General features: G+C 44.8%; 2 protein-coding genes and 1 non-coding gene across 4 annotated transcripts; 1 reads left to right on the top strand and 2 right to left on the bottom strand.

Moving 5' to 3' along the window:
- The first annotated feature begins 6,217 nt into the window (after positions 1 to 6,217).
- CCDC3 (coiled-coil domain containing 3) lies at positions 6,218 to 105,310 on the top strand. The gene is made up of 3 exons (XM_057733821.1): positions 6,218 to 6,857; positions 10,862 to 11,036; positions 103,279 to 105,310. Exons 1-3 carry the CDS (start codon positions 6,484 to 6,486, stop codon positions 103,552 to 103,554), a joined length of 825 nt encoding a protein of 274 aa, XP_057589804.1. The 5' UTR covers positions 6,218 to 6,483; the 3' UTR covers positions 103,555 to 105,310.
- Positions 105,311 to 163,611: 58,301 nt separating this feature from the next.
- Positions 163,612 to 549,787, bottom strand: CAMK1D (calcium/calmodulin dependent protein kinase ID). Of its 2 annotated transcripts, none has more exons than XM_057730252.1 (11): positions 549,276 to 549,787; positions 390,246 to 390,377; positions 302,836 to 302,910; positions 220,165 to 220,303; positions 216,604 to 216,730; positions 197,326 to 197,401; positions 175,175 to 175,287; positions 173,583 to 173,661; positions 167,126 to 167,213; positions 166,074 to 166,191; positions 163,612 to 164,450 (listed from the first exon to the last, which is right to left on the bottom strand). In XM_057730252.1, the coding sequence occupies exons 1-11, from the start codon at positions 549,365 to 549,367 to the stop codon at positions 164,332 to 164,334; spliced, it is 1,158 nt and encodes a 385-aa protein (XP_057586235.1). In that variant the 5' UTR covers positions 549,368 to 549,787; the 3' UTR covers positions 163,612 to 164,331. The 2 variants fall into 2 exon arrangements, with proteins under 2 accessions (XP_057586235.1, XP_057586237.1); XM_057730254.1 differs by having other exon boundaries at positions 166,117 to 166,191.
- LOC130852884 (U6atac minor spliceosomal RNA) lies at positions 467,557 to 467,687 on the bottom strand. Its single transcript, XR_009053585.1, has one exon. It is a non-coding gene; the product is annotated as a U6atac minor spliceosomal RNA (small nuclear RNA).
- Positions 549,788 to 576,716: the final 26,929 nt, after the last annotated feature.

The raw sequence follows: 576,716 nt of genomic DNA, 5'->3' as shown, positions 1-576,716 counted from the left end.
AGGGGCAGAATCCCCACATTTGATCTTTGACCCATGGTTGATGTCCACTATGACAGGAAGGGCTAAGTAGAGGCCCCTGGGGCTTCCATTCATCTCAGGAGAATAAATCAGAAATAGTACTGCATCCCTGGGAGGATTGCAAATATTAATGCTGCCACCAAAGACTTGAAAGAAGTACAAGTGCAGTGTAGGCCCTGACAGGTTTTTGTTGTTGTTATTGTTGTTTGTTGCAATGAAAGTGCCTGATTTAAGCTTTGATTGCGAAGGTATCCACTTCAAATTCAGCTATCTTGAATAAACACAGTGCCAGCCACAAGACTAGACAAAGAGATAAAGAGCCAGGCTGTCCCCCCTCCAACCCCTCAGCTCCTTTGTTAGAGATCTTCATTGATTTTGGTAACTGCCCATTTGGGTTCCTGGTTTTCCTCTTCTTGTGCTTTATTTTGTTTTAAAAGATATTTATTTATTTATTTACATGTTTGGCTGGTCTGGGGCTTAGTTGTGGCACGCAGGATCTTCACTGCCATGTGCAGGATCTTTAGTTGTGCCATGTGGGTTTTAGTTCCCTGATCAGGTATAGAACCCAGGCCCCCTGCATTGGGAGCATGAAGTCTTAACCATTGGACCACCAGGAAAGTCACTCTTCTTGTGCTTTAAATTCCTGCTCTTACATTTTAAATTTGTCAATAAATAGCGAGTCTGCAAAACCCTAGGCACCCCACCCTCAATCCCAATAAAAGCAGAACTCCAGGCCTGTGCTCTCTCTCTCTCTCTCTACCTGTGCCCTTGCTGTATGAACCCAGGTGTACTATGTAATTTCTAGGACTTGTAAGTAATAAAATTTTCTTTTTTTCAAAGTTTCCTGAAAGTTATTGCTGAGGGCATCTTGCAATCATAATAAGAACCACAAGGGCTGGTCCAGCCACAATACTGGTTATTGATAGACTGAGACCTGCACAAAACATGACACTTATCACATCTCCATTGAACTCACCAGTTTGGCCTGTGCAAAAGGCATCCTTCACACTGATCTTGAAGAATGAGTGATGCCTACTACAGACTTAATGAAATGATGACTAAAACTGCAGCTGCTGCCCCAGATGTAGTATCTTTCCTGGAGCAAATCGACATGTTCCTGGGGACTTGCTTTGCAGCTACTGACCGATGTATGCCTTTTTCTCCATACCAAGTTGTAAAGAAGAGCAGAAACAGTTTGCTTTTACTTGTTAGGGCTAACGGTGCACTTTCATAGGCTTGCCTCAGGGCTATACCAATTCTACCTTCTGTCATATTATTCTGGACAGATCTTGATTATCTTGACATTCCACAAAATGCCATACTCTAAGTTCACTGATGACATTATGATGATTAGATCTGATGTTCATAAAATAGCAGATACTGTAGAGGCCTTAGTAATTGTGTATGTGACTTAGAAGGTAGGAGATAGGTCCCACAAAACTGTAATACATATTCATTTAAAAAAATCCACTAAGTGGACTGTTGCTGTTCAAACCCCTGTTGTTCAGGGGTCAACTGCATATACCACATTTGAGTGTCTTACTTGGATCCACCTACAGAATCAACTATAAGCCTGGTTTACAGATCGTTCTGTATGGTGAGTATCACTCTGCCACTCAGGGTTGATCCTGAAGGACATTGGCGAGGGAAAATACTCCCATTGGTAGAACTTTGAGCAACACATTTAGTTGTACACACTGTCCAGACAGAGATGACCAGTCTAGACAGATGGACACCCACTCCTCGGCAGCTGATAGTGGTTTGATTGGATACGTGTTACTCAGGCATCACCAGAAAAACAGATGAATGTATATATATTATATGTATCACCAATACAAGATATATGTGTATATTACTATATATATATATAATATGTTAGGATATATCTACATTTATATATATTTAGGATACAGGCATATATTGTTTTTTTATGCTTTGCTTTATTGTGCTTTACAGATATCATGCGGGTTTTTTTTTTGTTTTTTTACAAATTGAAGGTTTGTGGCAACCCTGTGTTGATCACGTCTATTAGTGCCATTTTTCTAAGTCTTTGCTCGCTTCGTGTTTCTGAGCTTACCTTACTAAGGCCGACCCTGCTAACACCACGGCTGAGGGCTTACTGTGTCAGGACCAGAGACCAACACTGATGCCCTGGTGGCAGGTTGACTACACTGGATCTCTTCCATCTTGGAGGGAGCAGAGACTTGTCCTCACGGGCATGTACACATTCTGGGTGTGAATGTGCCTTTCCTGCCCCACAGCGCTTCTTCCAGGAGCACTGTCTACGGACCCACAGAACACCTTATCCATCATCGTGGTATTTCCCGTAGCATTGCTTCTTATCAGTGCTCAGCATCTCCTCTCAATGACGTAGCATGTCTTCTCTCACAGCAAAAGGAACACAGCGGTGGGCTCTTGGCCATGGAATTAACTGGTCTTACCATGTACTACATCACTTAGAAGCAATGGGGCAAATTTTGAAAGCTTACTGACATAATGTAATGGCTTATGAGGACTCCATTCATGTGTCAGATGGGAGTCAGCATCCTGAATGGATGGGGTGCTTTCTTAAAGGGTGTTGTACATGCTGTAAAGGACATTGTACATGTTTGAAACAGAACATATATGCTGCTATCTCCCCCACAGCCAGAGCATACAGGTCTTGGAGTCAAGGGGTGGAAGTGGCTTGTTTCACCACTGAATCCATGAATTCAGTCGTAGAGTTTTTCCTTGCCATCTTGGCTACCTTGAGCTTTTCTTGTTTGGAGTTCTTAGTCCCCAAAGAGGAGCTGCTCACCAGGGGACACTCACACCCAGGGTCCAGGTGAAGAACCCCAATCAGCGAGGCCCTCTGCCAGACCTTACAGAGAAGAAAAGCATGACTGATGTGTCTGTGAAGAATCCAGGAGAAGGACAACCTCTCAAAGGCTCTCGCATCTGGAAAATACATTCTGGGCACTATTGGAAGAGTTTTGATGCTGTCAAGTTTATACAAGAGAGACATCAGCCGTGCATACTCATTTTTCTTTGTTTGTCTAAATGGAAAGAAAAGTCGGGATTTTAAGGTCTGTGGAAATAGACAAACCTTTTCCAGGCCTCTGAAGCACTTGAAGATACAATTAAAAAGAAAAACTTCCTTACTCTCTTGGCTGTGTAAGTTATAGCACTAAGTTAAAATAAACTTAATAACTTAAAATAGAGCAGGGCTGCTGGTTAAAACAAAATTAATGTTAGTCCAATTATACTCTCATTTAGCCATTGCTGGTGATTCTGCAAAGGTTATTACTATTCATATATGCTTACTTCTTGATAAAGGACCCACTCATGCCTTTAAAACATTGCTTATTTTGTCCATATTTTAATGCTGTAATCAAGCACATGGACTCTGGAATCTGATGCTGGGGTTTGAATCCTGGCTTAGTCACTTTCTAGCTTTGTGATCTTGGGTAAGTCAATTAACCTCTCTGTACCTAAGTCTCTTATCTCTAAAATGAGGATGCCTTGCAGGCCAGGACAGGGAGGGTGGGGGGGAGTTGCGGGAGGGAGAGGATATGGGGATATGTGTATAAATACAGCTGATTCACTTTGGTGTACCTCATAAGCTGGTACAAGAGTGTAAAGCAATTATATTCCAATAAAGAGCTAAAAAAATAAAATGAGGATGACAGCAGTACCTACTTACTTTAAAAATTAATTTTTAAAAAATTGGAGTATAGTTGATTTACAATGTTGTGTTAGTTTCTGCCGTACAGCAAAGTGAGTCAGTTATACATACACATATCTCCCCCTTTTCAGATTCTGTTCCCATATAGGTCATTACAGAGTAGTGAATAGAGTTCCCTGCGTTATTCAGTAGGTGCTTATTAGTTATCTACTTTATATAAGCAGACCTACTTTGAAGTGTTGTTTGGAGCCTTACAATATGCAAAGTCCTTACAACAGTGCTTGGCCCATAGTAAGCAATGAATAAATGTTAGCAGTTGTTACTATTATAATTAGGCAGTGCTTGCCCCAAGTTGGCTTGCCAGGAATATAAGCCATTTTATATCCTCTGTCTCTTTTTCTCTAGCAAACCTGCAGGACACCTGCTAAATAACTGGTATGTATTGCATTGTGTCCGCTGTTCCCGCCCTCTCCTCCCTGCCCTGAATTCAGTGTTAAAGCCTTAACCCCCAATGAGACGGTATTTGGAGACAGGACCTTTAGGGAAGTAATTAACGTTAAATGAGGTCACAAGGGTGGGGATCTAAACTGATAGGACTGACGTCCTTGTCAGAGGAGGACGAGACACCAGAGAGTTCTCTCTACACGTACACAGAACAAAGGCCATGTAGGGATGCAGAGGGAAGGTGGCTGTATACAGCCTGGAAGAGCAACCACACCAGAAACCAATCCTGCTGATACTTTGATCTTTGACTTCCAGTCTCCAGAACTGTGAGAAATAAATGTCTGTTGTTTAAGCCCCTCAGGCTATGGTATTTTGCTATGGCAGCCTGAACAGACTAAGACAGCCACGTTATGAAATGTTTTAACTCATATATTCAATGAGAGACAAATGAGCAGTTCTGACGTACAAAGTCTGATGCCCTCCTCCAATACCATTGCCCTGCTGTGGGAAAGTCTGTTATCTACCATGGTGGGGGGGAGATGTGTCACCATGAGGAGTCATATACCATTGGGACTACTGTCCACTTGCTTCCCTCAATATAACTATTTTTTCTACAAAATGAATTGAGGCCCCAGGCTGACTGTGCAGGGGTTAGTTATTATCTGTGATGAGCTCTTACTCTTATTTCTTCCTTCTTTTAGGCCCACCACAGATGATTTTGTAGGAATAAGAATTCGGTCCATCACTGATCAGATTCTGAATTAGTGTGACCTCATGTTGGCTGCAGCCTTCCACTCCCTCAGGAGCTGGGCAACATTGGCTGGAGTCCTGGTTATTCCACGTCTTGAGATGCCCAAAGCCCTCCCTAGGATGTCTTCCGGTTCCCTGAGGCTGCCCTTCTCATGGCCACTTCCTCCCGGGTCCCTGTCCCACACTGGCTAGGTCTGTGCCCCAGAGTTGCCTTTCAAAAACTTCAAGAAGCACTCATGAATGTATGTGTCCTAACTGAAGATTCGGGAAACAGGAGGAAGATTTGGGGGTCATGGGAGGTTAGGGTCAGCCTTAGAATTTTCTCTCCTGTTTCTCTATCCTCTTTTCTCCTTACCATTCCTTACAAAACTCCCTAAGAACTCTTTTCCCTTCAGTACTCAGAAGAACTCATCTGGGTTCTAAGACTTAAACTTGCAGATACCTGGTTAATAAGATGCTTGCAGAACAAAGAGCCTGCAATTTTAAGGCAGTTATGCTTATACATTTTTTATAAATATATATTATATAATATGTATGACACGTATGATGACGTATATTGCATGCATGATAGTGTGTATGGTGTATTGACTACATAAACTATATATTTATAAATAATATCCTCTTTTTTCTTCTTACTACATTAGGAACGCTCAAGGCAATTTGGAGATAGAAGTTAGAAATAAAGATTTAACTGTGGAGTTCGGGTCTCCTCAGAGTCACTCATTGACTTGTGAAAAGTTGTTTGGAATTTATTTCTGAATTTATTTCTCAGGTGTAGGGTATTCAGAATCTGCAAGTAGGAATTACGTAAATCATGAAATCATGTAACTGTAGGAAAATGAGAGCAATCTAGCTTTGGCTTTTCAAATCTTTAAGGCTTTCCTAAGAGCATCATGAAAAAATAAGGGGAGAGAAGAGAGAATAACTCCAGAAAAGTTGATGAGATCACACTGAATTTCCTAGTTAACCTCTGCGAAGGTAAAGTTCGATTTCTATGTATTCGACTGTCAGTGAACTACACAGAAAATGCAAAAACGTATAGAGCATAATCACGGCAACTGACAGCGTTCGTGCTAAGGATGCCACGTCTGGACCAGGCTTTGCGCCTGGGAAGCTGGACACAGTGGGTCCGCGGGGCGCTGGGAGAGGGCTGGGCCGCCGCTCCCAGCACTGACTTTTCCGCGGAGCCGGGCGCTCCCGCAAGCACCGCGCCCGGCCCGGGACGACGGGCGCAGCGCTGCGCGTCTCCCGAGCCTCGCGCGGCCCTGGCCGGCGTCCCGCCCCCGCCCTTCCCGCCGCCGCCGCCCACGCCCCAGCCGCGGGGGGCAGGAGGAGGCTGCGGCCGGCCCGCCCCGCGCCCTTTTTAAAGCGTCACGGGCGAGGGCCGGCCGGGTGATCCTGGCCGCCGAGAGAGCCGCGCGCCGAGCTCCGGGAGCCGCGCGCGGAGCCGAGCGCCCAGGGCTGCGCTTCCCGGGCCGGCGGGCTGGGGCTCCCCGACGCCGCCGGCGCCCCAGCTCCGCCCCGGGCCTCCCCGCCATGCGCCCCGGCTAGTGCGCCCCGGGCGCAGCGCCCACCCGGCCGGTCCCGCCGCCCGCCCCGCCGCCGGCATGCTGCGCCCGCTGCTGCTCGCCGCGCTCTGCCTGGCCGGCCGGCTCGGGGCCGCCCGCGGCTGCCAGCTGCCCTCCGAGTGGAGACCCCTGAGCGAGGGCTGCCGCGCAGAGCTGGCCGAGATCATCGTGTACGCCAAGGTGCTGGCGCTGCACCAGGAGGTGCACGGCCTGTACAACTACCTGCCCTGGCAGTACGAGGCCAGCGACGCGGGGCTCTTCTACTCGGCGGAGATTGAGATGCTGTGCGACCAGGCGTGGGGCAGCATGCTCGAGGTGCCCGCGGGCTCCAGACTCAACCTCACCGGCCTGGGCTACTTCTCCTGTCACTCCCACACCGTGGTACAGGATTACTCCTATTTCTTCTTCCTCAGGTGAGCCCGCCACCTCCCGCCCACGCCACCCTCTCGGCCCATGTGCGTGACCAACCAGGGTCACCTTTATCCCGAGCCGGCTCAGGAACTCCCAGGGGATCCTGTCCTTGCGATGTTAGTTGATACCTTGGGCTACTTCCCGTACTCCACTCTATCCTGCTCCTCCCGAAGTGTCTACAAAGATCCTGGGTACCTCTGGCTAAGACTGTTGGAAAAACAGGGATGATTCCTGTGGTTAAAGGACAGAAGAGTGTTTCAGGCAAAACTCCAGGTAGTTTCCAGCAACAAATAGCCAGGCTACTCCAGATAGCAAAGGTGTATGCGGGCGCTGCTGCGGAGGGGAGACCCTGGTCGCAGTGCTGTGAGGAATGTAAAGGTGAATCAGGCAGGAGCCCTCCCTGATTGAGTCCATGAAAGGTAGTTTGTGGTCCAGATGAAATGCTTCTGGGTAAGAATTCAGGCGATGGCTTTGACTGATGTTTGAAACAAAGAACAGGTGGAACCCTAATTGAGGTGGAATTCTAATATAGGTCAGACCCTATATTTTAAGCTGGATTCGATGGGAGTAGTTTGGCATGAGCAGTGGTCAAAACAAAACCAAACCCCTTTGAAATCAGGCTGTTGTTGGAATTCTGGCTCCGCTCTCCCTGTGATTTGGAGCAAGTTACTGACCTTGTCGAGAACCTCAATAGCCTCACCTTCATAATGTAAGAAACAGGGTTGGTTGAGACTAAAACCCAGTAACTCATGCAGAACACCTGGTGCAGGTTAGATGGGGAACGAATAGTTACTCTATTCTGCGCACCTGCTTAAATGCCAAGATGGGACTGGTGTGGAATGCAGCCCAGCTGTCCTCTTGTTTTACTCGTATTAGCTCATATCAGCTGCCAGCAGACCTCAATGCCAGGCTCTTCCAGATAGCAAAGGTTTATGGAGGAGGGGCCTGGGAGGTGCGGTAAGGGCTTGGGGGGGGGGGGTGGTATCAAAGGGCTTTGAAGAATATAGAGGTGAATTAGGTAGGAGGCCCTATCTGATTGGAGACTCCTGGAATCTCGTGAAGTTCCATGAAAGTTGGTCTTGTGGTCATGATGAAATGTGTATGGATAAGAATTCTGGTGATGGGTTCAACTAACGTTTGAAATAAAAAACAGCAGGTGGAACCCTAAATGCACTGGTAGTCTCCACTTGAAGGAGGAGACTGAAGGAAAGTGATGGAGAAGAACCTCAATGTGGAATCTAACGTATCTATCAAGATAGCGAGTGAAGGCGTCCACAGTTGTGAGTGGTCGTTTTCCCAGCCAGTGGAGTAGCATTAATGATACTTGCAATGACCATGACCTTGGCCTGCAGACTCACTTTTAGCTCTCGAGATTTCATGTCACTGAGAAAGAAAACAGTAAATTCCACAGAGGGTCGCTCATAAGCTTATAGCAACACATGTTTTCCATATTGAAGCCAGAATATCTAAGTTTAGAATACATGGCGTGCTTTGTGTTGGCTTGGGTGGTTTAGCTAGATTAAGCTGAATTTTTTTTTTAATTGCTACAGAAGTACAATTTCTAAATAAAGTCAGCAGGGAGTGAGACAGTACCTTCTTGATACAGAGAAACTTAGACTTTTCATGTCTTTTTACTTAGGGAAAACCTTGGGAACCTAGCTATAAAACTATCGAACGATAAAACATTTTCCCAAGAAAAAAGAGCTGGAGTACTTGAGAAGACATTATTTTCTTTTCCGATTTTATAATGAAATACAGTTTTGTTTGCTGGCTCTGTGGTGGTCAGCCAACTCTTTCATCTTTTGCTCTGACATATTTATAAAACGTTAGGGCAGAAATACAGAGTCGAATGGTAGTCTGACAGATTTCTGTTTCGCAGGGCTGTGTTGCCCTGACGTGTGTTAACAACCGCATACAAATCATTCCTCCTCTGTTATTCTGGGACCCAGTGAGAAGAGAATAAACATTCTGGTCAATGTCACAGGAGAGAGTGGCAGTGGAGACTCCCTGGTGAGCCCCAAATACCCTCTTTGGGCTGCAGTGTAATCCCCATCTCTCTTTTTCCTTTTCTTGACTTCTTTATCTTGCCAACAGGTACTTTACGCGAGGCTCTGTAAGAATGTTAACTTTTCATATGGCACTCCCTCTGTGCCAGATACTTTACTTACTTTTTAAGCTGCAATCCTTACACCACCATCCAAAAATAAGGTGCTTTTGTCACCCTGTTTTTATAGATTGTAAATGGAAGCTTAGAGAAGTTAAAAAATTCGCTTTGTGTCAGACAGGAGAGAAGTAGCAATGGTAGGACTTGAATCCCAGGTCGTTACAACTGGCTTTCCTCTCACCAAGAAACAAGGAACACTCTGAGAAGGAAGGCCACTTGGGAGACCCACAAATAGCATACACAGACACATGCACACACTCCCCCATCCCTCAACTCACGTTTTTTGAAAACCTTAAGAACACTCGTGCAGCGTGAGGCAGAGAAGCAAAGATAGTCACTCCTCTAATGAGAGCTGTGTAAGTAAGACATTGTCATGTAATTTTCAGCTGCATGTAAATCAATGACGTTAGAACAGACACACACCGTGCACAAAAATAAACTCAAAATGGCTTAAAGACTTAAACATAAGACATAACATCATAAAACTCCTAGAAGAGAGCATAGGCAAAACATTCTCTAACATAAATTGTACCAATGTTTTCTTAGGTCAGTCTCAATAGAAATAAAAACAATAGAAAGGCAATAGAAATAGAAATAAAAGGCAATAGAAATAAAAACAAATATAAACAAATGGGACCTAATCAAACTTACAAGCTTTTGCACAACAAAGGAAACCATAAAAACAATCACAAAAAAATCAAAAAGACAGCCTATGGAATGGGAGAAAATATTTGCAAATGATGCAGCAGACAAGGGCTTAATCTCCAAAATATACACGCAGCTCATACAACTCAACAACAGAAAGATCCAATCGAGAAATGGGCTTAGAGAAAAGAAGACCTTCATAGACATTTCTCCAAAGAAGACATACAGGTGGCCGGTAGGCACATGAAAAGATGCTGAACATCGCTAATTATTAGAGAAATGCAAATCAAAACTACAATGAGGTACCACCTCATGCCAGTCAGAATGGCCATTATTAAAAACTCTACAAATAACAAATGCTGAAGAGGGTGTGGAGAAAAGGGAACCCTTCTACGCTGTTGGTGGGAATGTAAGTTGGAACAGCCGCTATGAAAAACAGTATGAAAGTTTCTCAGAAAACTGAAAATAGAAATACCATATGATCCAGCAATCCCACTCCCGGGCATACACCTGGACAAAACTATAATTCAAAAAGATACATGCACCCCTATGCTCAGAGAAGCACTGTTCACAATAGCCAAGACATGGAAACAGCCTAAATGTCCATCAGCAGATGAATGGATAAAGAAGATGTGGGGTGTGTGTGTAATGAAATACTACTCAGCCATTAAAAAGGAAATGATGCCATTTACAGCAACATGGGTGTAACTAGAGATGGTCATACTAAGTGAAGTCAGTCAGAAGGACAAATACCATATGATATCACTTACATGAGGAATCTAAAATACGGCACAAATGAACCTATCTACGAAATAGAAATCGACTCACAGAGAACAGACTTGTGGTTGCTGAAGGGGAGGGAGAGGGATGAACTGGGAGTTTGGGGTTAGTGGATGAAAACTATTACATTTAGAATAAACAACAAGGTCCTACTGTATAGCACAGGGAACTATGTCCAATCTCCTGGGATAAACCATAATGGAAAAGATATAAAAAAAAGAATGTGTATATGTGTATACCTGAGTCACTTTGCTGTACAGCAGAAATTAGCACATTGTAAATCAACTATACTTCAAAAAAAAAAGACATTGTTGTATAGTTGATAACACTGTCACAGTCTTCTGTTGACTCAATTCAGGATGGTACACCCCCTGGGTATCTGGTCTACAGCTCTGCTTTTTTTCTCTTTTCCATTAGGATGGATGAGAATTATAATCTCTTGCCTCATGGAGTCAATTTCCAAGATGCCATCTTTCCAGACACTCAAGAGAACAGAAGAATGTTTTCCAGCCTTTTCCAGTTTTCAAACTGTTCCCAAGGACAGCAACTGGCGACTATCTCCAGTGACTGGGAGATCCAAGAAGACACTAGGGTAAGAACTGGCTGTACCCTGTGCTACAGCAAAGTAATAGAATAGCTACATCTTGTATGAATTTCGTGACCAAGGGAGTCACGAGTACTATTCCAAAAGCTCAGACCAAAGAGTATTTTCCTCCCTTCCCCGCTCCCTCCCAGTAGTTAACAAACACTGCTCGGAAGCTGTGGGTTCTGGAGGCTTTACTGTTTGGCATGGGGTTCCTCACACAGTGAGGGGACAAGATAGGATGAAGGTTGGCACACTGTGCCTCAGTTTCCTCTTCTGTAAAATGGAAACAATAGCCGCATCTATGCCGTAGGGCTGATGCAGCATGAGTTAAATATGTAGGAAATGTACATGTATAAAGCCCTTAGCATAGCGCTTGACAGAGCAAGAGCTCAATACACGTGGGCTATTATGACTACTGCCGTTGTTGTTGTTATTATTGATAGCATAGGGCTCTAAGGACTTTTCTAAGAGGAAAGAAAAAGTCCTCAAGGAAATGAAATTAGAGAACTATCGTAGCTAACACTTTTATGATTCTTATCTATAGTTGTTAAGACAGAGAGGTACAGGGTGACCAAGGTAATTGTGGCATGTAAGGGTCAGGTAGTTTTAGGCACGAAAATATAAAACAAATCTCAATCTGAGGCAGTTGCCAGAGTTGTGGGGACATTTTGAGGACTGTCACTTTCCCAGAGCAGTGGCATTGCCACAGTAGACTGGAGGTGATTGTGGGACCAGGCCCAGGGAGGTGGTGGCCCATCGCTACCAGTCTCCCATCTGAGATGCTTTTAGGACCATGTGACAGACCGCTGGAGAGAGTTCTGGGGATGTGGGTGTCCCCTGAAACAAGGACTTTTTTTTTGTGGGTTAAGGAACTAATTTGCATATGTGAGGTGCTTCCTTCTTGTCCCCCGTCTGTGGTGGCTTTGGGGGGATGTGATTTTCTCTTGTCTGGCGGCTTGGCCCAGGGGAGCAGCCTTGTTTCCCCAAACCTCCTTACCACCTGCCCAGGGCGCCCTGGCACCTGGAGGCCTTCTTCATGTTCTTTGCAGAGAAACTGTTCTCATGATGGTCAGGTGTGTCCGACTAAGGAAGAATGTTGATTCTTACGTCCTCAACCTGACCAAGGGTTCCTTCCTTAGGTCTACTCTACTAACAGAGATCTAGACTCCTCTGACACTTCCTCCATGGTTTGCCAGAATTTTCTGAGTGGTTCTCCCAACATGGGTGCAAGCATCTGTTTGTGTGTTTTTCTGCTCTTAATCTGTGCCCCCACTCCACATTGAACTGGACCTACCAAGTGTCAGCCTGAGTATCCACAGCCTGGGTCAGGCCTTAGCATGTTCCAAATGAAATCTTCTTAGTCTTAGTCCTTTGGGTCCCCATTTTGTGGGAGTTTTGCTTAACCTACTAAGCCCTTGGTAACAATAGATTTATATCAGGAAATCAGATTTTGTTCCAAAAATACCTTGTAGCTGAGCCTCCAAACTCTAGCTATATAACTGATTAGCCCTGTGGTCACATAATGAAGCTATTAACATTTCCTTGGAATTAGACTTTTCCATCATTAGAAAAAAAATAGAATAGGACCATGGAGAATTGTTTCAATGTGAAGACAGTCCTATTTCTGGTAGTCAGATGTTGATCTTGGGGAGAATTCCTTTTCCCTTTCATCACCCTGGTCTCTCATATAACAAAGGGTGGGCGTGTTCGTTTGCTCTAAGAGTCAGAAGCTTTTGGGGGAGGAAAATTAATCGTTGGAGGTTGCTGAGCTGCTGTGTAGCCGAACTTGAGGCGTTGAGGGAGCTTGTATTCTTCAACACCTTGGCTCTTTCCATTTTTATCCCTGGTCTGCTTTGAAAGGTACCACATCAGAGCTCAGTTAGTTCCTTTGGGAACTAAATTAGCTAGTTCATTTGAGAATTTAGGTTTAAACTAAAACTAAGTTGGCTTTCTGATAAATGTTAGCATTTACATATTACGATACTCCTTGAGACATTTTTATGGCCTCCGGAATGATTAAAGTAGCTATGAATTGAGGATCTCAGAATTAGATGAAGATTTATTGACAATTATTTGCTGCTTTCTTCAAAAAAAAAAAAAAAAAAAAAAAGGCTAAAAGTTCTCTGCCTTTTCTTTCTGAAGGTGAGCATGCTGTTTTCTCTCCTATGCAGGATAAACACATCATGTTACATCAGAAGCTGTCTGTGTTTTTCCTAAGGTGGTGGGTCCTCCGTCTTAGGAGGGATCAGGGGAGCTGTTCACCTCACCTTTTTTTCCAGTTAGACTCTTGCTTATCAGAACACGTGAATCCTACATTTGTTCTGAGAGCTTTATGAAAGGCCTTGGGTGCTGCATGTTAACATGGCTTTCTGGAATTACGTGCTGCGTCTTAGACGATGCTAAATCCTGGAGGAACACTGTTGAGTTCTTGTCCTTAACACTGTTGCTGCTGCTGTTTCCTAAGCCCCTAGTCAGCTTGAACGGTGGACGTAGGCTGCGGTTGTGAAGGGTGCAGCACATTCTTTTCACTGACAGCTCTCATTTTCTTGAAGCATCATGTGAATCTGGGACCCTAGGGTCGATCCGGGGGTTAAGAAATGGAACCAGGGGAGGATCTTCTGTAGGGAAGCTTTTTGTGGTGCATACCCAGAGCGACCCGCAACTGCGTCCTCAGCAGCCAAATCCTCCCGTTCTCTAGTTCCATCCTCAAGCATCCCACCCACATCTCAGTCGGTAGAAACACAATCTTGCTTTCAAAAGTTGCCAGGAAATCAGGAGCATCCCTAAGTGTTCAGCGTCTCACGGTTCAGTATCATGGTGTTAATGGGACCTCGGGGGATGTCTTTGGCAAGTTAGCGCATCCATCCCAGTTTCTGGCAGGGTTTTCTCCACACCAGCCAAGAACATTTTCCTTCCTCTTTTCTTCCCTGCTGGGTGAGTGTAACAATCAAAACAGAAGCTGGCTGTTTTCCCCTCTCAGCAAGTCCTGTCCTCTAGGACCGAGACCCAGACTGACCCACACTTACATCAGTCTGTCCTAGAATGTCATGGGATTGAAGTAAAATCTGTGAAATATCTGCTGCCATCTTTCTTCCCTTTTTGGAGTCAGGAAGTATGGACGGGGGAGTTTCCCTCCAGCTGCATCCGAAGGAACGTCGACTTTTCATCAGGCGACTGAGATTGGCTTTGCCATTTCCAGAGGTGTGACCTCAGGCAGGACCCTTAATTTCTCACCACCTCAGTTTTCTCATCTATAAAATGGGGCTAAAAACATACATGGGTGAGTCAGAAATGATCTGCACTCTGGCCGTATGGCCAACAGAAGTTTTAATATAACCGGAATGGGAATAATTTTTTAAAAATATTTATTTATTAGGTTGCTCCCGGTCTTAGTTGCGGCCAGGTCTTAGTTGCAGCTGCAGGGCTCCTTAATTGCAGCATGTGAATTCCTAGTTGCAGCATGCATGTGGGATCTAATTCCCTGACGAGGGATCGAACCCTGGCCCCCTGCATTGGGAGCTCAGAGTCTTATCCACTGCACCACCAGGGAAGTCCTGGGAATTATTTTTGACTCACCCGCATATAAACTGTCTCAGGTTGTTTTAAGGACCTAATTAGAGCATATGTTTGAAAGCACTTTGTCAACTGTAAAGAGTGATTCAAGAGTTTATAACTGTAAATTGATCATTAGAAAGCTACGTATTTAAAGAATACGTAGCTTTTAAAAAGTTTCCTGCTTCTTCCCAGGGCACTGGCAGAGTGGTGGCAGTAGTGATTTCAGGGATATGTGTTGGAGATGGGAACAGTGATGGGGAAGCTCTTGTGTGTACTGTAATTCATTTGACAGAATTGATTGGGTTCTGGCCAGGGAGCACTTAAAAAAATTCATTTACTGAATTATAAACAGATAACATGTTCATGTAGGTTCCCAAATCTACGAGAATAAAATGGTAGTCAGTAGAGTTTTTTTTTTCTCCCACCTCTGACACCCATCTACCCAGCTCCCACCTACCCTCCAAACAAGTAACCGCTGTTAATAGTTTCTTGTAAACATTCGAAGAGTATTTTCATGCAGCAAGCAATTCAAACATGATTTACTGTCCTTGACACCGGTGGTTCTGCACTGTGCACACTTTGCTGTGCCCTGCTTTATAAACAAGTAGGTCTTTTTTTTTTAAAGCAGGTGGAACACATTGTCATTTTATTTTGCATTTCTTTGATCTCTAATTGGGTTAAAGTTTTTCATGTTTATTTGTTGCTTTCATTTCTCTTATTTCTGCCTCGTTTTGTGATTTATTTTTCTCTTGAGTTGTACAATCTTTAAAATTATTTTTAAGAGTTTTTAAGTATTGAAAACTTTAATCATGTGTCATAAATATTGCAAAATATTTACCCAGATTTGCTAACACCTTTTAATTGTATTGCTGATTTGTCTACTTTTTTTTTTTCTGGGCATGGAGACGGTTGAAATTTTGAAGCTTAAAGATCAACCTGTTTTTCCCGTTATGGTTTTTGTCTTTCTGACAAGCTAAGAAAGCCCCTGGCCCACTGTAATTTTACATAATAATTGACTAAAATTTTATTTTAGTGCTTTACACTTTTTTTGTATTAAAGCCTTTAAGTTTTCTTTTCAGAAGTAGATCTTGAAGATCTTTCCATATCAATACATGTAAGTTGCTTTAAATGACTGCATAGTATTCCATTGTATGAGTGCCTCACAGTATATTTAATCAAGCCCCCTATTGGTAGGAGGTAGGTTGTTTCCAATCCACTGCTGTTACAAAGAGTGTATGACATGATACATACCTCATTTTGTGGGATTGTTGAGTCCAATCTTTAGCAAATATTGAGCGCCTGCTGTGAGGCAGCTGCTGTGTTAGATACTAGAGTTTCAGTGCTGAGCAAAACACAAAGTCCCTGATCTCATGAAGTTTATAGTCCTAGTGCTGGTGGTGAACACAATCAAAAGACCACAGTAATGACTTTATAATTTAAGATGGAAATAAATGCTTCAAGGAAAAGAAAAGAAATAATCAGGGAGTCTGACCTAGACTTAGGGGTAAAGAAAGCCTTTTCTGCTGAATTGATACTGGAGCTAAAATCTGATGGAAGAGGAGATATCCTATTTAATGTTGGGGTAACGGGGAAGTGAGAGCAATCCAGAGAGGGAGAAGAGTCTGTGCAAAGGCCCTGTGGTAGCAGGGTCTGTGGTGCCTTTGAGCAAATCAAAGAAGGCCCCTGTGGCTGGAGGAAAGGGAGTGAGTGAGAAGGATGTGGCCAGAGCACTAGGTGCGGCCAGACCACACAGGGATTGATAGATCGTGGCGAGGATTGGGCTTTGTTCTAACAGTAGTGGGAAATCTTTGATGTTTTGAAAGCAAGGGGTGATGGGAGCAAATTCACATTAAAAAAAAAAAAGTGGCAGGAGTGGGGAACTGCATTGGAGGAGATTCAGGTGATATGGTAGGAACAGGTAGTGGTGGTTAGAAAGCTACCAGATAGATGTAGGACCAGGGTGGAGGCCGTGGGGATGGAGCGATGTAGGCAAACTTGAGAAGTATTTAGGAAATAAAATCAGTAGATATTAATGATGGTTTGGATTTGGGTGGTACAGGAGGTGGGAGGGTCAAAGATACCTCCTGTGTTCCTGGCTGACTGCATGCCAGGGCCAACACTAATAAATGGGGATAGGACGGGTTTGGTAGGGAATCTGTGAGTCCAGTGTTGGACTGTTGAGTTGAGGTGCCCTTGAGCCGTCCGTGTGAGATCTTGAGTAGGTGGTTGGATCTATAACTTTGGAGCTTTGAGAAGAGCTCTAAGTAGAAGATATACCTTTGGGTCTGAGCTGACTAGGTGTCAGCTGAAACTGGATGTGGATGAGATTTCCCAGGGAGAGGCTTAGAGTAAGAGTAGAAGCCCTAGGGTAGGACTGAGTGGTGTAGAACACTGACACTCGTGGAGAAGGAGCAGTCAGAGAGGTGCGAGGAAAACTAGGAGAATCAATGGCACAGAATGTCTCCAGAAAGATGTGTGACTGGCAGGACCAAAAGCTGTTGAGAAGTCAAGTAGGATGAGGACTAAAAAGTAACCACTTGCTTTGATGGCAGAGATGAGGACAGTTGCATAGAGTGAGGGAGGAGGATGTAGGCTGCGGGGTGTGAGGAGAGAGTGGGACAAGAGGATATGGAGATAGTGGGGGTGGGCAACTCTTCCAGGACATTTGGCTGTGGAGGGTTGAACACAGAAGAGGCTGTAGGTGAAGGGGGCAGGACGGTTGAGGGACGGGCTTTTTTTTGTTGTATTTAAAGATGGCAGCCATCCTGATCAAACCATCTTTGACCCCTGCTTTCCTAGTCATCAGATGCTGTCTTCCCAGTAGACAAAACTACTTGAAGGCAGGGGTATCTGTTTTATTCATTGCTATATATTTGGTGCACTTTTATGGTGTCTTACACATTTGTTGAATGAATTCTCTCTCATCCAGAGAGCTGTGAGGCCTCAGTAAGCAGAAGCCTCCTCTTTCTCCCTATTTCTATTTTCTAAAATAATATTTAAAATCCACATGTAGCAAAATGCACTTTTTCATGTACAGTTATAAGTTTTGACAAATACGCGTGGTTGTATAATCACAACTACAACCACAATATAGAAAAGTTCCATCATTGACAAAACCCTCGCCTGTGCTGCCGCTATATATTCAGACCCTTCCCCAGCCTCAACCCCTGGGAATCTCTGATTGGTTCTCCAACTACGAGGGTGAGTCAGAAACTATCCACGCTTTGGTTATATTAAAACTTCTGTTGGCTGCACTGACTTATCAGCGCTTTCCATTCAAGGCTACTGTCTCCCCGGCCACTGCTGTGCAGGTGTGAACGTGTTACATCAGTTCATTTGTAACTGCAGTGTGAGCAAAAGTGGATGCCCCACTTGTGATTTGAACGAAAGAAGAGCAGTGTGCACTGATTTGCTTTTTGTGGTCTGAGGGTGTGCACGTCTACACACATACGTCCATGCTGTCGCCACTCTGCAGAAACTTCGTTTTGAGGTGTTAAAGCATCCTCCCTATAGTCCTGATCTTGCTCCATTGGATGTTCACTTGTTTGATCCCCTGAAAGCAGCCCTACAAGGATGAAAATTCACTTCTGTTGAAGAAGTGAAGACAGCGGTGCATTTGTGGCTCACAGCTGAGCCTAAAACATTTTTAAATGAGGAAATATGAAAGCTTGTTGACAGATGGACAAAGTGTATTGAAAAACAAGGAGATTATGTCAAAAATTGATGTATTTGTCTTTCCCACAAGGTAATTAAAATAAATTCTACAGCCAGAGTGCAGATAATTTTTGACTCACCCTAGTAGTTTTGCATTTTCCAGAATGTCATAAGAATAGAATCATGTATGTGCTTTTTTTTTTTTTTAGTTTTGGCTTTTTTAAAGAGTATATAATACTTTTAAATTAATTTTTATTGGAGTGTAGTTGCTTTACAATGTTGTGTTAGTTTCTACTGTACAGGAAAGTGAATCAGCTATACGAACACATATATCCCCTCTTTTTTGATTTCCTTCCCATTTAGGTCACCACAGAGCATTACAGTAGATTCTTACTAGTTATCTATTTTATATTTTGTATATCTGTCGTATACATTGCAGTTCATCCCACCACCCCCTTCCCCATTGGTGTCCATATATTTGTTCTCTATGTCTGTGTCTCTGTTTCTGCTTTGCAAATAAGATCATCTATATCATTGTTCTATATTCCACATATATGCATTAATATATGATATTTGTTTTTTTCTTTCTGACTCACTTTACTCTGTATGACAGTCTCTGGGTCCATCCATGTTTATACAAATGACCTAATTTTGTTCCTTTTTATGGCTGAGTAATATTCCATTGTACATATGTACCACATCTTTTTTTTTAGTTATGTCACAAGTCATTTTTAATCTAAGATCTTCTTCAGTTCATTTTTTTTCTTTTTTTTCTTTTTTCTTTTTTTAGTTTGGCTTCTTTTATTCAGCAGAAAGCACTTGAGATTTGTCTGTGTTATATGTATCTAGAGTTCACTCCTTTTTTTCTTGCTTAGTAATATTCCTCCATAAGGCTGTACCACAGTTTCATTTATCCATCAGCCGTTAGAGATGCTTAGGTTGTTTCCAGTTTTAGGCTACTGGAGCTGCTCTAAATAGAGATGTATGGTTTTTGTGTGAAAATAAATTTTTGTTTCTCTTGGGTAAATACCTCAGGTGGGTTTGCTGGATCATAAGGTAAGTGTATGTTTAACTTTATCAGAAAATGCGAAACTGTTTTCCAGGGTGAGTGTACCATTTTGCATTTGCCTTAGCCCTATGTGAGATTTCCAGTTGTTCTGCATTCTCATCAGTACTAGGTATTTTCAGTTAAAAAAAAAAAAAAAGGGATATTCTAATAGGAGTGTGGTGCTATCCCATTGTGGACTGTAAAAAATATTCCACACATAAGTGAGACCAAACAGTTTGTCTTTTTCTGACTTACCTCACTAAACATGATGCTCTCAGGGTCCATCTGTATTGTCACAAATGGCAGGATTTCCTTCTTTCTCATGGCTGAGTAATATTCTGTTGTATGTATATATATCACATTTTTCTTAATTCACTTGTTGATGGACACAGGTTGTTTCCATGTCTTGGCTATTGTGCGTAATGATTCAATGAACATGGTACTGATTTCTTAAAGTACTGATTTCATTTTCTTTGTGCATATACTCAGAAGAGGATTTGCTGGATGGTAGTTCTATTTTTAATTTTTTGAGGACCCTCCATTTGGACTGCTGCCCGTAATGACTGTGCAGGTTACATTCCCACCAACAATGTACAGGGCTTCCCTTTTCTCCACATCCTTGCTAACACATGTTACCTTTCATTTTTTGAATAATAGCCATGGTAACAGGCATGAGCTGATATCCCATTATGGCTTTGGTTTCTATTTCCCTGATGATTAGTTGCCCATTTGTATGTCTGTTCAGGAGCTTCATCCATTTTTAAATCAGGTTGTTTGTTTTGCTATTTACTTATATGAGTTCCTTATATATTTTGGACCAGAGAGATGGTTTGCAAATTATTTCCCTCCAATTCATTCTATTGATTGTTTCCTTTGCTGTACAGAAGCTTTTTATCTTGATGCAATCCAGTTTATCAATTTTTGCTTTTGCTGCCTGTGCTTTTGGGATCCTATCTAGAAAATTATTGTCCACACCAATGTCAAGAAGTGTGTTTTTCTGTTTTCTAGTTTCAGGTCTTACTTTTAAGTCTTTATTTTGAGTTAATTTTTGTATATGGTGTGAGATAAGGGTCCAATTTCATTCATCTGCATGTGAATCCAGTTTTCTCAACATAATTTATTAAAGAAATTATTCTTCCCCATTGTGTGTTCTTGGCATCTTTACTGAATATTAGTTGACTATAAATGTGTGGATTTATTTCTGGGCTCTTGATTCTATTCCACTGGTCTGTTTTTATGCCTGTATCATGCTGTTTTAATTACTGTAGCTTTGTAATATGATTTGAAATCAGGAACCATGATGCCTCCAGCTTTGTTGTTTTTTCAAGATTGCTTTGGCTATTCGGGATCTTTTGTAGGTCCACACAAATTTTAGAATTGTTTTTTCCATTTCTGTGAGAAATGCCATTGAAATTTTGATAGTGATTGCTTTGAATCTCTAAATCACTTTGGGTAATATGGGCATTTTAACAATATTCTTTCAATCCATGAATATGGGATAGCTCTGCATTGATTTTTTTTTTTTTTTGTCTTTCATCAATCTTATATAAAGTTTTCAGTGCACAGATCTTTCACTTGCTTGGTTAAATTTATTCCTAGGTATTTTGTTCTTTTTGATGCTATCATAGGATTGATTTCCTCATTTCCTTTTCAGATAGATATTTTTGGCTTAAAGAGATACAACTGCTTTTTTTAATTTTTATTTTTTTGTCGTGTTGATTTGGTATCCTGCAACTTTACTGGATTCATATATTCTAATTTTTTTGGTGTATGAAGTCTTCAGGGTTTTCTACACATAGAATCATGACATCTGCAAACAGAGATGATTTTACTCCCTTTGTTCCAATTTAGATATATTTTATGTTTTTTTCTTGCTAGTACTTCCTGTATTATGTTTAATAGAATTGGCAAAAATAGGAAAAGCTTTTGTTTTTCCTCATTGATTATGAGGTTAGCCGTGGGCTTTTCATAAATGGCCTTTATTGTGTTGAGGAAATTTCTTTTATATTTATTTTATTTAGAGTTTTTCTCATGAATGGATGTTGAACTTTGTCAAGTGCTTTTTCTGCAAATTGAGATGATCATGTGGTTCAACTTGTTCATTTTGCTAATGTGCTATATTACACTGATTTGCATATGTGAAACCAACCTTCCATCCCAGGGATAAATACCATTTGGTCATGGTGTATAATCTTTTTGATACATTGTTGAATTCAGTGTGCTAGTATGTTTTTGAGGATTTTTGCATCTACGTTCATCAGAGATATCGGTCAGTAGTTTTCTATTCTTGCAATGTCTTTGTCTAGCTGTGATATCAGGTGAGACTGCTGTCATAAAATGAGTTTGGAAGTATTCCCTCTCTTGCTATTTTTTGAATGAGTTTAAGAAGGATTGGTGTTAATTCTTCTTTGAATGTTGGTAGAATTCTGCATTGAATCCATTTGGTCATAGGCTTTTGGCTTTGGGGAGTTTTTTAAATTACTATTTGAATCTCCCTGTTTGTCGTTGGTGTGTTTTAGTTTTTCTGTTTCTTCTTGTTTCAGTCTTGACAGGTTGCATGTTTCTCAGAATTTATCTATTTCTTCTAGGTTTTCCAATTTGTTCACGTAATTGTTAATAAATAGTCCCTTATGATCATTCTTACTTCTGAAGTATCTATTGTAATGTCTCTTTCATTCCTGTATTTATTTCAGTCTCCTCTCTTTCCTTCTTAGTTTAGGTAAGGGTTTATTGATTTTGTTTATTTCTTTCAAAAAATCAGTTCTTATTTTCTGTTTTTTTTTTTTGAATACAGTTTATTTTTTTCTTTTTTAGCTCTTTATTGGAATATAATTGCTTTACACTCTTGTATCAGTTTTTTGAGGTACACCAAAGTGAATCAGCTGTATTTATACCTATATCCCCATATCCCCTCCCTCCCGCGATGCCCTCCCACCCTCCCTGTCCTGGACCTCTAAGGCATCACCCATCATCGAGTTGATCTCCCTTTGTTATACAGCAACTTCCCACTAGCTATCTATTTAACAGTTGGTAGTGTATGTCTGTTGGTATATGTCTGTGCTCCTCCTAGTTGTTTAGTTTTCAGAGTCTTCAGGTAGTTTCTTTGTGTGTTAGGTGCAGAGATTTCAACATAATCAGGAGGAATTATAGGCTATGTTCAGTTTCCTTCATCTTGATTGGCACTGGAAGTTGATGTTTCTATTTGATTGGCCCCATTAAGAACATCTGGTCCATCTTGCATAGGACATAATGTAGGGAGAGGAAGCACAGTATTTATTTTCTGATGATCAAAAGCAAATAGGAATGGGAAAGAGGATCTGTAGTTTTTAAAGTGAAATTTGAGCCCAAATGGGTCAAGAAAATCATTATTCAGTTCATCCATATCTTCCATAAAGCCCTAGAAGGATTTGGTTTAAAATATCCCTGGAACTTTGCCTAGACAGTCTAGTTTACCACATTATTTGTTCAAGAATGAAGATATTCCTTAGGGATGGAGAAGTATAACGTCAGTTTAACAAGTATTTGTGCACTTATTAAGTGTAAGCTAAGTACTTTTTCTGTATTTATTCATCTTTGATACTGCATCAAAACTCAAAAAGTGATAGTTTCTTAAAAGTTAGTTACAGTGCAGAATCAGAAGCCTTACCAGTGCACTTTTTGTGTTCCTACATGAAAATTCAATAGTCTTTCTTGCACTTTAAAAGGATTGTTTTAATCCATGTGTGATTTTGTAACATGATGAATTGACCATATGAAAAACACTCACTCAAGTATACAGATGTTGAAAATGTTGAGACTTTTAATGATAAAACATTAAAAAATCCTTTTCATCTGGATCACCATGAATCTCATCAGGAAAGTCTTGAAGCAATGGAAAAATGTCAAGCACACAGTGGCGAGTTTTCTAAAATTCTAATTTTTGCTTGAAAGCTTGAGTTTTATCAGTGGCAACAAATACTACAAGTATTCCTTGAAGTGACAGGCTTGCTTTATTCATTTTCATAAAAATGTCTGTCCAATACTCAAGTCTATAGTTTGTCTGTCATTCATTCTTTCAAGTAAAAATAGTCTTTCACAAAGGAAGCCATTAGTTCAGCTCGGAACTCAATCACCTAATGCTTTTCCTTGCACACCATTGTACTTTGATAAAGCAGCAGAAGTGCTTTGTGTGAGCTTGTGATTTCTTCAGAATATTGCAGATGTGTGTACTCAAGGGTCAGGATTTAATTAATGATTTATCCTGCTTCATCAGGACATTCTTAAACTGCCTTTTTCTTTTCTGGCCACACAAGGCACTGAAAAATGTAATGACTGTTGGTATCATTTGGTCTGCTGCCTTGATGTGCACTAGGGTCCGGCAGTTTTACTCACCTTTGCTTCTGCACCAGCAGTGCAAATGTCAGCCCTGTGAACAAGACATCTTAGTATTGTTCTGAAAATAGTTTTGATCTCATGGGCTCCCCTGAAAGGATCTCGAGATCCCCCAAGAATCTGCAGACTCTGAGAACCACTGCTCTAGACCAGCTCAGTGATGGGAGAATGGCAGATGAGGAGGTGTTACCTGAGCTGAGTGCGGATGGGGGACATTTCACAGTCGGAGCTGAGGAGGGGGGGCTGTGTGGCCTCACAGAGGGGCCCAGAATTTCAGAAGGCCTGGAGTCAACACTGATCTGGGAATGATTTCAGCAGTTGGGCATCTAGCAGTGAGAGTAGCGGGGAGTTGTACAGGTAGGGTTGGGCCAGATTGTGGAAGATGGAGGATACCTTTGAGAAGAATCCCGGGCCTGGGGTTCAGCAGATGTGGGTTCTCATCTGGTCTGTGCCCATTAACTAGTGTTAGTCTTGGGCAAATCCATTCACCTCGATGGGTCTTTATGCTCAACTCATAATTAACATGTGCTCAATAAATATCTTGTTCATTGAAATTAAATAATTTCATCTTTGGAAAATGAAGGGGTTATATTTGATTTCTCTCAGGGTTCTATAAACACTGGACATGATTCTGTTCTAATTATCACAGTTGAGTCAACTGAAACCCAGACAAGTCAAGGAATGTAGATGAACAGTGATGGAGCCGAATGTGAGACCAGGGTCGTGTTCATGGGTCAGGCTTCAAGTTCTGGTGTTTATGTTATTCATCCTGCCTGGTCTCCTGCCTCCCAAAGCTGAGAGATTTTCTGCTTACAGACTGTTACTTCCCTGACCTACGTCCTACCTGCTTTCCTTCCTTTATGCAGCTGGCCTGGATTTATCCTTTGATTACGCTGTTAGTACACACTTTTTTTTTTAATAACACTTATCACAGATACAATGATTTATGAAAATACTGGTTTACTCTTCATGTCCCCCAACTGGGATATAAACTCCTTCTCTTACTGGTTGCTCTATTCCCAGGACCTAGTATGGTTCCCTCACATACTAGGCATGGGTACCAGTATACGGAAGGGGGTTGTAAAGTATCACATGAGTGGTGTAGGCAATAAAAGCTTTAGGAAGTCAGAGAAAGGAGGGATCAATGAGGCCTTGAGTATGCTGGGAAGATTTCAGAGAAGAGAGGGGGCCTTGTGAGATGATCTGTAATACAGTTGACCCTTGAACAGCACAGGTTTGAACTGCATGGGTTCATTTACATGCCGACATTCTTCAATAGTAAATACAGTACTACACAGTCCGTGGTTGGTTGAGTCTGGGGATGCAGAGGGCTAACTATGTTATATGTGGATTAACGCCTGTGCTGTTCAACAGTCAGTAGCTTACTGTTTTCAAAGTACTTTCAAGATAGCAAGAGTCATGCTGTTTTCTTACCCTCTAGTTGAATGTTAGTCACTTTTACATTGTCATTAATAGGTCATTCATTTGGCCAGGTAGAGCCAGAACTGTGAAGTAGGTAGGGTGGTGGTCTTTTTCATTCATTCATTTATTCAGACCTTCGCTATACATATGTTTATTGAATACCTGCTATATGTCAGGCACTGGGAATACAAAAGAAAAAGAAAAGAGCACCCTGCCCTCCTAGAGCTTACACTGTAGTGGGATGAGGGAGAGAGTCAATATATCAATCAGTACATCAGTCAATAAGAAACGTGTCAGATGATGTTTGGCAAAGAATTAAAAGAGGGTGGTAATTGACAAGAGGAATTAGTAATTACTTTAGGTTGAAAGGGTGACATTTACACTGAAGTCTGAATGACACAGGGCCAGCTTACAAAGATCAGGCAGCAGAGCATTCCAGGGAGGAGAAACAGCCAGCACCCTTGTGCAAGACAGACCCTGCTTGGCATGCTTGAGGGATGGGAAGGTGTGAAGGGAGCATGGCTGGTGGGATGACCTGAACGAGATGAATTTGGAGAGGTGAGCAGGAGCCAGGCCGTTTAGAGCTTTCTAAGCAAGAAAGATCTAAGAAGTTTAGATCTTTGTGCTTTGGGGAGCCGTGGAGGGGAGTGATGTGCGCTGAGTGATGGAGGCTGGGACTAGGGGACAGCGGTGGGGCTGGAGAGGAATGGCTGAGTTCAGGGTGCATTTGGAAGTGGGGCTTTTCTTGTGTTCCTCCAGTTGTTCCCTGATCACAGTCTACTCTTCTATCCCCACTTTTTAAGGTGTTTCCTCTTTTTCCTCCTCCTATGGGGCCTTGGCCACCCCCAAGGTGTTGGCTAAGTACAATATTTTGGGTTGCAGAAGTTACACCCCATTTTGGGAATATTTGCATCTTGATTTACTAACAGTTCGCCCTTTTAAAAATAAAGTGGCGGTTTGCATCTTGATAAGGTTTTAGGATGAGTCTTGGTTTCTAACCCTGACAATACCAATCGTGATTTTGTATATCACGTAACCACTCTGAACTATGTTTCCTTATCTGTAAAATGGATTATACAGATTATATCTCTTATGCATCATTCAAAGCCCTGTAATAAAAAGCAACTGAGATGATTTAAAAGTACACAGTTGTGATTACGTGTGAAACGTTGTCTTGGCTTTCATGCCCCTGTGTGTACCCATTCTCCATCACGTAGCTCAGGGGTCCCCAGCCCCTGGACTGCGAATGAGTGCGTGAAGCTTCATCTGCCGCTCCCCATCGCTCCCCATCGCTTACATTACTGCTTGAACCACCCCCTCCCCGCCCCTCCCCACCCCAGAAAAATTGTCTTCCTCGAAACTGGTCCCCAGTGCCTCAAAGGTTGGAGACTGCTGACGTGTCTCACAAGAGTGAGAATAAAGGATCTTGAGGCAGGCAGGCCTTTATTCCATCAACAGACTTTTTTTTGTTTGTTTTTTAAGAACTTTTACTGAGATACAGTTAACAGACAATAAACTGCATATATTTAGAGTGTACAATTTGGTATCCCAATCTCCCAATACATTCCCCCCCAACCCTCCCTGCTTTCCCCACTTGGTGTCCATATGTTTGTTCTCTACATCTGTGTCTCTATTTCCGCCTTGCAAACTGGTTGATTTGTACCATTTTTCTATATTCCGCATGTATGTGTTAATATACAATATTTGTTTCTTCTGACTCACTTCACTCTGTATGACAGTCTCTAGGTCCATCCATGTCTCTACAAATGTCCTAGTTTCATTGCTTTTTACAGCTGAGTAATATTCCATTGTATATCTGTACCACATCTTTTTTATCCATTCATCCATCAACAGAGGTTTGTGATACTCCCTGCATTCTCAGCACTGTGTGGTGTATTATGGAGAATATAGTAGAGGAAGACGACCTAGTGTCTGAACTCAAGCGTCTAGTTAGAGAGCTACAGTTAACCCGCGTGGAAAGATGGGTATAGCTGCTGGGCCTCATGACCCACTGGGAAGGACTTGGAGAAGTGGAGAGAAGATGCAGTCAGACAGGAAAGAGCATGAATGGAAGCCCAGAGATGAGGACGAGGGTGTGTGGGGACAGCAGAGCTGCACGCAGGGGATTAGAGGGCCAGTGAGGACACGCTAGTTAGTGGGTCCACACCGGAAGTTCTTAACTTGTTATCAAGTACACAAAGTTCACACCAAAAGGAGGACTCCCCTGACATATTGTAGAGGTGATGGTTTGTGGCCGTACTGTGCAGGCTGTCATTTCTTCTTGACTTCTGCCTTCAACTCTGAGCTTTATTGAAACACAGTTATTCCTTTTAAACATTGACTAATACCCTACGTAGTTACTTTATAAAAAAAACCCCACAGACTTCTTATTTTGGAATAAATATTGATTCACTGGCAGTTACAAAGTGATGAAGAGAAGTCTTTGGTACTCTTCACCCACTCTTCCCAACGGAACATCTTGTGTAACTAGTGCAATAGCAAAACTGGGTAAGGACGTTGGTAAAATGCAGAATTGAGTCAGATGCTACCAGTAACATGTGATGCGTGTGTGTGTGTGTGTGTGTGTGTGTGTGTGTGTGTGTGGCTTCCTGATCAACACAGTGAAGATACAGAACTGCGCCATCACCCCAGGCTCCCTGCTGGTGCTCCTTACAGCTACACCTCCACTGCCCGTTCCCAAACCCTGGTGGCCACTCATCTGTTCTCTCTCTCCAGAATTTTGTTATTTCAGGTGTTATATAGGTAGAACCATACATTTTAAGGAACTTTCTGAGACTGTCTTCCTTCACTCAGCATCATTTCCCTGAGGTTCATCCCAGTTGTTGTATTTCTTTTGACTGCTGAGGAATACTCATGTTACGGTGGACCCTCATTTGGCTAACCATTCACTCGTTGAAGGACATTAGTTGGTTTTAAGTTATTGGCTATAATCAAAGAAACTATGCCGAACATTCATGCATAGGCTTTTGTGCGGACAGAAGTTATCATTTCTCTGCAGCAAATGGCCAAGAGTGTCATATGCTGGGTCATATGATGAGTCTATTTGTCATTTTAAAAGAAAGTTGCAAACTGTTTTCCAAAGTGGCTGAATCATGTACATTCCCACCAACAATGTGTGAGTGATCCAGTTTTCTGCATCGTTGTTGTTGGCTATTATCACTTTTTTTAAGCTCTTTATTGGAGTATAATTGCTTTACACTGTTGTGCTAGTTTTTGCTGTACACCAAAGTGAATCAGCTGTATGTATACGTATATCCCCATATCCCCTCCCTCCCGCAACTCCTTCCCACCCTCCCTATCCCAGCCCTCTAGGTCATCAGCCATCATCGCATTGATTTAGCATTTGCTACTGTCACTGTTTTTTTATTTTAGCCGTTCTGATAGATGTGTTCTCTTCGTGTTTAAATTTTTGTGAGACATAATTCACACACAATAAAACTCACCCTTTTAAAGTATATAATATTAAGTATATATGGTTTTTAGTATATTCTCAGATAGGTAAAACCATCATCATTATCTGTGTTTCCAAAGCATTTTCATCCCTCCAAAAAGAACCCAGTACCTGAACTGTGGTTAAGAACCCGCCTGCCAATGCAGGCAACACGGGTTCAATCCCTGGTCCAGGAAGATCCCACATGCCGTGGAGCAACTAAGCCTGTGCGCTGTAACTCCTGAGTCTGCACTCGAGAGCCAGTGAGCCACAACTACTGAGCCTGCGTGCTGCAACTACTAAAGCCCACACGCCTAGAGCCCGTGCTCTGAAACAAGAGAAGCCACTGCACTGAGAAGCATTGCGCACTGCAACAAAGTGTAGCCCTCCGTTTGCCACAGTTACAAAAAACCCGTGTGCAGCAACAAAGACCCAATGCAGTCAAAATAATAAATAACTTTTTTAAAAAAAGAACAAGTTCAAAAAAAAAAAAAAACCCCAGAAAACAATCCAGTACCCATTACCAGTCACTCCCAATTCAGCCCTTTGCCCAACCCCTGGCAACCACTAATCTTCTGTCTCTGGATTTGCCCATAGACATGAAATCTGATAACATACAACCCTTTGTGACTGGCTTCTTTCACTAAGCATGTTGTTTTGAGGGTTCATGCATGTTGTAATATGAATCGGTACTTGATTGCTTTGTGTGGCTGAGTAATATTCTCTGTGTGAATACCACATTTTGTTTATCCATCAGTTGATGGACATTTGGGTTGTTCCCCCTTTTGCTTGTTATGAATAATGTTTCTAACATTTTTGTACATGTTTTTGTACATACATATATGTGTTTTCTTTTGGGTATTTTCCTAGGAGTTGAATTGCTGGGTCAGCTGGTAATTCTTTGTTTAGCCTTCTGACTGTTTTCCAAAGCAGCTGCACCATTGTACATTCTCACCAGCAGTGTATGAGGGTTCCAGTTTCTCTACATCTTTGTCAACACCTGTTATTATCTGTCTTATTGATTCTAGCCATCCTGCTGGAAGTGAAGTGGTCTCTCATCGTGGTTTTGATTTTTCATTTCCCTGACGAGTAATAATGATTTGAGCATCTTCTCATGTGTTTATTAGCCATTTGCATAGCTTCTTTGAAGAAATGTCTATTCAAGACTTTGCCCAGTTTGTAACTGGGTTGTCTTTTGATTGTTGAGTTGTAATAGTGCTTTACATATTTTAGATACTAGACCCTTATTAGATATAGGATTTGCAAACACTTTCTCCCATTCTGTGGGCTGTCTTGTCACTGTGGTTTAAATTTGTTTCCCTAATGACTGGTCATCTTTTCCTCTGCAGGTTTACCATCTGTATGGCCTCTTTGGTGAAATGTCTGTTCATATCTTTTGCCCATTTTGTCGTTTCTTCTTACTAGAGCTTTGGCTGTAGACATTGTCCTTTACAGTATGTATGCCTTCCAACTCTTCTTCGTACCACTGGGACGGATCAGAGACACAGCTGTTAAGCTGCTCATAGCTATAGATTTTTTAAATTGTGATTAACACAAACATAGTATGGACTCCGCCCTCAACCATGAGGTGTACAGTGCAGATATTAACTATGTGCGTGTTGTTGTGAGCAGATTTCTAAGACTTTTTCATTTTGCACAAACTGAAACTCTAGACCCATTGAATGGTAAGTCCCCGTTCCCCACCCTCCCCCCACTTCCCTGCCCCAGCAACTACCATTCTATTTTTTGCTTCTATGAGATGGACTACTTTAGATAGCTTAAATGAGTGGAATCATGCATTATTTGTCATTCTGTGACTGCCTTGTTTCACTTAGCATAGTGTCCTCAAGGTTCATCTTTGTTACAGTATGTGACCGTAGCTGTAGATTTTTTAAAAATTTCATTGGAATATAGTTGATTTACAATGTTGTGTTCATTTCTCCTGTACAGTAAAGTGATTCAGTCACCCGTGTATATACATTTTTTTTCTTATTCTTTTCTACGATGGTTTATCATAGGATACTGAATATAGTTCCCTGTGCTATACAGTAGGACCTTGTTGTTTATACATTCTATGTATAATAGTTTTCATCTGCTAATCCCAAACTCCCAATCCATCTTTCTACCCCACCCCTTGGCAACCACAAGTCTGTTCTCTATGTCTGTGAGTTTGTTTCTGTTTCATAGATAAGTTCATTTGTGTCATATTTTTATTATTATTATGTTTTGGCCGTACTGCACGGCCTGTGGTATCTTAGTTCCCTGACCAGGGATTGAACCTGGGCCATTGGCAGTGAGAGCATGGTGTCTTAACCACTGGACTGCCAGGGAATTCCCCATTTGTGTCATATTTTAGATTCCACATATAAATGATATCATATGGTATTTGTCTTTCTCTTTCTGACTTACTTCACTTGGTATAATAATCTCTAGGTCCATCCATGTTGTTGTAAATGGCATTATTTCATTCTTTTTTATGGCTGAGTAGTATTCCATTGTGTATATATACCACATCTTCTTTATCCGTTTATCTGTTGATAGACATTTAGGTTGTTTCCACGTCTTGGCTGTTGTGAATAGTGCTGCAAAGTTGTAGATTTTGATCCATGCTAAGCCAGTACTCATTTTTATCTCACCATGACTCAGTTTCTCCATCAGCAAAATGGGTAACAGTAGGTCATAGTGGTATGGAACTTGGTAACTAAATTCAGACCTTTGTGAATAATTATACTCTCATCCTTGGACTGCCTTATAGATTGCAGTTATGCGCCTTTCCAGAAAGTCAGAAATCAGCAGGAGAAAGTTCTCATCCTGGTTTGTTGAAGAGGCTTCACTGAGTGGCCTCATTTCTTCATTAATTTTTAATTTCTTTTCTTGCATCGTTTTCGCTCTTTAATCCCCAGACCATTCCAGAGTACCTCAGCACACATCCTCAAATGGAAAGGGGAGGGAACCAACAATGGATCTGGTTCTCGGTAAAGGGTCTTCTGTGCCCCGCAAGAGGAGGCTCCTGAAGTTGGTCTCCACCTGGCCCTTTGAGGCTCCAGATTCTTGGGGAGTTGCTATGGAAACGTGCTCCAGAACTAGGAGGAAGTGAAATGAAGCATTCCGAGGGTCTTGCAGGCTAGGAAATGGACGTGCTGACATCTGTTCCCACAGTCTCCTGCAGTTGCTTTCTTCATTAAATTCTTGATGTTTCGTTGTTCCCATGTGGACATGGAGGCTGAATGTGTTGACTGTCCTTGTGCCTTACAAAGCGGCGTGAGAGATTTGGAAGAGACATCTCTGGCTATCGAGCTGTGGTTTTAAATAAGACGAGATGATCATTTATCCCCCTTCTTCTCTTGGAAGCAAAAAATCTGCCACCATCTGAGCTCTCCCTGTGGACGTCTTAGCTCATGCAGACTTCTCTTGGGAAGGGAAATGCATCTGTCTTTATCCTTTTTCTTCCCCACACCCCCTCCCCCCTATGGGCCTTTTGCTTCTGCATCATCCCATCCTGGGAGTTGACCGGCAGCTTCGCTCCCACCTGTCTCAGCATGCACTGTGGTTTGGTACACAGGCGGGGGCGTTTCTGGGGGTGGATCTCAATGGTTAGAACAAACACCACCTGTGAGTCTTGGGCCAGAGGAGATTCCTCCAGTCTTCTCCATCCTGCTCTGGTCCTCACTCGCCAGACCCTCAGGGATGCTGTCAGGCTTCAGTTCCCATGGCTGGTTTTCATCTTTCTTTTAGTTAAATCATCTGTGACACGTGGCAGAGCCACGCTTCCCCTCGGGGCCCGGGCAAACCCAGGTGCTGCCAGCATGTTCTGCTGGGGGTCGGTGTCCCCGGAGTGCACTCAAGGCCAGTCCATTTCCTCTGCACAGACACAGGCAGAAGAATATCAGTGCTGGAAGGGAGCTGAAAGTCATCTAGTCAACCCTTTAATGCAACATCAAGGAAGAATTTTACAGGAAAACCAAGACCCACCTCACAGCCACAGCTCGTAGCATGTGGCCGAGTGATGCTGGTTTGATTTTAAATACAGTAACTGTAATTTCAATGATAAAACCATAAAATATTAGCGGAAGCTAGCATAGGGTTCCAACAGTGTGAAGCCTCTGTTGCAGCTTTGTAGTAAAGCAAACTGGTTCTAAATACAGGTCAAAGGAAGTAAACCAATGCATGCACGCATACATACATACATACATACATAAAAAGCAAAGGAAGGACATTTGTGCACAGTGTCAGGTGGCAACCCTGTAGGTGCTTTAGGAATCATTTCTATTTGTTTGCTTCAAGAAGAGGGACCTTTTTTCCATTTCCTTATTCCGTGGCTAGAGAGAAGGGTCGATTTCTCAGTTTTCTGGGAAGTGGTTGTAGCTGCATCTGGAGACCAGGGTTAGTCTCTATGTGCTGTTTGTCTTTTTGTTTTCCTCTCTGGGCCCTCCCTGCAGACCCAGGTTGGCCATGTGTCTGGTGCCCACGGCTCCCACCTTGTCTCTTTCTCAGGATCCCATTCTGCAGGCCTCAGAGATTTCTTCTGCCCCACCTGTCCTTTGCTGACCTATGTTTATGTAACCCCAAGGCTCTGCTAGACAGTTGAAGCTGACCTCATAGACTAATTCCAGGTGAAGTGGTAAAGGAGATTAGTGGCATTATTTATTGCCGTTCCATAAACGTTTACATTTTAAAGCTTTAGATCACGATAGTAGAAGGGGATTAAGAGGTATAAACTACTAGGTATAAAATAAGACACGAGGATGTAATGTACACCATAGGGAATATAGCCAGTATTTTATAATAACTTTAAATGGAGTATATGCTATAAAAATATTGAATCACTACATTGTAAACCTGAAACTAATATAATGTTATAAATCAGCTATATTTCAGTTGAAAAAAAAATGCGTGGAACAGGTCACCCAAGCAAGAGTGGAAAGTAGCTTTTCTTTTCCAGACGATACATTGGGTCACTCAAACCACATAGTTGATACCATCCAGACACCAGCCATGTACAAGCCCGGGCCTTAGTTCATTGCTCTGTCCAGTTCCTAAGGAGGATTAAACCGCTTTATTCCAGATGTGTATTTAATAAGTTTTTATCTGTCTATAATCTGGTGTAAGCTACTAGTGAAAAGGAATCCTCTCTTTTAAATCCAGTTCTTTTCACGAACAATAGGAACTTAATATGTATCTGTTAACGATGAAATATTAATATGCCTGAAGGAGTCAGTAGCAAGTCTTTCCTAGGGTTAGAAAACCACTTACAAGGCCTTATTGGAAAGACCCTGTGAAGGCTTGGATTTTGTTATGAGAAACACTAAATAATTGAAAGCCTCAAGTGAAGGTCATTTCTTCTCCCTTTAGCCAATCCATGTTGCAAATATGTTGCTCTCACAGCCGGGATTGAATGCTTTCTGGAGAGACCTATCCGAGGAAATTAGCTTGAGATGCTGTCATTGTCAGCATCGTGATCAGCTTGCTAACTCTGCAGGGGCGGTGGGTGTGCTCTTTTCCCTTCAAAAGCTCCGTGAACGCTGGTATCTACAGGCATTGAGGGGCACCAGGAAATATGTCAAAGGCACTGCTTACTCTCCCATGGACACTTAAAAGTGGTGGATACCGTCTTGAGTGTTGGCCTGGGGCAGACCTGGGGGCTGATTCCTGGTACTGCTGCAAACACACTCTGTGACTTTAGGTAAGTCATTCAACCTCTCTCAGCCTCAGGTGCTTTATCTGTAAAACTGGAATAATGATCTCTTTAAAACAGGGCTGTTTTGAGTTTTATTTGTTTTATTTTTTTTTTCAGTCTTTTTTTTTTTAATCTCTTTATTGGAATATAATTGCTTTACACTCTTGTGCCAATTTTTGAGGTACACCAAAGTGAATCAGCTGTATTTATACATATATCCCCATATCCCCTCCCTCATGCAGCTCCCTCCCACGCTCCCTATCCTGGCCCTCTAAGTCATACTTTTTTTTTTGGGGGGGGGTACACCAAGTTCAATCAACTGTTTTTATACACATATCCCTGTATTCCCTCCCTTTCTTGACTCCCCCCCTCTCGAGTCCCCCCCACCCTCCCCGCCCCAGTCCTCTAAGGCATCTTCCATCCTCGAGTTGGACTCCCTTTGTTATACAACAACTTCCCACTGACTATCTATTTTACAGTTGGTAGTATATATATGTCTGTGCTACTCTCTCGCTTCGTCTCAGTTTCCCCTTCACCCCCCGCCCCCTCCCATACCTCGAGTTCTCCAGTCCATTCTCTGTATCTGCATCCTTGTTCTTGTCACTGAGTTCATCAGTACCATTTTTAGATTCCGTATATGTGAGTTAGCATACAATATTTGTCCTTCTCTTTCTGACTTACTTCACTCTGTATGACAGATTGTAGTTCTATCCACCTCATTACATATAGCTCCATTTCATCCCTTTTTATAGCTGAGTAATATTCCATTGTGTATATATGCCACATCTTTATCCATTCATTTGTTGATGGGCATTTAGGTTGCTTCCATGTCCTGGCTATTGTACATAGTGCTGCAATAAACATTATGGTACAAGTTTCTTTTGGGATTATGGTTTTCTTTGGGTATATGCCCAGGAGTGGGATTACTGGATCATATGGTAGTTCTATTTGTAGTTTTTTAAGGAACCTCCAAATTGTTTTCCATAGTGGCTGTACCAACTTACAGTCCCACCAACAGTGCAGGAGAGTTCCCTTTTCTCCACACCCTCTCCAACATTTGTGGTTTCCAGACTTTGTGATGATGGCCATTCTGATTGGTGTGAGGTGATACCTCATTGTGGCTTTGACTTGCATTTCTCTGATGATGAGTGATGTGGAGCATCTTTTCATGTGTTTGTTGGCCATCTGCATGTCTTCTTTGGAGAAATGTCTATTTAGGTCTTCCGCCCATTTGTGGATTGGGTTATTTGCTTTTTTGGTATTAAGCTTCATGAGCTGCTTGTATATTTTGGAGGTTAATCCTTTGTCCGTTGTTTCATAGGCAACTATTTTTTCCCATTCTGAGGGTTGCCTTTTAGTCTTGTTTATGGTTTCTTTCGCTGTGCAAAAGCTTTTAAGTTTCATGAGGTCCCATTTGTTTATTCTTGATTTTATTTCCATGATTCTAGGAGGTGGGTCCAAAAGGATCTTGCTTTGATGGATGTCATAGAGTGTTCTGCCTATGTTTTCCTCTAGGAGTTTGATAGTGTCTGGCCTTACATGTAGGTCTTTAATCCATTTGGAGTTTATTTTTGTGTATAGTGTTAGGAAGTGTTCTAATTTCATTCTTTGACATGTTGCTGTCCAATTTTCCCAACACCACTTATGGAAGAGGCTGTCTTTTTTCCATTGTATACTCGTGCCTCCTTTGTCAAAGATAAGGTGCCCATATGTGTTTGGGCTTACTTCTGAGTTCTCTATTCTATTCCGTTGATCTTCCTTTCTATTTTTGTGCCAGTACCATACTGTCTTGATCACTATGGCCTTGTAGTATAGTTTGAAGTCAGGAAGCCTGATTCCACCAACTCCATTTTTCCTTCTCAAGATTGCTTTGGCTATTCGGGGTCTTTTGCGTTTCCATACAAATCGTAAGATTTCTTGCTCTAGTTCTGTGAAAAATGCCATTGGTAATTTGATTGGGATTGCATTGAATCTGTAAATTGCTTTGGGTAGTACAGACATTTTCACGATGTTGATTCTTCCAATCCAGGAACATGGTATGTCCCTCCATCTGTTTGTGTCGTCTTTGATTTCTTTCATCAGTGTCTTAAAGTTTTCTGCATACAGATCTTTTGCCTCCTTAGGCAGGTTTATTCCTAGGTATTTTATTCTTTTGGTTGCAATGGTGAATGGGAGAGTTTCCTTAATTTCTCTTTCTGCTCTTCCGTTGTTAGTGTATAGGAATGCGAGAGATTTCTGTGCATTAATTTTGTATCCTGCTACTTTACTAAACTCATCAATTAGTGCTAGCAGTTTTCTGGTAGAGTCTTTAGGGTTCTCTATATATAATATCATGTCATCTGCAAAGAGTGACAATTTTACTTCTTCTTTTCCAATTTGGATTCCTTTAATTTCTTTTTCTTCTCTGATTGCTGTGGCTAAAACTTCCAAAACTATGTTGAATAATGGTGAGAGTGGACACCCTTGTCTTGTTCCTGTTCTTAGAGGGAATTCTTCCAGTTTTTCCCCATTGAGAATGATGTTGGCTTTTGGTTTTTCATATATGGCTTTGATTATGTTGAGGTAATTTCCTTCTATGCCCATTTTCTGGGGAGCTTTTATCATAAATGGATGTTGAACTTTGTCAAAAGCTTTTTCTGCATCTATTGAGATGATCATATGGTTTTTATCCTTCAGTTTGTTGATATGATGCATCACGTGGATTGATTTTCATATATTGAAGAATCCTTGCATCCCAGGGATAAACCTCACTTGATCATGGTGTATGATTTTTTTAATGTGCTGTTGGAGTCTGTTAGCTAGTATTTTGTTGAGGATTTTTGCATCTATATTCATCAGTGATATTGGTCTGTAGTTTTCTTTTTTTGTGACATCTTTGCCTGGTTTTGGTATCGGGGTGATGGTAGCCTCGTAGAATGAGTTTGGGAGTGTTCCTCCTTCTGCAATATTTTGGAAGAGTTTGAGAAGGATAGGTGTTAGCTCTTCTCGAAATGTTTGATAGAATTCGCCCGTGAACCCATCTGGCCCTGGGCTTTTGTGTTTTGGGAGATTTTTAATCACTGCCTCAATTTCCGTACTTGTGATTGGTCTGTTCATGGTTTCTATTTCTTCCTGGTTCAGTCTTGGCAGATTGTATTTTTCTAAGAATGTATCCATTTCTTGCAGGTTATCCAATTGATTGGCATATAGTTGCTTGTAGTAGTCTCTCATGATCTTTTGTATTTCTGAGGTGTCCATTGTGACTTCTCCTTTTTCATTTCTAATTCTGTTGATTTGCATCTTCTCCCTTTTTTTCTTGATGAGTCTGGCTAATGGTTTATCAATTTTGTTAGTCTTCTCAAAGAACCAGCTTTTAGCTTTATTTATTTTTGCTATGGTTTCTTTCCTTTCTTTTTCATTTATTTCTGCTCTGATCTTTATGATTTCTTTCCTTCTGCTCACTTTAGGGTTTCTTTGTTCTTCTTTCTCTAGTTGTTTTAGGTGTAAGGTTAGGTTGTTTATTCGATCATTTTCTTGTTTCTTAAGGTAGGACTGTATTGCTATAAACTTCCCTCTTAGAACTGCTTTTGCTGCGTCCCATAGGTTTTGGGTTGTTGTGTTTTCATTGTCATTTGTTTCTAGATATTTTTTGATTTCCTCTTTGATTTCTTTAGTGATTTCTTGGTTGTTTAAGAGTGAATTGTTTAGCCTCCATGTGTTTGTCTTTTTTGCAGTTTTTTTCCTGTAATTGCTATCTAGTCTCATGGCGTTGTGGTCTGAGAAGATGCTTGATATGATTTCAATTTTCTTGAATTTGCTGAGGTTTGATTTGTGACCCAAGATGTGATCTATCCTGGAAAATGTTCCGTGTGCACTTGAGAAGAAGGTGTATTCTGTCGTTTTTGGATGGAATGTCCTATAAATATCAATGAAGTCGAGATGGTCTAATGTGTCATTTAAAGCTTGTGTGTCTTTATTTTCTGTTTGGATGATCTGTCCACTGATGTAAGTGGGGTGTTCAAGTCTCCCACTATTATTGTGTTACTGTCGATGTCCCCTTTTATAGCTGTTAGCATTTGCCTTATGTATTGAGGTGCTCCTATATTGGGGGCATAGATATTTACCATTGTGATATGTTCTTCTTGAATGGATCCCTTGATCATTATGTAGTGTCCTTCCTTGTCTCTTGTAATAGTCTTTACTTTCAAGTCTAATTTGTCTGATATGAGTATTGCTACTCCAGCTTTCTTTTGACTTCCATTTGCATGGAATATCTTTTTCCATCCCTTTACTTTCAGTCTATATGTATCCCTTGGTCTGAAGTGGGTTTCTTGTAGGCAGCATATAGAAGGGTCTTGTTTTTGTATCCATTCAGCCAGTCTGTGTCTTTTGGTTGGAGCATTGAATCCATTTCCATTTAAAGTGATTATTGATATGTGTGTTCCAATTACCATTTTCTTAATTGTTTTGGGTTTGTATTTGTAGGTGTTTTCCTTTTCTTGTGTTTCCTACTTAGAGAAGTTCCTTTAGCACTTGTTGTAAGGCTGGTTTGGTGGTGCTGAATTCTCTTAACTTGTGCTTGTCTGGAAAGCTTTTGATTTCTCCCTCAAATCTGAATGAGATTCTTGCTGGGTAGAGTATTCTTGGCTGTAGGTTTCTCTCTTTCAGGACTTTCAGGATATCCTGCCATTCCCTTCTGGCCTGCAGAGTTTCTATAGAAAGGTCAGCTGTTATCCTTATGGGTTTTCCCTTATATGTTGTTTGTTGCTTTTCTCTTGCTGCTTTTAATATTTTTTCTTTGTGTTTAATTGTCATTAGTTTGATTAATATGTGTCTTGGTGTATTTCTCCTTGGGTTTATTCTGTATGGGACTCTCTGTGCTTCTTGGACTTGGTTAATTATTTCCTTTCCCATGTTGGGGAAGTTTTCCACTATAACCTCTTCAAATATTTTCTCAGACCCTTTCTTGTTTTCTTCTTCTTCTGGAATGCCTATAATTCGAATGTTGGTACGCTTAATGTTATCCCTGAGGTCTCTGAGACTGTCTTCTATTCTTTTTATTCTTTTTTCTTTTTCCTGCTCTGTGGCGTTTATTTCCCCCATTCTATCTTCCAAATCCCTTATTCGTTCTTCTGCCTCAGTCATTCTGCTGGTTATAGCATCTAGAGTATTTTTAATTTCAGTTATTTTGTTATCCATTGCTGTTTGTTTTTCTGGGTTCTTACGAACTGTTTCTTATACTTTCTCTATTTTGTTATCGAGATTTTGTATCATTTTTACTATCATTACTCTAAATTCTTTTTCAGGCATTTTTCCTATTTCCTCCTCATTTATTTGGTCTTGTGGGTTTTTTTCCTGCTCCTTTGCCTGCATGGTGTTTCTTTGTTTCCTCATGGTTGTGCAAACTTTTGTGGTTGCTTGTCCTGGCGATAGAGTTGTTTGTAGAAGACTGTCCAAGCCTCAGACTAATGTCCAAGTATTGGATTAAACAAATATTAAGTCTAGGAAACACATACATGTATAAGACACACGATTACTGAATCCATTAGGACATAAGGCTCTTGAAAGACCTGACAGAACCCCAGTGTGCTATCAGATATTCAAAGAGAAACCCAACAGAAATTGACAACTGAAACAGAACAAATCAGAGACAAAAGCAAAAGCAAACAAACAAACAAATAACACCTTACACATACAGACATTAATCCAGGGAGATTTTGTAAGCTAGGATCAAATATAGAAAAGAGCCAGAGTACCACCAGAGAGAATGGAGATTCTCAGAATGTAATTAGACAACGGTACTAAGAACTAAGATAAAGACAAAAACCTAATATTAAATACCAAGGCGGTGCATCATCTGGAGAATAGAGCAAGGAGTCTGAGCAGACCGATAGTGTTGCTTATAAGTATGTTAAGATAAAATAAACTTAAAAAGGCTGGAAGAAAGGGGAACAGAAGAGCATAATGTGGTTGGAAATATGCAAATAAAAAGAAAGGAATAGAAATGTATAAAAGATAGGGATGAAAGGAAAATATGAGAGATATTTTGTCCATACTACCAAAAACTTAGCTAGATATAGAAGTATATAAAAAAGGCAAAAAAAAAAATTAAAGAAAAAATATCATTAAAAAATTGTTATAAAACTTGTAGATCCCTTAGGGCTAAGATCGTATTTAATAAAGAAAAAAAAAAAAAAGAGAGAGAGAAAAAGAAAAAAATTAAAAAAAGAAAAAATAAAAAAAAATCCAGAACTGATCCCAGAATGGATCAGTTCAATAGGAATTGATACTACTATTTCTGTTTCCTTAGCATCTCAACTGTAAGTGTCCTTCTCCTTGCCTTGGGTTTTTTTGCATTATTCTGTGACCAGCAGAGGTTCCTTTATTGTTCGTCTGTAAGCGTTGGTGTGTGGGGAGGGAGAGGGTACAATAGTGGCTCCTTCTCCTGGGAGTGAGTGAGCAGTGGCGCACTGCTGTTTCTGTCGGGCTTGGAGGTGCCTGTTGCAGAGGGACGCCGGTGGCTCAGGCATAAACAGAAAGTCTTAGAGTTGGGCCTCTCTCGGGGTTTTTTTCTTTTTGATGCTGTTGTTGTTGTTGTTGTTGTTTTTTCTCTCCGGCAGCCTCCCTGCTGCTGGCGTTGCAAGGGGTTTTAATCTAGCCCCGCCCAAGTGCCTGAGGGTGCTTGTTATCCCTGAGTGCCTTAGGTGGCCCGCAGGGCATCTCTCCACTGCCTGTTGCAGAGGCACCGAAAGAGAGGGAGAGGCTACGCGTGAGGCTCCTTCCCCCCGCCCGGGAGCCTGCAGCCTCCAGCCGCCATCATGGCCAGGCAGCTCTCAGGGACGGGTACTCCTCTCCGTGGACCTCCTCCCTCCTGTCCTCTCGGTCTGTCACCCTACCGGCAACAATGTTTCTCACCCTGAACCAGCTCTCCTGCTCCCACACTCCCGCTCTGGGACCCTCCGTTCAGCCGCGGATCGATGTCTCGGTCCGGGAACGCTGAGCTGCGCTGCGGACCCTCCGTATGTTTCTCGCTCCCTCCTGTCTGCCACAGCTCCGCCGCTTCACCCTCTTTGAGCCTTCGTAGATGCCTCTCTACCGGCTATGTCGGGCTCCCCGCAGCCCTTTCTGGTGTCCGAGGCCGTCTGCTGGTGTTCAGCTGGTTCTCCGTGGGAATTACTGCGTCCTTCCGTCCATTCCCAATGCATCTGTGGAGAGGGATGCACTCCACGTCTCTCTACTTCGCCGCCATCTTTTCTCCCCCTCTGTTTTGAGTTTTAAATGAGCTATGTGTGTAAAGAGTTGGCACAGGTTAAGAAGTGGCTAGCTGCTTAATGGAAGTGCTGTAATTTGGTAAATCCCCCAATGGTTTGCATTTTGGCCCATTGAACCTCCATCTCAGGGTGGTATGTGAAAGCAGAGCTTGCAGATTGAGAAATCCGGGCTTCCAAGCAGATGTCTCTTTAAATCTCAGACCCTAGAGGGTGACCACGGAGGCTCAAATGCCTGGGATGCTGTGTAATGTCTCATTTTGGCTTGGTTGCTGCCACGGAGAGGGCTCTGAGCAGAGAGAGGGCTCAGGGTGGGTAGGCTGGCTGGATGTTCCCCCTCCCCCATTCATATGTTGAAACCCTAACCCCTGATGTGCTGGGGTGGGGAGGTGATGAAGTCCTGAGGGTGGAGCCTTATGAATGGGATTAGTGCCCTTTTAGAGGAGACCTCAGTGAGCTCCCTGTCCCTTCCTCCATGTGAGGACACAGAGAGAAAGTGGTCATCTGTGGACCAGGAAGCTGCGTTCACCTGATGCCAAATTTGCCAATGTCTCAATCTTGGACTTCTTAGCCTCTAGAACTGTAAGGAGTAAATTTGTGTGGTTTACAAAACACCCAGTCTATAACAAAGTACTAGTCAATAGTACTTTGTTTTAGCAGCTGGACTGGACTAAGATACCTGTATATATTATGTTCCAGTGGTCTTACAGCATTTTTTAAAAAATACTTTATTTTTTGGAGTAGTCTCATGTTCACAGAAAAATTGAGGGGACGGTAGAGAGATTTCCCATATACCCCTGCCTCAATGCTGTGCACAGCCTCCACCATTATCAGCATCCTTCTCCAGATGCTACATTTGTTGCAACTGACAAACCTACATTTACACGTCATAATCACGCAGAGTCCATGGCTCACCTTCGGGTCCGCTCTTGGTGTTGTACGTACCGTGTGCTTGCACAGAGACATCATGACAGGTGTCCACCATTAGAGTGGCATACAGGGTAGTTTCACAGCCCTGAGATTCCCCCTTGCTCTGCCAATTCACCCTTCCCTCTATGCTAGTCTCACTGGATTCTCAGCGAGAATTACGTGATTTTGCATGTGGGCAGAGCATATTTAGAGGTGCATGCACCTGTTTTTATCTACTTGCATCATAAGACCCTGAGTTAAAAGTAGGTTAGAGGACTGGGGCAGGGAGGGGGGGGGACTCGAGGAGGGGGGAGTCAAGGAAGGGAGGGAATACGGGGATATGTGTGTAAAAACAGATGATTGAACTTGGTGTACCCCCCAAAAATAATAAATAAATTTAAAAAATAGTAGGTTAGAATCACATGTAGAAAAATAAATTCTATAGCATACATTTCTTTGTGGCCGTGGATTCTTGTCTTGACAGTTCAACCTTGTGTGGTGGAACCCACTTAGAATTCGTGGCTACTCTTGCCACTCCTCACCCTGTGCTTCTCCATCACACCTGCTACTCTGAGGGCAGGACCATGTCTTCTTCATCCTTGTAGCTTAACACACAGAAATTGCTCAGTGAATGGGGGAATGAATGCTCAAGTACCAGCTTTAAAAGCCCCACTTCCTTTCATCCATGCTGTTCCCTGAGCATCTACTGACCACCCTTCCCTCACTTCTGCTGCTGCTTCTGCTCATCTTTCTACCCATCCATCCAAGGGAAATTGGGCAGAGAGCCCAGTCTCCAGAGACATGTGGAAGTTGCTTCTCAGCGAGCCTGCACCTGTGGCTGGTTGAGGTGGCCTTGCTCCAATGTCTGGACCCCATCTGGGGAGACCTGGGGACTTAGATGCAAATAACAGCCATCTTACCCCTGCAGGGATTCTCATCTCTTGTCTTCAAGACAGTAGCATGCAGTGTGGCAGGGTGTGTCTTGGGGCCCAGGGGCCCACGACTGTGCTGTGTCCTGAATTTCTAGCTTGACTCATTTCAACTCATTGAAACCTGGGGAAAGGAAGCTTAGCACCTGCAAACCAGGGTTGGGGTAACTCTACCACCCTTGGTAACATGGTTAAAGGGTGATAAGAGTGAAATGCTTCGAGGCTGTTGTATAAGAGTTGCTGGTTAGATGCACAGTGTGTTCATCTCTTGTCACCTGCCAGGAGCCCCCCCTTGTGTGACCAGGGGTGCTGGCAACAGGAGGACTGTTGGCAGGTTTTGTCCCCCTAATACTTAGCAGGTGGACAGTTGCTTGTTGAGAGCCCTCGACTGCAGGCCTGGCCTGGTGCACAAAGAGAGGCTTGAGTCCTGAAGACCACGGGAGGGGTTGTTGAGGATTGATGTGTTCCTCTTTCTTCTAGTTGGAAAAACAGCTAGGGGGTAGGTTGACTTGGGGGATTTTTTTTACTTGTAGCCTTTCTCGTGAAAGGCTGCTGAAACTCAACTTCTTCTCTTACAAGACTGACCTGTGTCCAGTAGGTGGGGATGGAATTGAGCAGAACATGGGAAGGTTCCTGTTGTTCAGAACTTGGGCTGGGGGCTAGGCCCCAAAAGGAGCCTTGGGCCTTGGTTTTTTCCCATTGGAGGGTATTGGGAGGCCTAGAGAGAGAGAATGTGTGTGCACACGCGGGCACGCGTGCAGGGGTAGGTGGGAGGGGCAGTGAGCACATTCCTCTGAGATGAGGTGGGCAGAGGCCTGGAAGACCCCGGGTGGAGGACATTTACGAGGGACAGATGCCTCTGCTCCCTGCTGGGTCAGGGGCTTGGGAAAAGAGTGTGGACGGCGGGGTCGAATTCCATGGCGTTAAAACAATTTAAACCTAAGAATGAAGACCAGAGAAGCCCTCATGATGACCTGGGCACAGTCAGTCAGGCGTGGACTTGACTCCTGGCCTTGCTGGACATTTGAGCTTCAGGAATCCCTTCATCACAGGGGGCAAGGAGCCCTCAGATTGATTCTTTGTTTGTCACGGCGATACTTACCTTGAAGAGGTTAGGGTTTCAGGAGAAATGTGTGTAAAACGCCAGCTGCTACAAGTCTCTGACACACAGTGGATACTCAAAAAATGATAACTGTCAACTGTTAAACTCGGGGAGCGCATTATTGGGGCTCTCCCGAGGAGACCCAGATCTGGTCACGCACCTTCATCCCTGGGTGCGATTCAGGAATCCGGTTGTGCCGTGCACTAAATGACACCCGTCGGAGACTCCGAGGTGTTGAAGGGGTAACGCCTGCAGAACCCCCATCCCACCCCCCCCCCAGTCAGGCAGTGACCTAGGAGGATGGGAGCCCACGGGGAGCCGGCAGCAAGGGCCCAGCTGCTCAGAAAGGCGGGCGCCTCTGCTGGTGGGTCAGCATCAAGGGCCCTGAGAGCTGCGTCTGTTTCTCTTCCCTACGCACTCACAGGAGCGCTCGGCAACGGGACGCCTGGCTCCTGTTTTGCCACGTGGAATGGCATTTCCCAGACATGCTGTCCTTTTCTGCTTGGCTACTCAAAGTGACAATTAATTAGATCTGTCTTAAAGACCTTGGGGACATTTTTTAAGCACCTGGCATGAAAGGGAACTTCAGTATCAGCTGTGGGATCAGTTTCCTCATCAAAAAAAATAGGATAATAATAGACTCTACTTCACAGGGTTGTTAGGAGTTAAATGTATTAACTTGTGTTGATATACTTAATACACTTAGAGTAAAGGCCCAATAAATATCGGTTCTGTTGTTCTTACTGTGATTATTCTGTCTTCCATCTTCTCTTCCTACGCCTCCATCCTCTCCTTCCATCCCCTGTCTTTGATGTGGGTTCCAAGAAGTTTCCAAGAAGGTCAGGGGATTGTTGGGGCTATCTTGAGAAGCGGGGTTCATCCTGCCCCCTCCTCCCACCCACTTCCATCCTGATGGGTTGAAGTCAGCCCAGTTTTCTTCCCGTGCACCTGGCAGAAATCAGGTCTTGCTCTGCGTAAGGTTGGTTCCTGCCATTGCAGGAGCTGGTGAGAGAGTGTCCTCATCCGACCTTGAAGGATGGGCCTCCGGGCAGAGCGGAAGTGAGCAGAACATGGGGCTTCTCTGGGCTGCAGGGAGAACTCTCATAAAACACCCTCCTGATTCCTTTTTTGGGATTAAGGATGGAGATGATATCACTGGGAAAAACCAGGCCTCGTCTTGACCTCTCACCCACCCTTCCTTTCTTCTAGAAAGATGGGGGTGTCCTGTTGGCCCGGGGGTACAGCCCAGCTTGGGTCTTGCTGACAGCTGAGCTCAGCTCCCGGCTCCACTGTGACTCACAGTCAGAGCTGCCTCAGCCTTCAGCCCCGGGCCCTCCGCTTCCCAGCACCTCATGTTCTGGCTGTGCCGTAATTCCCTTTCTGCCCCAGACCTCCCTTCCCTTCTGCAGGGTGTCCTGAGGCTGTGTGTAGGTGGATAAAATGGCCACACGCACAATTTCCAAATTCGGTATAATTGCTATCACTTCGACATATCAATCTACCATCAGGCAGCTCCATCCCCTCTGCTGATGAAGATAACAGCTATAAAAACACACTTTGGGAGGAAAACAGGAGGAGAGGCCCGTGGCCAGTCCCTGCCAGCGGGATCGTCGTTTTGGTGGCAGTGGAGACCTCTGGCCTGCACCGAACCGCCCTGTTCCTGGGCTCCGTTGATGACGCTGTGTATGGAACAGGCTGGCCGGCTTGGCCAGGTTCTGAAAGCAGCCTGTCTCATAAATGGAAACTCCAGACAGGAAATTTGAAAAGCTGGCCATGGTTTCTGCATGGGGTGAGGTTTTTCTCACTGTACCCGGCAGGTCTTTCTTATCCAGAGCGTTTCATTATGGAGGCCCAGGTTATCTCAGATTTGGGATGCTCTGTCCATCGCCCTGTAAATCTGTTACCACTAAAGGGGCTGTTGTCTATGTCCTTGACCATCTTGGACCTTGCTGCAGGGCTGCCTGGTTTCGGGGTGCTTTTATCTCTCATTTCAAATTCCCAACCACAGATGTCATTACAGGTGAGAGCGTGGAGGTAAGTGACCACCTGGAAGTCGCCGAGGTTGTTAACGGATAGGAAAATGGTTCAGGTCCCCAGATGTCTGGTGTAGTGACTTTTTTTTTTCCTGTATCATGTTCTTGGGGGAAAAGCTGGGCTTATGTGCAAGAGGCCTGGGGGGGGCGGTGCGGGACTGGGGTCAGGTTTACCTGGAAGCCCTAAGTGCAGGGGAAATTGGGTAACCTGCGATGAGTGAGAGGGGAACTCACCCCTTCTCACTGACTCGGAGGCCGCAGTGGCCTTCAGGTGGCACTGCGAACCCAGCCTCTGACCTCTTGGAGGAGACTTCCGTATTGGAAGAGCATAGTTACCTCCTCCCACTCTTCCCAGAGCCCGGCAGTGCGGGTCCAGACAGGCTGAACCAGCGGCATCCCCCTAGGGCTCCAGGTGAGGCCAGGTTTCCTCCCTGCCTTCTTCCATCGCTCAGGGCCCCCGCCTTGGATGGACTCTCTGCAGGGCCTCCTCCCTCTTCCCTTCAGCCTGGTGTCTTAGCCTGTATGGTGAGTGGCTGTAGTGGCCCCATATCAGGCAGGACTCCTAACCAGGGGTGGGGCTTGCACTGTGCTAGGATGTTCTGTTCCTTGCATCCCTAAGGGCTGGTCTCATCTGGTCTCCTTCCCCTGTGATCCATCTGACTGTTGATGAGCAAGAGACACCTCAGGTCTGTAAGAAATGAAACAAGCTGTGGGCTCGGCTGTCCGTCTCCTCCCATCCCAGGCAGGGCACCCGACACAGAGTAAGGGCTGTAAGTGATAGCTCCTGTCATCGTTCTTCTGATCTTCTTTATTCCTCAGAGCTATTCCAAAATCCAGGTGTTGTGGTCCCCACCTCACAGTGAAGGGACCAGGTTAGAGGAGAAGCCTTCCTAGGCACAGTCAGCGCGTTTGTGGGATTTGAACCCAGGCCTGTCCACACCCAAAGTTGGGGTTCTTTCTGCTACACCACCCTGCTTCCCTCTGCTGTGCTGTTCGCCCCAAACCAAGCTGATTTCTGGAATTCCTCATTTTTATTTTTTAAAAATTTAAAAATTTTAATTGTATTGGCATATAGTTGATTTACAATGTTGTTAGTTTGAAGTATAGAGCAAAGTGATTCAGTTATACATACATATATTCACTCTTTTTCAGATTCTTTTCTCATATAGATTATCACAGAGTACTGAGTAGAGTTCCCTGCGCTCTACGGTAGGTAGAGTTATTTATCTCACATATAGTAGTGTGTGTGTTCATCCCAAGCTCCTGGTTTATCCCATCCCCCACCCTGCCCCCCCCTCGCCCCACGTTTCCCCTTTGGTAACCATAAGTTTGTTTTTGATATCTGTAAGCCTGTTTCTGTTTTGTAGATAAGTTCACTTGTTTCATTTTTTTAAAAAATTAGATTCCACATGTGAGTAGTATCATGTGAAATTTCTTTGTCTGATTTACTTCGCTTAGTATGATCATCTCTAGGTCCATCCATGTTGCTGCACATGGCATCATTTCATTCTTTTTTATGGCTAGCATTCCATTGTCTATATGTGCCACATCTTCTTTATCCATTCCTCTGTCGATGGACATTTAGGTTGTTCCATGTCTTGGTTATTCAGAATAGTGCTTAAGTGAACATTGGGGTGCATGTATCCTTTAGGATTATGGTTTTCTCTAGATATATGCCCGGGAGTGGGATTGCTGGATCATATGGTAGTTCTATTTTTAGTTTTTTAAGGAACCTCTATGTTGGAATTGCTCATTTTTAAAGGCGTCTGGAATGTGATCTAGAGACACCAGGTGGCTATGCAATAGGCTTCTTCCCCAGCTCTGGAGGACGGGGACTTGGCAAGAACTAGGAACATATCAGGACACCAGCTTAGAATGGGACATGGCTTAGGGTAGACAGTCTGGTCCAAGGTGCCAGGCTGGAAACACAGCAGACACCAGCTGTATGGCCTGGACCTGTGGCTGAGATTAGGGGATGCTTGCCTCTGGCTGGCTTTAGAAATTAGGGCTGAGGTGCCACTGAGGTCCAAGGATGCTGTGAATTCTTAGAGGTGAACCTCCTTGACTACAAATATGACAAAAATAGAACAACAAAGACAAAACAAAACCACAAGTGAAGTTGGGGAGAGGGGTTGGTTTGGAGGCCTTGGGTAGGAACAGTGAGCTTGGTCTGGGTTGCGGATGGAGTGAGGTGATGTTTTGCCAGTGAGGGTCCTTATCCTGTAGGCAGTGGCATGAGAGGCAGAGAGAAGATGATGTTCCTGGCCTGGGAGGTGATGGTTGAGGCCATGAGGCAGGATGCGCCCATCTTGCAGGAGACAGGAGAGAAATGAAGTTGAAAATCAAGCCTTGGGGCCTTGGCTGCAGTGGAGGGAGGGCAGAGGGACAAGACTCAGCCTGGTGGACAGATAGACAGCCCTGGGGAATGTGGGCGGATGAGCAGGAGACCGCAGTGTCGGGGGACCATCTTGCAGAGACAGCCAGGGAGGGCAGCGATGCCAAGAGCTGAAGTTCAAGGCACCTAAAGATGCTGGATTTGGCAAGAAAGAGGTCCTCTAGGGCCACGGGGTGCACATTCCCGCCCGTCCACATCTCGGCCTGCCGTGGTGGACGCTGGGAAGTTGTGCTCTGAGTGGCAGATCTGAGGTCCTCAGAGAGTCACTTGTGTTCGCTGTGTAGGACCACTTAAGTCAAGAAAACATCCTCTGTCATGTGAGAAGCGGTAACAGCCGCTTGTGTTTTCTGCTCAGGCCTTGGTTCAGCTGACCACTGTGGCTCCTCTCCTGCCCATTTCAGTGAGTCAGAGTTTTACTGCACGGTGTAAATATAGTCTGCGAGGCCCCAGGGACATTGGGGAGGGAGGGAGGCTTCTGAGAGCAGTGGACGGTTCGGGCTCTGATTCTGCATCATGTCTACATCATGACATCTTCCCTTCAAAATACTATTCAATACCACTTCATAGATGTATGTGTTCAAGTCATTACCGGCCTTGCTGCTGCCCCTGTAAGTAGACAGGGGGATCTTTAGAGTGTGGACCCTGAAGCAGAGGGTTAGATGACACGCTTGCCTTTGCCAAGTGCTTTCTAATTGCTTAGTTTATTAGTCAGTTTGTGGAGTGGCTTTTAAAGAACTTTTTAGGAGTCTCTAATTTGGGTAGATACACACTGCTTCAGAATGAAAAATAGGTCATTGAAATAACAAAAGAATTAATCTAATTATCGTCTTTGCCAGGTAGAAGCCTCCAAAGCTAGGAAAAATCAAAGCTGGGGCTTCCAGTAAATTAGGCTCTCTATTAAACGGAACCAAAATCAATAAATGGTGGTGTACTACAGCAGCCTTAAAAGGTGGGACTGCCATGCTGGGGGAGGTGGAGAGAGGCCTGGTCCCCGTCCTGCCCCATCACAGCTCAGTCAGTCAGCTCATTGATTCTTAGAGCCTTGGAGGAAGCTGGGAGGGAAAGGTATTCCCCAGAGAACGGAAGCTTGGAGCCAGCGATCTGGGACATTGTGCAGGGCTGTGGACTCTGGACAGATCCTTTACAATTTTGGGTCCCATTTTCCACACTGGAGTCCATTTGGGATAATAAACGCTGTCTTCCTCCCAGGTTTGTGGAGAAGGCCCAGAGAGGTAGGATATGGAAGAGTACTTGCAATGCCATCAGGCACTAGACACGGGAAAGGGTGGTGAAGCCTCTCTGCTTTTGGAAGATGTCAGGGTTTGAGCGAGCTCCGTTAATAGCCTCCAGCTTCCTCACTCGTGTTCTGGATTGAGTTGAAGATTGCTTTTTGTTTAACTGACCAAGATGGTATTGGGGGGCTTCTCTGGTGGTGCAGTGGTTAAGAATCTGCCTGCCAGTGCAGGGGACATGGGTTCGATCCCTGGTCTGGGAAGATCCCACAAGATCAACGAAGCCTGAGCGCCACAGCTACTGAGCCTGTGTGCCGCAACTACTGAAACCAGCTCTGGGTTCCTTTTCACATGATGCCTCCTAGCTGAAACCCTCACACTGCTAGCACCCAGGAGTCAATGACTCAGGATCACAGGAGAAAAGAAGCATTAACAATGCACAACAGATCACTGCCTTGTTTTTAGACTTAGACTATGGTGCCTGATCACTCGATTTTACTAAGATGAACCGTTAGAGTCGAAACAATTGGAGTTTAATAAAAAAGAATGTGTGTGCCTTTTCATGTATCCTTATGACACTTGCAGTGACTTATAATCTCTCTCTCTCTCTCTCTCACACAAACACACACACACACACACACACACACACAACATCAAAATCAAACAATCTTTGGGGATAGGAGTCAGAAATATATATTGAGCTCTAGTTGATGAACTTGCTGACCATTATTTCAGGATTAGTTCTGATGTGTGCGTGTGTTAGAGAGACTGTGTGTGTGTGTGTGTATGAATGATTATGAAACTATATGTACATAAAATTTATAAAACATTGGTATTTGGAAGTCTTTCTCTTAGCACTTTTTTTTTTTTTTTAGGTTCTGTATATAAACTGTAGTCCCTTTGTGCCTGCATGTTCTTAGGGCATTTACTAGCAGTGTGGTTTTAGATAAGTCACTTGCCCTCTCACTCTTAATTCTTTCTTCATCTCTTAATTTACAATTAAGGATGCCTTTGGTTGCAAGTAAGAGAGAACTCTGGACTCAGCTAATTTAAAACAATGAGGAAATGTCTTGTCACATGAGGCAAGAAATCAAAAGTTATGACAGCTGCAGAAACAGTATAGTTGGGGCTCTTGGTCCCCTCTGGGTGACTCTCTTGGCTTGGCAATCTCCCTGTGGTGCCTTTGTCCTCAGGCTAGCTTCCCTCATGGTTGCAAGAAGGCTGCAGCAGTTCAAGGCATCAACTCCAGGCCCAACAAGATCCAGAAGAGGGAGACATTCTCTCTTCCTGTATAGCTTTTATTAAGAAAAAAAATGATTCTCATGAACAACTTCTCCCTCCCCACAACCCGGCAGACTTTCTCTCACATGTCATTGGCTAGAAGTGTGCCACATACCTGTACCCAATGGGCCACCTTAACTTAGACCAGAAGGCCCCACCTCCTAGGACAGCCCCTCCTGAAGTAATGGCCATATGAAAAAGGGTGGAACTTTAACAGAGTTGGGATTTAACAGGAAGGAATGAAGGATTTGGGCAGCCAACACCTTAAAGCCTATAGGATTATTGTGAGGAATGATGATGTGACGTGGTTTAATGAGTGAATACATACGAGACTCTTCGAACAGTGCTTAGGACATGAGCACCACGATGTGTGTTAGCTTATTGTGCTGAATGTGAGTATTTGAGGAGTCTGAGTGCCATCCTGATAAAACAAAGTATTATGAATGGTATTGTTAGAGATGAAAGAAGAGAGAGAGATGCTAAAGGTAAATAATAGAGGAAATCTAGTTGGTGCTCAGAGCCAAAGAGGAGACAGAGTGAGCACTTGGCCTATATTTGGTCATCGTCTTTACCTTGGGAGGAGTTAAAGCAGCTTTCTAAATAAAGGAAAAGTACTATTGTCCAACGTGTTAATGAATTCCAGTCTCAGAAGTCTTCTCTTTCCCACAGCTATTTTCTTTCACTGGTTGAAAGTGGTATTTAACTGCAGAAGTATTCTTAACACAGCTGGAGGTCTCTTAACCAAATAAAAACTTAGACTCCATTACTCTTGATGGGGGGTGAGGTGGGGAGAATGGAGTTGGAAAGTAATGTGTTGTGTATCTCTGTGTGTAGATTTAAATATCTCTTGATGAAAAGCACACGCATACACTTGTAAGAAACCATATAAAAGCTATGGCAATCTCAGCCAAGAAAAAGGAAAAGAAAAAACTTGGCTTCTCGAAGCTTTTAGCTAGAACTAAAAATAATCTTCCTGGTCCATGTTTGATACGTTACTCAAGAAAAAATTTACTCTGTGTATCCCGAATAACTCTCAAGTTCATTTTCACGCTGTGTGACTTAAGAAGGTCCCTGTTATGTCTGATGGTGTTTTATGTCATTTGGGACTTAGGCTTTTGTGCTGGCCACTTGATAAGGCATTTTAATGTAACAGGTGACAACTGCAAAACTATATGTCTTTAGAAGAAGAAAGGGAGAAACAGTTCTACATGGGAAAGCCCGTTCATGTTAATGCATCTTTTCATTCTTTCAGCTTGAAGAGATTTGGGGGGTTGCTGATTGTTAGGTATTTTTTCTTAGATCGAAAGCAAATCACTTTAGAGGGAGGGTGTCCATTTGACAGTAGAACTTGTCATATCAAATCCTTCCACTTCAGGGAAGCTGAAGAAGGCAGGGAGAAATTTTGGAGCTCTTATTCTGGCGTGAAAACAGCAGTTTCTGTTTTCATTCTTCTTGGCCTTTTATCAAATTTGACTTTGAATCTCAGAAAGCTTCATTCCATTGTTTATCACAACCTCGTAAAGTCTGATGTTTGCCAATCTATCTGGTCTGACACGTAGCATCCACAAATCCAAATAGTCATTTCTTCCTTTCTCAGAGACTGACGTTTCCTCTCACTCGTACCTCTCCAAGAGGGATCGGAGGGAGGGGTCTTCCTCTGCATGACTGGAATATTTTCTTTGAAGTTGAAACCGCAGGTAACTGTTTGGAAACCTCATAAAGGGGTCTTTGGTGCAAACCTGGATCACCGAGGTTGAAATGGAAACTGTGTTGATTTCTTGGGGATGGAAGATTTTCTCCAGCCCTGTGAGCCTAAGTGCTTCCATCAACTTCCTAATGCAAAGCCTCCTCTGTCTTGAGTTGCTCCAGGCTTCAGAGCAAGCACGGAGAGGGGAGCTAGGCTACATGGAAACAGTAGTCCCAGAGCCTTGAGGAAGAAGCAACAGGAAAAAACCCCCCGATTATGTATGCCAGCGCCTTTTGCAAGGCTCACAAGGACCATTTCTAAGAACAGATTCGCTACATAGACTGGAACTCGGATAATTTAAGACTGATGGAAGCGTCTTCCCTCTCTGCATGTTCTCTGCTCTCTGGCTTCATGGTTCTTCTTTGGTTTTGAAGGAAATACGGGTCTCCAGCAAGGAGTCCACCCACCTGCCATTTCCTTTCCTGACACATTTTTGGGGAGGGCCGGTGAAGTGGGTAGCAGTCACTCTGCAGGCTCTGGTGACACTGGGTTTTCACAACAGCCCTGTGATGTGTGTGCTGTGAGGACCGTCACGTCACAGACGTGGAAACTGAGATGCGGTGGGGTGAAGCCGCTTGCCGACGTCACCGAGCTGCTGAGGGCAGAGTCTGGGCTGGGGCACCGGGGAGATCCCAGGCCCGTGCTTATCGGCAACCCCCAGAGCTGTTTCAGGATGGTGGCGCTGTCTGCCAGCACCTTAGTGGGTACCCGTATTGCTAAGCGGGTGGTGGTGCTATTTCTAGGCTCTGTTAGCACTTCTGTTCCCTCTCCTGCCTCCTTTCTCCCGCTGAGGTATATCACATTCTAAGCAGACCAACCCAAACTGTAAGGGTAAAATAGTCTGAAGGCCAGCAGAAGCTCCCTTGTGTTTGCGCACAGAGCTTTATACCCCATAGAAAACTTTTTTTTTTTAGTAAATAAATATTTTTTATTGCACAGGGAAGGGAGAGGACAGAAGGAAGCTAATACTGTCTAAGGACATACTTACCATCCTGCTTGGTTTGGGCAGTAGGGCTGGTTCTGGGCGTCAGGACAGAAATCCCAAGCTTGGGACGTGGCGGGTGGAGTTTGGGCGGCAGAGTTACTCTGGAAAGGTGTGGGCTGCGCCAAGCCCTTGGGTCTAGGGAGGGCAGTGCAGCCTCACTCCCTCCAGGGGCCTCGGGGTCCGTCCCACCGTTCTCGCCTCTCCCCACCGTCGATCCCTCCCCTCCACCCACTGCCCTGCCCTACCTTGTGTTCAATGCTGCATCGTTTGCCATTGTGGTGGGAAGGATGTTGAGCTGGTACAAAAGCGCTGGACGCACACTGAGTATTGTGGGCTTTCGCCTATTTATTCCGCAGAGATCAGGGCTGGGATGTCATGTTATAAATCTCCCGTGCCTGGAAGATGACTTCTCTGGGCCAATAAGCAGATAAGCCTTGAACCCAGAGATGGGGAATTTCCATCCTCTGAGGCACCAGGACCCAGACACATCTTTTTGGCTCCCTGTGATCTTTCTTGCCCCAGTCTTTCTTTATTCTGGCTCTTTTCCCTGCTGTTTCCAAACACATGCAAAGAAAACAGTAAAAAACAACACAGTAACCCCAAAGGTCTGTGGAGTTGGAGGATAAAAACACAACAGATATTCAAAAATCTTATGTCTATTCTTCTCATTGCTTTTCCCCCTCAAGGACAGTACAGTTATGCTGAGAAAACCCTTAAGAAAGGAGGGAACGTTTTCATTTTCTTTGTCTCACCTGCAAGTGTTCTGTGTGCCACCTGGTACAGTGGTAAACACTGGGCTGGGAAGAGGTCCCAGCCCTGACCTTGACCCTGACTGGCCTTGAGATCTGGGCCACACCACCAACCCTGCCTGGGGCTCAGGTTTTTTGACTGTAACCTGAAGGGTTTGGACTAGATGATTTATAAGGTGTCTTTCAGCTCTGACATCGTATTGTTTGAGTGGAGGAGATACCGAGTCCATAAAGATGGTTTCCTGTGGGCTGGTCCTTGGCTCACCCTGACATCTGTATATGCAGACGATGGAATGCTTGGGTGACTAGTATTTGAGTGTCTATTACAAGCCAGGCACTGCACTAAGGAATAAAAAAGCACAGCTCTACTTTTTGTAGCCTGTATACTGCTACTGCTACTACGACTACTGCTACTACTGATACTGCTACTACTAATAAAGTGGGTGAGTTGACAGTGGTGGCCTCCCCAGGTTACAGTGAATTAGGGCAGTTGTAGTAGTTGTAGGGCAGTTACCAGAATCTAAGATGTAAGAGTCTCGTGCTCTACTGACTAAGCGGGCCGGGCAGGTCAGAGTCTAAGGTTTCATTCTCATTCCTGCTGTTTTTGGACATCTGCTGCTTTGGCCTGCCTCTTGCTTTGGGCAGTGGCACTCTGACTTCCCAGGGTCTGCCCTTTCTCAGTGAACTGATTGCATCCCTGTGATGTAGGCCTGGCCCAGTAGATCTCATATCTCCTGGCCGTAGTTGGTGTTTAAGAAATGGGCAGCCACTTAAGCCAGGCCAGTGAGACTCTTGCTGGAACTATAGGGACAGAGGCTCCCCATTCCCTTTGGGGTTGCCAGTTGGAGGAATGTCTGCCTGACGCTGTTGGCATCTTCACCACGACGTGGGGTGGACCTGCCAAGGGTGAGTTTGACGCCAGGGAACGCAGGGCAGAGGAGAAGGGAAAGGCCTCCGATGGCCTCATCAGCACACCTGAGTTCAGCTCTGCCAGACCCTAAAGCGAGGCCTGGACCTGTCAGTTTCATAGACCAAAGACTCCCTTCTCCCTCTTGGAGTTTTGGGTTGCATTTGTGTTACCTACAATTATCATGATCACTGCTGCTCTTTGGGCGCTACTGCGTTTCTGCCGCATCCTCTGGGCAGCTCTTCACCCTGTGGGTTGAATCAGTTAGGATGTGTTTGACTTCGAGGTGGTACCCAAAGCGGCCTACCCACTAGGGTGTTTATCAGTCTCCTATAACAAGAAGCCCAGGGCCATGCAGGGCCAGGGTTGGTATCTAGTGTCATCAGAGACTCAGGCTGTCAGGGTCCTGGCACCTGTGGGTCTCAGCCTGATCTTTGAATTTGTCCCCTTGTAGTGCAAGGTTGCAGCCTTAGAAATCACCTCCTCACACAGCTGCTTTATCCCAAATGGAAATTTCTCTCCAAATTCCTTCATAGTCTTGGGTGGCTGGGTTTTTCTTTTCTTTTTTCCTCAGTTTGTTTTTTTGGTTTCATTTTGTTTTAGGTCAAAGAGAAGTTCCACTAGCAGCCCTTTTAGCAGACTTTCCTTATGTTTCTGGTAAAGAAAAACAAAGCCTGACACTAGGTAAAGGTGGTAAAGGCAGATTTCACTCAGTACTATGGCAGTAGGAGAAAGAGACTTGAATGTATGTAGAACTGGGCTCAACTCTGACCCTGGTAGAGCTGGCTGGGGGTTTTAAGGGGAGAATGAGCAGGGGCTCAAGCACAGACAGAGACGTAGAAAAAAATCACAAAAAGCAGGCTGGTTTTAGTCAGTGTGATGAGGCCACGTGGGTTTACTAAATGGTGCTAGTGGAAGTTAGGCTCCTAGGCTCCCGCAGAGCCTGGGAGACCCAGGTGCTATCTTTCTTGATGATTACGTTTCAGAGGAGTGGCTCTCAGGTCCTTGAGAAAGACACTCCTTGGTTGTAGGAAACACATATACATCTCAAAGGGACAGAGGAGGATTGTAATTTTTTTTTTTTTTAAATACATGCTTTAAGAAAAGGGAGGTCAGGAATCTATCAGGCTGTTGGCTGGAACAAATGGTAAATTCTTTTGGCAGCTTTGAGTTTTTCCTGGTGGGAACTCATGGGACACTGGGTCACCCCAGGGACATGACCACAGGCTGCTAGAAGCCGTGTTAGAATTTGTTCGAGTCCTTTAATGAGGTGTAGTGGGTAAGACCGTTTGTGCTGAAAGCTGTAGTCCTTTCAGCACAAAGTTGAGGCCTCGTGGAGAAGAGGCAAGAGGAGCTTGACTAAAGCTCCGTGAAGAAGAGGTATTTTTCATTTCCTTGGCCAGCACTGCATTATTAACAGCCCACGATAACCAAGCTCCAGGCTTCTATTGTGGCAAAAGAAGTGTAATTTCCACCAGCAGTATAGAGTCCAACCTTAGACTCATCAAGATGCATCTCCTGGAAGTGGGAAAGGCCTTTTCTCTGAGTCTGGGACCAAGAGGAAGGTGAACAAAATCAGGGGTCCACGGGCAGGAAGAAGGGGGTGAGGGGTGGCTTTCGGGTCTGCCGCTATGCTGCGTGGAGGGTCCGTTACTGTCCAGCTTAGCCACACTCCTGCTCCCCAGACGTGCTTGGTGGAGGAAGACTGGTCTGGCCAGTGGAACACTGAGCTGTAGGGGCAGCTCAGTATATCCTGAGAGGCACAGAACGAGGGATGAGGACGTCGTCTTTCTGACCGGGGGGGATGGTGGTTTGGTAGAACAGCAGCACGTGGCGGTCACACGTCACGGAAACAAGGATGAAGTGACTGAATCTTCATCTTGGTTACAAACCCGATGATCCACAGGGCTCCCTCGGAACTTTTCTCCCTCTTCTCACTCCCAACATCTCGCCCTGTAATAATTGTGGACTGGCCTAGAAATAACTGGACTTTGCCTTAGAGAGGTGGTGTTTTCAGACAGGAATCAAGTGATGGATGGAGTAGGATGGGCGGAGGGGGTGGAATCCCAATCAGGGGGCAGGTAGTAGGATTTTCTTAAGTGAAATTCTACAGGTTGCCTAACAGGTCCTTGAAAAGTGAATTAGGTTATATTTTATTTATTTTTTGGCTGCACGGGTCTTTGTTGCTGTGCACAGGTTTTCTCTAATTGTGGTGAGCGGGGGCTACTCTTCCTTGTGGTGCTCGGACTTCTCATTGCAGTGGCTTCTCTTGTTGCAGAGCACCGGCTCTAGGCCCATGGGCTTCAGTAGTTGTGGCACGCAGGCTCAGTAGTTGTGGCATGTGGGCCCTAGAGTGTGCAGGCTTCAGTAGTTGTGACACATGGGCTTAGTGGCTCCGTGGCATGTGGGATCTTCTAGGACCAGGGATCAAACCCGTGTCCCCTGCATTGGCAGGCGAATTCTTAACCACTGTGCCACCAGGGATGTCCCAAGTTATATTTTATTTGAATTAGGAGAGCTTAATATTTAACAGACTCTTATTGGGACTCTTGAGGGAAATGGAAGTAAACAGTTTTGGGGACTTACAACTCCGTTTGGTATACCAGCCGAGGAGTCGAAATACCAGATGTGTCTGAACAATAATAGACTTCTAAGTGTTTTAAAAATAAATGATGAGTCATCAGAAAAATCGAAGCACCGTTGGCTGTAGTGGGTGGTGTGTGGTGGTTGTGTGAAGTGCTGGGCTGTGAGTGCCAGCTGGTGATGTCTAGGTGGGCTGATCCACACACTGAAGACAGGGAGGCAGATGGCGTTGGACGTTTGCAGGGCTCTCCTGGGAGTCTCTCAGGTCACACATGCCTTGTGACTCTGGGTCCCTGATTTGTTTTCACGGATGATATTCATTTTTTGGAGTGTTGGATTATAAGGGGCAAATATCTATTAAATATCCCACTCAATAATCTGTATCGTGGAAGGAAACATAAGATCATTCAAAATCAAAAACATTTGAGTTGGATGAAGTCTTTTATGAACATCATGTTTGGACTTAAAATATCCAGATCCTGGAAATACTGATAATTTAGCATAGGTCAGATCATGGGCATTCTGGGTAAGCGACCCAGAATGTGTTTGCTTTCTGAGTGAAGATTTTCAGATGTTAGGGACTTCCCTGGCGGTCCAGTGGTTAAGACCCCATGCTTCCACTGCAAGGGGCGAGGGTTCGATCCCTGGTCATGCAACTATGATCCCACATGCAGGAAGGCACGGCCAAAAAAAAAAAATTAAGACATTATTACATAGCATGATCTCTCCACACTAGGCCAGAGGCCGGCAAGCTTTGGCCCTCAGGCCACATCTGGTCAGCTGGTCACCTCCAGCCCACTGCCTATTTTTTAAATTTAATTAATTGTATTAGCATTGTTGGGGGGGTCTTCGTTGCTGCTCAAGGGCTTTCTCTAGTTGCGGCAAGTGGGGGCTACTCTTCGTTGTGGTACATGGGCTCTTCATTGCCATGGCTTCTCTTGTTGCATAGCACGGGCTCTAGATGCGTGGGCTTCAGTAGATGCAGCAGCACACGGGCTCAGTAGTTGTGGCGCATGGGCTTAGTTGCTCCGCTGCACGTGGGATCTTCCTGGAGCAGGGATCGAACCCCTGTTCCCTGCGTTGGAAGGCGGATTCTTAACCACTCCACCACCTAGGAAGTCCCTCACTGCCTATTTGTGTATGGCTTTGAGCTAAGTATTGTTTTTATATTTTTAAATGTAAAAAAAAAAGAATATTTTGCAACATGAGAATGGTACGAAATTGAGCTGTCAGTGTGTGTAAATAAAGTTTGATTGGCTCTCAGCCTCTGTTGCCATTAGGGATTCTGTGTGGTTGCTTCTGGGCTACAATGGCCAGGACGAGTAGTGTCCCAGGCTGAGGGGCTCATGAAACCAAAAATATCTATTCACTGGCCTTTTACCCCAAAAGATTGCCGTCCCCTGCCCTGGACCCTTTCATGACTTCCCTTATTTTCCTCTTCCCTCAAGACAGATCCTTCCTCTAGGGGTCAGCATGCCCTGAGCTGAGTGCCCACGAGCCCCCCGGACTCTTTCTAAGTCACAATTCCACAGGGTTAAAGCTGAGAGAGCCACCCTCTCCGCTGGTCCCTCAGCGAGTGAGCAGAGGGACCCAGGGAGAATGTCCCCTGCACACATCCAGACAGGCAGTGCCAGGGTCACGGACCAATGACTTCTCTGTGAAAACACCGTCAGCCATTGACATCCTCTCTTCCTTTAGGCTGTATCAGTATTTTATTTGCATGTGTATATTTTAATCTTTTTAATCTTCCCATAATTTCTGGGGATAGAATGAGGCTAATGGTGGGGGCTCTGGGAGAACTGACTGGTTTACTCGTCCACTGGTGTATTCATTTATACCTCCAATAAGCACTTACTGAATAAGAGCCACTGTAGACCTCAGGGAGCTTAAAGTCCAGTCGGGGAGAAAAACACATCACCAGGTCAATTGCAACAGGATGTGAGCCAAATAACAACTGTACTGGATTTGTATGTAGTACAGAGGTAGCGTGGATGAGAGCTTGGTTTATTCTGCAGAGGCTGGAGTTAAGGGAATGGGATCAGGGCAGGCTCTGAGGAGGTCATACCTGACCTGGGACTTAAAGGAGGATGGGACACTTTGGCTGGGCTCTCAAAGAAGATGAGCATCTCCGGCAGAGGACACTGAACATGCAGTGGCACCAGATCGGAAAACAGTCCCACGCATTGGAGAATTTCAGTTAGTTCATTATTGCTAAGGAAGAAGTTTCAAGGTGGGCTGAGAGGGAAGAAGAAGGTGTAGCTAGAGAGGTAGGAGGGAACTCTGAGATGAAGCGATGCCCAGGCCAGGTTAGTGTTCAGTCCAGAGGATGCCATCAAGGCATTTCAAGCTGGAGATAAATCACCTTGGTTCTAACTCAGCTAGTTCTCTAAGTTTAGCTGGGTATATCTTTTTTTAAATTAATTAATTAATTTATTAGTTTATTTATTTATTGGCTGTACTGGGTCTTCGATGTTGAGCATGGGCGTTCTCTAGTTGCGGCGAGCAGGGGCTACTCTTCGTTGAGGTGCATGGGCATCTCATTGGGTAGCTTCTCTTGTTGTGGAGCACAGGCTTTAGGTGCACAGGCTTCAGTTGTTGCAGCACTCAGGCTCAGTAGTTGTGGCTTGTGGGCTCTAGACCGCAGGCTCAGTAGTTGTGGTGCACAGGCTTAGTTGCTCCACCGCTTATGGGATCTTCCCCGACCAGGGCTCGAACCCATGTTTCCTGCATTGGCAGGTGGATTCTTAACCAGCGCGCCACCAGGGAAGACCCTAGCTGAGTATCTTTGTTGCATCTCAGTGAAACGTGATTTCTTTGTAGGCTTAAGTAAATGTCCATGTTGGTACATCATGATTTTTAAGTTTGAGGGATTGTCCTAATTCATCCCTTCATTGAATTATTCATTCAACTAATATTAATTGAGGGCCAACTTTGTGCCGGAGACTGTTTCCAGGACTGAGGACAGAGCCGTGAGCCATGGAAAACCTTTGCCTCGTGGAGCGCCCGTCCTAGCTGGTGCCCGCTAGCTATTTGTGGCCGTTCATTGTTCAGCTCCAGAGGAGATTTGGGGAGAACCGCACAAGCCTGCCTTTTGGTCTTACCCGATTTGGACACAACCATTTTGGTCATGTCCTCTGTGTGGCCACCAGAAGTCATTTTCTATTTTGTACCTGCATCCATTATCTGTCAAAAGGGTATATAATCGTGGCCATCTTTGAACACACCCAAAGAATGGTATCAGACTTCGTGCAGACGGGGTTGAATTCCGTGGAAGGCGAGTGCACGGGACGTAGGAGAGGAGTTCCCATGAGAACCTGATCTCCCCATCATGTATTCAGGCAGTAGCTCCCACACATTTTCGGCTGGAGCTCCCACAAAGAAGAACATTTTAGAACCAAAACAAAAGATTCACCAAGGTGTAAGAGCAATGCCCCGATACTTTCTATTCCATCCTGATTTATTTACGAATGCAAGCAGAGATCCGCTGAATTGATTTCACAACCCATCGTGACCGGGTCATGGCCTCCAGGCTGGGGGTCAGTGCATCAAGGTGAACACACCTTGCTGGCCGACACAGGGTTTTCAGCTTCATTTCTCCCAGTTCTCACTAAGTGCTTGTTGATAGATTGTTTCAGCTTGTCCTTGGCCTTTGCTATCCAAGCAGCTGTGCACAAACTGAACCATAGATCCCTCAGTCTTTGTGCTGCCAAGCAAGCCCAGCCATTCGTGCCCCACCCCCCCGTATGCCCCACCCCTCCCGAGGTGACCCAGGCTGCCCGGTCATCATGACTCCAGCTGGGAGTGAAATGGAGTCGGACCCTTACTTACAGAGGGGCTCGCTGCCAGCTCTGAAGAAACGGTCATGACCTGACACCTGCCCTGGGTGGGACTGCAGGTCTGAGCTTGTGCCGTTGGCTCTGCTTGGGGTGCGTGGATTCTTGTAAGGGTTTCAGATGTGGGTGAGGAGGTAGAAAGTTGAGAAATGTTTGTCTTCTTTATTCTCATGGCACAGGGGAGATTTAGCCAGAAAATCCAGGATAAGGGTAAAAAATGGCAATCCAATGAACATTTCTCTAGGGTTCACCAACACCAGTGTGTTAAAGCATTTCATGTTATTTACTTCAATAGAGAACCAATTGACCTCGTTCTGCAGTTTGCTCCAGAGCTGATCCTGGGCTCCACGGCTAGCACCTGAAAGGGTGATGGATGAATTCCTTCCTTTAGAGTTTTCCTTAGCATTCCAGCAGGCAGTGTCCCCTCTTTTTTTCAATCCTGTGGACAGAGCAGCCTAATGACGACTCAGGCTGATTCTCTTCCTTTTAAATACACGCTGCTTTCTGGCTTCTGGGAGCTGCTTTAGAGAGAGATTCCTGATAGCTTGAACTCTCAGTCCTGAGGCCTTATTGATCACATTTAGTTTGTTTATTCATTCGCTAAGTATGTTTTGAGGTCTGGCCTGTTGGAGCCCTTCGGTTAATCAGTGCAGAGGTGAGAGCTGGAGGAAGAAAGGACCAGCTTCCAGGAGGAGATGGAGCTGGATCTGTGTCTTAAGGAGAATCGTGGATGTGGGAAGAGGGCTGCCCTGGAGAGGAGACAGCCAGGGGAGCGCAGGACGTGATGGTGCACGAGGGTGAAGGATGGCAGTAGATGGGAGAGCGAACAGGTGTGTGCACCTAAAACACGCTCAGAAACAGGGATGGTCTGATGCCCCGCCCACTGTGCCACCATTCTGATGCGCCTGTGCGATCACCACGTGTGTACAACCTCAGTCTAACGTCAGCACCTGATTGCCTGACAGGCTGCACTCACAGTGATCTACAGCCAGAGAAGTCCAAGGTTATACTTTCCTCTGGTCAGAAAACTGAGATATATTGGTATTAAAGGAAGAGTCTTTTGTCGAAGAATCTGATGTGACCTCAAAGAGTTGCGCTAGGTTATTGCTTCCACTGAGTTAGAACCATGAGGCTGTTTTTACAACGTCTCTCCGAGTGAACAAGGCAGCCAGTCCTGCTGTTGTGCCATTATATGAATAGATGTGTACCCCTTAGGGTCCAATTCAGGTCAAGAATTGGAAAGCCCAAGAGGCTTAGGTAGAAGTTTGTGTCTCACTCATAGGAAAGTCAGGTAGGCAGGCTAGGCTGGAACAGAATACCCTGCAGTCTGGTCCTTCCATCTGATTATTCCACTGTGCATGGCCTTCGTGACTTACTTCAACTCCTGGCCCAGCGTGCCCACGCCAGCTCTGGCCATCACATCTGCACTCCAGCCAGTGGGAAGGAAAAAAAAAGGATAAAAGAACATCCCTTTTCCTGTTACGAAGTACTTCCCATACATTGTACATTGTACTACTCTACCTACCACTTTTACCCACATCCCGTGGTCAGAACTTGTTCACAGGGCTGCACTTGGCTCAAGGCAGCCTGGGATGGTTGGATTCTCACCTGGGCAGCCCTCTGCCCAGTTACATGGTTCTCATGGGGCTCTGTTACTGAGGAAAAGAGAGAACCAGTATTGAAGGGCCGCGGGCAGTGGTGTTTGGCTTTTCTGCTATTTCAATAACCAAAAGAGTCTTCCCTCCCAGGGGCCCCGAATATCAAATGTGATGTTGCAGCCCACTTACAGCCCCTCTGCTTCCCGGGTATCCTCATAATGTTACAAGAAATAAATGAACGGGCCTAAGGACAAAGGCTTCCGTCCTGACCAGACCTGCTGGTCTTCAGTTGGTCACCAGATGTGTATGTAGTGCTCCCGGTGATGGAAGGCATTGGACCTAGGGTCTAAGAAGGGCACACCCTGTCTGCCAATGACCTTCATATCATTAGGGTTGAGGAGCGAGATCTGCTACTCTAGGAGAAGTCCTGCAAGTAGAGAGAGAGGGGGGGAAACAGAGAAGGAGGGGGTGTGGGGGGAGCGTGGCGCCTCCCCCCATCATGTATGTGTATTCCCTTCCTTCCTTCAGCCACGTCTGGGTCTCTTCCCTTCCTTCCTTCAGCCACGTCTGAGTCTCTTCCCATCCTTCCTTCAGCCACGTCTGGTTCTCTTCCCTTCCTTCCTTCAGCCACGTCTGAGTCTCTTCCCGTCCTTCCTTCAGCCACGTCTGGTTCTCTTCCCTTCCTTCCTTCAGCCACGTCTGGTTCTCTTCCCTGCCATCCTTTTTTTTTTTTTTTTTTTTTAAAGATTTATTATTTGTTTGTTTATGTTTGGCTGCATTGGGTCTTCATTGCTGTGAACAGGCCTTCTCTAGTAGTGGAGAGTGGGGGCGACTCTTCATTGCCGTGCGCGGGCTTCTTATTGCGGTGGCTTCTCTTGTTGTGGAGCACGGGCTCTAGGTGTGTGGCCTTCAGTCGTTGTGGCGCACGGGCTTATTTGGTCTGCGGCATGTGGGATCTTCCCAGCCCAGGGTTCAAACCCATGTCCCCTGCATTGGCAGGAGGATTCTTAACCACTGTGCCACCAGGGAAGCCCCCTGTCATCCTTTGACTAGAGAGCCACCCTGACCCTAATGTGACGTCTGCAGACATCTCAGCTCATTTGTAATGTGGATGTTATCAGTTTAACGTGCAAAGGGTTAGACGATTTTGAAGTCCTTGCAGACCATTTCATTGCAGTCTTCTGTGTACCAGTCATATATTTGAAATGTGGCATTTATCCCTACATCATGTTTCCCAACTGTAAAATCTCATTCCCAGGAGAAACAGTGTACTGGGGCTAGGCTTAAGGGAAAAAATTTCTTTCATTTACTCTTTTTCCAGATGCCTTGTTTTTTCTTTTTGTGTCATTGCTTCGTTAACTGAAATAGTCTGATGTATTTTAAGCTATTTTCTTTTCTCTGTAAAACATCTGCCAGCGGGGTCCTGTGGTTTGTCGGAAAAATCAGCCTGTTTTCAGACATTTAGGTCTGATACTGTTAACACAGAAGTAAAATTGGAGACAGGGAAGGCCCTGGAATGGGCTTTAAAGGCTTCCAATCTGACTTTGATGAAATATGCTGGTACCTAACAGTCTTTATTTTCAGGAAATTCTTTGGGTTTGCCAGTTAAAGATTTTTATCACAATCATTGGTTGTAAAAAGTTATTTTGGTCACTTTTTTTTAACTTTTTATTTCATATTGGAGCACAGTTGATTAACAATGTTGTGTTAGTTTCAGATGTACAACAAAGTGATTCAGTTATACATGTTTTGGTCACTCTAAATGAGATTGACCAAGCTTTAATTTAATCTTTCTTTTAGGTAATTATCATGATTTGGTTAGAATCCCTAGTGTGTCTCTGTATGGCCCCCATGTGAGACAGCTGACCTTCCCAGAGTGTCTAATTTACTCTTAGAGGCCAGCTGACATCTGAACAGAATTGAGCCACTTCTACCATTTATTACATAGTAGTGATCTTCGTTATAAAATATAAAGCTTCCTTCTCGGGCAGCTGAAAAACTACAGTTGGATGAGTTGGATGGAAGCTGAGCACTGGGGTAGGAATTTACCTCACTCCAGAGAAGGACAGCTTTTCTCTTGGAATGGGGAGATTAGACGATGCAGATGTGTTTAAGGAACGGGGAAGAAAGCTGAGGAGCCTTTATTCTGCCCCACTTTGTTTTTCTTCGTTTCTGTCTCATACATGCATGCGCGCACACACACCGCTGGAGCCTTTATTTCTCTATAAAACAGGAAGCAAAGTCATCTGCCAGGAGTGAAGAAAGAGGTGGTAGGAGAGGAGGGCTTTGAGTCCTGAAGGCTGGCATCACTGTTGTGAGCAATCAGAAAGAGTTGACTTGAGACACACAGAGGAAGAGCTGGGCAGGGTTGAAGTCGCAGATGCTGAGTTTGTAGTGGAAACAGTCAACATCTGGGGGGTAGAAGGAGAGAAGATAGATCTTTGGTTAGATCTGGGGCTGGTGTATTGTTGGGGACAAGAAGGTAGAGGGGTTGAGGGTATGGATGGGAACATAGTTGAAGTTACGATTCATTCACCCATTGAGCAAATATTTAAGAAGCAACCATGGGAGACAGGGTGGCTGAATAGGGGAGGAGGTGAAGACAGGAGTAAATGGGTACTGTTGGAGAAAACGAAGAGGTCAGGAGATGAGAAGCCTCAGGAAGTCAAGGACCAACAGAGGAGGTGAGGGCATGAGCAATCTGGAAGGATGATAGTGGAAGCCGGTGTGTAAATAGCTCTGTATGTGGGCCAGGCATCATTCTAGATCCTTGGTGCAAATTAACTCATTTAACTCTCACAGCACCTGTATGAGAGAGGACAGTTATTATTAACATTTTATAGGAATGGAAGGGTTAAGTAACTTGTCCAAAGTCTCCCCACTAGTACAGAGCTGGAATTCGAACCCAGATAGCCCAGCATCAAAGCGCTGGCTTTCCACACTTTGCTTATACTGCCTCTAGGAAGGTGTGGTCTGAATGGGTGCCGAATGTTAAAGGTGGGGTGGTTCCAGGTGATCTCCCAATACTGGAGACATCCATAGGAGAAAGTGGCTAAAGTCCAGTGTGGACGACGGTCCCTGGAGGCAAGATATCAGGTGCATTATCCACGTGATTCCTAGGGGAGAGAAGACTGGGCTTAAAGCATTCACGAGTGTAGGCTGGTGATGAGACGCCCAGTGGATGACAAATGAAGAGGTGGAGATGGTCATACAATCAGATGGCCTGAGTCCCAAAGCTCCAGGGTTATTATATGTGAGTGGAGGAGGAATAGTTTGGAAATGCCATTGTTGGGGGAGGAAAAAGTAAATCCCTCCTCCCAGCCCTGCAGCCTGGGGAACTGGGAAGCTGTGTTCTTGGGGAAGAGCCAGGCTTCAGCTCAGCAGGCAGATGGAAGGAGGATTCTCCCTGTGAGATGACGATGTCTGAGGATTTATTTTCTATACCGCAGAGTTCTAGGGATTTGGGAGGGAGGAGGGTATGGGGAGCCTGGATCAAAGCATAAGGACACAGAGAAAGTTGGAGTTGGAGCAGGGCCGAGGATGGGAGATGGAAGGGTCCAACATTTGGGTGATGACAGACCTGGGCGAACTGTTTGCCTTCAGGGGTCCAGGTGGGGCCCTGGTGTGAAGCTGCATGGGCCTCCAGCAGGCAAAGGCCCAGGTTGTGACCACTGTCCAAAGGGCCCAGGGTGGCCTTCCATCAGAGCCAGGCCCGTGAACATGCTTTCCTCTAGCCATGGCAACAAGCTGTGAAGGGACTTATTCTTTTTTTTTTTTTTTTTTTTGGGGGGGGGGCTTATTCTGAGTCATACTCTCTCCCTGTCCAACAGAGATTTTTTTTTTTAAATAAATAAATATTTAGTTAGTTGGTTGGTGGCGCCAGGTCTTAGTTGTGGCAGATGGTCTCCTTAGCTGTGGCTTGCTGGCTCCTTAGTTGCAGCACGTGGGCTTCTCAGTTGTGGCTCCAGGGCTCCTTAGTTGCAGCACACAGTTTCCTTAGTTGTGGCACACAAACTTTTAGTTGTGGCATGCATGTGGAGTCTAGTTCTCTGACCAGGGATTGAACCTGGGCCCCCTGCATTGGGAGCACGTAGTCTTATCCACTGTGCCACCAGGGAAGTTACCAACAGGGATTCTTAAACTTTTCTGTGCCATAGAGCTCTATGACAGGCTGGTGAAGCTTATGGACCCCTTTACAGAATAATATTTTTATTTTAAAAATATATATTTACTTACTTACTTACTTACTTATTGGCCATGCCACGTGGCTTGTGGGCTCTTAGTTCCCCGACTGGGGATCAGACTTGGGGCCCTGGCAATGAGAGTGCTGAGTCCTAACCACTGGACTTCCAGGGAATTCCCCAGAGGAATATATATATATATATATATATATATATATATATATATATATACACACACATATATATATGTGTGTGTGTGTGTATAAAATGTAATATATATAAAATATATATTTTTTTACATTTATTTATTTAGCAGTACGTCCTTGTTGCTTGTCTGTTTTAAATATAGCCGTGTGTACATGTCAATCCCAAACTCCCAATCTATCCCTCCCCTCTGCCCTTCCCCAGTGGTAACTATAAGTTCATTCTGTAAGTCTCTGTGTCTGTTTCTGTTTTGTAACTAAGTTCATTTGTATTGTTTTTTTAAGATTCCTCGTATAAGCAATATCATATGATATTTGTCTTTGGCTTCACTTAGTATGATAATCTTCAGGTCCATCCATGTTGCTGCAAATGGCATTATTTCATTCTTTTTAATGGCTGAGTAATATTCCATTGTATACGTACCACATTTTCTTTATCCATTCCTCTGTTGATGGACATTTAGGTTGTTTAGATGTCTTGGCTGTTGTGAGTAGTGCTGCTGTGAACATTGGGGTGCATGTATCCTTTCAAACCGTGTTTTCCTCTCAATGTATGTCCAGGAGTAGGATTGCAGGATCCTACGGTAGCTCTGTTTTTAGTTTTTTAGGAACCTCCGTACCGTTCTCCAGGGTGGCTGCATCAGCTTACGTTCCCCAGAGTAATATTGTTAAATGCATAAAATAAGATGCCCAGGATTACACAGGCAACCAATGTTATGTACATAGCTTATCAGAATATAAAAGCCAAATCTGTGATATCGAAATACACCTGCTCTGTTATTAACACCTTACAGAATAAGAACTAGCTGCAGGTCTCATAACATTTATAATTTCAAAATAATGGTGTGCATCAGTAACTTGTCGAGCTATAAGGTGAGATGAAGACGTCTGATTTCCACCAGTGACAGAACGTCAGGTGTTGCGACCACTGCTGTGGCTTGTTGACCGCAGGCAGAATAGAGCAAAATGCTATATTTCAGTTGGAAATTAGTGGAAGGAAATATGTAATACTTTCCCACCCACATCCACAGAGCCTCTGAATTCTACTCACAGACCCTTTGAGGGGTGGGGACCCCAGAGTAAGAACCCCCATAGAGGAGGCATGCACATAGGACCTAATTTTGAAATGCAGACAGTTTAGGCCTTCTGGCTTTTCCCATCCCACCATATCTGCCTAAAAAATTGGATAATTGTTGCACTCATGGGTGGACCTCATTCATAGAGGTCTGTGAACACGGTACACTTGTCAGAGCTTTAATTGCATGTATGCCCCTCACTGTGTAGAGTCAGGTCTGGACCGGAGCCCGGGACAGACACACATCATTGGAGTTCCCACTGAAGCCGCATCCTTACAAGCCTCCTTTGCTCTGTGCTCCAGATCTCCTTCTAGAGCGGACTTTCTCAGCCTCGGCGCTATGACATTTGGGGACGGATGCTTCTCTGTTGAGGGGGGCTGTCCTGTGCGTTGTGGGATGTTTGGCAGCATCCCTGGCCTCATTCACTGCTGGCAGTAGCATTATCCCCTAAGTCACGACAAACAAACACGTCTCCAAACACTGTCAAACGTCTGCTGGTGGGTAAGGTCACCCCTATTTGAGAACCGTTGCTCTAGAACATGGTTTCAGCTATTAACCTAATAGTAGCAGCCACTGTCTCATGTGGCCGTTGTCAATGGCACAGGAAGACAATTCTACACACATCAAGACGGCATCCCATGCCTTAACGTGAGAGTAATCTCTTACTAATAATACAGAGAAACGTTCACAGACTGAGGGGAACGCTCATCTCCCTCACGGGAAGAGAACAAATTCCCATCATTCACGATACTTGTCACCAGAAACTGGGTAAAGCTTTCCCTCAAAATAATATATGATGGCACTCATCACTCTGCTAAATGTCTGCAAGTGGCTTTTGTGACACACACGCTTTCTGAGGGCACATTGCAAACAGATGACCCATTATCACTGAATAGAAAAGAAAGGGAAAAATGTTAAACCATTCGCAGGGAAACTTCACAATCTCTTCCCCTGGGAAGCTTTTTTTGAAAAGATTAGAGACCTATTTTATGAAAATGATTCGGCTGAGGTTCTGCCTGCGGCTTGAGCTTGATGAGATCTGGAACTCTGTTCCAACTGTGCAAATATGAAAGGGAAAAATGAAGAACATCATCATCGTAACTTGTTCCCATTATAACATACGGATGCGTGAACAGTGCTTTTGTTTTAAAACAATACACAGCTGTCCATCATCACGTCTTTCCCACTTGACGTTTGCGGACTACCTTATAATACCCTTCCCCAGTCCTCACTACAAAAAGAAATTTCAGTGGCCAAAGCAAGCCCAGAAAACTCTTTCTCATCCTAGCTTGTCTGTTATTGCGCCCTGCAGAGTAGGACCGTACCCTCCTCCCACTTTGACTGCTAAGCTTGCTTTCGTACAGCATTTTATAGCTTACGAAGACCTGCCTTATACGTGTTTGTGCATGATGGGATCCCCAGTTCTATCAGACTGGCATCAAGACTTTCATTTTAAACATGAAGAAACAGCCTCAAGAGGTGAAGGTTTCCAGCCCAGGATCCAACGGTATTGGATTGTCTCAGCGGGGTCAGTCTTGAGGCATGCTGGTCTTTGGACCAGTGGAGAAGGGTGAACGCCAGTCCCGGGGCACCGTGATGCGTGAGGGTGCCACTGGGATATTCAGTGGCGGGTGGTTGGCAGTGGTGGAGAAGACCAGTGGCAGAGTGGACAGCATTCCCCATGGCTCTAAGCAGCACGTGGGTGTGTGGCTGTCACCTGTCAGTGCAAGGACGCGAGGACTGGGCTTCCCAGTGAGAACGACGGAGCCGTTGCAGAGGGAGTGTCGTCTCACCCCGCGCTCACAAGCTCTGTTTCTGTGACAGTCCTTCATCAGAGTCCCTCTCAGCCTTTGCACCTCGATTTTAGTGACCTTAAGAGGCGGAGGCAGGCCCAGTATTTTTTCTAACATATCAGGGCGCAAAAATAAAACTCACAGTTGGTCAGGGGCGCTGTTTAGGCGGCATCCTCCTCTTGTACTTCTGAGTCCTCTTTTAGCTCGATGGTCCCGGGTGGCCTGGATCGTCACTGCATCAGTCAGAGAAACAGAATCAAGAGGATAAATGTAGAAAAACAGAAAGACTTCTTCTGAGGGATTGGCTCGCACCATCTGGCATCTAGAGGTCCAGGAAAGACAGTGGTATGGTTCCAGTCCAAACCCAGAGGTCCGAGAACCAGGGTCCAATGGTGTAAGCCCAGCTCTGAGTCTGAAGGCCCAAGAATCAGGAGTGCTGATGTCTGGGGACAAGGGAAGATGGACGTCCCAGTTGAAGCAGAGAGTGAGAATTCACCCTTCCTCCACCTTCCTGTTCTGTTCCTACCCTCGAGGGCTCCCACATTGGGGAAGAGGATCTTTGTTACTCAGGCTTCCAACTAAATGCTAATCTCTTCCAGAAACACCCTCAGGGTTGCACCCAGAAATGTTTTACCAGCTCTCTGGGCATCCTTTAGCCTGGTCAGGTTGACACACAAGATTAACCATCACACTGACCTCCACTTGAGGTCAGCCGGCTGCCTGCAAAGCTGCTCTTGCCAGGGGTCCTGTCATAGAGGCCTGTCTGTCTCCTCACTTTGGATGTTGGGGGACTAGGCACGTCTTCAGTGGAACCAGAGCCTTTTGCCACATGAGAACCTGCTACACAGGGAGGATTGATGCTTCACAGTTGCTGCCCCAGGGAAGGAATGGTGGTCAGAGGACAGAATTCCTGGATACTTCACATTCCTCCCCATCAGGGGCTCCTGTGTGCCGAACCCCTTCCTGTGGGGAGGCTGATGGGCGGGCCGGCCACTTAGGTGACTTGGATGAGGGTTAAGACTCAGCTGTCGGTGTAAGTTACACACCCAGAAAAGCAGCTCCAGGGGGATGTTACTCTGGTGATTCCACCCCCTCTATGGAAGAGACGACTCTCCTTTAGGTGCTGAGTGCAGTCCTGCCCAGGGGCAGGAGGATGGATCCCTAGTGATAAAGTGGTACCAGCTCACTGCTTCAGCTCCTCAGTATGTCCTACTGAGGATATCGATTGTAATTTTCAAGAGGACTGGAGGGAGCCTTAGCAGAAAACTGCCGAGAGAAGGCAGTCACTTCGTGCTTTCTCTTTCTTTCCTGTGGATGCATACTTTACTGCGTTCTTCGCCTCTGTGCCTGTGGCTTTTTGAAGTTTTTCTTCCCAAGGTTGTGGCTTTCCAGGCTCTCTAAGAGAGAACAAAGTTTGGGTTTGCTGGGGGCAAGAGTTGGAAATGCTTCCCTCTAGTACCGGCTGAGGAACCTCATAAGCCTTGAGCCACAGCTGTCATAAGCACCTCCTCTGAGCTCTGAGTGTGTCTGTAGTAAGTTTTATTTGAACAGTGGCGTAATGTCATTTGCTTGGCTGTGTCTGAACATGCTGAGGGCCTGGGTGTGTACACCTGCATTCCTGGACATCTTCCATATGCCCCAGCAAGCCTTGAGGTTAGAAAAAATTCAGATAGTTGCTTATGACTTGGTCGTGTTCACCGCCTTCAGAGCCCTCTGAAGTTTTTCTCCATTTTAGTTACTTTTCTGGGTGTGCCTGTAGTTTGAGATTGATGGAACTTATAAGCCTCATTGGTGCTTTTGAAATGCAAATTGAATTTCACTTGAGAAGTCTGTGGTCCTGATGATTCTAATAGGGTCTGTGGGTTTCTAATGGGGTTCAAATTGGCTTAAAAAAAGGTTGAGCGAATTCCATGGGGAATGAGAAGCCATCTCTTCGGAGCGTTTTGGAACAGAGAGTATGTATTAGAGAATTCACTGCTAAACTCCTATATTATTTTTTATTTCTGTGGTGGTAATAATCATCTCTAGAAGAGATCTTTGTTTACATAAAAAATTGCTCTTTCTGTCATTCAGTTCTATAAACCACCAGTTTCTCTTAAGAAATCAGTGGCTTAAAAAAAAAAAGGGGGAAGAGGATTATTATAGCACAAGAGACTCAGGAGGTATAAAAACCACATGAAATGTAAGGACTTTATTTGGGTATGATTTGAATAAACCCCATACACAGAAGACATCTGTGAGGCAATCGTACTGGGTATTAGCTAATATTAAGGAATTATTGTGTGATAAGGGCATGGTGGGTATGCGTTCAACAATGTTCTTAGCTATTAGAGAATCCTACAAAAGGATTTATGGGTTAGATGATGTGATATCTGGAATTTCCTTTAAAATACTCTCTTAAAAAATAGTTGGGGAAGAAAGGCAAAATGCCGGGAATTGTGGAAGGTGGGTGTGATGGGTGTGTGGAAATTTACTGTGCTCACCTCTACTTTGATCTGTGTTTGGAAATTTCCATAATAAAAAGATCTTTTTAAAAAGATTGCTTTTCTGGGCGGAGATGGAAAATTGGAGCTGGAAAACATCACATCAGCTGATAGGAAGACCAGGATGTTGGAGTGTCTTTCTCTGCTGCTAATACTCTACTCAGAAAATCTTTTAACTGCTTGTTTATTTACAAGATGGAAGTTGTTTGAGGGCAGTGACTATATCTTATTTATCTTTCTAATGCCCACAGCATTAAAGAAGTGTTCCCTGAGTTTACTTCCTACATTTTTTGTTTTTAGGGGTAAAAATATATATCATTATAATGTTTTCATGATGACTTGACCCTTGGTGAAGTGTCCTCTGTTGTCTCGAGTAATAGACTCCTTGTGCTGAAGTCTACTTTGCCTGAAACCAATGTAGCCACACCAGCTTTCTTCTGCTGCATGTTTGTATGATATATCTTTGTGTATTTAAAGTCCATTTCTTATAAAGAGCATGTAGTTGGGTCCTGCTTCTCTATCCAGTTAGATCATCTCTGTCCTTTTAATTAGTGTTAGTCCATTCATACTTAAAGGTTGATTTTAAGTGCGCCGCCTTGCTATTTATTGTTTTCTACTTGTCTTACCGGTCATTTGATCTTTGTTTCCGCCTTAATAGAAAAACAGAATGCAGAGCAAAGAAAGCAGGCCCTCTCTGTATGGGTAGATGCAAAATTCAAGGAGGCATCATTTACATCCAAATCGTGAAAAGAGTGTTCCTGGATCACAATTACAGTATACCATGAATGAGGCACCCTGGAGCAGGGCATCCTTTCACTGGACCTCATAGCTAAGGCCACCATTGCCTGCCATCCTTAGGTTCTGCTCAGCCACAGTTCTTGGCATATGTGAGACATATATTAGTGGCTTTAAGCGCATGGCTTTGGTACCCCACCCAGTGGATCTTAGGGTTATGTCAGTGTCTTAGGCTCAGAATCTGACGATCACTCCTGGTTACACACGGCCCACTGTGTGGAGTAGAGTCCAGCCTGCTGTCACTAAGTCATAGCTGTCTTCATGCTCCACCTGTGCTCCCCAGGCCATAGGAAGGACTGATACGGATTGAGGTTTTAGTTTCTGCTCCTGACTGTCCAACTGTTTCCACCCTGCCCAGTGTCCTCCGCCCAGGACTGGAATGCTATCCAGCACTCCAGATGCATCACCACGTGCCCAGCTGTCCTCCTCTACTCCTGCTCGACCTCTCTCTCGGGCACAGCACCCCAAATACCCCATTGCACCTGCAGATTCTCCTTCCACAGCCCGGTAAGGCCTCCTCAGGCCTATCCCACCCTAGTGAGCTGGCCTTATGGGAGTTCCAGCTCTTCCCCTCCCTGCTCCTTCTTGCCTCATACATAATGTTTGGGCTTTAACAGCCCTGGTCCGACCATCCCTTAGGCACAGTGCTCAGCTCTGGACACCACATTAGGATGGATGGATGGATGGATGGATGGATGGATGGATGGATTGGAAGGTTTCTTGAGATGTAGAATTCAGACTATGAGGGGTCTTGAAAAATCTAATGTGAGAAATGGTCCAGGGAGCTGTTGATGTTTACCCTGGGATGGAGAGGACTTAAAGAAGGCATACTTCTGTTAGTACAAACCTTTGGCATGCTACCTTGGAGAAGAAGAAGTGGTTTTATTCTGTGTGACACCAGGAGCAAGAGTTGAAACCATTTCTGTTATTTTTTGCTATAAGGTATGTAAGTATGTTTACCTTTGGGATAGGTAGTTGTGCTAAAAATAAAAAGCGATCTGGATGCCAGGCAAGGTCGGAGTGTCTTTCCCCAGAGGCCACTTGCCAGAGGCGTTTGCCTTCACTGGGTGAGAGGTTGCCTGCAGGACCTCGAAACATGTGATTCAATGAATCTGAATTTTGAAATTATTCTCTTTACTTTTTATTTATTTTTAATTTATAAATTTATTTATTTATTTATTGGCTGTGTTGGTTCTTCGTTGCTGCGTGTGGGCTTTTCTCTAGTTGCAGTGAGCAGGGGCTACTCTTCATTGTGGTGCATGGGCTTCTCATTGTGGTGGCTTCTTTTGTTGCAGAACACAGGCTCTAGGCGCATGGGCTTCAGTAGTTACAGCATGTGGGCTCAGTAGTTGTGGCACACGGGCTTGGTCGCTCCACGGCATGTGGGATCTTCCCGGACCAGGGATCAAACTGGTGTCCCCTGCATTGGCAGGCAGATTCTTAACCCCTGTGCCACCAGGGAAGTCCTTGAAATTATTCTTGATTACTGGTGGACCACCGAGGATTCTCAAGAGGGGAAAGGCAATCTGGATGACTTTCTGACTAGGACCAGTCACCTATTGAATATAAGCCAGATAGGCAAAGAGGACATCCCAGTCTGGTGATCTTAACAGCCCTCCCACTGGCAGGATGTCTTGGCACCTCGAGACGTCTCTTGCTGTTTATCCCCCTCTCCAGAATCCCCTTCCCACTACCTGCTTCCTGATGGAGACCCGCTGGCCTGACTGAGGTCTGTTGCTCCCCAGTTGGGCTCTGCTGGGACCCTGTGTTTCATTCGGATCATCTCTGCTTCCCAAACCTGCCTTCACCCCTGGACAGTATGGGTGGTGCCCTCTCCTTCAGCACACAGAAGCTCCTAGAACTTCAGGCTTACTGCATCCTCTCCACCTGTGCTCAGTGATACCCGGGGCCTGCTCACCACATCACATCCGGTTCCCACGCTGGGGAACTGCAGTCTCCGTTGAAAATGTCTAGCTCCTCTCTGTCCTCACCCACTCTTCTCCATGGCCCCCCGCACTCTGGAGACCCACAGTGACCATGTATTTTGGGGAGTCTCACACTCACATACACACACAGAATGTGATGGAGAAGCAGGAGCTGCAGCCTGGATCCCCCAGTTTAAGAGCCTGTGTTCCCACAACGATACTCAGAGGAAGAAGTCAGGGTGTTTAGAGAGCCACACAGAGGCACAGTGGGTTAAGAGCAGAAAGATGGATCTTACCCCAGGCCCCTGTGGAGAGCGCACCTGGCTGTTCCACTTAGCCTGTTCTCAGAACCATCAGGGTTTAGATATTCTTAGGCTGAGTGAAACGTGACAGGTTGGCTGCCATGGCAACACAGTTATAAATTCCCTTTTGGCAACAAATTTTCAGTTCAGAAGGCATTCTAGGATTTCTACTTCAACCCACAGGCATAGAATTTCCTGAAACAGAGCAGAAGAACCTAACAAGTGCATTCGTGTTCGAAAGTCTGCAGCCTAACGCAGTGCTTTTTGTGTCTTAAACCACACTGTGTGGCAAGGTGGTTTCAAGACCAGCTTGAAAGTAGGGGATATCCAGCTCTTTGACTGCTTTACAGCTTTCCAGGAGATTGGAAAGGGCTCTAAAAACTCAGAGCTTCGTCTGGAAATTCTCATAGCCTAAGCTAATCCCACCACATGCTTCAAACAGAAATTGGGGTGATGATCGTTCTGTAGCATCTGAGACCTGTCTCCTTCAAGGTGCAGAACTGAGCTCACAGCTGCATCTCAGAGCAGGCCTAGTGTGTCATCGACCTAACAAAGGGAGGGAATTGCTCCTTCCCTTGGTTTCATTGCAAAGTGCAGCTGTTCTGTGAGGGGGGGCGGGTGTGCATTGCCGAGTTCAGGCTCCTTATCAACATTTGCAGAGATCCACATGGCAGAAGAGGTGTCCATAGGCTGTGTGCCTAGGGAAGTGTTATCAACTTGTAAAGCTTAATAGACTAATATTTAGCGAGTACCCAGAAAGTTCCAGGCGTGGAGCGGGGGTGCTGAGTGATGGAGACCAGGAGGCAGACACAGGTGTTGCCTTCAGAGATTCATCATCCAGCGTAGAGGTGAAGACAAGTAGGTACATGACCATGATGTATCCCTGGGGTGAACCCACGTGTGTACCATATAATAAGATATCATGCAATTGGTTTTAATTCGTGCCTCTGCAAGATAAATGCAAAAAGGGAGGTTCCGAGCACCAGGGGAGGCCACAGGGGGGTGGATTACATGCAGCCGAGGGACCCAGGAAAGGCTTTGTGAAGGTGGCAGCAGAGATTGGCCTTGGAGAGGGTGCCTTTTAAGTGGGTGGGGGTGGGGAGACAGACCAGGTGGAGAAAGCATAGGGAATAAAGACTCTAGAAGTGATGGTTGGGCTATGTTTAGGGAACAGCGAGACTGTTCAGGGTGCTTGCAAGTTAGTGCTTGTGAAAGAGTACTGATGTCAAATCGGGAAGCTAAGTGAGGACCACCTCCTGGTGGGCTCTGGCTGCCTTTGAAGGTTTCTGAGCAGAGAAGTGATGTAATACAAGTGTCCTGGTGCGTATTTCCCAAGCAGGGGAACAACCAAGTTACTTTCTCTTCTAGGAGATTAAAGTTACAGACGGACTCAGGGGATGTCTGTAGAAGCCCATTCCAATCTGGTTTTGTCTACTTGGTTTCTTTCCTGTGTTTAAGGCTTTCAAAGCCTCCAGTTGGTCTCTTTCCCCGCCTCAGTGACATTTAGAAATAAGTGATTTATTCTTCAAATCTATCAAGGGATTGTCTTTCTTATCTCAAAGGGGGAAGGGAAGGAGAGGATGTCCTATGCTTGTATATGGAACATTTGGCAAGTATCAGAACAAGAGTGTTTTCCGAGCCCAGGAGGCTCCGGGCTCCTTTTCCAGGCTGTAAATTGACATTTGGGGAATCGTCTCTTTCTGTACATCCCCTGCTATGAGATGAGACATGTAAGTGGGCATTTTTTCTGCCAGACTGGGCCAGGGGAAGAGGTTAGAAACAGAAGCTTCTTGGGGTTCGGACAGCAGAGGGCCAGGCTCTCTCTTTGTACAGTTGCTGGGATAATATAAACTTTCCGGGTTCCCACTGAAGGCAGAGAGTGAGGGGTGGGTACACGTCAGTGTTACGGGAAGATGGAAGTGAGAACGAGGAGAGTGATGGAGAGAGAGGGCACTGCAGTAGGACGCATAGGAGTTAGTACCATCTTATGGAAGGAGCACGACAGTTAGCACCTAACAGAGCTTTCCAGATACCGGGCTCTTGACAAGGCTCTTTTTCAGTCCTCACATCCACCCTAGCGGTTAGATACAGGGGTCCCTTTTATAGAGGGGTGTTTTGGCTCCTTGAGATTCGGCTACCTGCCCAGGACCACCTAGCTGCTCAAGGAGGTGCCAGGTTGTAACCCGGGTTCCAAAGCATCTCTTGATACAGAGAGGCCTGGCGGGAGGCAGGGGGTGGATGCAGGCCTGTCTAGGGAGTCGGCTCAGGGGGGCAGATCCCCAGCCTTCTGGGCAGGGAGGTCCAGCCCGGATCTGGAAGGAGGCCCCAGAGGCCGTCAGAACAGGGCTGCTCTGGAACCTGTGCTGTGTGGGCTGGTCACGGCGCGGGCGTCATTCCCCAGCTGGCACCTCTGCAGAAAGCAAAGGACCATCTGGAGAAGTGGAGGCCAGTTTGTAAGGGCAGAAGCGGAACAGATGACAGGGGAAGGTAGGGTGAGGCAGAAACGCTTCGGGAGTCCAGAGGTGAGGCCTGGAGATGGAGGGCAGTGGGGGCTGCCCAGCAGTGGGAATGCACTTGATGCCACGGAACTGTGCACGTAAACATGGACGCATTGATGGTGATTTCGTGTTCTGTGTATTTTCCCACAATAAAAGAATTACTTGAAAAAAATAAGGCCTGGCCTTTCCAATGGTCAGTCAAGTCTATCAGTGGGTGAGGCTTCCTGGCTTCCAGCTCCGTGAGGGGGTGAATGGGGCGCCGGCCTCGCAGCAGACGTGCACGCCCAGCCTTGGGGACAGGATCCCAAGCACCGAGCGGCTCTGGCCACAGAGGATGTATAAAGTTTACGAGTCAAAAGGTCACCTTCTCAGGGACTAGAGTGGAATGTGATGTTCATTAACTGTGAGTTTTTAAAAGCCGAGCTGACATCCTTCTTCACTAAGGTTGCCTCCTTAATTCATTTTAAATTGAATATTCGGACGGCTTGCAAGCGGGATTAGGGACACGGATGAGGACGCAGGCAGTTGGAACGCTGGTTTTCAGTTTTGGTAACTGAAACCAGTATGTCACAGGCAAATACTATCCTGTGTAGTTTGCCCATGGGTTTTTTTTTTTTGGCGGGGGGTTGGGGTGGGCTGCGAAGGAAGGGGGAGTAGTTGGAAGGTTGTGGTGCTGGGAGGAGAAGGGCCTTGTGTGCACTGCTGAGGGTCAGGGAGGGCCAGGGAGGAAAGCCAGGCCCCTGGAAACCTCCACTTGAGTTACTGGTTTGCAAACGAAATCTCCTTATTTGAAGACCTCTGTCACAGAGCTTAAGAGCAAAGGGCACAGCCTTTGAAGAGAGATGGTCTGATTCCAAGTTCAAGTTCCATCACGTACCATGGAGCTTTAGGCAAGTTGCTTCCGCTGTCTGAGTTTTGTGTTGCTAATTTCTGAAATGGGACAAACAGTGCAACCTACCTTGTGGATCGAATGTCAGCATTTAGTAAGAGAATGTGTCCAAAACAGGTAGTATGGTGCCTGGTAAATGGATGCTGGATAAGTGGTAGTTATTCTTCTTTCTCCAATGCCAGAATTTAGGGATGATACAGTCCCAAGTGAGGGGAATCTTGGTGCGTTGGGTCAATAACAGCCCCCTCCCACAGCCGTGAACGAGTTCTGATGGGTCGTGTGTGATGTCCCCAGCCGGTGATATGCTTGGCAACTGCTCCTTCACGACTGTGGTTGGGAAGTGTCACCCGTGACCCGGCTGCTCGTCTAACCCTGATCAAGCTCTCCCCACCCTTTCCCGAGCGTGGCTTTTCTTAGCTAAAATGGCATCTGCAGAGTCTTTGTGGTTCCTGCAGGGTGAGGACCAAGTCATAGTGCATCTCCCCGTGGGCCGATGCCTTGGGTGCTCTGTGGCGCTAAGTCGTGCCAAGCACCTATGGAAGGAACCTCATGGCACCAAGGCACGTGCGAGAGAAATGCACCCGAAGAGCGGATCACCCTTCGAAGAGTATGCCCTTAAAAACATGTACTCGTTTCTAATCGCACAAGTGAAACACGCGTGATTATGGTAGTCGTATAAAAATGTAAGCACTACAGATAAAAGCACAGCTTCCTTTATGCTCTGAGTCCCAGGCCTCTCCCTGGTGTCCTTATTAACAGTCAAGATCCTTTCAGACCCTGGACCAGGGTTTTACGTGCGTATATGTGGACCCTGAAAAGAATAGTTTGGTGGGCTTTTTTTTCTTTTCATAAACGGTATAATACTATTTGAATGGGTCTGCAACTGGGGGTGGGGGGGAGTTCCCACTTGATAAATACACGGGGGAGATTTTCCCCTCTTCGTCCCTTTAGTTTTGCATAGTATTTCATCCAGTGGACAGGCTGTCGTATATTTAGCCCTACCCTTACTGCTGGGCATGAAAGTTGTTCCTACTTTTACAGTCCTATAAACAACCCTGTTAGGAACATGTGTGCGTGTTTTTCTAGATGGGTAATGAGAAGAGGGGAACATTCAACTTTTACAGGTTAAGTCCAGAACAAAACATAAACTTTCGTGGCTTTATTCCCTGAGTAGGAATAAGACAGACGAGTCAAAGGGTATATTTAAGAAAAAATAATGGGCAGGGAGACGGATCAGAAAAGCATATACTTTGAAGCAATTTTTAAACTTAGATAATAAGTGTTAGTCTGTAGTTTTTGATACATGCAAAATATATATAGAACTGCATGGGTTCATACTATATTTTAAGATCCTTATAGAATCCGTCTGGACTTTAAAAGTTTGGCCAAGGACTTTTTGAAAAAGAGGAATATCCTATCATATAATATAGTGTAAAAGCCCCATGAGACTGGTGTACTAACCCACAGCTAAACAGGACAAAATCAGTCCAATCAGACCTTAGTATAAGTCAGAATCCTGAGGAAGAAGATAATATCTGTGGGAAGGGAGGAGTATTTAATAAAATGTGGGAGAATAATTGACTTGCTATTTGGAAAAAATGTATTCATGTACTCACATCGTAGTGTATACCCAAATAAGTTCTAGGTAAATCAAAGAAAGAAATGTGAAACATTAAACCTTAAATCAGTATAATACTTTTAGAAAACAATTTGGCAACATAGAGCAAAATTCTTAGGAATGTTCATTACTTCCAATCTAATAACCTAACAATTTCACTTTCAAGTGGCAACCCTAAAGAAATAATCCTGATAAAGAAAAACGTGGTGTGTTATTTTCTTGAACATTATTTAAAATAGTACAGTGCTTAGAAAGTCTGCATGCCCAACCAAAGAAATATATCTAAATAAAGAGTAATCTTATAATGAAACAGATTCAGCTATCAGAGTAATGAAACTCTTGGATTGTAAGGTTTTTATGAAATGAAAGCTTGAGGAAGCCAAATTCAAAACTGAAAATACAGGGTAGTTGCTAACCAGGTTAAAAAAAAATCACAGCAGTAAAAAAGTTGTCTTTGAGTGGGGACTTTGCTTTTTTCTGTTTTTCAGTAGTTTCCAATTTTTAAAATAATTAGCATGTAATAGTTTTGTAATGCATTACTTCAGTCAACACTCTTTTGAGCACTTACTGTATGCCAGGCACTGTATTAGGCAGTAGGGTAATAGCAGTAAAAATGTTTTGCAGGGTAATGGAAGCAAGAGATAATTAACCGTTATATAGTCAACTGATCATGCTATTAGCGGTGCGGGCAGGGTGCTGAGGTAGTCATTAGGGGAGGTTACTTACAAGGTGGTGAGGAAAGCCATCTGAGGAGGTGACCCAGGAAAACGAGCCTGCTGTGCAGAGTCATGGAACAGCATTCCAGGAAGAGGGAACAGCAGATTGTTAAAGAGGTGGCTGGGAATAACTTCGGCTGTTTGTATAATGGAACAATAATTAAGGCATATTTAAATTTTCGTCTCATAGCTAATACTCCTTTTTCCTTTGTCATAGTCTGGCCATAACCAGGCAGTGGGTAGGATTTTGTAATCAAATGCCTTTCACATGTGAAATCTGCCCTGACCATGTTATTGAAACTTTCAAGTTTGTGAAGACGTGTGCCAGAAACCAAGCCAGGAAGGGCGGCCCTTGAAAGTTGGCAGAAACACCTCACTGTGCTTGAGTATCTGTGTGTCATCTGTGGTTTAAGGATTTTCCAATAATATTTTTACCTATTAAAATATTAGCTGAGAACTGCTTCTGGTACATGAGGTTATGGACTGAGTCTGTATGTAATTGTAACAGTCAACATTTAGTGGGTGGACAACTTCCCAAATATCTCCACGCACAGGCTCGCCATCGTCCGTATCTCCACTTCCCGGAAGAAGGAAAAACAGCTGCGTAGCTAGAGCCAAATCCCACCCCCAGCTCTTTCTCCTCTAAGCCGAGGCGGCCCCAAGGCTACCTGTCTTGATTCTGTAGCAGCAAAGCCTGTATCTGGATTTGATACACTGCCTTCGGCCTGAGGCGGGCCCTGGATGTGGCTGTGTGGACAAGTCATCAGTCTCTGGGAAATAAACAGGAGTGCGCTCACAGCTCCTGACTCTTTGCCGCATTCCCCAGCTGGGCTGGGCGGGTGGCGGGAACCCTTGGCGTTTTGCAGCCAGTACTGATGACGCCAGGAAAACACACCAGGCATCAGGAGGAAACGTAGAGCCTGATCCTTAGCTGCCCTTTGCAGGAGAAGGGCCGGAGACCGAATCCTGAATGTTTGTAACCTGTGAGTGTGAAAGGCCCCAGGGAAATAAGTCTCGGACCCAGATGGGTCAGGCCGATGGAGAGAGAGCAGGGCAGAGCAGGCTGGCTAGCCTGAGGCCAGTGTCTGCTCTAGGCTTCCCCGCTCTGGTGAGCCCTGGTGGTCCATGGTCCAGCCTTCGCACTCAGCAGACTTACCCAGGTGCCCTGAGATCAGAGGGGCTGGCTTTAGGTCACCCTGGACAGAGTTCAGAGGTCCACAGGGCGAGGGGGGGAGCTTCTACATGGCCTGCTGTTCCCTTGGGCAACAGGAGGGACCCGAGGCCTGGAGCTTAAGGGGCCAGTCAGTGGCTCCGTGCGCCCCACTTGGCAGTGGTCGGCACACCCAGGGCTGGGGCGGGACTGAGCTTGGCCCCCGTCCCCAGAGGCCACACATCTGTCAACTGCTGGGTTTGGGGGGAGACGCCCACACCATCAGGCCCTTTCGTTCCTCCTCTCCCATCGCCTGAGATGCCACGGAGGCTGAGCACACATCAGACGGCCAGTGGTCAGGTCTTTAAATAAAACCCTGAGATCCCAGTGACCATGAATAGTGCCCATGCCTCCCCAGGGAATTCCTGCATTGGCAAGTCTACCGTGGGTCTGTGTCCCTCCCGCTGTTTTCATGGGAGAGAATCCCAGCCCTGGCCAGGATGGGCCAACTAGGGACTGAAATGCCCTAGAAGGCTTTGACCAAACATTCAGAGGCATTGGACGTTGGAAGATGTCTTTGAGGCTGTAACTGAGGTTCAGGGAGGACTGTGACTAGCCACAGTCACCAACTCATCAGTGGCAGGATTGGGACTAGATGCAGGTGCCCATCCTTCTACGGTGACGTCAATTGTCTGGAGTGAATGTCTGTGAACCTAAAAAATCACACCCTCTTTCCCACGTTACCTGGGAGTCTTTTCTCCGGTGCACCATGGAAAGTGCTCGGACCTGAGTAAGAGCTGCTGGTATCCTTCTCACCCAAGCATCTGTGGTTTCAGTTTTACCTCCCTTGGTGGGTCTAGAAAAGCCTTGGGGGGTTGGAATCAGTGTTCCGTGATCTAGTGCTTCCCAGTCATCCTCCCATCATAGACCATGGAAAATGATGTTTGAAGAACTCCCTGGGGAGGTACAGATTCCCCCATGAGAAGCTGAGAACCTAGATCAAAGTGTCGCAGAATGGAACAAGTTCAGTTCCCCATCAGCGAGGTCCACATGTGTACAACTGAGTGATTAATTTCTTTTCTCTTTATAGAGATATGTCTATACCGCTATATAGATATATAGAGAGAGAATGTGTACTGTGGGATGCAGTGAGGACGTTTATTCATTTATGAGTGGTCATTAACATGTCACTAATTACCTTCAAAATTTATTTTAAAAGTTACTGAATTCCTAGACCCATGATGCCTCTTCCAACCATAACAATAAAGGATTTTTGTAACGGATATTGATTTAAAAAAAAAACAGCCCTGAGGACAAAGCAGTAGGTTGCTCATAGCTGCGCCGACTGGCCACCTCCAGGCCTAAGAAGGTGGAAATCCCACCCCCCGACCCCCCACTTGATCAGTTCTTGTCACCTGTTGGAGGGCTGTGCCAGAGTTGGATGAGAATGGGTGTAAAGCAGTTACGGAGGTCGATTTAATGCAGTGTGCGTGGTTGATACAGGTTAATGTGATCACATCAAAGAGGGAGACGTAATATGCAGTTTTTGAACTTTGACCAAAAAAAATCCCTTTTGTCCCCATGCGAGCATCTCATGAGATTAGCATTCTGTAGACCTCACTTTGGCAGTGCTTTCTAGTACATTTATCTGAAGATCTAACTTTATTTCTCCGTAACTGAACTTAACCAGTCAACTTCCCTGTCTGTGACGGCAAGGAATGGGCCCAAAGCAGCGCAGTCTCTCCTGGTTTTAATTACGGCCGATTCAGGAGTTAAGTCCTAGCCTTTTTAAGACCCTGTCCTCGTCTTCTGCCATCTCTGGAGTCTTTCTGAAATGTGATCTTTCTCCTGAAGTCTGTTTGTTTGTTTGTTTGTTTTATAAATTTATTTATTGGCTGTGTTGGGTCTTCGTTGCTGTGTGCAGGGGCTCCTCTTCGTTGCGATGCACGGGCTCCTCATTGCAGTGGCTTCTCTTGCTGCGGAGCACGGGCTCTAGGCGCACAGGCTCAATAGTTGCGGCTCGCAGGCTCTAGAGTGCAGCCTCAGTAGTTGTGGTGCACTGGCTTAGTTGCTTCGAGGCATGTGGGATCTTCCAGGACCAGGGCTGGAACCCGTTTCCCCTGCACTGGCAGGCAGATTCTTAACCACTGCACCACCAGGGAAGTCCCCGTCTCCTAAGTTTACCTGGGTTTCTTGTAACCCAGCATCTCCCCTTGAAAATTCAGTCTGTTCTCATCTCCATCATGTCCTGCAGCTCTTGTGGATTTGCTCTGGGATATGTTAATACAAAATAACCTAGTCAGCTGGGCCTGGGAGAGAATCAGAAAAGAAAATGCACTAACTTCAGGGATCCTTAAAGCCAGTTCCAGATCTTACCAGAACAGGGAGTCAGAACGGACCTGCAACAGGACTTCACAAGGATCACACTGAACCCAGCACCCGCCTTCTGAAGGTGGCACCTGATTCTCTGTCTGTTGCCCGCTTTTAAGTCGCTGAACTTGTTTCTATTTCAGCCTGCATCCCTTCCTTCGCTAAGTGCTTTACTCCGTGCCAGGTGCTGGATACAAAGATGAAAAGATGGAACCCTTGCGTGTGAGGGGCTTTGTCCAGGAGAGAGTCAGACTCACAGGGTGATAAACTTGACAGTGGAATTGGGGAAAGATTACATGGCTCTTTCTGGAGGAATCAGGGAAGGTTTCACAGAGGAGGTGACCCTTGAATCCAGGCTTGGAGAACAAGTAAAATTTCGTCAGTTGGATGAGGGTGTGCGGAGTAGTTGGTGGAGATTTTCTAAGCAGGAGGAACTACACATGCAAAGGCATAGATACTTGAGGGAGCCCAGTGTTGAGGAGTAGTTCACTCAGAAAGCTCAAGTTCAGGTGGGTGACAGTCACAAAGGTTCATATTTGCTGTATGTCAGGGGCTATGTCAGATGCTTTACATCTGTCATCTGATGTTGATCTTCAAAGCACGTCTGTGGTGGAAGATTCTTACCCGTTGTGTAAATGAGGAGAGTGAACCAAGGCAGCTTCACTGACGTAGGTGAGGCCCCGCTGTCCGACGATGAGGCGGCCAGGATGCAGTCCCAGTTTCGCCTGGTTCTGAAGCCCGGGCTGCTACCCAGGATGCCAGGCAGCCTCGGCCTGTCTGCGGAGAGTGGGGGGAGCCCTGGAACCAGTGCTGCCCAGTGGGAAGGGCGCTCCTGCCCCAGCTCTGTCCCCTGACCCCCTGCCTGCCCACGCCCACCTCCACTCGCCCACCCTCCACGCCCCTCATCTTTAGCCACAGCCTGTCTGGGGCATCCACTCTCCCTTCCGTTGGGCTCCTGGCACAGGGAGACAACTCTTTTGCCTTTGGGTGGAGCAGAGGACCAGATGCCAAGTCAAATACCGTCATAGGAACCTCAGGTCGTTTCTCCACAGAGTCCGCAGAAGAACGGCCCTGTCATCCCTTCTGTGGTTTGGGAGTTTTCTCAGTAGCGCTGGGTGTCATCCAAACTGTTACTGTCGAATCATTTAGGAAACCATTCTGCTTTGACTTGGCTCTGCTGCCCGTCTCCTCACCCCTCTCTCTCTAAGAGGTTTAAAACAATGGTGGAATGAAGAGACAGGGCCTCAGGTTGAGGCCCGTGGGCTCGCCATCCACCCCCCAGGACCCCCTGCATCACACGGAGAATGGAGAAGTCACTGGTCTCTGACCTGGACCGGGTCAGAAGACACGATGCAGTGTAAGCTTTTCAGAGCTGACAATGTGTGACCCGCGGCCCACTTCACAATACTTCTCACCCCGAGAGCGCGTGCTCCTGGGCAGTGCATGTGCGTGGGCTCCAGAAAGCTTATCTTTCCAGTGTCGCTGGGGAAGCACTTTAGGAACAGAGGGATGACCGATTTGGAAAGAGCAGTTCTGTGAACTTCCATCTGGAGGTTTGACGTTGGCAGCAGTCTGTTGAGACTCAAAGGCTCCTTGACAAGGATCACTGAGAACCTGAGCTGTGACCTGGTAGCCCAAAGCAGTGATCTCGCACATGGGTGTCTGAAAGTGGTGTGAAAAGGGTGAGGGGTGGGCAGTGAGGGTCTTGGGAGACTCTGGGACCTAATGCTTTTCCCATCCTTTGCCGGCCTCCATTTTTGGTCTGCTGGCTGTTTTCCCTCCAAATTCATCCACTTGTCAGCTGTTGCCTTTGCATCTCCATTTGCTTTGAGTCCCTCTCAAGATGAGGATTCCAGAATTTTCTCCCACAGAGGGCCAGTTACTAAATATTTTAGGCTTTTTGGACCACACAGGCTGTGTCGCAACTACTCAGCTCTGCCACTGTAGCAGGAAAGGTGCCACAGACCATATGTAAACAAAGGGATGTGGCTGTGTTCCAATAAAACTTTATTCGCAAAAATAGGTGGTGGGCCAGGTGGGGTCCGCGAGCCATAGTTTGCTGGCCTCTGTTCTTAGATTTTAATTCTCTTTTTTTCCTTTCTCTTTTTTTGAATCTCTAGAACAGGAGTGAAGTGTTAAAGAGGCAACTGTTGGTCAGTGTTGCCACTTTGGGACTTGCCTCATTTTTGACATTTCAGAAAGTACACTTTGTCTTGTCTGTATAGGTGGTTATTTAAACTGAAAGCAGCTGTGAAGGCAAGAATCCTCTCAGGGAGCCTTTGGTATGTCTGCTACCATGAAATAGTAATTTTTAATGCACTGCCTTCTTGTTAAGTAGATATGGAGCTTAGGGGTATATTGTGGAAAAATTCAGGGGGAACTTTCTGCACCGTACAGTGCCAGGCATGGTATAATAAATGCTTCTTGCTGGAATGAATGAACATATGGAAGTGGAAGCCATTTAGAGATGATTTCTTTACTCATTTAGAGGTGATTCTCTACTGTACATGGATTCTATATGGTAACATGGATTCAGTTCCTTAACCTTTCAAGATCTCGATTGTGAAACTTTTGCACAGCACGTGAGACTCCTAGGGACAGCAGAGAATACACTGGAAGGTTTTAGGTAGAGCACAGGTGAGAAACTCTCATGGGTTTGTCCTGTCATTGGAGGCCAGTGACCACCCAAAAGGCCAGCCTAAGATCGCTCAGCCTTACAGATGCAAAAACACCCATCTTGGCATCCTTCTCTGTTGGACCATGTTTTTAAGGATGGAGAAGGATGAACAACTAGTGATCAGTCTTGCAGTTCATGGCAACTGGGCAGAACCACCTGACTCCCCCTCCCCCAGCTTCCGTTGAAATGCTCAATGGAAGCGTACAAACAGATGTCTGGAAAATAAACATGATAAAATAGCAAAGGGAAAAAATTAGATCAGAAAGTCTAATAATGGCATGAGTCAAACTTCATTTAAATATTTATGTACACCAATAGAAACAATCCTAGGAAGAGATGTATTGAAATGTCAACAGTGGCTATCTCAACGCAACAGAATTACAGATGATTTTTAACTGTCTTTTTTTGGTCCCATAATTTGAAAAAGTTTTTCTACAATAAAACATGCTGCTCTTATACTTTAAAAAGAAGGTAAAGAAGGGGTATCTCAGCTACCTTTGTCTTACTGAGAATAAAAGGGCAGACTCCCCTATGACAGCCTTCCCATCTATCCTGAAGCAGTGGCGCTTTCTAGAGAAAAGCGATTCAGCCACAGGTGGATGCTGGGGGCTTAGACATCGGCAGGCAAGTGCTTTCTCCACTGTAGCCAGTCAGAGCTGGTGTGATGCAGTCCGGAGGATGGGGCTGCCCGTTAGGAATCAGTTTCTTGGGGTTGCCCGATATGATCATTTGCTTCTCTTTGGTGGTTCTTCAGAGAACATATAGCCTTTCCCTCTCCTCTTCTCAGCCTGTTATAAAGCACCACAAAGTTAAATGAGCAAGCGTGTTGACCTTTTATATGTGTATTCTAAAAGCAGTTTCTAAAGAGATGGATTTCATTTGGAAAGCACTGCAGAGAAAGGATAATTTCTTAAACATATTTGAAAGCACAGCTCTTATGTAGAAATTCTTGCTTTCTTAAGACGTGATGGCTAGGATTCAGGAGGTTTCTTGGAGATACTGATGACAATGGCTGCATCATTTTATGGGGTCAGCCTCTTATTCCTAGGGTCCAAGCCCTCCCTATTTGCAAGCAGAGCCCACTTTCCACAGAGAAAAAGACCTTCTGCTTGGTAAGGGGTCCTGGGTCACAGCTTTGCTATTGGTGACACTGGACAAGTTCTAAGAGTCCTCCTATGTCTTTCTGCTCCAACTCAAACCCTACGCGTGTCAAAGAGATGCAGCGGGATGGAGAGTGACATAGTCACCAAGGAACTCCAGCCATCCCATTCGTCCCTTCTTAGTAACTGTCCCCCCTCCCCACCCCCCCACTTCCAGCTGTCCCTTTTCTCCATCTTGGTTTCTTCAGGCCATTGTCAAGGTGGCTTCCTCTTGCCCTAGCTCCCTAGAGTAGGGAACAGCTGGCCCCTGGGTCTGAAGGCTGCCTATGAAGATGTTCCACCAAGAGCACAGAGCTTGTTACATCCCTCCATGTTTGTCCTTATTTATTATTTTAAAATGCAGCGTGTGAAGGACATCATAAAATGTAACTCAGCCTTTTCTTCGATGTTATGTTCCAACCCACTCCTGGATTCTGTCCTTTCGAAATGAACAGCCAGCCATGTAAAAATCCAGTCCTTTTTTAAAAAAAACTTATTTTATATTGGTGTATAGTTGATTACCAATGTTGTATTAGTTTCAGGTGTACAGCAAAGTGACTTGGTTACACACAGACATATATCTCTTCTTTTTCAGATTCTTTTCCCGTTTAGGTTATTATGCAATACTGAGCAGAGTTTCCTGCTGTACCTTGCTGGTTATCCATTTTCTGTGTAGCAGTGTGTACATGTCAGTCCCCCCCAAAGACCCAGTCCTATTGTTTTAATAGACTTCGCTTGGATTCTTTTATTTTGTTCTTGGTTCAAGAATCTGTTATAACTTAGAGAAAGACCATGACTTCGTGAGAGTGGATATAAAGTGCTGAGCCTCGTATGTGGCCATGGTAAAGCGTTAGGAGGTTATATAGGTGATATCTGGTCATATACAATATAAATAACGAGCTCTCCAGAGTCTCCTGTGGCCCCTTCTCTTCTTTTCAAGGGGCTCATTTTGGCCAGAAGGGGGCAGTGTGGCACATGTGACCTCCCCCGTAACAGTGGCAGAAGCTCTTTCTTAAATGATAGGTATTTTTGGAACACTTAACTTGATTCATATTTTTTAGTGTATACCTAAAATGTCCAGGGCAACAAGGCTACAAAGACCACGGTGAAATAGGCCTTTGGTTGTCTGCAATGTGACAAGGGCAGTGCGCGAACCCCTGGGGCTGTGTGGCGTGTGCTGTATGCATAGCGCTGGGTGCTGTGGGGACGGGGGTCTAGGAGACGTTACGTGTAACTGGAGAGACACCTATGGAAGGTGTCATGGAGGTGGACCTGCCGAATGGTTCTAGGACTGCCAGACTGCCAGACAGGGTCGACCAGCCCTCCAGGAGGAAGGACAACCACGCAGAGGCCCAGAGATGGAAAAGGACAAGACATGCCGGGGAGCAGCTAGAGCCAGGTTGCTTTGGGCATAAAGTATGTGAACAAAAGGATGATAAGTAAGGCCAGAGATGCAGGCTGGGTCCAGTCACAAAGGTTAATAAGGGTTTTAAGAGATCGAACTCTATCCCATAGTAATGACCAACATTTAGTGGGCATTTACTAGGTACCAGGGGGTTAAGACCTTAGTCTGTTCGGGCTGCCGTAACAAGATTCCACAGACTGGGTGACTTATAAATGACAGGATTTTTTTCTCAAGCTTCTAGAGGCTGGAAATCCAAGGTCAGGGAGCAGTCATGGACAGGAGAGGGCCCTCTTCCAGGTCACAGACTTCTTGTATCTTCCCATGGCAGAGGGGCAAGGGCGCTCTCAGGCCTCTTTTATAAGGACGTTAGTCCCATTCATGAGGGCTCTGCCCTCAAGACTGAATCCCCCACCAAAGTTTCTATCATAAATGGATGTTGTATTTTGTCAAATGCTTTTCCTGCATTTACTGATGGGATTTCTATCCTTCATTTGGTTAATGTGGTGTGTCACATTAACTGATTTGCAGGTGTGGAATCATCCTTGCACCTCTGGAATAATGCCACTTGATCATGGTGCATGGTCTTATTGGTGAAAATAGTTTGCCAATGTTTTATTGAGGATCTTTGCATCTGTATTCATCGGGGACACTGGCTTGTGATTTCTGTGATGTCCTTGTCTGGTTTTTGTACCAAGGTAATACTGGCCTTCTAAAATGAGTTTGAAAGTGTTCTATTTTTTGGAAGAGTTTGGGAAGGACTGGTCTTTTTCTTTAAATGTTTGGTAGAATTCACCTCTGAAGCCATCTGGTCCTGGACTTCTGTTGCTTAGGAAGTTTTTGATTACTGATTCAATCTCTTTACATGTACTTTGTTCAGATTTTCTATTTTATGATTTAGTGTGGGTATGTTTCTAGGAATTTATCCATTTCTTCTAGCTGTTCAATTTGGTGTATAATTGTTCATGGCAGTCTCTTATCCTTTGTATTTACTGTAATAGGTGTAATATCTCCTTTCATTTCTGATTTTGTGTCTCTTCTTGCTGAATCTAGCTAAAGATTTACAATTTTATTTTTTCAGAAAACTAGCTTTTAGTCCCACTAAATTTGGACTTCATTTTTTTCTTTTTCTGGTTCTTTGAGGTGTATAAAGTTAGGTTGTTTATTTGAGATCTTTCTTGTTTTATCAAGAAGGCATTTATCACTATGAACTTCCCTCTTACAACTGATGTTATTGCATCCCGTAAGTTACGGTATGTTAGATTTCTTGATTTTCTCTTTTGAGCCCTTGGTTGTTCAGGAGCATGTGTTTAAATATCCACATATTTTTGAATTTTCTATTCTGTAATTGTTTTATTCTATAATTGATTTCTACTTTTATGCCATTGTGGTCAGAAAAGCTGCTTGATAAGATTTCAGTTTTCTAATTTATTAAGACTTGTTCCCTGGTGGTCCAGTGGTTAAGACTTCACCTTCCAATGCAGGGGGTGCAGGTTTGATCTCTGGTTGGGGAGCTAAGATCCCACGTGCCTCGTGGCCAAAAAACTCAAACATAAAACAGAAACAATATTGTAACAAATTCAATAAAGATGTTAAAAATGGTCCACATCAAAAAAAACAAAAAAAAACAAAAAACTTGTGACCGAACATACTATCTATCCTGGAAAATGTTTCCTGTGCATTTGAGAAGAATCTGTATTCTTTTGCTTTTAGATGGAATGTTCTGTAAATGTTAAGTCTGTCTGGTCTAACGTAGTTTAAGCCCAGTGTTCCTTATTTTTCTGTCTGTATGATCTATTTATTGTTGATGGGGAGGTACTGAAGTCCCCCACTATGATTGTATTGCTATTTCTCCCTTTAGGTCTGTTAATATTTGCTTTATAGACTTAGATGCTCCTATGTTGAGTGCATAAATATTTACAAATGTTAAATCCTCTTGATGAATTGATCCCTTTATCATTATATAATGACCTTTGTTTCTTATTATAGTTTGTCTTAAAGTATAAGTACAGCTACCCCAGCTTGCTTTCAGTTTCCATTTGCACGGGATATCTTTTTCCATCCCTTTCAGTCTTTGTGTGTCCTTAAAGCTGAAGTGAGCCTCTTTTAGGGAGCATATAGATGGGTCATATTTTATATCCATTCAGCCACTCTGTCTTTTGATTGGAGATGGTTCATTTAATGTAATTATTGATAGGTATGTACTTGTTACCATTTTGTTCATTTCTTTCTCGTTGTTTCGTAATTCCTTTGTTCCTTCTCTTGCTCTCTTTGTTGTTTGATGACTTTCTGTAGTGGTATGTTTAGTCCTTTATATCTTGCTCATCTACTATAGGTTTTTGCTTTGTAGTAACCATGACGTTTATATAAAACAACTTATAACAGTCCATTTTAACTCAGCACCTAGATTCAGGCTAGTTGGAAGCCAAGCCCTCAGGTAGACGCTTTTACAGTTCGCAAAGATCTCTTTCAGGAGGAGACTGGGAGATGGGCATTTCCGTCTGCTCCCTCTGCATTGAGCCCGTGGTGACAGCCAGTTAAGAACCATTTCTTTGTTTGCTACCCTCCTGATGAACCCACGAACACGAGCCCCACTGGCCACCAGAGCCACACTATCAAGGGACGTGTTCTCTGGGTGGCAGACACAAGAGCTGGGGTGTCAGGTGTGTCCACAAGCCCCTTTCTTGGAGACACCATGACCTGGCGTGGGACAGAGGGAAAGCATGATGGTGGCACTGCTGGCCGTAGTGTTGGGAGAACATTTCAGTCGGCCTTCGGTTGTGTGTTCAGTTAGAAGCCTGCCCCCCAGGCCAAAGCGTTCCGGAAAGCCGATCGGGTGCTTTTCAGTCGGCTGCCTCTGCGCTGGGCCCCGGTGCAGGGTAGCCAGGTGAGTGTGTGTGAGCCCTTTAAGAACAGTTTCTCAGCTCACTCATTGCCTGTGGGTCTCATGGATGCAAGCCCTGGTGGCTTCAAATCTGGCAGTCTCAGGGGCTCGACTCTCAGGTGCAGGTCCTAAAAGTTAGGGTGCCGGATGTGGGGTTCAGCCCTTTGGTCCTCAGGGATAACCCAGAGTTGTCAGTTCCCTCTTGGTTGCAGTTGCTGCACCGGGTTTATGATGAGATGCTCTCAGCCTCTCCTACCTGCGCGTTTTTCCCCTGGTTGCCTGATGTGCAGGAGTCACTCAGGCAGTTCTGGAGTTTCTTTCAGGGAAAGATTTTCTGTATGTAGCTGCAGATTCAGTGTGTCCATGGCAGGAGGTGAGCTCAGAATCCTCGTATGGTTCCAGTTCAAGATGGTGACATATCTCTTTGTCTTTTTGATGACAGGTGTGAGTGAGGTCTCGTGGGTTTTGTTGTTGTTGTTGTTTTTCAGGCCAGGCTTTATGGAGGCCCCTGCTGCAGTGGGGGGGGGGCGGGGTGGAGAGCAAAAACAAACAGCAGGTTCCCTTGCTTGCCTGCTTCCCAAGGGGAGCAAGCTTGTTTCTTACATGGGGTGAGGGTAGAGGTGTGTCCAGGTGTCGGGCCGGAGGGGCGGCTTAGGTGTTTTGCCTGCCCCTTAGGTGGTGGTGTGTGCAGGGGGCATGCGGGTACCCTGCTTTTGCTCCAGCTCCTCAAAATGGCAGTTGGATTTTTTTTTTTTGGTCTCTTTGATTCTTTTGTCCAGAATTTTCCCCAACTGAGCACCCACGCAGTTTATTTTTAGTCCCATACTTAAAGGGTAAGAGGCCAAAGGTCTCTTCTCCTGAAACTTCTTCCTGCTGGACAGGGGCCGCACAGCCAGACTACCCTAGAGGTGTAGGAGTCCCTCGCTGACTGTTCCAAGGACCTGTAGGGACCTGGGCCATTCTCCACCGGAATGGGCTGGATTTCTCGAACTATCACGAGTCTTACTTCAACCGTTGGAGCCTAAAAGACACAAACTTAACCAAAAGGTTAAACAAACAAGGGCTGAAAAGGAGAACAACAACAAAAGCCATTAAAGGGCCTAGAAAGGGAAGGAACCAGATTAATTGTTGACCAGACAAGGAAGGCGATGTCGCCCCTGCAAAAATTATGAAGCCACCCTGCCTGGGCGTATGCTGCCTCCCTGTTAACTTTTCCCTGTCCTGTCGCATTGATCCAAGTGCAGCAGGAAGTATAGTTATCGCACAAAAACTCTGCCTTGTTATGCCAGAAGGTACTCAAGGGCCACACGATTGTTGAGAATCACATCAGCCAAGGAAATAAGAGAGGCCCCTAGACCCCATTTAAGGCTTCAGATAGGAGCCAACCCACTACATCATTTTACTTACCTGTTGATGGTGCCTGTCTTCTGAACAGGTATCTCAGATCTTCCAGGGGCTCACAGGGGCGTTGTTCTTCTGTTGTGACCCGCGGGGTTTCTGGAGGTAAAAGCTTTGGTCTGGACAACTGTACCCAACTAGATACCCCTTGCAGTTTGACAGCAGTGGGGATGGTGGTTACAATTACTTTATAGGGGCCCATCTATTTTGGCAATAGTTGGTCTTGGGTGACCCCTCTTTCCAGGTGTTAAGAAGAACTTGGTCCCCGGGGTTTATTTGTGAGGGAACTGCCCCTTCCTCTGTAGTTTTAGCAGGGGCGGCAGTGCTTTGCAGGCATAGTCCTGGACTGCCTTCTGAACTTGTCCTAGGTTAATAATATCTCTAAGGGTCTGGTTCATGTCCTCATCCAGTAGACTGTCAGTAGTAAGAAAAGGCCTGCCATAGGTGATTTCAAATGGGCTAAGTCAGACCCCTCCTAGGGGCACCTGGACCCTGAGGAGGGCAACAGGGAACAAGTTGGTCCAGGGTTCATGAGTCTCTGGGCAGACCTTTGCTAATGTTTTCTTTAAAGGATGGTTCATTTTCTCTACCTTCCCTGAAGACTGGGGGTGCCAGGAGGTGTGTAGCTTGGAGTCTTATCCCTAGGGCTGTTGTGAGCTCCTGTGTGATTTTGGCAATAAAAAAGGGCCCGTTATCACTCTGCAAGGACTTTGGAAGTCCAAATTGAGGAATTATTTCTTTTAAAAGGGACTTAGAGACGTCCATAGCCTTTTCAGGTCAGATGGGGAAGGCTGCTGACACTTCCACAGGATGGGTTGAAAACACCAGAAGGTATTTATTTCCTGATCATGGGGCATATGGGTGAAAGTAAGCCAGTCTTCCCCTGGATATGTCCTTCGGCCTTGAACTGGCCTGAGTAACGAAGGGGGGGATTGGATGGCTCTGTGGGTCATTACGGGCCCATAAATCACAGGCAAGCGTTACCTGTTCTACTGTTCTTTTAAGCCCCTTTCCTGAAAAAAGCCTTTTGCATCAAGTCCCGTAGGGCATCCCTCCCATAGTGGGTGGCATCACGTAAGCTCTTAGTTTCCATTGTTGGGCCTCAGGGATTAGAACCTTATCCTCCTTCTTATATCGGCCTGTGCTTCCCTTCTCAAAGCTCCACTTCTCAGCATTTTCCTGCTCCTGTGGGGAATGCTGGGGAGGGCTAGGGAATCCCGGGGGGCTGATCGCTAGGGCTATAACTTGTTCAGGTTCCTGCAGTCGAGCTGTCTGTTTCGCAATTTAATTTGATCAGCGTTGCTGTTCCCTTGGCTCACAAGGGATCCATCCCTCTGAGGAGGACTGCTACCTGGGTCGGAAGCTGCACCGCTTCTAACAGAGACATCCCTCTTTCCTTCCAAATGGCAGCATGAGCATATAGCACGTGGAACCTATATTTAGAGTCAGTAAAAACATTTAATTTCTTATCCTTCCCTAATTGCAGAGCTCTCATTAATGCAGTTAGTTCAGCCTTCGGGGCTGCTGTCTGGGGTGGCAGGGCCTTGGCTTCTATGACTTCATCTAGACTAACTACGGTGTACCCCACCTGCCGGGTCCCCGTCTCTAAATCTGCTTGCATCAGGAAACTGTACGACCTCAGGGCTGTCAAGAGGCTCATCTAAAAATCAGACCTGCTAGAGTAAGTTTGTTCTATGGTCTCTATACACTGATGCAATAAGTCTCCACTCTGGACTGCTGGAAGCAGAGCTGCTGGGTTCAGGGTTTGGCACACCTTTAAGTTAACGTCGGGGGTGTCCATTAAGAGGGCCTGATATCTTGTTAACCTTCCTCCAGTCAACTAATGATGTCCTTTGACCTCCAGCACACACTGTACCTGATGCGGGGTTAGCACATCTAAGTGTTGTCCTGGGGTGAGCTTGGAAGCCTCCTTAACCAGCAGGGCTGTGGCCGCAGGCAGCTTGACTGTCCTAGGGCCACTGAGCCCAGTTGTTTTGAAGAGGAAGCCACTGGTCTCTGATCCAGTCCCAGATTTGGGGTCAGGACTCCTAGTGCTGTCCCTGACCTCTCGTGAACATATCAGGTAAAGGGCTTGTCCAAATGTGGAAGCCCCAGTGCTGGTGCCCTACTCAACTCAGTCTTTAGCATCTCAAAGGCCCGCTGGTGGTCCTTATTCCATTGAAGGGGTTCCCTTTCTCCTCCCTTCAGAGCCTCATATAGGGGTTCTGGTGTAAGGCCATAATTTGGAGTCCAGATACGACAAAACCCAGCCATCCTGAGAAAGCCTTGGAATTGCCTCTTTGTGGTTGGAGATGGTAATGCACTAATAGCTGTTTTTCGATTTACAGCCAGGGCTCGAGCCCCTGGGGTCAGAACAAATCCTCAATATTGAAGCTGGTCCTGTGAGATTTAAGCCTTGGTTGGAGAGACTTTATAGCCCCTTTTTTGCCAGAAAAATTAGGACCCTAACAGTATTTTGATCTGAATCCTGTTTGGTCTCACTACTTACCAGTAAATCATCAACATATTGTAGCAGAGTTCCCTTCTCAAGGCTCAGTTCTCTCAGTCCCCTTGCTAACGCATTTCCAAAGGGATGGGGGCTGTCCTGAAACACCCTGCGGAAGCGCTGTCCATGCAGAATGGGTGGCCTCCAGGACGTCAGGGTCCCTCCATCAAAGGGAAAAGGGTGTTGAGAGTCTGGATGGAGGGGAATACAGAAAAATGCATCTCTCAGGTCCAAAACAGAAGTACTGAGCACTCCTGGCACTTGGGAGAGGAGGGTGTAGGGCTTGGCACCAGTGGGTGGATAGGGATGATGGCCTCATTCACTGCTCGTAAGTCTGGCACAGACCACTACTTCCCTTCAGGCTTCTGAACAGGGAGGTCGGGGTGTTGCCAGGGGCTTGGCAGGGCCTAGTGGGGCCAAGTTTTAGGCATCTGCTGAGCAGCAGTTGGATTCTCTTCAGGGCCTCGGGCTTTAAAGGATATTGTCTCTTCCACGGGTATTTTTCCCCCGGCCTTAACCTTGTGTTTATTGGGAGAACACATTTTACCCTTCCTGGCACCGAGCTATCCTGAACTGCATGATCTACCTGTTCTGGGGGAGCCCTGGGGAGTATTTTTGATGCCCAACGGGTGGGTCATCTGGGGTCACTCATAGCTGCGTCCTCTATTTGGGTTCTTTACCTCCCTGGACCTCACCCTGTCCTAAGAATATACTAGCTCCTAACTCATTTAGCAGACATCTCCGGAGGAGGGGGACAGGGCATTCTGGCACGTACAAAAAGGAGTGAGCAATAATAATGGACCTGATTCCACAGGTAAGAGGAGATGTAATTGCCTCCCCTTGGCTGTCCATACAGTCCTGGCTGGGGAGGGGGCCGGCTGGCCGAGTCAGAACAGAGCCGGCGGCTCCAGTGTCTACAGGAGGTCCAGTTCTCCCACGTGCCACGTGCAGGGTGACCCGAGGCTCCGCCAGAGTCACGCGGACGGATCGAGTGGGATGTGGAGCCGGGCGGGCGCTCGGGCCCCGTCCGTCAGTGTGCGGGAACCTCTCATCCGAGAGATTCGTAAGGAACTGGGGCCGGGCGGGTCGGGGATGCCCCTCGGGCGTCCCACAGGAGGGTGCTCAGGACATTTCCAGTGTCCGGCCTCATTGGCCGTCCAGGGGCCCCTTGAGGTGGCAGGTGGATCGGAGCAGCCAAGAGCTGCGTCTTCTCTATCAGCCTCTTATCCTCGTTGGCCTCCTCCGTCAACGTCTCGGTTGTTTCAGACCTTGAAGGCCTCCTCCACCAAGGCTGCGCGTGGGGTTTGGGGCCCAGCCTCAAGCCTTTGTCACTTTCTCCGGATATCAGGAGCGGCTGGACTCCCCTCTGTGGACTCAGGGACTGTATGGGTGTCCTTCCTGAATGCCTGCCACCCGGCTCAGGAAGACTGCGGGGTTTCCACCTTTTTCCTGTGTAGCCTCTCGGATCTTATCATACTTTACAGGCTTTACCACACACCTTTTCATTCCTTCTGAGAGACAAGTAATATAATGTCTCATCCTAGCCTGGCCCACACCATCTCACAGTCTCAGCGTGGGTCATGTTCTGGGACTGCATCTCCCCACCTGCCTGATAGACGTGGTGGTGTGGACTGGTGGCCAGTAGCCATCTGCGTGTTCCGTGGCTTTTCTCAGTATACGCTCCTCTTCACCCGGGGTGCAGCAGCGGGCCAGAACAACCACAATGTCCTGCCAGGTGAGAGAGGATGTCAACCCGAGCCTGATAAATTCATCCCTAAACGCGTCAGGCTTCTCTGAGAACCTGCCAAACTTCTCCTTTCAGTTTCCTAATTGTATTCCTCCCACTGCACTCCAGTCATCCCTCCATTCCCTTCAGCTGCTTCTCGAAGACGGCGGGGGTAAAGGCCTTGTGGGCAGAGGTGGGGGCTAACCTTGAACCTGATCCTGGGAAAACTTTGTTCTCTTAAGAAAGAGAAACCAAATCTAGTCTCACATCAACTTACTCTTAATAAGATCTATTTACTTAATTAAATTTCATCTAATCTTAGAAAATCCTGGCCACATACAAAATTCTTTTCTCAATGTTTCTCTTCTGCAAACCTGCAGCTTCCTGTAGCCATACTTTGTCCCTTATTCTTTCCCCATTCACAAATAGCCAGCTCTAGGACAAAATCACCCTTTTTCCTTTCAACAGAATCTATTTCCATTCCTCATACCTTCTTTTTTTACGCATCCTACTTTCCTTAGGCAACCATGAACTGTCTTTTACATTAGCATTCCGTAAATTGGTAAAGAACATCTCAAAGGGGCACCAAACAGCTTAATTTCTCTCTCACAAGACAAAGGTAGGTAAATTTAGCCCTATTTAGCAATTAGTGTTCCAATATTTTATCTTATTTGAAATGGCCTGTTTATTCAATTAATTCCCATCATTTAACTTAATTTAGCTTCAAACTTACCAAAATTTGGAGAGACTGTTTTAGATGGACATTTCCAAAACATAATTATTCCTATGTAGTTTACCAAAAAGTTCTTATCCCAGTTACATTTACTTAAAGATTTTAATCATATCAGGTTATTTTCCATGTCGACAGATTTTATAACAGGAACAATATCTACTTGTTAACGTCAAGTAACCCTGGATACAATGAAAGTATTGTACTTAATACTGATGACTCTAAAGATGGGTCTATATTAATTAAACCCACAGCTTAAGCTACGCAAGTTAATTTCTACAGAACCAGAGATCTCATAGTTTTCCCACTTAAATTTAAAATGGCCCTTTTTTTCTCCCCTAGTCTGGAGGACCACAGATGATTCAGGCAGTTCCTGAGGGCCCAGGCAGAAGAGTTACATTGCAAAGGCGGAGGAGAGAGATGCAAAGGCGGAGGAGAGAGATGCAAACTCCTGTCTTTTCTTTTTGTTCTTTAAAATCCCACTAAGTAACCCAAGGCTGGAGTCTCAGGCGGTGTGGGCTGCGTGTATGTGCTCCCAATGTCGGCAGAGACTTGCAGGAGCGGTTGGACAGACAAAACTACATCACAAAAATACGAATCACAAAACTTAAAGACACACACAAGAAGTTTTCAGGATAAAGAGGACGGGAGGGGTGAGGACCAAGAGAGAGGTAAAGGAGGAGGGATGGAAAAGACTGAAAAAGAGATTGCCGTTTCAACCCACCCTCTGCAGGTGTCTATGCAGGCCCCAACCTGCACGCTTCCAGAAAGGGCCAGTGAAGGGGGGGAGCACCCTGTCCACTGCCTACCAGGATGATCAAGCCTGGAAACCAGCCAGTTGTACGTCATCTGTGGGTCCCCAGCCCACAGGTGGGACTCTCACCCACGTGTACACCAGTATATAGAAATCTGCCACTTTAGCCTGTTCCCAGTGGGAATTCTCCTGGCGGCGGGAAAATAAAGCTGAGGATATTGGGACGATCAGACTTCCAGCCACTACACGATGTGAGGTCTGAACCACTCTCAGAAAGCTCCAGTCAGGGAGAGCCCGCTGGACCACGGTGTGAGGCGGGCCTCTCCCGCCTTTGCCCTGTCACCCGTCAAAGTGAGCTGCTGCCGGCCAGAGGGAGCTGTAGCTGCCCGATGTCCATTCTCTCGGGAGGACAGGACAGAAGGAGGAGAGGACAGAGGGAGAAGCAGAGATTTCAGGAGAGGGAAAGGGACAAAGGGGACGGGGAAAGCATTGCCTTAATGAGGGTCCTGAGGCCCTCGGGGGCAAGAAGGCAGACTTACCAAATGTGGTGACACTGAAAGAAGAGGTTCAGGTGGCCGCTTGTCACCCACAGGGAAGCTGCATTCAGTGGTCCCGGAGGTGCCCAGATCCTCTCCCCAGAGGGGGACGAGCCCCACGTTGGGCGCCACAAAATATGTTACTGACCAGGGTTCTTGGCTTCCTTGATCAATAGAAATGGGTCAGAGGCCTGACAAGATCCAGGCCCGGCTTTACGGGGGCCCTGCTGCAGCGGGGAGACAGAACCAACACCAGGGTCCCCTGTGTGCCCGCTCCTCACTGTGGTTTTGAGTTGTATTTTCCTGATGATTAGCGATGTCTAGCACCTTCTCAGTTACTATACCTTCTCTGGAGAAATACCTGTTGAGGTTCTTTGCCTGAGAGGGGCTGGAGGACACCCACGGACCACTGCAGAGTCCACAGCCAGGACTGATGTTTATTAATCTTATAGCATAAAAGAAAAAAAAATCATTTAATGCATTAACATTTTCACCTATACAATTTGCATATACAGGGAAAAATAGGTTCTGTGGACACAACACATTACTAGATAGGCAAGCAGTCAGAAAGCCAGGCTTGCACAGGTGCGTGGAGGTGCAGGACTCCTGCTGGGGTCCCTTGATTGATCCCACAGTTCTCTTAAAGGCACTTTTGTTCATGGATAGATGCTGATTTTTTATTGGGCAGGGGAAGAGGGATGTCTTATATGGCCATGATGCTAATAACAGTGTTAGTTGCTTTATGTGTGTGTGTGTGTGTGTATATATATAAAATAATAATATAATTATACTATATATAATATATAAATATTTATTTGCACATGTGGGAATGTTGCTATCAGATGAAGTCCCAGAATGGCTAGATCAAAGGGAATATGCAGTTTTCACTTTGATAGTCAGACTGCTCTTTATAGAAGTTTACACTTTACCCACAGTAGAGGAGAATGTCTATCTGAGAATGCCTATTTCCCCAAATGCTGACTCTGATTTTACCAAAGGGTAAAATCAAAATTTCATTTTGTTAAGAGTAGGGCTAAGTTTTCCTTTTTCCATATGTTTGAGATATTTGATATTATCTTTCCTGTAGACTGTCCATATCTTTGTGCATTTTTCTGTTTCAGGTTTTGGTCGTTTACTTCTTGGGTCACTAGAGCTCTGTCCTTTTTGCTAGAGTGACAGATATTTAGAATATCTTTTTTTTTCCCCTGTAAGAAACCAAGGTGGCTTAGGTAAGACATAAAAACCCAATTTTTCAAAAGAGATGCTCGAGCCCATCCCACGATGACTAGAAAGGTTCCCAGAAGGAGAGTAATTGCAGCTCAGTGCAGGCAAGACCCTTTCGTGGAAATACGCTTAAGGCCCTCTGTGGACCCAGGTTCCTGTCCAACTGGGTGATCTCAAGCTTTGGGTTTACTGGAAAATGTTCTAGACCCAGATTGGAGTTGAACAGGCAAAATTGCTGAATGAGAGCAAAAAGCGAAGAGGGACCTGCTCCAACAGGAAATCAATAGGGTGCAAAATGATAAGTGGGTAAGAAGACACACCAGGGAGTATCTTTTAAAAACAAAATTATCTAGGGTACCCAAACACAGAAAGCAAAAGGGGGGTGGGGGCTCTCCATGTGGGGTCCACAGGCGGAAAGCAAGAAGGGGGCATGAGGGCTGTCCTCGTCCCGGGGCTGGGGCCATCGGTGACATCGGGGTCAGTGCTACCAGGCTGGCAGCACCAGGCAGCGCCCCTGGGGAGGTTTTCTGCATCTCACCTGCCCCGCCTGGCGTTTCCTCCCCAGCTCATGTGTTCCTCGGTGCAGAAGGCCCTGTTTGAGGAGGAGGACCACGTCAAGAAGCTGCAGCAGAAGGTGGCCACCCTGGAGAAGCGGAACAAGCAGCTGCGGGAGCGGGTGAAGAAGGTCAAGAGGTCCCTGCGGCAGGCGCGGAAGCACGGCCGCCACCTGGAGCTGCTGAACCGCAAGCTGAGCGGGAAGCTGGCGGCGGCTGCGGGCGCGCTCCCGCACATCAACGCGCTGGGCCGCGAGCCCGCGGGCGCCCCCTACCTGCGGGGCTAGAGGGCTGCAGCCGCGGCCCTGCCCGGTACCCTGCGGCGGGGCCTCTCACAGGGAGGAGAAAGGGATGCTGTGTGTACACACAGCTCAGGAACTCTTGTAGACGATATTTTCCTATGCATTTGGTAGTGGCTAGTGGGTTTACAGCGCAAGTCTCCTATCTCTTTGACTGCTGGCCTCCTGCCCTTCTCTGGCCTGGTCCCAGACCCAGTGCGCTGATGCTGGCAGTGCCATGTGCTTGCCTGGGGCCTGTTCCTGGCTTCCAGGAGCAGCTTGGAAAAGGTGCACTTACTAGGGAAAGAATATTTTAGAATCTCTAGAGGTACACGAACTCGAGGGGTGCAGCCTCCATTTCCAAAGGCAGTGTGAGCCCAGATCTGAGCACCAGGACAACCATTAGTTTGGAGGCGTGACGGGAAGCAAGTCGTGGAAGCTTCTGGTGTCATTAAGACTTAATGAGCTCATCACAGGTCAGGGAATGGAGTCGGGTGGCAGGCAATTAAGTAAGATGAATGAGACCTGATTTCCAACATCAGTTGCCCAGAGTTACCGAGGATTCCCATAGGTCACTTTAAAGGGGAATTGCCTTTGTGGGCCTGTCATGTTTCATCGAAGCACATTTCTAAGTTGGAAGAGCCTGAACAGTATCTCAGCTCCTGCTAAATTCTAAGTTACTGTTTGCTCAGTGAGTGTTTTCAATTTCTCCAAATTCGAGGTGAGCTGACCCAACGCGCTGTGAACTTCTGTTATGCAAAGACACCTCCTTACCTACTGGGGTCAGGGGAACTTGCCTTGTTGCTGTCCAGGCTCTGCTCCCAACAGGGCTTCTTGCAAGTATTCCGACCTTGGCCTCTTTATGCAGATGCTTTCCACCCACGGGGACTGTCCAGACAGACCTCAGGAGTAGTGTTCACACCACTGCATTAGATCCTGTGTACAATGGCTTCACCTTCTTTGGGAAGAAACCTTTGGAGAGAATATTGCAAGTAAAAGATATTCACAATACCTAACACTTGAGCCCTTCACTTAGCCACATGTGATCGAGTCCCAGTTGTGTGATTAAGAAGTGCCCATCCCTTAGTTAACTTCTGCTGATGGCTCTCCAAACCGACCAGTTTTCCTTCCCTGCTGTTTTAGGTAGAAGCTGCCCCTTTACCACCCCAGACACAGCAGGGCCTGACAATGCTGTCCTCTCCAGGGGAAATGGCCGTTAGTGTCAGATTTCTAACCACTGCCTTAGAAAAACCACATCCTTCTTGCTCTGGCAGCCTGTCTGGGGCATGAGCCTTGTGTCACTTGGGTCTTGGTGGCAGGTGACGGCCACAGGGGAGAAGTCATCGCCCTGGACTGCACAGCATGGGGGCTTCTGCTCAAGGGCTCTTCACTGCCAAGCTTCCGCCAGCACTTTACCCCCTGCAGTCTTCATCGTCTGCTACAACAGGAGGCGCATTCTTCTGGTTTATTTTTCCCAGGGACGTTTCACGACAGCAGTTTCGCTGCCACCCAAGGGAATGACAAGCCTAACGGTGATTTACAGCCAGCGTTTGGAGAACTGTGGAAGCTGGACCTCTCCGGCTGCATTATGTTCTGTCTTCTCAATAAATATGAGCACTAGTTCAGCCACAGCAGTAAAGCAATGTGTGTTTCTTTTGGAGCAGGGGGACTGCAGTATTTCCAGCTTTGGCCTGGAAAGGCCATTTAGATCCTCTGGGGGAAACATCTGCGGGTCACAGGTGGGGCATTTAGGAGACAGAGCTCAAGCCTGCTCTGCTTCCCCTGTTGGGATGAAGCTGACCCTCTCTCTCCCTGAGTTCCCATCTATCAACACACCTGCACACAAGCAGTGTTATCCTGGCCTCGCCTCACAAGGGACACGCAGCTTCATTAATCAGTGTCTCCAAAAGTGCACTGGGGTCTGTGCCAGCAGGAACGCCCCAGGTCCCCATTATCTGCTTTGCTGTCATCTTACCGCAGCCCTCACCACCTGCTCATTGTACTAGTAGGAGGTATTCATGCAAGAAAAACCCAAGAATTGCTCAGAACTTGACACACTTTCGCTGCCCTGTCGTAGCACCATCTCTGAGCTGTAGGCCATGGTTAGTTCCACTTGGTGGATTAAGGAGGCTAAGTGACTTTACCAAAGTCACACAATAAGCAAGAGGCTGATAGAATCTAGCGTCTTTAAACCAGGGTCCCCAGGAGTCACAAATTGGTGGCATGTGGGCCACATCTTGTGTGGGGATGAGGTTTCTGTGTTGAATGTCAGTCTTCACTGGACTAAATGTTTCAGGCCACTGTCTCTGCTACTATCGCACCCACCCCGTTTTGTTTTTTGTTTTTTAATACACATCATGCATTTGTGGTACCTACCCGGGCAGCAGAAGTTAACAGTGGTTCCTGCTCCTGTGGTGCAAGCCCTCATCTTCCTCTGGGGGGACAACACACACTGATCACAGCGACTGTGGATCAGTTTTTGGCTCAGCAACGTCCACATCCTGTGATGATTTAAACAGCAAAACCAAAACCAAAACAAAGTACCCAGCATGTTTTAGCCTCTTGTACATACATTTAATATTCCCAGTCATTTCATAAATAGTGATTCTGGTCACCGTTTTCCAAGAGGACTCTAGGGCTTCAAGAGATGAACTTGCCCAGTATACACAACTAGGACAGTCAGGCTCCAACCCTGTCTTCTTTGCCCTTTGCACGTGCTCACCCATAGAATGGGGAAAACCACACCTACTGTAAAGGCTGTTAGGAGGATTGAAATTACTTGCATAGATGCTTAGTGTATATGCCTGACACCGCACATGCATTCAATAGATATTACTCACAAGAACAATCTGTATTATATTGAAAAATACCAGAAAGACTCAATGCATGTCAGAAATGAGTGTTTGGTGGGATTCCATGTAATTTTCTTGTCACCTTTCCAATTGCCGTGTAATATTCCAGCTCTTTTCCATTTTCCTTGTTTCTGCACCACCTCCTTTTCCTTCACATTCAGTAGTTAGTTGTTCCTTCAAATTTACCAATAAAATGTAGTCCATCAGAGATGTGTTTCCTTACCTTCCTAGGGTCGACTTAAAAAATGTTCAACCTAAAAGTTGAGAATTACGTTTTATCTGGTGGACATACTGAGGACTTAAGTCCAGGAGGCACCTCTCAGATAGCTCTGAGGGACTGTTCTGAAGAGGTAAGGGAGGAGACAGGTTATATAGGAGTTTTTGCAAAAACAAAGCAAAACAAAACCAGATAGAACGTCGAAAGATTACTGTTAAAGAAAAAAACCCAGACAATGCAAGTTAATGAACTGAGTGCTTTTCTACATATGGGGAGATGCAAGAGTCTGGGCTCACTGAAATCACTCCTTTTTATTTAAGCATCTTAAATATCTAGGGCCAGGGTCCTGTTTTTCTCCATCCCAAATCCCTTCAGGGTGCACAGTCAGGGACACTGCAGTGGCTGCTAGCCTGCGGGCTGCAACATCCTTTGTTTACGGATACGGCAGGGGACATTCTTCATCCACACTAGCTTGTCACTGTCTAGCTGGCCCCCCTTCTCTCCTCCCTTCCAACTCCAAGGAAAGCACATCCCTCTGGGCCACATCCAGGGGCAAACCCTTGCCCTGTTATCCTGAGTTCCTATTGCTCCTCTCAAAACCTGGCTCCACCAATGTTCCCACTTTCATCATAAATCTTTTCTTTGTTGGGATTCCTTCCCTTATCCTCCAGCCATGCTCAGATCTATCCATCCCAGGAAAAAAAATGAAACAAAACAGTTTAGAAAGTATTGAGGCTGTCCTTCCAGGTGGTGACATAGACGGCTCCTGGACTCCCCTCCTCCCACAGACTCACCTAATGAATAGCTACACACAGAGCAACTCCCTCTGAAAGAAACTCAGAAACTGGCCAAGCACCTCTCATACAATGAGGGGCCAAGAAAATACCTACGTCAAATGAGCAGGAAAGGCGAAGACACATTCTTGCCGTAAACCCCAACCACAGCACAGAGCCGTGCAACTGGAAGGAAATCCCCAAATGCCAGTTTCTCCTGGAGGGGTGAAGGGTTTGGACCCCACATCTACAGCCGCAGGTTTTAAGACTCCCACCGGAGGGGTGGGCCTCCAAACACCTGTCTCTGAAAGCACCGGGGTTTGCGTCCAGGAGATCCACAGACTCTAGCAAACAAAGAAGCAGCTGTTAAAGGAATGAGCTCGCACTTCAGCTGCCACCTCAGGGTCGGCCAGAGGGAGCAGGGGTCTGCTTGGATACTTTAAAAGCTGCTGCCTGAGGGTCAGGCTTCTAACTGAGCACATATCTAGGGGCTGCCTGCGATCCTCCCCAAAGACCAGGACACCACCCCTGTCCTCTCTCTTTGACCTGCTCCACGTTGCCAGTATCTCCCTGAAAGAAACTTGTACACACGTCTGCACCCCAGCCTTGTGGCTGCTGGTAGCTGATGGGTCCCCAAATCACCTGGCTCTGACAGTCACCAGCGCTTCCGTTCACAAGTCCCACAGCACTAAAGAAAACAGAGGCAGTTTTAAATGGGCCATCCCCCCAGGGCTCAGCAGAGAAGGAACATGCAGAAATGCCTGTCCCCCACAGTTCCCCAGAAAGGGGTCTATTTGCATACTTCAAAAGCTTCCGCCTGAGGGTCAGCCTTGTAAAGTATCAACCACCTAGGGGCTGACTGCAATCCTCCCTGAAGACCAGGGAAGCCTGCAGACGCAGACGCCTATTCCTTCCTCTCCCTCTGGGCTACCCTAGGTTGCTAGTTATCTCCTTGGAAGGAGCTTGTACACATATCTGTGCCCCAGCAATTGTGGCCATCACCTGAGGGACAGGCACCCAAATTGCTTGGTTCTGGTACAGGACTTACACTCATGTCGCAAACAAAGACGTTCTTAACTGACTTAGGAGCACACCCCTCTCCCTGGCCACACAGCTACACACCTGGGCCCAGTGCAGAGGAAGCAGGTAAAAACACCCACCTCCCATTTCTCCGGGGAAGATGCCTATCTACATACTTTCCCAGCTGCTGCCTGAGGGCCCAGCTGCCAATCAGCCTGCATGTAGGTGCTGACTGTGATCCTTTCCTCTGGAACCCTGCCAAGTTGGCACACCTTCAACGACTGGGAGGCACTGGGAACAAAGAAGGCGGCTCAGACAATCACAAAAGTTACAGGAGCATAAGCCAGCCTGATAGATAAAGTTCATCTATACAAGACCACTCCAGCAAGACTGGGACAGGAGGCTGCTTTATCTAATGCACAGAAACAAACACAGAGTCAAGGAAAGTGAAGAAACAGAGGAATATGTTCCAAACTAGAGAACAAGATAAAACTTCAGAAACATCTTAATAAAACAGAGATTAGTAAGGTATCTAACAGTTCAATCAAGAGACACAAAGATGCTCGATGCTCACTGTGGTCAGGAGCATCTTTGCTCCACCATCACTTCATGAACAAAGTGAGAATTTCAACAAAGAGATAGAAAATATTAAGAAGTACCAATCAGATCACAAGGCTGAAGAATATAAAAGTCAACTGAAAAATTCAGTAGAGGGTTTCAACAGCAGACTTGATCAATTATAAGAAAAGATCCATGAACTTGAGTTAGGGCAGTAGAATCCACCTAATCATAGAAGCAAAAGACAAAAGTTGAAGAGAACTTCAGGGACTTCTGGGACACTATCAAACAGACCAGTATTCACATTTATAGGGGCACCAGAAGGAGAAGAAAGGGAAAAAGGGGCAGAAAGCTAGTTCAAAGAAATAATGGCTGAAACTTTCCTAACCTGGAGAAAGAAACAGGAGTCTAGATCCAGGAAGCCCACATTTTCAAAAAGGATGAAAACAAAGAGACTCATACTGAGACACATTATAATTAAAGTGTCAAAAGTTAAAGACAAGGAGAATCGTAAAAGCAACAAGAGAAAAACAGCTTGTTACATACAAGGGACCTCACATGAAATTATCAGCAAAAATTTTTTAGCAGAAACTTTGCAGGCCAGAAGAGACTGGGATGTGTATTCAAACTCCTGAAAGAAAAAAATCTACCAACCAAGAATAATCTACCCAGCAAAGCTGTCCTTCAGAATTGAAGGAGAACATGTTACACGTACAAAACCGTAAAGACTCCACCAGGAAAAGCTGTGAGAACTAATAAACAAATTCAGTAAAGTTGCAGGATACAAAATCTATATACAAAAATCAGAATTGAAGGAGAGAGTTTTCCAGACAGACAAAAACTGAAGGAGTTCAGCACCAACAGACTAACCCTACAAAGAATGTTAAAAAGACTTCTTAAGCTGGAATAAAAGGGCACTAATTAGTAACAGGAAACATATAAAAGTGTAAATCTTGCTGATAAAAGTGAATATGTAGTCAAATTCAGAATCACCTAATGCTGTAATGGTGGTGGATTAATCACTTATAATGCTAGTATAAAGGTCAAAAGGCAAAATGGTAAAAATATAACTACAATAATTTGTTATAGGATACTAAAGATAAAAATATGCAAATTGACATCAGAAACATAAAGTGTGGTGGGAGGGGAGAGTAAAAATGTAGAGTTTTAGAATCATTCAAACTTAAGTTATCAGCTTAAAATAAACTATTATAACTCTTAGATGTTTTATGTAAGCCTCATGGTAATCACAAAGCAAAAACCTACAGAGAACACACAAAAGATAAAGAAAAAGAAATCTAAACATACCTCTTAGAAAACTCATCAAATCTCAAAGGAAGAGAACAAGAAAAGAAGAAAGGAATAGAGGGGTTACAAAACATCCAGAAAACAATTAACAAAATGTCAATAAGTCCATATCTACTAATAATTACATTAAATGTTGGAGAACTAAATTCTCCAACAAAAAGATGTAGAGTAGCTGAATGGATTAAAATAAACAAAAAAATAAAACCAAGACCCATCTATTTGCTGCCTATAAGACTCACTTTGGCTTTAAGAACACACACAAACTAAAAGTGAAGGAATGAAAAAAAGATCTTTCATACAAACAGAAATGCCCAAAAAGCCGAGGTAGCTGTATTTATATTAGACAAAATAGTCCTTAAGACAAAGACTGTAGTAAGAGACAAAGAAGGTCATTATATAACAATAAAGGGGCCAATCCAATAATAAGATATAACATTTGTGAATACTTATACACCCAACATAGAAGAAACTAAATATATAAAACAAATATTAACAGACCTAAAGGGAGAAACAGACAGCAACACAATAATAGTAGGGACTTCTCTTTTTCTATGGACTCTACTTTCATCAATGGATAGATCATCTAGAGGGAAAAATCAATAAGAAAACACTGGACTTAACTGACAATGTTAGACGAGATAAACTTGACAGACATTTAAGAACATTCCATCCAACAGCAGCAGAATACACATTCTTCTCAAGTGCATATGAAACATTATTCAGGATAGATCATTCATTAGGTCACAGAACAAGTCAATAAATTTAAGAGGACTGAAATTATATGAAGCATCTTTTCCAACCATAATGGTATGAAACTAGAAGTCAATTACAAGAAAAAAACTGGAAAATTCACAGATATGTGGAGATGAAACAACATGCTACTGAACAATCAATGGGTCAAAGAAGAAATTTTAGGAAAAATTTTTAAAAAGTCACAAGACAAATGAAAATGGCAACACAACATACCAAAACTTAAGGGGTTTAGCAAAGGCAGTTATAGGAGAGATGTTCAAGTGATAAATGCTTACATTAAGAAACAAGAAGTATCTCAAATAAGGACTTGCCTGGTGGTGCAGTGGTTAAGAATCCACCTGCCAATGCAGGGGACACGCGTTTGAGTCCTGGTCCGGGAGGATCCCACATGCCGTGGAGCAACTAAGCCCAAGTGCCACAACTACTGAGCCTGTGCTCTAAAGCCTGTGAGCCACAACTACTGAGCCCATGTGCTGTAACTACTAAAGCCCTTGCACCTAGAAGCCCATGCTCCACAACAATAGAAACCACCTCAATAAGAAGCCCACGCACTGCAATGAAGAGTAGCCCCCGCTCAGTACAACTAGAGAAAGCCCACAACTAGAGGAAGCCTGCAGCTAGAGAAAGCCTGTGCAGTAACAAAGAGCCAACACAGCCAATAAATGCATATATACATACATATATAAAATAATTTAAAAAAGAGAAATATCTCAAACAACTTTCCATTTCAAGGAATTAGAAAAGGAACTAAGCCCAAAGTTAGTAAAAGGAAGTAAATAACAAAGATTAGAGCAGAAATAAATGAAACAGAGACTAAAATGACAAAAGATCAATGAAACGAAGAGCTGGTTTTTGAAAAGATAAACAAAATAAACAAATCTTTAACTATACCCACCAAGAGAAAAAGAGAAGACTCAAATATATAAAATCAGAAATGAAAGATGAAATTTTACAACAGAAATTTACAACAGATATCACAGAAATACAAAGGATCACAAGAGACTATTACATACAATTATATGCCAACAAATTGCACAATTTTGAATAAATGCATATATTTCTAGAAACATAAATCCTACCAAGACTGAATCATGAAGAAATAAAAAATCTGGCAAAGCAGTTATTAGTAAGGAGATTGCATCAGTAATCAAAAATCTCCCAACAAGTAAAAGTCCAGGACCAGATGGCTTTGCTGGTGTATTCTTCCAAAGATTTAAGAAGACCTCATACCAATTCTTCTCACACTCTTCCAAAAAAAGAAAGGAAGAGGAGCGAGTACTTATAAACACATTTTACTAGGCCAAAATTACCCTGATACCAAAACCAGACAAGGACACTACAAGAAAAGAAAATTATAGGCCAATATCCCAGATGAAAATATATGCAATAATCCTCAAAAATTCAACAACATTCAATGTTCAACCAAAGACAACAATACATTAACGGATCATATAGCATGATCAGGTGGGATTTATTTCAGGGATACGAGCATGGTTCAACACCCACAAATCAAAGTGATACACCACATTCACAAAATCAAAGATAAATATGACCGTTTCAGTAACGCAAACAGTACTGGACAAAATTCAACATCCATTCACGATAGACCCTTTCAATGAAGTGGATATAGAGTGACTGAAACTGAACATAATAAAAGCCATATGTGACCAGCCCACAGCAAAGATCACACTCAATGGTGAAAAGCTGAAAGCTTATCTTCCAAGATCAAGAACAAGATGAGGACACCCACTCTGATAACTTTAATTCAACTGAGTACTGGAAATCTTAACCTGAAAATGAAATAAAAGGTGTCTAAATTAGCTTGGAAGAAGTAAAACTGTCTCTATTTGCAGATGACATGCTATTATGTATAGAAAACCCTAAAGACCACACCAAAAAAATGTTAGAATAGACAAGCAAAGTTGTAGGATACAAAAATCAATATACAAAAATCTAGTTGTATACACACACACACACAACCACAAGCAAATGAAATAAATCATTTATTCAACATTCAAAGTATAGAAGATAGAAATTTAAAACAACCTTTGGCACTATAGAGAAAGTACTACAAGGAAGGGATGATCAAAGAAGCATTAAAAGTAATAAAAAGCAAAGTTTGCCCCTTTTGCCTGTTGCATAAGGATTTAACTAGTAAACATTTAACAGAAAGAACTTAAGTTAAATACCCCTAAACCAGACGAGCTACTTAGGAACAGTTTATTAGAACAAGCTCATCTATGTAGCAAAATGGTGAGGTTTATCAGCAGAGGTGACAAGCCTAGTGAGCCTGGTGATAGCTGGTTGTCCAAGAAAAGAAGCTTAGTTCAACTTTAAGAATTGCCAAAAATTATAAATTTTAATGTAGTTTTACAACGGTACAGCTTTTTAGAAATGGGTACAACCTTATCTAGAGAGTAAAAATAAACAACACAATAGCTGACTTAATAGCAGCCACCAATTAAGAAAGCATTCCAACTCAACAATAACTTTATCTTAATATCAACAATAAGCAAATCAACTCCTAGTTTTAACTGGACTAACCTATTAACCAATAGAAGCAATAATGTCAATATGAGTAACAAGAACTGTTTCTCCTTGCATGTGCTTACATCAGTTATTGATAGCTAACAACAAATAAACACAATTCAACATTGAATTACTTATTAAGCACACTGTTAACCCAACACAGGCGTGCACTCAAGGAAAGATTTAAAAAAAGTAAAAGGAACCCAGCAAACACAAACCCTTCCTGTTTACCAAAAGCATCACCTCTAGCATAACTAGCATTAGAGGCACTGCCTGCCCAGTAACAACTGTTAAATGGCCGTGGTATCCTGGCCGTCGTATCCTGACCATGCAAAGGCAGCATAATCATTTGTTCTCTAAATAAGGACCTGTATGAATGGCCACAAGAGGGTTTTACTATCTCTTACTTTTAATCAGTGAAATTGACCTTCCCATTCGAGAGGTGGGAATAACAAAATACGAGAAGACCCTATGGAGCTTTAATTAATTAACCCCAAAAAACTAACAAAACCCCCAAGGGATAACAAAATTTTCATATGGGTTGACAAATTTGGTTGGGGTGACCTCAGAGAACCAAAAAGCCTCTGAGTGATTAAAGTCTAGACTTACTAGTCAAAATATGCTTATCACTTATTGATCCAAAAATTGATCAACAGAGCAAGTTACCCTAGAGATAACAGCACAACCCTATTCTAGAGTTCATATTGACAGTGTATTTGTCTAAAAGATTTACCATCTCAATGTTGGATCAGGACACCTCAATGGTGTAACTACTATTAAAGGTTCGTTTGTTCAACGATTAAAGTCCTATGTGATCTGAGCTCAGACCGGAGTGATCCAGGTTGATTTCTATTTATTGTATATTTATCCCAGTATGAAAGGGCAAGAGAAATGAGGCCCACTTTAAAAAAGTGTCTTATAACCAATTAATTATATAATCTTAATTTAATTAATATATCCAAAGTCTTACCCAAGAACAGGGTTTGTTAGAGTGGCAGAACCCGGTAATTGCATAAAACTTAAACCTTTATAACCAGAGGTTCAAATCCCCTCCCTAACAAAATGTTTATAATTTACACCTTAATATTCATTGTCCCTATTCTTCTAGCTGTGGCATTCCTCACATTAACTGAATGAAAAGTTCTAGGCTACAGGCAACTTGGAAAAGGACCAAATATCATTGGATCATATGACCTATTACAACCTATCGCCAACCCAGTCAAATTATTCATTAAAGAACCGCTACGGGGGAGGGGGGGTTGGGGTGGGATGAACTGGGAGACTGGGATTGCCATATATACATTATTAATAAGAAAAAAATATCAAAGTGTACACTTTAAATATATGCAGTTTATATTGTGTGTCAATTATATCTCAATAAAAGTTCTTAAAAAAACACTACAATAAGCTACACCTTCCATTTCCATATTTATCATTGCACACTTTCTAGCTCTAACTTTAGCCCTAACCATATGAACTTCTCTACCTGTACCGTACCCCCTCATTAATATAAACTTAGGAGTATTATGTACTAGCTGTGTCAAGCCCAGCTGTCATCTGGATGAGCTTCCAATGCCAACAGAAGGAGAATCTGAACTCAGACTTCAACGCAGAATATGCAGCAGGCCCACCTGCTATGTTTTTCTTGGCAGAACATGTCAACATCATCATAACAAATATTTTCACAACAATCCTTTTTCTAGGAGTATTCCACAACCCCCACACACCAGAACTATATACAACCAACTCTATTATCAAAACACTATTATTAACAGTTTCTTATGAATTCAAGCATCCTAGCCTCCATTACGATACAATCAACTTATACATCTGCTTTGAAAAAATTTCCTACCTCTAACACTAGCCCTATGCATATGACACGTCTCACTACCTATCATAACATCAAGCATCCCCCCACAAACATAAGAAATATGTCTGATAAAATAGTTACTTTGATAGAGTAAATAATAGAGGTTTAAACTCTCCTACCTGTAGAGTCACAGGAATTGAACCTACCCTTAATAATTCAGAATTCTTTGTGCTACCACATTACACTACATTCTAGAGTATGTTCAGCTCAATAAGCTATCTGGCTCATACCCTGTAGATGCTGGTTTATATCCTTCTCGTACTAATAAATCCTATCATCTATATCATTATCTTAACAACCATTATCTCAGGAACCATAATTGTAATAACCAGCTCACACTGATTGCTTATCTGAATTGGATTTGAAATAAATATACTTGTCATTATCCCGTCATGATAAAAAAGTTTAATCCACGAGCTTTGGAAGCGTCCACTAAATACTTTCTGACATAAGCCACCACATCAATATTACTTATAATAGCCGTTATCATTAATCTATTACATTCTGGCCAAAGAACTATGGCAAACATCTTTAACCCAATAGCATCAGTAGTCATAACAGTAGCCCTAATCATAAAATTACGACTATCTCCGTTTCAACTTCTGAATTCTCATGAATAGCAGGCTTAATTTTATTAACATGACAAAAGTCACACCCGTATCAGTATTATACCAAATTTCACCATCCATTAACCTAAATTTAATACTATCTACATCTAGTTTAATACTATCTACACCTACTATCAATTATAATTGGGGGATGAGGCAGACTAAACCAAACCCAATTACGAAAAATCATAGCTCACCCATCAATTGCCCATATAGGATGAATAACAGTCATTATATTGTATAATCCAACTATAACAATCCTAAACCTACTAATTTATATCATAAAACACCGTATTACTCATTCATAGCTCAGCCACCCCCACACTATCACCATCACATACATGAAATAAAATACCCATTATTACGGCCCTCGTTCTTATCACCCTACTATATACGTGTGTGTGCATCTCAAACAGAGGCCTCCTTGAGTCTCTACTTAAGGGTTAGTAATGGTCCTTCAACTGATTCCAAGACCTGAGACAGTTTATAGAGCCTCTTGATTAAAGGGGGGCAGTCAGAAGCCCTGAAGAAAACTCTGTGGTAACATTACCGGATGCTATAAACCTTCCTAGTTGTCTACAGGTGCTCACTCGTGTAAATGTGCACCAGAGAAAGGGAAATCCTAAATCCTTTATAGGGCTGGATAGTGGCACTGAGCTATCCCTGAGCTAAGAGTCAGAGGGGATGCTTATGGGGGTGGGGGTCCCATAGCAAATGGTGTTCTGGCCCAAATCCATGTCTCAGTAAGTCTCATGGGTCTGTGAACCCATTCTGAAATTATTTTTCCCAGATCCCAAGTATGCAGTTGGAATAGACATTCTTGGTGCCTGACAGATGCCCACAGTGGATCCCTGAACCATGCAGTTAAGGCTGCTATGGCAAAGAAGGTCAAGGGGAAACCTTGAAGCGTCTCCTCTTAAGTAATGGAAAGGATATAAATAGTAAACAAAACAGAATCCATGAGAACAATATCTTACCAAACAGGGAATATCAGTAAAAGAAATTATAAAAAGGAACCAAAGGGAGATGCTGGAATTGAAAAGCACAATAACTGAAATGAAACTGTCACTGGAGGGGCTCAACGGCAGATCTGAACACACAGAATAAATAACAAGTGAATTTAAAATGGTTCAATTGAGATTATCCAGTCGAAGAAACAGAAATAAAAAGGAATGAAGAAAAATGAACAGAGCCTAAGAGGCCTGCAGGATACCACCAAGCGTACCAATATACACATAACAAGAATCCCAGAAGGAGAGATTAAAAGGGCAGAAATTAAATCAGTGGTTGCCAGGGGCTGGGGTGAATGGGAAATGGATTTCTTTTGGAGTGGTAAAATGTTTTGGGATTAGATAATGGTGTTGCTTGCACAAAATTATAAATATACTAAAAACCATCTACTTATACACCTTAAAATGGTTAAAATAGTGTATTTTTTGTCATATAAACTTTACTTCAGTAAAAAGAAGCCATCACCTCAGTGCCTCCTGTCTTCCCACACTCATTATATGCCCTCATCCTAAGCCACACTGAATCCAACTCACTTAGCACCCAATGTCTTTGCTTATACTATTCCCATGCCTTTTGCCTTGGTCTCTCTTTGTTCCCCGTCTCAAAAAATCTTATTCAAGTTTTGAAATCCGCTCAAAGTTTGTCATGATTCTCATTCCCCATAGCAACTGTTGTCATTCTTCAAAATTTTATAGTGTAGAAGTGGGTAGCAATTGAGAAGCCTTGGGTTCTCCCATCTAATCTCAACTGGAAAGTTTTGTGAAGCATTATTTTTAAAAATTCGGTAAAAACACATATAACATTTACCATCTCAGCCATTTTTAAGCATACATTTCAGTAGTGTTAGCTATATGCACACTGCATAGCAGCTAAGCATCAGTAAACCCTGATCTGTGAAGCCTCTGCTAACCCCTAATTGGAATCAATCACTCCTCCCTCTGTGATCCTATAGCATTGGGGCACACCCCCACTCTAGGGTTTGACCACATTTCTTTCTGATTAGCTCTTATTTCTGTCCCCCTCACTAATTTGTGAGCTCCCTGAGGGCAGGGCTTATGGTGACGTCACCTCTGAATTCTGAGTGACACTAACTGAATGCTTGTCGAGGGGAAGAGGTGAAGAAGACAGAATCATGTACCCAGAATGGTAACGATCAGAGACATGAAGGGAGAGAAGCAAAGGATGACTGTCTTAATCACCCAGGCTTCCTCCTCGTCCTCTGCATCCTGGTCTAACATCTTGCTCAGCCTTGGCCGACAACAGGGACCAGGAGGATTACACCCTGGGTTCCAGGGTCCTGTCAGCTGCTGGCCTCAAGGAAACTCTTTACCTCCAGAACAGTTTCGTCCATGCTAATGTCCTACAGCAGCTGAACTGCCATTATCCAAAGCTATCTGTTCTGTGTATGAAGATGCAGTGTCCTCCCAGCTTCCAACTCTCCTGGATTCTAGGACCACAGCAACCATCCTTGAGTATGTTTCTTGCCATCTTACATCTGCTCGCCACCTTATACAACCAACACACAAGAAAAGAACTACTTGGAAAAATCCTTTTTTGGTTACCCATTCACTATTTCTCCAGGGAGGGGATTAAGAAGCCCCTGGCTTCTCTCCTGCCTCTTCACCCCTGCTGCCACCCCCTTGGTGTCTACGGAACTTGTTGTCTTTGTCAGGAGAGCCTGAACATAGTGAAGGCGTAAAGCCCTATGAGTCTGCTGCTTTCTTCAGCTTTTGCTAAAGGCTCAGAGAGGAGGCTGAACAAAGAAACTGAAATGAAAGTTTTTGATTATCTGTGTTTTTCCAATTAATTCCGCTCCCCACTAAGGGATCAGGAGTTGGCTGCCTCACTCTGTCCCTAAGTGATGAATCTCCATCTGCCAGATGGCCGGGCACGAACCGGATGGCCTGGCATTTCATTTCTTCCTGTCCAGTAACAGGAGAAAATTCAAACCAGACACTGAAATGTCCCTTTTCTTAAAAACATTGCTTAATCGTGTAGCTGGGCACTCTGAGAGTGAACGTCAATATTTCTAAACCTCTGAATGCTGGAAACAGGGATAAAACTGCCACTCTAAAAGTGCCAGACAATTACATAATGTGACTCCAAACTAGTGGTTCCCAACCCTGGCGGCCCACTTAGGAACAACTGGGGAGCTATAAATAAAAGGATGCCCGCCAGTCTGCCCTCCTCTTACCCGAATGGGGTGCCAGCATCAATGTGAAAAACAAAACGTCAAATCAAGCCAAAAAAACACCTTCCATATGATGATAATATGCAGCAAGAATTGAGAATTCACTGCTCAGAGGGTAAAATAGGTTATTTATCTTCAGAATAAACACGTTACACTAGGAGTAATTAATTTGGGGAGCCCCCTGGGTAAGAAGGTATACATTGAGGTACTTGGAGCACCTCTGAATATCGATAAACTGACCCAAAGGCAAATAAGTTGAGATGGATATGTTAGCTATCGACTGCTGTGTAACAAAGTACCACATGCTTAGTAATAACTGTGTAATTACTAATGACTTAGTAAAACTGTGAGATGATACATGTGTATTGTTTTATTGCCTCAAAGCAAGCCACCTTTATTATCTTGTAGTTTCCATGCGTCAGGAGTCTGGGCATGGCTTAGCTGGCTTCCCTGCTTCAGGAACTGTCACGAGGCTGCAGTTGAGGAGGGTGGCTGGGGCTGGGGTCTCATCTGAAGGCTCAACCTTATTTGCAAGCTCACATGGGTTATTGGTAAGATCGGTTCCCTGCAGGCTGTTGAACTGAGGCCCTTCATTCCTAGCTGACTGTGGACTGTTGGCTGGAGGCTGCCCTCAATTCCTTGCCACGTGGGCTGCTCCAGCGTGGCTGTTTCCTTCATCAAAGCATATAAGTCCAGAGGGCAACAGAGAAAGTCCCCAAGTAAGACGTAAGTTACAGTCTTGTGTAACCTAATCAAGAAAGTGATATCCCCAACTACACTACAATTAAGAATTGACTGAAAAAAATTTATAAAATGAAATGGGAAGTGACAAAAAACAATACGAAAAAGAAAAGAAAGTGATATCTCATCCCTTTACACTATTTCATTGGTTAGAATTACGTCATAGGTCCTACACACACCCAAAGGGAAGACAACACCGAGGACAGAGATAGCAGGAGCTGGGGATCTGTGGGGACCGTCTTAGAGTTTTCCTGTCTCAACTTGGCTTTCATGGTTCAATTTAATGGTATAAAATCATGTCCTATCGGTGAGGAGGGTGCAGCCCTATGGACACATTTTCCCCCAGGTTTACTGAGGTGTAATTAAAAAATAAAAGTTTGTATATATTTAAAGTGTACAACATGATGTTTTGATATATGTATACATACCTTGTGAAATGCTTACCACAAGCTAATTAACATAGCCATCACCTCATATAGTTACTTTGTTTTGTTGAGAATAATTAAGATCCACTCTCTCAGCAAATTTCAAGTACTGTTAACTGTAGTCCCCATGCTGTGCGTTAGATCCCCAGAGCTTATTCATTCTGCATCTCTGAAGCTTTGTACCCTTTGACCAACATTTTCCTATTTCCCCTACCCTCCAGCCCCTGATAAATACCGTTCTACTCTCTGCTTCTAAGGGTTTGACTATTTTAGATGATTATATATAGGTGACACCATGCAGTATTTAACTTTCTGTGTCTGGCTTATTTCTCTTTTTTTCTGATCTTAGAGGAAAACCTTTTGGCTCTCACTGTTGAGTACAGTATTAGCTGTCACATAATACTTAGTTTGTCATATATGGCCTTTATTATGTCCTATTGACACACTTCTATCATTGTCTCTGCCATTTCCATGGCTGGCTATTTTTACGAAAGAACAACTGGTAAACCTTGAAAGTAGCTGAAAGTCACAGAAGCACTGATACGTCATTTACTGACTCCTTGATGCAGTCCGACATCCGACAAAGAATCTATGAGATTCAACTAAAAGCACACAGAAATCCAAGGTAAAAGGGAACTAAAGACTCTGGAGGCCAACTCCATGTTCAAAATCTTTCTTTAGCCCTCTCTTAGTTGGAGCTAGCCGAATACTGGCAGACTAGGGGGCTTAAACAACAAATTCTTTTTTTCACAGTTCTAAGAAGCTCAGAAGTCCAAGATCAAAGCTCTGGCAGATCTTGTGTCTGGTGGGGGCCCTCTTCCTGAATTGCAGATGGCTTTCTTCTCATGTCCTCAAATGACAGTGGGCAGAGAGAGAGGAAGTAAGCTCTCTGTAGTTTTTTATAAGGGTACTAATTCCCTCATGTGGGCTCCACCCTCATGATCTAATCATCCCTCCAAGACCTCATCTTCAAATACCATCACACGGGGGATCAGAGTTTCAACAGGTGAACTTGGGGGGGGTGGGGAGGGGGACACACAAGCGTTCAGCCTGTCGCATCCTCCACTGCTGTCCAGGGTCCATGGGAAAATTTCCAGGGATGGAGAGGATGCTTCCCAAACAGAAGGCCATCATTGTGAGGGGCTAACCCACAGTGCTGAGGTTTATTCTTGTTCCTTTGTAAACGTTGTGGAGGTGATTCAGCGTCCCTGTACTAGTTTCCCCATGAGTAAACTTAAAAATCAATCTACCTAATATTTTTATATCTATATTTGCTTTCCAACATAGCCCTGGAGAACACATCAAGAAGACTGATTCCGTACACTTGCTCAAGGACGTGGATCCCTTCCAAAGAGCAATTCTACCTACACGCCACCTTGCTGTTTGCAGGCAGCACTTAAAACTGGCTTTCTTCATTAAGTGTGACTTTGCTATGGGTCCCCCAGGGCGGTTTTTACTTGGAGTTAATAACTCAGAACCAAGTGTCTATTTTGGAAGGCGGAGGTTATTGTAAGTCTCTGGGTTACCCACGCCAAGGCCAAGTGGAAAGTTTTCCTAAGCATCAAATGGAGGGATGGGCCCGCCAAGCCCTTCCACGGCTCTCCTCCAGGTAACACTTGTCGATGTCCCGGAGGCATAAGCCGTTCACGCCCACCCAGTCTGCCTGCTTGCCAAGAACTGTACACCCCGGGGACTTCTGAGAAGAAAACAACACATTGGTTTGAGAGCCATGATTTTTTTTTTAAATCCCCATAAATTTTTTCTTGTTTTGATCACGCGCATCGGTGATAATAAGTGGAATATTTGTCCTGCCACCACTAGAGTGTCCATCCGTCCGTCAGCCACCCTAGCCAGCAACCCTCCCTCATCCGCACCTGGTGATGGATGCCTCACCAGTGGCTCGCCGCGGGCTCACTGCAGGGGGCGGGGCGGGGAGGCCTCCGGGGTGGGGGCGTAGCTACAACTGGCTTTCAGCAAAGAAAGAACGGGAATTCTCTCACAGTCCTAACTCCCATCGCATAGAACCTGTTTCTACTTTTAAAATCATGTCAGTCATCAGGACTTCCCTGCTGGTGCAGTGGTTAAGACTCCGTGCTCCCAATGCAGGGCGCCTGGTTTGATCCCTGGTCAGGAAACTAAATTCCACATACATGCTGCAACTAACAGTTCGCATGGCACAACTAAGGAACTGGCAAGCTGCAACTAAGGAGCCTGCTTGCCGCAACGAAGACCTGGCATGCATAAATAAATAAATTAATTAAATATACTTAAAAAATCATGTTAGTCATGCTTATACATGTTTTCAACCCATGCTATTGGTCATTTTTTAATTTCACATTTTCACTGGGACTTTCAAGGATTGGACTACTGTCCCCCTCCTTTTTTTTTTTGGAGGGTGGTAGTGGGTAAAAAGGGAACATTACAACCCCCAAAGCACACAAACAAAAAGTAACCACACAGTATTTCATAAACAACTATTCTTACATCACCGAGAAAAAGGCTGTACTCTCAACTCATTTTTACCATTTTGGGGTCTGACACCAAGTGCCAACAAGCCAACAGGTTGTACACATCAAGTGCTTCCCATTTTCTGGCTCTCAAATAATCAAATATCTGCAAAGTTTTGACTGGGAGGGTCACCAGCTCCTCTTCCCTGGAAAACTCAGGCTGCAAAGATTTAAGCCCTCCCTTTTCTGATTTTTCCCTTCCAAAATACTGTGATTGATGTATGCAGATGTTTCCTGCACTTTATCACACTAACTGTTTAGGGAGAAAGGGACAGTTTTTCATCAGACTAAAAATAGGCATAAATGATATTTCAAAAGAAGAACAAATTCTAACAGCTCCCTGCATGGATCATGATTTTTCTCACCCTATGAACTCTGACCTCCTCTAGAATAATGGACAACTTGACAGGTTTTCCCTTTGCCTTCATGCCTCCCTATTGGCTCATTAACATGCATAATCAATACGCTTTTAAGAATACCCTTTAGGAACCCTCGTACACTGTTGCTGGGAATGTTTGGTGCAGCCACTGTGGAAAACAGTATGGAGGTTCCTTAAAAAACTAAAAATAGAACTACCATATGACCCAGCAATCCCACTCCTGGGCACATATCCACAGAAAATTCTAATTTGAAAAGATACATGCACCCCAATGTTCATAGTGGCACTATTCACAATAGCCAAGACATGGAAGCAAACCAAGTGTCCACTGGCAGAGGAGTGGATAGATATGTGGTACATGTATACAATGGAATATTACCCAGCCATGAAAAAGAATGAAATAATGCCATCTGCAGCAACGTGGATGGACCTTGAGATTATCATACTCAGTGAAGTCAGACAGAGAAAGTACCATATATCATTTATATGTGGAATCTAAAATATGACAGACTCACTCACAGACATAGAGAACCAAGTTAAGTTTACCAAAGGGGGTAGGGGAGGGATAAATTAGGAATTTAGGGTTAGCAGACATGAACTATTATATATCAAATAGGTAAACAATAAGGTCCTACAGTATAGCACAGGGAACTGTATTCAATAACTTGCAATAAATCATAATGGAAAAGAATATGAATCTATATCTATATCTCTGAATTATTTTGTTGTACACCAGAAACTAACACAACATTGTAAATCAACTATACTTCAATTTAAAAAAACAAATACTCTTTAGTTCAGATTAACAGAAGTCTTTACCATTTCAACTTCCCTTTATAATTTTTTTGCCACTTCACTGTGTATTTTCTTTCCTGGACCCACTGTCCCTTCTTTCCATCTCTCAATAGGTTTGCAGGACAGACGTTGCTGGGAAACAGTGAGCTCTGGGATATCTTCAGCTTCCTCCTTAGGAGGAGAGCTGGCACTTAGCTTCTCATTCTGGTCCCTCTCATAGAAGCTGGATACATGCTGCATTCCCCAAACTCTCCAGTGTGTTGGGATGGAACATAAATACAGCCTTCTCCCCTGAAGGGGACAGATCTTGATTAGAAATCTTGAAATATGTTCTCAGTTTCATTTTCCAAGGAAGGGACTAGATTTTAAACCGGGCAGCTGACAAATAGCCACATGGGTTTTCAGCTTGCTGGCCCTGACATCTCACGAGAACGACTCAAAATGCTTACAAAAATCTTTCATTTCAGGAGCTTAGCAGGGAGTTGGAGAGGACCCACTCATCTCTGGGCCATGATCCTGCTAATAAGGGCGTGAATGCCATCGTGCTCAGTGATTGATGCAAACAGCGCCCAGCGCCTGAAGGTCTTGAAATCCCGCCATGTTGTTTGCCTCTACATTCTCTGGTAATTATTCTCTGCCCCAACTTTAAAATCCAGTTCCTTAGATCTGGTTCATCTTGCATAACGGAAAGTTTATATCCATTGAATAGCAACTGCCCGTATCCGTTTCACCTTGCCCCTGGCTAATACCATTCTACTCTCTGCCTCTATGAGTTTGACTATTTTGTTAAGAGGGTAGATCTCATGTTAAATGTTCTTATCATAATAAAACAAAACCCAGGACTTCCCTGGTGGCGCAGTGGTTAAGAATCCACCTGCCAGTGCAGGGGACATGAGTTTGAGCCCTGCTCTGGGAAGACCCCACATGCTGCAGAGCAACTAAGCCCATGTGCCACAACTACTGAGCCTGAACTCTAGAGCCCGTGAGCCACAACTACTGAGCCCTCATGCTACAACTACTGAAGCACCTAGAACCCATGCTCCACGGGTAATGAGAAGCCCGTGCACCGCAATGAAGAGAAGAGTAGCCTCTGCCCGCCAAAACCAGAGGAAGCCCGCGCATAGCAGTGAAGAAAGACCAACATAGCCAATAAAAGATAAATAAATAAATAAAATTAAAAAATAAAATAAAACAAAACCCATTCCTTATCTTGGGCAGAGGGCTTGGTGATCTGGAGTAAGGCTACTCTAGCCCATGCTTAGAGCATCAGTTAATCCACTCATGGTATCTCAGGCAAGGGCAGCTCATTCACTCTGTTAACAAGTATTTACTGAGCACCTACTATGTGCCAGGCACAGTGCTAGTTCTGGCTGACAGTGATGACCACGCAGGCAAGTCTCCTTCTATCATAGAGTCTAATTCTCTCTCCAGTGCAGGGGAGAAATGGAAAACATAAACTAATAATTATAAATGAATGATATGAATGAAATTAACAGTGTGCTGGATGAGGAAATGCAGCAGTAGGGGTGGAAACCAAAAGAGGAGACCTATTTTAGATGGGGAGGCTAGACAAGATCTTCCTATGAAGGTGACATTTAACATGAGACATGAAAAACAGGGAGTTAGATGGAGTCCGAAAATACATATGATCCCACTGGAAAGGGAATTATTCATTAGAATATGGTGATTGGCTATCAGGATCTATTGAGAACCATCTCTGTGCTTGCCTCCCTTCCTGGCCCCTAGACTCTGCTCCCTGTAGGCATCTAGAGACACTGAACTAGACTGTAGAGCAAGACAAGAGAGATGGTGGCCAGTTCAATTTCAAGGAGACATAATAACAACACGCTTTACATTGCTATGGAGTTTCCTTATACCTTTAGCCTCTACTTGGCCCTGAGCTCCAGGCTCTCAGATCCAGCTGTGTGCATACCATTTCATTACAGTTGTCCAATGTACATCTCCAGTTTATCAGGTCTAAAACAGAACTCTTAATTTTCTGCTTGAGATTCTCTTACCTTGTAAATGATACCAACTCAGTAACACAAGTAAAAACAGTCATTCTCAATTCTTTTTCTCATCCCCTTCATGCAATACATTAGCGAGACCCTATCACCAGTAATATATTCAGAACCATCCACTTCTCTCCTTCTCAAGGCCACCACCATGGTCCAAGCCCCCATGCCTGTACTGCTGCAACAGCCTCCTACAAGCGTCTTTGCTTCTATAATTGTTTCCTCTACAACTAATTTTCTACAGCATAGAGTGATTGTTGGAATGTTAAATCAGGTCTTCTCAATCCCCTTTGTAAACATTCCAAGGGCTTCTCGTGGCCTTCATAATCCCTGAAAAGTCACTGATCCACGCCGTCCTCAGACCTATCTTAGACCATTCTCCTTGTTCCTGACCCTCAGCGCTGCTCAGTGCTCTCCAGTCACACTGAGCTTTTTATTCTTTACTACTCAAGCTCATTCCAGCCTCAGGGCCTTTGCACATATTATCCCTTCTGCCTGGAGCCCTCACCCTTCAGATCTTTGCATGGCCTCCTCCTCCTCCTCATTTTCCCACTTCTCCTGCTTTAAAACTTGGTTCAGTCAGGAGGCCCTTCCTTGGGTAAACACTCTAATATATTCCCCAGCTAATTGCATTACCCTGTTTAATTCATACCATATATTTCCAACTGCAGTTATTTTTTTACTTGTCAATGTTCTCTACCCATCCCATTAGAAAATTAGCTCCAAGCATACTGGTGCCTGTGCTTGTATACTGCTATTTTGTATACTGCCACACCACCCATAAGGCCGGGTCCATCCTTCCTACCTAGACCAGTGCCTGACACACAGCAGGTGTTCATTATACGTTTGCTGGATGAACGCACAAATGAATAAAATATAGTGGAAAATACTTTCATGACAGTCTTAAAACATATATTAAGAAAATATTTTTATCCCCATTTTACAGATGAGGAAGTGCAGGCTGAGAGACCCAGAAAGATTAAGTAACTTGATCAAAATCACACAATGAATCTGTAATGAAGCTGGGATTCAAACTCAAGTGGTCTGACTCTAGTTATTTTTTTTCTTTTTAACAGCAAGAATCGTTTATTTTTCTTAAACATTTCTCAATCATCTTTATTGATTTATAAATTACATACAGTAAAATGTACTCATTTTAAGTATATAGTTCATGAGTTTTGACACATATAACATATAAAACCATGGAACCACCACTACAATATACAGCAAGACATAGCCTGTTTTCTATCACCAGCCCCCCTCACCCGCAAAGTTTCCCTGTGCCCCTTTGCAGTCATTCTCCATTGTCCTGGCATTAGGTAACTACCGATCTTCTTTCTATTGCTATGTGTACTTTTTTTTTTCCTGGTGCAGAACTATTCTTCATCACTAAGGTATATGGCCTCTCTAAGCCTCAGGCTTCTCATTTGTATTATGTAGATGATGATAATGCCGTATCTTCCTCAAAGGTATACATCAGAAGAGCTGATGTGTGTAAAGTGCTTATAATGGTGTTAGCTATTGTATTAGTCTGCTTCGAATAACATAACAAAATACCACAGACTGGGTGGCTTAAAGAACTGAAATTTATTCTCTCACAGTTATGGACACTGGAAAGTGCCAAAAGATTCATTTTTCTGGCAAGAGCTCTCTTATTTACTCATGTGATAGAAGGCTGCCTCCTCACTGTGTCCTCATGTGGCCTCTTCTCTGTGCATGCTTGGAGCAAGAGACAGCTCTCTGGTGTCTCCTCCTCTTCTTAAAAGGACACCAATCCCATCAGATTAAGGCATCCATCCTTGACCTTATTTGGCCCTAATTACCTCCCAAAGGCCCCATCTTCAATACTATCAGAGCTTCAACGTGTGAATTTGCAAAATGGGGGTGAGGGACATAATTCAGTCTATGGCAGCTATTATTATCATAGAGTCATAAACTAGTGAATTTCAGAGCGAGGACTTTCCTCCAGGGCCCCAGGGACTTGCTCACTCCATTACTCTAGTCTTTCCCTTTTTACCAAAACTATCAGAATAATATTAATAGTGACAATGGGAGATGTGCAATCTTTACTTGCAGAAGTGGTGACTTTCCTAGTAGCCCTTCACAGTGTAGTAGTTTCACCTTAATTCTAGAGGAAGGCACACTAGAATAACAGAAAGGGCAAGGCTTTGGGGACATCCAGACAGTTCTGGAATGGGATCCATGAAATGGGAATAATAATAGCTGCCCATAGCATTGCATCAAGAGCCCACGAGGTCATGTATGTAAAGACCCTCCCACATGCCTGACTTTTAGTAGGTGCTCAGCCAATGGTTTTAACACTTTCAACAAACTACTTTAAAATGATCATACACCATGATCAAGTGGGATTTATTTCAGAGATGCAAGGATGGTTTAATATCTGCAAACCAGTCAGTGTGATACACCACATTAACAAACTGAAGAATAAAAATCGTATGATCATCTCAATAGATGCAGGAAAAGCTTTTGACAAAATTCAACACCCATATATGTTAAAAACTCTCAACAAGGTAAGAGGGAACATACCTCAACATAATAAAGGCCATATAAGACAAATCTACAGCCAAAAACATAATGGTGAAACGCTGAAATCATTTCCTCTGAGATCAGGAACAAGGATGCCCACTCTTGCAACTTTTATTCAATGTAGTATTGGAAGTCTTTGCCACAGCAATCAGACAAGGAATAAAATGAATCCAAATTGGCAAGGAAGAAATGAAATTGGAACTGTTTGCAGATAACATGGTACTATATATAGAAAATCCTAAAGATGCCATTAAAAACTCTTAGAACTTCTAAATCAATTCAATAAAGTTGTAGAATACAAAATTAATATACAGAAATCTGTTGTGTTTCTGTACATTAGCAATGAACTGTCAGAAAGAGAAATTAAGAAAACAATCCCAAGTGCAATTGCATCAAAAGGATACAATACCTAGGAATAAATTTAGCCAAGGGTGTGAAAGACCTGTACACTGTAATATGTAAGATACTGATGAAAGAAAATAAAGAAGACATAAATAAATGGAAAGATATTCTGTGCTCCTGTGTTGAAAGAATATTGATAAAATGTCCAACTATCCAGAGCAATCTACAGATTCAATGCAATCCCTACAATGACATTTTTCACAGAAATACAGCAAACAATCCTAACATTTGTATGGAATCACAAAGACCTCGAATAGCCAAAGCAATCTTGAGAAGGAACAAAGCTGGAGGCATCATGGTTCCTGATTTCAAACTATATTACAAAGCTATAGTAATCAAAACAGTATGGTATTGGCATAAAAACAGACACATACATCAACGGAACAAAAAAGAGACTCCAGAAAATAAATACATGCATATTTAGTCAATTAATTCATGCCAAAGGCGCCCCACATATACAGTGAGGAGAGGATGGTCTCTTCAAAATATGGTGTTGGGAATACTGGATAGCCAACATGCAAAACAGTGAAACAGGATCACTGTCTTATACCATACACAAAACTCAAAATGGATTAAAGAGTTGAATGTAAGACCTGAAGTCATAAAACTCTTAAAAGAAATCATAGGGGGTAAGTTCCTTGACATTGGTCTTGGCAATAGTTTTCTGGATTTGGCACTGAAAGCAAATGCACCAAAAGCAAAAATAAAAAAGTGGGACTACATTAAACTAAAAAGCTTCTTCACAGCAAAGAAAACCATCAACAAAATGAAAGGCTACCTACTGAATGGTAGAAAATATTTGCAAATAGTATATCTGATAAGGGGTTAATATCCAAAAAAATACAAAGAATGCACACAATTCAGTAAGAAACTGTCTCCCCACCCAACACAAATATCCAATTAAAAGTGGGCAGAGGATAAGACGTTGCTAAAAAAAAAAAAAAAAAAAAAGTGGGCAGAGGAACTGAGGACATTTTTCCAAAGAATATATACAAATGATCAATGGGTACATGAAAAAGTGCTCAACATCACTTATCATCAGGGAAATGCAAATCAAACCCACAAGATATCACCGCATATGTTATAATGGCTATTGTCTAAAAGATGAGAAATAATATTGGAGAGGATATGGAGGAAGGGGAATCCTTGTACACTGCTGGTGGGAATGTAAACTGATGTAGCTGCTATGGAAGTTCCTCCAAAAATAAAAAATAGAACTACCATATGATCCAGCAGTCCCTCTTATGGGTGTTTATCCAAAGGAAACAAAATCACTATCTTGAAAAGCTAGCTGCACCCCCATGTTCACTGCAACATTATTTATAATAGCCAAGATATGGAAACAACCTAAGTGACTATCAACAGATGAATGGATAAAGTAGGTGTGGTGTGTGTTTATGTATGTGTGTGTATATATATACACACATACATTATATATATAATTTTGTGTGTATACACACACACACACACATATAATCATTCAGCCATAAAAAAGAAGGAAATCCTGCCATTTGGGACAACATGGATGGACCTTGAGGACTTTATGCTAAGTGAAATAAGTCAGACAGAGAAAGACAAATAGTGTATCATCTCACTTATAGGTAGAATCTAAAAAGAAACTGAATTATAGATACAGAGAACAGATTGCTGGTTGCCAGAGGCAGGGGGTGGGGGTGGGTAAGACGGGTGATAGTGGTCAAAAAGTACAAACCCCTAGTTATGAAATAAGTCCTGGGGATGTAACGTACAGCGTGGTGACAACAGTTAATGACGAAGTATTGTACATTTGAAAATTGCTAAGACAGCAAACCTTAAAAGTTCTTATCACAAGAAAAAAATTGTAACTGTGTGGTGGTGAATGTTAACTAAATTTACTGAGGTAATCATTTCACAATCTATACCTGTATAGAATCATTATATTGTACACCCAAAACTAAAACAGTTGACCCTTGTATAGCACAGATTTGAACAGTGCAGGTCTACTTATAAGCAAATATTTTTCATTAAATATATGCTATATGATCTGCAGACGCAAAACCCATGGATGCAGAACCCATGGATGCGGAACCGAACCCACGAGCAGGAAGGGCCACTGTGAAGTTACGTGCAGATTTTCGACTTCAAGGAGGTTGGTGCCCCTAGTCCCCATGTTGTCCAAGGGTCAGCTGTACAACATTTTATGTCAATTATATCTCCATAAAAAACAAAGGAGAAAAGGTGTAGGAAGTTCTTTTTTACCACTGAAATAGAGCCTGGGTTTCCATCATTGAACCAAAAAAAAAGCAAGGTCTCATGAATAGCCAACCTCAGGGCATTCAGAGGACAAAATGATGCACTTTCAAAACACAAAACGAAAACTTCTCCATGTATCGGAGAGCTATTTGGAGACATTTTGTCTTTTTTAGTACAGAACCAAATTAAACATTTAAAATTTCAATTTAGGGGGGAAGGAGACATGGGATGAATTGGGAGATTGGGATTGACATATATACACTACTATATATAAAGCAGATAACTAATGACAACCTACTGTATAGCACAGAGAATGCTACTGTGCTCTGTGGTGACCTCAATGGGAAGGAAATCTAAAAAAAGAGGGGATATATGTATATGTATAACTGATTCACTTTGCTGTACAGCAGAAACTAACACAACACTGTAAAACAACAACACTCCAATAAAAATTAATTAAAAAAAAAAAAAGAAAATCTGGGCCCTAGCCCTGCTGGCTTCTAATATTAAATAGATTTTTATTACTGGAAAGCAAGGTAGTCATCATTTTTAAAAAACTGTAAGCGAATAAGTGATCATTTATAGGAGCTATAAAAATTCCCAAGAATGTTAAAAAATAAAACCACTTATTTAACCTAACAACCCTGAGATAACCATTGTGAACATTATTCTAAATTGCCTTCCATTCTTATGACTCTTCAAAAAATGTTTAAGAAAATAAAATTGCAATTTAGGACAGCTGGCCTCATTTGATACTGCCGAGTAGTTCTTTCCTTAAAAGGTTATTGTGAGATGGAGAAAACAAAGGCTAGGCTATGGGGAGCACGGTTATACATCCTACGTTATTAAAAAGAAGATGTTCAGCACCACTGAGGAGTTGCACTGAGCGGCAGACAACTGTCCTGTGGATGCAGAAATAGACCTACTGGCTTGTGACCCACATGGAGAGGCCTCGCCAGTGTGACGTCTTGGGCTGTTATTTACTCTGCACCAGGCTCTGGGTTAAGTGTTTCTCTACATTGTCTCGTTGAATCCACACAACCACCCTGGAGCAAGTATTTTACAATATAAAATGGAACCTTATTTTACAGATGAGAAAAATAAAGGTCAGAAAGGCTAACTTCCTTCCACTCACATAGGTAGTAAATGATGAAGCTAGGCTTGTGAACTTTGAGATCTCTGATTTCCAGCGATTCTCTTAGCCATCAAGTGAGTTGCAGAGTAGGAAAACTAATAAGAGCTTCTATTTCAGGACCCTCACACATGCTAAGGCATTGCAATACACAGCCTAGGTGGGTGGAGGTGCCCACATGTTGGAAGATTGTGGAGATGAAACATCTCCCTTTGGGAAATAGGCAGGAATAGGAATATGCATTGAGGGGGTCCCCTGGGAAGGCTTTACTTCTTAACTACTTTCCTCTTGAACTCTGAAGAAAGTCATACTCAGCACATAATTATAAGGTCCCCCCCACTGCAACCCCCAGGATGAACCTAAACCCTTTAGTAAAAGGTACCAGGGGAGCAGGAGGAAACATAGAGAAATCCATACAGAACTCACAAAGGAATTGAAAAGAAATAACATTGAGTATTTCATATGTGAGAAACAGATATGGGCCTTCTGGGTAGAAACAAATTATATATAGCAGTAAAGGTAGCTCAGTCAAGTTTCTTTGGTTGCAAATGATAGAAAATTCAACTCAAGTTATGTTAAACAAAAGCTGAGAGCTTTAGTCTTAATTTTTAAATTAGTAATAGTCACATGATCCCAAATTCAAAAGGTGGCAAAGATGTCTATTGAAAAGTCCTACCCAAATCCCCCAGCCATCTGGTTTCCTCTCCATAACAAACCTAAACTGTTTCTTATGTATCTTTCTCTCTCTCACACACACATACAAACACACACATTACTAGTCTGCACTTTACTTATTTAAAAATACATATTGAAGATTTCTCCATTTCAGTACATAAAGAAATTCCTTATTCTTAACGCAGGTAATCATTATAGTTCATGGAGGGTCAAGTTTTGAGGTGTTTTTTTCCATCAGCTTCGAGGGAAATTTTATTTAGTGATCCTCTCCCATGTTGTTATTGATTCATCAAGTCTAATGAGATGTTTTGTGAAGACTTCAGTCTTGCGTGGTGCTGGTGTGGACCCTAATGTGATAGGGCAGGGAGGGGAACTGTGACTCACTCCACATCCCTCCTTCCACTGGTACCCAGGGGACAAGGAATGGCATCCTATAAAAAGGGTGCATCCATGCATGGCCAGCAGGAAAGTGGAATCCCTGAGGGATGGGAGGGCTCTCAGACTCCAGAGGTATGACCAAGACCCCCCTCGGGTGAGACTGAAACCAACACCTACACCTTTGCCATATACACTGGAAGGAGGGGAGCCTTGACAAGGGGGGAAGCTGATGCTTAAGTTCAACATGTAAATAGGACCTGGTTTTCCAACAGCTCTATTCTCTACTTGAGATTGTAAAACAATGCAAGACATTTCCACATGAGAAAGCCAGCATCACTCCACTATAGTCCACCGCAACAGTCACACGTGAGCCCACACAGCCCACAGAGGGTCTCTAGCTCCTCACTGCAAGATTCTCAGGACAGTCCACAAGTATGAACTCCATCCCTGGGAGCTGATCAGGGCTAAGCTGAGTGACTAGGGGTGAGAAATGGTTGCTTTTCAGAAGAGCCTCTGTAAAGGGCAAGGATACTGCTGGTCTTTTCAAGAACGGGAGAAAAAAGGTGAGTTGGAGGGCCATGGGGAGGCTATCCTGACTAAGACAATTTAGTGGCCATCTTTGATAATGCTAGCCATCCCAAATCCACTACCACCTTCCTTAGCATTCTGAGAAAATGCAGAGGAGAAAAATCACCTCAAAGTCCACAGTTTTAAACAACAGCCATTTGTCACGTCTCATCCTTCAGTTCTTTTGTACTTTGGCTCAAAACCAACTACCGGGGATATTTTTTCCAGGTGTTCTTTTTTGCTTTAAGCTCTTTATTGGAATATATTTGCTTTCCACTCTTGTACCAGCTTTTGAGGTACACCAAAGTGAATCAGCTGTATTTATACATATATCCCCACATCCCTTCCCTCCCGCGACTCCCTCCCACCCTCCCTGCCCCGGCCCTCTAAGGCATCACCCATCATCGAGTTGATCTCCCTTTGTTATACAGCAACTTCCCACTAGCTATCTATTTTACATTTGGTAGTGTATCTATGTCTATGCTACTCTCTCATTTCATCCCAGCTTCCCCTCCGCCCCCCACCCCAGTCCCGTGTCCTCCAGTCCATTCTCTACACCTGCATCTCCACTCTTGCCCTGTCACTGGGTCCATCAGTACCTTTTCTTCAGATTCCACATATATGAGTTAGCATACAGCTCGCCGAGGAGACCTGTGTGGTCTCAGGTGTGTGCTCCCGACCCAGGGTGTGTGGGAGGCCGATCATACAGGTGTGTCAGCGTCGACTTCATGCTTATTTTCCCAACTGAGTGACTTGCCGGTGGTTTAAAATTGGTCATAGCAGGAACAGTTACATCATAGACATCAGTAAATGATACAAACTAGGGCTTATTTTTTTCTTACAGGGAGCTGGTTTACCAGCACACGTCATCTCCCAATACATTACTCACTGTGATGGTTAATTTTCTATATCAGTTTGACTGGGACATGGGTGACCAGGTAGCTGGTTAAACACTAGATCTCGGTGTGTGTGTAAAGGTGTTTCCGGAAGAGATGAGCATTTGAATTGGTGAATTGAGTAAAGCAGATGGCCTCCCCCAATGTGGATGGGCCTCATCTAATAGAAGAAAAAGGCAGAGGGAGGCTGAATTCCCTCTCTGCCTGACTGAATGAGCTGGGACATTGATGTTCTCCTGCCCTCAGCATTCCTGGTTCTCTGGGCTTCTGATCTGGACTGGAATCTTCACTATTACTCTCTTGCCATTGAACTACACCACCGGCTTTTCTGGACCTCCAGCTTGCAGATGGCAGGTCATGGGACTTTTCTGCCTCTGTAATTACTTAAGCCAAGACCTTATAATAAATCCCTTTCTAAAGAGATCAATCTAGAGCTATATAGAAAACTATACACAATAGCCAAGACATGGAAGCAACCTAAATGTCCATCAACAGAGGAATGGATAAAGAAAATGTGGTACACATATACAATGGAATATTACTCAGCCATAAAAATGAACAAAATAATGCCATTTGCAGCAACATGGATGGACTTAGAGATTATCATACTAAGTGAAGTAAGTCAGACAGAGAAAGACAAATATATGATATCACTCATATGTGGAATCTAATTTAAAAAGATAATACAAATGAACTTATTTACAAAACAGAAACAGACTTACAGATATCAAAAACAAACTTATGGTTACCAAAGGGGAAATGTGGGGGTGGGGGGGACAAATCAGGAGCTTGGGTTTAACATACACACTACTGTATATAAGATAACCAACAAGGACCTACTGTAGAGCACAGGGAACTCTACTCAGTATTCTGAGATAACCTATATAAGAAAAGAATGTGAAAAAGAATGAATATATGTATAACTGTATCACTGCTGTACACCTGAAACTAACACAACACTGTAAATCAACTCTACTCCAATAAATTGTTTTTGAAAATTAAAAAAATTTAAAAATGCTTTAAAAATATATAGATATATATCTATATAGTGTGCGCTCGCTCTCTCTCTCTCTCTCTCTCTCTCTCTCTCTCTCTCTCTCTCTCTCCCCCCTGCATCCATCCATCCATCCTACTGGTCCTGTTTCTCCAAGGAACCCTGAGTAATACATTCACAAAACCCACAAGGCCCACTTCTTAGTCATCCTCGTCTCCTAGTAGAACCTGTATTGCTACGTTAAGAGAAAGAGGAATTTGCATATTTGTAAGTCTCCTTCTACCAAATATAGTTTATTTAAGTAAAACACGAAAGAAAAAAAATCAGGAAAAAAAGTGCAAAGAATCCCAAAATCCTAGGCCTGTGGCTTAACTCTGAGTCAACCCTGGTTTCTCTAAAACTCTGGCCATAAAATGCTCTCTCCTGGGATCACTTGTCCAGAAATGAAACCAGGTTTCACCCCAGATGCAAATTTCTGCCTCAGATTCACAAGAGCTTCACCAGCCTTAAGTTCCATTGGACCATCTTTGTGTCTCCCTCTAACTGCAAGATTTAGACTGAGAGTCATGGCACTCTTCCACCACAAAGCTTATCTGATGCTTTGTTCCTCTGGGTAAGCAGATTTCCAGCTGGGCCTGCCAGCAGCACGGAGCACCGGCCAAGGTCAGCAGACATTAAGGGCTTTAGGTTCTTTTCCCTGTTCTCAGCTCCAACATGGCCGTGAAATACCCCTACTCCCCTAAGCCCACCAGGCACTCAGCCATTCCTGCCATGTGTCTGGCCTGCTGAGCCAGCCATCTCCCCTGCAATAAGCCCTGCGTTCCCCTCAATCCTGACGGCCCTGTTTGGGACCAGGGTATGGCTTGCACCCGCCCTCTGAATGGCCTCACAGCTCATTTCAGCCCTGTTTCTCTTACTTTCTTAAGTGGGAAAAGATCTGATACCCCAGTTCAGTTACTGGAACCAGGGCAATTTGCAGGGAAAGGATCAGGGTCAAGAAATGTTGATGGAGATGTCCTCTGCCCACGAATCTCAGTTAAAGGCTAAATATGGGAGGAAAAACAAAAAGCTGTGCTAGGTACCCTTCGTACTAAGGTGAGCCCTCCACAGTTAGGTACCACACATTGGGACCAGCCACTCTTCGGCTCAATTATGACATGTGCTTCCTGGAAGATGAGCCCAAGTGGAAAACAGAAATTCTGGTCTTCCTTTCTTGCTGGTACCCCAATCTTTGCTCCTTGGCCTCTGCCAAGGCAGGGCACCCCCTTCACCCCTACAGACAGTCCACCCCCGTGAGCATGCCATCTCTCACCAAGTGAACCACAACTTCCATTTCCTCCTCTTCATTTCTCTTTTCATGAGACAGAGGTGAAGGGGGTGGAGGGGTACTTTGTATTAAAGCCTCAAGCACTGGAGGCTTTCTTTGTTTTAACTCTGGACCTCAGCTAAACTTCTGAGAGATAAGAAAAGTCCCACTCTGCTTTTTGTTACACACGGGGACCTCAGGCCAGTGATACACTCAATTATGGAGTAGAGAGGACACTTCCTCGCCTAAGGTCTCCCATCGCACCATCACCCGTGTCTGGGCACCCAGGTCCTGCCTGCCTCCATGAGTGTTCTAGTGTCCCGTTTGTTGACTCACATCCCTCTAAAAACATCCTGTATCCCTGGTATTTGCACTTTAACAGAGATCTGGTCCTAAGTTTAACAGAAAGAGTAGCTCTGAAGGTAAGAATTTTAGATGTAGTACCAGTTAAGGGCATGTATTTGTAGACAAGTTGGACTTTCAGTGTCTTCCCAATGGGGGACCACATAGGCAGTAACTACAGGTTGGGACAAACCCATTGGTCATTCACAGAGACCATCAGTCAACTCAGAGTGAGAAGAAAGCATCGCCCTTGTCCCTCTCCTTGTACACGGTGGCTCCTGACTCCTGTGACATCTCATTGCAGAAACTTGCTTATTGAACAAGGCTCACTCCTCCCACTGGGGGGCTTTCTCAGTGATGACTGGTGTATAACTCGCAAGGCACCAAGAGCATATAAAGAAAATAAATCCTAGGATTAGATCCCTGAACTAGAAACATACTTGACTTGGCTGGAAGGTTTCTCTGGCCTTCTTTGAAATCACTGTAGCTGTTTATTACGGATTTGGGGTCATGAGCTGGGATGAACACAGAGGCCGTGCACTGAGGATGGGGATCAAGTAGACGGACCATGTGTTTATCGTCCAGACTGGGACACTTCTGAGAGTGAAAAGGGACAACAGCTATCAGCTGGGGCCATCCCAGGCGAACCAAGACATAGGTCACCCTGCTCCCTACATGTTGCAACCATGATGCAGTAAGAACCCGCACGGCTCAGGGGTCAGCACCCTCACCACACCCCTTGAGCTACTCCGGGGCCCGTCTTAACCACTGGAAGGGGGCTGGCAACTGGGAATAGCACGTAAAGTTCAAAATCACCCACTTGGATGGTTAGAGCGATGTCAGCTTGCTGAAAACTTTCTAGATGCTTACACTTACTTTCCGTGTTTTTCTCTCACCTCAGACCACACTTTGAGTAGCACTGAAAGCTACTCATGTCATAGATTTGAGCGTCCTTATTATGCAACGGACAGCCCAAAGCTCTTTCTAGCAGGGATTGTAGCTGGGAGAAGAGGCATGAGAAGTGAGCTGAGTGCCGGGCTCTCGGGAGTGAAGTGACTGTAACGGGGCAGACACGTTGCTTTCAGAATGATGGAAGGGTAAATAATAGTAAAATCACAGAAGCCAAAAGTTGAGACAATTTTTAGTGGCCCCAGCAGACCAATGGGACCTGGAGTTGGCATGTAAGGACCACACGGGAATATCCAAAATCAAAGGGGAGAAAAGCCCTGGGGCTCGAGAGCACGGGTGTCCAGTGGAGGCGCGTCTGTGGACGTTCTGCTCTTCTCAACACGCCCATCACTCCCCAGAGATGGTCACGCCCCTCGCACACGACTGTCCACCTCATGAAACGATTCCCTTCAAGATCTGTGTCTCCCACACTACAGGTTTTTTTTTATAATGTAGTTTTATTCTATTTAGGAGCAGATCTATAATTTGAATAGCTCTAAGTCATCAGAGATGTTTTTCAATGGAAATAAAATTGTATATGCCCCGCCCCCCCCCATGAAATTGCCAGAAGTGGAAAACCCTGTGAAAAATCTGTGAATCGACACCCATTTTTCTCAGAATTCCCGGAGGAAGATCACACTCCTGAGTCACTCTCAGCTTCTGCTTCAGGCCTTGGTGCCCCGGGAAGCTCGGCCGTGCTCCTGCAGGCAGGCCCAGCCCCGAGGTTCATGTCACCCCACACTGTCAACCCAGAGCTGCTCCTCTGTCGCACAAGGTGGGGCTGGGGCAGGACTGGGTTCCCTGCCTCCTTTACCTGCTCTCTCCTTTTTGCGTCCCTCCCCAGATCCCACCCTGTCTCTGGGGTTCTTTCAGCACAATAGCGCCCAGCACGATGCGACGAGAAGGAATCTACCTTGGTAGGTGAAAGGCCTGGGTCTTGAGGCTGCTGGTGGCTGAGGGGGCTCGTGATGGAGGACCAGTCACGACCCATCCAAGATGGAACCAGGCGTAGTCTCCCCAGATTTGGACACAACCACAGAGGTGGACTGGGTCCAGGACCAGGCCAGGAGCACAGCAGAGTGTAAGGGAAGGAGGAGGAGCAAGAGACCAGGAAGACACGGTTTCCGGAGGCCCATCTACGAGGACACTGTGAGTACAGAAGGTCACCTGAAGGGGGTGGTGATGGGGAGCCCTGAACCCCCTGTGTGCCCACCATCAGCCCATTCTCTTCCTGGTGGGGATTCAGCCACCGGATTACAGCAACCAGCTCAGATTCGAGTGGATTTTAAAATAGCAACTTTCTGCCCTTCTACCTGTTTATTTCACAAGAAGAGGGAACAAGGCACACAAGAGATGGGACCCACGCCAGCGTGTTCCCATGTCCCTCGGTAAACCAGCCCCACTTCTCCATCTGTCCTCTCGTCCCTTTCTCTTGGCAGCAGTATCGGGGCATTAGATCTGGCCCTGGGACAAGAGAGACTGCTCAGAAGAGGGAACAGAGGGGACACTGGGACAGATGTGGCACCTGAAACAGGAAGCAGATTCACGGGTGTGCTTTTACCCCCAAGTGGCTGGACTGTTTCAGAGGATCCTGGTTTCTAGCTCACACCCTAAATGGTCTTTTAGGATGCACAAGCATTTCTAGAAGGCTCCCAGGGCGGGGTGACATAGTTCTGAGTGGTCAGAGTTGAGACATAGTCACTGATGGGTCACAGTGATCCTTGTCACCCCATCTATGAGCTTGTGCAGTTGGGTTTGCAAAACGTGGGGTGTGTGTCCTCCACAATCTACACCAGTGGTTCTCAGTCTCGGCAGCTCCTTGAAGCTCCCTGGGTGATCGTAACGTTGAGAACCGGTGTTCTGTGCCTTCTCTTGTAGGTGGGCGGCCCCATTCTCTAGTCTCCCTTACTTTCCCCTAAGCATTTTCATGTCCCCAGGCCAAAACTCAAATATCAGAAAAATTAAAACTAGAGTTCTGGTGGCTCGCCATGCAGCCAAAGGATGAAGGCCACAGAACATGATGGGTATAACCTGCCTCCAGAGGTCCTGAGGTTTTTCATGGCTCCTGCTTTATAGAGCCTTGGGGGCTCTGATAGAACTCACCTGAGCTACTTCTGGGGGCATGGTATCCCCAAAGGGCTAGCAGAACCTGAGGAGGAGGTACGAGCAGGTACAGGAAGGGAAGAGGAAAACTTACAGGGGAAAGTGAGACCAGAGGTAGAGGCAGGATGCAGGCACTTTCCTGGTGATCTCTGAATGTCATCACCAGGCAGCTGGCCTGAGGACCTGTGGATAGACTGTTACTTGACAGACCTTCCCCCCTTCTTCCTTGCAATACTAGAACCCCTCAAGTTTTAGCTCCCCAACTAAAGACTAAAATTCCCAGCCTCCCTCGTAAGTAGGTGTGACCATATGTATAAGTTCTGCCCAATGGGATGAGGGCAAGTGATGTATGCATTTCTGGTTGGGCACTTAGATGAGAGCTGTATACCCATCACTCCTTTTCCCCGCTTCTCATTGGCTGAGGGTGGTGGTATTGAGCTCTTCCTGGCCATGAAGGTAGACAGAGCATTAGCGGGATGGGGAAGCAATAGAGTAAGCTTAGTGCTCTGATAAACGAGACCCCAGAGAGCTCTCCTGCCCCTTCTGCCATGTGAAGACACAGTGAGAAGACAGCTGTCTATGGAGTGGGCCCTCACCAGACACTGAATCTGCCAGCGCCTTGACCTTGGACTTTGCAGCCTCCAGAACCGTAAGAAATAAGTGTTGTTTAAGACACCCAGTCAATAATAGTTTACTATGGCAGTTGAAGTGGACTAAGACATATGTCTTTTATATGATAATATTTTGCTTCCTTCTCTCTCTGTACCACTAGCCTTCAATGGGACCTAGCAGATGGAGAAAGGGTATTCAAGACGTGCCATCTTCCAGTGCACTGTGTTGGGTTACAGGAAGTTTCCAGCATCCAAGAGAAGGCAATACACTGGCTAGAAAGAGTGGGCCCAGGACATTTACAAGTATTTGAGGCTGGAGAGGAGAGTACAGGACCCTATACACAACCCAGGCAGAATTTCCCCTCTTCTTCCTGCCTCTTTAAGCCTCAGAGAAATGGAAAGAATCTCTACATTCCATCTTTAAATTAGACCGCAGGATGAAGAGAAAAAAAGTGATCAAGAGAGGGTTAAAGGATGTGAAGCAAACTTAATGAGCAGATCACAGTAAACAGAAAGTCTGTACTAAGTGCCCAGATTAACCGTAAGCAAGATTTTTTGTTAATGGCATAGCAATGATGCTAATAAGCTTCAAGGAAGAGATAAAAAAGAAACAGAGGGAAGTTTATAGCCTTACATGATTATATTGGAATATCCAGAATATATAAAGAAATCTAAAAATCAACAACAAAAATTTTTTAAAAATGGCAAAGGACTTAAACAAGTACTTTCTAAAGAAAAAAAAATTCAAGTGGGCCAAATAACATAAGGAAAGGTGCTCAAGCTCACTAGTAACCAGGAAACTGCAACTTAAATCAGAATGTTTAGGGATATACACTTAGGTGGTACAAGCATAAAGAATAGCCTGGGAGAGAGCACCATAAAAAGGAGGATGTGGTTAACTCTCGTGGGGAAGAAAAGATTATCAATGGGAAAGGGCATGTGGAGGACTCCTGGGCTTCCGACAACGTTCTATTTCCTGACCTTGGTGGACTTACACGGCTATTCTCTAAAAGAATTTGTTTAATGACACATATAAGTTGTGTGCATCTTTATGTGTGTAGGTCAGCATCACTGCTGTGCTACAGTCTTCTGGTCCTGCCTCCTCATACCAACTTGTGCTCTTGGGCAATTTCTTCCCAGCTTCACATTAAGTGATGCGTATTGGTAGCTAGAAATCAGCCATTTCTGATTTCTGTGACTATTTATACCACTGTAATTGGCAAACGGCAAGTCAGGGTTGGTTTTGTTTGTTTGTTTGTTTGTTTTTAGAACTGATTTAACAGTGCACCACTAGTTAAATATAATAATAAATGTAAAAAAAAATTATCTCAAAATTGGCTTATTTAAGCAGATATTTATTTTTCCAAGGCTGAATACCCTCGACACTCTCAAGGCAAAACTGCATTAAAAATAAAAACTAAACATGACAAGATCTCTACAGTGAAAAAAGGCTTGAGGGTTAGAGAATGAACTAAGAGAACTATAAAGCGTTTGGGACTCAATTATTCGATGTGTAATAAAAATCATCACACTGATGGTAATATTAAGGACCCTATCTAAAGACCTGCCATCTTTCCTTACAGAAAATGTTCTTGATGAAACTTTGGAAGATGGTGAAAGATACAGTGGATCAGGAACTATTTCAGTCTACCATTCAACTTCACTGTCTCAGTAAATTTACACCAATAGTGGCCCCAAATGTTATACTATACCAATTCTCTGACACTATTATAGGCAGTTCTCCTTAGTAATTACCAGTCATAACTTGCAGTGAGAAAAGAACACTATTATTTTCTACATATTTATGTGAGTCTGTGTTCTTAAAATTTTATAGCCCTAATATAGAGTTATATATCACTTATTGTTTATTCCAGCTTTCCTGATAGTTAATGATTTAAAATCTTATGTTACAGTAAAACAAGCCCAGATCTATTATGATGTAGAATAAGAAAAATTTCAGTGGTTTTCAAGGTAAATCATAGGTCTGCAGAGAAATGTAAGGCTTGTGAATGTCTTCTTTAGACAATGACTTCAAACCCCTTGGTAGGGTGGGGCACAGAAATCCTATAGTTGTATTTCAGTGGAAAGGTTTCCATTGTTAGAGAAGGAATCCAATGGTAATTTTTTAAAATTATAAATTATTATCATTTCAGTTCAAGTATGAATCTGAGAATAATCAACTTGGTTACTTGTTAATATCCTCATGTATAAACCTGCAATGTGGAAACTTAGCTTGACTGGAAAATACTGTTGTTATTTGCGGGAGGGGGTGTCAGGAGCAGGGATGGGAGAGGCCCCTGAATTCTTGAATGACTCTGACTCATTTGTTGTCATTGAAGTCCTAAGAACTGGGACCAGATAACCACAGAGTTTAGCTTTGTTCCCACTGGTTCTGGAGAGGAGTGGTTTACCCTGAGCTGAGTGTGATGGGGATGGAGGTGTGGGAAAACTCTTCTGTGGCTGCTGAGAGCTGGGGCACTGGAATCAGTTCAGGGTCAACAGGTGGAAACTACATCACAGGTGAGTCAGAGTCCTGGGTGGTAGGTGTCGCTCACCCACGAGCCCGTACTCACCACTCCCCTTTCCTATTCTGCCAGCCCGGCAACCCCACACTGAGCCCATCTCACTGTTATTGTTTGACTTTATGCTTCCCAGCTCGCTCCCACTTCTTTTTGACTTTATTGGGCAGAATTTGGTTCTTATTCTTTGTAACGTGAAGTAAAACAAACAGAGCATTCACTCGTCCGCATATTTAATATCCATGTTGCCAGTGGTAGTTCCATCCCCAGACATCATGGGGATGACTGTCACAACACGTTTTTCAGGAGGAAAAAGAACTTTGAGCTCCACCCTCAAGCTCTGTCAGAACTAAGCCTAAGTTATCATAAGAAGGGGAACTTCTCCCAATGAAGGAATCTCTTTTTCTAGAAATCTTCTTTTTGTACTTGCCTGAAAGTACTTCTAAATATGAGACTAGAATTGGGTAGTGACATGCAACTCTACTTGGCTGACATTTCTAAAAAATTTCCAGCACCATGGTGGTATATTGTAGTGTGAAGATGTGTTAACATCAAACCACAGGCCTTGTTGCTCCAGACTTAGTTTTGATATTCTAAGCCACAGAACAGAATTATATCAGGACTATTTTCAGTAGAAGGTGGTTTGTGGGAAGAAGAGAACAGTTGATCAGAATTATTGGTGGAATTCTTCAAAAACCAAAATGTACATGCCAATCCAACCCAACATCACCATCTCCTCAATCAGAGTTTCTTGAAGCATGAGATAGGCAATTTTGTTTGAAGATGTTGATTCTGATATGCACTCCTTGAAGGAGAGATAGGTTAAATGGGAATGCTGGTTTATGAGAACTGGGGGCAAGAGGATAACGGGGCCTTCTTATCCACCCTTTTAGTAACAATACATCCAACAAAGCCCCATGCTGGACCCAAGGAAAGAAGAGATGGAAGAGTGCCTGCCTATAAGAAGCTTATGCTCGAGCGGGACAGCTAAGAACTCGAACGTGAGTCCCATGAACAGAGAGGTCACAACACAAAGCAGAAGGGGGCAACTCTGCCCTCCTGCTCCCTCTGGAGCATAACTAACCAGCACCTACAGGGCCAGAGAATTCTCAGGCGTCACCTTGCTGAGGTGACCAGGACCCAGTGCAGTCAGAATGTTGCGGATGAGCCACTCGGACATCAGGAGTGGGTGTCTTCACCACAGCAGATCAAAAGGCTGCCCACTTTCACAGCCACTGGGGTGCCCAGAGCTGGAAGAATGATGCCGCCAGCAAGGGCAGCACCGGCCCTCTAGCCCCCACCCCAAATGACATAGGATCCAGCAATCTCCCTTCTGGGCATATATCTGGAGAAAACCATACTTTGAAAAGACACATGCACCCCAGTGTTCACTGCAGCACTATTCACAATAGCCAAGACATGGAAGCAATCTAAGTGTCCATCAACAGATGAATGGAGAAGATGTGGTACATATATACAATGGAATATCACTCAGCCATTAAAAAGGAATGAAATTGGGACATGTGTAGATACATGGATGGACCCAGAGACTGTCATACAGAGTGAAGTAAGTCAGAAAGAGAAAAACAAATATCATATATTAACGCATATATGTGGAATCTAGAAAAATGATACAGATCAACCAGTTTGCAAGGCAGAAATAGAGACACAGATATAGAGAACAAAGATATAGACACCAAGGAGGGGAAAGCGGGGGCTGGGGGTTGGGGGGATAGGATGAATTGGGATATTGGGATTGCCATATATACATTACTAATAAGAAGAAAAATATCAAATTGTACACTTTAAATATATGCAGTTTATTGTATGTCTTATATCTCAATAAAAGTCCTTAAAAAATAAATTTTCTCTTTAAAAAAAAAAAAGAAAAAAGAAAAGATACATGCACTCCAATGTTCACTGCAGCACTATTCACAATACCCAAGACATGGAAGCAATCTAAATGCCCATTGACAGATGAATGGATGAAGAAGATGTGGTACATATATACAATGGAATATTACTCAGCCATAAAAAAGTATGAAATAATGCCATTTGCAGCAACATGGATGGACCTAGAGATTATCATACTAAGTGAAGTAAGTCAGACAGAGAAAGACAAATATCATATGATATTATTTATATGTGGATCTAAAACATGATACAAATGAACCTATTAACAAAACAGAAACAGACTCACAGACTTAGAAAACAAACTTATGGCTACCAAAGAGGAAAGTGGGGGATGGGTATAAATTAGGAGTTTGTGATTAACATATACACACTACATAAAATAATCAATAAGGCCCTACTGTATAGGATAGAGAACTCAATACTCTGTAATAACCTATATGGGAAAAGGATCTGTAAAGAAATAAACATATGTATAACTGAATCACTTTGCTATACACCTCAGACTAAACAACACTGTAAATCAACTCTACCTCCAATATATTGGGTTGGCCCAAATTTGTCTGGGTTTTTCTGTAGTAAGATGTTACAGAAAAACTCAAATGGACTTTTTGGGTAACCCAATAAAATTAAAAAAGACCTTGGTCTCTCCTAAATGTAAGGCCAGACACTATAAAATTCCTAGAGGAAAACAGAGGAAGGACACTCTTTGACATAAATCACAGCAAGATCTTTTTTGACCCACCCCCTAGTGTAATGGAAATAAAAACAAAAATAAGTGGGTTATAAGCTTCTGCACAGCAAAGGAAATTATAAGCAAAACGAAAAGACAACCCTCAGAATGGGAGAAAATATTTGCAAATGAATCAACAGACAAAGGATTAATCTCCAAAATATATAAACAATTCATCCAGCTCAATATCAAAAAAACAAACAACCCAATCAAAAAATGGGCAGAAGACCTAAATAGGCATTTCTCCAAAGAAGACATACGGATGGCCAAGAGGCACATGAAAAGCTGCTCAACATCACTAATTATTAGAGAAATGCAAATCAAAACGACAATGAGGTATCACCTCACACCAGTTAGAATGGGCATCATCAGAAAATCTACAAACAGTAAATGCTGGAGAGGGTGTGGAGAAAAGGGAACGCTCTTGCACTGCTGGTGGGAATGTAAATTGATACAGCCACTATGGAGAACAGTATGGAGGTTCCTTGAAAAACTAAAACTAGAGTTACCATATGACCCAGCAATTCCACTGCTGGGCATATACCCAGAGAAAACCATAATTCAAAAAGACACATGCACTCCAATGTTCATTGCAGCACTATTTACAATAGCCAGGACATGGAAGCAACCTAAATGTCCATCAACAGATGAATGGCTAAAGAAGATGTGGTATATGTATACAATGGAATACTACTCAGCTGTACAAAGGAACGAAATTGGGACATTTGTAGAGTCATGGATGGACCTAGAGACTGTCATACAGAGTGGAGTCAGAAAGAGAAAAACAAATATCGTATATTAACACATATATGAGGAATCTAGAAAAATGGTACAAATCAACCAGTTTGCAAGGCAGAAACAGACACAGATGTAGAGAACAAACAGATGGACATCAAGTGCAGAAAGCAGGGGGGTTGGATTGGGGTGGGATGAATTGGGAGATTGGGATTGCCATACATACATTACTAATGAGAAAAAAATATCAAATTGTACACTTTAAATATATGCAGTTTACTGTATGCCAATTGTATCTCAATAAAAGTTCTTAAAGGAAAAAAAAAAAAAAGACCTTGGTCTCTTCTCCAGGCAGGAGACCCTGCTGGATGGCAGCGGGCTAGCAAGGTGTGCACACGCTGCTGCTAGAACAACTGGGCAACTGTGAAGTTCATGCAGAGACCCTCAGGGAGTTGCTACTCTTTCTGACCTCACAGCCATCCTAGCAAATTCAGATCCTCGCCTCCTTAGGCACGATGCATTCATGTTTGGGATGAGGAACAGGTGCGTTTCCTCGTTGCATGGTGTAGACATACGCTTGCTCAAAATCCTTTCCCTTGAAAAACCACCTGTATCCCGGTCTCTTGTAATGCTGATCAGTCCCCGTGATCTCGGGCAGGAATGACCACCCCTCCGGCCCCAGGTGTGGCCACGGGATAAACACAAGTGCAAACCCACTACTCAACTTCCTTGGCCACATTGGTTGAGGCGTAGATGTGTATCTCAAGCCAGAAAAATCAGCCTTACCTGTTCCTGCGGCGCTCAGCAGAGACTTTCCCTTCCACTGGGATCTCTCTATTTAGAAAGACCTGGATGGAGAAAAGAAGAACTAAGAAACATGGGGAGAGCTCTCTAGATACAACTAAATATAGCCCCAATACATGGACTTTTCATTTACAGAAACCTATTAATTTTCTTGGGTTTTTTTGGCTTGCATTAGTTTGAGTTGGATTTTTGTCATCTGTAACAAAAAGAATTCCAATTAATTTATCTATTACAGTCTCCCAATTTATCAAATAAAAATACAGCGTGCTCAGTTGAATTTGAATAATTTCTTAGTGTAAGTGTATCCCAAATATTGCATAGGATATACTTTAACTAAAAAAATTCATTGTGTAAACCAAATGAGGGCTGTAAGGAGTTCCAGCATCAGGCTATGGAATCCTCGTCAGGTCCAGAAATGCTTTCCCCAATACTCAGACCACCTGAGGGAGCTTTAAACATTCCTACTGCACAGGTCACACCCCAGACCAATACCATCAGAACCAGTGAGACTCACACGGGTGATTTCAATGTGCAGCCACGTCCAACAACCACTGAGCCAGGCCCTTAAGAAATTCAGCCACATTGTAGGAGCTCAAACAAGAAGCGAGAAATGTCATCCTGAAGTGTCCGCCCACCCCCATTCCAGCCCCTAGTCACCAGGAGTGAACAAATCACCCCAGGTGGGAATTAACCAACGGGGTAGCCTGAAGGCTTGGACACTGTGGGGCCTTCATTCCAGGCTTGCCCACACCTGCCCGTGTGGCCGGCAGGTGTTTGGGCTGCAGGAAAGCAGACAGGGAGGCCCAGCCTGGCACACATCAGCTCCAGGAGAAACAAAGCATCTGACGTGGTTTTATGCCTGCACAGCTCAGTGCCTGCTCCCCGCGGGGGAGGGACGGGATGTGGGGCGGGGGGTGGAGGTGCCCTAGATGAGTTTCCGTGGTAACTAACAACAGCCTCTCTTCCCTGCTCTCGCTGTGTGCGGACAACCCACCCCCCACGTCCAGATCTGCTAGAGCGCATCCCCGCCGGCTCTGCGTCCTCATCCATGACTTTCTATTCCTGGACCTCATTCTCAGAGGAGCAGACCTACCTCAGAGCCTCAAACTCACCAACAAGGCACCCGGGGAGGGGCTCCTCACCCACGCCCTAACCTGCCTCAGCCATTCTTCAGCTGCCAACACAATCTCTGCCCATCACACCCTCCCCACCGAGGGAGGAAACCCTGTCTATTCTTTTTAAGACTATTTCTTAGAGCAGTTTTAGGTTCACAGCAAAAATGAGGGGAACACACAGACAGGAGGTATTTTCTATACACCCCCAGCCCCCAGCCACGCGCAGCCTCTCCCGCCATTCACATCCCCCGCCAACGTGGAACATTTGTTACAACTGATGAACCAACACTGACACGTCATCATCACCCAAAGTCCACAGTCTACATTAGGGTCCACTCTGGGTGTTGCACGTTCTATGGGTTTGGACAAATACATAATGACATGTATCATACTGAGTATTTTCACTGCCCTAAAACTCCTCTGTGTTCCACCTGTTCATCCTTCCCTCACGGCTAACCCCTGGCAACTACTGTCTAAGCATGTCTATTGTTGATTAGGTCCTCAGAGCTCCTGGCGATCTCGTAGGCATCCCGAATGCGTCAGATACACACCATCAGTCCACCGAAACATCTGGAACTGTCTGGTTAAATTGACTCGGAACGTTGCCCCTTCCTGCTGTTATGAATACCACTAGAAAACTGACTCCTGGGTAAACATCTGTCTTAGTGGTGGGATGCCCCTAAGATGACATGGAGATGACACCCGGCGAGGTCCAGGGCAGGCTGGTAACTTGTGTCCCCAGGGGCTCCAGGTGGGTACTGGCCACTTCCCAGAAGCCACTGCTGCCCTGATGTGCTAGTCCTGAACCAATACCTTTTCAAGTTTAAAAGTCCCTGGGCATCCAGGCAGAAACAAAGGGGTTGAGGCAGCAGAGGAAGGTTTTGAACTCTATTCCAGCTGGGCCTCAAGGTAAATACGGCAAAGCTCTACCTCCTGATGGCCCCCACAAGCAAGTTAGACAGTGGTGCCTGATGAGGGCTCTAAGACAATGCTCCTCCTGCCTGTCCTGTGTAAGCAGGGAAGCAGAGTGAGTGTCCGGGCAGTTTCTAAGAGGGCCCTGAATCTACCAGGCTAAGGAATGGCCAGACGGAGAGCAGAGCGTGGACAAAGGGGAAACAGACCAGCACGGCTGAGACAGCCAGCACCCAAACACGGCAGCTCCAGGTGGCAGCACGCGAGGTGAGCTGCGCGGCAGGGCCACGTGTATTCACCCAGGACGTGTTATCGGCAGAGAGGCTGACCCGCTCGTTTCATTTACTAAGCTGGTAACTTGGTGATGCATGAACCTGTCCAACCAGTAGTTATTTAGTGCTGACCGGCGTCCTGGGGATGAGAAGGTGAACAAAACAGTCCTGGCCTTTGCCCTCGATGGTACAGACCCACCCTCCACTCTCGCCATCGTAACGAAGCAGCCAGGGGTGGGTGAGGGAAGCAGGAGGCTCCTTCCGCTCATCCTAAACGGGGACATGATACCCCGCAGCCCCCCCAAACGACTCACTGTAAGTCCACGCGAAGTGGGAATCTGCGGGCAGATGCCTTTAAGAGCATCACAAGCTAACTCACAGTCACGTTAGGAAACTTTTCAAAAAAACCGTCTCACGTCCTCTCGGAAAAACGGGGTGGCACATGTTTACCTGGGAGGTTGGGGGACTTGCTTTGCTTCAACCCAGTCTAGCAGCTTTTCTCGCCCCTGGGGAGGGGAGACCCCGGCAGAGAGCGCAGGAATCTTTTATCTCCTCTCTTTTTAAAGACAACAGCAGTTTCTAGCTACTTCACAGTAGTGTGGGGGCCAGGGGGCCTTGAAATCACAGAGGGTAGCTTCCTTCAGAAAAGAAGAGGCCGGGGAAGAGCCCCAGGGGTCCCGACAGGAAGAAATGGCCACCCCTGGGACTCCTGGTCTTACCTCTGAGGTGTGGGTGCTGGAGCCAGTGCTGCCCGGCACACAAGAGCCGGATTATTCCCGCTGGAGCTGTAACACTTGTGGCTCAAGTCACACGGGGACTTTCTACGAAGAGCAACCCTGGAAGGGTTTGGTGCAAACAGCCGGAGCAGAGATGTAGCCCCACTTCATCTGTCTTCAGGGCCATCTTTAGCTGCTCAGCTGCTGCCTCTTCCCCTAACGAGCATCTTGTCTCCTGCTGGAGTGCCCTGCTGCCAGCAGGGGCGTGCTGTGGTACCCACCTGCTGGGCCCTTCCTTGGCTTGACTGCTACATCTGCTCCTTGGAGGGGATAAGAATTGGATTTAAAGAAATTTAACCCAAAGGTGCCGTCTGATTTGGCTGGAAGTAATACTGAGGTGTCGTTAGTTGACTGGACAGTCAACCTGCTGATAATTAGTTACTACCTTAGTCACTACCTATAGCTCCTGTGCTTTATGTATAGCTCACCAGTGCCCGCCTCTATTGGATTCCACACCTGTTGGCTGCTACTGGCTAACTGAGAAAGGCTCGGGAAAGACTGGACTCCCCTGTTGGAGACACATAGATGGTAGGGTCTCATTACTCAGGGTGTGGTCTTGAACCAGCAGTACCTGCGTCTCTTCGGAAACTGTTAGAGATTTAGAATCTCAGGGCCCATCCCAGGCCTATTGAATCCTAACCTGCCGTTTAATGAGATGCCCAGGTGTTTCACATGACCAGTTAAGCTTGAGAAACACTGCACGAGGGGATGTCCTAGCATCTCAATTAGACCACAGACGGTTCTCTCTCAGTGCAAGCAGGTTAGCTGTATTCCTCTTCATTCTCTCTCTTTTTGTACTTTTTTTTTGCTCCATGAGGTCACAAGTGTCACTCAGCACACTGATTGGAACTAGGAAAGGACTTATAATTTCACAATGTCTGCTTTACCATAAAGCCCTATGGTTAGTATAAGGTTTGTCATGATGTAATAGGCTTGGGTTTTCAGGACAATCACTAAGAGGTCTAGATATTCATTCCCAAGTACTTGCCTCCCTCTAGGGAGGTCCAGGTCATGGGGATCTGGCTGTGGTCGAGGACTGCTGACCAGTGGCAAGGTTGCCCAATCCCTTGCCTGTGGACTGATGAAATATATCTCTTACATGTATTTACTATTGCTCAATAGACGTAGATGCCTTTGGAGTAATAAAACACAAATCCAGTTTTTATAGCTTTACTGAGGTATAATTAGTTAACAAAGAACTGCACATATTTAATGTGTACAATTTAATGAGTTTGGACCTATGCAAACATCCGTGATGCCATCACCACAATCAAGGCAACAGAGAGATCCAATACCTCCCAGCATTTCCTTGTGTCCTTTTGGTTCTGGTTTGGTGAGAACACTTAAGACGAGATTTACTCTCTTAACAAATTGTGACGTGCACAAGGTTGTGTTTTTAACGACAGGCATAATGTTTTAGAGCAGATCTCCAGAATAGATTTATCTAGCATAACGGAAGCTTTATACCCACTGAATGAAACCTCTCCATTTCCCTGACTCACAAGCCCCTGCAACCACTACCGTACTCTCTGCTTCTATGAGTTTCACTATTTTGGATATCCCATATAAGTGGAAGCATACAGCATTTGTCCTTCTGTGACTGGCTTACTTCCTTCTGGTTCATCCACATTGTCCCAAATGGTAGGATTTCCTTCCTTTTTAAGGCTGCATAATATTCCATTGAATGTAAATACCACATTTTCTTTGAAAATTCATTTTAAAAAGCTATTTGCACTGTGTTTTTTCTTAGTCAATTCTACTTGTTAGTGTGCTGAGCAAAGGGGCCACATTCATTAAGAGTTTGGGGAACCACTGCTCTAGCGGTCTGAATCCCCAAGCTCCCTGGAGTGTCTTAATCAAGAGAAAGACAGTACATATTCTTGTTCAGCTGTGAGCTTTCAAAAAATTTAAGTGTTTATTAAGAGTTAAATATAAACATTAACCTCTTGTTTTACAGAAAAATAGGGCCTTTGGGGGAGCTGTTTGTACCTGGATTATGGTTATATATTTGTGTAACATGATTTAGCAGGGTACAGGGTCTTTGGCAAGACGGGTAGAAGAAGGAGACTGGAAAGAAGGGATGCCCTGTAATTGTAACAGGGAGACAAATCTGACTCCACATTGGATCTGTTTCTTTTACTTTAACCTCTGTATTGTATTGCTTTTGCTATAAGATAATCACTGAAGGGATGTTGCCTTTAGCTTAAAAAATATATAATGGCCCATCTCCAGAAACCCTGACTCCTGTGCCTGAGCTTACGCTAAAACACCTTTGTTTAGCTCACAGGAAATCTCCTGACCCTAACAACTTATCTCACAATTTATTGGCCTGTCGTGCAGCAAGCAGTACAAGCTTGGACTCAGTACCACCACCACCTTCAGTCTTGTAAGTTTCCAACTGGGACTTGGTCAAGTCCCTAATTACAAGCCCTCCAACCATAGATTTCTTCCATTTAGACCTACATATTTTTGCATTGCAACTTTTTCAGTTGCAACAGTGCTTACAGACCAAGAATTTAGACAAACTAGACTTGGCATCAGACTTCCAAATTGCAAAAATAAACAAGCTACTAAATCACATTAACGTGACAAAGATAAACACTTTGTCCTGTTGACAAGAGTTTCTTTTTGATCTCATCCTTTTCATTTCCTTCCTTTGTGTATGTTTTATGTGTTCATCAGTAGGTACAATACTAGATGCCTATAATTTCCAGGTACATAAATATTCATATATTAGGAATGCCTGCATGCTCAAAAAACATCTTATCCAAAGGGTGCATAATCAAAACTGTTTGGAGATCAGTGAACTAGACTAATGACCCCCTGCTGTCTTTTGTCAACAAAGGGATCAGCGGAGTCCTTTTACTGCGGCTCTTTAAAGCCAGTGCCATGCTACCACGTCCTCTAGGCTTGAGCCATCCTCACTAACATTCAAACTCAAGCTGGTGCACTTAACACCAGACCTGCAAAGACCTGACGGGAAGTGTGGGTTTCATGACCACTACAGCAATTCTAACTCCTGCTCTTCCCTGCCTGTGGGCTGGGATCCAAGGCTGGAAAAGCCCGAAATTCACAGATTCAACTGAGACCCTTTCCCATGTTTCTCAGGAAGCAAACAGGGTACGCTGGACATGGCAACACCCTTTTCCAGGCAAAGCGCAAAACGCAAAGGAGGCACTGGCCCCCGGCGTAATTGTAACATGGGGATTGGGCGATGTCTGGGTGTCAGAGGGCTCTAGAGCCAGAGGCTACCTTGGGGACCCATCGTGGCACAAATGAAGACACAGAAGGCAAAGATGAGAATAATTCACCCAAGATTATAGAGCTCGTTAGTGGCGCATCTGCGACCACGACCAAGTCTTTGGATTCCACTTGGGGTCTGGGGCTCTCTAACGTGCCCTCGGGGTTGATGTGGGGTGGGGAGACACCATGAGGAACACGGAGAGCTGTTGGCCTCTGATGAGACACGGCCAGGTGATGTCTGGTGCTCAGTGATCCCAGTGAGTGTTTTAACATCAATCTCCTGGACTTGCGCTCAGCACGCCTACGTGGGGTCCATCGTGAGAGGACTGTGGGCGAGAGGGGGTCCTGCTGGGGAAGGTTGCCCTGCACAGCCTTGCCCCTGGAGAGGAGAAAGCTCACCTGCTGCTTCTGCAACACTGGATGATGGACTCCCAGCTCCAGCTCTCCTGATCATGCCTCCAGCTCCAACACACACTGAGGAGCTGAGGAGAAATGAAGGGGGGAGCGGTGTGGAACCTCGAGGAGGGCAGAGGAGTCCCTACATCCTGGTAGTCACGCCCTTGGGCAATCCTCACTTCTAATGCACGGAATATGGCAGAAGCAGTGGGGTACCATTTCCAAGGTTAGGTTATGAAAAGACTGTGGTTTCCATGCTGGGTACTTGCCTGTTCTCTCACTGCCTGTCTCTCTTCCTCTACCATCACTCACATTGTCAGCAGCCCTAGAAGAGGCTCGTATGGTACAGCCAAGAATAAAGCCCTCAGTCCATGAGGGCACCTTTTCACCAGCGATCCTGGTGCAGTTGGCCTGGGCATTAGTATTTCTGAAATGTTCCCCAGGTGATTCAAACGTGCAGGGAGGCGTGAGAACCCGCGGAAGAGGCTGCTTCAAGTCCCTGTCCAGGGAAGAGCGGCAGCGGCGACTCCTGGAAGCTTGTTAGAAACGCAACAGCTCTGGTCCCACGCTGGACCTCTGACTCAAAATCTGCATTTTAACAAGATCCCTGGGGGGGGGGGGGTGGGGGGAGGAGCGAGAAGCTCTGGGATGCAGCTTTTTGAGCAGCAGCAGCCTGGGGAGCATTTGCCAGGATCACGGGGCTGAGGGGGCGGGACTCCCCTTTGGAGAAGTCTGACTCACCTGGGCCAGAGTGATGCGAAGTCCTCCCCACTTGCGGTGCCCTTGAGACCTTCCTTCACTGTAGGATCACCGTCCAGACACAAGACTCACCCACGAATAAGACTTTGCTCCTCCCCGCCCGGGGTGCCCTGTGACAAGCGCCTTGGGTTAGGTGGGTACAAAAGTCAGCTCTTTTCCATGTTTGTGCTGGGGGACAGCAGGCCCTCAGTAGAGGGTTGGTTGGGGTGATTACAGCCAGGCTGTCTGGCGTCTCAGCGTCCCGTGTGAGCTTGTCTCCATCAGCTGACATAAACAGCCTGACTCAGCAAGGCCCTCAGAAATAGACCCTGATGCCCTCAAGAAAAGTATAATGTTGACGCTAAAACAGTTATAGTGAGGGGAAGAGGTGCCTTGAGGTGTAGGCAAGAGGAAAGGGATTTGTAAGTTGACCACAAACTGCATTTTCCAGGCCCACTAAGTCTTTCTGGACAGAGTCCGTGCTGGCTAGTGGAAACATGTTAGGAAGATGAGCTCATGATAAACACAGTTCCTCCCAGGGGAGGCTGGAAGAGAACAGAGATCTGAGACACTGTCTTGAAAATAAATCCGTGGTTTTGAAGGCGATCTGGAGGAGAAGAGCAGATGACAGGGAAATCTGCATGTCAGAGATGAAACTCCGTGTGTATGCACAGAACTTTCCAGTGATATTAATCAGAGCAAGAGAAGAGACAAAATTAAAACCCAAAACAAAACCCAAGCCCTGTTACAACTACTGTCTGCATCTCTGATTCTAGATCAGATCCAGCTTCTGTGACATCTCTCCTGAGACACGGAACAACAGGACAGCAGAAAACGCAGGGACTGGTAATGCATAAATGCCTGTGTTCTCTCTGCTGTGCCTCGTTTATTGAACTATGTGTAAGGCTATGCTGCTAAGAGAAGTTTCTCTTGGAGATGTAGAATGGACCTTAAGAATGGTGATGTCCCCAAATGTTAACTGATTCCATTGTGTCACTCAACTAAATAATTCTCAGTGGCCCCCAGTTACTTAGTAAATGAAGTCCAGGTTGAGTAGTTTGGAATTCAGTGACTGGCATAAAATTATGAGGCAATACAGCAGCATGGCCTTTGGGGTCAGTCCAGCTGAGTTTGAAACTCTTCTGCCCGTGGGTAAACCACTGAATCTTTCTGAACCCATTTGGGCAATAAGGGCACCTTCCTTGCTGAGCTGATGGTTAAATGAGGCATTGAATGGAATTCACTTAGCGCAGTACCTAGGACACAGCAAACAGCCAATCCATGACACGATGAGCAGTAGTGGTTATCGTTGCTGGCAGTAATAACAGGGCTATGGTTCTTTCCTGGATGGACGGTTCCGTATCTGGGCAGGAAGGCTTTTGTTTAATTCTGGTACCACTGGCTCCCTACATGTGTTATGGCCAATGATAGATAATCCCAAGAGAATGTGTCAGACCAAAATCTATCTGAAAAATACAAGAAATGTGGGGTGAATTTCAATGCCTGTTGAACACTGTTTGAGCCCCAGGGAGGTTCGGTGAATGTCTGAGGGACAGAGGTGCTGGCCTGGTCGCTGTGACTGGAGCTCAGGGAAAAGAAAGTTTGACCTTGAACATTTCAACGCTAAGGCCGTGATAAATTCCAGCTTTTTATTAGGAGCAGTTTTACACTTTTGTGAATTTGCTTTGGCTACATTTTCAGTCACAGGGCAAGTCCTCTTTCTGATGAATCCTTCCAAACGGTTTTGAAAAGCAGTGAGGTCACTAACGTTCTTTGGTTCCAACATTCTGCGTTGTGTCACCGACACACCCCCTGCATGATCCCTTTGCTGTGATGTTCCTGCTACCTAGGGTCTGGCTGAGAGAGGCCCCAGCAGCTAAGACTAGAATCAGATATCAGATGGTGGATACTATGTTTCTTTGGGGCTCATTTATTTCCACTAAGGCCCATGCTGTTTTCACCTGATGCTGGCTGTGTGGGGTAGTGTTCATTCTATATTTCTACAACCCACATCCAATACATCTTTTCCCTCTACACAACAGCTTACTATCTGGATTGAAGGAATTGTCTGGTCATCAGACCCAATGCCCACAGTATATTTGATGAGCTATGAGCTGTAGGCCTCCTGCAACCAAAAAGAAAAGAAAAGAGAGAGAGAAAAAAAAAAAGACAGTATTCACTCTTCTGATTGAAACAGAGCAGGACCCTACGGTCCTTGTCCCCCATGTCCTCTGCCTGCACTCTGTCAGTGGGAAAACTTTAGCCAAAAAAAATAAGGTCAATCAGAGAAGTGAGAAAATGCAGAAACAATGGAAAACAATCAAAGGAGACCAAATAATAATAGTTTAGTCATTAAGTAAAGTCAAGGACCTTTAGTTCCTCCTCAAGGGCTACAGATAATACTTTGAGCCACATCCTGTGAGCTGTCTTGTAGATACTGGAACCCCCACCAGGTGGAAGAAGTTAACTACGTGATGACCAGGCTGCAGCCATGACATGAGCTGCCACAATTCTGAGAACTGGCCTCAAAGAAATGGAAACAAATCCACCCTGGAACTGAAGATTAACTCTACTTAAATCGATCAAGATGACACAGATCAGACCACTGCAGGACCAATTTCAAGATGACTGTCAGAGCTGACTGTGCTGTTTCTACACGTAGCTCCCTCCCTCTGCCTCTAAAAGCTCTTGCCCCGATTGTTGGGTGGGGGGCAGGGGAGTCGGCCTTTGGACAGGTGTCCGCCCTTCCCCTCCCCGGACGCTGGCATCCAAAATAAAGCAAACTTTCCTTTCCACCAACCTTGCCTCTTTATGGGCTTTTGAGCAGCGAGCAGCCAGACCCCACTTTTGGTTACGTGATCAGAAAAGAATCTTCCTTTGGGCATGGAGAATTCCAAGGCTGCGCTGAGGATGGACATGTGTGGGCGTGTGCTACTCAGAGGGGTTTTCCTGGAAATCACTGTTGGCTTCTCTTGCAAACAACTCAAGAGTATCTAGGTAGCGTGATCTGGGTTTCTGGGCCCCCCTCCACTCACCTTCTGCAGCAGCAAGGAAAAGGGGGCGCCTGGGTGCCCACCACAAACCTCAAAGCCAAGATGTGCCCGCCCTGCCCCCATCCCTGGCATTCCTGCCCATGGGGCTGGTGATATAAAGTATTTAGGGGACCTTATGAATCTCCAGGGGCTCAATTCAAACTCCTTTCTTCAAATCCAAACTTCAGAGAGAGAGGAAGAAAGAAAGAGCTGTTGAAACACCCCAGTCCTGCTTCTAATGGAGGAAACAAACCACACACATCTGAAGGTGATTAATTGTCTTTATTGGAGGAAAACAAGTCATCAATCTCGTTATCATTATGATAGAAATTCTGATATGTGTACATGATTGTCAAGGCAGAGAATCATTTGCTACACAGGCCTGTTAACAATTTTGCAGTGCCGCAAACCTATGTGGGGTAAACTTCTTGCAGAGTTTATTACATGCATGGAATAAATGCACAGTTTCCCTTCTTTTGGACAAGCATGTTTATACGGAAAAATTGAACCAATTGCAAGCCTGGTGATAACAGACACAGGGACATTCCTGGGTTTGACATTGTAAGCTTCTGGAAAACGTGCTCATTGTTGGGAGAGCTGCAAGAAGGACTATGACATTACGTGTGGAAACCGGGGCCAATTTAGAAATTGTTCCAAATTTTATGCTGGACAGAATGTCTTTTATGTCTTCCAACCTGACCGTGAGGCTAAGAGAAATGTCCTCCGAAACATGCCGCCTTTCAAAACAAAGGTGCTGCTGCAAGGTTGCAGCATTTTTGTCGCTGTCAAAATGCTTTTGCTTTTCTAACACATCAAAAGCCTGGCTGCCAGTCCTGCCCCAGCACTCCTCCCTCAAGTGCAAGGCTACCACAGGGTCCAGGAACCTCGGCCTGTCCAGATTAAGGTTTTCCTTTGAGAAGTAATTTATCTAGTGTTTGGGGCTCTTGAGTTCCTGGTGATACTTATCTCTATGGCTAAAGTCTCAGACACTCCTTTCATTTTCTTTTTTTCCGTCCTAAGAAAATAAAATCACCTTGAAGTAAAATAAGTTGGTAAATCATCAGAAGACATAATCATCGTATGAGAAGTTCCCTGGAGACCAAGAGGTTAAAAATGGATACGGTGAATGCAGAAGCGGCATTGATACAAAGGGGGAAATGCAGTAGTTAGTCCCTTTGGTGTAGAGAGATACAGACACCGAGAAGCCATTCCACACTTCGTCCACGAAATCAGACCTGGCAACCACATGCTGCGGGGCTGGCTGCCAAATGCACAGCCTTTGGGTTTGCAGAAGCAGAGGCCCCTGGAGCCACAAGCCCAGCTGCTCCCGCTGCAGGTGACAGGGAAGGCGGGAAGGGCTGATGTTCCTTCCCATCTGATTCGGCACAGAGCAGGAGGTGGGCCAGGCCGTGGCCAGCATGCAGGGCCGACTTCACAGTGGGGCTGGGCTCCTGTGCCCACGCCCGGGCTGCAGATCACGATGCACTGGGACCACAATGAAGGTTGGGGCTGAAAGGGGCTTGGGCCTCTATCTTCCTGCTTCTCCTCTCTGCCTGCTGTCCAATGTAGAAGTTTCCAAGGGATCTCATCCACAGACTAGTTTTCTTGGCATCTCTGTGACGTGGGTCCCCCTTTGGAAATCTGCCCAATTAACCTTTCCTATTGTAACATTTTCAATTCTGAAAACCAAAGGACTGGAACACTCTTTGGTCACCTTGAAGCCCCAACCTACGACCAGTCCCCTGCCCCCTGTAAAGAGTGGTGGGTTACATACAGGTATATACGTTTCTTTAAACAAACTGAACAGTGTTTGGTCTGGAATGTGTTTAAGGAAAAGGCCAACTCTGCGAAGGGTGAGTGGACAGAACGGGAAGCGGTATTTTCAGAAGAACATGCAAAGGTTTCGTGCATCAGTTGAATCGGAGGACTTTCATTCCATTTGCCAGAAGTGACTGTGCGACCCTGGGAAAGAGTACATCTTATTTCTGTTTATGGAAATGGGAGGAGCTGCCCTTTGCTGGGCCTTGCTCTTCCTTCTCACATCCAGAGGAAACCCAGCAGTGAGCTTGTGGAAATCACATGAAGTCGGGAAGTCGTGAGTGCAGCAGGTGAAGCACAAAGGCCATACCCTCCTTCTCCTGCCCTCAGCCTTGGAGCAATGGTTCCAGGGTGGCTTTTCCAAGGTGAAGAATCAACACCAGCCCAGGCTCTAGGTGGCCAGGGGGCCATGGTGGCCAAAGCCTTAAAATACTGAGTTATTTCCACTGGAATACTGTCTTTTCTTTCTGTTTAAAATCGCTCATGAAACATCAACCCCCACGGCCCTCATCAGATTAAGCTGTCACTGCTCCAGAGAGAGGGTCAACCCTCTTTCCAGGAGGGGTCACTTGGGTTCCCTCCCTTTGTCCCTCGTGTTTTTGGACTTAGTTCTAAAGCGAGGGGGGCGGGGGGGGTGTTCCCTTCTCCTACTCACAATCCACCCAGGATCTGCTGGACACCAAGGGAGACAAATGAACAGGACGGGATTAGTGACAGGCAGGTAAACTGAGTCTGGGGGTCATATGCCAAATGCCTTTCACCAGCTCGTGCTCCTAAGTGCCAGAGTCTTGCCTGGTTAGCCCCAAGGCTGACTGCCCAGCTCCCTGGACGCTATGCTAAGGGCTAGCTGGAGAGCTGGGACCTTCTCAAAGGTCTGTTGGGGCCACGTGTAGGTGCACACTCTCAGTTTCAGACAAATGCTGCCCTCCCTGACGGCCTCATGGGTGAAATAAAGACCAGGGAAGCAAGGGAGGGATGGACAGGCAGCTAAGGGCAAGACCATCTGAGGACACGACGTCAAAAGACAAAAACAATTCACTTGGCCTGAGGAGGCAGAGAGACCAAATGTTGGGGGGGAGGAGGGAGTTGTGAGGAAGCCTGTGATGAAGTCCATGGTCCATCCTTGGCCTCAGCCGCACACACTGGCCTTGAGGGGGTGTGTAAGTCAGGTGCCCGTATGAAATGCTTGGCTTCTGTTGGTGGAATCTGACATCAGTGAGGGTCCTAGGACTTTGCCACTCCACCTGGCAGGAGTTACCAAAAGGCACATTCTGAGTTCTCTTCCTGTGTTGTAATAAAGTGTAAATAATACCAAATATGGTTGAAAGAGAAGCTCCATTCTTTTACCACTAAGGCTCTCTCAACAGAGCAAAAGTTCTTCTACATGGAGGTTATCAATATTTTCTCCTCCTCCTAAAACAACGGGAAATAACCAAAGTCTGATGGCATCCAGACAGTAGACACACACTTGATGTCAACTTCAACAGTCTACTTTTGGGCTGAAACAGTTACCACCTCCCGACATGTTACAGGCCAACCATGGCCAAGAGGAGACCCCAACTGCAAAGAGGCACCTGCCACTGGCCTGTCTCTCAGCTCTTCCACATTTTCCAGGTAAGACATACTTTCAGACTAATTGTATAGAACATGCCCCCACACATCAGCTCCAGAAAATAATTTATCATCCATAAATTTGGCTTCAGATGTTACTTTCCAAGTGCAAATGACTGCATATAGCACACAGTTCAAGGAGCTGATAACTACTCAGGCACACGTTCTAAGCATCAAACTCAGGCAAATTATCACCCCTCCCCCACAACATCTAGTTCCTTGTTTTCTTACACTGTAGAAACTTGAATGTTCCATTACACTTGCTGGTAAGCATCATTCTAATAACCCCTGGGAGAGATCAGAGTTTTCTGATACTGTTTATAATACTCTTGCTATTATCCTCCAACTCAGGCAACACTTGCTTCTTAACTGGGTCTCCTGTTGTTTTATAGACATTTCCAGGCTTTTTACAAATTTTGAAGAGTAACAGCTTGATTTTTCACTCTGGATGCATGTGTGGCAGATGCTAAGCAGGACTCCTGTCAAGGGGCTGAGTGTCTACGACGCAGCGGACACGGGGTAGACCAGATGCCCGTCTTTCTAGCTGTTCTCATGCACACCTGCGCTGCCACCCTAAAGGAGGCAGAATGGAGCTGCTGAGCCTAGTAACACTGTGTGTGTGTGTGTGTGTGTGTGTGTGTGTGTGTGATGGGGGGAGGGGGGTCCATCACTGAATGCTTGGCCTGGACCTAGGCGAAGGTGTAGAAGTGACAGATGGCATGACCAACAGAATCCACTGAGTCTGGTCAAGTGTGGGAGGAGGGCATGAGGACAACAGCTGGGAAAGTCACTGGACCATCAGGCAGACCCACAGGACCCACTGCGGGCTCAAGGCTGACTGTGTGGATGCAGACTCAAGGCATCGCGTGAGCACAAGGGCCGAGGGGGTGCTTTTGCAAGGTGGGCATTTGGAGTCACCCGCTCGCCTCCACAAGACAGCCTCCTTGAAGCCTCCTGGAGAAGCACTTTTCCCTGGGTTTCACGCTGTGCTCGCTCTACGCTGCTCACCGATCTACCACGTGGGTGAACAACGTGGTCCAGTTGTCCCATGACATTGCTGGTTTCAAAGTCCTACATCCCGGGAAACCCTTCAGTCCTGAGCAAACTGGGCCCTTCGGCGATCCCACTGTCGCAGGTCTTTGGTTTGGGGACTCCCTCGGTCAGAAGGATGGCTTTCAGCGTCGCCTGGGCCTGGCTGGGGCAGTCTCTGGGTATCACTGCAGTAGCCAGTGTCCTGCTTGCTGAGCAGGTCACCTCTCCTCACTACCCCAGAGGAATGGAGTCTCTTCCAAGGCCATTTCCCCCTCCTACCCCTCGATCACCATCCTCTAAGAATAGCGTAAACATCCACAGAAACAACTGGTGTGAGCTGGAGGCCATTTTCAGTTGTAAGATTAGAAATGCATTTTTAAAAAACAGAGAGATTAATTTTAAAACTGCATAGCTGAGAGCAGGGCTTTCATGCGTCACCCCCCTCGTGAGAAACGAGAGCTGTGTGAGAAATTCAGTCCAAACAAAATGGTATCGTGCTCCTTCGGTCACGGAGGCTCTTAAATCTTTGCCAGGGGAGGGGGTCACCTCCTTCACTGTAAGTCTAGCCTTGCGTCTTGGGGGAGAGGCTTCTTCACTTGTGATGGCTGACGGCAAGAGGCCCCGGGGTCTCCAGTTGGAGAGCGCTTTGCTGGAGGAGCTGCCAGGCAAGGTTTTCTGCAGGTTGCCTCCCACGGCCCCTCCACCCTGCCCCCCCCCACCCCCTCCCCCCGCCCCAGGGAGAAGACAGGCCTACAGAAGGGCTGAGCTGTCTTCTCAGAGAGCTGCCCCTCCGAGGAAGAAGGGGAGAGGAGGAGAAGGAATTGAAGTAAAGTGCACTCTTCACCTTGGAGACAGATTCTCGACCGATCCTCTTATTAGAATTTTAAAAAATACTTTAAAATTCCCTTCAGAGGGGAAAAAAAAATCTCTTAAAGTTAACATAAAATTCTACTACCAACAAGCAAAAGCAAAAGTAGGTCACAGAAGTAAGACGTATAGCGCGAAAGGACATATTTCTTAAAAGCAAAAAAAAAAAAAAAAAAAAAAAACCAAAAATAAACCCTAATGCACAATATTTACCGATACTTAAATAATCCAGTTGAAACCTTTTTTTGTCATGAATGAAAAAGTACAACACAGATGGTTACCTCTACTGAGAAGAGCGGAAACAACAGGGCTTGGGGAGAGGAGCTAAGAAAGTCCGTTCTGCTAGAGCTTTTGCGAGATTCATATATACAGCACCAGATCCTATTAAATCAGCTCCCTTGAGTCAGTACAGTTTGTGAGAAATGAACACTTCAGAATTGCAGTATAAAATATGGCCATAAAAAAACTTCTGTCTTCCAGTCCTGTGCAGGAGGCGCACCATGCAAGGTGGGATCGCTCTGCAGGGGCTGGTGGCGCGGGTGGCCCCCTCCCTGGCCCCGCCCCCTGGGCCCCACCTCCGGGGCCAGTCACTTGCTTCCAGAGTGTACGGTCGTCACAGTGGTGGGCCTCGGCCTCCGATCCGCTCCCACTCCGGAGACCCCTGATGAAGAGGACATGAAACTACAGAGCGTGGAGGGTGCCAGACCTGCAGGGGGGACAGCGGACACAAGAAGTTCAAAGCTTCAGAAGGATGCACTCACGCCCTCTTCCGGCTGCGAGGGTTTGTGGCCGGGGACAGACTTTTATGCACCTGACTCTAAATTTTTACCTACCCACAGGAAAATGTTTGCAACGTATCCATATTCTTTTTGGACCCGTGTCTTCCCTCCTCGTTTCATTCTGATAATGGTAACTGCTTTATATGTGGATGTGACATGGTTTAGCCACAATAATAAGACAGGTTCCATTTATTGGGCACTTACTATGTCCTAAGCATCAGGCTAGGTATTGAATATATACTGTCCTCATACCAACTGTTTCTTTCTTACAACAGCACTGGGAAGCAGGGATTTTAAGAGTGAGTGAAGAATGTGACACCCGTTCTGACCCCTGCTTGGTGTGTGGTCTGGACTCCTGGCTAAGAAGCCTTTGTGGCGCAGGGGCTGCTGCCCAAGTCCTGTGAGAACTTGGCAGCCCCCTGGCCTAGAAAACTTCCTCCTGGGCTGCACCTCTGATGCTCCCTAAGCAGACGTGTTGGCGTCAGGATGCTCTGATGTGGGATGACCTTCTCCGCTGCAGCAGCGCACCCCACCCCGCCACCAGGACCTCTGTGGGCTCGAACGTAGTTAGAGCCATAAAGTAAATCACTAAAGCGGCTCTGCTGTCACAGCCGTTGTCTGAATCTTCAAATAAACCATAGATTACGGGGTTTCCTTTGACCAGACGGTGGAAAGGATTTGCCCTGAGATGTAAATGGGGTCTAAAGCAGCATGCAGTTGTGTCAGGGGAGGCTCATGGAGATTTCCTGGGAAAACTTAAGAGCTGGACATTCCGGAATGATATGTGAGGACTGTTTAAAGAGAAAGGAAACCTTTTTTGAGGCAAATAGGAAGGAGTGTGATGCTCAGAGTGAGACCAAGCCAAAGGGTCTCCGTGATTATGGAGATGAGGGCCTACGAGGACAATCAGGGTGACAGCTCTGCTGTGCAGAGGAGCCGTGGAAAAGCCTGGTATGTGGTTGAGAGAAATATGCAGAGCGATGAGTGGGAGAGAAGAATAAGGAGGGTGTGAGCGTGTGTCCTCAGTGATGTACTATCCCATGCAAAGATGAAGGACAACAAAACATTAGTACTATTACTTTGGTCACAAAGCCGATGCACTTCATATATATTAGCTCAAATGATCATCAGCAAATATATATGTATATATAATATATTTTAAAGTCACTGAGATCAGGCTGTCATGAGCATCTACCATCCCCTCCTCGCTCCCTAAGGGTGATGCCCAATAAGAAGCAAATCAGAACATGAGGAGACGCATCAGAAAGTGTCCCGCTCTTGTCCACACACATGGTGGTGTGGGATTTGAGCCACAGATTTCTCACCTGTAAATGGGAGGAACAGTACCTAGGGTTGTAAAAATACTAAAAGCTAAATTTGAAAAAATATTTAGAAAATAGTGTCCTAGAATTGTTGGGTGTATTAAAAGAGATCAAGTATTAACAGAGCCCGACAAACAGTAGTTACTCAGCGAACGGGAGTCCCCCTCTCTCCCCGCTAGATCTGTCTCAAACGCCAGTTGGAAAGTTCTGGTTTTGCTACATACGCACAATCTTTTTGGCTGGCCAGACTGAGGCTGCTCGAAACACTTGCATTTGAACTGTCCAGGCTGCTGCCAAGATGCAGTTTTCTCATATGTCTCACGACGGCCGTGGCATTAAACGCTTGCTGAAATTTAAGAAAGGAGAAAAGCAGACAAAATATTCCAGCTAATTAGAAAAGACTCAGTCTGTCTCCTATCATTTCTCCTGTGACCCTAAGCAGTTCAAACTTCTGAAAATGTTCTCATGATCCTCTAGAAAGGAAACTGATGTTGCCTCTTCTTCCAAAAGTACACTCATCATTTGACCCTCTCCCCCCACTGAAATATGTTTTGGAGATGAAAAGAGTATTTTTCTTCTGACATAATAATGTAGAATATAGAGTAAACGTAAACCAATTCTCTCCATAATTTAAGAGAATGACTTCTAGAATGCAAGGCGTATTATAATAACAGTACGTTAAATATATTTTAAGGGTTTTAACTTTCTGATTATTGGTGCTTTTGTCCTAAATGACAGCATTTCCTGTGAATAAATTAGGTCAGTGGAATTATTGTCTGTATAGTCTCTAGCTGTTGGCTCTCGTGGAAAAACAGCCAACTCTTAACTACCTGTGCTTATGAGAACATAGGGTAATAGTTTAAACCCATCATATTTTTACCAGAACTTACTGATGAGTTCAACTGAGATTTCCTGGGTTTTTTTCCCCCTTTTTATATCAATTAAATAAAAGCCAACTCTTCAAAGTTCCAGCAAAGTGAAGGAAGACAACAGGAATTATGTTAAGAAATAGCAAATGAGGACGAGCTGGCAAGATTGCTATTTTTGGATCACAGAAGGGAGACATGAAATCATACACTTTATCCCTCTCATTCCACGATGCTCTCGTCAAGGCTTAATTCTTATCGGTTAAAAGTAGCACAATTATTTCGGTGAGGTTCTTGGGATTTTCAGCAAACTCGGGGGACAGTAACACTCAGAAATAAAAAATGCTCGAACTGTAGGACAAGTTTCGTGTGAGTGGTTAAGCTCACTGGAAACGGAGGAAACACAGGACTTACTCTCCACTTGCTTTTGGCGAAGTTCTTCCGGATCTGGGCGCTGACGGACTCATGGATGTTTTTGCTGAGGGCTGTGTCACCAGCGATCCTAAAACAGAGGCAGAGATCCTTCCTCAAGAAGGTTTCCTGGGGTGTGGGGGCGGGGTCCTGACACCGGGTCCCAAGCTGCATCCCTGGGGAAGCCACGTCCTGGCCCCTCCCCCAGGTCTGCTGAGGGCAGCGTGTCACTGCCCCTCCAGGCCATGCACCCTGAGGTTCTCGTCTGAATGTCCGCAATCCGCCACCACCGCACTCCAAGTCTGGCCCCACCGCCACACTGCACCCCTCCACATGGGTCAGCACCTTCATGGTGGACCGCTCTGCCTGGCTCCCCCTTCTTCCCCCTTTCACCCCCATTCCTGCTACATCAGAGTCCACAAGGATGACACAACCTGAACTCAGCTCCCCTTCCTCTCCCCCTCCCCCGTCCTCCCTTCCGTGCCTCACCTCTGAGGTCTCAAGTGCGTGCCCCGCCTGGTCTGACCACCACATCCCTACCCAGGGTCTTCCTCCCAGCTTCCTCCCCCAGCCCCTCCCTCTGGCATCCCCAGGACCTCTGGTCCACGGACCTGCTCACGTCCCGGGGCCTAACGCTCCCTTCTGGCTCCATCCTGGCTGAGCTGATAAGCTCTGCCACGTTCCACTCGCCCTCCCCCTGGGGGCCCCTCACCTTCTCTGTGCTCAGTGACAGGGTTCCCAGCCTCAGCTCAGCCCTGCTTGGCACACCTACTCCTGCATTTCCTAGAAAAGTTCTCAGAACCGCAAAGACCACGTTGCTGCTACATTCCACTGGGTCCTTGACATCACTGGGCAATCTTTTCTCTAGTTCTTGCTTGACCTTAGCCTTCCATTAGCAGGGAGGAAGGGAGGTTTACTCTTTACCTCCTGTCCTTAGAGTCCCTCTCGTCCCATGACTTCCTCCTTCTGCTGTATCACACCTCTTCTCCCTCTCTCTCCCCGCGTTCCCCCCAGCAGTTCTTATACGTCCCTCTTCTCTCTGGGCTTACAGTCTCCAGTCTCGTTGACGAGCTGGGGGTCCCTCCAGCCCACTCTTCTCCCTCACATCCTTCTCAACCTCAACACCACCGTCGCTCTACATTCGACCCCTTGGCCTCCCCGACAATCTCACAGGAAGCTGTGTTTTGCTCACTCTTTTCTGGGCTTGAATTCATCCATCTTCCCTTTCCTTGAGCACCAAACTATTGAATTCTAAGCTGATGTCTGATGCCTCAGGAATCATTTCTTGGATCTCGGAAAAGTTAAGGGGCAGACAGATGCCGGGGACACTGACCATCCTTTCTGGCTGGAAGGCGACTGATGGGTGAAGGAGCCTGTCCGGTCCCAGACTCAGATGGCCCTGAACACAGACCGCCTGGACACAGGCTACTAAGTCCAACTGCTTTGGGACATGAAAGGAACAAGATTAGGGCTTATTCAGACAAGAAACCAGCCCTGAATGAAACATACGCTCCCACCACCAGCCTTTCCTTTTAAGAACCAAAAACATAGCTGGTGGGCTCTGGGAGGTAAGTTGTGCCAGCCTGGGCCTAAGTTTAGAATACTGTCCGGTCTGATGTTCCCAGCTCAGAGCAAGACCCCTAAATACACTCCTCTAGTTGTCTCAGCAGGGCTGAAAATACACAGCTCAGAGGATGCTCAGAAATGAACCAAAGCCAGCCAGGTTTCCATTTCCAACAACTGTCAATGGCCTGCGTTCCCCAGACACACATCAGTGAAGAGAAATACGTGAATGAACGGATCCACCCGAAACCTGAGGGACGAGGAGGCAGGGGAAGCAGATGTCGTTATTAAGCCTCTTCTCCTGGAGGCCTTGTGTGAGTGTTTCCTCCTGCACCATCTGTAACAGCTACATCCTCAGAAAAGAATGCCAATTCCACCTCATCGGTGGCCAGCTCTTTCTTGGAAGCCAGGGGGCAGAAGTGGTAGGAAAGATGGAATTCCTTGGGCTGAGCACTGCGGGGCAGGGCCCGCTCCAAACCAAACAGGCTGGGGTGGGGGTGTCAGGGAGACTCCCTTCCCTGTGGGCGAGCAAGGCCGAGAGGGGAGGAAAATGCAAACTTTCAGTTATTCTAGGAATGCCCCGTGCTCCCTTCCCACAGTGCCAGGGCGAACCGCCACTGGGTAAGAACCAAGAGGGACAGATGGTGGCCCAGAGGCCCCTGTTAAACGCACTTCTTGGCAGTGAAGCCACCTTGGCTCACGACAGCTCACGACCTTCCTCAAACAGGCACCGCGATCGCACTGTTGCTCCCGACAGCCAGGAAGTTCACAAGGATAACGTGGGATGCTCAGCGCTCCCAGCTTCAGCATCATTCACCCATAAAAGCGGAGGCATCTCAGAACTGGAAGGGACCTTGGAAGTCACCTCGTCTGTCCTAGAAACTGAACAACGCCTCTGGTACAGAAGAACTCCCGTATGAACCCACACACACACATGTAAAGCTATAGGCACCTCCACTTCCTCCAGGTCTCTGACTCTCGCTTCCCAGTGTTTGCCTCTAAACTAACAACAGAGATGGCATTTATATCAATCACACTCTGTTAGGCCAGTCTGGCTCTTGTCCTCCACAGAGAGATCATCAAACTCCTTTCCTCGCCTTTCGGTGGTTTTGTGTTTTGTACACGGTCTGGTCTACCTGCATGGGTCTGATTGTGCGTTTTTCTAGCCACTTGCACAAGACAGGCTTGGTGATGCTCTGGTGTGTATCCCAAACTCCTGGGATCCCTCCCAATTCCAGTGGTCATGGCAGCTTGGCTGGCCAGAGCCCCGGGGAGGGGAGGGGGTCTCCACGTCTGGGATGCTGACCAGGGTCATCATTGTGGTTTGCTTGTCAGTGACATCAGAGGCAGAGGTTCGGAGCAATCCAAGTGAGATGAACAAAGGGTGCTTCCCTTTACCTAGGGCTGGGTTCCCATCCTACCTCTTGCCATTGCTTGCTCTTTGGCCAGCAGCCTGTTGGTTCCCTACCATCCAACACCAAAAGGAAGGCAAAGCCTCCAGGGCGGGGCTGGGGAAACATCTGGTGAGGTGCGCTGACTACCCTCTACAGTGACAGCTTTGAAAGGAGCCCTGTCCTGCCTGGAGTGGTCTGTTTTGAGGCTAAAAGGAGGCCCAGCCCTAGGTGGCCTTGGTTAAATTGGAAGAACATGTGCAGAGTAAGAGATGATGCTCTCTGGGTATCATCCATGTGCTGGGACTGCAGCCTCCAGAACGGTGATGCTAGAAAAGCTATGCCTCACTTTCTGCAAGCTCTCAGCCGAATCTGAGCTTTCAAACTGCTTGGGCAACTTTACAGAAGAGAAACAAGTATACCGTCAATGCAGAGAAGTGGGGTGTTTCAGTGATGCTTAAGTCAAACGCATTTGCCTTGATCATTCTCCGACACTTGACTTCCTGGGAATTTTGAAATGCGCAGTAGAAATTATAAAACATTGGGAAAATCCCCCACCTCTGAAGTCAGGAGGCATTAATTTGTGCAGCTTGCACGCCGGTACATCTTAATGTGACCCAGGCGGATGACCCTGAAGTCATCTCAGACTCGACCTCTCTCCTGAGCTCCAGACATTCAGCAAAGCGCCCACCAGAACAGATCTGTGTCTAGATGACTCTCAGCACTGTCCTCGTTCCCCTTCACTCCAGCTGCCTGTTCTCCCAGCAGAGCATTCTCTCAGTCCCTTAAACTGGAAAACTGGGAACAACCTCAGTCCCCTCTCTTTGCCTCACCGCTCCCACAGGTCTGCCCAGGACCTACAGCTCCCCTGCCTCTGGCCTGTGCCCCACCCCCCCGCCCCGCCACCACCACCCTGTCTCCATCCCTGGGACGTTGGGCAGGCCACCTCCATCCTTCTCTCCACCTCTGCTCTGCCCTTCCTGCCACCCTCCCACGCCCCAATCCCTATCCTGCTGCCAGGTTGAGCTTTCAAAAATGCAAATCTGATCACTGTGCTTAAAACCTGTCAGGAGTCCTCACTGCCCAAAGGGAAAAGTACAAATTCCTTAGTGCAGCCAAAAAATAACGGCAGCGCACAGAGACTGGGAATTATTAGATACTCTTCTTTACCTGGATTATCTCATTCAATCCCCTGAAAATCCCTATAGGATACGTACCACTGCTATTTACCACCTCCGTCCTACAGGGGAGGCCCAAAGGGTACGGAGCTGGCCCACGCAGCAGGGCCTGAGTTCAGGCCTTGAGTCCACCAGGCCACGCCAGAGCTCACGCCAGAATCCTGCCGGGTCTTCCCTTTCTAGTCTCATCTCCCGCCTGTCCTCTCTGTCCACTCTCACTCCAGGAACACCAACTGCTGCGGCTTCACGGATGAGTGAGCAGTTCATCCCCCACGCCTGGTCCAGGTCACTCACTCAGCCTGGAATCCCCGCCCCACCGTGATTGGCCCGGTGACAGCCTTCTCGTAGTGCATGAGGACTCCGTGAAGTGCTCAGAATCACCTGGCCCCCCTTGCCCCTCTGCCAGGCCCCTCACAGTAAAACTGACCTCTCCCTTCTTTGTTTTTTTTCAAAAATGTCTGGTGAAGGAGGGATCAGGTTTTCACTGGCCTTTCTGCCTTCAACAGAGTGATGCTGGATCAGTGAACAAGTTCTAGGAAACAAATCACTTCCCTTCTTCTTTTTTTTTTTTTGCTTTTTTGATGTACACCATTTTTAAAGTCTTTATTGAATTTGTTATAATATTGCTTCTGGTTTATGTTTTGGCTTTATGGCTGTGAGGCATGTGGGATCTTAGCTCCCTGACCAGGGATCGAACCCACACCTCCTGCATTGCAAAGTGAAGTCTTAACCACTGGACTGCCAGGGAAGTCCCACTTCCCTTCTTTTGAGGTCATTTTTCTCCTCTCTAAGATAACCTCAAAAGTCTCCTACATGTAAGATAAATAAGTACCGGGGTCGTAATGTACAAGAGGGTGACAATGGCTAACACTGCTTTATGGTGTATTTGAAAATTGTTAAGAGAGTAAGTCCTGAAAGCTCTCATCACAAGGAAAAAAAGTTTTTCTAACTATGTAAGGTGATGGATGTTGAGTAAACCTATTGTGGTAATCATTCTGCAACACACATGAACGCCAAGTTGTGCTCTATGCCTTAAATTTACAGTGCTGCATGCAATTATCCTTCTGTAAAACTGGGGGGAAAAAAGTCTCACACAGCTGTAAAAGCCTACTGTTTATAACATAAGAAAAACCTTTCATATCTTCATTGTCACATACTTTGCCCTATTACCCAAAGTGACTTATTAAAAAAACATTAGGCTGATATACAACCAAAACTGCCTCCTTGTTCAGAAAATTCCCTGCTTCCCCCTTCCTTCTCCTGTCAGTGTGGGGTGGAGAGCATCATTCTGGAATCTGACCGGTCTGCCTGGAAACAGTTCTGGCTTTGCCGTTGCTAGCTGTGTCCTGTTGGCTATGTTATTTCATCTTTCTAAATCTATTTCCTTACCTCAGAAATGGAGACAAAAATCTACCTTACAGGATTATCATAAAGGAAAAAATGAGAAGATATTTTAATATGATTAGCACAGGGCTTGTAGCATCATAGATCCTCAATAAATGATACTGTTACTGTACATTAAAACACTGTGAAACGGGGTCACGAAAGGACCTTGGGCAGGTCCCCTTCGGGAGGTTAACCAACATATGAGAATCCGGAGAAAATGCTGCAGAACATGGTAGAATAAACGGAGGGACAGCATTCTAGAGAGCTGGTTAAGGGGTATTTCTCCGGAAGTCAAGGGTCTGCGTATTGTATTGGCTATTTTACGACTCTGGGCTTTTGTTTCGAAATGGAGGCTCACGGTGCTTTAATAAGAAAAGCTTAATGACGCATCTGCTACGTGTCAGAGGAGCTGTGATCTCGGTCACTGCTTACATCAACCTGTAAACTAGGTATCGTTATTCTCATCTTAAAGATGAAAACTCAGGCTCAGAGGAGTATAAACCCAAAGTCACCGGGTTCAACCCTAGTAAGTGGCACAAAAGCAAGGTGGCCTCCGGGCACTGTAGGAGACGTAGTCCAGGATGTTGTAAACTATCAATTCCTCCCTCTGGAGGTGAAGAAACACTAACTTGAAAAGCACCTTAAAAGGAAACGAACATATAACCTCAATTCACTCGCCGACTGAGTAATAAGCTCAAGGAATAAAACTCCACTCCTAATGCCTCCTTGGGGAATTACCTTCAATAAAAATGATCCTAAAATACTTCACATACAGTGAAAAAGCTACAGCTATCTTTTGTGCATCTGTCATCAGTGCCTTCAGAAGACTGCGTCCTCGAGTGCTGTTTTGGGGAAAGGATGAAAGCCACGGGCCAGATGGATTTCACAACGAAGCCCCAGCTGACCGGCCCTTCTGGGGCGGTGGGGGGGGGGTCTTCTTACCACGGGTGCCGAGCCGCTTGTTCACACGTGTATCTTTTATTTGGATCTCTCTCCATCAGGTTCCGGATGAAGTCTTTTGCTGTTCAAAAGAAGGCACGAGGGGAGGAATCAGCATGTGGCTTGAGGTATGACAATATGATCCCCGGGGGTCTTTGGGACTATCCAGGGTACCAAGAAAAACATGAGACCAGCCTTCCACGGACACTGGGGACCTGGGACAAAAAGGCAGGCGGGACCGACATCTGGGGAAAAGGGAAGCCAAGGTTTCCGAGCGGTGACCCAGTGAATGAGGCGGCAGCCCGGCCAGGCCTGGGACCCCCCTTCCCAGCTTGAAGTCCCTTCCTGCTGACAGCGAGCGGCACCTTTGGTTCAGAGAAAAGATGAAATACCTCTGTTACCAGGTGTCTCTCACTCAGCTCGCCGCTGCCTTAGGGAGCTGTTCTGTTGATGTCCTCATGTTAAGACATCACTGATTCGACAAGACCTCCCCAGTACCCACCAGGCTCACCAGGGGCTGGGCCAGTGCTGTGGACGCACAGCCCTCCAGAAGCACCCCCTGCAGCCCAGGCGGGTGACTACAGACAGCGAGCGGGAAATTACAATGCCGGGACGTGCCCCAGTGGGGACGCAAGGACGGCGTGTTCCCCAGAGCAGGACGCGGCGCGCACGAGGGGCTGGGTCCCAAAGCTGGGAGATGACACGAGCCAGGCAGGAAATCTGTCACCTCGTGGGGCATGGCAGCCCACCGCCCACAGGGCTGGACTTCTGGGGGACGGCTGCGCCCTTCCTGGCTGAGAAGTAAACTAGTCCCCATGCGGCTCTTTCCTGCAAGCCTTGGAGAACTATAGTCTGGTCCCAGATTTTAGAAGATTAAGTAAGAAAGCAGCGTGTTTCCAGTTAGGAGGAAATAACACAAATAATAAAATATGGTATTTTAAAAAGTCATTCATTATTTCCTGTGATCCTTATACCATCCACCAGCGTAGAGGGTGTACTATTACCGTCCTCACCTTGTCAGGGAGGAAACTGAGGCTGGAGAAATTTCATCCGCTTACATGGGCCTTGGGTTTGACTTTTATCCCTGGGGGGGGAAATGGTGAACTTCCCTAGGAATGTTTTGTGTGGCACAGTGGCTGAGATACAGCTCTGGAGTGAGGGCATGGGTTCAAACCCCAGCTCTGCAACTTACTAAAAGTTATTTCATCTTCTGGGCCTCAGCTTCCTCATCTGTCAAATGGGGCTAATAGTAATCCCCACCTGACAGGCTGTCCTGAGGACTGGGTGAGCTAGCACAGGTGTGGAGCTTCTAGTGCTCAGCACACAGGAAGCACTCGATAAACACAAGCTAATACTGCCTCATTCCAGAGCACCCGGATCAGGGCACAGCCACGAGTGGTGGAGGAGTAAGTCCGCATCCCTCAGCCTGGCTTGGGACACGTGCCCCAAGCTGTCCTCGCTTCGAAAGTCAAGTTCGCGTGTGTAGCATCCTTACGAGCCTCAGGACCGTTCTGAGCTTCCGGGGCCTGTTGGAGACTCAGGTGGTCTGGGTGTAGGGGTCCGAGGAACTGCCCATCAGGAGCCGAGAGACCTACCAGAGTCAGAGATGTCATCCCAGTAGGGGGAGTCGAACTCATATTCTGCCTTGAGAATCTGCTCAAAGAGCTTGGAGTCATTTTCGTCGTAGAAAGGCGGGTAGCCACAGAGCCTGGAAGACAAGAGGGCGTGAGGGTCAGAACCGGCTGTGGATCCAACACCACGTGGTGGCTGGACACGCTGCCACTTCACTCGAGTGGAGAGAGCCTGCACCGTGTGTGTTACACACACAATCTCAGCAAAGATCCCACACGTTCTATGGGCACATGTGGCACAGAAGTTAAATTGTGATTTCACAGGCAGCAAAAGGGTTATTAACCCAGATGGTGACTGAGGGGAAACACATACGCTTAGTTCATCCCAACGCTTTGCACGCTACTCACCAGAGTCCCGCACACCCTGCACACCTACCAGGCCGCCCTCTGTGTATAAGTGTTATTGATCTTATTGCCTGTGATATGGTCTCTAACAGATGATGGGTTAGTGAAACAAACAAAATATGTGTTTAATATACATTTCAGGACCTTTCCAAGTTTATTTACTAAATCATCAGAGGAAGAAAAGTAAAGTTATAAACTTGAGTAACCAAATTGCTACCAGCGGCCCCAAACTGCATAGTTTCACCCTACCATGCCTCAATCAGGTATTTGGAAGGTTACAGTTTTGCCCATTAAGATGCAATAAGCAGAAGTTGGCATACATGATAATACCAGGACCCTTTTTCCAATGAACCCTTTCAAAGTTGATTTTTAAAAGATCATATGGGAATTCCCTGGTGGTCCAGTGGTTAGGACTTGGCGCTTTCACTGCTGTGGACACCGTTTCAATCCCTTGTGGGGAACTAAGATTCCACAAGCCGTGCGGTGCAGCAAAAAAAAAAAAAAAAAAAAAAAAAAAAGATCCTATTAGGATGCTGGTGCAAGAAATTTCTAGTTCTGGAGGTACTGACAGTCATAAGAGAAGTAGAAATTTTTATTAACTACCCCCAATACAATTCGTGCCATGAAACTCCCAGGTCTGCTACCAGCTCTGAGGTGACCTTTACCATTAAAGGCCAGTGATGCATTTTCTGGACCAAAATGTCCTCATCTACTACGAAGAGGCCAGACTAGAGAATTTCTAATATTGTTTCTAGTTTTAAGATGCCGTGGGTCTATGCCTCCTTCTCCCAATTTGTTTGGCTGACTGAGAGGACCGTGGGAAAGATCTGGTCCACACTTGAGGCCCATGTAAGGCAGGCAGGGGGCAGGGTTGGGACTGGACGTCGGGAAGGGGTGAGGCTGAGGCTGCGGCCATAAGTGATGGACAGAGCAGAGGGCAGGGCTGCATTCCGGAAGGCCAGGCGCAAAGCTGGATGGCACAGAACTTGGCTCTGGGCCCGAGACAACGCACGGGGTGGCGGCAGCGGCCACGGTGAGAGAGTCCTGCCCCCAGACGAGCCCCGACTCTTCCCACGCAGCCCAACTTCGTTCAAAGCGCAGCTACAACCCTAGAGACCGTTTAATGAGAACAAGTGAACAGGAATCAACAGACTCCAGACCTTTGAGGGATTTAGGCTGTCGGCAAGTAAGAAATTTAATAAAGGTCTGAAACACAGCTTTTAGTACAATCTTCCCCTGCTCCTGCCCTCCACACAGCATCACTGGCCGTGCTGCACAGGGCAACAGCTGGTGACACTTCTAAAGGCTGTGAGACATTCTGTGGGCCAATAAGAGTCAGAATCATCTATCCCTACAAGGTTGATTCAGGGGCTAAGTGCCTGGAAAATTTCATTTTTAAAGATTTGCTGCTTTTGGCGACATGAGTAAGAGCCAGTGCTTCTGAAACCACGAAGCACATATTTCACTGCCCAGGCAAGGCTGGAGCTGAGAGATGGATACGGAAACGTTTCCCATAATGAGGATCTGGGCTAAATGAAATGTGCATATTAGGAAAAGCAGACAGAAAGAAATGTTAGTTCATCTCAGAAAATAACGAAATTTTAGATATGTGAGGTTTCTGTTTATTAACAACGGAGTGTTTTACTTTACAGTTTGGCTTTCTTTACAAGGGAAAAAAAATCTTTAAGAAAATTCCAAGAAAGATTTATTCTTCTTGTGCCAGTTTTCTTAGAGTAATCCCGATTGCTTCTGGTTTTAGCTTTTTTTTTTTTTTTTGGGGGGGGGGGGGGTTATAGAATACTGTGTTTATGTGCCTATACTGAGGATAGAGGGAAAGGAAACAGAGTTTGTGGACTAAGCTAAAATTAAGAGAGAACATTTTAAAATAAGGACTGAAACAGAACAGAAGGGCAAAGAGAAGTTGTAAAATCTTCCTCAGATCTAGAAGTTTCACGGAGTTCCCTGGTCAGGCTATTTCATGAGCAGGTTTCGGGGGGTGGCGGCGGGGGTGGGGGGGGTTCAATTAGGGAAAGTAACAGCTGTGAGCCGTTTCTATCACCATACACGGAACGCAGACTCCCGTGGTCCCGGATCCGCACATTTGCAGATTTCATCTCTGTGTTTAGAGTTTCCATATCAAACCATTTAAATAGTCTACAAGTGCTCTCACCGTGGGTCCTCAGAGATGATAAAGTCATTCCCAACTGTTCCAGGCCTAAAAGCGCATGGTTCTGAATAACATCTAAACTTGCCAACCCAACGACAGAAGGTCACGCCCACGACGGGAAACTCGCCTTCAGGGGCTCATCCTTCGCGTCCATCCCAGCCTCAGGACGGCCATCCAGGGAGAAGGCTCACACCTCCCATCTCCCCTTTGCTACTTAGTCTGTCAGCTCATCTACCTTGGCACACTTACAACAAACATACTACTAGAGTCGAGTGTAGCCTCGACTGAGCGCTTATTTTGGGTCAAAAACTCCACCAAGCACTTTGCTGTTTTATCTCACTTAAACCTCACTCCCCCAGGGACTTCCCTGGCAGTCCAGTGGTTAGGACTCCGTGCTTTCATTGCAGGGGGCATGGGTTCCATCCCTGGTCGGGGAACTAAGATCCCGTGACATGCAGCACCCCCTCCTCAAAAAAAAAAGGATTAAAGAAAATTAAAAAAATAAAAATAAACAAAAACCTCCCCAAAACACACACACAAAAAACAAAAACATCCCCTAACTCCCACAGGGTGTACATCCCCGACACCTTCCCTGTACCCTTAGAGCCACCCTCCACTCTGCTCTGTCCCTGGGAGGCTGACCTGTACAGAGGGTTGACTGAGGGTTGAACTCTCTGACATCTGGTATGGGGTCGGCCAATGGGGGCTCCAGGGGAGATGAGGAAGGAAGGAGGAAGTCAGGGCAGGGTGAGTGATGCCCTGACCCCTCCCAACCAGTGCTCAGGTTACACCCCTGGGCTGAGGGTCATTGCTGCTCTCAAGGGAGAGGACTCTACCAGACTCCCTTGGGTGTGGTAACTGCTTTCTCCCTCCATCACTGAGGGTCTAAGGGTGTCTGTGGCTCAGCTGCTATAAACCTCAAGGTGACGATGCTATTCCTTGTGGTCCTCTCACACCAGAGCCTTATATACAGTCCCTCGTACAATTCTCACTTTAAAGTCAGAGAAACTAAGTTGCAGCAAAGCCAGGATGTGGGCCCTACCTGTCTGATTCCTGGTCTATGTTCTTAACTATTTTGCTTGTTCACTAAAGGGAAGGAAGCTTGAGAACTGAACCTTTTGTTTCAGTCTTGACTTTGAATTCTCTCTGCAGGTCATTTTGTTTGCCCACTGGCCCCTTTATCTACACATAGAACCTGGGGATTGGACCCTACCTCCCCAATCCCATTTCCCACACTCTGAGTCTAGTTGCTAAGATGCTTAGGGTTGGTTTGCTGCCCACTGGGCACTTTTTGTTTCTGGACCAAGGTAAAGGTATACACTCTTCCTGGCTGCCCTCCCTTGGCCCCTTCCATCGACTCAGGCGCACCCCTGGACACTAGCTGGGCTGTTACTAGGAAGACGCAGCCCCCCGCTGCCAGGTGGGGTTGGTGCCCTGCTCTGTGTTTCCACAGCAGTGGACAAAGCTCCATGCTGACACTTCCTACACTGCATGCTGCCCTGACCTGTCCACAAGCTCTTTAAGGCAGGACCATGCCTTACGTCTTATTTTCGTCTTTGGATTCTCAGTGCATGGGCCGGGGTCTACCCATGGCAGCTGCTGGGTAAATGTTTGAATAAACAAAGATGCTCTTGAAAAAGGCTTCATCATTAGCTGCTGAGCCCCCTGGCTGGGCTCTGAAACAGAGACAAGGATCAAGGAGGCAGGAGGGCCCACTCCTGCCCAGCCCAGGGAGCCCTCACAGCTCCCACCTACCCTGACTCCTCCCTCTTGTACATCACCCCTCCCGGGAGGTGGTAAAAAAACAATGCTCTGTGTCATTGACAGATGTTCCACAAGAATCCAGTGTGCAGGGCCAGGTGCTGGAAGCAACCTGGCCTGTGTCTGTAGAGAGACTACAGTGGGTTACCTGAAATGCCACTTTTGTCGTGTGGACAAGTTTCCTAAAGGAGAGGGTTTTCCACGAGGAGGACTTTTAACATAAATGAAAATGAAAATTGGCCATGGCCAACCAGGCACAGTTATTCTTGGAAAACGAAATGCTGTGACAGCATGAGAGCTCCTGCTGAGAGGTCCCGAGACTTGACTGCCGTAAGTATGCTACATAATGTTCCTCCTCTTTGTCCCCGGCCATGGATCTGTGTCCCTAAAATAACGGAGGCCTGCTGAAAAGACTTCCAAATAATGTTCAGTTGTTACCTCTTTCCCCCTTTATGTAACTTTATTGTCGTAATTCACCTCAACCTTTTATGTTCTTGCACATTTCTTGGACCGTTGAATCACAGACTGAAGGTGCTGCTTTTCCTCACGGCTTTTGGCACCAGAGACAGACACAGAGAAGACAGGAAGGAGCTGGCATCAGAAGCGCTGGTGGGCAGTGAGATGTCCCCTTACACCTGTTAGGAGGGCTATTCTCAAAAAAACAAAAGGTAACAAGTGCTGGGACGTGGAGAAGATGGCGCTCTTGTGCACCATTGCTGGGGATGCAAAACGGGGCAGCCAGTTTGGAAAATGCTATGGAGGTTCCTCAAAAAATTAAAAATGGAACTACCATGGGATCCGGGAATCCTCCTTCTGGATATATTCCCAAAGGAGATGAAATCAGTGCCTTGAAGAGGTATGCGTGCTCCCATGTTCACTGGAGCACCATTCACAATGGCCAAGACATGAAAACAATCTGTGTGTCCACTGATGGATAAATGGATAAAGGTGTAGGCAGAGAAGCCATATGGTCAACTGGCTTTGCAGCTGTGAGGAGGGTGGGTTTGAGGCCAAAGACAAGTCAGCAGCTGTGCTCAGGCAAAGGAAGGACAGGAGGGTGCAGGCGGTGGTAGCTGGATGGAGGAATGGATTCCAAGAGAGGGAACATCACGAAGATGAGGTGACTAGTGATATGGCGAGGGAAGGATGCCTCCCAGGTCCCCAGGGTGGACACGGGCGTGCTGTCAACCATGGTGGAGAACACAGAGAGAAGGGCAAGTCTGGGGGTGGCCCCGATGCGTCATCGCAGCACCTGGCAATTCCAACTTCTCTTTTCAGCGGACACAGCCCCCCTCAGGGAAGCAGCTCTGGGTAGCTGGGTCCCTACAGTTAGAAGATCAACACCTAACATTCTATCCCAACCTGCCTTCCGGAAAGACAGATGGCAGGAGCGTGCTTGGGACCACGGTGGCCTGTCAGTGGGAGAGAGGACTGGAGAAAAGTGAACCTGGGTCTCTAGTGAACCAAATTCCAATATGATCATGTCCAGTAGCCTTCGTTCAGCGCTCTGGTCCCCTGAAGAGCTGCAAGGGGATGCAGGACACAGAAAACGTGCTGTCCAGAGCCTGTGGAACTCGGCAGGGCGGGGCAGAAGTCCTGCCTCACTGACCCAGGGTCACTGGGAAATCACGTAACACATACAAGCGAATTTTCTGAGCACCTGAAATGTGCTTCTTAAGTGCCCAAACATATTGCAAATATTTTACATCAAAAGCACCTGAGTGCAATAGCCTACACTGACAACTGAATCATCATCATCAGAAAACAGCAGCCCAGAACCTTTCCTTTAGTCTAACTGGAGGAAGGGCGCTGAAGGTAAAGCGAGAAGTGATTTTTCAAGGGAAGGTTGTTGCTGTTCTCTGAGGGCTGACTTTGCTTCCAGAGGGGTTTCATGGTGTGGTTTCCTCAGCCTGGAATTTAGAGAAACAAAGACACAGATTCAAATCCTGACTCCAGCAAGAACGGGTAGAGTGACTTCGGGGAAATGATACAGCCTCTCCGGGTCCCTGGTTCTTTTGCTAAATGAGGCTAACAGGGCCCACCTTATAGAGAGAGATTATAACATATATAACATACACTATATAATAATGCATATTACATATAACACATACACACATGGATGGATGGATGGATGGATGGATGGGGAGATATACAGAGAGAAGACAGAACATATGAAAGTGCCTGTCACATGGCAATCATTAACTGCCAGCTCCCTGACCCTTCTCCCCTATCCACCTTTTCCATCTCTCCAACTCCATCTAACCTCTCAGGTTCCTTCTGCTGAGACACTGTGAACTGGGACCCTGCTCACCACCAGGAAGAACAGTGGTGGGGGGAGAGAACAGATGAGTCCTGAGGGACTCAGCCCACTGTCCTACATTCTAAATGTGCAAAACAAAGCAACGCATTTTAAAATTTTGCACCAAGTCTCAGAATCGCCCACAAATGACCACACATCCCGATCTAAACGTCTAAACTGTTCTAAGAAGGGAAGGAGAGAGAAGCTGCCCTGGTCACGATCCTGTGCCCCGTGTGATGGATGCACGGGCAGGATGTCCTGGAGTCCTGCTCTGCAACCTTGATCTTTGTGCGCCCTCAATTTCACAAAGGAGCCCTCCATTCTAGGAAGAGCTCAAGCTTCCCTGAGAACACTTACTCAAAGGTATATCTGTGAGGAAAGAATATTTTTATGCAATGGGCAAAACAACAAACTTTCGTCTACATGACAAACCAAAGAAGCTGCATGGGGCCCACCCAGGCCGAGTGGGTCTCTAAAAAACACTCACAAAATCAATTAAACCTGGGCGTCCCTCCTCTGCATACTAGAGTCTGTTGGATACTTAACGACCACTGGGTAGCCACCAGTTTGCCCTTTGTCTTGGCTGTCGCTAGTTATTCAACAAGTGTTTACTGGATGAATGTCTGGGGCCCATACTAGGGAATCTGAGCTGTATTCATCTTACTCTGGTTAATAGGACAGACTTTTAAAAATAATAAAGCAATGCTTTTTAAGCTGACAAATCTCTGGTACTTAGTTGCAAGGCTCACTGAGTGGGCAAAATAGGTTTCAGTGTATTACTTGGATTTATAGGCCAGAATGACTGATGAGACCGGAATGTTTACAAAAATGTAATGCGATTACTTCAGCAACTAGAGATGTGATGATGTGCATGCCACAGCTTTCTCCTTGCAAACTTGGAAGAGACAAGGGAAGGTTCATGTATTAGAACCACATGCAGGCTGACTTCAGCAAGGCATCACTGGTGAAATGCAATGGATCAATGTCTCACATCACCCCTGAGATATGGTTAACACCCTGAAAGCTGAGAAGGAGGAAGCAGATCAGGGAAAGATCTAGAGGAGGAAGAAAAGAGACACTGGAGGGGAGACGGGAAACACGTCCCTTAGAAAGTTTACACACAACCAGAGCTGAAGACTGGGAGCGGGCAGGAGGGGAAGAAGAACAAACACTTCGCCAAGTGTGAGAAGTTAGCCCATACTCCATCTGGCGTAAAATAGTTTAAAAAAATTCTGTATACAGTAAAGGCCTGGGCTGGACAGGACATGGTCCAAAGCTGCTGTGCTGTGACCTAGGGTTCCACTGCCAAGCATGTAACTTTTTGATTCTCGCACCAGCCAAACAGACAGCACCTCCAGGAAGTCTGGGGGATGAGCACACAGGGCCCATGCCTCCTCCTGCAGGTGACACACATCTGAAGGAGGTGCAGACAAACCCACTTCCAACTCCTGCTGACAGTGGATGGGAAGGCTTGGCGGGGAGGGGGAGGAGTGAGGGGAGCTTCCAACAGCTGGAATGTTGTGTTAGGAGAAACACAGAGAAACTTTCAGCAGCTAAAATTAGTTCTCACAAGTGATGGATTTGCACTGAGGGGTGCAGACATCCAGCCTGGAGATGCTTAACACACACACACTAACGGATTCGGAGCCCTGGGCGGGCTTCCAACTTGACTTCTGCATCTAGACTTTGCTTTCTTGGTTGTGGGGCTCTAGCCCCCCCTCCCCCTCCATCCCCCCAGCTTCCTTCTCTCTCACGTTCTGCTTGGTAAGCAGTTATGACTGTGCAGACTAACAGCTGCGCTTGGGAAATGCCTTGGTACGTCCATCTCCTTGGCCTTGGCTTTTGACTGGACTTTTCACTTGTCTCCTGGCCTCCGATGGGTCTCTCCCGAGGCACCTCTGAGGACGACTGGAAATCGTTTTCATCCTCAGAGGTGCATCCTCGGAAGTACATTGTGAGAGCACAGCAAGGCGATCAGAAGCCGGGAAGTGGTCTTGTGTGCCGTCCAGCCCTGGTACGCTTGTACTTGGCATTGAGTACAGGCTCCTGGTCCCTCCATCTGAACCACCTCCACGCGCATTTCCAGACTTGCTGGTGTGAACTGGTACCTCTCCCCTTCCCACCTCCATCTCTGCTCCTCCTGGTCACAAACCCAGCTCAGACTAAGGGGTCTGAACCACGCGCGTTTCCGGAGTTGCTGGTGTGCACTGGTACCTCTCCCTTTCCCGCCGCCATCTCTGCTCCTCCTGGGCACAAACCCAGCTCAGACTAAGGGGTCTGCATTCATGACTCTTGTCACTACAGCTCCTGGCAAGCTGGCCGTCTCCCTCTCTGTGCACTCCTCGTTTTTTTAACTATCCATATATCGCCTTCCCTCCTGCCTCTGTGCTACATTCCAGACGGTAAATCTTTTAAAACATAATAAAAACCTCTTTTGATTCTTTCCTTTGCTCCGTGTGGTGCTAGACGAATTCAACATCCTGATATTCAGAGATTATGTGTTCCCCGTCACCAAGCGTTGATGATACGTAAGTTTGAAGCCAGATCAAACCTTCCAAATCATATTTTTAAAATTGTGTCTCAAACTGAATGGGACATCTTTTTTTTTCCAAGCACAGTAAGCACATCATATCCTTAGATCACTGGGTCTTGGAGGATAAACCATCGATCTCCCCTGCCTGACGGCTTTGCCAATATTTGATGACAGTCCTTCCAAGCTCAGGTCACCGCTCACTGCTCTCACGGAGCCTTCCTCAAGGCCTGGGCAGGGTTCACATCTCTCCCCTGGGAGCTACTCACCCCTCCCCTCCTGCCCCCGGCTCTTGCTTCCCATCTCAGTGACAGCCAGCAAGACCGGACTGTAAGTTATCTGTTTGCTGTCTGTCGCCTCCAGCAGACAGTCTGCGCCTCCATGGCCAGGGCGGTAATAAATCCACCGCGGCAGCCCCATCAGACTGCCAGACACATATTAGGCTCAATAAATGTTAGTTAAGTGAGTGACTGTCAATCCCCTGCCTTCCATTCTCCAGGTTAAATATCCCAAAGCGTTTAGATGCTACTTAAATGGCAGTTTCCAGGAGATGATGCTTATGTGAAGTAAGAGAGCAGAGGAAGTGAGTCAAAGGAAGACCACTGAAGAAAGGCACAGAGAGAGCCTAGTGAGACCCTGGTTGGACTTCTGAACTACAGAACTACTGAATATTCGTCTACTCCAATACTTGGACATTAGTCTGAGGCTTGGACAGTCTTCTATAAACACCTCTATCACCAGGACAAGCAACCCCAAAAGCTTGGACAACCATGAGGAAACAAAGAAACACCATGCAGGCAAAGGAGCAGGAAAAAAACCCACAAGACCAAATAAATGAGGAGGAAATAGGAAAAATGCCTGAAAAAGAATTTAGAGTAATGATAGTAAAAATGATACAAAATCTCGATAACAAATTAGAGAAAGTACAAGAAACAGTTCATAAGAACTCAGAAAAACAAACAGCAATGGATAACAAAATAACTGAAATTAAAAATACTCTAGATGCTCTAACCAGCAGAATGACTGAGGCAGAAGAACGAATAAGTGAGTTGGAAGATAGAATGGAAGAAATAAACGCCACAGAGCAGGAAAAAGATAAAAAAATAAAAAGACTAGAAGACAGCCTCAGAGACCTCAGTGATAACCTTAAACGTACCAACATTCGAATTATAGGCATCCCAGAAGAAGAAGAAAACAAGAAAGGGTCTGTGAAAATATTTGAAGAGGTTCTAGTGGAAAACTTCCCCAACATGGGAAAGGAAATAATTCACCAAGTCCAAGAAGCACAGAGAGTCCCATACAGAATAAACCCAAGGAGAAATACACCAAGACACATATTAATCAAACTAATGACAATTCAACACAAAGAAAAAATATTAAAAGCAGCAAGAGAAAAGCAACAAACAACATATAAGGGAGAACCCATCAGGATAACAGCTGACCTTTCTACAGAAACTCTGCAGGCCAGAAGGGAATGGCAGGATATACTGAAAGTCCTGAAAGAGAGAAACCTACAGCCAAGAATACTCTACCCAGCAAGAATCTCATTCAGATTTGAGGGAGAAATCAAAAGCTTTCCAGACAAGCAAAAGTTAAGAGAATTCAGCACCACCAAACCAGCCTTACAACAAGTGCTAAAGGAACTTCTCTAAGTAGGAAACACAAGAAAAGGAAAACACCTACAAATACAAACCCAAAACAATTAAGAAAATAGTAATTGGAACACACATGTCAATAATCACTTTAAATGTAAATGGATTAAATGCTCCAACCAAAAGACACAGACTGGCTGAATGGATACAAAAACAAGACCCTTCTATATGCTGCCTACAAGAAACCCACTTCAGACCAAGGGATACATATAGACTGAAAGTGAAGGGATGGAAAAAGATATTCCATGCAAATGGAAGTCAAAAGAAAGCTGGAGTAGCAATACTCATATCAGACAAATTAGACTTGAAAGTAAAGACTATTAAAAGAGACAAGGAAGGGCACTACATAATGATCAAGGGATCCATCCAAGAACATATCACAATGGTAAATATCTATGCCCCCAATATAGGAGCACCTCAATACATAAGGCAAATGCTAACAGCTATAAAAGGGGACATCGACAGTAACACAATTATAGTGGGAGACTTGAACACCCCACTTACATCAATGGACAGATCATCCAAACAGAAAATAAATAAAGACACACAAGCTTTAAATGACACATTAGACCATCTCGACTTAATTGATATTTATAGGACATTCCATCCAAAAACGACAGACTACACTTTCTTCTCAAGTGCACACGGAACATTTTCCAGGATAGATCACATCTTGGGTCACAAATCAAACCTCAGCAAATTCAAGAAAATTGAAATCATATCAAGCATCTTCTCAGACCACAACGCCATGAGACTAGATATCAATTACAGGAAAAAAACTGCAAAAAATACAAACACATGGAGGCTAAACAATTCACTATTAAACAACCAAGGAATCACTACAGAAATCAAAGAGGAAATCAAAAAGTATCTAGAAACAAATGACAACGAAAAAACAACAACCCAAAACCTATGGGACGCAGCAAAAGCAGTTCTAAGAGGGAAGTTTATAGCAATACAGTCCTACCTTAAGAAACAAGAAAATGATCAAATAAACAACCTAACCTTACACCTCAAACAACTAGAGAAAGAAGAACAAAGAAACCCCAAAGTGAGCAGAAGGAAAGAAATCGTAAAGATCAGAGCAGAAATAAATGAAAAAGAAAGGAAAGAAACCATAAGAAAAATAAATAAAACTAAAAGCTGGTTCTTTGAGAAGATTAACAAAATTGATAAACCATTAGCCAGACTCATCAAGAAAAAAAGGGAGAAGATGCAAATCAACAGAATTAGAAATGAAAAAGGAGAAGTCACAACGGACACCTCAGAAATACAAAACATCATGAGAGACTACTACAAGCAACTATATGCCAATCAATTGGATAACCTGGAAGAAATGGATACATTCTTAGAAAAATACAATCTTCCAAGACTGAACCAGGAAGAAATAGAAACCATGAACAGACCAATCACAAGTACAGAAATTGAGGCAGTGATTAAAAATCTCCCAACACACAAAAGCCCAGGACCAGATGGATTCACAGGCGAATTCTATCAAACATTTCGAGAAGAGTTAACACCTATCCTTCTCAAACTCTTCCAAAATATTGCAGAAGGCGGAGCACTCCCAAACTCATTCTATGAGGCTACCATCACCCTGATACCAAAACCAGGCAAAGATGTCACAAAAAAAGAAAACTACAGACCAATATCACTGATGAATATAGATGCAAAAATCCTCAACAAAATACTAGCTAACAGACTGCAACACCACATTAAAAAAATCATACACCACGATCAAGTGGGGTTTATCCCTGGGATGCAAGGATTCTTCAATATACGCAAATCAATCAACGTGATACATCATATCAACAACTTGAAGGATAAAAACCATATGATCATTTCAATAGATGCAGAAAAAGCTTTTGACAAAGTTCAACATCCATTTATGATAAAAGCTCTCCAGAAAATGGGCATAGAAGGAAATTACCTCAACATCATAAAAGCCATATATGACAAACCAAAAGCCAACATTGTTCTCAATGGAGAAAAACTGGAAGAATTCCCTCTAAGAACAGGAACAAGACAAGGGTGTCCACTCTCACCACTGTTATTCAACATAGTTTTGGAAGTGTTAGCCACAGCAATCAGAGAAGAAAAAGAAATTAAAGGAATCCAAATTGGAAAAGAAGAAGTAAAATTATCACTCTTTGCAGATGACATGATACTATATATAGAAAACCCTAAAGACTCTACCAGAAAACTGCTAGCACTCATTGATGCGTTTAGTAAAGTAGCAGGATACAAAATTAATGCACAGAAATCTCTTGCATTCCTATACACTAACAACGGAAGAGCAGAAAGAGAAATTAAGGAAACTCTCCCATTCACCATTGCAACCAAAAGAATAAAATACCTAGGAATAAACCTGCCTAAGGAGGCAAAAGATCTGTATGCAGAAAACTTTAAGACATTGATGAAAGAAATCAAAGATGACATAAACAGATGGAGGGATATACCATGTTCCTGGTTTGGAAGAATCAACATCGTGAAAATGACTGTACTACCCAAAGCAATTTACAGATTTAATGCAATCCCGATCAGATTGCCAATGGCATTTTTCACAGAACTAGAGCAAGAAATCTTACGATTTGTATGGAAACGCAAAAGACCCCGAATAGCCAAAGCAATCTTGAGAAGGAAAAATGGAGTTGGTGGAATCAGGCTTCCTGACTTCAAACTATACTACAAGGCCATAGTGATCAAGACAGTATGGTACTGGCACAAAAATAGAAAGGAAGATCAATGGAACAGAATAGAGAACTCAGAAGTAAGCCCAAACACATATGGGCACCTTATCTTTGACAAAGGAGGCACGAGTATACAATGGAAAAAAGACAGCCTCTTCAATAAGTGGTGCTGGGAAAATTGGACAGCAACATGTAAAAGAATGAAATTAGAACACTTCCTAACACCATACACAAAAATAAACTCCAAATGGATTAAAGACCTACATATAAGGCCAGACACTATCAAACTCCTAGAGGAAAACATAGGCAGAACACTCTTTGACATACATCAAAGCAACATCCTTTTTGACCCACCTCCTAGAATCATGGAAATAAAATCAAGAATAAACGAATGGGACCTCATGAAACTTAAAAGCTTTTGCACAGCAAAGGAAACCATAAACAAGACTAAAAGGCAACCTTCAGAATGGGAAAAAATAATTGCCTATGAAACAACGGACAAAGGATTAACCTCCAAAATATACAAGCAGCTCATGCAGCTTCATACCAAAAAAGCAAATAACCCAATCCACAAATGGGCAGAAGACCTAAATAGACATTTCTCCAAAGAAGACATACAGATGGCCAACAAACACATGAAAAGATGCTCAACATCACTCATCATCAGAGAAATGCAAGTCAAAGCCACAATGAGGTATCACCTCACACCAATCAGAATGGCCATCATCACAAAATCTGGAAACAACAAATGTTGGAGAGGGTGTGGAGAAAAGGGAACTCTCCTGCACTGTTGGTGGGACTGTAAGTTGGTACAGCCACTATGGAAAACAATTTGGAGGGTCCTTAAAAAACTACAAATAGAACTACCATATGATCCAGTAATCCCACTCCTGGGCATATACCCAAAGAAAACCATAATCCCAAAAGAAACTTGTACCATAATGTTTATTGCAGCACTCTTTACAATAGCCAGGACATGGAAGCAACCTAAATGCCCATCAACAAATGAATGGATACAAAAGATGTGGCATATATATACAATGGAATATTACTCAGCTATAAAAAGGGATGAGATGGAGCTATATGTAATGAGGTGGATAGAACTACAATCTGTCATACAGAGTGAAGTAAGTCAGAAAGAGAAAGACAAATATTGCATGCTAACTCACATATACGGAATCTAAAAATGGTACTGATGAACTCAGTGACAAGAACAGGGAAGCAGATACAGGGAATGGACTGGAGAACTCGAGGTATGGGAGGGGGCGGGGGGTGAAGGGGAAACTGAGAAGAAGCGGGAGAGTAGTACAGACATATATATACTACCAACTGTAAAATAGTCAGTGGGAAGTTGTTGTATAACAAAGGGAGTCCAACTCGAGGATGGAAGATGCCTTAGAGGACTGGGGCAGGGAGGGTGGGGGGGAATCGAGGTGGGGGCGTCAAGGAAGGGAGGGAATATGGGGATATGTGTATAAAAACAGTTGATTGAACCTGGTGTACCCCCCAAAAAAATAAAATAAAAAAAAATAAATAAAAAAAAAATAGAAAAAAAAAAAAAGAGAGCAGAGGAAATGAAATGTTTTTCCATTTGGCCCCAAAGTGCACCATTCAGTGTATAAAACGAGATATTTCCTCGCTGCTTCCGCTGGGTGCCCTCTCTACCAGGGCCTTTGCAAAGACAAAGGCACCGATACGGGTGGATTTCACCTTCCTTGAGGTCACTGGCAGGAAGTTGCTCCCACCACCATGGAAAATGCGGAATTTCTTTACCTCAATGCACGGCTTGTAAAATTTCCTCCGTCACCCCGTGCACATCTCTGCACTCACTTTTTGAAACCAGAGACTATTTTGTGTTTGACTCTTTCTTAAGGGTTAGAGGTGAACCACCTGTCGATAGACAACCAATAGTCTTTCTTCCAAAGCAGCAGAGAGAGGGTCACAGGCCCATCGATGAAGCTGAAATATGGTCAAGCAGGACTTGTAAACAAAAGGGATTTAGGCACCCGTAGGGTCTACCCAGTACAGACTACGGATGGGGAGAAACTGGGTACCTTTCTAAAAATCCTCAGAAAGCAGCCACACTGAAATGCAGCTGGCAAAGTAAGAGCAGTGAACCTGGAATTATAACCTACCATCAATGCCTGCTGAAACAAAATCAGTGAGGCTGGAATGACAAAGGAAGAGTGCAGGGTGGTGGCCCATTTTTAAAAGGCAGGAAGAAGGGGCAGCCACCCTGCACACGGCCACTCTGACCAGCCGATGCGAACACCTGTGCCCCTTTGTCAGAAATCACCTTTGGGAGAGAAAGGTGACCTGGAGCCCATGCTGGGCTTTATGAAAACACCCAAGGCCATCCAACTCCATTCAACTCCACTGCTCTGATCCCTCCTTCACTCACAAAATTCCCTGTTCGAATTTGCTTTCTCCTAGCGTGTTTCTCCTGGAACTTGCTAGTTTGATGATGTGACCATCCCCTTAACGTGCAGGGCACGCATCTCACTATGATTTAATAAATGGACACTGTGTCTTTTTTTTAAATCTTTCTGGAGTCTGGCTAGCGTGAGTCAATTCACTGGCATCATCTGAGCAAAGGGAAGCAACAGATCTCATTTTGTTTCTAAACGTCGGAAGCCAAAGTTCAGACCGTGGACCCCACGGCGGCCTGGACGTGGCAACGTGTGCTACTTTGCAAAGTTCACGAACGTACGATGACTACTGCCTGCTGACAGTGCCGGGTAATGATTCCTATGGGGGTGAACGGTCCTCGTACTGAGAGTGGTAACCACCACCACAACACCCCAGGCGCGGATGCTCCCTGGGGTCAGTAGTCACACCACTTTCTCTCCTGCTGAAGCTTGCGTCCATGCTCCTCCCTGCGTCACACGTGTCCACAGACAGGCAGCCGTCAGCGGTGGAAAGAATGATGACTACCTCGGTGAGGAGAAAGAGGACCTAGCATGTGGGTTAGGCATCCTTCGTTCCATTCTTACAAAGCTAATTATGCTGTGTACATGGGCCAATTTATTTCTGTGACCTAGTTTAAAAACCGAACAATACAGGAGGCCAGTCAGAAAGTAAGGGTATGACCTAAAGTATCTGCCTGGGATTTCCTCTAGGCAGAGAGGTCAGAGGTCACAGCACGGGTACGTGTCCTCACCACCCATGGCAAGTCCAACCTAACCATCCAGCCTGCCCTGATGCCCTAATCTCCTTAAGAGCTCAGTTTTTATACCGGCAAACATTCACCGTGTTTCTCCACGGCATGATGTATCCCTGGGCAGAATATAGGCAAGGGATCATTCAAGGATCTCCTTGAACTTGTGAGCAGAAAGGCAGCCTACATGGGATCACATGGTCGAGTCTGCTCTATGAGATACTATCATCTCAAGGGGGGAAATTTATTTCCTTGGAACTTGGCTATCTTGGCTGAGCCAACCTCTTCAGGCTGGACACCAGAGATTCATCACGGTGTCCAGCCCACTGCACCCTCAATCCTTCCCAGCAGCTTAGCTACTCAGGCAGAGATGTTTTTTTGCAAGTCCTGATCCCAAAAGGAAGCTTCCTGGCAGGGTAAGGACCTATCAAAAGGGTTTTAAAAAATGAGTCTCCTTGTTAGGAAAAAAATATTTCTCCTGCCAAATGATGGATAACAGAAGTGAGTGCGGAGACCAAAAGAGAACCAATTCATCAAGGATCTGCACGGACAAAATGAAGGATGCCTGCATGGCTCGTGGAGAGGAGAACATGTGGTGCCTGTCCCAGCCACCGTCGCTGCAATCTGATATCTCAGGGTGACAGGTTTATCAAACAAAAATAATGCTGCTGCACTCCCCCCAAATGGCAGAGGCTGACCTCTTCCCATTGCAGGTGACATGAAGAATGAGGGGCTCTGGGCTTCCCTGGTGGCACAGTGGTTAGGAATCTGCCTGCCAACACAGGAAACACGGGTTCAAGTCCTGGTCAGGGAAGATCCCACATGCCATGGAGAAACTAAGCCTGTGCGCCACAACTACTGAGCCTGCGCTCTAGAGCCCATGAGCCACAACTAATGAGCCTGCATGTCACAACTACTGAAGCCTGCACGCCTAGAGCCCCTGCTCCGCAACAAGAGAAGCCACCGCAATGAGAAGCCCGTGCACTGCAACGAAGAGTAGCTCCTGCTCTCTGCCCCGTGCGCAGCAACAAAGACCCAACACAGCCAATAAATAAAATAAATAAATTTAAAAAATTAAAAAGAAAAAGAATGAGGGGCTCTGCACGGATCCCCGGGGGATCGCCGGCTTCCCTGTGGTCAACAGCCACTCAGCAGCCTCCCTCACCAGTCTTCAGACCAAGGGTGGGTAGGGAAGTCCAGGCACAGTGGATCCATGCGAAGTAGCCGGAGTCTGAGGCTGAGGCCCACGAGCTCTAACTTCTGACACTAGGTCCACCGGAAGCTACCCTGTGCCGGGAACACCAACCCGGCCAGAGCCTTTCACAGGATATTTCCATCAGTCCTCAAACATGCCTCAGGCACCCCTGTTCCTGTGCCCGCAGCCCTCCCCTGGCTGGGATGCTATCCTCTCGCATCTCTGCTCATGCGAGTCTTTTCCAACCTTCCAGACACCCCTGGAATGGTGGTGCCCCCTTCCTGAATACCCCCATCCTCCTCAGGGGTGGCTTCATCCCAGGAACCCCTAGGGCTGTACACAAGCCTGGCGTGTCACTCAGTCTACTTAGGGAACTACTGCTCCATCACATACACTGTTAGCGCTCTGATGAGAGGCGTCACGTCTTTGTCGTCTTGATTATCTGTAGCACCGTGTGCAGTGCCTGGACTAGAGCCTGTATTCAAGAAATCCGCTTGCTGACCCTGATGGTGGTGGTTTTTTTTTCTTTCTGGCCGCACCACGTGGCACGTGGAAGTTCCCCGGCCAGGGATCGAACCGGTGGCCCCTGCAGTGGCAGTGCGGAGTCTTCACCACTGGACCACAGGGAAGGCCCATGATAGTAATGAATCTGAGGCCAGCGGTTCTCCAAGCACAGCCCCATTATGCAGCAGTTTATGTCTAGGAATTGGCCTTTCACTCATAAGGATCTGAACATCTTGGAAGGTACAAATGAGATGTCCAAAGTCCACTCATTCTCTGCTTGAGACTCTCAGAGCTCTGGAAGGCACCAAGGAAGACAAAAACCCAGGCTGCCATTTCGAAGTCTGACACAATCATGAAATCAACCTGAGACTAATCCGTAAGGCAAAGCTTAAACCACCAAGTTTAGGCTTATCAAGTTTATACTTAAAACAGAAACAAAGGAATACAGTATTTCTTTGCTTAATGGCTCTACGTGAACTCAGCCAAATATTGTATTGTCTACTGCAGTAAGGATTGAGGTACTACTGCTCAGATCATACCCAGATATGTAAGTCAGTATTTCTACTCCAGACTTCTGAACTCCACACGTGCTGACACTAGTCAATGGGTATCTCAGAGGCGAATCCAGTTCAACATGTCCAGAATGAAATTCTTAATATCACCTACCTCCCTAAACTTGTTCCTACACCACTCTCTTAGCCATCTGCCCAAAACTTGGGGCTTATCCTTGAAACATTCCTCTCCTTCACATCCAAAGTATATCTATCACTCCTCCTGCATCCCTGGTAGAAGCAACCATCACCACTCATCTGACCTAAGCCTCTGAACCAGTTACCACCCTCCACTTCTGCCCTGTCCAATCCCTTGTTCACAGAGTAGCCAGAATAATACCCCAGTGAAAATCAGATCAGGTCACACCTCTGGTGAACCCTTCTTTGGCTTCCCACCACACCTGGGTTAAAAGCTAAGCCTCTTGCTGATATCCTGTCCTGATACTCTAACCATGTTGGCCTTCTGATATTTTCCTACCTATGGGCCATGGCAGACATGGTTCATTACGAAATGCAAATCCATTTCCTGCCTTCTTTCTCACTAGCAGAACTGTGATTTCACTCAAGGGTACACTGCACTGTTATACAAACATTTGATGTCATTGTTATTATAAAGTGGGTGCCACACCTGACCTGAAATGTCCATGTTTTGGGGGGATGCTGCTGTAATTCTTTCACTAAGCTCAGCAACACCAAACCATTTACTATGGACTGACTCTGTAATCCAAATTCATATGCCGAAACCCTACCCCTCCAACGTGATGGGATTTGGAGATGCTCCTTTGAAAGGTGATTAGGTTTAGATGAGGTCATCAGGGTGGGGCCCCCATGATGGGATTAGTGCCCTCATAAGAAGAAATACCAGAGAGCTTGTGCATACCCACCTGCTGTGCCCCCCCCACTATGTCTGTCTCTGTCTCTCTATCTCTCCCCTTCCTCTCTCCCTTCCTCTCTCTCCCTCTCTGCCATCTGAGGACACAGCAAGAAAGTGGCCGTCTGCAAGCCAGGAAGAGGGTTCTCACCATGAACCAAATCAGCTGGCACCTCGACTCTGGACTTCCAGCCTCCAGAACTGTGAGAAGTCAATATTAGTTGGTTAAGCCACTCAGTCTGTGGTGTTTTGTTGGAGCAGTATGAGCTGACTAAGGCATCACTGCTTCGTTTTAAACTGCTCATCCCAATAATGCAGTTCACACCTCCTCATAGGTGAACTGATACGTCGTACCCCAATGCCAAGACTTCAGGGAAACGATTCTATATACAAACATATATACAAAGGGAATCCATAGACACTAGTGCAGACCAGAGCAGTGGTTCAAAAGTCAGGACAGACGTAATGGAACAAATAAGCAGAAAGCCAGATGAAGGGCCATTTTTTTGCCTAGCCCCATGGAAGATTTCTCTAGACCACACCCGCCTTGGGGCTTTGCTGGAAGGGGACTGGCTTATCATTCATCTCTCTTAAGTCTTTCACAGTCAAGCTGGGCGAGGATAGGAACTTCAGTTGAGGATTTAGGGAGCCAGGTAAATAACACAGGGCCCATGGCTAGTATCTGCTCACCCAGGGCCCTCCAATATGGTACGCAAAGCTGTGTTGAGGTGAATTTATTAGGGAAGAGGGGCCACAGCTTCCATTAGATTCTCAAAATCCCCCCGCCTCCCCCCACAAAAAGGATGAAGCTACTGCAGGAGATGGCCAACGTGACCTGAAACTGAAAGCATTCTATAGTTGCAATGTGTTAGTTTTGTAGCTCAGATGAATCTGGCCTTCACCTAATTCCGTAAGCGGGAGCCCTACAGGCCAAGTATGTTATAATGGATAAAATTCTCCTGTGATAATGGCAAGAATCTATGGGCGCTGTCAGCTAAATCCTCACTAAACTGTAAAAGCTGCCCAGATGAAGGTATGCTGTAGAAAGACCATCTGCTTCCCAGATAACAAGACAAAGCAAATATGGGGGGACATTTCCAACCTTTCTCCTGTCACACACCCTCACAGCCTTTCACTGTGTGCTGTGAGCCTGTCGGCACAAAAACTTTCCCCTCCTCGGGGATGCTAAGGAGGAGAAATTCACCTCCTATAAATTACTGAAACTCACTGGCCTAAACCTACCCTGAAAGTATGTTCCATAGTAAGTGTTTGAAAGTATCACTGCAAAAAGAAATTGTAACTCAAAAAAGTCACTTTACAGTCGACTTAATAAGCAAATCAAAACATAACAATAAAAACCTAAACGGATCATCCTAAAATAATTGCAGCAAGCCTATGACCACAGCATCTCCTGGGTCATGGAGATAAGGCACCTGAGAAGAAATGAAGAATTCAAAGGCTCGTTTTTGGTTTTCGTCACGTTTTTCTTACTGTGGTTTCTGTTGGACACACCCTAATATGTTCATAGTGGTTTGTGTCCCCAGCAAAGCCAAGGTGGTGTGTGAAAAGATGCTCAACATCACTAGCTGAAACAGAAATGCACATCAAGCCCACAATGAGATACCACTTCATACCTATTACGGAGGCTATCATCCAAAAATGGAAAATAAGTGTTCGCAAGGATGTAGTGAAACTGGACTCCTGTGCATTGCTGTTGGGAATGTAAAATGGGTGTTGCCTTGGAAAACAGTATAGAAGCTCCTCAAGGAGTTCAACATAGAATTACCATATGATCCAGCAATCCCACTTTTGAAGATATACTCAAAAGCATTGAAAGCAGGACTTGAACAGATATTTGCATACCTGTGTTCATAGCAGCATTATTCACAATAGCCAAAAGGTGGAAACAACCCAAGCTTCCCTTGATGGAGGAATGGATAAACAAAATGCAGTATATACACACAGTGGAATATAATTCAGCCTCAGAAAACAACGAAATTCTGACACAGACTACAACATGGATGAACCCTGAGGACATTATGCTAAGTGAAAAAAAAACAGACAAAAAAAGAACAAATATTTTACGATTCCACTTCCATGAGATACCTAGAGAAGTCAAATTCATAGAGACACAAGGCAGAATGGTGGCTACCACGGGCTGGGCGGAAATGAATGCGCGTTAGTATTGAGTGGGTTTCAGTTTGGGGAGATGAAAAAATTCTGGAGATGGATGGTGCTGACGGCTGTGCCCCGTTGTGGACGTGCCTGATGCCACTAAATTGTACTCTTAAAAATGGTTGAAATGGTCAGTTTAGTGTACAAAATTAAATGTATGTTTTGTTACAATTTTTTAAAAAATGAAACAAGGAGCCAAGGTGGCAAGCCATACTTACAAGATATAGGCAATCACCCCGATGGACCAGCAGTCGACAGCTTTGCTATAGGGCTTCTGGGCGAGGACCTCGGGAGCTGGGAAACGACAGAGGAGAGGCACAAGTCTGACAATTTCAGTGACTATGACATGAGGTGGTTTTTGGGTTTTTGGTTTTTTTTTTAAATCAGCAATATTTATGAATCTCAATACATCAAAATAATATATGTACAGATTTTTAAATTTAGATCTGTATACACTCAAATAATTTAATGTGAAATTCAGAATCAAAATTACTATGGAATGGTGGCCTACAGAGAGAGGACTCATCTACCTATGGCACTGACCAGGATGCACACCTGAACTCACAGACAGTCTTCAGATCACATTCTGGAAGCCATCGATGACAACCTGAACAACCCACCTTGTCTGTGTTCAAATATAACCTCCTAAAAATGCTTTGCCCACCTGCTTTTCAGGGTTTTTTTGTTTTTTTGTTTTTCTGGTCTGCTACCTGGGCTGAACTTTTGATGACTCTAGAAACTGAGTAGACAGACACAATTTGGTATGTTTGTTGGCTTTTGTTACTAGACAAAAGGGGAGCGTGTGTGTGTGTGTGTGTGTGTGAGTGAGAGAGAGAGAGAGAGAGAGAGAGGCTGGAGGATATCAATCAATCAACGCACAGTCCGCAGGAGGTTATTTTACATCAGTGCTGTACTAAGCACTATAGCTCAGACTAGACAAGGGAGAGGGGAGAGAGAATATACTCAGTCTGGGCCCTGGGGTGGGACTTCACCTCAAATCAATTCAAGGAAGTATTGCTGGCTTCGGTGCAGGGCCTTTCTAGATGCTGTGGGGACAGGCAGGTGAAGCTCCCCCCTGCCCCCTTCATGGGGCTTATGATCAAGATTACACCTAAAACCTGGTCTCTGGGGTCCTACATCAGGCCTGCTCCTAGTTCCTTCTCTAAGGCTTTGGCCGGGTTATCTGTTACTATACTGCCATTTTGTTTTCTCACCTGTGAAACAGGAAAAATGCTATTGAATCTCACTTCCTTGGTTCTAACCCCCTATTCATCAAGAATCACCCACCCAGGGCCTTGGCTTCGTTTGTACTATCCCCACACTTCCTGCTCCTGGCCTGGGGCTACTGCCCTGTGCTGGATACCCACCCACCCAGTGTCTGGCACCCAGCAGGGTCTGTCATAGGTATTTGTGCAAAGAGTAAATAAACACAAGAAAGGAAGTAAACTTCTTTGCAAGTAAAACCTTTTTATGCAATTACATGTGACTGAAGTGTCTAGGATAGACTTTGCAGAAAATTGAAGAAGGCAGAGAAAGCAAAAATAGCTCTAGGTTACAAGGCACTTGTCACAGGCCGAGCTGTGTGTTCTGTGGGGTGGGGAAGCATTAACTCACCCCAACCTTTCTTGGTGGGGAAGAACTCAGCTATCATCCTCCTCCTTCCTAAGTTACAGGTGAGGGCGCACGGGGACTCAGAGATCAAGTCACTTACCCACAGGATCCAGCTGCCAAGAGGCCTCTACACCAACTTAGTCTAACCCGAATTCAGCGCCTGCATGATCTGGGTCTTGTCCTGGTCATCTCATAAACGATCTCTACTGTAATCCTTTCAACAACTCTGACAATTAACCATCACCTGCACCTGATCCATAAGGAAAATGAGCCTTTTCGGCCCCTTTTCTAACGCCACACAGGAGATAGGGACCACTCAATCTCACCCTTGTCCCCGCTCTTTCCACTGGAATCTACTGACTGTTACGGTGAGCGTTTTTTTCAGTCTGTAAGCAAAGTCCTTTTGCAGAAAAACTAACAGGGAAATCCTCCCATCTTGTTGCAGGTAAGTACCTTCCTGAGCAAGAAGAAGGAAGGACACAAACTCTTCTTGGATATTTCTGGTTATGATTGTAAGAAATAGAGTCCACAGATAACCCCCAAATCTAATTTTAGGTTTCGGCCCCAGTGCCTCCAAACTTCTCATCAGACTTCTTAAAAAAATGTAACAAGAGCAAAATAAATACACGTGTACATCTTTGCTATGTTTACCCTTCATGCAGCAGCAGCAGGAGAGAACGCTACAGAGCTAGTGAGCTCACAGCCTGGAGAAGCGGCCCTCGGATACCTGGGAGCTGGCTGCGGCCATCCTTCCTTTTCCCCGGAACTGCTAAAAGCCTATTTCTCAGATGCTTCTATTATGGCAACTGACAAAAGGGAGCCATCTCCCACAGCAAACATCTTGCTGATTTAGGCGGCAGGTGCTCTCTGAGCTGATGTTCTGCTCTGAGTGGCCACACGGGCACAGGTGGTGGGAGGGGGCTGGTTCTGCAAGAAGCGTATTTCTGAGCCTCCAGGGCCATCCTCATGGCCTGATGGAAAGTTCAAGAGAGGTGGAAAAGGCTCACACAGCAACCTCTGACCCAGCTCTTCCTCTCTGCAGAGCTGACAGCGGGTGTGAGGAGCGCCGCACCAAGGAGGTGGGCAGAGGCCCTGGCTTCCAAGCCACAGGGTCTGTAGGGCTCTTTAGGGAGCCTGGTGAGACAGCCTGGCCCAAACACGCCGCAAAACCAGATGTCAAAGGATGAGGGGATCAGGCCCAGCCCCTAGAAAGCAGGTTTGACTCCTAGGAAAAGCTAATCCTCTGTGTTCTCCTGAGTGCTCCACCCTCACAGTTTTCCAGCTCTGTGGATGTGGGAGGAAGGAGTCTTTAAAAACAATTCTCCTCCTCATCATCCTCTGTTAGAAACAGAAAGTAAGGGCTACCACCCATTGCTCAGCAAACAAAGGAATAAAGAACACGCTTCCCCTCCTGAAATGCACACACCCGGGGCCACCTGCACATCAAACCCTTTGCCTGCCGTCTGGCAAATTCACCAGTGCTTTGGAGAATTGGGCAGTGCCCTGCAGAGACTTGAAAAGCAAGTGGCTTGTTTTTATGCAACTTGGAGCTTGGATGTTACTTGGGATGTTTCGATTCTTGAAACCACAGATGACACATAATTTTTTTTAAAATATGACATTTTTGTTTAAGTAGCAAACCTTATAACTTCAAGTATATGCTTTTATATAAAAAGACTTCTGGTTTAGATCAACAGCATGGATGTTAAGGAAAAGGTGTAAATGATTAATAAACACTAGGGTCTCCCCATGGGGGGTGGAACTCTATGTACTTGTGCCAAACATGTCTTGTTCTCTTTGGTGTTGTGTCTTATCCGGGTTAGAGCAACTGCAACAAAATAGAAACATTTTTTAACCAACTGGCAGCAGGTGAACCACTTGCCCTTTGGTGAGGTTCTTAATTGCACGTGAACCACATCCAGAGGGTAAGGCCAGAAATGTAACGTCATGATAAAAGACACAACAAGTCGATTTGGAAATAAAATTCTCACCAACTTAAAATGTTTTTAAAATTGTACGATGGCATTCACGTGAATGGCTTAAATTCTATTTTCCCCTGTGATAGGATTCCTGGAAACAAATGTTCTGTGGGACATTGTTTGAACAAGCCCACCTAGCTTTAAATAGCTACCTTTCATCTCATGCAATTGTTGAAAAAAATAAATTCTCAGGCAATATTCAAAACCCTCCTGACAATTTGACGCGGTGACCAAATCATGATGAACCCCTGAGGTCAGGTGGGATGGTCCCCCCTCCCCGCACCCCCTGTTCTCTGTCTGCATTCTGCAGTTGGCCCTATTGTTTTGCCAACCTGTTGTACTCGTCTGGTTTTTGGTCCTCCTACCATTCCCTTGTTCCCTTTCAGCTGGAATGCTAGGAGAATCCCCTCCTCTCTGATCTTTTCAGGGACCCGTTTTTACTTTGAGAACCAGCCAAACTCCCTCATGTTATCCATCTTATACCACTGGCAAGTATTCAGCTGTAATTCTAAAAAGTCACAGCATCCAATTTACAAACTTTCAGACAACAAATGAGCTCCCAGGCTGAGGAGGCCCAGAGTACAGTCTATCTGGAGCCTGGGGAAGGGAAGAGGGGTTCTCTGTGCCACCACCATCTGTCCCCCAGCACCAGCAGGAGATGCCGATTAAGAACTCCTCCATCAAGAAGAAATAATTTTCTCTCCTAACTGTACCCAGCACAATTCATGTGTGTGGGAGGTTGGCAGTGACTCTGGCCACCTCCACACCTTCTAATAAAAGGAGGCTTTGAATCCAAATAACTTAATTAGAGCTATTGACAAAGAGAGCAGTCATTAAGAGGCACTGTGGCTTATCTGTGATGCCATCAGCCCCGAGGCAGAGCAGGAAAGGGCTCAGTTTCCTGGCACAGCCATAACAGAAGGGAAAGACTCAAGTGGGAGGGGCACACACATTCCTTCAGTGCATTTCAAAGTCCAGTCCCTGGGGACTGTGTGGCTATCAGTGGCAGTAGAGAGACCCACCCACCCAGAAGAGCTGAAGGGACAGATCCAAGATAGATGGCTTGTCCAACCTCCTGACTGCCCCTTAGACTTGGCTGAAGTCAGCCTTTTAGGCCAGAAGGGAGTGGCACGATATATTTAAAGTGATGAAAGGGAAAAACTTACAACCAAGAATACTCAGCAAGTTTCTCATTCAGATTTGCCAGAGAAATCAAAAGCCTTACAGACAAGCAAGAGCTAAAAGAATTCAGCACCACCAAACCAGCTCCACAACAAATGCTAAAGGAACTTCTCCAGGTGGGAAACACAAAAGAAGAAAAAGATCTACAAAAACAAACCAGAAACAATTAAGAAAACGGCAACAGGAACACACATATTGAGAATTACCTTAAATGTAAATGGGTTAAATGCTCCAACCAAAAGACACAAGACTGGCTGAATGGATACAAAAACAAGACCTGTATACACACTGTCTACAAGAGACCTACTTCAAACCTAGGGACACATACAGACTGAAAGTGAGGGGATGGAAAAAGATATTTCATACAAATGGAAGTCAAAAGAAAGCTGGGGTAGCAATACTCATATCAGACAAAAAAACAATTTAAAATAAACTGTTACAAGGAAGTACACTATATAATGATTAAGGGATCAATCCAAGAAGGAGACAGAACAGTTGTAAATATATATGCACCCATATAGGAGCACCTCAATATATATGGCAAATGCTAACAGCCATAATAGAGGTGGAGAGAATAGGGGTGCTGGCAGCTCTTCCGGGGTGACATGTGTTGGGTGTCAGGTGGGTTCCCATGTCCGTTCATCAAAAACCAGTGACACACCAGCCTCTGGTAGAGTCCTACCTTACCTTATCCATCCCTTTACTGCTGTGTGAATCACACTGTCAAGGAACAAGACTTCATGCTGCCAGAGGACATCTCTAGACTGTATTTTCAGGGCTTAGTACATTCTGGTTATTCACCAAATGGTGCAACGGAACCCAACCTACTCAACACACATGACATTATTTCTGTAAGACAATATTTTCCAAACGCCAGACAACTGATTTACAAATAAACTTAGCTGCCTCAAATATTTTTAGTGAGTAGCTACAGGAACAAAAAAATGAGAGGGTCACAAATAAATTTTGGATTGCAAGCAGCTGCCGTTTGGGAAGTCCCTGTATTAGGTACAAGTAAGATCAATTGCTAAATACATGGCCTTAAGCAAATTATTTCTGACATGAATTTGGGGGCTGAAAGAAGCAGAATTAGCCCTAATTCTCTGCGTGTGGGTGTCTGCCATTCATGCTACTCTTTTTGAAAGCTTTTCTCAAAGGGATTTCAAAATTATTAGTTCTAGGGCTAAATGGCAGAAAAGACAGTCTGTTAAATGATCTCTCAGAACCTCCTTCCTGGTCAGATCTTGGGGGCTATTAATTCAGGTTTTGGGGGGCTATTCCTGATAGAAACAGCATCTTATCAGCTTAATTCACACCAGTAAACAGAAGTTCTCTGCACGTAAGCCTCGCAGCCTCAGCAGAGCATCCCACGAGCTACCGGAGGGATCTGTGGACAGATGTTCCCTCCTTCTGAGTCCCAGGCTTAACCCACGCTCCTTAGTGAGAAAGTAGGTTCACAATTTAAAATAATTGAATTTACTGCTGTGAGACTCACTACCAACCCACTGTGGAAAATTCCACTTGGTGGGAAACATCTCCTACAAACCGAACTGTTTTATATTGATTCAGAGCAAGGATTCCTGGTAAAGGGAAGGACTCCAGAGAGTCCAAAAAGAAAAAAAAAAAAAAAAAAGAATTTCAGAAACCTTTCATGTTGTTTTTAAAACAACAAAGTTGCCCATTTTCCTTACTGAAAGAGAGGGAGGAAAAAAAGGCTTAACCAAGTGGAACTGGAAATGAGGACAGTGGCTTGTGGGGGTGGGGGCTGCGGTCACCAATCCTCAGACTCTAATAAAATAGAGAAGGAATTTCCCCATTTCCTGTGTCCAAGGATGGGCTGAGAACAATCTCTGCACAGAGAGGGGACACTGAGATCTCACCGCGTAACCACGTTCATGTTCAAGGTGATCTGTCCTCCTCTATGGATGTTCGAGGACCACGCCTCTTCGTACCTCAGAGATGACACTTCCAGTGGGAGAATGACAGGGCCACAACCAGGAGGGGCAGCCCCAGGTGGCAGGAGCAGCCCTCGATGCCGGGAAAGGAGAGCCGGTGGTCCAGAACCACGGTGGTGGTATTCTCCTTATTCAACATTTAATGGGCTGCATCCCACTTCAGGCACCAGCTTTATGGGTGACAAAAGCACACCTGACCCCTGTCACTACAGCACACCTGTCTCCAGGATGTTGAGGGCAGACACAAGCCACAGACATAATTCCAGCCTCAGCTGCCTTCCTAAGGACGATGGTTAGACTCAGACAAGATCACGGCAGGATGGGAAAGGTGGTATTGACTTTTTAAGTTTAACGCAGTCGAAATCCAACTCTGAAAATACTGAACTTACTCTAAATAAAACTCAAAAACATCCAAGGAAAGAACATACTACCTCCAATAGTCAAATGATGCGGAAGGTGCAAACAGAATGGGAAAGATACAGCTGGGGAAAGAAATCTCTGTGGCTAGTGGTACTGTAAGAAAACGCCTTCACGTTGTTCTCTAAGAACAAATTGACAGGTGTAAAGAGTAGGAGAGGTCTGGAGGATGTGAAATGGCTGTCGGGATTCAGGTTCTTGTAACTTAGAACGACTTTAGTTGTCTGGATTTAAGAAGTCTTAAACAGTTGGGCACATTGGCTTTTCAGTGAAGGAAACCTAGGCTCCACCACTTAATACACGTGTGGACTTGGGTAAGTCCCTTAATCTTTCTCAGCCTCCATTTTGTTCATCTGTAAAATGGGAACATTAATAGAGCTCAACTTTGAGGACTGTTATGAGGCTTAAAGGAAATGAGCAGCACATAACTTATGGGTATAATTAGTAGATATTATGCAAGGAAGAAAAGTTGGTAAGATCACAGGAGCAAAAAGAATGTAGGTTTTATTACTTTCTAGAATTAAGGCTGGATGGATTCTTGATATCGTTTGGTACTGTCCTTCGATTCTAGCTTAACATAACTGAAATGGTTCATAAATGAAGATTTCCCCCCTCTTGATGAAAACCCTCAGAAGTCAGGACTGAGCCAGGCCCACATGCAATGCAAGGGCAGGTCAGGAGAACTTGAATCTTAGAGCTGGAAGGAGCCAGTTGGTCCCTTTGTTCATCTAGTTCTTGATCCTGTGGTCACTTCATCACCAACACATTTACATGGTCCCCCCTTGGTTCAGGCACCAGCCTAGACACAGCAACAGGAGCAACCTGTTCACGGCTGACAGAAGGCGCTGTGGGCATGAAGACCACCTGTCCTAATATTAGAGATCCACGCAATTGACAGCCAAGGACCTCTGGCTGTGCGTGGCACCTCCGTGGCTCTGCATTTATTGAAGGAAGAAAGAGGCTGTGCTCCTTCCACATTTTCTTTCCCTGCGCCCCCGCCCAAGGGTGTAAATGCCCAGTTCTAACCAATTCTTGTTTTCACTGGCCCCAATTATAATTCTGTGTTTTTAAAAAATGTTCCTTTATTTATTTATTTGGCTGCGCTGGGTCTTAGTTGTGGCATGTGGGATCCAGTTCCCTGACCAGGGATTGACCTGGGTTCCCTGCATTGGGAGCACGGAGTCTTAACCGCTGAATCACCAGGGAAGTTCCTATAATTCTTTTTTAAAGGGGTATTTAAAAAATTATTCTGGAAGACTGGTTATAAAAATGGGTATATCCTATTTTTTACCCTAATTCTTTTAATTCTTTTTTTTAAAGTATAGTTGATTTACAGTGTTGTGTTAATTTCTGGTGTACAGCAAAATGATTCAGTTATATACATACATATATATGTATTCTTTTTCATATTCTTTTCCATTATGGTTTACTATAGGATATTGAATATAGCTGTCTGTGCTGTAAGGTAGGACCTTGTTGTATATCTATTTTATATATAACAGCTTGTATATGCTAATCCCAAACTGCTAATTTATCCCTCCCCCATCCTCTTTCCCCTTTGGTAACCATAAGTTTGTTTTCTATGTCTGTGAGTCTGTTTCTGCTTTATAAATAAGTTCATTTGTGTCATATTTTAGATTCCACATATAAGTGATAGCATATGGTGTTTGTCTTTTGTCTGACTTACTTCACTTACTGTGATCATCTCTAGGTCCTCCATGTTGGCATTATTTCATTCTTTCTCATGGCAGAGTAATATTACACACACACACACCCACACCCACACACCCACACCCACCACCATCTTCTTTATCCATTCATCTGTTGATGGACACTTACGTTGCTTCCATGCCTTGGCTACTGTCAACAGCACTGCTATGACTACTGGGGTGCATTCCCTAATCCTCTGGAGTATGTAAAACTGCTGACATCTGTGCCACCTGCTGAGACAGAGCTGACGAGACACTCAGATCAGCAGCACCTCTACCTGTCTTTAAATGAGTTTCTGTCTTTGAAAATGAACTTGAAACATCTAACCTACTATGTAGCCTATGACGTCAGCAGACAGACACACAGGCAGACGGGCAACCTGCCAACCTACAGCTCAGCCTAAGGTTCATCTGTTGCTCCCAGTTGCTGGCCTTGCCTCCCTGAGGAGGCCACAGAGAAAGGCATTTGACTTGAACTTGACTCATGTCATGTTGGGGAGGAAAGGGCGCTGAGACACAAAAGCCAGTCATGGTCAGAGATGGCAGTCTTCTTTTAACATCATGGCTTTTCCCAAGTGGGAAGGAGGCCTGGGGGTCAGGGGCCATGGGATCAAATTCCACTCTGCTAGGCAGGCCGGCAATGTGATAGGATCTTTACAAGAAGGAGCCTAAGAGAGGAGTGGCTGGTCTAATGAGAGAACACTGAACTTCTGTGTGGGCTTTACAATCAGATTGTGCGCCTGTTGAGGGATGCCTGCCTCTGTCACCTCTGACCCAGTACTGAATCAGAGGACAGAACTATAGGCTGGGCTCTGTGCCAGTGTACCTCGAGTTCCTCATCTTTCTGTGCCTCAGTTATCATCTTGAAGGGCACCCGCCACTCTGTCCCTGTGTTAGGCCTTCATGGAAAAGCATCTACTCTCACTCTCAGAGCTGCAGGTGTCCCCTCGTCCTAAGGCATACAGTCGTCCCTCAGCATATGAGGGGATTGCGGGCAGGGGTGTCCAGGACCCCCTGTGGATACCAAAACCTGTGTGTGCAGGAGTCCCACACATTAAAAAATGGCATAGGCCGCTCCTCCCCTCCCTGGAGGTGGCGTAGGGCCGGAATCTCACGGCAGCCTGGCCGCAAGGACGGGCAGGACGTCTTCGGCTTACACCGGGCGCTCCAGTCCAGAGGCTGGGACAGCTCCCGTCGCTCTTCGTTCCGCCATACCCTTCTCCACGACCTCGGTCGGGCATGTTTTCCAGGGCCCAGACGATGTCTACCGTAGAAAAGCCTCAGAAAGACAGTATCAGAGAAGGCTGGAAGATGCATCAGAGACTGAACTTCAGCAGTCAATAAAGTGAATATGAAACTTTAAAAAAAAAAAAAAATGGCATAGTATTTGCATATTACCTACGACATCCTCTTGCACACTTTAAATCATCTCTAGATGACCTGTGACACAATACAATGTTAACGCCATGTAAATCACTGCTGGTAAGCAGCAAATTCAAGTTTGATTTTTTGCAGTCTTCTGGCAATCTTTCAAGAATACTTTCAAACTGCAGTTGACTGAATCCGAGGATGTGGGACCCATGGATCTGGACGGCCAGCTGTGCTGTTAGGGATTTGCGTCCAAGGACACTTGATCCAAGTGTTTGTGCCCCTGGGGGATATCCACAGGTAGTAGAAGGGACATAGCTCCTCTGCTGGTGGATAAGTGGATGGAGTCTTAAACCAAACTGTAATATAGTTCCAAAGAGCTAGTGACACCGTGTGTCACTGAGGTGGCGAGAAGGATGTCATTGATACACTGGGAGATACACACTACTATATATAAGATAGATAACCAATGAGGACCCACTGCATAGCACAGGGAACTCTACTCAATATCTTGTAATAATCTATAAGGGAAAATAATATGAAAAAGAATAGATATATACATGTTTTATATATATATATATATGTATGTATATAACTGAATCACTTTGCTGTACACCTGAAACTAACACAACATTGTAAATTAAATAAAATGGTGGGAGAGAAAGAGGACCTTTCTATCCAGCAGTGGACTGTTCAGAGATGGTAAATAAAATTCTAAAGATCAAGGGAAATAAGATTCAGGCATACAGCTCGGAGGAGAATCTGGCCTCGGTAAGAACTACATTACAACGAGGAGGTGGTACTGAACGTGTTTACTCAGATCTGCTTCCTGCCAGCAGAATCTTCCGCCAGAGGGGTGTTCAAAAAGACAAAAAAGACAAAATGCGGTGAGGGGCTTCCCTGTGAGCATCTTAATAAGCAGGTGCTGCTTCACCTAGGTTTAGAGTACTGCAATCTGGACTGCTGGCAATTACAAACACAGCTGAAACACAGAATCGTTCCTCGCTGATGGTTTGTGTTCAGCCCAAAGTTGCAGAAGAGCAGAAGGTTCTCGGGACAGCTTCGTTCTCTCTGCTGGTTATAGGTTTATTAGCTTTTTCTCATCCTCCCTTAGAGTTGTAACTTACTAAAAATGCGTCGCAGATGAACCGCTCACTTGGATTTTCCTAGTAGCTTCTTGAATTTTACCACAGGCATGAAGAGTCCCCGTTAAAGCACCATCCTGGTTTCTCATTACCAGTCTGATCGGAGCTGGGTTACTATTCAAATGCTGCCGAAGCCAAAATGTGGCTGGTGGGTGGTGGGCGAGACCAAGGAACGGGAAGGGAGCGGAAAACAGGGAGGGCAGCTGGTATCTGGTGTTTTCAAATGTGGGAGAGACCTGGAACTCAGTGCGACGGAGGAAGAAAAATGTTCTGAGTGAGGCATTTCAGAGCAACGTGGCAATGGATAACCCCGTAACGTGTTCCTTAGAGGTTGTCCCAAGATTCCGCCTCCGCCCTGACGGGCTTGTGACCGCAACTGGATGGGTACTTTGCACTGCAGCCCAAGCTCACTGCTGAAACCTGATGAGCTACACTTCAACATGAAGACTGCTACAGTCATTCCAATGTTTTGGTTTAGAATCATTAAAAGAAAAAAAAAAAAAAAAAAAAAGAGTAAGTTCCAAACCACCACAGAGCTTCTTTCCTCTCTACCACCGCAAAATGGCACCAGTTTACAAACCATGAAATGCCATCCCAGGATTCAGGTATGGAGAGAGGAACTGTCAAGGAACTCCAGAAGGATGGAGGGTGCTCTACAAACAGTCTGAAGAGGATTTAGTGGGGTGGGGGCTCACCCAGGGCAGGGCTGGGTTTACTCTGCCCACGTCCTGATCATGAGTTCTGCCCTCACCCATGTTCACTATGTCAAGGCTGATAACAGGCGCTGCGCGCGTCTCCCCACGTCAGGAGGCCCTGTGCTCTCTGACAAGTCTGGCTGCAGCGTCCAGAGTGATGAAACGGTCGCTGCTGGGTGTCACTGAGTAGCTGCCGAGAGAGAAGTACAGAGGAAAGTTCTTATCTGGGTCCTCCGCCTACTCATCTCTGCCCTGTGTGACAAGTGATCAGTTACATAAAATCCTGTTTCAACGCTAACAGTCTGAGGGGGTGAGAACAATGGTGCAATGCTCAGAGCCGTGTACTAAAATACGGTATACTGAAGTGAACAACAAATAAAAAGCAAACTCTCCGGGAGAAAATGACCACGTAGGAGAGTGAAGATTAAAGCATCAGGAACAGAGGATCTAGGAAGAAAGATAAAAGGAACTGCATGACTTAGCCTGCTCAAGAGGATGGAGATGGATGATGTCAACTTAACTGAATTTTTTCTTGTTTGTTCTGAGTGAAGATGGGAAAAAAATGACAGTCAATATACTTGACACGAATATTTATACACGTAAAGGATACTAAGTCACACATCGGTGGAACTACAGAATGGTAGAAACAGAAAAAAATCATGGAGGTCAATCTGTAAGCAGCTTTTGGCAGGAAAAAACTCTTTGCAGGGAAGAGCTCTTTGCAGGAGGTGCCCTTTTGTCTTGTCAGTAACCTTGAACCAGGTGCCCCCACACTCTACCCATCTCCAGCCTGAGCACACCTCTCATATCTTTTGATTACACGATACTTGGCCTAACTGGTTGCTTCTTTCATAGACCAAAGAAGTAGAAATGAAGAATAAGTAATTCACAGATGATCAGATCTCTTCTTCCCTAACTTCCCCTTCGGCAATCTCGCGAACACACTGTGTGAGCAAGATATCACCTAAAGAAAGACCAGGAGGAGTCGACCAGCCTGCACACAGCCTGCATGCAGTGAGGGGCGGTGCGACTGCGACCACCTACCTTAGTGATCCACCGAGGTTACTTCCCTGTTTCCCTTTAAAAGCGTTTATGGTGCAGCAGAATCTTGGGAGGTGGTTTTTGGGGGATGCTGAGTCCACCATCATTCCAGATTGCTGACATTCTGATTAAAGGCACCTTTCCTTTCTATCAACATTTGTGAGTATTGATTTTTTTAAGTGGTGAGCGGTGGGACCCAATTTGATGACAGATCAGTTCAGCATGCTTATTTCACATATGAGAAACTGAGAACGCGAGAGTTTTTGGGAAGGAGGGAAGGACTCAGGCCTTCCCTGCATGTAACCAGTGGCAGAGACAGAGTCTCACAGTCAAGATCCACTGTTGTGACTGCTACCAGCTACAGGCTGGGTGGCTTTGAGAACAGTCCCTCATCCCAACATGGAACCCTGGTTCCTGGAACCCCTGCTTTCCAAGGTCTCATCCTAAACTCAAGCCCCTTATCAAGCTTTAAAAATGCAATGATCCCATGACCTAAAAGTATTCCTCTAACGGTGAAAAAATATGTTGAGAATGTTGACCAACTGTTCTTCCTTTCCATTTAGAAGAGAACACAACAAAACTTGTTTAAACTATTTTAGGCAAGTTAAGCCAGGGCTAGACCAAAGACTTTGGCCATGTCTATACAGGCAACCAAGTAACGGGAAGAAAATGGAATGCCTCTTTCTTCATAGTTTAAGTAACAGAACAACAAACCACCTTCTAAAGAACCAAGATGTAGCTCTGCTTATAAACATAATGATGGATCAGACAGAAATGTGCCTTCCTATTTGTGAGGAACACCCAGTAATGAAGGAGGGGTTCCCGGTAGGCACTCCAAATGGAATACTGCAGAGTGACAGATCATCACTCACACAGCCGCGAGGAAAAAAGTCTTAATGTAGCTCAAAGGCAAACATCACAAAGCCTTAAGAAGTCTGCCACCCAGCACCACCCCAGCCTCCTTGCCCTTTTTAAAAGTGAGGTTTGCAATTCCTGAATAAGAAGGACTATTCTTTGGAAGAGTAAGTAAGAGCACACCCCTGCCCTCTGGTGAGGCACTCTGTCACTTAATCTAGAGACAAAGGCTCAAAGTTCTTTTAAAAGAGTTTACTTTTCCCATAGAATTTTTCCCACGGACGCAGAGAAATCACACCAGTGTGCAAAGAGCGACATCAAGAAATAAAACAACAAGCTTTCCTCTGCCAAACAGAAGTGCATTTGTCAGCTGTAGTGTCTTATCAATTACACGACTGAAATGGGTGCTTTCTGTGACTTCTTGTTTCTATTTAGTGATAGAAACAATTTAGCTCTCTCAGGAGAGCTCATTTAGATATTTTAATTAATGCAGTGAAGCAAGTCGCATAAGTAATTTTACAAACTTTCTCAGCTCTTTTATCTTTTATTGGCAATGCCAAGGGGAATATTATATCTGACTCAATTAAATGGATTCTAAATCCCAGTCAATAAATACCACAGTGACCCTCACCATGTTACCCTGGGGAGGTAACTGCCACCAGATGGCCTTATCACTTCTCCTAAATTCTTTCCAAGAACTTATTTATGCAAGCCCTCCCTCCAAGCCAAGTGAGTCTTCGCATTTCCCCCAGGCCCTCTGGACCAGAAGCCATTCATCACCCTGGACATGACCCTGAACTTTTGTTCGTCTGCTTGCCTGCATCCGGCCGGAGCTCCACCGTTCCTTCAAATCCCGCCTCCCCTGTGAGTCTACCCCTGGTGGTTCTAGACCTTACGGATGCCTCTCTGACCTGTATTTGTGAAGTTGCTTCTGAAATACGTCAATTACTTCATGCTGCAAACACGATAGCTTATATGGACCCGTATCTCCCACTGGCCATATTGTACTGGAGGAGCCCTGGGTGTGGACAGAGCCCTAGGAGTCGCCTGCAGTAGGAACGCAATACACTTCGGTGGAGAGATGCCCGCAATCTCCTGTTATCAGTGACCTGACACCCAGCATGGGCCCTGGTTCCTTATACCGGGTGTGTAAGGACCCAGTAGCTGCTTAGGGTCAAGGGTGAAGTTCAAAGATTCCTTTGCCTTCTCCCAAGGCACCATGTGCATTGGGATACTTGGGATAAACGGCCTTTTTCCATTACTTCTTCATTATTAGAGAACTCCTTTAAATTGAAGTCACAATCTTGATGTTGTAAAACTATTCAGCTGAAGAATCATTTAGGTAATAGCTGACACACAACAAAACACCCGCACTCACCAATGGAAACCAACACTACCTAGAAGGAATCTGAACTAAAGCTGACAGCTGCCCTCTGCTCCCAGCTTGGGCTCATGGGACACATGGTCCCAGGATGCACAGCAGAAGAACAGGACTCCCCCTTCTCTCCCGCAGATGCCCAAAGGCTCTGCCCTGTTCAAATCAAAACCTGCCCAGCAAAAAGGAGGCCGTGGCTTCTGTGTCCAGGGTCCCAAATAGTTTGGGGAGGTGGAGCGGGCGGGGGGGGGGGGGCAGGTGGACGTGCCTACGTCCAGCCCCAGGTTGATGACACACTGGGGTCCCCCGAGGAAGCCCTGTTTCATCTTCTCCTGGCATCACTCTGACTACCAGGCTCCCAGAGAAATAACTGATTGTTCAATTAATCCATAATTTAAGGTCTCCAAAACCAATTGTTCCCACTTAGTCTACATCTTACCTGACTTAGTAGCCACAACTGGCACACGGCACTGCATCCTCTCTGAAGCACTGTCCAGATGCCACACTCCCCTGGTTCTCTTCCTACTTCACCCACTGTCCCTACTCTGTCCCCGAGTCTCAGGACTCAGTCCTGGGACCTTTCCTCTCCTCGCTCTACACCCGCCTCCCCCCTCCCCCACCCCCCATGATTCCATCCAGGTTCACAGCTTTAAAATGCATCAGAGGGGAAAAAAAATGCATCAGAGGGGACGTCCCTGGTGGCCCAGTGGTTAGGACTCTGCGCTCCCCCTGTTGGGGGCACAGGTTCAATCCCTGGTTGGGGAACTAAGATCCTGCCCACTGTGCAGCTCAGCAAAAAAAGAAACAAACAAAAAAACTCCAAAACTAGAAAACAAAACACACACACAGACACACACACAGGCACAAACACACACACTTCCTATTCTCCTTCCTGCACAGACACACACACACACACACACATACTCTTCCTATTCTCTCTCCTGCTTTTTCTCCACAGCACTCATCTCCATCTAAGATACTAATTAATACACTTGGCTGTTTGCTTAGTCTGTCTCCCTCTCACCCAAACGTAAGTACCACGAGGTTGAGGATTTTTATCTGTTGTTTCTTCCTTCTACTGATACATCCCCAGTGCCTAGAACAGAAGGCAGGCACTAAATAAATAATTCTTGAACGATGCATAATGTAGCGCTAACCATACATTATTCAATTTCCCTGTTAGCCCTCTGTCACTCACAAGACTGTGAACACTTTGAGGTCAGAGGCTCTGTCTACCTAATTCATATTTGTATTCCTAACACCAAACCACCATGCATGACACACAACAGGAATTCAGTAAATTCCTGCTGAATGAATGGAAGGGGAGCACAGAAATAAAAAATTGCTAACGTTCATGAAGCTTAGGTTTTTATTCAATTCAACAAGCATCTGTGCAAAGGCGAGTAAGCCAGAACCCCTGCTCTAGAGGAATGGGGGGGACACACAGGTAAATATGGACCCTGATGCAACGTGATCAGAGCCATGATGAGAAAAGGAGAAGAACCAGGGTTACAAAGGAGAGGATGAGTGTTGGGAAAGCAATCAAAAAGGGGTCATATAAGCTGGGCTTTGATGGCTGAATAGGAGCTTGCCATGCAGACTGTGGGGGTGGGGTGGGGGAACAGCCCAAGCTCAGCTCCTCACTGCCCAGGGCATGTCTCTGTAGACACAAGCTTCCCCGTGTTGCCCCTTCCTTGCTCTAAAAGGTCTCCCAAGAGTGTCTGTGCTCAATAAATATGAACAAATAGAACTGCTATATTTCCACAGTCCTCCTCTTCCCCCTCCTCACTCAAGGAAAACTCTGTATCTGACAATAGAATTACCCGATGCCTCCACCTGCCAACATTTAGGATAATGAGAGCAAAGGCCACATCCAAACATCGGTCCCAGTTCTCAGACTCGTCAGCGTCTGACATCTAAGCAGAACCAGGCCACTCGGACGGGAGCCGCTCAGAAACCCAGAGAAACTGCCGTTCCACAAGCTCTGCCAAAATGCAAAAAAAGTGAAAATTTCTCAATTTAGAAAGTGCTAGAGCTTCCCAACATCAGAGCCAAACATGAGAACAGTTTGATATGTATGTAAATATGCACATTCCTCATCAGAGCTGATGTCCTGAAGTGGCAGCTGGGCAGTGACAGCATCCTCAGCTTCCTTGCCCAGCGTGGCCTGGGCAGCAGCCCCTGTGGGACTGGACCCCATGACCTCACAGGCCTGTCCATTTTCTGATGCCTATGATTCACCATGGTCGGAACTGGCTTTTTTTCTCCCATGTTTTGAGAGAAATGAGCATAAGCTTGTCTCATTCATTTTTATTTGCCGCCTGCCTGGTGGCTTGGCCTGAAGTGGAAAAATTCCACACACACACATCACACACTCACCGCACACGCTCACATTTCCACCCACGGCCCCCACCTCCAGGCATACACATGTGTCTACACGTGCATCTCACACCACAGCCGCTGTTCCAAGTCCTCCTGATGGGGTCCAGGCTCTTCCTGAAACTGTCACTCTTGTATCCTAGAACGGGGACTGCTCACCCTGCCACGCATCTCCATCAGATGTGCTGGCTTCTCAGACATGACCTGAACCACCTACCCTTCTACGTCTAGTGCGTATACACAACCCAGAGACAAAATTCCTGGGTACTGTGATAGTCAAAAGCTAAGAGATACCAACTACATCTTTTCCTCCCCTTCCACATTTATACTCTCTTGATCTCCTCCTAAATCTGTGGCTTCCTTCCCTTTCCCCTCATTTTATTCTCTATTTCCCTCAAGTCTGCTGTTTTCTCCTGAGTTCCTTTAAAAGTGCAACAGCTGTGACATTAACACTGATGATTTCACGCCCATTATCACGCAAATACTTGAAGGACCATGAAATGCCTCCGAGGTCATTCGGAGTTTCCCACAATGCTCTGGGCTCCAGGCCCGTTTAACGTGAGGCCTGCTTCCCTCAGCCTGCCCAGGAAGGTCACATGGTTGTACCCCGCCAAACAAACAGGAATGACACTGGTCACATAACATCATCTCCTCTCCTTCAGGGCGGTCTCACTGTTCTCATTAAGAAAAGCTGTCATGGTTTGTATGATGAGAATTCAGCCTTGGTCTCCATTTTCCAAAACTCTTTTCCAATTTCAGTTTTTCTTGCTTTTAGACCTCGTAACGTGTACTCTCTCCCCAGCACAAGCTGATGTCTCTACCTCAAACGTTGTCCCCTAACTTTCCCATGGTTGGGGCTGCTTCTCATCATGAAGGCCCAATGCCTGCGTCTCCTCCTGTCCCTTTAACCGTCCCAACCTGTCCTTACACCTGTCATTCTATCACATGCTCCCGTTTTATCTTCTTCATAGCACATAAGATCTGAAATGCCCCTGTCCACCTGCTTCTTTTCTGCCTGCCCCCTCCACCTAAAAGGTGAGCATACACATGTGTCTACACGTGCATCTCACACCCCGTCTCATTCACTGTCTTCACCCCAGTACCCAGGACCAGAACAGCATCTGGACATAGCAGGCATTTGCTGGATGAATGAATGCAGTCATGTAAATGGAAGTCTCAATAACTTCACACACAGATCCAATGGCCTTTCCCCAGGCCCCCAAAAGATGGAAGTTGAGCCTCAGTACGTGTTCAGATCCACCATAGCCTTTTCTGCATCCTGCGTGTTCAGCGCAAAGGATCTGGGGTTCTGATTCTAGGAAAAACCTTAATTCTTGGCTTCTCCAGCACAGATCAGGATTGGCTAATTAAAGAGAGTGACTTGGTCAAGGTTTGAACCAGGCTCCTCCTATCAATATTTTCTTTCTACCCATGTCTATCTTAACATTTGTTTTATGTGTGTCTGCAGCTTATTGCCATCTCTGGTAGATCATTTAAAAACATAGATACACGTGACGTATTTCTGGTCTGAGAACCTGGGAATTCACCCAAATCAGTTCCTGGCCTCTACTCGGGCCCACACCCAAATCAAAAGGGGTTTCCACCCAACTATTAAAAGGTTTCAGGGAAATCACTTCCCTTCAAACTTGTTCCAGTGGCTCTTAATCTTTTTATGCTTCCCTCAAGGGAAATAAAGGCAACTGCGATCACATGCCAGGCTCAAATGTTTAAGACAAGCGATCAGATCAATAAGCGGGAAAACACACGCGCAAGCACAGTCCTTACCGACATAGCCCGGGGTCCCACAGGCTGTGGACATCACGTCTCCTTTGCCCTCCATTTTGGACAATCCAAAGTCACTGATCATGATTTTGGACTCCTCATCTTGGCTGTAGTACAGCAGGTTCTCAGGCTGGGAAGAAATGTAAACAGCAAAAAAATTACAAACAGTTTTGAGAGCTGGGTTCATTGTGGGCGCCTCACCAAACCACCAAAACTTAGTGACAATGGAAGAACAACTTGACCTTTAGACACAGCAAATGCCTTAAGAGAAGCAGTGTTTAAGGAACATGATGCACGGGCCTTACAGAGTCTTGGGCACTTACGGGTTTTCAATAAACGTGAGTCCCTTTCCCTTATTAGTATTTTCTCTACTTAAAAACAATGCACCATATATCGAGGCGACTAGAAAGCAGATGCCTCTCGGGCCTGTCGGTTCATTTCTTGGGTTAGGGGAAAGGAGATTCCCAGAAAGAAAACTGCGTTTGCAGGTGCCGTTCGGTTTCTTTTTTCTGACCCTTGTCAGCAGCCTGTGTCCAGCCTAAGGGTCTCTCCCCAGCCTTGGGGACGTCCCGTGTCCCGTGGCTGGGGCACACGCACTGCACGTCCCCCTTTCCTGAGCCAGCTGACACCCGCGCACTCCGCTCCCTGGGAAGCAGGGGGAGGGCATCACGGAATGAATCGGAGGCGGAAGATCCCGCGCTTTCTAGCCACACGTCCTTCAGAACGCTAAGCCTCTGCTTGTGTTTCTGTAGAACGTGGGTTGTGATGGTTCCTCGTTTGCTTCCCTGCCTGTAAGTGTCAGAGCTCAGGCAGCAGCGATGCATTACATGCCGCGAAGGCCCCGGTAAAGCCCCTGTCCCCACTCTCATGCTGCACATCAGTGGCACCTCCGTGGTGTCTACTTGGGGGGGTGGGGCTTCAGGGTGGCAATCCTGGGGTAAACTGGGAGACAGCACAGCTGCGTTTCCATGGCAGCTTGTGGAAAACTGGGGAATCTGGTTGCTTTTGGCAAAAAAAGGGGGTGGAGTTTACGGAGACTGAGGGAGATGTTGAGCGAGAGACCCCCCCCACCCCGCTGTCTCCTCTTCGTAATTTTCCATCCATGACCCTCCCTCTGTTCAACAGCTACACATCCCCATGTGTCCTTGCCGGATGTGGAGGGGAGCCCAATTCTCTCCCTTAATGCAATGTCCCTCTTGCAGGAGTCTTGAATAAAGCCTTCCTTACCATCTTAACATGTGTCAGAATCACTTTTTTCTTTAACAGAACCCCAAGGAAAAAAACACGACCCTCACCCAAAATAACAAGACAAAAAGGAATTGCATGTATCACTCACAGTGATACCAATTCTGTGGACGAAGCATGAGAGTAGAAGAAAATCAAACGTACGCTTGAGGATGTTTTCAATGAGTTTCAAAATAGAATAAAATGGGACAATCAATAGTGGAAATAAGAATAATGCTTAGAAAGTAGAGGGAAATAATCTAACCAAACAGTGCACGTGATTCATGGTTTCTCTGAATGTTCAAGGATTACCCGTTGATGAACAGTAAGAATCCAATCATAGGTGCGGAAAGGAGTTTTTCTTTTTAAGTTTCCAATTTTGCAACTTTCTGTCCCAGTACTTCTGCAGCTGTCAAGTCAAGGATCTCACGCTCCTAGACAAGGCTGCATCCAGGCACGAGACAGCCTAAGCGCCAAAAATCTCTCCTTACACCTTCCTCCTATAGGATATGCATTTGCATCAAAAAAACTGCTCTTCTGAAGGACAATCACTAAGAAGGGTTCAATCGACTGGTCATTCTCAGCTTAGGTCAATATTTTTCATTGTCTTGAGACTTAGTAAAGACAGCAGGGCCGTCAGGAGATCACAAAACGGTCCTAAAATGGCAATTTTCTTCCACAAGTATAAGCCTGGTGATCTTAAAGCTCTACAGGCTAGGAGCTGTACATATTTCTCCAAAAGTGTTACCTGAGTGTAAAAAACACTGTCTCCCATATAACCAACCTGTCTTTCAAAGGGGGAAATAAACATTGCCCATTTAGGAAAAGGCGTATCTGCTGATAAGCAATTTCTAGTAAGTACATCACATCACATCTCCGTGGTCACCAAACTCACTTGTTCAGGAAGAGGTGCCTGTTGTGGCCTGGAAGCACAGAACAGGCATTTGGTGGGGGCACAAGCGAGCAGAGAAGGCACTGCTGCCTGGCATGGAGGTGCCAGGTCACCCTACCTAGCCCTCACCTGGCCCTCTGAAGGACGTCAGGTCCTGAAGATGAACTGCTTGTGTTCACAGCCCATGTCACCCATCAAGAAGCCTGCAAAGGCTACAAAAACTCTATCAACATCCTCAAAAACCCTCGTTCAGCGGTTCTCCAAGTGAGGTTCCCAAGCTAACATCAGCATCACCTTAGAAATGCAGGTTCCCGGGCCCCGCGGCAGACCTGCACAATCGGAACCTCTAGGGTAGGGCCAGCAATCTGTGTTTTTACAAGCCCTCCCAACAATTCTGATGTAGGCTAACATTTGGGAGCCGCTACCCTAGTGGATGGAAAATGATTAACATGGAGAAAAGAGGAAACTTTACAGTGAGTCCTCATGAAAGGAAAAGCTACACCATTTTATACCTTGACTCCCAGTACCAGATAATGGGCAGATGTCAACATTCTGTTTTAACACATTTATGATTTACTCTTTAAATCGAGTTAGATTGCCCATAGCTGTGTACAGCATGGAATCAGTACAATACAACCCCTATGTTTCTGATAGGAGTGGTGGTGAGTATATGTGCTGGGGGTGAGGATTTCCATCTTGACCAGTGCAGTGAGCTCTGGGGACTGGACCTGGACCTGCTGTAGAATGAAGCCACTTTATAGCCTCAGGTCGACAACGCCAACGTTTTCTGTTCCTCAAGTTGATATGTTGACTATCTACCCTGTGATACCTACCCTTCGGCATCCACAGAGACCCTTGGGCCAAGGTGACCAAAGCCCAGCTCCTTCAGTGTTATTGGTGAAGGGTGAGTATTCTGAAACCTCATAGGGAAAAGATAAGAATGGAACTGACAGGACATTGGGAGAAGGCTGTAATTGTACATCATTTAATCTATCTTTCCTGATAACCGTCTATTTCCTTCTTCTCTCATCTCACGCCCTCTACCTACCACTCCCTTTCTTTCATACAGTGGGCTGTGCTGAAACAGGGCTGGAACTGAGACTGGAGAACTGCACTGGGCAAAGGGTCTTCATGGCCTCTCTGTCTTGAATAAAATTACCTTTTAGACAGTCTTGCACCATTTTACAACCTACCTCCTCATGGCCCTTTTGCTGCATAATGGTTATTAAGTGTCCCAAACAACGGCCAGCCCCAGTGATCTTCACCATCTTGCAAGCTACTTCTGGGTCCCAAAGGCCCTGACAACTAACAGTACGTAAAGTCCACCATTCATTTCACCCATATCTACAACAAGGCAATCTCATCCCTCCTCTGGAGTCAGTCCTCTCCTGACAAGTGCACTGTGGGTTGGAAAGCAGTTGGAGGGCGTTGCTAAGTGACAGCCTCACCTTGAGGTCCCTGTGGACGATGCCCATTCTATGGAGATAGTAGACAGCATCCAAGACCTGGCGGATCAGAGTGCTGGCATCTTTTTCTGTGTAAAATCCCTTCTCCACTATCCGGTCAAACAGCTCTCCACCAGATACACTGTTTAAAAAAGAAAATTAGTACAGGTTTGAGAGAACATGCATCATTGTTCAGAGAAAACTGTCAGTAAGACTTTTCAATATGGCGTAAGACCCAAATTTTATTTCAAAATAACCCATTTTCAGATTTCAATGTTGTCCTTTTATCCCCTTTTATCCCCTTTTACGTGTTTCTACATCATGATGGTCAGACGGTCCAGGACGAAATAAAGTGAGTAAAAATAAACCAGGACCCATGGACTAGCCAGGCCTGAGAAGTCTCTCCTGGCCTTGCCTCTGTCCTGCTAGGACAACATTAAGTCAGAATAATCTTCCAGAATATCAGCATCATCAGGTACAGGGAGACGATGCTGGGGAAGATTCCTCCTTTGCAACCTAGTATAGCCTTAAAGGCCTGGATGGGGGCGGGGGGGGGGGGTGTTGGTAGGGGTGGGCAGGGCAGACTGCTGTGTGCAAAGCAGTAAACAGCCAACAGGCTGTCTGGGTTCTTGACCCAGTTCTGCTCCTAAGATGCTGAGAGGATGAGCACTCCTGGAATCCCTGGACCTTGGTCTTTTTATCTGTAAAATGAGGGAGTTCATCTAGTCAATTATGCCCTGAGAGGCATCAGCAACTTGAAGCCACCTCTGATTTACAAAAGAGATAGAAGAATGACACAACCTGATATTGTTTTGTTTTAGATTTTGTTGAGAATATTTCATTTTAATTCACTTTGCTTTAGATTTCATTAACCATTTTTTTTTTTTTTTGTATTTATCAAAAGGGGACCTAGGTTGCCAAAGGTCAAAAAGCCCTGGTGGACAGAGACCCTTTCAGCTCTGTTATCTGGTGCTGCTCTGAGATGAACAAAGTAACAGAACTGTAAAGTCCTGAATAGAAACAATCCAGCCAATACCTTCGCCTTCAAATTCTTAGTGTATAGACTTCTCTAAGAAAAACAGTGCTTTGTTCAAATAATTAAGCCATCTTGGAAATTAGCTTCAAGGGATACATTAGCACTATTTCAATAAAAGAGAAAATTTCCAAAAACAAAATGAAAAAGATGTAGCTGAAATATTAAGATCATAAAAATTTCATAAACAACTTTTATATCTTTCAAAGACAGGTCCCAGCAGTAACACACACACACACTGACACACAAAGCGGATTCATTTTCTGCAAGTCAAGGCAATTAATGTTCAATAACTGAGCCACTGAAATGTTCTTTCTAAAAACACTAATAAAACACAACTGCAGCTATAAAAGGCCTGTGTATTAGAGTCTCTCCCATTACTTACAATCAGTCCAGGCCATGCTGTGCTTAGATAATGTCTCATTTCCAAAGTGAACTGAGCACTTGCGGTAAAAGGAGAAAGACGCTCAGGAGAAATACGAAGCCATTCAAGGAAGGAAAAGAAACAGAAACCACAGGGGAGCAACTACATCCTGATGACCATGCTGTCTAAATGAGCCATCCTTAGGTAAAGCCAGGTCCCAAGACACTGCCTCTCAGCAACTCATCGAGTTCTCACCACCCTTCATTTTTCTAGAACCTTCTTCCAATGAGTTTCAACGGAAGAACTTTGCAGAGCTTGAGGATGGATTACAGGAGACGTACTGCTGCCAGGGGTAGGGTGAACCTGCGTGCATTCACTTGAAAGCATTCACTTCACTGAATCATTTATTCAATCACTCATTCCATGTGTACTGGGCGCCCAGTAGGTGCCAGGCACCCTGTGCAGTTGGTGCCAATCAAGGTGGCATTAGCTATGCAGGAGGAAAGGTCTGTCTTGACCGTACCCCTCTTCATCCCCTACACTGACCCACCTTCAATAATGGCAGCCCCTACTAGTGTTCTGGTATTTTCATACCACTGGGCTGCCTGCTACTCACACCCTCTGCGAGGTGCTGGGAAGCTTCAGGCAACAATGCTCATCCTTTCCCCACCCCCACCCGAACTTTGCCAGATCGCTTCCCCCCATCAAAACTGACCTTTCTTGCTTCCCATCCCGTCAAAGTCCTCTCCTCTGCAGTAGGACATCAGTATAAGGTATTAATATCTACTGACTAATATTTTCACTGTGATGGGTCAGCAATGCAATAAGAACTGAAGCATCAGAACTGAAGTGTAAGATACTCCTGTCATATGTAGTATCAGGGCCTCAATTTTCTGCACATTTACTATTTCACTTCTTAAATTCCAAACTGCACCAGGGATTTATTTTTCTGAACATTGCTCAGAAAGAATTTGGTTTCCTTGGAAACCAAGGAACAGGGGGAAAGTTTAAAAACTTGGCAATAAAAAAAAGAAACAATGCTGATAAAAATACCTTAAAGTTTGTAAATCACTTTATACTTTCCAAAAATCTCCTTAAGCACACATTTCAAAAAGGCCATCCTTACAGACTGAATGTTTGTGCTCCCCTCAGTGCATATGCTGAAGCTCTAACCACCCCTCCCCGCAATGTGATGGTATTTGGGGGTGGGAATGTGGGGAGGTAATTAGGTTTAGTTGAGGTCATGAGGGTGGAGCCCTGAGGATGGAATTAGTGTCTTCATGAGAAGAATAAGGGACACCAGAGAGTTTTCTCTTTCTCTAAGCCACGTGAGGACACGGCAAGAAGGCAGCCATCTGTAAACTAGGAACAGAGCCCTTAACAGGAACCAAAAGTGCCAGCAGCTTGATCTTAGACATCCCAGACTCCAGAACTGTGAGAAATACATCTCTGTCCTTTAAGCTGCCCAGCCACTGGTAGAGTATTTTGTTATGACAGCCTGAGCTAAGACACCCACTCACTTTCAAAATCACTTGTGAACAACCAGAATCCCAGAATCACTGATAAGGAAATAAATTTAGAATTCTGGTGACGGGCGTGTCTCATTTTCAGGCTGGCAGGACACGTGAAGGCTGGGGTGGCTGGCTGCTGAGCTGACAGGTTGTTTTCTTGAGTCAATATCCTTCTAAGGCAAGCTTCCAATGTGTGCGGTTTAAAGGTCCTCATCAGAAATGGAGTTTCCCAATGAAAACATGCAAAGCATCAGAATGTAGTTAGAAGGATCAGGGCTCATGTGACTGGAGAAAAAGGAGTAGGACCCTAATAACAGGTCAATAAATAAAATTACTTATAGCGGCTATGGGAGAGAGGTTCAGCTTTAGGGAGATGCAGATAGAGAAGGAAACTGGCTACCAAAGACCAAGGGAGCAGAAGACAGGGATATGGTTTGAAAATTTTCTACTCCTCTCGATTTAAACCTGAACATTTACTTAGAACAACCTGCCTTTGCAGTGAACCTGAATTTGCTAAGTCTCTGACCTTTCTTGCCTGTTACACTGTGCTATCACTGTATGTGAATATTAACTATGCAAATACCAAATATTGATAATTGATTGCAATGAGATTTCTGTTTACTTGCAAAATTTTAAGTTATGCAAATCTCTTCAAATTAAAAAATAGTCAAGAAACATACTTTCAAAGTTGCTAGATCAAGTAAACTGTAAATTCTGATTCTATACTGTAATACATTCTGTAATGTATTATATACAACTCTGTCAGTATACCATGCATCTATTGCTACTACTCGGCAAACTATGCTGTAATTTACATGCACTTGACCTTCTCCATCTGATTTTGGTAGATATTATCCTCTTATTTTAAGATTTACTGCTAATTATAGTTTTAAATGTTTTATATGTTATAACAATAAATAATATGTCATCCACACATTCATTCAAAAATGGTACTTGCGCTAATGCTGAAAAATGGGCTCCAAAAATCTATCACTGTAGAATAGAAGTCAGATTTAATAAAATATGAAAAAGGCCAAAGGAAACCAGAATATGTCACCCCAATGTATGTCTCTTAGACACAAAATTATTTTGAGCGGAAGGCAGTTTAAGAAGCAAGTAAATGTGAAAAAGCTCCCCCTTTTCTGTCTAAAGGCAGGAAACAAATTCTTTTACTGGAGACAGACTCTTATTAGCCCAGAGTGGACCCGGCAAACCATGTTCAACTAACCCTTATAACCTGAGTTATACTTCTTCACCATCTACCACCCCTATTCCAAACCCCTTGTCTTGTCCATTCTTCACAAATTTATTGCTTGCCTAAAAGGTATAAAAGCTTCCTCCTCTGGTCACTTCTTGAGGTCTTCATTCCCTTGTGAAGGCGTCTGTGGATATGTGAAAATGCAATAAAATGTGTATGCCTTTTTGCTATTCATCTGTCTTCGTGAGTTTCACCTTCAAATCTAGCCAGGGACCCTCAGAGGGTTGAAGAAAACTTATTCCTCCTTAACAAGGCCAAACAGTGTAGCGCTCTGCTATTAATATTAGAGACAGCAGTCTGAGAAGTATCAGTGCTAATACTGGGATGATAAAAAGCAGTGCTACAGCAGGTATGCCCTGAAATCCCTAAGACTGTCACACAACTAGGCAGCACCAGTGTTAAAGACCCGGGTGACAAGAGCCACATAGCCTCAATGTGCCCCAGCGCGAGGCTGGTTATAAATGTGTGTTTTCTAAGAACCATTTCCCCTATTTACACTTAATCCGAAGGGGAAGGTAGTCCTAAAACACGCAGGTTGTGATTGAGAGGCTGCAAACAAAGCTTTTTTCAACTGCGAAACCCCAAGGCCCAGAGGACAGAAATGTACATTCTTTTCACCCAGCCTGGAGAGAGAGAGGGACCATCAGCCTTTTCCGCAATCCAGTCCCCCGTTGGCAGCCCCTGGGATTTCACTGCTCTCACGCGGGGCACCCGCTGTCTCTCTACTCCCTGATCCTCACGACTTCGTCTTTGGTGTCCCCACTCTCTGCTTCTGGGGGGACGCGCTCACCCACTCGGGGAAGATTAGGGTTCATTTCATGAAATCTCTGTCCTCAATATTTCCCTCCTTCAACAAATCCCACTTTCATAATAAAAATATCTTTATTCTCAGAAGTCAGTTTCACAGCATCTTCCCAGCCTCAATCTGTTCGGAAACTTCCCAAACACAAACGTGCCTCTCCGTGGCATGGACCAGAGAAATGTAACCCCTTGCATGCCACTGCATTTTGATTCTGGCCTTCTCCGTATCTGAGTGTTGTGGACTGAATTGTGTCCTCAGCCCCAAATTTCCTAGGTTGAAATCCTAACGCCCCCGCCCCAGGGAACCTTAGAATGTGACTGTATTTGGAGACAGGGCCTTTAAAGAGGTAATTAAAGTTAAATGAGGTCAGACAGATCTAGTGAGAAGAGACATCAGGGAGGAGCACAGAGGCTGGTCCCTGTTAGGACACAGTGGGAAGCTATCTGCACGCCAGGGAGAGAGGCTCTAGGAGAAGCCCAAACTGCCCACACCCTGATCTTGGACTTCCAGTCTTCAGGATAGTGAGAAAATGAGTTTCTGCTGTTTCAAGTCACCCAGTGTGTGGTATTTTGCGATGGCGGCCCAAGTAGACTAACACACTGGGCAACTAAAGGACATCCTATATCCGTGTAGTGTGTCCTTGAATGTACACTCTCTTGGTATTTTTTTCAAGGTTTATTGGGGGAAAACATTTTTGCTACTTTACTTGCACTGTATGCTTTTTTAGTCACCTAATCAAATAGGCTTGTATCAAGTGATAAAATATGCTGCCCCTGTTTCCAAGGGGGACACAGTCCAGTGTGTATGGGGGAGGGGTGACTAGGATACACAGACAAGAAAAACACTGTACAGATGGTTCTGATGTTGGGGGCTGAGGGGAGGAAGGTACTTTGGAAGACCACAGAAGGCCAGGGGACAGGGCAGGGAAACGTGAATCGGAGCCATCCTAAAAGAGAAGCAGCATTTAGTCACGTGGAGAAAAGTCCAGGGGGCAGGCAGAGTCCAGTCATTTGAACGATCATGAAAGGAGTTTCTGCTGAATTAATCTGCAGGGAAATAGAGTCAGTGAAAGAAGCATTAAGTACCATCAAGACCACTAGCAACTGATGACTTGCCAGACTGTGACCCTGGCTGATTGACCAAAAGACATTGTGGATGGGAGAAATCCATGGTCAGAGAAGGTTCCTGAAGGAAGCATCTGAACTTCCAGAGTCTAGCACGGCACTCACCAAACTGCAGAAAAGTGTCAGCTGACTCCTGAAGGAAGGCGTTAGGAGGAAGATCGTGACAGGTAGGGAGAAGGGGGAGAGGCAGGAACGGACAAGGTAAGCAAAGAAGCCTGACTTCTCTGGAAGATGTGACCGATGGGAATGAAGTTGAATCAGGAGGGATTCTGAAAATCCAGGCAGTGAAGACTGGATGGGCTGCATCACACAGCACCTAATTCTAAGCTGCTTGTGCTCTAAAGGAACCCGTTTCTGGGAGAGATGCTACTGAGAATGTGACCATCTGGGCATGTGGGCGTGGGGGGGGGACATCTCAGAATAAGAGTCCTTCTGCAGAGTGTGCACCCTGTCCTCCAACGCAGGTCTGTACTTGCCATCCTGGAGGCCCACTGCCTTTACACCTCGGTCCTGCAGGTTTCCTGCCTCCCTCAGATGTGCTCACAAGAGCACATCCATTCTCTGCTCCATGTCAGCCAGCTCTGCACTGTGCGCTTATTTTCCATCCATCCAGGCAACAACCTTCACTGCCTTCGGTGGGGCCTCAGTGATTCCTTACAATCATCTCTCCCTGTCTTCCAACAATGCCCCTCCAGTTCCCGTCCAGTTGCCCCTCAAGGCTGGCCAGGAAAAGCGTGGTAACAGCCAAAACGATGGGTAAGAAAGAAGTGACGGTGTTTTAATTTTGTATATGAAACTTGCTTGCTAAGACTCTAATAAAGAAATTCTACTTTTGCATTACTCAGTAAGAAGAGGACGAAAAGATTTGCTTAAGAAAATTATTAGCGTGCTCAAGATTAAAACAGCTAATCTCTTCTAACTCCAACACCTGTCCACATTCCAAAAAAAGATAAGTTAATTACAAATCATTTCTATGGGCCCAGCATGCCTCCACTGCACCACTTGCTACAAATCATTTTTAGATTTTTGTATTCCAGGAGGGCAAAGCATGTCTTATCCGTATTGAATCCCCAGGAGCTATGGCTTATATTCCAGTGAGGGAGGAAGAGAAAGGAAATAAATGAACAAACAGATTAATGTGAAACATACAGAGAGTTCAAAGCACCGTGGGGAGATGGAAACAAGGCTGAGACGAGTATCCGGTGGAGCCTCTTTGTGCGGGCTCCTCGGTGGCACCGCTGGATGGCAGGCAAGAACGAGCCGAGTGATGACAGGGGAGCGCATCCAGGCACAGGGGTGAGCCTGGCCTAAGGCCAGGTCTTAGGGTATCTGGGGACCAAAAGCAAAGTCACGGTGACTGGAGTCTGGTGGGTAGAGTGGAGTGGTTGAGAAAGACAAAGGCCCAGGTCATGCAGGGTCATGAGTTATGGGTTGAATGTTTATGTCCTACCCACTCCCCCCCCCCCGCCCAAATCCATAGTGTTGACCTAACTCCCAAAGGGACAGTATTAAACGGTGGGGCTGTTGGGAGGTAATTCGGCCATGAGGGTGGGGCCCTCATGAATGGGATTAGTGCCGTCATCAGAGACCCCAGAGAACTAGCTGGCCCTACTTTCACCATGTTGAGGACACAAGAAGAAGTTGGCAGAATCTGGAAGAGGGCTCTCACTGGAATGCAACCATCTGGCACTCTCATCTGGGACCTGCAGGCTCCAGACCCGTGAGGAATAAAACTCTGTTGTCTATAAGCCACCTGGTCTGTGGTCCATTTTTCTGGCAGGCTGGATGGACAAAGATGCCATGAAAACTAAATTTTCATAAACAGGGCAGGTTTATTCTACATCAGATGAGGTATCATTGGAGGGTTTTCAGTCAGGAGACAGGGGAACTGGTTTACAGTTTTCAAAGATCACTCTGGCTGCCTGCCACGTGGACAGTGGGTTATAGAGACCAGAGTGGAAGCAGGCAGTCATCCGCGAGTCACTGTAGTGATCCAGGTGACACAGGCTGGCGGTTCAGCCTCAGCAGCACTGGAGTCAAAGAGAAGTGTACACACATGAGGTATGTTTTGGAGACACAGTAGACAGGACTCACTGATGAAGCTGGTACAAGGCATACTGGAAGGAGAAGACTCAAGAATGTCTCCTAGGGACTTCCCTGGTGGCACAGTGGTTAAGAATCCGCCTGCCAATGCAGGGGATATGTGTTCAAGCCCTGATCCGGGAAGATCCCACATGCTGTGGAGCAACTAAGCCTGTGCTCCACAACGACTGAAGCCTGCGTGCCTAGAGCCTGTGCTCCACAACAACAGAAGCCACCGCCATGAGAAGCCTGCGCACAGCAACAAAGAGCAGCCCCTGCTTGCCACAACTAGAGAAAGCCTGTGCACAGCAACGAAGACCCAATGCAGCCATTAAAAAAAAAAAATGTCTCCTAGATTTTTGAGTTGAGGAACTGCTAGATTACTTGAAAAGGGGGTCCTTGGTTAAAGAAAAAATTTGGAGAGGTTAAAAACAACTAGCACAGCACCGACCACCAGAACTTCCTGCGACGATGGAAATGCTCTTTACCTGTGATCTGATGTAGTGACCACTACTCACAGGGAGCTATGGTGCATCTGAAATGTGGCTAGTGCTACTGGAAAACCGACTTTTAAATCTTCTTTAATTTTAATTGATGTAAATAGCTCCATGGCACTACCATATTGGATTGCATAGATCTCGAGCCTTGGGCAGGATATGGAAGTCTGAGATCCCTGCTGGATGGAGACGTCAAGCAAGTAGCCATAGATACGCATCTGAAGTTCAGGGGGAAGATCAGGGCTAGAGTTCAAAACTAGCAAGTCACCAGCATGCAGATGGTCTTCAAAGCCAAGAGCATGGACCTGATCCACTGGGAGACCGCAGCTGGATAAGGGAAAGGCATCTGAGCCCTGAGGATGCCAAACTCAGATAAGGCAGAGCCAGCAAAGGGCCAGACAGTGGTAGGAAGCAAAGGAGGAGTGTGGGGCCATGGAAATCAAGGAGGAGGGTCTGGTCAACCCTGACGGATGCTGCTGAGAGATCAGGTATGATGAGGACAGAGAAATGTCCACTGTGTTTAAGAAGATGAAGGTCAGGGCCAGAGGTAGAGAACTGGGAGCATCGGCATATAAGATGGCTTCTAGACCTTGGGGATGGAGATGTCTGAGTACACAGAGGAGAGACAGGTACCCTGGAATGGCCTCTCTGAGCCTCATTTTCTCAACTACACAAGGGGGAGTTATACCTGATTGAAAAATTAAGTGAGATGATGAAGGGAAAATCCCTCGGCAGACTCCCAGCATGCCACAGTGTTTTGTAAATGTCGGTCCCCTTCTCCCTTTTCTGCAGGGGAGCAGGGGCAGAAGCCAACCACTGATTGACAAGGGAGCAGTGCAAAGGGAGCTGCTAGAAACAGGGAGCTGCAATGCGAGGAGGGTGACAGTGGGCTTCCGGCTCTACCAGCAGAAGAGTTCCCTGCTCACCTCTCTGCTCCGTGCAGACAGGATGGGGGTTTTGAAGATATCCGTGCACTTGATTAGGATGGAAATCTGTGACAGTGTCCGCCTTCTTACGTAATCTCACAACATTGTATTGTGACTTCTGTATTAATTAGATGTATTTCCACAACCTTCTAAAATGAGGACTTGCAATGTGAGGGTCAGAACATTTTTGACCTCTGACGGCACATTTCCTGAGATGTTCTAGGTTAATGAAATACTAATACAGCCCCAAGCAGTGACCTTGTGGTAGAACACACACAGCATGGGCTTTATATTCACAGCATGTTCTTGAATATATTAAATATAATTTCTGGGAAAATTCTGTAATGAACTGTTTGTAACATACCGGCCTTCCCACCATTAGTTCCAATGAGGAAAATTTCACTTGGCAACAACTATTTTTTCTTTTGCCATTTCCTTTTGCAATTTTTGCATTCCTTGAGTACGTAACAACTGGAAGAGATTGGAGATGGCTCTGGAGTGGGTCAGGAGTATGGCGTGGTTACCGGTAGTTTGTAAAATTGCTAACTCCCAGGTAGGGAACTGCCCGTTGGCTATAAGCACATCTTTGTCTATCTTGGGTGAGTTTGTTCAAAAGTAATGGACAACAACTATGCAATTTTACATATGCTCAGAGATTCAGAATCTGAAGACAACCTGAAGGGGCCCCAATTTTGTAAGTCTAAAAGATGCATTTTAATTCTTTTGTTTGTCCAGCTTTATCATACATATTTATATTTATTCTAGTGTTCCTCAGCCAATCTCCACTGAAATCTTACAGCAGATGCATGGGACAGCACATGCATTTAGGTAATATGAGAAAGGTCTATCAATGCCTTTAAACACCCCCCACCCCCCCCAAAAAAGGTCTACCTATTGTTTAGACTTGATTAAGTCTGCTGAGTTCAAGTTCACTTTCTATCAAAAGCATCGACAAATGTACAAGATCACAGCTGCCCACTGTAGGGTTCCCTGGCTCTGGGCCACCTTTGTACCTGTTGAAACCTCACACATTTTTTTCCTTCTACTCTCCACTCATCATTTAGATCCTCGCTTGAATATCATTACTTCAGAAAAGTCTCTCCTGACCCCCAGACCAGATAAGACCTCCCCTTCCCCTGCCCCATTACATGCTCTCTTAGCATCTGTGTTTCTGCCCAGCACTCATCAGGGAGGATTAACTATTGGCATATTTGTCTGTGTAATGCTTGTCCTCCTACTCTGCCCCTGCCTATTCCAGACTGTGAACTCCACGAAGGCAGAGGCAATGTCGGCCTCTTCGCTGACACTGTTTTGCCCAGGGCCTGGCCAGGTACCTGGCACAGACAAAAACCTAACCAAGTAGATGTTGAATAAAGAAAGATTCTGTGCTCACATACACATAAAACAAAACAGTGAGCAGGATCTGGGTGTAGCTGCGCATGGCATACACAAACAGTCATGCAAATCCTCAAAGCACATGCCACGGAGGGCACAACAGAAGTGTTCTGAAGCCTACCTCATCCATCCATCCATCCACCCACCCATCCATCCATCCATCCATTCTCAACTCTCCCAGGCACCTAAACTTGCTACTGGTTTGCATGCTATACCTATGTCTCTCCAATCTTATCTCCCCTTGACCTTTTCTGCTCTGCCTTTTGCTTTGTTGCTTGGTAGAGGCACCTCTGCCCCCCCCCCCATGAAGAATGTTCTAGAACCCCCAACCCACCCAGTGAATGGTTCTCCCACTTGGCTGGTCCTGGCTTTGCCCAGGAACCCTGAGCAGACAAGAGTTTATAAACTCCCCTTAACAGAAGGTTACACCTAAAAGCATCTAAATAAAAGAGACCTTCAGTGTATTTATACCATCATCCATTTAAAAATCATGTCAGAAATCCATTTAGGATGATCTGCTAAAGGGTGAGTTAGGAATGATACAGAGCAGGGTGTGGGGACAGAGTGACCCCCAGGGTGTAAGTGTCTGGCTGTCACTGTCCATGCCCCATGGACTGGATGAGGCAGATCAAAACAGACCAAAGCCGTCTGCAGAACGGAAGCAGTTAACCCATCACAGCTTGTGGTCGTTTGTGTAATTTGATGATGGATAACTGTTTTAAACATTCCCTTGTAAATTGCACAAATATACGATACACCCTGAAATGGCTTCTGCAGTTAAATTACTCTTTGAGAATGAAGACAATGAAACAGACCAGGTTCCAGACATTTCACTTAAGTATCCACTATGGCTCTTTCTTACTCAGCCCAAATTCCTCCAAGTCTGAGAATATAACAAAACCTCCATCCCTAGACTCACACATTTTCCATGTGTTCTAGTCCTTTATTGAGCAAAAAGTATTCTTGCTGATGGAGTTCCATTCTTTTCTAGCACCCATACATTTACCCTCCACAGAGTGAAATCAGACATAACATGACATTGAATGTGATCACTGCAATGTATTTGAAGACAACATTTAACAACCTGTAAAATCTCACTATGATTGTATTAAGTATGAGCTTTAACATAAAAACAATGAAAGGTTTTCTCCAAATTAATATGTCTACTAAAGATGGACACAACTAACCCCCGGGAATGAAGAGCAGCCTTGTGAAAACCAACCTGAGACTTGGGTAGTAATTCAGCATCACCACCTCTGAGGCGCCACGCCCGAAATGCAGGAGCTGCCCTTAAACAAAGATTGACGGTCAAGATGTGGCTAACTGCTAAGACCTAAAGTTCATGCTTTCACACGTGAAATTGTCTCCCTATAAAAACAAATTATTTTAAAAATAAGAGTATGAAACTTCTTTAGTTACAATCAAATTGAATAGAGAAGCAGAAGTCACGGAGAGGACGTGGGCCTCTTCAGGCCACTCTATGCCCACCATCGACAACCGCTAACGAGCATCTGGGGCCCCTTCCCGCTCTGCCCGCGGCCAGCAGGAGCTCTGAGACGTGGGCGCAGTAAAGAGCCATTTCTGGTGGGCTGTGTCCTTGTCACCAGAAGAGTCACTCTGGTCAGCTGCTGTCCTTGTCACCAGAAGAGTCACTCTGGTCAGTTAATGACCTCAAATCAGAAGCTTGTAGCAACTTCAAGTGGTTTTTCAGGTTCCAAAGAGAAAGCGCTTTCCAGGAACTCTCCTTTTTTCAAGTTCTAAACCTGTCCTCAGGGAGGACTCTGAGCCACACGCCCTGCCTGCCTGTCCCTCTCTTGACTCTGAATCCGGGTCCCTGGGCTCACGTGAGCCTCCTGCGTCTTCCCCCTCCTGCCCCTCAATGTCTGGGCACAGATGGCTCTTCACCACTGCAGTTCTACAGAAGACCTCTAACAGAATTACTCCTTCCTCAAGACTGTTCTGAAAGACACACCACGCATGCTTGCTTCTGAATCATAAAAAAAAAAAAAATTAACAAATAAGAACAGGAAGTTTAAATATCATGAGCTGTGAGGAGTGAAGAGAGTAATTAAATTCCATTGTTCTGGGCCAGACCAGAAGCCAGGATAATTTCTTAGCTTCCCTTTGTTGCATCTCTGACCGGGGTGTTGATGGTTGATTTTATTTGTCAGTTTGACTGGAATGCAGGGGGTCCGGGTGTCTGGTTACATGTTATGCTGGGTGTGACTGTGAGGGTGCCTGGGGACGAGATTAACACTGGAGCTGATGAACTGAGTAAAGCAGACTGCCCTCCCCAGTATGGGTGGGCCTCGCCCAATCCGCTGAAAGCCCAAACAGAACAAAAAGGTTGAGAAAGAAGAAACTCCTCTCATCTGAATTCCTTCTAGTTGAGCACTGGTTTCTCTCCTGCCTTGGGAGTTGAACCAAAATGTCAGCTCTTTCCAGGTGTTGAGACTTTGAACTACAACTATACCACTGGCCCTCCTGGACCTCCTTGCTGACCCTCCCCTGCAGATCTTGGGACTTCTCAGCCTCTATCAAAGTGTGAGCCACTTCCTTACAATAAACCTTATGTATGCACATATCCTATTGGCTCTGTTTCTCTGTAGAACTCTGCTTAATACGTAACTAATACAGGGACTTTCAGCTTCCAGGTTTTGGAAACTTCTGGGAGTTTACAGGACTCCTTGGCTTAACCCCAATTAATGGCATCATCTGTGGTATTCAGGAAGATAAACTCCTGGTCTCCAAAGGTAGGGACCTTGGAGGCCAATGGGTTAACCCTCTCCTTTCACCAATGAGGGAAGTGATGCTCTGAGCTATGGCGTGACTCACCTGTGCTCACACGGTTCACAGATGGCACAGCCCCTCGGCACTGCCTCATGGTGCCTCCTGTGAAAAGACCCCTTTCTAAGTAAGTCTAGTCACTAACCTAGACGAGAAACTGGAGAGCAGAAAAGACAGTGTGGGAAAGACTAGGAAACGAAGAGCAGAACCACAGAGGTGTCATGGGTAGGAAAACAAGAAAGAGAAAGTGTTCACAGGCGTTATCCGTCTATTCAGACCCTCCCCCCCCCGACCCCGCAACATTCTCCTGGGGAATGGACAGCATGGAAAACTCACATTTATAAGTAATTTACCCACTGCTCCAACTTCCCCCTCAATTTCCAGCAAGATTTCTAAGATACACGAGCCCCGAGTGGACAGATCTGAGATTCAGTTACTTACATTTTCACTTTTACAGGTAACACGGGCAATCTAGCCAAATTCTAGGTGTACCTTTGATGACAGAAGTGCTACAAAGCCAATAAGAAGTCTAAGATGCTGTCCAAGCGCCACGGAGGCTCTAGCACACATTCAACGAAGTTGCTGTTTTTGACTTGTGGTTTTCTGGAACAAAGTTCTTTCTCAGACTATCTTTTCTTAAACTTGGTAAAACAAAAACACCAATGAAAATCCACACACAGCAACACTAAAACCCCCTAACAATCGCCTTAGGTAGAGACTCACTTTCTTATTCTCTTCAGGACATCCTGTTTCTAGTGCTTTCACTGGTGGGGGTGGGGCGGACGGTGCACCGTGCATGCAGAAACGACTGTGAGCTTTGGTCAATCCGGGTCTCACAAATCCGCGGGCCCTCATCAACGAGCGACACCAGAACGGGCTCCCCCTTGGGCCTTCAAGGGTCAGGCAGCGATGGCCCCCAAACCTACTCACAGAGCACATACGATGAGGCTTTGCAGGCGCAGAACTGAGAGTCTCAAGCATAGAACCTGACTTTTGTTTTTAATGTTCATATTTCTTTGCTGCCAGCATCTTTTAAAATGTGACCTTCTGTTTCATACATGCTAAGATGGCTACAATTTTAAAAACAAACAAAACAAAAAAATGGAAAACAAGTGTTGGTGAGAATGGGAAGAAACTGGCATCTCAGACATTGCTGGTGGGGATGTAAAGTGGCACAGCCGCTTGGGGAAAACAGTTTGGTGACTCCTCAAAAATTAAACACAGAGTTACACTATGACCCAGCAATTTCATTCCTAGGTGAATTGAAAACATATTTTTCATATTCATTTGTGTTCATATAAATACTTGTACATAAATGTGCAGAGCAAAATTATTCATGATGGCCAAATTTCCATTAACTGATGATTAGATGAACAATAGTGCTATATTCATATAATTCACACAAGGAAATAGTACTCAGCCTTGAAAAGGAATGCAGTATTGATACACGGTACAACACTGCCCACACTGTGAAGACCTTACACTAAGGGAAAGAAGCTGGACACAAAAGTCCACATTTTGCACGATTCCACTTACACAAAATGTCCAGGATAGGCCACTCTACAGACACAACGTAGATGAGTGGCTGCCAAAAGACAGGGGGAAGATGAAATGGGAAGTGAGCACAAGTGGGCAGAGAGTTTATCACGTGATGAAAATGTTCTGGAATTATACAGTGGTGACAGTTGCACAATCTTGTGAGTATAATAAAACCCACTGAATTGTCTTTAAAAGGATGAATTTATAATATGTGAATTACACCTCATGTTTTAAAATGCTTTCTTTTTCTTGACCTATTATTTTATCAATAGGATGACAAATATGCACAAGGCATTTATATCAACCCTAGAAACAGCCTAGTTTTTTGGCTTTGGCCATTTAACGAACAGAATTTTCTTCTTTTTCTTGGTTTTTCATTTGCATCTCCTCTACACCTGGTCTTTCTCTCCTTTCTGATGACATAAAGATGGTTTCTCATTGGAGCTGCCTTGTCGTCATTTAGACAGTCCTCCTCGTAGATTGTCTGCTGCCTTACACACACCTATACCTACTTACACCACTCTTCTGTCTCAAATACAGGTTCTTCTCTTGAGGAACAAAGTAGAAGAAATATAAAGCAGAGACTTTTGTCAGATGTGTTATTGTTAGACAACCTTTGGGAATAAACCACTTAACAAAGGAAGCTGGAGTCATTTGCTAGAAACAGCCTTTAGTTAGTTGCATCTCCCAAGGTCTCCTATCATGTGACCTCAAATAACTTAAACAGCACCTCACTTGCTCACAGCAACGCGAGTCTTTTTTTATTCCAATCAATAGATCCCTTCAGCTGAGAACTTAATTGCATTAAAACCTCACTAAAGTGACTTGCTTCAAAACATACCAGGAGTCATTTTTAAAAGAAATATGCTAATTAGGGTAATAAAAATGTTCTAAAAGTGGATTGGAGTGATGGCTGTGTAATTTGGTAAATTTACTAAAAATCACTGATTTGAGTTAATTTTATGGTATATAATTATACTTCAATGAAGTTGTCAAAAAAACGAAGGGGGAGAAGGGGGAGAAGTGGGTGGAGGTAGAGGGAAAGCAAGATGGCCCTCAGGCTGCCAACAGAGGAGCCTGGGTGATGGGCAAATGCTGTGGACACTGCTGGTGGTGCCCAGTGCGCCCCCTTCAGGCCACCCTAGTCCACAGTTCTCAGACCTGGCTGTTGAAATTGCCTTGTAACTACTCCCCTTCTCCCCCTGCCCTATCCTCCTTCCTGCGCTCCCCGCAAATGCCGATCCCAACAGCTCTTCGCAGAAAATCACCACCCCCAAAGCTCTGCTTCAGAATCTGTTTCCAGGGGACCAGACCTGAGACAGAGGCATGTTACACATTCTCTTTACACTTCTAAGTGTTTAAAATTTTTCATAACAAGAAAAAAACACAATACAAAACAAAAATCACACACCTAAAAGAAGTTCCTCAAACTCAAGTACCACAAACTCTAGGAAGATGATACCCAGATGCTGCTGCCGATACTGAATCTGTCGTTTGATGAATTCTGAGTCAGAAACCTGCTGCCTCATTACCAGTGTCTTCCCTGCTCTTTCCTAAAGACTGTGGGATGCATTCACCCATCTGTTCAGATGGATTTGTTGAACTCAGAAGGGCTTTTCTTACCCTGTCTGCAATAGTTTCAAGAGTATGTATTCTCTGCTACACACGAAGAAAGGAAGAGGAAGAAATCTGAGAGTAATGAGATACCCAGAAAGGCAAAGAGATGCAGGAAAGTCTTGAATTTAGAGTCCATTTTTTTCTCTATATTTAATATAATTGCACTCTCTGCTAGAAAGCCTGCAGGCAAGAGGATAATAAGATTTCGGTGATTAAATTAAAGGCTCTGATATTGTAGCATTTTAGAGAGCATTCCACACATTTTGTCTGTTAAATCAAGAGGATGATCTGGAAAATCCCCTTTCCTTAGGGAATCCAGGAGCCACCAATTTATCTGAAATTGCTTTACTTAAGAAAAAAATCCCAATTATTAGAAAGTACTTGTCTTTACCATTATTAACTCCCACTGGCCCACTTCACGAATGCTGGCACTACACACTCCTCAAAGAGATGTAAGTTACCGATTTTGTTATACACGGTAGGTCCAAATAATACCTAGCACTATGGAGTGTGCTGTCAGACGCAAAAATAGATCTCTCTTAAGAAGGCAATGCCTTCCAAATTCTTGCCATTTGCTCCAGAACTGCCTCAGTTTACCTATTTGTGCCTTGTCCAGTGTCTCATCTTCTCCAGCTGTAAGCTCACCTATCTTTATCAGTCTGTCCTGTCTGCCTCTGGTTCCATCTTCTGTTTCCTTTCTTGACATGGTACCGACATCATGGTACCGACATCAATGGGTCATTCACTGATAACACAAAGTCCTCTCCTACGTGTGAATTGCCCTCACAGGCTGGCCCCTGTGCATGCTGTCCCACAACTCCAAACCAGGAGTGCCGCCCAAATGGAGAAGAGGGGAGGTGACTGTGGGTGGTCTGGGGCACAGGCAGAGAAATGCACAGGGAGGAGTCAGGAAAATAAACCCCAAATTATGTGATGAAATAGCAAACTGCACTACTCTATTACCACACTATTATATAACATTTTTACAAGTTAGGAAACATATTTGGCATAAATAATACCACATTTCAACTCTTAGCTGCTGTCAACATTTTTCAAAAATATTTGTGTAATCAAAAGAGCAATATGAGTTTTCTACTGTCTTACCCCCAAAGAACCCCCAATCACCCAATGCTGAGAGTGCCTTCGTGGAAGTCCAGGGGTCCAGAGGAGATGTTCCAACATGTCATTGGGGCAAAATAAAATCTGAGATTGAACCCACTGAAAAGGGTAAAAGGAACAGTTTCAATTTACCCATTCAATCTCGGCACAGCTCAGGGCTAAGGGAACGTCTCAGGGGGTAAAGTGAGGGCATCTGAGTGAGTCCGTGGCTTCCCCAGTTAGGCAGGACACTGTCAGAGAGAACCACTTCTTTCTAACCCTATCCAGAAAACTCTGGTGTGCTGTAGGACTGCAGGACAAGGAGGGGCTGGAATCATAATAGCCAGGGGTCTTGGCGGGGGTGGGCAGGCGAAGGGACATGGATTCCAGCAACTGCTTTGCTGACTCTGTCAGGAAAGCCACCTATAAGCCACTGGGGATCCCTTGCCTGCCCATCCATTACCTTAACCATGACGCTACCAGTGCTCCACGCACCTCACCCACACAGCCCCTAACCCTGTGGCTGGCTGCGATGTGTGCATATCCCCAGTGGTGGAGAGAGCAAGCCTTTACAGAGGGCTGTGAGCAGGCCCAGCAAGCTGGCCCAACTCGGTGAGACTGGGAGAGAGCACACAAACGTGAGGTGCTGCACCACCCTCGGGAAAGCAAGCTGACGGGAGGCTGTCAGTGCCCAGCAGGACTTTGCAGGATCAAGAGAAGGCATAAAAAGTTAAAAGTTCTCCCCCAAAGGGAAACAAGAAGTGTGAGGCAGACGTATCCACAGAAAAGGTGTGAGAAAGCCTCAGAATGCCTATCAGGGCTGATGGAAGGTATTTCTCTCCTGAAGCCAGTCAGTAAAGACTGGAAAAGATGACTGATTCTTCACATGCGAACACGGCAATGCAAGACTTCAAGGAATATTAAAAAATAAAGGAAACATGATGCCACCAAAAAAAAAATACAATAATTTTTCAATAACTGACCCCCCAAAAATGGAGATCTGCAATTTCTCTGGTAAAAAATTCAGAATTGTTGTTTTAAGGGAGCTCAGTGGACTGCAGGAAAACAGACAATTCAACAAAATCAGGAAAACAATACATGAGCAAAATGAGAAGTTTAACAGAGAAATGGAAATTGAAAGAACCAAATTCTGGAGCTGAGGAATACCATGAATGATTTTTTCTAAATGCCATGGAGAGCATCAACAACAGACGGGATCAGGCAGAAGAAAGAATCTATGAACTAGATCACAGGTCACTTGAAATGATCCAGTCAGAGGAAAACAAAGAGAAAAAAGAATGAAAAGAGTGAATAAAGCCTATATGAACTGTGGAACACCATTAAGAGAAACAATCTACACATTATTGGAATCCACAAGGAGAAGAAAGGGAGAAGAGGCAGAAAGCTCATTCAAAGAAATAATGGTGAAGAATTTCCCAAACCTGGGGAGAAATTTGAACATCCAAATTCATTAAACTGGTAAGTTCTCCCAAAATTTCAACCCAAGATGATATTCTTGAAGTCACATTATAGTAAAATTGTCTAAAATTATAGACAAAGAGAATCTTAAAAGCAGAAAGAGGGAATGGAAGAGATCGTGGGGCAAGTGAAATGAACCACCACCAACCACACCAAAGGCCGATCTTCATCCAAAGAATGTGGTGGTGTGTATATGGTGGGATTAGAAGGGAGTCCTCTATTACGAGCTCCTTCCGGAAAACCAAATGATTCATTCCAACAAGTAATGCTCCCAGTTAGACCAACTGAAAGCAGCACTGGACAAAACGCGTCCAGAATGAGTCAACACAAAACACATAATCTTCCATCAAGATAACTCAAGACTGCATGTTTCTTTGATGACCAGGCAAAAACTGTTATAGCTCGGCTGGGAAGTTCTGATTCATCCACCATATCTACCAGACAGTGCACCTTTGGATTTCCATTTATTTAGGTCTTTACAAAATTCTCTTAATGGAAACAATTTCAATTTCCTGGAAGACTGCAAGAGGTACCTGGACCAGTTCTTTGCTAAAAAAGATAAAAAGTTTTGGGAAGATGGAATTATGAAGTTGCCTGAAAAATGGCAGAAGGTAGTGGAACAAAACGGTGAATATGTTGTTCAATAAAGTTCTTGGTGAAACTGAAAAGTGTCTTTTATTTTTACTTAAGAACGGAAGGAACATCGTGACCAACTCTATATGTATAACACTACAAAAACAAGTAAATTCTGAGCACTCTAACACTAATAAGGGCTATAACAGAGGATAAGAGAAGGGGAGGCGGATGAGGAGAAACGAATAGAGAGAGCACGGTCTTCCTCATCGGGGGAGAAGCTCCCGGGTTACTTGGAGCACCAGAGGCTCCACAGAAGCCCTGGCATTCGGCACCAGGATGGAAATCTCAGGATGAAAAGAGGGCATGTTTCAGGACTTGCTGCAGATCTGGCTGTCCTCCCTGTGAGCTCCCTCGGGCGGCAGCACCTTCCAGCCAGTGCCAAATCCAAACAAAAGGAACCCGCAGCACTCACTGGCTCAGTGCTTCTTTCAAATTCCTCAACGTGCCTACAGTGGAATTTCAATCAAAGTCAGCTTATCCCTCTTTCCCCTGCAATCTGAGCGTGCTGCCAGCCATCTCTCAACTCTATAGCGACGGAACATTGGGAGGTGGGTATGAGAAATCCAGGTTGTTATTTTTTTTAAAATAGACTTTCTTTTAGTTTTAGGTTCACAGCAAAATTGAGGGGGACAGAGATTCCCCGTTACTCCCACCCTCACACACGCATGGCCACCCTCATTATCAACACACCTCACCATCTGTTATAACTGAGAAACCTACACTGACATGTCATCATCACCCAAAATCCACAGTTTACATTAGGGTTGACTCATGGTGTGGTACGTTCTACGTGCTTGGACAAATGTAGAACGACATGTAACTACCATTACAGGGTCGTACAGATTATTTTCACTACCCTAAAAATCGTCTGTGATTTGCCTATTCATCCCTCCCTCCTCAACCCCAGGCAAACACTGATCCTTTTACCATCTCCGTATTTCCACCTTTTCTAGAACGTTACTGTAATCATATGATGTGCAGCCTTTTCAGACTGATTTCTTTCCTGTAATAATATGTGTTTAAGTTTCCTCCAAGTACATGTACTTGCATGGCAAGTACAGCTTTTCATTTCATTTCTTTTCTTTAAAGAAAGGCATTGAATCTGCTGCCCCATAACTCTGTTGGGATTAGAACCGGCCAGGCTGCCAGCTGCTGCCTGCTCCAAGGTCCGAGCAGAGTATTCTACATGGGGTTTGGTGACCTGGACCGAAGGGCGCAGAGAGAGGGCTGAGGCCACAGATGGATGGGAGTGTCCAGCTCCTTCCAGGGAGACACACTTCTGCCAGTGTCATCATGTGGATGGTACACTGCAGGGCAGGGGTGAAGATTCCAGGTGCTGGAGGCTGAGTCCTTGCTCCTCTATCTCCAGCTTCCTGAATTTAGGTATGATACTTTCCTCTCCAGATCTCATATCTGTAAAATGGGTGTAATAGCTGTGTCATCCCACAAGATCATTAGGAGCATTAAGTAAGATGATGTATGAAAAACAGACACAGAGCAAGCCCTCTATAACTACTAGCCATTATTATTTTATTAGTATTATATCATTATTATGAAGCACCTCTAAGCAAATGACTGGGGTTATATCCCCATTTCACAGATAGGACTGAGTAAATTCTTCCTGCTTTAACAACTGTCTACTGAATGCCTGTTTGTGACAGGTACTCTGCGAGGTGTGGGGAGGGACGGGTCCCAACGCCCACATCCATTCTCCCAAGGAACTACCTGTGCACAACTCGGTTCCCTGTGAAAGGATGCAGGCAATACGGAAAGAGAGAATATTTCATATAAGAAAAACAAAGCCAAGGCAGAGAATAACGCGAGGATGAGGGGAGGGGAGAGGCAAACTCGCAAAGCCACGAAGTCCTCTGTCCCCGGTGAAAGCCGTCACAGATGGGGCTCTAAGATTTTTCTACAGTCAAGTCCAAGAGCTTTGTGTCTAGAATTTAACACGAACCAGTTGCTCAAGGGAAGCGCCAGACATGTTGGACCTGAATGGAGGCCACCACTGGGAGCGTCATCACACAGAGCCTTGACGAGGTCTCAGGTCTGATCTGCTCACCTTGGAACCTCTGGTCTTTCAGAAGCTTTAGTTTAGAAACTGAGCATACATACAACAAATATACATGGTATCTGGGGTTTTGAAGGTCATAATACAATGAATGAATTTTTCAGGTGGTTGCCCAAAAGCAAGCTCAGTCCAGGAACCAAGAAATCACTTGAGCCAAATGGCTCCAAGAAACAAAGGCGAATGAACCTTATGTAGCAAACAGCTGCCACTACCTAAGAATAGAAAGATCAAGAGCCACTATGCTCCAAGCTAGAAGCATAGGGTCTCACACGAAGGTTCGGGGCAAGGGAGTGACATCGTATGATATTTTAAGTAATTACTATACGCCAGGCACTTAACATTTTACATACATTATCTTATTTGACCTGCATGACGTCCCAAACTTGGGGTATGTGCTACTACTGTCTCCATGCAACAGGTGAGGAAACAGAATGAGCGGGGTTAGTACTTGCCAGACAGTACGTGGTAGAGGTAAGATCTGAAACAAGGTCCATTTGGACTCCAATGCCAACGTCTTAGGTCAGTCCTAAGACACAGCTGATCTTGCCAGATGCTAGCACCATGATCCCTCATGTTGCTGTCAACTGTCGAGTCCAGATCACTCCCCCTTACTTTTCAATGATTTGATCAGCTCCTTGCTCACTGTCGACCTTCCCAACACCATGAATGCTAGGTCATTCCTCTTTGCGTGGATCACCCTGACATGCCTCAGTCTCTCAGGTTCTTGATTGGAGGACCTCTCGGATCCTTCAGTGATTTAGTCCTGCGCCCTACCTCACATGCATTCATGCTCCTGGTGATACCCTGGACCTGGTCATTATTCATAACTAACCCCTCCCTCCATCCTCCTCTCTGATCTCCACCTTCAGTCTCCCCAACCCACTCCTTCTAGTACCCGGACTCCAGCAATCCTTCAACCCCATTGGACCTCCAATCCATCTTTTCCAGCTGTCATTTTTTCACTGTCCCCAGTCACCTCCATGCTCTCCCTTGCACCTTTAACCAGCTTCAATTCCACAGCCAATCACTGTCATCACCCCTGCCACACACCCTTGCTCCTCTCCTGTCTCATTTACTTAGCAAAGTCGTGACCCTGGTTGATCCAATTCTACCTACTCTGAGCCTGTGCCCGTGCATCTGAACATGGTGGTGGAAGACACGTGTGATGACGGGTCCCACTTTCAACTCCTGACCATGCTCACCCCTGACACTGCCGGGGCAACTGTATTTTATTTCCCTACATTCACTTTCTGACTCATTCTGACAGACAACCATTTCACAACTTCTCTCTTCCATTCTCTGTTTTCCAAGACTTTTAGTAGATAGGATCTGGTTGGTGTGCTCCTTCCCTGAGAAAACTGAAACAATCAAGAGAATCTCCAGAGACGTTCACCACCAAAAGCAACTGCACCAAGTTACTCTGCCCTCTCATAGTCAACTATGCCCCATCCTTCTAAAGCCAATCCTCCTACCTGTGCACCGGATCTCATTCCCTGGTACAAGGAGCACATCTGAACAATTCTCCATACTTTCCTCCACGGTACCAACTTGCCCTCTCTCTGCTGGATCATCCTCATTGGAACACAAGTATATGGTAGCTTTTCTCATTAAAACAAACAGAACTCTTATCTTGTTGTCACTTCCCCTGCCAGCTACTGTCCTATTTCTCTCGTCTCCTTAGTAGCAAAGCAAAATACACTCTCTACACTTACATTTGAAGCCTCTCCCCACAGTTCCCTCTAAACCCTTCACCTCCCATCAGGCTTTCGCCCCAGCACTCCACTGAGAACACTTTCGTCAAGATCACCGAGGTAGCCATTCTCCACTGCTCAACACAGCCGTGAAGTCTCAGCCCACAACCTACTGGAGCCGCCAGCAGCAATGGCACTGCCGGCCACGGCCTCCTTCCTGGAACACTTCCTGGACTCACCTGCCAAGGTACTGCTCTGGATTATCTGCCCAACTCACCAGTCACTCCTTTTCAGCCCTCCTTCTCTGACTCCTCCTCTTCTCGCAGCCCCTACATGTTGGGGAGCCGCAGGCCTTGGTCTTCAGTTTCTTCTCTGTCCACCCTATCTTAGGGATCTCATCCTGGGTCATGGACAAGTTCAAATCAAAATGCCAATGACTCCCCAGCTTCTATCTACAACCCAGACCTCTAGCCTAAATGTACTGACCTTCCTATTTCAACTCTCCACTTGGAAACGTCTCAGACATTTCAGACTTGGCACATTCAAGAATGAGCTGATCTTCCTTCCCTATCTGCTCTAACCCCAGCCTTCCCCAACTCAGCAACTCCATCCTTCCAGTTACTCAGGGCAAAAATCTTGGCACCGCTCTTGACTCCTGTCTTTCTCTTCCTGGTATACATCCAACCAGGGGGTGTTATTGACCCTCAAAATATTTCTAGAATCTGACCACATCTCCCTACTCCCTTGCAACCACCCTGGTCTGAAGCCCCTCCTAACTGGGTCAATGATCTCCCTGGGTCCACCACTGCCCACCACAGTCTATTCTCATCGTAGCCAAGCGGCCAGAGAATTCTTTTAAAATGAATTCAGATCACAGTTCACCTCTGCTAAATATCTCCCAAAGGCCCCGCACCCTCCTCAGAGTCAACCCAAAGTCTAGTCATCCACTTATAGTTACAGAGCCTTACAGGCTCCGGCCCCTACCACACCTAGACCCTTTTCTCCATCTCGTCTCCTCCTGCCTCACCCACACCAGCCACACTGGCCTCCGTGCTGTCCCGTGGCCACACCAGGCACACGCCAGCCTCAGATCTTTCCACTTACTATTCCCTCTGCCTGCAATGCTCTGCCCCTAAATATTCACTATGTTTACTCCCTTAACTCCTTTAAGTCTCTGCTCAGATGTCACTTGCTCAACAAGGTGTACACCTGACCACGCGTCTTGTCCTGGGCCCCTGAGCACCCTACACCACTTCGTTTTTCTTGAGAACTCACCACCTTCTAACTTACTACAGAATACACATTATGAGGGTGAATCAAAAATTATCTGCACTCTGGCTGTAGAATTTATTTTAATTAACTTTTAGAAAAAACAAATACATCATTTTTCGACATAATCTCCTAGCTTTTCAATGCACTTTGTCCATCTGTCAACAAGCTTTCACATTCCCGCATTAAAAAATGTTTTAGGCTGAGCTGTGAGCCACGAATGCACTGCTGTCTTCACTTCTTCATCAGAAGTGAATCTTCGTCCTTGTAGGGCTGCTTTCAGGGACCCAAACAGGTAAAAGTCCAATGGAGCAAGATCAGGACTATAGGGAGGATGCTTTAACATCGCAAAATGAAGTTTTTGCAGAGTGTAGATAGCGTGGGCAGAAATGTGCGGATGTGTACACCCTCAGACCACAAAAAACGAATCAGTGCACGCTGCTCTTCTTTCATGCAAATCACAAGTAGGGCATCCATTTTTGCTCGCACCACAATTACAAATGAACTGATGTAACACATTCACACCTGCACAGCCGTGACTGGGGAGACAGTAGCCTTGAATGGAAAGTGCTGATAAGACAGTGTGGCCAACAGCCGTTTTAATATAACCAGAGTGCGGATAATTTTTGACTCACCCTCATATATTTATTGGTACTGCCTGTGTCTTCTCCTCTACAGAAACAGATTGTATTGTCTGTTGTAACCGAAAACCATCCCTGGTACTCAGTACATACGTAATATACAAGATTCGTTGAATGAAAAACACACAGAGAGAACAGCCCTTTCCCTTGTTCCAAAGCTCCATTATTCTGGGAATTCTATTCTACCCAACTGCAACAACACACAGGCACAAGGGATGGCATCTGTCAGGATACTGAGAACCTGAGTCAGGAAGTAGGCCAACTTCAATTACTTTCCAGATTTTCCACGTGTTGGATTACCTTTAAAACTTTTTCTCCTTGTTTATAGAATCTGTAGTTGTTATAATTGCTCGTTATAAGTAGAGATCCTGCAAATCATCTCCAGTACTGTTGTATCTTCTAGGCTTTTCTGTAGGTAAACAACTGACTAAACAGTAAGTGAGGTCAGAAACACGCGTGTACACACACATGCACACACACACATCCATGCACACACACATCAAAAGCCACACAACAGTGGCAGCCGCTATAGAATCACTGACTTTGACAGCCAAAGCACGCAACATGAAAAAGCCAGGGGGTCCACGGGGAGGGTAAGTGAATGGAGTTTAAAGGGCAGATGGAGAAACCAGCCTGCTTCATCTCGTGCAGCTGTCAACAGCACAAAGATAGCATCTCCTTATAACGATTTCAGACCAAGTCTCTGGTTCAGTGTTATTACCACACCGATAATGCAACACTGGAATACGCTTCTTCCCAAAGACGAATTCACAGCCTCCAGTTACTACACGCGGACCATGTCAGGTCACTTAACTCTGCTCTGATGCCAATTCCCATCACAGGCTGTCTCCACCCTGCAGTGGCTGTTACCCTCGGACAGGAGCTCCCCTAATGGACTAAAATTATAACACAATCCCAATGCCTGTATAGGCGTAACCCGTCCTGCCCAAGGATCTGTACAAGCAGGGATGACAAAGCAGACAGGGCTGTCCCTGCAAGATGCCAGCACAAGATGGATTGCTAGAAAAACATGCAGTATTTCCTTAGATCTTGAATTTCAGAAACTGCAAATCTACTGCATTTAGTAAGACAGGCAATATCGTGACTGTATCAGCCCACCAACACACGATGCAAGTCCGGAACTGCAACTCAGCGCTACGGGGGCAGCTCTCTGCTTCGCTCCCAGGGAGGCATTTAAGCACATCTTTCAGTTTAAAGGGCTCTGATCTACTTAGGAACAGACCACATTTTAAAAATTCTGTGGCTCTTAGATACATCAGATGATATACAGTGATACACCAGAATCTGACCTTTCACATAATCAAATAAAAAAAAATTAGCCTCACTGCCTTGATGTTGAGAATTGTGTTTAAGGCTGGGATGTATTTCGGGGGCAACCACGTGGCACGGAAGCGTGTGCCCTCAAAACATCTCATCCCAGTGTGTGTAACTTCTGCCTCTGAAACGTTTTATTTATCATCGCAATGATTATGCTTGTTCTATAAAATATAATGGGCCAGTCACAGTGCACACAATCTCAGCACTGATGTCAAAACACAGAGTGCTTAGACATTCACATGCCGTCAGTAAAAAAAAGCTACTTGAAGCAAGATTTTAAGAAATCTCGAATATCAGAACAGACTTGTGACAGCTTCTTTGTCCTCAATGATTGTTTGGCCTCAGATGACAAACACACCTTGGCTTGATATTTTGTAGTCTTCATCTTGCTAACATTTCTGGGCTTGAAAGGGATTATTTTTTAAAGCTTGCAGAAGGCTTTAAGTTGTAGCCTATGGTAATCAGAACAAGCCTGAATTTTGCTTCTCTTCCTTGGGTAATGTTTTTTTTACAAAACAGCAAAGCCCCATGACCCACAGCCCTCTGCACGCTACAGAGGGCTGGGGAGAAGGAGGGTCTGGATGTGATCATAGACACGGCTGTCAGGTGCATGGATTCAACACAACTGCCCTTCACCTTGGCATTGGATGGTCAGGAGTACAGCATAGAGGAAACTTGGTTCTGGTGAACTTTCACCTCAATGCACAAACAAGTGCAAAAACAACCTTTTTTTCTGTTATTCTGGTGGAAACAAAAGTGGGAACTGGGAACTCAAAACCCTCCCCTTTTTTGAAAACCAGCTGTCGTAGGTAAAGATCAGGACCTGGGAGATGTGAGAACAAATCCAAGCTGTATCACTGAGGCAAGTCACTCTTCTCTCAGGTCTCAGCTTCCCCAACCACCACAGAATGGGTGTGAGGAGTTAATGAATAATATAAAGTGTCCAGCACAGCTCTGCTCTGTAACAGGAGGTCTATAAGTAATCAGTACTCACAACAGCATGCTCGGATTGTGGCTTCTGTAGAACTGTTTTTTGGGACACGTCTCTCTGAATTCTGCTGAACTGGATCTAATTAATGTTGACAGTATGTAAGTCTGTTTCTTATTAGCCTTCAGTATTCCCTTTATGACGTTAAATGCCGTCAATTCCATTTTATAAGCTAAGTAAAAATCCCGACGAACTATTTATTAGCTAGAAAAAAGCATACGGCATGTGCATAGGGATGAAATACTGAAAACTTCCGTCCCGAGAATTCCTTTCCAATGTGTTTGCGATGTGTGGCGAGAGTAGAAAAATTCATATTTATTTTGTTTTGAAGATTTTAAATGCTGCCTGTAAATATGTTATGTAAACAATAGGATTTAAAGAAAAACAAATGATAAGATTTTGGGAGGGGGAGGAGAATTCATTTTAAATCCATGCAACATCCGACTCCAAAATTTCATCCTGCTAGGGTCATTGACTGTGGAACAAAATTGTAAATCCTCCACAGCAAATGTTCTTTTGAGCATATGTCTCTGATACTAAAAGTACCCGGAAGTACATTAAAATGGTTTTGACCTTGAACATGGGTGATTCAGGAATATTCCTTAAAAAGAGAAACAGTCTATACAATCAAACACTATACTATTCAGCAGTGTCTAATCTGCTAGGGAAACATGACCCATTTTGAAATCCTTTATATTCCTTCCCTCTCAGAACAGGTGTAGACATGCCTTACGGTATTAATCTTATCTGCTAGACTCTAAGACAAGAGAAGGCGAATATTGAGAAGATAAAGTATTAACTGACATTGCCAGAGGGTACTTATGATTTTTTTAAGGGAGCGGTTAAAAAGTGGTCTGATTACAAACTACTCTGGAGAGAAAAATTTTAAATCATGTTTGGGTTAATATATCTGACTAGAGGTTACATTTTACTCTTTTTCGAAGTTTTTTTGGTCTTGTTATTGTATTTTATAAAGGGAATTTTTTTTCTAAATTGAAAAGATATTTTCGTTGGAGAAAAAATAAACTTACAGTATGACCTATTATCCCTTTCTTCTTAAACTGAGAATAACGAAAAATATCTCGTTGTTATAAAGGTAGTTTATTCTAACAACCAAGATACCTCCACAACAGCTGGCAATTTATCTGACACTTCAGTATATTAATTTATTATTGCCTGGTACATATTTTTACACATTTTAGACTTAAGTATAAGGTAATTGTGAAATTATTTGTTTACCTCTTGATAAGCCATCTGGAAAGGTATGAGAACACAAGAAGTATGATTTGTTTACTATATGTTCCACATTTCCATACTTAAGAAATTACTTAAAGAAGGAAAATTGTACATAAATTTCACAGTGTGGCTTATAATTTCTTATAATCAAACAGCTGACAGGTCAAAATTATCATTTGAATGTCGACACTGAATCACTATCAGAGACTTTGACAAAGTTATTTAATGTAATATTCTATTTTTAAAGATAAACCTATCAGAATTATACATTCTATTTAAAATTAATTTCCTCTCTATTACTGATAGTTTATTTTACAATTCTAAATTCTCTCTAGTTTCAAAGATGGTGATATCAAGTTCCAAGTAAGTATTCCTTAAAACTGTGTGTTATTTAAGAAAATGCATTGTATTTAAGTGTCAGTATATTTTCATTTCTGCAGCATTGCTAAGTCTTTACACAACTGCTCAAAGCATTTATATGTTCATATATTTTTGGTATACATTTTTTGAACAAAAAAACATAGACAAAGCTAGGATAAAGTGCAATACTCAATGTTGGTACAGCATTATAATTTATGAGGTAATAATCAAATCATGAAATTTAACTACCCTGAACAAGACCCTCCAGGCTCAGGCATTTTAAGTAACCCCCCCCCTTTTTTTAATCAAACAATTTCTTTTTTTGTTTTTCGTTGCTCAATAATGCACCATATTTTTCTTCTTTTTACGTTTTAAATCCCTTCACCCATTTCTCCCACCCCTCACGCCCCCAGCCCTGGCAACCACCAACCTATGAGCTAGATTCACATACACCTGAATTGAGGTTACATTTATTCTGTCTTTAAAATGACTACTTTATGTCCTTCTGTTTAAGAAGAAAACACTCTATTTAAAAAAATTAAGTATAGCTGATTTACAATGTTGTGTTAATTTCTGCTATACAGCAAAGTGACTCAGTTATACACACACACACACACACACACACACACACACACACATTCTTTTTCATATTCTTTTCTATTGTGGCTTACCACAGGATATTGAGGATAGTTCCGTGTGCTATACAGTAGGACCTTGTTGTGAAAACACCCTATTTTTGAGTTGAGATGTACAGGAGCTTCGAGATCTCATCACATAGGAACATACTAATGCCTTACACTGGTGAGGATGTCCACAGTTATGACCACAAAGCGCTTTCACATGCACTTCTTACTCAGCCCGCGGCAATCTGGTGAGAAGCCAGGACAGGCATCTGCAAGCTGATCTCACACCCAGAGGACTGTCGATCCGAGGGGCTCCCCAGCCGCCCCGACCACATGGTTCAAGAGAAACACGGCAAACTGAAAACTGCTAGACAAGTGTGCTTCCTTATTATTCAACAAGTATGGATCTTTAAGAAAGCTGTGATAGAGGGAAACATGCCTTCCGTACTTCCACGATTACATCAGGCATCTCAGGTGGCAGAGGCCGGGACACAGGTGGAGCATATGATGTCACCTCTTAGACCCGAGGGAAGGTCCTGAGGAGTCAGACTGGGCAGGGCTTTATTCCTTTCAAGGCGGATGGAGCATCTCCTAAAATCCCAGGTATCAAGCTCTTCAAAGTATTAACACTTCCCCAAACAGCCTTTAAATGCAAGAACTTCTCAGCGTCTATGACCATGTACTCAACTGCCTTCTTCAAAGTGGACTGACAAAGTTTTGTTTTTGTCCAGCAGTCACATTCCATTCTTACACCCGAAGATGAGGAGGTTTAGCTGTAATATAGCTCAAGCAGATGAAAACCCTGAGGAAGTGACGTGACCCCTACCTTTAGCTACTACAGAGCCCTCTCGGAGACTCTAAAAACCCCAGAACACAAACACCGAACCACACGGAGGCTTCTCCTTACATACTGATGCCATTTTCCTCACACTGTTAAGATAAAGGACGACCAAAGATAAAAAGATACAAATCCAGGAACCCATTTTAAAATCTTGCTCGTATACATTAAAACTACCTCAAGGACACAAACATGGTAATTTATGGTGTATTTGAGCAGAAAAAATTACAGTTTACAGAGCAGCTGTGCTGCCCATGGAGCGCTTGCTTCTGTGAATATACAGGCTGATAAGGCATGTACCAAAAGATGCAGGTTGCCCTGTGCTATACAGTCAATCCCCTACAGGCAAACCTTCAAGTCGCAAACTTTCTAAGATGCGAACGTGCATTCGCACGTCCAATCACGTCAAGTAGTTCACGTGTCTGCCATACACTGTCACGTGCATGCATCCATTACAAGTGGTTGTGCTTCTGTGTACTTTACTGCACAGTACTGTATACACTGCAGTGGTACAGTATCTTTACTTCAATCTCAGGATATTAGGAAGCAAGTGTAAAAGCAGCAGTGATGTAGCTGGTACTACTGTACTTTTCAAGGTACTGCACTGTAAGATTAAACATGTTTTTTTTTATTTTTTGTTTGTTTTTTTTTATGTATTATTTGTGTGAAAAGTATTATAAACTGAGTCACTGAAATGTGCCAGAAGCTGGGGTAGGCAAGGAGACTACATGAGTTGCAAAGTGGTCTCTGTCCCCATGTCCATGCTTTTCCATACACTAGTCCCTAGACTTTGAGGATCTTGGTTGTGCCAGGCAGATTCACCCTCCTCCCAGGCTCTGCACACCTGCATCTCCCCTGGCAACGACAGGCCCTCCATCATTAGTGCTTCCCAAGCACACTGGGGACAGCCCAACGTCTGCTACTCGCAAGATGTAATTTAACCAATCCGTAATGATTTGTGTACATACATCTACACCTCACCAAAACATAGCAAGCCCGATGAGTCAAAGCTTATGTTATATGACCTCAAAGAGCCTCGCCAAAGATCTCTGCTGAATGAATTAATAAATTCCAGAGGACAGGTGTGCTGCTGCTGGTTTCTGAGAACTAGTCACAAGCATGGTTCGAAGTATGTCTTTGAGCTGCAATTAACTCTAAGGCTGAAAACACTAAAGGATGACTGTGCACACAACAGACTCCTCAGCACAACCTGCCCCAAACCACCACCTTTCAAATTCATAGATTTGAAAAGTCTTAGTCTAAATCCTTATCAAATCTTCAGGGCCATTCAAGAGAAAAAAAATTTCTTTCCACTGCAGCATTTCATTCTCAAAAAGAGGCTTGAAAGTCTTCCATTTGCATGTTAAATCTCTGTTAAGACAATCAGGGCTTTGTGCCAGCCCGTGGCTTGGGACAATGGATCTGTGTTTACTTTAGTTGAGATTAGAGAATATGTCAGCAGTCACCTTATCTAAGGCATCACCTTTGGGTCTCATCCCCGTTAAGCAATGGTTGGGCTGAAAGATTAGTAAGAATGCCTTGAAGTGACTTGTGAGAGGCAGCAGGTCACAGACTGGCCATGCTTCTCATCACTCATCCTGTCCCTCCATATTCAACAACAGGCATCCATTCTTCGGTGTTATTAATGGGACCACGTCTTGAGATTTGTCTCAATCATCTTCTTTTAGGTATAAGTGAAGACATAAAAGCAGTAGGGGCATTCTCTAGGTGATGCTCCAATGCCTTTCCTCTTCTCTCACTGAAACCCCAAGAGTTACTCTTTGCTAGGAACTCTGGAGATGGACCAAGTTGGGTTTCTTACATCCTAACTGAAGTTCTAAATCTCAAGTCACATACAACCATGCGTGATTCAGATTGCACATGGTTTGCTGTGGCATTGCTCTGTTTTTCATCTACAAAAGCATTTCTCCTTAGAGGTGACAACAACTGAATACTAGACGCATGTTCTCGAAGGTCTTGCTACTCAAAGAGGAACCACTGGAAGAGCACCATCAGCACCACCTGGGGGCTCAATGAAATCCAAATTCATGCCCCCTTCTCCCACCCAGGTTTACTGAATCCGAATCAAAATGAAGGTGGGGCTGAGGAATCTTTGTTTTAACAAGATCTCCAAGTGATTCTGATGTGCACTAAAATTTGAGATCTGCTTTAAAGCAGTCCCACGTAGATTTCTCAGCCATACTTCCCAGGGGACTGGATTCAAAAGACTGGGACAGGCAATTATTTTCAGGTTCCTACAAGTGCTAACAGAGTGTTATACACAGGTTTTGCCCTAGGATAACTGCAAGAGAGACTTGCTAAATAAAACCTGTTCACTGAAGGAGGAGGAGGAAGATTGACAGGGGAGGCAGAGGTTCAGTGCTAGCAGCTGGTTCTTTACAAGTTCCTAGTGATTTCTGGTGAGTGGTTTTGGGTAAGGTCAATACAAAGTAGTTCTAACCCCCAAAGAAAAGAAGATTATGGATGAGTCCTCTTGCTCAATTCAGCTTGCTTACTCCTCCCTGCCTCACATCAGGTGATGACGGAAACATCAGGTGAACTTCTCTTCACAGCCTTCTTCATCATTATAATCCACGCCATGAGACCTTCTGTGGTGCATCTATTAAACGAGCGAAACTCTCAACAGTTCTGAGTGAATCCTCAATGAGAAACTTTGGAGGAGACATTACAACTGATGGAACTGATGCCACAGAAGTAACAAGGATCATAAGAGACCACTGTGAACAATTATACACTAACAAATTACAACAAACTAGTGAATAAAACAGAAAAGAAGCAGACTCACAAATACAGGGAAGAAACTAGTGGTTACCAGTGGGGAGAGAGAAGGGGACAGGGACAATACAGGAATAAGGGACCAAATTATTATGGGATTATATGAAACGATGTATGTGAAACTTTTGAAAAGTGTAAAGCACTATAGAATTTAAAGAATCCTCCATTCAAAATTTTTTAAAAAGTTAAAAAACACACACCATAAGTTTAAAAAAAAAATCAGTTGTGTTTCTATACACTAACAATGAACCATCCAAAAAGGAAATTAAGAAAACAATCCCATTTACAATTGCATCAAAAAGACTAAAACACTTAGGAATAAACTTAACCAAGCAGGTCAAAGACTAGTATGCTAAAAACTACAAAATAATAATGAAAGAAGTTAAGGAAAATACAATAGAAATACATCCTTCCAGTCTTCTTAGATTAGAAGACCTAATATTATTAAAATGTCCATACTACCCAAAGTCATCTATAGATTCAATGCAACTCCCATCAAAATCTCAATGGCACTTTGTTACAGGAAGAGAGAAAGAAATCCTAAAATTCATACAAAATCACAACAGACCCTAAATAGCAAAAGCAATCTTGAGAAAGAGGAACATAGCTAGAGGCATCACAGTTCCTGATTTCAAAATATATTACAAAGCTACAGTAATTAAAACAGTATGGTACTGGCATAAAGACAGACCTATAGATCAGTAGAAAGAATCAAGAGCCCCCAAATAAACCCACATGTATATGGCAAGTGATCTTCCACAAGGGTGCCAAGAATACACAATGGGGAAAAGATAGTTTCTTCAACAAATGGAGTTTGGAAAACAATATCCACATGCAAAAGAATGAAGTTAGACACTTTACATCTTACACAAAAATCAACTGAAAATGAATTAAACACTTACACTTGAGACTTGAAACTCCCAGAAGAAAACATAGGAGAAAAGTCCTTGACAATGGTCTTGGCAATGATTTCCTGGATATAACACCAAGAGCACAGGCAACAAAAGCAAAAATAGGTAAGTGGGACTACATCAAACTCAAAAGCTTCTGCACAGCAAAGCAAACAATCAACAGAATGAAAAGGCAATATAAGGAATGGGAGGAAATATTTGCAAACCATTTACCTAATAAGGGGTTAATATCCAAAATATATAAGGAATTCCTATAACTCAATAACAAAAGCACCAAATAACCAGATTTTTTAAATAGGTGAAGGACTTGAATAGACATTTCTTCAAAGAGGACATAAAAATGCCCAAACGGTATATGAAAAGGTGCTCAACATCCCTAATCTTCAGGGAAACGCAAATCAAAACCACAAGACATCACCTCACACCTGTTAGAATGGCTGTTATCAAAAAAGCTAGAACTTATTCAGCTGAAGATCTGCTGTACAACACTGTGCCTAAAGTTAATGATACTGTACTGTGCACTTAAAAATTTAAGAGAGTAAATCGCATGTTAAGTGTTCTTAGCACAATGAAAAAAACAATCCCATTATCCCTTTCCTCTGTCTCATTTTGATTAAAGAATCTATCCCATTGGGTTTTGGAGTTCTTGGCAGATGTGGAAGTGCCCAATAGTGAGGACTCTGGGAAGCAAGTAGGCAAGGTTAGCAGAGAATACTGATGTCAGATGAGCAAGACAACCTCCACATTCTGCTTTGAGTGTGAACTCCCAACATCTTTGGAAGGCTTAGGGCCAATTATGAGACCCTTAAGGCACCATACATTCAGTAGGGAAAAGGGAGAATAAGAAACAAGCTATGAGGCATTTCAACTTTGAATGAAAAAAAAAATCAAAAAGAAAAGCCAATGAAGATGTCATGATGCATGTGGTAAAACAATCTTGAGGATCTTGTATAATCATCCCCTGACAGCTCTACACCTACCAATTCAGCTTGAAACTATGAACACCTGCTTGTATTGTGACTTTGGGGCCTTATTCAAAATTTACTCAAGTCTTTTTTTCGGGGCAAGTCAATTTATTTATCCAAGTGGAGATTTAAAAACCTGAGGGAGCCATCTGGTGGCTTGTGTGCCTACTAATTAAAATCCATCTCCTGGGCACAAGATTGCTGCCCTGTGGGCACTGTCATTGGAGCAAATGGCACAAGACAAACAAGAGCTGACAAAAAGTATCCTTATGCTGTATAAAAGCCAAATAATGTAATTTAGACACAACCAAACCAAAATTAAGGGTGGGTCCGCTTAACTCTGATACTATTTCCTCTATCTGCTTTGAAAAAGAAACCAAATAATCGCTATGAATAATAAAAAGTTGTGTTTTGAATTCCATTTCAAGATTGCACTTTTCCATAGAATAAGGAGACAATTAATTCAATGATTAAAAACTAGAAATCAAACCAAAAAAAAAAAAAAACCACAGATTAATGGCTTGCTGAAATGACGCATAGGTTTAATCAGCTTTACATCTTGTTCTGACTTTGTAAGAGAAGCAGTAGCATAAAATGGGAAGATACAGGTCCTGCTCAGAAAAATTAAAAATTCAAATCCTGAGCATCGCTAATAAAGATAATTTAGTATTTAATACATGCTTTCTTTCAGGTCTAGAATGTTAATGGTTTCAGTGCAGTGTCTACTTTTTCAAATACTGGGAAATTCTTTCTATATATTTTTTTCATGTTGAAAAAAGCACACGTATTATGCCCATTAAGAAGGAGAAAAGATGACTTCAAAATTTCAAATAATTGCCTGGAGTAAGAGGTGGTACTTCTGTAACAACACACTTTATAAATTTTTCTTCTAAAGCTTCCATTACTTCAATTTGCCCAGCACCAAACAAATTACTGGAAATAACGTTTTGTTTTTTTTTTTGCATGAAGAAAACCCAGTTCCTTACACAAAAGATGAATTACACTGATTTCACTGGCAGCCATGAAGAACAAGCAGTTAAGAGTTTCTCATTATTGCCTTTATAGTTCATTGTTAAAGTATAAACTGGCTGTAGAAGTGTACCAGAAAGTTGGCATAAATGTTGAAAATCAAAATGTAATTTTTCAAATTACTTATAAAACCAGTACAAAGACTACTTTAAAAAAAAAGATATGACTCCTAACCTATAATTTAAACCAAATACAACATTAAAAGACTATGAAATGTACATTGTCACTGGGCTATTTCTAAAGCAACGGTGTTCTTTTTTTTCATTGCTTAACGTTTTTGTTTATTATTGTGGTTGTTTTGGATAAATTGAACACTTTCTGAGGTTCATAACTAGAAGTATGTAAATTATATACTTAATTTAAAATACTTTAATTACAATAAGTGTATGTTCTACCTTTTATTGAATTGTTTTCTTTAAATCAGTTTTAACTCCAATTGTTACTGCCATATGTGTTTATTTTCTATGGATATTAAAGTGTACCCTGTTTTATTTTTAATTTACATTCATCTTTGTGTTGTATTCAATATGAAACAGAGTTCAGCTTTTAAAACTCAAATGATTCCTTCACATACAAATCAGAAATTCATTATTTTAAAAGTAATGAAACAGCCATTTTTGCTATAACACTTGCTTTGAAAATATGAACTTGTTCCAACATGACTGATGTATCATAAAATTTCCCATTTGCATATATGCAATTTTGCCTGCAAGAAATACTAAGTCAATTCTAAATCAGGGCAACTTTGCTTCCCAGAGGACACCTGGCAATGTCCAGAGACATTTCTGCCATGAGTTGAGCGGGGGTTGCTACTGGCATCTGTAGTGGGTAGAGGTTAAGGACGTTGATTATCATCCTACTATGAGCAAGACAGCCCCCCCAACCCTCACCATGACACAAAACTATCTAGTACCAAACGTCAGCAGTGAAAAGGCCAAGGAACACTGCACTCGGTGAACAAAGAACTGAGCTGGGTTGGAATATACAAGATACACACATGCACGCCCTTCAAGCATCTACCTGCTACCCTGGATGTCCCTGTGTGATGAGTCCTACCCATCCATGTCGCTGTTACAACTTCCCATCTCATTACAGATCCTCCTCCTCCTCCCATCTCCCAGGCACTCACAAGCTCCACCCCTTCTTACACCCACTCCCACAGGCATGTTTCAGGTTGTTTTTAAGGTAACTATTTCTTAACCATTTAACCTGCATAAAATTGTGCTGTCTCCATTAGGTTCCCATCTTTTCTGTACAGCTCGTCATTGATGAACTTCCGGAGTGTCACGTGCCTCACACCACTTCTCTCGTGAGCTCTGTGGTTTTTATTGTGTGATTTTGCATTGCACGGGAGGTCTTAGAAATACATACGCTAGTATTATAGCAGAACTGAATGTGTGTTTTTATTTCTGTGTTAAATATACTTATTCTCCTCTCCTCTCTGATTAAATTCCTTAATTTTAAAATGTTTTCAAAACATGCTCCCTGGTCTAAAGGGATTTGAAAACGACTTCAAAAAGATGATTTGTAAGCATACATGAAGGTGAGAGAGAGGGGTGTTCCCCTTGTTCCACCACTACCTAGAACTTGAAAATATATGCCTAGCACATTGCCTGATACATAATAGGCATCAACTATTTATTCAATTTACTAAAATAAGCAAACTGCCTTCCGCTCCTCCTCCCCCCACAAGATCCAAGTACAATGTAATCTGATAGAGGGTATAAACATCCCTAACATTCATACCTTTAACTTTTTTTTTTTCCTCCTACCTTTAACTTTTAAAAATACATTATACTCTCACATAACACACAATATACTCTCACATAACATGGCCTTTTGCATGCATAAGTTATATGCTCACACAATTAATCTGAGCTTTGCATTACGGCAATGACTTCCAGCCAAAGTCAAGTTTGAGTTGAATTCCTGTTTGTCTACAGAACGGCATTTCGTTGTTGGAATATCTTTGGCACTTTCCTGTTATTACTTTCAAAAACAGATGTTAAATGATAACATGCAACTGAAGCCACTAGTGATGAAAATGAAGAGCTCACCATAGTAGCACAGGTGAGATGAGACAGACAGCACCCGTCACAGGCAGCCAGAGTGGCCAACGGGCCGCGTACTGAACTCTATCTCGTCCACTGCTTGGATTTAGTTACGAAGTGAAAGAACAAAAATCAAGGAACTATACAGAATGCTAGTAATGCAGGATCAGAAACTGTGACTAAAGGATTTGGGGTAATGAGGGATTTTGTATATTTTTATATATCTATTTATATAAATATTAATGTATTTTTAAATTTCCCTGGAATAGAAACATGTGTAAGTGTATTGGTCAAGTTCTGCACGTAAGTGCATGTTTCAGGAAATACAGTATATAAGAAGATAGACGGTTGTTTGTACTAATATTCTAAAGAAGAAACGCACCTATGGGGGTGAGTGTGGGAGTCAGTCAGAGAGGCCAACCAGGACCAGAGCGAGCAGCGCTTCCAGCACTGTCAGGAGACACAGAGCCTGGCCCCGTGACCATGCCTGTGGACTCTGGCAGGTATGTGCCTGCAATGGGGGTGAAGAGCTCAGACTGTCCATCACAGCTGGATGGCAGCAGCCATTAAAATAAGCCCATTCCTGCCTCTCGCTCTGATTCCAAGCAATCTCCTGATTATAGTTTGCCTTTTCAGGTACTTTTGCCTAAACAGAAAGAACAGGATGCTTAGCAAACATGAGCTCACTGGATAATTACATATTTCATTATACATTAATAAAACTGGCTTTCTCCTCTGTTGATTAATGGGATTCTGTTCTGACCAAAAGATCTACTCTTGGTGTGTTGAGAAATCAGGTGAGGTCCAGATGCTGGATTGCAGGGCACTGACTCATCCAGGTAAGTGCCACTGCTTGAGGGCCACCTGTGTGTGCTGCGGCTGACTTTCCCCAGGCCTGCCCCAACCCTAATGAACGTCTGCAGCCGCATGAAGGTCAAGCACGGGGGTGGGCCCACCATCCGCTCTTCCATTTTCTCTACTCTGATTCCTACAAACGTTAATCAAAGTCTACAGTCCCTCCCTGGTTGGTTGGTTGGTTTGTTTTTTAACCAGCAAGGTGCGTGTGTATCTGCTGTGCCAACACAGAACACCCAAGCCTTAACTGTCACTGCTGTGGAAAGCCAGTGAGCAGTGAGCACCCCTGGAACTCTTGAGTACAAGGTTAACCTGATGCCGCCCTTCAACCAACCTCTGGGTAAAAGGCAATTAAGTCATGGAAACCCCAAAGCCAAACCAAGACCCACAATAAACCTACGCTGTCTTCCACAAGTCTCCTACCATTTGATTTCTTAAAGGAGGCATCCATGTAACAGGAGCCCTAAGGAGATCCCAGATAGGTTCAGTCCTCCAGGGGTTTCAGAAGGATCTTTTCCACACTGAAACATATTTCGTCACGTGACCATGCTTTGCTCTTTTCTCAGAGAGTGATCTTCAAAGCTCTTTAAAGTGTCAGACAATGCAGCCTGCTGCTGCTAAGCTCTGCTCCCTTCCTCTCTCCGCTTTAGTTTTCTCATCAGTAAAGGTGGTGTGTGTGTGCGTGCGCGCACACACGCATGCACTGGCGCTCCCTCCGTGGCACTTCTTTTTTACTTATTTATTTACTTATGTTTTTATGGCTGCATTGAGTCTTTGTTGCTGCGTACAGGCTTTCTCTAGTTGTGGCGAGCGGGGGCTACTCTTCGTTGCGGTGCATGGGCTTCTCATTGTGGTGGCTTCTCTTGTTGTGCAGCATGGGCTCTAGGCTCACAGGCTTCGGTCATTGTGGTGATGGGCTCAGTTGTTGTGGCTTGTGGGCTTAGTTGCTCCGCGGCATGTGGGATCCTCCCGGAGAAGGGATGGAACCCGTGTCCCCTGCATTGGCAGGTAGATTCTTAACCACCGCCCCGTGAGGGAAGTCCCTCCGTGGCACTTCTTGAGGCTGGCTTTGAGGTATATTTATGTGCCAGCCCACCCTAGCGCCTGTCTTTCACTTGACTGTAAATACTCTAGAAACAAGGGCTGCATCTTAACATCCCTGAATCTCTACACTGTGATGCTTCAACAAACAAATGCTTCCTATGGGCTCCGAGGATCCTCAGGTCAAGAAGAGCAGGATGTTCCTTAGGATGCAACTAAACACTGGCTCTTGAACTTCTTGGTGAAATTCTTAAAAGTATCTTCTTACACCTGCTGCGTCCCTTGTTTGTGGCACAATAGCACATGCCCAACAGATAGGTACTGACAAGATGTATATATCGGCGAATAACCTTACTTTGCCCCTAGAAAGTAAAAGTAAATGAAGCTAAAAGAACAGCAGCTGATGTGTGGCCTAGTAACATGGGAAACATAATCAGATAGCATGGTGCATAGAATATTTCAAATCAGGTCTGTCCAAGAAAAATGTGTCACATTTATGGGAGGTACACATTTTCCCCCACTTTGAGAAATAATTGGCATACATCACTGTGTAAGTTTAAGGTATACAGCACGCTGGCCTGATTTACACATATTGTGAAATAATTACTATGATAGGTTTAGCTAACATCCATTTTCTCATAGAGATATAAAAATTTGAAAATAAAGAAGAAATTGAGGACTTCCCTGGTGGTGCAGTGGTTGAGAATCCACCTGCCAATGCAGGGGACACAGGTTTGAGCCCTGGTCCAGGAGGATCCCACATGCCGTGCAGCAACTAAGCCCGTGCGCCACAACTGCTGAGCCTGCTTTCTAGAGCCTGTGAGCCACAACTACTGAAGCCCGAGAGCCTAGAGCCCATGCTCTGCAACAAAAGAAGCCACTGCACTGAGAAGCCCACGCACCACAACAAAGAGTAGCCTCTGGTCTCTGCAACTAGAGAAAGTCCACACAGCAACAAAGACTCAATGCAGTCAGTAAATAAATAAATAAATAAATAAATAAATATTTTAAAAAGAAGAAATGGAAAAATTCTTGGAAACATACAGCTTACCAAGACTGAATCAGGAAGAAAATAGATAATCTGAATAGACCCACTACTAGTGAGGAGATTGCATCAGTAATCAAAAATCTCCCAATGAAGAACAGCCCAGGAGCAGATGGCTTCTTTGGTGAATTTTACCAAACATCTGAAGAAGAACTAACACCAATTCTTCTCAAATTATTCCAAAAAATGAAAGAGGAGGGAATACTCATTTTTCAAGGTCAGCATTATTCTGATACCAAAACCAGAAAAGGACACTACTAGGAAATAAAACTACAAGCCAATATCCCTGATAAATACAGATGCAAAAATCCTCAATAAAATACTAGCAAACCAACTTCAGCAGCACATTAAAGGGATCATTCACCATGATCAAGAGGGATTTATCCCTGGGGTGCAAGGATGGTTCAATATCTGCAAAACAATCAAATAAGGAAAACTAATATTTTATAAGGAAGCAAAAGTTAACCTTAAGTGGACTGAAGCCTGGTACTGGCTTTGCTCTGGGAGCCAGTCTGTCTGCTCACCTCTTAGATGGAATGCCGCTGAGCTACACAGCTTTCAGGAGTTGTCATCAGTATTTTTTTATCAGATGAGGCTGGAAGGCACCCTCCACAGCCGTGGGGCTGTGACTCCACACCTTCCCTGGACATGGGCAAACTGGGCTCCAAGGCCAGCAAAACTCCTCATCTGAAGATTCCAATCAGGCAGATCTTTACCAACCAAGTTTCCTGGTCTGAGTGTGCCCCTGACTTGGTTCTGCAGGTGAGCAAAGCTGCTGGTTAGGACTACTACTTGGGCTCTGCAGGTAGGAAGTCCGTTTGCCAAAATTCAAGTGGCAGGTGTTGCAAACCGCTCCCTCATTCTCTGTCACAGATTCCCAGGGGTTGAGCCCCACAGATTCCCCTGTGATCCCCACTGTGTGAGATCAGAATAGGGGCCTCCACAAAGTGACCCACAATGCTGAGGGAGGCTGGATGTCTCCCCGGGTTCTCATTCCCTACTGGAGGAACCAGAGGCTCAGGGCAGACCTCTCTGTGCGGTGCAGCACTGGTCTAGGGGAGGGGCAGTGCATCCAGCACGTAGCTGCTCCTCCTACTCTTCCAGTGTAGTTTATCTTGGTCTCTGTGATGCAGGGGGTGCTTCAGCCTCACCCCCATGTTCTACGATTCTCTTAGTGGTGTCTTGTTCTTAAATAGATGTTAGTTGTTCTTGAAGTCAGGGACGACCTGTGTCGCCTTCTTGGTAACATCACTCTCTCAGGAAGTAACATATAAACAAGAATTCTGGTAAGACTTTATTCTGGACCAATTCACTTTTCATTGCATATGGAAAAACTAATGCTTGATAATCTTCACTGTCAAAGTTCTCTTAATTCTAGAGTAGCACTGTTGTTTCTTCAGGAACAGGTGGGTGGGTGCAGGTGGACAAGATATTTAGGTCTGCGGGAAAGGACAGACATCAGATGGTGTGACGACTGTGGGTCAGGGCCAGAATGTCCTTCCCTGCCTCATGTGAACAGTCTGCAGTGACATTCACTTTGTCTTATTAACTCAAAGAATGTTTTCATGGCATTGCTTTTTATTAAAAGATCAGCCAGCAGAAGCATGAAGCAGCAAGTGCTCTGGGGGACAATTTTAGTGTCTCCACACTCTAAAAAAGAAAAAAAAAGAAAATATGCACTTTTGGAGTTCTGAGAATTCCAAAAGGCAGGAATGAAGGGAATATGTCAGAACTCTCCCAAGGATGAATTCTCACGCATATTTATCCATGAGCCATCCTGCTGAGTTCTTTGCTATTTATCTTTACTTTTCTTGTCTTTCCTGCAAAGCAAGGTTTGGATGTTTCTTGCTATGTGTGTTTCTCCCTCATCCCTGCAGGTGGCGCTTCTGCTCCAGGGCGCTCCAGCTGCCCCACTAGAAATAGATCGTTTCCTCAGGAGCAAGCACTCGCCACATCACCTTATGTAACGAAAACGGGCAGTTTTCTATTTTGCTTTTTAGCCAGAAACCAACTGTTCCTGGAATCACAGGGCCATTAGATTTTATTAAGCTGAAATGAATACAAAGAGGCAGAGAATAAAAAAAGAGACCAGGTTTTCATGATTGGGAGTTCCAGCCAGCAGGTTCATGTGAGAGATGGATGTTTATTTCAGGATGAATCAGACAAGCAATACATACAAAAGCATGGTCTACCAAACACACATCCACCTTACAGTCTCAACGAGGTGATGGAAATTCCAACTATGACAGATCAAACGCCAATCAAACACAACAGGGATCTGTGTAACTTTCTGTGTTCCGGGTGTGCTGACGGATGCCCTGGGGGGACATGTCCCTGAGAGGACTCTGTTCTTCTCAGGTTTCTTTGTTGTACTAAGGGTGTGTTGTGTGACTGTTATTTGCTTCAGTGGAATATAGCGTCATTTTTCACAAAACCTCCCTCTGCCTGGGTCCTGACTCGCAAAGTATTGCGTTTTCACTGGCTGAGGCTGGAGAGTGTTCTGGCAGCCATAGGTGGGTTAGCCCACACAGCAGTCCAGCCTCCAGCTCACAGCCTTCAGGACCCGAGTCCACAAAAAGCCCGTGTCCTCGGTCTTCCCAGTCATCACACAGAACCTTAACAACTTTCGGGGAAAAACCAAAAGCTGTCACACTGCATTGGACGTACTGCTTTGCTTCTCTGTGTCCACTAATCTGCAGGTTCTTTATTTTTCACCTGGTATCCTCCACAGTGCAGGTCCTAGTCCATAACAGGCACTCAATACACATGTATGGAACGAATGGCGGTACAGCCCAACTACAGAAAATTGCCAATAGATTGTCCAAAATATGCAGGTGGAGGTGGCATAACACTTCTTTATAAACCAACATCATCCCATCTGGACCCATCTATCGTACCTGTTTGCAGAGATATAACTTAGGTTCTAAGTGGGAAAACTAAAGGCGTTTTTGAGTGTCTTTGGTCAGTTAGTTACAAATGACAATAGATAATATTTCTTTGAAAAATTATGTGACAAATACTGTGTTAGTAAGCACTTATACAGTATCTCATTTAACGCTCACAACAATCTGTGAGATAAGTATTGTTATTACATTTGAAAGAAAGGAAACCGAAGCACAGAGGAGGTAAGTGATTTGCTCAAAGTCACACAGTAAGCTGCAGTCAGGGTACAAATACATGTAGTCTGACTGGAGGGGCTGGTTCTCTGAATCATTACACTGTCTTGTCTCCCTGTACTGCGTGGTGTCTCCGATTCTCTTAATGGAAAGCCTGAAGTAGCACCCACGCCAATACCAGTAACTTCTTGCTTGAAGGTGAAGGATGGGGGGAGGCAGGCCTTATTCAACCTTCTCAGTAGCTGATCATCCCTGTTGTTCCTACACATACATCATCATCCACTAAGGGGAGTTTCCAGCCCTGCAGTTCAGAATTTCTGTTGTTCTGGGAATTTTCAAGTGCTTCTTGCAGACCCATTCTCTAATTTGGATGAATGAAATTACCTAATGAAATTATGTCAAGCTCTACTGAGACAAACAAAGCCCCAAATTGTACAACGGCTCCAAGGCAGCAGACATTCATTTCTTGTGCACACAAGTTCACTCCCGGATCCAAGATCCTTCCTTCTGGTCATTCCATCTTCTCCAAGAGGAAGGGTGTGCATCGCCCTCCATCCAGCGACAGGAGAAAGAGCACAAAGAATTTGGCATGGGAGGCTCTGACGGGCCAGGCCTGAAGGGCACACATCACTTCCACTCACATTCCATCTGGCAGAAGCAGTCATAGCACTGAATCTAACTGCAGGATGCACTGAAGAATTCAACCTAGCACTGTGCCCAGGAGGAAAAAGAAATGGGTCTGATGAACAGCTAGCCCGCTACTGCCACACGGGCTAATCTTAGATTTAACAGAAGATGCAAACAACAAAAGAAGCTCAGACCCCTTCATTATTTCACTCTATTACGCATACTTTCCTTTCTTTCTTTCAAGAGAGAACACTGACATTGGAACTTTCAGGCTCTTCATTTTGTGTAAATAGATCGCCATCCCTCTCTCAACAGATACGTATGATCCGTGACGGGCTTATACAAAATAAAACACAGCAAGAACTGGGACCATCTCACTTTCTAAGATGTCTTCATCCACACAAGGAGATCACTGCCGATCTCCTTCCACTGCTCATAGGTCATGGCTGTGCCGGCAGGAGGATGCGATACCCAGCAGATACTGACCTGTGCTCCTGCTTTATCATTATAAGGGACATAACCGTACTGCATACCACCCCTTGATGAAATGTAACCTCAAGTGACCCATGGCACTCAGCAAAAGTGCTGGTGGTGGTAGAAATCACAAAAAGATGGCCGTATTCTGTGGAAGCAGGGAGGCAGGATCGCGCCCACCCACTGGGCTCCTCCCTGTGCTGTCTCTCGACCCCAGGCTCCTGGCATATCTTAGGACTCCGGGGGACAAATCTGAAAGCTACTATTTGGAAGCCATGTCAGCTGCTGTAAAGAGCTATGAAGAGACTGATTAAAAAAATCTATGCTATGATCCCAGGAGTAAATATTTCCACATCCACCTCTATAGCTGTGTTTTCCCAGTTAATAGCAATGATATGACATTGCGGAGGCCCCCTTTACAAGGATAAACACTTGTTGAATGAAAAATGATGGACGGCTCTGTGCCTGTAAGCAGATCGCCTTTTCATGCAACACTGGAGTCTTCTTCTGGCTCAGGCTCAGGGACGCTCACAAGCCTGGGGACCAGCCCGCCCGCCGACTCCTACGTCACGTTCCACTGCAAAGAGTGGCTATGTCGCCACCTCTGCCAGAGATCCTGAGATTAGGAGTGTACCTCTGCTCCTGCCCCCACCCCTTTCCAACTGACCAAATCCACTCATTACGTAGGATCCCCATCGAGCCCATGCCTAAAACTGGATACAGAGTGGCTACTAACATAAGGCCGCAAAGAAGCTGGACTAAGGCATTTCAGTTGTTTGCAGGCCTTTGCAATGAGTTAGCCACCTTAAAAGATTTATCTTTTAGAGAACACACATATGCTATTTCCAGAAGACAGAATGTCATTGCACTAACCTGGTTCTATTTTTCCCCCTTCCCAATGATGCAATCATGCTATTTTTTTTTTTTTTTTTTAAATCTTCAGCACCTTTCATGGTGGTTGGTGGAGGTATTTAACAAACACTTGGGGAAGGAAGAGGAAAATACGGTATGAATGAAAACGTAGGAAGAGGGGGGACGGGGTTGGGAGAAGAGGAGGCTGTTCTGTGATACCATCTGAAATACTCTTTAAAGTCTTGTTGGATTTTCACAAGAAGATACAAAATCAGATAAGCAGATGCCCTTTTGCCCTTGACCCACCAATGAAATGAAAGTGAACCCAAGCCCTACAGACAGTAGGTTTCCTAGGCTTGGTTCAGTGGCTTAGGTCCTTGATTAAGAACCAAGAGATGGGGATTGGAATTTGTCTTCTTTGCTAAATAGCTCAAGAGTTCTAGCCTTGAATAGTTTATATCTCTTCTGGGCCTCACTTTCAACATTTTAAAATGAGAATGGGGGTACTTCCCCGGGTGGTCCAGAGCTTAAGACTCTGCACTCCTAATGCAGGGGGCCCAGGTTCCATCCCTGGTCAGGGAACTAGATCCCGCATGCTTCAACTAAGATCCCACATGTTGCAACTAAGTCCCGGTGCAGCCAAATAAATAAATAATTTTTTTAAAACATGAGAACGGTACTTCCTGGTCTTTCTCCCAGAGAGGAGGTAGAGATTCAGGGCAGGAGCAGGATGTCAACGGGCTATAGGATAACAGAAGGGTAAGCTAATTGGGAAAATGAAAGGACCCTACAAATGCGAAGTATTGCTGATGTAAATTCAAAATTCAAAAGCCATTGCCAAAGACATTTTCATTTGCAGTTTTCAAAATGCATTACCTTGGGTGTTCCCAAGTTTCACTAAACCACATAATACAGGTGTCTGCTTTTGCATCTGGAATGATACCTCAAAAAGACAACCCAAACCACTGATGCCCCTGAAATAGGGGCTGATAGTTTCACGGATGGGGGAGCAAAGGCAACAAGTTCCTGAGACCATTTGGCTAGCCTCACAAATGATCAAGTGAACAAAGCCGGAAAATAATGACCATCCCAGCCACCGTGGGAGCAGTACCCATCAGACAGCATTTTTTTTCCCATTGGGTAATGAAGAGAAATCATCTGTGTAACCAAAATGATTAATTAATGAGCAGACTCAGAAAAGACCATGGTGTCAGCCAGCTCTTATCTTATGCCGGAGTCAGTCAGAGAGCTTCCCTTAATTCTTCTCGACAGACTCTCAGTGCTTTTGTTTTATTTTTGGAGGTGCCCTGAGTGGTCTCTGTGTAAGTATAACGAGCTTAAAAACAAAAACAGATTCCGAAAAATGTAAATATGACACGTTGTACATCAACTAGATTTCAATAGATTTTTAAAAAAATGTAAATATGGCTCAATCCTACAGCCATGGAAGAAAACGCTTGCTGTTTCTTTTCTTTTTTTCTTTTTTATAATTGGTGGTAGACCAAAATAGACATTTCTCCAAGGAAGACATACAGATGGCCAAGAGGCACATGAAAAAATGCTCAACATCACTAATTATTAGAGAAATGCAAATCCAAACTACAGTGAGGTACCACTCACACCGGTCAGAATGGCCATCATCAAAATCTACAAACAATAAATAAATGCTGGAGAGGGTGTGGAGAAAAGGGGACCCTCCTGCACTGCTGGTGGGAATGTAAGTTGATACAGCCGCTATGGAGAATAGTATGGAGGTTCTGCCTGCTGTTTCTGAGTTAGCAGTCTCTTAGCTTTGGGCTCCAAGCCTCTGTTCTAGATATTTTTATCCTCGTAAGATTTAAGAATGCAGTCAATTCTTTCTATGTCTCATATTTTCACTTTCCCTCCACCGACTCTTAATTGCATTGCAAAGTCTTCTTTTTAGTTTGTCTGTCTGTTTCCACAATGGCCCAGGGGTGGGGAGAGCTGGTCCCTTCTGAGTCCACATCTCCCTTTACTAAGAAAAAACAAACCAAAACAAAAACCAAAAAACCCCAACAATGGCCTTAGCACTCTCCCCACATTTTTTCTGCCAAGAATGTTCTCAGCCACAATGTACTCCATCTTTACAAACCCTTCGTATCTTTTTTTTTTAAAAAAACTTTCCATTTACATCACTATGGAGGCTTTCCCTGGGCCTCCACGATCAGGTTCTCATCCACCCCCAGACAGGGTGACTCACCCAGGAGGAAGGTCTGACGTGGGAGGCTGGGCGGAGGCTGGGCTGGGCGGCTACCTCGTCTCAAAGAGAGCCCTCCCACCCCCTCCCCCAGAGAGTCAGGGCCCCTCTCTTGGCCTTGCCACCAACTGGGATGCTGCTAAGAGGTAGTACCTCCTCCCCAGCTCCTTGCCCACAGGTTCACATCTGAGGTCAGGCACGCTGCCAGAAGCCATCTCGGCAGTGTCTTGTTAACTCTCTGGGCTTCAGGCCTCTAAGGCTCCTTCTGGCTTTCAAATCTCTTGAGGACATGCAGACGTGGGTTTGGATCCTAGTTCAGTTCAAACCTGCGGGGTACCCCTGACTTTGGCACCACCTCGCAGGACCCTCGGGTTAGACACGCTGCCAGTGAATGACACTTCAGGCCCCAAAGCACCGGCCTCTGCTGCTGCCACTCCTACCTGCCCTTACCTGTCATTTTATTCTGCCTTGTACACAGGAGACCACCAGTGTTTGCTTGCTTCAGGGCCCAGGTGTTCAATTCTACACTGTGAGGCACGTGTGCTTCTATTATTTCTTTTCATTCTCACAACACTTAAGCAAGGCCAGGCAGGTGCTCACTGATTTTGCAGAGTGACAACCTCCACCCAGAAGCCCTGTGACTTGCTTAAGGGGCCACAACCAGTAAAAAGGAGAGATTATGTTTTCACTCCTAAAGTTCCACAATATTTTCCTACTGTCTAGGGTTTCTGATGATCGCTTCAAAATTGCAAATGTTTCAAAATTAATCATCCCCAGGTTTTCTAATCAAGCTCATAAATGGCAAGAGAGGAAATGCCACAGATTAGCCAGGGAAGTCACCCAAAGGCTTCCGTGTGTGTAGCCACTGGGTGGCCTGGGTGAGGTCATGGGGAGAGGCCTGACCAGTTCTGGCCTTCAAAGATTTTTTTGGACCGTAATATTTTGAACTAACTTCAGGACACAAGCTGTCCCTCACCATCTGCCTGTGGGTGCTTAACTTGCTTCACGACTTAAGGGGAGGGTGGGGGTAGAGAGGAATTCGCCTGAAGAATTTCATAGAATCCACCAGCCATGAACCAAGCACTTCTCCCCAGGGAGGTTCAACAGCCTCCCCCACAATCAGCATCTCAACTGGACATCAAAAGCCAACTCACTTTAATTTTGCAACACCGGGTTTCAAAGGAATGTGCATATGTGTGCAATTGTAATTAGGATGTAGTTGTCTGTCTCACATATTTCCAAAAATCAAATATTTTTGTGTGGGAAGGTTGATACTGCATGAGAAACTCCCACAGGGATGGAGAGGGACGGGGGGAAATTAACTTTGAAGTGCAGACTGTGGATTCCAGCTCAGCTTCTTACTGGGTGACCCGAGGACTTCCGGACCCTAACTTAAATATAATCAGGGTCATTTAAAATAAGCTCCAGGGTCATTTAAAATAAGCTCCAAACAAGACGTCCCTATTCAATACCCAATAATATCTCAGATCAGTCAACTCAGATGTGGACTCACAATATTACAAAAATAAGGAGTGAACAGCCCACCCATCTGCAAGGCTGTTATGATTATACTGTCTTGGGAGTTAATATCTGTAAAATGATGGAGGAAATCGGTGCTATTGAAGACTATAGAGATATGCAAATTCTTTTAAATGAGAGGCAAAGATCACCAACTCTTTTGTTGAGGTCATCTAAAGACTCCAGAGAAACAGAACAAAAGTGTACGACAGAACTTAACACAAAACCGACTGCATTTATACTACCTTGATCACAGTTTTATTATTCTAAGTTGATATCTACCTGGGTTCAGGAATTAGGCAGAATAGAAGGGAAGTAAATACACATAGTATCTGTCATCCTTCCTATGCTTTTCTGACATCCAGATTGAGTTAAATTGCTTTGTCCTATGCCTCACCTCCCTACCACCAGCACCTCCCAAAGTCCGTACCCACAACAGCATGTCAACGCATCCACACACCCCTGGGACTTGAAGAACCCCAGGCTCACACTAGGGGAGCACTGCCAGCTTGTATCACAGATGGCAGCACGCGGACTGCACAGATGTGGCACTTTGGGTGGGTTACATAAACCAGAGCTAAAAGACCTAACTCTTTGTGTTACACTGAAATCAACTCTGTTGTACAGAACCACGCTGAATTTTAGAGAGAACAGGCTAAACTACCTACTACAATGTGTGCCCAGCCATTGCAATGACCACGTCACCTTGTAATTCCTAGTCAAAGACTAACATAAGATCATATATGGGGTGAGAGGTGTGGGAAGAAAACCGTTGACAGAGCACCTCCTATGCCTCAAACTATCTGCTAAGCAGATATAAATCCTCAGGAATCTTCATAAGATAATGGCTTGAAGGGAGTCTTTTTGTGGCTGATTTTACAGCTAAGGAAGGAGGCTCAAAGAGGCTCCAGACCTGGACTTGGAAGGCAGGTCTGCAAGAACCCCGGTGCTTTCTGCTATGCCGCGCTTCCTCAGAACTTTTACCTGTGCCCACTAGACTCAAAGAAAAGGGAATCTATGAGAGGTTAGATACAGGAAACTGTAATTCTGAATAAACGGTATGACCTTTGCCTTCTGTGTTCTGGAATTCCCGAATCCGGTCAAGCCGTTTCTTTCCCAACCCGTGTCTGCTGCGTAAGATGTCAGCAAACACTTTCTGTCTTCCTCTGAAGCCTTTTCCATTTTCTCCGCTACTGAGCACCCACCTCTCCTCCCCTTTCTAACAAATACTAAATTCTTGTCGGGACAAGGATACAAGATGCAAACTTGTGCAGAGCAAAGGAAAACATCAACAAAACAAAGACAACATGCAGACTGGGAGAAAACACTTGCAAATTATGCAACCGACAAGGGCCTAATTTCCAAAATATACAAACAGCTCATAAAACTCAACATCAAAGAAACAAGCAACCCACTCAGAAAATGGGAGGAAGACCTAAATATACTTTTCTCCAAAGAAGACATAAAGATCGCCAACAGGCACTTGAAAAGATATTCAACGTCACTAATTATTAGAGAAATGCACATCAAAACCACAGTGAGGTATCACCTCACACCTGTCAGAATGGCCATCATCAAAAAGTCTACACAAAAAAATAAAAATAAATAAATCAATAAAATAAAAGAAATAAGAAGAGTAGAACTGCAATAATAAGGAAGAAAAGATCAATTTTAAGTCATCCAGAAGAGGGGTCACATATATTTAATATGGGTAGTAAGTATATCAGGAGCTAATGCACTAGTCTCTACTTATTGGGATATTTGCATATTTGAAATATTTTGTTAAGACAAAACTTTAGATACACAGATATCAATATGATATATAAATACACAAATCTAGAAGGTTACCCAGACTAGTAACTATTAACAATGCTACCTACAGGGAGCAGGAAGAAAGAATGGGGGCTTCCCTGGTGGTGCAGTGGTTAAGAATCTGCCTGCCAAGGCAGGGGACACGGGTTCGATCCCTGGTCCAGGAAGATGCCACGTGCCATGGAGCAACTAAGTCCGTGCGACACAACTACTGAGCCTGCGCTCTAGAGCCCGTGCTACACAACAAGAGAAGCTACCATAATGAGAAACCTGAGCACCACAACAAAGAGTAGCCCCTGCTCGCCACAACCAGAGAAAGCCCGTGCACAGCAACAAAGACCCAATGCAGCCAAAAATAAATCAATAATAAAATAAGTCTTAAAAAAAAAAAAAAGTCTACACATAATAAATGCTGGAGAGGGTGTGGGGAAAAGGGAACCCTCCTACACTGCTGGTGGGAGTATAAATTGGTGCAGTCACTATGGAAAACAGTATTGGCAGCTCCTTAAAAACTGAAAATAGAGCTAGCATATGATCCTGCAACCCTACTCCTGGGCATATACCCCCAAAAGATGAAAATTCCAATTCGAAAAGATACATGCACGTCAACGTTCATAGAAGCGCTATTTATAATAGCTAAGACATGGAAACAACCCAGGTGCTTGTGAACAGGTGTTTGGTTTTAAAAGATGTGTATGTATATACACAACAGAATATTACTCAGCCACAAAAAAGAATGAAATATGCCCATTTGCAGCAACATGGATGGATCTACAGAATATCATACTAAGTGAAGTAAGTCAAGCAGAGAAAGACAAATATTATATGATATCACTTGCATGTGAAATCTGAAAAGCAATACATATGAATCTATATGCAAAATAGAAACAGACTTGCAGAAATAGAAAACAAACTTATGGTTACCAAAGGGGAAAGGGGTGGATAAATTAGAAGTATAGAATGAACAGATACAAATTACTGTACATAAAATAGATAAACAACAAGGATTTACTGTATAGCATAGGGAACTATATTCAACATCTTGAAATAACCTATAATGTAAAATAATCTGAAAAAAAATATATATCTGAATCATCTTGCTGTACAACTGAAACTAACACAATATTATAAATCAACTACATTTTGATTTTTTTAAAAAAGATGTCAAATTGGATTTGTAAGGGAAAAGTCATAATCAGAATTACACAGATCCAATTCTACCCTAGCCAAAACAAAAAACCTCTCAATATAATTAAAACAAAACACGTTATTATAATCCTGCTTTTATACACCGAAGCTACAGTGGAATCTTAATTAACCAGATCTCCCCTAAGTGGTACTCTCAATAACTAGAATTTTTTTTCTGAATTCAATTTTTAAGAGAAAGAAGAAATTGACACGAAGCACACCAAGTGCTGACTGAAGACAACAAATACTAGGCTGTGTTCAGGAGTCAGGATGTCCCCCACGCACCCCTCTAAACCTCCTATCTTTCCCCAGCTGGAGAAGTCTTATTTGCCTGTCAAATTTTAATCCCAAGATTTTGTGATGGGTAATGTCTTCCCAAACTATGCGGTCAGTCCTTCTTCCTTTAACACCCCAGGTAATTTCATACACACCTCTCTCTGTTCTAGCACTTACCATCCTGCATTGTTTTGTGATATACACAACTGTTTCTGCCTCTGGACCAAGGGCCAAGGCCATCATCTTAAGGTTCCCAGAGCATAGTGCATAGTAGGTGCTCAAAAAATGCCTGCATTAAAAATAGGGAATGCACGAAAAACAGCTCTTTCCCATCTTCTATATCCATATCTACATTGCTGCACTGTGGTTCTTTATTTCAGAACGATGACGCTGTAATTTCCTAAATCGATAAAGAGGAAATGATTTTAGTATAACTAAGTGCTAAATAAGGATGCTGAAGTATTACAGTGCATTTCGTAAAGATGTGTGACTACTGACGAAATCATGAAATCAAGACTTTCTAGTTAACAGTACTTTTAGTTAACCTGACCATTCAATTAATAAAAGCATTCTCGTCCTGGAGGCACTCCAGTTAAGAGAGAAACTGCTATTCTCAGAGCAGCACAAACCATAGATACATCATGCCTGGATGAGCCTAAAAGAAAGTATATCTCAACCCTTGGCAAGAGAAATGAACAACTGAATTCCAGCCTGAGTCCTTGCTACAATCAGTGACCTTCGCTCCTGGCTTCATTTACCTTGAACAGAGAGTTGTGAAATGGAAATAGTCAACCGCCATGGTCACAACCAAAGGCCAGGTTGGTCTTCCTAAACTAGCCTATGTTATAAACGCATGCATGTTCGTGTAAGTGAAACAAAAGTCACATAAAACAGTATTTTCTTATTCTCACCTACGTATGGCAACTGTCATTTTCTATTCTGTTGTTTTCTTTTTGTAAAGCTAGTTACAATCCACGAAAATGATTTCAAGATCAGATGGTGGGTCAAGACCTGAGTATGAAGAAATCTAATCTGTAACTAAAAAACCACCAATGAAGCAGCACACAAGCCAGCAGCCCGAGTTTATCCCTGATCCCTACTGATTACACATGATAGTATAGAGACAGCATATTCAGTGCCTCTAAATTTTGATGGTGTCTAACAATTTTTACCATCTTATTTCTAGAACCAGCATTATTACCAACACCACCAATGCAAGGGAATAATTATTGGAACAAGAAGAAAAATAAGTGATATTTAACTCATAAGTTATAAACGTACACTAAAAATAGACCTTCCATGGGAGATGTATAAAATTAATGCAGTCAAACATTTAAAGGAATTATACAAACAATGCTTATCATCTGACAATCTTCACATCCAACCCTGTCCCCTACCCACAAAGTTTTACAGAATCCATTGTATCCCCAGCTGTCATTTTATCAACTGTCAATCATCCAGAACATGCACTTCATTTGAGCTTCCACTCTTGACTCATTCCTGGGGAAAATCTCCTCTTTCTGAGTTATCACCTTGGGTGCAGAAAATAAGAGACTCTTGAAAATGTGACATCTTTTGGGAAGTCTGGCTATGCAGACAAAGGTCTCAACTCAAAACTCCAAGGGCAGGTTACAGGGTCTGAGGACCCACAGTTTTCATTTGTCCCTAGCCATTTTCACTCAGTGTTTCATACGACACTAAGGTAATACTATAATTAGCATAATGCACTCATGTTTCTATTCCAGCAGCGGCGGGGCACTGCTAGCTGTTATCAGCTACGTTGATAGCGTGTACTGATAACAGCAAGGGGCTTTATATAAATAATGTTCTATTTTTAAACCTTGCCCTAATGAGGCTGCTTCTTAAAATTATATTTAAAAGGTTAGAAAGGAGGAAGAACACAGCACAGCTCTGGGCATACCCGCAGTAAGAGTTCATTGATAGCACTAACTGGAGGCACAGCTGAATCCTTTATCCCACACACATCTACACACACACACACACACACACACACACATTCTTACTTCAAAACAGCCAGGTAATAAGTCAGAGAACAATAATGGTCTATTTTTGGCTCACCAAGAAGAATGAATCAAGTATCAAACTTTGGATGACTCATCTATGGAATTTATACCTTTGAATAAAGATGAGAGTTTACTTTTTGACACGATTTCACTTCTTATTGAAATAAACATCTGGGCAATGGTGGGAAGACTGCTGTTTGGCAAAGCAGTTAAATACGTGTCATTTCCAGGTGTGCTATGGAGGTACTTCTCCTTACAGGGACCTGAGTCACCAGGAGACAAGACCACTGCAGGACTTGACTCCCACAGCCCGTGGGCCTGGCGGCTTCCACACAGGCTGTCCCGAGCCCTGTCAGGGGCGCCCTCGGAGCCTTCCGCCACTTGTAGCTTATGAAACAGCAACTCCAGCAGCGGCAGGATCTTTGCCTACTTGGGAGTCTGAATGACAGCTGAAGGAGGACCCCTGGGCCCCAGCCAGGCTCCCAACTGGACATCACATGAATGAGAAAGAATCTTCTATCATAAGCCCTTAAGACCTGGGATTTATCTGCTCCAGCAGGAAAGAACTCTAGATTTCCTTTCTAGGAGCACGTGAATATTACACTATGTATCTGGAGAAAAATGAAAGAGCCTGAATTTATACCAGGCTCCTCCGGTGAGTACTAGCAAATGACCTGGAGTTCATGGGAAGATGGATATTTAAGAAACGCTTAGAAGAGAAAAGCACAGGGTGGTTTATCCAGAGATTTCACTATAAGTAAACCACACTGCCTTAAACAACTGACCCGACACAGAAAGAGGCAATCTAGCCCTCTGTTCTGCTCCTCAGCCCCAGCCCACCTTTATTGGAAGTGTGAAGTCTGTTTAGGCGTATACTGAAAACCACAGCAATGACGACAATTAATTGCAATTAATTAACCAATTAAAATCTTTGCAATCTTTGCAGGTGTTTCATTTTGTTCTGTTTTGTTTTTGCAAATCGCTTTAGATTATAATTCCAGGGAATAAGCCACTGGAAGTGAAGGTTCGTTGGACACTAAAGAATAAGCTATAGACAATTAAAAAAATGGAAATGTCATCTTTTAAACAGCAGTATATTTTCAATCATACCTGGGATTGGTGGCGGGGGGGGGGGGGAAGGAATGATACTGAATTTAATCTAATTCACAGTAAAAAACAGCTACCTTAGAGGCAATGTAAAATACAGCCCAAAGCGGGTATTGGAATAATATGAGGATTCATCCAGAATTTAGCAGAAACGATGGGATCAGATTTGGGTTAAACAGTCCTAAAATCTCTCAAAATGATTCTACCTTTTATATGTCCAAGAACCAGAAAAAGATTCTCTTTTAATCTCCTGGCTCGCTCCTGTGCTGCTAAATGTAAAGCAACAGAGATTACGAATAGGAACGTTAAAAAAAAAAAAAAAAAGAATAGGAACGTGTTTCAAATTTAAAGTGTTGCTAAGATTTTGAGAACCGCAACGATGTTTCTTAAAATCAAGGACAAACAAAAGACCCTTGACACAGGCGCACTTCCTGCATCTCCACTGATGTTACTAACGTTACCCAGCCTCTGGCTTTGGTCTGGGATTTGGGCCACTATTTGGGGAAAAATACCTAATTTTTGTGCTTCACACATTTGCAGAGAAAGAGATTTAGTAAAGAAAATTAAAATACAAGTACAGTCAGTCCTCATCATTCGTGGACTTCCTATTTGTGAATTCGCCTACATGCTAAAATGGCTTTGGGACCCCAAAATCAATACTTGCGGCACTTCTGTGGCCATTTGAGGACATGAGCAGAAGGGAGAAAGTAAGTCCCAACTTGCATGTTCCTAGCTGAGGCTGAACAGAGCGAGGCTCTGCCTTCTTGTTTCATCTCTCAGACAGTAAAGCAGTATCCTTTTGCAGTCGATTTACTGCCATGGTTTTCACATTTTTGTGCTTTTTGTTGCTGATTCTGCTGTTGAAAAAGACCAACATAGTGCTGAAATGCTCTCTAGTGTTTCTGTGCTCAGGAAGGCTGGGATGTGCCTTATGAAGAAAAGGCATGCGTTAGATAAGCTTTGTCCAAGAATGAGTTACAGGGCTGCTGGCTGTGAGTTCAATGTTGATGAACCAACACTATATGTTAAATGAGGTCTCTTCAAACAGAAACACACAGAAACCAAGGTTATGTATTGATGGGTTCATGAAAATGTGACCAGAGGCTCGCAGGCACCTAAGCCTCTTTTACCCCAAGAGCAAGAGCTCAGAATTTACTACATCAGTGTTCGTGGTGACTTCATACATCTAAGAATTCCAGTGGATAAATTTCAGGAGCATCTATTATTTCCGCAATTGAGGCACACTTGAAAACTGTATCAAGTCTGACAATAGAGTACTATTTACAAAGTTACTACCATGAGAAAAGAGCAGCCATTCCAAGGTCATCCAAATTTTGCTATCAAACCAGCGACTCGCCAAATAATCTGAATGGGCTTCGTGAGATTAGTGAGTTTGGAAACGACCAGAGCCATATCCTGCAGATTGTCTGCAAAGTTACTGACCTTTCACACCACGTGGCTGCCTCTACCCCAAACCCTGGCCAAACGATGTGGAGCCAGAGGCTCAGTAACATCAGTGGAAACGCAGAAAATGTGTCTGTATGGAGGGTCTTCCCCTTGTCCTTGATTTTTCTTTTTAAAGAAATTTTATTGATATATAATTGACATACAGTAAACTGTATATATTTGAAGTGTACAATTTGATATTTTTTCTTATTAGTAATGTATATATGGCAATCCCAATCTCTCAATTCATCCCGTCCCTGATTTTTATTTTTATTTTTTTGGTTTGATATATTAAATTTACTTAATTTTGAGTTTTTCGGTTGCTTTTTTAAAAATCTTTATTGGAGTATAATTGCTTTACACTATAGTGTCAGTTTCTGCTGTACAACAAAGTGAAAGAGCCACATTTTCACATATATCCCCAATATCCCCTCCCTCTTGAGCCTCCCCCCCAACCTTCCTATCCCACCCCTTTAAGTCTTCACAAAGCATCAAGCTGGTCTCCCTGTGCTCTGTATTAGCTTCCCACTAGCCATCTATTTTACATTTGGTGGTGTGTATACGTTGATGCTACTCTCTCACTACATCCCAGCTTCCCCCCTCCACCCCGGCCGGTGTCCTAAGTCCATTCTCTACGTCTGCATCTCTATTCCTACCCTGCCACTAGGTTCATCAGTACCATTTTTCTAGATTCCGTAAATATGTGTTAGCATATGGTACTTGTTTTTCTCTTTCTGGCTTACTTCACTCTATATGACAGACTCTAGGTCCATCCACCTCACTATGAATAGCTCAATTTCATCCCTTTTTATAGCTGAGTAATATTCCATTGTATATATGTGCCACATCTTCTTTATCCATTCATCTGTCAATGGACATTTAGGTTGCTTCCATGTCCTGGCTATTGTAAATAATGTTGCAATGAACACTGTGGTACACGCATCTTTTTGAATTATGGTTTTCTCTGGGTATATGCCCAGTAGTGGGATTGCTGGGTCATATGACAGTTCTATTTTTGGTTTTTTAAGGAACCTCCATACTGTTTTCCATAGTATCCCGTCCCTGATTTTTAAAAGTATCATTGCATTCTCAAAAAATTTAGCAACACTGCTGAAATTGAGCCCAGATTCCTATTCTTAATCTTTGCTGCTTTTCCTGTAGCAACAGACTAGCAAGCAGGAGGTTAAAAGTAGAGAATCACTTCCTGGTTCCCTAGAGAACCCCAAATTCTAGTTCTGGTTCTACGACATATGACAGGTAAAAACATTTTTAAGAGATTTTAGGATGATTTAACCCAAATCTGATTCCATAATTTCCTCTAAATTCTGTGTGAATGGTGTATCATCCCTACTCCTTGCTTTAGGCTGTACTTCACATTTACTTTGAGGTAACCTGTTTTTCCGGTAAATTATGTTGCGTTTAGCATCATTTTTTTTCCTTTCTAAGTTCGGTGAAAAGTAATATTAGTGTGACCACAAACAAACTGCTTAGCTGGGAACTCTGATCCACTCTGAAAAAATCCAGGCAGATAAACATCCTAAATGTTAAGTAACGCTGCCAAGATGGAGCCATTTCTAACCCTGAACTGTGTGTGTTTATATCAAACTGACAGAGCTTTATGAGCTGTTTTCTTCGAAAGCCCCATTTTCCCATGAAAGCAAGAATTCGAAACGTATTACTAGAACTACTTGTTCTACTGAGTAGAAAATTCTTAGGTTTCCAAATATAATGAAGAACATCAAGAATTACAAGTAGAATTGAGTCAGTAAATGACACCTTGTAGAGAATGACATTTTCATCTATTAAGACAATTACTGCTGAACATGAATATGAATATGTAACTTAAGGAGATGGATATTTCTGCAGGTATTCAGACTCCTGAGATAATTTTAAAGCAGCGATTTTCAAGCTTTTCCACCCCCAGGACAATTATTGAAAAAATCTGGGAAATATTCAAGCTCCATGTCTCTTTTCGAAGTCAAAAGTATGGCAGGATTTCCAAAGAGATGACACATTCCTTTATTTTTTAATTGACTACATTGTCACACGGATTATATCACAGAAGTGTTAAATTTTAGAGCCGGGTGGGACTGCAGTGCCTCAATGGGGGTAATCGAAATGTGGCCGTAACTAACAAGAAGGGTGCCCATCTGCATGAACTACAAGGCACTCCACAGTGACTAAAGCACGGACCTACTATCTGATGTGAACTATCACCTTTTACTTACAATAATCAACAATTAGGGGAGAGAGCGGGGAATGGGCAGAGATGAAGCTAAAGGAAGCCACTGAGGACGGATGGAGGTTGGGGGAGTCAGAACAGTGGCTCCACAAAGTTGTCCCCGTACTCCTCCCCACAACCCATAATTCTGACGGGTTATGTGGCAAGAGGGACTTTGCAGATGTGGTTAAATGAAGGATCTGGAGATGGGAAGATGAGCCTGGGACATGCAGGTGGGCCCAGTGTAATCACAACGGTCCTTAAAAGAGCCAGAGGGAATTCCCTGGCGGTCCAGTGGTTAGGACTCCACGCTTTCACTGCTGAGGGCCTGGTTCAATCCCTGATGGGGGAACTAAGATCCCACAAGGCACATGGTGCAGCAAAACCAAAAACACCTATTAAAAAAAATAATAAAATTTCTCTTAAAAAAAAAAAAAAAAGAGCCAGAGAAGAAGCTATCATGGAAGAGAGAGGAAGATGTTACACTGATGACTTTGAAGATGGCTGGGAACCAAGGAGGGCAGGTGGCCTCTAGGAGCTGAAAAAGGCAGGGAAAGAGATTCTCCCCTAAAGCCTCCAGGAGGAATGCAGCCCTGCTGATGCCTTGATTTTAGCCTGGTGACCCCCATTTTGGACTTACCTCCAACTGTAAGGTAACACATTTGTGTTGTTTTAAGCCACCAGTTTTGTGGTCATTTGTTATAGCAGCTACAAGAAACTAATACAGAAATCAACATCTAAATGTCAGCATCCAAGGGAGCAAGATCATGAGATGGGGCAGGGTCTAGGCTGGACAGGTCAGGGACCCCACGCAGTTGGAAAGAGAATCTTGGTGACTGGGGCAGGGTTCTGGCTGAGTCTCTAGGAAGAGAGGTTTGGCAAAGGCTAGGCAAGTTAGGGCCATGACCCTAGTCCCAGCAGAGATGCCACCATACTGATGGAAACTACAGAAGCTGCTCTGCCCCAGTGACTGAGCATTTAAGAGGGCAACTGAAGGACAGACAGTGAGTTCCTGCCCTGCCTTCTGCTGGGACTTTTGGGGAAAAAAGGAGAGTTCCTTCCACAGGGTGAAGAAGTGAGTCTAGGGCTGTCAGCTGGAAAAATTGCCTAAAAAATAAAGAACCTAAGAGGACACAGAACTAAATGATGGAAACATTTGGACTGAAATCCGATTGTATCAAGAAGCACGTTTTACCCCGCTGACTTTTAGTTTTGAAGCAATACTTTGTGCTTAATCCAGTGTAAACTGTGTTGCTAACTGAATGAATCCTGAATAACATACAATCATTACAAAACTTCTTTTTCAAATAGAAAGCATTCGCTCTCTGGCATTTTCACGAGGGCAAATAAATTTGGGGTGAAGGGGGAATGGATGTATGAGTCACATCTTTAGTTCAGCCAGCCCAATACTTTAAAAAATCTCTGAAATATTTTTAAAAATTAAATAACACATGGGAATTGTATAACTATAGACAAATACATAAAGATGAAAACAAATCACTTATGACTATAGGAATTCCAGAAGAGAATGGGCCAGGCAGGACAAGCAGCTTTAGGCTTGGCTAGTTCAAATAATTTCAGTGATGAAAAATTTTAGTTTGAACAATTTCTAAGATGTACGGGCTGTCTTAAATTGTCTAGCCACAGGGGATGAAGGGTGAGAGGAGTATTGTTCCTGACGGTAAGAGCCCCACAGAGGAGGTGGTTAGGGTGTGGGCTCTGGGTTGGCTGGTCTACATAACAGGTGTGATCACAGGTAAGTCACGTATTATCTCTAGGAACTGGCTAATGCTGAGAAGAGCAGTCCCTCCAGGGTTAGCAAGGCCCCAAGATGTCAAAACTTCAAAAACACATGGTTAATATACTGTCATACTACCCTATAATACTTTACCAATGTGCTACTTTCTTGCTAATTTTTTACGTTCTGCTTATTTTGTTAGCCCCACTAGAATATAAGCTCCTTAGGGTAGGATGATGCCACGTTCACAGCTAACTCCCAGCACCTACACCAGCAGAACATGCTCAGTCCCTGTGTATCAAGAAAATGAATGAATTTCTCTTCCTGGAATTGCTGTTTCTGCCCCTTGCACATTTTCCTATTTAAATGGCTTGTACTTTCCTTGTTGCTTTGCACTTTAATGAATACAAAAATTAAAGCTTGGTCAGTTATGTGTTTCTGCAAATATTTTTTTCCTGTTTCCCTTTGTAAAAATAAATTGTTTTAGCCATAAAGAAGTTTTACTTTTTATTTTCATGTAGTCTCAAAGTTATCAATATCATTCTTTAGGGCTTCTGAGTTTTATTAGGTCAAGCTTAGAAAGGCTTTTGCAACTTGATATGATACAAAGTAATGATATTTAGTATTTTATTATTTCATTACTTTATCATTATATCTTTGGAACAATTCAAAATGATTTTGTATGGAGAAATAAGGTGGAGATCTATTTTTTTCTAAATTACTAGCACTATTTATTAAACAATCTACATTCCCCACTGGTCTAAAATATTTTAACATATACCAAATTGTGTGTGTGTGTGTGTGTGTGTGTGTGTGTGTGTGTGTGTGTATTCTTACACACACATATTTGTAACTGGGAGGGTCTATTTTCTGAACTCCTCCTCTGATCCTTAGTCTTGCATCAATATCACATATTACATAAATCACTATATACTAATATCCTCTATTTTAACCAGCAAGAAACAGGCCACCCCCTACTACCAGATCATCAAAGGGGCTAGTTTTGCAGCTGAAATGAACAGCTGTATCAAAATACAGAAACACCTGTGAAGGGGAAATAAAATCACCAATGTGTGAAATCAAACCGGTGCTTTGTTCACACAGCTCCTGTGACAGAGGAAAAGAGTTCAACCATTTGGTTTAAATCACTTTACCTTAAAAAAAAAAAAAAAAAAAAAAAGGCAAGATAGGAACTGCCAGGTCTGTCTCACCTCTCTTTGGAGTTAAAGGCGACCCTACCAAACTATATCAGTCTAGGGGCTAAAGTGAGCTAGACGGGAAGGCTGGGGGTACCACGGATACAGGGGAATCAGCATCACTTTCTGACAATCTAAAAATTGACACCAAGAGGATGCAAATGCTGGTTTGATTATGGAAGGCTTCCCCCTCCTCCCCTTTGTTTTATTCACAAAATTAAATATTGCAGATTAAAATATAGAGAAACTGAGCCTCTGCCAAATATTTAACCTCTCTGTCCGGCGTCTTCCCATCCCCATCCACAAACACCCATTCGTGCTGTTGTTCCCACCTATTCAACTTCTCTGCTTCTAACACTTCTAACACCTATTTCATGGACCAGCCCAATTTCTGGAAGGCCTACCCACCTCGGCCCTTTGTCTGTTTCAAACATCACGCTAAAGACAGTCTGCAAGAATCTGGCGGGAAGGAAAAGGAAGTTTCTTGACACCCTCTGTGTTGTTTCAAGAATGAGGTCTTCAGCCACACACGTGATCATTTACGTTACAAAACAGTGGTGGTGACCTCGTCAGTGGGAGCTGTGACTGGAGTTGCCTTCAGTAATCGGCACTGAAATGTTAAAGGAGTCAGCCCACAAACAGGGCGCAACACATGGGAGCTCGTCACTATTTCTGCCAGTTCTCCATCACCCTCGTCAAGTCTATGGTCATGTGACACATGGTCACGGCAACGCTTCAGTGAAGCTGACAGATCCTAATAAACATCAGAGAGAACCGACCAGTCCTAGGTGCACAGATTATGAGTCGGTGCTACCGTCAAGACCAAATCAGAAACCAAGATAAATATCTCACAGTATCCATGATCCCTGCACACTGGAGAGCTCTCTGTGTGTTAATGTCTTGTTTACTTTTAACCTTTCAATGAAACTGTGAACCCTGGAATCAGAATGAACCATAAAAATGGCAAAACCTAGGGACTTCCCTGGTGGTCCAGTGGTTAAGACTCCGTGCTCCCAATGCAGGGGGCCCAGGTTCGATCCCTGGTCAGAGAACTAGATCCCACATGCTGCAACTAAGAGCCCACATGCCGCAACTAAGACCCAGCACAGCCAAATAAATAATAAACATAAAATCTTTTAAAAAAATAAACAAAAACAGGATCAAACTATAATTTATTGTAAAAAAAAAAAAGACCAAATCTAAACCTCATTTTGTATTCCACTTAATGAGAAACTGAATATAAAGACTTTTATAAATAGTAGGCTCAGGTCAAACCATTTCCTAATATCTACATTTTTGTGAGAAAACCACTTTATATACGCTTTTAACTGAGTTTTCTGTTCAACTGTACTTTAAATCTTAGATGAGAGGTGAGAAACAAGTGAAACCTCTTTACGAAGCAGGCTGTCAAACTTCCAGGAGAGGAAATAGGTTATTAAAGAGTGTATTCTGTTTAGTTAATGAGTCTATTTAATCAACTAATAGCGATTAAGCTTTGTTTGAAAGAGGAGGGGAAGAGAATTGAGCGAGTTATGAAAGCTGGTTGCTATGGAAATCTCCTCCATGAAAAAATATAGTCACCCTATAGGGTGGTCATAATCTCTCTTCAGTTTAATCCAGGTTGTAGGAAGCAGGGGACATTAGTCTCTCTCTTCTAAAGGCTTATGTAAGATGGCTGAGAAGGGAACTCAGTGCTTCCTTTCTCAGAAGCATAAACAGTCTTCCAAAAACTCTGAAAGAGTATAACTCAGCACACAGACATCTGAGGAGAAGTTAAAGCTGTAAGCGTTTCGGAAATTAAAAACTTGCAGATCTAAGGGATTCTGGGTGAGTTTTCTACCCAAACATGGCAGGGAAAAACTGCCAATATTATAACTGCAATATTAGGGCATCAAATTCTATTGACTTGTTTGTAATTTCTTTAAATCTTTCTCTCCATGATTCATCTTTAAGAAGCTAAACAGAGGTTAGTAATTAGCGACTGGTTTGCATTTATTCTTATTTCAATCAATTATTGCTTCTTTAAGGATGAAAGCAGATTTGTGTGGCCAGATGCCCTTACACTATTATTGAGTCATTCATACCCAGTGGAGTTTTGCCAACTGACCCACAGGCCACTCATCCACCTGCTGGCCAGGAGCGGTGTCAGGCCTGAAAAGAACTAAACAGTCCCTGAAAGGCTACTCTGGAAGACAAGAGGACACATGTCACAATGTTATTTTCTAACCTTACCAGACAAAATTAGAACATGAAAATACTTTCTGAGCAGAGGCTGGATCGAAATAATACTTCATTCATCTTAACCCCCAGCTGGGTTTCATCATGTCCATTTCTGGGGAGCAGGGATGATTTGTTTTCCACCAATTTTAATAGATCAGAGACCTGCACAGATATAGGTCATTAATCAAATGTATTTACGGCCACGCTCAGTCACAGAAGTCTCAGAATCACAAGAACTGAAACACATTGTTCTTGGGCTTGTGAGCCGAGATGTTCCTGAGACGCTGTCAGGGAAGAACATGAGGGTAATTGGCAGAGACGCACAATTTGTTTGTTACAGCCACGCGGTTCTTCAACGGGAAAGCCGAGCTTCCCGGCTACTGCAGCCCTCGACAGCTGTTAACTTCAGTGTTCCCTTCTTTTTTATCCTTCTCCAGAACTGAGAGATGTGGTCTTTATTTCGGCCAAACGCTTGCTCTCTTGCTTGTACCCTGGCAAATGACGCCGCCCGTTCTGACCTGATGCCTAAGCCCTCTGGTTTGGACTCTCCTATGCGGTACACACGCAGAGGTCTTCGGTTTAGTTTAGTGATGTGATCATGAGAAAATATAATTCCGCCAGGACTGAAGGCGCCAGTCGTGGTCATCCATCAACCATTTCACATTACAACAAAATTAGAAGCTCATAAATTCACAAAGGTTCCATAATCATATATTAAAAGTCGTGACAGAAATTAAACAGCATCTTTAATCTACTGCAGATGTAAAACCCAGTTGGGAGAGAACAGATGTAAACATTGCTGGCATACTCTTCTGGGGGCACAATACAGGCAGCATTGTGTTGAAAGCCTCTTTGTCAAAATAGACTGTGCGATATTTTTTTTCCTGAGCATAGACTCAGTAAATCAAAGGGAACAGCTGATTCTGAATCAACAGGAATTGCTCAGTGAGGTAATTAAAGACCCAAATCATTAAGGACTCAGTACAAAGGTTGATATTAAAAATGAATCTGTTCTGAAAATGCACCATAGCAGACCTTTTCTCATTTAGAGTCTGATATTACATATCAGTGTAACTACCTCTCTCTCAGTCACATCTTCACAGAGGAAGATTTAGGTTCTGATTAAGCCAGTGAAATGGAATTCTGTGTCATATTGACAACTGATTCTCAACGCTTTGAAAATTATTGATGGAAGCAAAATAATTACTATTCAAGGTTGGCAGTGAAAGATCCAGTTTGCTGAAGGACCCAAAGGCTCTTAAAAATCTGGTAAGCGATTTATAATGAAGGCTTAAAACCCTGAGAATAACTACAAACAGGCCCTCTTAATTTTTTTTTTAAATATGATTTAAAAAAAAATCAAATAGCATAAAAGGGTAGATGTTAAGGCATATTTTCTTCCTATTCTAAATACCCATGCTTTCCTCTAAGAAGCAACTCCTAGCAGTTTTCTGAATACTCCTCCAGACATTTCCTGTATGTATAAGTACAACCTATATAACCTTGTTTAAAAACATAAAGACGACCACATGCTACATAATGCTATGCACAATGCTTATTTATTAACATCATATCTTCAAAACCACCCCATACCAGTACATACAAAGTAACCTCATCCAGCGCATATTTCCATGTATGTAAGTAGCATACATGATGGTACTTTCAATGTGTGAACACTGTTAATTTCTAGATGCTGATCTGAGCATCTACAACCCTAGAAATAGGATGTCTCTGTGGGACTATGATTTTTACTTGCAGATGCCACTGCAGGGGTCTGGCTGTTACTCCCTGTTACTCCCATCCAGAAAACTGTTTCCTCCTCTGCACAGTGGATGCATCAGCTCTCTGGGTCATATGCAGAGTAGGGGGGTAGCTACAGCTGGGAGATGATGGAACAAAATAAGATACGCTTGAAGGGCAGAAGCAGGCTAGCCTTCAAAATCTCCTGCAAAACTTCCCTGAAGATTTCCAAATTTCCATTACTGTCCACTCAGCTGTTCTCAAGATATAAGCCCATCCACCGCTGGGCACTCGCCAGTCCTTAATCTTCCATGACTTAGTCTGCACCACCCAGAAACGCCATCTCCTCTCTCTCTCTCTATCAAGTCTGGGATGACTGAGAACAGGAGACAGTGAGTCACCACTGAGAGGGGCTGGGGATGACTTTTCTGAATATAAATATGCATAATTCAGTGGCTGGAGAACTATTCCTGGAAGCAGATGATGAGCCACTCAGGCTCTTCATAAAGGGTCAATTTACTCAGTTAAGCAAATTGCACTTCTTGGGAAGGCAGATATTTGAGCAAAGTTAACAGTGTAGTTATTATTGATTTCTTGGCTCTTCCTAATATAAGGAGACAATCCCTTAGCACCGAGTCCCAGTAAAAGATGCTAAAACTCAGTCTTGTCTGGTGTTTCTATATAGTTCTAACACATGTCTACACTAAAGGTCACAGTTCTGGTGCAATGGAATAATAACTATTGTTAGGTATTGTTAGATGACTTTTGGAAGACAAGGCTTAACTCTTTAGGAGCCTTTGAAAAACATGACTCACTTACCGTCCTTGTTGGAATTTCAGGAGGCAGCTATTCCATCCCCACTTCTATCTGGGATATTACATATTAACCACCCGAGATGAATGTTTATTTTACAAAGTAAAAGGTAATCTATTTCAGGTTGTCTATTTGCAGCCCAGCCACAAAACCTGGTTTATGACATAAATCTCTACGAATTCTTTAGGACCTCTGTCTATACTACAAATAAATACTCATATAAAATTTGCCATTTTACAGTCTCAATTGAGTAGAATTCTTAATTGAATAGATAGAATTGTTATATAAATCATAAGATTATGAGGTAACATTTCTTCAATTAACCTTTATTTCTTTTAGCTATTTTAAAGACTGTGGAAAACACCATGTATATTGTCAAAATTTGGGTGATTTTTGATGTGTGTTATAATAAATTTGTGGTATTACATGCAAAAAACCCCTCCTATTTCCAGACTTTAGAGCTCTTAATGCCAGAACCAAAAAGCCCAAATAAAAAGCATCATGACTGAAAAAATTTTGCCCAATTCCTAATATCTTTTGAATACATTTTATGTTTTTTCTTTCCATTATAGATATTATAAGTGAGAATGTGTAATATACATATTTATACAAGAAACTGACAGACCATATCATCTTTACAACGCTATGGCTACAAAACCTTGTTCAGTCCACACAGTGATGTGATTTTTAAAATACGCAGTCATTTAAACATTATTTTAGAACAATCCATTTATTTGCATGCTTTTTAGTATTTAGATACATGAATAAATAATCTCCTACTATACTCAGGAAAGTCTAAAAGATTTAGCCACTTCCTTCAAGGACCTTTACCAAGGGTTTATAACCTAAAATAGCTGGTGTCCTTTCTTCCAAATAACTTGGCATCCATCGTCAGGAAATGTTCTGGCTGGGAATGCTTCTGAGATGCTCACTTCCTCTGCACTGACCCCGTGTCTGACCCAACACAGTTTATCCCCTGGCCCCGCCCCCATCCCATCTGACCCTACAGATATGCAGTTTGGACAGATGTCACTGATCCATCGAAAGCCCCTGGCGACTCAAGGAACTCCACTCTTCCAGGGAGAACGATGGTTTCTTAAAACATCAAGATTTTAGAAAACACTTCCTGCTGCAGCCCAGTCCCCGCACAGGAGCCTTTCTAATTTCCGTAAGCCTTACAAACCAGCCTACGGGCTCTGTAGTTTGTGTACCAGTGACGTCTGTGTATTCCACACTCTCACAGACAAGAAATTCCCCTTCTTTAATGATGCATCTTCCTTACGCTCCACTGGTTTCTTTTAAAGGCATCAGATGTCAAATCTGTATGCAATGCAACCTCATCCCTTTTAGAGGGCACTCCTGCATCCATTAAGAGTGAAAACACCTTGTGCAGCTGCCCTGAAATGTTTTCAGTCTCATGTGCTTGTCACTAAGGGTCTGAATAAATGGTTATTGGAAGGGAGATGAAAAGAAGGGCATGATGCTGAACGCAAATGTTTACAGACAGGTTAGCTTATTAGGATTTTCTACCAAAAAATCCTAGATTCCTAAATTCATTTGCTTAATAATCATTATTACAGACCTATTAGGTTCCAGGCACTGGGATGAAGCTTGAGGATGCACAAATAATAAGACAATGTTTTGCAGACACTTACAGTTAGAAGAGACAGATGCGTGAGGAAGTAAGAGCAGAAAAAGCACAGTAAAGTCATTTATGAGACAGTGGAAAAAGCCAGGAAGGACTGGTTTAATTCCTAGAGAGAAGGCAGGTTAGAAAGAGTATCACAGCTAGAACTACTGTATAATTTAGTATCTAACCAGTCCATTTTTTTTTTTTTTGGCCACGCCACGCAACATTTGAGATCATAGTTCCCTGAACAGGGATCAAATCCGTGTCACCTGCGCTGGAAGTGTGGCGTCTTAACCACTGGACCACCAGGGAACTCCTTAACTGGCCCATTTAGAGAGTGCAAGAAGCTACCAAAGTTAATAAAACCACAAAATGTCTGAAATTTTTATTCATGGACAACTGGTTTCTCACATTGGTAGGCCTATGAGAATTTTGTTTAATAACTATTTTCAAAAATAAACTTATTTCCAAAAAATTCAAAAAACTTCTATACAGCTATGTTAAAATTTTTTTTAAACTTCTTTCTATTGATTGTCTGAATATCAGAAAATACTGTAAGCAGAATAATTACTCTTGGAACATGGTCACATACGTCTATCAATGTTTATCATGTTCCTCTCCAAATTCATATCTGAAGAACTCATTTTTTTCAATGTGGATTTATTATTTTTAATTTTTTCATAAAATTGCTCACAATCTTCAAAGTTACAATTTACAATCACTAAATTTGAAACTGTGAACACCTTCAAGTGAATCTCCTCCGTTAACCATGTATTTAACTAGGAAAACACTCTCTCTATAAGTGCTTCAATACCTTGTATATTCGGAGTAAATTCTACTGAGCAAAAACATTTTAAACTGTAAATTTTAAGTCAAAATATATAAATACTTCAGACCAAGTATTTTTTTAATAGTTACTGTTATTTTGCTACCTTTCTTGGACAAATAACTACTTCTCTTTGATAAATACTACCTTTCTTTTAAAAGACATACCCTGTCAAGTAAATTGTCTCTAGTGATTTTTTAAATGTTTTTCTGCATGTGAAGGCTGTAAAACAGTCAGCTTTCCCAATCTCAATCCACTGCAGTACAGATATAAAATTATCCAATTAAAAATAGGAGTGCCACCAAGACACTGCCCACAGATTGTTATTCCAAAGTACAATCACAGAATTTCAAAACTCTTATACATTATTTGAGCTCTCATCATCTAATTTGTTCAGTTTTTCTTTCATTAGGATGTGTTTCAAGTTTTGTTCTCAATAACTGCAATTTGCTAAAAATGTCAAAAGCTGCTGTTGTTTTGCACTTACATTGTTGAATACTTTGATGAAAGACTTCCAAATGTTTTTTAACCAATAGGACCAAAATCTGGGGGATTTGTTTACAAAGAAGTTAGATACCATTTTAGTATCCTTCTATTGATTTACAAAGTACCATCCTTAAAGGCTCATGCAGTGCTAATATCCAGGTGATGGAGCAGGTAGCTTAGAAGAACAATGACTATCTGGAGTAAGTGGAAAACAAGAGAATGAAAGAAGACTCTCACCAGAATAACATGAAAGGAGAGCTGAGTGGTGCTGGGACTGGGCTGAGATTGGAAACCATTTCATTTTCAGCAGCTCCAAGCCACCCGAGTGTGTCCTATCCGCCAGTGGTACCCAGCAGCCCTGATGTAGGGGCAGAGGATGCAGACAGTTGCAGTGACGTCGAGTTCTGCATCTGCGAGACGGATACAGCAGGCAAAGAAGGAAGGATGCCGGCAGGGGAGTGACTGTGGGGATACCGGAAGGGTTCAGACTAGATAAAGAAGCCCAAGCAGGGAGGCACTGGGGAGCTCTCAATAATGCCAAGGAAGAGGCAAGAAATTAAAACAAAATTGAGGGATTATTGTCAGCAAGGCTGAAAACAGACACAGAGTGCTGAAGACTAAGACTACAGAGCTGGAGCAACTTTGGGGAGCACCACTCTAGAAAGTGCCCATGGGGCTGTGTGATAGGAGGGGAGCTGGTTGAAAACCACTACAGGTAATCATGTGGGTTGTCCACAGGGACAACTGAAGCTACCACACTGACCATGCTGAGCAAAGACACGGGGGGAGGGGTAGAAACTGACGCATCAGATACCTTCTTCAATGTATAAAAGAAGGTGCAGTCAAACGCTACCAAATTCCAGCTAAGTACTAGGGATGTAATGGACATTGTGATAAATGTAACTAACACTGCTCTACGTCATATACGAAAGTTTGTAAAGCAGTAAATCCTGAGAGTTCTCATAGGAAGAAAAAAGTTTCTATTTCTTTAATTTTGTACCTACATGAAATGATGGATGGTTACTAAACATTGCGATATCACTTCATGATGTACATGAATCAAATCACTGTACTGCACACCTTCAAATTACACAGCACTGTATATCAATTCTACCTCAATAAAACTGGAAGAAAAAAAAGATGATGGGCCGCTGACGGAAATGAGGAAGGCTGAAGAAGAACAGACCTTCAGAGTCTAAGCCACAAAGGAGCAAGGATTTTTATTTCAAGATGTGAAGTTAATCACCCGGATCTAGCAGAATTCTAAACGCCTGTTTCTAAACAGCAACCAGAGAACCTCTCCATAATCCCAGCCCTTCGCATTCGCCCTGCCCTGTAAAACATCAAATTTCCTACATTCATCAGAGCTGCCAAACCAGCTTCCTCAGCAACGTGCCTTATTTATAAAGCCCCGTGGATTCAAAAAGACAAGACACAGTTTTAGAAATATCTTCTTGGGAAATGGAGAAGAGCCTGGGCTAGCAAACGCAGAAAACCCAACTACTGGATCCTCTAACGTCTGTGCTTGTTTCACGGAGTTTTACACCAAGAAAATGGGAACAGCAAATGAAACAGACTACAGAACTTTAGACCTGAGACCTTAGGCTTGTCTAAAACAAGTAAACAATAACAAGAACCCTTCCCTTTATAGACAGACCAGGGAGGCCAGGCGCTGAGCTGTCCCAGGACTCGTCAGGGGCGGGATGGAGCCTGGCCCCCGCGGCTCCTAGCTCTGGTCCGTGCTCTTTCCAGTCACAGCATCCCTAAATGAATTTCTTCACTAAGTCTTGTGAGACTGCCCCCGAAGCTCCTTTCAGATGCTGGACAAAACCTCCCAATAGAGAACATGAGGGAGTTTATACTGAAGAGCCTCAGTATTCCCCATGAAATAATTTGAAAACCGTTTGGGTTTCCATGATTCCTAGGAAGGGGCAGTGATTCCCTCAGAAGGACAGAAGTTGGGGCTAGATTAGATTATTTCCAAGGTTCCCTTGGGCTACACCCCATGACTCAATGGTCTCTGCCCTGCAGGAACTCAGATTTAGATTGGCAGTCCAGGATATGATCACTGAAAAGTCAATGCAAGTAACCTGCGGAGTGTTCTAGAAACTCCCCCCTCAGACCTCTTCCCTGCTACCCTCTTTCTCCTCTTGAACCCAGGCCCCACTCGATGTGGCCTCCCACTCCGCTCAGGGCCCTTCTGCCGAGTTGCTCACCTGCCCACTGGCTCTCCTCCAGCCTCTCGGGCCCCCTGATCTTCCTCTACCACAGGGCGCACCTGCTCACCCCTGTCCTGTACCTGCTGTTGTGCTGCCGGGATGCTTTCTCTGACGGCCACACACCTGGCTGGCCACAGTATTTGCTGGGCCTGGTACAAAATAAAACTGTACATGCCTTGTTCAAAAAACAGGAAAACCTTTTTTTCCTTTCTCCTACTGCTTCTCACTCAAACTTTCGTGTTTTTTATCTGTTATTTGATGTCACACTCCTTCAGTCACGGGGATACTCACCTTGGGGTGAGTGCAGACCCGAAAGCACCTGCAGTTCCGCCTACACTGACGTGCGGGGTGCAAACATCTGACCAGACCCCCCACTTGTGCCCAGATCCCCATGGGGCAGGAACAGAGGAGAAGGTGTCAGATGGGAAGGCGTCAGGAGGTGGAACTTGATGTGAGCCGCCACTCCAAGTCCCTGGGACTTCGCTTACAAAACACAAACTCAGAGTCAATTATTAAGAATTTTAAGACGGCAAGTGCAAAGCACTGAACCCAAGCGCGCGGCTCTCACGGATGCGGGGCTCTGTGTGCCGGCACTGGGCACACACCCATCAAGTCAGGCCCGGCCACGTGGCTCATCACCTCACCTCCTTCAGGTCTCTGCTCGAATGCCACCTTCTCAGAAAGGGCTCCCCTGACTGTGTGTGTAAAACAGCAAACCACTCACCCACCTGCCAGCATTCCACATTCCCCTGACTTTCCTTTACGTTTCCCGACAGACTTTACCACTGCCTGGTGCATACTAACTTGTTTATAAAGTGAATTGTTTATCTGTTGTCTGTCTCCTCTGCTGTAATGTAAGCTCTATAGGCGAAGGGAGTTGGCTGTATTCATTGCTGTATCCCCACGGGTTAATAAAGCCAGACACACGGCGGGGGCTCCAGAAGTTCTCGTTGAGTAAATGAAGGAATGGCTTTCACCACGCACGGTGACCAGTACAGCTTTAAAATGTTACAGAATTGCAGGAGAGAGTGAATCTCTGTGGGCTGGGCCCCTGGGACCACAGAGGTGTACAGCTTACATTTTAAAGAGGAGCAATTTTATACAATGATTGCTTTCCTCAAGGTTTGTGCAGAATGCTCTGGGGTCACAGGGAAGGCTCTAGTGGAGGAGACACCCTTGGGCAAAGGGTGATTAGGACTCAGCCAGATGGATGTGCTGGGCGTGGGATGGGTTGGGAGACTGTGCTCCAGGCTGAAGGGCTGGTACAAAAAGAGGCATGAAGGAGCCTGGGCGGGATAGTGAGGGGTTTAGTCTGATGATCTAAAAGAAAAGAGAGTATCTAGATGCCTGTGAAGAGGAGAAAGAGCATTCCAGAAACTGGGAAGACGCGAGAGAGATCCTGAGGCCGGGCCATCCACATTCTATTTGCAGGGCACGAGGAAACTGGTTTGGTTGGAGTAGAGCGTCTATTTCTTTTAATAAGTCATCAAATGGAATTATAATTCAGGGGCATCCTAAACCAGAATGTCTAATCTGATATATTCAGAAATGTATTACTGTATACGCACACTTCTTACAAGCCCCAAATGTAAACAATTACTAGGGAATTAGAAGCAACGAACTCCTCAGGGACATCTCTGTTTTTTATTTTACAAGCTCCAATTGCTGACTCTACAGCACCACACATACCCTTAAATCAAACACATATGTGTACGACATGTAAGTTGATACGTGGATAATTTCTGAAATTGATGTTTTATAGCCTATGCGTGACTCTACCCCTTATGTACTTTTCTGGATTCTCAAGTTTGAGTATTAGTGACCAGATGTTACCTTCCACAATTTTTACAATTGTTCTGTAATGTACGGGATTTTAAAACTGTGCATACTTTAAAGAACTCATTAGATTTCATGAAAGATGTTCAATTTTGTTCAGATTGCATACAATAGGTAAGATGTTGTTTGGGAAAGTATTATAAAACTCTTTATGTCAAACATGATTGTGTTAAAAAACATGGTTATAAAAAGCCAAAACTGTTATAAGAGATGAAGAAGGACATTATATGTTGATAAATGGGTCCATTCACCAAGGAGATCCACACACCAAACACGTATCGCCCATCAGAGCTTCCAAACCACATGAAGCAAACATTGACAGGATTGAAGGGAGAAACAGCTCTATAAAATAGAAGGCGACTTCAATATGCTACCCTCCATAACAGACAGAGCAGCCAAGCAGAACATCAGTAAGGAAATAGGGGCCTTGACCATCACTACAACCCGATCAGACCTGACAGACACACAGAATACACCATCCAACAACAGCAGGATGCACATTTTTGTCAAGTTCACATGGAACATTCTCCAGGATACTTTAGGCTGCAAACCCCCCCCCAAAATTAAATCTTAAAAGATTGAAATCCTACAAAGTATCATTTATGATCACAATGGAAGGACATGAAATCAACAGAAGGAAAACTGGAAAATTCCCAAATATGTAGAAATTAACACACTCTTAAACACCCAATGGGTCAAACAAGAAATCACAAGAGAAAGGAGAAAATATTTTGCGACAAACGAAAATGAAAACACAATATAGCGAAAATGGGGTTCAGCAAAAGCAGTGCTAAGAGGAAAATTTATAGTTGTAAATGCTTACATTACAAAAGGAAGATCTAAAAAATGTGATTGTATGTTGGCAACTTCACACAGTTGAACCTAGTAAAATTGGTTCATGACTATATCGGACCTTGGCTTTTCTCTTTTCTTTTCCTTCTTAACTCTCTAAGCTCTTTAACTCTCAGTAGGTTTTCCAGTGTCAGGTAAAAACAAAAAACAAACCATACTAAGTAATTAGCCTGGAGGATGACACAGCAGCAGCGGCTGCAGCCGGAAGTACTGGCTTTGCCTCTGCTAAGGTCTCCAGCCACATCTCCCACCAAGGTGTCACACAGTCCCCCAACCCAGCCAGACTGAAACCCCGCAGGGCAAAACCGCATACAGACTGAACCTCCAAAGACAGACCCCAACAGACGGAGCACCTTACAGACGGCAACCCTCAAAGACGGAACCCTCTACAGACGGGACCCTCCACGGATTAAACTCCTCAGAGACTGCAGCGTCCACAACAGCCTGGAACCCCCATAAGCGGAAACCCTCAAAGAATGGGCCCCCCATAGACTGGACCTGCTACATTCTAAACCCCTCAAAGACTGAACCCCTCACAGGCTAAACCTCTCACAAACCAAACACCCCAGAGACTGAATCCCCCGCAGGCCACAGCCCTCAAAGAATGGACCCCCAATAGACTGGACCCCCACTTTCTAAACCCCTCCCAGACTGGACTGCCACATGTGGGACCCCCTCACAGCCTGAACCTCTCACAAACCCGACCCCCCACAGGCTGAGCCCCTCACACCCACCCAGGCTCCTTAAAGCCTCTCTGTGCACCAGCCCTTCAGCCTGGAGCTCAGGCCCCACACCCAGCACATCTGCCTGGCTACGTCCTAATCACCCTCCACGCAAGGGTGCTGCCTCCAACAAGGCCTTCCTGGTGACCCGGAGCTCCCTGCTCAAACCTCGGCGGACGCAGTGCTTGTGGGTGGTGACGGCTCCTCCACGAAGCGAGCATGGAGGCCCCCAACCATGCCTCACGTGTGTCCCCCAACCGCCTGCCCACCCACCCAACACTGAACAGAAGCCACAGGCCCTCTAGGCTCTCAATTCGTGCCTGCTGCAAACCGAGATAAGATTTTGGTAATTTATATGTAAATGTATTAAGGTGTCATAGTCAGAAATGCTTTTGTCTGCATTACTATGCCTGGCTACTTACAAAAGACTTTCTATTGGGAGTAATAATTTGTGTTCTAATTAAAACTGTTTCTGGGAACACACGGTATGAATTATGAATACAATCTCCACATGAAGCTAACACTGGCAACCCACAAACAGGGAACTGTTCAAACAGCTTCGTGTACCAGCTAATGAAGTGGATAAATCAGATTTTCTCTTGGACGCTGCATATATTTTTGTCTTGCACTGCTCAGGAGTCAAATTAACATTCTTTAAAGAACGTGTGTTTAATCATTAGTTTTCAGGCTCAGCGGGTAACTAGTTGTACATATCTTAACGCTGTCATGGAATAAAAGGAATATCAGAAATAGAAATATCTGTATCGCGCGTGAAATATACACGACGCAGCAAACCACAATACCGGTGAAACATGTTCAACTATTCCTTCACTAACTGAAAACATTATTTAAGAGAGAAACACCATCATTGCTGTGAATGAACTGAGATTGCTTTAGTGATTTCCTGCAATATTATTTGGTAAACCTTTTCCCCTGCTCCCACTACAAAATACAGGGCATTTTCTAATTAGCTGTGCTTATATGGAATCATAAGTAATACATTTTTCCAGGGAAACCAAACTCTTCACATTAATACCGCCTACAAGCTTTTTTCCTAGAAAACGTCATCAGTGGCACTGACTGTATCCAGCAGCTCACCTGCTGGCTTGGATAAAGGATCCGACCTTTCTGCTCGGGTTCTTCATGTAAAATTGGGATAGGAGTTGCTCCTGAGTTTGTGGTAAGGATTAAATGAGTGAATAAGTAAGTGTTGACCACTATTCCTTTTATATGTAATCATTAACAGAATAAATATTTATTAAGTGCCTACTGTAATGTGCAAGCATGGTTCTAGCAGAGAACAAAGCAGAGATACATTTTCTGATGGTGACAAGTGCCGTAGAGAGAAATCAAGCTGGGAAGAGGGCAGGGAATGAATGTGTGTGGCAGGAGATAGAAGGGAGAAGAGCTAGTTCACAGGGGAGCTGGGGAATAGCTCACTGAAAAGCTGACATTTGGTAGAAATTCTAATATTTCTAATATTTCCATGATACCATGATGATATCAAAGAAACAGGGTTCCAAGCAGAACAAAGGTCCACGGGGGTGCAGGCGCGGTGTGTCTGAGAAGCAGCAAGGCGAGTGGAATAATGCAGCTGAATGAAATAATTAAAGAGGAGAGGGAGGTGAGGTCAGAGAGGTGAGCAGGGGGTCTGGACATGGAAGATCCTGGAGACTGCTATGAGGACTTAGTCTTGGGTCTTCCCTGTGGTCCAGTGGTTAAGACTCTGTGCTTCCACTGCTGGGGGACTGGGTTCGATTTCTGGTTGGGGAACTAAGATCTTGCATGGGGTGGGGGGGTGGGGAGGACTTGGTCTGGCCATTATGCTGAGAAAGAACACTGCAGTGGGGAAAGGCTGGGGGAAGAAAGATAAGTTTTATCCATGATGGTAGAGATGATGACAAAGTGGCTGGATTCTCGGAGAGTCTTCAGTTGGTGAGCACAGGGTTTGTCAACGGATGCGGCTGTAGGGTGTAAGAGAAATAAGATAAGTCAAGGAAGACTTTGGGTTTGGGCCTGAGCAACTGGGAGAGAGGAGTTTACCATTTGCTGAGATGAGACACACAGCAGGAGAAGCACATTTTGCGGAACGTTCAGGAGTTTATTTCGGATCTGGTGAGTGAGTGATGCTTATGACGTGGCCAAGTGTAGCTGCTGAGCAGACATTTGAATATACAGCCTGGATTCAGGGGCGGGGTCCAGGCTAAGGACATAAATTCAGGAGTTACCCACACACAGAAATTTAAGTCTTGATGAAAATAGGGGATAATTCAATAAGGAATATAATCTCAATTGTATCATCCTGAAGTGTATTTTACATCCTAAGTTGTTATAAATGTGGAAGGGGTGGAGTCATCTTTTATCATCTCCAGATACGTGGGCTAATACCCCACAAACAAAGGCAGATGAGAAACAAACTCTAAACAAACTGACTTCTGTAATTTACCTCAGTGTCATTTTGACCTCACACCATCTAATGTTCCAAAAAGAAGTATTTATAATGTTGTACACCTAACATGAATATAATGTTATAAGTCAATTATCTCTCAATAATAAAAAAGAAGTAAAAAAGAGAAGAATGTTCCAAAAATAGCATTCTGGAAAAAAAAAGATATTTGTCCCCAAACCCAAATAAAATTTAAATATAGACCTCTATAAACAACCAAGTCTCTTTTGCTGTAGCAGCAAAGGAACAAATATGCTACGGTACCGAGTTGAAATAGCAATTAGCTAAGTAATAAAATTAGGGTGCTGAGCATCCCCTATTATATCTGAGTGTCAGTGCCCGAGATGATGTTTCCTAGGAAACCAGAAACCTCCTAGGCACAAACATTGTGAAATACAGTCCCTTTTAAGTGCTATGTTCTAGATCATCCCCAAGTAGCTAGAAATCAAGGACTTTCTAAACTCTTCAAAAAACAAAAACCCAAAACCCACCTTCCACGGACCCAGGCAGAAAAAAATACAGGTGTCTCAGGAACAAAAACTATTGAGTCTTACTGACAAAAATGAAAACACAAAAATAAAAATAAAGCTCACAAAATCCTCAAACCATCCCAAAGATTTTCCCAGGATCATATTCTGATACATTAAGGGTTTTCTGTCCCACTGTCCCTCCCTCCCTTTCTTCCTTTCTTTTTTGCCATTGCTTTAAAAAAAAACTCACTGATTTAGATAACAAATGGAGGAGAGGAAGGAATAAGAGAGAGGTCGATCTGAATTTTCAAAATATATGACAAAATATTTTAAAGGAATATAATTTTATGACATTAAAGTACACTAAATATTTAGGACTAAACTATCAGTGTTTTACCAAATAGAATTCCTTTGGGGACCAACCAGAATCAATGTAAATTTCAGATGACACGATTGTTTACATAGAAAATGCTAAGAAATCCACAAAACAACTACTACAAACAATAAGTGAATTTAGCAAGATTGTAAGCTAACATACGAAAATCAATTGTATTTTTATAACAGCAGCAAGTACCTGGAAAAATGAAGTAAAAGCCCATTAACAACAAGATCAAAAAAAGAAAATATTTCAGAAAAAATTCCACAAAGATATGGAAGACTTACACACTGAAAACAATAAAACAGTAAGAGAAATGATCTGAAGTTCATCCCATCCTGGACACTTTCATGCTCTCCTGGCAACCTATCTTTACATACACTACTGCTTGTAAGTATACGATCAAGTTGCTTAGGAAGGCAGAATTCAACTGTATTTGAACTTTAGCTCGTAAAATTAAAGACCATCTGCAGAGACAAACTGATAAAATTATATAATTCTATAAAGAAGGTAGTCCGCATTGAAGACCTATTATTTATGATAGACTACTTCTCACACATTTTTCTCATTCAGAACTCACTACAGTCCTCTATGCAAATATTATTATTATTACGCAAAAATTTTTTCCAGTAAGGAGACAGATACTGAGAAAGGCCCAGTTATTTGCCAAAATTCACCCAGCTAGTAAGAGACAGAGCTGAGATGTATGTTTTTGGGGTGCTTTCCACTTATTTAGTGACAGTTCCATAAACAGAGGACATAAAGCCCGCGACTACACACAGCTTTGGATCGAAGTATTAACACTTTGTTTTTTGCATCACCAATACAAAAGCACACATTTAAATATACCACTGACATTTTGTGAGGCTTTTTCTTGTCACCAAAATGTCCTATTTTTCCTATTGGGCAGTCGATATTTGGTGGGAAAGTGATTCACCTGCTTCTTTAAGAGCTGATTCTGTATAAAACAATCACATGAGCTTCTAGGAAGTATATCGGATTTGGGGAGAACTAGAAACGTGGTGAATCATAAAACAAACAGCACCGCAAGGAACTAGGAGAGATCGCACTTAGGATACTGAAAAGTAATAAGCAGCTGGCAGTCACTGCCCGTCTCACAGCAGACAACAACATACAAACCTGTAAAACTGCTGGTCACCACCTAGGACTGTCATTTGTCAGAGAAAAATCACCCACATGCTTCCAACTTGGACACTTTTAACAGTGTTTATGCAAGAAAGTGTCATAATCTACTAAAAATACTTTTAAAATAATGAAAGATTAAATAAATCCATTGGTGAACACTTATTTGCATCCTAACATGATTTCAAGTTATTCAAAATGAAAATGAAAACTGATGAAAAATAAATTGTTAGCCTGACCCTCAAATCTTCTAAATACCTTTGGTAATCCAAAATCTGAAAATCATTAATAAATAATGGCATTTAAGTATATATTCTGACCTTCAACAAAAATCCTCTTTGGCCATTAAGCTCAACAGTACAGTGTTCCAGAATTTACCCAAGTTGTGGTGAAAATATAACACTCTGATAGAGTTTCCATCACTTAATTGTAACAAATTTAGTCCTGGGATACTCCTATGAATTACATCACTTAGAATAAAGCATCTGTGTATGTGGGGAGGCTAGTTTCATCTCACATTTTAAAAAAAACACATGTTCAAGTAAAGTCTCTACCTAGATATTCAGCTTTCTTATTTCTTCCACCTTCTGGTAAGCTCCAGAGTTACTGGAAGGCAGAAATATTCGAAAGGGGGACGATGATAATGGCAGAGTCCAACTCCAGTTACATATCTCTTATGTCTGGCATGAGTCACATGTACATTTATCTGCCAGCAGAAGAGGAGAAGGGAAGGGACAGAACACACAGCTACCACCTGCTGCCACCCCCCAGCCTCCCTTTCTAGAAATGAAGACAAGGGTGGGAGTTTCTCCTGGAGACAAGCGCAGAGTGTACTTCACAGTGGGCCCACGGAAGTGCCTTCAGGAAGCAACATTTGGACCTTGCACATTAAAAAGCAAGAGAGACATCCTAAATAGAGCAACTATGCAATAGTAGCATCGGATTCCATCGTGAGGACTCTAGATTTTCAGTCTGATCCAGCAGCTGCAGATGAGACCAAGTGAGGTCTAAAGACCACGAGACCACTGTCTTTAGACGGACACGTTCTTACCTAGTGCCCCACAGTTCTCACAGCCCCCTGCTGTCTTACCCGGCCCACTCCATAAGTCTATTTTACCACCTGGCCCTTTAGGCATTTGAGTGTGCAACCCCCGGTCTCCAGTCATCCATTAAACAAGGTACTTACAGCTGCATGACCAAGTACAAGTGATTTGGGCTTTCATAGATGTCCTCCAGGGCCACAATGTTTTCATGCTTAATCCTGAAAGAAAAAAAAAAATAGTCACACACAGAAGAGTAAGTACAATGAGACATGTAAACTTAAAAAAAAAAAAGATGGCATTATAGCAAAAGGTTTTAAGACAGAATCTAAACTCCTTAAGGTGACATTTTTAAGATGCCTCTCCATCTTGTCCCCAAACTTTTTCCCAGACCCATCTCCCATGCTCTTCTTCTTCCTGGAGGCACTATATCCTACAGTATAACAATACTGGATTAACCATCACCGCTTCCTGTATATCCCAGCCTCCTGGCATTTATTCAAATGAATCCCAGGAATGGACCAAAATCCTATTATCTTGCAGAGCACAACTCAGATGGCTGAGCCCCCAAGGAGAATTTAATTGTTCCCTCTTCGTAGGCTCACAATGGCCATCACAGACTGGCCTGAACAGTCCATTGTATGTAAATCCATCCTCATAACAGGCTAGCTGCTCCAGGGGACAGTTTCATCATAATGTTCCTGACTTCAGTGTGAGCAATGGAAAACCAGACTGACCGCCTCATTGGGGTTCCAGTCACCATCACCAACAAAGGGCAATCCAGTACCTCAAGTGAACTAGACTGGTGCTGCCCCAAGACTGGTTCCCAAACAGGCAGCACCAGCATCTCCCGGAAGATTGTGAGAAATGCCAATTCTCAGGCTGGGCCCCATCACACAGAATCAGAATCCCTGAAGCTGGAGCCCCAGAATCTGTTTCAACAAGATCTTCAGATGATCAGTCCCCACAAAGCGGAGCTGGAGAAATTCAGTATTAAACCAGGGCTTCTCAAACCTCAGGGCGCACATGAATCACCAGGGGTTCTGGTTCCACTGCACATTTGAGTCAGTGGGTCCGGGGCAGGGTCCGAGGCAGGGCCTGAGGCAGGGCCTGAGAGTCTGCATTTCTAACAAGCTCCCAGGAGATGCTGATGCTGCTGGTCTGAGGACCACGGTGGGAGCAGTAAAGTCCTAATGACAGAACAGAGGGAGAGGGAAACAGTCTAATCCCAGCTCCTTAACCACCGATTAGGAATAGCTTCTGCTTAGAACGTAAGGCTTGGTGTTTACTTAAAGCGTTTGAGAGAAGAATCATTTCATTATGAGCTAATTAGCTCTTACCACAAACTTTTCCTCTGAAATGACAGCTGAGCCATCTAAAAGAAGGATTGACGGGGCAGATTTCCGTGAACCCTTGAAAGCAGGGACTACATCTTACTCATTCTGTTTCCCCTTATTACCTAGCATAGAGCTGCTTGATACATGTTTGCTGAATGAATAAATGATATTTAAGGTTTTTTGCTCCTAAACAGTAAAAGTCACTATTTATTTAGGGAAAATGGATGCAATTTTCCTAAGTGTGAGATGTCTTCCATTCAAAGGAAGTTTATAAAGTGGAACAAATCGGAATATTATCTTCCCTTAAGCAGATGAAAGAAAAGAACAAAGAAATTAACTAAGAGAGGCAATGTTTTGCTTTTATTGCTGCAGCTCTTTTTAGTCAATGCAGCTGATATGTAGGAAGTGAGAAGACAGATTATCCCAAATTCACATTTCACCTGTTTCCAATGAGGAGAACAATTATTTACGTGTTAGCAATGGTTTCTGTGGTCCCTGAGCAAAGTAATATCAGCAACATATCATACGAATCAACTAAATTATGCCACCAAGGAAACCATGAGAGATTAATTTGATGAGATCCTAGATGTTTGTGGAATTATCAGCACTGGACACACCTGAAATATGATGAAAAGAGTATGGAGTTTCCTTTTTTTCAATTAAAAAACATTGCCATTGGAAACAACCACATGGGAACAAATGTTTTCTTTCAATGAAATTAACCTGGGGGTTAATTAAGACCATAGACTCATGGGAACACAAAAAGAATGGGGCTCGTGTGGAGAACTGCCAGATAAAATGCAGGGTACCCAGTCATGTTTAATTTTAGATAAACAGTGAATACTTTTGAAATATTAGCGTGTCCCAAACATTGCACTGTTGTTTATCTTAAATACGCATGTAGCTGGGTGCTAGATCTGGTCACCTACGTGCATGCATTACAGTCAATGCGTCTCCAAACTGGGCTTACGGGTTGGTACCTGGAGTCCTAGCTCCCCTCAGAGGTTCAGCCAAGAAGACAATGTGAGCCCTGGACGACAGCCATTGATATTCAACTATATACAAAGAATTGACTAAGTACGAGGCACCTGCCCAGCCAAAGGAGGAGACGCTAATACATGAGAATATAAATCCCTTCTTTGGATGCAGGGGACAGAGAAAGTAAAGTCTATGTAACCTGCGATGTCTTCCATGAGTTCTCACCGTGGCTGAAAGGATGCTGCTCCTGACTCCCCCCTTAGCTGATCATGAATCAAGCAAGCAATGGTCGTTGCCTGACTTTCTGCTCTGTGTCTGGGAGAATACAAGAAACACAGAAAATAAGGTTTTGCCCTCAAGAAACGTATCACCTTGATGGGGAGATCCACGAAGCAATGAGAGAAGAATGAAATGCTCTGCTCTGCAGGACTGTTCAATTCAGAGACAGCAACGCCCTGGGTCAGAATTACGGTGAAGGCCTCAAACCATGATGGAGGTGGAGCTGGGTTGGGTAATGTGTGAATAAGCGTATCAGAAATTTCAAAGAAATCCTAAAATGGCCTCTTAAATATCTCTTAAGAGAATCGGTTTAATTCACCTGTAAATGTTAGAACGTGACAGAAGAAAACAAAACGCCACGTGAATATCCACGCTCGCATCTCTGGGCACCCACTGTGTACCAGGCACATGACTAGGAATCACAAGAGTGACATCTCAGCCCTCACGGAGCTCACACGGGTGGGCATCAGGCCGCAGCTGGGACACTTCACAGGCAACCTTCCTTACATTTACCAGAAATCATCCTCGTTATAATTAGTACTGACTCCTGGGAGCAACACAGAACAAGCTTACATACCATATAAGCTCTTCTCATATATCCTGCAAATATTTGAGGGATACAATTTCCCTACTTAGTTTACTCTTCTCATCATCGACCAATGCTCCCTCAACATGGTTTATATTCCTCCCATCATATTACTGTCATTCTTGTTTGCCCAGACGATGGTATTCTGGACTGAAAGTAACGATCCCAGTGTAAGATACAGCGCCAAGAACAGCGTATTCAATAACAGAGAAGAACTATTAACAATCATGAGCTGGATATTATCCTTCTTGCAAATAAAGCCTAATATTAGGTTCATTTTTTTAGGCAGCTGCACAACCGTTGGCATATAACAAACATAAGCTCCATGGAGGTAGGGATTTTTGACTGCTTTGTTCACTAATGTCTCCCTAATGCTAAGAAAAGGGCATGGCAGGTAGTACTTTCAATACATGTTTGAGTGAGTGAATGAATGGATGGATTAATGAATGGAAGAATATACAGTTTAGGGTCAATTAAATGACCAGATCACTTTTACCTGAACTTCTACCAAATAAGTTCTCCTTTGTTACTCAGACTTGACCTTTTGAGCTTAACGTCTTTGCCTTAGCTTCATTAAACTCAGTCTTTTGGGTTCCACACAATGCTTCAGATAATCAGAAAAATTCTGCATTTTGATTCTCTCTTCTATTACACTACCCCTCTCCACTTTGCGCCATCTGCATATTTTGCTGGTACACATTCATACTGTATGTCTTCATCCAAATTCCTAGCTAAAGTCTCAAGTGGGAGAGTTACAGGCCAGAATTCCATGGTATTCCACCAGAGACCCCATCAAGAATACCAAGACGTTAATCAGCTGGTTTCGATGGCTGTTGAGTTGCAAATCCAGCAGTTTTAGCCCATATTTTAACTGTACTAACCTTATGCAGACAATTAGATCCTTTGCTGAAATGGCATGCCTCACTTTTACACACCACATAATACTGTTTGAAAGGGAAATGGGATGTTTGGGAAGATTTGTTCTTAGTAAACCCATGGCGACTCCTAGCAACCACTCCAGTCTTTACTAAATAATTATAAACCATCTGCTTAATTTACTGTTCCAGAACTCTGCGGCACGTTGGAGTCAAACTTCCCTGTCTATACATCTCATAGTCTACCTTTTTCACGTTTGGAAAATTTGCCAACATCTCATACTGTTTCTTTAAATATTTCAACTGTGACTCTTCTGCAATAAGTGCAATTTCCTTAGTCCCCTGGCATGTAACATCTAAATCTAGTGAACTAATTTTATAACTTTCTTTAGGCCCCACTCACATAGCTGTTTTATAGATACCATTTACTGAGGGTTAACTACGTGTCAAAACTACACGAAGTATTTTTAAGGATTTAATTTAATATAGCAATCCTACAAAGTAACTATCATTCTCCCTACTTTTAAGAGAGGAAACCTAAGACCCCAAGAGGCTAAGAGAGTACTCCAAGGTCATACAACTAGTAATTGGAATTGCCAAGATTCTAACTCCCAAGACCCTGTTCAAGCACTTACGCTATAACTCCATATTAACTAAGTTATAATGAGAATATCAAACAGTTCACATAAATTCAGGGGTATCTGCATAGAATTATAACACCTAAAGTCTTAAATTTCATAACTAACAATACAATATCCACTTCTGAGGGGAGTGGGGCAGAGATTTGCTCACTATCCTGTAATCTACTGGAAGCTCTCAAAATACTTGGTTAAAAACATCCTGACAGATGAAATCCCAGCAGGTCAAAGTGAACCGGAGGGAGAGAGATTCAGAAGCAGAAGCAACAGCTAGGAGCCCAGAAACCATAACTAGGAAGAGCCCTGCATCAGCCTACATCTGCTGGTGTCATCAGCAGGGGGAATAAAGTGGACAGAGGAAAGGGGGGGGGTGCAGCTCAGCGACCAGCAAGTGGAAAGCCAAGCTTCTGTCAGCCTTGCACAGCGAAATCCCTGTAGGTCAGCACTCAGTCTCGCCAAAACACGGCCACGAGGCCCTTCAGACATGAGGAATGTTCACCCCCAAACAGCAATCCTTCCCAAAACGTGCCTAACTCAAAAGAATAATGTCACTAAAAGCAACTCTGTGACGAAAAGAACCTCACTTAATTTTAATCACTTAACTACCAGGCCCAAAGTAAGCACTGGCTGGGACACCTACCTACAGAGGGTAAAGGGCTTCGCTGGTAACCTACACTAAAATCTCCAGAGTCTCCAGTCATGGACAGAGGAGGGGAACAGAGGGAAGCAGGCCCAGGCAGAGAGAGGGAGAGAAAAGCTGAATGGGAAAACAGCATATGGGCACCCATGCAGACTTCTGCCTGCACGGTAACTGACAGCCAAGCAAGAAAACCCCAGAAAGAGCCAGGAAAACAATTTTAAAGTTAATTCATGCAAAAAAATTGAGCCAAATGCACAAACAGGCCCCATTCCAAACCCCCAAGCTGGAGAGAACATCAGGACCCAAAGGACAGGCATCTTATTGACTACACACTCTCCTATGAAATGATCATGACATCATTTCTCCCTCTGGTCTAATTCTCCAGGTTCAAGGAGCCACACATTTTGAACTCCATATAAAATGAGGAAAGTCAGGAAAACAAAAGAGAGGAGGAGAGAAAGGAAAATCCAACACTTTTTGCTTTTTCTCATCCTATCCGTGGTTCACTGATGGGAGGGGGGGAACCATGGCAGCAATTACGAGCACTAAGAAAATTATCAGAAGGCAAGGCAACAAAACACCTTACCTTTGTGTGGTCCTTGGAAAAAGTCACTTATCTACTCAAGTCAGGCCACAGAGGGTAAGAGATGGAAAAAAATAAAATCAGAATGGGCCGACAGGAGGCAAGCTGATTACTAGTGAAAGCAGAACAAAGATGGCGGAGGTATGGACTCGGCCCAGGCGCACAAGGTGGGAGTTACCTCAATGGGCCGACCAGCTTCCTGTCTGCCTCCCTCAAGCACTTCCTGGTTAACAGTCCAGGCCAAGGAGGTTCTCTCTCAGGGGAAAAGCAGGCCTCTCTCAGTCAAAAACCTAAAGGACTTCCACCATGCATCGCTCTTACTTTTTTCTAAACAGTCCAGAAAGTTTAAATTTCATTCACAAGAAAGACCCTACGGTTCTCTGGCATGGCAAATGGCCTCAAAAATACTTGAAGAACATTCTGACATCTTGGCAAACAGTCTTGCTTTTTCTAAGTAAACAGTTTTTTGTTTTGTTTTGTTTTTTTAAAGTAAACAAAATCATTTCCTCCTCTCTTGGGTCAGATTTTTTTCTTTCTTTCTCGTTATAAGCAGTGCAGGAAATAATGCTGAGAAAATCAGGATATTGTCAGTCACAAGGGAACGTGATGGAGTTGAAATATTTGCCAGATGGTATTAAAAAAATAATACCTTTCCTTTTTATAACTTAACAGGCACATTCACAGATGTTATCGCATTTCATTCTCACAACGACGCTACGAAGCAGGCATTATTATTCCTATTTTATAGATGATCACTCCCAGTTTATAATCACGTTGTCGTTCTCCCATCCTGCCTCCCGTCTTGCTCTCTTCCTCACCATTCTCCACGCTGTTTCCTGAGCCATAGTTCCACAACACAGAACTGACCAGATGTCTTAGACTGAAATTCATCAGTGGCTCCCCATAGTCCAGAATAAAGTGCAAACGACTTGACCTACAAGGTCCCGTGTTGCCTGGCCTTCACCTGTCCATTTCCATCTCATCCTCCACTGCTGGCCCACACCAGACCTTTACTGGACCCAGGCAGCTTTCAAACACCAAGGCACACCTTCCTCTCCGGCCACATAACGGTGCTCATTCCTCTTGTGTCTTCTTAAACTATACATCCTCCGAGACCCATCACCGTGTTCCTTGCCTCTTTCAGGATGGATTCCCTGTCCTCTGGGCCACCCCAGATCTTTTATCACCTTGTTTTTGTACATACTGCATTGCATCCGTTTGTATGCATATGTGTGTACATATCTAAATGGCTTTATGTGCAGAGAATAAAAGCCTAGAAGGATATGTGTTAAATTGGAAAATGAGTACCTCAAAAAGTGTGCTAGGAATGGGAGGAAATTTTCACCTTCCAGTTTTTCTTAACTGAGATTCTTCATCTGAACAGAACAGAGAAAAATGATTTGAGTGACTATTTTTTCATTTCTCCCAAGGATGCACCATACTAGTTGCACAGGAGAGAAAGTTAATTCAGTTTATACAATAAATGCTTTAGGGCATGTATTGATTCTCTCACTGAACCCAAGTGGAGGAAGGTTGATGGACTGTTGTACTGCCAGACTTTTACAAAGAGGTACTTTTTAAAAGGCTCTTGATCAAAATCATCAACAGCTGGCTCCCCAAAATGTATCCATAATTCTGGACACAAACAAACATTGATTAGTTTGAGTGCTCAAGCAATCAAGAGGTAGGCTTGGTCTCACCTCTGACACATCTAACTGCAAGATTTTGGACAAGTCATTAAATAGTTTCTGACCTGATTTCCTCATTTGTTAAGTGAACATTAACTTATGTGGTCTCGTTATTTATCTAAACACATACACACACATTCCTGTGCAGAAGTAAGAATATTTTATACACACACACGTATCATATTCCATACACAGAGAGATCTTGTCTATTGAGACTACAGGCCACCCCAGGAAAGACCAGAATTCAAAATCCAAACCCTCAAATCACCTTTCTTTGCTGCCAGCAGATGGGGCTGTAATCAACAGGACACTACTGAGCAAAAGACTTGTGTCTAAATCAACTACATCTTAAGAATTCAAGCCAGTATGGTTGTTTTCTTAAGGATTAAGTACCACATGTGATATTCGCTCATTTTGAAATGTTTTGCTTTGAATCCTTAAAAACAAACAAACAACAATTAAAACCTTGTGCACTGCTGACCATATTTTCAAACAAGCATTTCAGGCATCCTTAGTACAATGCAGGCTACGCAGGGTGGAGGCCTGGCCAGCATTTGTAGATAAGGAGGCAGGGCTGCAGCCTGTAATGGTACCACGGGAGGGGCACCAACAAGGCTGGCTCTGTCTCTAGGGGACAATATGTCAGTCACATCATTTTCCAGAGTCTTAGTTTCCTCATCTGGAAATTAACTAGGCAAACAGGATACTCCCTCAGGTCCTTTCCAACCCTAACAATCAATGAATCTATAAGGAGGCCAAGTATATTGAAGTACATATGAGTCCACAATGCTTGATTCTAAGCCAATATTCAGTGTTCTCTAGGAGACCACTGGCTACACAGAAACCTGGATTATAAGCCATGCTTCAACAGGCTCTTCTTTGTGGGTAAGTTTGTCACTGAGACATGGAAGAGAATTTGAGAGAAGAATCCATTCACATGGAAAAGACCTTCTTTTCCCTTTCCCATACTCAGCCTCTACAAGGCCCTGAACCAACAGAGAAAAGACCAAGCGATTTGTTCATGTTTATAATAACTCCAGAAATTCCAACCAAGGCCCGGTTGTCTTTAGTCCAAAGGAGAAATAAGTTAGGTCCAAATCAGTGCGGAAAAACCCAGTGTTTGGCACGTGCCAACACTCAGTGAATGTTGTAGAAGAATGGAAAAATGAATGAACGATTAATTCCAGCCTTCCTAAAATCTTACACACCAAAGACATTCAAAAGCTGGGCACCTGAATCAAAAAAGGTTAGAAGATTTCTCTGTATATTTCTTTCCTACTCCTATTACCACCCATGATAAATTACAGGTGGGTCTCAAAATCAGCTGTATGTTAGAATTACCTGAGGAGTTTTCAAATATATGATACCTGGATCCAGCCCTGGAGATTATGATTTAACTGGATTGGGAAGTGACCTAGACTTCTGGATTTTTTTTTTTTAATCCAAGTGATTCAAATGAACAGTTTGAGAATCACTGGTAAGTTACTGAGTTAATGAAAACCTTAGACGATGAGAAAGGATTTACCTTTAAATACTTGGCTGAATACATTTATCAGTATTTCATAATTGATCTGATTTAAAGGTAAGATTCAGGGTGTCCTGAGGATAAAGGTTCAAGGCTACTAGGCCAATATATTAGTCCTCTGGGAAAAAGAATATGAAAAATTAACAATTTTCAACTGGTAAAGGGAATGTGATTTCCTTCTCTGGATTTCTGGGTAACTTTCTGTCGAAGCATAATATACATTTCTCTGGATGTTTTAACATAAGAATAGACACCTTGGAGTCCTGAAGAACATAAGGCACTCACCTGCCTGGAAACAGAGATAAAGTCTTACAACTTTCATCTACTAGCTCCACTGATATGAAATACAGCCTCCAAAGACATCTTACAAGGGGAACCTCAGAAAGTGTGTTCCAGGTTCACTGCAGGTAATTCCAATGCAAATTGAGAAGCCACGCCCAGGTGAGCTCCTGTGATGACCTACAACCAGGTGCAGACGGCCTGGGCTGCATCTTGCAGCTTCATCACACACACCCTGTACCTGAGAATGAAGACAAGACACTGGGCTCACATTCAAGAAGTATCTTAGAGGCTTCTGGCTCTGAACACTTGTATTCATGTGAGTATAAAGGAAAGGGGACCAAGACAATGCGTTGGAATCTTGGGAAAAGGCATCACGTCCTTTTTCTTTCCTACCACGAGAGCCCTGTGCTTTCTCTGTGCTGGTACCCACAGTGAGGTCCTGTATCTCACAACTTGAATCCAGGACTCTGCCAAGTCCACAGGTGTCCAGAACGGCTCAGGGGCACGGCCCTGGCACAGCATAGCCTTCGTGCGGACACAGAGCCTGTGCTCCTTGCAGACAATGAAGCATTGGGGCCAGGGGAGCAGGATCCTGGGCGGCTCCCTAAATCTGCTGGGATATTGCGCTGTCTATTGATAAAGTGAGAAGCAAATTATAAATGCAAAGGATGGGATGAAAAAGAGTTAAGAAGGAAAAATAGGGATGGAGAGAAGTCTGCTTTGAACAACTGTGTCCCATCAGCTCTATTTCAGACTGAGGAGGATGGAACTTGTGCTGTAAAACATTCCCCACTGTTCTAGGAAAGTGCCCACATTCAGAGACAACGGCACAGAATCGCCGTTGCAGAATCGCCGTTGCAGAATCTTTAGCACATCCAGTAATTAACGACGCCACACAGCCCGCTCGGGTCAGCCCCGGGCTTCAGAAAATCAAGTGCATTCAATGGAAAAAAACAAAAACAAAAAACAGTGTTCAGGCACTTACATGGTGGGAATTCATGAGGGTGTCTGTGGCTGGTTGTGTGCTTTATATATATACTATACATATAATTTTAAAAAACACAGAGATAATCTCTATGAGTGTCTAAGGGCAACTGTCTTCTTTCTTGAGAAAGCAAGAATGAGTCTCTTCATAACGGAGATCAGAGGCACGATTAGAAAGAAGAGCATGTTGGACTTCCCTGGTGATGCAGTGGTTAAGACTGCACGCTTGCACTGCAGGGGCTGTGGGTTCAATCCCTGGCCAGAGAAGTTCTGCATGCTGTGCAGTGCAGCAAAAAAAGAAAAAAAAAAAGAAAAAAAGAGAGAACAGCATGTTTTGCTTTGTCGATGATTTGTTAAAAGGATGTATCTGATATATGCATTGCGTCTCCAAATCACAGTTTTATGGTAGATGGGTGTGAAACGCTGAGGCAGTTCAGAATTTATAGTTTTATGATGTCCTGCTAATAAAAGATGATAACCCAGGGCTGAGCGCCAGGGCTGTGAGCAAATTCTCAGGAATTATACTGCTCACAGATGGTGGCTCATAAACTAACTGCTATTCACCCAGCTTTCTATTCAGAGTTTAAAGGAGAATAAGTAAAGCAATTGTGCCGCGAGCGATAAGGCGATGGGAGAAGCCCAGCCACACGGTCGGTCCCTGATAACTACACAAGGTTAGCGCGGGAGGGGAGTGTGGCCGTCCCTGGGCTTCTCCGCTCAAGCAGAGCAGCTGATGTGCCCAGGTGGTGGCCACAGCCTGCAAGCCAAAGACGGAGGAAGGTGGGCCGGGCTGAGGTCATACAGAGACCACTGGGTGCATTTTAGGTGACTGCCTTTTTCAGAGCAAAGGCATGGAGATTTTTTTCCTCCAAGCACCCAAGAAGCTCAGTCCAATGGCCAGACTTCCTTGAGGTCACTTTGGACCCATGCTTACCAATCCGGTTTCCCCCAAATCCTCAGGTTCTCAATATTTTACAAACCATCATGAAATACAACTTTCACAGACCCAACGCTAATAGATACCAAATGTGAACACAGTGGAAACTACCAGCACGTTCCCTTCTGTTACCCTTGAGAGCATTTGTGACAAAAGTTATAAAATTGAACTTATACATTCATGCTGATAAAATACTACATTTCTTACCCATTTGTGCACTGGGGCTCTATATGTATAAGAATTTATTTTTTAAAACGGTTCTGCTATTTAAAAAAAAAAAGAAAAGAAAACAAAAGAGATAGGGAAAAAAGGAAACCAGTGCACTAAATAATACAAAAGTGAATAAAAAAGTTTCTTCCCTACTCTACCTAGAGAAGACTAGTATTATGAATATATCTTCAGATACAAAGGGAAGCCTGTCCTCAGAAAGCTATTCCCCAGGATGCTAATATTCTTCTTCCTGAATCGCTGGCCTCTTTAGAATTATTTTTTTAAGTTCTGCTAAAATTAGGAAAAAGCCAACCATACAACAACATAGACAGGTGGGGGTGAGGAGCTACACACACGTACACACATACACACATATATGCACCCACACACATACACACATTTTGGGACCACTCTCCTTAAGCCCAGTCTAAAGTCACATATAGTTGGGTCCACAGCGCTGGAGTTGCTATTTTACCAGAGGCTGGGGGCCAGCCAGAGCTGTGGAATACACTCTTACAGGCGCAGAGCCTGGCTGAATGATTTATCTCAGGGAAAGGATGCCAAGAACATTTGAGGGGTAAAGAAACAGAAAGAATAAGGGCCTGGGTGGAGGAAGGTGCAAAGCAGGCACGAAGTGGAGTCTGGATGGCTTCCCATCCCGTGATGCAAAACGAGAAGGCTGCCGAAGCCCCAGTGTGGATGTGAGCTGGTTAATTCGGGAGCCTTAGGGGGAAGCAAGCGCCAATGTGGGAATGAAGACTGGCAGTTCTAGGATCTTGCAATCAGGGTGTGGAGTCAGATGAACCATCTGGTAGTTTTCCCTCTTTCATCTTTTTTTTTTCTTCCCTCTTTTTTTCTTGGGGGGTGGGTGAGGGATGGGGCTGGCGGTAAACGAAGCATCTGAAGGTCTAACGTGGCTTCATGACAAATAAACACACAGAAGCTCGGCTTAACAAGACAGTCCGTCAGCTGTCACGATGAACCCTGCGCAAGAATGCCACCAAGTGCACGGCAGGTGGGGCAGCAGGGGAAGGGAAGGGCAAAGCACGACCTCTTACTGTCACCACTGCTCTTCCTCAAAGTTCACTGCATCCAAGAGTCCTTGGAAGAGCATCAGGGCACATTATTTGCAGAAAGCTGGCATAAAACTCACAGATCTAGACGTCATCAAACATCCAGAGAGTACCTACGGGTGCCGGACCTGAGGCCAAGCAGCGGGGACAGAAAGAGAAATAAAACAGAGTTCCTGAAACCCAGTGGCTCCCTGGCCAGCGCGGAAAGACAGATGTGTACGTAAACATCAGGATACGACACGGCCGACCTCCTGCCAGGGAGCCGGATGTGGGCGATGGAAGCACAGACTGCTGTCTTCTTCTGCCCCAGCACTCAGTAGGGCTGCACCCTGGGAGCTGACATGCACTCTGGGTGTTGGGAAGTTTGCCAGGCATAGAAAGATAAGGAAAAGAGTCTCCAGAGGAAGGGAACAGCATCTACAAAGAGACAGAAGAGTGATGTAGACCATGTTGGGACATAAGGATACTCAGATAGATGGGGGTCATGGGGGAGAAATCAATGAGGGTAGACTGGGGAAAATTATGAGAGGCTTGTTTGCCAGGTTCAGTAGAGTGGGTTTCATGCTAAAGAAACCAGGAAGTGGTATGCACGTGTCAAACTCCAGCTCCGAAAAGAGCACATGTAGTGTTCTGTTTCGCAGGAATATTTAAACATAGCCAACATTTCAGAACTATGAATGGAGCATAACCCTTAAAAACTGCAAATCACTGTGTTGTACACCGGAAACGTAATATTGTAAATACCTCAATTTAAAAGCTTACACAGGACTTCCCTGTGGCGCAGTGATTAAGCATCTGCCTGCCAATGCAGGGAGCACGGGTTCACGGGGTCAATCCCTGATCTGGGAAGATCCCACATGCCTCAGAGAAACTAAGCCCATGCACCACAACTGCAGAGCCCGAGTGCCACAACTACTGAGGCCCTCGTGCCTAGAGCCTGTGCTCCACAAGATAAGCCACTGCAATGAGAAGCCCTCGCACTGCAACAAAAAGTAGCCCCCGCTTGCCGCAACTAGAGAAAGCCTTCACACAGCAACGAAGACCCAATGCAGCCAATAAAAAAATAATTAAATAATTAAAATAAAATAAAAAAACTTACATAATATTGTAAATACCTCAATTTTTAAAAAGAGCAATACCAAAAGTAAATACATTAATAAATTACTTAAGCCATGTGGTGTAGTTCCTCATAAACCATGCTTGGAGTCCTAATCCTCTCTCTCTCCTACTGGTGGTGTCACTTTAAACATGAAATTTCACTTTCCTCCGCTTTTAATTTCCCTCATGGAAAGTTCATACGCACTTTCTTCTCTTTCATCATGAACAAGCGGAAGAGTCAATTTGACCACAGTGTAAATGTCTAGATTTCCTTGGGGACCGAGGCCAACGCAAGAGCTCTTAGTAGGTAATGATGGAAAGGTTGAAACTCTGCAAAATGTCAAGTTCGTGATGCTTTTCGCCAATAGTTTTTTTCCTCTAAAAGAAAAGAGAATTGTGAGAAAGAAAACAGTATCTGTCATGATCTGAGGTTTTGTTCTTCAGAGTCTTCCTACATCTTCAGAATTGGGATACCATTGATGGAATATTTCTGATTATTAAAAAAAGAACAAAACACTGTTGATATTGGAAAGAACTTTTCCTCTTCATCAACCACCAACACTTGGAATAGAGAGAGTGCCAGCTACTTGATGGGATTTCTGATAAAGTTTCCATGGGCTCCAACACATAGCCTCTGGTCATGTGTCAGGCCAGCCTCTCTCTCCTTTTAGAGACACATCTGTCTGTTCTTTTTTTCTTAACTGTTGTTCAAACTTGGTACCTAATAATAACACTAAATGAAGGTCAAGGCAGTGGACCTCACAGCTGCCTCTCTGTATTAGTGTGAACTTAAACTCAGCAAAGCACAGATCTTAAGAGATATTGAATAGACATAGGGCCTCAAAATGAACACTGGCCTCTCACCTCCAGAAATACAGGACAAGACTCTGCAGTGGAGATTAGACCAAGTAAACAGACCAAAAACCCCACGTAAAATAAAGCATGCACATTTCCAGCTCTTACCCAGTCCCTCTAAAACACCATTACTAGGCCCATGGGGCCTCGGAATGCTGTATATATTTTACAGTTTCTGGCAATTCTGATCATTAGCCAAGTTTGGTACCCAAGGCCCTAGCCAGCCCTTCATTTACAGATGGGAAAATTAAGTGACTACACCTCAAAATGCTCTGCCGGTTATGATGACAGTGTGTCCTGGATATAATTTTTTTAATATTCTATGGAGAAACAACTTCTGTGTAAATGAAGTTATAAATGAAAACAACACCCTCTGAAATAACACATTCTACCTCCTTCCAGATTTGAATTTTGAATTCTGGAACTCCTTTCATGGTGGCGGCAGGGGGGATTCCTGGGGTCAAAGTCGAGGGCACACACCCTGGGTGGGACATCTCCTAGCTCATGTGTCCTTGACCCTGAAGAAGCCTCACGCCAAGCACACGGCACAGGCCAGGCTGGAATCCAGTGAACCAGAGCTCCTTCTACCTAAGTTCAGACTAGAACTGCTTGTGAAGGGCCCCAAAGAAAGCAGTCTCCCCCTCTCTCCATATATGTATATATTCATATATGTAAATACATCTGTCCATTTTCACAGAGATGGATTTTCTACAAAGCATCACCATACAGGACATTTTCAAGGAAACCGCTATATGTGTCTAGAGTAAAAGAGATCAGCACGGCAAAGGATAAAGAATTTCCGAAGTGTTAAAGTAACACTTTCCTACAATTTAGTTGGATTTTGATTTTGATTTTTTTCTTCCTTGTTCAGTTCCATATTTTTTTGTAACAACTATCATTTACTTAGAGCTATCTATGTGCGGGACCCTGGGCTGATCACATTTCATTTCAATTACTGAAAATGCTAGGGGAGGGACCTATTATCCTTTTTACAAGAAAGGTAATTGAGATTTAAGGGGATTGGGTAATTGGCCCAAAATCAGTTAAGTTGGAATATCTTGAATTTAAACCCATGGCTGTCTCACTGCTAAGCTCACTACTTCCTACTATAGTAACTGCTTTGGAAAGGAAAGTATGAATGTATTCCTCCACATTTCTTTAAGATAAGTAAATTTTTCCAGAGAGAGAGAAGTCTTACTATCTCTGTAACATTATAACAATATTAGTTACATGACTACCTTTTTTTTTTTTTCTTTTTCAAATTTCTATTCTCTGTAATGGTGATCAGAGAGGCTTCTTTAGAACTACACAAGTCAGACAGGAAGAAACTATGATTATTCAGATGAAAGAATATTAAAAAATTCTCACGGATATTGCAGGAAATTACTCTCCTAATATCCTTGAAAAAAAATCTTTTAAAATCAATTATAAGAATGCTTTACACTTCGGAAACCATCTCCCAAACTGAGACTTGAGTTTTTACCCAGCTTCTGGATAAAAATAATTAACAGAATAAGCCAAAGAGTAAGTAAGTTTTTCTCACAGAAATTTATTTTTTCTTCTGTGGAAGATACTAAATAGAAGCTATTTACAATGTTGCAATCTCTTACTAAAAAACTAGACATGTATGAGAAAATTACAGAAATTCTCCAAATAGTATGAAAATAATTTAAATAAAGTCAGAAAGCCTCATGATGAAAGTGGATAAATAAACATTTCCTTAGGAACGTTTACAACATAGGCAGCATTTTTAGATAAACTGCTCATAAGTTATTTTTTGGAAACTCCGATGGTGTGATGGATACCAGGTTGCCTCCCATTAGCCATGTAACTCCTTCCTTCGTGAAGTTCTTGCGTTTTCACTTGGTCTCCATCATTTCCACACAGCTTGTGCCTTGGGGAAAGTTAACTTTACCTGGCAGTAAGATCAGAGCATTTGGCTCAGGCCTTGGACAAGGAAGCAACTGATCTTGAAGTTGCTGGCAGCCATCACGGGACCACAAGAAGGAACTAACTATAGGATGACATTGCGGAGAACAGAGCAGAGAAACCAAGGAGGGGAGAAACCAAGGTCTTGATCTGGGTATTATTTTACTGAATGAAACCAAATGTAAGTCAGCCCTATCTTTGGAGGATCAGACACATCAACCGATTTCCCTCCTTGGCTGTTTAAACCAATTTCTAATACAAGCCTTGTTTTCTGTCGCTCACGATCAAATGCATGCTAATGGATACAGTGGGTCCAGCAAATGAAGACGTTCATATATTTCTAACTTACCCTGTAAGTGTGAACAAAAATAGAAGTCTGTTACATATCTAGGTTTAGCAATGAACTTGAAAATGATAGCATTTCCTTAATAACAAATATATCATTGTTATTCGTCCCAACTAAAAATAGCAGGGGATAAACGGTTGTTCCGTCAAACAGAGTGTGGGAAAATGTTCGCTGCTCTTCATATACTTCACAAAAATGTGTATCCATTTAAAAATGTGAAAAGTATAAGGAAGATAGAGGAGAATACAAACTTTGGAACGATTCTGAGAGATCTGAGACACATGGTAAAGGTCAGAGGCTAAAAAATGACAGCTTTCCAAAAGAAAAGGAACGGACTTGAGCCATTTGTGAAGATTATTCAAGCTTCACACAATCCCACTTGGATTTCTGCGTATTCTGCGAAATCCAATCCTAACACAGGAAATTTCTACAGGAGCCATTTGACACCATTTCCACCTTCTTCAGAGATAAGGAAGAGATCCACTGAAGGCAGCTTTAGAGGGATATTAACGGGAAATTAATATCAACGTGTAACGGGCTTATGAAAAAACAACGAGGAAGGTCATTTCTCTGTGGAGTTACACAAGATGTGAATCAGAGCTTGCAATGCCCGCAGGGAAAAATCTATAATTTAGTGCAAAAGGCCTGGAACTCCTTCAGAATCAGACGGAAGATTCCACACTGAGAGGTCACTAAAATTCCAGGGGAAGCTCCAAAGCTCGATGCCTGAGAGGAACCAGGAACCCCAAGGAAAAGGTGAGAGAAGCCACACACTGCGGAAGCAACAACCGAGGGAGGAAAGGAGGCCAAGGTCTGAGAAGAAGGTCATGGAGGGGTTTCCAGGGATAGGGCCAACACTCGGGGTGAGGAAATATTCGGTGTGAGGGCCAATTATTAAGATGGTGAGTTATCTGATTGGTCACAAACATGAAAGCAATTGAGTCTGGGTGTCAAAGGTTTGGTCATTTGGCACAATCCTCTGGTTTGAGTTGTGTTTATTTTTTGACTCACACTAATGGAAAAAAGAGACATTTATTTTTGTTGGGAAATTCAAAGAGGTAACTCTGTCCTGTTTTACTTAGGCAGTCCCAGTGGAAGAGATGACGCAGTAAGGGGCCTGGGGTGGGGTGGCGGTACTTTTACACCCCAAAGAAGGCTAAGTCACACAGACTGCATTAAGAACACATATTTATTACACACATATACTATATATATATACACTACATATATAATATATATGCACATATATAGTTTGGTGAGGAGAATAAACATGTTATATCTAGTTTTTATAGTCATTTTGGAAAAAAAAAAGAAAAAGAAGGTTACGTAACTCACTATCTTCCAAGACTACTTTTGACTGTTTTCTTTTTTTTTTAAGCCCAAATATCCTAGGAAAAACTGTTAAGTTTTCTTCACAGAATATTCCCCTCCACTCACTGGAAATGACTACAGAGCATTCTTCTACATTGTCAAGGTCCAATCAAAACCCTAAAATAAACTAAAGAGAGTGGGTGATAAAATTAAACTAAAAGCACAAAAAAATGAAGAAAAAAAAAAAGAAACCAGTGTTAGGGTAAATTTAATTTATTATGTCATTTATTATTGGTAGGATTATTTTTGAATCTAGCTTCTGGCTGGGTATAAATTTAATTAGTATGCCTTCCATGTCTTCTTCCAAGCTATTTCTTTTTCCAATATTGGAAAGAATATGTTCTGAGTCAGCCCTGGGGAAAAATCTCCAGAAATTTCCTTTCAGGTTTATATTTTCAATAGCCTTTGGGCGTGCCTCCTTGGCCAATCATCTGTCCATTCACTGTGATATTACTTAGTTCATATGTTCCCATCTCATCTACAAAGATATTCACTCATTTATTCAACAAACGTTTCCAGAACCCTTATTATGTGCCAGGCCCTACACGTACTGGACTAAACGACTCCTGGCCTCAGCCTCAAGGAAATCACATCTAGTCCATTGATGGGCCAGTGAAATTTACAACACACTCTGGCCAACATCTCCAAGCATATGAGATTTCAACCGTGTCAAAATTTTGCTGAAAATTCCATGCCAACTCGAAGTGATTCCTGCTTCCTTTTCTTATGGTGTTCACAGCCCATCTCTTCCATGGTATGTTTTAGGGTCTATCCAGGATCAACTTATTCCTTATAGTCATAGACTTACATGTTTCGATGATTTAAATATTTATTTATTTTTTTTAAGTAAAAATAGTTTATGAAAATTGTACTTTTAGGGCTTCCCTGGTGGCGCAGTGGTTAAGAATCCACCTGCCAATGCAGGGGACACAGGTATGATCCCTGCTCTGGGCAGATCCCACATGCCTCGGAGCAACTAAGCCCGTGTGCCACAATTACTGAAGCCCATGCACCTAGAGCCCGTGCTCCACAACAAGAGAAGCCACCACAATAAGAAGCCAGCACACCACAACAAAAAGTGGCCCCTGCTCTTCTCAACTAGAGAAAGCCCGTGTGCAGCAATGAAAACCCAACACTGCCAATAAATAAATAAATAAATAAATTTATTTATTTTAAAAAATTGTACTTTAAGCCAAAGAATATCCATGATGATGGATAAATTATTTTTTAAAATCAATTTGAAAGAATTTACTTAGAACATGCAGTGTAGAGATGCCCAATCTTTTTCACGTCACCACAGGATGAAAAAAAGATCATATTTGTAGAGTCCTGCAGTAAAGACAGATATAGGCCATGAATGTTCTTTTTACTGCGAGATACAAATAGCCTGATTCCATCTCATGAAATAAAAATTTTTTATCTGTTTATATCTATTTCTCAAATCCTCATGGTTTCCACAAAGAAAACAAAGTACTACTTGCTTTGTGAAATTTACTAGCTGATCTGTCCAACAGGCTTACAAATAAGACCCTCCAATGAGGCACAATGCCACCCACACGACCTACATTTATTGAGAATCCAATATGTGGAAAGCTCTGTACTAGCTTCTCGAGACTCCACCTGTGAGACAGACAGAAGAACCCCTATTTCTACAGTGAAGGAAGCTGGGAACGGAGAGACACCCTAACCTGCCAAATACCCTGGAGCTGGGTCTTCCTGATTCTAAAATCCTTTTCCTTTCCACCATCCCTGCTGGCAAAACATGTAGCTTTGGCAAAGGCTTGCCTAATTACATGGGGTGAAGGCAAGCTGACAGCAAACAAAACCCCCAATCGGGAGAAACAGTCTCATGTGCAAAACAAATGAAAAGAGTTTTCTAGGAGTAGAAATTGCTGGGTCTAGGAACACAGATTCCTCCCAGTGAGAGGAAGGAACCATTCTGCGGAATAATAATAAGGACATCTGTTGGTTTCTATCATCCAAAAGGGGAGTTTCACAGAATGGTATATTATAGGGTTTTTTTCCCTATTCCAGTAGATCTACCAAGAGGATTTTTCCATAAAATTTCAGGTGCATGAAGTCGCCAACTGAACAGTGGGAACACGGACAGACCCTCCAAATAAGGAACATATATCCATGAATCACTGATAGTTAAATAGTAATCCTTTTCCAGAGAGCATTCCCCTAAGTAATGAGAAATACCTAGGGGCTTAGATGATCTGGTAACGAATTCAAGTGTATGTAAATCAATTTAACTAAGCAAATAATAAACAGATGGACAGTGGAAAACAAAATGTTAATTATAAAGTAAATAAACATTAGATTGCCTTTAAAACAAGTTTTCACATGAATGAAAATGCAAATTCTCCTGAGGTTTCCTTGCAGTGGGCAGATGAATTGGATAGTTAACCCTCAGAGCCCTTTCTGGTTCTGATCATTCCTCTGGAAAAGCATTTTTTCCCCATATTTATAAGGCAAAAAAAAAAAGGGAAAGAGGATTTTCTGATGCTGAAAGTCCTGTATATGGCTGTCAACTGAATTAATTAATTTCTACAATTCAGCAGATAGACACCAAATATTTTGTATGTCCCAGGAAGGAGCTATGTGGTAGAGCTAAAGAGGGAGGCAGAGGGATGAGGTCCCAGTGCTTGTGAAGAAAACGGTCCAGAGAGGGTGAAGAAGGACAGCAGACAGGTAAGATCATTTATGACTGTAATGAACACTGGGAGGGAGGTGGTGGGATGAAAGGGACAGTGATGGAGATGACAGTGGCCAGAGAAGGCATTCCTGAGGATGTGCTTTCTGCCACAGCAGAGGGAAGGTAGACAGCCTCCCCTTGCTACCTCCCACTCTTCTTCCACATTTACAGACTTGATGGTACAAAATGAGGGATGGGCAGGGAGGGCTGCACAGCCAGTGTGGGATGGAGTTCACTTTTTCCTTCATCAGATGTTTACGGAGCTCTGAGGACATCACTATGTGTGAGCCCCTTGGGTTGTCCAAGGAGACTCCAGTGAGCAGGCTGTTCTGATGCTGTGTGTTACATGTTAATGTGGGGGCTATGGGATCATGCAGGAGGGGAGCCTGGCCAGTTGTAGGGGCTCAGAGAAGACTTCCTGATGGAAATGAATGTGGCAGATGAAGAATGAGGAGAATTCACGCAAGGAAAGTGGTGTGGGAGTAGGGGATAAAGGGGACAGAGTCCTCCAGGTCCTCTTCTCCTCCAGAGAAGAGCCTTTACAAAAGGCTGAGGTGACTGAGGGCACAGTGCATGGCTAGCAGCAAGAGGTTTGGAATGGTTGGATTATAAAGGGCTGGGGGTGAGGATGGGGAAGGCTGGGTGGATGTGGTGGGATAAAGCCAAGAACAAAGGTTGGATCCTGGAGAGCAACCAGGCTGGAAGTTTGGACTTTATCCAGATGGCAATGCAAAGCCATTCAAGGTAGATCCAAGGAGGGTCAGGGATGAGAGCTTTGGGTCTGCGAATGAGATAAAGTGAAACACTGGCTAGGAGCCTAATCTTCAACAACCCCCTCACTGCCCCCACTTTACAATGAACTTCCAAGCAATCAATGAGGAAGGTACTTGTGTATGTGCGTCTGTGTGTGTGTGCGTGTGTGTCTATGTGTAGAAGTGGAGGGGAAGGAGAGGGAAAGGATGAGATGCGGTGGGGGGCGGGATGGAGAGATAGAGAAAGAGACCGAGGAGGGAGGGGACGATTCCTGAGAACACAGCAGCACCCTCTTTCCCTGCCACGAGATCCTTCTCACCACGAATATGTCTGGGACCCCACACACTGCCCCCTCCCCCACCATTCTGCTGCCTCAGGCTGGGCACAGGCAGGGGGAGGGGTGGGAGTGGGGAGGTGGGAAGGGGATATTGGGAGGTTATGGGCTGGCATGTTGGGTGGCCTTCCTCTGCTCTCCAAGATTAGAAGCCAGCTTGTGCATCTGTGATGTCTTCCCTCTTACTTGCACATCAAACTAGAGAAGGAGCACGTTTCTCTCCCTCTTGTGCCATATGGTTCATGTTCCCATCTGAGCGAAACTCCTGAATATAGCACCACAGCCTCACAAAGGGGAAAGGAGCCGAGGACGCTTCACCGCTCGTTCCTAACCATGTTCTCTAACAGACCGTTTCTTCCAAGGATAAAAAAGATTGCTAACATGTGCAGGATTTTCACAGCTGACCTGGCTCCCCGACGAGGGCACCTGTACATCAGCAGGTCCAGTTGCACCAACACTGGGACCTTTCCTGGACCTTCTGCAGTATTAACATTAGCACCACCTCCCTCTACACCCGGGCCAGCCGGTAATGAGATTAAGAAGGAAACTCAAGTCATACGTCCATGAGTTTTCATAAAAGAAAGACATAAATGCCATCATCAATGGGCAGGAAGGTAACGTAACAATGAGATCTGCTTCCTCTTATTGCAGTTGGAAACCAGCGCTTGGCTTTTTAGGTGGAAGAATATGCTACACAGAGATACATGCAGTCGTCGTGTTTTAGGGACCTAAGTTTCCAGATCCTCTTCAAAGAGAGTGTGGTTTTGATTTCTAGCTGCTTCTGCAGATAGATGCCTGTTGTGCTGGCACTCATATGCGCGGATTAGGAAGATCTGAGCACAACGGAAACATGCCTAGTATCTGGGAAAATGTGACTGGAGCGCTGATCTGTGCTGAAACTGGGACAGACAGAGGGCAAGGTGCCAGAGCCAAAATTCTGAACTGAAAATCACCATGATATAGCAGGAAAAATCCTGGCTTTGGAGGAAGCTGGGTTCAAATTCCCCTTCCAGCATCTACTGACGGTATAACCTTAAGCAAGGTACTTGACCTGTTTTCTTATCAGGAAAAACAGAGTACAGGAACACCTCGTTTTACCGCGCTCTGCTTTACTGAGCCTGGCTTTATTGAGATGCGCAGGTACTGCGAGTGTTATTGTTTTGTTTGGTTTGGTTTGGTTTTTGTTCTTTGGTTTTTTCCTAAACAAATGGAAGCTTTCTGCATTAAGCAAGTCTACTGGTGCCATTTTTCCAACAGCATTTGCTCACTTCATGTCTCTGGATCACATTTTGGTAATTCTCCCCATGTTTCAAGCTTTTTCATGATGAGTATATTTGTGATGGTGACCTGTGATCGGTGATCTTTCATGTCACTAGTGCAAAAAGATTATGACTCTCTGAAGGCTCAGATGATGGTCAGCATTTTTTAGCTGTGAAGTATTTTTAAATTAAGGTATATATATGTATTTCTCTTAGACATAGTGCTATTGCACATTTAATAGTATACTGTGGGTGTAACTTTTAGGTGCATTGGGAAACCAAAAAAATTCACGTGACTTGCTTTATTGTGATATTTGCTTTTTTGCAGGGGTCTAGAACCAAACCTGCAATATTTCCAAGGTATGTCTGTATATAAGATGCCCCTTATAGGATGATGGTGAGAAATAAATCAAATATAAATGTGATTACATATCAAGTATATGTTATACATTTTACATATACAAAATACCTAGTCATAGTGCTCTGGCTGAATAAAATACACCTAACAGCAAGAGAAGCTGTAAACACTCCACGGTCTTTTCTCAAAAGGAAAAGAATTCTGATGGTGGATGGTGGTGATGGCTGCACAACAATGTGAGGTACTGAATGTCACTAAATTATATACTTAAAATGGTGAAGATGGTAGATTTTATGTGTATTTCACCACAATGAAAAAAAATCCAAGGAACATTTGGAAAGTGTTTAACATGTCTGGATGGAGAAACTCACAATGATCAAGAGGGAGATTCCTCCCACTTTAAATTGGCTTGTTTTCTCCCCAGCCCAGGGGATGGTTTCTCATCACTGAAGTGGGCATTATAGGTAATGAATGGTTAGTGATAAAAATGTTCAATGGAGTATCACCTGAAGATAAAATGAAACACTGGGTTTCATCAGGAATCACATGTTTTAGAAAAGAAGAAAGAGAAGAATTCATCCTCATGAGATAAAAGCCTTAGTTCTGCAGATCCTTGCCCCCGATTTTAACTTAGGTTTAACATTTATAAATAAACTCAGTCCTGCCACACTAAAATATGGAGGCCTCACTTCCAGTGACTATGGACACTTGCAGGACCATGAACCAGCAGATCTGAAATGCAGAGGGGCCTCCTGCATCCCTGGGAAGGTCTCCCGGAGTCCTCCTCTCTAGCAAGGGTGCATTTAACCCTTCAGCCATCCCAGACGGGAGTTCATTGAGGGAACCCTGCTCGATACCAGGGACTCAGAGGGCACTCAACCCACACTTGGTGAGTGAACAGGACTTTATATTTAATCTACTCCAAATGATGACGTCTGAACAGTTTTCCACTAACTCAGATGTTTCACCGATTACAGATATTAAAGCAAACAACGGAGAGAGACCGTGAGTTTCCCGAGAGAAGCGGAAAGCAAACACCTGAGCTGGGCTGGAAGTTGCAGGAGACGATGGTTCTCCGTGTTCTGTCCAGCACAACCAGGTGGACTGTGCCTGGACGGCCCCGCTCTCGGTATGCAGCCCCCAATCTCACCCTCTCACCGTCCCCTCTGTCGTCCTTCACAGTCTACATCAACTTCTGACACGATCTGGTTTACTGTCTACGTCCCATGCCCCTCCCCCTCCAGTGTAAACTCCATCAAAATGGAGACTGTCTTGGTTGCTATTGTACCGTACCTCCTCGTAGAGCAGGTGACACACGTCAAATGAATGAAGGGATGAACGAACGAACGAACAGTTGCACAAAACAAATCCTAATCTCCTGCTTGTGCTGCCCACCCAAGCCCTGCTGAACACGGCCAGGATCCTGGCCACCATCATCACTTCAAAACGTCTGGCTCATGTGATCGTGAAGTCCCCACCCAGGGAACCCTGAGATGTTGTCCCTCAGTGGCACGTGACAGGGAATGAAATACAAACGTGATTACATATCAAGTATGTGTTACACATTTTACATATATTAAATACCTAGTAATAGTGCCTTGGCTGAATAAAATACACCTATCAGCAAGAGAAGCTGGAAAAACAACCACACCGGACTCTAGTTACAAGGACATGAAACACTGGCCAAAAAGTCAAGAACTGTGGTGATGCTCGAGCAGGTGGCTCTGCAGGGCTGGCCGGAGTGTCCCGGAACGGAATCCACAGAAGAAAAGGGATGTGCGGTGCCAGCAGGACAGGGGACGAGAGTCCCTTGGTCCCCACACCCCTGAGCTATACAGGAGGAGCTGAGAACCCTCCCGCCCCCAGCTCTGTCCCTGTAGAACCAGTGCCTGAAGGACAGTTGGTAGGACAAGAGGATGGTCACTGTGGGGCTGGCTTAAGGCTGAAAACAGCTGCCGGTGGGGAACCTGGGGGTATCTGTCTATTTGGAGATGTCTCCTCAGAAAGCAGATGGGTTTTAGGTTACATTTCATTTTTTCCTCTCCCCAGTCAATCAGTGCACATCTGATGCCGTGTGGCCAGAGAAGATGACGGTACGGATGAGAAGGCAGATGCTAGGGCACAAGGACTCGTCAAGGAATTACTCCAGCAACAAGGGAGATGACTGTTTCCAACCACAATGGGGCTGAAAGTCATCCTTCAAGAAACCAAAAGCTCCTACGCGGATCCCAGGGCAATCCGAGATCCTCAGCAGCCGGCCACAGGCTCTCCCAGACCCCAGAGCGCCACTGGGTAGCCCAGAAGGAATCCTCCATCCAAGGTCAGATGGAGCCAAGCCTGAAAATATTCTTTCTGTACAGACTTCAAACTGCCCAGATCAGGGCCTCAGAGAGTCAAGTGAATGTAAAAGGTCAGGGCGTCCAGGACGAGAGCCTGTACCCAGCCTTTTCGGAAGAATAGCTTTGATTTTTCCATTTTGAGGACCAAGTTTCTATGATCACCCTGATTAGTGTGCGTAGGTATCTAACAATGCTTACTGTTGACAAGCTCACGACGCCCAGACACTCTGTCACTACCCTTGAAGTTCACCTCCAGTTTAACCTTCTGTAGAGATGGAAGGAACTTACCAGAAACCTCAGTTATTTGAGGATTACTGTTGCCTCACCTCTCACTGTTCCTTCTCGGCGCGGGGCGGGGCGGAGACAAACCTCTCAATTGCATTAACCTTTTCCTAGAAGACCACGGACACAGCCTTTGAGCTACTGGGTTGGCCAAAAAGTTCGTTCGGGTTTTCCCATAAGCTGTTACGTGAAAACCCAAACGAACTTTTCGGCCAACCCAATATTTGTTTGTTCCTCTAGGGCACAGCTCCAACCTCCCCCCATTCTCCCGAAGTGTGGTGGCCAAGACAGAACGCGCCCCTGCAGGGATGGGACCCATCGCAGGAAAGGAATGACGTCTTCGCTCACGCTCAGCTCCCAACACGCGCAGCTCCCAACACGCGCATTACTACCTCGTTATCTAGCCGAGGAGGCGTGACTCACTCACTGTGGCTCAGCCTCTCGGGGCCTCGCTAAAGGAGACCCACGAATTGGGAGACACCCCACCTTTCAGGCCAAGCACGAGACCACAGACAGAATGAACTGCCAACGGGCCATCCGAAAGTCTAGGTTCCAGCCTCAGAACCCCTTGGAGTTTCATTTCCTTCATCTCTAAGTTGGGAATAATTACATCTGACTGACCACAGGTTGCTGTGAGGCTCAAATACATGGGGAAACGCTTAAATCAGATACCAGCCCTCCGACAGCCCCGTGGAATCAGATGACCTGCACGGCCCACCACGATCTCACCCCACCAGCCCTTCTGACCACTTCAACTCGCCCTGCTCCAGCCACGTGGTCTCCCTGCTGCCTTCCAAGAGCCCAAGGTTCTTCCCTCTTCAGAGCTTCCCCTTCCCTATTGCCCCTGCCTGGATTCTGCAAGACTGGCTCCTCACGCTTCCAACTTCTGCTTGGAAACACATCCTCTGATCCCCTGTCTAAGACAGCCACATGTACAGCGGGGAAGCAACTGGGGGCTGTTACTGGCAGGAGGGAGGTGAATCAGCTATGAAGACTGCCCACCACGAAGAAGCCTGAAACTGAGTTCAGTACGACCTTGACCAAACAGAGGCCTCATCCTTCAACCAGGAGGGCAGAGCACCACCCAGGACGGGGAAAGAGCAGTTTGGCAAGATTGGCAGCAACCGACCTTGGCATAGCGCTTTGCGGCTTTTACTCATTTACTCCTTCACTCAACAAATATTTACCAAGTGCCTCCCGGGTGCCCTGCTGGGGCTGCATGCAAACAGGCAGACACAGTTTCTGCTCTCATGGCTGCTCATCTCCTGGATACATTGTTAGAAAGCAGCACATGCACATTCTGAAGCCACTCTCTCTGGTCACCAGGCTCCATTTTCTTCACAGCACACGATCTGCGTTGTGCCCTGTTCTAATGATGTCCCCTGAACAATGGTGAACAGTGTCTGCACTTTTCAAGGCCACACGCCACAGATTGAAAACTTTTTGACTAAGATTCACCACCTTCCTTAAAATACCGACTCCCAGATCTTTTACCAAGTTCAACGGGAAATATTTCGCACACAGAAAAACGGCTATGAGAACAGCAGTAGCTAGCTTCAAAGGGTCTGGGCTGATCTCTGGAGACTTAAATCACGAAACGCTTTTGAAATAAAGGCTTGCATCCTCAGCACAGTCCTCTACCTTGTTTTTGTTTGCTTGTGTTGTAAGATCATGAATTATCAAGAAGCAGTCCTGAGGATTATAAGACATAGTTTCTTCTCTCAAAGCATTTTCCCTTTGATGGGGGCGGGGGGGAGGGGGGGAGGCGGGAGACGCTGCTTCACCCCCAGCATTGCATCTTCTTGGTCCCCCCTCCCTCATCCACTGATCCTCAGGGGTAACCTCTAAAGACTCTGCCAACTTTCGCCTTGAAAATAGCATTGAGGGCTTCCCTGGTGGCACAGTGGTTAAGAATCTGCCTGCCAATGCAGGGGACACGGGTTTGATCCCTGGTCCGGGAAGATCCCCCATGCCACGGAGCAATGAAGCCCGTGCACCACAACTACTGAGCCTGCACTCTACAGCCTGTAGCCACAACTATTGAGCCCGCATGCCACAACTACCGAAGCCCACATGCCTAGAGCCCGTGCTCTGAAACAAGAGAAGCCACTGCACTGAGAAGCCCATGTACCACAACGAAGAGTGGCCCCCACTCTCCACAACCAGAGAAAGCCCATGGGCAGCAACGAAGACCCAACACAGCCAATAAATAAATTAATTAATTAATTTAAAAAAAAGACAATAGCATTGATAAAGTCCCATATTGTGTCGTGCAGAAAGTACATCCAATAGGATCTCAAAGAAGAGGGTGTTGAGGGATGCTTAGGTCACTAGGAAAAGCTTCACTGGTGAGATGAAGAAAGGAAGTGACACTGGGTAGAACGTGGATGAGAAAAGAAGGCAAGGAGCGTCCCACACATGGTCATGCTGTATGTACATGTAGGGGGTGGCGAGTGCCAGGGGCCTCAGGAAGGAAAGCAAGAAGAAGGTCCAGAGGCAGAAATGAGGTTGCCGGCGAGCAGAGGGCGCTGGGGAGCAGAGGAGGTATCACAGTGATGTAAGAGATGACCGGGTGACAAATGGCTTCAAATATCAGGGTGAAGAATTTGGGCGTAACTGTTAGAATCCTATACGCTTAGAGTTGGAAAGAGGTCATTAGTCCAAACTATACCCAAAAGTAAGAGAAAAAGCTCACGTTGGAAGCATTAAAGCCCTTGTGCCCTGCGGTCCCTCCAAGCTCACTAAGGATCAGGTGATCAGTACGGAGGGACACAGCCCCACCTCTGTCCACCCTCATTCTATGTCCATAACCCTGAACTCATAACCATCTCAATGGACGGTCCCTTCCTTCTGTACCTGGAGCCTCTTGCTTGAGAGGATGCTACCAGCAAACACTGGTTTGAGCCCAGAGAAATGGAACATCCCAACAAAATCGAAAACTCTAAAATTAAAAAAAAAAGTAAAACCCAGTAACAACCACCACCCATTTGGCTCTTGTAAGAGTTACCATTTGGCACTTTTCTGCAAGATACTGTGGAGGTTGAAACAAAACCAGAGGTAGAGAATGAGTCCCACCTTTAATGACTGTAATCAGATCTTCCCCCACAGGGCGCTCCTCCCTTCCCAGCCGCACAGGCCTCTAAATTTGCTCCACGTGATGTGCTGACAACCTCGACATGGGATCCACACAGGAGTTCTGGCAGGAAGGACAATCTTTAGCTCTGTTTCTGTACTGTTTTTACTTTCTATGTTTTTTATTGTTTTCTTGGGCTTTCAACACCTTGGAACAAGATGCTTCCAAGACATCAAGTGGAGGGCATAAAGTCGATGGCATAAAGTTATCATTTTCGAGATCACAATAAAATAAACCCCCCTGGTAAATTAAACGAAAGGGTAATATCTGTCATATGCTTTTTAAAAACTAACAAGCAAGAACTCAGCATCTAATAAAAACATCTCCTTTCTTTTAAATGCAAACCATTATTGCTCTGTTGTTTTATCTTTGTTCTGTAGCTTCATAACACTTTATAGAACAAATGAAATGTTAAGGTCTTATGAGACCAGGAAAGTTTGCTGCATCTCTGAATATGATGCAAAGCCTTTTACCTTTTCCAAGGTTAACCATAATTCAGAGCAATGCCCCAACCCCAGTGGTACTCAAATAAAAGAATGCATCAGAATCAAGCAGAGAGATTCTACAAACACAAATTCCAGGACCCCAACCCCAGGCTTAATGAGTCAGAATCTCTGCGAGAGAATCACAGGTTTTCCTTAGTTACACCCACAGTTAAGACAATGAAATTACTTTCTAACTGTGAATTTTCACCTTTAATAACAAGCTCCATGAAGAAAATGCAAAGTATGAAAATATTCTAGTATTCCTGGAAAGAAACTAGCATGGGTTTCCATATATGAAGTTCTCTTTTCAGCACAGAAAAGCTCCATCAATGCACTCTAAAGGGGAAGAAAGGGCCCAGACTTTCAGAAAGAAGGTGGGAGACTGTTACCTTCCCACAAGCATCTACATGCATCCACACTAGCTAAACTGGGTTCATTTCATTTCTTCCAACAAAAGCTTCTTGCTCAGGGCCTGTGTCTCAGTCTGGTTCTCTAACAACGGGTGGTGAGAACATTCCTCAGTATATCCCGAATAATCCACAGCACATGCCCTAAATCAAACATCATACCCTGAATCAAACACGCAAGAGGCACTCGGAGCTGCTGGACCCCACACCCTGAATCGGTGTTAAAGGGATGAAAGGGCTACAAGAGCAGCAATTAAGGCTGATTTCCAGGATATGAGTCAGAATAAGGTAAACTGGGGAGCAATTCTGAAGGGCTCTGAAGACCAGGGCAAAGGATCTGAACATCTCTCAATTAACAAGCATGTGACTGCCAAAGATTTTTGATTGTACAGAGGCCAATAACAAGAGCCAAGCACAGTCATGAACAGCTGGGACTCTGAACTTCAGAGCCAGGTTTCCAAGATTTACATCCCAGCCCTACCAATTCCAGATGTGGGATCTCCAGCAAGTGGCTCACCCTCTCTGGGCCTGAGCTTTCTCACTTATAAAATGGGAATAACAATAGTACCTCTCCCATTGGGTTCTGAGGACCAAATGACTTTGTGTACAGGAAGAATTTAGAGCAGAGTATGTGCCTGTTACATTAAGTAGTTCTGGAAGATGCATTTAAAGGAGAAAAAAAACTGGATGGAGAGAAACACGGTAGGGAGGATACAGCAGAATCTGAGTCTATCGACCTGCACGTAGTGTTTTTAAATGGCTTGAAGCATCAGATGGCACAACCCTAACATCCTACACCCAGGCGATGCTCCAGAGGGACCGTGATGATCTCTTATGATGTGACACTGAGGGAAAGGCCGTGATGACAGCGCTGGTCACAGGAGCGAGGGAAGGCATCAGAGGTGAAGGTGAAAAGCTTGGGCTGTGGATCTGGAGGGCTGGGTTTGAATCCCAGGGGACAGTTACCAGGCAAATGACTTAACCTCTCCGAGTCTTACTTTTCTCTACCGTAAAAATGAAAGCACTTTCAGGATGTCTCATGGAGCTGTTGTGAGGATTAAATAAGCAAATATAAAGTCATGTGCGATAATAAGACATATAATAATATTATAATCTGTAGAGTCCACATAATAATCATGCCAAGCGCTCAGCAGGGATTCTGGCACAGAGGGAAAAGTCGGGAACACGGAGCTCACTGTTATGATGATGATGAAAGTGAAATGTCCCCCAGGATTTTAAAAAGTCACAAAGGGTGAGAGGCAGCCAGCAATGTGTTTTTTATTTCTCCTTCACTCTATCGGTAAGGACAGCGGCAGGTGCTGGTGACCCAGGGGTAAGGAAGCAAAAGGGGCCGATCTCTGCCTTCATGAGAGACAGGTGATGCTCCAGGCATTCCCCTCCCCCCCCCCGCCCCAGAAAGGTAGAATGGAATCTGGAAGGTTCTGGAAGGAAAGTCACAGGGAGGATGTGTGACCAGGCTGTGAGCTAGCACATGGGTTTAGTCTTACAGACGTTACAGACGCAGACGAGATGTCATTATCACGGCTCTACAGGTGGCCTGTTGGATGCTTGAGAAGATGGGCTTGCCCACAATGCTGGAAAGCTCTGTGCTGGGCCTAGAACCTAAAACCAAGCAGAACCCTGCAGAGTTTTCCTGAGGAAAGACCCCCCCACCCCCACAACACCCACCCTCTCACCATGCCACGTCCTCTGTCTCTTGTCTTTAGCCTCCTAGGCTTTCCCCGAGTTCCAAAGAGCAAATTTAGTCAGAGAAGTGAGAAAATGCAGAAACAATGGAAAATAGTCAAGCAAGACAAAATAATAATAGTTTAACCATAAAACATGGTCAAGGACCCTCTGTTCCTTCTCAAGGGCTACAGATAACACCCTGAGCCACAGCCTTGAGTCGCTGTGCAGATACTGAAACCTCCACCAGGCGGAAGAGGTTAACTGCCTGCTGACCACCAGCACACAGACCCCAGACGACTGGCTGGAGCCAGAAAACTGATAACTGAGTTTCCAGAAACATCACCCTGTTACCTCGCCATCAACCAATCAGAGAATTGTGCCTGAGCTGATCAGTCACCCTGCAACTCACACCCCTAAGCTTCCCTTTAAAACCCCTTCCCTGAAAGCAACTGGATAGTTCAGGTCTTTCAAGCAGGAGCTGCCCTGGCTCCTCGCTTGGCCCCACGTCGGGCGCCTTCCAATAAACGCTGTACTTTCCTTCACCACGACACAGCAGACTGGCTTTGCCGCACGTCAGGCCAGTGGACCCAGGTTTGGTTTGGTAACAAACCCACTCAATCTTCCCTGGCAGGCTAATGAGGCCACCTGCCCCTCTCCAACTATCTCCTCGTGCCTCCAGCTCTGGGCACTGTAGTCTCCCCAGGACCAGTCCCCGTGAGCCCTCTGTGCTGGAGGCCTGGAACCAGGTGGCAACCACTACCCACAAAGGCAGGCCTTCCACCGCCCCAAACAGGTGAAGTCCTCCTCTCCGGGGGAGAAAAGCGGTGTCCCTGTTGGAGTCCTGCAGGGCACCGTGGGTGTCCACAGCCCTTCACTGAGGACAGGATGACCTCTGCTTCATGAGGAGATTGGAGACTGTCCACACAAGCTCCAATCAAAGCTGTTGGTGTCACATGGAAAATCAGGAAATGTTCCTTTGCTGACCTGAGGAGCCTTTGGTTATATTCCTATTTTCCCCCTTACTTAAAAAAAAAAAAAATCTAGCATTTTTTTAATTAACCTTATCTTATCTTGTTTTATTTACTTTTGGCTGCACTGCACGGCTTCTGGGATCTCAGTTCCCCAACCAGGGATTGAACCCAGGCCATGGCAGTGAAAGCCCGGAATCCTAACCACTAGGCCACCAGGGAACTCCCCAAATCCAGCATTATTATCAAAATTTACTATTGAAAAAGTAAAGAGTAATCATCTAATCATAGATATTCTGCTTAAAATAATACAGCATGCTCAGCCCTCCTAGGATCCTAATTTCCTCACTTGGAAGGTGAAAGGGACTCCAGAGCTCATAGGAGTGTAAACTGCAACCAAGCTTTGGAAAATTAATCCGACAATATGTGTTAAAATGGAAAACATATGTATCTTTGGTCCTGCAATCCCACTTGGGGGATCTTTCTATTGAAATAAAAGAACCCAGTATGACAGGCTACATGGAAGAGAATGTATATCCAAGTATTATGTGTGGAGGCAAAAGCAAAATAGATCAAAGTAAAGACACAGAAACAATCCAAAACTCCATCAACAGGGAAATGGTTCAATAAGCTATGATATATTCATATTATAGCATACGATGCAGATATTATTTAAAAGAATGAGTTGGGGGTCTTTCTTCAGGCACAGCAGAAAGATAAACAGATTACAGAAGAAAAGATTTATCAGAACAGGTCAGTAACACTGTGACAGCCGAGGAGGTGATGGACAAACTGTAACTGACCTGACAGATCAAAAGACCTGAAAGCTAAGCCTGAGGGTGGGGTGTGGGTAGCAGCGTGGAAAGCAAACAGAACCAGGGCTGGTTTGCATCACTGAGCCCCAGAAGGCTCGGGAACCGAGGATACGGGATACCTCAGGTTGGATGGATCAAACCCCCAACTCTCTCTTCTGCCCTAGAGCAAATGCAAGGGGAGAGCCCAAGATTCGCTCTGCAGAGAGACGGAATTAGGAGCCTCAGATGGCTGAAGGGCCGGAGAAGCACTTCAGAGAAGACAGGTGACTGAACGTCTCCGCTTAGCTCAGCTCCAGAACGCTGGCTGCCAACAAAATAAACGGATGTTTATTGCAGCTTTATTCATAATTGCCAAGATGTCCCTCAATAGATAAATGGATAAACAAACTGTGGGACATCCAGACAATGTAATGTTATTCAGCACGAACAAGAAATGAGCTATGAAGTCACAAAAAGACATGGAGGAACTCTAACTGCATATTGCTAAGTGGAAGAAGCCAATCTGGAATGGCTACAGACTGCATGATTCCAACTCTATAACATTCTGGGAAAAAGCAAACCGAGGCAGACAGTAAAAAGATCAGTGGTTGCTGTGACAGGGGCAGTGGGAGGAAGGGGGAAGGGAGGGATGAATAGGTGGAGATCAGGGGATTTTTTAAGGCAGAGAAACTATTCTATATGCTACTGTAATGGTAGATACATGTCCTCACACATTTGTTAAAATCCACAGATGCTGTTAAGAATCTGCCTGCCAAAGCAGGGGACACAGGTTCAAGCCCTAGTCCGGGAAGATCCTACATGCCGTGGAGCAACTAAGCCCATGCACCACAACTACTGAGCCTGCGCTCTAGAGCCCATGTGCCACAACCATTGAAACCCGAGTGCCTAGAGCCCGTGCTCTGCAACAAGAGAAGCCACCACAATGAGAAGCCTGCACACCACAATGAAGAGTAGTCCCAGCTCTCAGCAACTAGAGGAAGCCCACAAGCACCAACGAAGACCCAACACAGCCATAAATAAATAAATAAATAAATAAATAAATAGGCTTATCAATTTGTAACAATGTATCATACTAAGGCAAGATGTTAATAAGAGCGGAAACTGAGGGTGAGGATATATGGGAACTGTCTGTAGCATGCACTCAATTTTTCTGAAAACCTAAAACTGCTTAAATAAATAAATAGCTAAATAACTAAACAAAGTCTGTTAATTGTTTAAAAATCTGCAAAGAGTCATGCCTACACAAGCACTAAAATGTAAAATTTTAAAATACTGACAGCACCAAATATTGATGAGCAACTAGAACTGTCTTACATTACTGGAGGGAAAAAAACCGGTACAGTCTCTTTGGGAAACAGGTAAACACACAACATACCAAATTACCCGGCGATGCCCCTCCTCAGTATTTACCTAAGAGAAATGAAAACACTTCTACACAAAGACTTGAATACAAATGTTTACAACAGCTTTAACATAATAGCTGCAAACTGGAAAGAATTCAATTGTTCATCAACAGGTGACTGGATAAACACTTTGTGTACATTTAGACCATGGAACACTGTGCAGGCGTGAAAAGGACAAATGCAGCAGGATAAATGGAGCTCAGTACCATCATGCTGAGTGAGAGACAGCAAACAAAGATCTCCTACATACTGGATGATTTTATTATGTGAGGTTCTAGAACAGGCAAAAATAATTACAGTGGAAAAAAATCACATCAGTGACTGCCTGGGACAGAGTGGAAGGGATTAACTGGGAAAGGACACTGGAAGTTTTCTGAGGTTATGGAAATAAATTCTCTGTCTTTATTGGGCTGGGGATTATCTGGATGTGTACACTACTCAAAAACTCACAGAACCATACATTTTAAATGGATGCATTTATTGTATATAAATTAAACTCCAATAGAGGCTGTTAAAATTTAGAAGATAAACAAGGTACTTATCAAATCCATGGAAAACCAAAAAAGGTACAAGAAGGAAAACGTAAGTGTAATATATCTTATGATTTTGCTGTGAATATTATTTACATAGTAGCAATAATGTAAGCACTGATCTTTGATTTAATCATTTAAGGTGTGTGTGTGTGTGTGTGTGTGTGTGTGTGTGCGTGCATGTGTGTGTGTATGTGAGTGTGTGTAAGAGTATATGTGTATTTGTGGAGTTAGATAAAAAAGCTAAAATCTCTAGTTAGTATAATGTCAATAAATGATGTTCTAAAACCAATGAATCAAGAAATAATACTAGAAACATTTTGTTTAGAAACTTCGAGGTAAATAACGGAAGAAACAGTTCAAGAAGTTCAAAATGTATCCTCTTTGGAAGAAAAAAACCAAAGAGCATTAGGGGAAAGGAAAAAATGACAACCATTATCTATTTTAAATGTAGTCTTGGGACTTCCCTGGTGGTCCAGTGGCTCAGACTCCGGGCTCCCAATGTAGGGGGCCCGGGTTTGATCCCTGGTCAGGGAACTAGATCCCACATGCCGCAACTAAGACCTGGTGCAGCCAAATAAATAAATAAATATTTATAAAAAAAAAAAAAGAGCTTGGGCTGATTAAATAACTCAAAAAAGATCTAAATGCATGGAGAGACACACCACCTCTGTGGGTTGAAAAGTCCACATGGTGAAGATGTCAATTCTCCCCTAATTGATACACTGGGTAACACAGTGACAAAACCAGGGCAGATGGAGACAAGATTGTTCTAAAAGTTATATGCAAGCTAGCAAAGGAACTAGGATACAGCTAAACAGTTCTGTAAAAGAAGACGAAAGTGGGAAGAATAACACTACTTGACTTTAAGGCTTATTGTCTAGCTACAGAATCAAAATAGTGCGATAAGGCAGGGCTGTAGGCATGTAGATCCACAGAGAACAGAGAATGCAGAAATAAACCCCCACATTTATGGCCAACTGATTTTTTATTTTTAACAAAAGTGCAGAAGCAATTCAGTGGAGAAAGACAGTCATCTAAACACATGGTACTGGAGCAACTGAAGCAAAAAGCAAAAAAAAAAAAAAAAAAAGGGAAGAAAGAAATTGAAGCGAAAGGCAACAACAACAAAATGAACCCCGACCTGAGTCTCAACCTTCAACAAAAAGTAACTCAAAATGGATCATGGAGTTAAAGGTGAAAGTATAAAACATAAAACTTTTAGGGGAAAAAAATAAAACAACAATAGGAGAGAACCTTCAGGACCTAAAGCTAGGCAAAGAGTTCTCAGATGTTACACCAAAAGCATAACCTATTAAAAAAATATATATATGTAAATTAGACTTCAGCAAAATCAAAATGTTCTGCTCTGTGAAAGACTCTGTTAAGGTAATGAAAAGACAGAGTAGGAGGAAACATCTGCAAACCACATATTCAACAAAGGACTACTATTGGGACTATATAAAGGACTTTCAAAACTTTCAACCAATCCATGGGAGTTTGGGGTTAGCAGATGCAAACTGGTGTATATATATATATATATATATATATATGATGGATAAACAGCAAGGTCCTACTGCAGAGCACAGGAAACTAGACTCAATATCTCATGATAAACCTTAGTGGAAAGGAATATGTGTAACTGAATCACTTTGCTGTACAACAGAAGTTAACACTGCAAATCAATCACACTTCAATAGAATTTTTTAAAAGATGAAAAAATTTACTTCTTTCCTCGAACTTAATGAACAGCTCTCCCAGCAGCAGGAAACACAAATTGCCACACTGTGGGGTTCCTCATTTTCTGGCCATCACAGCCCTGTATCTGCCTATCATGCTAGCAGCTCATTCTCCTACTCCAGTGAAAGACTGATGCTAATTAACATAGTCTGGGGGGAAAAAAGATGAATGGTAATAGTTAACATAAATGATGTCCATGTCAACAGAGGGGATTTCTGGACAGGTGGGATAATGAGTGTTTTTCCTCCCTTGCTTTATTCTTTTCCTAATTTGCCTTCTATGAGCACAAATTGCTTTGGTCGTTATAAAAAAAATAAATAAAACATTTCAAAACAAAATAATAGCACCAGTTAGTCCAGGGACTTAAAAATTATGTTTCCTTTGGTGCAAAAGTAACTTTACTGCCAAATACAAATGTATTTTCAACGAATAACTTTAATCCAAATCCTATTGTCTCCATGTTGCCACTGAGGGAAAAGGTCTCCCAGTCACCTTGCTGATGAGAGGCTCACGGTGAAATGCTTAGGTGACTATGACACACCTTGAACTCCTGTGACCGAACAGAGACAATACTGAAAAAGCAATCCCAAAGCTAGATGTCCTGTCCCCACCTCCTTGCCCCGCCCCCCCAAACACTCCTTCTATGTCCTTAATCAGAGGATTAAATGAGCTAATACGTGTAAAGGGTTTAGGCATTTCCAGCGTCTGCAAAACTGGAGGCATCATTAAGTGATCACTGTCATGACTGCCCAAGATAATTGAAATGCTGTTACTCAGTCACGTTTGAAACATTATGTAAGAAACATAATCTTTCATATTTGCTCATAATCTCTACTTTCCTAACATGAAAACTAACTTCACTTCTTCGTATCTCCTTACCAACTTTAAACTATATCCTGAAGACACACACACACACATTTTCCTCAGAGCATCCCATTTCCAAAGAGGGGCAAAGAACTTGAACCATTTCCTTCTGGAAACCATACGTAACAGAATCAATTACTCAAATATATTTTCGTGCTTGGATGGGGATGGAATACGGAAAGTGAAGAACCTCAATCGAGTGCCAGAAACAGAGTCGAGTTCCTTCCGCTTAAAACCAGTGAGGGCTCTGCTCACCTGAGGGCATCCTGTCCCGGCCCCTCCTGCCTGCTCCCTCGCAACACTCCGGGGACACGGTCTCTTCGCTCACTCCAAACACCCTTCTCGGCTCTCAGGCTTCCTACAAGCCAGTCCTTCTCAGAACACCCTCTCAGGCCTCTCTCAGCTGCTTCCACAAACCCTTAAAACCCACCTCAACTGCCGCCTCCCCTGCACTCTTCCCTGAGAATCCCAGGTCTGGGCCCCACTGCACTGATGGCTGGTCGGGAAGGCACTGACCTCACTGTGCTGTGCTATAATGATCTGGACACATGCCTTCCTTTTGGCTGATTCTCCCTGGTCAGTAGTTTGCAACACGATGATGCTACGGCTGGCACTCGAAAAATCTAAACACACGAGACACGCGTGTCTTCCTGCATTACCAGAGCTGTAGCCCCAGAGCAGGTCCGTGTTGGTTTCTGCACGAGGAACGGGCCCTGCGGGTGTGTGGAGCACATAAGGGAGTCACCAGTCACCTCAGGGGAGGTGGGATGCGGGGATGCCACTGCTGTACCCCGACTCTACGTAGGCTTGGTTAAAGCTTATGAAGAGAATAGGCTCTAACCTGTAGGACAAAGGGGATGTCCAGCTGTTGGCCTGACCTCCCTTTATTCCTGGCCAACCATCAAAGACTGAGGCATCCAGACCACACACCAGCCTAGTCAGGCCTCGAGACAGAAAGAGGGACACTCATTCTATGTAGGAACCATATCCCCTAGATATCCCCATCTCTGAAGATGAATTACTGCCATAGATTTACCTTATAGGACTCACGTGGCCAAGACTAGACTAATTTGAACTTTTTAAAAAATGCAATGATACTAACAACGAATCTCTATAGAAATTTTCTTCTGTTAACAGAATCATGGAAACGTTAGGTCTAAAGGTGTTTTGGAAATCAAACAGCTCCAGCCTCCCACCGCACAGGTGATGAACTAGTGCTCAAAGCAGATGGAGCTGCCTGAGGTGCTGCTTCCATGCCCTGAGCAGACACACCACCTTCCTCTCTCTGCCAAGGTCATCTTCCTCTTCTACTACGACGACGAGGGGAAAGCCAGCTGTCTCTTGCCCCGATCCAGCAAACTTCATGACATAGCCAGGGCACCATTAAACTTGCAGATTCAATAAAACTCAACTTCAGACAGCAGACATATGAACATGCCAGGGGACGCCAATCTTTCCCCCTGCCCAGAAGTTACTTCTGTTCTTCAATAAGGCTTCTTCATAACCCTTGAAGGTGCTCTGTCATCTTTTCTGACTCAGAGTTTGAAGTGGAAGCTCGCTGAGAACAGCTCACAGAGGGCATCCATTTGAGGTCCAAGGAAGAGTGAACACAGAAGACAAAAGACCATCATCTTCTCATAAAGTATCAAAGAGCCGAAGAAGAGTCTTAAGAGGGATAACTTATCATTTTAACCACTGTATCCGAGTTCCCTTTTTATAAGCCTCTTAATGGTCCATAAGGCATCCTCAGGATAACCAGGGGCAAAAAGAAACTCAAGGGCTTCCTAGGTGGCGCAGTGGTTAAGAATCCGCCTGCCAATGCAGAGGTCACGGGTTCGATCCCAGCTCCAGGAAGATCCCACATGCCGCGGAGCAACTAAGCCCGTGTGCCAAAAAAAAAAAGAATAAAACAAATGGGACCTCATGAAACTTAAAAAAAAAAAAAAAAAAGAAACTCAAATGACATTCTCTTCAAGTGTCCAAGGAGTCTAGGGGTGCAGGCAGGATGGGGTTCATTAGTTGGGCAGGTAGCAGAGACGTGCAGGAAACAAACATATGGGGCCAGAATAATTACACATTAGTTTCCAGAAACCAAAGAAAGCAGGTGAGGGCAGAGCAGCTGCAGGAGGGGGAATGGTAGAGCTTCCAAGTGGGAAGGAAGCTCTTCAAGGCCCCAGGACACCTCTGTCTGTTGCATCCCTTCCAGGGATGGGCACAAGCCTGTGGTTAGTAGTTTAGGTGGAATCTCCTAGGTTCTGTGCTCTTGGATGGGTTCCCGGGTCCCCAGGGACCAGGGTCTCATTCTCAGCTCTGGAACGCACCAGTCAGCAGCCAGCAAATGGTGGTGGTTAGGACACTGGGAACCGATGCCTGCATTCAGCTTCCGGTTCTGATACTTTCTGCGTGCCCCCTGGGCAAATTACTAAATGTCTCTGTGCCTCAGTTTCCTCACCAGTAAAATGGACACCTTGTAGGATTGTTTTTGGATTTATATACAAAGTACTTATAAGAGCGCCCCAGATACATACAATTTTAAAATATTTATTGGGCTTCCCTGGTGGCACAGTGGTTGGGAATCCGCCTGCCAATGCAGGGGACATGGGTTCGAGCCCTGGTCCAGGAAGATCCCACATGCTGTGGAGCAACTAAGCCCGTGCACCACAACTACTGAGCCTGCGCTCTAGAGCCTGCAAGCCACAACTATTGAGCCCACGCACCGCAACTACTGAAGCCCGTGTGCCTAGAGCCTGTGCTCTGCAACAAGAGAAGCCACCACAATAAGAAGCCAGCACACTGCAGTGAAGAGTGGCCACCACTCTCCACAACTACAGAAAGCCCACGCACAGCAACGAAGACCCAATGCAGCCAATAAATAAATTAATTAATTAATTAAAAAAATAAAAGTAATAAATATTTATTTATTTTGGCTGCACTGGGTCTTAGTTGCAGCATGAGGGTGTCTTAGTTGTGGCATGCAAACTCTTAGTTGAGACATGCATGTGGGCTCTAGTTCCCTAACCAGGGATCGAACCTGGGCCCCTTGTAATGGAAGCTCAGAGTCTTACCCACTGGACCACCAGGGAAGTCCCTGCCCCATATATATTAAGTGCTACATAAGTATTTGCTCTTATTATCATTTCCCTCAGGGGTTCTCAGGTCTTGACTCCTATTAGCCAAACTCACATGAAACTGATGTATATAAGCCAGAAAGTTGATTCATAATTTTGGACTGAGACTTACAACCAAGGAGATGGGAAAAGTCAGGTCAACTGGATAGTATGTTTTCATTCAAGTAAGAAACGCCTGCTTGAGAAACCAGATTAAGATCAAAAGCTTGCTTTTTGAGCCCAAAGTCAGATCATCTATCTGAGTGGTCAAGCAGAGAAAGACAGAGTCATCTTTCAAGGCCTGAGATGTCCTTGCCAAGAGGACCGACTCTTTACACTCAAATTCCTCCTTTTATGATATTCCATTACATGTTTAGGATTGGGAAAGGTGGGATTCAGTTTTATTCACAATCAAACAGTGGGTCTTTCTGAGAAGCAGATGACAGAAAAGGGGACTCCTCAGAATGGGGAAGAGAAAGCACCCGAGAACCAGGGGGTGCCCGGGGAGAAGAGGTCAGGGCCACATCAGCACCAAGATTCGCCAAGGGCAGCTGCACTGAGGAGAGCACGCATAGTGCCACTCTGCCTACAGCAATGCTGCAGAAAGTCTGTGACCTTGAAACCTGAAGCCATCTGCCCATCACTGCTCTGTCACCTGGCCACCCTGCCACGACCACTGAGGTCAGGCTGGTGAGTTTCTCTTCCCAACCAGGATTTAGGGACCTCAAGTTGGTGGCTTTACGTTAGCCTTGTTGGGAGTATTTACACCACAGAAATGGGGAAAGGCTACAAGAGAGCCGGTGGTTGAACACTGACCAGCACGCCACTGGGCTGCTTCCCTGCCACTTGCTGAAAAGTGGAAGCCAAATGACTGCACTGTGCCTAGATCCAAAGGGCACCACCTAGTCTTTATTTTTCTTGAACTCTTCAGCGTGTTGACAGTCAATCTCTTCCTTCCTCTTGAACCTTCTCTCCTCCTAGATTCTGAGACTCTCTGCTGACTTTTGTTTCTAAGCACAATGCCTCAGGCTCTACAAGATTTCCTTCCCCCACCAGGCCCTGTCGTGTTGGTGTTTCCACAGTTCTCTCTCTGGTCAATTGCTTCCTCCGGGAAGACCTCCCTGACCAGCCTGGCCTGGGTGATACCCATTTGTAGAATACTCCTGTCCTCTCCTCCGTCACAGATGCACGTCTGTCTGCCTGTGTGACCCCGCTGCTGGAGGGTAAGAACCTGGAGGACAAGGACTTGGAAGCACAGCAGCATCAACCAAACCAATGATGACAAGCAGCTGTCCCTGGCTCGCGCGCCGGATCAGGCACCAGCCCAAGCGCTCTGCATAGATGATTCCACTGACTCCTGACGCCAACCCTATGATTTCTCCCAGGAGACGCTCGACACTTGCAGAGTTAGAATAACTCACCCAAGATCACACAGACCATGAGAACCTTGAAGGGCTGGTGTTGAAGCCCATGTCCTTAACCATGCCCCACAGTGGCCCTTCCACTTGGCGCAACCCAAGAATTTGATTCAAGATATGCATGAGCGAAAACGAGAGGAACGGAGAAGTAGGAGATCTGGTAAAAGCAAATGTGCTGTTATTTCAATACAAATTCTTGTTTATAACATTGTTGAATAAATGAAATAGTTTCTAACTCCAATTTACTTGGTTCTTTACAACTGCCATTTTTCAGGCCAAAAGGGCTGGATTTTTATACAATAAAACACAACCTGTGGTTCCTTCTTATCACCGGCTTCGTGAAAATATTAGTGCAGCATGGAAGAAGAAAAAAAATGATACGTTAAACATGATCTTAAATCTTTCGACACAAACAGCAAAATGCTGTACACTATGAAATGGGCTATGGATTCCATTGGTCTATTGTCTCCATGTATTTTCTCTAGTGAGTCTGTTTTTAGAATCTCAGATTACCCCTGCCCCCAAAAAATAAAATAAAAAGTGCCCTGTGGGTCTGAACTCCTGTTAGTTTTAAAAGCAAAAGCATCTTTGTGTTTGGGCAGGAAAGTGCTGCGATACACTGGGGCAACCTGCAAAGCTGGGCCTTGCTTCGGATCCTCGGAGCGACTAAAGGCCTCCAGGCACTCGCTGGCAGGTCTGTGCTCTGTGCCTGTGGCCAAGGCTGCGTGTGCTCAGGGATGCTGAGGGAACACTAACAGCGCAGGGAGATGTTCCTGCAAAATTAGCACATCACTAAACGGCCCAGGAGGTTCTCCTAACTCCTCTCATTACAACGCCCACAACACCTCTCAAGAGCAATCTTCCCCTTACGGTGATGCTATGGGGTAGCTTATTAGAACATGCACCATCAGCCCTGGAGTCTCCTCACCAACGGAGGGAATGGGACACGCGGGTGATGGGTTGTTACTTGGCTTTAAAGCTCAAGAGGAGGGACTTCCCTGGTGGCGCAATGCTTAAGACCCCGCATTCCCAATGCAGGGGGCCCGGGTTCGATCCTGGTCAGGGAACTAGATCCCACATGCATGCTGCAACTAAGGAGCTGGTGAGCCACAACTAAGGTGCATGCCTGACACAACTAAGGTCCAATACAACTAAATAAATAAATTAAATAAATAAACATTTAAAATAATAAGAAAGAAAGCCCAAGAGGAAGGCAGGCAGGGGTGGCAGGGGAGGGAAAGAGGGAAGAGAGAGAGACAGAGGGAGGGAAGGGAGGGAGGGAGAGAGGGAAGGAGGGGAAAAAAGTGGAAAAGGAGGAAGGAAGAGAGAGAGAGAGGAAAGGAAGAAAAGAAAAAGAGGAAAAAGAAGAAAAAGAGAAAAGAGAGAAAACTGAAAAAAAAAAGTCACTGGGAACGTCCACTCTGTCCAGTCTGAAGAACTTCCCACGCCAGCCTTGTGTTGGAGGCCCAGGAATGGGGCCCCTGAGATGATCCCTGAAGTGTAATTCACCAGGGCCTTGACGTCAATCCCTTCAAGAGAATGACTGCACGCACCTCTTCTCACTGAGCACCACTGCACGCTCACTGAGAGCTGAGGTTTGTCTATTCTTCCACCTAACTGGGAAGACCCAGCTCACGGGTTGCTCGACTCCCTGTGTTATGCAGGTGAGGCACACTCAGTCACACGTTGTGTGTGTGATGCAACCGAGGATGTGCCCTCGTACAGACGGCAGCTCTAAGAATCAGACTCTCAATGCCAAGCTCACTCCTCCGGCACCATCGCCACTGAAACGAGAGTTACTAAGTGCCGAGTGCTCTCTAAGCACTCCCGGGTTTTAGGCAACCAATACATAACATCTCTTCCTTCTCCTGCTGAGGTTAGAAACAACAGAAAATGAGTCAGAGGAGACACACACCAAGGATGGAGATGAAAACGTGAACTCTGTTCCAAGAAGCCAACTGGACCTTGGAGGTAGCTAACACCAGCCCCTGCATTCTGCAGCCCAGCCCTCTGAGTACCAGCCCCTCAGCCCAGCAGCAGGCTCCGCTGAGGCAGGGTAAGAATGTACGTCCCCTGAGGATGCATGAGGACCAGATGGGGCCAAGCCCAGCGCTCAGGCCCCCCTCCCTCCCAGGCTCTCCATCACTCCCATGGCTCCTCCTCCCAGGGGAAGACCAGGGAGAGAGGCAGGGCAGAGGCTCAGGTGAGCAAGCCCGGGGGAGTCTGAGGCCCAGGGATGCACTTCTATTTCAAAGGCGTTTCCTCGTGTCATCCTCAGAAAGGTTCTACGAGATAGGACTTTCGGATCTCCGTTGACTACTGACAGTGAGGCTTAGAAAGATGGAAACGAGGGTCCAAGGTCACCCAGGGAAGTGGGCTCAGGACCAACCCTGCCAGACGTCGGAGCCTGTGCTGCCAGCCCTGCCCCAGCAGCAAAACTGAAGCCCCAGTGATCGGATGGTTTGGCCAAACACCACACATCCACAGTAGAAAGAAAAGACTAAATGCAGTCCTATTTTCTGACAGATCACGTAGATCTTTTCATTAAATAGCTTCATTTCTCTAACCGTCTATCATCCAAAGAGAAAAATGAGCCTTAATTGATCATGAAATATTTCATCTGCAAAATGATTCGTCTGTCATTAGAAACCATTCCACACAGCCATGTGTGACCTCTACGTGTACCCTCTCCCGCAGAGGTCAGGGATTAGATTTATCTGGGCCACAGAATTGTGAAAGGGCCCCCACACATCTAGCCACACCTCAGAGCTTTCGGATTCCTCATTTTAAACCCCCCCCCCCGACCTCACTAAAAATTATCAGCTCATGAGATTTCACACCGCTGTCCCTGTTGGTGTAGGATGTCAACAGAAGAGCTAGTGATTTTCTAGAACTATTGGAGGGGTATTTGAGGGTAGAAACATGGAAGGAGGGGAAAGAAAGATGAAAAATACACAGAAGATGGACCTAGAGATTGTCATACTGAGTGACGTAAGTCATACAGAGAAAGGCAAATATCATATGATATCGCTTACATATGGAATCTAAAAAAATGGTACAAATGAACATATTTACAAAACAGAAATAGAGTCACAGGCGTAGAAAACAAACTTATGATTACCAGGGGGGATGGTGGGGAGGGTTAAACTGGGAAATTGGGATTGACATACACATACTACTATATGTAAAATAGATAACTCATAACGACCTACTGTACAGCACAGGGAACTCTACTCAGTACCCTGTAATGACCTACACGGGAAAAGAATCTGAAAGACAGTGGAACTATGCATACGTATAACTGATTCACTTTGTCCTACACCTGAAACTAATACATTGTAAATCAACTATACTCCAATAAAAATTAATTAAGGGACTCCCCTGGCGGTGCAGTGGTTGGGAATCTGCCTGCCAATGCAGGGGACATAGGTTTGAACCCTGGTCCGGGAAGATCCCACATGCCTAGGAGCAACTAAGCTCGTGCGCCATAACTACTGAGCTTGCGTTCTAGAGCCCACGAGCCACAACTGAGTCCGAGTGCCACAACTACTGAAGCCCACACACCTACAGCCCATACTCCACAACAAGAGAAGCCACTGCAATGAGAAGCCACACACCACAGCAAAGAGTAGCCCCTGCTCACCACAACTAGAGAAAGCTCGTGCGCAGCACAATGAAGACCCAACGCAGCCAATAAGTAAATTTAAAAAAAAAATCACGAGATACCATCTCACACCTGTTAGGATGGCTATTATCAAAAAGACAAGTTCATATATATGGAATCTAAAAAAAAAGGTACTGATGAATCCAATGACAGGACAAGAATAAAGATGCAGATGTAGAGAACAGACTTGAGGACACGGGATGGGGGGTGAAGGGGAAGCTGGGACGAAGTGAGAGAGTAGCATTGACATATATACACTACCAAATGTAAAACAGATAGCTAGTGGGAAGCTGCTGTATAACACAGGGAGATCAACTTGATGATGGGTAATGACTTTGAGGGCTGGGATAGGGAGGTTGGGAGGGAGTCGCGGGAGGGAGGAGATATGGGGATATATGCATAAATACAGCTGATTCACTTTGTTGTACAGCAAAAACTGGCACAACAGTGTAAAGCAATTACATTCCACTAAGGAGCTTAAAAAAAGAAAAAGGCAAGAGTTGACAAGTACTGGCGAGGATGTGGAGAAAAGAGAACCCTCATGCACCGTTAGCAGGAATGTAAATTGGACAGTCACTGTGAAAATCTGTGTGAAGTTTTCTTAAAAAACTGAAACTAGAACTATCACATGATCCAGCAATCCCACTCCTGGGTACGTACCCAAAAGAAGTGAAACCAGGATCTCAAACAGCTATCGGCACTCCCACGTGGATTGCAGCACTATTCACAACAGCCAAGACATGGAAGCAATCTACTGTCCATCAATGGATGACTGGATAAAGAAGATGTGGTATATGTGGACAATGGAATGTTATTCGGCCATAAAAATAAGGAAATCCTGCCATCTGCAACGAGACGGATGAAACTTGAGGCCGTTATGCTAAGTGAAATAAGTGAGACAAAGACAAATGCTGTATGACCTCACTTAACTGTGGAATCTAAGAAAAGCCGAATTCCTAGAAGCAGAGACAAGAATGGTGGTTGCCAGGGGCTGGGGGTGGGTGGGGGACGTGGGGAGATGTTAGTCACAGGGTATAAACTCTCAGTTACAAGATGACTACATTTGGGGACCCAATGCACAGCACTGGAGTATAAGTAAAAGGCTCTATGTAATACCTGTATATACTTGAAAGCTGCTAAGGGAACAATGTCCCCACTACAACACCAATAAAACCTGGTAACTACATGAGGTGATGGAGGTGTTAACTAACTTTATCGTGGTAATCGCTGCACCCTATATATGTGTATTGAATCATCACCCTGTACACCATCAACTCTCACAATGCTGTGTGTCAAGTACGTCTCAATAAAACTGAAAAAACAAAGAACCGGCCCATCCTAAGAGTAAACGGGTATTTGGTCTCTGGGGCAGTAGGTAGGAGTTTGGGCTACGGGGACAGAATGGGGCTTGAATATTTGCAAAAGGAGCCTCAGGTTTCTCATCTACAAAATGAGTGAGATGTTATCTAAGTCCCAGCATCCTTCCGGTGATGAAAAGAGCTCATTTATACAATGTGCTTAGCGCGCTTGGTACTTGACACGCTGCAGGGAATCAGTAAATGGGAGCCGTTATCATACAAGCCGCAGGGGTGACACAGAAGGTGTGCGTCCTCTGGGCTGGCTCGGGTCTAGGAGTAGATCAGGGGCTGGATGGGAAGGATGTTTCCCACACTCAAAATCATCAGGAAGCCACGAGTTAAAACCCTGACTTGCAGGAGGAGCCTTACCCTTATCGACGGATGTGCTGTCCTAAGAACCTCAGGGCAAGCTCAGCCAGGCATGGTGAGGGAAACGGCAGACTCCACAGTGTCGAGAAGAGCTGATTTATTTGTGAATTATCCAGCATCCTAGTCTCCCTGAGACCCAGACCTTCCGCCTCTGGATGCTGTTCTATCCGTGAGGGGTCCATGGGGTAGAGAGAAAGCGATGCATGGTCAGAAGACCCGGGGTCCGAGGTCTAGTGGTCCCTTCCCTGCAAGACCTTGGTTTAGTCACAACCTCTCTGCTCAGCTATGAAATGAGGATAAAGCACCTGATCTTACTCAGAGTAAAGAGCTATTCTGGTTACTTTCCACTCTGAGTTGCATGGCTGAGAAACAGAAAGCGTTTCAGTGTGCCCTTTCCTCCACATTGCATCTGCCCCTACCCCTGCGAAGGCCATACCTGCCCCATAGCTCCCAGTCCCCTGCATCCACCCAGAGCCCCGCAGGCTGGCTGAGCACGGCTGCTGGCACCAGCCCCTCCAGTCCTGGGCCCCAGGGAGAGGCTGAGCTGTTTACTTTTGGTTTCCCCATAACTGCTGTTTCCAAGAGCTCCCTGCCAAAGGGAGAGGGAGGGAGGCGGCCACAAACGGCCGGGTCCAAAGGCAGCCCAGGGCAGAGGCAGAACTGCAGGCCACACAGGCCCCGTGCTCTGCACCTCTGCCTTGAGGGCCCCCCCAACCGCACGGCCACCATCACCGGCTCACTCCTGAGAATCCCCCTCATCTGAATCGCTCCTCTGAAGGCAGTGAACAGGAATATATTTGAGAAATTCTGCTTAGGACACAGAACAGGGGATGGAGAAGAGCCGCTGGGGATCAGGGGGACCCCTGAGTAGCCTAGAATCACCAGATGCTGGAAAAGGAAGGGCAGCCGGGGGCAAAATGATGCTGACAGGTGGGCAGGGTGAGCAGACACCCAGGGAAACACTACCTACTGCCCAGGGCCAGTTCTGACCGAGGTGTGTGTATCTGACTTCCTCTCTCTTACACACACACACACACACACACACACACACACACACACACACACACACACACACACACACACACACACACACACACACACACACACAGCTTCTTCCCACTCTCTCACCCTACATCAGAAGCCACATGGTTCACAGGGAGGGGCCCTGACCTAACAGCCTGGAGACTTGGGTTTTGGCCCCAGCTCCATCATGTCCTAGTCTCCCGGCCTTCATCTGCCCAGGCCTCAGGTTTTTTCTCTATAAAACAAAAACATTGCACCAGATCAGTATTTCCCAAAGTGGAGCTCTATGTACACTAGTATCCAGGAAACAGGATTCTGGATCAACTATGTTTGTAAGCCCCTCGCACTCCAATACGGGGGCACACCCTCCCATTCCCAAAGATTCACACTCTTCACTTCCCTGTACTCCTGACACGTGACAGATGAATATACATTCGGACAGTTAATTAGAATCTGAATTCCTAGAAATGCTCAAAACATCACTCACCAGTTACAGGTGGCAAGTTATTACTATTTTCAGGAATGAGTCACCTGGAGATAATTAAGACTGACCCTCAGGACCTCCCTGATGGTCCAGTGGTTAAGACTCCGCACTTCCATTGCAGGGGGCAGAGGTTCGATCCCTGGTCGGGGAACTAAGATCCTACATGCGGCATGGTGCGGCCAAAAAAAAGAGACTGACCCTCAAATTCGATACCCTCTGAACAGCATCAAACAAGCTTCTAGAACATTCCCCCAAGAAGCTAAGCATGTGGATACTGTCGAGGGTGAGGAAAAAATTCAGTTTCCCGTGTGCCAATGCTGCCAAGCACGTGGATACTAGTCAAATTTTTACTGTACAGTATATATTTTATCTGATTACTGATTAATGTCCATCATCCTTGAAGATGCTGGCACTTGTACTATTTCCTTCACCCGATCTCCACCAGCCTTGGGGTTTTTAACCAAACTGTTTGCACAACACCCATCCCATAGCATCTGTGTTGCTACATTCGCTCACCCTGAGAAAACGATTCAGTACCAGACACTGGCTTGGTCGGATGTGAAGAATTCAAAGATTCGTGACAAAGGATCCAGGCCCCATCTTCCTGACTCAGGGAGATAACTAATACTCATGATGGAACGAGATCAGAGCTGGGGCGGCTGGGAGGCACCTGAGGCACGCCAGGTGAGTGACCTAACATGCCTTGACAAGGTCAGGGATTCCGCGGGTGAGAAGAAAGCCCTCCTAATGCTTGAAAGTTGTGTTCATACCCTGTATCTTGGAGGACTGAATTGAGACTCCGAAGTAAGAAGTCACCTCACTGGGAATGTAAATTGGTACAACCACTATGGAGAATAGCATGGAGGTTTCTAAAAAAACTGAAACTAAGAGTTACCATATGATTCAGCAATCCCACTCCTGGATATATATCTGGAAAAGACGAAAACTCTAATTCAAAAAGACACACACACCCCAATCTTCATAGCAGCTCTTTTTATAGTAGCCAAGACACGGAAACAGCCTAAATGTCCATCCACAGAAGAACGGATAAAGAAGATGTGGTGCATATATACACAACGTAATATTACTCAGTCATAAAATAGAATGAAATAATGCCATTCGCAGCAACACGGATGGACCTACAGATTATCCTACTAAGTGAAGTCAGTCAGACAGAGAAAGACAAATATCATATGATATCACTTATATGTGGAATCTAAAAAAATGATACAAATGAACTTATTTATAAAACAGAAACAAACCCACAAACATAGAAAATAATATTGTGGTTACCAAAGGGGAAAGTGGGGGGAGGGATATATCAGGAGTTTGGGATTAACAGATACACACTACTATATGTAAAACAGATAATCATCAAGGACCTACTGTACAGCACAGGGAACTAGGTTCAATATCTTATAATAACCTGTAATGTAAAAGAATCCAAGAAAGAATATATCCATGCAAAACTGAATCACTTTGCTGTACACCGGAAACAAACACAACATTGTAAATCAACTAAACATCAATAAAAAAAATTTTTTTTTTTTAAAAGAAGTCACCTCACTCCACACACCTGCCAGGTCAGGGACGCCATGAGATTTAGAGAGTGTCATGTGTCACTGCCATGTGTTTTACGATAATGACTGGCCAGAACAGGATGGGACAAAACTTGTCATAAAAAATAAAATCTTGCTCCCACTGTTTACAGGACACAGAATGCTTGTGGGCAGAAGTTCAGACCATAAAAAAACTGATAAAGGACTTAAAGATCTCTGAGCAAACAGCTTGTCTGGTCAAGCAAATGAGAGGGAAAATTGGGAAAATTCTTTCATTATTGGACACTTCAGTTGCTGAAACAGAGAGATGACGACACTTCACCAGATCAACATTTGCTAAACAAAGGAGCCTGGAATTTCGTAGGAATCAAAACACATGTTCACTGACCCCTCCAGACTTTGCTTTAAAAAAAAAAAGCAAAAATGTGAGTGGACTGCAAAGTGGGGACTCTTTCAAGGTTTTGCCTGGAGTTACACAAAGCATTTGAGTTAAAACGCAGGGTCCACTGTTTCAGTGTTTGTTTCTGAAGTCGCCCCCAAGTGCAGGAAGTCTCAATCAGAACTGGGGACACCTACTCAGCCTCCCACTGAAGCAGCAGGGAACTGGGGTCAAATCTACTTTAGTGAATAGTCCTCTTCTTTTTTCCTCCAGTTTGGGCATTTTTACAAACTTCTATTGTTCTGTTTGTTTGCAAAATAAGGCCACTTGTTCAGAACAGACTTTTTGCCTAACGTATGCATCCAAGCATCCTTCCATTGGTATTGAGGGATTTATACAATTTTGGAATTCTTGTCTCCAGAGGCTGACATTCGGGAAGCCCCAGCGCCTCCCCACAGAGCCCATCTGGAAACTGTGTTAATACCTATGGGCGGGGTGTCATATGTCAAAGCCAAGAGCCCATGAGTGCTCATAAAACACCAGCATCTCCCGGATGGACAGAGGAGGCCAAGGTGTCAAGATTGCTCCCAAATCCCTTCTGATCATGTTCCCGTCTCTACCACATAACCGGCTTGTCATGAAAGGGATTCAGTGGGAGGCAACAGAGAAGCGCTGCAGAGCAAAAAAGTTCAGTATTTTCTTCTTACACTACACATGCTTCGGTCAAAATGATCGCTCCCTTGAGGCACAGCACTGCCTACTCCCGTGATGCCAGCAGCGAACGATGAAGTCGGACTCTCCCAGGATCCAGTAAGCCAGACGTTCTCTCTTCTCTACACCCCGTCCCACCCCCTCCAGGCTCCAGGAGTCCACAATGGTTAAATAAGAAGCTAAAGGCCTCAGCACCTTGCCTCCCGAAACTGACAATCTCACCCCATCAACTCTCAAAACGGGGCAGGGGTGGGGAGGCACTTCTATGTTCGACACTCTAACCCAAACCCTGACCCACAATTTTACAACACAAGAAAACAGAACGACTGGTCCAAGCAATGCCAAAAAGTTACGTCACTATTACTGCTCAATTAATAATGGTGATGAGCATTTATAACCCTGTGAACCCAGACAACCCCCAGATACATCTCTGACCTTCCCTAATTTATGGGGAAATTGTCTCCCCTTTCTCAACTCTATGACTATCCACACGTTCTTCTGAATTACTAAACAGTGTGTACATTTTTGCTGATTCCAAAGTGATTGTTTTCTCAATCCTCTCCCTACTCCACTCCCCTCTCAAATGCAGAGATGACATCACATCACACATGTTCAGATATTTGGGACGGTGTAGACCTAAAGAAAAGAGATTTGCTATCTCCGGGCATCGCACATAGAGCAGATAGCATGTCATTCACAAGCCACTCATCAAAAGATTAATCTGCCTCCGTTCATTTTGCTCCCTCCCAGGGGCAGTCTCTGGTCTACAGAGGCCCAATCAGCAACCTACACACAAAGAAAGTTCAGAGAAACCAACAGTACAGATCCTTCCGGTCTCATCTTCAGCCCTACAGCACAGACCATATTACAAATATCGTTTGCATTCAGCGTTGCTCTACAACAACGAGCATTTTGTAGACGATGGCAAATTCAAAAAAGAGCACCCAGAGATTTAACTTCTCTGTGGGTTGTTCTAAAATCTGCAGGAACTAGACAGTCCCCAAACACATTCCATTTTCTTCTGAAAACGAGTTTGCTTCCTGAGATGTAAAGGGTGTCGGGCACAGAGCAGGCACTTGGTAAACATTAGTTCAAACTACTCTGGATCTCAGGATGCTTCTGTTTCCTTTGGTCCCCTTTTGGGAGCAAGCACACATTGATGCATCTTGGGAGCTCTTTATGGGCAAAATATCTACATCATTCAAATGTGATCCTGATGGAGAGCAGCTGTAGGAAATGAAACAAACAGGCTGAAGTGGGAGCCACGCAGAATCACATGCTCCGAGCAGATGTGCGGCCATGACGGTCGACTGCGGGTACACATGAATAATGGAAAAGCAATTGAATATCCTTCAGTATTTTCATTTTCACAGCAGGCACCAAGGTTCAGCTATTGCTTTCATGGGGCGACCCTGAGAATCAAGGCATGAATGAGGTTTTTCTGAAGCTAATAAGCGATTATCCTTCACCAAAGAAATGTGATTAGAGTGTCGGCATAGGAAAATGTTCTGTAACTTACAAATGCCTGTGTTTTATTTTTTTATTTTATTTTATTTTATTTATTTATTTATTTGGCTGTGCCGGGTATTAGTTGCAGCACGAGGGATCTTCGTCGCCACATGTGGGGTCTTTAGTTGCAGCATGCAGGATCTAGTTCCCTGACCAGGGATCTAACCTGGGCCCCCTGTACTGGGAGCGTGGGGTCTTAACCATTCAACCACAAGGGAAGTCCCACGAGTGCGTGTGTTTTATAGCATCGTCTATCTTAGCGCCTGGACTGCGCGGTGTTTCTCCTCTACAGCATCTAGTACAGTAACGTCTGCACGTGGTGTGGCAGTTGTTTGCTGACGATGCCAACATGGACATTACATCCAGGTAACTGTCCCAGGTGCTCTGATCACAGAACACACCTCCCAGAAATCTCGTTAGAGCACAAATAAAGCTCCCCAGCTCACAAATATCAAGCTTTCTTTATATTTGTAGAGAGCAAGAACAGCTGAAGGTAGATGGTGAATACGGTCCTCTGGGCAGCCCAGGAGAACCGGCAAGTTGGTACCAAAGAACTGGCCAAGGAGACGAAGGAAGCAATCATCGAAAGCCGGAATGGCTACAATTTACAGAAGAATCTGGCTCTCCCCACACACCACCGAGTAGGGAACACCTGGGCCATCAATGTGCCTCCTTGTCAGAAGAAGGGTACCTGTTCTCTGCTTGCGGTTTAGGTCATAACCACCCCCTTCCGGGGCTGTAACTTCACAGCCACCCCTTCACTTACTGAAGTGCCTCCCAGAAAGGGAGATCCGGATGGTAAGCGCATCTGTGGGAGGAGACTTGCAGCCCCGGAAGGACAATGACCTTGAGTTAGCAGAGCTGTGAACTCCAGGACACCCCCTCAAGAAGCCCTGGGCCCTGTTCCTGGAAGTTCAGCGTGAAGTTTCCACGACTGGAGCATCACCACTGGGTTCAGTTCTCAAGGGGGAGCCACAGATGTCCCACCAACCATCAGGGCATCAGAGAGTCAGCTCAACGCCTTGCCTTCAGGACATCAAAGAGCAGTCACCACAGAACCCAAGTGTGATCTGCAAGATGGTTGTTTTGTTGTTTTTTTCCCAAACAGGCCCTGTTCCCCTAACTGCCTGAACCCTAGTGAGGAGAAGGGCTAAGCCTCCCCACAAAGCTGTGAACGCCTACGGGGCAGGGGCTGTGTATTTATAATTCAGTATCCCCGCTGATGGGCGCGTGGCAGGGGCTCAGTGCGTGCTGAATGAATTCGACCCCCAAACCCACAGATAACTCAACAGCCTCATCTTCACTTAGCACTTATCTTCAACATCCTAGCTTCACTAGAGCACTCACAGGAAAGAAAAAAAACTCTGCTTTCAGCGTGGATGGACCTAGAGGCTGTCATACAGAGTGAAGTGAGTCAGAAAGAGAAAAACAAATATCGTATAATGTCACTCACATGTGGGATCTAGAAAAAGTGATACAGATGAACTTATTTGCAAAGCAGAAATAGAGACACAGATGTAGAGAACAAATGTATGGACACCAAGAGGGTTGGGGTGGAGGGGAGATGAACTCGGAGATTGGGACAGACATATATACACTACTATGTATAAAATAGATAACTGATGAGAACTTACTGTACAGCACAGGGAACGCTACTTAGTGCTCTGTGATGACCTAAATGGGAAGGAAATCTGCAAAAGAGGGGATATATGTATATGTATAGCTGACTCACTGTATAGAAAAAACTAACACAACATTGTAAAGCAACTACACTCCAATAAAAATTAAAAAAAAAAAAAAAGAAAAAACTCTGCTTTCAGTCCCTTCATCAATGAAAGAATTAATAAAGACAGATAAAACAGCCACCCAAAAAATTGCAAAGGACTTCCCTGGTGGCACAATGGTTAAGAATCGCCTGCCAATGCAGAGGACACAGGTTGGAGCCCTGGGCCAGGAAGATCCCACATGCTGCAGAGCAACTAAGCCCGTGCGCCACAACTACTGAGCCTGCGTTCTAGAGCCTGCGAGCCACAACTACTGAGCCCATGTGCCACAACTACTGAAGGCCGCGTGCCTAGAGCCCGTGCTCTACAAGAGAAGCCACTGTGCTGAGAAGCCTGCACACCACAATGAAGAGTAGCCCCCGTTCACCGCAACTAGAGAAAGCCTGTGCACAGCAATGAAGACTTAATGCAGCCAATAAATAAATATTTTTTTTAAAAAAAGGAGAAAAGGAAAACAGAAATGCCAGATCTGAAAAAAAAAATGTGGGTGGGACAGGTGGTCTGGAAGGCACAGAGGATGGGATACTAGCAATGGATCTGAAACACATCTTAAGCAGGGTCCCCTCCATTTAAATTCTGGATCTCACAGGACTTCAGCATCAGCATCTTTAAGGCGAAGGCACTATACATCCTCATTTTAAATTACCTTTACCTGTTGCCTCCTAAGTTTGAACAACACTGATCTACAGGTTACAGCGGGAAGCTGCACCTAGGAACAGGTAAGTATCAAGGAGTAGCTCAAATCAGGAGCTTTGGGGATAAATTCAAGCCCTCCCCCAAATCTCCCTACACTCTCCTCACTCCCTGTTCCCCTTTTCTGGGGGTCTTACTGGGTCATCTCCCTTTTAGGACTGCAGGATCCCTCATCTCCACCCCTTCACAGGGTGTCTTATGACCACCTGAGGGCGGAGCCCTTCCGACTACATTTCCCAGACTCCCCCCATGGCTGGTTCTCCTCCAGCAGGTGCAGGGGAGACGACGGAAGTGAGGCAGAGGCTGCTACACACAGTCCTGGGGGTATTAGGTTTATCCAGGGCCGGCTACACAATTTACAGAGTTTACTGCAAAATAAAAATGCAGCACACACACTGCTATGTTTAAAATAGATAACCAAGAAGGACCTACTGTGTAGCACAGGGAACTCTGCTCAGTATTCTGTAATAACCTTAAGGGGAAAAGAATTTGCAAAAGAAGAGATAACATGTCTATTTATAACTGAATCGCTTTGCTGTACACCTGAAACTAACACGACACTGTTAATCAACTCTACTCCAGTCTAAAATTAAAATTTTTTTTTTATTTTAAAAATTAAAAAATAACACAGGGCCCCTTGCTCAAAAATGCAGAGGGGAAGATGTTCCCCTTGCTTCCACAGTCTCCTTCTCAACCCATCACAGCAGTTTTTACTTGCTATTTAATGTCATGTTTCCTTGGGCACAAGACGCAAAGTCAACACCCTGTTCTACCCCCTCTGCAGTCCCGACCCTCCGAGCATCCATGCCCAGGCCAGCACAGCAGGGAAGTGGGGTAGTCGCTGGAAGGGGGCAGAGGGCAGGTGGCTGAGAACCCACCCCGGAGAGATGCTCAGGTGGTGGGAGCAGGAACTCATAAGAGCCAAGGTCCCAAGTCCCTAGAAACATGTTCATTGTACTTAACCTGCAAAACACAAATGCAAAGATAACATGACTAAGAATGTTTAGCCTGGCCTGCGTTTATCACCCACCAAGGTGGAAGAGGCCCCAGGGAGCAGACCCTGGTTCTTGAGCTTAGAGTCAAGAAGAAGTGCTGATTCCACTGCCGGCAGCATCTCAGTGACCCCCAGGTTCTGATCATTTTCCATATTCTCACCCTCCTCCCAACCACGGCAAAAGGGGAATCGTTCGGTGTTGTTTTTATTGTGTTTTGTTTTAAAGATTTCTTTTATAATTTATTTATTTGCTTATTTACTTACTTATGTACTTATTTATTTATGGTGTTGGGTCTTCCTTGCTGCATGCAGGCTTTCTCTAGTTGTGGTGAGCGGAGGCTTCTCAGTGTGGTGGCTTCTCTTGTTGCAGAGCACGGGCTCTAGGCATGCGGGCTTCAGTAGTTGTGGCACATGGGCTCAGTAGTTGTGGCGCACGGGTTTAGTTGCTCCGTGGCATGTGGGATCTTCCCAGAGCAGGGATCGAACCCCTGTCTCCTGCATTGGCAGGCGGATTCTTAACCACTGTGCCACCAGGGAAGTCCCTCTGGTATTGTTTTGAGAATCATTCCTGGCAGCCCTTCCAATAACTGTGTCAGCACCCGAATCCCTCTGTTGTGGGCTGTTCGTCTCCCTCCAAATTCATCTGTGGAAGCCTTAACTCAAAATGTGATGGTATTCAGAGGCAGAGCCTTCTGGGGGGGTGATTAGGTTTGGATGAGAACATGAGATTGAGGCCCTCATGATGGGACTGGTGCCCTTATAAGAAGAGGAAGAGAGACAAGAGCTCTCCCTCCGTCATGTGAGGACACAGTGAGAAGACAGCCAGCTGCAAGGCAGGAAGAAGAGCCCTCACCAGACCCCGGAACCTGCTGGCACCTTGATCTTGGACTTTCAGCCTCCAGAACCATGAGAAATAAATATCTATTGTTGAAGCCGCGAAATCTATAGTATTTTGTTACGGCAGCCCCAGCTGACAAAGACACTCTGGACTGCTGACTTTGTGCTTAAATAGGAGTTTCTGTTTTCTGCAACTGAACCCTGACCAGTAGACTATGTTCTCCACCCCAGCCCTGGTCCTGGGACTCTGGGCAAGGCTACAACGTGGCTTCCCTGCCTCAGTGAACCACGTCCTGGGACCTCTTCAACACCAGCAAGCTGGAGCAGGCGAGAACCATAGGTTCAACTTCCTGGAGATCGGTTTTTACCAGGAAAGCAAGTGTCTAAAAACAAATTATGCATTTCCCAATAGACACACTGCTAGTAACCTAAAGTAGCCTCGAACATCCAGATCATGAGAAACATTTCTACATCTGAGACATGGAGAAATGCCTGGGTTCACTGACTCCCTGAAAATCCACCGCAGGAAATGAGAAGGGCAGAAAATGCAGGGTCCACCAGCATCGGCTCCCCCACCTCTTGGCTCTGTGGGCTCTGAGGAGTGCTGACAGCCCTGACTACAAGGCATTTACAAGGCAGGAAAAACACAACTAGGATCAGCACATCCCAAAATGTCACTTCAAAATGAGACGCCTATAAAAACAAGGCTCACACCTACAGACTTCATTCACTGTGGTGGATGGAACAAAACAAACCTGTTTAGTATAAAAGAAATTACTACATCTTGAAATGCTTGAGAAGGGTTGCTAGGTGGTGGCTACTTTTTTTTCTCCCCCCAAATCACCCTAATGACAATTTGACACGGCCAAGTATTCCTCCCTGTAATAGGAATGTCATCGGGCTCTAAAGATGAGCTCACCTCTGCTGATGACACACACATAACTTCACGCCCATGTTTTAATGAGAGAAGAAGGGATCGCAGAGTCCCATCTGGCACAACTGCCCAGCCAAAGGTAATTACCAATTGAGTGGCCCAAGCTTGGGAAGACAGATGAATCCAGAAGGACCTAGATTTGGGAGAGGAGGGGATAAGGACCAAAGACCACTGAGGATTTTATTGTAAAGAAAAATTCAGAGCTGGAAGATAAGGAAAAATTTTAGCAAACAGACTGAAGACAGCAGGAGAAGGCAGAAGGCAGACCTCAATGCCTCCTGCATTTCCATCTCATTCATTCATTAATTCATTCAGTAAACATTTACTAAATGTCTGCTATATGCCCAGCCCTATGCTTATCTGATAGATACAGAAATAGACACAAATTAACCCTTGTATTTAACAAGCTTCAGTTCAGAGGAAGAAAGATAAATAGACAATCACTTGATCATGCTTTGCAGAAAAACTACAGAGTAATCTAAAATTGGGGTTGGTAAACTACAGCCACAGGCCCACCATTTGTTTCTGTAAATAAAGTTTTATTGAAACACGGACCACCCACTTGTTTACATACTGCCTTTGGCTTCCTTGGCATGACAACAGCAGACTTGAGTAGTCACCTGCATGGCTGCAAAGTCTAAACATTTACTACTAGATCCTTTAAGAGAGTACCTACTAAGCCCTGGCCTAAGAGAATAAAGTAGGAACTTTAATTTAGACTGAAGTTTAGGAAGGCTTCCTGGAGGAAGTGACATCTAAGAGGCATCTGAAAAATGAGGAGGAAAAGAGGCAGGTAGAAAGAAGAGAGAGGGATGTGTGGGTGAAGGCAGAGGTGGAAGAGAGCTTGGCAAGTTCAAGGATTGTAAGGGGTGACACAAACAGGGTGGAGAGACAGTAGCAGCTCCATGGATTCTATCTGATGGAAGCAGGAGTAACAGCAGCATCCAGCAGACACTGGGTGGGTTCTATGGGCACTTTACACACATTAACTCTTTGCTCCCTAAAGGGGCTTATCGATCCAATATGATTAGAAATGAGGGGCTTGCAACTGTATTTGCAGAACACTTCCCTCAATGTTAGAAACTGTCAGCTGCTCACATCAGAGAATCAGGAGGTAGGTATGGGCTGACAGACACTTCAAAAGGACTAAATCCCTGCCCCACCCCCACCCCTTCAAGTGCCACCATGGCAGTGTCACTGTGCAGAGGGAAGTGACAGGCAAGATGGTCTCTAAAACAAGGTAATTTCATCCCTTGAATTTAAATGAATTATTGACATTCTGAAGGAGGTTATCCCTGGCTGGTAAATTCCCAACCTTATTTGTGATTTCAGACCTTTAAATCTACACTGAGAGAACAAGAAATCTTGAATCTTTAAATCTTGGAGAATAGAAATATCTTGATTTTCAAAATGAGAGAAAAGGAGGGATTCCAGAAAGTGATAGATGATGCCTGACATCCTCCTCGTAGCGAAATTCCAGGGAGATTATGAAATGGAAATTTTATAAACATTCAGAAAACACTGCAGTGAGGACTCTGAGCTACCCCAACCTCCTGCTCTGTCTGGGTAAGGTTATAGGTGGTCAGGTCAGAAAAATGCCACACTGTGTATTGATTTCAGCCAAGCAATTGACCAAGAATTTCCCATATATTCTGTTGATAAGGGGGAGACAAATAGGCTTCTTAAAACCCCATGATGCAGATGTATAGCTGGCTGCACAATGAGAACCAGAGAGAAGACTGAAGTAGGCAGGACTGGTCTTCTTTGTGGGTCTTCCTCTCTGAGGGTAAAGCCCACACACATGACAACAGGTAAACACTATTTAATCAGAGCCAGCAAGAGCAAGGGAGTCACCCACCATCACCTGCATTTGGTAGAGACTCAACGCAGGCAGAGAGGTGGGAAAGTTTGTAGTGAAAAAAGGCAAGGTTTCAGGGATGCCCTAATCGGGGGCTGTCAACATGGAGAAGCTCTAGGCAAGCTAACCAGAAATGGGGCATCCTCTGTGGCTGGTTTGGGGAACATCTGGGGCTTTCTCAGGCTGATGCTAAGACAAAAATTAGGGAGGTGTCAGTGATTGGTTAAGTCCTGGTCATTTAGGGACAACTGCCACAGGGGTTACTGTTTGGCTCCCTGGACTGGGTGTTTCAGATCAGAGGTCAGAGTTCTCATGTTCCACGTGGTCTGGCCACTTTCTGTTTACATCATGTCTCCCATCCACCTCCACTCTGTGTCCAACATGGGGAGAACAGACAAACTGTTCAGGTCAGTTTCCTTGAAAGTGGCACAAAGAAATTTTAGCAAGTAGACAGAGAAAACAAAGCAATTGATTAGCCCCAAATTTAGAGGAGATCAAATTAAAAATCAATTAAATATCTTCCCCAGGGAAAATCAGGGGCATACAGAATGACAAAATTGTCAGCAATGTCACTTTACATGTGGCTTATCAACGCATGAGTATGATGGATGGCTGATTCATCCACAGCTAGCTCTGCAACCTCGAGCAAATCACTCGATCTCTATCAGCCGTAATTGCCCATCATCTGTAAAACAAACAGGCTGAATTAAAATCTCTCAGGTCCTTTATGGCTATAAAATTTTATGGTTCCATGATTCTGGTCACTTGGAGAGTTCTTTTATTCTACATGTGGCAGCTTTATGTCTGCCCAGCTAGATATATGGATTCATTAGGAGCTGAATCGGAAAAACAAAACAAATCACACCCATGTTTTGTAAAAGTGCATTCACATTCAGCAATAATTACGGGACGGTAACTGTGAATAAAGCACTCTCCTAGGAGCCCTGGAAGAAACAAAGGGAAGAGACAGAGACCCAACACTAAGGGACTCCAGTGGAGGAGTGGAAATATGCACATAATTAACTCTAAATAAAGTACCCGCTGCCCTAAATGATACAGAAAGTGCTCCAGAAATTGACAGGCACTCTTTACATCTGAATGGCTTCCCTAAAAGTTGCAAAAAGAATGATTAGCTAGTGGTTATTTTTTTCATGTATATTGTAATTTGCATATTGTAACTGGCAAATCATTTCTGTTTGCTTTAAGTTTCATTTGCTCTCATTCCTCTTCTCCTGGACTTCAGGGTTTGGCACATCAGTTACACTAGCTGGTCTCTACTGCTGGTCTCTAGTGCAAAGGGCATTTAAAAGGAGAGCTTAAGCCAAAATGCTGGCAACTCTACATGTGACAAGATGTGCTGGCCAGAGAAAACCCAGTCTCAGAATTTACTAAGTAACTGCAATGAAGGGGCAATGAAATGTTCCCATGAGGCTGGTTTTCTTCAAAGCCCCTTTCCTAGGAAGTGGTAAATACTGAAAAGTACCATTTCCTGCTTCCCTCCACCCCTTTTTGAAGCTACTGGAAGTGGGGGGGGGGGGGGGGGCGGTGTTTTTTTTTTAAAGACACAGTTTCATGACATTAGATTGCCTTACATTTTCACTGGCAAGAGAGGGGCTAGGGAAGATTTTTCACTTGTCCCTTTCTGGCTGGGAAACCTGATCTTTAAAGTTTGCAGCTCTGTTGCTGTCATCTAAAGACGCTTCAATTTTCTCCAATTTCAGAGAAACATGCAAATCACAAAATAAAAAGTGCTCTCAGCCCAAGAAGCACAGCCACTGCCTACAGGCACGCTTTTCAAACTGCCTCTGGCCACAGAAAACAAGTCAGCCTCTCTGACATACCAAACAATTTTTGGTTACATTTTACAATCTGTTCTCTATCAGGGGAAAAAATTGATACAAAGAGAGGCACTTTAAATTGACACAACTCTCTCAAGTTAGATGCAGAGCACACATTACTTTCTTGAATAGCAATTGAGAATTGCAAATTGGTTATCTGGTTTGTTTGGTTTTTGTTTTTGTTTTTTGGATGTCCAGTTCAATGGAAAAGCGTTGTGCTATAACTTCCTCTCCAGGGTAAGAGACAGCCCCGAGCAGGTGCACTGCAGCAGAGAGAGAAATCTGAGGGCAGGAAACAGGAAGTTCTTGGAGACCAGTGGCTCCTGGTTTGTCAATTACCAAAAGCAAGCACCCAAATACTGACTCAATATTTACTAAATCTGATGAGGGATTTGGAGGTCCCGCCTGATGTTGACTGTATTTACTGCAAATCCTCAGACAATTAGCAGACACTTTTTGAGGGCAGGGTTCCTCTTTGTTTTCCTGCAAATTCTCCTGGGTGTGCCTCCTATTTCAATTCTGTGACTAAAAGCCCTTGAGGATGCGGCGTAGTACGCAGTCAGCATGTCTAATCATCATTCTTAACAAGTTCCCCCTCTTCGGGTGGCCAAACCAGCTATGGGATGCTCCCCAACCAGTCACTATTGCACACATCTGCAAGAGCTCTGTGCCTTGCAAGCTGTCACCCACACACGAGATACAAAGGGACGAAAAGCAGCTGCGATCCCCAGATGCCCTGCCGAATGCAATAAGTACTGAACCACCCAAGTTTCTTCCCACACCCTTGGGAACAGTCACTTCAGATTTGCTCTAAAATCACTTATTTCAACATGACATAGATGTGAACTCCTTTTACTTAATATTCATATTCTCTTGCAAAGCTGCGTGTAAATATATCCTTTAAAAACAACAGCAACAACAAAGTCCCTGTTTAAGACAGCTTGAAGGCAAAATCTTCAACAACTCATCCTTTCTACAGCACAGACATTACTTCATTTATCTCTTGGGTTTACTGGGAACAGAGCCACACACCTAGAAAAAAATCTGCAGAGATGCTAAGGCCAATCTAAATATTCATGCTTGAGCACTGAGTAAGAAAAGGAGGGTGAGGACTTCCCAGGTGGCGCAGTGGTTAAGAATCCACCTGCCAATGCAGGGGACATGGGTTTGATCCCTTGTCCGGGAAGATCCCACATGCCACGGAGCAACGAAACCCCTGCACCACAACTATTGAGCCCGCGTGACAACTACTGAAGTCCTCACGCCTAGATCCTGTGCTCTGCAGCAAAAGAAGCCATGGCAATGAGAAACCCACGCACCGCAACGAAGAGCCAGCCCCTGCTCACCACAACTAGAGAAAGCCCACATGCAGCAATGAAGACCCAATGCAGCCAATAAATAAATAAATTTTTTTTAAAAAGGAGGGTGAACATATTTTTCTAAAATGATATGTACAGGTGAACTGTTTTATTATAGAAGCCATTTCACCTGCACGTTCCTGGGGAGCCCTCTCTGCTCTGTCCTTCATGCTGTTTGTTATTCTGGTCCAAGGATTCTCAACCCTGGCTCCACATTAAGGGAGACTTGGTTGTTTTTGTTTTTTGGGTTTTTTTTTTTTATCATTTTAAAAAACTGAAGTATAGTTAATTCACAAGGTTGTATTAGCTTCAGGTGTATAGCTAAGTGATTCAGTTATACATATATATAATATCTATTCTTTTTTCAGACGGGAGATTTGTTTTTAAATACTCATGTCCAAACCCCAGTCCAGACCCCAAAGATTCTGCTTTAATTGATGTGGAATAGGCTCCACTGGTTTTAATACACAGCCAGAGTCCAGGACCACAGGCTGTACTCAGAGGCCGTAAGTCACTGCAATCCATCACCTAACCCTGAATAAGTGTAGGCAACGAGAAAGTCAGTACACTGCTAGCTCCAAATCTCCCAGAATTCTGTATACAGGATATTAGTAGAGGGACTTCCAAACTCTTGTTTGCACCAGCTTATTTTGGAAATCAGAGTGTATTTTAGGAAAGCAGCTGTGGGCTGGCTACTCCCCAGTCGTTGCTTATTAGTTTTAGGTTATGTGCCGTCAAACCTTTCCCAGTATTGCAGAGAAGTCTGCTTCCCTTTACAAGCAAAGGAAACCATAAAATCAGAGCATGGTACTCAGAGATCATTTCCAACTAGACACATAACAGAGGAGGAAAGTGAAGCCAAGAGCAAATAAAATGAAAACCACTCACAGAAAGATGCCCCGAGTGAGGGAACCGAGAAAACAAGACCACAGTCCAATTTTCTGGTAGGAGACGGGGGGATGCAGTCTCTGCTGCTGGGGACTCCTTTCCTTATCAGTAAGAGAAGCCCCTAGAACAGCCCCTCTCAAAGGCTGCCCTCAGTACCAGAGTCAGGCACTTCTCAAGTGTCAGTGATGGAGTCAGAAAAATAAGTATAGGAAAGCGAGTGTTTGGGGAATTTTGTTTTTTTTTTACTTAAAAGACGGTCCTTTCTTCTGAGATGATACCTTTCCTGTGTGTAGGCTACTAACTTTATTTCTTTTGTGAAATGATGTTTACAATAGATTTAGTTGGTTCGGATGTGTGTATACAGAGTAGCTGCTCAATTAACGTTTCAGGGACAACTGAATTGAAAGCTTCTGTACATACAAGTAACTCCCTAGTGTGCGAGGCTCTGAGCAATTTTTTAACCAGCAAGAGGGCAGGTAATGCCCTTTGGCGATCAGCAATGAATCAGTACTTCAAAGAAGAGAGATCTCTTTGCCTGATCCACAATAGATTTCAGTGGTTTTATCACATCAGTGACTCAACCTTAGGGAGTCTGAAGGTGAAGGAGGGGAAGAAGCACTCTTCCACCAGACGTGCAAGTCTCTCTTGTATCAACGCTGTTGCTCCCCTGTTAAGTTCTGGTACAGACACAACTATGGAAGACTGTGAGGAAACGTGCCGAGGTAAAAGCCAAATCTTGCCTGAAAAGTGTGGTTGTTTTTTGGTGCCCACGCCCTGGGGCCTGGGTGGTGGGATGGTGGGAGTGATCAAGAGAGGCGGAAGGAATCTGGATCTTTCTTGGCCTACATGCCAATGCCTCGCATTTTCCTTCCACCTGGAGAGTAAGAGATGGTGGAAGCAACCTGAGAACTAGGAAGGTCCCCAGACGGACCCACACGGACCAGAGAGAACCCCTGGGCTCTGGAGAGCAAAATACTGTGTGTCCCTTGAAGGACAGAAGTATCTTGATTTACGGACGTCTCCATGTTTGATTTTTCCTTTGTAATGCCCTAGCACTGGTGGTCTCAGATGTGCCAGAGGGAAGCAAAGGAAGAGACACCAAAGAAAGCTTGTTTGCCTGTGTCTGAGCCTGGGTGTGAAGGGACAGGATCGGGTTGTCACATTCCTCAGAATGAAACACACAGAAGATGACTCTTCGGGCTGCGGGGGGTGGGGGCAAGGACTGGAGGTCAGGCTCCCTCTCTTTACTGGGTCTTCTCTTGGAACTAGCTTTGGAGAGCAGGTGTTGTCTTTAATCAAGAAAGTCAGATTTCCTAACCATGTGAAGTGTGTCTTTACTGAATTCCTTCATTAGTAGATTTCATTTGCTATCTTACATAAACATCCTGACTTTTCAAATATATACTTGGTCACATCTGAATTCTCTTGGGCTCTTTCCGGGTCCCAGAAAATGGCACCCATCAGGGGCTCTCCCAGCTTCCCCGACCCTGTCCTCCCATTTCCTTCCCCTGGTACATAGGACCTGGACCTGGATGACAGCTTTCTCAAATGTAGACCAGCCTCTAGCATCGAGGAGGCCTCTGGCTCTAAGAAGCTCTAAAGGAGTCAGAAGCCAGGGGAGGGTGAGCGTGCTATGAAAGGGGGGCAGAAAGGGGGCTGTATGGGGCCTGGGGTCTTGCTGCAGCTCCTGCAAAAGCACAGCCCCGGACAACTCTGGGAGGACCAGACTTCAGGAGGAAGTGTCAAGGCCAGTGTATTCAGGCCATGCGACTGTCAATTGTTTACGTGTGTATTTCACTCTGTTGGATGCAAAACTATCCAGGCATTTCACAAAGGATGAAAAACAGTTACAAATGAAAGCAAATCTTCCTTGCTAAAAGTCAGCCACCAGGATGCCCTGCATCTCTCTGGGGGCCAAGTCCCTCCTTACAAGGCACCCTGTAAGGTAAGTGTGAGTTGCGGATTTAAAGTACAAACAGGACAAGTTCCGGACACCTCTGCAGTGGTAAAAGAAACGCTCATTTTCCAAGGGATAAAACCATGCATTTTTAATCCCGACTTCCATTTTGGTGTGAACACACCTTTGAGAGACCCATATGACACACAACTTAAGGGGGGGTGTTGGCTTCACAAGGATGCCCCCTCTCTGGTCACAGCTCCAAAAGCGCCAAGATGGGGCCCCAAGGGTCACGTTTATGCCGTGTGAGCCTGACCACATCTGCTTGATCCAAGGATAACTCTTGACCCAAGACAGGTCTACACTATCCCTGGAATCGGATAGTTGGAAAAGGGAAGGGAGAGAGAGGGGAAGGGAGAGGGAGAGGGAGGGAGACAGACAGAAAGACACAGACAGACAGACATGGATGGGGCGGTGAGACCTGAGGTTGAATTATACCAGTGGTTACACCCTAGTAAGAAGATCATTTAAGATCACGTTTCAGGAACAGACCTGCCTGCCTCTCCAGGAGAATCTCGGTTATGCATTCTTCCTTTGGATTAGCTCAGATAAACCAGCATTCTCCTGATAAACATCTTTCACTTAAGCCAACTGGAGTTGGTTTTCTTTAGCTCATACAGGACATTATAGGGACGTGCTAGGCTGCTGTTACTGAAAAACAGAGGAGAAACAATTCAAAGATCTTTAAAATATTTCTCAAAATGTTGTGCAAGACTTCCTATAGGTTTGATGGGAGAAACCCATCGCGTTCTTCGTCCTCGTGGGCCATCCATGAGCGCTGGAGGCGATGAAGACTGTTCTGAAATGCTAGAGCCATGAGACCACTTGTCCGAGCAGGGACCCCGGTGAAACCCCACTGGTTCCAAGAAGCTGAAAGAAGCTGATGGTGGTTTACCCATCACAGCTGATCCTCAGTGAAAACTTGCACAGGCATGCTTCAGAGCACCCCACTCAGAGGAAGTGCCCTCTTGAGCAGGACAGGTGCTGCTGTCCTGAAGCCTCCCGCAGGCCCCGGTGGCAGGTCACCGGAGACCAGCCTTAGCGGCCCGGGCTGACGTCAGGGCCCTCACAGGCTCTGCACTTGGTCACCATGGTTGAGCAGCAGCGGCACAGTCAGAACGGAGCCCCTGGGCTGAGCCGGCTGAGTCCGTGCTTTTCAAAGTATGGTCTCTGGACCCGCATTATGGGGGTAACAGAAATGCAAATCTGGGGCCCAGAATCTGGGCTGGGCCCCACAGTCTGTGTTTTCCCAAGCCCCCCACCCCCTGAAGTGATTCTGAGGCCTCTCAAGTTTAGGGAACCATCAGCTGAAATTTCCCATGAGTTCCCAGAAAGACTGGCTGAGTTGTGAAGAATTTCTCAATAAGGGTTTATCCTCACATTACCTCTACATAAGGAAGGTGGCACCTTCGGTCTGAATATCAGCTCCCAGCCTAATGACCAAACCTAGCTGCCCAAGAGGCCCCCAAATCTACTAGTAGTATTTTCAAGTGACCTGTGGTTTTCCTTGTTGGTTAGTCTCTTTTAATCTGGGAACTGTACTACGTGTTTGTATTATGAGGCCACGTGATACACACACACAAAAGGCTTAGATTCTAGAGAGACCTAGACTTTAATCTCAGCTTTGCCCAGCTACTGGAACTTTCCGACTCTCAGTTTCCTCATCAGTCAAATGGAGGTTCAATACCTGCCTTATGGTGTTGTTATAAAGTTTGGAGATAAACATGCACAGCACATACAGGAATATGTGTGCTCAACAATGGACATGCTCATCACCTCCATCACCACCATCATCAGCATCCTCATCCTCGTCACCATCATCAGCACCACCACCATCATTAGCATCTTCCAAGTCCTTTCACATGCATGGCTTACTTCTTGAACAACAGCCCTATGGCCTTGGTGAAGAAAGTTCAATTTTTTCTTTCTGCACAATCAACATGTCACTCATCCTTAATACTCACTTAAAATGTATCGCCACGTTTCCAGGTAAGAGCAATATACCTAGCAGAAGCCTCTTCCCCCATTAGCTTTTTATTAAGTTACATAAATCTTAGGGTTCAGCATCATTTTAAGAATCTACAGTCACAAGGTATTAACCAGAACCTGAGGTATCCAAGCCCAGCTTTCCCCTCTCCATGCCCGCAAAGACAAAAAGGAAAATAGGTGCTCCCAGGAGTGCAGACGTTGTTTCCACTGAAATCACATGGTCTCTGTGCCTAAGTGCTGACAGCTACTTTGCCGTCATAATGCCCTGATTACTCTAAATCTCGTTAGTACAATCACACTCATGTGGTCCTAGAAAAAATAAAAACTCAAAGTGGAAATGCTACCAGAATGAGAAAAGACCAAAGCATGGAGTATATTAGGAACATGGAGATACTCAAAATAATTCACAGCCACTGACAACGTCAGATAAAAATCTAAGGGTCTTATTGGGAAACGGCATCATCCTTGCTGTTTATCTTCAAACATATCTGGAAATGGGATAAGCTATTTTCACAATGGCAAGTATCAAATTGTATGTTTGCCAGAGCAATTTCTCTTACATTATGTGCCAAAGAAAAACCAGCCCATACAATTGGAGTCATCAAATTAAAGAGCCATTGAGACATCAGCTCATCTATTTGCTCTCTGGGCAGAGCTGAAACTGTCCCAGTACAGACAGTATTTTCTAAAAAGTCTCCAGATAAGATACCGTAGTCCCACATTCCAACATTAGATAATCTTCCCCAAGCAAAAAATTGTTTTTATCCACCTTAAATTTCATCTATGAAAAAAATTTTCATCTATGACTTCTGAAGTTCAGAACATGCCACCCCCCCCAAAATATGTCGCTTGGGCATACTGAAAATTTTGAGTTAAAAACAAGAAATACAAGAAAAACACTCTGACCTTCCCTCTTTTTCTTAAGAGCAGGAGACGAAATTCCCATGTGAAAGAGGTCTCCTCTCTGTAGCAGAAGGAAAATAACATTCTTATCATTTAGGACTAGAAGTTGAAACAGAGAATTCTAAACAAATAGAGGTTGTTAAAATAAGTATGACCTTCTTTCACTTTCCCTACATAGTTTGATCACTTTTCAACAATTGCCTTTCTTTCTTCAACCTGATATGAAAGCAAATCATTTTCACCATGGGTCTTCATTCCTTAGGAAATTTCCCATGTCATGTAAAACTTGCATTAAATCAATCTGTATGCTTTTCTCCTATTGACCTACCTGTCTTAGGTCAGTTGAATTCTCAGGTCCAGCCCCAAAGAACCCTAAGACAGTAAAGTAAAAATCTGCCTCCCATACACCCCTGTGTCCTCAAGTCCCATGTCCTCATCTGCACCCAGCCAATGACAAGTGGGTACTGCAATGGTTTAATTTCCCTGGGACTCCTTATCTTCACTGTAAAATAAGACATGGATTATTAGGGCTACAGGTTAAGATTCTAAATCTTTATAAACTTAAAAAAAAAAAAAAAAAAAAAGCACAGTGCCCTCACGGAATTCTGGTCACTGAAATATAGTAATAAATATATGTGAATAGATGACAGTTGTCAAATTTCTCCAGGTAAAATAATACCAGTTGCTTCTGGCTCTCCTCCCAGAACCTAATTTCCAGCCTCTGGCCATTCCTGTGGCTCCTGGTGGAAACTTCCCAAGGACTCTTGCATCCTTCCTAGACTGGTACCCAGATAAGTGGACACAGTATCCCATGACTCTTGTTTTCCTCTCCAGTGAGGCTTAAATGATAGTCATTTTGTTATGATTTACATTCTATTTTTCGAGTACAAAGTGAAATTTGAGCTGGCTAACAAGCCGTTTGAACAGTAAGGCTTCTGCATACAAAGTACATCTCCCACCGTCATCTGAATCAGAGTTCTCAGAGGGCTTGATCTGCAGCTAATTCAACACTTGCAGAGTCACTAGCTTTGCACACCAAGTACTGTGACCTGGGAGGCAAGTGGCTGGCCCAGCAGGCTCCAGTCTTTCATGGACTGAACTAATATATATATTAGTCTGACTACATTGGTACATCCTAGACTTTCAATTCAGAAACATCTGTTACGTAAATTACTTACAGATCATGTTGAAGAGCAAACAGTAGCCTTAAGAAATATCTACAGACAGGATAGGTCTGGCTCACGCAGCCAGGTTTGGAGGACTAAATCTTCAGGATCCCCTCACTGGGGAATTCTTGCTCTGCCTGAAGACCCTCTGTGATTTCACAGGGCAATCTTTGCCTCCATAGAAAAGATGGGATCACTGGATGCTCTTCTTAAGGAAAAAAATGCCCAAGAGAGACACAAGAGAAAAAGCTTAGAGCAAACACCTTTTTAAATGCCTCCACCATGTGAAGACACAGCAAAAAGACGCCGGCTGTGAACCAGGAAGAAGCGCTTTGATCTTGAACTTCCCAGTCTCCAGAATGGTGAGAAATACATTTCTGTGGTTTATAAGCCACCTTACCTGTGCTGTTTTTGTTACAGCAGCTGAACAGACTAAGACAGAATGCAAATATATGTAAACCATGTCATAATTAAGCTATCTGAGAGTTTTAAGAAGATGGTGTCAGTCAACAGGGTCTAGCGTTTCAGAAAAGTTAAAGGGAATCTATACTTTGAAAAGGCTATGATGTTTGGCAACTCAGCATTAATTGGGGCTCTCTGAGGAAACAGCATGGTAGCACTGTTGTGTAGGAGCCATGTTGTAAATGTAAAGGGCTGGTAAGTGAGTTGATGAGAGAGAAAGTAGAGCAGTCAATGTAGAAACACTATTTAAAGTGTAGTAAGGAAAGAAAGCAAGAGGAAGAAAAGAAAAGAAGAAAAAAAAAAGGAAGGAAGGAGAAAACAAGGGGCATTCCGAAACCATCAGAAACTACAGGGTGAACCCACCATTCAGGGGGAGAAGTAAGAACTTCAGGGGAGAAATCATCCCACTACATGCTGACAATAATATTAAGTTTTGGCTTCCTTTGGTCCATCTTAAAAACCGAGAGTATAACTATGACCTACCTGAGGGGCCGGAATTTTTGCCTTAATGAGTTTCTGCATCTTGACAGCAGTAACCATGATACACCATCATGATACCCAGTCTCTTCATCTATGTAAATCAGCCCTGCATCAGGGTAAAAGTGGTCCAGGATGCTCCCCTGACTCTCCAACCCTGCTTCAGCTGTAGGCATTACTCACTAAAACAAACACCATTTTCTTTTTGTTTAGGGCTCCTCCTTTCTGGCTGGGACTTTCACAATCATACCCCAGGTGGTCCTCAGTCTCTCTTCTGACATCGCTCTAATCCCCCTTCATCCCCTGCAGCATCTCAGGAGTCATCCTTCATCTTTCCAAGATTCCCTCCCAATCCTCCTCTATACAAATTCATCAGCGGTTACCCCGCTGCCTAGCAGATGAAGTACAAACCGTTTATCTTCCCAGGTAAGCATCTCTGTGCTCTGAGCCACCCTCCCCACTCTGTCTCACCTGCATCTTCTCAAATGCTCCAGCCACACTTCCAAACTTGGCCCCCACGTCATCTCTTTCTGTCCAAACCCTGTTCTAGCTGTTCCATCTACTGAGATGCTTCCCCTGCCTCCAGCTTCTACCCTCAAAAAGCCTCCCCATGCTTCAAGGTCACTCCAACATCACCTTCTTCTGATTCTGATTGGCCCAACGGCCGTGACAGATTTCCCCTTCCAAACTCCTCTGACAAGCATCTGTGCCTCTCCTACAGTACATTCAGGCCTCTCTTATGCACACTTGTTGGGTGCCCTGGGAAGCCTCCTTGTCTCAACTATCAGCTCCTTGAACTGTGGACTGGTTTTTGTTCATTTTTGAAAGTGTGTATACAGCGATCAACAAGATATAAGAAATGAAATCTATTAATTCAGCTCAAAACTGTGCCAGTTTCTTTATGGAAGGCAGTTTAGTCACTGAAACTTTAGAGCCATCGATAGCATCTTTCCATATTTAAAATTTTGGAAAAGCTGAAAACAGGAGAGGAAAATCTCAACCAGAATTATTTTAAACAACAGGGGTATGTCTTCGGTATGCCATTCAAACATTTTTCTCTGCAGTCTCCATTTTAAAAGAGAGAATCATGTGTCCCATTTGATAAGAAACTGGAAATGCTGTGCCAATTCTGCTAGGGATTTAACGTTTTCTATCAAAACTTTTTTAAAGTTCTTAGTTTTTTAGTGCTGATTTCCATCTTTGAAATGAATGCAAATTTGCCACCCTAAAAACATTTTTGTTAGGATACATGTGCTTATGTTTTCAAAATACTTAAAGAGGGCTTCCCTGGTGGCGCAGTGGTTAAGAATCCACCTGCCAATGCAGGAGACACGGGTTTGATCCCTGGTCCGGGAAGATCCCACATGCTGTGGGGTAATTAAGCCCGTGTGCCCAACTACTGAAACCCGTGAGCCTAGATCCCGTGCTCCGCAACAAGAGAAGCCACCGCAATGAGAAGCCCACGCACCACAATGAAGAGTAACCCCTGCTCTCCGCAACTAGAGAAAGCCCTCGAGCAGCAACAAAGACCCAACATAGCCAAGAATGAATGAATAAATAAATAAATCTTTAAAAAATACTTGAAGATTCTCTTCACTGAAGGAAATAAAGCATTTTGATTTTTTTTTAGAGGGAAGGAAATACACACTGTCTTCTTCAATCTTTCCTCCTGTGATATTGGTATAATTCAATTCAACAAAGCATACAAAGCACCTACTCTGCAGCAGGGAGTTTGCCAGGCACTAGAAATACATGAGGGTCTCAGCTGTAGCGGGAAAGACAGACCAGGAAATGGGCAACTACTCCATATTGTGATAAGTGGTACAAGGGAGAAAATACTAGAAGTTACTGGAGCACACAGAAGAGGCAGCTACATCATCTTGTTTTCCAAAGGAAAGTTTCCTAGATCAGTGTTTCTCAAAGGTAAATGTGCAAATGAATCACCCGAGGATCCGGTTACACTGCACACTCTGATTCAGTGGGTCTGGGGCAGGGCCCCCAGTGTCTGCATTTCCAACAAGCTCCCTGGAGATGCTGCTGGTCTATGGACCACACTCGGAGTAGCAAGGGCACAGCAGACTAGACCCCATCGAAGGCCAGACCAGGCAGAGGAGATCATGTGAACACAGCCAGAGGGAAGACCACAACACAAACATCTCAAAGAGTTAAATGAAAGGGGAAAAAGCAAATTTAAGACTAGGGAAATATAAACAATCTTGGAAGTGTGATATGGCCTTCTTAAATAGATTTAAGAACCCTCCAACTCAGAGTAATTATAAGAGGACAAATCTAAATTATTAAAAATCCTGCGCTATAAAATATTTTTAAACAGAGTTGAGTTATTTCAAGTACTTGTAGAATCCTGAACGCACAGCCACCCAGGACCAGTGCCCCATCTACTTAGGTGAAAAGGTAATTACTGACAATTAGCACACTGGGATCAAGAACTTAAAAATATTCATTTTCCTAGGAAGGTTTTTATAATACCTTCATAAATGTTTTTTATCCTGTCATATGCTCACCGCACAATTTTTAAGAGCTGTAGAAAGGATACATTTCAAGTAGATCTATATCCTGAGTAAACCAAGTTCAGGATAACAAGATTTTATATAATAAACGTAACAGATGAAAAAAAAAGATGCACTGAAAAAATTCTGAATGATATACCGACATTATGGGTTATTTCATTAAAAAAGTTATCATTTCTGCTAGTAAGCGAATGCAGCTTGTTATTGCAAAAAAAGATTAAATGTACACACTAATTGAACCCTTGAGGACAGAGAATACAGGAGTCTGAAATCTCTACTCTGAAAAGTGTCATTGCCATCTGTTCATCTGACCCAGCACCAATATTGTGAAAATATTCAGGCATATTTCTCGTGTGATTAGTTTTTGCAGAACAAAGTTACCATTCAGAAGTTTGTACTATACTGCTTGACACTATGGTTTTTATAAGAAAAAATAGCACTCATTCTAAATTATTTTTTAAAGCGCAATATCACCTTTCTTGAAAAATTACACTGACTGAAGAATAATAATAACAACTTAACGACTGTCCCCTAACCACCTCCACGAGCTAAAGCATCCAAGTCTGCCTAATGACGTCCTGTGTCAATTAAATGATGATGTTTTGGAAAGTAAAACTACTTGCCACATTCCTCCAGGAAATCACACCAAGAAACAACTTTTTATCTCAGCTTTATTGAGACACAAGTGACCAGATGCAACTTCTGCATCGATACGGTTCATGAGTGAAATTTAGCTTACTCACCTAGTCCTACAATCTTCTATAAGGTTTTAAGAAAAAAAAAGCACTCCAAACCAAAAAAAAAAAAGGTGGGGGATGGGGAACACAAGTGAAGGAAGGGAGAGACTCACTCTGGGCAAAGGAACAAGTCAATCAAAGTTTCAACCATTCTACTGACATCTTTAAAGAAAACCTGAGTAAAAGTAGGTGTGTGAGTTTCCAGGTCACACTTACAAATGTGCTGTGTTCTGAATCCAACGGAAAACAGGACCTCTATGGAGTTAGAACGATGCGCTCACAAACGGATTTGCTTCCCAAGTTTTAATGTTCTAAAAGATACCGCTAACATTCAACCCAAGACTGGGGCACCACCTGAATTTTTACTCTGCCCTCCTTTTGGGCCACCTCCCAGGGGCTGTATGAAGCGGCTCTGTCCTGGAGGGCCCCTTCCAGGATTAAACAAACACACACACAACACCACCACCACCACCACACCAGGCATCCACCGAGAGGGAATCGAGGTTGGATGTGTGGAAATACAATTCACACCAACCACCTCAACTCGACTCAGGGAAGCACTGGTTTTAAAGAAATAGCTACATTATCCCTTACTCTCCAGCAAGGAGACTCAACAGAAAGAATATTGAATGCTGAGTGAAAACTTCTTTCTGGAAGTTTACTTTTATACCTAGAAAAAGTTACATACTGATGTATAAAAACTTGCCATGGAGGAAAATTCTGTGGCTTCCTGAACCGGTGGGCTTATCCTGCCAACGGTACCTCTCCTCCGTGGTCAGCTCTTCCGTGGCCTCTCCTTCCCTGTGGCACCTACCTTGGACCACCCGCAGGATGACCCACGTCCCTCAAACCCACTCTGATGTCCGTGACCGTATGTGAGAAGCCACCCCTCCCTTTCTTTCTAGAACATCCCAGAAAGGTACAGAGAGGGCAAAGGTCAAAGCAAAGCGGGGAACAGGAGCAGGGCCTGGGTGCTCAGCACACCTTCGTGGCCTGTGGCCAGATGGGGAGGGTGGAAAAGGTTTCCCAGATTATGACCCCCTCCCCAGAGCGGCACGTTCCCTAGTTCCCAAAGTATGCCACAGGCTGGAGCTGGCTGCTTCCTACTGCAATTCTGAGTAGTATCGTCATTCTATTGCCAAGAAGCTGGCACAAAGGACCAAGGTCCTCAAACACACCTGAAACAGGAAGGAAGCATTCCTAGGGGTTCATCTTTAACACAGGCTCTGAGCTCCTTTCTGGCAAATTCCAGAGAACCGGAGGCAGCTGGGGGCAGAACACGAGACCAATCACGGCAGCCCGCGGCATCGCTGCACCACCACCGACAAGGCGGAGGCAGAAAGAACAGCACATCTAATTGAAACCAGCAGGGGAATTCTGGAAGCAGATCCAACAACCCACACTGGAATCTGGCCAAGCTACCGAGGCAGAGTCTTCAGCTCCTGCCGCACGTGCCACAGATCTCCTAAAGATGAGGAAGCATCATTCGCTTGCATTCTCCTGAGGGATGCTCCACAAGAGAGCCAGCGTGGCTATGTGGAAAGCGCTCCGAATGAGAGGCCGGAAACCATCACTCTGGGGGCACACGCGTCAGCTCTGTGACCTCGGGCCACTCACTTATTCACCTCTCTGGACCTGTTTCTCCATCTGGAGGTCAAGAGAACTGGACCAAGATCTCTAAGGTCCTTTCCAGCTGTAATGCCAGGTGATTCTCATGGTAGGGGAAAGCAGACAGTAAGACAGACAATGAGAGCAGCAGCTTTCACAGCTGTTTTTTTTTTTTCAGCAAGAGAAACAGTAAAGCTGACGTATGCCTGACAACTCTGCAAAAACGCTGGGCTTTATCACTGCGGTACCTTCTCCGCGGCATGAGGGCGGCCGCCTCCCTGCAGCTGGCAGCGTTTCCTCCACCAGCAGAGCCTCCCAGGGCTCCAACGGGGAGGCTACACGTGTGTGAGGTGACTTTCGGGAAGTCACGGTCCCACTTTGCTGAATTTTTTTTTTTTTGGCTGTATCACGCAACTTGTGGGATTTTAGTGAGTCGACCAGGGATGGTACTCGGGCCCTTGGCAGTAAAAGCATGGAGTCCTAACCACTGGACCGCCAGGGAAGTCCTGGGAATCATAAGATTTCTGACTCCTATCTGCTGTTTCTAGAATGAATGAAGTTCCCTTAGCAGTTTCCTAACTGAAGGGCAGGCTGGGGACCCTAAAAGATGGGAAACAGCTCCACAAGTGAGACTCTCTCTGCTGTCTCCCCAGCTCCATCACTCACCCAGATTACACCCTCTGCACCTCAGTTTCTCCTTCTGCAAAATGGACACAATTTCTGCTCTTACCTCTCCCGCCAACATATTCTGAGCTTTTACAATAGCATGATGAGAGTAGCAATGCCTAACATTTGCATAATCCCTCACACTGGAATATTCTGACGTAATTTTAAAAGGCTTTTCATATGCCTTATGATCTTATTTAGGCACCCAGACAACAGATTTTTGACAGCCTTGAGGGTATATTGACTAAATTAAGCAAAATGAATTTTTTGCTCTTCAGTGGAAAGAAATAAAAGACTGAAATGTATTTTAAAACGTGTATATATGTATATGTACATACGTGTATATACATATACATGTGTCACATTTATGCACATAAACACATAATAAATGTGTGCATTTAGCACATCAGTTCTGCAGCATTCAACAAAAATGAAAACAATGCATCCATCACACCTCTTTATTTGTTTACAAATATCCTCGCCTGTGTTTGGATTCCTCAGTGATACCTACCCTCATGTCTGAATCATATAGTCAACTCTTTTAAATATTTATAGAAGAAAAATGTAAATGGCAAAAAAATGAACATTAAATGCCATTTACCAAGTTGCATATGTATACACTATTTTAGAAATGATTGCCTTCATTGTATATTTCCTAAAAACTTCAGACCAGTTGCCTAAGACTCTGACCTCAATTTTAAGCTAACTTTGAGGACAAAAGTCAGTGATACAGCTTTAAAGTGGTAAGTGTGTAAACCACCCAAAGATAACCCTGGACTTCAAATATGTAAATTAAAATCTATATTCAAATTTTATAGAGTTTAATTTACAATAGCCAGGACATGGAAGCAACCTAAATGTCCATCAACAGATGAATGAATAAAGGAGATGTGGTACATATATACAATGGAATATTAGCTGTAAAAAGGAACGAAACTGGGACATTTGTGGAGACATGGATGGACCTAGAGACTGCCATAGAGAGTGAAGTGAGTCAGAAAGAGAAAAACAAATATTGTATGTTAACACATATATGCGGACTATAGAAAAATGGTACAAATCAACCAGTTTGCAAGGCAGAAACAGAGACACGGATGTAGAGAACAAACACATGGACACCAAGTGGGGAAAGCGGGGAGGGTTGGGGAGGGAACGAATTGGGAGACTGGGATACCAAATTGTACACTCTAAATATATGCAGTTTATTGTCTGTTAACTGTATCTCAATAAAAGTTCTTAAAAAAAATCCTGAGGCCATAAAAGAAAAAAAAAATTTATAGAGTTTAAACTAGACAATGAGTCATACATAAAACGTCACCAAAATCATTTATCTACCCATATAAACAATGACAAAGTCATGTAGAAAATAGAACTGACACAACCTAAAGTTTAACAGAAAATAAAGAGCAGACCTTTGGTGTATATTTGTTTCTTTTTCTGTATTTGCCATCCTGGTCTATACCAGGACTCCTTGTACTTAATCTTTCATGTTGTAAAAGACCCTCCAATATAAGCAATTCTGAGTTTTTGAAATATCAGACAAGAAATACATGTATATATATATACACACATATATATACACATATATTCACACACAGATATATACAGATACATACACACACACATACACAAATATACATGTACACACACATCTGCTGGAATCATTTAAATAAAGTTCATATAAATCATTAGCTAAGTAAGTTTACTGAACAAGGGAGAAAACATCCGCCAAGAAATATTATTAGAGGAATTTAAACCACCAACGAATCCACACAAGGGCTGAATTCCCCAAGCACACAGCCAGATTACATGACACGCACACGGAAATAAGCATGCAAATAACTAACACTGTTTCTAAAAGTGTGATAAAACACAATGTTTCTTCAACTACTCTAAATATCTACAGAGTAATATATATAGTATAAAAGGTGGTAGGAACAGCCAGACTAGATGAAGTCGGCTCTGTTGCTATAGGAGAATCAACTTCCCCTCAAAGCTGCCTCGTCTCCTAGGAGGCTCCCTGCCCCTATTGGCTGGTGGACCTGTGTGCACTGGGTCACCAAAGCCCACTGGAAGTCTGCAGAGATTTCTTCCTTGCCTTAATCTCTACTGAGTCAGCACCCGAGCCCAGTGTTTCTAACTCATTATCACCTGAATCCCACCCCCCCCGCCCCCTCCCCTCCACGTGCCCCATCATGCCTTTAGTTCAGGGCTGAACTCAGAAAATCCACAGTCCTAGGAAGCGGGCCTCACAGGCAGAGTCAGGAAGGACACAGGTGAGCTTGGTGCCGAGGGGTCTCAGAGGGAGGGGCTCACCTAGGCAGGGAGAATCAATGGGGGAATCCTGAAGGAGGGGGCATCTCAAACTGAGGCTTGGCGCACTGTAGCAGGAAGGAGAGGGAAGGAGAGGCAGAGGCCTGAATCCTCTGTGCAGGAAACATCTGCTCCTTTTGGAGGAATGAAATTAAACTTGGGGGAGTGTGGAGGTGAACGCTACACAGCAAGATCGCAGAGCGCTTGCGGGGGGAGGGGACTGTTTACAAAGGAGTTTGGATTCCATCAAGCAGGTGACTTCATAGAATTAAGGTGGGGAGGGTCAACTTCAGGCGTGTATTTAAAATCTCATTTGCATAAAACTGGAACAAGGCATGAAGGGAGTCTGTCTGATCATGACAGCCACATGTCACGTGATACTTGGGAAGCCGAAACTGCAGGCAGGAAGTTCAGGCCCCACAGGTTTATGGCCACTGGAAAGACAAACCAACGTGCCTGGTCAAACGCGCCTGAATATCCCTATTTTGTAGTAAGGGATACCACCAATTCTGTTTTCCTCCCATTCATAGCATTCTGTAAGCAATGCCCAAGAAATTGATAGAACTTATAAAAACTGCATTGATTCTGGAACTCAAATCAAATTTCTTAAATGTTCCTAGATTATCTGCTACGGACACAGCACCACGGGAAAGCCACCCAGAAGCATCAGCTGTATCCTCTTTTGGCTGTAAAGTCGCATTGGCACGAGACCCGTTTTATTTCTTACACACATGTCCACTGTTAGGATGAAATAAACAACGACCAGCAAATAGTAGTCTGAGCAAAGCTGAGTGTACAGTCAGATCCACGGGCCTCGAAGCAATGAAGAGGCAGAGGTACAGAGCCAACGAGGAGGACGTCCACCAAATTTGGTAAGATTCCAAGGTCAAGTCCCTGGTGGGACCAGAAGGACGAGGGTCCGCTCTTGCGTGTGTTTGATGCGTTCACTGAGCCTGGCGTGAACAGGTCCAGGATGAGCTGTGTCAACTTTCCAACGGGACTAGGGTCCTTCAGCAGATACGCCCACCCGTGCACACGCCAAGCTTGGTAAAGTGGTGACTAATCACACACACAGCGTAACAATAACCACCACCAAATAACTGAACCGCATCCCTCAACCTGCTTTGCTTGAATTGCATCTTTTTTCCCACAGGGAACTTTCAGCAAGGGTTTTCCGGGGTTGGGAAGGGTTCTAGGATCCTAACAGATAGACCTGCCTCCCTCTTTGTTATCCCATGGCCTCCAGCCATTCCTCTTCTCACTTCCTGCCTGTGTCCTTAATCCCGACACTACCTTTCCAGAGGAAAGGTCTCTCCACGTTGGAACATCATCTTCTAGGCACAGCAGATCCTTAAAAAGCTGTAGTGGTGCCTGAGAAACTCAAGTATCAGGTTCACCAGCTTGGCCACTTTCAGCTATTGGAAAAGTGGTTTTGTTCCTCCTAAATCGATGAATTTCTATGGAAGCGTCTGTTCCTCTAACACACACAATAAACTGGCACTTGGCAGTGATTTAAAGAAGCAAACGGGCCAGCCTGCCATCAGAACAAAGCTGCAGGAGCAGAAGCTAGCCAGATTTAAATGAGTTAATTTACAGAAAAGCCTTTCTCTGAAGGCTAATACTTAATTCAAAACCAGCTGTCCTCTCCTTTGGGGGCTCAAGCTGCCTGCCTTCCCTCTAGTTAGTCTGCACTGAGAAACGTGTCTGGTCCAAGATAACCAGGGACTCAAGCTGTTATAAGGCGTGCCCAGGCCTCCGCGGCCCGGCTCTCGCGTGGTTAAGGTGCTGACTCACGCTGCCCCCGGAAGACCCAGCCCCACCTACCCTGCCCGCGATCCATCCTGACCTTGGCCTTAGTGGATCCTGGGCTCTGACGTCTTCTGCCTTCAGCAGCCCTGACCCTCTTCGGAAAGTGGGCTTGTCACTGAGTCCTACGGACTTGACCAACCCCCACGCCAGCCTCTCCAGGCTGGAAATGGCCATCTCTGCCTCTACTGCTTCTGCCACCCTCAGAGAGCCAGGTTCTCACTCTCGAACCCGGCTAATGGCTGGTGCCCGCTCCCCACTTACGGGAAGATGGGGTCAAGTCAGTTCCCCTCTCTTGGGATGAAACCCAGCTCTTCAAAACAAACCACACTTGAGTTTGCTCCCTAAATGAACCCTCTCACCTAATGGAACCATTGTCTGGCGTGCGCACGTGCATGCATGTGTGTACACCCATGTGTACACATCTTTCCCTACTCCGGGACACATGAAGAGCATCTTTGCCCCCCTGGGAGGTGAGACCATGAGGCCAGGACGCTAGAGCAGCTCTTCTCAACACTGACTTGGCTGCCTGTACGAATCCCGGGATGGAGAGGGGGTGCTTTTCAACATTTCCCAATGGCCACCATAACCTCCAATTCTAACTCAATTGGTCTAGGATGGAGTCTGGGCGTCAGGATGGTTGGAAAAGCTTCCCAGGTGATTTTAATGTGCCACTGGGGTTGAGGACCACTGATTTAGAGACAAAAAGGCAGAGACCATCAGCTGAGACTCCCCAGTGTATTCAAGGTGGAGAACACGCAATTTAAAAGCAACTGCTACCCAGGCTCCTCCCCCAGGGAAGATCATCTCCGTAGCTGAAAAAGTAACCATTAGAACAGCATGTAGAATCCTGGTGCCATGTTTCACAAGCATAGTAACTCTTTAACCAGTCTGAGCCTTGGTTACCCGCAACTATTAGGAAAAGGACTAAAGACATCTGTCTTGCTTCCCCCATCTCATCTCGTATTTTCCAGCTTTATGCATCCCCTTCATCCCTCACTTCAATGCAGACTGTTTATATATTTTCCTTTCTATTTCTCCAAAAATGTTTTATGTGTTGCCTTGAAATTAGATTTGGGAAGTGCCTGCCCTCTAAGTAAATAATACCACAGAAACGATAAGCTCTATAATCCAAGGCAGGGGGTGTAACACTGATGATGTGATATTCCATAATGCAGAGAACACTCCCTTCATGGGATCTGAGCTAACCATTCCTCCAGGGAAAGCTGAGCCCCACAGACCCTGCCCCCTGCCACTCAGACAGCATCTCTCTCTGCTACATAGCAACTGCCTATCATGAAGCTTGCCTCTTTTTATTCCCTTTGAGCTTGGTTTAATATCCACTTATCAAGTAGGAGATTCATTTTGGAACTATTTTCAGAGCAAGAATAAAGACATTCTTAAGGATATATTAGCTACATTACTTTAATCCAATGAAATACACAAATCTCTCACCCTGCAATAAACTCAGCATGTAGGAGGGCAAGCAGTCTCCCAGATGGGCCTCCTTGGATGAAAAATAGCCTGGAAATATACAAACGACCAGGGTATATGACAGAATTTGGTATGACACAGGCCTCTTTGGGACCCTATCTACAATGATTTAGTTACGGAAAGTACCAAAGGATTTTTTAATATGCGGTTTCAGACAAAATGTAACATCCAGCAAGCCCAGATCACAGCTGAGCTCCAGACCTCCATCATCAACTGGTCTTCTCCACCCAGCCATCCCCACGACCAGCATGTCTAAATCAGAACTCATCACCTGCCCTCCAGCTCCTGGATTTCTCATCTCAGTTAATGAGGTCGCTATCCACCCAGTCACCCAAACAGAAACCTGGTAGTTATCCTAGAATCTGCTCTCCCCTCAACCTTCTCCCTTCTCCTTCCGAATCCCTAAGTCCTGGAGATTCCATTTTGCCTCTTGCATCCCAAGAGGGATGCAAGCTCCTGTTCTAATGCATTGCTTCCCCAACGCCTCCAATGGCCGCCTAACTGCTCCCCCTATAGTGAGTCTTGCCCCTCCCCCAATCTATCCTTCCAAGTTCGGCAACAATAATCTTTATGAAACAATCTTGATCACATTGCTCCTTCCATTAAAACGCTTCAAGGGTCCCCACTGTCTACAGGATAAAGTGGGGCATACAGCCCCCCACAATCCAGCCTCCCCAATCTCGGGTCTCTCACGCCTCCCCCTGAACCCTCTTCCTGGTCCAGTGAGCTACCCAGAGTTCCCGGCACCCCAGCCTGCCTTCCACGTCCCTTCCTCTGTTTGCACTGCTCCTCCTGGCTAGAATATCCCTCTGCCTTTCTGCCCTCAGCAAAATATACTCATCATCCAGACCCACCTCCTCCAGGAAGCCTTCCCTCATACCCCACCCCAAAGGGGGAACTGTGCAGCCCTACTGTGGAGCCCCTGGTCAGACCTCTCACACAGTATCTACAACATTATTGCACTTATTTAGCTCCTGGAGGGCAAGGATGGTATCTCGCCTTTTCAACCTTGGCACCTAGCAGTGCCAGCTGATGCAATAGGAATTTAATAAACATCAGTGAAATGAATGCATGTTTCAATGGTGGCTTTTAACAGTAGCTCCAAAATTATCTTCTCTACAACTCAGATACTTTGCTTTCAGCTGCTTATGACATGGGACAGCCTCTTGTTCCACTTGTACATCATTTGCAGGGGACCAAAACAATAAATCGGTAGAGGAGATACAGCACCTTTTATCCCCTAAGAAATCATTTCTTTGTCTTCCATTCCTGAAAAAAGGGTCATACTTCAAGGCAACCCAACAGCAGAAACTGAGGACTATCAAAATAAGTGATTCCCAGTCCCTGGTGCTCCCTTGCTTTTGTTGCTGTTGTTGTTTTTTAATATTTATTTTTATGTTTTATTGACATATAGTTGATTTATTTTTCTTATTTGGCCACGCCGTGTGGCATGCGGGATCTTAGTTCCCCCACCAGGGATCGAACCCGTGTCCCCTGCATTGGGAGCATGGAGTGGAGTCTTAACCACTGGACCACCAGTGAAGTCCCCTCCCTTGCTTTTAAATGCCCCCTTGCTGGAAGTGTGTATTAGTTGAGTGAAGCACAGGGCGGAGACACTACTTAAAAGCAGAGTGACCAAGGCATGAACCAAGACTGGCTCATGAAGTCTACACTGCTGCTGTTGCCCATGTAGGCACAAGATAACACTGAGAATAAAAACTGACTTTCCTGGTTTTGTGGCTTCTAATCCCATGAGAGAGACATAAAAATAAAGGCACCATCCTTGATTCAGCAGCAGGCAGCCCCTGTGCCCCAAGGTAGAACCTCTGGAAGGCTCTGCGCCCACTCAGAACCCCACCTAAAATGTCAAATATCTGCAACATGACTGCAACTGAATACGCAGCCAATAACCTCTCCCCCGGGCGCTGATTTCATATCGGAAGATGAACAATGTAAATAAATGTTTCATTAACACAGTGTTTTCCTGCTCGATGCTAATGTACTTAGAGTAATTTGTTTTCCCAAATTCTTTGCCACAAAATCATTTCATGCAGTCCTCACAGGACAACCTGAAAGTCTTCAGGTCCCTAAGAGACAACCTAGAAACCAAACAAACAAGAGAAAAACCCTTGCACTCAAAAGCCATTGAGACCCATCTGTTCTAGAACACACATCACACGTGCTGCAGGACAGGAAGACCCAACCACCTCGGTGGCGCTGGGTTTGTACTGATGCCAACAAAGCATCGTTCGCCGGGCATGGCTGGTCCCCAAGACACAGAAGTGGCAGAGGTGGTTTATTGGGGGAGAACACAGACAGGGTGACATTTTGTTGAGATCCTATAAGGCTTGTTCCCATTTTGCTTTGCTTATCTGCACAGGGACTCTTGCTATGTGCTGGCTTCAAACCCCCAAAATTTCAAGGATATTTCTAACATATTTTATTAATAGACGCGCTTAAGCATATACACATTACTCATAAGAAAAAAATATTAAATTGTACACTTTAAATATATGCAGTTTATTGTATATCAATTATATCTCAATAAAAGTTCTTAAAAAAAAAAAGCGCTTAAAAACTTTACAGCACAATGCTCAGATACACTCCAATCACGCAAAAGCAGGTCGCATATGAAGGTTTGCTCCCCCAAAGCTTGTGAGACCCGGGGTACTGGCTTAATGATAATGACACGGGGAGCAGCCTGGCCACCACGCCACTGGGAGACCACCTTTTGGGTGGATTCAGATACATGAGAATGGTTCTCTGTGTGATGGAGGCTTGATTTTGATTTGATTTTGCAATACTGGGATTTGTAAAAAATATATATTTGGTCATCTAAATGACCAAATGTACATTTCTCATATACACACTTGGTCTCCTCCACAGTCCCTGACTCACAGCTCCCAAAACCCTTGGAATTTCCTAAGTGCTGAGAGAGACAAAGGTGTCTTTGTTATGTGAATGGGGTAACTTTCAGAAGCACCTATGGATGGAGGGCTGTTGCCAGGAGAACCAACCACGTGACTAGAGGGTTGGGACTTTCAGTTCAATTCCCCTGATTTCCAGGGGCTGGAGGTTGAACCTATCACCAGTGGCCTATGATTTTATTAATTACAACTGTGTAATGAAGCCTCCATAAATACACCCTTTTTGGAGAGCTTCCACACTGGGGAACCAGAACGCTTCTGTGTGCCACCGTGCTGGCCCCATGCTCCGGGAAGACAGAAGCACCTTTGTTCAGAACCCTGCCCTGTGTATCTCTTCATCTGGCTGTTGGTTTGCATCCTTTAATATCCTTTTACAAGAATTCGGTAATCTAGTGAGTAAACAAGTTTTCCTGAGTTCTGCAAGCCGTTCTAGCAAATTGAACCTCTGATTTATAACCATTCGGTCAGAAGTACAGGTAATGACCTGAGCTTGAGACTGCAGCCTGAGACTGGCGGTCTCATGGGACTGAGACCTTCACCTGTGGGATCTCATTCTGTCTCTGGGCAGACAGTGTCAGGACTGAGCTGAATTCTCAGACACCCTGCTGGCAACTGAGAATTGCTTGTGGGTGTGGGAAAACCCTGCCCCACATACACTGGAACTGGGTCCAGGAACCCTATCCAGGTTCTATTACAAGTGGAACAAAATCAAACTCAATGAAGAGGTGAAGCACACAACCAGTAAGCTCTGAAACTTGCTGGGCCCCAGGTGCCAGGTGTGTGGCAGAGAGTAGGACACCCACAAAGACTGTGGAAGTCACACTGGGGGGCTGACCTCCCAGGCTGTGCCACATCTGAGCTGCAAGGCGATGGACAAGTGACTTCCATCTCTGAGCTTCACCTCCTTCTTATAAAATAAAGCAACAACAACAAGAAAACAATAACAGTACTGGGGGCAGTGGGGGTGACAGCTACTCTTTCATTGAGCACTTACTAGGTAGCAGGTGCTGAACAAACACTTGCTAAGCACCATCTCACTTAATCCTGAGAACACCTGGGGGGATATTATTAACGCCAGTTTGTGGAGGAGGCGCAGAGCTCAGGAACCAGCCCAAGGTCACCCAGCTGGAGGGAGTGCTGGGGTCTCTGTCTAAAACCAAGTCCACCTGACTGCCATGTTCTTTGGAAAGACTCACGACCTCAAATGACTGGCACAAACATTAGGAAATGCTATATAACCTGGAAAGTGCTCTATACGCCCTACGTGAACGGCAGTCGGGGTTAACAAGCCCACCCCTCACTACAGGCCAGTGTCCCAGTCTCTTTCTCTGACCCCTGGGCAGCCAGCTCCCAGCAGCCTCCCGCCTCCCTTGGATCAGAGACCCGATCATCCCCGAGCATCATCCATGGGCATCATCCCCGAGCATCATCCCGGAGCATCATCCATGGGGCGGTGCGGGGAAGAGGCCGTCCCTCCCGGCACTTACTTTCTCAGGACCGCGATCTCATTCTCTATGCTGCTTTCTTTGCCCTTCAGTGCCTTCTTGGGGATACACTTCACCGCAAAGAGTTTTCCAGTTGCCTTCTCTTCAGCTAAGACCACTTCAGAAAACGCCCCGCTGTGAACAAAGAGGGAGAAAAAGAAGCAGCTTAGATTCAGGAGATTTGGGGATTCCTGACGGCTCCTCTGATCTCACTACCAAAATTTGAGTAGTAACAACAAGAAAAACAATTTCCAGCATTAGTGTGGCTTTTTAACCAGCCACACTTCCCATCAAACTTCTTTATGCAAACAGCAGACAAAGGCAAGTGTGACCTCTTGCAAACGGACACAGGGATGTCCACAGGGGCGTGGCCCCCTCCCAGCGCCACCTGCCACCCTGCACAACAACCGAGCAGCAAGAACACACCAGAAAGGTTCCTGCAGGAAAGATCGTGTCCATCTGAAGCTGTCGGCACCCACACCCCCAAGCAGATGAGAGCGTAACACTGAAATGTCTAGATTCCTCCCAGCCCCTTTCATTCCCAAGAAAATTTCAGGGCGCTTTGCAAACCTGTAATCAATTCTCACAGACAGGTAAGGGTGTGATTAACGTGTGCGACCCGTGGTGGTGACACAGGTTAATTAATCAGTGGGGCCGTGCACGTGCACGGCAGCCGTAAGCAGCTTGCTTCTTTTTTAAACCAAACAAACAAATAAAACCACGCGTGATGCCCTGAGGGGGGAGACCTGCCTGCCTGAAAACATAAATCTAACCCTGTGAGGCCAGGGTGCCAAACTGAAAGCGTAACCAAAACATTCAGGGCCAGAGATTACATTTCTTCAGAGAGGTGGTCCGGGAGCTCCAGATGCTGCCTTGTCCCCCAACCTGCCACCCTGTCTGTCTCCAGCAGACAATGCCTGGGTGCCGCTCTCGGCCTGGAACACAACTCCCTAAAGACACCAACAAAAACAGGCGCCTCCATTGCCTGCTGCAGACCTCAGAAACCTGGGCTCTGTGCTCGCGGCCACAGAAACCACGGAGTCATTCTTTATCCCTAGACTTTCAAGAGCAACTCATTTCCTCTGAGACACACTAAACACAGCTCCTAAACAGTTATGATCAGAGACAAACTCTCCTGCATCAAAAGAAACCACTGGAAGGACCAATGCCATCCCAACACGGGTGCCTCAGGGTCTTTGTTCTTCAGCCAATACCAAAGAGATGCCTAAGGGATGGAGAAATGGACAAAGAAGATGTGGTACATAGATACAATGGAATACTACTCAGCCATAAAGAAGAACAAAATCATGTCATTTGCAGCAACATGGGTGGACTTAGGGATTATCACGCTGAGTGAAGTAAGCCATAAAGAGAAAGACAAATACCATATGATATCACTTATATGTTGAATCTTAACAAAAATGGTACAAATGAACCTATTTACAAAACAGAAATAGAGTCATAGATATAGAAAACAAACTTATGGTTACCAAGGGGGGAAAGGGCAGGGAGAGGGACTAATTGGGAGATTAGGATTGACAGCACACTACTATATAGAGAATAGATAAGAAGGACCTACTGTGTAGCACAGGGAACTCTACTCAGTACTCTGTCATGACCTATATGGGAAAAGAATCTAAAAAAGAGTGGAGATATGTGTATGCGTAACTGATTCATTTTGCTGTACAGCAGAAACTAACAAAACATTGTAAATCAACTATACTCCAATAAAAATTAATTTAAAGAAAGAAAGAAAGAGATGCCCAAATAAGAACAGACTTTTCGCTCCCCCTCTTGTGCCATCTGACAGAGACAGGCGTCTGTCCTGGACCAAAGGAAGATGAATACACATATTTTAAATCCTTTCCAGTGAGAGGAATTCATTCCATTTAGTGCAATTAACTGAGTCTTCGAGGCAAGTGTTCCTCCTGAACCCTCACTCTCAAGAAAGGAGTCCGTCTGTCTTCAAGGCCTGTATCTAATCATAGAAAGCCGAGGGGCAGAAGATAGGCGTTCCACGGAAGAACCAAAGGGAACATGTCAGAACAAAGATCTCCTGCTCACAATCACTGGCCAAGTCGGAGCCTCCCCACCCCCACACGCCTCGCACACACGGAAACCTTCTCGACTCAGCCAGAACAACAAGTACGAAACAGAAATACATCACCTGGGACAGATTTATCACAGGATGATATATGGAATCAGACATTCCCAGTGCCGTCTGGTCACTGCCAATGGCTTTCGCCCAAACAAGCCAACTCCTAACAACTTGAGGGAAACCCCAGCCGGGGAGCTGCCCGGCCGCCTCACGTCTGTCTCAGATTCTCCTCCCAGTGAGGGTTCTTAGATGGAAGGAACGCAGACGGCCACAGATGGACTCCCTTTCGCTGTCCTCCAGGAAACAGAATAAGATCCACATTAGAGACAAGAAAAATCAGTGAGAAAAGACCAGGATTCTAGCACCAGGAGTGATTTTTTTTGTTTTGTTTTTTTACCGAAGTATAGTTACTTTACAAGGTCGTGTTAGTTTCAGGTGCACACCAAAGTTATTCAGTTATAAATATATATATATATTCTTTTTCAAATTCTTTCCATCATACGTTATTAAAAGGTATCGAGTGTAGTTGCCTGTGCTGTACAGTAGGTCCTTGTTTATCTATTTTACACACAGCAGCGTGTCTCTGTTACTCCCTCCTCCTAATTTATCCCTCCCCTGCCCCCTGCCCCGGCAACCACAAGTCTGCTCTCTATGTCTGTGAGTCTGTTTCTGTTCACAGATAAGTCCATTTGTATCGTATCTTAGATTCCACAGATAAGTGATATCATATGATATTTGTCTTTCTCTGTCTGACGTACTTCACTAGTACGATAATCTCCAGGTCCATCCATGTTGCTGCAAATGGCATTATTTCATTCTTTTTAATGCCTGAGTAGTATCCCACTGTGTATATGCACCACATTTTCTTTACTCATTCCTCTGTCACTGGACACTTAGGTTGCTTCCATGACTTGGCCACTGTGAACAGCGCCACTGTGAACGAGGGAGAAGCACCACAGGTGATTTTTAGCCACGGACGCCACGCGTTCAATTCCAGTTTCCCCATTTGCCTCTTGGATCCAGGATGCTGACATCACCACAGAGGTTTCTCTCCTGACTGTCGGATTTACTGCGTCCATTTTCCAAACAGTGGAGAAGCCCCTTAGCAGCCAGAACGAGGGCTGAGAACTGCAGGCAGACCTCTCCCCCTCGGCTGTCCCCTCGCCCCCTCTGTGTCTACCCAAGCTCCTTCCTCTTCAGAGTCTGTACAAATAATAACAGACATCAGTCAACGCAGAGGGGGTCCACTGCTGAGCTGAGCTGTCAGGGGCCAACACGAGAGAAGGGCTTCCCTGCTCTGCGGGTCATTCTCTCCCAGAAACAGAGTGAGAAGTGCGGTTTCTCATGATTCAACCCCTTGGCCCGTGACAACGGGGAGGGGACTAGAGCTCTCCATCAGAGCCAGTGCTGGTGGGAGGCTGCGGGCAGCTGAGGCCAGAGAGATCCACCGTGTTCCTGGATCAAGGGCTTCTCTGCCTTTGTTCCTGAGGCTGGGAGGGAGGGATGGACTGTCTGTGACCCCATGGTGAGAGCAGGACAGTGGCACATAGATACACCAAGGGCTTCGTGAGCTAAGTATCTGGGACTTGACCACGAACAGGCCCCTTGTGACTCCACGGTTACTAAGCAGAGTCACAAAGCCAAGGATGTATTCCCGTCCTATCAGAATGAAAGCCAGCCTGCAATTCCACATCTGCGTATACACCCCAAAGAATCCAAAGCTGCCACTCAAACAGTATTTGTACACCAATGTTCATAGCAGCCTCATTTACAACAGCCAAAAGGTGGAAACAGCTCAAATATCCACTGATGGATAAAAGGATAAACAAAATGTGGTATAAACATACAATGAAATATTACTCAGCCATGAAAAGGAATGGAATTCTGACGCAGGCTACGACACGGATGAACCTTGAAGACATTATGCTCAGGGAAATAGGCCAGAATCAGAAGGACAAATACTGTAAGATTCCACTTATATGAAGTACCTAGAATAGTCAAATTCATCAAGACAGAGAGCAGAATAGTGGGTACCAGAGGCTGGCAGGGGAGGGAATGAGGAGTTATGGGGACAGAGTTTCTATTTGGGAAGATGAAAAAGTTCTTCAGGAGATGAATAATGGCCATGGTTACACAACAGTGTGAATGTACTTAATGCCCCTGAATTGTAAGCTTAAAGATGGTTACACTGGAAACATCTGATAAGCTTTTTCACTCACTACCTCCCTAAAGGAGAAACACTTTACATGAATAACTGGAGGTACAGGATGTTACGTACCACTTAACATTTACAAAGTGCTTTGGCCCATATTCCAATACATACAACAACCCAAGAAGTATATAGTAAGTTACCGTCCCCTGTTTTACAGAGGAAGACACTGAGGCCCAGGTAGGTCCTCTTAAAGACACTCTGCGGGGCTGCCAGCAGGGAGCCTGCCCCACAAGCACGGCAGGTGACAGCAAGGGAGGGTCAGACGCTGCCTCTGGGTGAGCTGTCCTCCGGCCCCAAGGGTGCAAATCCACCTCACTTCCTCTTTGAGCCAAACAATGTGCATTTACCCCGGCTTTAAGCCCTCCAAAGACAGAGCTCTCTGGTCTTCTTAGGGGGATATAAGATTAGCATAAATTGTTATTGTTCCTGCAATAAACAGAAATCACTGGAAGACACTTTCCCTGTTCCAAGAAAGTTAATTAAAAACATCAGAAGCAGAAACTCATGAATGAAGAACTGGGGCACTTTCAATGTAATTACACAACAAAGTGATGTGTGTGTCTGTGTGTGTGAGGTGGGGATGGGGTTGGGGGGAGGGAGAGGGAGGCAGGGAGAGAGATGGGGGCTGGGAGGGGCTGGTCGTAGGAGGAAAGACAGCAAGAAAAATTATTTGAGAGCCAGAAAGCCTCCAGACAACCCAAGGAAATACATTCCTAAGAACGCAAGAAAGGACAGAGAGTTACCAATATAAAAATACAAGGACGTCAAAGCAGGTCGCACTCCATGAGCTGTAAAATACAAACCTGAGGGGTAGAGCCTTCCAGCCAGACTAAGCCCCACTTGCATCTTGATTGGGTTGCTTGTTTTTTTGATACTGAGCTGCATGAACTGTTTATATATTTTGGAGATTAGTCCTTTGTCTGTTGATTCATTTGCAAATATTTTCTCCCATTCTGAGGGTTGCCTTTTCGTCTTGCTTATAATTTCCTTTGCTGTGCAGAAGCTTTGAAGTTTCATTAGGTCCCACTTATTTATTTTTGGTTTTATTTCCATGACTCTAGGGGGTGGATCAAAAAAGATCTTGCTGTTATTTACGTCGAAGAGTGTTCTTCCTATGTTTTCCTCTAGCAGTTTTATAGTGTCTGGCCTTACATTTAGGTCTTTAATCCATTTGGAGTTTATTTTTGTGTATGGTGTTAGGGAGTGTTCTAATCTCATTCTTTTACATGTAGCTGTTCAGTTTTCCCAGCACCACTTATTGAAGAGGCTGCCTTTTCTCCATTGTATATCCTTGCCTCCTTTGTCATAGATTAGTTGACCATAGTTTATCTCTGGGCTTTCTATTCTGTTCCATTGATCTATATTTCTGTGTTTGTGCCAGTACCATACTGTCTTGATCACTGCAGCCTTGTAATATAGCCTGAAGTCAGGAAGCCTGATTCCACCAACTCCATCTTTCCTTCTCAAGATTGTTGTGGCTATTCGGGGTCTTTTGCGTTTCCATACAAATCATAAAATTTCTTGTTCTAGTTCTGTGAAAAATGCCATTGGTAATTTGATAGGGATTTCATTGAATCTGTAAATTGCTTTGGGTAGCATAGTCATTTTCACAATGTTGATTCTTCCAATCCAAGAACATGGTGTGTCCCTCCATCTGTTTGTGTCGTCTTTGATTTCTTTCGTTAGTGTCTTATAGATTTCTGAGTACAGGTCTTTTACCTCTTTGGTTAGGTTTATTCCTAGGTATTTTATTCTTTTTGTTGCAATGGTGAATGGGATTGTTTCCATAATTTCTCTTCCTGATCTTTCATTGTTAGTGTATAGAAATGCAACAGATTTCTGTGTGTTAATTTTGTATCCTGCAACTTGACCAAATTCATTGATTAGCTCAAGTAGTTTTCTGGTGGCATCTTTAGGATTTTCTATGTATAATATCATGTCATCTGCAAACAGTGACAGTTTTACTTCTTCTTTTCCAATTTGGATTCCTTTTATTTCTTTTTCTTCTCTGATTGCTGTGGCAAGGACTTCCAAAACTATGTTGAATAGTAGTGGCGAGAGTGGACATCCTTGTCTTGTTCCTGATCTTAGAGGGAATGCTTCCAGTTTTTCACCATTGAGAACGATGTTTGCTGTGGGTTTGTCATATATGGCCTTTATTATGTTGAGGTAGGTTCCCTCTATGCCCACCTTCTGGAGAGTTTTTATCATAAATGGGTGTTGAATTTTGTCAAAAGCTTTTTCTGCATCCGCACTTGCATCTTGAAAAGGCAGTCTGTGCAGTGGCCGCTCCTGCCTGGTACCACCCCCATCCCCACTCCACGATCTGACTTGTCACTCCTTGACTGGAACCAGGAGGGCTGGGCCCCTGCGGAGGGGAGGGGGCTCTCCCAAATGCTAAATGCAGTGCCTTCTTCCTGCTCATCCTATTGGTCTCTTGTGTGACCTCTGATGGTCTTGGCCTCCTTCCTAAAACTCCCTTCTTCTTGGTTCTAAGACAGTTCTCTCCTTCCACCTTTACATGCAGCTTCTCCCCATCATCACCTCCTTCTCTTCTTCCAATCAAACATCAGCGATCCCTGGGGTTACATCTTCAGCTCTGCCTTCATCCTATTCTACACCGTCCCCTGGAAAATCTGATCTTTCCTGTTTCCATACCACCTATCTCCTCATGGCCCCCTAACCTCGATCTGAACTTGAACCTCTCTCATCTCATCTCCTGTGTAAATCTCATCTTTCTAGCTGCCTACTAGGGCTCTCCAGCTGGACTCCCCTGACCAGCCTCTCAAGAGCACCATAATCAAAGTAAAAAAACAGTATCTTCATCCCCAAACTTCTCTCTCCTACATAGTCTCTTTCATTTCTATAGATTTAGGAACCCAGCCTGGAACTCTGTCTCATTCCTCTCTCATTTCCATCACCAAGTATATCCAGATTTCCGCTAAAAAGACTCTTGGATGCTTATCTGTTCACCCATCCCTACACCACTACTCTAGCTTAAGTTCCAGTTATTGCTATTTCACTCAGGACTGCTCCCAGGACTCTCCTGGCCCCTCTGCCCCTAGCAAGCCTACTTCCCACCTGCTATCTTCCACCTGCTCCTGGAATTACTTTTCCAAAGCAAAGATCTGATTATGTAGCTACCTGAGGTTTCATGTCTACACAGGAAAAAGCTTAAACACCTTTGCAAGTTTCCATGGCATTCAAAGGTCTCCCCAACCTGACCCCAAACTGAAGGCTCATCTACCACTAAGCCAAACTCCCCAACACAAATGCGCCCCACCATGCACACATCACCTCCACCCAACCACAGAGGTCAGCTGGCACTTCCCAAGTACACCATGCCCTTTCACACCACTGGCCTGGGTTCAAGTCCCCCCACCTCCCCCCTTCCTTGAATGCCATTCCTTTTTCCTTCTGCTTGGCAAAATTCTATTTATATATATTTATTTTTTTTTAATATTTATTTATTTGGCTGCATTGGGTCTTAGTTGCAGCATGCAGATCTTCCTTGAGGCATGCGGGATCTTTCGTTGCTGTGCATGGGCTTCTCTCTAGTTGTGGTGCATAGGCTCCAGGCCGTGTGGGCTCTGTAGTTGCGGCATGCAGGCTCTCTAGTTGAGGCATGAGAGCTCAGTAGTTGTGGCATGCTCAGGCTTAGGTGCCCCACGGCTCGCGGGATCTCGGTTCCCCGACCAGGGATCGAACTCAAGTCCCCTGCATTGGAAGGCAGATTCTTTACCACTGCACCACCAGGGAAGTCCCTCCATTTATATTTTGAAGGGCCTTGCTGACATATTTCCTTATCTTTGAAGGTTTTCTCAATTTCCTTCCACCAGACAGAATGAGGCTCACACACTTGGCTTATACCTTCATTGCCCTGTTTTCACATGCCATGGTGGTCCTTCATGTGCTTGCCTGTATGTGAGCAGAAGTCCCAAGTCACTCTCTTCTGTGTCTCCATTCCTAACAAAATTTGGCACCCAAGGCAGTTCTGATGATCACCAATGACTGGGGCTCTCCTTGGATTCCCCACTGTGCTGTAGATCCACAAAGTAAATGTTGTATGCCAATGACCTTCCAACTCAGTGTAGAGGAAAAAATACTGTCCCTTTTCTCCTTTATAACGTATTCCTCTAAATTTCTACGCAAGCCTATGCAGAAAGATCCTCAAAGGTTTCTCTTGAAGCATAAAAAGTCTTTGAGTCTTTCCAGATATATTTTAAGCCGTACACTTATGGACCTGAATGCTTAAGTCATATTTTACAGTTGGATAATCCTGAGGTCACTATTTGTGAATTTATGGTATGATACTTCTCCCCACAAACCACTATCCTGGTTATAGAAGTAAAATTTTGAAGGAAAAGTGAGAAAGCAGATTTTTAGATAAAGGACTTTAGGAAACGCATAATCATGGGAGCAGTAAAAATTCCAGGGACTTGAAAATTATACTTTCACGTTGTGACAAGATATTTCTTTGATTTTTAGAGAAAACTATTTTTTTAAAAAAACACACCAAGTTTTCATCTAAATTAAATCTCTATGATGAATTACTGAAAAGGTCAAAGAAAAAATTCTTCTTGAAATGCTAAATATTTTCCTCTCCTAAAGATAAGCTGTACAAATTACAAAAGCTGAATCCTTCCCTCTTTTCTTCCACATTTCAAAGCAAATCACATCATCACCTGGAGGCACCTTGCTCTGCCTGTAAGCCAGCCACCCAGGAGGAAATAAACAATCTTTTGAGAGCTGAATTTCTAAGACTCAAGGGAAATGTCACAATTTCTATATTGACTAAAGGATTCTAAACAGCTCCTTTTGCTTCTCACTTCATAAATGATGCCTCTGAAAAAGGCTGCTTCGTTTTGCTTTATCTGGTCGGTTGTAAGAATGGAACCCTGGCACTGCAACGATAACTACCCACGCCACAGACTATCCGTGCTATGAAGCCCAGCCAAGGACTAGCACCCAATCCTCTGTGAGGGAAATGATACTTAAGCCCAACTAACCAATGGAAAGGCAAGCAAAGAAGTGGGAATTCCTTATATTCCTGAGCTCCCTGGAAAAGGAGCACAAAATCCATGTGCACTGAGGATGCCTTGGCTTAAAACAGACATTTAAGGGTTTTGTGAACCACAACTAGACATTTACCTTTCAGCTGTTAGAGACAATTCCTAGAACTATTCAGAGCATCCTACCTGCAGATCTGCTGCTATATATTGGGACCAGAACTCAGAGCTAAGCGACACCCACAGATATGCTGGATAACACAACTACTCACCACCAATTACGATCATAAAAAGTAAAAACAGGGACTTTCCTTGGTCCAGTGGTTAAGAATCTGTCTTGCAATGCAGGGGATGCTGGTTCAATCCCTGGACAGGAGAACTAAGATCCCACATGCCGCGGGGCAACTGGGCCTGCGTGCCACAACTGCTGAGCCCACATGCCACAACTGGAGAGCCCAGGTGCCTCAACTACAGAGCCCACAACGCCACAACGAAAGATCCTGCATGCAGCATCTAACACCCAATGAAGCCAATAAATAAATAATAAATAAAATAAAATAAATAAAAGTAAAAAGTGAAAACAAGACTCTATAGGGAGGAGGAATAAATTAGGGATATGGGTTAACAGATATACACCACTATATATAAAGTAGATAAACAAGGATTTACTGTATAGCACAGAGAACTATAGTCAATATTTTCTAATAATCTATAATGGAAAATCTATAATGAAATACATATGTACAATTAAACCACTTTGCTGTACACCTCAAACTAACACAATATGGTGTTCAATAAATCAACTATACTTCAATTTTAAAAAACAAGAGGGTCTCTGGATTCTGCTCTCCCGATTTCTATGATCTACAACCTGAAGTTGTTAAGAACAAATACCAGTTAGAATCTAAGAAAAGTAGCTGATATGCTGGCTCCTCTACGTGCACATAATTTTAAAACAAACTCTTTTGTCAAACAAGAGCCACTTAATCACAAAACACACAAACATTTAGTCTCTGACCACCTGCTGTGGCTTGCGCATGTTTGGCGCTCCCCAAATGTCCATCCAACTGAATTGGTGAAACCTCCAAAAGATGCCTCTGATTTTCAGGCAGAATCAGGAATTCCAGAGCTGTCTTTTTGATTCACAACAGTACGCCAAAGCGGTCGCTTGATAAAATTATATCCATCCCAAATTAGACCAAGACGTAATCAGATGGTGCTGAAACAATCTCCCCTTATTAGCTGAGAGTCAGCTATTACTGGTTCATTGCCTTTCCATGCTTTTGAATCATTCTACACGCAAATCAGATTGACTGTGGTATTATCTTTATCAACATCATCGCCTCTAGCCCATTGCCACTACTGCGACATGCAGCTGGACAGACAGACGCTCCCCCAGGCTTTGGACCATAAATAAAAATGTTCTTTTCCACTAAGCCTACTATTTCCCCCAGTGTCAGGCCAGGACAACATTCAGGGCTGATGGGGGAAACAAACAAACAAAAAAAAACCTGAACAGCAGAAAATGAAGTTGGTAATATTTGGCTTCAGACAATAAAGGAAAAGACAGGTGCCTTTGAGACCTATTGTTCCAGAGCAGAATCAATTCTTTATCTTTTTTTTTTTTTTTTTTTTTTTTGGCACACGGGCTTAGTTGCTCCGTGGCATGTGGGATCTTCCTGGAGCTGGGATTGAACCCGTGACCTCTGCATTGGCAGGCAGATTCTTAACCACTGCACCACCTAGGAAGCCCGAGAATCAATTCTTAAAATAGGAAAACCTGTCTGCTCACCCCAACAGTAGTCGTACTGACCCCCAAGAACCCAAATGGATAGTAACAGTACTGCAGTCAGATGGTCTCAGTGTCTAAGCAACTCTCCAGGCAGAAATTAGGTAATTTTAGCAGTGGCATTAACTCTTTCTGGTTGAATCTCCACTTAAATACCTTCACGAATTCATACACCACCATGACATTTTGTACTAATTCAGCCCGCAGACCTAAAGAAAGCCATGCCCTATATGAATAAAGCTCTGACTAGCAAACAAAGCAAAAAGAACATGCACTTCAAGAACAAATACATGTGCATGAAAATTGTTATCCCGTTTAGATATAACATCTATTACTTCAGGTGTGTCTTCTCAAACCCTCCTCTTGACAATTACATAGTAAGTCATGTTAGGTCACGTAGATGCCTGAGCTAGAAGTACGCAAATTTTCTTTAAAAAAAATAATGTATACGGGCTTCCCTGATAGCACAGTGGTTAAGAATCCACCCGCCAATGCAGGGGACACAGGTTTGATCTCTGGGCCAGGAAGATCCCACATGCCACAGAGCAACTAAGCCCGTGCACCACAACCACTGAGCCTGCACTCCAGAGCCCACGAGCCACAACTACTGAAGCCCGCATGCCTAGAGCCCGTGCTCCACAACAAGAGAAGCTGCTGCAATGAGAAGCCCGTGCACCACAACGAAGAGTAGCCCCCGCTCTCCACAACTAGAGAAAGCCCATGCGCAGCAACGAAGACCCAACACAGCCAATATAAATTAATTAATTAATTTTAAAATAATGTATAACTCAAGCCCTTATTAATTTCAACCCATGTCTCACCAACCAGTTCAAATTAGAGACATCTTCTTAACTTTAGTAAGTCATACATAGGAATAGGGAGACTCCTACTTAAAAATAGCTTTCTCTTTCACCCAGAAATCCCCTTTTCTTCAACGGGCAAATTCCACAATGACTAGCCACCAGATTCCATAACAGCGTCAAGAACTACAACAAAATGTTCACAAGCGTTCATCCGATTAGCCTGATTGCTGCCCGGATCAGTTCTCATTCCAAGTGTGACATCCCTGCCTCTTAAACCACCAGTGCAGGTGATGACAATGCTTGTCACACGGAAAGCTGCAAAACACCAGTGCTGTCTTGCGGGCGACATCTCGGGTTTCTTACGGTTTTTCTGCGGTGCTAAATCTTCCCCGCTAATTGCTTCACTGATCCAAATGTGGAAGAGAAATAAATTCCAAATGAATGCCTCCTGCCATATTTTAAAGAACACGCTTCATTTAATAGCACAACCTTTCCCCTTCACTTCTCTGCCGCGGTCCCATATTGTCTCTCTGCTCTTCTCCAGTCATTTGTGAAAGGCTGATTTGGAACCCGAGAGAGTCAGGCATTTTTTTCTCAGCACATCCACAGAGGGTATGCACGGAAGCCTGGTGTTTGGAGGTGGTGGCAGAATAAAGGATGCAGTTCTTCTGGGATTACAGAGTGTCCTTGTAGCCTCAGCTAAAGGGCTAGCAACACGAAAAGGCACATAACGTGTCCTTGTGGGACATACATGCATGTGTTGCAAGAATCCACTTTACTTGGGTGATAAGGTGATGACTTGGATCAAATTGGAACCCCCAGTATATTTTCCAGATTCCTTTGTCAACTGTGCAGACCTCCCAGACCTGCAGCCTTCACAGATCTCCTGTTTGACCAAGACTCTCCCTACAGGGTTGGCTCTTCAGAATGACCCTGTCTCACTCTCACCCATAATGGCCGGGAAATCAGACATAGCAGATATTCGTGTCCCCTGATCCTATGACTGCTACGAAGACCCAGGGTCCTCCTGACACCAAATACACAGGCTTTGGAGGGGCTGGGGGACACCACCATCAAGTGACGGGCAAGACCCTGACCCCAAAGACGGTTAATCCCGGCTGGCCATCCCTCACATGGCCATTTCCGCTCACTGGGTTCCCTGGTGGGCTCCATTTTTAAGCCCTCTTTTAAACGTCTTTTAATTCTTGTTCAGGGCAGACGTAGCAACAGGTAACTTGAAGGGAAATGCCCTTGGGCTCCATGCCAACCAAACTCACACACCAAGGTACTCTTAGCCTTTCAAGCTCCCCCATTAAAAAATACAGTCCTTATTGGTATACTAATTACTACATTAAAGGAACATTTGGCTGTATCGACAGAAAGAAAATAGGAGGCTTATTATAATCTGGTTTAAAAAAAAATCAATAAAAGTTTGAAGTAGCAAAACACTGGAAATACCCTCAATAACGTCACACCTCAGAGATATTGCAGGTTTGGTTTGAGATCACCAAAATAAAGCAAATATTTCAATAAAGCAAGTCACACAAATTCTTTGGTTTCCCAGTGCACGCAAAAGTTACGTTAACACTACACTGTAGTCTACTGTGTGCGATAAATAGCACTGTCTAAAAAAACAATGCACATACCTTAATTTTAAAATATTCATTGCTAAAAAATGCTAACCATCATCCGAGCCCACAGCGAGTTGTCATCTTTTTGCAATAGTGACCTCAAAGATCACTGACCACAGATCAGCATCACAAACACAACAGTGAAATTTCAACCGAAAAATACAATGGAGTACTATGAAGTCGTTAAAAATAATTAAGTAGACTTATGTGTACTAACATAGAACTATCCCCAAGATAACTGTTCAGTGAACAAATAAAGGTGCAGAGCAAAGTGTCTATTGTGTTCCTGCTTTCATAACACACACACACACACACACAAACACACATACACGCATATATACACAGGCACACGTACATGCAATCACTGAGAAGACAGGTAAGAAGTAAGTAACTCTTCTGCCTCCAGGGAGAGGCCTAAGCGTGAGGCTGGCTGAGAGCCTCCTTTTTACCCATTTTACTATGTACCCAGCATATGTACATGCACCGAAAAGTTATTTTCCATTAAAAGTTATTTAATGAGGTAGAGAACATTTTTGGAAAAAGACAGAATAATCAATAATCATCTATGCAAAATGACTACCCAGCTAATTAGAGGCTTGTACTAGATGTCCTAGTTGGATTAACCAACAAGCTATATATGCTATTGACAAAATGTTGGCAGCAATCCCATTATAGAGCCAAGTTCACGCTTGTGCTGGATGGTAACCCGTCTGTCCAAATAGGGCTGGTGAGAACTGGTGCCTCAGCCTCTCAACCTGGACACCTTCACCAATGCAGAAATTCAATAGCTTTTTGAAGAAAACCTCTTCCTCGTGGAGATCATTCACGCGTAACCCTAGGTAACATTCTGGGGGAAGCGGGATTTGAAACGGGCCCTGAAGTATGAGTGTATTTCAACAGGCAGCCTCTAGAATCTCGCAGGGAGAAAGAACCGGTTTGCCCCCCCAAGACCCTCCGGAAGGAACACAGCCTGGTAACGTCTTCATTTTAGCCCTGTAAGATCCACTTCAGAGCTTTTGACTAGAACTATAAATTTGTCTTGCTTTAAGCCACTAAGTTTGTGGTACTCTGCCACAGCAGTGATGGGAAATGAATACATATCTCTGTTATGAGTACATATCCGCATTTTACTGGTGAGGAAGCTGAACTCATCCAGCTTCAAGAACTGGCCCAAATCTCAAAGCCGGGGACTGGAGAAGCCAGGATTCACACCCAGGTGTGAGGGGTGAATGGAATGCGGCCACTGGGCAGGGAGTTTACAATCAAACCTCACACCGTGGACATCGTAAAAGTCAGATGGAAGAGTGTCACCCCGTGCAGTGGGCAGTCAGAGGGCATGAACAGAGGAAATGAACAGAGCTGATTAATATTCTCAACCCAGTCCGATGTGTCACAGGTAATTCTTTGTGTCTTTTCATATCATTTTGAACAGAAACAGAGATGGTCCTCCCTGTCACAGTGATATGACACGGCTTTGCCCTGCAGGACATTCATTTATGGCAAACATTTTCCTATTGATAGCCCTGAATGACATAAAAATAATTTCTACATTTTCACCAAGAAAAGTCCCTCCTCTTTCTTTTAGCTTTAGTGATTGTTCCTAACTGGCTGCATCTCCCTACACTATGCAGAGGAAATGGTCTGCACATCTTCCCATCACTGAGCACACGCTGGACAGATAAATACACAAGGTTGGAGACAGAACCTGGTCAAGATGCAAGTTATACTGTGCTTCCTTGTAGGTGCAAAGTTTCAGCCTAGAGTATACCTTCCTTCCCCAGAAAGATGGGTTATTGTGAAAAGAATGCAGTTTCCCTAACCTAGATAATCACCGCCACCACCACCATCATCATCTATATACTGCCTATTAAACTTATTGAAGCCTTATGAAAAGCTTTTTTTAAAAAACCATTTGCCAATGGGTTTTCTTTTTTTTTCCTATTAAACATTTATTTTCATATTGGCGTATAGTTGATGTACAATGCTGTGTTTGTTTTAGGGGTACAGCAACATTCTTCAGCTATTCACATCCATATAGCCATTCTTTTTTGGATTCTTTTCTCACATAGCTTAGTACAGAGTGCTGTGTAGAGGTTCCTGTGCTGTACACCAGGTCCTTACTGATGATCTGTTTTACATGCAGTAGTGTGTAATGTGAATCCCAACCACCCAATTGCTTTCTCCACTGCCCAGCTTCTTCCTGTGCTAACCATTCGTTGTTTTCCTTCCTAGGTCTCTGAGTCTGTCCCTGTCTTGTCAATGAGTTCATCTGTACCAAGTTTTAGAGTCCATCTGTGATATCACAGGATACTTGACGTTCTCTGTGTGACAGTTCCCTTAACAGGATGATCTCTAGGTCCATCCTTGTTGGTGCTAGCGGCATTATTTCACTCATTTTCATGGCTGGATAATATCCTCTTGGACATATGTACCACGTCTTCTTAATCCATTCATCGGTCGATGGACATTTTGGCTGCTTCTGTGTCTTGGGTGCTATAAACAGTGCCGCAGTGAACGTTGGGGTCCAGGTGTCTTTTCAAATTATGATTTTCTTTGCATACACGCCCAGAAGTGTGATTTACGGATCACATGGTAGCTCTGTTTTTAGTTGATTAAGGAACCTCTCTACTGTTCTCCACAGTGGCTGTTACCAATTTACACGACCACCGATTGGCCCTGGAAGGTTCCCTTTTGTCTACATCTTCTCCAGGATTTGCTGTTTGTAGAGGTTTTGATGACGGCCATTGTGACTCGTGGAGGTGGTACCTGGTTGTTGCCAACGGTTTCTAATCCTACCAATAACCCTGCATGACAACATCATGCCCACGTGACAACTGACGAAACGGAAGTTCCAAGAGGTTCAAACTTTTGCTAATCAGTTAATCAACTGACATCCTAACTCTGGTTTGATGCCAAAGCCATGCTTTTTCATTTTTAAAACTACACAGGCAGAGTTAATTTCATAATTCAGAAAGAGTAAGAAGAGTGGGTAGGGTGCAGTGGTTTTTCTCACTGTATTCCCCCCCAAAAAAATTGTCGAAATTCTCACCCACACTGTGTCGATGACCATCTGGGTTCTGACGGGTAAATTCACTGAAATGTAACCTGCTAACAGAACCCCAGGAACTTCAATTTCCTTATAAGTTTCTGACAATGTACGTCCATTTCAATCCCAAGGGCTGAGGCAAAAAGTTCTCTTCCTTCCCACTTCCAGGAGCCCACATTCCCATGAAAGGCGGGTGGCTGAATTTTTAATTTGGACGTTCTGTTCATGTTCCTAAGCTACTCCTCCGTGTTTTCAAATTAGGTGCCCTCCTTATTGCCTTTATATCTTAAAATTCTACGTACTAATTCTCATTCCTTTCGAAAGCGTAAAAACTCGGTGGACTCAAGACTGACCCTCACGTGGCCCCACCTGCTGAACCCTTCTTTTTCTAAACTTCCCACACACCTCACTCTTCATCTCCTGATGAATGGAACCGGCGTAATCTTCAAACGCAATCGACAAGTTTTCCATTTCCTGCAGCATACTCACATTGACATTATCCCAGCTCAAAGAAAAGAAAAAAGTTCATACAGCCGTCCGCAGGCACTAGTGTCTTGCTGGAAAGCTTTATTTGCTGTTCAACCACACACACACACACACACACACACACACACACACACACACACACACACACACACACACACACACGAACTACTAATTGATTTGTTGCGAGGATCTGATGAAGATGTTATATCTGGCCGAAAATGAGTACACCTGCCTGGTGGCTACCCACAAAAGAAAAGAGCATCCTGTGAGATACCTCTGCACAGAAAATGAAGGCCGGAAGCACGGGCCCCTGCCAGCCCTCCCCAAGTCTCATGCTAGGAACGGTGACCTGGATGCTCTGATGCCCAGAGAGGCCACTGGTCCTCTCTGCTTGGCTTCTCCCAATAGGGCCAAGCAGCACATGCGTCTCTCCCGGTGCAAGGTGGATGCATCTTTTAGAAACTCCATAATCCCTTTCCCCTGACACTGCACTATTCAGGCTAGGTGGCTCTAAGATTTATGAAAGGTAAGACAGGGTCGACCCCTCCAAACAGTGAGACTCCCAAGGGCTGGGGAGGGGTTCCAAAAGGCTTGTCTGCTCCAAAATATCTTCCTGTATTTGCCCATTAAGGCACCTGAGCCACTTTTTTGGTAAAGGGACATACACCTCCTGCCATCCCCTCTGAAACCCACGTGCATGGCCTGGGCGCGTGCTATGTTCGCACCTGCTCAGCAGGAAGTCCTGGGGATGATCTGTAGTTTAAACACTAGTCAGCTCTGGCCTGTGAAGATGAACTTCACTCTCAGAAAAACCGGAGCTACAAGTGGTCACCGACCACTGTACGTGGCACTGCTTCCTGGAGGTGGTGAGGGACGAGGCAAAAGTCCCCAGGCCCCGCTGCTGCCTAGGGAGCAGGTCCCACATCTGTGAGCCCCCAGGGAGGACAGAGCCCAGGCCGCTTGGTCAGCAGGCACACAGTGAGCATCTGCCAGACCCTGCGGGGAGGGAGGGAGGGAGGTGGATGGAGCGAACTTTCTGCCCCAGGAAGCTCCCAGGCCACTGAGAAGGGAGGCAGACCATAAACAAACATGTATGTCAGGTGTGGGTAAGAGCTGGAAACAAAGCGTGGGGTCTAAGAAGACAGCATGGACATTTCTAGATGGGATGGCCAGGGCAGGCCCCTTTGCTGAGAACTGAACGGAACAAGGAAGAGGGCCCTGAGCATTTCTTCCAGAAGGAGGAAACCATGAATGAAGGCCCAGGGCTGGTGAGGGCCCTGGCTTGGTAAAGAGCAGGCCGCCAGGGTGCCCAGAGCTGTAAGGAGGAGGGAAGGGGGACACGGGGGGTGGGGGGGAATCCAGACAGAGCATCAGGGCCCGTGGGCCATGGGCAGAGCTTGGCAGGGTTGAGGGGTTTTTTCTGAGAGGTGTGCAAACCCAGTGGGTAGAAGACACATTTCTCTTCTGAGTGAGAACTTTAAAAAAAAAAAAAAGCACAAAGATTGTGCCAAGCCCAGCACTGGCCTCACAAATGCTATTATTCAAGCTACGTTAACTGGTCATTCTCATGCTGCCTAAAAAGTAGAATCGATACCCATTTCGTCCAAGTTCCTCATGAAGCTGTGAGCAGGTTCGTGCCTGAGTTACTTCATTCCTGCCTGAGTTATTTCAGGAAGCTGCTCAGATGTGCCCTCTTTTGGCCTCAGTTTTGCCATCTACACAGTGGGGATGATATTCTACCTTCTGCACCAAATAAGAGTCGTAAAGGCAATGCATGCCAGGCCTGCCCTCAGACCCCACCGTGAGCAGAGGCACAAACCCCAGCACTCACAGCTAAGCTCCACGTCCCACACTCTGTCTGCACGCCCATCTTCCACCCAGCGCTGGCTGCACGGAGGATAAAAACACCACTCTGCATCTCCTCGCTAATCTGCTGGACGCCTAGCAACTGGTCTGCACACCCTCAGGCCCTTCCTGGAACTGGCACTTCATCCTCATAATGGCTCGAGTCATGTCATAGATCAACAAAAGGAGGTTATGGAAATGTATCGAGGCCACACATGCACACACCAGGTAGCGCTAAAATGATTTAACTTTCTTTTTTCATTGGCCACAGACTTGAATGCTTCTAAAAAGTCTGCTTAAAAATAGAAACCAGATCCACAACTTGTTTTCACCATTAAATCAGATCTACCTTGCAAGCAGCAGCAAAACTAACTCCCTTCCTCTCATCCCGACTGCCTTCCTTTCTTCTGCAGGAACAAACCAACATGTCTCAACCTTCACAAATGACAGGACGGCAGAGTGAAAGCGATCAACTGTCAGTCTCCAGGAGGCTCGAGGGCCAGCGTTTTCCTGAGGGTAAATATCAGGGACAATTCTAATGGCCTTGTGTCTTTACTTGATTGTTTTAAACAAAAATCCCCATCCAGATCTTCCTCCCAAGTGTGTGCAGCTACCGGCTGGCTGTGCTTTTCTCTTTCTCCGGGAGCTTCACAGCATTTGAACAGGAAAGATCAAAGTGTCAGCTTGAAAAAGGAAAAGATGAGAACACATGTCACAGCACTGTTCTTCAGCAGAGCATCTGATACAGTATCTGAGCAAATGGTATTTAGTAAATGAGTTCCCAGGCCTTAGCCAGGCTGTATTTACATATCAAGAAAATGTGCGTTAAAAAAAAAAGAAAGAAAAAGAAAATCTGCATTCTTTAAAGATGTTGCTTAAATTTCCCAGTTAAAAAATATAATAACAATGTTGGAAATGTTTTAGGAGAAACGAATTGGAAAGTATGCATAAGTTAACATTTTTACAGCAGGGCACAAAACCCCAAAAGATATTGCAGAAGAGAAAATATCCAAGTCTTATGAATCAAAAATGAAGGCAAAGTAGAAGATACTGTAAGCAAAGTTAAAAAAAAAATGATAGGCTGCGGTGGAAATATGAATTTTCAATAAAGCTGGAATGCTATACCCATACTATGGAATATTATACAGATATTGAAAAGGATGAGTTAGAGTTATATGTATTTATCTAGAGGGATGTAATACCCCAATTTATCTAGAGAGATAGTATTGCAATCCATAAGACAGAGTTAACATCCCTCTGATACCAAGGGCTTCCCACTAAGACAACTCCAGGGGGCGCTGCTCGCAGAAACCATGCCCACCAGAGATGCTCTAGTCCCGCAAATCGATGTGAACCAGGAATCAAATATGAAGTCCACAGAATGGCCAATAAACATAACGGATGCTCAACCTCCTAGTGGTCCAGAAAAGGCTAAATACAACCTCAGCAGAACAGTTTCCTTCTGATCAGGTTGAAATAAGGTCAGTTTATGCGGGAAAGCAGCTGTCTATAAACTGCTACATTTGTGGAAACGAACTAGCTATCCCTGCTCAGTTTCATTCTAGGAAATCCATCCTATGGAAATACAAGCATTCTGTAAGGATATAGGTATAAAGATGCTAATTGTAGCACTATGAGAAATGGAAGATAATGAAACCAACATGAATTTCCAGTAATGCTGGAAAGGTACGTCCACACCATGGAATTTTACATGGGCATGAAAAAGAATGAGTTAGAGTTTTATGTATTTATCCAGAGGGATGTAATATTAAATTTATCTATAGAGATACAGATATCTCAAATAAGAAATACAGATATTCGGTGGAATACTCTGTAGCAATTAAATGATGAGGTCTACTTGAACTGACAGGGATAAATCTCAAAAACATAATAATGGGTGAGAAAAAGCAGGTTACTAAAAGATACAGTATTGATGCTCTTTATGTCACGCCCTAAAACACACACGCTGGGACTTCCCTGCTGGCGCGGTGGTTAGGACTCTGCACTCCCAATGCAGGGGGCCCGGGTTCCATCCCTGGTCAGGGAACTAGATCCCACATGCTGCAACTAAGAGTTCCCATGCCTCAACTAAGGAGCCTGCTGGCTGCAACTAAGACCTGGCGCAGCCAAATAAATAAATAAAATATTTTTAAAAATACATATACACAGCAACAATATGAAGCCCTACATTGTAGGGCATACAGTATACACATATGGAGTAAAAATATGAAGACACACCATGAGAACACACACCTCAGTTTCCAGTACAAGTTGTTTGTGGGGAGGGCAGAGAATGGGACACGTATCCATAACTGTGTCCTGTATCCGTAACATTTTTTGAGACAGCTAAGGCAAATAAGGCAAAATGTTAATTAACATTTGCTCAGTGTGGGTGGTGGGTACACAGTAGTCTGTTCGTTTATTTTTTCTGTGCTTTTTGATAAATTTGAAATATCTCACGGTATTTTAAAAATTTAACCAAAGGCAGAACAGACAATGGTGCCTTCAGGAACTGCAGAGTTGAGGCAGATAAGGAAGGAAGCCCTGGGCCCCAGTTTCCTTAGGACAGACTGCATTGCACCTACAATCCCGGCATAGTAATGACAGGCTCAACTTCCACTCCTAGTAGCACTGGACCACATGACGTAACCTGTCATTTCTCCCTCAGTACAATGGAGATGGTGACACCACAAACCTCACAGGGCTGTTGTGAGGATTAAATGAAAAGACGGAAATTATACCCTCATGCCCTGGTGCGATTTGTACATATTAATTATTCTGATGAGGTGATAGACCCTAAAACAAAAACATGTGCAAAACATTACAAGAACTCAGAGGAAAAAGAGAACAAACTTGGTCTGGCCAAAATGAAGCACCGAACTTTTGCAAGGCAGGGGCATTTGAGTAAATTTTTAGGAGTGGTTGTTTTCTAGAGTAAACTCTGACCTAGAGAAGGGAGGGCCTTGTCCAGGTTCAGAGGATGAAACTAACAGCATTAGAACATGACTAAGAGGCCTGGAGGCCCTCAGAATGGCTTCTGGATGTTGGCCAGAAAGTTTTAACTTTAACACCTGGCCTCGTGATCTTCGACTGATTCCGCAGAGGACTTCTTCATTCTCATGAAGAGGACACGTCACTTACTGAGAGCATCATTACCCACTAATGACAGTGGAAGAAGAGGTTAAAGTCCCTGCTTTCATGTGTTTAGAGAACAAAAATCAAGATCCAGAAAGCACTGAGGAAATAAAAACAAGTCATTGTGGAATTAAGAGCTAAATGTGGTAGGATGCACAAGAAGTTGGAGAATGGAGAAAACATCAAGGGCTGGTGTCATAAGACAGACCTGGAAGGGACAAGGCCTGACCCGGATGACTCAGAACAGGAAGGGTCCCCGTGGGAAACAGGAACAGGAGTTTGTGTCGGGCTGTGGCTGAGACTGTTACCTTTCACGGATCTCCATGTGTCTTACTGTCTTTCCCAGTAACAGAATCCTGACATCACGGGGCAGCCATGTGCCCAGCGGCTGGCCATTTCCCTTTCGTCGTAGACATACAACTGGACTCTAGTTCCCAGCCTTGCAGGGACATGGGACTGAGCTCTGGTCAGTGGAGCATAAGTGGACACCCTAGGCCCCTCCCGGGCTGGCCCAGAAACATCCCACACAGGACCCTCCAACCTTGTTTGCCACCTGTCCATCAATGCACAGGACGACAGGTCCCAGAGGAGGGTAGTGCCACAGAGACCAGGAGCCCGAGTCTAAAATTTGGAGGTTGGTTTGTCCCAACAGCTAACGTGACTCTAATACAACAAGCTGCAAAATTATAACTCCCGACTTCCCTTTCAGCTAAAGGTGGTCCATGAGATTTAAGCCAAAGTCATCAGGTGAGGCTTACAGAAGACCCTTTAAAGGGGGCTGACTTGCTGTGATACATATTTCTTTGTCCCTTGCCCCTCCTTTGCTTCTAGAATAACGACATGATGGTTGGATCTCCAGCAGTCAGCTTTTCACATTGAGGCTGGAAGTCCCTGCTGATGGTGACAGAACAGAAAGAAAGAACCGAGGTTTCTGGGTCTTCATAGAACCACCATGCTAGACCTAGATTCCCTTTTATTTTTTTTAATTCTTTAACAGGAAGTAATAAACTTACAATCTGTTCAAAGCATATCAGTAGGAACTCTGTTACTATCTGCCAGATCTGCTTCTTCACTAATAAAATGGCCATAAGAACTACCCAATTAGAGTGAAGGTCTGTTGCAGACTAGTGAGAGTAAAGGAGGATCACGGCGATAATAAAGATCCATTACAATAATGGCACTGAAGGGACTTCCCTGGTGGTCCAGTGGGAAGACTCTGCGCTCCCAATGCAGGGGGCCTGGGTTCGATTCCTGGTCGGGGCACTAGATCCCACATGCATGCTGCAGCTAAGACCTGGCATAGCATAAGTAAATTAATTAATAACTAATTAATAATGGCATTGAAGATGGAAGAAGCATGGAACACTTTAAAAAGCAGAGCACAAAGGACACTGTGCTTTTACAATAAACACAACTGGAAGGTTATGGCCTGAAAATCAGGATTTACAAGGATAAACTCACAGCCCGTCAGTCTATGAAAGAGTCCTGCATCCCATTATGGGATAATGACCAGGAGATGAGACATGGAGTGAGGTGTGGGACACAGCCTTCTATTCAAATCATCTCACAGCCAGACAAACAATGAAAGCAGGAGATGGTTCAGGGCAGAGAAACACCAACCACGGCCCATAAACAGTGATGCATTCAGAAAGGTCAGACTTGAAAATAAAACCAAAAGAATGAAATGTGACTCTTTGGGCCAAGAAATGAATGAAAACAACATATATTTTTAAAAAGCCTACACAACAAAGAAAAAACAGCACAAGGTTAAGAACTAAATTAAGAAAAAGAAGCCCAATTATGAGTGACGAAAATTAAGATTTTTTTCTCCTCTTCTAGAACTGATTTAATTGTTCAATCACGTACCCAGGGAGAGCATTATCAAGTGGAAATGCTCAGCTGGCCTGACCAAAGCTCTCCACTGGGTAGCGTTTGGAACATCCTCTATGGGGAAGAGCTGGATTAGGGACCTGTTAGAAACGACCTATGAAAGAGCTCCCTGATTCCTAGATTATAAATCTTTGCAATAAGAGACAGAAACCTCCTTTGCCTTTATTATCGATTCCCTGACCTCAGTTACTACACCCAAACTCATCATTTAGCAGTTATTTACCACGTTAACCACTCCGTGAGGAAAACCAGCAAAAGTCCTTTTTTGGTTTGTGACCGACCTAGACAGAACATTATGAGAACACTATTACTAGGAAACAAAGAAAGGAAAAGCAACATCAGGTGAGAGCAATTCTAAGTCTTGCTTCAGTTATAATTACTCTGCATTCAATAATTTAATCATTTCAACACGGAAGATGCATCTTGAACTAGTGCCCCACCGTGCTTTTTTGTGCAAAATGGGTTTGGTTTGGTTCAGTTCTGATGACTCCCAGTCGTCTCGCCAGCTCCACGGCAGTTCACAATGACAGACACTGGAGCCACTGTGTTTATCATTAGGAACTTGGTTCCAAATAATCGGACTTTGCCTGCAGACAATCCGTTTAAGCAAATGTGATGCATGCAGATGAGGAAGGGCCAGGGCACGAGGAAACGTCTGAGGTTGGTAATTTCCACGCATCCCAGGCAACCATTATCTCATTTCAGCACAAGGCAGAGGGGGCTGAGCACACTCTGGGCGGGTTGCTAGAGAGAGCCTGGCTTTTTTCGCCTGGCTGGGTCCCTAAGATGCACCACATCCTCCTGGAGAAAAATAAGTATCAGCAACTCATCAACAAATCACAATGGTCTCATCACCGACGTCCAAAACAAAAATACTGACGTGAATGTAAACTTGATGCAGCGTCCACTTCCTGTTCTATTTGCCAACAGGAAGCCTGATATTTAGGGTCCTTTAAGCCTGTGCTCTAATTATTTGATCCTGGATAGTATCAGACTTCTGATCATCTCGGTCTCCAGACTAACGATGGAAGTGAAGGGAGGAGGCTTGGAATTACAACGCAGAAAGATGGATGAGGTCCACGAAAGTAATGTACAAAAACGGCCGTTGGCAGAAAACACATGAGAACCAACGCCACCCCTAGACCCCCAAAGCCATGAGGACAGTCTTCCTGTAAATCTTCTAAGTCCTGTATAAATCACAACAAGACTTTGATGCCTCTCCTTTTGTCAAACTATTGGCGTGAAAATTAGCAAGCTGCATCCTCCCACCAGGACGTCTACCGTGCTGAATGAGGACCTCACTCAATTTCAGATCTCAGACTGTTAGATGAGACATACAGATCACCAGGTTCAATCCCCTCACCGCCCAGAAAAGGAAACTGAGGTCAAGAAAGGTTGAGCACCTGGCCCAAGGCCTAGGCAGTGGGGTAATAATTCAATATAGTGCTTTCCTCAAACAAGATATTCGCATGTACCTGGGAGGTTAGACTGCTCAAGGCTCCCCATTCACAGCTTGAAGGGAGGCAGCAGCTTCACCCTGTTCCTTGTTCTGGTGCCAACAGCCTCCCAGTTCATCAGGGAGAAGTGTCTAGGAGCACACAGCCTCTGGAGCCAGCCGGACCTTGACCAGACTCCCTACACCAGCACCAATCAGCGGTGCAAGTTTGGGCCAGTAACTGAACCACTCTGAGTCTCAGTTTCCCCATACATAGAACAGGAATATGATTCCCTTCCTTAGAATGTCAGTGAGCATTACACAGGCACATTATATAGATAATGTATGTGCCTATATATAGGCACATAACACAGGCACGCTACCCAGCTCAATACATTCACGACCAGATGGATAAATAGGTTTTTTGTGTGTATATAAGAGAAAAAAAAATCACATTTTGGTGGATTCCGTTTCTACAGCCTTACCCCCAGGAAGCACATCCCAATGGAGCTCCCTTCATCTCACTGTAATATAGGGAGAAGGAATCTTATCTATTCTCATCCATACTTAATTACATTCATCCTGAAATGCTCATGAGTACCTAGCCCTGGAGAAAAAAATTTTAAATATATATTTAACAAGGGCTGTCTTCATGACTTTTCACAGCCCTTGTATTTTAAAACTGTACTGGCTTAAAGAATGCCCTCTATTAATCCCCAATGATGAGAAAAAATCTGTAAGTGACCTCTGTCCACTGCAAAAAGGAATACCCAGCTCCTTGCGGTTCACCTCTAACGGCCTTAGGAAACACACCCACAGATCCACTAATACACACTCAGGAACACTGGCCATCTACAGCATTTTGTATCACTTAAATCAAACGAAGGCAAATATAAAGTATCCAATCTGGAAATAAAGACTCAGAGGTAGGGTGACCTTTTGCCTCAGTCTGTTCAGGACAGTCCCAGTATACTGACTACTAGGGCTCCCCTTCACTCAGAAAAAGTATCCCAATCGGGACAACATATTACATGATAATTACACGTATGATCAGTATGTGTCAAATGCTTACAGGTAGGAAGCACTCAGGGAAGACATGTGAATGAATATTGTGGGCACCTCTGTTGGGCAAGTTACCTGTCATCTCTGAGCATTCACAAACATATGGACACCAAGGAGGGAAAGCAAGGTGGGTGCGTGGGGGGGTGGGATGAATTGGGAGATTGGGATTGACATATACACACTAATATGTATACACAGATGACTAATAAGAAAAAATATCAAACTGTACACTTTAAATATATGCAGTTTATTGTATGTGAATGATATCGCAATAAAACTCTTTTTAAAAGAAAGAAAAAAAAAGATGGGACTTCCCTGGTGGCTCAGTGGTTAAGAATCCACCTGCCAATGCAGGGCACATGGGTTCGATCCCTGGTCTCGGGAAGATCCCACATGCCGCGGAGCAACTAAGCCTGCGAGCCACAACTCCTGACCCCTCGCGCCTAGAGCCTGTGAGCCACAACAAGGGAAGCCACCACAATGAGAAGCCCATGCACCACAACGAAGAGGAGCCCCCGCTCACCACAGCTCACACGCAGCAACAAAGACCCAACACAGCCAAAAAAAAGAAAAAAGGTTTATAAAAAAAAGAAAATTTCACTTCTCTATTCTAGAGAATTCTACTGCCACCTCTCTGACAAGTCACTGGACTTTTCTCAGATTTCCTACATGCAGAATGAATATACGTGTTACCTTAGAATGAGAAATGTGGTGTGCTCACAAAGGCATTTCATTCTGAAGGTGATTTGTACATTATCACTATAGTAATGTTCTAGTTAGCAGGTGCTAGTATGCGATAGGTAAGTGTTGGGTTTTATCATTGTCATTATTATATTATTGTAGTTACGTGTAAGGACTTCTGAACCAAACAGGCTAGGTAGCTCCTCCACTGACTGCTATGTTACCTTAGGTGAGTTACTTAATATCCTCAAAGAGGTATCATCATCTGTAAACTGGGAATAATACTACCTATTTAGTAATACTACCTACCTAATAGGGTTACTGCAAGGATTAAACGGATTAATATATATATGGTACTTGGAACAATGCTTGGCACTTAAAAGCATTCACTAATGGTTGTTTTACTGTCACTGTTAACAGCATCACTGTTATTTACAACGTCTACTACCAAGTAAAAACCAAAAACAAGTGCCAAACACATATTATGCTACTGTTTGTTTTTTAAAAGGGAGATGTAAGACTTGTGGGACTGGCCGAGAAGAAGCAAGCTCACAAAGGCCTCTCCCTCCCACTGATTACAAGTAAAGTCTCTGCACAGAACACAAAAACCAACTTCTTGAGGCCTCTGAAGAGCAAACAATATCAGAGAGATAGAGAAGGAAGTTGAAAATTGAAGAAACACATATTGGCAAGTTTCCTGGATTAAATTTTCCTCCATTATCTCTTGGCTTTGATTCAAAGGTGGGTCCAGTTGTACGATGGGAGAAGATTAAAAAAAAAAAACTCCAAGAAACATCTCCTCTCTCTGGCCAGATGACTAGCAAAAGGAGCCTCTAAAAACCAAAGAGTGTGATGGGATATGCCGGGTATTTTTTCTTTTTCTCTCCCTGCCCTGATCTGAGGCCAGACCTCGTCACGGCACTGCCCTGCTGCTGCACATCATGAGACCCTACAAGCCTAGGAAATAACCCATCTCTCTGCCCAGAGGAACTGGGAAGTGGGGGTCCCGTGGTCCAAAGGGTGCAAGGAGACGCTGGTTACTTTTGTTCTCTCTCTTTTCTCTCGCTGCTTTGTCCTGAGGGCAGCCCCAGATGCACGGAGCTGCACAATAGCGTGTATGGGGTGGAAGGGAAAAACTCAAAGGCACGTCCACCTTTCTGACTGGAGAACTGGGAAGAAGGATTGCTGAGAGTGAGAGTGTGAGGAAGAACCCTGAGGGGAGGGCTGGGGAAGGAGATCTCATAAACATATATATGAATCAACACAAGTTCCAGGCTACCCACAAGACACAAATGTGAAACCCACCCAAAGAAGCAATGGCTTTGAAGAGTAAATTTTTATATGAAGAACCACATCAATCCTAAACTAACTCCCAAATGGCACAGATGTGGCGCAGATCCAAACAATATTGCAAGGCTTTGAAAACCACTGACATGGTTGCTACTATCCACAAAAGGTGAGACAGACATCATCTGAGCCCTACCTGGTTGACTTCCTTCTTTAAAAACAAAAAATTATTCTCCAGCAGCTCTGAATAGGACCCAGCGTCTCACAACATAATACATATCCAAATATCCACAATACAATCTAACATTAGAAAGAAGGATAGAAAGAAAGAAAGAGAGAAAGGAAGGAAGGAAGGTAGGAAGAAGGAGGGGGGAGGAAAACAGGAAGGGAAATACAATCAATAGATCAATAGATGTCCGACTTGAAGATGACTCAGGTGTTGGAATTATCAGATACAAACTTTAAAGCAGTTGTTATAACTATACTCCATGAATAAGTGTGAATACTGCAGAAATTAATGGAAAGACAGTTCTCAGAGGAAAGTAAAAATTATTGAAAAGAACTAAACGGAAATTTTAGACTTGAAAAATACAACAATTTATATATTTTTTAAAAGTCACTAGATGCATCAAATAACAGAATCTAGATGACAGAGGAAAGGGTCAATAAACCGGAAGATAGAACAACCAAAAGTACTGAATCGTAAAGGCAGAGAAAAACATGTTGAGGAAAAAATTAACAGAGCCATAAGGACATATGGAACAATATCACAAGATCTAATATTCATGCCACTAGAACTCAAAAATGAGAGAAGAAAGAGATTGGTGCAGGAAAAATGCTTGAAGAAAGAATGCTAAAAGCGTACCAAATATGGTAAAAGACATAAATTTACAGATTCAAGATGTTCATCACACCCCAAACAAAATAAATTCAACAAAAGGAACACGGAGACAATATTCAAATTGCTAACAACCAAAGATTAAAAAAAAAAATTCTTGAAAGCAGCCAAAGAAAATCAACACACTATAAAGGAAACATTACAATGAATACCGATTTCTCATCAGAGATGACGGAAACTGGAAGGCAGTGGAAGAAATCTTTAAAGATTTTTATTTATTTTTTAAATAAATGTATGTATGTATGTGTGTGTGTGTGTATGTATTTTTGGCTGTGTTGGGTCTTTGTTGCTGTGCATGGGCTTTCTCTAGCTGCGGCAAGCCAGAGCTACTCTTTGTTGCGGTGCACGGGCTTCTCACTGCGGTGGCTTCTCTTGCTGTGGAGCACAGCTTCTAGGTGCGCAGCCTTCAGCAGTTGTGGCTTGTGGGCTCTAGAGCACAGGCTTGGTAGTTGTGGCACATGAGCTTAGTTGCTCCAAAGCATGTGGGATCTTTCCAGACCAGGGATTTAACCCACGTCCCCTGCATTGGCAGGCGGATTCTTAACCACTGTGCCACCAGGGAAGTCCAAAGATTTTTAAATTCTACATCCAGTGAAAATTTGTATACAATAAAATACCATTTAGGAATAAAGGTAAAGTAAACACATTTTCAGTGAAATTTTAAAAAGAGAGAGAATTCATCACCAAAAGATGTGGTCTAAAATAAATACCTAAGGAAGCTCATCAGGCTGAAGGAAAATGATACTAAAGGAACGCTTAGAATTCAAGAATATGGAAATATGTCAGAATATTAATTGTGGTAGTGATATTGGAGGAATTTTGACTTTTTCTTTTCTATACTATCTGCATTTTCTAACTTCTTATTTTTTTTAAAATAAATGTTACTTTTATAATTAGGAAAAAAGAACTTCAAGAATAAAGGGAAGACTAGATAGAATCAAGATGGCAGAGTAGGAGGAGCTGCGCTCACTCACTCTTGCAAGAGCACCGGAATTACAACAACTAAATGCTGAACAATCATCAACAGAAAGACACTGGAACTCACCAAAAAAGACACCCCACATCCAGAGACAAAGGAGAAGCAGCAATGAGACAGTAGGAGGGGCGCAATCGTGTTAAAATCAAAACCTATAAATGCTGGGTAGGTGACTCACAAACTGGAGAACAGTTATATGGCAGAAGTCCACCCACTAAAGTGAGGGTTCTGAGCCTCACGTCAGGCTTCCTAACCTGGGGGTCCAGCAACGGGAGAAGGAATCCCCAGACAATCAGACCCTGAAAGCCAGCGGGATTTGATTGCAGGACCTCCACAGGATGGGGGGGAAACAGTGACTCCACTCCTGGAGGGCACACAAAAAGTGTGCTCACCAGGACCCGGGGGAAGGAGCAGTGACCCCATAGGAGACTAAACCAGACCTACCTGCTGGTGTTGGAGGGCTGCCTGCAGAAGTGGGGGGCAGCTGTGGCTCATTGAGAAGACAGGGGCACTGGCAGCAGGGGTTCTAGGAAGTGCTCATTGGCATGAGCCCTCCCGGAATCCACCATTAGCCCCACCAAAGAGCCTGTAAGCTCCAGTGCTAGGTAGCCTCAGGCCAAACAACCAACAAGGTGGGAACACAGCTCCACCCACTGGCAGACAAGCAGATTAAAGTGTCACTGAGCTCCGCCCACCAAATCGGATTAAAGTTTTACTGAGCTCCACCCACCCAGCCCAACCCACCATCAGTCCCTCCCATCAGGAAGCACCCATGAGCCTCCTAGACAGCTTCCTCCACAAGAGGGCAGACAGCAGTATCAAGCAGTATCGGCAGTATTTCATCTTGTGGAACTGAAAACCACAGCCACAGAAAGACAGAGAAAATGAAAAAGCAGAGGACTTTGTACCAGATGAAGGGACAGGATAAAACACCAGAAAAACAACTAAATGAAGAGGAGACAGGCACCCTTACAGAAAAAGAATTCAGAATAATGATGGTGAAGATGATCCAGGACTTTGAACAAAGACTGAATGCAAAGACTGAAAAGTTTACCAAAGACCTAGAAGAATTAAAGAACAAACAAACAGAGATATGCAACACAATAACGGAAATGAAAAATACACTAGAAGAAACCAATAGCAGATTAACTGAGGCAGAAGGGCGAATAAGTGACCTGGAAGACAGAAAGGTGATAATCACTGATGCAGAAAAGAATAAAGAAAAAAGATTGAAAAGAACTGAAGACAGCCTAAGAGACCTCTGGGACAATGTTAAACACACCAACATTCACATTATAGGGTTCCCAGAAGGAGAAGAGAGAGAGAAAGGACCCGAGAAAGTATTGGAAGAGATTATAGTTGAAAACTTCCCTAACGTGGGAAAGGAAATAGCTACCCAAGTCCAGGAAGTACAGAGAGTCCCAGGCAGGATAAACCAAGGAGAAACACGCCAAGACATATAGTAGTCAAACTGACAAAAATTAAAGACAGAGGAAAGTTATTAAAAGCAACAAGGGAAAAACGACAAATCACATACAAGGGAACTCCCACAAGGTTCACAGCTGATTTCTCAGCAGAAACTCTGCAAGCCAGAAGGGAGTGGCATGATATATTTCAAGTGATGAAAGGGAAGAACCTACAACCAAGAACACTCTACCCAGCAAGGATCTCATTCAGATTTGACGGAGAAATCAAAAGCTTTACAGACAAGAAACAGGTAAGAGAATTCAGCACCATCAAACCAGCCCTACAACAAATGCTAAAGGAATTTCTCTAAGTGGGAAACATAAGAGAAGAAAAGGACCTACAAAAACAAAAACAAAACAATTAAGAAAATGGTAAAAGGAACATACATATCGATAATTACCTTGAATGTAAACGGACTAAATGCACCAACCAAAAGACACAGACTGGCTGAATGGATACAAAAACAAGACCCATATATATGCTGTCTACAAGAGACCCACTTCAGACCTGGGCACACATACAGAATGAAAGTGAGGGGATGGAAAAAGATATTCCATGCAAATGGAAATCAAAAGAAAGCTGGAGTAGCAATACTCATATCAGATAAAATAGACTTTAACATAAAAAAATGTTACAAGAGACAAGAAAGGACATTACATAAAGATCAAGGGATCAATCCAAGAAGAGGAGATAACAATTATAAATATACATGCACCCAATACAGGAGCACCTCAATACATAAGGCAAATGCTAACAATTATGAAAGAGGAAATGCAAGGTAGAAATAGAGACACAGGTGTAGAGAACAAACACATGGACACCAAGTGGGGAAAGCAGGGAGGGTTGGGGGGAATGAATTGGGAGATTGGGACACCAAATTGTACACTCTAAATATATGCTGTTTATTGTCTGTTAACTGTATCTCAATAAAAGTTCTTAAAAAAAAGAATAAAAGGAAGACTAAAGAAATGGTAAACAGCTGGGTAAACAGTATAATAGATTATTTGTCTCTGCTTAAGTTCTCTATAATTAAGATGGCTATCGAAAGCAAAAATTAAATGGAGTTTTTAATGTATGTATATATAATACATATAACTGTAATATAAAGAGGACACAGTGAAGGAATCTTGTTGTAGGACTTTTAAATGTTATTCAAGTGATAAAACACTAAAAGTAGACTGTGGAAAGCAGATATGTATATTGTAATCCCCAGGGCAAACATACATATCTCTCATACACACACACACACAGTCCAACAGAAAAGCTTTAATGGAATATTCAAAATATCAAATAATCTCAAAGAAGGTAGGAAATAATACAGAGAGAAAGAAAAACGAAGAGACAGACAGCAAATAATAAAATGGCAGACCTAAATCCAACTATATCAATAATTACGTTAAATATAAATGGTCCAAACACACCAATTAAAAGACAAAGATGGTCAGGTTAAAAAAGAGGCCCAAGTATATGCTATCTATAAGAAACACCTATAAATATAAGGATATATAAATAGAGTCAAATTAAAGGTATGGAAAAAGACAGACTATGAAAACACTAACCAAAAGAAAGCTGTATATTAATATCGGACAAAATAAACTTCAGAAAAAGGACATCCAGGAATCAAGAGGATTGTTATGTATTGATAGAATATACTCACCAAGAAGAGATAATATTAAATGTGTATGTCTCCATAAATAGGGCTTCAAAGTACATTAAGAAAAACTGAAATAACTGAAAGGGGAAATATGACAAATTCAACATTATACTTGGACAGAGAAATCAACACCCTTCCCTAAGTAATCTAGAGAACAAGTAGACAGAAAATCACAAGGATATGGAAGTTCTGATTAATACTTTCAAACATTTTGACCTAATTGATATATATAGAACCCTGTGCCCACCAACAACAGAAGACACAGTTTTTTGAAGTGCACATGGAATACTGACCAAGATATACTACATTTTGGATCATAAAACAAATCTTAAAGTTTTTAAAGAACTGAAATCACACAAAGTATGTTATCTGACTATAGTTAAGTCAGAAATCAGTATCAGATTATCTAGAAATCTTCCACATACTTGGAAAGTAAACAACACACTACTAAATAACCCATGAAGCAAACAGAAGAAAATTAGAAAATATCTTAAATTGATTGAAACAAAAAAACACCAATATTGAAATTTTGCAGACTATAGCTTAGAGAGAAATGTATAGTATTACGCATTTGTGTTAGAAAAGAAGAAAAATCCCAAGTCAATAATCTAAGATTTCACCTCAAGAAACTAGAAGAATAAGAAAATATGTGTTTACACAGAAACTTATATGCAAATGCTTACAACAGCTACATTCATAATCACCCAAACTGGAAACAACCCCAAAGCCCTTCAACTGGTGAATGATTCAAACAAACTGTTGGACATCATGCAATAAAACACTACTTAGAAATAGGGAGCAGGGCTTCCCTGGTGGCGCAGTGGTTAGGAATCCACCTGCCAATACAGGTGACACAGGTTCGACCCCTTGTCCGGGAAGATCCCACATGCCGCAGAGCAACTAAGCCCATGCTCCACAACAAGAGAAGCTCGCGCACCACAATGAAGAGTATCCCCCACTCCCCGCAACTAGAGAAAGCCCGTGCGCAGCAACGAAGATCCAACGCAGCCAAAAATAAATAAATAAATAATAAAATAAATCTTTAAAAAAAAAATAAATAGGGAGCAAACTATTGATACACGCCACTACGTGGATGAAACGCCAATGCATGAGGCTAAGAGCGAGAAATCAGACTCAAAAAGCTACATACTGTCTGATTCCTTTTATATTACAGTCCAGCAAAGAAAAACTACAGAGAAAGAGAACTACAGGGAAAGGTTGCCAAGGGTCAGGGCTGGGGGCAGTTTCTGATGACAAAGGGGTAGCACGAGGGAATTTGTTGGTCATGAAATGTCCTGTATCTTGAAGATGATGCCGGTTGCGTGATTCCGTGCACATGTCAAAACTCAACTATACACTGCAAGAGTGATTTCTACTGTCTATACATTAAAAAGCACTTTTTAAAAAAGGGTTATAACATACTCTAATAAATGTACAGCACTAGCTCTGCACGAGGCACTCTATCAGGTACTTCTTCTTGAGTGGGAAAAAGTGAAATATATAGTTTCTTCCCTCAGGTTGCAAGCCAGCTTTGACTAAAGCCTGGGGTAGTCTACCACTCTTTGTTAAATCCATGCCAGGAAGCCAACTGAACTAAACTGTCACTGAAGCATAATTACAGCCGTCCCCTGCATCCGAGGTTTTGCTCTCCACAGTTTCGGTTACCCATGGTCAACCACAGTCCAAAAGCATTACATGGAAAATTCCAGAAATAAACAATTCATAAGTTTTAAATTGCAAGCCATTCTGAGGAGGGTGATGAAATCTCATGACTTCCCACCCTGTCCCGCCCAGGACGTGAATCATCCCATGGTCCAGTGTATCCCGTCTGTTAACAGCCAACCTTGGTTATCAGATCAACTGCTTTGGTATCACAGTGCTAGTATTCAAGTCATCCTTATTTTACTCAATAACGGCCCCCAAAGCGCTAGAGTAGTGCTGCTGGCATTTAAGATATGCCGAAGAGAAAGCCATAAAGTGCTTCCTTTAAGTGAAAACATGAAAGTTCTCGACTTAATAAGGAAAGGAAAAAAAATGGTACACTGAGGTTGCTAAGGTCTATGATAAGAAAGACTCTTCCACTTGTGAAATTGTGAAGAAAAAAGAAATTCATGCTAGTTTTGCTGTCACACCTCAAACTGCAAAAGTTATGGCCACAGTGCGTAGTGAGTGCTTAGTTATGATGGAAAAGGCATCGCACTGTATTAAAGGAAATTTTGAGAGAGAGTAGAATTGTAATTGTTCTAGTTTATTATTAGTTATTGTTAATCTCTCACTGTACCTAATTTATAAATTAAACTTTATCATACGTATGTATACATAGCAAAAAACAAAGTATAAATAGGGTTCATTACTATCTCAGGTTTCAGGCATCAAAGGCGGGGGGCCTTGGAATGAATTCCCCACAGATATAAAGGGGAACTGCATCAATAATGTAGCCTTTGAAGCAAGGCAGACCTATGAGTTGAAATCTTGCCCCACCTGCTTCCTATGTGACTTGAGACAAATAACTTCGGTTTTCTTACCTGTAAAAGGGAAATAAAAGTCCTACCTCACTGTGTCACTGCAACAATTAAATCAGATACCGTGATCCCGCAGGGCAGCGTCTAGCATATGGTAGACTGCATGGACATTACTATTTTTATCATCATAAATCTTTATTTATTGATGCAAACACTCCAGGTGTGGTCCAAGGCAGACCTAAATTGCTATGAAATCTGCATAATAACAGCTAGAGCACTAAACACAGGCAATAGATGTGGGTGCTGGGTGACCCCCCCCACTGATCAGCCATTCTTTGCGACATCTCCCTCTAGCCTCATGAGAGCAAGCTAATGAGATAACTGTTATTAGTATTAGCATTCATGAAACCTTAGTGTTTCCACACTGGTCTCCAACTGCAAAGCATTTTGGAGCTCGTATGTCATTACCCCATCACAACAACCCAGGGAAAGTCTCATTTCTCCAAGATAGCATAGCGACAAGGGCCTAGGTCATTTATGATGCTCTTAGGATCAAGCGTGGCCCACCACTGCCACCGAGTAGACCACGAGATGAACAAATGTTTGATCTGAGCATAGAAGACCAATGTGGACACACAACCCAGCCATCACTTGGGCTTTCATAACTTTGAGTTTCCACTTCAAATAGAGGATAAGGTGTCACTGGTTCAGCAAACATTCATTAAGCGCTTTTTAGGAAGAAATCAAGGAACCTGACCTCAAGAAGCGCACATACTCCTAACAGGCCTTCCTCTGCAGGGCTGCGGCTCCTTCTGTGACTTGATGAACCAACCAGCGGGTTAAGCTCAGAATTCCCAGCACTTACAGTAAGGCAGCGCCCTCCTGCAAGAGGTTCACAGGATTTATATACAACCAACGCCGAGAACTCAAAAGCTTCACATGACAACTCTCTCCTAAACGCAGAAGCGTTTAGGAAGGAAGGCTAGGAAAAAGACCTTGGACAGGCAGAAAAATGAGACGCCAGTCAATAAAGCCAGCAAAATGCCCGTCCCAGGCAGCTGCAGCCAGAAACATGTGATCAGGACCACTGCCCACACAAGCCGCCATCAGAACGTCTTCTGGGGCTGGACTGGGCAGGAAAGTCAAACCCTTGCCACTCCTCGTGGGGTGACAACACAACCCCAGCTGTACTCTGAGTTCTGTGCTCTTGATTCTGTTCAGGAAAAGAAAATACAGTCCATAAGGGAGGGTTCTACACCCTCAGGTTCAAACAAAAATTTTTTTTATTCAGGGAAAAAATTCCAGAAAGTTCCAAAAAGCAAAAATTGCATCTGCCACGCACTGGCAACTATTTACACAGCATTTACAACGTTTTATGAGTACCCTAGAGGTGGTTTAAAGTATACGGGAGGCTTGCATAGGTTATACGCAAATTGCATATATATATATACGCTGTTTCATATAAAGGACTTGAGTATCTGTGAATTTGGTAGCCGTGGGGTCCGGGAACCCATCCCCCGCGGATACCCAGGGACCACGGCAACTGAAGCAAAGTTAAACAAAGCTTGTTCACGCTGGTCCTTCTATTACAGGAACTGTCAACATCAGCCCCACAGCAGTTTGCTTGTTTTTCCCCTCATGCTCTTTGAACAGACTGAAGTCACCTGGACCAGGAAACATTTTTCCCTCAGACATAAGGAAATGCCCCTATGAGCTTCAGTGAGTTTTTATGAGCACAACCTTTCTCCTGGATTTAACAAAACACACAGAGCCTAAAAGTGGGCTGTCATGCCCACTTTTAGGCTCAAAGACATCAGAAAGCAGCAACTAACTTGAAATGAGGAATAAAAACACAACGGTGTCAGCCGGGAGGCTAAGTAAGTCCTGGAGGCCAAAAGGAAGCCTTATCTATTAAACTGAGGCATATTATATCTAATCACAGCTCCAGGAAGGAGCCGTGAATCTCCCAATGGGCAGGTGCAAAAAAAAAAAAGTGGGCTTTTCGTGAAGTGGGTGGTGGAAACTTCAGGGTGATCTGCAACCAGAGCAGCTTAAGGTAGTGCCTTCTGGGGCCTCAATGGAGCCCGCCTGAATTCCTCTGCTGGAAAGGGTTTTATGCATATGTTGACAGGTTGACACATTTTGATATTTATTTGTACCCTCCAGCCCAGCCCTCTAAGGGTTTAGACAGAGTCATAATCCACTAGGTATCTTATTACACCAAACCACGCCAGCTTCCTCCAGCATGTGTTCCATTCTCTTTCCCACTGTGTATGATTTCACAACACCCTTTCCAACAGCCCAGTCAGGAACCCGGGGCAGGGATGATTATTCCAATTTCACAGATGAAGACACAGAAAAACAAACCCCACACTCGGAGTGAACCATGCAGCCTGTTAACAGACGGCAGCCTGTTAATAGACGGGGCTTTCCACCCATGGAGTTCAGACCTGCTCTTCCTGCTGCCTGGAGATGCTGCTGGCATGGTGAGAAATTAGAGACGGTCCATTCTTAGGTTCTGTGTAGCGGAAGCAAATCTCTATGCCCATCCAGGAATGAGGATCCTTCCGTGTGGCCCCAGGGCTCTCTGTACTGCTGCCCAGTGGAAGCACCCAAAAGGTTGATTTTTGTAAATACCCATGTCTGGGCACCACCAGAGTTTCTGATCCCACTTGGAATAGGGCCTGGGTATGTGCATTTTTTTTTAAGTTTCCCGGGGAGATTCTGATTTGCAGCTGCAGATGAAAATCACTAGCCGGTAGGCCCTACTGGGTCATAACTATCTGAGTTGACAAGAGACTTGGAGTGATAATCTAGAGGCTGAGGAGGGGAGATGTGCGGTTGCAAAACCTAGATTTCCTGCCACAACAGCGCACTGAAGTGGGGGGACAGGGCAGGTACCACTGATGAAAAGCTCGAGCCTCTTTGCAACAAAGCGGGCCATCCACTGCACATGTAAGCCATGCACACAGTACAACCGCCGAGAGGATGAAAAGGGAAGGTCGAACCATCCTGCCTCAGAGGCCAGGTCTTTTGCAAAGACCTAACGGCTTCACCCTTTCCCTCCCTCGGTCTCCATTTCTTATCAGAGAGCAGGGACCGCCTTTGAGGAACGAGGAATCTAGTGTGTACACACTGCTGCTGAAGCAAGCCTTCTAGAAGCCTGTGGGCCCTGCCTTTCTGCATTCATCTGCATTCACTTCCACTGTCTTCCTGCACGAGGCCGCCTCCCCTGATTCACTCCGCGATGGCCGGAATGGGAGCACATGTCCTCGGTGACTCTGGGGAAGGACTCAGTTACCAGGCGGCTGGCCTAAAACCCCTGAGGACCACACTCCGTTCAGCAAATCATCCAATTCTGCTTCACCTGTGCGCAGCCACCTTAGGGAAAATACAGTCGGTTCTCTCAGAGAGAGCTGTGCGTCTCGAGGAAGGAGCGCTTTTGAGGGGGTAATAGGAAATGATTAAAGGAGACCCTAAGACAGCTTTGGAGAAGGCTTCAAAAAGCTTCCCAAACCATCTTGAACTCAGCAGTGTGGCTGTGACTGTAGGCCAGTAGGACACATGGATGCTGAAGGCTAGGGCTGGGGGTGATTTTATCTTATTTTTTAAGATTTTTTGATGTGGACCATTTTTTAAAAGTCTTTACTGAATTTGTTACAATACTGTTTTATGTTTTGGTTTTTTGGCCGAGAGGCATGGGGGATCTCAGCTCCCTGACCAGGGATGGAACCCACACCCCTTGCACTGGAAGGCGAAGTCTTCACCACTGGACCCGCCAGGGAAGTCCCGGGGCTGGAGTTTATATTCAAGTTTTTTTATACCCACAACGCGATTTCTGTTTGAAAGTCTAAGGGCATCTCCTCCCCACAATAACAAAAGCAGACAACAACACGGAATGTTCTTTTCAGAGATCCCAGCCCCGAAATGGAAACACGTGCATCCGGGCAGGGGGCCTGGAGGGAATCCACAGGGTAGCCCGGGCCTCTGTGTAACTCACCTGGTGCCCTGTGGCTCCTTCTGAACCAGGTCACTAGCAAAGTCGCCAGTGAACGGAGGACAAACCCCAGGGTAGTCAGCGCAGCGGCAGGGATCTGCCAGCACCTGTTTGGGGACAAGGATCCCTTGGAAGTCACATTCTCCAAACTCAGAGTTCTGGAAGAAAAGAATGCCATCACCCCACCCACGTCAAGACACGCAAATTCACACCTAAGGAAGGTGGCGATCCGTGTTCACGCGTGTCGTGATAAAACCACACTGGTTTGGTCCAACGCTGGTCTCTAATCACTTTTCCTCCAAGAGCGGGATTCCAGGTCAGGAAATGGCTGTGTGCGTGCGTCGGGCTTAGGGCAGCTATCGGCGTGCTCACCAAAGGCAGGTGGTGTCTCTGGCCCGGGGCCCTTCCCATTTAGCAGCTGCTGAACGTTGACTTGCAGTGAACCCCGTGAGGGCTCTGGCCAACCCCTGCATCGTGGCACAGGCTACTTCCTCTTCTGAGAGGCCTTCCTGCATCTCAGGCAGCTTAATAAGATGTGAACGGTCACAGCCTCTGCGCCCACACCCCCTCTTCAGAGGTGATCTCGTACTCCACCAGAACTGCCGGCCCCGTCGTGGGCGGGGAGACAGTTTTCCAGAAGTGTTCATGTTGCTTATGAATTTGTCTTCCTTTAATAAACTTAGAGAGTCTAAGGGCCAAGGACATTCCTGGCTTTACTACTTTGACTTAAATGCACAAACGAAGTGAAGTGGGTTCCTCCCAGCTTTCTCCGGGTTACATCAACTAAACAGGGATCAAGATGAGGAGTTCAGCTGGGGGGGAAGAGAAATGTATTTGGTCTTTTTTAATTGTGGGAAAATATATGTAACAAACTTCACCATCTTAACAGTTTTTAAGTGAATAGTTCAGAGGTATGAAGTGCATTCACCTCACTGTGAAACCATCACCACCATCCATCTCCAGAACTTGTTTCATCTTCCCAAACTGAAACTCTGACCCCATTAAACAATAAGAGTCCATTCCCCACCCCCCAGCCCCTGGCAGACACCATCCTACTTCTGTCTCTACAAATCTGATGACTCTAGGCACTTCATACAAGTGGAATTGAGCAGTGTTTGTCCTTTTGTGACTGGCTTCTTTCACGTGGCATAATGTCCCTGGGTTCATCCATGTTGTAGCCTGTGTCAGGATTCCCTTCCTTTTTAAGGCTGAATAATGTTCCATTATACAGATATACATCATATCTTATCTATCCATTCATCTTTCTTTTTGGTTGTTTCCGCCTTCTGGCTATTGCAAATAAATGACATCATTAGTTTTGGAAGGATTCGTCTAAGGTACCGAAGAGATAAACGGAAAGAAAGAGCCCAGAGTTGAAACTGAGAGTTTCTCACTGAGGGTAGGTAGCCAACTGGAAATTGGCATTTGAGAATCATCATCCCAGGGCTGTTTCTCAGCGTGTCTTGGGATGCCTGTTAAAAGGTCTCGACCCCGCCAGGGCCCAGGGAAGCAAACAAGCTAGGACAGGACCCAGGGCTCTGCATTCTGCAGGCTCCTCAGGAGATCACACAGATGAGAGGAACACAGGAGATGCACAAAGAGAGGAGAGGGGCAGCTCATTCTAGGAACACAGCCTTGAGAGCATCTACGTTCACACGAAGGAAGGACCAAAATAAGCCGTGACTGGAGACGGGAAAGATAAAGGTGTGATGTGGAGAGGCAGCAAGGGAATCAATAGAGGTAAATAAAAGACTCCGAAATAACAGTAAAGGGCCCGGCTAATGGGAAACGGCCTGAGTCAAGGGGGACCTGGCTGGTGGATTTCTGGAGACTGAAGTCTCAGGCTGCCACCAGCCCATACACGGTGCCTCTGTGCTAATTTGCAAAAGCTGCCTTTCCTCTGGGTGCCCTCTCGGCCAGCAACCTACAGAAATCAGAGCAGCTGCTGGGCTAAAATCAGTGACTCCCCCTGTCATTCCTGGAAAAAGAATAATAGGGTTTCCTGGGGTCAGTGGCAAATCACTCTCTCGGTGGAAACCAGGAGCCCGGCTTCTCACAACATGCTTTATCTTGCTAAGCGTAAGCCTCCCCCATCTGATAAACAGAAATTAAAAAGAAAAGGGATGCCTGACGGTCGCTGGTGTCCCTCATTTCTCAGGACGGACTCCTCAAAGCCACCACCTGTAGGCGGCAGATACCAGCTGAGCTGCCACAAGAGATCTTATTTCCACTGGACCAGGGTTTCCAGGGTTTTCTCAGCCTCTTGGTTTCCTCCACGATGTCTATCATCTTGAGGGATATCCTGTGCATACTATCCACTGGAACAAAGGATTGTGAGGAAACAGGGGTGGGAGAAAAACCCAGGCTGTAGCCTTACTCCAGACTGTAAAGCATATTCAAACAGTAGCTGGAAGGCTTTCAACGGGTTCAAAAATTCACCCTTGCCTATCTTGCAAAAGTGTGTTTCTTTTGAAAGTTTCGGGTTTTTTGGGGTTTGTTTTTTTTGTTTGTTTGTTTGTTTGTTTTACAAATAATACACACAGCATATTTCGAACCCATGATTGAGTCAGGTTGGTGTGGAAAGACATTTTCTTTCCTTGTGTTCTTTTGTGGTTTGCTTTTTGTTTGTTTGATTGTGGTAAGAACAACTTAACATGGGATCTGTTCTTTTGTGGTTTGCTTTTTGTTTGTTTGATTGTGGTAAGAACAACTTAACATGGGATCTATTCTCTTAACATATTTTAAAGGGCTCCAGCCGGTGCTGTTAACTACTTTGACAACTGAAACTTTATAACCACTGAAAAGCATCTCTCCCTCCCTCCAGCCCCTGGCCACCACCATTCTACTCTCTCCTTCCATGAGTTTGACTATTTTAGACACTTCCATGTGCAAGTGAAATCACACAGTATCTGTCCTTCTGTGACTGCCTTATTTTACCTCACATAATGTCCTCTAGGTTCATCCGTGTTGTCACATATCGCAAAATTTCCTTCCTTTTTTAAGGCTGAATAATATTCCATTGTAGGTGTATACCATGTGTTCTTTATCCATTCATCTGTCAATGGACATTTGGATTTTTAATCCATATCATGGCTATCGTGAATAATGCTGCCATGATCTTGGGGGTGCAGATGGATCTGGGAGACTCTGATTTCGCTTCTTTTGCTACCTTTAAAAATGTTAATGAGGTGCTCAGCACTTCTGTAACAAACAACCCAATAAATCGTTTCCTCTATTAGCACAGTTCCTTTGAAAAACGTTCCCAGCTCTGCCTTTCTATGGGGAATATTAAAAGACTGTTTTTGTGCTTCATTAATTCCACAAACATTTATTGAGCTGTGCTAGGAGCTAAGGATACAACGTGACCAGAAGTAGCAGGGTCCCCACCCTTGTGCCTGTGCCTGGCGTTACCCAGCGCTGAGTGAGCAGGAGAGAGACGGCCTGGGTCCTTCCATTTACTCCTTTACAACATGTAGAGAATCTTAAATGTCCCAAGCAACGGCTCATACACTGTCTCTTCTGCTCTCCACAGCAATCCCGGAAGCTGGCTAGATAGGCATGATACACCCATTGCCCAGATGAGAAAATAAAGGCTTAGGTTAAATGACTTGCCAGCCCTCACACATGTAGCATGTGGTAGAGCCTGGAATCCAACTAGATTTCCCTGGCTTCTAGTCTATGACTCTCACACAAAAGGATGAATTCTGGGGTGCCCCTTCTTTTAGGGGAATGGTAAATTCTCATATACACGTGACGTGACAGGGGCAGGAAATATTGGGAGGAGGGCGAGGAGGAAGGCAGCTGTCTGAAGTCACCTGTTCTACCAGGGCAGTGCTCCCCTGCTCTGTCTTGTTAAGTGTGTGGTACACGCCCGAGCTTGCAGGGCTGGCCTTGATAAAGAACAAACAGCAGGAAAGCTTCAAATCACAGAAGAGCCCCAACCTTGCCGGGAGAAGCGTAATTAAATTCCCGTGAAACACACTCTGATGCTGCCCCATTCGCTTTCACTACTATTTATTCTTGGTTGTGCAACCGAGCTGAATAGGCAAAAAAAAAGGACAGACCCCGCTTGTGAAGGGCACAACTTCGGCTCCTCCTGGGGGCCGAGGAAGTCTCCAGATGGACCACTCGGGCCAGGGAAAGTCCCCTCCAGAAAATAAAGACCCATCTTCCTGATATTATAACATCTGGAGGCTTTGGATCCACCTTCGAGAAGCTTCTACATCACAGTTTTAATGCCTTTAAAATAATAGATCAGGCCTTACACGATCTCTGCCATCCTATCCCACGCTGGGTTTTGCAGAAGAATGTTCATTTCCCTGGGACTTTGAGAGGATAGAAGTCCAGAAGCCCTTTACTTACAACAAGCTCAGTTCTTAAAGACTCTTAGGAGTCCTCCGTCCTTGTGTCCAGAGGGAGGCCATGCAGGTGCCACCATCAAGGTTCACACCTTAGCGCCCCTCCCCCACAATCCCAACCCCCTCCACTAACACTTCCCACACTCTCACTGCTTCTGCACCAATCAGGTTATGACGGTAACAATGATGATGAAACATCTCAAACATAAAGAACAAGCCAGAAAAAAAGAGAAAACAGCTAAGACTAAGGAACAAGGAGACGATGGTCCATGCCTGTCCTCTCTGCTGGAAGCAGGAAGGGGTGAGACGCCCGGCTCGGGGGTGCCATCGACCACTGAAGTTCTCCCCAACGGTGAGGCTTCAGCCCTGCCTCTGAGAGATGCGGCCACATCTCAGGAGAGCGCCAGAGGGGACACGGATGCAGGGCAGGGAAACCTGGGAGAGCCACCACCTCCTGGGAGGGGAGAGAAGGGGACAACGTGCCCATCAAGGCCTTTGACAGGACACATTCCCCGAGGCTATAAACCCAGCCTTTCCAGTTCTGGTTAACAGGCTCCCAGTTACCACGCTCCAGCGAAGGCAGGAACACTGGACACCCGCGGGGTACTCTGCCCAGACCAAAGCCAGCCAGGTGCCCTCGAAGGAAGTTCAAGTCTCCTGAGAAACACTGACTGTCCTAAGGCCAGTGTTCTGACTGCTTAGGAACATGGATTTTTAAACCCCAAGCCTGTAGCATCACCGCAGAGCAGGACACCCAGAGAAACATTCTAATATGATCCTCCATCCTCCAGACCACCCCGCAGGAGCTACAGATCTAGCTAGAAGGACTGGCCCAAAAACAGAAGAAAGAAGACTGTTTTGTTAGGAAACACGAATCCAAAATATCAGGATAAGTCATCAGTGTCAGTTATTCCTCCGTCAGATGCATTTATTCATAAGGGTGGAGGCGGCCCAGCTCCGCGTGGCCTGACGTGCATGTTCTGTCTCGTGATAAGATCTCTGTTTCTAAGTGTGCGCCCTGCTCCCCATCAGCCTGCTGCTGCCAACGCCCCTTCTCTCCCCTCTGCCCAGCCGCCCTCTCCTCTCTCGCTCAAAGTAGCCCTGGCTGCCAGACAGCTGTGACACACGCCACCCAGGGGGACCTGCCATTGGGCTGGAACCAACCCGGCTCCCAGGAGTTGTTTTTGGTTCACGCATCTCATTGAATGTATTTAAATACATTATATGCAGCTACCTGGCTGCACAGGCAAGGGGAGAAGCAAGGGCTCCTCCAGCAAGCCCAGCAGCGTGTGCACACACAGGCACACAGATGCACACATGCACACACATATACATACATGGACATGCATGTACACAGCACACCAACATACCCACACATGCACACGTACACACATACACACCCACACATACTCACACCCACATGCACACTCTCACACACACACACACACACACACACACACACACACACACACACACACACACACACGACCCCCAAATGTCCCCTGCGGGCAAAATCACCCCCAGTTGAGAATCGCCGGTATATACTATCTCTTTAGTTAAACTCGTAGCTCCTGGGGAACAGGGTCCATGTGTTTTGTTTTGTTTTTAAATTTCCTCCCAGCACCTACCACAGGGCTGCGCACACAACAGATACCATGTTAATACTTGTTGGAGTGAATACGTAACTAGACGCACAGCTGGATAACAGCACAGAATGGCATTTAGCACAGAGCAACCCATGTGCCCAGGTACACCAAGGCCTGAGCACATGTAAAACCCCCCACGTCCCTTACTATGTTATCAATAAGAATCAGATTTTCTGACCCGCTCTACCCCTTAGCAAATGTTAGCCCGTATGTTATCAACAAGAATCAGATTTTCTGACCCGCTCTACCCCTTAGCAAATGTTAGCCCGTAGGCAGTGCTTTGAATACAGTAGGGCACAACAAGAAACTGAAGAATGAATAAAGGCAGACTCCAGGGCACTGTTCATAGAAAAAAACCTATGAACTAAAATAAAAGGGGCATTGCTACTACCCATAGGGCTGGGACTCCCAGGTTTCCATTTTCGCTGTGTTTCCCTTCATTGCTGAGTAAGCAGAATGGCTTTGAGCTGAGAGACTGTGTAGGGTAGAGAGAAGGGTGTGGGCTGGGAGGGTCAGGTGGGCATAGATGTGGATGCAGGATATCAATTATCAACCCAGACATCTCTGTCAAGGGGCCTCTGGGACCCTCCGTTTCGTCATCTGTAAAGGGAGAAATGCCGACCACAGACAGTGACTGTGAGGCGTCGTGGAGGCAATCGATGTGAAAATGTTTACATAACGAGCATTTAATAGCAGTACAATTTCCTCCTCCTTGTATTAACCAGAGAATTCAGCAAAAATATTTTTCATCAACAAAACGTGAGGTGCAAAGGACAGCGCTGCACTTCACTGAGAAGTCCTCACCAAGAATCCACACCTTGGGGTCTTTTAAAAGAAAGACCGACTAGATACCCTATTGATAGTATGTCCCAGGCCGCTTCTGACGGACAGTCCTCTCTAATGTATCCAAAGTCAACGGTGAAGGGTGATGCCAAGCCTCAGAGCCTGGTCTTTTCTGCTGTACAGGCTCTTAGAGATACTTCGGGTTCAGCTCCAGACCCCAAAATAAAGTGAATATCACAATAAAGCGAGTCACTAAAATTTTCTGATTTCCTAGTGCATATGAAAGTTATGTTTACACTATACTGTAGTCTATTAAGTGTGTGAGAGCATTAAGTCTAAAATAAAAAAGGACATACCTTAATTTAAAAATATTTCATTGCTAAAAAATGCTAACCATCCGCTGAGCCTTCCAGAAGTCATCATCTTTTTGCACTAGTGACATCAAAGATCACTGACCACACATCAGCATCGCAAATATACTAGTCATGAAAAAGTGTGAAATGTTGCAAGAATTACCAAAACGTGACACAGAGACACGAAGTGAGCAAATGCTGTTGGAAAGATGGCTGGGAGAGACTTGCCCCCTGCAGGGTGGCCACACACCTTCAGTTCGTAAAAAACACACTATGCACAAAGGGCAATAAAGCCACGTGCGACGGAACGAGGCCTGCCTGTGCATCACATGGATTCTCAGTCACGAGGAAGGCAAGGTCACAGCAACGGCAGTGACAGCAGGGGCTCCTCCAGTCCCAGAGGAGGAAGGCTCCCAGGCTGACTGCCCGGCCCCACCAGAGCAGATGCACGCTGGGCAGCGCTGGGCTTCAGCGGCCTCTGTCCTCAGTGAGGTGTAAGAGCAGGTGAGCACACCTGGCCAGGGGCACACAGCGAATGGTTCTGCTCCAGGAGAGAAAGGAAGACGTTACGTAGCTTTCTTTCCCCCCCGCTCCCCTCCCCACCAGCCATCCTCCACGCAGCCAGAAGCACATCCTCTCTGGGCACACGGCTTTGCCGTGATCTTCCTGAATGACCCACGGAGGGTCCGTCTTCCTGTAATTCCTTCTCCTTAAGTGGACCACGGGCTGTGTCAGTCTGTGCCGGCGCCCCTGGGAAGGGTTCTGGAACTGTACACAGGCCTTGGCGGAGGCACCCTGTTATGTAGCGGGGCTCTTCAGGCCCCTCAGGGCCCCATGGAAGAGCTGCCTCAAACCCGCCCCCTAAAGGGCAGAGAACCTGCCTGCAGTGCTACGCTCTGCTCTCCCGGATCTGCCCTGAGGGGAAAGTCCCACCTCTTCCAAGCCCATCTACTGAGAAGAGCAGAACAACAGCCCTTCTTTGTGTTGTTCCAGCCAAATCCAGTCATGAAACCCCACGTGTGTCACCCCCGAGACGGAGTCTCCCGGGGAGAGGCTCAGATTTGGGGGGAAACCCATCCTGGTGCCTCAGGGCCAGAGACAGGAACGTGTGTATTTCTGCTCTCGCCTCTGACATGTCTTTCTCTCTTTTTTCATTTTATTTTTTTCAGAAGCCACTGGAAGGTAAGAAAATCATGAAATATGCATGTGGATACAGACTGTGAGCAGCAAAGATAAAGCAGCCCGCTTCTTATCAGGATGAGGAGAGGTGTAGGCTCCCGGCCATGAAACAAGACCCAGAACCATCCACCCGCGTTCTCAGCCAAGGTTGTCAGTCACCCCAAATGACCCCGTCGCTTCAGCTCTTAAGTACTGAGATTGATTTCAAAAAGACAATCTGTGGAAGAACTGCTGGGGAAGTTTTTATTTACCCAATCCCCTTTCTACCCCTCTTGTATCTAGCCCATTAATCAACCAATAATATAAATGATAATATAGCACCAAGTTTGATATGGATGCAAAAAAAAAAAAAAAAAAAAAGGAATTAATAGAAGCCGAGAACATAGATTTCAAGTATGACCCCAGGCAAGTTTTTGCAATCAATGCCTTAAATTATCCACTGCTAAAACTGGGCATGAATATCTACTACCTAAATGCTATTGTGAAAATGCACAGAAATCCTTAACTTAGGTGACATTCCACAGAAGGAAAAGGTTCTACATCCAAAGCAAGGCAGTATCATTACTGCTCCTCCTTGCTACTTCTTAATCGCAAAAGACTGAGTGCATCCAAGCAAGCTCGAATGTAAAGAAGCATGGTGTTCAACAGCAACAATGACTTTTCTTGGGGCCCCAAGATCAGCTTGGGGTCTTAAGACTGGCTCATCTCCCATCCCTTCTCAGCCTCAGGGGTCATCTCCCCCAACGTTCTCCACCACCCATCTCTAACCTGGAAGCCAGAGTCTCCTTCCTGTTTCATCCCACTCACCAACCAGCTATCTTCCAGCCTCTCTCTGAAGACATCAGTGATGGGAATTAACTCAATACTCCCTTTGACTTTCCAGTCCCTTTCTTCACAATCCAGGATTTATACAGGTTGGAAACTGGGCACATCAGTGGATACGGAGTTTAGCCATACATCAGCCAAAGAGTTCCTGGGCACCACTCTTTGTTACCAAAACCCACCTAAGACTTCCTGACCTAAGGCTTCCCCTACCTGGATAACCCCCATAGGGGCTGGTCCAGGTGCTCCCTCTAAGAGGTCCTTCAGTCCGGCTCAGGCTACCATCCTGGAACTCAGATCTCAAGTTCCCAACCATCACACGTCTCTCTGACGCCTACCCATCCTCACATTCACCTCGTGCCTGCTTTCTCTTTCCTCCACCCCTCCCCACCCCCTACCTCAAATAAATACATTCCCGCGCTGTCCTCCATCTCTAGTCCCAGCCTAGGTACTTTCTAGGCTAACCACCTAATTTGTACTTTCTTACCACTTCCCAGACTTAAGTTTTGTCAATTTTCATAAACCAGGCTTTCGCAAAATTATCCTGTGCTTTTCAACCCCGGTCATTTGAAATACAGATATAGAAATGTAATTTATTAGTTTGAAAAATTGCCTTTCCTAATTTTAAGCAAACAATGTTTACTTCAGGTCTTAGATCTATGAGGGCACGCTAAATCTTTTTTTTTTTTTAATATTTATTTATTTATTTGGTTGCTCCAGGTCTTAGTTGTGGCAGGAAGGCTCCCTAGGTGTGGTATGTGGGATCTAGTTCCCTGACCAGGGATCAAACCCAGGCCCCCTGCATCGGGAGCACAGTCTTATCCACTGTGCCACCAGGGAAGTCCCCATACTACATCTTAAAGCTAACAGAATTTAAGTCCATAACAACTATAAAAAATGTTTGTACGTGTTACGAATGGAGTGTATCTATTGTACTCATGGCTAAAGTCTGTTTGGAGAGACTGTTCTCCATCAGCTCATCTCTTTCTTTTATGGGGAGAAAGCCTCTGATTTCGAGCCCATATGCTTCAGAATGAAGACTCCATTTCCCATCCCCCCGTGCGTTAGGCATCACTGACCGCCTAAGCTCTAGCCAGTTCACATGCACCTTGGCCCTTTTTCTCTGTCTCTTCATCCGTTTCGCTGCCTGGGATACGGAGGCCCCTGTTTTGGAGCATGGGCTCAAGGCCACACAAGGCAGAGCAACAAGCCAGAAGGAGCCTGGGTCCTTGACACCATGAACTCATGCCAGCCCCAGACTGCCCACCAGGACAAGAGAGAAACAGCCTCTATCCTGTATCCTTCATAATTATCTATAGTTTCCTGTGACTTGCAGCCAACCTTAGTCTTAACGGATAAAGTTCAACAGTCTGAAATTTTAAACCTGGATATGAACTTCAAAAAGACATTAGCAATCAAGCTAATTTACTAAGACACTTGTCTACATCCTTTAGTGAGCTAAGGAACATTTATTTAAGCAAACAAAGACGTTTAAAAGAACATTTAAGGCGAGAGAAGTTTTTCCTACAGTAAGTGAACCTCTCTCACCAATTTTTTAAATCTTTCACATCATTAAATCCTTGACAGACAACAATAAATCGTCTTGTACATTCTTTCTGTGTTCCGCTAGTATAACATATCGAAGTGTTTCCATCGTTTCAAAATTGCCTAAATATTTATTCCCTAACTTTCCAAAGGACATAAAACCTTAAGTGAGTAATATACCCAAATGAACCATTCTGGCACCTTGCATTTCTTGGAGGGCTAAATATTTTGCTCCCTTAACTGGAAAAAAAGTCTTTGATTTTAAAAACTAAAACAATTTTTTTTAAACTGGAGAGAACTGACCCATTAAAGCCTTGGATACATGGAAAAGGCATATCATTGTTTGAACTGATTGTAAATATTCCTTGACAACATTCGGTTCATCCTAAACAGTCACAAAACTGATGTCATCATTGTGTCTTGCATTATCGTCAAGTCATGTGTACATATGACAGAAGAAACAATTATTTGTCTGCATCTGGGAATGTTTTAGGCAGTAAAAAAGTTGAAGGCATTTTCCTTTCTCATAAACAGCATGGGCTTTCACTGGGGCAAAAAATTTTGTTGTGGGAAATTCACAAGACTGAAAAAAAATGTGCTTCCTTTGAAAGGAACCAGAGTCTAAGTTTTCAGCCCATAAGTTCAGTTTACTTTTTTCCTTTCCTTTCCTTCCTTCCTTTCTCCCTCCCTCCCTCTTCTTTTTTTTTTTTTTGCCATGCTACGCAGGTTGCAGGATCTTTGTTCCCCAACCAGGGATTGAACGTGTGCCACCCCACCCCCCACAGTGAAAACGCCAAGTTCTAACCACTGCACCGCCAGGGGAGTCCCAACATTTTTTTAAATTGCAAAAATTTGACAGTGGTGTCTTTAATCCTAAATGAGATTTCACCTGAAACAAAATCCATCTCCAAGTCTCCAAGACACTCTTACCCCACTGATTTCTAGTGTAAGTTTAGAATCAGTTTTTTTTGTTTTTGTTTTTATTTCAAGATCTCGAATTCAAAACAATGAGATAGTCAGCTCTTAATCAACCAAAGGAATGAAGGTGTGAAAAGTGACAAGAAAACGTGAGGCCACAGCAAATGCAAAAGCAAATGCAAAGCTACCAGGCTTGGTGACACACCTGGCTGGTATAATAAGGGTGGGGGAGGGGGAACAAGGAAGTAGGTCTTTCTCATACAATATGTGTGTGTGTATAAAACTAAGTTTAAAAATTAGCATGCATTTCCCGAGCACACACCAGCTGAGAAGGAAAAACGGCTCAAAAATAAGCTGCATGCCAAAAACATTCAGAGTGAAGCTAGCCTGGGATTGAACCTTTCCCAGAGATAATCCACCCTAGATAATCTGGTTCTATAAGTGAATTTAAGCTTCTTCTGGTATTCACCTTCATCAGACGTACTGTACTATAAATGGCTGAGATTGTTCTTGTCGGTACTGACATGACACATGCCAGTCCTGAAACACCCCACCCTGGTGAGCTATCAGAGCTGCCCTCCTAGACCCCTGGCAGGGCGGTATTTCCCCCTCCACAAGCACTGTGCTGAAGAGATCATGAACCCAGGCCTCAAGTTCAAACATAAACCTCCTGAAACACACATTCCTTCAGTGACTCTCACACGGTACTGTCCCTCCCTGTCCTCAAATTGCAGTTCCTGCATTTGTCCTTCGGAAGCTCAGGTGAGGGGCAGGGCTTCCACCAGAAAACAAGTGTATCCTCACTGTGACTAATATTCAATCCACTGATACCACCCCAAGTAAAATGAATAACAAAACAGACATACACACGGTCCGATGTTACAGACACTATTCTGGGCTAAAAGACATCATCTTTTCTCCATGAGATATTGAATGCACTTATGAGTTCCTCACCTATTTATGCTGGTGGTGATGTCTTTAATTTCCTTCTGCATTCATTCTCTGAGAGTGTGATTTCTCCACTACCGAAGAAATGTAACTGACACCATTTACAAAAAGGTATTTCCAAGGGCAGGTTCACGCTCACTGCCCACAGGACAACTGGGATTGGATCTGAGCAGTCAGATGCTTAAAAACAAAGATGTGACACTCCCTGACTTCAGACTATATGACAAAGCTACAGTAAGCAAGACAGTATGGTACCAACACAAAAACAGACACACAGATCCATGGAACAGAATGGAGTCCAGAAATAAACCCACACACTTACAGTCAATTAATCTACAACCAAGGAGGCAAGAGGATACAATGGAGAAAAGACAGTCTCTTCAATAAGTAGTCCTGGGAAAACTGGACAGCCACATGTAAAAGAATGAAATTAGAACACTCTCTAACACCATATACAAATATAAACTCAAAATGGATTAAAGACCTAAATGTAAGACCAGATACTATAAAACTCCTAGAGGAAAACATTGGCAGAACATGCTTTGACATAAATCACAGCAAAGGACACAACAGCAAAAATAAGCAAACGGGTCCTAATTAAACTTAAACACTTTGGAATAGCAAAGGAAACCACCAACAAAACAAAAAGACAACCTACTGAATGGGAGAAGATATTTGCAAATGATATGACCAATAAGAGGTTAATATCCAACATGTATAAACAGCCATGAACTAGCTAGGTGGCTGGAAACAAGGGCACCATAGTCTTTTCCCCAGTGAATAAGGGATCCAGAGTACCCTGGCTCAGCTGTCTCTTACCTGTGGTCCATATATAAATTTCAGGCAGTTGGTAAACTCCTGCAATTGTCTGCAAAACTGCAGGTGTGTGTGTACCTACGTGCTTTTTTCTTGTGAGAACGTGCACAGCTGGCACGGGATATTTTAGGCAATGTGAAAAGGTGAAGAACTTACACGGGAGGCTCTTGGAAGGTTCCTTCTTGCCCTGACACTTCACGAGGCAGGTAGGCTGCGGGTGTTTGTCACATTTTCCCCAGGGCCACTGTGCACCCCAGAGGCACCTGCCCACCTCCAGACCCCAGCCTGGGCTCCTCAACCTTCACAGAAATCACTGCCGCTGGCCCCACTGCCGCTTGCTTCTAGGAGATGCCAGCAAAACCTGTTTTCAAGACAGCCCAAGGGGCAGACTGGACACTGCAAAAGGGTTGTTCATAGATTGTGTCTATGTGGATCAATGAACATGTCACGATGCCCTGTTAAGTTATTGACAAGAATATATAAGCAAACATTCAAGGGTTTCATCCATTAACAAACCACAGTGCAACTGCCAGACTGGCCACCAGGGAAGCACAGAAGTGGCGCTGTGGACGCTGGGGGTGTGTGCTCAGCCAGAAGCAGGCAGGAGTGGGGCCACCCCGGAAGACGAACAATCTGGGGTCAACTGCAGGGGCAGGAGCAGCTGGGTCCTGGTGCCCAGCTCAGAGCGCGCCAAGCCCCATCTCTGCCAGGCCACTCACACGTGCCAGCAGGCAGGCCAGGAGACCACACAACTGCAGGGGGAGAGGCAGTCAGCTCGCTTTTTGGGAAAGGTCTCTCTACTGGCCACAGGGCCTTTGCACAAACGGTTGTAGTTATAAATGACGGTGGCTGCATGTGCATTTTTGTTCCTCCAGTTTCCTAGTGAAGAGAAGTCATCATGATGGTGTTCTAGGCTCTCTGCTTCCAGTCTCCCATCTCGGAGAACAGTCCCTGGGCAGGAGGACACAGGCCCGGGACCTGCAAGCATGAAATCCACAGTCATTGCTGTCTGGAATGATTCTTCTCAAAGAGGTCACATATTTTTTTAAAAATTAAGCCTCCAGCTAGAAATGTATTAAACAGAAGATGGTGGTGAATCACTGCTACGGGGCTTTGAGTGATTTTTTTAACAACAAGTGGGTGTTATCTCTGTGCCAGGCTTGGTGCAAAATGCTATATATCATCTCAGCAAATCCGCTCACACTATGTTACAGGTGAGGAAAGGAGCCAACTCGCCAGGTTCTCACAGCTGGTAGGTGGCAGAGAGGGGATTCAGAGTCAACACTCATTCTGAAGTCAGAACTCTTCTACTACTCAGCCTCTGATGGTGGACTTCAGGGATCTTCCATTCCATTCCGGTGAGATTGCCTTTTAGACACAGGAATTTTCCCTCCACGTGCAGAAAAAATACACGTATATATAAATACACATCTCCTTAACTTTGCATCACCTCTGAACGTAAATTTAAAGTGACCTTCCCCCATGAGGCTGTATGACTTTAAAATAAAAAACAGAAGTTAATAAAATAAATTAGTGTTCCTGACAAAAGCAACATCACCTGATTTAACCTCTGCCCTTAGCCTGGTGACTACTTTGTCCAGCCTGATGAGCTCGATTACCCGCCAGAACGGCATGGCCCAGACATGCCCAGATATTTTCTATCAAAGCCGGAGATTCTGTCTTCAGACACCTGACACTGTCTTAGTTCTTTCAGGCTGTTACAACAGGATACTATAGACTGGGTGGCTTATAAACAACAGACATTTATTTCTCCAAGTTCTGGAGGCTGGAAGTCCAAGATCAAGGCACTGGTGAGAACCCACTTCCTATCTTCTGTGTCCTCACATGGTGGAAGGGGCAAGGAGCTCTCTGGGGTCTCTTTATAAGGGCACTAATCCCATCACGGAGGCTCCACCCTCATGACCTCATCACTTCCCAAGGGCCCCACCTCCTAACACCATCACATTGGGGGTTAGGTTTCAACACATGAATTTCAGGGGGACACAAACATTCGGTCCACAGCACACATACACACTCACAACCTCCAATGACCCAGAGTGACAACCAAATGTGGGTGGGGCAGGATGATTCTGCAAAAGGCATGGAAATGGGCCATGGAAATCTGATTGTGTCCAACTCAATAAGCATTATCAGATCCCCAGGGTCTGCACAGCGTTATTTGCTTTTCATTACAAAGTGAATGAAGCAGAAGAACCTGGCCTCACTCCCTCACACAAAGACAGTAACAATGGAGGAGCAGTGGCGCTGGCAACCTGATATTTTTTCAACGCCCGTCTCGTTTCCTCCTTCTGTCTTAAAGCCTCTTTCCCTCCCCATCACTTCCTTCACTTCCAACTAAGCCAGGGCGGGCCCCCAACGGCCCCTTCCACACCCCAGGAACCCAACAGTCACGGGTGGCAGAAGCATCTAGCAAGTCAGGGTGTCAGAGCACCCTGCCAGCAGCTGGCTCCGATGACAGTTCCAAGGGCTGTCCTGCTGTTTCACAACACTTATCACACTCTAATTAATTTCAAAACAATGTCTCTCAAGTCCTTTGCCTCCACACACCAGGCAGGGAGGGGACAACCCTTGAGTGGTTTCCCAGGCCCAATTAAGGCTTCACAGCACAGGCGAGCGCTGCAGCACAGGCAGGGGCCCCTGGAGATCACACCCAGAAAACCTTGGAGACACCCCCCCAGGGTGACGCCGGCCAGCTCCCTCCTATGCCCTGGCCCAGTGTCACCCGCACCTTTCGTGCCTCTGTCTGCAAGCGCGGCTGCCCCATTCACAGCTGTCCCATGCTATCTAGAGCAGGGGATACTGTGTTTACCAATGCACTCCTCTTGTGCTGAAGGCAGGAATGCAGCCCCCGAGGTGTCGGAGCGGTTGGCGGCACGTGGCTCTCTGCAGAGCTGGCCACCGCCTGCAATAAAGAGCTGCCCGCGACGTAGATGGTCAACCTGAGGCCAGTGAATGTGAGAGCTCAAGATAAAAGCTCGGGCAAGAGATGGTGAAGATGAAAGGGCGGGATAAAGAGCAGGAGCAGGTACTCGCTGCAGGAAGTACCACGAAAGGGAAGAGGGAAATCACTCCGTTGATTCACATCGTGTGGACGGCCTCTGTTAGAAAATTCCACTCTGACACCTGCATCACATAGATTCACTGGTGACTGCTGTGGCCTGATGAGTCGCGTCTACCCTTCGTTTGCGGCCTCGTAGGAGACGCTAAAGTCATGTTCTCATAGTATACCCATCCAGGGCGTATGGAAGAATCACCACCACATAAAGGATTTGGGCACCCACCTCTGTGATTTGGGGGAGCTTGGGAGGCCTCTATTCTCAGGAAAAAAAGTCTGCAGCCTTCACATAGTTAACGTCAGAAACTTGACCGACTTGCAAGTCTCTGAAGCATCCTACTGAGTTGTCACCAGGCACCTGCATCCTGGGGTGAGTGGTGTGATGGCAACAAGCGTGGCTGGCAGCTGGGAAGGGAGGGGAGCTTGAGGGAGGCTTCCTGAGGCCCCAGGAGGGGTGTTTCCCAGGCTTGTGCTCATCAACAGAGACCCTGAAGCGCTCAGGTTGTTAACACAAGAACGGAGGGGCCAGGGGCCCACAGGCTTTGCTCCTTACTGAATAAGCTTCTATGAATAGATATTTTTACACCGTCCATGTCAGATAATACTGATGTTTGCTGACTCCTGGCAAGGGTCTGGGTCCGACACAGTGCTTTGCTGTCGGGACAAAGGGAAAAATCTCCATCCCGTTGACTCTTGAGAGCGCCTTTGAGCCTGACACCACTTTCTGACAGGAGGAATCCCTGGAAGGACCCATCGGAAATGATCCCAGTTCCCTGGTGCCCTCCTTCTGGGGTACGTGTCATTAGAGAGGTGAGCTGAGCCTTCTGCGGCCCTTGAATGATGAGAAAGGGACTCAAATATTGACTCAGGGTCAGTCCAATAAAATCAAACCCAAATAAACAAAAAGCGTACAAATTAACCAAAGCTCTCTTTGCCACAGGGCAACTCCCAGGTCTGTGTCAGCTGTTTGAGGACAGTCTGTGAAATATGCCATCATGTTATTAACCTCGCGAACTGATCAATAAGGGCGCTCAAGGTTCAGCACGAGAGGCTGGCAGCAGAGGGGTGGGGAGTTCACGGGAGGTAATCCACGAGAAAATCAAAATTTTCAATATAAAAGAGGGAGCTTGTTCATTAGAGGGGCCTTATGAAGAATTCTATTTTCAAGTGAAAAATTACCTCCTAATTTCTCCTTTTTGCACCGGTTTAAATTTTTATGCACCGACTTTTCTAAAAGTAAAGCCCCTGTGGCTGTAAGTCTCTGAGCCACTGGCTGTTACATGCAGACTAAACCATGAGAAACCAACCTCTACTGCTCTGCTGACTCACTGCCTTCCTAGGAAATCCTGAAACCGAGAAGGGGCATCTGGGCTGGGCCACCAAGTATGATCAGACTTGGCAGATGGCTGTATTAGTCAGCATTTTACAGAGAAACAGAAGCAATAGAACCAGGAAAACGGAATCAATAAATAGACTTATCATGAGGAACTGTTGCACACAATTTCAGAGGCAGGCAAGCTGCAAACTCTGCACGGTGAGTCAGCAAGTGGAGACCCAGCAGAGCTGATGGTGTAGTTCCAGCCTGAAGGCCAGCAGACTCAAGACCCAAGAAGAGCTGCTAATTCAAGTCAAATTCAAAGGCAGGAAAAAGCCCATGTCCTAGTTCAAAGGCCATCACAATTATATATACCAGATTACATGCTCTAATAACTGAATACTGTAAATATATTTGTCTTAATTCTTGATAACAGGGTACTTTAAAAAAAAAAAAAAGGAATTCCCTCTGATTTACAGGAGGGTCGGCCTTTTCGTTCTATTCAGGCCTTCAACTGATCGGATGAGGCCCACCCACACTACAGAGAGCAATCTGCTTTATTCAGTCTCCTGATTTAAATATTAATATCATGCAAAAGCACTTCTCACAGACACACTTGGGGTAACATCTGACTAAATGCTTGGGCACCCCAGATCTCAGTCAGGTTGACACATGAAATTAACCATCACAATGGTGACGGCTATTTTCTACAAGGGGGGATCCAGAAGCAGGCGTCAGGGGTCCTAGAGTGAACGTGGCCAACACAGGGAAACCCGACTTCAGGGTTAGAACACAGCCATGGGACCCCGCTGTGGAAGGTGCCTTAGCATCAGGCCCTCTGTCCAGGGCTCCACAGGGACACCAGGAGGACCCACCTGGGGTTGAACTTTGTTCTATTGTGAACAGTGCCATGGCAAGAGGCAGTGACGCATCAATACTGCTGTCAGGTGTTAAACCTGGCTAATCCTAGCTAATCCGCAGGGGAAAAAACAGTATGACATCATGGTATTTTGAACAATTTTCTTGGGAAAGATCCAACCTTCCCAGATCTGTGTGCCTGTTTGGACTCATGAGTCTCTGAGACGGTGTGAACACCCTCTGTTCACCAATAAACGGAACTGGTGAGAGTTCGCGGGTGGTGTGGCCAAGGCCCCACAATCTGAGCCCCCGCCTTCCCTCCCCGGACCCTGCGGTGCTCACAGCCCCCCAACCACTGCCCTGACTTCCTCCAGCCTACACGGCTCCATGTGACCAGGCCTCCCTGTCCCCCACCGAGACAGAGGCGGATGGTGGCCACCACGTGTCACGGGTGGGTGAGCCTCTCCACCGAACCTGGGGGGCTCACTGCTACTGGCCCTTCTCGACGTGATCCGCTGGCTTCACCACAGTCACGTTGTCTGTCTCGAGGCAGGAGCAGGAGCCCAGGAGCTCCAGAACCAGCACATGGTGCTCAAGGGGCCCTCCATCCTCTGGCAGCCTCAGGCCCCATCCGTGTCTCAGCTCCAGGGGGACAGGCAAGGCGGCCACGACCCTCAGCCCCAGTGCCCAGCCCTCCCCCCGCCTCCGTCTCCCTCACTCATTGCAATAACCTGCTTTAGCCGTATCTGCTAAAAATACACCTCGCTTCTCTGTGACACTTACTAATACATTCTATTTCAGGCCTGTTTGCATTCTTATGTACCAATGCCCATATGGGTAGCAGTTTGAGTATGTGCAGAATGTTAGAGCATTTCCTTCAGGAAGGTTCCCCTCAGCTCTGCTCAGCACACACATCTGAAAAGCAAACCTTTCTGCACTGGATGGGAATCGGATATAAAACCTTCCCACGCTGGATGACAGCTAAGGATATAAAAGAAAAAGGCTGGGGTCAGAGGAGAAAGGAAGAGGCCAATAAGGAAACAGTTGTGCACTCAGTGGAGTCCACACTTTCTTCTGCTCACACCTGCCCCTCCCCGACAGGCACATCCCCCCACCCCCAGAGTCACGGTCACCCCAGAAGCAGCTGCAGAATGGCCTCCCCACGGAAGCCACAGGACACACACTAGAAACCAGGAGAACATCTAAAAAAAGGCACAAACCAGGCTGAACTCCACAAGCCATCCCCAGGAGGCTGTTTTCCACGGCTGAGGCCCGGGGAAGTCATCATTTCCACTGCACAGTGGTCCCCTCGTATGAGCTCATCCTTCCCCGTGCGGACGGCCCTGCTGACTTCCCTCGGCCGTCTTGGAAGAGCTCCCTGACTTTCCTGGCGTTTCCTAGAACTTCGGCTCTCTCCTCTAATTACACATGGGATAATGACAGCTCTCCACCTCTGATCTTTGCCTTCCTGGAGGGAAGGAGGGAGAAGTCTTGTACAAACAGTTTTCAAAGGTCTTAATTCATGCTTCCTTCTTCTTGTTTTGTCCCGGACCTTCCTTTCTCCTAACACCTATTTAATACATCTTCCTTTATTCAGAGGTGAAACACCAAGGGAAACAGTGACTGGGTGTCGTCGGCTGCAGAGAAGGTACTCATGGAAGCGAGAGAAGGGACCCCAGTGCTGGGGCCAGAACAGGGAGGAGGATGCCTGGTGGGGGAGTCAGAGCTCAGAATCCAGCTGGTGCCCTATCGGTCTTTCCAATAGCAAAGCTCCTGGGTGACAGACACGTGGATAAGCGCAGAGTAAAGCGTTTAGAATGCCAGCTCTGCCCTGCCCTTTTCAGCTCCCAGGACCTTGGCTGGGTGCACCAGTCCGAACGTGGAGCTGCTGCTCCCCAGTGAAGAAATCGTATCCTTAAAAAAAGATTAAAACATTCTAAAACAAAAGCATGAGACCGAATGACGGCCTCTCAACCAAAATAGACTGGAGTCTCCCAAAGTCTGGAATTCGAGGATTCAGCAGCTCCACACACACAGGAAGTAGCCGGGCAGAGATGCTTAATGGCAGGAAGGAAGAAGCTAATCTAGGCAGAAATTATCATAATGAAGGATCACAAAAAAAGCTAAAGGTATTTCTCTGACTGTATTATCTCTTGCATGCTTAACTAGCACCGTGATCTGGCCAGGAAATGATTATTAACAACCCTGACATAGGAGATCCTAACGTCTGAAAATTTCCTGAACCCCAGCAATAGCAGAATCTTATTTATCTAGGCTTGATTCCACTCTTAGTAACGCAAAACATTGAGATAAAGAACCCTCCAGCACCATCATGGCGCCCCACTGGTTGTGTTCAGATGACCAAAATTAGCCTTATCCCCTTGCAGCCTATCTTCAGGTGCTGCCACTGAATCCGATGACATCCGTGCAACAAAAGACAGTCACAATCACGAGGTGTTCATCATGCATGCCCCGTAGGCTTGGCTTGGAAGCTGGCATAGATACAAATGTGTGTGTAATATACACACGCGTATGGAAAAAACCCACTAATGCTGAAAAGAAGTTTCCCAGACCGCATCCTTTTTTATTTTCTCTGCTAGTCCTCTGAATAGCTCATCTTGAACACTGTAGCTGCCAAGACAGAAGAATTCACTGCTTGAGAAGGAAAAAAAAAAATTCCATTATTCCAACTTTCTTTCCCTGAGGCTGAGGAGAATAGTCAACGTGGCTGGTGAGATTTCTTTAGCAGGCAGAAGGTCATTTCTCCATTAAGCTACCAAGTGGTACAAAGAAAGTGGGAATGCAGGAGAGCTGACCTCAAGGTCCCCACAAGTGGTCCCCACACGTCTGCCCAGCTGTGAACGTGAATTGCAAGAAATGCCTTACCCCCTCTGAATGTCCCCTCTGCCCTATCACAGCACTGCTGGGTGTGTCCTGTGGACCATGGGGGCAGAGGTGGAGAGAAGCCAGGGGAAGGAGCAGGAGTGAGCGATCCCAGTTCACTTCCCTCTCTTCAGAGGGATGCTAAAAGGATTAAAGAGGTAATTATTGCTTCTGGAGCTCTTCAGCTATAAGATGCTCTATAAATACCAATAACCACCCCCTCGAGGGAAAACGCGTTTCATTACAGCAGCGGTAAATGCTGCAGCAGCCTGCAGAAAAGATGGGCTGCATCTTGGAGCAATCTTCTCGTATCCTCAGTGCACCCAGAGTCATCACTGAGTAAAGTAGGGGACCCACATGGCATCCTGCTTTGATTGGAGACCGGTGTGCCCCAGACTGCTAGCATCTCATACGTCTATCCATTTTATGTGCCCATCCAATGCACACTTATTAAGCCCCTGCTGTCTGAGGGGCGGTATAGCATTGTGGTTAAGTGCCTGGGCTCTGGAGCTGGGCTGCCTGGTGGGAATCCCAGCTCTGCCCACACCCCAGTCGTCCGACGTCAGGCAAGTCACTGCACCTCTGCACAGTGACACAGAGGTCCTCACTCATCACACAGGGATGATCATGGAAGCTACTTCACGAGGTCATTGTGAGGATTCAGCCGGTTCATTTGTGTCCAGCGGTCAGACCTCTGTCTGATACACGGGGAGCGCTACAGAAGGGACCACTACAGAACTTACCAAATGTAAGGGTCTGTCGTATTTCATCCATTCCTTGACTATTTTAAATTCGATTATTTTAGCATCAGAATCAAGATGAAAAAGGAAGGAGTCAGCAAATAGCAGTGGACCCAGCACTTAGCCATGCGTGGAAAGCACAGAAGTAGAAGATGTGGTCTTCTCCAGAGCCCCACCAATGAAGGGTATTCAGGTGTGTTTATCTTTAGCTGCCAGGCGGCGGCACAGAAAGGGAGTGGGGAGAGGAGCCTTATCCAGATATTGTTTAGAACAGCCCGCTCACAGCAGTCAGAACGCGGACAGGCTTCTGGTCCAGGTTGTTACTGTCCGAGGCTCTGTATGGGCTGAGCGCTCTCCCAGCTCCTGCGCGCCCGCCCCTTCCCTCTGCCTCGTGACCCCGTGGGTGCCAAAATCTCACCTGAAAAAGGAAGAGCCGCCCACCTCAACCTCCCACCAGGGAGCCCTGAGTCCATCCACCCTGGGCAGTGAGCACCGTCCCTCCACGGCAGGGGCCCGAGGTGCACTTCCCGTCAAGCAAAGGGCACACCTGCCGTCGGACACGCCCAGGTGTGAGTCCCTGTCCTGCCGCTTAGCGGAATGGCTCCCAGCAGTGCTTCCCCAAGTGCGGTCCCTGCAGCAGCAGCAGCACCCAGGAACCCACCAGAAATGCAACTCCTCCCGCTCCATCACAGACCCGCTGAGTCAGAAACTCTGGGGATGGGGTCCAGCAGCCTGGGTTTTAACAAACCACCCGGGGATTGTGATGCCCGCCCAAGTTAGAGAACCACTGGCTTGGAGAAAGTGACAATTTTTCCTGGGTCACAGTTTCCTTACTCAGGAAAGGGGGTTAATAGCACTGACCTCACAAGGCTACAATGTAAGAATTAAATGAGCCAATAGATGTCAAGCACTGGGTATGGTGCCCCAAACATGGTAGACACTCAATACACTCTACCTATTATTATTATTATTATTATTATTATTATTATTATTATATCATCATCATCATAATCACCACCGTCTAAGTCTGGAACAGGTTCACAAAAGAGCAGTAGCTCAGAAACAGCCAGAGTAAGACTAGACCATGACAGCCCTGCTTTTCAGGGAAGTGGTTTAAAGGACAGTCCAAGGACAGAAGCGAAGGGGAACTGGTAGATACATCCTACCTTGCCCAAGGCCACCCGAGGGCCCCTAGGATCCCGGGGTCTCTCATCCACGTCACCTGTGATCCATGGAGATTCCCACAAACTCTGACTCCTCAAGCATCTTGGGGGTTGGGAATCCCAGAAATTGCAGCAATCCCCACTTAACTGTTAAAATAAAGATAACAGGAGTTTTGGGGCAACCCCACTGAATGGAAAACTAGAGGTGTCTGAGCTCAAATTACTGGTATTTAAAATGCACAGTGAAAGTCCTTAGAACATGTTCTGAATTGCTGAAGGGTATTTTTAGTAAGCAACGATAAGAAGAATCACGTCCAGACTGACAGCATCTGGAATCCAAGAGCTAAGGAGAGAGTAGCTGGAAGATTTCATCTTGGGTTAAACACCACCACTATCTGAAACAACTCTGGCAGAGGTCGCGAGGGCCTTCCAACAGCCAACTGCGGTGGACACTGGTCTACCACTGTCCCCTCTGGAGTCTAACAGTTGACCACTCCAACACCCTCAATCTCCTCCCTTTAACCTCCATCAATCACCTGTCCTAGTTCTCCTATCGGCACCCTGACCTCGCTCCTCCTCATCTTCTGGGGCTCCTCCCCCCACTCACACAGCCGCCACACCTCCTGCTTCTCTTCCGCCCACCCACTGAGGTCCCATTCTTCCCACTCTGGAGTGTGCGTTGTGCATATGAAGATAAGGAATGAAAAAGCCCCAGGTCAGATGCCATCTCTTCATCTTGTTCTACTGTCTACTCTGTCCCCTAATATGGATACAGAGGTGGACAAAGAAGAGGCTGGTCTGTCCCTGGTCTCCTCTTCTTGTGCCTTTCTTTCTTCTCTCTGGCCATCTCATCCCCTGGGCATTGGGATGACTTCATGGCTACCTCCAGCCCCAGGTTAATTCTAAGCCCTAGAACTTCATATACCACCACCTACTTCCCTCCACCTGGATGCTCCACTAGCATCTGGAGATCAGGATATCTGAAAGCGAACCCATTATCCTTCTTATAACATCCGTTATGACTCGCCCCAAATTCACGTTCAGAGTCGGGTACAAAAATTCAGGTGGAAAAACTTATGACCCTGAATATCAAATTACTCTCCTAGTTTCACCTGTCCCCTTCGAAACAAACCAAGAAGATATTAACCTTCATGACAGATGCCCAAAATAAAAAATCGTGACACGATAAGAGAAATGCCTGTAAAGAAATATAACCATCCTCTCCGAATAGGACTCTAAATTCACACTAATTACACTGTATCTTTATCTCATTTTCTAGTTCCATTAGACAGTTGTGTCTATCCCCACCCTGCAGAGCATCCGCAGGTCCATGGAACTTCTTCTCCTGGTTTGGAGAAGCCCAAAGTAGGTGTACGAATACTATCTGTCATCTCTCAGTACCCTCCCCATTTGCCCGCCCTCCTAGTAAATAGGGCCACGTGGTCGCCCAAGCTAGAATGTTGGGATCCCCTCTAGACTCTCCTCTCTCCCTCATGCCCCACCATGAAGTGCAGACTCGTGAATGCGCCTATTTGTACTTCCCAGGCTGTGCTCAAATCCGCATCCATCTCCCTGCCCCTGCTCCACATCCCCACTGGCACTTCCACCGCTCAGGGAGTAGTCACCTCCTGCTTGGAACGTGTCCGTAAGTGCTTCCTATTTCATGTCCACTATGCTTCCCGTCTCATAGACGTGAGGAGGAGAATTCACTCTAAAACACACTCCTCCTGAAATCTGTCTCTAATATTATATTAAGTATGATTCAACATGGTAGAAGGGTAGGAAAAGAAGGAGGCTATTTCCATGCCCATAAACACAACCATACTACAGTCCTCAAGCCCAGGTCTCAGAAGGATTAAAACCTCATGGAAGATCCAAAAGAACCAAAAGCAGGGAATTGAATATCTGATATATATTCATAGCAACATGATTCACACTAGCCAAATGATGGAAGCAACCCAAGTGTCTGCGGAGGGATGAATGGATAAACAAAATGTGGTCTATCCACCTAGAGATTCTCATACTAAGTGAGTTCAGACAGAGAAAGACAAATACCATATGCTATCACTTATATGTGGAATCTAAAACATGACACAAATGAACTTATCTACGAAACAGAAACAGACTCACAGACATAGAGAACAGACTTGTGGTTGCTGAGGGGGAGGGGTATGAGGGAAGGGATGGATTGGGAGTTTGAGGTTAGCAGATGCAAACTATTATACGTAGAATGGATAAACACCAAGGTCCTACTGTATAGAACAGGAAACTATTTTCAATATCCTGTGATGAACCATAATAGAAAACAATGTGAAAAAGAATGTATATACATATATTGTGTGTATATATACGTGTGTGTATATATAAATATATATATATCTGAATCACTTTGTTGTACAGAAAAAATTAACACAATATTGTAAATCAACTATACTTCAATAAAATAATTTTTTAAAAAATGTGGTCTATCCATGTGGTGGAATATTATTCAGCCTTGAAAAAGGAATGAAGTTCTGTCACATGTTACAACATGGATGAACACTGAGGACATTAGAAGTGAAATAAACCAGACACAACAAGACAAATATTATATGATTCCACTTACATGAGAGGCCTACAGTGGTCAAATTCACAGAGACAGAAAGCAGAATAGCGGTTGCCGGGGGCTGAAGTGTTGGGGAGAAATGGGAAATTGCTTAACCAGGTATAGTTTCAGTTTCAGAAGATAACAAGTTCTGGAGATGGATGGTGGTGATGGTTGTACAACAACGTGAAGGTACTTAATGCCAATGAACTGTACGCTTAAAAGTGGTTAAAATGGTAAAGTTTATGTTTATATATATATATAAAGTCTACTTTATATAAATATATATAACTACAAAAAGTGATAAAAAAAAAAAACTCTCTCGGACGAGGTACCAGTTAGGGTCACTGTCACAGAGCAGCTGCTTCCCCTGTCTTCCAGTGATTCCCCAAAGGTACTGTTAGCAAAACTGCCAGCCTCCCATCCAACCCAGAAATGGAAGGAGGGTCCAAAGAGACTTAAGAAAAGCATCTAATTAAAAAAATTCCTTTTATTATAGAGCAAAATACTTTAAATCATACCAGTATATTTCTCATTTAATTCAAACATTAAGCTCCATTAGCATATAGGGCATGTTTTGTTATAAACGGACATTGGTTTAAAAAATAGGTTCCAGAATTGCCTCCTCAGTATATATAATTCTGAGACAGTGAGTCTAAAAAGACTATTCCACCAGATCCCCCACAAACATTGCAGGGACTTCTGACCTGCCTTCCAAGATCAAGTCTCCATCCGTCTCCAAGGAGAAAGAATTATCTGTACAAACCTCAGATCCTTTCCCCCATGACTTGACACCTTTCCATGGCCTCTTGGGGCCAGCACAGTAATGTCCAGCTCTGGAGTATGAGAAGTGACAAGCTGGGCCATTAGAGAATTACCTCTGGGCCATCTGGTCACCCAGAGTAGGTGCCTGGCTTGAATCCCAGCTCCACCCTCTGCTGTCTGAAAGACCGCCTGTAAATCTCAGCCTCTCTGGCCTCAGTTTATTCATCCGTAAACTGGAAACAATAATAGTTCCTTCCTCTTAGAGTTGCCATGAGGATTGAATTAATAGCTATAAAATGCTCAGTGTGGTACACATAATAAGGACCACGCAAGTGTTAACTGTTGTTATCATTTTGACATACAAGGATCTTCACGATGTAGCCACAGCCTATTTTTTCCAAGTGCAACTTCTGACCTTGATTCCTGCATGGATCATCTTGCTACCAGATCTTCTCCAACACATCACACCGTTCATGCCTCCAGCTTCACATGTGCTGTTCCTCCCGCCTGCACACCCTCCTCCCTCTGCCCCACACTGACCTGGCAAACTCTTGAAGGGGTGTCACTTCACCACGGGTGGCTTTCCTGGCTCCTGGACAGACTCCTGTCCATTTTCCTCTGGGTTTCTGATGGCCCTTGCCCACCATGAAAGCAACCCCCACCTTGGACATGTGTCGGCTCACCTGGCTCCCTAGGTGAGAAGCAGTGGACTCCTGGGAGGCAGAGGCTGTGCGACTGATCCTTGCACACACGGCCTCAAGCAGAGGGCCTGGCACATAGGAGACATCCAATAAAAGCTGAATGAATGAATGAGTGAATGTTGAGCACGAAGAGTGAGACTGATACCAGGAATGAAGGGAGAGGAAAGGACGAGACAAGCTTTGTGCCAGACCTCACGTGGGAAGAAGTGTGTGCTCTAGGGAAAGGAAGAGAAGCCAGGTTTTCATCTCAGGGAGGAAAGAATCAAAGGACACGTGGGCTGAGGGATCAGTGATGTGGTGTGCAGACCATCTGAGGCTCACCGGTCTGGCCAGGCCGGAGCCATCCATGCAGGGGCTAAGTTTAGACGTGAACCCACAGAGACAAATGATGGGGAGCTGCGTGGATAGTGGCTCGTTTGTATCTCAAAAGGCCTTCACGTCTCAGTAAACTGAGCGATATACCCCAAAGGGCTATATATGTGATATACTGGACCAAGGATAAGGGCAGAGACATCTCCCAGCCAAGCTAAGAAGCACGGCTCTCTCAACGTGTCTCCTTATTGCACCAGCAGTAAAGGAAGAAATCTGAGAGCCACTGGGCAGGTGGAGAGATGGGTGGAGAACCCAGGGTGGGGTGGAGGGCGGTTTCTGGTGCTGCCTTTCCTGATTCTCAGGAACTTGGTGAGCGGAACTGCCTTCGGCGGCTGGAACAGCTCCTGGCCTTAACTTTCAGATTTGGGGTTGCTGAGCTCTAAACACCCAGGACACGTTTCACATGGTCACCTGACAGGCAAAGCCAGCCCCACCTGCAAACTGGGTTGACCATCTTGAATGAGATGCTGTTTCCAGCCAGAAGTCAACATCGGGAAGAGCAAGCTCAGGCCACAAAGTCAACATGAAAGAGAATCAAAAGGAAGCCACTCCATGGGTACCCAGGCACAGGGATGCAGACCAAGTCTGACACCCACCCTCCGGGAGGAGCAAGCCCACACCCACCGCCTGCAGGGAGCATGCGCACAGGCGGGGACGCAGGCTCCATGAGCAGCCGCTCAGCTTCCAGCTCCTGATCCACGTGGGGCAACAGAGGAGGAGAACTAAAAATAAACGTGCAGGAAACACACACACTGGGTGAAAGGAAGAAAGGAAGCAAGAGAGGAAAATGAGAGGGCACTAACCGTACTCCAACTGCAAGAGGGAGGGTCAACCCCAGACACACACACACCGCCACCCCCACACACCACACACACGGGAGCCCTGTTTAGTACACAGGCGCAGGGCACTGGGCCATGACACTCACTTCAAACAAAAACTACGTTTCTTGGGATTCAAAAGGCATCTATAGTATTTTAAGGAAATTTTACAATATGAGAAGATGCCCTGATATGTCATTTAATGAGAAACGGAAGAAACAACATACAATATGAAAGTAACTGTGTTAACTATATGCATAGAAAAAGCCTGCAAAATATTGATAGATAAAAATTTAACAGTGGTGATTTCTGGGTGGCAGGATTAGAGCTGATTTTTATATTCCTCTTCAAATGTTTACATATTATACAAAGTACAGGGAGCACACTTTCCTTAATTACCAGAAGCAAGCCTGGACAACTATGTAAAAAGCCAAGGTTTTCACAGCATTAGAGAAAATCATTATGAAATCTGTGAGGCAAATGTAGCCCTCGAGCCTGGCTGTGTTTCGGTAATAATGGGCATTTTGAGACAATCTGAAAAACCTAATTATCTAGTTGCTTACTAATATGTGAACATTTGGAACCACTGAGACACATCTTTGAATACAAAGAAAAATCCAAAGCAATCAAGCAGAAATTCAGCATCCTTTTTCTGGTATTCATCCATTTACTTAAATATCAGAATATGCCCCCAAAGAAAATGTGTCAATACTTAAGAAGAAGAACCTAGTAAACCAAAACAGTGAGGACAGAGAAAAAAAAAACCTGCCAGGAATAACAAGTTTCAGTGAGAACTGATCATATATCAAGGCTTAAAAGAATAATTTAACATGTGCATTTTCCAAATCCCTTGAAAGGGTCATTTCAGTTAACTCATTCTCCAAGTAAAATATAACCTTAGTTTCTCCAGAAGCTGCAAATTTGAAAAGCAGATTCTGAAAAATGTACTAAATAACATTATACTATATTTGCAAAAGCAGGTTATTATATCAGCTTTTCCAAGGAAAAAAATGTTCTCAGGGTTCCCACATAGTAAGTTGTTTACATAGTTATTTTAAGAATTAGTAATTCTTGTGAAAGGCATGTCTTTTATTTTCCAAATGTACAGGAGAGGATGGCAAATCAGATCAGGGAATATTATGCAAATAGGCCTCCCTTGGCTGTGTCTAAGCCAAGGCAGGGAACGGACTGCTGGCTGTCTGCACACCCCAGAGGGAAGGCCTGTCTCAGAGGAAAGAGTTAATTCCATGAGTTAGTTACCTGGACAGGTTGAAATGCAGACATTTGTAGGTCTACACATGCAAAGGGGAGGGGAGGGGGAATCTTGATCTTCTAACGCAGAACACTGAATTTAATTCAGGAGTATAAAACTGCTGGGTGTTTTTTTTTTCTCTCCCTAAATAGAAATGAAGCCACTTTCCCACTTCAGAGGAGCCCCCTTAGGCTCAGTGGGGCCACAACATCCAGGGTCGCAGGAACAGAACCCAGCTCTTTGCCCTATACTATACCACTACCCTCCTCTTCTCTCTCCATTTCCTCTGTCAGGGGGGCTCCCCTCAGCATCTCCCTCCCCTCAGCATCTCTCCCCTGAGATGCTGACTTCATTTCCATTGGTCTTAATGACCCACCTTTCGGGGCAGGATGCTGGGGGCAGATGAGATTTGAGAAGGGACTGCTAAATAATGGATAAAAAGAGGCACCGCCTGCCCTCCAATACCTAATTATTTGCTTGCCTGAATCCAGTAAGAAAAACAATCCCATGTAAGGAAAGGATGACAAAGACAGAGGCTCATTCTTCTCAAACCTTCAGGAAACTCTGGTTCAGAAGGGGGAGGGTGTGGTCTGGGATTCAGGCACAGACCAGACTTGGAGCTCCCACAAGCCTAAACCATCACACATGTTCCTGCCACATGGCTGGACACTGGAGTTTCGGAAAGAGGGGGCTGGGCAGGAGAAGTACCTACCAGGGCAGCCGGCCCATCCCTGGAAAATGCAGGACAATGCTCCCTTCCTTGCCTTTGAGCTGCCAGACAGTCTTTTTCTGTTCTCAAGTCCTACAAACGCCGTGGGAAAACCTCTCCTCCTTGACTGGGGACTCCCCCATCCCAGTCATCCCACACTCAACTCTCCTCCACATCTGGAAACCAGCCTCATCTCAACAGCTGTCCACTAAGTCTGGTTCCATCTTTGCCACGGGAGCCCACGACCTGGCTTTTATTCTCCCCAATCATATTTCACCATTTTAAAATCACCTGAAAAAAACATATTTGAATAAAATCAGCAGACCAAATCAAATGACACGGATGGACTGTCACCATGTCAGCATCCTGGCTGTGATACTGGGCTACAGTGTTGTAAGATGTTGCCATTGGGGGGAACTGGATAAAGGATACACGAGCTCTTTCTATATTATTACTGTAATATTTATATATATATATACACACACACATATAATTCCTGTACTCATGTAAATCAACAATTACCTCAATTAAAATGTCCCTTAAAGAAAACCCAAAGAACATATTTTATAAGCTTCATGTGAATAGAGACCAACCAAGAGGTCATCCTACCCAATGATTAAGACAGTCATACAAACTGAGCCTGGCTGCTGTCCAGACTTCTGTCATTCAGCAAATACATATGTCATCCTTCAGCGTGCTGGTTACCACGCCAGGCATTACGACATCTGTCTCAGCTGATGTTCTCAGAAAATGAACAGTGATGAGAGAAAAAAAATCACTGAGGAAGCCCTTGTGCGACTGACAATTTCATTTTTTTAATGGAGGTGAAAATATTTAGACACCCATGAAATAACCACACTATTTATGACGGGACACTGCTCCAGTGGTAATTCATCAGCTCACAGAGTTCCAGCTGTCCAGAAGACATGAGGGCGGATTCCCCGCCACCAACTCTGACTCCTTCCTACATGCTTAACCAGGCAGCATCCTTCATCCTTCCGCTCTTCACATATTTAGGAGCAAGTTTCTCAAGAGGCCATGAGAGGGAACCTGATACTTGGTTTGCTTCGAAATGAGTTGACAAAATCCTATATGTCTTTTAGAAAGTTCAGGATCTCTTCAAGCAACTGTGCTCCAGGCCATGACAAACCCCTGTTTAATATGCTGCTTTGTTTGGCAGTTCTTATTTGCCCAAACTACGTGTAGCTCTCAACTAGTTTAAACAGCCCTTCGGAGCTACTGTGGTGACCTTCCCGTAACTCACAAGGACCAAAGGCACAGTCCCAGGAACGGACTTCTCCCCAAGGGACAGAGGTTTCAAGGACCAACAATCTTCCTTGGCATATTTATTGCTGCTTGTAACATATCAAAGTATTTTTAACCCATGATCTCATTTGCTTCTTAAGATACATGTCAATACTTTGACATGAAACTGAAACTAACTCTCAAATATTTATCAGTTCTTGGTTACTCAGGAATTGATGATTCAAGATTATTTTAGCCTTTTTTTCTGGCCTCCTCCTAGCTTTGGGGACCTTTTGCCCCCATTTCTACCAGGGAATAGGCAATAGTTTAGGAGAGACAGAATGGGTCTTGAGTCTGGGAGGTGAGGTTACAGCTCAGCTGCATAATTCACGGGTGACCTTGCATTTGGCCTCTCTGAAGCTCAGGCTCTTTATCTGTAACATGGGGGTAACACCCACACGCAGGGCTGAAGGGATGATTCAATGTAACAATCTGAATAGTCCACTGTAGTGCTCGCTCAAAATGTTACCCCTTGAGCCAAAAGTTGTTTTTGAAATAAGACTCATTCAATAGAAACAAGAAACTAACAACCAACACGAAATTTTAGGGTTATCAGAGAATTTTAATTATCTGCTCAAATCCCTGGGTAATTGAGAATTATCTGTAATAAGTGGCTGCCTCAGAAATGCCCGGATGAGCAGGGGGATTTCTTTCTTTTCATTTATCTGAGTTAGTAAAGAAATGCTGCCCTGTTATCTTATCCTTCAATTAGAAATCCCCCATTAAAGCTCTGCAGGTAACTAAAATCCACAGAAGTCTAAGTACTTTACGGGTGTGTCCTCATCGGATTTCCACATTACAGATGTACATGCAAATGCAGGGTTTAGAAATGATGTTTATTCCCTGCGGAGGCTCTGAAGGACGGGGAAACAAGTGTGTGTTTAGCCTTCTGCTGAAGAATATTGCCTTATGAACCATACCTAAGTGGCCAAATTTCAAAGAATATGAAATATGACAAAATGCACTTGGAGTGAATATACTGACCACTCCTTTCTGCCTTGTCTGGCATTAGCCGTTAACGCTGAGCTTCTCCAATTACAGTACGGGTTCCAGAGGGGTGGGTGAAGCCACAAGATTACGGTGGCACATCTTCCTGACGCATCAGCGGCCTCAAGGAGAGTCTGTGAACCATCCAGAGATGCCCGAGTTCATGTAGTTGCTACTCTCTACATTGGAGAGTCCCTCGGGGGAAAGGCTGAAGGGCACTTCTGCGGGTGGAGGAAAATGCCAAGTTACGGAACACCCATGTGCCTAGGTGTTGCACACCATCGTCTTAGATAAGTTCTTACTTAGTCATTCAACAGTCATGGGAAGAAGAGGGGGGAAACAGCCAGGGACTTTTATTACTGTTTTGAGATACATTTTAACTGGGTTTTCAGAACCCAGCTCAGCATTTATCTCACAGCCTTTGAGTCTCAGACCCTAGGTGAGAGAAAAGCACCAGAACTTGGTAGTGAAAACACACCCGCGACAACCGCAGACGTGAGAAAATTGGTTGATATAGGTACAGATGTGCTGGCGGGATATGAATTCTCGTTTACTTTAAAAGGTCAACTTTGGGAGATAAACAAATGATTATATTTACTAATAAACACTAGAACCAATACATGATACATTTATAAATTTAAAATATATATGTGTGTATGTATATATATATTTATTTATTTTTAACTGCTGCCCTGTTATCTTATCCTTCAATTAGAAATCCTCCATTAAAGCTCCACATGTAACTAAACTCCACAGACCTCTAAGTACTTTACGGGTGTGTCCTCATCGGATTTCCACATTACGGCTGTACACACAAATGCAGGGTTTAGGAACGTTTATTCCCTGCGGAGGCCCAGAATGACTGGGAAACAAGTGTGTGTTTAATGAGCTTTCTGCTGAAAAGAACTGCCTTTAATATTAAATATTTTAAAAATACATATGTATTTTTAACTCTTAGAGTTTATTTTCATTCCCTAACTCAGTCAGGAAATAAGTTTGCTCCCCACATGTATTTCAGCCAGTGTTTGCTCAATGGAATTTTGCCAAGAGATGCACCTTCTCTAGCATAAGGCTCCTTTCTTCTTCCCAGCCCACTCAGAATGGTCCTGTCCATGCTACTGTTAAGTGCTGCCCTCTGAGTTATTTTTACCAACATGAGAGACCCCCTTACCTTAACTGGTTAGAAATAAAAGCTCCCTGAATCAACTCAGACCACTGAGCCTGTCTTGTCTGTCCTTCGATCCCTTTCCTTTTTAATAACATATATGATAAAGAAATCTTAGGGAGTGAGTGCCAATGAAATATACAAACCTCAACTCTTATTTTTGCTGTCCTTGCTACTGTCGCATTTTACACCCATCCTGCCGGGCTGCCTTGAGACGCTCACAAATATGGTCAAATGTTTATTAGCAGTTTAAGAAACTCTTAACAAGCCAGAAATACAAACTGAACATTCAGGAAAACATGCCCATAAAATAATCATTTATTTTTCATGAAATTAACAAAATTGAGGCTTGGGCAAAACACTAAGACCACTGTGAATACACACTCATCTTCTTTCTTCATTGACTCACAGAGAAACTGAGGATCTGGCTGTGTGCAAAAGATGTAAGAAGTGTTGGATGGGAGTATTCAGGGTAAGTGGATAGCAGAGCATAGCGTCTCCTGTGTACTTAGGAGAAAGAGATGCTCCCAGGAGAAGCAGTCTTCAGTTTCTGTGACAAGCAACAAACTTCTGCCTCCAAAGATGTTGTGACGAAACAAAACAGTCTCCACTCTGTGCCACTAACCTGCTGTTAGGAGCATGTATCAACTACAATCATAGAGGAAGAATACCTAAAACTAATTGTGGAAGATTTCCTAAGCTGGTGCACTGCTATGGGGTATGTTTACTTTAAAAAAGTCTCTTGCTAAACTGCCACGTCTACAAGTAAAAGGCATTAGAGAATCAGCCCACCTTTGTTGAATTTCCCCATCGCCCTGTCTCACCTTTGTATCCTTGTCTTTCTTATTTCCCCTTTGAAAACAGAGTTCAGAAGAGTCACAGATGTAGAAAACAAACCTATGGTTACCAAGGGGGGAAGGGGAGGGGGTAAAATGGGAGACTGGGATTGACACATGCACACTACAGTATATAAAACAGGTAACTGATAAGGACCTACTGTACAGCACAGGGAACTCTACTCAACACTCTGTAATGACCTGTATAGGAACAGAATCTAAAACAGAGTGGATATATGTATATGTATAACCGATTCACTTTGCTGTACACCTGAAACTAACAAAACATTGTAAATCAACTATATTCCAATAAAAATTTAAAATAAAAATAAATTTAAAAAACCTAAATTCGGGAAGAAAACTTAGCAAGCACCGAATGCGTATTCTCTGTCCCCAGATTCCTTGCGTTATCCTTAAGCATAGCTGCTAACACGTCAAACACTGTTCGCAAGGCTGCCTCACTGTTAATGACGGAGAATGTGGACAGTCCCACCATCGTGGACCAGCTCTAGCGACTCCCCCAGCCAGGCCCAGTGATGCTGTCAAACATTCCCACAAGGCCAGCACAGGTGGCAGAGCGGAAGACTTCATGCGATCCCAGCCCCTCCTTCTCTTTATCTACCAGGATGCAAAGACCACATCCTTCTAAATTCACCCTGAGATTCCAAAAGAACAGATGTGACAAAGTTTTGAAACGGCTACCCTCAAAGACAGCCCAAGCCTCTTAAGCAATACAGCACAGGGAGATAGAACGGCAAGCTTCCACCATCACTTTGCTGTGCATTTCCTAGGACGAGTGTGGATTCTGGAACCCCTGGGCATGTCCTTACTATTCTACAGAATGGAGTTTATCATGATTAATAAATAAGAATCTGTATTACTCTGCATTTTTTGAACCTTAAAACAAATCTGATTTTGGGTGCTTTTGTAACTTACAAACCTAGGGTTGTTTGTGAACATGCTGGTTCCAGATAGAGCTACATTTTGGACTTTGGTTGCCAGGAAAATTCCAGATTCCCAAGTCTGGCAGCCAATCTGTGTTGTTATTCCTTTGTATCTGAGCAAGACTGAAGTTGTAGCACTGGAGACGCAAGAAACACTGTGACCATCAGATTTTCCTATCCCTTTGATCTCTGCTCTTCACATTTCACCAAAACTGAATTGAACCCAAAGAAACAGAGAAACATCTCTCTTTCAAAAAGTCATTTCATCACAGAAACTTTGAAAAACAACCATCTTAATCATTCATCTGATTCAGAAACTATGAAAGAGAAATCTGCCAGTAAAAGACCAGAATAAGGAAAAAAAAAAAACAGAATAAACACTAGAGATGCGTTTCAAATGCCTGTATTATCTACTGTGAAAATACCTCCATGGTAGTTTCAGACAATGGTTGTCATGAAGATATACGGAATGTGAGGGTTATGTGGCATGTGTGCATTTCAGGTTTCTATAGTTCATACGTCACAGTAAAGGGACAGTTTACATTTAGCCACTTTCTGAATGGAAAAACAAATAACAGACCTGTCATAGTAATATCTGTTTAATCTGATGATTAGAGTCACAAACCGTATAGATAACATCATCCCCACTACAGCCCCACTGCTATGAAAACAACCACGACACTCAAGTCAACTTTTTGATATATTCTACTAAATCCATGTCTCCTGCCAACCCGACAGTAGACTGGGGTACAGTGACTGCTCTAATGTGTTTATGTCTCTGTTTGACACTTAAGTGGAATTGATCTTATGGTAAAATGAAATCCTGACTGCTATAGCAGAAGATGAAAAGTGAGAACTGACCCCACGTTATTATCCCATGTGCAACAATTCTGTTCACAAAGGCACCAGGAAGACACAGGGATATAGATGAGCAATGACCCTCCCTTCTGACCTCAGCATGGACTCCTTTCACCGCCTTCTCTGGACCCCGGCAGCAGAGGCTTCTCTCCCTGCCTCATCACCTGCTTGTTGTCTGTCTGCTCCTTCAACAATGCCAGCTTTGTGAAAGCTTGCACCTTAAGGCGCCCGCTGGCAGCACCCAAAATAGTGCCTGGCACATACGACGGGCAGGTTGGCTCAGTAAGCACCAAATGCACTGACTTAGCTTCTGAGAAATGAAATGGAGCTGATGGCCTCACCTTTTCACGATGCAGTCAACCAGCTTCGCCTTCCGACACCTACTCAGTGTCAAAGGGCTTGCCCGGACAGATTCACTCTCTCTGGTTGGTCGTCTTTCGCATCCTTCAAAAAGCCGACGCAGTATAAAAAGATACACACAGGAGCCGCTCCTCTATCTATTCCTGATCGCTCCGTTCCCCTCTGCCTGCTCCAGATACACATTTGTATTAATTTCCTGTTGATCCATCCAGTGTTTCTTTATGCAAACATTAGCAAATTCACCTATAAATGTTCATACCCCAATCTTTCTTACATAAAAGTACTGAGTTGGCCAAAAAGTTCATATGTATGTATAGGGAAGATTCCCAGACCAGGACTGCATATCTGTAATGCCGGTTCACACTGCCAGACTCCCCTCCCATAGGGTTGTTAAAAAATATTGTTAGGTGGCTATAAAAGGGTGGTGACGCCTTAAATGTATGTGTGTGGTGTTGGTCACTAGAATTTTTTCCCATTCCTGTCAAGAGGAGTGTTAACCTAATTCTTCACTTTAATTAAGCCCAGGCTTTCTAAAAATTTAAATCAATGTAGCATCCCCCAATGATGGCCAGAGTTCAGTTTTTCTATTCTACTTCCATCCATAAATTCTCTAGGCTAAGAGATTTTCCCTCTAGCAACCTATTAGAAGAAAACAGGCTCTCTAAAAAAGCCTTGAAAGCCTAGTTAATATGGGGGGAATTAAATTTTTATAGGAGTATTCAGGGGTTCTAAATCAGCAGCAAGTATTTTTTTTCATCACAATACCCAAAATGACATGGAAAGAAAAACATAAATGAATATTTAAAATCTTCATTCCAATTCAGGGGACTCCCCCCCCCAAACTGGTTTATAGTCTCAGAGTTTTTAGTAATTCATGACTCTTTTTCACAGTGAGAATCTAAAATTAGAAAATGATGCCTATTTGCAGAATTAATGAAAAGGTCCTTTTCCCACTCCTTTTAGAGAGGGCATAAGGAAACAACATACTTTCACATGAGAATCTGGGCTTTCAGGAAACTGACCCCCCAGCTAAGGATATTTATCATAGTCAAGGAGCACAAAAGCAATAATCTGCTTTTGTACCAGCACGGTTTGCTAAATTCAAGGATACTAAACTAAATTCATCCCTTTGTTTGATATACAGTTGACCCTTGAACAATATGGTGGCTAGGGTACCACGCTTCCCGGAAGTCGAATATCCAAGTATAATTTAGAGTGGTTCTTCCATAGCCACAGTTCTGCATTCCAAAGATCAACCATCCACCGCTCAAACAACTGCAGATGACATAGTACTGTAGTATTTACCACTGAAAAGCATCTGCGTATAAGTGGAATCGCAGAGTTCAAATCCATGATGTTCAAGGGTCACATGTACTTTTGTATCACGCCTTCAAAATATTTTACAACCATTTGGCATGGACAATACGATATCCTTCCCTGTGAGAGTGAATGTAAACTTCAATTCTAGAGACAGTTAACCTCAATCAATAACTCGTACTCCATCCACCAGACATGCACAAGAATATTTTTAGCTGGTGTATTCATACTGGCCCCAAACTGGAAACAAACAAATGTCCATCAAGTGTAGAATGGGTATCTAAATTTCATACAACGAAACACAGCACAGCAATGGGGGAAAAATGAACAATTTATACATGCAACAAAATGAATGAATCCCAAGAAATGTAAATATGATTCTGTTCATATGGAATTTAAATCAGGCAAAACTAATTTAGGGTGACAGAGGTCAAAATAGTGATTACCTTTGGGCAGGGGGATATTGTTCCAATTGGGAAAAGGGGACCAGGGAGCCTTCTAGGGTGATGGAAATGTTCTACATGTTGATATAAGTGGTCATTACATGGGTTAAAGCTTTGAGGATTTGTGAACTTTACCATATGTAAATTATATCCAAGCTGGTCAGCTAGCATGCTAACCAAGAAGTCCTTACTCGACAAGTGGCAACTAGAAGGACTTCTGCTGTCTACGTTTGAGTAATACGAAATCCTCTGCTAACTTGATACTCAGCAATGACTTTTTTTCTTGATGAAATTGGTGGCTTGTTAATTAGCATGATAAGAGTTAAGAATGGGATCAAAAAATTTTTTTAGATACTCCCTATCCTGCTTCATACACTGCTCTCAGAATATGCTGGGGAAAAAGTATGGTTTCCATACTTTTTGTTAGGCATCAGCAAACACTGCCGACCCCAAGCCCCTGCTCCACCAGCCACTGGGTCCTCCTTCTTACCACCCCAACCTCTTCTCAGCATCTGGATGGCTCATCTCAACTCTCTCCCTTGATGAGGGGACAACTGGCCACTTAGGAAAGGAGGAGGCTCCCAAAACAAGTGCTACCTGAAGTCCCCACATCTTTGCCTGGTTCTCGGGACCCAGGGATGGAAGGTCCGTCAGCCAGAGGAGCTGCCCACAGGGACCTCAGTCATGGGCACCCCCTTCAGAGAAGCCTGGAGCTCCTCTAGGTGATAAATCTTCCAGAAAGCCTTAGCTCTTCATCCACTTCCTCTCTGCCCCACCACACACACACACACACACACACACACACACACACACACACACGCCCCCATCCTCAAGTCTCTGCCCCTCACATGCAAACAAGTAGTTTCAACAAAAATTCATTCATTCAACAAAAATTCAGAGTTTGGGCAAAATGCTGAAGATGAATTCCTTTTAAAGATGTATCTATTCCACGGACTTCGCTGGTGCTCCAGTGGTTAAAACTCTGTGCTTCCACTGCAGGGGGCTCATGTTTGATCCCTGGTAGGGGAACTAAGATCCCACATGCCGTGTGGCCAAAACAAATGAATGAATGAATGAATAAAGGCTCTTTAAAAAAAAGATTTATCTATTCTAGGAGTGCCTGTCATATGAATGACAATATTTATTGAACCATACTCTTATCAGAACTGACCTCTCTCACCCCCTCTAAATCAATTAGTCAACGAGACTAAGACAGAGGGAAGAACCCAGAAGACACCTGCGACACTGGGGCACACCCAGTCCCAAGGAGAAGGCCAGGGTAAAGGTGAAGGAGCATCCCACAGCCCTAATGGCCCTTTCCCAGCAGCGGCCCCTCCCTGTGTCCCTTCCCTCTCCCTCCTCCCGGTGCAGGAGGCTGGCCTGGAGGAGCAGGAGGGGTGGGTGCCCAGTCCCCTCTCCCTCCCTACTCCTGGGAAACTACGGGAAGCCCACCTACTTCTTCTCTCCCCTAAACCAGCGCGGCCTGAGTCAGAGGTTCAGGATGAGGAAGCCCTTTATTGTCATATACTACAGCCCTCAATTAGCTTTTCTCAAGAATAAAGTTAATATTTTGGTCTCCGTTTGTCTGAGACCGCAGCCCTACTTCTCAATTGGTTCAGAGCTCAGGTGGGAAAGGCTGTGCTGCTACACACAGCACACAGGGGCCCAGGACAGGTTTCGTGGGAAGACAAAGAAGCCTGGAAGAGGCTTCAGCGGGGCCCCTGAACAACACAGAGAATGCACCCATCACAGGGCCCGGCGGGGCTGCAGCACCTGACATCCATCCGCGAGGCAGTCACTGCATGACTTTTTCATCATTTTGTTCTTGGACAATAGGTATTTCCTACACAGGTAACCTGAGAGACCCAGCACTTAGTCTGCTTGAATAAAACACTAGCGTCTCCAATAACAAAATGAAACCAGGGCAGAAGGATGAATTAGGAGTTTGGAATTAACAGATATACACTACTATATATAAAATACATAAACAACAAGGATCTACTGTATAGCACAAAGAATTACACTCAATATCTTGTAATAACTATAATGGAAAAGAATCTGAAAAAGTACTATATATATATGTGTGTATATACATATATATGTCACTTTGCTGCACACCTGAAACTAACACAACACTGTAAATCAACTATACTTCAATTTTAAAAAAAAGCACCAAAAACACGAAATCAAAAAGACTCTCAAAGTCCTCAGCTAGCTCTAAATGGCATTATGAACATTTATGAAGCATATAAAATGCAAGGTTAAACCCAAACCTGCTGGGTTTCAAACAAATTGACTGCCTCTTTCTCTCCAGCAAGTGTACCATTTTTCTAACCAGCGAGATGTCCATGCTCAGTCTGCCCAACCTACAGGTTGACCTACAGGTCAAGGCCAGTGTGAGGCAACCACAACCTGTCTCGACTGATCCCCTGACCCAAATCACTTCCAGATTTCCACCTCATCCTGCTATAGAGCCCCAGTTTATGTCTATAAACTCTGAGTGCTCCTGGCTCCAAGAACAAGAGATAAATGGACAAAAATGAAAGCAGCTCCCTAAAGGTATTAGACATGATGCAATGTGCCTCAGAGATCATTCAGTGAGTCCTGATTCCCTGTTCCTCACATGAAGCAACTGCAGTAACACAAAGTAAATGCAGTATGTGACCTGACCACACCTGGGGAAAGCAAACAGGAACTGGTATCAGAGGATGCTAAAAAATTATTGTGTTAGTTGCGATCATGTTATTTTGGTTATATGCAGAAACTAACCTCCTTCCTTCCTTCCTTCTCTCCCTCCCTCCCTCCCCCCCCCTTCTTTCTTTCTTCCCTCCCTCCCCTTCTTTCTTCCCTCCCTTTCTTTCCTCCCTCCCTCCCTCCCCTCCTCCCTTCCTTCTTTCCTTTCTTGGAGGGGCAGGATTAATACTTAATCCATACTAAGTATTATTAGGGGTGGAATGTCAAGATACCTATTTTTTAAATTGAGATGTAACTGACATATAACACTGTGTAAGTTTAGGGTGTACAACACAGCTGCTTTGATAGCATGTTGCTGTGATACACTTACATACTGCAGTACCATTACCACTGCAGTGTTAGCTGCCAGTGCCTCCCATATTACCATTTCTTTCTTGTGGCGAGAACATTTGCCATCTAGTCTCTTAGCAACTTTCAAGTATATAATAGAGTATGTTAGCTATAGTCCCCATGCTGTGCCTTAGGTCCCCAGAACTTATTCATCTTCTAACTGCAAGTCTGTGCCCTTTGATCAACATCTCCTCAACTTCCCCACCCCCCACCCAGCCCCTGGTAACCACTGTTCTACTCTCTGCTCCTACAAGTTCAGCTTTTTTAAATTCCACATATAAGTGATTTCATACAGTATCGGTCTTTCTTTGTCTGACTTATTTCACTTAACATAACACCCTCACAATCCATCCATGTTGTGGCAAATGGCAGGATTTCCTTCTTTCTTATGGCTGAATAATAACCCATTATATCAATACCATATCTTCTTTATCCATTCATACGTTGATGGACACAGCTTGACTCCATGTCCTGGTTATTGTGATTAAGGCTGCAATAAGATATCTTCAACTTATTTTAAATATCTTAGCATTTTTTACAAATGGAGTGACTTAAATAAGCAAATGAATGAATAGCTGTCCTGACTTAAAGGACACACAGCTGGTTAGTGGAAGACCTGGGTAATAGTCAAGCATCCTTCCTCTAATGGTTTGCAAGGGACCCTTCACAATGTTTTATACTCTTCAACACCAGAGCAGCCACGCAAGGTGAGGCAGCCTTTCAGAAGGTCATTCAGGCTCCACCCACTCAGCTTTGGAAGGGCTCTGCATGGTCCACATTAGTGTGGCAAACTAGGTTTTGATGAAATGAATAAGTTGCTAGATTAGCCTTCTCCTCAGATCCAAATGACCGAGTAATGGCCAAACAGTTACTGAACGTTGGTCTGAGTAGACATCTGTTTCAAGTTTCTACGACCACATCAACGTACAGTAAATCCCCTACATACAAACCTTCAACTTTTGAACTTTCAAAAATGCGAACGTGTTTCATCAAGTCAGGAGTGAATGAAACTGCAGCTTGCCCTCCGTCTCCTACTGCTGACGACCCTTTAGCTCTATCACCTCCCACCTCCTCTCCCTTCTCCACTCAGTAACTCTTCTTGCCTGTTCACGCAATGCCAGCCCCTGGATGCCAGCTGTTGTACTGCACTACTGTACTTTTTTTTTTTCTCTTTCTTTCCTTCTTTCTTTTTTTTAAATTAATTAATTTATTTATTTACTTATTTACTTTATTGGCTGTGTTGGGTCTTTTTTGCTGTGTGCGGGCTTTCTTTTTAGTTGCCTGAGTGGGGGCTACTCTTCGTTGTGGTGCACAGGCTCCTCATTGCCGTGGCTTCTCTTGTTGCGGAGCACGGGCTCTAGGCACGTGGGCTTCAGTAGCTGCAGCACATGGGCTCAACAGTTGTGGCTCACGGGCTCTAAAGCGCAGGCTCAATAGTTGTGGCGCACGGGCTTAGTTGCTCCGTGGCATGTGGGATCTTCCTGGAGCAGGGATCGAACCCGTGTCCCCTGCACTGGCAGGTGGATTCTTAACCACTGTGCCACCTAGGAAGCCCTGTACTACTGTACTTTTAAAAGTTCTGTACTATAAGATTTAAAATGTTTTCTCAGTTCTTGTGTTTTTTACGTATTATTTGTGTGAAAAGTATTATAAACCTCTTACAGTACAGTACTATAGAGCCAACTGTGTTAGTTGGGTACCTGGCTCAGCTTTGTTGGACTTACAAACAAATTGGACTTATGAACATGCTCTAGGAATGGAACTTGTTCGTATGTAGGGGACTTACTGTACCAACAAACTAGAATCTCTCATCACGTAATAACACGACCTAACAGAATTAGTGTATATTCATACAGTAATAACCATGAACTGCTTACTATGTACCAGGGACTATTCTAAGTGTTTGACAAGAATGATCTCAGTTCACCATTGTAACATCCAAAGAGATTACTGTCTCCATCGTACAGTTGAAGGGACCGGAGCACAGAGAGTTTAAGAAACGTGCCACGGCCACAGAGCCTTAACGGACAGCGTCACAGTTTAGGATGAGTCTGCCATACGTTCTCCTTGGGCTGCACTCCGTTTCCACATTGTCATACCCACTGTTATTCACTGGGAGAAATGGTCTAGGGATAGTTCTCCTTGCTGTCCTTAAAAATAGTACTAAAGAATGAAAACAAAAGGTAAAAGAGAAAAACCGAATCCGTCCTACAGGCCCAAACAAAATGTCCAATGTCATAAAAATCTTTCACTTTGCTTTTCTCATGAAAAATTCAAATCATTCAAATGCCCCCTCTCTTCTCCAAACAAATCTGGGCTAGAAAGCCAGGCAGCTCTGTGATTTCCCCTCCAGAGACCTATCTGGAGGCTCCCCACTAGACAGCAGAGGTCCAGCTGCCCACTCAGCCTCGCACCCCAATGTGACTGCCAGCTGCCAGCCATTCCCTCACGGGCTCCCGGCGAGTTTCTGCAGAAAAGTCTTCACACACGTGCATAGGAAATAAAGAAGGATGCAGTCAACCTTCCAATACCTTCTCTAATGCTTCCAGTACTGACAGTGACTTTGAATGAACCTTTATAATTAAATTACTTTGTTAATGTTGTGTCTTCAAAGCTAAAATGAGAAACAAGACTAAAAAGGTCAGATTGAAACAACCGATTCTAGAAAAGGTGAGGTGTCTCAGGATGAACTGGGGATCCTGCCAGTTGGAACGCTCCATTCCAGAGCCCTCTGTCTCCATTAATCCAATAGGGATGTGTTAAGGGCGTCTCGTGTAATTTTAGAAGGAGTCACAGAATTCTCAAAGGAGGCCAAAGTCAAACCAAGATACAGCACATGTAGTATCTGAAAGTATGGAGGGAAGGGTAGACTAAAAACCAGACCAACAAGAACCAAGAGTTCTCACTCCAAAAGGTTCAGTAAGTACTGGCATGGACGTTTCTGCACAAAGGCCTTGATCACAAAACGAAAAAGGATTTTTTATCTGGGCTACTTTCCCTACTTGAAAAACCTGAGTTTCCTCAAAAATTAGTAGGCTGAATGAGGAAGGTAATTAAGGCCAATAGGCCATGTTTCCTATCTGCCGTGGAAATGAACAGTGATATCTACAGATAATAAGAGCCTCTCACACGGAACAGCTTCCTTTCACCAGCTGGGAGCTTCTCGTTCCTTCCCCGAATTTATTATTGTTAAAATTAGTATTTGACATTCACCAAATGCCAAAAGCAGGCCTCTATCTGCTATTATGACTACATCATTTGCTCACCTCTGAACTGAAGTTTCAAAACATTGTTAACTTCGGCGCAGAAAACAACAGGCATGCAGATAAGGAAGGCAATTCGAAGTTATGCTAACAATAAAAATAAATCAGCAGTATAATTTTCATCCGTTGGCAAGGCAGGCTTTATGGTTTTTACGTTAAAAAGACTGGGAACTCTTTTTCTTTTAATGATTGCAGACAGTGCAAATGCGATGGTTACAATGGCGAAAGCCATGTCAGGAAAAGACCTTGGGACAGACATTACTAGGCAATGAAACTCTGCAAACTCAAAGGCAAGTTTGTCTGTTCTGCAGCCCTGCTTGCCCATATTTTGGTGCTAATATGTATCTCACAGTCAGGAATGGCAAGACCAACATGGAAGCCAGCCAAGTAACAAGGGACAGGCGACCTAGGCCTGTCCTTCACACCAAAGAAGCCACAACAAAAATGATAGAACCAAAGCTAATTCTAATAAAACTCTAGCTCTGCAGTTTTTAAACCAGTTCTAAGGTGGTTTCATTTTAGAATTCTCACATGAACTCAACCAGCACAGTCTCTTCTTCAAAGTCTCCGAGACCAGGGAAATGGCGATTTCCTTGGTCCTTCTCATAAGGCAATTACGATATTATATTGTAACCACTCACTGCTATGCTTGCCTGTCCCCTCCCCTGCACGACAGGGCCCGGCCCTCAAAACACCAGAACACCATTCGTCCACCTGTTTGTCTGACAGCAGCGGCTGGCTCAGACCGGACATCCGTCATCTCCATTCCATAAATACTGAAAAGACCTTTATAAACATGGAATCCCTGAGAAGACTTTCTGCTCATAAATATCCTTCCGACTTAAGCCAAAATTTCACTATTAACGGTTAATTTCTTTGGCTCCGTCTTTCACAAAGTAGATCTCTCTGAAGGGTGTCACTATTTTCTCATCGGCTGTGAGCTAATGTAGAAAGGGAGTAAAAGAAAATGGCTCAAAACTGAAGGCAAAGATTAAAGACGAAAGACACAGTGAGGAAGAAGTGGAAAGAGTAAAGGAAACGAGAAGAAAAGATAAGGGGGGAAGGAGGCAAAGACATACCCGCCTTCTTCGGTTCGGCCTCCTCTCCTGGAGGAATTGTGGACGCCCCTGGGTGTATTCACTCCTGCCGTGCTTCTCCTTACAAATGCAATGGAGGAAGCAGGTTTTCAAGGTCCCCAAAACTCTCAACAGCAGTTGAAAGTCTCTTTTTGAAAGTTTCTTTTTTCCTTTTTAGAAATAAAGAAAGCAAAACGAAAGGAGAGAACACTCCACACACCACTTTCATGACCTCAAAGAGCAACACCATTAGACTTTGGACATGAAGACTCTGCCTGCAGGTGAATGCTTGAGGTTTGGGGTGACCAGGAAAGGAAGGGCTTTACAGATCCAACTGAAATGAAACGTTAAGAGAATGAAGTTCTGCTTCTGTATAACGTTTATGAGAAATCAAAGTTTTAAGAAAAGCAAATTACTAGAAGAGACTACTTGAACAACTTCTTGAGCACATGGTTTAAATTTTATTGAGTTTTTGGTCCATTCTAATTCATTAATGAGACCTGGAGAATTATCGCTGCTTGTTTTTATGCCATTGAAGAGATTCTCTTTTATAACTTTAAACACAAATGGCAATTTCCATTTTCTCACCTTTCTGTGCAAGAAAATTCAATTTATACAATTTCCAATCCATTCTATGTTCTAGAGATTTTACTGAAACTGACTATTAGCAAGTGCTTCTCAGGTTATTTGAGGATTTTGGTTTCCATCTTTGAGTACAGAGTAGACTAAAGAAAAGTTAAGCTTGGACGAGAGAGGGGAAGAAGAGAGTTTGCCTTTTGTCACATCAAATTAAACAGAACAAAACAAACTATATATATATATATATCCAAAAGGACTAAAATACAACAAGAGTGGCAGGAGGAAAAAAACAAGCAACAGCTCCACCCTTTCATAATTACTACATATTTTAAAAGAGACTTTTATGAGGAGTTACCAGGAATAAACAAACCCCAGGCCAAGGGAGCCCCATCTCTGCCTTTCATCAGATTTAAAGAGAAGTTCCTGCTATAAAGTAAGACATGTCAGGCCACTAAATTCTTCCCCATTTTGTTTAGACAAACAAAATTGCCTCAGCCTGCCTGGTATCAAAGACACAGCAGGAGACACGAAGGAAGTGCTGGCCCCTCTCAAGTGCAAACCACTAAGGAACACAGCTCTGCAGCTTGTTCATGCGGCAGATGTTGACACCGACGATGCTAACGGAAAGAGAGAGGATGAACAGTAAGAGGAGAAATGCACAGTTGTCATCACAGCCGAGCCCTCACAGGCACATTGCAGACCATACAATGCACACTGCAGGCCTATCAATGTCATCTCCACAGCGCACTGAATGGTGATAACGCTTCCTGCAAATATAAAGGGATGCACATTCACAAAATAATTTTGAAAACATGTGGCTCTTGCTGTCTGGCCTCCGGTGAAGAAATGCATCCACAGCCGAGCACATTCAATCAATATGAAACCACAACAAACAACCGTTCCGGTCTCTGAATCACACACGATCCTTTTGTGCACAGAAAGCACCTGTCATATAACTTCAAAAATGAGTTGCGGAAAAGAAAAATAATTTTAGCCTGTGGGATAAGGAACAATAGTCCTCAGACAGCCAGGCACTAGGGCTTGGAATAACAGCTCCTGGGAGATGCAGACAAGAGTGCCTGACGTCTCTCCTACACAGACGACAGTCTACCACCCATGAGGGGGTGCATGGCTCCGTTTTAATAATTGGGAGGGGAAGATGGGAAAGACTCCTGCACCAGCAGGCTAAGATCTCAGGAAAATTCCATGGAAAACCCAAACTGATACACGTATTATGTATTTCTAAAAAAAAAAAAATGAGAGTAACATGGTGCTGTTTGAGGATGTGGTTTATACTCACTGTCCAAAGGCAAGTCTCTATTTTTTGTTGTCTGACTGAAGTCAAAACTATTAACAGTGTGGCAGAATGGGGCAAGGCAGGAAGGAAAGAGACAGGCTTCCTCTACACTACAGAGGACAAACCCATCGCATCTCAACCACGATGCCTCAAATTTCAGAAGTTACGGCGAGGATTTTAAATCTCAAGGTGAATAATCCTTAGCATTGACTCTAAAAATGTAGACTTACTACCCCTGGTGAGAGGTCAGCAGTAGTGAGCAAATTTCATTGCAATATATAAGTCCCAGGCCAGTAAAATGAATAGAAGGGGGTCCCAGCAAACAGGAAGGTGACCACATGGTAAAGACGTGCCCAAGCAGCTCTACTGATAGAGTAACCTGGGCTTAGCTTAGAAACAGGGTTTTCTTAGAAGCTGAACACGCCATTTTAGAAAGAGAGTGAATTCACATCCTGGGGAGTTAAGCTTTTTCATCCTTCCAATTCAGAGAGGACAACAGCCACATACATAATTCCATCAGGGCAGAGGACCAACGGGGGCCATTACCTGATGCGAAGGAAAGGACCCAGGGGTGGAGACAAGAGGCCAAGAGCGGCTCAGAATGAGGAATCTCCAAGCCAGGTCTGCAATTAAGGGTCCAAGGTGAAGAGGATGAGGACCAACGCCCAGGAAGCAGGGCAACAGCTTCAGCGGCCGGAACCGCTCTGTGAACCTGGCTCGGAGCAGGGTGTGCGGGAAGCAACCACAGCAGGCCTGCCTTGCAGCCTTGGAAGGGGCTGCTTCCAAGGCTGGCCCTTGACGGCCATCCGAGAGCTTGGATTTGCAAAGGGTTCCCACCATGCAAACTGAAGCCTGGCTCACTGTCCGACACTGTTCATGTATCAGTGTGGTTCGGGTCTGAGTAGGACAAAAAGGTGAGGTAAGGGAGAACTCGCTCTCTGCCTGACAACTCAGCTGGGACCTCAGTGTTAGACGCCTCTGCCCTCAGACTGGGTCTGACACCATTGGCTCTCCAGCTTCTCGGGCCTTCGGACTTGTGGGCTGGAATTACACCACCAGCTCTCCCGGGCCTCCAGCTGCTGACTGCAGATCAGGGCACCTCTCAGCCTCCATAATGACACGAGCCAATTCCTCATGATAAATTACCTATATATCTACTTATCTACCCACCTACCTATCTACCCATATATCTACCCATCTACCTATCTATCCATCTATCTACTTATCTACCCATCTACCATCTAACTACCCATCTACCTATCTATCTACCCATCTACCTATCTATCCATCTATCTACCTATCTATCTCCTTTTGGTTCTGTTTTCCTGAATAATACAAGAATATTATTTCATAGGTTTGAGGCTACCACAAGGAACTTTTTAACTTTTCAATTATGGATGGATAGTTGCTAACTTATGTCCTAAATTTCTGGAATCATTAAGCAATCACCTGTTAGGTGCTATTATCCCTAACGCCACTGGTTAATTTGGGCTAGTAATGAAGGTTCACAAGGAGTGGGAAAAACTGCCTGGAATATAGAAGTCAGGACCCCCGCCTACTTCGCAGCTTTGACTAGACCCAGCCCTGCTCCAGCCCCCGATACCTAGAGCAGTAGACCGCTACCGGGCACCCGCGATCCGGGCTCAGCACCAGGCCCTTCACACACATTATCACAAAACCTCACACCCTGAAGGACTCTCCCATTTTGCAGATGGGATTCAGAAAGGCGGAGCAATTTTTCAGAAGTCACAAGTCAGGGACTTCCCTGGTAGCACAGTGGTTAAGAATCCGCCCACCAATGCAGGGGACACGGGTTCAATCCCTGGTCCAGGAAGATCCCACATGCCACGGAGCAACTACGCCTGTGTGCCACAACTACTGAGCCTGTGTTCTAGAGGCTGTGAGCCACAACTACTGAGGCCTGAGTGCCTAGAGCCCATGCTCCGCAACAAGAGAAGCCACTGCAATGAGAAGCCCCCACACTGCAATGAAGAGTAGCCCCCACTCTCTGCAACTAGAGAAAGCCCACTGACAGCAATGAAGACCCAATGCAGCCAATAAAATAAACAGACAAACAAACAAACTTATTAAAAAAAAAAAAGAAGTCACAAGTCAAGGTGTGTCTGGTTCCAAATCCCACACACTCTATACCATCGCCCTATGGCCAACTACAATTTGAGAAACACTCCAACAGACTGGGTTTTGTTTCGAAGAAAAAAATTTCAGGGCTGGTTATTCAAGGTAAAAAACAAAAAACAAGACAACTATAGAAAAGTAGCAGAGCTTTTCCCTGTTGCCATATGCAAAAATACTCAGTATCACCGTCGGCCTTTGTAAATACCAAGGGTACGCTGAGAAGAACAGCCTCAGCCCAGGGGAGACTCCAAAGACAGAAGGAAAAGTCGCTGAAATTCACGGCACCAGCTGCCCCTAAAGTGGGAGAATATTCATATAAGTGTCTCATTTCACTCGAGCTGAGGATAAAACTGTACTGTGCCTACGAAGGCTTCCACGAAAGTACTGAACGTGTACTTTCCTTCTGGGAGTCTGGAATGTGGGTACCTGCCAGGCAGAGGTGCCTACGTGGTCAGCAACCCTGGCTGCCGAGTCTCTCGTGAGCGTCTCCAGTAGACACCATCTCACACACGGGGTCACAACTCGCTGCTGGGGAATTAAGCTCATTCTGTGTGACTCCACAGGGAGAGGACTCTTGGAAGCTCACACCTGGTCTCCCTGGACTTCACCCCATGTGCCTTTTCCTTTTGCTGATTTTGCTCTGATTCCTCTCACTATGAGAAATCACAGCATTGAGCCAGGCAACCTGCTGAGTCCTGTGAGTCCTCCTAGCAAATCACCCAACCACAGGGGTCTTGGGGTCCCTAACCCAGGGGGCTTCCTACTTATCTTGTGAGTGATCAACGAAGCCCTGGTACCACAGATGCTCAAGACCCAACGCTTTGCCGTGTAGACCAGGAACACACATCTGCCGTCCCATCACACCCAGGCAGGGACCATACTTCAAACTCAGAGGCACTTTACAGATCCGCCCAAACTTGGACAGGAGGAAGCACAGCAGCCTAAAATCCTTGCCAAATGGACAGTTAGCCCTCCCCGTTGACAGCGGGATCCTAAACACAGCCATTCCCCAGGTGAGGCTTGACCACGCGTAGCACTGGGATGACACAGAGCCGAGAGATGGCCAGGAGCGGGGCTGCTAACGTGTATCTGCCCTGCAGGCTCACCACTCTGCGTGTTAGTCAGGGTTCTCCGGAGACACAGAACCAGTAGGAGATACAGAGAGGCGTAAACAGAGATTTATTATAGGAACTGGCGCACACAGTCACGGAACCCGGGAAGTCCTACGATCTGCTGTCTGCCAGCTGGGGACCCAGGAAAGCCAGAGGTGCAACTCAGGCTGAGTTCAAAGGCCCAAGAATCAGGGAAGCCAAAGGGTTAAGTCCCAGAGTGTGAAGGGCCAAGACCCAGGGGCTCCAACGTGCAAGGGCAGGAGAAGATGGACGAATGTGCGCGTCCTCCGCCTTTCTGTTCTACTCAGGCCCTCAGGACTGGATGAGGCCCCCACGTTAGGGAAGCCCCCCTGCTTTACGCAGTGTACTCATTCGAATGCTCACCACCTCCTGAAACACCCTCACAGACACACCCAGAAATAATGTTTCACCGGCTCTCTGGGCATCCCTTAGCCCAGCCAAAACATACTGCTGCAAAAATGCTCTGAATCCATGGCTTTGTTTTTCCTTCTTTTTTGTGGTTTTTATTCAGCGAATATACAGCAACTGCCAGCTTGCTGGAGAACCACATGCAAGACATTCTGGGGAGACACTATCAATAAGGTCCTGTTTCCCTTCGAGCCACGTGAACCCTGAGCAAGCGTTCCAAAATTCCATGCGTCGGAACTACCGAGTTCTGCTTCCCTTACCCAACGTCACCCTTCTTTTGTTGACTAAACCACCAGGGAAAATCGGGGGAGAGAACGTAAGAAACCCTAGACTATTCTGTTTGAAAAAGTAAATATAAAAAAAAATCAAATCCTTTAATCTGAGAAAGGGAGAAAAAAAAAAAAAGAATACCATGCAACCTGGGAGAGGAAATGAGGACAGAAAGAATTCCAGCCTTTGGTAATAAAACGCTGTGGTCTGCAGAAGGGCACTTGGTAGTGATGAGAAAAAGCAGCAAATCTCCAGGAAAGTGTCGGGCGTCAAAGCAGTGGAGGCTGGGAAAGGTATTCCACCGGGAGACTGGAGGATCTCCACACCCCACTCATCTTTTAAGAGAAGAAGGGCATACAGGGGGTAGCTCTGAGGCTGGCTGAGATGAAACCTAACCCAGCATCAGCTGTGCGGTCTGTGGGTTTCTCCCTGGGGATATGATGTCATCTTTGCCCCACCCATAACCCACCCCCTCCCCAATGCCCAGAATGCATCTGGGCACAGTCAGCGGTTCTTTTCAGTTATCCAGTGAGAGTTCAGGGACTGTTATGTAGCATCTGCACTTACTTTAATTGGCGGGGGGGGGGGGGGCGCCTTGCACAAGACTCTCCCCAGGGGTCTCCCCTCCTTGCTGTGCGGGCTCTCCCATCACTGACGTGTCTCCATCTTGGGAGCAGACGGCTAGAATACGGGCTTCAAAGGGTGCCAAGCATGACCTCCCAATGACAGCAGAGCATGGGTGACCAGGACACTGTGAGGCTGGACACTGGGGAGTCTTCAGGGAGAACGCAACCCCGACACCTCCAGCAGCACAGGTAAGTGCTAGCGCCTGACACTATCCATCCACCCGTTCATTTATTCATTCCCACTTAGGAGGGAAAAGTAAAAGACTTCAAACCTGGCCCAGCCCCCCAGCTAGACCTGCCAGAGACCCACAAACACAGATACAGCAGATGAATGAGCCCTGGAATCACCACAGCACTGCCTGCAAACAAACATGGGCTGATGGAAGAGGTGTCAGAGTCACAGCTCGTGCAGTTGGTAAAACTCTCTGGGGCTGTCTCCCCCCAACCAGGGGCAAGTTCTAGTCTGTCTCTTTGGGCCCAACAGCCCCCCACTCCCACAATCACCAAAGGGGAAGAACTGCCCTCGGTCGCTAGGAGAAGCATTACCCCCTGTCCCCAAAGAGCCCACAGAATCTAGAAATCAGCCTTCCCCAGATTCATTTTTCCTAACGCAGAATGAACCAAAGGGTCCCCGCAGTCGGCTCTGCTCAAGGAGACGTGCTGAGCCTTCTCAGCTGTCTTTTCCCAGGTGTGACCTGACTCTCCAGACTCCAACTTGTGGCTGAAAAGAAAGTCACAGCTGGGGGTGGTAGGATGTCCGAAAAAAACAGTCAAGAGCTGTAAGAGGCTACAGAAAACGTCTCCAAATTCTCAGTGGAAGCGAGGAGGTGGTAAATCTTTTTTTCTTTTTTAATTTTTATGGAAGTATAGTTGATTTACAATGTTGTGCCCCTCTCTGCTGTACTAAATCTTAAAATGTAGTATAGAAAAGATGGATAATAGCCATCACGCCTAGCTTCCCTAGGCAATCCCTTCAGGGAAGCAGAAAATTAGGGGAAAAGTCAGGTGTGGTCACGCAGGCAACGTGAGAGGCCTGCAAAGGAGGCACATTTCCCCACGTCCCTGTCCCTGGCGGGGGAAGGACACACATTCCACCCACCAGCCCTCTGGCTGCTCCTCCCATCAGACGGGCGCTCTGAGGGGTCACACTGGCTTTTCTTGAGCCCTGGTGAATCTTTCAAGCAAATTATTCCTTGAGGAGATGGGGACCGTGTATCACCTCTTGGTGGTGTGTGACTACCCCGTGCCCTTGGGGGTGTCTGAGGACTGGGCCCGTACCCCACTCAGCACCTGGGTCCCATGTCTTTGCATTATCTCCTTTCATCCCAGTGACTGTAGGATCCCAGCCTCAGATTGATCCAGACCTGAGTGCAAGCCCAGTTCCCTCCCACGCGGTAAGGAACCAGCTAAGAGCTGATCCCGGTGTCCACGTCTGCCCTCGGAAACCAGGGCTGACGGTGCAGTCATGAGAAACAGCCCGAGGGCTCCACGTGGCATGTTGCGGAGGAGATGCGTGTCTGATTAACTTTCCCACAAAACTGCCTTTAATGTTTTGGTTTCTTGTTTTCATTTGTTCTTCCTTTCTCTACTACAGTAATAAGACACCGAGAACAAGGTGGAGGGAACATACATTTTGGAAAATCAGAAAATGAGGCCACGCTCCTGATTTGTTATGCAAAAGCCAATAGAAGCATTGAAAAATATGAATCCCACTGAGACACAAAAGCTCCAAGATTGCAAAGCTCCAGAGGGAAGCAAGAGAGAAATCTAACACTCAAGACACGTGGGTTCCGGTTCCAGCTCTGCCCCTGGGGAAGCGTGTGGTCGCTGCAGTCTGGGCAGCTCTTGGACCAACATTTCTTCATACAAAAAATCAGCAGCGTCCCGCCTCACTCGCAGATTACAGCACATGGCCCACAAGTAGGACAAGGGGAACCTTGTGTAATTAATTCATATGACTTGGGGTGAAGGCTAATTCGATGTCGTGGAAGCTCTAGACATTCTGAAGCAATCTGATCCCTTTCACATTCACCAGAAGCAAAAACTTGGGGCTGCAGGGGGGCTGTCCTCCTGTCACATGGCCATCAGCCCCCCTCCCAGGAGGGCTACCTGCCCCACAACACTTGATGCCCTTACAGAGCCGCTGGCTGCCCTGGGGGGTCACATTTATCACACTGCTTTGCCGAGCAAGCCCTCTTTTTATGGCGAGTGCCAAGGTCAACATCAGTTTAATCCCCTCCAAATGCTTGCAAATTCCAAAAGAGGCGGATCTGAAGTGATAAGAGGTTTTGACGATTATCCGGCTTCTGACTTGTGTCCGAGAGAGAAGGGCAAGAGAGAGAAGGGATGTGTGTGTGTCTCCATCCTCGTTTTCCAGGGGCACCTGTGTGGTCACCTTCCTTAGGCCTGAACTGGGTGCCGACGGTTTGCCAGCCTCTGTACGAAGCACCAGGCACACCGGCATGGACGTGTCGAGTCACAGGTGTCAGGAGAGAGACAGCAGGGCTGGGAAGGGCCACTGTGACGCTGGGTGCCCAGGGATGAGTGCTCCAAGGAGGCGACACTGAAACTGCCAGGAGGAGAGGCCAGCGAGGCCAGAGAGAAGGGAGAAGGAGGAGGCAGGAAAGAGGCAAGAGCAGATCCAAGGCCCTGAGCTGGGGAAGCGCCTGGGTGCTGGGAGCCAGTGGCTGCAGCGGCTGGTGAGGGAGGCGTGACCGCAAGAATGAGAGGGCGGCTGGGGAAGGGGGCAGAGGCCCCACACCTGAGCCTCTGGGCCAAGGTGATAACGTTGGGTTGTGTTCTGCACGCGGTGGGAAGCGGATGGAAGCTCTGGAACAGGACGTGCCTTGACTGCCGTCTTCCAGAGTTGCCATGATGTTCTTGTGGAGGAGGCGACATCCACGAGGGATAGAATGAGGGCCTTCCCTGGTGGTCCCGTGGCTAAGACGCCGTGCTCCCAATGCAGTGGGTCCAGGTGCGATCCCTGGTCGGGGAACTAGACCCCACATGCCGCAGCTAAGAAATCTTCATGCCACAACTAAGACCCAAAGCAGCCAAAAGAAACATAAATAAATATTTTTAATGGAATAATTTTTTAAAAAGGACAAAACGAAAAGGGAGGAAGCACTGGAAGCTCCTGCCTCTGCCCAGGAGAGAGAGGATGGTGCCTGGAATTCAGGTGGTGGAAACAGAGATGGGGAGGAATGGACAGCTCTGAAGGATGTCACGGGGCAGAATTCTGGAACTAGAATAAGAACCTGCAGTGAGAAAGAACGGTGAGGTCTGAGTCTTATAGCAAGTGTGTACCTCAGTCCAATTCCCAACTCAGAAGCCCAGGCGAGAGGGCTCCCAGGAGTCAGCAACAACGCTCAACAGGCCCAGCACCTTCCTGCCAAGAACGCGTGAGTTCCGTAAAGCGAGGCACGTCCCGCTAGCCCTGTGACAGCTCCCAGGGAGGAAAATACACGAACCGAATGAAGGAACGGACACAGAAAGCCGGCCTCCGGGGCTGCAGGGCAAGGACTCTCCCCACTCCCAGCTCTGCCTTCTGCCCTCCTGGGTCCCGCTCTCTGCCCCACAGGACAACTCAGCCAGTGGCACTGTAACAGGGAAGGACAAATCTGACTCAGTGTTAGATTTGTTTCTTTCACTTTAACCTCTGCATTCTATTGCTCTAGCTTAGAGTTAAGGATGTTGTCTATAGCTTTTCTCAAGGGTCTGACCTTCAGAGTATAACACTTTTCCATTTCTGCAGAGATAAAAAATTGCAGAACAGAGAATAGCATTTGTCTCATTGGAGGTTTACAGGAACATTACGACCTGACTGGACAAAAGATTCCTGCATCAAGAAGTTCGCAACAGGGCTTCCCTGGTGGTGCAGTGGTTAAGAACCTGCCTGCCAAAGCAGGGGACACAGGTTTGATCCCTGGGACGGGAAGATCCCACATGCTGTGGAGCAACTAAGCCCATGTGCCACAACTACTGAGCCTGTGCTCTAGAGCCCGCGAGCCACAACTAGTGAGCCCGTGTGCTATAACTACTGAAGCCCGAGTGCCTAGAGCCCATGCTCCACAACAAGAGAAGCCACTGCAATGAGAAGCCCTTGCATCACAATGAAGAGTTGCCCCCACTTGCTGCAACCAGAGAAAGCCCACTCACAGAAGACCCAACATAGCCAATAAATAAATAAATAAATAAATAAATATTAAAAAGAAGAAGTGTGCAACAACCAACTGCGGCCCTCACTCTCCTTGCCTTTAAAAATGCTTTGCTGAAAGCCTTCAGGGAGTTCATGGTTTTGCAGGGCATAAGCCACCCGTCTCCTTGCATGGAACTGCAGTAAACCTTTCTCCACTACAAACTCCGACGTTTCGGAGTCTGTTTGGTCTCACTGTGCCTCGGGGACACAAACGTGCATTTGGTAACAGCATCACCCAGGCTCCCACGGGTGACGGTCAGAGGGCAAGAGAGAGAGGTCAGGGTATCACATGCCTGCCCCCTCCATGCTCAGGTCCAGGGTTCCAGCAATGGCCCTGTCCCCACAATCATGGTTCCCTGTGGCACCCATCCTCCAGGGCTCACTGGGCTCCTCTCTTTGCTCCTCTGCCAGTGGCCGGGGGTGGGGGATGGGGGACTAGACCTTGGGCGCCCAAATCTGTCAGTGATTCCCTCACCCCCTCCCACTTCGGTCATGAGCCCCTCCGTTACAGTCTCTCATTGGAACCAACTAGAGTGGGTCCCCTTCCTGCGGGGACCTCATTTGAAACACCAGGGATGCCCAGGTGCCTGGAAAATCCTCTAAACCAGAAACACAGCAGCCCATCCAGCAGAGGGATGTGCCTTCCTGGTGGCACGGGTTGACTCCACATCCGGTCCAACTATTTCAAAGCGCAAAGATGTCTCGTTAAAGAGGAATCGTTGCAGGGCTCAAAATAACAGCTTCTCATGCACGGTGTGCTAAAGAGGAAACTGTAAAGTAATAGCAGGATTGGCTAAAGTTAGCTAAGGTTGAAGAGCTGACGTATACCTGGCATGACCGGGGCTCCAGTATAATCACAGCGAGCCTGGATTCTTTAATAGCAGGAGGAGAATTTTCTAGTTATTATTTCCAATCCCTCCACCAATGCATTCAAGAATATAATTCTTAACGCAGGATTTTACAGTTTTCTTGTCTTCATATACAAATGGAGACGACTGATACGTGCCATTTTCTTATTTGGGAGGAATCCTACTTTAACCTTGCCCATGTACTCACCTGTTTCACAAATTCACATCAGTATTTCTCGATACTGGTGGGCACCGGGCCAACCTCAGAGAGCAGTGACCAAGATACAGTCCCTCGCTCTCAAGGAGATGAGAATCTAGTTTTGAGGAGTGAGATGAAGAAACACAAAAGCGAATGCAAGGCAGTAAGAGGAGCTCAGAGCTCAGTACGGGAGCTGGGGGAACCTGCGGCGGGGGGGGCATCTTATGCAGCGTGCAGGAGAGAACAGGGAAGGTTTCTGGGTGAGATGACATCGAGGCAGAGGCCAGGAAATGGGCAGTAGCCAGCCTGAGAGAGGAGATGGGGGGAGTCAGGCTGGACCCACGAAAAAGTGGAAGAGGAAACAGGACACAGCTACGGGTGTTCAGAGCGGCTGAAGCACAGTGTGACCAGAAGGACAGAGGTGAGGAGGCGGGGCCGTGGGCGTCACCTCGTGAACGGCCTTATCCATTGGGAAACCATACAGTTTATCACCCTAACCAGGACATGCTAAGAGGGACATGTGTGCGCTGAGACTGTCCCAGACACGCCAGACACGGGGTCAGTCCACTTACACGACACGTGAGGCAGTTCACGCTTCACCCAGACAAGTGCCTGATGGGGTATGAGCAGAGGAGTAACACAAGCAGACCTGTGCTTTTAGGAAAATCACCGTGGGCCCCTCGCGGACGATAAGCTGGAGAAAAGCTGCCACTGAAGCCCGTGAGGGCAACTAAGATGTCGCCGGAAACATTCAGGAAGGAGATGGCGGGTGGCCTCCCTGCATGGGGGCGGGGGAGGGGTCCGTGTTCACAGAGGAATGCAAGACATTTACCTCGAAATTTACAATGTGGGAGAGGGATGAGAGATGGGGGCTGGCAGGACAGAAGCCAGGCAGAGGAAGGAGTCCACCTGTTAACTGGATGTCTGGCTGGGGCAAGGAGAGAAGGATGCTGACCGGGGGCACTCAGGTGGGGAGGAGTGGGGGTGGGGGCGGGTTCACTCAAGACGTGCTGGGCTTGATTTTCAGGGACACCCCGGGAGCCGCTGGATACAGGGGTCAGGGCTCGGGAAGGAGACCGCGTCTGGAAATGGGGACTTGGGACTTGTCATCACACATGTGATGGTCCAAGTGCCCCTGAATTTAGGAGAAAAGTCTCCATGGAGGGGTGGGGTGTACAGCCGCAGTGAGTGGAGGAGTGAGGGGACAAAGAAGCAAACTGGGTGAGATCCTGGAGGGTGCACTCCATCGGGGGCTGGGGGACATCAAATAAGACAGATGGGGACCTGAAGCAGGAAGCTACAGGGTGTACCTGAATAGAGCAAATGTCATCACCCCGGCGCTGGTAAAAGGCCCCCTTACATCCAAACCCACACCATTCAGAATCTTTTTTACTTCGGTACCACAAAAACCAAACCCTAAAATAACCAAATTAGTCAAGATAACACATCCACAGCTGCCTGAATGAACCTTGAGGGAGCTGTTTCTTTTTTTTTTTTTAATTATTTTTTTGGGGGTACACCAAGTTCAATCATCTGTTTTTATACACATATCCCCGTATTCTGAGGGAGCTGTTTCTTATGCTTAAATCTGAGACACTCAAGTTATCATTTCAAGCCGGCTTCAATCTGATTGAAGAGAAGATGAAATTTCTGTCACTGATGCTTCCAGACAAACAGAGGTGCTGGGTATCTGGTATCCCTCAGCATCACACCTGGCAGCCAGAGGTAACGATTTACTTGTCACAGGGTGGAATTTATGGAATCTCTTTTTGACACAGTTAACTAGTCACTCCTATAATATTAGGTCCATGGAGTGCGTAAGATGAAAGCTCTCCCACATGCCTACAAGTACAGGGAAGGGGTATAAATACCCCCTCCTTCCTCTGCTATTCTGGACCATAACAACATGCTTGCTTTCTAGATATAAACACACTCCATGGACATAAGCAATCCCCTCAAAATATATTTGTGTCTATTTTTTTTATCTTTATTGGAGCATAATTGCTTTACAGTATTGTGCCAGTTTCTGCTGTGCAACGAAGTCAATCAACCACATGTATACATATATCCCCATATCCCCTCCCTCTCGAGCCTCACTTCCAACCTCCCTATCCCATCCCTTTAGATCTTCACAAAACATCAAGCTGCTCTCCCTGTGCTCTGTAGCAGCTTCCCACTAGCCATCTATTTTACATTTGGTAGTGTATATATGTCAATGCTACTCTCTCACTACACCCAGCTTCCCCTCCCCGGTGTCCTCAAGTCCGTTCTCTACATCTGCATCTGTATTCCTACCCTGTCACTAGGTTCATCAGTACTACTTTTCCAGAGTGTCTATTTTTATAAACAAAAATCACTATATTACCCCCATATTTCCTAAAGAGAGCTCAGAGTGGTAAAACAGTTCCATAAACCAGATTGCTGTTTTCCATTTTTCTGTAAGGCCCTTTTCCTTCTGAAGCTCCAAGCTTCTCTTCCATTTTGGCTGGGTGTTCCCATGCATGCTGGCGCTTGAAATACAGCAGTTATTCACGTCCAAGGAATTGCGTCCCCTTGTAATACCTGTTACTATGCGGTCATGCCTGTGGATTTGGGACAACTTCAGGCAGAGCCAGTGAGTGATCGTTGGTCATTGTGTAATTATCTCATTACCAACACAGGCTGAAAATCAAGAATAACCAGAGGGAGAAGAAGATCACCTTCTTTGTCCCTCCTGTTACCCACGACTAAAACATCCTTACTAAAGATTCATCCCCAAAAGATTTATCTGCTCCTTGGTATCTGTTAGGGCTTGAGACCAAGGAGAGAATTTTCATACAGTCTAACTACCAAATATCAAGGAAAAATCGCTCCTGAACGCCTGGCTTCGAGAGAATAAAATAAAACCACTGGGGCATAACAGAACTCTCAAAAAGTACCCAAGCAACATGGCTCGACGCAAACAACGGACAGTGAACTAAGGCACAAATCAGACTGAGGGCCAATAGCTGGGACGTGGGAACTGGCTGTACGTGGTTACAGTGCAGACTAGGGAACAACGGGCCCCGAGCTCCCCCAGACCCTGACGGCAAGCACAGAGGGCACGGCTCTGCTCACAAAGCCTCTGGCCCTTAGAATCAGTAGTATAAGAGAGATGCTTTCTCGATAGGATTTCACTCCTCTCGCTAAGCTCACAGAGCAAAGCCCAGGCTGATACGAGCTGGAGAGAAAGTTCTTCCTACGCTTGGATGTGAAAGTGTGAAGCACACAAGGCTCAGCCACCTGGAGTCCTCGCCTGCCTGGTCCTGGAACTCCTCACCCAGAGGAGCAGGCTGGGGCTCAGGGGAAACCACGATGCTGGTCAGGGCCTCCTGTCTCCCCGAGAGGTCCAAGGCTGGAGATGACGCAGAAAACCTGCAGGGCCCCGAGGCGGCAACTCCAACCAGAAAGGGGGACTCCTCCAGGCCGGGGGAAAGCAGTATGTTGACCACTGTACACAGAGCAGGCGGCAAGCCCATGGAGCAGACGCCGCAGGGATGTCTAAGGGGTCTGTCCGCACCCTCCACCCTCCTCCTCATCGGACGGCCAGAGCACCAGACTCCTCGGCTGGCCCAGATACCAAAGGGAGCCCCGAGGAGAGATGCCAGCCCCCTGGGAACGGAAGAAAATACATCGGTTACTGTATTTTATAGGAGGCAGGTTAGAAACTTGACATGGGCGACAACAGTCCTGACTGAATCCAGCTGGTTTTCTCCTGAAATGTTCAGTCTTCCTAGATCCCATGACAGCCCTGTGCAAGAGAGAGCCCGTCAGAAACAACCAGAAACTTCAAGCTGTCTGGATGCTGCATTTTTCTGGATAACTCCCAAACAAGGAAGATACTGGACTAAGATGTCCACCCAAAATTCCCAAAGGGCTAATTAAATGAGTAAGCCTCAACGACCTCAAAATCTTACTAATCCAGAAAACCCACTGCCAATAAGGCCTTGTTGGAGTTCTAAACACAAATATTATAACTTATCCAACAATAAAAAGAATTATATAATGTGCACTTGCTCGAAGTGGCCCATTAGTGTAACCTAGTAAAAGGTCTATTATATTAATGCCTCTGCTACCTCTATCAAAAGAGTGTCATTTTTAAAAAGTATTATATCCAACTCTTCACTGCTTACTAAAGAAATTTTTAAACTCAATTAATTTAGTTAGTTTACTGAGGTCAGTAGGAAAGTAGGACCCATCCAGAGTCACGCTCCAGAGGCAACAGTTGTAGTGACCATCATACAATACAAAACCTTATTTTTTAAAAACCCAGTATATAGAATCAAACCCTAGGAAGCTGAAAACGGTTTTTCCACATACTAGTATTTTCTACAACCTAGAAATAACAGGAACTCTTTTTGCTTTTTGGTGTCATGTGTGTGTGTGTGTGTGTGTGTGTGTGTGTGTGTGTGTGCGCGCGCGCGCGCACGTGTGTGTGTGTGTGTGTGTGTGTGTGTGTGTGTGTTTCCTCCTTGGATCTAAGGCAGAATCACTCTCTGGCTTCATTCAGAATAACCGAGGCCCAGTGGGGACTGGTTCCTTGTTCCCAGTGCTTTACGCCCAGGAAAACCATGGGTCTGACTCATTTCTAATGTGTGCCCTGCGTTTCATTAATAAAGGCTGGAAACAGGACCTGGCTCTCGCGTGTATTTCCCTATTTTTTTCACAGTAACTTAGAAAATGTCACCACCCACAATCAGTGGGTGTCGGGGAGACCCCCTTCCGTTCCTGGAATCTTTAGTACGTGGCCGCAGACTAGCAAACTTCCCTCCTTAGGATTCGTTTTCTCTGTTTTGCCTACTCATTTAAAAAAAATTAAAAAGTGGGGGGCGGGGCTGTGGTAAATATTGATGACATTATATCAGCCAAGTCTTGAAGAAAATATATGGGAAAATCATTCATGCTTATGAAATCTCCTGCCCCTGGGGTTTTAAAAAGCAGGATGGATTTCCATTTATTTGAGTTGAGGTTTGAAATGGATGACCTCTCAGGGACCTTTTTAAATTTTAGGTCTAAAATAGAGACGTCCATGCATTCAGGAAAGTCAAGCAGAAAAGAAACAGCCAGCTGTTCTAAAGTTTCCTCTGAGGGATGCCCTAACCACAGGCCAGCCTCAGCTGAGGTCCTTCCTCTACAGTAAACCTGCACACATTTCCAGGCAGGGAGAGACCATCCTTCACCTCCCACCCAGGTCGGGGTCGGACACTCCGGGACACACACAGTATTTGGGACCTTCCCCCAACTGAACAGCGAGGATTTTCTTGCAATACCTTGATTAGCTTTTAAGTAAAAGTTTCATTTGGAACTTTCAAAAGAGCCAAACAAAGTTTTTTTGGATGGTGATCACTGGTAAGAATGTGATAAGATGGATATGCTTGAACAGTACTAGTAAGAGTATAAATTAGTAAAAATCTTTCTGAGCGCCATTACAGCACCATATAAGCCCTTACAACAAATATCTATCTGTTGGGGCTTCCCTGGTGGCACAGTGGTTAAAAATCCACCTGCCAATGCAGGGGACATGGTTTCGAGCCCTGGTCCGGGAGGATCCCACATGCCACGGAGAAACTAAGCCCCGTGTGCCACAACTACTGAGCCCACGTGCCCCAATTACTGAAGCCAGCGCGCCTAGAGCCCGTGCTCCACAACAAGAGAAGTCACCGCAATGAGCAGCTCGAGCACTGCAACGAAGAGTAGCCCCCGCTCACTGCAACTAGGGAAAGCCCAAACGCAGCAATGAAGACCCAACACATCCAATAAAGAAAATAAATAAATAAACAAATAAATGTTTTTTTTAATCTATCTTTTAACTTAATTCCCCACCTCAGAATCTATCACGAGACCCATATTTATGGAAGCATGATTCACAATTCCCCAGATATGGACACAACCTAAGTGTCAGTCAACAGATGGATGCATAAAGATGTGGTACATACATAAAATGGAATATTACTCGGCCATGAGAAACAAGGAAATCCTGCCATTTGTGACAACATGGATGGACCTTGAGGGTAGTATTCTAACTGAGGTAAGTCAGATAGATCCTGCATGGTACCACCTATAGGTTGAATCTAAAACAAAGTCAGACTCAGAGAGTAGAAAAGTGGTTGCCAGGGGTTATGGGCTGGGGAAACAAGGGAGAGGTTGGTAAAAGGGTACAAACTTTTAGCTATAAAATGAATGTTCTGTGCATCTAATGTAAAACATGGTGACTATAGCTGATGACACCGTACTGTATAACTGAAATGTGCTGAGAGAGTAAAACTTAAATGTTCTCACACACATACTCACACACACAAAGATAAATGTGTGACGTGGTGGGTGTACTAATTAACTAGATGGGATACATATATTAAATGACCACAATGTACACATGTACACTTTAAATATCTCACAACTTTTTTTGTCAATCATACCTCGATAAAGTTGAAAAAAAATCAAAACCAGGAAGGGAAAAAAAAGAAAATAATCAGGATTGTGAGAGAGATTTATGCACCAGAATATTCTCCGCATGTTCCTTCTAAAGGAAAAACAAACAAACAAACAAAAAAAAAAACATGGAAATAAGCCAATGTTGGACAACAGGAGAGGGGATAAATAAATTTAGGCACATCCAGACGATGAGATATTAAAATGCCACTAAAAAGCATATTTGCAGACAGCTATATAATTCATGGTACATTACTCTAGGGATCATGTGTGTGTTGGAAGAAAAACTCAGGTGTAAGGTTATACAGTAAGGATGCTACCAACTTAGATAAATGCAATTTCGCCCATGAGGACAATAATTATAGTGAGTCAGTGATGAAGCAAGTCCATCTGTAACGATCAAGTAGGTCCATCTGCATCTCGACTCTGTCGCCAGTGGCCAAACTTTCATCCTCCACATGGCATCACAATATGATAATCATATGTCTCTTTGGATGACACGTCATCTGCTACAGCTGACCTATGAATGAGAGCTCCCTGCAGGCAAGGACCGGTCCAAACATTTCTTTGGATACCAAGCAATTTATCCTGCTCTGACACCCCAGAGATGCTTATTCGTTCCTGCATAACTTGTTATGTGTCAGTTAGCATGGAATGCCCAGACGGCAGGAAGAAATTGTCTTTGAAAGAAAATACGCCCAGCATCCATTTGATGTCAACATTAGAGCAGGGCCACTACATCAGAGAGCCCAAGCTCGTCCCTCACACGCTCAGCAGGGGTGGCCAGGGCTTGTTTCTGAAGGAGCCAGGAGCCAGAGCAAATCCCAGGAGGCCTGCAGGTCACTGGGGCTGACCCCTGGTTCCCAGCCCACAGCCCCCCAAAGGCTTCCCCCTCCCCAGGTCCCCTACCCCACCCCAGCCTGGGTCCCAGGACCACCTTCTGAGCAATCCCCCTGGCTGAACGCCACCCAAGCAACACTCTCCCACCTCCTGGTCTGCAAGGGATCTCTCCTCTGTTTTCTTTCTCAGGAGCCTGTTTTCTCTGGCACAGTGGCAACCTGCCCTCCCCCCCCACCCCCCGACCCAACATTCCTGGCTCTCTCTCTTCGAAGACACAACACTGAAAACTCTGTTCAAACATCAACAGTCCATGAAGCAGCTGTGCTATTTGCAATCTCTCTCTCTCTCTCTCTCTCTTTCTCTCTCTCTCTCACGTGCACGTGGGCGCGTGCACACACATGAAGAAAACTCAGAAGGTCAAGTCCTGTGTTGAGGAAATAATAATAGCCACTATTTTTTGAAAACTGATTCTATTTCAGCACTATGCTAAGTTCTTTCCAAGGACTGCTATAAGACAAGGACTGTTACTATGCCCCTTTCACAGATGAGGAAACAGAGGCCTCAGGATTTTAAACAACTGGTCCAAAGTCACACAACTCAACTGGGACTCAGCCCCAAGCAGTCTGACTCGGGAGCCCCAACAATGTTATATTAACCAGTCCACAGGCCTCAGCAGCCTACGGCATCTCCGGCATCTCGGGCCCTGGGAGATGTTTAGGGAGCCCGCCAACAGACCACTCGGACAACCCCGTGATGAGGCTCACTTCTGGCAGAACATCAAGGGATGCTGGGAGTGCCGGAGCGAGGTGGGCTGGACCGGTAAGGAAAGAAGAGATGGGAAAGAATAGGACTTTGAGGGCAGAATGAGGCCACAGGCAAACAGAATTTCACTAGCCCTGGAAAAACCTGTGACACAGAGCATAGCAAGTGGTTTCTAGCTCTCTCCACTGCCAGGTATTGAATACTAGTCAGAACCTCCCCTCTGGTGCCCAGGGACAACCTGGCCTTATGGCCACCCCACTCTGTAGGCAAAGCCTTTTCACCCTCAGTACTGCCCCCAGCACACAATCTGTGGGGTTATCGCCCCTCCCCAGACTCGCAGGGTCCTGGATAGGCTTCATCAGGCTCCATCCGGGCAGTCTGGAAACGCAGGCCTCCAGCCGGCGGGGTTGTAACAGAAGCAGAAACAGGACTCTGGGAGGCTTGAGTCACTCCTCCACCCTTCCTCTGTGCGCTACACAGCTTTTCCTCCTTCTCTCAACGTCATGTGCAACCAGCAATCAAGACAGGAAAAACAAGCAAGTCTACCACACACCCAAGAAAATGCTGATTTGTCTATTCTATTAATAACACCAATCTCAGCAAACGCAACCGGCATTACATGCCCAATTCCATAAAAAGTTCAATCCAAACTAAACGTTGCCACTTTAAATGACATTTGCAGAGACCTCTCCATTAATATACTTAACACTGATTTTTTTAAAAGAGACTTCGATTTCCTAAGGAAAAAACAATCTGGAGCCTAAGAAACCAACAGAGATAATATTTTTAAGCTGAATTGAAATATTGTCCTTTATTCTGCTACACAACACAAGTCTTAGCATAAGAACAGCCACAAGAATAAATACTTTGGCCCCCAGAGTTACTTCCCTATTTTTTTTTTCTTGGCTGCGTTGGGTCTTCGTTGCTGTGCGCAGGATTTCTCTAGTTGCAGTGAGCAGGGCCTATTCTTTGTTGCGGTGCTCGGGCTTCTCACTGTAGTGGCTTCTCTGTTGCAGAGCATGGGCTCTAGGCACATGGGCTTCAGTAGTTGTAGCGTGCAGGCTCAGTAGTTGTGGCGCATGGGATTAGTTGCCCCACAGCAAGTGGGATCCCCCTGGACCGGGGATTGAACCCGTGTCTCCTGCACTGGCAGGCAGATTCTTAACTACTGTGCCACCAGGGAAGTCCCTCCCTATCCATTTTAAAGAAGAGAAATAACCGTGATTTCAATCTGCTTTGAACAGGGAAGTGAATTTTCATAAAGTATAAAAACTTATAGAATAAATGTATCTCACCAACATATACTCCAAGATACTAAAAGAAATGGCTAGGTAAGTAACTTTATTTTTGAAAGGGAAAATCTAATACATTTCAAGTTTAATGGACTAGAAAATCTTGGGAAGCTTGCAACACCATTTTTCAAGAAAAGAAAAGTTAATAGGCTAAGAAACGTTGTCCTAACTATAATAATTGGACTGAAAATGGCAGGAGTCGGGGGGAATCTATAAACGTGGAAAGGTAACAGAATCAAACAGGGAAACAAGACAGATTTACAAGGGAAAACAAAGAGGGTTAACGACACCTTTTTCAGTAGAAATTCAAAATGAATGCTAATAGAAACTTGCGAGCACAGAAGAGAAACTGACCCTCCATCATTTACTTCCTGAATCTGAACTGAATCTGGCCATTAAGCCAGATCAGAAAAACATCAACTATAATGACATCTAAACAGGAAAGCCAAGGGCTTCCTACGTGGCGCAGTGGTTAAGAATCCACCTGCCAATGCAGAGGTCACAGGTTCGATCCCAGCTCCAGGAAGATCCCACATGCCACGGAGCAACTAAGCCCGTGTGCCAACAAAAAATAAAAAAAATAAACAGGAAAGCCAAACGGAGAAACAAGCTCATCAATCACCAAAAAAAAAACCACAGCAAAAAGCTGGACACTGTGAGTGAAAAAGAGGATTTTTCAAGGAAATTATCCAAATTCAAACTTACAGGGAATAGATGCTCAATTTTCTTCTACACTTTGCCTAAACTATTCCAAAACCCTGGGAAAAGCTTAACAAAACACTTCCATAAAGACGCCTACAAACGGGCATTGTTAGTGTCAGATTTGAAAGCAAGGCTTGAGAAAGCTGTAAAAAGTTCCCAAAATACAAGATGTTAGTACAAAACGTTACATCTCCCGCTGAATAGGAGATCAGGAGGCACAATAGATAAAATGTCAGATCAAAACCCCTCGCCGGACCCTCACTGTAGCTGACCAGTCTCCCAGCTATTTCTGAAACTACAGAGGAAAAAGATGATTTCCAAGATAACACACCTCACAGCCAACGCCAACGTGTATTACTACATCCAGGCCACTGTCTTCTTTGTACAGGGAGCCTGCTGCAAGAGACAGGGGTTTTGCAAAACAAACAAAAAAGAAAACTTAGTATAATTATCTCCAGTAAACAAAACAGCAGACTTTGCCCAAGTAATGAACACATATTTATTTCACCACCTCCGTTCTCCCCACCTCCTGTTCAAAAAGAGAAAATTTTGAAAGAAAGGAACTAACCTACATATACACTTATTAGATGATTGTTGTCAGACTTTTGAGTTTCAGAAAGCTGCAGAATTTTCCCCCAAATCAAGGAACTGGAGAAGAGTTGCCAACTCCTAATTTTTTCAGCAAGGGCGGTACCTCCAAACTACCGACACGGTTACCATCATTTCAGAACAGAATGGATATTTACCACGAGAAAACAGGAAAGACAAAATTTCCAGGAAAAAAAGGATAATCCTGACCACTTAACGTATCTGGATTTCTGGAAACCCCAGTACATCATATTTTGAACCTGGGAAAACTTTGTCATGAACCAGTGCCCAGAAAAAGTGGTCCAGATGGCTTCTTAAAGTGAGGGCCTCACACCACTAGCATTAGCATCACCTGGGAACTTACCAGAAAGGCAAATTTGAAAGTGCAAGCAATTCAGGGGCTAAAGCCTAGAATGAGCGTTTTAACAAGCCCTCGGGGGATTCTGATTCAGGCTACAGTTTGAAGACCACTGGCAAAAAGCACATGGACTTCAGAACCAGGAAGGGAGCCCAAGGAGCCCGATTCGGGCTGGCCAGCCAGATTTCTCATGATCAAACTCGGTGAAAACAGCGCATTTTTTCCCAACAAACAGTGGCATGATTTCAGTCTGAAATATACAGTATGACGATGGAACAGAACATTTGAAATCAGAACTACATCCCATATCCAGGGATTCGAGACCATAAACACCAGCGAATGACTAGAAACTTCTCCCTCAAACCACACTTCCATGGTCTCCTGTTCTGGGACGCTGCATTGTCACCACCCTCCTCAGCATCACCGTGCAACACTCACACCATGTAAGATGTGAAAGCAAGTTTCGGATTCATGACCCCGTTTTTATTTTGATCAGCCCAGCAACCCTGTGGAGCAGGTGTAGTGATGGGTACGATCACCCGTTTGGTTTGCCGAGGGCACGTCAGCTCCATCGAGCATTTAATATTTGCTCTTAATAGGAGTTTTACGCTTTTTGTTTTTGTTTTTTTATTTTTTGGCCACGCCACACAGCGCGTGGGATCTTAGTTCCCTGACCAGGAATCCAACATGCACCTTCTGGAGTGGACGCGCAGAGTCCTAACCACTGGACCGCCAGGGAAGTCCCAAGGTTTTTGTTTTTAAAACATCGATCCTCCATTCTGCCCCTTGCAATTCAGCACAACGTGAGTCCTTCCCATGGTACAGTCCCCAGATCCATAATTGCCCGAGTCGGTTGCCCGTCTGCTGTGATGATACACGGCACAAAGACCGCTGCCGAGGCTCTGGATGTCTTCCCAGGCAGCTTCAGCCCCTCCCCGCACAGGCGGGACAGGCGTCCCACTCACGAAGAGGCAAGTTAGAAACTTACACTCCGCTGAAAACAACTCCATGCTTGTTCTGCTTTTGTGAAATATGCTTGCTGCGCTGAGAAAAACAGGATGACCTAACCATTCAGTGTAACTTTAAGATGTTTTGCTAAAAAATGGAATGTTCTGCATCTGCTCTTATAAATTTCTGTTTGGAAACTTCTATGCTCTGTAAACATGTGCACTATAAAAGTAAAGCTCACCCTGAGTTCGGGGCCCAGAGCTTTGGAGGGTTAGCTCCCCACCTGCCAAGAGATGTGGGCATCACTGCTAGAACCTCAAGACAGCAAGGCCCCTAGGAGAAGGGAAGGGGCCTATCTTCTACTTAAGGAACTGCTCTCAGGGGGATGGCTGGGCACCTCCTTCAAAAGTCCAGGACCACTCCTGTGACATAAGCCAGGGTGGGCGAGGGCCATTGTGAGTCAAGTAGAAAAGGACAGCAGGGATGTTCATGACCTCTTTCCAGGGACAGGAAGGGCCCAGGAGGACCCAACACAGACGAGCATGTGATTCACCCAAAGGAAAGAAAGGGGCGGAAAGAGGCTAGAAATTCAGTATCAAACACCCCCACTTTGATACAGCCATTATGGAGAACAGTATGGAGGTTCCTCAAGAAACTAAAAATAGAACTACCATATGACCCAGCAATCCCACTGCTGGGCATCTACCCAGAGAAAACCATAATTCAAAAAGACACATGCACTCCAATGTTCATTGCAGCACTATTTACAATAACCAGGACATGGAAGCAACCTAGATGTCCATCAACTGATGAATGGATAAAGAAGATGTGGCACATATAGACAATGGAATATTACTCAGCCATAAAAAAGAATGAAATTGAGTTATTTGTAATGAGGTGGATAGACCTAGAGTCTGTCATATAGAGTGAAGTAAGCCAGAAAGAGAAAAACAAATACCATATGTTAAGGCATATATATGGAATGTAGAAAAATGGTACTGATGAACCCAGTGACAGGGCAAGAATAAAGACGCAGACGTAGAGCACTGACTTGAGGACACGGGGCTGGGGGGGAGGATGGGGGGCGGGGAAGCTGGGACGTAGTGAGGGAGTAGAATTGACACATACACACTACCAAATGTAAGATAGTTAGTGGGAAGCTGCTCCCAGAGCACAGGGAGATCAGCTCGGTGCTTTGTGACGACCTAGAGGGGTGGGATAGGGAGGGTGGGAGGGAGGCTCAAGAGGGAGGGGATATGGGGATATATGTATAACAGAGCGGACTTACTCTGTTGTACAGCAGAAACTAAAAACAACCCTGTAAAGCAATTATACTCCAACAAAGATGAAAAAACACCCAAAACACCCCCACTTCATCCTGACCCTTTTCTCTTACACTCAATCCCAGCACCTGCTACACCTTACCCTCGGTTTCATTTTTACTAGACACCACTGCACTTTTCTTCTTGAGTGGCTATCGAGAGGCGGGGCAAGCATGCTGGAGCTGGCTGGGGGTAAGAGCAGACGGTCACCGGCTTCCCTCTGGTCATTCCATCTAGAGCCACCAAGGCCACAAGCTCTACTTCTGGAAGATGCCACAAAATGAGGATCCCAACACAACTAACTGCACTCTCTCGAGCACAGCCCAAGGCGCTGAGGTCAAGTTGAAATTCTTTTTTAACTAAAGCCAGAAACTTGTGAGCTCAGGTTCTTGGCATCCTCCCCACATGCACCCGCCCAAAAAACAGAACCCGGCCAAGGCTCAGCTGTGCCCATGGGAGGAGCAAACAAGACGCAGAGGCCCAGCCAAGGTCATCTCGTCCAGGAGATGGTTACTCGGCAGCCAGACCGGCCCAAATAAATACTCCACAAGTCAACGTTCAGTGAGGTGGTGTCAGGGGATCCATGAGGTGGGCTCAGAGCTGAGTAAAGGAATGAATGCACTGGACTTTCAGGCATGTTTTGCAACGTGAGATGGGGTCTGTGAACACTCTAGAAAGGTCACAGACACACAGCAGCCACTGCAACAAAGCGCGATGCTCCAGCACCTTTGGCAATTGGTACAAACCTAAGAAGAGCAAAAGCACTAAGTATATCTGCAGAGATGGGTTAAAAAGAATCAATAAAAGAGGACAGGGAAAGAATATCCTTCAAGATAAAACTGAAGCTTAACAAAGACGAGACCCCAGGCTGTCCCTAAGATCTAGAATTGCCTTGCTTCTGGCCAGCTATTAAAATGTATGTCATTGCAACAGATGTAGAGAACAAACATGTGGACCCTGGGCAGGGAAATCTTGGGGGGGGGGTGATAAACTGGGAGATTAGGATTGACATAGATATACTAATATGTATAAAATAGATGACTAATAAGAAAAAAATATCAAATTGTACACTTTAAAAAAATTCTTTTTATTTATTTATTTATTTTTATTATTTTTTTGGGGGTACACCAAGTTCAATCATCTGTTTTTATACACATATCCCTGTATTCCCTCCCTTCCTTGACTCCCCCCACCCTCCCCGCCCCAGTCCTCTAAGGCATCTTCCATCCTCGAGTTGGACTCCCTTTGTTATACAACAACTTCCCACTGACTATTTTACAGTTGGTAGTATATATATGTCTGTGCTACTCTCTCGCTTCGTCTCAGTTTCCCCTTCACCCCCCGCCCCCTCCCATATCTCGAGTTCTCCAGTCCATTTTCTGTATCTGCGTCCTTGTTCTTGTCACTGAGTTCATCAGTACCATTTTTAGATTCCGTATATGTGAGTTAGCATACAATATTTGTCCTTCTCTTTCTGACTTACTTCACTCTGTATGACAGATTGTAGTTCTATCCACCTCATTACATATAGCTCCAGCTCATCCCTTTTTAGAGCTGAGTAATATTCCATTGTATATATATATGCCACATCTTCTGTATCCATTCATTTGTTGATGGGCATTTAGGCTGCTTCCATGTCCTGGCTATTGTAAATAGTGCTGCAATAAACATGATGGTACAAGTTTCTTTTGGGATTATGGTTTTCTTTGGGTATATGCCCAGGAGTGGGATTACTGGATCATATGGAAGTTCTATTTGTAGTTTTTTAAGGAACCTCCAAATTGTTTTCCATAGTGGCTGTACCAACTTACAGTCCCACCAACAGTGCAGGAGAGTTCCCTTTTCTCCACACCCTCTCCAACATGTGTTGTTTCCAGATTTTGTGGTGATGGCCACTCTGATCAGTGTGAGGTGATACCTCACTGTGGCTTTGACTTGCATTTCTCTGATGATGAGTGATGTTGAGCATCTTTTCATGTGTTTGTTGGCCATCTGGATGTCTTCTTTGGAGAAATGTCTATTTAGGTCTTCTGCCCATTTGTGGATTGGGTTATTTGCTTTTTTGGTATTAAGCTTCATGAGCTGCTTGTATATTTTGGAGGTTAATCCTTTGTCCGTTGTTTCATAGGCAATTATTTTTTCCCATTCTGAGGGCTGCCTTTTACTCTTGTTTATGGTTTCTTTCGCTGTGCAAAAGCTTTTAAGTTTCATGAGGTCCCATTTGTTTATTCTTGATTTTATTTCCATGATTCTAGGAGGTGGGTCAAAAAGGATCTTGCTTTGATGGATGTCATAGAGTGTTCTTCCTATGTTTTCCTCTAGGAGTTTGATACTGTCTGGCCTTACATGTAGGTCTTTAATCCATTTGGAGTTTATTTTTGTGTATGGTGTTAGGAAGTGTTCTAATTTCATTCTTTTACATGTTGCTGTCCAATTTTCCCAGCACCACTTATTGAAGGGGCTGTCTTTTTTCCATTGTATATTCGTGCCTCCTTTGTCAAAGATAAAAGAATTCTTTAGAAATATGCATAAAATGCAATGATTACATTTCTTCCATAATATATGATTTATGTAATGAGGACTATGTATCATCTAATTTTAAATTTTTATAATTATAAAAATGACTGTGAGAAACGAAAAAATAAAAAATAAAACGTGTGTCATTCCAGCTCAGAGAGAACTAACATCTGTTGTCAGACGTATTACATATTTGCCCCACTGTCTTATCACACTGCCTGCGTCCTCCTTTGATTTGTGAAACCAGCAACAAAAAGATTTATCAATTCACTTTCTCTGGGGAGCAGCCTTGCAGAGAAGTACTTTTTTCCCCTATGTGTTTCTTCAGGCTTTCAAGACACATTTATTACAAGGAGACAGATGTAAAGTCTGTACTGAGCAAACTATAAATCAGGATAATATTAAGCCTCAAAGAAAGCGGCTCTTCCCTTAAACACTTCTGGGGCAGGGGAGTAGGGGAAACTGTTCTAAGTGCTTGCAATTCCTCCACCCCGCCCCCTCTATTATCTTCCTCAGACACGTTTACCAACTGCACGACCTCACTTATGAGAGACAGAAATATACACATATGAAGAAAATGCACACAGTTACACACACACCAGGAAATGGCATTTCTGACTGTCACCACCATCACCTGGTTGGAAATTGTTAGTAAAGTCAATCAAGAAATACTAGTAATATGGCAGGCAAATTAATCTGACAAGAACTATGGGGAAGTCCTAAGAAAATAAGCAGCATATATCAAGACATCAAGTGACATGGAAAAATGAAATGTGGTATATCCATACAATGGAATAGCATTCAGCCATAAAAAGGAGATGCTCTGACACCTGCTACCATAGGGATGAAACATGAGAACCTTATCCTAAGTGAAAGAAGTCAGTCATGAATGGACAAATATTGCATGATTCCACTTATGTGAATGAGGAACCCAGAACAGACAAATTCCTAGAGACAGAAATCATATTACAGGTTTCAAAGGCTGCAGGTAAGGCAAGGCTGAGTCATTGCTTAATGGTTACAAAGTTTCCATGGGATAATGAAAGAATTTTGGAAATAGGCAGCAGCAATGGTTGCTTGACACTGTGGATGCAATTAATGCCACTGAATTGTACACTTAAAATGGTTTAAATGAAAAAAATGGTTAAAATGGTAAACCTTATGATACACACATACACACACACTAACCACAATTTAAAGAGGATTACGGATATAATATACCAAAAACCATTGAATAGTACAGTTTACACAGGCAAGCTGTATGAATCTATATGAATTTATAGGTCTCAATAAAGCTGTTTTTTTTTAAAGATTTCAAGTAACACGAGAGCTTCCTGACCACCCTCTTTAAAAGAGTGTTCCCTCGTCTTTCCCCTTATTTTCTATCACAGCAGTCATCACAAGGTGTAGCTGTTTTACTTCTTTGTGTACACATTCATAGCCTACATCCCATTTCCCCTCCAACTCCTGAGTGTAGGGACCAAATCCACAGAGACAGGGACCATGCATGTGATTCCCCAGCACCTATCCTGATGCCTCACATTTATAGAATAAATGAAGTAAGTAATGGAATGAGCAAGAATGAGGAAAAAATCATAAAAGAGAAAAAAATACCTATCTTACTTAAAAAGGATGGGCACAGGAAAGCAGCAGTGACTCGATGACTGAGAACACCCCTGGACCACGTGCTACGTGACGTCAAGGTGAGGAAGGGCAGCTGCTTACATTTCTGAGCTCCTGAGTCACCAGAGCCTTGCCACATCACCACCTGGCCCACCCACCTGAGCCTGGGCACCCAATCTGCACTGGATAGAAACTATTCTCAGGAGAAAGATCTGAGAAGGCACCCCTCTTAAGTTCAAACATCTTCACCAGCAAAGGAAGCTGACTGCACCCTGCGCATACCTGGATTAGCGGTTGCAATGTTTCAAACGGGGCATGAGAAAATGAGAGTCAGCAAATCATCTCCCTGGGGAAAGAATCTGTTTTTATTTCCCCCAGAAGATTTGCTTGGAAAAAAGCACTCAGACCATGAACCACTGCAAAACATTCAAGAACATCACCTATTTGGCGGATGTTTGGCAACTTCTAGCACAGCTAGAACTGGTGGGATTGGATCCACCATCTCCCTGACTGCATATTCATTCAACTGGCCATCCCTTGGCCAACCTGTCCACACGTCCTGAAGCAGCCTCCTCCCTGCCTTCAGGAGGTTCACCATCTAGTAGGGAAGCCTGCAGGACAATGTGCAAGTGCAGAGATGGAGTGGGGGAGGGGCTACTGTGAAATCGTGAGCTGAAGCCAACCATGGGGTGGAAGGAGGGAGCTGGAAAGCAGAGAGCCAGACAAAAAAGACCCAGGTGGGAACGAGCAAAGCAGACAGGGTTGGGAGGAGGCGGGGGTGGGAACGGTTACCATAAACAGCTCAGCGGGACTAAAATTTGAAGCTGGAGGGAGCGGAGGGTGGGTTCTACTCCCACTGGCAACGGCAAGCTTCTGAAAGATTCCAAGCTGGGCCACAATAGGACCCTGTCTGCATCTTAGATCCGTCTCTCGTGGGGACCCTTCCTTGCAGGGAAGGCATCTTTATTCCCATGTTACTCATCGGGCTCAGCGTGGTCTAAGGCTGGATTCCGCTCTGGGCTGCCGGCTACAGGGCCCATGCTCTTTCCAGAAAGTTAAGGAGAATTTATCGAGGGATTTAGTCATGAACATAAGGACCAAGGTAGGCTAGTAGATGATGGCGCAGGAAGATGGATGTGAAAGACTTACTTTAGAGTTTCTGGACACCTGAAAAGGTTTAGAGGCAGAGTGGAAAGAGAGGAGAGAATAAAATGGAAAATGCGAGAGCTGCAGGGAGAAGTGAAGCAGCAGCAAGCTGCGGCAGTGAGGCCCCTGCAGGAGTCTTCCTTAGAAAGAAAGGAAGGATTCTGGAGTTTGGAGAAGTGCAGTTGCCACAAGTCACTTTGGCTGGCCTCAATCTCCTCTGTAAAGAGACAGAGAAAATCAAGAAAGTATGGGAAAGCGGTGGAAGAGCCCATGAGAAAATCGAACAGACAACTGGAGAGAAAGACTTGCTAGGCAACCGAAGAGGCCCAGGTAGAGTCAGAAAGCACGATTCTGCAGAGAACCCAACAGCTTAATTTTTAAAAATATTTTGTCAGATATTAATTTATATTTTCTTATTATTTCTTACGTTCTTATTTCTTTTTTACATTTCACTTACATTTAGTATCTGCAATTGATTTTGGTGTTTGGGGAGAAGAGGTGGTCCCTAACCAGGGATGGAAGACAGAGATGCTGAATATCCAGGAATGCTAAACACCCAGAGATGCTGAACACCCAGGGATGGTGAACACCTAGGGATGCTGAATAACCAGGGATGCTGAATATTCAGGGATGCTAAACACCCAGGGATGCTGAACACCCAGGGATGCTGAACACCCAGGGAGGCTAAATAACCAGGGATGTTGAACATCCAGGGATGCTGAATATCCAGGGATGCCCCAGACAGGGCTCAGCAAGGAAGAGTCATCTCGGCCACAGAATCAACAGAGCCCCACTGAAAAACACTAAGTGTTATTTTTGCCAACAATCCCAGTGTCACTGATATATTCACATACAATTTTCCATCTGACAAATGAGTGCTGAGCGGCTCCCGTGTGCCAACACTGTGCCAAACAAGTGCAGAGCATCAGCACCGGGGCACATAAGTCGTACACCTTCACCTGCCCTTTCCCCACAGGTCTTAAGACATCTGCAGAGAAATGCACTTCAAATGCTTTGAAATTCATAAGCAACTTTAAAGGGCTGGCAAAGTACTGCTAGGCAGGAGTCCTGTGGGCCCTGGTAAGAATTACTTGTAATAAACCTTTAATTACATGTGCAAATACTAAAGCTAAGTGGTTAAACACCGTGACCACGCTTGTGTCGATGCCATTTGTGTGCTCAGCAAACTCCTCTTTCGTAGATACCAGCCTGCTCCTGCTGGTTATGGCTGGGCTTTCCAAACGGACGGGGGTCTCTGTGGGTGAGGTCTTCCTGGGGGGGTTGGGGCACACGGTACGTACTTACAGAGCAAGACAGTGACAGCCGTTAACTGTTCTGTGTTCAATCTGACAAACTGACTAATTTTTAAGAGAGCTGTTTCGGACGCTGGGCACGTGGGTCAATATGTAAGACATCCTAAGCAAACAGTGGAGCTGTGTGGCGGGTTTACTGCCTGCCTCCCGATGCAACGTAAAGATAAGTGTGTGTTACAATAAAAAACGGTGTGTGGGACTTGCCAGGTGGTCCCGTGGCTAAGACTCCACACCCCCAATGCAGGGGGCCCGGGTTCGATCGCCGGTCGGGGAACGAGATCCCACATGCCGCAACTAAGAGTTCGCATGCCGCAACTAAAGATCCCATGTGCTGCAACTAAGGCCTGGCACAGCTAAATAAACAAATATTTTTTAAATGGTGTGTATTACAACTCTGTCGTAGTATTTTCTGCAGAGCACATCAGTGATGGGTCCCACAATTCTATCTGCACCGGATACAATGTATTACCTTCCAAAGTCCCTATGCTCCTGACCCTAGGCAAGTGCCTTACACGAATGAGGTCTGTGAAAGGAGCTGGCTGGACCGAAGACGGCTACGGACGTCCCCAAAGGGAGTGATGGGGTCACCAGCACTATCCTCAGTATTTCAGAAGTCCCAGCAGAAACTGCAGGTCACCCACACTACGATAGCACAGGCCAAAACATATTTGCTGTGGACTAGGATTATGTCAACTCAGGGTGCAGTGGCCATGGTGACAGCACAGGGAGAAGCTGGCAGCTAGCTCTGCCCGATATTAATAAAAACACCCAGGGGATGAATGAGCACTTAAAATACCGCTTGCTTGGTCCTTGTGATGAAAAAGCTGATCTTTAAGACCCCTTCTGCTCAAGAAAGACAAATTACCATATGATATCACTTGTATGTGGAATCTTATAAAAGGGTACAAATGGACTTGTTTACAAAACAGAAGTAGAGTCACAGATATAGAAAACAAATTCATGGTTACCAGGGATAAGAGGGAGAGGGATAAATTGGGAGACTGGGATTGGCACATATGCTCTACCATATACAAATAAATAACTAATGAGGATCTACTGCATAGCACAGGGAACTCCACTCAACACTCTGTAATGGCCTATATAGGAAAAGAACCTAAAAAAGAGAGGATATAGGTATATGTATAACTGATCCACTTTTTTATACACCTGAAACTAACACAATATTGTAAATCAGCTATATAAAAATAAAATCAACTCCAATTAAAAAAAAAGATCCCTTTGCTCAACGATCCTATGGTTCTAACTTTCACAGGTAGTTCTTTATACCAAGAGTAATCCATTCTCAGGGCAGCCCTGTCCACTACGTAACTAAAAATAACAAGTAACTGTCTCAGCTTCCCTACACTTGTTTATACCTTTTCAACTAATTAAGGGTGTATTTATTTATAAGGGGTGCGGTATTTCCAAACCAAATCAGACGCAACTGTTTATTCTCTGAAGATGTTAAGGAACCGTCTGGATTTGCTCCACCGGCGGTTTCTTCCTCTTCAAAAAGCTCAAGAAACTAGATGCTCATGTCTTTCTCTTTGGTCCTTTTCTTTCAAAAGAAAAAGCCCCAGTGCTGTCACCTGAGTGATGTCCCCGGAGTCCCCCAGTCTCCGTGTCATTACAGTAAAGTCAGGGCCACAACGTCGCCCCACTGTGAGTCTTGTGATGGAGGAACAGTTGAGATGATGTTGGGGGAAGAAATTAAAAGTTCAAAGCATTATATAATACAATTTATTATAATTCAACCATTATTAATAATAGACCATGATTTTAAAGCACACGGAATTTTTGCAAATCGAGTATTTTTTTTTTAATTAAAATCGAGTATTTTTAAATGCACTAATAGGAAGGTTTTCTATAGGAATTCTGTGGTGCGTTCGTGCATAAATGGAGATTAAATCTTTTAGAAAATCAATCCTGAGTCCCATGTTTCTGTTTGTGAATTTACAGTCATTCCTTAAGATCTGTTCTGGTAATTATTTCAAGACACTATTTTTTTCAGTGCTCACTATGCCAAGAACTGGACTAAGAAACACCATCAAATATCTTGCTTAGTCCACACAAATAAAGCGGGTTCTATCAACATCGTTATGCAAGAAATATGTTTAGGCACAGAGCAGGGACTCGCCCAATAGAAGGATGAACTAGGTCCGCCTGAACCCAGAACCAGTGTCCTGAACCGCTGTGCAATTCCGCAGGGCAGATGTGAACACAGGATAGCCGGGAGGTGACAGCTTGTCCTAAGTCACTTTCCAAAACCAGCCCACAAGCCTCCACTGCATCTGGTTTCACATGCCCACGTTGGTGTTCAGACCACACCAGTAGAGATTTTTCTTTCCTCTCAGGTAACTTCACACATTTTGCTCCATGTTCTTTTTCTGCTAACAAACAGATTAACATAAATTCCTTAAGCAGATAATGCAGCCAAAACCATGCAAACAAGACAAAAGGAAAACACAAAACCTTGCTTCTGGAATAGAAGCCTGGAGCTGAACGGATGCCATAATGATGAGTCTATTCACCGAGTGCTGGACCTCTCCACTCTGGGGTCTCACGGGCCACGCAGTTCTACTCACTACCTTTCCCCCCAACAGACCTCTCCTATGTGTCCTCAGTATAGGGCACCATCTTTTACCCAAATGCCCAAGCTTGAAACCTCTTAGGCCTTCTCTCCTTGACTGAGGCTATGAAATCCAAAACGATCCTGAAGAATTAGACTTGCCTACCTCAATGCATCTTCTGTCCTTTCCTGTCTCTCCACGCCCCCTGCCAATGAGGGCACTTACCTCTCCCCCGACTCCCCCACCCATGAATCCAAGAGCCATTTAATCCATCTCCCTGACACCCATCTTCAACTTCCCAACTTCCTCTCCAAAGTGGTCTTTCAAACACACACAGCAGCTGATCACGTTTCCCCTTCAATTCCCCACCTTCGGGATAAATTCCTAACTATTCAATGTGGCACCAAAAGTCCCTGAAACCAAAACCCCAAGTCCCTTTCCAGCCTCCTCTCTCATCACTCCCCTATTCTTGCCTGAACCCCCAAAATAGACCCTGTGCCCTTTCATTCTCTGGGTCTTAGGATCTGAGCAGGGCCATCTGCCTGGAAGCCCTCTCTCCCTTGCTGAGCTGGTAAACTCCTACTCATCCCTCAAAGCCTCAGACCCAGACCCACCTCCTCTGTGAAGCCTTCCCTGATGCTCCCAGGCAAACTCTGAGGCCCCCACCCCCACCTAGCTCAGCTCAGGAACCTCCCCTACCAGCCTCTCCACGCAGTGATACGGATGCTTCTCCCCAGGGAAGGGCAGGCTCCTCGACCCCAGGGCTGAGCACTGGCTGTCTTTACACCCCCAGCACCCAGCACAGCCCCAGGCACAAACCAGGAGCTCAGTCTATCTATTGATTCCATAAATATGAATAAAACCAGCATACGTGGCTTTATAATGTATTGGGGGGAAATCAGACTTGGAATCTGATTTGAGCTTATAAAACAGTCTATAAAAAGGAGTCGATGGGGCAAGCGAAGGATCCCTTGGACCAGAGATCTGTCCCGGAAGGAGGAGAGAATTAGATAAGGACTCCTGAATGTCCACGTCACACTCTGGGTAAAGGCTGTGAGTCCCCGTCCACTCAAACGCCAAGCTCTCAAGTGGGGATTCCAGAAGGATCAAGTCACATCTTAAAATACACTCAGCTCCTCAGAATACAAATGTCTCAAAACCATGACGATTACTTTTTATGTACTATTTAGTAGGGATGAGTGGTTGTGGGGCTCGCGGCTATTAAAAAAATAGAGGCTAAAGGACGGCTCTGAATGCAAATCAGGAGGGCGCTGCAGCTTCCCAACTCTGGGCTTCTTTTCTGAAGTCTTTTATTCTTCCAGTGATAGAAGCTTTAGTCAAAAGAGTAACTCAGGTGCTGCTCCCCTCACTCAGCCTCTGTCTGACTCTCAGACTGTAAGTTCACAGTGAGAAGTAGGCTCAGAGTTAAGTTTAAATAACAAAGGCATTTCCCACGATTAGAACCCTTTTCCTTTGGGTGAACTCTAAAGACTCGCTAATAGACGCCGCCCGCGACAGGGAACCACTTTAAAAGACTACCATGTGTGAAGTAAGTCAGACAGAGAAAGACAAGTATCATACGATATCTTTATATGTGGGATCCAAAAAAAAGGGTACAAATGAACTTATTTACAAGACAGAAACAGAGTTACAGAGGTAGAAAACAAACTTATGGTTACCAGGGAGTAAGCCGGGGGGGGGGGGGGGGGGGACAAATTGGGAGATTGGGATGGACATATACACACTACTATATATAGAATAGATAACCAGCAAGGACCTACTGTAGAGCACAGGCAACTCTACTCCATACTCTGTAATGACCTATACGGGAAAAGAAGCTAAAAAAGAGTGAATATATGTATATACACACACACATGTATATATAACTGATTCACTGTGCTGTACAGCAAAAACTAAGACAACATTGTAAATGAACTATACTCCAATTAAATTTTTTTTAAAAAGACTATCTTGTACAATACTTCCTACTCTGAGCAAAAAATCTGCCTACCTAGACACCACTCTGAAATTTTTTTCTTAAATTTTTAACGTCGTGACTTCCACGTGCAAATTACATTCAGTCCGATTTCCTGAGTGACAGTAGTTATGTCCTATAAAATCATCAGGAACACTGAATTTGCAAATCCTGAGCCACTGCTCCCAGGGAAATACGTGGTTGGGATTCTGTGGGCCTCTGGTCCCAGCATCTTCCCCAACCGATCAGTGCATCGCCTTGCTTTGTGTGTTTCTGTTCAAAGACATCTTATGTAATATATTTTCTGGTTCCTTAACAGTGAACTCAGGGCCAAGAGCACTGAAGGAAGCTTATCCTGCAGGCATTATTTTGTCTGTAAAGCACATCACAGCCTTCTCGTGCCCAGGAACAGCAGGCAGCACTTCAGCGCTGTGCTTGGGTGCCGTTTTTTGTTTGGCTGGTTTTTTTTATTACACTAATATTATAATTAATTAATATTATTTTATTATATTAAGTAATTATAAGTATTTATTTATTTGGCTCTGCCGGGTCTTAGTTTCGGCACGCGGGATCTTCGTTGCCACATGCAGGATCTTAGGCTGCGGTATGCATGTAGGATCTAGTTCCCTGACCAGGGATCGAACCTGGGTCCCCTACTTTGGGAGCACGGAGTCTTTTTTTTGTTTTTTCCTTTAAGAATTTTATTGAGCTACAATTGACATACAAAAACTGCATATATTTAAAGTGTACAATTTGATTTTTTTTTTCTTATTAGTAATGTATATACGGCAATCCCAATCTCCCAATTCATCCCACCTCAACCCCCTGTCCCCTGCCCTATTTTCCCCACTTGGTGTCCATATGTTTGTTCTCTACATCTGTGTCTCCATTTCTGCCTTGCAAACCAGTTGATTTGTACCATTTTTCTATAGTCCACATATATGTGTTAATATACAATATTTGTTTTTCTCTTTCTGACTCACTTCACTCTGTATGACAGTCTCTAGGTCCATCCACGTCTCCACAAATGTTCCAGTTTTGTTCCTTTTTACAACTAATATTCCACTGTATATATGTACCACATCTTTATCCATTCATCTGCTGATGGACATTTAGGTTGCTTCCATGTCCTGGCTATTGTAAATAGTGCTGCAATGAACACTGGAGTGCATGTGTCTCTTTGAATTATGGTGTTCTCTAGGTAGATGCCCAGTAGTGGGATTGCTGGGTCATATGGTAACTCTAGTTTTAGTTTTTCAAGGAACCTCCATACTGTTCTCCATAGTGGCTGTATCAATTTACATTCCCACCAACAGTGCAAGAGCGTTCCCTTTTCTCCACACCCTCTCCAGCATTTACTGTTTGTAGTTTTTCTGATGATACCCATTCTAACCAGTGTGAGGTGATACCTCATTATAGTTTTGATTTGCATTTGGGAGCACGGAGTCTTAACCACTGGAACCAGGGAAGTCCCCTGGGTGCTGTTGTGCACAGCGAAGTCACCAACAAAATGCTCAAGAAAGCGAAAAACACAGCCCTAGAAGGACCATGAAAGGGATCCCTGTTACAATGGGAGCTGGACCCACGGCAGAGCCTAGCCTTGTCCCACCTGCCTGGGGAACACGCACAGTGGGCAATGCAAATCTCTCCCTGCTCTGCTCACGGCCTTCAACGGTCCCAGAAGCATCTTCTCAGGTGTTGCTTGGGGACACAAATACATTTGAGTGAGTCAGTGGATTCGCAGACACAGAATCTGGAGATGATGAGAACTAGCTGTGATCTGCATTACACTTAAAACGTTACTGAGACTGGGTTGGGTGCTGGGGGAGGACCCAACAGAACTAAGCCTCCCCCACCCCGTGTGGTTCCTGATCTGGGGGAGCTACAGCCCAGCACCAGCCCTTGGCTTGCAACCTCCTGAGTGTGCTTGGAGGATACCTCCCACTGCCTCGAAGAGACACATGGACATGGGGACAGCATCCCACCCCCACCCCCAGCCAATTCCAACAAAATTCCAATCCTCTACCTGCTGAAAAGGAAGAAACTAACGACAGCAGCTAACTATGAATGCAGCAGGGTAATACCTGACCTGTAACTCAGAAGGCGTTTCCCCCAACAATGCAGGGCTGCTATACATATAAACATAACCCCTGGTCCCATCTACCTGTTTAATTATATACGACTTCTTTGTGCTGACACCTATTAAAACACAACAACAGGAATGGACTAATGTTGAGTTTTCTTATTCCAGCAATAAGCAAGATTCATCCTGGATACACAGAACAATTGGGAAAAAAAAACAAAAAACACGAAGAGCTCCAAGCATTTCATTAGGAGATAGATATATTTCCAAGTAAACTTTACCTTTTCAATATATTTATCAAAATCTGTAATAGTTTAATATTTTGTTCAAATGTATAATAGTAACCAATCATAGTAACTAAATACAGAAACTTTTTTATAGGCACTTATAGCCACAGGAAATTTAATTGACATGTATAGACATATATTTCACAAGGACAAATATTATACCCAAGGATAACATTCTGTGGGAATAGGATATGAGTTCAAAATAAAAAAAGAATGAGGTAGAAATTCCAACGGTTAAAGAAGCATCTGTTTAAACATTTTCTACATGCATGATGATAGGTACCAAGTCTCTATTTAGATGCCACTGGTTATATTTAAAAGAAGGATGTAACCGTTTTACTTCAAGATGTCAACATTTACAGTAAGTTGGAAATAACATCCTTGGAAACTTTTTAAACCATTTTTTAAATATTTTTTAATTTTTTAAGCTCTTTATTGGAATATAATTGCTTTACACTGTTGTGCCAGTTTTTGCTGTACAACAAAGTGATTCAGCTCTATTTATACATATATCTCCTCCCGCCCTAAACCATTTTTTAATTAAAGTATAGTTAATTTACAATGCTGTGTTAGTTTCAGGTATACAGCAAAGTGATTCAGTTACACACACATAGATTAGACAGACAGATAGATAATTCTTTTTCATATTCTTCTCCATTTTAGGCGATTACAAGATATTTAATACATTTCCCTGTGCTATACAGTCGGTCCTTGTTGTTTACCTATTTTATATATAGTAGTGTGTATAAACTAATCCCAAACTCCTAATTTAAACTAATGAAACTCTTAAATTATGATGAAAAATCTTCACTACCAGCTCAAAGTGTGTGAAGGGGTAGATGGCTTTACCAAGTTATTTTAGGGATTAGGTGAGCAAAAGGCAGAGTATAGGCCTTTCCAAGGGAAGCTCACCCCTCAGTTCCAGCGTAGCCTGGGACTCAACATTTTGCAAGAGAAGTCGGAAATCTGGATTTTCTGTGTACAACTGATCTTTTTTTAATATACTGGTTTGGAAATTTTTTAAACAGAATGCAGGCCAAACAAAACATATCTGCAGGCCAACATTTTTTCTACTTTGACTCTGTCAACGTTTCCATATACTTAAAGGAGATCCACTCATTCAAAAAACTTCCGCCGAACAGCTCAGGCTAGGCCAGGTGCTACCCTGGGCGCTGGGGACCCAGAGATGGCAGAAACAACACCTGTCCTCAAGGAGGACAGCCTAAGGGAGCCATCGACCAGGAGACAACCTTTTGCTATACCGTCTGTTAAATCCAATGCTAGGGGAACTCCCTGGCTGCCCAGTGGTTAGGACTCCGTGCTTCCACTTCAAGGGGCATGGGTTCCATCCCTGGTCAGGGATCTAAGATCCTGCCTGCCCCATGGCACGGCCAAAATAGATACATACTTACATAAATATATAGATACATAGATAGATAACTGACTAGTTCCTCCTTAAAAAAAAAAAATCCAGTGCTAGAGTTAGACCCTGGGGTGCAAAGGTCACGCACCCTGGGTGGGTCAGGAATAGACGGTTTTATTTGCAGAAGCCTGGGGCTGAAAAGAAGGCAGGACTAGAAGCATCCCCCAAAAAAACAACACTGGTGTGACCTCAGAGCTGGTGATTGGACGGGCTACCTTGGAAAGGCTCCTTGGGGGACGGCCAACCAGGCAGACAGGAGCAAAGATCACGACAGGACGTCCGAAAGCTAAGAACACCCAGAGGAGACAAAAACCAGCCCCTCTCCTGTTTGCAGTTCTTCAGTTAAAAACAGGCACAAGATGGAAATAAACCATTGAGACAAGATCCGAAAATAATCTTAACTGGGCGTCCAAGCGCCTACAAAAATTCTTCTTTAAATCACTTCTGGAAGGCAGCTGAAAGGTACGTACAACAAAACTCAGCTTGCGAAGCAATCAGCTTAATCTGTTTCTTTGAAAGATTAATTAAAACTGAGATTACCGACGATTGCAGATGAGCCGGGTCAGCCGCCGGGGCGCATCTGAGATGAGACAGAAAAACTCTTTTACCATCACACACACACACAGCTGCGGGCCGAAGGCAGAGACGCTGCACAAAACCTGCTCCCTCCTGGGCCCGTCATTCAATTCCTGGGGATGACACTTGAGTTAAAAACGTGAACTTCAGGGGACGGCGTGAAGCGGACCAGCAGCCCACCCTGTGGGCAGGGCCGGGCTGGCGGGCAGCCTCTGTGGCCTTGAACTACGGAACCGAGCCAGCGGCCACTGCGGACGCAGAAGGCCAGGCACCACTCCCAGGAACCTGCAGCGCAGAGAGGAATACGACTCCCGCTCTGAACTCAAGCAAGATTTTCAGTGCTTGTTCAAGCCCGTTTCAAGGATCTGCTCAGCTGAGGCCTAGATCAGAAGCAGAGATAATAAGAGACCAGAGCAGGAGAAAACGCTGTCCGTACAGCCCCTGCCCCATGGCAGGGGGGCAGGGCGGGGGGGTAAGGAAAGGAATGTTCTCTGATGGAGGGCTGCTTTTTTCACAGATAGCAAAGAGGACATTAAGTAGGAGACCCTTCTAGAAACCCCCAGAGGAGCCAGAATTTGAACACACTGTCACTGGATGTAAGCCCTGATATTGAAAAAAAAACCTCAACTGCGCTCATCAGAAAAAGAACAATTTGGCAGCAGTTCCCAAAGTTCTTCATTCCCAGAGGAATGGAGGAAGACGATGAGGTCACGGAGTAAAGTACGGAGGACAGCGGCGTGGGGGAGAGGGTCCCCCGCCAGGCTGCACAGCCCCTGGGGCTCCGGTGCCACCTGCAGCGTCCCCCACCTGGAAGTCCACTTCGGACGCCCATTTAAGCACCCCTCGTCTCTAGGCTACGGAAGAATTATTCTTCAGGAAGTTTCCCCAAACAGAATAGAGCATTCCTCACTGCAGGAGACGTCAGAGTCCTGAATTCCAGCCCTGCCCCTACGGCCCTTGTAAACCACCTGCCCTCCTGCCATCTCTTCCCCACCCTCTGCATTGAAAAGGCTGGACAAGAATTCAGTTACCACGTAACCCGTCTGGTCTTTCTCACCCCAATATCCTCCCATTCTAGACGCTTCCACCGTGCGGATTACGTAACAATGGACACTATAATTGTTTCCTCTTAGGAAAGGAAAAGAGTCAGAATTCAGGGAAATACACTAAAATCTGAATCTCCAATGTACTATGAACACCAAAGGGAGGGTTAGGCTTCACGCAATGGTTAAGAACACAGATCCTAGAGCCGCCTTCATTGTCTCATCTGTAAAATGGGAAGAACAATAATAGCCTACTTTATAGGGCAGTCATGAAGAGTAAACGGGTTTTTGTAAAGCACTTAGAACAAAATGTGACACCAAGCAGTAGGTGTTTAAATGAAAATACACAACTGTTCTAGCCACCACCAGGAAGCAGCTGCAAATTACACCGGAGTCAAATCGGAGGGGCACTGTGCTAGAATGGGGGGCTCCCCTGGGGCAGCGCCGAAACCCAGCCCTGCTTCTCCGAGCTCCCAGGTAAAGCAGCTCCCTCACCTGTGTCCCCCGCTGTGCACAACATCACCAGCTCAGGCCCACCTTGCTGGGACGACTGTGCCCGCCTCCCAGCCCCCTACGCCCCAGACACTGAGGTCAGTTTCTTATATTCCAATACGAGACTCTTATATTCTAATAGCTTCTATCACCACATCCTGGATATTCTAGCTGCTTGTATCACCAGGTAAAATTATAAACATTTTAGCCCAGAACTCAAGACACATCATAATCTGATCCCTTTCCCACCCTTTTTTTATTGACGTATAATTGATTTACATTGTTGTGTTAGTTTCAGGTGTACCGCACAGTGATTCAATTATACGTATACATATATCTTTTTCAGATTATTTTTCCTTATAGGTTATTACAAAATATTGAGTATAGTTCCCTGTGTTAAGCTACAGGTCCTTATTGATTACCTACTTTATACACAGCAGTATGTACATGTTAATTCCACCCCTAATTTATCCTCCCCCAAGAATGACAAGGAATGAGGACAGTTTAAGATTCCCTTGGGAAAATGTCAAATGCACCAACATACACATTATAGGGGTCTGAGAAGAAGAGGGAGAGAAAGGGCCTGAGAAAATATCTGAAGAGATAACAGCTTAAAACTTCCCTCACATGGGAAAGAAAACAGTCACCCAAGTCCAGGAAGCGCAGAGAGTCCCATACAGGATGAACCCAAGGAGGAACATGCCAAGACACACCGTAATCAAACTGACAAAACTTAAAGACAAAAAGAACATATTAAAAGCAAGAAGGCAAAAGTGACAAATAACATGCAGGGTACTCTCCATAAGACTATCAGCTGATTTCTCAGCAGACACACTGCAGGTCAGAAGAGAGAGCACGGTACACTCAAAGTGATAAAGGGAAGAACCTACAACCAGGAATACTCTACCCTTACCTACCTTTCTAATCGCCCTTCCTACCGGTTCCTTCATGCGTCCCTCACGCCCACCTGAGCCCCACCCTTTATGTCAACCCTACCACCACACACGGTGGTGCTTCTGGCCTGGCATGTTCGAGCTGCCCGTGGCACCCGCCTCCGAAGCTGCACATCCCCCCAGGCTTCAAGAACTGGCCAAGGCTTTAACGTGGCAACCCCCCCTTCTCCCCCACAGGTGGAATGAATGTCTCCATTTCTGAACGGACGCAGCGTTCCTGTCTCTACAGGGGAGGCAGAGGAGTGTCCTGTCAGGAGACGGAGTCCCAGCTCTGCCACTGACTAGCCGAACGTTGCTGGGTCAGAAAATCAAAATCTCTAAACCGGTATCACCGCGGTGAGGAGGAGAAGTGGGCATGATACATAGAAAAACGCTTGGTTTAACTTCTCCTCACCTTCCCTCTCTCCCGTGGAATGTACTGCTTCTCTAAATTTTATTATGGTAATTCAGGTGTATAAGTTTTCTTCCTACTAACAATATAAGTTCCCCGGGGGCAGTATTTTTGTCTTTCGCAAAGGAACGAGCACAAGGCCTGATGTGTAGTGAGCAGCGAACGAAAAGGTGCTGAGTGGATGAACAGGTGGCTGGGCTGTTTTATACCTGCTCTTTCTATTATCTTTAATCATTCCCCCATTTTTACCCAATCATTGTCAATGACAGCAACCATCCCATAAATTTACGGTAGATATCCAGCTGGTTCTGAAGGAGACACTCAATTCTGAATGACTCGATTCCATTCATTCAAATTTTGCTTATTTTTTACTGGTTCCTTCCCTGCTACCAGGAAGCAGTGTGCCTGACACTATGTGGCCTACAGGAGGACAGAATTCCTCTTCCCAAGCCCACCCACTGGCAGTGTCAGGACGCTGTAACAGACCTCCCCCATGTAACCAACTGCGGTGCTCTGTTTCTTCTTTAAAAAAAGCATTTGAAAATCATCATCCTGAAAAGGGATATTTTATTCATGCCGGTTTAAGTAGTGACGGGAAAATAATCAGTCCTCAAAATGGAACGAAAGAAGAAAAAAAAAAGTCAGCATGAATTTCCAAAGGCATCTGGAAAACGGGCAAAAGAATTAAAAATATGAAAGCAACCGGTGATTCCAGCTGGGGTGAAATTGCCTTCCTGTGGAAACCCTGAATAGAAAACAAGCTTCTAAGATGAACTGCTTGCTGTATTTTCTTTATATGTGTGTTACCAATCCAGAGATTGCTTTAGGAATTCCCAAAGACAACCCTCGGGAAAGTTCATTTACACAGTGACTCCGATTTAATCAGGGGCAAGCACACCTACAACTTGTCCCCAGGGCCCCGAACAGGCTTTAAGTTCATGTATTGGATTCTGCATCGAGAATGACAAGAATCCAGGCAGAAATGTGACTTAGAACAGAAGTTAAATCTTCTCCCTGTATCCGCTATGATCAAAAAGACTGAGATTCCAACACACCACTCCCTAGAAGAGGGCTTCCTCACTCTCAGCAGAAGAGAGTGACGGCTAAACCCGCCCACTCTGGGGGTGGCCAGAACTGACCTTGAACCACCACCCCCCAACTCAGTGCCAGATTTTGAGCCCATTAGGGACACCCCCCATTGAACCCCATCGATTTAATTCATAAAGTCAACACTACATAAGACAGCACTCCACAGTCACGTACAATGAGTACATTCTGAAGCTATGGGCTGGAAGGACCACCCGGTGGGCAGAGCTGGACCCACATTTCAAACCAAGGTCAGCAGCTCACTAGCTGTGTGACCTTGGGCAAGTCACTCAATGCCTCCGGGCTTCCGGTTCCTCATGTGTCACTTACACACTGAACAACACGCTCCTGCCCTCGTGTAAACCAAGTGTCAGGGGACCAAGAGCCTGGAAACACGTGAGTCTTCAGAAGCACCTCTGGAGGCCGTGCCTGCCCTGGCCTTGTCCTCGTAGCCAGGTTTCACGCCTGCATATTGGGCCCTGTGCTATCCCTGACGAGCTGTGTATTCCCAGGCAACAGGCTGTGCTTTTCTGTGCCGGGTCTTATTTTCCTCTATAAAACACGGGATTCAGCTGTATCTATGTCAAGGCCCTTCTAGCTCTAGAGTTCTACTTATCAGAGAAATCCTTTCCACTGGGGAGTAAAACAGAGACTGAACCACTTTACGGTTTTTCAGCCCCTTGGTGCAAATCTCCAGAAGGAGGACTATAAACATTCTCCATCAGCTTCAAAAATGGACAGGCCACAAGGGGCAAGTGCTTTATAAAAGGTCATGTATAGTACAAACATTACATGTTCTTTCCTCCAGAAAAGCCAGAGCAATCTACTGGTTACACCTGTGACTCGAAATGAACCCCCATCCAGGACCATCAGGCACCTCCCAAAGTTCAAGTCACTGTACCGCAGCAGGGTGCGTCCCACGGCCAGAGTTAAAATCACCTGCAAGAGAAATGGCTTCCTTGCCGGGGCTCTGGGGAGATCTACTACCCATAGGGATGCTGGATTCACCCCCTTCCCTTGGCCCAACTCCACGTGGAAGGCATCAAAAAAAAAAAAAAAAAAACCACAGGTGACAATTCAAAGCCACAGATTTTGTGACCACTTTACTCTCAGCCTCTTCCCCAAGCAGGAAAGGGCTTGAGACAGAATAACAGTTGACAAGGACACCAGGGTCAAGAAGGACCGTTTCCTTATAAATAAAACTTTCAAACTCACGGCCATTAACACTCACCCGAAATAACTGGATGGGTGCCGACCAGGAAAGGGCATGTTACTAAAACTGGCCCTCCAGCCTCGAATGATTCCTGCTGTGGGGAGAGCAGGAAGGGAGGCCTGGTTACTGTGCCAACATGCTGGGAGACACAGTAACTAGGTCACGTTCCTACTCGGGCGTGGATGAAGCCACTCGGCCGCTTCGTGGCGCCGGGCAAAGCTGAGTCGCACTGCCCTGCTCAGCATCTCTCAGGCAAGCCTGAGCAAGGCGCCCCTGGCCCCACCCTCCCCAGCAGAGCAGTATCTGAACACTTCTCTGTGTCCTCAAGAGCCTTTCCCCAGAGCAGCAGGCAGAATGTAGCTGGGGGTCTACGCACACATCCAGGGCATGAAACAGACATGAAACACAGGTGCAGCAGCCCCCTCTCCACCCAAAGCCTCAACTGGCTTCAGGACCACACACTGGGTGATGCGACCCTCAACATGGGAGCTGATGCAATGAATAGAGAGTCCCTTCTCTAGCCAAAGGATGTTGCCTCCTCGGCCAGATCCTGCAGAAGGAAACCACACAGACCAGGAGCCCCTTTGGTGAAATGCAGCCATGTCTCCCTGGCATGTAAATCAAGCAGACTTAGTGAAAATCTTTCCAGTTGGCATCGCAAGCCTCACCTTTCTCGGGGCTTATAACGCATTTTCCTCCAACAAAAGAGTTTTCAGGAGAACCCAGGGAGCATGGAAACACACTCCATTCATGCCAGAGCCTGGGACTTCCTCAGGCATGAGGTTCTTCTTTTCACAGCAGACAAACCTCCGTGTTGGCACAGCTTATCTGAAAAATGGTTGGAACCTCTGGCCCGAGGCGATCCCAGAGCCGCTGAGGAGCCCCTCGGAAGCCCGGCAAGTGTGCATGTTTCACAGTGTATTAATTCAGGAGGCGCGTTAGATGAGATGTGCTCTAATTTTTGCTTTTAACCTCTGCAATTAGCGGATTGGTCCCTTTCCTTGGGCCTTTGAAGAGCACACAGCAGAAACACAAACACAGAGGCTGCCAAAAACGTTTCCTGGGGAAAGAAGGCACCCCAGAATAACCCAGGGCTTTCTTCTCCCCTGCTTTTACCCAGTTTTACTTGACACCATTTATTTGCAGACAAAGGACCTAGAAGCTGGAGTCTAGGGAAAAATTGGAAAGTGAGAAAGCTTGTAAGTTTCAAGGCTTACGCATGTAAGATTCTACTGTCACCAGAAGGGCTTAGAAGTCTCCTCCCAAAGTGGAGGGGAAAGCAACCCACTGCCCTAAAACAGTCTCCCAAAACATCAGTGAAGGAGCCATCGTATACACACATCACCAGAGAGTGGACATCTCCTGAGAATCCCTGCTCCGGGAATTGCCTGCAGCCACACAGAGCACTGGCCCCAGGTGAGCTGCTAAGTGGCAGGTGCCAGAAAGGAGGGACACTCCAGAGAGAAACAGAAAAAGAAAAATCTGAGGTTTCTGCTCTCCCACAAGAGGCTCCCTTGCCTCACTTGCTCATGAAAGCAACTTGCTATGGAAATGGCGGGGGTGCAGGGGGCAGGTGTAAAAGAGATTTTTTTTTTTTTTTGGCTGCACGGTACAGCACACAGGGGGATCATAGTTCCCCGACCAGGGATCAAACCCGCGCCCTCTGCAGTGGAAGCGCAAAGTCTTAACCACAGGACCGCCAGGGAAGTCCCCAAAGAGAGATGGTTTTCTGGCCCAATTTTTTTTTAAGTGAATAAAATATTTTAGAACTTACCTTCCAATAGATACAGCTGGAATTTACTAAGCAAGTATTATGATACTATAAGACAAATGCATGTAACTTTTAGTAAGAGCTTACCATCTCTACATAGACTGTTTAAGCTCTCAATAAAAGTTAGCTATTATATATTATGTCTATAATGTGTGCTTGTGTATCTATGTCAAAACATGGAAGAACGGCATTATTCTGAGAATGGTAATGGTTGTAAAATGAAATATGTGAGGGTAAGGTTATCTTCTGAGTTCCTTACTTCATTAAAGTATTAAATCAGTCTATTATATGTAAGTTGTACATAAAGTTTCTTTTTCTGATAACTAATACCTGATTAGCATAGAAAATCTAGGAAATACAGCAAGGCAAGAAGAAGAAAATTAAAGTTTTTTGTCATTTCCACACTCAGAGATGACTATTCTCGGTATAACTGATGTAGCTACTTCTGGCTCTCTCCCTATGCATATAATTACAAATGCTCTTCTACAAAATTGGGATGTTGCTTGATAACTTTTTTTCCACATTCAACAGTATATCGTTTACCCATGCCTTTAAATGCTACTCAGTTAAAGTCTGCACTGTGCTGCATTCTATCCATGTGGCATAGTTTATTTTGTAAATTTTGTATTATTAAATGAGTTGTTTCCAACTCATGTACTATAGGAAATCAATTACTATAGGAAATACTAGTGCATAGATAGATGATTGATAAATAGATGTTTTTGTAAAATTTTTATTGAACTATAATTCATAATTCACCAACTTAGTGTACAATCCAATGGTTTTAAAATATGTATAGGATTGCACAATGACCACAATTAACTCAAGAATCTTTCCATCGTCCCCCCCAAAAATCCGATGCCCTATAGCAGTCATCCTCCGTTTCCCCTCGAGCCCTCCCACCCCTCGTCCTAGGCACCCACTAATTTGCTTTCTGTCTCTATAGATTTGGCTATTCTGGACGTTTCACATAAATGGGATCATACAATATGTATTTTTTTGTGAGTGGCTTCTTTCACTTAGCCTAACATTTTCAACATTCAACCTTACTGTAGCATATATCAGTATTTCATTCCTCTTTAATGGCCAAATATTACATCATTGTATGGATATACTACATTTTGTTTACGCATTTGTCAGTTGATGAACATTTAGTTATCTTCTCTTTTTGGCTACTATGAACAATCTTGCTATGAACATTCACGTACAAGTTTTTCTGTGGACACATACTTTCACGTCTCTTGGATGTACATCTAGGAGTAGAACTACTGGTTCATATGGCAACTCTATTTTAACCTTTTAAGGAACTGCTATCATGTTTTCCAAAGAAGCTGCACCACTTTGCATTCCCACCAGCAGTGTGGGAGGGTCCCAATTTCACCCCATCTTCGCCAACACTTGTTGTCACTTGTCTTTTCATTACAGTCATACAAGTGGGTGTGAAGTGGTATTTCACTGTGGGTTGATTTGCATTTGCCTGATGGCTAATGGTGTTGAGCATCTTTTCATGTACTTACTGGCCATGAGTATATCTTCCCTGGAGAGATGTCTATTCAGATCCCTTGCCCGTTTTTGACTGAGTTGTCCTATTTACTGAGTTGTATTTTAAAACATATTTTAGACAGAAGTTCCTTATCAGATTTGCAAAAAAAATCTCCCATGCTTTGGGTTGTCTTTTCACTGTCTTGATGGTGTCCTTTGAAGCACGAAAGTTTTTAGTTTTGATGATGTGCAATGTATCTATTTTGTTGTTGTTGTTTGTGCTTCTGGTGTCCTAAGAAAACACTGCTTACTCCAAATCATGAAGCTACATGCCTATGTTTCTTTCTAAGTGTTTCACAAAGTTTTAGCTCTGATATTTAGGTCATGGATCCATTTTAAGCTAATTTTGTATAAGGTATAAATTTTGTATAAAGTATGTGGATATCCAGTTGTCCCAACACTATTTGTTGAAAAGACTATTCTTTCCCCCATTAAATTGTCTCAGCACCCTTCTCAAAAGTCAATAGACCGTAAATGTGAGGGTTTACTTCTGGACTCTAAATTCTCGTTCATTGATGCAAATATGTCTGTCTTTACACCAGTTTTTTGGTTGTTGTTTTTTTGGGGCTGCATTGGGTCTTTGTTGCTGTGTGCGGGCTTTCTCTAGTTGTGGAGATGGGGGGCTACTTCTTTGCTGTACCAGGGTTTATTGCAGTGGCTTCTCTTGTTGCGGAGCATGAGCTCTAGGCACTCGGGCTTTGGTAGTTGCAGCACATATGCCCTAGAGAACACAGGCTTATACTGTCTTGATTATTGTAGTTTTGTCATAAATTCCGAAATCCAGAAATGTGCATACTTCAACTTCATTCTTTTTCCACATTGTTTTGGCTATTTTAGGTCCTTTGCATTTCCATATGAATTTTAGGATCAACTTGTCAATTTTTGCACAAAAGGCAGCTGGGACTTTGATAGATACTGTGTTGAATCTGTAGATAAATTTGGGGACTTTTGCTACATTAACACTATTAACTCTTCCAGCTATTTAATACAGAATCTCTTTTCATTTATTTGTCTTCTTTGTTAATTTCTTTCAAAGATATTTTGTAATTTGCAGCGTACAAGACTTTCACTTCTTTGGTAAATTTATTCCTAGTTTATTATTTTTGATGCTATTACAAATGGAATCGGTTTCTTGATTTCATTTTCAGATGGTTCACTGCCAGAATGTGGACATACAATTGATTTTTGTATATTGGTCTCGCATCCTACAACCGTGGCGAACTCATACATTGGTCCTAATAGATTTTTAGTGGATTCCTTAGGATCTGCCCTCTACAAGATCATGTCACCTGCAAATAAAGATAGTTTACTTCTTCCTTTACAATCTGGATGACTTCTATTTCTTTCTCTTGCCTAACTGTCTTGGCTAGAACTCTCCAGCACAACACTAAACAGAAGTGGCAAGAGCAAACATCCTTGCCTTGTTCCAGATCCGAGGGGAAAGCTTTCATTCTCTCGCCATTAAGTATAATGTTAGCTCTGAGAGTATAATTCTTAACTCTATTTGTCCTGCAAAGATAAAAGGCTTATTTCAGCATAACACCCATTCATAAGAGATTCTAACGATGTCCATTTCCTAAAGTGCAACATCTTCACTATTTATTTCCCTAAATGAATTTCAACATTCTTTCTACTTGTACTAGGCAGGAAAAGCACAGTGACATGTTACAGAATATCTCAAGTAATTCTAAAGTTCAAGGAGACCTGAAATGGACAGATTTAATGAAATCCAATGCCTGTGTCTGGTGAAATAAACACCTGTTAATGTAAAGCCCAAGCAGCCGGCATGAAGTTTAAGTCAGTTTGACGTTTCCCTGAGCTGTCAGCCACTCAATTCCCTGCAAAAAGGAAGACTTTATTCTGAGCATGTCCTGAAATTCTGTGTCAATTTCCCTGCTTGAATGTTCCCTGAGTTCTCACTCTGCTGCTCAGCAAAATTAGTTCTACCACAAAAGGCTGGAAAAAGAAAATTTGGAAAGATCTATTCTAATTGTATTTGAATCTGTAAATCCTAGAACAGAGGGATTTGATAGTTACTTAATTCGAGTATTTAGTCATACCAAGTACTTCAGATTAAAAATGACACCCTGAAACCCAGATCATCCAGTCTGACCCCTAAACAAATTATATGAGAGCATCTACATCTCGGTTAGCCAGGACATATAGACAGAGGTATGGGGGAAACATCTAGACTTTAAAAGACATGGCCTCAAATCCCAGATCTTTCCATTCTTAGCTGTGCATCCTTGGGCAAGAGACTTATCCTCTCTGTGCCAGCTGTTAAAAAATTTTTAAGAATAAAAACTCGTTCCTTGCAGGGAGGTTGTGAAGATCACATGACATATTACTCATAAAGTGCCTGGAACACAGTAGGTGCTATTATTACTAGTAGTAATAGTATTTCTTAACTAAACTGTTCAGGAAATGGAATAGTCCGGTCCATTATAATTTCTGGTTTTCAAACTTTTACGGCTGAAAACGCTTCTCAACAATATTAGGAGTGTTCCTCTCCCTGTATTACGGTAAACAGCTACGTCGTCCATTTCGTCTCTATTTCATACGTAAGATCCTATGTCCGTGATCAAAAAGTGTGTCAAGTTCATTCACAAGTAGTTTAGAAGCTGGTATAAATGAACGAAATTCACATGATAAGGCTGTGACGTGCGTGATCACTACACAGTCTTGCAGAGATAAGAGGGGTGGGACACTGGGCTGACTATAAGTGAGTGACCTGTATAGTCACACATCCTAAAACGTGGTTTTCAATAATAAATTCCAAATACGAGCTTAGGCATCTGTCGTTTGCCTGTTTTCCTTGAAAAAGGAGCAGAGGAAAAGAGCCAGAGCACTGAAAGCTCTACTCTTACCTTGTATCAGCAGGTGTCCCGAAAGGCCAAGTCTACACCCTGAAAACTGAGCAGCAATGGCACTGCCAAACCCCTCCCTTCTCTCACATTCCCATCCTCCTGACCCAGGCTAATCGGCACGTCTGAAACTGTCCGATTAATGAGCTAATGAGGATGGACCAGCACCGTGAAGGCGAAGCCAAGCTGCTCCTGGATGCCACGCCACGAGCTTCAGAAAACTCAGCCTGTGATTCTAATCAATTCGGAGAGGTTTGCTCTGTCTTCTCTGAAAGCTGCAGAATGCGTCTAAAGACAGTGTGTTTTTCTACCTGTGAAAACTGCAGGCACCTGACAACAGTTCCCGTCTCAAAAAGCTTAGCGTGTTGGCAAGCAGGGAAAAAGCAAGAGAGAGTGGCTCTGTCCACCGGGTGGCAGTTATTAAGAGGCAAATGAAACCCAGGTACCCAGCTTGTACTCATTCCACAATCACAGCCAGGTCCCCTCCCATGGTCCAGGTGCTGGGCTTAGCTGAGCCACGAACCTTCCAGAAGACAAAATAATTAAGCCAGTATAAAATGCCCACCATATGCAAATAGCACACACACACACACACACACACACACACACACACACACACACGCGCGCGCGTGCACAGGGCTGTCTCATGATCAGCAACATCAGCCACAGAAAACCGTTCACCCACAACTGAAAATCATCAGGCAATGGGAGAAATAAATCCAACAATCATCTAGCAGATAGGGGCTCCTCCTCCACGTGGTCTCCTGAAATAAAAGCGGTCCCCTCAAGGCACACAGCCAGGCTGATGGCCACGCGGTCATAAAGCACAGAAAACTACACCCAGACCCCCGTGCACCGTTCACTCATGTTAGCAGCTCTTGACAGAAAGAGCTGGCGCTGACGGAGCACTTACTCTGCGGTGGGCGCTGGCTAAGAATTTTATAATACATGTCAGTCCCCTCAATTCTCACCACAGCCAGAGACAGGGGCCCCCGACTACGACACTCCTCGGCCTCCCTGACAGCTGGATAAAGAGAAGTAGGGCAAGAAGAAGGAGGACTGAAGTCATTTTTATTCATTTCGCAGGGGAACACACATACATGTCTGTCCCCTAAAGTTCAGCATCTGGAATCCCAATGCAAACAGCCCCAATGTGCAGTGCACGAAACCTCTGGGACTGGCACTGAACCTGCCACCTTGCGCTGTGTGGCCCTGGAGAAGGCCCCCAGCTGACGCAGGCCTCTGTTTTCTCAACCTGGTCAATGAACCAGATGTTCGCCGGGCCCGCTCCAGAGTCAACATGCTGAAGCTTGAACATCTAAGATGTCCCTGCGTCCGCTCACGGCCACGTGAGGTCTGTAAGACGCAGCCCTGGGCTGGGCCTGGTTACCAGAGGGATGGCATGGTCCACAATAAACGTTATGTTGCTCTAGTTCTTCTGATCTGCCATTGAAGAAATGCTACCCCAGATCTCTCCTTGGAAGGGTCACATTTTCATCACATTTGGCCAAGGCCAGCTGTGCGCACATCAGGGAGGGGGTAGCATTAATTCTGTGACCCCATAAGGCGCCGGGCCCACTGTTAGCGCTCCATGTATGTACAAACCTGACCTGCTTTTACGGTGATTTTAAAGGCACAGCCGGTTCTTTTCATTCCACCTCCTTTTTATTTCTTTAAGTCTAACGGGAAAAGGAAGGCTTTCGACGAAATTGAAACGGACGCAATTCATAAGATGCACCAGCGACTTCACACAGGTAGTACCTGGTTTTGTTTCCATCGGATCCTCAGACCATTCATTTTAACCCCCAAGAGATGGATAAGTGCCCAACTAAGCCAATGATATCACCACTGACTACATGAGCCTCCAATTAGTTGAGAAATGCTCTTTTAAAACACGTTGATCTGGATGCAAAAATCAATCCATGTTATGAGGGCAGCGGTGACATGAGAGCAGACGTGCCATCATCGTATCTGCTTCATAACAGGAAGGATTTTTTGGCCTCCTTTCTGCTGTCAGACTGAACCATTACTACATAAAAGAGGTGACACGTGTGACTGAAACCCTCAGCTCATATTTGAAATTGTGTACCCACCTGATTGGAAGCTGGAACAGTATCACAGGGCCTGCTCTGCAGGATTCAGACCCCAGGAAGAAGGGGTTCACCTGAATCCCTGAAAGCAGAGCTGCCTCCTTCCTCTTCACTCCATCCCCACCCCATCCCCATTACAGTTCCGCAGGCCAAACACACTATTATCACGTCTATCCCTCCCATCATGCCTTGCAACCAGAGCCCTGAGACCCTGCAGGTCTCACATCAGAGAAAAGCCACAGGAGCAAATGCGTCCCCTTTTCCAGTTCTGAGGGACCATGTAGCAAATATCATGAAAGGGTCCCTTCTAATTGCTCCTTGAGGAGAGAAGTGATGGTGACTTTTTTATTTCAGCTTTCTGTTTGGGGGTTTAACTTTTTATTTTACACTGGAGTATAGCTGATTTACAATGTTGTGTTAGTTTCAGGTGTACAGCAAAATGATTCAATTATACATATACATATATCCATTCTTTTTCAGATTTTTTTCCCATATATTACATAACATTGAGCAGAGTGCCCTGTGCTATACAGTAGGTCCTTGTTGATTATGTATTTTATATATAGTAGTGTGTATGTGTGACTTTTTATTTTGTATCCATAAGGCCTATAATATGGTAGAGGGGTGTGTGTGTATGTGTGTGTACACGGAGGTGCAGTCTTACCTCTTTTCAGTTTGACACTCCAAATAGTATTTATGACTACTCTTTTTTTTAATTAATTTACTTATTTATTTTATCTTTGGTTGCGTTGGGTCTTCGTTGCTGCATGTGGGCTTTCTCTAGTTATGGCAAGCGGTGCATGGGTTTCTCATTGCAGTGGCTTCTCTTGCTGTGGAGCACGGGCTCTGGGTATGCGGGCTTCAGTAGTTGCAGAACGAGGGCTCAGTAGTTGTGGTGCAAGGGCTTAGTTGCTCCACAGCATGTGGGATCTTCCTGGACCAGGGCTCAAACCTGTGTCCCCTGCATTGGCAGATGGATTCATAACCACTGTGCCACCAGGGAAGTCCCTCTGGCTACTCTTTGGCTTAGCAATTGTCAGGAAACTTAGCAATTCCTGCCCTTCATATGCAGGGAACGACATTTCAAAATGATGCCCCCTTTTTTTTAAGTTCTAAAGGATTCAGGCCAATCCATCCACTTCATGACACATTTTTTTGAACAGTAACTGGGAGTTAGAGGTATCATATTTGGCCGTGAATCAGAGTGGCAAAAACTGGCCCCAAATGAAGTGATGTCAGCTACCATTTATTGAGCATTTAGTATATACCAGACACTATGCAAATTAAAAAAATGTACATGAGTTATCTCACCAAAACCTCCAAGCAATCCTATACAATGTGGGCCACTACTGTCCCCATTTGATGAATTACAAACAGAGGCTCAGCACTACACACACACACACACACACACACACAGCTGGTGAGGAGGTGAGCTGGGCAGAGAAGGCAGTATTCCCATGCACACATCGCAACCTACTTGTAAGATCCCTAATAACACCAAGAAAGCCAGCAGACCACAATATTCTAGAAGCACCTCGAATTTTTGCAACGTAGTGCCTCAGAGATTTTTTTTTATACTAAATAATGTACGCCCATACCCGGGTAGTGTTCACTATCCAAGGTATCACCATACAAGACTTTCTCAAGAATCCAATGAACTTCAGTACTCAATAAACTTTGACAACTAACCCTAAGAAAATTTTAATCAATCAGTAAAAGATCTTTGATATTAGGCTGAAAGGAGTGGAGAGGAAAGTTTTATAATTGAGACAGATCAGACCAGCTTTGTAACTTGCAGAACCCAGCTCAAAATGAAAATGGTTGGGGAGAGGGGGTCCTTTTTCAAAAAATATTAAGAATGTCAAGACAGCAGAAAAAGCTCATTAAAGGAGTCGACGAACCATGCACACCCAGGATGCTGGCCCCGGGAGGGATGGGGGTCCAGGGCCCCAGAGGTCGCTCTGGACTCCAGAGGAATGAGGCCAAAAGGACTATGAACTGGTCTGTGAGCTCAGCTACATGTGCCAGATGCTCTCTCCAAAACTAACCACATGCAAAATCAGAATCTCAAACTGGAATGTTAAACAGTTGGGCTCCTAATACCTCTGGATGTGAACTCAATCGAGATCCAGTATTAACTGCTTCTTATGCTAAGAAGTTGCCTATGACAGCAGGAAAAGGTCATCTTGCATATAAATCATTAGAGAAACAGATTTCAAAACATATCCTGAAGAGAAACAATGAGTAACATGGCATATCGTGCTGGTATGTCTTTCTTAACAGAGCAGGTGCTCAACATTTTTAATATTCCTATTGGCTCTCTCCTGGTGTTTCCCAATCAATGAAAATATAAAGAAACCATCTGAGGTCTGTCACATATCATGAGGTCTTTATTGCACAACTAATGGTCATTTTTTAACATTCATGAGCCCTGAGAAAAAGTAAACCTGATCTAACCCATTTTTGAAAAGCACTTACAATACATCGCAATAAGAAAAGAAAGCGAATTATTTAGTGTGAGCAGCACATCAACAATTAAAAAAAGAAACCTTCAGTGAGAAAAAAAAGCAATGAACTGGGAGTCAAGAATATCTGTCCCCTTGTCACTCAAATGCCACTAAGAACCAGCTCAATGACAGCTCAGACAAGACCGCTGAGGCTAGAATCATGCTCTTGTATGTATTTTAGCCATCTGAGAAAATAAACCAGACTTGGTCTGAATTTTTGGCTATCTGCCTATATTTTCTGTGACCTGTTGCTAATGGATACCTACACTATAAATGATGTATATTTTTTTAAGTTCCAAAACAACAGTTTGTTTGCCAGAACCCTGAGGTGAGCACCCTGGTTTGCTTTTGTTTCCTTTTTTGCAAACAGTCTGATTTTAAATCTCAGGGTTCTCGAGATGTTTTCAATATGATTTTCTTCATTTTGCCAGCACGGGAACAGCACGTGATAACAAAGTCTATCCTTGGTCTGTAACGCTGTCATGAGGCCCATTTCTCTCTCCGCACAGAAGATTCTTTTTTTTTTTTTTTAAGATTTTTTTTATTTGATGTGGAACATTTTTAAAGTCTTTATTGAATTTGTTACAATATTGCTTCTGGTTTATGTTTTGGTTTTTTGGCCCCAAGGTATGTGGGATCTTAGCTCCCCCACTAGGAATCGAACCTGCACCCCCTGCATTGGAAGGTGAAATCTTAACCACTGGTCCACCAGGGAAGTCCCCAGCACAGAGGTTTCTGACAAGCCTGAGCCAGGTCACCAATTCCAAGTGACAGCATCCTCACCCGCAGACTGAACATAATACTACTTCCTGGCTCCAGACTCCAGAGTAAGGCTCTGATGGGCCCGAGGAGAAGGATGGCAGCAGTGATGTTCTGGAGACTCGGTGACAACGGTCAAAACAAATAAAGACACAAGTCTCCTTGTCAGAGCCCCCAAGACCACACCAGGACACACCTGGAGAAGCCTGCTTCACCTCAGTCAGCACAGCTGTGAGCTGGGCACAGCCTTCCAAAAGCTTCTTCAGACAGATCTAGATCCAAATTGCTGTCCTGTGACTTATGAATCATGTGCCCTGGGTCAGTCAGTTCTCCTCGACTGTCAAACAGTACTTAATTCACAGGATTACTGACAGATTAAATGACCTTTCAAGTGGCCAAATGGCCAGTGAAGAACCTCAGACCTAGCAGAGATTCAAATACTGGTAGCCATTATTAGGTTTTTTCAAGCCACCTCCACAACATCCCAGTGACACCAGTCCTGACAACCTCCTCAGAAAACCTTGTTGTATATTCAGAAAACAGGTGTTGGCAAAAGAAAAACTGCACATTTTTGCACTCAGGAGGTTTGGTCCAGGTACTGAGAGCAAGGAAATCTTTTACCTCCAAGTCAATGAATCTGGGACACTGAGACAAAGAGTTTGTTGAATTTTGAGCAAAAGAACATCAGGAAAGACTACCGTACGTGCACAGAAATTTCTCGTCCCATTGTCAGTTCTGCAGACATCTCACCTTCGGAAGAAAAATAACACAGTTACTACCTACACCTTGGATCAGCCCTGGGTTCAGACACACTGGCATTCAAAAAAAATCATAAAATCATGAAAGGCCTGATTGCAAAGGAAAAGATTCAAAAAGCCAACTACATATTGCTTCCACAAGTACCTCAAGACTGCAACAAGCCATGTTTGAGGGGGTACATCCCAAGAAGGAAAATAATAGAAAGTAGAGGTATTTAACAGGACACCAGAGGACACAGCCAACCCCGTGGCCACCCAATGCATAGAACGATGCGATAACCCAAACATCACTTCTACTTAGCTTTGCGCCTTGCTATTGACGAAGACTCTTTTTTGGAGCCTGACAACCAGTCTTCTTTCTCCGAGTGCAGCCAGATGGCAGCCAAGAGAAAGAGCCTGCCAAAGGGAGGAAGCAAGTAAAGCCCCACAGATTAAAAACTCACCTCAGCTAATCCACCAGCTGAGTAATCCACACGTGGAAAAGTGGTGACAATCTGAAGATGAAACCCAGAGGGAGAAGATACAGGCAGAATGTTCGGAAGAGCTTATCAGTAATGAAAACATTTAGAAAAGCAAGCTTCCTAAGAGACCATGGAGACAAGACAATTTTATTACTTGGGATTTTTAACACTGAACCAAACAAACTCTCCACCTATTACTCAGGGTGCAAGGCATTGTGGGAAACACCCGGGAAGGAAACCACGTAGGTAAGAATGTCCCCGCGAGCATCTCTGAGCTGTACCAGCTGGAGAAAACTCTCACAAAGGAAAAAAAACCTGCAACTGCTGACCCTCAAAAGTATGATTCTAAGATTGAAAGAACAGAAGCAGAGAAGCCCAAAGCGGGCTGCTTATGTCTGGGGAAACTTGATGGCAGAGAGCAAACTTAGGTGATCTTAACATCTTAAGACCCTGGAGAACTGATGGGGAGGGATGGCAACAGGAGGACCTACATAAGCAGGACACAGAGGGTGGAACAGGTCTAGCATATCTGGGGGACACAGCAGGGACCACTCCTCTCATCTGCCACTGATCTCCAGTTGGTACAGCAACAGCTGTAAGCGAGAGCTTAACCACCGTTGATTAAATGAATACACGGCTGGGAAATGGGCCACTGGAGAAGTTCTACTAGGAAAACAATTCGGTTTACCAGCTCTTATGATTCACCTCCATCTATTACTTCTGATAAAAATTACTTTCCTTCCCTTGGAAACCCCAAAACACTTTGCACCATGTTTGTGTCACCATGTGCCACTTTGCATCATGGGTATATGGTCCCATGTGCCCTGTTAAGAGTTCAGGGGTACAAAATTTACCAACCTATGAAGTTGGTATGATGTTAGGATAATGATGGTTAAGAGCAGTGGCATTGGCCCCAGATAAACTAAGTTCAAATCCCAATTCTTCCATATAGTTCTGTGTGACCTCAGCCAAGTTACTAAACCTCTCTGGGGCTCAGTGCCCTCATCTCTAAAATGGCAATGACAATGGAACCTATCTTATTGGGCTGGCAGATTTATTGTGAAATTCACGTAAAATACTGTAGTTGGCATAGTGCCTGGCACCCGGTAAGCGCTCAATAAATGGCTGCTATTATTATTATTAAAACTATATGTTTCCTTTGTCTTACAGAAGCCAGCTTTCTCTTTGGCATAAAGCAGAGCTCACTAGGTACTGACGAATGCTAGATCTTTTCCACTTCTGACTTCTGGAACACTCTTAGGCAACAGCCCAGCTCACCATCCCTGAGCCCCAATTCTGGCGAGGTGCCCCTCTTTTCAGCTTGCACACTGTGTACCCCCCGATGCAGCACTGTCACACCGAAGTGTAATTACACGTCTGTCTCCCCTGAAAGTTCCCCAGGGACAAGAACCACATTCTGTCTCATCCACACTTCCACAGTGCCTGGTACAGAGAGACTCTCGGTCTATAACATCTGATGAATTTTTTAAAAAGAAAAAACTGTGGAATCAGTCTCACAATTCTCCAAAGTCTTACCGGAAGCCTGACCACGGGGACTAAACGAAGGCACATTTACAGATGGCTCTGGCCAGACAAACCCATTAGAATTTCTAGCACCAGGACTAGTTCAAGTTTCCCTCATTCCTACGAGGCAGTCCCGGCCTGTAAAGAGGGGCCCGGTTTACTCAGGGTTCAATGAACTCAGGAGTTTTCTGCAGGGCTAGGGCCTAACCCCCTGCCATGGTACAAGCCCACACAACAGACCCCAAACTCCAAATTCCTGGAGAGCTTCTGAAGGACACCCAGCTCTTAGGACCTTCAGGATTAACCAAGCTTTTTTGGAGGTCCCTGCATCTACCTGGACCATTCCTGCAATCCTAGGATGAGGTCACACTTAGGGAATACATGTTCAAGAATTCCCACAAGAAAGGAAGACCACCAGGAGCAGCCCTGCGGGGTGAGGAGGGCAGCCACGCTGATCCTGAAGACTCAGAGGCTGCCATGTCCGTGCCGCTATTAGGACCCAGCCTGGAAGCCTAACCAGCCAGGCAGGGCCTGGAAGCCCAAGATGAAGGCCTGGGCAGATCTGGTATCTGGTAAGAGCCCACTTCCTAGTTCACAGGCAACTGCCTTCTCACTGTGTCCTCGTATGGAGGAGGGGACAAAGGAGCTCTCTGGGGTCTCATTTATGAGGGCACTAATCCCATTTAAGATGGCTCCACCCTCATGACCTCCTCACCTCCCAAAGGCCCAAGGCAGGCAATTCTGACACAGCAAACACGCAGATAAACCTTGAGGATATTATGCTACTATTCCCCTAATACCATCACACTGGTGGTTAGATTTCAGCACATGAATTTGGGGTGACACGAACATTCAGTTCATAGCAAACAGTATCTACTTCATGCCATGAAGTGACAAGGAATCTAGGTTCCTATGTTCTACCCCCACCAGGGGGGAGCCAGCCACACGCAGACATGAGTATTTTTTCCCTCCTTCTTCCCACATGGATAACTAGCCCACTGGAAGCCTGTTGAGTGCGGTCTCCTTTTGGTACCTGGTTCTGTCCCACTGCTGACCCTGGAGGTGTTTAGAGGTGGTGATGGCAGTAGAGACGATGGCATCACCACCAGCACCAAACGAACACAAACACTGGGACCCTCAAGGAAGTGGGACACCCACCGCATGCAACAGAGACCACCACCCCTATTTCCAGAGCCAATACTCAACCCGTGTGCACTGGTCCAATCAGACCAGTTGGTAAAATACTGGAAAGTCTTCATAGCAATTAAGGAATAACCACAGCCCCATTCCACCCCCCATAGACCCACCTCAACGGGTGACCTCCGGGGTCTTTCCTGAGATCTCCCGGCCCCTAGAGGAGCTGATGACCCAAGACCCATGCAGCCAACTAGCTGACTGTCACCATCTTCTTTATACTCTTCCATATATTTACATTCTCTACCAGGATGGCATGTTCCCTTTATAATTTTTAAAGAATTTTCCTGAAGGTACCAATCAAACACTGAGAACAAAAACAACATACAATTGAATAGGCCCAGACAAAATAAACTATGAAACTTTGGGTTTTGTGTTGATGCTTTCAGAGTCAAGGCTGACTGTGGCCCGACTTCTCAAGAACCCTGCCCAAAAGATGGTAGCTAGGTTCCAAAGAGTACGCATGACACCAACATTTATGAGAAAGGACTATGTTAAAGCTATAATCGTTGAAACATAATAACACCTTCTATTTGTATAAATGCTTACTGCACGTACCTTATCTCATTCACGACTTACAACAGGTGTGCAATGAAAGCAGGTGTCATTATCCCCAGTTAACAAACAAGGTAATCCGGACATAAAGAGGATATGACCAAGGGTCCACACTTCTGAAACGACAGAGCCCAGACTGAACTCAGATCTCCTGACCTCAGCTTCCTCCAGAGGTGTGCTGAGTCAACCCACACATGCTCAGAAGAGCCTAATTCAAAAATCCTGCAGTCAGTTGTTAAACCAGGGGTAGCTTGAAGCGGTTCCAGTGGGCGTACTTATACCACGGAAATCAGCAAGGGTTACAAACCAGAGCTGGCTGACCAGCATATTACACGCTCGAATGATCTCCCAACCACACCCCATCCACAGCACAGGGAGGTAACTTTTCAATCCATCAGTGTTCTCTGTTCCCACTGCCTCCACTAACCAGCTCATATGCAAAACGACACGGAGTAGGAGCTCCGAATTCAGAGTCGGAAGACGCTCCAGTCTCCACCCGCCACTTAGCAACCTTTTCTCCTGAGTCATTTCACCTCTTGGAACCTCCACGTTCTTATCTGTAAAATGAGGCCGATGACTGAGCCCCACTCACACGGCTGTCCTAAAGCACAGAAGGAATCATGGCTGTAAAAGCATTTTGCAAACTGCAGAACACCACAGAGCAGTGGAAAACTGTATGCAAGCACCTCAGAAAATGCGGCACAGAATTACCATGTGACCCAGCAATTCCACTTCTGGGAATGAAACGCAAGAACCAAAAGAACTGAAAGCAGGGGCTTGAAGAGGGACATCCGTGCTCACAAAGCGTTATTCACAAAACCTGAAAGGTGGAAGCAGCCCCAAGTGTCCATCAAGAATGGATAAGCAAAATGTGGTCCAGCCATACAATGGAATAGTACTCTGCCTAAAAAAGGAAGGCAATTCTGGCATGTGCTACTATGTGGACACTGTGATAAATAAAATAAGCTAGACACAAAATGACAAAAACTGTCTGATTGCACCTACAGGAGATACCCAGAGCAGTCGAATTCATGGAGACTGAAGGTAGAATGGGGGCTGCCAGGAGCTGGGGGGAGGGGAAATGGGGAGCGAGTGTTTAATGGGGATAAAACTTCAGTTTGGGAAGATGAAAAAGTTCTGGAGGTGGATGGTGGTGATGGTTGCATAACACCATGAATGTCCTTAGTGACACTGAACCGTACACTTAAAAATGGTTAAGATGGTAAATTTTAGGTTATGCATTTTTTAACCACAATTTAAAAACACACACACACAAATATGAGGTCTTCCATTTCCCAGTTGTCAAAGGACTCAAAAGGGCCCTAAAACGTCAACAGTGGGGTTTTTTTTTATCATGACTAGGACCACAAACTCCATTGATACTGGCTGTGCTAACACAGGCAGGAAGAATCCCAGCAGCACCGTTCCTGTACATGAAGGCCAGATACAGGCTGTCCCCAACTTTTATACAAGGTCTGCCCCTGAAGTTCATTTGCAGCTTTTGGTTGTGCTGGCTGTTTAAGGCATATTTTCTAAGAAAAGCGAACTGTCTCATGGGAGTAGGGGCCGCACTCAGGCCTAGAGAAGCCCTGAGCACCAAGGCCCAGTAAGGCTGGATGACAGTGTGAACTGTCCCAGCCGAGTCCGGGGAGCCACAGCTGGGCTGGGGACGGAAGGGGGAGGGAGAGGTCACAGAGGCACTGCTGCAGCAGCCTCCCTTTCAGGGCCCAGGCCAGTCTAGGACCCCGTTTTTTCTTTTTTTTTTTTTTTCCCTTTGGCTGTGCAGCATGCCGGATCTTAGTTCCCCAACCAGGGATCAAAGCCGCGTCCCCTGCAGTGGAAGTGCTGCAGCACCTTAATCGTGGACCGCCAGGGACGTCCTAGGACCCCGTTTTTCCCATCAGTCCGTCGGCCTGGGATCCTTCTCCCAGGTTGCCTCACTTGGCCTTCACCTTTCCAGTGTGCAGCTCATGTGCGCCTCCCCACCTCGCCACCTCCCCCCACCAAGCTCTGAAACCACCATTACCTACTTTCCTCCTGTCTTCCAGCCAAACTGCTCGTTCTTGTCAGTTTCGCGTGGGAGGAAAAAGTACTTTCTTTAAAATCACTTACATCACAGATGGCTGGTCTCTCAACCTATTTCAAGGCATTTGTATCTTCTAATGTTTTAAGGCCAATTTCAAGCAGCCATTTTTAACAAGGTTAAAGAAATGGGAAGAGCCTTAGGGGGCGGGGGACACCCCTGCCCCCCCCCCACCCCCATCACCCCCCCAGACCTCTCTGCTTAGCACAGCTTCATTTCCTCCTTGTTTTTCCCCACAACACTGTGGGCCTTGGCGGGAGGGGACAGCATTGTGTTCCGGGCAGGCAGAAACGCCACTTGAAAACTGGAGACCATCCAAAGGTTTATTGAATGGGATACCTTTAGGATTCCATTTACAGCCCCAAATCCAATTTGGTGTAAAAACAATTTCAGTGATGTGAGCCAAGGTTATAAAAGTCAGAGAGGGGTCCTCTCAACCGGTAAAAATGTTGACTCTGTCCAGTTTGGAAGCCTCTTCTTCCCCTGCTCACCGCGCTGCAGAGGTACCAAAAAACTGTGGCCCCAGATCTAGTCTGGCCATCAAAAGGGCTAATATGGAACTGTCAAGATGAGGGAATCTCACCCAATTCAGACAGGAGCTCTCCAACCCTTATACCTGCATCCTGAGATGCAGGAGACCTCTGACATCATCTACAATTCCCCACCCCACAATCCCTGATCAGGATATTTTTGAGTACACTGTTAGAGGCATTCAAGTGGTCTATACCTAGAGATGTTGCCATTTGTGTAATACTCTAGCATTAAAAGAAACTCAGGGCCTAGAGAAACTTACAAAACTCCAGGATGTTTTAGAACACTGTAATCAACAAGTTACTTCAGTCCTCCAAGCCAAACCAAAGCAGGCAAGACTGAAGCCATTCCCAGAAAAGAGAAGCATCTTTCAGCTGCAAGAAGGGCCACAGCTGTAGCAAGATCTAAGTGCTGTTGGAGAAAACAGAAACTGCAGTTAGAAGGGACTCTTGCACAAGCTGATGCAGAGACAGATTGAAAAAAAAAAAAATAGCTCAGGGTACAGGGAGAGGTGCAGAGAGACAAAGCTGATGAGATAACCCGGGGAGGGATGAGTCTGTATACGCAGCAAACTAGGTCACTCAACACCCGAGCTGGCCAGGAGGACTTTGGGGCTGAGTCTCTCGGCGAACGCCAGCGCCAGGTGAGCCAACCAGCCTCCTGTGGGAAGCAAGTGCTGGATGGCACAGTGGACCCTCCCAATCTGTGAAAGTGGTCCCTGAGGGGCGGGGTGTCAGCACCGCAGGGGCTGAGGAAAGAGGAGCGTTTCCTGCACTAAGGGGTCTCCACGCGCCCTCATCTAACCTTCACTGCCACCCTTAGACAGGGTGCTAGCCTCATCCTGTTGTACAGGTGAGGCCACGAGGCCGAGAATGGTGACATAATTTGCCCAAAACCTTATAGCTAGGAAGTAGTGGACCCAGGATTTGCATCCATCTCCCAGGGACCTCAGAGCCCCCATTCTCAGCAGCTCAGGGCTGTGCCATGCGGAACATCCAGCAAACGTTCCTCCCTGGTTGACTGAGGACTTGTTGATGGTTTCTTAAATCAACTTTGGGGGGAGGTTACATATGCACTGTTCTGCATCTCTGCCCCCAAGAGCTTCCAAAAATCAATTTCCAACGGATACTGATATGTTCTTCCTCACAGCACTGGCTATGGATATCTGCAGACAGTCATCCTCCACCACAGCTGCTGAAGGCAACTAGAACTTGATGACAGTTTGCTGTTTACTCCGTCCCAGTTATGTGCCAGGCACCTCACAGACCTCACTGAATCTTTACAGGAATCCCATGAGGCAGAAACTTTCGTCTCCAGCTTAACTCAGAAAGATGAAGGCTGGGCATCGACAGGGATGCAGCTATGCAGGGTGGTGTTGGAGCTGCCTTTCTAGAATGGTTCATTGCCTCCCGGTGCAATAGTTCATTGTGTCCCCTGCCCGGCGTCAGCCAATATGCTGTCTTTAGGCTGATCCTCAAGATTTGATATTAACCAAGAAGCGGCATCCCTCTGTTTCTGAAGCCTGCTGAAATACTAGGAAAAACAGCACAAGACCCACAGCTGATCACTGGAGATAGGGAGTGAACTTGGTCTGCCATGAAATGAACTTGGCCTGTGGCATCCATGTGGTCTGGTTCAAACCTGAAGAATCCACATACTGCATAATAAACATTTTTTAAAAATCAAGCAGGATCTATTGGGGGGCAGGGGGCGAAGGGAAAGCTGGGACGAAGTGAGAGAGTAGCATAGACATATATATACTACCAACTGTAAAACAGATAGCTCGTGGGAAGTTGCTGTATAACAAAGGGAGATCAACTGGGTGATGGGTGATGCCTTGGAGGGCCGGGATGGGGAGGGTGGAGGGAGTCGCGGGAGGGAAGGGATAGGGGGATATGTGTATAAATACAGCTGATTCACTTTGGTGTACCTCAAAAGCTGGTATAAGAGTGTAAAGCAATTATATTCCAATAAAGAGCTTAAAAAAAAAAAAAAGAAACGTGTCGCTGGGGGCTATGGGCTCCCTGGCGATTCCTGCAAAATCTGATGAAGACTAGAGGCAACATGAGGTCCTGGGGTCCACCCCTGTGGGTGTAATCTGACCGAAAACGTGACAGTGCCTTGTTGGACCAATGCTAAGCCCTCCCAGAGGGGAGAGGAGGAGAAGGAGAGAGATTGAAGGGGATTTACAGAGATTTATTTGGGGAAAGGAAAGATTAAAGGGATTTATGGAGACCCAGCCAAAGAAAAACTCAACAAGTTAACCCCTAAAATCCTCCCCTGAGAGGACACGGATGTTCACCGGCCAAGTCTAATTACTGTCCTCTCAGTTGCCAAGTTTGAACTAGAAATTTCTACTTGAGACACAGTCTTCATTGGCCCCTGCGGGAACAAGCTCTAAATACTACAACTTCCCAAATTTGACCCTACTAATCGGTAAGACCACAAGAGTTTATCTTTTTTGCAACTGATAAAAACTTTCAGCTTTTCCTCTCCAAACACAAACCATCCTATCAAAGAAAAGTAGCAAGAGTTCTCATGTTTGGAGACTTCCCTGGTGGTGCAGTGGTTAAGACTCCACGCTCCCAATGCAGGGGGCCCGGGTTCGATCCCTGGTCAGGGAACTAGATTCCCACATGCATGCTACAATTACGAGTTCGAATGCCACAACTAAAGAGCCCATGTGACATGAGTAAGACCTGGTGCAATCAAATAAATAAATAAATATTTTTTCAAAAAAAGAGTTCTCATGTTTATTATTTTTCCCAGAACGTTTGGACTTTAAATGGCCAAATCAAGTGGGGGAATTGTAGGTTACAGGTTCACCTGTCAAAGTGATCTTCCTGCTGATAATTCTACAGGCAAAACTGGCATTTTCACAAAAAGTTAAGCAGTTTGTCCAGCTGCTCAAATGTCCAGCCTATCATACCTCCCCCTGTGATGGAAGAGGAGATATTTCAAGAGCCCATCCCAGACACAAGCTTTTGGAAAGAAAGAGATTAGCCTTAAATTCCAAGAGTCCCTTGGGACTTCCGCTGCAGGGGCCACGGGTTCGATCACTGGTCAGGGAACTAAGATCCCACATGCCACGTGGCCAAAAAAAATTTTGTTTTCTTTTTAATAAATAAATAAATCAAATAGTCCCTCACAAGAAGAACCCAGGAGCCCAAAGGATGTGTGCTTTCCCTCCAAACTCTTTGCAAGAGCTTCCCAGAACATTTACAGTCCTGCTGTGCTCTCAGAGCAGGTGCTCAGAAAATCCCTGAGAAAAAACTGACCAAAACCAACAAATGACATCTTTCTTCCAACCGCAAATCCCTGGCAAATCTCACATCCCACACCCAATCCACCAGCAATTCCTGTTGGCTCCCCTTTCCACATTTCCAGAATCCAACCACTTCTCATCACCTCCAGAGCGGCCCCCCCAGTCCTCCACCACCATTCTCTCTCCCCTGGATGCTTTCCATCGCCTCTGAGCTGTTCCCCCCACTTCTGCCCTTGAACCTGCCCATCCATTCTCAACACAGCAACCACAGCCATGATGGAAACACCTGAGTCAGGGCAAGGTATGCCTCTGCTCAAAACAGCCCTTGCTGTTCCCTCCGACTGGAACACTCTACCTTCAGCTATCCCCGTCAAGCCTCCAGATCTTTATTCAAATAGTAGCTCCTCAGCCAGGCCCTCCCTGGCTACCCTGCTTCAAGCCTCCATCACCCCAGAAAATCCCCTCTCCCTGCTTCATTTTTCTCCCTGACATACATACTATGTAACATACTCTACATTTTCCTGCTTCATATTTTTTATTTTCTGCCTTCCTCACCAGAATGTGAGCTCCAGGAAAGCAGGCCCTTGTGTCTGCTTGTTCGCTGCTGTACCCTCCCCCAACAACCCCACACTGGTGCCTAGAATATAGCAGGTGTTTGATGTTTTGAAATGTACAAGAGGCTGAATTTACAGCATGCCTCAGACAAATGGCTGAGAAATGCAAACTTCTAACCAATACCACAGCTGGGATACCCTCAGGGCAAGCTCTGCCCACCCCTCTGCTCCTCTAGGGAACATTCTTTTCAATGCTTCTCACAAACTAAAATTTTGAGTAGTCCCAAAAGGACAGGTGAGTCTGTTTTCTACCCTGGCTTTCAGATGAATCAATCATCTGTGTCCTCAACAGGTGTATTGATTGAGCAATTTCAGAACAAAATGTGTACGTGTGATACTATTGGGGAAAGACAGTACTGGCCGCACAGAAATTTCTATTTATTCTCTCCTAAACCAGCAGCCAGCAGGCACTCATTTTATGAAAAAGTGAAGGCACTGCGCTACTGACATCAAGTAAGATAAGACTTCCTGTCCTGAGCTGTGTCGCTTTGCTACTAGCCTGGGCATAAAAATGTCCCTCCAAATAGGGCCAAGCTGCTCCAGCTACACACGAAAGTGCCCAAAAAAAATCATAGTCAGTGCCTTCCTTACCCAGACAAGCCAAAAAAATCTGAGGGTTGTAAGGGCGCTTGAAATTCATCTCATCTTCCTTGCCCCCCTGATTTTACAGTTGAGGAAGCTAAGACCAGGTCAGGTGGACAAATGACCAAGCAGCCCACAGGCCACACACCCCAGCAGTGGCTGAGCCAGACCTTGAATCCAGGTCTGGTACCCACTCCAGCGCCCCACTAACAGCAATTACCTGAACACAAAACATTCGGTCTGTAAGAAAAGTGTGTATTCACACCCTGCAGAGATGAAGATCTATTTTCTAGGGCGTGCCATTTCTATACTCCGGGGAATGAGGTACGTTGGAAGAACCATTCTGTGCCGACTGTCAGGGCCTCCTCTGTTCAGATGACTTTCATGGCGTGGAAATTATAGAAGCCACTTCCATGAGTCTGGTATACTTCCTGGACACCACGGCCAAAGCTTTCCTGCCATCTGTATCTTTCTCCAAATGGCCTATTTTTGTTTTCTTGGTTCAGAAGATGTGGAAAGACACCTACAGTAGAGATGCCCTGCACGGCCTCAGCAAACATGCCCCAGAAATGTTTACCACTCCTAATTGCTGTTACACAACATTTATTTGGTCTCACATTAATCTGGTGTGCCAGGCAGGGATCTGAAAACATGGCCTTGATTAATAAACAGTAATTAAGCCTTCCCACCTTGTTTGGAGGTAGGGTTAGGCCCTGGAATTCCCTTTCCAAGGGAGCCCCACTGAAGGTCACAAGTTGAGAGGTTTCTCCTGAGGCCCGATTCAGGGGTGCATCAGAAAACCCAGGTCCAAACCACATGGTGGGTCCTTTCCCCTAGGCTGTCCTTTGCTTCCTCCAGCTCTTTCCCAACCCTTCTGGGCCAGCCTTCACTCCCATTTGGCCCCCACCCTCCAGCAAGAACCATACGGTTTAAATGGCTTGACCCTCTGGCCTTCAACAGAAGATGTTCCGCTCTGCACGGAAAGGTAGCTGGGTCAGGCAGTCAGATATCAGATTACAAGGTTTGGCCAAGTGAGTGCTCCTCGGGCCTTCACAATGCTTTATTTTAAAAGCATTTTAACACTGTGAGCTGATAATCTGGCTCCTGGCAGGGCTCTCCTGCCTTAGGATATCAAAGGCACACGGTAAAAGTGCAACAAACAGAATGACTGGGCCTGGGACTTCCCTGGTGGCACAGTGGTTAAGAATCCCCCTGCCAATGCAGGGGACACGGGTTCAATCGCTGGTCCAGGAAGATCCCACATGCCGTGGAGCAACTAAGCCCGTGCACCACAACTGCTGAGCCCATGTGCCTAGAGCCCATGCTCCACAACAAGAGAAGCCACTGCACTGAGGAGCCCATGCAACAATGAAGAGTAGCCCCTGCTCTCCACAACTAGAGAAACCCCAGCGCGCAGCAATGAAGACTCGACACAGCCAATAAATAAATTTAATTAATTAATTAATTAATAAACGACCGGGTCTGCAGAGAACCTTGGAAATGAATCCCCATTGTAACTGCTGACACCCTCGACTGGTGCTAGGTTTCACCGCAAACAAGTGAGGAGCCCAAACCCAAAATCCACACTGATACAACCAGAAGTGACTTCTATTTACACTCAGGCCAAGGTCGCTGGACTTGGCCTGGGGCAAACAGGCATCCTGAATTTTGGACCACTTCTAGAAAGTCCGAGAGGCAAAAAGGTGTTGATAACGCAAAAGCTTTGACATGTTATATGCTTGCATAACAGGTTACCCCATAATTATGTTTTCTTTACCTTAATATTAAAGTTAGCTTTCCAAATACTAAAATTAGTCAAATTATTGTTAACATTTGCTGTTACATAATCCACAGAGTGGCTTGACCCCGTATGCATAATCACAAGTTGTTCTGCCTAGATTCGAATATCAGCTCCACTTAATAAGTAGCTCCTGTTTGGCAGGTCACTTAATTTCTCTGTTGCCTCAGTCTTCCCATCTGCCAAGTGGACATAGTAAACACCTACCTCATCAGAATATCATGTGAGTAAAATTAGTTACTACACATAAGGCATTTAGAATAGCAACTGGTACTTGGTATTCACTTTAAAAAGTCACCTACTATTACTACAACAATTATTATTACCCTGCTATTGAGTGAAAACATTTTGAACATTCATTGTTTGTGTTTCACTCTTCTAGAACCCCTGCCAGCACTATGGGACCATCATGGGAAGCTTCTTTTCGAAAAATTCTTTCCAAGACAGAAGGCAAAGCTTTGGAACCCTAATAGAGACCCATCCCCAAGTTTCTACAGAATGTGGCCAGAGTCCAAGAGGTTGTTTTGCACCAGCTCTATGGTCTCTCCAGCACCAGAAGGCAGGTCCCCATCCTGCCCAGAGGTGGAACCACCCACAGTCACCCCCAAACAGTGCCTGCTACAGCAGGAGCTACTCACTGAAGCCACAGCTCACAGGGCTGAGCAGCCCAGCCACTGCAGAGGCATAGCTGCGGGGCTCTCCCAGGGAGCAGGAGGTAGGCAGGGGAGGTTGCCCTGTCTGCCTAGAGGCTGCAGGCAGAGGGACCAGCTCGAGGGGGTTGGGTGGGGATGCACCAAGCAAAGGAACGCATTCTCCCACGATGGGACTCCACTCTCTCCAGTCCCCTCATCGGAGGCCACATCATCGGTCTCAGGGCAACCAGCAAAGACACGCTTCTTCCTTCTCGGCAACTTAAGCATCTCAGAGTCACTACCCCAAACCCAAATAAACCTCAATGGTAATTTTCTAAAGTCCTGGCCAAACCTCACCCCATGCTGAGGCAGCCCCAGGCCCCTCTCAATGAAAAGGCTAAGTCCTTTCTGTTTCCTTTCCAACAAAGAAAGTCTACACCCACAGGTAGACTGTGTTCCTGAAGCGAGCATAACAGCACGGAGACCCTATTCTCATCCTCAGCAAGTGTGTGTCCCCAGAATCAGAAGCACGGCAGGGATGCTACCTTCACAACTGGGCTCTGGAGGACCCACTGCAGATACGGGGGTGTAGAGAAAATGACCAAACAACCCAGTGGACCCTGAGTATGGGACAGAAAACAATCTGGGTTTGAAAACGTGGTTCTGGAAAAGCACACCAACCACAATGACAAGTAAAGGGGGTTAAGGGAGACAGGAGAGAAGAGCACACTGATTTCTCTTACGAAACACCTCCTCCATCTCTTCCCAGCCTAATCAACACCTCCATGAAACCCTGCAAAATGTTCAGTTCATACAGCACATATGTGTGTGAATATATATGCTGACAGATACTGTGAGGAGAGAAAATAAGTCCAACTTCAGACTCTTCCAGCAGTGCCCGGTTCTCTTTCACTATCAGCCTCCCTACCTATTCGGAGGCGCTTCAAAACAAAACAAACAAAAACCAACTCCTGGGCAAAAAGGGAACAGCAGCCTCTGAGTTGCAGCAGCACATGCTTGGAGCCTTCCTGCCATGGACTGCTGGTTATTTCTGCTTTCTCGAGACGCAGCCACTAGCCTCGGACTCCACACAGCCCCGGAGAGAAACCGCCGCAACAGCGACCCTAGCAGACCCTCCCTTAGCGACCCGCACCCCAGCGCGTGCGGCCGAGCCTGGTGAAATGCACAGCCGCTCAGGTAAGGCTCTGCCCACACGTGACCCCGAACACTGCGAAATTCCTCCCTTCCCTAACCGCGCGGCCATCCAAAGTCCTGCCTATACCCACTACGTGCCGATGTCAGTTCTATAAGAATACACGATGGCAGGACAGAAATGGGAATGCCTGGAGCCCGGTTTTCTCGTGACCACGGCTCTCGCCGACACGGTGCGCCCGTGCACACGGCGAGTAGACTCACGCAGCCAGTAAACAGGAATATCCATCACGCTTAGCCCTCAGCCACGCGTGGGGAGACGTGGAGAGGGCGGCGGTGTCGGGGAAGTGAAAAGTCGCCCGCCTGCGACTGTCCCCGAAAGCCCAGAGCCTCCCCCGCCCCCGCCCAGGAGCGGAGCCCACCCGGGGCCGCGGGGCGCAGACCCACGCCGCGGGCACGCGGGGGGCTCCGCAGAGCGGAGAACTGGACAATGAGGACGCAGCGACCCGCCGGTTCCTGCCGCGGCGGCGGTGGCGGCGGGAGCCACCTCTGCACCCGCAGCCGCTGCCACCTCCACCCTCTTCTCCCCGGTCCTCACTTACGTTCCGAGGGTCTCCTTGAACTCGAAGATTTTCTTGATGTCTTCAGCTTGCTTTTTCCAGGAGGAGCTGCTCTCGCCGTTCTCCCGGGCCATGGCAGACGAGGGCGGCGTGCGCCGAGGGCGGCGAGGCGGAGCGGCCGGGGGCGCGGGGGGCCGGGGTGGGCGCGCGAGGAAGGGGCGGCCGGGGGCGCGGGGGGCGGCGGCGCGGGCGCAGCGGGAACGCGGGCGGCGGCGCGCCGGTCCCGGAGGGCTGGGCGGGCGGCGCAGGGATGCTCGGCGCGGGAGCCGGAGGAGACTTGGTGCTGCGGCAGAGCTTCCTCTTCTGCAGTTTCCTCTTTCACTCTCGCCGCCGCCGCCGCGGTCCCTCCCTGGCTCTTAATTCTGCGCGTCTCGGGCACAGACTTCCTGCCGCCGCCGCTCGCCCGGCTCCTTTGCCGCCGGCTGCCAGCCTCACTTTCTGCTACTTTCTTGCTTGCCTTCTCCTCCCTCCCCGCCGCCCGCCCTGCTCCCTCCCCTCTCCTCCTCCCGCGGGCTCCCCGCCCTCCTCGCGCGCCCCGGCCGCCTCCCGCCTCCCCGCCTCCCGCGGGCTGCCGCCTTCGGGGATGTCCTGCGCCCCGGGAGCGCCGTGCCCCGGCCGCGGGGGCACCGCCGTCGCCGCCTCGCCACGCTCCCCCCCGCCGCGCGCGCCCTGGAGCCGGGAGAGGGCAGGTGCGGGGGACTCGGGCAGGTGCGGGCGCCCAGGCGCGTGCTGGGGGACCCCGGCCCCCCCGGGGCTGCTTTATTAATTCTGCAAAGTCAAGTCTCGGGGGCGGGAGGGCTCTCCTCCCCGGCGGCGGGAGGGGGCGCCTCTGCGCTGCGCTCGGACGCGGCGGGGCGGGGGTGCGAGGCCGCCCGGAGGCGGGGCGCCGAGGCCGGGGGCGTCCTCCCCGGGCGTCCCGGCTCTCCGCGGGGCCGGGCGGGGGCCGGTTGTTGTGGCGACGGGAGGTGGCGGCGGGATGCTGGCGGAGGTGGGCGTTGACTCGGGCCGCGCGGCGCCCGCCCGCGGCTGGCGCTCTCTGAGCCTGCCCGGCCCTCCCGACTCGGCGACTGGAGCTCATTCGCATTGCACCAAAATCGGCGCTCGTGTCCAATTACTGCCGGGGGAGGGGGCCTCGGGGCCGGAGACGCGCAGGACGTGCCAGGCGCTGCCTCGTTTTCCCTTCGGGAGCTTAACTCCCGGGGTTATCTGCAGGCCGGGTGGCGGGTGGATTCGGGGTCGGGCTCCGCGCGCTGCCCAGGCTGCCCCGGCCCCGGGGCTGGAGCGGGCCTGGGCGGGCCTGGATCGGCCTTCGCTCCAGCTCGGCCCCTCCTGGTCTCTCCTCTCCACTGGCCGAAACCCAGAGTCTCAGAGGAAGGTGAACCTCCGCCCCACAGCCTCCTCGCCAGGAGGGCCTTCCCTCCTAAGCCCAGCCGCAGCGGGTTTCGTAGGGCGCCCTGTGCCCGAGCAGATGCCTAGAAAGAGCCCTTCCAGCAGACTGGAGAAACGCACGCAGGGTTCCCTCCGGCCTCCAGTGTCGGAGGCGGGGGCGCACTCTGACTGCCCATCCCGCTCCCGTGTCCACCTGTCAGAGGGCGATCCACGTGCGAATGCCCATCCCCAAGCTGCAGGGACTACCTCTTGTTTCGAAAAACTGTAGTCTTCTTCGTATCGAGACTACCTCTCCCTGAGGGCCCCTCGGCTGAGTTGGGTAAACAGCCTTGTGTCTTGATTGGCGACACCTGTCCCATTTTCCCAGGACTGTTCCAATTTCTCTGTAAGAGGGGGAAAAAATATTCTACTCCCTGAGAAGGAAACTTATCCAGCAGCTTCTTCCTCGTTCTGACAAGGCTGCATGCAGGCCGACTGCTCTCCCAGAAGCCCTCTGGACCCCCCTCCTCACCACCTCCCCCACCTATTCCCTGACCCCAAGGAGGTGGGAAGATCATCTGGCCTGCCCATTTCTCCACATCTGCGTGCTGGATTCCATCTCTCAGGGGCCGTCATCTCTCCAGGCTGAGGAGAGCAAATGGGAGGTTTGGCTGTTAGAAACTGACTAAATTGACACACTCAGCTTCCAAGATGGATTGCTGAGGAACCTCTCTCAAAGTTGGGGCATGTCACCAAAGGCAAACAGCACCACTTCAATAAAAAATACATTTGAAGAACTGTATTGTCGTTTATTGGGGGTCAAAGGTTAGGCAATAGGCAGAGCAGGAACCAGGCATCCCTAAGATCCCAGTGGACTTTCTCCCATGCCCGCCATATGCATCTGCTCATCTTTTCTCCCTCCTTCCCCTCCTCCTACTCCTTCTTACCCCATTCTTTCCTCTCTATTTCACCCTGGCTCCTCGCCTACAAATCAACCACCAGTACTCAGGATAACAATCCTCAGTCTCAGCTTTTGTCCCCGGAACGAAAGAAGTGGTGATCTGAAGTGTTGTACTGCTGGAAGTGCTATGGGGAATTTTCTTTCTCTTCCAAATTTTCCATAATGATGTTCATTTGAGCATCATCAAGTTATCCTCAGCTGGACTAGGTCCTAGAGAAAAGACCCACACGTTTAATAGCGAGTTGAGGAGGCCAAGCCCTAAAGAATGGATCCCATGACCCGAAGGAGGAGGTGGAAATGCCAAAGACAAATTCAGTCTGGCTTCAGCATGGTCATTTCTCCCTTACTGGACATCATGTAAAATAAGAGATCTTGAGCCTGGAAACTGCAGTAGAAAACAAAACCGCTGTTCCCTAAGAATAGTTAAATGGTAGCCTATAAACGGCTTAATTCTGTGTGCTTGAGGTCCCTTGCTTGGACTGTTCTCCAGTAACTGACCATTTCCTCCAGCTGCCATGTTTTGTGTTTTTTCATATGATGAAAAGCTTATCCAGAATATCATTACTCTTTGAAAACTTAAGAACTCTTTGGTCTAAAAATATATTAATCAAAAATGTTTCATTAGGTGACTTCATGTAGGTACACACTACATGAAAAACGTTTAAATTTCAACAGAACTATTGCAGGGAAAAACGTTTCATTATTAAAAGTTGGGGACTCCCCTGGTGGCACAGTGGTTAAGAATCTGCCTGCCAGTGCAAGGGACAGGGGTTCGAGCCCTAGTCGGGGTGGATCCCACATGCTGTGGAGCAACTAAGCCCGTGTGCCACAACTGCTGAGCCCATGTGCCACAACTACTGAAGCCTGGGTGCCTAGAGCCTGTGCTCCGCAACAAGAGAAGCCACTGAAATGAGAAGCCTGTGCACCGCAATGAAAAGTAGCCCCTGCTTGCTATAACTAGAGAAAGCCCATGTACAGCAACGAAGACCCAATGCAGCCAAAACTAAATTTTAAAAAATTAAAAAACTTAAAAAGTTGGGCATGATCATCTCCATCAAATGGATTGTTTGACAACACTCTGATATTAGGGGCCTCTTCTCACAAACCCTGCAAATATTTGGTTATCTTAAATTGTGTACATAGTTCCTGGAAACAATTAAAAGAAAGTTACTAGGCCATATTTCCTATAAAGGCATACCTCAGAGAAACTGCAGGTTAGGTTCCAGACCATTGCAACAAAGCAAATCACACAAATGTTTTGGTTTCCCAGTGCATGTAATAGGTTTACACTATAGTCTCTTAAGTGTGCAAGAGCATATGTCTAAAAAAATGCACGGACCTTCATTAAAAAAATAATGCTGTTGGAAAAATGATGCCAATAGACTTGGTTGACACAGGGTTGCCACAAACCTTCAATTTGTTAAAAACTCAGTATCTGCGAAGCACAATAAAAGGGTCTGCCTGCACGCTGATGATCAGCGTAAGTCATTGACTGTGTACACAGCAATCACACCTAGAAAAAGCACAGCTTGAATGAGGAATCACACATAATTGCCACCATTGCAAAAAAGCAGCCCAGCGGGGAGGCAGGGTCGATCTCTTCAAAAAGGTAAAGACAGGGAATACAGGGATATGTGTATAAAAACAGATGATTGAACTTGGTGTACCCCCCCAAAAATAATAAATAAATAAAATTTTAAAAAAACAGATGATTGAACTTGGTGTACCCCCCAAAAAATAATAAATAAATAAAATTATTTAAAAAAAAAAGAAGGTAAAGACAAAAAGACCCTTTCGTCAAAACCCTGGGTCATAAAGAACCTGAGCATGATTTGAAGAAAATTCCAGCTAGCCTGGAAAATATCTAAGGCTCACTCCTCACCATGCACCTCTCACAAATAGCTATTCACAGAGGAACTCATCTAGTTCACATGAAAAATCAAGGTCGAACAAGCACAAAATCTTTACAAAATTTCTCCAATTTAAAACAAAAACAAAAACAGAGAGTGAAGGAATAGAACAACAGGAGTGAAGATTTAACACAAGGAAAAAATCTGCTATAGAATCGATGAAATTTGTGTTCAAACATCAAATTTTATTTTTTAAAAGTGTATAAAACAAGAACTTGCTCAGGGAAGATAGGGCAAAATGACAACAGGAATTAAAACATAAGCAGGAGAGCTCAGGAAAGAATCAAGAAACAAAATAAAATCACCATAGATATAAAGACTACATTGGAGACTTCCCTGGTGGCCCAGTGGTTAAGAATCCGCCTGCCAATGCAGGGGACACGGGTTCAATCCCTGGTCCGGGAAGCTACTAAGCCTGAGAGCCACAACTACTAACCCCACATACCTAGAGCCCGTGCTCTGCAATGAGAGAAGCCACTGCAATGAGAAACCCTCCCACCGCAATGAAGAGTAACCCCTGTTTGCCACAGCTAGAGAAAGCCTGGGCACAGCAACAAAGACCCAACGCAGTCGAAAATAAATAAATAAAATAATAAATAAGTCTTTTAAAAAAAATAAAGACTACAGTGGAAATGGCACAGGGAAAATTGATTTAAAAAAAAAACCTTTTAAGGGAAAAAAAAGCAAATCAAGAATAGTGGGAAAATAAAGTGGAAATGAGCAAAAGTTAGCTAGAAAATTACATGAAACACAAAGTTCAATATATTCATAAATGGTATCCCTTCTGAAGAGACTGAAATAATGGAACAAAAAATATTTAAAGATGATATTCAAGAAAACTTTCCAGGGAATTCCCTGTTGATCCAGTGGTTAGGACTCAGTTCTTTCACTGCCATGGCCTGGTTCAAATCCCTGGTCGGGGAACTAAGATCCCACAAGCTGCAGGGCAGGCAGAAAAATGAAAACTTTCCAGAAATGAAGACCTTAATTTACAGATTGAAGGGGCACATCAGGTATCAGAAAATATGTGGATGATCAATATCAAGACATGTCCTACATGCAGATGCTCAACATCACTAATCATCAGAGAAACGCAAGTCAAAGCCACAATGAGGTATCACCTCACACCGGTCAGAATGGCCATCATCAAAAAATCTAAAAACAATAAATGTTGGAGAGGGTGTGGAGAAAAGGGAACTCTCCTGCACTGTTGGTGGGATGTAAGTTGGTACAGCCACCATGGAAAACTAAAAATAGAACTACCATATGATCCAGTAATCCCACTCCTGGGCATACACCCAGAGAAAACCATAATCCAAAAAGAAACATGTCCCATAATGTTCACTGCAGCACTATTTACAATAGCCAGGACATGGAAGCAACCTAAATACCCATCAACAGGTGAATGGATAAAGAAGATGTGGCACATATAGACAATAGAATATTACTCAGCCATAAAAAGGAATGAAATGGAGCTCTATGTAATGAGGTGGATAGACCTAGAGTCTGTCATGCAGGGTGAAGTAAACCAGAAAGAGAAAAACAAATACTGTATGCTAACTCATATATACGGAATCTAAAAAAAAAAAAAAATGGTACTGATGAACCCAGTGACAGGGCAAGAATAAGGATGCAGATGCAGAGAATGGACTGGAGGACACGGGGTTGCGGGGGCGGTGGGGCAAAGGGGAAGCTGGGACAAAGTGAGAGAGTAGCATAGACATAGATACTCTACCAAATGTAAAACAGATAGCTAGTGGGAAGTTGCTGTATAACAAAGGGAGATAAACTCGAGGATGGGTGATGCCTTAGAGGGCCAGGACAGGGAGAGCCGGAGGGAGTCGCGGGAGGGAGGGGATATGGGGATATGTGTATAAATACAGCTGATTCACTTTGGTGTACCTCAAAAGCTGGTACAAGCATGCAAAGCAATTATATTCCAATAAAGAGCTTAAAAATATATATATATCTAACTCAAAAAAAAAAAATCGGGAATTCCCTGGAGGTCCAGTAGTTAGGACTCAGCACTTTCACTACAGGGGCCCAGGTTCAGTCCCTGGTTGGGGAACTAATATCCCGCAAGCCGTGCGGCACAGCCAAAAAAATAAATAAAAATAAATAAAATTGAGGACACTGAAAACAGTAAACTTCCTCTCATGTGGGAAACCAGGCCTAAACAAAACTGATACCTCCCCTGATTTTCTACCCAGAACAGGATCTACAACAGACGTTGAAGTAGAATCTCATCACTTTACATTTACACTTAACGGTATGTTCCAAACAACTGAAGGAGGTACCTTGGATGATGCACATAAATGCATTTACAAAATTTGAGGGCATGTAGTCAATAAATATGCTGTTTCATATAAGCAAAGCCAGGCCCACACGACCAACCACAATGGCCTCAAAACATTGCCCATAAAAGCTGATTTTCTCCAAAACCCCAAATCTTTTTAAAAATCTTTTCCTGTAAAGATGAGTAATTATCAAAAGATGGAAGCCTAATTGTAAGATGTTCTTTCTTCCTTCGTAGCAGTTTGAACCACATTTTTTTAAATTGAACCACAAACATTTTTTAAATATAACAGTCAAATTATGTTGAAGGAGAGAAATCAACTTTAAGAAATGTCTTCCAAACAGGCACATGAAAGATGCTCATCACCACCAATTATTACAGAAATGCAAATCAACACTACAATGAGGTACCACATGACACCAGTCAGGATGGCCATCACTAAAACATCTGCAAATAACAAATGCTGCAGAGGGTGTGGAGAAAAGGGACCCCTCCTACACTGTTGGTGGGAATGTAAATTTGTGCAGTCACTATGGAAAACAATATGGAGGTTCTTCAAAAAACTAAAAATAGAGTGGCCATATGATCTAGCAATCCCATTCTTGGGCATATATCCAGTCAAAACTATAATTTGAAAAGATACTTGTGCCCCAATGTTCACTGTGGCACTATTTACAATAGCCACAATACGGAAACAATCTAAATGTCCATCGACAGATGAATGGCAAAATAAGACATGGCATGTATGTGTATATATATACATGATAGAATACTACTCAGCCATAAAAAAGAATGAAATAATGCCATTTGCAGCAACATGGATGGACCTAAAGATGATCATACTAAGCAAAGTAAGTCAGAAAGAGAAAGACAAATATCATATGATGTCACTTATACATGGAATCTAAAATACAACACAAATGAACATATCTATGGAACAGACTCATCGATATAGAGAACAGACTTGTGATTGCCAAGGAGCAGGGGATGGGGGAGGGAAGGACTGGGAGTTTGGGATTAGCAGATGCAAACCATTATATATAGGATGAATAAACAACAAGGTCCTATTATATAGCACAGGGAACTATATTCAATATGCTGTGATACACCATAATGAAAAAGAATACATGTGCCTGTATAACTGAATCACTTTGCTGTACAGCAGAAATTAACACAATATTGTAAATCAACTATACTTCAGTAAAAAAAAATTTTTTTAATGAAATGTCTTCCAGTGTTTGGTAAATTACCAGTTCTGGTGTATCTGGAGCATTGGGACGATGAATTGTAACACCAGAGGGCTGACCTTAACTATGCCCATCAACCATTCTGAGCGCCTTAATTTCTCTGTGAGACATTTGTTGAGCCTGTACCTTGAAACAGACACTGGACTGAAAAACGAACGAAGCACAGTTCCTGCCCTCAAAACTCTGCAAGTCTAAACAATAAAGACAGACATAAACAGGTAGCAAGAATTAAAATGTGATTGAGGCTGTAACAGAGGTTTGCACAGAGAGTGGGAGGTGTGGAGCACAGGACAGAAAGGGTCCAACTTCCTGGAGGTCAGAAGAGACTTCGGAGAAAAGACTTTTGTACTGGGTCTGGAAGAATCAGTAAGAATTTGCCTAGGAGAGAAGGAAGGGTGCGTGCAGATTTCAAGCAGAAGGAAAAGCATGTATAAAGGGACAAAAATCAAAGAAAGGTATGACCATCAGAATAGCCTGGTGACAATCCCCAAATCTTAGCGGCGTAAGAACAAAGGTTTGTTTCTCACGCTCATCAGTTTGTCAGGGACCTGCTGGCAGAGTAGCCACCATCTTGAACTTTGCTGATCCCTGTGACCGAGGGAGGTCAAGCTAGGTTTGCACAGCAATTGGTTGATTGCTCTGTCCTGGAAGTAACACACATCACTTCCACCCTGGCCAAAATTCATGACATAGCCTCGCCCAAAAGGGGGCCTGGAAATGCAATCTTATCGTGCGCCTAGAAGGTGAAGAGCTGGAATGATTTGGCAAACAGCACTAATGACCATCCCAAAGGCACTGCAGACGGCTGTGCATTCAGGAAATGGTGCTGGGGGCAGGGGTGGGCAGGGGGTGGGCGATGTTGGTTAGAATGCAGTGAAAACAAATGAACCTATCTATGAAACAGAAATAAAACCAGGGACATAGAGAACAGACTGGTGGCTCCCAAGGGGGAGGGAGGTGGGAGAGGGTAGGAGTCAGAGTTTGGGATTAGCAGATGCAAACTGGTATATATAGAATGAATAAACAAAAAGGTCCTACTGTATAGCACAGGGAACTGTATTCAATATCCTGTGGTAAACCATAATGGAAAAGAATATATAAAAATGCATATATTTGTGTAACTGAGTTATTTTGCTGTACAGCGGAAACTAACACAGCATTGTAATTCAACTTTACTTCAATAAAAAAAAATTTAAAAAAGAATGCAGTGAACAGAGAGGGGAACACAGATTAGGCTGGAAGAAATTAAAGGATCTGTTTATGAAAAGCCTCGACTGTCATTCCTTTGGGCCCCAAAATAAAAACTGTAAGGGCTTCAATAAGTGTGACAATCACAACTGCATTTCAGGAATGGCTCTGTCACCCACAGATAGTATATGGGCTTGTGGCCACTTTTCTGATCCTGGTGGAACACAGCCTTAACCACAACAGAACCCTGGACATCCCTGAAGGAATTCCAACCAACAGCTGCAGAGAAGATTGCAGTATTGCTTTCAATATTGCTACTTTTGATATTAGTAATATATTTCAACTTCTAGTCTTTAAGGAATCTTGAGGTCTGGGGTGAGGTTCTACATGTGCACCAAGGATAGACTGATTAGCTAGGATTCCAGAATGCAATCTACTTCTGGGGCATCTCTGCAGGCATGAGTCTCAGAGACAGTCAGGAGTATCACTGAATCTTAACTCCAGTCCAACAGAGCCCTGGAGTCCTGTTATTGGTGAGTGGGTGGGTACACCAGACAAAGTGACTTTGTAAGCGGCCTGATGCAGGAAACAGGCCAACAAGTTATCAGGTTTGTCGGTGGGTCTGGTGAGAGCTGTTTGCAAGTTCAGGCTTTTCCCTTAGGGCTACAGCAAAACAACGGAGTAGGTGCAAGTGTGGGGTTTTTTAAAACACAACTGGTGTGAAATGCATCTAGCTTGTGTTCTGATCTTGGTACACTGAATACAGAGCACACAAAGCACAGCAAGGTGTTGCGTGAAATGAAAGAACCCAGGTCTCCTCTGGTGTCTTATCCACTCCCTAACTTCAGGCATCTTCCTGTCTTTCTCCAAACGAGGGTACCATGTGGGTATGGAGGAGACAGCATCAGCATAGCACTTGGGACTTCTCAGAAGAAAGGCAGTAGGTACGCATAAGCTATTAACAGTATGTGTCTTTTCTTTTTAATAGCTGTCACATCTGGCTCTTTTTTTGCCCAGATTATAAAATGAATGTTTTAAGAAGAAAAAAATATCCTTCCAAAAACACATCCACCCACAAGACTTCCCCTAGATGGTTGCATTTTACATTCGATGTCAGTAATCTTGGAATGTCTTAGATTCTTGTTTCCAGCAGGGGTTTTCTAGCTGTAGGAAACCTCATTGGCCAGATCCTGCCAATACCTTATTCCCTAAGATTGTCTTGGCATTGTGGGCATTAACTCTTCGAAAACAAAACTTAAAAAAAATCAGGAACAGGGACTTCCCTGGTGGTGTAATAGGTAAGAATCTGCCTGCCAGTGCAGGGGACACAGGTCCTATCCCTTGTCTGGGAAGATCCCACATGCCTCAGAGCAACTAAGCCTGTGTGCCACAACTACTGAGCCTGCGCTCTAGAGCCTGCGAGCCACAGTTACTGAGCCCATATGCTGCAACTACTGAAGCCCTCTCGCCTAGAATCCGTGCTCCACAACAAGAGAAGCCACCGCAATGAGCAGCCCGTGCACGGCAACAAAGACGCAACACAGCCAAAAATAAATTTTAAAAAAATGAGGAACATATGTTCCTGTAACCAGGAACATATCAGTAATTTTTGTATAAACCATAGACCTACAAGTGGAGACCAATATTTTTTACAAAAGCAAATGACTTGTCACTTAATTTTTTAAAAAGGATATACCCCTTCGAGGCGACAGAGTGCCCCTGGAGGCCTTCATGGTTCTCCTATTTCTCCAAAGTGTTTCTAAAAACAGAGGAACAGTGAGGGGAAAATATTCACCTGAAAGTTATGGGGCAAAAAATCATTTAAGTGCCTCTCAGCATTCCTGGTCCAACGGCTTTTTCCAGAGTTCACAGACGGGGGCAGCCGTGGCATTTATACCCCAGATGGACATAAACCAGACTGTGGGATTATTGAGGCGTTAACCACACCCGTGATGAAATGCCTGCCCTCTAGACTTCACGCAACTGCTGGCCTAAAACTGACACATGGAGGAGAGATGTTTAAATTACCAGCCAGAAGAAGAGCCTTTCTTCTAACTGAATTTACACAGGAACTAGGAAGGGGGCCAAGTAAGGAACTTGGGCCTGCATAGCCCTGGAGGGCCTCTCCTTCCCCATCACTCTCCTCCCCGGAGGGGCCCAGGCTTCCAAATCTCAGACAGCTCGGAGGTCCCCTCAAGGTTAACAATGCTGTTTCCCATTGAACCAGCCAGAAACAACACTGGAAGTGGGTTTATTTTTACCCCAGGCTTTGTCATCTATCATTACTGAAAAACTAAGAGACAGGTTTTGGCTGAGTCTCCTATAGAATATTCAAGATCTCCGTGCAGGATCTGGCCCTCCATCTGCCGCGTTTATCTTATTTGGAGTGTCCTCCTTCTTTTCCCTGCCAAGTTTCCTCATTAGCAAGGATATCTGTATTCTAAACAAGAGGCCGTCTCTCTTGGTCTGGCACCCAAGAGATTCTGTGATGACGTCATAATGCAGCCCTTGTGATATCATAGCTTCTTTTTTTTCTATAAATTTATTTATTTTTTTATTGGCTGCGTTGGGTCTTCATTGCTGCACATGGGCTTTCTCTAGTTGCGGCGAGCGGGGGCTACTCTTCGTTGTGGTGCGGAGGTTTCTCAGTGCAGTGGCTTCTCTTGTTGCGGAGCAAGGGCTCTAGGCGCATGGGCTTCAGTAGTTCCAGTGTGTGGGCTCTAGAGCACAGGCTCAGTAGTTGTGGCACACAGGCTTAGTTGCTCTGCGGCATGTGGGATCTTCCTGGCCCAGGGATCAAACCCATGTCCCCTGCATTGGCAGGTGGATTCTTAACCACTGTGCCACCAGGGAAGCCCCTGATATCATAGCTTCTTTCATGGAAACAACTCCTTGGTACCCTGGATGACATGGTACATTTAACCAGAGCGGTGGGGGGGATGAGTGTAGAGATCTCTTGCAGATTTCTTCAGCACACAGATGTACAGCAAAAACTCACTTTACTGAAGGGCCTTCTCTCTGGATTCAGGTATATTTCCTGGCTGGAAAGTATCTTTTCCTTGGTCTCCAAGATGGAAATTATATTACCTGCTGGTGTGATGCCTTCTCGAACCACAGACCCGCTGTGAGGTGCATTTGTGACTCCCCCTTCTCTTCCACATGACATTCAAACGAATCACTCTTGGTTTTCAGAGTCCTGTGTTCAAAAAACTGAGTGGATACCTCCTTCTTCATCTTCCTTTCCAGTCAAGCAAACTGGCTCGGTCCTCTTAGAGCAAATTCAGAATCTGTTACTGTGTGCCCAGCCCTGTGCTGAGCCCAAACCCAGTCCCTTTGCTCTCATGTTTCCAAATGTAAGTTCCAGCTCTTTCCTATTTCCAGTGGATTTTTCCCAAGCACCAGACTGCCTGCCCTTCTCAAACCCAACAAATACTTCTTTCAATGTTTTTTGACAGAGGAGGAAACCGAGGCATCAGAACTTCCCCAAAGGCACATGTCTATGTGGAAGAGAATGGAGCCCACAGTTCAGTTCTATCTGAAAGCAAAACCCACTAGGTTGTACTGCCTCTGAGCAAATTGAAATTGAAATTGAAAGGAGGCCTTTGGGTGAAAGCCAAGGGTCACCACCATCCATGACCTTTGTATTTCTCATTACATGACAACGCTCATGCAGAAATCCTGGCAGCAAAACCTGTTTCTCACATTCATACACTTACTTATAAACAAGCGCTAAAGCCAAATTCAGAAATAAAATACCCTGGAAAAGGTTTAATGCCTGTATTGACCACTATGTGGTCCTGAGAATGAATGACGCTGGGGCCAGAGGTCCTGCCCAGGGCGTTCTATTCAGCTGCCTGCCTTTTGTTAAGAAAGTGGGGTTTCCTCAGCTCTCCCACATGCACTGACCCCTCACACACCTGAATGGACCTTACTTTTGCCCATGGCGTATCTCAGAGGAGGTTTAAGTAACCAGGCAATTAAAACCCGAGATGCTGGGTTTGAAGCAAGGCACCTTTCACCACACCCAGTTAGAACTCAGAAATCCAGCCTTGCTCTGGAATCCCTGGGGTGGCTTCGAGATGTCTCCTGAATGACCAAGCACGAAGCTCCCATTCCTTCTTCATCACCATACCAGCAAATTTCACCCCAAGTCAACAACTGCAGTGTAAGAATTCTATCTTAAATCCTCCTCCAGATCCCTGGCAGAAGGTCAGTGGGGGTTTTTCCTCTGTTGCTTGGCTGACTCAGATCTTTCCTCTCCCCGTGGCTGCCTTGAGGAGGCCAAGGTTCCAGGTTTTCTGGTTTCAGAATAAATTGGCAGAAATCTGAAGCGATGCCAATACCGCCCTCCTGCCCTCAGGCAGCTGGGTCCCAGTGGGAGGTCTCTTAGCAACCAGGCTCAAATCAAATATTTGGGCATCTGGACACATTCGGATTGGGATGAGCTCATGAACAAAAACTTCTCTCTTTCTCTCAACCCAGCTACCGGGGGTTAGGAAAGGATGCCGAACCCCTTAGTCGCCTCTGCACCGGGGGAAGCTGTGACTCACGAGGGACGTTCAATTAGGCAGCATCCGACTTCTATTTCTGGCGTGATATGTATCCTTGGACAAGACACTTGAACATTTTTGTTGCTGTGCCTACATAAAGCCCAAGGTTTTCATTTGACCCTCTGCGTGCAGCCTTTTCACTAGAAATCTGAATATTTAGAGTTACGGAGGGCATGAGCTCCAGTTCAACTCAGGAGTGAACCAGGAGGAAGGAGGCTTTCAGAGCCCTCTTCCCCCATCTGCGTCAGCCTCCCTGCAACCTTCGCCACCTGTGACACATGGCACATGGGAGGGAGAAGGGGGCATGTGGGTGCTAGCCAAGAGAGTTTCACCTCTTTTACTTTCCAGCCCCAAACCCCAGCTTTCTGCTACTCTGCTGTAGTTGGGAAAGACTGAACACATCCAATCTGGCTTTGGATGCTAATTCAAACTGATATCCTCAGGCCCAGGGGAGGCTGTATCTCAGCTTTTTTTTTTTTTAAGGTAGTTTTGTTGTTTTTTTGTTTTGGTTTGGTTTGGTTTTTTGGCTGCGTTAGGTCTTTGTTGCTTTGCGCAGGCTTTTCTGTAGTTGTGGCAAGAGGGGACTACTCTTCATTGTGGTGCGTGGGCTTCTCAGTGCAGTGGCTTCTCTTGTTGCAGAGCACAGGATCTAGGCACGCATACTTCAGTAGCTACAGTGCACAGGCTCAGAAGCTGTGGCTTGCGGGCTCTAGAGTGCAGGCCACCAGGGAAGTCCCTCAGCTTTTTATAGCTCATAGTTTATAAAACAGAGCTCGGGACTTCCCTGGCGGTCCAGTGGTTAGGACTCTGCACTTCCACTGTTGGGGGGGTGGAGGGCACGGGTTCATCCCTGGTCAGGAACTAAGATCCCACAAGCCATGTGATGCAGAAAAAAAAGAAAGAAAGAGAGAGAGAGAGAGAGAGAGAGAGAGAATGGAGCTTTTAAATCCTAGTCTCCTGACCTTTTGAGAGACGGGCTGGTCAGAGCTTGCCTTCCTCAGCCAGCGTGTGCCCATCATAATTACCCATCGTGCCATCCCACGGGGCTATCTGAGTTCCTTATTTCCGTGTGCACAAGGTCCCAAGATAGACGCTGTGTCTCATATTCCCTTGTCACATTTTAAGTCACCTTACCCACGGCCTTGGGCGCACACACCAGTAGGTCCTAAAGAAATAGTTACTGGATGTAATGAGCACCCAAACCCCATGGGCTGAGGATGCTCCAATGGAGCAGCTTGAAGGTCTCTTCCAATAGGAAGTGTCATCTCTTCCTTCAGTGGAAATGAGAAGTCAGAGGGCGGTGAGGGTGGCGAAAGGAGCGTGGACTCTGGAATCGGCGCCAGTGGTTGGCCTCAGCCACTCTCTAGCTGTGTGGCCTTGGGCAGGTGGCCTAACCTCTCTCAGAAAATGGAAATCACAGGTTTTGCAGGATTGTTTTCAGGAAACTAAATTATAACTGTCAAGCATCTAACCCAAAGGTAGTCAATAAATGGTGGTTCTTATTCTCATGATTTTTTTTTTACCTGATCATTTGATCAGTAACTAAAAGTATCCTTGGGTTACTTAGCTGTTCTGATTACAAAATTATTTTAATTGTTTATCTAGAAAGCCGCAGAAGAATATGGACTGAGGTAGCCAAGCACCTCAGCTTCTATGACTTAAGCTAAACCACATAAACATTTTTCGATGACTCCTTGTTTTTTTTTTTTAATTTTTAAAAAGAGTATCTGTTTCTATAATTAACATAAATTATTTTACTGTTATGCTTTTTGGTACAGAAGAGACATGAAGGAGATGTTAGTAAACTTGGAAAATAAGTGCTAGGGCATTGTGGAGATTAGCACACACCTTGACAGGTAACAAAACGGAGGTAGTAAAGGAAAGAAGAAATTGATTTGCTGTGTGTCAGCTTCTGAAATGCATGTGCATTTACAATCACATGATGGATCTTCACTATCTTGATTTCCAGATGTCAGGTCTATGTTTGGTTATTCTAGCCCTTAAAGTGCGATCAGCTTCAGTTTGTGACTCTGTCTTAGAATCCATTATTTTTTCAGAAACTAGGGTTTTCACTTTGTTTCTATGTTAGATATACATTAGCATTAAAAAAATTTTTTTCTTATATTTTAACTAACATTTCTAAGTTATATATTTTAACTAACATTCTAAGAGAAAAATCAACCTAGTCTAAAATATAGCATCAATTATGGTTGTAGTATGTATACATATAATTTTCATATTTATTATTGTTTTAAAATCTGGACCCAAAATGCACACACACAAGAATTAATCCTAAATTTTCATCTCATGTTAGCCCTTCACTAACATGCACTAAAATAATTACAACTGATTATTTAAAAGTATTTAGTGGTGCTTTGGATCTGTTTTTCAACTTCTATCAATTGGGTTTTGCTTTATTTCATAGTGCTTCTTTTTCCCAAAAAATGTTATGCTTCTAAGATCTGTCTAGATTGCTGAATGCATATCTAGTTCAATGCTTCCAACTTTTTATAGAATTCCTTTGTAAGCATCCAGCCAAGTTTCTTTATCCATTATCCTGGGCTGAATACTGAACTGAGTTGTCTAACCTTGCCTGTTTTCTAATAAATGAATTTAAGTACATACAAAAAAAAAATGAGTATCTGTTGCAACAATGATCTGTAGGGCACTTATTCGAATAATTTTTGCACAAGGAAATACAAAAGTTAACCATTAGGATTCAACAGTGACCCTGAATTGTCTGTCACATGACCTTCTCCCTTGATCTGCTTTGGAAGCAGCCTGAGCTGCTCTCTTCAAGGCTCAAGGATCAATTTTTGTTGATTTTGTTTATACTATAGAAGATGGTACCAGACTTCAAGCACTGAAAGGCATGCTTCTTCTGAAATGAGCCTGAACAAGATTTGACAGTAGACACTCTTTATCCTTTTTACTGTCATCAGCAAATAAAGAAGCCAGCATTATCTATAATAGCCCTGAACTGGAAACAGCCCAAGGGTTCAACAGGTTGGGACCATGTTTTCACAAAGCAATGGAATATAATTGTATCGATCTAACCACCAGGTTTATAAAATAATAAAAAGGAATAGGATCTTCTAAAGTGTAGATGCTGCTCTGAAGATTTGAGCTTGACCCCCAAGAGTACACTTTTCCAATATGTTTTTATTTTAAAATACATGCAGTAACCCTTTCACCTATTCAATGTTTATTGAGCATCTATTATGCACTTGGCATCACTGGGGAAACAGTACTGAAAACAATTAATTTGCCATCCTCATGGAACTTACATTCTAGTGTGGGACAAAGATAATTAAGAAAAATGTTATTGCACCACTTTACCAAAAATTTTCACATTTAAATTGTACAGACATACTGTCAAGTAGCTAGGATTTAATGAACACATCTGATACATGAGGGAACATACTTGGCCACTGTCAATTAGCTAATAAGTGACAGACCTGGGATTTAAATCCTAGTCATCTGGTACTTCCACTGCTGGCACAGGCAGACTAAGCAATTCAGACCAACCCTCCTATCAAAGGCAACTTTAAAAGCTGGGTGAAATATTTGTTTAATTTTCTTAAAAGCATCAAAGCAATAATAAAGTAGTGAAGAAACACTTGCCAAAACCTAGGAAAGGACAAACTCTGGAGAGATTAGCCCAGCCCACAAAGCTTTTATCCTAAAGTATTTGTCAATCTGGGAAAAAAAAACAACTTTGAAAATAAGCTCTTGTTTTCATAGCCTCACAAGGCAAAAGCCCAGAGCCTGCCAAAGTTGGGGATTCAGATAAAATACTTGCCATTTTAAGCTGAGTCCCCAGGGTGAGAGAGAAGAGGGGCTTATAACAGGTTCACATCATCACTGAGTCCAGGAAATCCGAGGCTTTGAACTTGGATTAAGGTGGCTTCAGACAGGAAGTGCCCTCAATGCCTGAATGTATTCAATGCCATATATATATATATATATATATATATATATATATATATATATGTATACATGTGTGTGTATATATATATATATGCATATACATATTTGTGTGCATATTTACATACACACACATACACACATATATATTTATCAATAGCAGAGGCCAACTCAGAGAATTGAAACACCCAAGAAAACTGGTACTTATTGAGCAAAAAGAGCAGAAACAGGCAAGAGTGGAAACAGGCCCACAAAGACTTCAGAAATGGGAATTCTTAGATACACACTATTAAACAACAACTTACTAGATTCAGAAACATATACGCCACACATGAAAATTGTGACAGGGAACTGGAAACTAGGAAATGACATAAAAGATTTTTTAAAGAGCCAAATAGAAATTCTCAAACTGAGAAATATGACCACTGAAGTTAAGAAAAACCAGTGGCTGGGGTGATAGCAGATGATCACAGCTAAAGTGAGAATGAGTGAGCTGGAAGATAGAGCAGAAAAAAAAACTATCCAGAATTCAGCTTGAAAAGGAGGAAAAAAAAGTATATATGTGTTCTACGTATATATACACACATGTATATTCAAAAGGCCTAACAAACACTTAATTGACATTCAGAGTACAAAGAGACATTGGAACAAAGGCAATGTTTGAAGACATGGCAGCCAAGAATTTTCCAGAATGGATGGCAAACCTACAGTTTTGAAAGCTCAACAAATCCTAAGTAACATGAATTTTTCAAAAATGCACACGTAGATACCACTTAGAGAAACTGTAAACAACCAAACACAGAGAAATCTTGAACCTAGACCCCCGATGCAAGTTTGGCTATCTCCCCACTTCATGAAGCTCCTTTTCCATCGAGGCCCAAGCTGCGCCTTCACTGCCCAACCCGCTCTCCCTGGGTGGATGGCTGGCCAATCTTCAATTATTAAGTGGCCCTCTTTTTGCATAAGCAGAAACACCACTGGTTTCCAGAACATTTCTTAAAAAATGCTACAACTAGTTAGCAGTAATCACAATGAAACACACTATTTAAACCAGCAGGCCCAAAAGAGTGCATCTGTGACTCACATAAAAGCAAAAGAATTAGCCGGGGCCAGGTGGGAATAAGATGAGAACAAGAAAAATATTTCCTTCCTCTCACCATGGCCAGTTACCTATGTGATCCAGTGATCCCACAAACGCGAAGATAACACAGGATTCAAGGCTGGGTGGGGTGATGATCAGGGAGGGGGTGATTTAGATTTTACACTGTCCCTTATGGGTGCTCCAAACACTGCGGGCTGTATTTCATTCCTCTTATTTTCCCAGCCTCTGAACAGGGCCTGGGTTACAAGAGGAAGTCATACGTTAATTTGTGAGTGAATGAACATGTACACAACGAGAGGCAATTCTACCGAGCACATATCAGGAACACTGACCCCCAGGAAGGTTTCAGACAGACAGACTGTCCACCTCCCTAGAGAAATGAAAAACTCTTTGTCTCATTTCTTTCATCTTCTCTTATCACACATCATCTGCTGCAGCTTCCAAAAAATAAAGATTTTTAAAAATTTGGAGTGAAAAAGGACTGATGGGAAATTGTGTTGAATGCTTTTAAGAAGTACAGCCTTGTGCTGGGTACCAAACACCCACAGTACAGGGCATGGAAAAGATGGTCACGACCCTGAAATAGTCACAGCGCTTTGGCAGGTCACATGCCACATCCAAACAGCCTTCTTGGGGTCTGCAGATCTTGTCCCCAAAGACTGTCCTGCTCGGGGAAGGGGGAGGATAGAGTTGAAAGGGCACTAGGCCAGAAGTCAGGTCATGAGGTTCTGGATGAAGCAGTCCAGGCTCAGCCCTGCCCCCTTTTACTCATGCCCTGCAGGTAAATCACTTCCCTGCGCCCCCCCCAACCCCTCCCCCACCCCAGGGGCCCAGAGGCCTGAGCTGCAAGACAAAGAGCTTAGAATAGAACAAACCAAGTGCGGGATGCAGGGGGAATGGGGACAGGCGTGTTTTGTCAAAATCTCCAGGTAGTGGTGACGTGTGTAGTTCAAAACCGCCCCCAGGCAATTCCCAAAGACCCTTTCCCAGAAGAAGCCCATGCACAAGAGGATGGTTCCCCAATGTCCCCAGTAGAAGCAAATGTGCTACAATTTCCCCCAATCCCCTCCGTATCCTGCGTCTCCCCCACTTCCGTTCCTTAGAATCAGGAGAAGTGCCGTTTATACAACAGATCCGTCTGCCTCCGGCCCGTGTTTCGCAAGCTTAGCCACCACAATAGATTAATTGAACGCCGAGTTGCAGCCCCCAAAGCCACTCTGTGGCAAAGCAGATCCCACAACAAGCTAATCAGCAATCAAAATGCAACCCCTGGAAGCAGATTTGTCACCCATCTGAGCGGACAGCGGAGGGACGCGCACGGGGCTGTCCCCGGCCGTCCTCGTTCCCATCTCCCTCTCCTAGAGCCCTGACTGCCATGCTCTGCCTCCAGTTCCAGCCCGCAGCCTCATCTGATGCTGTGATGTCCCCGTCACACCAGGAGCCTAGAAGAGCATCCATGTGTGCACGGGAGGTGGTACCCAGAAGAAACGCCTTCCATGGAAGGGGTGGGGGGCCTCCTTAGATGCTGAGGAGTGTTCCCAGCAGAGAAAGTCTGCAGTGCTGGCATGCTGGGCTGCACAGTCTCAGGCGGATTAGGGATACAAAGAAGTGACTTGCTTTCCATTTAAGCAATTACATAAATCTTTCCTGAAATCGTTGGCTGCTGCCCTGCAGAGGAGCACAGGACAATTCCTTACCCACTTCCAAGACCAGTTAGTGCCGGAGAAGAATAAGAGCCACCCCTCATTGTCTCTGGATGTTCACAGGGTGACTCTGCTGTCACATCAGTGTCCACAGACCACGTGCTTCGGCTGACTTTGCCGGTTCTAAGGATGAACTTACACCTATCCATCCATCCACACACTTGGTCAGCTTCCTGCCCTGTGACCAGCGGCAGCCACTTCGAGAATTGTTGGCTGCAGCCGTGGAAAAGAGCAAAGCTCGCTGGTTTAGACCCGGTCTGACTTGTTCTTAATGGGCAGAGGACCAGGAGGGCAGGTGTACCCGCCATCGAGCCATGCCTGTCATCCAGCAATTCTATGTGCCCTATGACTGCAGTAACCAGAAATCACAGTGAGTTGTCTATGGGCTCAGTCAAACCTCTATATACAATTTGTTTTGGCCAGAAAAGTTTGATTTTTGTTTTTTAAGTTGCCAACACCTAAAATGTAAGAGATTTCATACAAAAACCTGGATTCCTTGCTGCCCTTGAAAAATCAGAAGCTTCAGCAACACTTTTGATTAGCTGTGATCTCTTGGAGCTGAACAGTCCTTCTTATTTCGATAGAGCCCTCCAGCTGCCAGAGTTCTAGCAGACGCGGAGCCAGGTATTGTGGGCCCTGAGCTTGTGTAATTTGGGGCGACCTCTCTAAGAAAAATAAATCAAAATTTTAACTAGGGAGAGAGATCAATTGGGAGATTGGGATTGACATATATACACTACTATATATAAAATAGATAACTAATAAGGACCTATTATACAGCACAGGGAACTCTACTCAATACTCTGTAATGACCCACATGGGAAAACGATCTAAAAAAGAATGGATATATGTATATGTACAACTGATTCGCTTTGCTGTACAGCAGAAACTAACACAAAATAAGAAGTAAAAAAAAATTCTCTTATTTAACTAGAAAATTGCTAGGGCCCCTTCAAGGGCTTAAGCAAGTGAATAGTCAGGCAGCTCAAAGGTCTTGAGCCTCCATGGTAAAGCCAGCTCAGGTCTCCATCCTCAGCCTCAGGTCCCCCCCAGCCCAGGGCCTGCGAGAGGTGCCCGTCCCGTCTGGCCGTGTAGGCCTCTGAGCCTGTGACCTCTTGCCTTTGCGCTGTTGCCATCAGTTCCTGCCACCACGTTTCTTTCTAGGCCTGATTTCCAGCGTGAACACAGCTGCTGGGCCCTGGCCCTGAACGGCAGGCCCCACCCTCCTGAAAACTCCAAATCCCTACAACGAAGGATGACTTCATTTCTTCTAAAAGGTCATGAAAAGGAGTCCTCTCCTTTGTGAGGTTAAAAGGAGAGGAGAGCCCAAGCGTCCGCCTAGACGAGTGACTCCCCAGCCGCACAGAGGTCTGTGAAGAGCCACGCAAAGGAGGGGGGTGGGGGCGGGGATAGTAGGTGTCCACGGGGTCTACAGACTCATTTCCCTTCCCCCCGGGGTGCTCGTTTGGCTCACGGATGGTCCGTGGTCTCTCAGTGACCTTGTTTGGGGGGATCCGGTGGAGGGGAGATGCGTCCCCCCATCAGTGTTTTCCAATTGGGTGCAGACTGTATTGCCTCAATTAGATTAGCAAGGAGAGAACCTGCAATACTGCTTGAGTGCCTCCTGTGTACTAACCCTGCCTCTGGTGTACCAAGTTTGGTACTAGACACACACAGGGCTGCCCTGTGGGTGTTTGTGACCTAGCTGCAGAAACAGACACCCACAGAGAATGTCAGGGAGCAGGGAAATATAATGATAAAGACGTGTAGGACTTCAGAGTCCCGCCTGGGAAGACATTCCCAGAGTAGAGGTGAACCCCAGGGGCCCCAGATGTGCAGGGATCAGCGCTGACGAAATTCCAGGGGGTAAGAAGGGCTTGGGAGACCAGGAGGTGTGGGTTCTGGAGGAGGGCCAAGGCGTGGGCTGGGAGCAGAAAGAAATAAAGAAGAAAGGAGGCAGGGAACCTATCAGGAAGGGACGAGAATTCTAAGTGAAGGTCTCTGGATTGTGTAACTCAGTGATGGAGTACTGAGATAAATAAAAATGCCCGTGGGCAGTGCTTTTCAGTTTACTGAAAATAAACATTGCAACTTATTCCCACTTGACTCTTAGTTATGCTCTGCAATACACAATGCAGGTTTCTTAGAAAATCCAAGCAAGAGCAAAACCAAAAAACCATCATTCTATCAACCAGCGATAACCACTATTAACATTTTGGCATGTTTTCTTCCTGTTTTATTTCTAAATGTAATTTTTTTATTCAGAAATGGGATGAATATCTATTTTTCACTAAATACCGTTTTATGACACTTTCCCCATGTCACTGAATGTTCTTTGAAGACAAGATGTTTACCAGCTGCCTGATATTCCTTTTTTTTTTGGATTAATGACTGTTCTCTGTTAAACCTTTAAGTTGTCTCCTATTTTTCATTAGCATAAATAATGCCTCAGTGAACATTCCAGTATATGATTATCAGTCTACACCTCTCTGATTACTTCATGATATGAAATTACTAGAGCACAGGGTATAAATATTTTGAGAATTCTGAATATATACTGGCAAATTGTTTTAAAAAAAGATTTTACCAATTTACACATTCATCAGGAGTACGTGAAAGGGCTTGTTTTCCTACAGATAAATCCTAGAGTTAAGTATTATTTTTTAATTTGATAAGTGAAAAATGGAATCATAGAGTCGCATCTAAATAATTATTTTTGTTAATCATGAATTTGAATTTTTAATGTATTTTTCATTAATGTGTACCTCTATTTTCTAATAAACCTGTTTGTGTTCATTTATCTTTTGGATTTTTTGTGGTTTGATTTTTATATTTCACTCTTAATCCATCCGAAATTCATTTTACATGCCTTCACCTCCAATGGTGAAAAGTATATAGGTTGAGACTTCTCCCAGAGAGTCTGTTTTTCTACCATCATTCATCAAATAATTCGTTAAATAAATTCAATAAATAAACCCCTTTACCAATGATTTGTAAAGCTCTTTTGTCGTATACTCTTATCTATTCTGGGACCAGCTTCACGGCTGTCTTCTCTGTTCTATTCATCTGTGTTTTACTATCTATACCAATAACACACTAATTACTGTAATCTTATGATACACATATAGAACATTTTGCTGTTTCTGAGATCTTTCATGTGTGTACTTTTATAAACAATAATTCTACATGGAAATAAAGATAATCCGTCTCGCTCACTTCTCTTCTAGTTATTATTCATGTAAATTATGTAAAGGACAAATGTTCTGAGAAGTGGATATCTGGACTAAACCTAAAAATGGATCTTGCAAATCTGTGCCTTTTCTTTGGGGAAAAATAAAATAAAAAGCACGGTCTGGTTATTAAAATGGAACACTTACTGAATTGGAAAAACCAAAGCAAAACCATAGTGAAATCTGAACTTAAGGTTTTGATTTAATTTTCTAAACTGATAATGGGTCTGTTCACCTCAAGGAAACCATAAAAGGAAGCCAGACCTATGATGCTGTGAGCTTTGCTTTCCTAAACAGAAACCTTTAGAGATGGGTATCCTTAGAGATGGAAATGAATTCACTTACTCTACTCTTTAGAAGTGATGCATGAATTGTTGGTTTTATAGGGAACTTGGTCTACTGGGGCTCAAATTCTTCTCTAAAGCGGGTCTATAATCATAGGCACCTACCACCTACACAGCACCCTCAGGGTAGGATCAGCCGTGAAGGATTTAGGGACGACTGCTTCATCCAGGTATAAAACACTGCAAATCAACTTGCCTTGTAGTCCTGGGTGTCATCACACATCTCATCACTGCTGAGTCCAAGCAGCCTACTTGACCACAACCCGGTGCCAGTGAGACCCTGCTCACTGATTCTCCCCACACGCTGAGCCTTCCTTGAACCTTCCCCCAAACTCGGCGAGGGACATGAGTGCCCCGGGTCACAAGCAAACTCCAGGTGAGCTGTGATCAGTACAACCCATCACCATCACTGGGAAGCAGCTAAGGTGCCCACCCTCCTAGATAGAGGTAAGTCAATCTACCTCACCTTATGGGCTGCAAACTCCTGCAGGACAAGGTCTGTGATTTATTTATTGCTCTACTATCAATGGATGGCATCTGACAGTCAATCAGTACATGCTTCTTGAATGAATGAATGAATGAATGAATGGTGACATTCAAAACACGGTCTATTACCAGTGAATTGGGCTCAGTAGTAGTCCATACTGCTTAAACTCATGATCTTAGCAATTTGGAAATTTTTACATCCCCTGAACATCTATGTGATTCCTCTATCAACCTATCCAGCTAGCTAAAAAGAATGTCAAAAAAAAAAAAAAAGGTATATGTGATGAGTAGCATCATATCCTTGTCTTCTTGGAGCTAGAGAGGCAGCCTGACTTTTTTTCTTCTGTAGCTGCATATATAGGAATGGGATGACGGGGAGAGAGAGGCCTGAGCATGGGAGCAGGTACGCAGATGCAGCATTAAAAACAAACAGCTCACGGGTCCAGGAAGACAGCCCCATGGCACATCTGATTTTCTTCACATTTTCTTGGGCCGCGTTTTCAAGGAAATGGATGTTCCTAAGGAATATCTGAAAATGAGGGAATTGGCCACATCTAAGCTCCCTTCTAGCCCTAAAATTATATGAATCTAGGACAGCTTGTCTTTTCCAGAAATGGCCGTGAGAAAAAAAAGAGTCCTGAGTGGGGAAACCAACCCCTTTCTATTGTAATTAATTGGTTTTCCTTCATGCACAGTGATTTCCTTACTGCTCTGTACACATGATAAGTATGTACGAGACAGCACTGCACACCAGATATGACCAGAACTAAAGTATTGTGGGAGCAGAAATGGACATTTTCAGAGACAAGTCAAACTTCATTAAACCCAAAGGAAGACTATTCACAATCTGAGCCCAGAATTTTCTAGAACAGAATGACAACCTCAGCTAACAGAAGGCTGCCTAATAGAAGGAACAATATTCCCTAATAGAGGTCTCTATGGGGGCCCCGGGAATAAACTGGGAATAAGACACGTACTTAATATTCATTGTGGTCTAGAAAGAAAGGCACCCGAGGCACTGAAAACTCACCAAAACCAATTTACCTTGAACAGCCCAGGTCCTTGTTTCTCTTGTCCATGCGTACGATCTTGAAAAAAATTGTTTGGCTAAGTAAACACAGGAAAGCTTCAACTCAGCTGCTGCCCAGTCATCGTGAATTTCAAATGAGAACTGTCTGAACTTAATGAAACTGCATTACAGATTGAAATTCATCATTTGATAATGTACCGTAAAACTTGGGCACAGAGCCAGCCAACCTCGGTTACCTACTTCTACAGCTGCTGTTTATTGGTACCAGGAGGTTGATTTTTAACCTCAATCTGTTTTTTCCCCCTTGATCCTCAGGCTCCCAAGCTGCAGTCTCCTCCCTCCACACCCCGAACTGCTGTACCCTCGCAAAATGCAAATTAATTTTCAATATTAGCCAAAAGAAGACAAGTAAATCCCGTGAATGAGAGATTCCAGAAACAAACAGGAATTTTTTCAGTTGCTTGTGTTTGGGTTAGCCCTACAGGCACCCCGTTTATCCCTGGAAAGGATTGCAAGGCAGCTATAGGCAAGAGACCCTAATGGTTAGGAAAACAGGCTTTGGTGCTAGACAGGACTGGGTTTCAACCTCAGCTCTGTCTATGACTGAACTTCTCTGAGCCTCAGTTTTCTCATCTGTGAAATTGGGGGAAATGTATATAAAGAGGTGAGCCCACTTCCGAGGACACAGAAGAGACTCAGGAAATAAGAGCTATTAGAATCATCAACAATAAAGAATTCCTTCTAAACAGGCACTAAACAAAAATAGGTAACTAATAAGGACCTACACTACAGCATGGGAACACTACTCAATATTCTGTAATAACCTATATGGGAACAGAATTTAAAAAAGAGTGGCTATATGTATACGTATAACTGATTCACTTTGCTGTACACCTGAAACTAATACAACATTGTATATCAACTAGACTCCAATAAAAATTAAAAAAACAAACAAACCAGGAACTAAACAGAGAAGAGACAGAACACAGGAGCTTGCAAGTCCATCTTTCTGCTGGCAACATGTGAAAAGAGCCTTGAACATGTATTCCTGCAAGTAACAATAGTTAAAATATTTGATAACCCAACAACCCATTCTGTAAATGAGACCTGCCCCAGGAGCCAGCACTTGAAACAGCATGGCTGTCTCTGGAGAGTTATGTGTAGGAAGCTGATGGAAGCTAGGCCAGTCCAGGTGAATTGTCCAGAAGCATACAGGCATTGCTGGAAGTGTGCCAGACCCACTGACTTAGAAGAATGACACCCCGATGTGTGGAAAATGAGCATTGGAGCCAAAGCTCTGGGTGAGGGTGACTACCTTTCAACACAGCTCACCCCCGACGGACAGCCAGGAGCCCCACTCCCCAGTCCATCACCAGCAGCCTGGACTTGACAAAAGAACGTCACGGATAAGTTGGCTTTTGGAACTCAAAATGTATTTCTCCAAAAAAGGGTGTTACAAAAAGCTGTTAGATTTTTTTTCTGATCCGCTCCACGAAAGACTCCACAATTAACAGTGTCGCTGGAGGGGTACAGCAAAGCCTGCCCCCCCGAGGCCAGTGGCTTCCTTTCTTAGCTGCAACAGCTAGGCAGCAACATAAATCATCCCCTGCCTCAACTTCTCATATGTAAGTCAGAAATAATAATACTTCTGTTTTGTTGCACAGTGGCAAGGATGAAGTGAGTGAATGCTTATAAAGCATTTAGATCACACCTGGTACATAATAGGTGTTCAATTAACAGTAGCTGTCATTATTTTTACCACGAAGGCTATGAGGTCTCAGAGTAGGATCCCCAGGCACAGCGGGGGATTTCAGCCTCTAAAAAGAGTGAGGAATTGCCCAAGAGCCCTATGGCAACGAGAAAGGACTTGGCGGAACCAGCTCCCAAGGCGGCTGTTCACTGAGCACCTAGTATGTTCCAGGCAGGGCGTGACGAGCTTTCCATGCAGCATCTCTCACTCCTCCCAACATGGCTTCATGCGAATTTTCAGCGTGATCACTATCACCTCTAGCCTGTGTATCAGGAAACGGACCCAGAAAGACAGAGGAACTCACTGAATACCCTGGGCTCATTCCCTCTTC

The sequence above is a fragment of the Hippopotamus amphibius genome, chromosome 4, assembly GCF_030028045.1.
Source record: "Hippopotamus amphibius kiboko isolate mHipAmp2 chromosome 4, mHipAmp2.hap2, whole genome shotgun sequence".
Taxonomy (NCBI): Eukaryota; Metazoa; Chordata; class Mammalia; order Artiodactyla; family Hippopotamidae; genus Hippopotamus; species Hippopotamus amphibius.
This window is presented reverse-complemented; position numbering and strand designations above follow the sequence as displayed.

What these genes read in the sequence shown, in the direction of transcription:
- CAMK1D (XM_057730252.1), bottom strand. Translation starts at nt 549,367, where the DNA reads ATGGCCCGGGAGAACGGCGAGAGCAGCTCCTCCTGGAAAAAGCAAGCT. An exon ending in TTCAAGGAGACCCTCGGAAC is followed by an intron (nt 390,378 to 549,275) that starts GTAAGTGAGGAC and finishes CTTTGTTCACAG; the next exon opens with CGGGGCGTTTTCTGAAGTGG. An exon ending in GGATGACATCTCTGACTCTG is followed by an intron (nt 173,662 to 175,174) that starts GTAGGTCTCTCG and finishes TCTTTTGAACAG; the next exon opens with CAAAAGACTTCATCCGGAAC.
- CCDC3 (XM_057733821.1), top strand. Translation starts at nt 6,484, where the DNA reads ATGCTGCGCCCGCTGCTGCTCGCCGCGCTCTGCCTGGCCGGCCGGCTC. An exon ending in TCCTATTTCTTCTTCCTCAG is followed by an intron (nt 6,858 to 10,861) that starts GTGAGCCCGCCA and finishes CTTTTCCATTAG; the next exon opens with GATGGATGAGAATTATAATC. An exon ending in AGATCCAAGAAGACACTAGG is followed by an intron (nt 11,037 to 103,278) that starts GTAAGAACTGGC and finishes TTTCCTCCCCAG; the next exon opens with CTCATGTGTTCCTCGGTGCA.